Source organism: Myotis daubentonii, chromosome 10 (assembly GCF_963259705.1).
Source record: "Myotis daubentonii chromosome 10, mMyoDau2.1, whole genome shotgun sequence".
Taxonomy (NCBI): domain Eukaryota; kingdom Metazoa; phylum Chordata; class Mammalia; order Chiroptera; family Vespertilionidae; genus Myotis; species Myotis daubentonii.
Genome location: NC_081849.1, coordinates 72,776,878 through 73,353,593, shown reverse-complemented (window position 1 = coordinate 73,353,593; position 576,716 = coordinate 72,776,878). Strand labels below are relative to the sequence as shown.

At 44.6% G+C, this 576,716-nt stretch overlaps 5 protein-coding genes, 3 long non-coding RNA genes, 1 other non-coding gene and 1 pseudogene across 20 annotated transcripts in view; 6 read left to right on the top strand and 4 right to left on the bottom strand.

Annotated features, from left to right (window-relative positions):
* LOC132211130 (ubiquitin-conjugating enzyme E2 R2-like) overlaps window positions 1-13,821 on the top strand; it is a 920,533-nt gene extending 906,712 nt beyond the window's left edge. The window contains exon 3 of the transcript XR_009447419.1: window positions 13,569-13,821. The gene's annotated coding sequence lies outside the window, so the exon portion shown is untranslated. The remainder of the gene's footprint in view (window positions 1-13,568) is intronic.
* Window positions 13,822-37,691: 23,870 nt separating this feature from the next.
* On the bottom strand, window positions 37,692-111,513 carry LOC132211134 (uncharacterized). 2 transcript variants are annotated; one of them, XR_009447423.1, is made up of 4 exons: window positions 110,870-111,513; window positions 78,378-78,478; window positions 38,896-39,023; window positions 37,692-38,108 (listed from the first exon to the last, which is right to left on the bottom strand). It is a non-coding gene; the product is annotated as an uncharacterized LOC132211134 (long non-coding RNA). The 2 variants fall into 2 exon arrangements; XR_009447422.1 differs by lacking the exons at window positions 78,378-78,478; window positions 110,870-111,513 and adding an exon at window positions 42,301-43,439 and having other exon boundaries at window positions 37,693-38,108.
* Window positions 43,502-81,915, top strand: NAMPT (nicotinamide phosphoribosyltransferase). Its single transcript, XM_059655702.1, has 11 exons — window positions 43,502-43,690; window positions 49,218-49,374; window positions 51,560-51,663; window positions 56,531-56,659; window positions 62,695-62,853; window positions 63,381-63,517; window positions 67,627-67,852; window positions 69,771-69,890; window positions 74,603-74,743; window positions 75,994-76,128; window positions 78,780-81,915. Exons 1-11 carry the CDS (start codon window positions 43,634-43,636, stop codon window positions 78,888-78,890), a joined length of 1,476 nt encoding a protein of 491 aa, XP_059511685.1. The 5' UTR covers window positions 43,502-43,633; the 3' UTR covers window positions 78,891-81,915.
* On the top strand, window positions 76,567-76,673 carry LOC132211653 (U6 spliceosomal RNA). The gene has a single exon (XR_009447538.1). It is a non-coding gene; the product is annotated as a U6 spliceosomal RNA (small nuclear RNA).
* Window positions 111,514-112,180: 667 nt separating the features above from the next.
* On the top strand, window positions 112,181-114,159 carry LOC132242548 (myosin regulatory light chain 12B-like; annotated as a pseudogene).
* A 25,402-nt stretch (window positions 114,160-139,561) lies between these two features.
* LOC132211133 (uncharacterized) lies at window positions 139,562-167,886 on the bottom strand. Of its 2 annotated transcripts, none has more exons than XR_009447420.1 (3): window positions 167,303-167,886; window positions 142,144-142,281; window positions 139,562-140,057 (listed from the first exon to the last, which is right to left on the bottom strand). It is a non-coding gene; the product is annotated as an uncharacterized LOC132211133 (long non-coding RNA). The 2 variants fall into 2 exon arrangements; XR_009447421.1 differs by lacking the exon at window positions 139,562-140,057 and adding an exon at window positions 141,366-141,681.
* SYPL1 (synaptophysin like 1) lies at window positions 166,790-195,709 on the top strand. 2 transcript variants are annotated; one of them, XM_059655706.1, is made up of 5 exons: window positions 166,793-166,972; window positions 185,357-185,478; window positions 187,135-187,339; window positions 192,550-192,738; window positions 194,200-195,709. In XM_059655706.1, exons 1-5 carry the CDS (start codon window positions 166,904-166,906, stop codon window positions 194,329-194,331), a joined length of 717 nt encoding a protein of 238 aa, XP_059511689.1. In that variant the 5' UTR covers window positions 166,793-166,903; the 3' UTR covers window positions 194,332-195,709. The 2 variants fall into 2 exon arrangements, with proteins under 2 accessions (XP_059511691.1, XP_059511689.1); XM_059655708.1 differs by lacking the exon at window positions 192,550-192,738 and having other exon boundaries at window positions 166,790-166,972.
* A 48,289-nt stretch (window positions 195,710-243,998) lies between these two features.
* On the bottom strand, window positions 243,999-297,876 carry CDHR3 (cadherin related family member 3). The gene is made up of 19 exons (XM_059711282.1): window positions 297,870-297,876; window positions 294,714-294,916; window positions 292,832-292,997; window positions 289,483-289,580; window positions 278,894-278,988; window positions 278,085-278,189; window positions 272,854-273,002; window positions 270,177-270,366; window positions 264,716-264,887; window positions 262,881-262,983; window positions 261,476-261,574; window positions 259,102-259,328; window positions 256,939-257,110; window positions 255,150-255,400; window positions 252,877-253,058; window positions 250,847-250,860; window positions 249,564-249,595; window positions 247,337-247,385; window positions 243,999-245,723 (listed from the first exon to the last, which is right to left on the bottom strand). The coding sequence occupies exons 1-19, from the start codon at window positions 297,874-297,876 to the stop codon at window positions 245,419-245,421; spliced, it is 2,619 nt and encodes an 872-aa protein (XP_059567265.1). The 3' UTR covers window positions 243,999-245,418.
* An 8,720-nt stretch (window positions 297,877-306,596) lies between these two features.
* Window positions 306,597-346,341, bottom strand: LOC132243144 (uncharacterized). The gene is made up of 3 exons (XR_009454804.1): window positions 345,784-346,341; window positions 344,670-344,785; window positions 306,597-307,769 (listed from the first exon to the last, which is right to left on the bottom strand). It is a non-coding gene; the product is annotated as an uncharacterized LOC132243144 (long non-coding RNA).
* A 118-nt stretch (window positions 346,342-346,459) lies between these two features.
* Window positions 346,460-576,361, top strand: ATXN7L1 (ataxin 7 like 1). Of its 9 annotated transcripts, XM_059712795.1 has the most exons (14): window positions 346,460-346,674; window positions 347,190-347,258; window positions 422,907-423,011; window positions 523,083-523,305; window positions 524,322-524,345; window positions 542,178-542,461; window positions 545,863-545,945; window positions 546,795-547,051; window positions 558,313-558,505; window positions 562,377-562,498; window positions 563,898-564,203; window positions 566,732-567,659; window positions 570,947-571,021; window positions 572,813-576,361. In XM_059712795.1, the coding sequence occupies exons 1-14, from the start codon at window positions 346,494-346,496 to the stop codon at window positions 572,852-572,854; spliced, it is 2,892 nt and encodes a 963-aa protein (XP_059568778.1). In that variant the 5' UTR covers window positions 346,460-346,493; the 3' UTR covers window positions 572,855-576,361. The 9 variants fall into 9 exon arrangements, with proteins under 9 accessions (XP_059568778.1, XP_059568780.1, XP_059568779.1 ...); XM_059712797.1 differs by lacking the exon at window positions 422,907-423,011; XM_059712796.1 differs by lacking the exon at window positions 524,322-524,345.
* The last annotated feature ends 355 nt before the right edge of the window (window positions 576,362-576,716 follow it).

Below are 576,716 nucleotides of genomic sequence, written 5' to 3'. Positions count from 1 at the left end.
TGATTTTATTGATTTTTTTATTGAATTTGTTGTTTCACTTGTTTATGTATTCAGTGGTTGATCCTTCTATGTTCCCTGATGGGGGACCAAAACCACAACCGTGGTTTATCAAGATGATGCTCTGCCCACCTGAGGAATCTGGCCGGGGCATCCTATAAATATTCTTGACCTTCGATGCAATGCAGTTACTTGGCAACAGTTTGATCCTTTCGGGGTTGTTTTTCAGCTTTCTTGGGTGGAGCCAGAGCAGTGTTTAAACTAGGAGTAATTTTTTCCTGACTAGTGAGGCAAACATCTTACCTAATTTCCCATAAATAATGAGATTTTCCATTCTGGCTATTGGGAACAGGAACTTTTGCAAGCCCTGTGTTAGCTTCAGATATTTTCCCCGCTAATTATATGAGTAGTTTCTTCTCCAATGTTATGAGCCTCAGACATACGCACTCACTGATTAGTACATAGCTGCTAATCTCTAGACCTCTCTCTCTTTCTTTATCTCTCTCCCTCCCTCCCTCCGTCTCTCTACCTCTCTCCTTTCTGGTTACCTGCCCTTCCTTGGTTTCTCCACTCTCACAGCTTTGAGTCCCCAACTCAGGGAGCAACTGGGTTCTTCCTAGATTTCCCTCCCTTACACCATTGCCTGAAACTTTTTCCAGGCAGTTATCTGGGATAACTGTAGAGTTTATTTCATTTGTTTCCCATCCCTTAGAGATTACTTTCTATTACTTCTTGATACCCAGAGTCTTGATGTTCATATATTTTTCTAGTTTCTTAGTTTCAGGAAAGAGGGTATGTCCTGTCCCTGTTACTTTATCCTATATAATAAGAGCCTAATATGTAAATTGACCGAACAGCAGAATGGGGGGTGGGGGGGCCGGCAAGCGGGTGGCGCCAGGCCAGCCAAGGCAGGTGCCAGCAGGCAGAGGGAGTGGATAGCGATCGGGGGGGGGGGGGGGGGGTGGCAGCAGAGCAATGGAGCAAGGCCACCAGTGGCGATGGCAGGTCAGCAATGGGGGGCAGGGCCAGCCAGCACCATCCCCCAATCAGCCCGCCAGTCACCTCCTGCAGAGAGAGGCCACCACTGGCAGCAGCAATCAGCCAGACTGTGGCTTAGGCCCACTCCCCACAGGGGCTGGGCCTAAGCCATCAGTTGGACATTCCCCGAGGGCTCCTGGACTGCGAGAGGGTGCAGGCCAAGCTGATGGACCCCCCCCCCCCCGCCCACTGAGTGCATGAATTTTCGTGCACTGGGCCTCTAGTCTTACTATAATTGGCTATACTTCTTTGTATTATTATTTTAGTAATTGCTCTGGAATTGCAATATACATCCTTAATTTCTCATAGTTCACTTACATTTATATTGTAACACTGAAATAAAATATAGAAACCATGACACCATTTGTCCCATATGCCCCCATGATTTTTGTTATAATTATTATATGTAATACATCCACATTTGTTATAAATCATATGGCACCATTATAATTTTTCTTTAAATAGTTTTGTGATTTATATAAAGAAATTAAGAGGAAAGGGGCAAAGAAAATATATTCTTTTACATTTACAATTTTAATGTTATCTGTTCTTTTAAAGAGACACAAATATCTACCCAGTATTATTTACCTTCAGCCTGAGGAACTTCCTTTAGCATTTCTTATAGTTAAGTCCACTGGCAATCATACTTTCAATTTTATTTCATCTGAAATATCTTTATTTTATCTTCATTCCTGAAGGATATTTTTTCTGGATATAGAAACTGCATTGGTTTCATTTTTCTTCCAGCACCTTAAAGATGTTGGTTCACTCTTTTCCACCCTCCATACTTTCTGATGAGAACTCAGGCATTAATTAAATTATGATTCCCTCATATATAATGTGTTGTTTTTGTTCTTGACGCTTTGAGGACTTGTTCTCTATCTTTGGCTTTCAACCCTTTGACCAGGATGTGCCTGATTATGGTTTATGCTTTTTCTACTTGATGTCCTTTGGGCATGCTTTATTTATAAATTTCTGGGTTTTTAAATCAAAATTTGGAAAATATTTTTGCCATTTTTTATTAAACTTATTTTCTCTCATCTTCTGGGATCCCAATTACACATATTTTGGAACATGATATTTATATAAAATGTTCTGTTATGTTTTTTATTTCCAATCTTTTTTTCTCTCTGTGCTTCACATTGGACAATTACTATTGATCTTCGCTTTCACTGACTCTATTATTTCCATTCAACTGTTAAGTCCATTTAGTGAATTTTTTATTTCAGCTATTGTATTTTTAAGTCCTGGAATTTCATTTTGTTTGTTTTTATTTCCCTTTTGAAATTGTCTATTTTCTTAATTCATTAAGCTCATATTTTGTTTTATTTCATTGAGAATAATTACAATAGCTATTTAAAAGTTCTTGTCTGCTACCTCTAATATCTAGGTTTCTCAAGTTCTTACCCAGCTCATTTTCTTTTCCCTTGAGAATATATTCCACTTTCTTGGTGGTTGGTTTTTTTTTTTCTGTTAGGGAAATTTGGATTTATAGTGCATTTTGTGAATGGTAAGTTATATGAAGTCTTGATTTTTCTTTAACAAACAGTATTCTTTTGCTTATGAAACTGTTTCTTGATTGGCAGTGCCAATCTCCGTTCAGGTCATCTGTCTTTAGCTAAGGTGCCTTGAATCTGTTTCATGCAGTGTGATTCAATAATTAGAGAAACTGGTAGACAGAATTTGGAAATGTCCTCTCCCTTTCTCTTCTGGGATTCTCCAACTTTCTCCACTGGCTGTGGATTCTCCTACTAGGGAGACTGTGGATTTTCTGACACCTTCCCCACCATGCACTGGCTATGCACCCAGGCTAATAGGCACGGATACCGGGGACTTACTTACCACATTGAGCACCAGTAGTTTTATTGCTAGCTTTACCAGTGGCCAGATAAGTTTCTATTGAACAAGTACAAAAAACGTTTTTACAAAGTATCATACTTTAAAAAGATCTTAGCTTGTAAGAACATGTAATAAATTACTTCAAAATGCAATGGGTATTTAATTTTAAGGCATGCCTTTAACATTGATGTAAAACACTGTGTAATATGAAATATATGTGACCGCCCGCAATGTGTTAATACAGCTTCCCTCCTCAAAGGATTTATTCCTCACCAGCGTGTGCCTATTTCTATTCTGTCTCCAGTGTCTTTGAGTCTTTGCTTTTTGCTTTGTGTCCAGGTTTTATAGTTATTTACTGCAGGGAAGATTCCAGGAGTGTCTTGTTTATCATCACCTAAATCTGAAATCCCTCTCACTTATCTTTTAAATTCAAGAATCTTGTCAGTTGAAGTCAAACACTTTCCAGAGCCTCGTAGAAACTTGTTCAACTAGCTCATATGGTGAGAAGTATCTACTAGTAGGCCTACTTTCTACAGTCATTGTTCATCTTCAGAGCACTTAGTTGGCCATTATCATTTTGAAAGTACTCCTTAATTTCACTGTTCAACTCAAAAACCCTGTTAAAAACTCTTCCTGTGGTAAGCCACCAATTTCTGTATATTTATATGGTCTTGGTCCAGGTTTTTACAGTTTAAAATATTCTCGCCGAACCGGTTTGGCTCAGTGGATAGAGCGTCGGCCTGTGGACTGAAGGGTCCCAGGTTCGATTCCGGTCAAGGGCATGTGCCTTGGTTGCGGGCACATCCCTACTGGGGGGCGTGCAGGAGGCAGCTGATCGATGTTTCTCTCATCGATGTTTCTAACTCTCTATCCCTCTCTCTTCTTCTCTGTAAAAAATCAATAAAATATATTTTTAAAAAAATATTCTCAAGTTAATTAGTCTTTGTATATCAAAGTTAGCCATATTGTAGCATCATCCAAAACTTTCTATCACTTCATCTTGAGGGGTGTTTAACAACACCACTTCTCTAAGAAGAAAGCAGTGTGTTGTCACAATGTGAGTAGATTTTTCCTTTTACATGATACAAAAACACTCAGAGACCCAGCCATTGACCAAGACCATCCGTATGCAAATCAACACACTTCTCCCAGGACAGATCATTTGTTTCTAGATATGAAGGCTAAACATTAATTCTATTTTGGCCTTTGTTTGTTGTGGGCAACTTTTTGTGTTCTTGAATTTCACAATTACTTGCAAATCTTACCAACACTGCAGCATGGCATTTATTGGTGAAATCTACTAACTCCAACTAGATTAAAAAGCTGTTGTGGTCTTTGAGTTTATTTCACAAAACCTCTTCAAAGTCATGTATTGTGTCATCAATACTTCAACTCTTCACACTGTTTGAGCGTGTGGAACATTCCAATTTCTTACACCACGTCTTGTCCTAACATTTTATTTGCAATGATTGTACATGATCACATTATTAGGCTCTTACCGACTGTGTGACTTTTCCTGTTTGAAGTAATAAGATCTGCTACTAAAGAACACATCTCCTGGTCCTTTTCACTGTTTTTAACTGATTACTTTGAGATTCTAATTACTGTTTAAATCAGCACCTTCTCAAATGGCTGTGACTTGGATATAAGGGGTTTTTTTGTTTGTTTGTTTGTTTGTTTTGTTTTTCAATTTTCTTGGAGCTATTGTTCCATTTGTAAGTTGTTTAACATAGCAGGGGTTGGCAAACCACTATCCATGAGCCAAATCCCACCAGAGGTCTGTGTTTGCACAGCCTTCAGAGCTAATATTGGTTTGTACATATTCAAAGAGTTGTAAACAGGTAAAGGAGAATATGTAAAAGAGACCATAAGTGGCCTGCAGAACCTAAAATATTTTCTATCTCTATCGAGATTTGTTTTAAATCACAAAAAGAATATACACTCTTCTTTCCATTTCCTCTAGTGACCAATGACACACTTTGTAAGACAGCTGGCAGGGTTAGGAGTATTGCCTATATCAGTGTAACAGAAATTTTCTTTCTTAGAACCGATGAAAATCATCACAAAAGAAGGAAGTAGATGAGATGCGAGTGGTCAGGCTTAGCCAAATTCTCCTTAATGTCCCAAACCCCATATGGGTTAAGTGGAGCCTATTATTTGTGGGGCTGCCGTACAGCCAGAATGAAAAACCTCTATGACATCCAGGCACTGTGAAAGTAAAACTTACTCTCCCTTGATATCTGATATCACAGAAAATAGTTCTTGGTCAAAAGCCTTGGTTTGTTTAGAGATCAGGCAAGCCCCTCTGGTGTCCCATTCTAGGTTTCCCTGGCCAAGCTGCCTAATTTTGCAATTTCAACTCAGGCTCAAATACAGCCGTGCCTCAGGATCGCCATCTGGGGGGAAGGAGATTTGCTTTTGGAACCTTGGTAGTGGAGTAGACAAAGCACTAGAACAGATGGGTGAACCCTCAGGGAGAGGACAGAAAGGTAGCTGTTGGAAGACAGATAAGTTCTTTATAAGTAAGTTCTGTCCAGCAGAAGATGAAGACTGGAAGTAGGCATAACTAAAGACTATATAATCATGAAGATTCGAGATAAATAGGGTCTACGCTACGCTTGGCCACCAACTCTCACAGATACAGGAATACAAAAGCCTCCCTAGCCTCAATGGTTTTCAGTTCTGTGGCGGTGTTCTTGCTGCAGAGCTCCCCATGGGATCAGACTGTGGCTAGGCTTCAGCTGAAACCACGTCTTACTGAGCTTATCCTCTGTGCTGTCCTCCTCCCCTCACTCCCTTACGGCGGCGTTCAGGAGAGATCACTCTCTCAGTTAATCACTTGTGCAAGAATCCCTGCTGCAGGCTACGCTATGAGGAAATGTTACCTAAGACCAGGTTTAAAGAAAGTGCATGTGCCAGTAGCATCTATTGTGCTGTATTTCTCAGAAACCATGAGTGCCCCAGGTAGAGTGCAGGGATGAGCTTTATTCCAAAACTGTTTTATACCCTGGCATTAAATATGTAGATCCTCTGAACCTTAAGAGAAAAATTTAAGAAGAATTAAATGGATGGGGGTGCAAATTATGGGTCCATACCAATTATAAAGACAAAAAGGAGATGCATAAGTGATTATCTCCTAATTTTCAAAATTAGTTTCTGAAGATCTGTGGCAGGATAGTGAGAAGGTAGGAAAATTCCTAGGCAAGTAGAAAGGGAAACTGAGACAAGAAAATTAAGCAGGCCGAATAGTTTGGGCAGCTTGCAGCCAGCTTGTGAATCACAGGACCTTATCTTTCCCGACCAAGGACACTTGAAAGCAAAGGATTAATATCGTTCCTCTCTAATAAGAGAATGCATAACTTAAATCATCCTGGCCTAGGAAAATATAGAACAAAGAGCCCAGCTAACGCAAGGACAAATATCATGTAGGGGATGCTATGATAGGAAAAGAGGAAGGAGAAAGAAAGGGGGAGTTTATGTCACCCACCAAACAAAGAAGTCAGCTGTCTTAGAACTTTCCAAACAAGATGCAACAATAGAAAAGGGGACTTTAAAACCTAATGTGCAACCCAAGATATCTAGCAGAGAAATCTTGAAACCTAAAGGAAGAAGGGTATAAAACCCCTTGAACCCACACGGAGCACACGCTCAGACTAGCTGAGGGGCCCACTTGTGCTTTATGCCAAGTGTATTTCTAAAATTTGCTTGCCTTGCTTCCTTAATAAATTCACTTGCTTTGCTACAACACTGCTGTCACTCATTTAAAATCTTTCTTATGAGATTTACAAGGGCTGAGGAGGTGACGGTCCTCTTCCTCCGACCTCGGGCTGTCCAATAACAGAACCACCGCAAATCATTTTCAGATTGTCACTACAGTGGGGCCTTGACTTACGAGTGTCCCGACTAACGAGTTTTTCGAGATACGAGCCATCTCTCTGCCGATTTTTTGCTTTGAGTTGCGAGCTAAAATTCGGGTTATGAGCCAGCTTCAGATACCCCACCGCTAGTTGGTGCAGCGAATGTCACAATGAATGCCACAACATCAGCCCAGCATCATATGTCTCACTCGTTCACTTTTTGATTTGACATATGAGTAATTTGAGTTATGAGCTCCGTCACGGAACGAATTAAACTCGTAAGTCAAGGCCCCTCTGTAGTCTGGTTCAAAGGGTTAAGCATATGGTTTTAGTATGTCTCAGTCCTATCCACAGTTTTTTTGAGAGCATAGGGCACATGGCATAATAAATTAGATACTGGCACCTATATTTGATGCTTTTATCACAGAAGAAAATATGAACAGGATTATATGCTGTTATCTGACATGGGATCACCAAAAAGTTCTAGAAAGCTTTAATGAAAAGATTAAAATGAATCTAAGAAATTCATACATTGATGTCTATCTAGAAAAGAATATAATAAATTTGGAACTATAGCTTTTACATCCCTGCCCAAGAGAATAGCCAAGGAAAAAGAGTCGATATAAGAAGGATTGAGCTTTTGGAGATATTCCTCTATTGATTTTAACTTTGACAGCTTCTTTAAGTGACATTCCATCATTGATTCATAACCCTTTATATCATTTTTCCAACTAGGTAGGAATTCTTACCATCTTCATGCTTAAAGTATGACAAGTGGAGGCAAATGCCTCAAACTCCACGATTAATCCATTCAACCCCTCTTCCCACTATCCCTGCTGGCAACTGGGCTGTCACTGGAGAAATCAGTCTCAAGGAGAAAAGGTAATCTATATACACAACCATCATCAAGACAAAGCCAGCTGCATTGCCACTTCCACCATTTAATTTATCTCTCTCATTATTCAGGTCTAACTTAAGCTACACAGAAAAGCTAGCAAGGTACATAATCAAACACAGTTGTCTACCCCAGATTAAATACCTCCCTAGGAATGGCCCAAATTTTCATCACTTGCTATTAGCTTTTTATATTTTGCATTTGACAATAACATGGGGTCAACAAACTTGGTTCTAGTAATTGTTACCAACTCTCTGAGACTTAAGGCCAATCAGTCACCTCTCTGGGCTTCAATTTCCTCAGCTTCAAAAGAGAGAGAGAGGGAGAGGGAGAGGGAGAGGGAGAGGGAAAGGGAGAGGGAGGGAGAGGGAGAGAGAGAGAGAGAGAGAGAGAGATTTGATCAGTGTATCTGCATCAGGAAACACTGGTATAGAGAGATGACTTTTGCACACACAAAAAATCATATGATAATCTAAACCAAATATCACTGTAAACTACAGACCCTCCTTGGGGCATTCCCACTATACTGAATATAAGAAAAGGTTTTTGTGATAAATGAGTTCACATTGTTTGAGCAAAAAAGACATGTTGTCCATGGAAACTTTAGAGGGCATGCTTACTAAAAATTCCAACTCTGTCTTTGGTGGTACCCTGAACTGGAGGAACTTTCCCAGGTTCATAAGTCAATGATTGTTAATTGGCCTGGTCAAAAACTAGTATAGATGTTGCTGTGAAGGTATTTTTTAGATGTGCTTAACATTTAAACCAGTAGACTTTGAGTACAGTATATTATCCTCCCATAATGTGAGTGGGCCTCATCCAAACAGTTGAAAGCTTTAAGGGGAAATTCTATGGTTACAAGAAGAAGAAGGGATTTGGTCGCAAAACTGTAGCATAAAACCCTACTTGGGTTTTTAGCCTGCATAACCTGCCCTGTGTATTTTGACCTCAACATTACTTCAACTCCTACCCGAATTTCTATACTGTCAACCAGCCCATTGGATTTCAGACTTGCCAACTCCCATAATCACATGAGCCATTTTAAAAATCAATTTTTAATATATGATTAGATAGATATAGATATAGATATAGATATAGATATAGATATAGATATAGATATAGATATAGATATAGATATAGATATAGATAGATGATATAGATATAGATATAGATATAGATGATATAGATATAGATATAGATATAGATATAGATATAGATATAGATATAGATATAGATATAGATATAGATATAGATATAGATATAGATATAGATATAGATATAGATATAGATGATATAGATATAGATATAGATTAGATATAGATATAGATATAGATATAGATATAGATATAGATATAGATATAGATATAGATATAGATATAGATGATATAGATATAGATATAGATATAGATTAGATATAGATATAGATATAGATAGATGATATCGATATAGATATAGATATAGATATAGATATAGATATAGATATAGATATAGATATAGATATAGATATAGATATATAGATAGATATAGATGATATAGATATAGATATAGATATAGATTAGATATAGATATAGATATAGATATAGATATAGCTATAGCTATAGATATAGATATAGATATAGATATAGATATAGATATAGATATAGATATAGATGATATAGATATAGATATAGATATAGATTAGATATAGATATAGATATAGATAGATGATATAGATATAGATATAGATATAGATATAGATATAGATATAGATATAGATATAGATATAGATATAGATGATATAGATATAGATATAGATTAGATATAGATATAGATATAGATAGATGATATAGATATAGATATAGATATAGATTAGATATAGATATAGATATAGATATAGATATATAGATAGATACTCTTATTGGTTCTGTTTCTCTGGAGGACCCTGACTAGCATGCTGGTATTGTGTTGCGACTTAACCAAATATCTATATAGAAAGTACAAATTTCCATTGTCTGCTTTTTGTCTCCTAATATAATATGAACCCCCTTGAGAGTGTTTCATATAATAAATAAGTATCTTCTAGAGGAAATGAGGCACAGTATGGTCGTATGGAAAAAGTACTTAATAAAAGACAAGATAATTAGTTCCCATTGCTCTTCTTTATCACTCATGGACTTGATTGTGCCACCATTTGAAATAGGATAGTGTTGCTATGCTTGTCTGAGGCAATGACTTGCTGAACTGATTTTTTTAATTTAAATTCTTTATTGTTTAAAGTATTCCATGAGTCTCCTTTTCCCCCATTGACCTCTCCCCAGCCACTCTCACCCCCCAATATGCCCTCCCCTCCCTCCCCCATCTGTGTCCATTGGTTATGCTCCTATGCATACATACAAGTCCTTTGGTTGATTTCTTACCCCCTCACTCCCCACCTTCCCTCATTGTTGGACAGTTATTCAATGCTTCTATGACTCTGGTTCTGTTTTTGTTAATCAGTTTATGTTGTTCATTATACTCCACAAATGACTAAGATCCCTCTGCCCAGAGGCACGCGCCTTGGCTGGTCTGGCACTGCCTGCTCACTGGTCCGCCCCCTGCCAACCATTAGGTCAATTTGCATATTACACTTTCATTATATAGGATAATTCACATGTAATACAGTTCACCTATTTGAAGTGTACAATTCTGTGGTTTTAGTATGTAAACAGAACTCTACAACCACCACCACAATGTATCTTTCTCTGACTGGCTTATTTCACTTAGCATAATGCTCTCCAGTTCCATCAATGCTGTTGCAAATGGTAAGAATTCCTTCTTTTTTTACAGCAGCATAGTATTCCATTGTGTAGCTGTACCACAGTTTTCTAATCCACTCATCTGCTGATGGGCACTTAGGCTGTTTCCAAGAAAACAGAAACACCAATCAGAAAGAATATATGCTGAACTGATTTTTGGTGATCCTTTCAATTTCTTAGAAGTGTGGTTTTCTGACTTAATGGCTACTGTGCTTGAGGAAGTAAATCTAGATCATCTTCTGACAAGACTTTGAACAACTTCACCATGGCCAGGTTTGATTGAGGGAGAGAATGATGTTGTTAATCCACATTCTTGGCACAGTTTCTGGTTCAAACTGGCCCTCAATGAATGACTTCCCATGCTAATGAACAATTTTTAAAAGCTTCTTAATGATGATCTTGGCTTCATACACTGTATAGTTACTTTGGAATCCCTAGAGTTCTTTTATTTTGGCATAGATATCCATTCCATCTAAACAGTCCCTTGAAAGAAGCAATCACCACAAATGGAATGGGATCCTTTATAATGCCTAAATGGGCAGGTTTTTTTATACCCTCAATGACTCACTTTTCTTATCTATAAATACTGATAATAAGAATTTCCATCCTTTAAAGTTATAAATATTGATTATACTGTAATAATTAATTTAAAATCATTAGCACAATGCTTGACACAAGAGAAATGTTCAAAAGTTATGAATAATTAATAATTTCTTAGGTTATCCTTACAGATTTTAACTGAATATAGTTGTGTTTGGGAATACACTGTGTGTCCTAAATATAAAGTATAATGTAATAGCAGGTATACATATATGAATCTCAGTTCAGCAATTCAAGTGAGCATAAAATATAGCATTATTTTTCTATCATTCCGCTTAATTTCTCTTCCTGGCTTACATTATGCTAGGGTTGTGGAAACTTACTCTTAAAGTCTCCATTTCCCAAGGAGGCTCTAATGGAGCTAAGGCATTGAGTGGGGTGGTGGAGGGGGTGGCATCTTGCTCCACAAGTGTCCACTGAGACTTCTATAGTTATGGTCTTGGGTCAGAGCTAAAATACCCATTCCTGTCCTCACAGCCTCTTTCAGTCCAGCCCTTTTCCCTTCTGTCTTCCCTGTTTAATTTACCCTTTTTTAAAACTTTCCCCAGCATTCTAGTATAATATCCACTGCTTGGCAGTGAAATGCCAGTATCTTAAGGTTCTATGCAGGAAAATGGTTTTAGAACTAGTTTTTAAGGGATTTATTCTATACCACTAGAGCAGTCATTTTTTATAACAGCTTTATTAAGATACTAGAGGCCTGGTGCATGAAAATATGTGCACTGGGGGGCAGGGGAAATCCCTCAGCCTGGCCTGCACCCTCTCGCAATCTGGGAGCCCTTAGGGGATGTGCAACTGATGGCCTTCCTCTGCAGGAGGCAACTGGGAAGGCCGATAAGGGGACAGCACCGGTCCCCCCCCCCCCCCCGCCATTGCCCCTCTGCTGCAGCTGGTCGCCGCTGCCCCCGATTGCTGTCCCCTCCCTCTGCCCGCTGGCACGCGCCTTGGCTGGTCTGGCACTGCTTGCTCACCGGTCCACCCCCTGCCAACCGTTCGGTCAATTTGCATATTACACTTTTATTATATAGGATAATTCACATGTAATACAGTTCACCTATTTGAAGTGTACAATTCTGTGGTTTTAGTATGTAAACAAAACTCTACAACCACCATCACAATCAATTTTAGAACATTTTCATTACCATAAAAAAAAAACACCTGTTACCAATTAGTAGCTACTTCCAATTTCCTCTCCCCAACCTCACCAGCCCTATGTCTCTACAGCTTTCCTTATTCTGCACATTTAACATAAATGATATCATACAATATGTGGCCCTTTGATTGGCTTTGTTCACTTAGCATGTTTTCATGTTGTAGCATGTATTAGTACTTTTTTATTGCCAAATAATATTGTGTTACTTGGATACATTACATTTTATTTAACCATTTATTAGTTGATGAACATTTAAGTTCTTTTCACTCTTGCAATGCTTCTATGAACATTCATGTATGAGTTTGTGTTTGGACGTATGTTTTCATTTCTCTTAGGTATATACCTAACAGTGGAAAGGCTGGGTCATGTGGCAATCTTTATTTTACCTTTTGAGGAACTGCTAGACAGTTTTCCAAAGTGTTTGCACAATTTTACATTCCCACTTGTTACTATCTGTCATTTTGATCATAGCCTTCCTAGTGAGAAGAGGAGGTATTAGCACAATTGTGGTTTTTATGTACATTTCCCTGGTAGGTAATGATGTCAATTATCTTTTTCTGTGTTATTGGCATTTGTATATCTTCTTTCATATTTTTTGTATATCTATTCATATTCTTTGCCTATTTTTAATTGGTTTATTTGTCCTTTTATTATTGAGTTGTAACAGTTCTTTATGTATTCTAGATACAATACCTAGATATATATATTTGCAAATATTTTCTCTAATTTTGTGGCTTGTCTTTGCATTTTCTTGATAATGTTTTCTGTAACGCAAAATTTTTAATTTTTGATGAACTCTAACATACTATTTTCTCTTTTGTCACTTTTGCTTTTGGAGTCATAAAAGAAACAATTGCCTAATCCAAGTTCACAATGATTTATGTCTATGTTTTCTTTTTTAAGAGTTTTATAGTTTTGAGTTGATAGTTGTATATGGTGTGAGGTAAGGGTTCAATGTCAGTCTTTTGCATGTAACTTTCTAGCTGTTCCAGCATTCTTTTGTTTAAAAGCTTATTCTTTTCCTATTGAGTGGTTTTGACACCTTCAAAAATTAACTGACCACATGGTTTATTTCTGAATTCTCAATTATATTCCATTGTTTTAAATATTTATCCCTATGCCAATACCACACTATAATGATTATTGTTGCTTTGTGTTAAGTTTTTAAATCAGGAAGTCTGAGTCTTTCAACTCTGTACTTCCTTTCCAAGATTATTTTGGCTGTGCTGAATCTCTAGAATTTCCAAATGAATTCCAAATCACCTTGTCAATTTTTTAATGGCTGTGTGTTTTTCTTTCGCATGCACAAATCTTGTTCATAGTAATATTGACCATCAGGGCTGAAATACCCATTCCTGTCCTCACAGCCTAATTCACGATGTTTTCTCAGTTTTTATTATAAGTGTGGATGAAAGGGGCCACATGTGAACACAAGCTCAGGGAAGGCCTGCATGGCAGTCTTGCAAACTCAAAGACCTAAAGTAACCACAAAGGATGGTCTGAAATTAAACTTTAACTAAAAGCAGTTATGGTGGGTAGTTACATCCTAGGCTGGTATCTTCACTGACAAGGTCAACCTTTACCTTAACTGAGCCTATCTATCTTTTTGCACCTATGATAACATACCCTTGAAATGTCTGGGTAACTTGTAACTTCCCTTTTTCCAGACCCCTTGGGGTACAACCTAATGTGTCTGGGCGCCAGGACAGATACCACAAATTCTTTCATTGTTATGTTAATTGTTCCTGCGCCCACCTAAGTATGTGTATATCATTTTACTTTTTATCCAATCCCAAGTTTTCCCTGCTTTGCTTTCTCCTGTCTAGTCTATCACCAGTGGACTTCATGTAACCCACCTACGTCCCTTACTTTGATTGCAATGTATAAATATAGATATAACCCGCCATTCTCTGGAGCATTATCTCAATCCGTTGAGGTTCTGCTTCACAGCAATTGTTGACAGTTTGGCTCAAATAAACTCACAAAAATTCTTTACAGGGTTGAATGTTTTTAATGTTAACATAAGTATTTCGGTTATAATAAAACTCTTGTTTAAATCCTGGTCATCAGTTTCACAATCTGAATCATCGTCTGACCAATGAGTAAATGTGTTTATTCATTCTTCCCTTTGTTGCATCTCTTCATCAAATACAAAAACAAGTTCTTCTTGTTCTTGTTCCTCTGGAGGATGCAGTTGATTTGATGTCTCATCTGATACAGATGATGATTCCTTGAATGTCACTGTAGATGGTCAATATCTATTTGTTTTTACTTCTATCCAAAGCTCTGAGTCCAGGTCAGACAACCTTTAGACATTGCTTGGAGATTACTTGTTTAGTATTTTATTTAGTTAGTTAGTTTTGGACTCAGTAGACTTGCAGTTCTTGGAGAGTTTGGCAGACTCTATATATGAGCTAGAGGCTTGATCTGCTATAAACTCAGAATAGGAATTTTTTTAAAAAGTTCTTGACTCAACACTTAAGTTCCAGTGCAGTGGGTGGAACTACTCTTAATTACAATAAAACGAATCTCGGCTCAACCCTAACCCTTGCATCAAGCAAGTTACTCTACAGCAGATGGGAAAGGAGCTTTTGATTCCTTCCTTGTGCCATTCACATCTTGGCCCCAGAAGCACTTCATTCACCGCTTGCTAAACTGATGGCCCATTCATCAACCACAGGATACTGCCTTACACAAATGTATCTATTTCTGACCCAGGAAGAAGCTTCTAGAGTGGAGGTGCTCAATCAGAACCAGAACTGGAGAAGGTCACAGCAGGCAAATCCCCTGAAGCTTTGTCAAAAAGCTTATGTCTGCTCTCTGTCCCCTATATCACTCCACTCTGGGAATATAAAAAAAAAAAAAAAGGTAGAAGGAATGAGAAGATCAGATATATTCAATTGAGAAAATATCCAGATCACTCTGATAACCACTGTCCTACAATCATACAGAAAACAACAAGGGCCCTGACCGGTTTGTCTCAGTGGATAGAGCGTCGACCTGCAGACTGAAAGGTCCTAGGTTCGATTCTGGCCAAGGGCATGTACCTTGGTTGCGGGCACATCCCCAGTAGGAGGTGTGCAAGAGGCAGCTGATCGATGTTTCTCTCTCATTGATGTTTCTAACTCTCTATCCCTCTCCCTTCCTCTCTGTGAAAAATCAAGAAAATATATAAAAAAAAAAAAAGAAAGAAAGAAAGAAAGAAAGAAAGAAAGAAAACAAAAGGGTTCCATAAGCCAACCAGAGCCAAACTTTTAACTTTGGGGGAAGAAGAAAGAGAGGAGAAGGAGCTTGGCCTTAAAATCAATATTTTCTTTAATTTGGATCATACAGATTATGAGAAGCAGAAATGGGTTAGGCAGCCTTGCCAACAAATGGTCCTTCGTAAAAGGACCAGAAAAAAACGGAGCAAAAAGATTGAAAAAGAAAAATTGACATATAACAGAAACGATGATGTGAAAAATAAGAAGAAAGGTAAAGAGAGAGAAAAGAGAAAGTAAATAAAATGTTTTATGTCAACTGTAATTTAGAATAAATTATTTTGATGTGAAAAAGAAGTTTTAAAAAGTAAAGAGCAAAAAATATTTTAAAATATGAGCAATAAAATGGCAATAAATACATATCTATCAACAATTGAATCTAAAAATCAAAATAATCGAACAAGAAATCTAATGAGCAAAATAAACTGGTGAATAAAATAGAATCAGAGGCATGGAAACATGAAACAGATTGAGGAATCTCAGAGGGAAGGGGGAGGGTGGGAGACCTTACCTATGGGCACAAACAAAAGGGTGGTGAAGGCCTGGGGCAGGAAAGGGTGGGATCCGGGTGGAGGGGGAGCAATGGGGGGGAAGCAAGGGGAGCTCTGTAATAATCTCAACAATAAAGATTTTTTTTAAGAAAAGAAGAAAAAGTAAAGAGCTTGTTCCAGGAAATTAGAGTCAGAATACGGGAATTTGTGCAAGAGAGACTGCTGACTTAAAATGGAGTTACAGACACAGGACCAGGAAAGAACCCTTGGGGAATGGCTGTAATTTTATTTTTGAGGAAGTGAACAAGGATTCAAGAAGAAGTAGAAAGAAGAATTGTGGAGCAAGTTTAAGGAACTTTCTAAGAAGAGAAAAGAAACTTTGGAGAAAGAAACTGAAAGAAAAGACTAGCATAAAATGTACAGAATGGAAGGCCCTTTCAGTTTAAGACATCCTATTGCATATGTAGAGGTTGCACAAAATTAGATTTATGAACATCAGAGTTTTGCCTGGCAGGGAGAATACTAGTAAGCATTAAATAAGGCAAGCAGCCAATTAATTAGCCTCCAGTGCTCTCATGGAGAATTTTAAAAATCTACTGGGTGAACCATTTTTGAAGGAGATGGTGGAGGAGACTTTGTTTCCGTTCCCCTGGGGGGAAGTGACAGACAGGAAGGGAATACAGCACAGACCAAAGGCGCTGCAGTGTGTTTGTGTACTTTCAACTCAGATAAAATCACGAGTGCCATGTTTTCCAGCTTTACTGTGTACTATTTGCAAAACTTGAAATTGTTATTTTCCAGATTCACGTGTGCTCTATTATGCAATTAGCCAACATGGGTTGATTTTCATAGCATGCTTTATAACTTACTTTATTACTTTATTTCTTATTAAAGTTTCAGTGAAGTTGCTCATCATAGTTTTGAGTATCCACATCGAAACTACGGAGGCTCTAGGGTTGAGGAGCTAGAGTCAGATGGTTTCAGCTTTAAACCTCTCTATCACTTGCTAGATGTGTAATTTAGGACAGAGTATCTAATCTCTGTTCTTTAAGGTAATCCCCACCCCAAAGGATTGACATAAAGCATACATTAGATAACTATTGTAGAATGTTTGACACAATGCTTTGTATAGAGTAAGTGCTCAATAAATAACAGTTATTGTTCCTCTTATTATTATCTGGAATAACCCTTGTCCTAAAAGCAAACCCCCCAAAAAGCCCATGTTCAAAAGAGAAGGAAGGAAGTAAACAGTAGCATTAAGAAGAAGGAATAGGCGTATTATCTTATCTGAAAGTGGGGATAATAAAACCACCAAAGTGGCTGTAAACAGCATCTATAAAGTACACAACCAATCCGTATATTTAAGGGCAAGCACTAGGTTAGTGCTGGATTAGGAATGGGCCCTTTAATTGCTCTAAACTGAGAAATATGATAGTGCTACATCCAACCAGCAGTGGAGTCTGGCCACACCCACACTGGGTTAAAAATGGTAATCATACAATAACATCATAACTATATCAAAGTACCACAAAACCAACCCTATTTAATGCAAACACTTATTGTTATTAGATAGAGATTCAGATCAAATATAAATAATTGAAAAAATTCTTCTGGGAGAATAGGTTTGCTTTCAAGCAAAAAGATCTTGGAACTTTAAAACAGGGGAAGGGAGCACCAAGGAAAGAGAAAAGGACCCAGAATGGGGTAATTCTAAGTTCACGTTGCCTATTTCACAGCTGAGTCACAATTCACGGAGGCATTTGGAAGCAGGGTGGGGAGAAACTTTAATGCATGCCATGTGGTTGCCCATGGGCAAGTGAGTGAAGCAGACAGAGAAGGGCCCTGGGAAGTGAGAGAAAGGATGCCAACATGTAAGTGGATCTGAAGCAGCGAGGACGGAGAGGCAGTGCTTTCTGCCATTTGAGCTGACCTAAACACCAGGAGAGATGTTTTCATAAAAAAATCAACAATTGGATCATCAATGTGCCTTATACCTGGATTTGGGCTTCTGTTGAGATGTGTTGGTATGAGATCAAAACACCTGACAAGTCCCTTTTCATAAGCCAACCTCGGAAGACCCGATTGATTTTGACGTTCCTGCTGTGATTTGGGGGACTGTTTTTTTTTTCTCGTCAGCATTTTATTGCATCAGCCTGGAAAGGTCAAGACAGGTTTCTCAGTCAGTCCGACATAACCAGTTTTTCCTCTGGCATAGAGGCAGGCAAGGCCACTGCCTGTGGAGATGGAAGCTAGGCCTTGGTCACACAAGGCCTCCAGAAGAGTGAGTGGGGACAGATCTAGCCTGGTCTGCTTGTCAAGATGCAGGAAAGGATCTTTTTTAGTAACTTGCACAGCAGTTCTACTGAGTTAGCAGTGGCTATGGGAATAGATTTCTGTTTATCCACTGAAGCCCAAGGTCGTATGTTTGCATCTAACAAACAGTAGAATCCTACTTGCCACAAGATGAGCACATGATGAGAGGCATGTGGACATGGGACTGAGGCTGACAAAGGAAAGAAGAGGTTTGTGTCTCTCGACTCCTTTCACACTTACCTCATGGCCTTCCGTCATCACTGGGTGAAACTTAAGTGGAACTTTTTTTTTTTTCCATTACCATTTATCCCCTCTAAGCCCTCTTCCACCTCCACACCTTCCCCCACAATCACCACACTGTTGTCCATGTCCATGAGTTCTCTTTTTTTTTCTTTTTTGCTCATTCCTTTAGCCCCCTTCCCCCAACCCAGACACACACACCAGAGCTGTCTGCCTGCTGTCTATTACTCTGCCTCTATTTTGCTTGGTAGGTCCGTTTGTTCATTAAATTCCACATATGAGTGAAATCATACGGTACTTGTCTTTCTCTGATTGGCTTATTTCACTGAGCATAATATTCTCCAGGTCCATCCATGCTGTCACAAAAGGTAAAATGTTCTTCCTTTGCAACAAGTAGTATTTAATTGTGTAAGTGTACCACAGCTTCTTTACCCATTCATATACTACTGGAAACTTGGGCTGCTTCCAAATTTTGACTGTTGTAAATAATGCTGCAATGAACATATATAGGGGCACATATGTTCTTTTGAATTAATGTTTTGTGTTTCTTTGGATAAATTCCCAGAAGTGGAGTTGCTGGGTCATAAGGCAGTTCCATTTTTAATTTTTTAAGGTAACTCCATACTGCTTTCCACAGCGGCTACACAATCTATATTCCCACCAACAGTGCATTGCCACCAACAGTCCCTTTTCTCCACATCCTTGCCAGCACTTGTTGATTTACTAATGATAGTCATCCTGACAGGCATGAGGTGATATCTCATTGTGGTTTTTAACTTGCATTTATCGGATGACTAGTGACTTTGAACATCTTTTCATATGTCTGTTAGCCATCTGTGTTTCCTCTTTGGAGATGTGTCTATTCAGGTCTTTTGCCCATTTTTTAATTGGATTGTTTGTTTGGTTTTTTTGTTTGTTTGTTTTGAGTTGTATAAGTTCTTTATAATTTTGGACATTAGCCCCTTATCAGATGTGTCATTAGCAAATATGGTCTCCATTCAGTGGGTTGTCTTTTCATTTTGTTGATGATTTCCTTTGCTGTGCAAAAAATCCTTTAGTTGGATGTAGTCCCATTTGTTTATTTCTTCTTTTGTTTCCCTTGCATAATGTGCTCATCTCGTGGCAAGTATGATTCAGAAAAAATATTGCTATGAGAAATGTCCAAGATTTCACTGCCTATGTTTTCTTCTAGAATTTTTATGGTTTCAAGTCTAACATTTAAGTCTTTAATCCACTTTGAATGTATTCTTGTGTGCAGTGTAAGAAGTTGGTCTAGTTTCATTTTTTGTATGTATCTGTTCTATTTTCCCAACAAAATTTATTGAATAGACTCTCTTTAGTCCATTGTATGCTTGTGCTTCCTTGGACAAATATTAACTGACTATAAAGGTGTGGGAAATATTGTTTCATTGATCTATATGTAGTTTTTATTCCAGTACCATGCTGTTTTCATTACTATAGTCTGGTAGTATACTTTGATATCAAGTAGCATGATTTATCCAACTTTGTTCTTCTTTCTCAAGATTGTTGTTGCTATTCATGGTCTTTTGTGGTTCATATAAATTTTGAAACAATTGTTCTAGTTCTGTGAAATACGCCATTGGTATCTTGATAGAAATTCTGTTGAATCTTCAGATTGCTTTGGGTAGTATGGACATTTTAATTATGTTAATTCTTCCTATCCATGAACATGATGTATGCTTCCACTTATTTGCATCTTCTTTGATTTCTTTCTTTAATGTCATATTTTCTGAATACAAGTCTTTTATATCCTTGGTTAAATTTATTTCTAAGGCCCTAGCTCAGTGGTCGGCAAACTCATTAGTCAACAGAGCCAAATATCAACAGTACAACGATTGAAATTTCTTTGGAGAGCCAAATTTTTTAAACTTAAACTATATAGGTATGTACATTGTTATTAACTTAATTAGGGTCCTCCTAAGCTGACCTTTGCTAAAATCGTCCTCAATCTGATTGAGGTATGTTCGCTGAGGTCAACCCCTTCCAACTCTCCCATCCACACTAGTCTTGTATACTTGTTTCCTCTATCTCCTTTCCAAAAACCAACTTCTGCGCATGGGCCACGAAGTTTCAATCGCACTGTATGTGCACACCCGCATGTGGTATTTTGTGGAAGAGCCACACTCAAGGGGCCAAAGAGCCGCATGTGGCTCGCGACTCGCGATTTGCCGACCACTGCCCTAGCTGGTTTGGCTCAGTGGATAGAATGTCGGCCTACGGACTGAAGGGTCCAAGGTTCTATTCCAGTCAAGGGCACATTACCAGGTTGTGGGCTCCATCCCCAATGTGGGGCGTGCAGGAGGCAGCCAATCACTGATTCTCTCTTATCATTGATGTTTCTACCTCTCCCTCACTCTTCCTCTCTGAAATCAATTAAAATATATTTTTTTAAAAGCATAACGCAAATGTATTCCTAGGTATTTTATTCTTTTTTAAGCAATTGGCATTGGGATTGTTTTTTTAGTTTCCCTTTTGATGGTTCATTATTGTTGTATAAAATGACACTGATTTCTGAATATTTATTTTGCATCCTGCTACTTTACTGAACTACTTTAATAGTGTTTTTTTTTCTTTTTGGTGGAATCTTTAGGATTTTTTATATAAAATATCATGTCATCTGCTAATAATAATAGTATTACTTCTTCCTTTCAAATTTGTGTGTCATTTATTCCTTCTTCTTGTCTGATTACTGTGGCTAGGACTTCCAAACCATGTTGAATAAGAGTGGTGAAAGCAGATATCCTTGTCTTGTTCCTGATCTTGAGGTGAATACTGGCAGTTTTTGCCCATTGAGTATGATGTTGGCTGTGGGTTTGCTTTACATAGTCTTTATTACATTGAGGTATATTCCCACTTTGCCAAGAGTTTTCACCATAAATGGGTGATGGATTTTCTCAAATGCTTTTTCTGCATCTATTGATATGATCATGTGGTTTTTACCCTTCAATTTGTTTATGGGGTATATCACATTTATTGTGTTGTGGATATTGTACCAACTTTGCATCCCCAGGATAAATACCTCTTGATCATCGTGTATTATCGTTTTAATGTATTGCTGGGTTTGGTTTGCTAATTTTTTAAAAAATATATTTTATTGATTTTCTACAGAGAGGAAGGGAGAAGGGATAGAGTGTTAGAAACATCGATGAGAGAGAAACATCGATCAGCTGCCTCCTGCACACCCCCTACTGGGGATGTGCCCGCAACCCAGGCACATGCCCCTGACCGGAATCGAACCTGGGACCCCTCAGTCCACAGGCCGACGCTCTATCCACTGAGCCAAACCGATTAGGGCAAGTTTGCTAATATTTTGTTGAGGATTTTAGCGTCTATGTTCATCAGGAATACTGGTCTGTAATTTTCTTTCTTTGTCATGTTTTTATCTGGTTTTGGGATTAGGATAATGCTGGCCTTGTAAAATGAGGTTGGAGTCTTCCCTCCTCTTGAATTTTTTTGAGTAGTTTGAGGATAGGTGCTAGTTCTTTGAATGTTTGGTAAAATTCACCTGTAAAGCTATTTGGTCCAGGGCTTTTGTTTGTTGGGCGTTTTGTGTTGTTGTTTTTTATTATTGCTTCAATTTCACTAGTTGTAATCCGCCTATTCAGATTCTCTGATTCACTTTTGGAAAATTGTATATTTCTAGGAATTTAGCCATTTCTTTTAGATTGCCCAATTTGTTGGCACATAGTTGTTTGTAATATTTTCTTACAATCCTTTTGTATTTCTTTGGTGTTGGTTGTTACTTCTCCTCTTTCATTTCTGATTTTATTTATTTTGGTCCTGTCTCTTTTTTTCTTCATGAGTCCAGTAAAAGGTTTGTCCATCTTGTTAAAAAAACAAGCACTTGGTTTCATTGATCTTTTGTATCATTGTGGGGGTTTTTTCAGACTCTCTTTTGTTTACTTCTAGCCTGATCTTTATTATTTCATTCCTTTTCCTTACTCTGGGTTTTGTCTGTTGTTCTTTTTCAAGTTCCATTAAATGTAAAGTTAAATTATTTATTTGAGCTTTTTCTTATCTCTTGAGATAGGCCTATAATACTATAAATTTCCCTTTAAGGACTGTTTTCCCTGTGTCTCACAGATTGTGAGTTGTTGTGGCCTCATTTTCATTTGTTTCAAGATATCATTTGATTTCTTCCTTGATCTCATTGTTAATCCATTAATTGTTCAGTAAAATGTTATTTTACCTCCATGTTTTTGTGTGTGTGTTTTTCAGTTTTCTTCTTATGATTGATTTCAAGTTTCATAGCATTATGGTCAGAGAAGATCATTTCAATATTCTTAAATTTATTGAGACGTGGTTTGTGTCCAAGTCTAACATGTGGTCTATTCTAGAAAATGTTCCATGTGCACTTGAAAAGAATGTATATTCTGCTGCTTTGGGGTGGAATGCTCTGAAGATATCAATTAAATCCATTTGAAGTACTGTTTCATTTAAGGCTGATGTCGCCTTATTGATTTTCAGTCTGGAAGATCCATTGATCTCAATGGGGTGTAAAAATTCCCTACTATAACTATATTACTGTCAACCTTTCCCTTTCTGCCCATTAAGATTTTCTTTACATATTTTGCTGCTCCTATGTTGAGTGCATATCTCTTTCTTGGATTGATTCCTTTATCATTATGTAGTGTCCCCTTTTGTCTTACTTAGCCTTGTTTTTAAAGTCTATTTTGTTAGATATAAGTATTGATATCCCAGCTCTTTTTTCCTGTTCCATTTGCATCAAATATTTTTCTATCCTTTTACTTTTAGCCCGTGTGTATCTTTCATTCTGAGGTGGATATCATGAAGACAGCTTATACATAGATCTTGTTTTCTTAACCATTCTGCTACTTTATGAATTTTGATTGGAGTATTCAAGCCATTTACATTTAAAGTGATTATTGATAGGTTCATATTAATTGTCATTTTATTTTTTACTATGTTCCTTTGTTTTTATTCTCTTTTGCTTCTTAAAGCAAGCCCTTTAATATTTCTTGTAATGTTGGTTTGGTGGTAACAAAGTCCTTCAGCTTTTTCTTGCCTAGCAAGCTCTTTATTTCTCCTTCAATTTTAAATGATAGCCTTGCTGGATAAAGTAGCTTTGGTTTTAGATCCTTGTTTTTCATCAATTTGAATATTTCATAACAATTCCTTCTGGCCAGCAATGTTTCTGTTGAGATATCAGCTGATGGTCTCATGGAAGCTCCTGTGTAGATAACTGACTTGCATTTGTGGCTTTTAAGATTCTTTGTCTTTAACTTTTGGCATTTTAATTATGATGTGTCTTGGTGTGGGCCTCTTTGTATCCATCTTCTTTGGGATTCTCTATAATTCCTGGACCTTTATGTCTTTTTCCTTCACTACCTTAGGGAAGCTTTCAAACATTATTTCTTCAAATAGGTTCTCAATCCCTTGTTCTCTCTCTTTCCTTCTGGTACCCTATGATGCTGATGTTATGCTTCATGTTGTCCCAAAGGTCCCTTAAATTATCCTCATTTATTTTAAGTCTTTTTATTTTTGCTATTCTGATTGGGTGTTTTTTCTGCCTTGTCTTCCAAGTCACTGATTCAATCCTCTGCTTCAACAAGCCTGCTGTTGTTTTGTTCTGTTGTTTTTCTTCCAGTGTTGTCTTTATTTCAGATATGGTATTCTTCATTTCTGACTGGTCCTTTGTTATGGTTTCAGTATCTTTTTTCATGCTGTTGAGCATTCTTATAATCATTACTCTGAACTCTATATCTGATAAATTGCTTACCTTCATTTATTTAGCTCTTCTCCTGGATAATTCTCTTGTTCCTTCATTTGAAGCCTATTTCTTTGTCTCCTCATTTTGACTGTCTGTTTGTGTTTGTTTCTATGTGTTAGGTAGATCTACTATGGTGACCTATGTAGTACATGACCTGTGGGACCCAGCGGTGCTGTCTCCCTGATCACATGAGCTGGGTGCTCTAAGAATGTCCCTTGTGTGCATTGTGTGGGCCCCCCCTGTTGTAATTGACTCCTAATTGCTATTGGCTCATTCATGCATGGGCTTAACGCTCAGTCTGCTGACAATGAGGCTCAACCCCCAACACAGCATGTAGGCTGCTGAGCAGGTGCAGTCATACAAAGTGGAATTTGCCTCAGCAGTGTTTGGTGCCTGCCAAGATCTACCTGTGAATATGCTGCTTGTGAAGTTTATTGGATCCTGCTCTGTCGCTCTGTTGGCCACTGAGTTTATTGGTTCTCGGCCTCTTTAGAGGGCCTCTGGTACAGGTCAATATCAGACACCGTCTGTGACTGGCCCTGAGCAACCTGTTTGGAGCTATCAATAGCTCCCTTTGCTGGGCCTTGGTGCATGTGGAAAGGACCTAGCTGTGCACCCAGTTCTGCTTTTCCTAATCCAGGCACAGGAGCAGGTCAGGCAAAGACTCAAAGCACCCAGAGATTCACCTCTGTCCATAGACTATCCGTTAGGCTCCTAGGCTCCGTCACTTAATGAGCCTCCAGCTATAGTCCTTCCTCATCAGGGTGTAGACTCCATAGGGTGGGGTGAGAGGGATTCCAACAGGTGGGACTGTTGCTTCTCCCTATGCTAATTCTGTACAGATGAGAAAGATGGCTTCTGCATTATGGGGAATGACAGCACAGGATCCTGGTGCTGTCCTCTCAGCTCTTCCTACAGAGCCACCAACCCCAGACTCTCCTCATACAGCTCTAGTCCATTGTGCCCCAGCCCAAGGTGAGTGACTGCAAATGAAATTTTGTGCATTGGCCCTTTAAGCGGGTGCCTGCATTTCTAGCCCTCTCTCCCTGGTGAACAGAAACCCCATTGCTTTTCACAGTCAGATGTTATGTGAGCACCTTTCCCAGTCCTGGTGCTCTGGGCTGGGGAGCCCAGCTTGGGGTCTGGACACCAGAATTCTCAGGAGAACCTCCTGCACCTGAGATATTCTTCCAAAACTTCAGCTGCTGCCTGTGGAAGCCCAGCCAACCCTCTTTCACTTCCATACTTCCTACCAGTCTTGATGCAGCCTCCTCTTTATGTCCTTGGTTATAAGGGTTCGCTCTAGCTAGTCTTCCGTTGGGTAGTCAGAATGCTTTTTCTATATTTAGTTGTAATTCCAGTTTGGTCCTGGGAGAAGGTCAGTGTGGCTTCCATCTAATCCACCACCCTCTTGGAATCCTATGAGGTTTTAAGTCCTAGCTTCTCAGCTCTTTCTTTGACTGAATATGGGGAGAAGGGATGGAGGAATGTTATTGTTTGAAAGGAGGGTCCCCTTCCATAAAAACGTCAGGTAGCTGTTCTTTGGGGGTTCTTTCACTCTTTTGTTTCTTTGCTCCACTAGAGCTTGCTTCAGGCTCACTGGGTCTCTTACTAAAATCTTCTCCTTAAATAGAATTTAAAGTATTGTCTTGAAAATAAACAATCCAATCAAAAAGTGAGCAAAGGACCTTAATAGACACTTCTCAAAAGCAGACATACAGAAGGCCAAGAGGCATATGAGAACATGCTCTAAGTCACTGATCATCCAAGAGCTGCAAATCAAAATGACAATGAGGTCACACCTCACATCTGTCAGAATGGCTGTCATCAATAAATCAACAAACAAGTGCTGGAGAGCATGTGGGGAAAGGGAACCCTCATACACTGCTGGTGGGAATGCAGACTGGTGCAGCCTCTGTGGAAAACAGTACGAAGTTTCCTCAAAAAATTAAAAATGGAACTCCCGTTTGACCCAGTAATTCCACTTCTAGGAATACACCCAAGAAATAATAAACACCAATCAGAAAAAATATCTGCACCCCTATGTTCAGAGCAGCACAATTTACAATAGCTAAAATTCGGAAACAGCCTAAGTGCCCATCAGCAGATGAGTGAATTAAAAAATGGTGATACATATACACAATGGACTACTATGCTGCTGTAAAAAATAAAGAACTGCCCTAACTGGTTTGGCTCAGTGTATAGAGCATCAGCCTGCGGATTGAAGGGTTCAATTCTGGTCAAGGGCATATGCCTGGGTTGTGGGCTCAATCCCTAGTAGGGGGCGTGCAGGAGGTAGCCAATCAATGATTCTCTCTCATCTTTGATATTTCTATATCTCTCTCCCTCTCCCTTCCTCTCTGAAATCAATTATATATATATAAAATAAAGAACTCTTGCCATTTGCAACAGCATGGGTGGACCTGGAGAGCATTATGCTAAGTGAAATAAGCCAGTCAGAGAAAAGATAGGTATCACATGATCTCACTCATTTGTGGACTATAATGAACAACATAAATTGATGAACAAAAATTGATCCCGAGACATAGAAGTATCGAACAGACCATCAAACCTCAGAGAGAAGGCTGGAGAGGGTGGGCAAGGGGAGATAGGGGTAAGAGATCAACCAAAGAACTTCTATGCATATAAGCATAACTAATGGACAGAGACAATAGGGAGGATGAAGACCTGGGCTGGGGGGCGGGGGCAGGCTGGGAGAGGACAATGGGGGAAAAAGGGGGACATATGTAATACTTTCAAAAAGAATTTTAAAATAAATAAATAAATAAAGTATTGTCTTACTCTCTTTCTTTTGATGGCAGGGTACTAGTAGATGCTTAAAAAGAGTTGTCGAAGAAAGTTTAATGAAAGGATTTTTACAAATATGTATTAAGGGAACCAGCAAAGGATAATGATTCCCCTTGGCTGTCAATCTCAGGGAAGGAGAATTTCCGGGGAAAGCGGTGGCTGAAGGGAAGAGCTGCCCTTCTTTTGTAGAAAAGCAGCAGTGTCACCACGTGTGCCTTTCTTCTGTATAGTACCAACATAGTGGCCCCTGTGCCACTCAAAAGAGTATGTTCTGAAGTCAAGGTTTTAAAGATTCTCCTTTCTTCCTTTCTACAAATTATTAAAAAGTCTTATACATTTTAGATTGTATATTTGAATTCTGGCTTTCTTGTATAGCTTTTTTGTTTTTCTAGCATTTTGGATTGCTTTGAATTTGTCTTATAGAGAATAAATAGCTTTTTTATGCATAATTATAAATGAATTCCAGCTTCTACTTATGCTAGATATTACATATAAGTTACTCTTGAAGAACATTGACTTTTCCTTTTAATTTGGATTACTGCTTTCTAGGCCTGCTGAAAATTCTGAGATTTCCTTTTTAAAAAATGATTTTAAGAAGTGTAAGTAATTGTATTACTAGGTTGGTTATATCTTTTCTTTTATCCCACACTGTCTTTCTCTTAGCTTTTCACCTTTGTTTAGCTGAATAATATCACTAAATAATACACACACATACACACACACACACACACAGGATAGAAGCATTTTTTTTCCTGCTTAATTCTAGAATGGCTTATCTGATTAATGTGGACTGGACCTTTATATTTCTTGCTGCTGAGGAAAGATGGGATACCAACCTTCAGATACAGATTAGCTCATCTTTAGATGTAATGTGTTCTGAAAATCATGTATTTAATCACCTTGAGGTAGGATAAACTCTTGACTGTCACGTGTATTACTGTTCATATGCTGTTGGTTTTTACCATTTGGACCTATGCAGAAAACACTTCATGCAGGATAACAGAGAGATATGAAGTACCGGTGGTGCAGATGAGTCAGCAGCAATGATGAGAAGTAAGAACTGCCTGTACCTTATCTTCCCCATTTATCTGCGACGTGAACCAGACTTTAGGCAAAACATTGAATCCCACACAGAGAGCTAGGGGAGATATAAAACAGCATTGGCAAAGAGTCCTTGGTAGGAAGGACCTCATGCCCTTCAAAGCACATGCCACAATATATTAAAAAAAAAAAAGACTGTGTGTGTAATGTTAGAATAATGATGTCAAGAGCAAATGACCTAAATGACTCTGCTTAATTTTATTATCATTCACTGAGCCAAAAACAATAGACAAAAACAGCCGTTGACATACATCCACCTGAACCGTACTTTGAAGACATACCTGTCCTAAGACATAACTGAGAGGACATGAGACTGTGAGAGCAATGACTCTCCAAGTCTTCCAAGGTTTTGAATTCCACACTCTCCTGTGTTAGCAGCCTTAAGTTTTTTTATTACTTCTTGTCTCCTCAGGATCTTTAACTTATTGGTCTCTTCTGAAACCTTCTATTCCATATAACCATACCTGCTTTTCTTTTCTTTTTAAATAAGGAATGAAAGCAAAAAAAGAAAAAAATGGAGAAAAGAAAATTTAATTTTTAAAAATTGATTTCAGAGAGAAAGGAAAGGGAAAGAGAGACAGGAACATCAATGATGAGAAAGAATCATTGAGCCATCAGCTGCCTCCTGTATACCCCCTGTTGGGGATTGAGCCTGCAACCCAGGCATGTGCCCTGACCGGGAATTGAACCGTGACCTCCTGGTTCATCGGTTGATGCTCAGCCTCTGAGCCACACTGGCCGGGCAAGAAAAATATTTTAAATCCACTTCCTTTTCTGGAGACTCCACTTCACCATAAAGAAATTAGTTACATTTCCAACAGTTTCCTCACCGGCCACCAATTTCCCAACATATTCCTATCTGACTTTTTCTCTTACCAAACTATGAAACTATTTTCATAAAGATTACTACTAATCTTTTGCCAAAAGATTCAATAAATATTTTGATCCTCTTCTTGAATCAGCAGCCAAAATGATGACTGATCCCTTCCTTAAACATGCTTATCCTTTGGCTTACATGATTCTGTGCACTCCTGATATTCCTCTTTTGTTTGTGGCTGCTACTTCATTGTCTTCTTTGTTGGCTCATCCTCTTCTATGCTGCCTTTAAGTTCATCAAGGCTCAGTTGTAGGCTCGCTGGAGTCTAGACTACCTCCTTAGACAATCTCTGCCGGGGTCCAACCCCAGCAGGTCCAGGGGTCCCCAAAGGCGTGGACGGAGTCGGCGAAGAAGGAATGACACGGAGACAGCACTCAGTTGATCAGCAGCCTAGCCAGGATCTCCAGCCAAGTTCTGGTCTTGATCTCCAGAGAGGTTCTGCTTAGGATCTCCAGCGAGGTTCTGTAGCCATGTCCCCTCGCTAGGTTCTCCAGCCAGGTTCTGTCCAGGCTCTCCAGTCAGGTTCAGTGTCCAGGTTCCAGTCAGGTTCTCCTGCCAATCTCTGTAGTCAGGTTCAGTCCAGGATCCCTTGCCATGTTCTCCCGCTAGGCTCTGTCTCTAGGCTCCGAGGCCAGTCCCTCTCCAGGATCCTCCGGCATGCTCTCTCCAGCGAAGTTCTTCTGTCTCTAGGCTCCGTGTAGGTTCTGTCTTCTTGATTCTGTTCTAAGTTCTGAGTGTTTCTGTCTTGTTACAACTGTATTTATACCAGTTGATTCAATCCTATCAATCTCTATTACAAAGGTTAGGGCGTTTCTTATCTCCATTCCAGGGAGAAAAGATTATGTAGTTTAAGCATGATTGTTCGTAGTTAAAGGGATTAATTACCCGCCTGGCACTTAGTTGAGGGGTTTTATTCCCTCCCTAACTTCAGGGGAAAATCCCTACCTGGGGAAAACAACCTTTCTCAGAGACCTTCGTTAAAACACAGCGCCAAGAAGGTGAGAAAACATATTAAGAACAGTATGCCATATATGCCAGGTCCCTTGAAACAGCAAGCATGGACCGGCTCCCGGCAAATCTCAAACACACCCAGAGCTAAAATCCCATATATCTTCAGTGTGCATCTATTCTGGGCCTCTCTCTTTTGAGCTCTGGATGAGGAGAGCTATGTGAGATCTTTGTTTGCATGTATCAGAGGCACTTTCCACTCAAACATCCTAAGATGAAAAATGATCTATTCCCCCGTTAGCTCATCTGTGGTGTTTTTTATTTCAGTAAATATATCAGCACCAAAATCTACTCAACTGAGCAAACCTGAAGCTTGGGAGTTGTCCTTGCCACCCACCACTTGCTCATCCTCCATCTATAAATCATTACAAAGATTTGTTCATGTTACCTTCTGAATATCCCTTGAATCAATTTCTTTTATCTCCTCTCTTATTACCATAGTCCAATCTACCACCAACTCTCACCTGAATCACTATAATAACCTTTTAACTTCATATCCTCCATTCAATTTTCTACTCTGTTGGCAAATTGATTTTTGTTTAATTTAACCTAAATATGATCATGTAATTTCCTAGCTTAAAAGCCTGTCAATAGATTCCAATTGTGTTAAAGATTAAGACCAAAATAAACATCTTGTATACAATGTAAACCCTGCCCCTCTTTCCCACCTCATTTCTCAATACTCTCCCTCATAGGGGAATGTGCCATGTTCAGTACTGCCTCAAGCATTTGCATAAAGTCTTCTTTCTCCTCCAAACAATCTTTTCTTCTCCCCAAGTTTACTTAGTTAACTCCTATTCCTACTGCAAATTTTAACTCAAACATTACTTTCTCAGGGAAAGCATTCTTAGAACCACCATTCCAGGTTAAGCTCACCTTTTAAGCATTATCGAAGCTTCATATCTTTCTTTCACATCACTTTCCATGGTTCATAATCCAATATTTGATCAATTTCTGTCTCCTACCTAGACTGTATACTCTATGAGAGCAGAAAGAACATGAGTTTTCCCATCACCATTGTAACCCCAGAACCTAGAATAGCAATTGGTGCAAAGTAGATACTGAATAAGTAAACATGTCAGTAATAGTGCTTTACTGTGCAAGGCAGGCAATAAGGGGTAAATAAAGGTATTAATTCTATGCCTCAGGTAATAAACATAAAAAGACTCAGAGAAGAAAAACATAATATGAATAAAATTTCCAGTGACATATTTATGAACCTTTTAGGAACTGAACCAAAAGGTGGTTGGGAGAGGATATATAAGTCTACACCAGGGGTCCTCAAACTTTTTAAACAGGGGAGCCAGTTCACTGTCCCTCAGACCATTGGAGGGCCGGACTATAGTTTAAAAAAAAACAATGAACAAATTCCTAGGCACACTGCACATATCTTATTTTGAAGTAAAAAAACAAAACAGGAACAAATACAATATTTGTATTTGCATATGGCCTGCAGGCCATAGTTTGAGGACCCCTGCTCTACACTATGTCTTTTGCAGTGCTGTCAGATTTAATCTGAAAAGAAAAACACTTCCCAATAATCAATTCTATAAGAAAACTTTTTTAAAAGGACCAAGAGAAGAATAGCGGTTTATATTAAAACTAGTAGCCCAGTGCATGAAATTCATGCACATTAAAAGGGAATTAATTGCCCTAACTGGTTTGACTCAGTGGATAGAGCATCAGACTGTGGACTCAAGGGTCCCAGGTTCGATTCTGGTTAAGGGCATGTACCTTGGTTGCGGGCACATCCTCAGTGTGCAGGAGGCAGCTGGTCGATGTTTCTCTCTCATCGATGTTTCTAACTCTCTATCCATCTCCCTTCCTCTCTGTAAAAAATCAATAAAACATATTTTTTTTAAAAAGGGAATTAATTAGCAGAGATATTTTAATATTGCTATTTGCCCTTTCTCTATAATAGAAGTGTGAGAGAAGAAAGGAAATTAGTAAAATATATATGAAAATAATATATAAATTTATTAATAAGTAAACAGTAACAAAAGGATATAACAACAACAGAGGCATGATATAAAAATGACAAAAACATGATATGAAAACAACAGTGATGCAAACAATGACTGATAAAGTGATTAAACTTATTCTAATATCTCCCTGTACACCACATTAAGAGTGAAAACACTTTCAGAGTGCTTGACTAATTTCCCTTGTGAAGTATTTAGAACTTTAACTGTAACATCACATGCTCGAGAGAAAGCAACATATAACTGACCATGTGCAAAAACAGGTTCAGGTAGGAATATGCCTACTCTGTCTAGAGTTTGTCCTTGTGATTTATTAACAGTCATCACGAGAAACCATCGTCAAATCAATTTAACTGGGAGGCCAGTGTCAGATGGGGACAAATTAATTCTTGGAATCAGAACAACCTCTCCCTCTGCAGATTCTGTTAATACTTCAGCTTTGATAATGTTAGGTCATAATCTTTTGATAATAAATCTGGTACCATTACAAAGACCCCATTTACTATAGAGATTTCTCAATAGCACAATGATTGCACCCACTTTCAATTTTAATTTATGACACGGCATTACCAAAGGAGTAATACTATTAAGAAATTTGATGGGAAAATAAACCTTTTCAGCATCATCTGTGGAATCAATGGAATCATCACTCAAATATGTGTGAAAATCTCCACTGAGTATATCCAAATTTTCTTCATTTAATTTTTGAACATGCTCATTTTTTGGACAAAGAATTGCACGTTTAGATATATTTTTAACACACTGTATGCGGGAAACGTATTTATACGTTTTACTTGTATGTTTTACGTTGACTGGTAGTAGAGCGCGGGACACGTATTAATATGTTTTTTATAGACTAGCGGTAGAATGCGTGTAACATATAAATATGTAAACTAAAGTTATCGTAATTTTACTGAACATTGACATTTGCGCAAAAAATTAGCAAAAATGGCCCGTGCCACCTGTTAGCGCGCAATAAAAACTACCCGCAAACAATGTGTTAATATTATCTATAGCAGTGGTTCTCAACCTTGGCTGCACATTAGAATCACCTGGGAATCTTTTTAAAATCCTGATTCCTGGGCCTCGTCCTCTGGAAATTGTTTCTTTGTTATGGGGTGGGACCACAACATTAATAACAAAGAAACAGAATTAACACTTTTATTGTGGGGAGCCACTACAGTGTTTTGGACAGGTTCAAGCCTTGGACTGATGAGAGGGCACAGTCCTCTCATTGCCACATGCCAGTCCCAGATTGGAGGGCAGGGCCCTCCCAGCACAATTATAGCCAACAGCTGTAGTTGTAAGCTTGAACCTATGGTCCGAACATGTGGCCCCACGTGCCTGAGTGATGTAGGCTTGATAGAGTTCAGGTGCATGTAGTTGAGTAGGATTGAAACCCAGGAGAATGTTGTAAACATCTTGGTCACGCCCTTACTTTGCCTCGTAGCTTCTGCTATAAAATAAAGGCATGGCTGTGGGCATGGTCGCTGTCTCTCAGAGAAGCAGCGTCCCACTGAGACCCGGCTTTCATTCTCTTGTCTTTTCTAAGCCTTTCAGCCGCCCCTACTCAGGTTCACCCTTGGCTGTGCTGGCGCGGCACACTTTATAAAGAGATGCCTCCATGCTCCCAGGGCGGGTTCCTGCCTCAAACCCCACCCTTACAGGAAACAGCTCTGGGAAACAGCTCAGGGGAAGGTGCAGCCATTGCCAAGACAACCCCTGCAGTACTGACTTCCTTCTGCTTGGTCACAGTTCTGGTGGTCGTGATGAACATCACCCAGGGTTTTTATATAAATAGATGCTATATTTCAGACTGAATTTTCATTAGATTTCTCTATAAAATAGATCTACCTCTCCTCCTATCCAAAATACCTAGAAAAAAATAATTTAAAAAATAATGAATCACAAAATAGAAAGGTATGATCAGGTTGACAGGGAGAGCCCAAAGTAGGAAACCATGATCCATATCATGTGCAGGAGAAGACTATTCCAGAAACACAAACAATTTCAGAGAAACTCTAAACCAGGAAATCAATTTCTGTTGTGAGCCACATAGTAAATGTTTCAGGCAGAGTGTAAAATAAAGTGAGGCTAGTGAGCTTTACAAAGGAGCACTTCCTTGGTATTACATCCTAGGCGCCTCTCTTTCCTCACCTTAGTCCTAGTCTTGAGTTTAGGTTTTGTGAGTTATGCACTCTGTAGCAATTAATCAACTCTGTCATTGCATACTAAAAGCAGTCATGGATATGTAAATAACAGGGCCTTGCTCCAATAAATCTTTATTTACAAAAACAGGTAGCAGGGTGGGTTTGGCCTGAGGGCAATAGTTTTGCTGACTCCTGCCCAAGTTCAGGATCCACAAACACAATGAAGCACAATTGGGCAGGAATACAAAAAACAACAGTAAAAAGTTACACCAGAGGAGATCCTCCCCTTACCACTGGGTTTTCTCCACTCCATACTGAGCAGTGGGCAGCAGTAGAACTTCCCAAGTCCTATAGAATCATGACATGCTCAAAATTGTCTTTTTAAAATACGATCACGTTTAAATGAAGTCACATTTGACTGACTATAGAATTCTAACCTATATGTAAAAAAGCCTAAGCAACCTTTACGACTGAACAACTGGAACGACCAGAACGACCAGTTGACCAGTTGCTATGACACGCACTGATTACCAGGGGGCAGATGCTCAATGCAGGAGCTTCCCCCTGGTGATCAGTGCACTCCCACAGCCAACCTCCCATGGCCGGCCAACCTCCCCTGGTCCTTCCCCCTGGCTGGTCCCTCCCCCCAGATGGCAGCCAACCTCCTGCCGTCCCTTCCCTCCCCACCCACCATGCACAAATTTGTGTACTGGGTCTCTAGTGTAAAATAATTTCAGAGACTGTTCTGTTGTCTTCTAGTACCCTGTATTGATGATGCAAAAAATCCATTGACATTCTGCTTTTTATTTCTTTGTAAGTAATCTTTCTTTTTACTCTGGGAACTTTTAGAATTTTCTTTTGATCTTAGAGAGAAGAGAAAAAAATCAGCAAGAAAGTATAGTAGATAGGAAACATAAAGGAAAATGTCAGGATATGATCTGACCTGATTGTATGAATGGATTAAATTCCTCTAGCAATTTACAAAAAAAAACCCTCTATTTTTTTTAAAAAATCAAATCATATATATCAAATGAACTACAAAATGTCTGGAGGCTGTGCTAAATATAATCAATAAATATTTACTCAAGGGTCTTAGACTTTACCGACTGGGAACATAGCTAAGCAGAAACCAAGGAGTGTCCCAAAGAAGAAAGCAGAGTAAAAAGTTCAGCAGGAATGTTATTACATAGCAATAAGTAAATAACACATTCCAGAAGGCTAATGATCACTCCCAAGGGGAGGATGACGGAAGTGATGGTGTGTAACTTCTAAGGCTAGGTCATAAAAGACAATGTAGTTTTCCACCTTGCTCACGAAAATATTTGCTCTAGAAACCTTCAGCCACTATGTAGGTATCTGGCTACCTTAAGCTTGACATGTTGTGAGTAGTCCAAACGAGCACATTTTGGGTGAAAAGGCCCTGGGACTGTAAGAAAAAAGAGAAATGCCCAGTTGGTCCTCAATTGTACCAGGACCCTCCTGATTCAGCTCCAGCATCTATCTGACTACAACACAAACACTGAGCCAAAGTGTACATGGCTAAGTCTGTCCTGAATTCCTGACCCACAGAAACTGAGAGAGACAGCATGTTTTTATTTAAGTGCAGGGTGTCTTATAGTCGGCAGGCAGAGTACGTAAATGCCCTGCTTGCCTCCCACAACCACACCAAACTTACTACTAATTATAAAACAATCCCAGGGAACCACCTGAAGACCAGCTAAACAGAACTCCTATAACTAAGGAAGTAAAGAGTAAGCCGCATGGAGACTAATAGGAGGGTCGAAGACATGAAAGAGTTTGGTCCCACACCCATGTTTGGCCATTAAGAATCAGGAGTGATGGACACAGACACCAGGGGGGTAAGGGCATGAGCGGGAGGTAGGGGGGAGCAAGGGACGGGTAAGGACACATATGTAATACCTTAATCAATAAAGAAAAAATAGAATCAGGAGTGAGCTCAACTGGGTGGCTCAGTTGGTTGGAGCGTGGCCCCATGCACCAAAGAGATGTTGCAGATTTGATTCCCCGTCAGGGCCAATCAGTGATTCCCTCTCATCATTGATGTTTCTCTCATCTTCCTCTCTGAAATCAATAAAAAAAATTGTTTAAACAGAAAAAACAAAAAACAAAAGAAAGCAGCATGGAAAGTTCTTTCACAGAAGAATCCTAACAAGGAACTGTTATGGTGTATAAACTTTCCCAGAAGATAAGAAAAGATACAAAGCTTCTCAATTCATTCTTTGAGACTATTATAATATAAAACCAGACAAGGATATAGCTTAAGATAAAGAAAATAAAACTCTAAGCTAATGTCACTCCTGAACCTGTGAAAGTTCTAAGTATAATATTAACAAATTGAATATAACAATATATCCTATATAATAAACGGCTAATATGCAAATTGTCCCCTTGGGAGTTCGACCAACCTGGAGTTCAACCGCTTGCTATGACGTGCACTGACCACCAGGGGACGGTGCGGAATGAAGGAAGGACCCGGCCAGCGCCCGGCAGCTGGGGAAGGAAGGCCCCAATCGGCCCTGATCACCAGCCAGGCCTAGGGATCATACCCGTGCATGAGGAAGCGGGGTTTATTTCAGATAAACATGGTGCATTCGATATTAGGAAATGATTCCATGTAGTATTTTTGCACTGAAAGATTAAAGGATATAAGCCATGCGATTATTTCAATAGATAGCCAAAATAGGATTTTAGAAAAGTCAACACCCATTCATGTTTAAAAAATTTAAATGCCAGGGCTGACCAGCAACCCCTGAATGACGGATGAACAGATTACTCAGACACAGTTTCACTGTCGGGGAGAGGGCTAAGGGGTTTGCCCAGCTGAAGAAGCCAGGCCACCTTGATTGCCTGCCTTGTTAGGCCTTTATTGGAATTTTTATCTTTAGATACAATCAGTAGGGTGCATAATCCTGGGAGGACACATGTTTACATTGTCCTCTAGACAGGGGCATCCAAGGATTAAGCATGAGGATTCCAGTAAACACCCCAGGGTCTGCATGTGCACAGGCTTGTTTGGAAAGGTCAAGGAATAATTAGGGGCTCCGCCTTCGACACTCCCTTAAGTCTCCCCGAAGTCAGAATTCCAATAAACAGGGCAGGTGGCCTTCCACACACTTCCCCTTTATCAGAATGTCCTCCTTACAACTTTCCAACCAAGTCTCTTGTGCTCCCCAACACTTAAATTCAAAGCAAGCTAGAACATGCAAATCAACTTTTATATGCTTCTAAATTCTATAAGTATTTAAGGTAAACTTATGTGTTCATGCTTGTTTAATTTAAAAAATAACAAGCCCTGGCTGGTTTAGTTCAGTGGATGGAGCGTTGGCCTGAAGACTGAAGGGTCCCAGGTTCGATTCCGGTCAAGGGTGTGTACCTTAGTTGCGGGCACATCCCCAGTGGGAGATGTGCAGGAGGCAGCTGATTGATTTTTCTCTCTCATTGATGTTTCTAACTCTCTATCCCTCTCCCTTCCTCTCAGTAAAAAATCAATAAAATATATTAAAAATAAAAAAATAAAAAATAACAAGTCATGCACAAATGATCAAGTTATATGATCAAATTTATTGCATAATTTCCCAGCTCTTCACTTTTACATCACTTTTTCACAGACTTTGTTACAAGATCAAAAATAATACACACTTCCAAATGTGTAAAAATAATTGGAATGAATAAGTATGATCTGTATAAATTTATTTCTTCTTTGATTCTTAAAACATATTTATATACTAATTAGAATTCAGGGCCAACATAACTCATTACATTTCAGTATACTCACACACATGAATAATTAGTTTGAATAATTTCATTGTAAAGAAACTTGTGAATTCTTAGTAAATATGATGGTTCTGGCAACAGCTTTAAAGTCATTCTTAAAACCTGAATATTCTTGGCACATGAAGAACTACACTAGAATATCCAGAACATGGGTATTCTGTAAGGAAAAGATCATCTTCTGAAAGTGAAAACAGAAAGCAATGAAATTATAACACCAAAAGCTGAAGAAACAGCTTACAAATATACTGTTGGAAAACTTGGAAGATGACCAATCCCCACGTCAAGAACATGGCTCAAATGTCACTAATGTAAAATGAAATGGCACTGTAACTTGCCTGGCACATTGAAATGGTGCTTATGGTATTCGTCACTGTTTTCTAATACTATCCAAGAAGAGGGTGCATTGATTCTAGAAGACAAACAACCCTAACCTTGACAGAAATGTCCCCAGAATTTTTAAAAAGTGAATTTTTAAGACTTAGATGGCTTAATGGAAGTATTTTTTAAGAGGCTCTAACAATCAATGTCTTATTCTGTATCCAGCAAACAAATTATTAACATGCAAACTGGTTTTCAGAGAGAACCTGCTGTACAGGTAACAGGATCCCATTGTCAAGTCAGGTTTATTTCACATTGCAATTACTTTAATTTTCCATCGAAGAGACCAATGTATTGCTTGTCAGTTTAGTTAGTGTTTCTCAGTCCTCTATAGTTCGATCACCTTCGAGCCACTTGATGAAATTCTTTCTGAACCAGTATCTATGGGGCATGCAGTGCACATGCCCAACTCAAGAATTCTAATTTCAGAGTAGACCACAAGGATTCCTCTCTGCACGAGGAGCCCCTCAGCCTCATATGAAAAATGGGGGAAAGCCTTTTGGGATTGATGGTATGACTAACACCCTGGATCCAAAATGTTCCCTTGCCTCTCATTACCAGGTATTTTAGGAGAACAGAAAACTCACCACTAGGAAAGAAAGAGATATGTAGTCCAGGCCAAGATAAACAGGTGGTTTCTTCTGGGACCTACTGCCAAGTTCCACGGCAGATGGAGTGTGGTTTGACTTCTTTTGGAGGAAAATGTTCTCTCACCCTGTTGTCAGAGAGAAAAACAAGAGGAATAGTGGTTAAATGAAGAAAAGAAAAGAAACTTTCTTTTATTGGTGTTATTAGCCAATATCTGAGAACTACACCCATTGGGTCTGCCAGCTTATATGGCCACAGACAAAAGCTGGTAAAATGAGGGAAAAAGTAGTAGAGACGGGAGTCAGAGACCTCTTTTTTGGAAAAGGAAAGAGATATTGTGATAACTGGGAAAGGAGGTTTTTGTTTTGTTTTATTTTTTCTTTCAAATAAGAGAGGTTCAAATATGTTTATATGCCAAGGAGAAGTCAAGAGAAAGGGGGTATCTGAAAGTTCAGAAGAGAGAAGGTGTGATGACTAATGAACAGGACCTAAGGAGAGAGGTGGGGAAGGGGAGGGGAGGATGTGGGATGGATCCAGAGTACAGGTGAGAGAGATTTACCAGGCTCTTTCCTTGAGCCTGAAGAAAAAAAGAAAACATGCGTGGGTATTTACATATGTCAGGGTAAACCTGGTCATGCTATGGTAACAGCCTCCAAAATCTTCATGGATTACAAGAAAGGTTTATTTCATATGCTACATGGCCAGGGCAAGTGGGCTCTGATTGGGTCCACATTTCAGGATTTAGGCATGTGGATCAGGCCCTCACTGACACCAGTCAGAAAGGATATATGCACCCCTATGTTCATAGCAGCACAATTCACCATAACTAAGATCTGGAAACAGCCTAAGTGCCCATCAGTAGATGAATGGATTAGAAAACAGTGGTACATCTACACGATGGAATACTATGCTGCTGTAAAAAAGAAGGAACTCTTACCATTTGCAACAGCATGGATGGAACTGGAGAGCATTATGCTAAGTGAAATAAGCCAGTCAATGAAGGAAAAATACCACATGATCTCACTCATTTCTGGATAATAAAGACCATTATAAACTTATGAACAAAAATAGATACAGAGGCAGAGCTGCCTCGAACAGACTGTCAAACTACAGCAGGAAGGCCGGGGAGGGTGGGAGGGCAGGAGGGGGGTGCGTAAGAGAGCAACCAAAGGACTTGTATGCATGCATATAAGCATAACCAATGGACATAAGACACTGGGGGGTAGGGGAAGCCAGGGGATTGTCAAGGGCGGGGGGGGGGGGGGGGCGGGGGCGGGAAGGAGACATATGTAATACTCTTTGTAATACTTTAAGCAATAAAAAAAAAATTCAGTTGATAACAGGAACATTTTGCAACATAATGCCTGTAGAAGACCCATGTAGGTGCAGTAATTCTTCCCCTATGTGGATTACTGTATCCGTTTCCATTAAACCACTTTCTTTCCCAGTTACTCTGACACTTCCATACTTTTAGGGTAAGAGTCATCAGTTTTCTGTGTGTCTCTGTGATTGTAGAGGACCCAGCAGCCTGAGTTATTAAAGAGTGCTCCAGAGATGGTTAGCAGATAATCGGATCTATGAAAACCCTTTCTGTAGATGAGGCCTTTTCTTTAGCAAATTAGAACTCTAAGGGAGGTTTGAATAAGGAAAAGGTCTAACCAATTAAAAAGTTCCTTTGTTATTGTCGGTCTTTGTGGTCATTGTTGCTGCTTGGTAAGGCTAGAGGAAGTTTTGAAGGCTGATGGATAGGAACAGCAGGGTGATGGATAGGAACAGCGTCATGACTTGCAGCGTCATGTGGGTGAGCCCCACATCTATTTCTCCAGTGTTTTTTTACTGAGATGAAATCAGGTCAGGTTGGAATTCTGAGGCAACTTAGAAATACAAAAGTGTACCAAAGGCTGTCTGGAAGGGGATTTAGGAACAGGAATGGTGGAGCAACACCCACTTGGCTTGATCAAATGGACGGTGTCCAGGCACTCTGTGGGATATGAACACGGAGCTGGATGCCCAATCCACCCTGCTTAGATTAATCCAGGGCTTTGAATAAAGGGGCGGGTCCATTCGAGTCTTTGTACTTGTTGGGTTTTGTCATGTTGTAAGGACCTATGAGAAAGTTTCTCAGACTTTCCTACATGCTACTAGGTATGCTAGCTGTTATTCTTTTTAAAATGTTTTAATTGATTTCAGAGAGGAAGAGGGGGAGAGAAACATCCATGAGAGAAAACATCAATCAGCTGCCTCCTGCACCTCCCCCTAGCCCCCAGGATTGAGCCCCCAACCAGGAATCAAACTGTGACCTCCTAGTTCATAGATCAAAGCTTATCCAATGAGCCACACTGGCTGGGTTAAACTGTCTTTCAAGGAAGGCCATTTCAAAATGAAATCGTGACTTTGTATATGGTGATAATTTCATAGTTCTAGTTCTAAACCCCGATTGATTCAAAATTGGTCCTGCTTATGCATGTAGTTTCATATAGAGCAGTGGTTCTCAACCTTCTGGCCCTTTTAAATATAGTTCCTCATGTTGTGACCCAACCATAAAATTATTTTCGTTGCTACTTCATAACTGTAATGTTGCTACTGTTAAGAATGGTAATGTAAATATTTGATATGCAGGATGGTCTTAGGCGACCCCTGTGAAAGGGTCGTTTGACCGCCAAAGGGGTCGCGACCCACAGGTTGAGAACCGCTGATATAGAGTGTGCCTAATTCTATCATAGACCAATGGTGATTTCTATTGGTAACATGACTGCATTTTCCTCTGGAGATTGCTGTGAGGGTTTAAGTCACTAATATGTGAACAGGTCTATGACTGTCCCTACATTTAACATGTCAGTGTAATAACATTTTTACCTGTACTGATATTAAACTTTCTCACCTTAAAACTTCCAATTCAATTCAAATACTGCAAGATCGAAGTTTATTTTGCTTTTTAAAAACAAAAATGGTACCATAAACAAAGCCCACTTTGTAATTAGAATCCTTTCCCCCTTGTATAAGGCAGCATAGAAAAATGGTGTTATACAAATATGAATTCCAAGAAGCTAAGCAAAAATAATTTGTCACTTAAGTAGGCTATGAAAATTTTAAATGAATAAAGAAAAAAAGCACCAAACTGAAAGGGACAAAAAGGATCATCTTCCTTCTCTGAACTGCACTGCTTGAACTAGATTAACAAAATCTCCCAAAGTAAAAATATTTAAGTAATTTATTTGCATGCTTTTAAAAGTACTCTTCCCCAGTAAATACCGGGTCGACAGAAACAACAAAACAACTGCTTCTTTGTTTTATTTTAAACCTTGTTGCTGAAAATAATTCTAAGTGTATCGGTATTATTTACTACTTTAGTGAGTGTCTAGCGACATCCCGCCCCTTCTGTGAATTTTGACTATGGAATCTACCTATAGATGGAGGCAAATGTCAGGAATCTGCAGGGACTCCAGAACACAGCTGGACCACAGTCACTTTTGACTGAAGAGGTCTCCGTTTTCTTGTGATGAATCTCTCTCAAGTCACACTCCTCTCTTCACCCATAAAATAAGACTTCCGCCAACTTGAAGGGCAGTCTATAAAGTCCCTGTGTCCGTTTCCATTAAACCACCTTCTTCCCAGCTACTTGTGTCTTGTAAAACCTAAACCTTAAAATAAAATTAAAAAGCAGGAATTGACTGCGTGGACAAAGGGAACCGTAGTTTTACGCAAAAATGCAACCCCATACGAGCACCGGGCAAATGGACGGTTGCATCTGAGGTCATCCGACTGGTCACTTGCGTCTTCATGTGGAAGTTTCCCAAGAGTTAACGATCGTAACCAGGGTAAGTCAGCTTCGCACCGTCCAAGGCTCGGCCCGTTGCCCTTTACCTCTAGGCAACATTTGTTTCAATCAGGTCTTGTCTCCTCATTATCTGTGAGGACGGAATTCATCCCCTGCCTTTCGGTGCAGGCGATTTTTTCCGGGAAAATTAAAACATCCCTCCGGGGATCAAAGAGCTCCACCGTAGAGCCGGAGGAAGGCGGGGCCCACGTGTCCGATCGGAGGGCCCTCAGCCCCGTTCCTCGCCGCAGGCCTGCAGCTGCCAGGGCGAGGCTTCGGGGCCAGGAGACCAGGGGGATGGCGGCCACAGGCTCGGTCCTCCCGCCACGCCGGGGACCACACAACGGGAGTAACCGCGGGACGGAGCGACAGGCAGTGGCGCGACCGCAGGACTCAGAACACGGGCCAGGACTGGGCACGGCAGGAAGGGGTCCGCGAGGCTGGCGCACCGGGACTGCAGCAGCGGCGAGGCTACCCACGGCGCCCTCCGGTCCCGCCGGGAAACGAAACCCCGGGTCACGGGCCCGGGCGGCCCACGGCCTCCGGCCGCCCGGGGTGGGCGTTCCCCGAAAGGAGCGCGTGCCTCACGTCCTCCCCGCCGGCCTCGCCCCCGCGCACTGCGCACGCGCGCCCCGCCCCGCCCTGGCGCCCGCCTCCACCCCTGGGCGGTGGGCGGGGCGAGGGCCGAGGTGAGGCCGTCCGACTCCCGGCTGCGTGCGCGCGAGCCGCCGCCACCCCCGCCGCGTCAGGGCCGCCGGCCCGCCCTCCTGAGGCCCCGCCCCCGCGCTCCGTTTCCCCTCACCTCCCCCTCCGGCCGAGCGGTGACTTAAGCAACAGAGCGCGGTGAAGCCCATTTTTCCTCCCTCCTCGCTGCGGCGCTGGGCAGCCCCCCCTGGTACGCGGTCGCCACTCCGGCCGAGATGAATGCTGCGGCAGAAGCCGAGTTCAACATCCTCTTGGCCACCGACTCCTACAAGGTAAGGCGGGGGCGGGGGCAGGTGAGGGAGAGGAGAGGCGCCGGGGGGCGAGCGCGGGGCGGTGGGGTCGGGGGCGGCCGGTCTGGGGGCGTGCGCCGGGCCGCCCCGAGGGAAGGTGCGGGCGGCGGCGCGGGCAGGTGAAGCTGGCGGCGCCTGGGGAAGGAGGTGGATGGAGGAGGGATGGAGGGATGGACGGCAGGAGGCGGGGCCTGGCGGTGCGTGGTGGGGGGGCGCGGCGAGGGGCTGAGGCGGGCCCGGCCGGCGCTGCCGGCTCGCGGGCTCTCCCTGCGCCCTGGGCTCGGGGCTCGGGGTTCCGAGCTCCTGGCTCGGGTCGGCGCGGCGGGCGCGGGCCCGGCTGGCTGGGGCGTCTCCGGCCGAGCGGACGCCTGACCCAGGACCTCGGCCTTTTGGCGCCGGGCCGGGCTGGGCGAGGACTCGCCCGAGGAGCGGTCAGTTAAGTAACAGCCCCTGGGACTCGGCGGCGGAGAGGAGCGGGGCTTGAGAAGGGGGGCTCCCGGCTCAGCCATTCCAGGCAGATTCTGGCCCTTTGCGGAGAGGGTGTGGGCGAGGTCCTGCAGGGGTCCCGGGGCGCCGGCCCGTGGCTCGGTCCCGAGGACGCTCGGGTGCCCCCGGCCGCCCGGGTTTCTCCGCTCCGCTGCACGGGCTCCGCTGCCGATCACTCCTGAGCTTTAACCCCTGGGTGCTCGCCAAGGCCGACCTGCCCTTCCTCACCCCGCTCAGGCCACCACGGGATTTCTGTGAAACGGAAAGTGAAACACGACAAGTTCAATGAACTGCTGCAGTGTTAATTCTGGGGAGTTTATAAGCGTCTTGGACTGTTGCATGCATAGCTGCCCCATTACTTTTCTTTGGAACACACACATTAGTGAAGGGAAGAATGATGGGAAGAATCTGCCAGATGTTGACCCCCCTGCTTTCTGGGTGCCGTTAGATATCACGGCGGTAACAGAACTCGCTCTGTGACCTTGGGCATGTCACCCCCTGTGCTCTTTTATGTGCATGGCATTGTTCAAGTGTTGGCTTGTGATTACTTGTTAGAAGTGAAAAAACTACAACTGGAAAAGTGGGTTAGTAGTAGTTGTCTTTGGTCATGTGATCCACTGTGGTAGGAATGTTCTTGGAAAGATAAATCAACCTGGTGGGAAATCTAGAACCCAGGAGCAAGTTAGACTTTGCGCTCACAGAATTATTTTATGCAGCTTAAATATTTCTCATACTTCTCTTTAAATGTCATGCTTGGGGTTACAAATTTTAGAAGCTTATCTTTTCATGAAGTGCATCAGTTACATAACTGAAATTAAGTTTTATTAAAAGAGCTACATTTTCCTGTGTGCCTGTTTTTTATGACATATATTTATGTACTGTAGTGCTCTGTTAGCTACAGGAAGGCCATACCAGTTTAGGAAACATTTTTAGTGGAAAAGGTTTGCTGAAGATATTATGAGAGATTTCTCTTCATCTGTAAATAATTTTAAAGTTAATGTGGAGCCATTTTCTCTAATAATCTGAGTCAAAATAGTGCTTTAAAAAAATATGATTTGGCCCTAGCCAGTTTTGCTCAGTGGATAGATCATGGGCCTGCAGGCTAAAGAGCCCCAGGTTCAATTCTGGTCAAGGGCACATGCCTGGGTTGTGGGCTTGATCCCCAGTGGGGGGTGTCCAGGAGGCAAGCCGATCAGTGATTTCCTCTCATCATTGATGTTTCTATCTCTCTCTCCCTCTCCTTTCCTCTCTGAAATCAATAAAATATATAAAAGGATTTGAGCTCCCTTTTTGTAGTTCACTTTAATTTTGAATACTATGAAACTTTTTGTTAGTATTGCTTAACATTTCTTAAACTGAGCTCTCAATTTCTAGTCTACCCATTCATGCCAAGGCCTTCCACATCTCAGTAAATGGCAGCATTTACCCAGGTGCTCAACCCAAATATTTAGGAGACATCCTTAATTCCTCCCCCTCCTTATCCTCCAGATCTAATCTATCAACCTGATTTCCCTTTACCTCCAAAGATACTGAGCCATTTCACTCACCTAGCCTTGTCTTTAGCAGTAGCCTCTCACCTGATGCCCCTCTTCCACTCTGGTCACCCTGTAGTCCAGTGGTTCTCAACCCTGGCTGCACATTAGAATCACCTGGGAATCTTTTTAAAATCCTGATTTCTGGACCTCATCATTAGTAACAAAAAGAATTTCCGGAGGATGAGGCCCAGAAATCAGGATTTTAAAAAGATTCCCAGGTGATTCTAATGTGCAGCCAAGGTTGAGAACCACTGCTGTAATCCGTTCTCCACCTCACTGCCAAGTGATCCTTGTAAAATGTAAATCACCCAGCTTAAAACATACTAATGGCTTCCCCTTGCACTTGATATAAATTCAAGCTCCTTGTTGTAGCCTGTAAGCCTTACCTGTTCTTGTCTCAGCATCTCTCTCTGACTTCAGGACCATGTACCTCTTCCTCCTCCCCATTCTCTAAGCACCAACCACTCTAATCTTCATTCTTTTCTGTCCCTTGAGTCAAGTTATTTCATATCTCCTTGTCATTTAGGTTTTGCTCACATGTCACCATCTCAGAGAAGCCTTCTGGCCTCCCATTTAAAGTACTCTCCCAGGCTCCCTTTAGCCCACCATTTTCTTTTCATTTTTCATAGCATTCATCCAAACCTGACATTATTTTGCTTATTATTTTCTGACTTTTCAGTCTTCTTTAGCCCTATGAGGATAGAAACTACTTTAGTCTATTTATTTCTCTGTCCTCAACATCTGAAACAGTGCCTGATATATAGTAGATACAGCATATACAGGGTGGGGCAAAAGTAGGTTTATAGTTATGAGTCCAGGAAACAATTTATTCTTGTATTACATATTCATTATTGAATTATTTCCCATATGAACAACTGTAAACCTACTTTGCCCTGCCCTGTCTATTTGTGGGTGAATGAACTATTTATAAAATAATCTGTTGATTTCAGTTTCTGCTATATCATCTCAATTTCTGGTGAAGGTTTGAAGGGGTTCAGAGTGACCAGTTTAGCAGAAAGTAAAATGAAGAGGGCAGAAAACCTAGCAAAACTAGAATTACTATAAATCAGCCATTGGCTGTATTTTTAGAATAATATTTACTAAGAAGCTCTATATAAAATGTTTTCCCTTAAAACAATGTTATATGCCAAGATAAATAGATCTGAACATACTCTTTTGTTCTTCTGTAAAAGTATTGGGTCATAGTAGTAAATTATGGTTCGTGTTTAATTACCTGAGAGTTTACTTAGAGGACTTAAATTTTTTAGCTAAATTCTAAAACTATTCTCCTAAGTTTTTCCAAAGAAGATTTTAGAAGTCACTTCATTTCTAATTTAGCAGCCTAGATAATTTTGTGTTTTTAATGACATTTTTTTTCCCAGAGGAGACATTCTGAATATTTATGCACAGTTTTGAAGTACCATAATTAAAGAACACAGCCAAAGTAAAGAACTAAAATTGTATCTATAAGATCAAAAATTTTTAATATACTTTTAGACCAAGATGGATTTACATAGTTTAGGGACATTTCCATTTAACTTTTGACTGCTTGGTCTACTTAGAAGATGAAAATAATTCATTTGTGTTTTGATACTTTTAAATCTGTATAGAAAAAGTAAATTTATAAAGATGCACCATTAAGTATCTGAACTGTAAAGAAGGTCAAACTATTGAGAGTCACAACTATGAATCTGCCTTTCATACACTTGCCTGATGCAATCTAGATCCTTATTCATATTTTACTTCATCATAATTGAGTTTTCTTCTGTCCCACTGCTTATTCCCATTAAAGTATTTGGAGTTATTTATATTGTAAACTGGACATTTTCATTTTTATATACACCTTAGATACGTTTTTAGTGGTATCTTTTTTCTAATCAGTTTTATAAGTAATTGAAATAGTGATAATTTATTACTAAGGTATTCGTATATATGTATGTATAGTTATAGATATAAATGTTGTTTTTTAATGTTTTTACTGACTTTTTAGAGAGAGGAAGGGAGAGGGAGAGAGATAGAAACATCAATGATAGACACATCGATCAGCTGCCTCTTGCATGCTCCCTACTGGAGATCGAGCCTGCAACCTGGGCATTTGCCCTGACTGGGAATTAAACCCTGACCTCCTGGTTCTTAGGTCAACACTCAACCATTGAACCATACCGGCTGGGCTAGTTGTTTTGCATTTTAGTGAATTGCCTAATAGATTGATTTAAGTGCTCTGGACATAATAGTGGTATCAGTCCCTGGGTTTTAATCTGAAAGAAACTAGCAAATACTTCTAGATATTGATAAGGCCTCCCTATACCTTGTGGTATATAGGTAAGCCATCATATGTGAGCGAAACAGTTCTAATTCTGTTGCCTGACTTAGGCAATCAGGCCACATATTAATATAAAGATTGCCTATAAGGAACATGAGGGTGCTATTTTTATAGATTTGCAAGTTACTTTTATTAAAGAGGAAACTAAAATATTTTTTAAATTTGTGGGGGTTTTTTGCCCTCTCTACAGAGTATATTCATTTTAGATGAATGGTTAATGTTTACAGTGGTCATCATGAACTTTGGTCTGCAAAGATTTATTCCACCATTAACCTGAATCACCACCCAATTAAGGCATTAACTACTCTTTCAACTGGGCAAATAAATACACATTATTCTTCCAGTTATTTTTTATTGGTAAATGTTTTAACCACATTGAAATAGAATAAAATTCAAATTATAATGAGCACTCACTTTATTTTTTCTTGAAACAAAAACAGGTAATTTTTCACCAGTGACTTTTACTCAATTTGATGGAAATTTGTGATAATACCTCTTTATATTTTTAAGCTTATAAGGGTTTGATGTATTGCATAGGCATTTCTTTCACAACTCAGAAGTAATTTGAGCAAAAGGAAAGAATACAAAACAAATTTTTTTTTTTGCTGCTGCTGCTGCTTCTTTTGCTTTCATTCAGGTTTTCAGTGTCACTGTGAAGACCAAAAGAGGTCGTTCTCGTTATCTCATTATACAGATGAAGGAGTAGAGTCCTGGGAAATCATGACTGTTGACTTATCAAACACACTACATTTAGATAGTAATAGGACCAAATTTTGCTTTCAGCTCATTGTTTTATATCGTGTATGTGCGCTCCCCCAGCTCCCCTAAGGCAGCTACATCTCTCTTCCCTTGAATGAAAACTGTTCCCTGAGATCAAATAAGATACCTGTCTTTGTACTGTACCAGGTGTGCAGCGTAGAGACCTTTTACTTAAGTTCATCTGCTTGTTTATCAAATTTAATACTCTCTTATGGTTTTGAATTTAAGATACAGAACTATTAAAAGTATCTTAATAAGTATTTCTTATTTTTGGAGCCAGGAAAAGGAGCTGATCAATTGCAAATAAGCATAATTTCTCTGGTTTTAAATAATTTCAAGCCCTTTCCTTTGTGATTTATAGTCTATTCTTCTCATGTATTCTGACTCAAGTATTTCTCTTTTATAGGTTACTCACTATAAACAATACCCACCCAACACAAGCAAAGTTTATTCCTACTTTGAATGCCGTGAAAAGAAGACAGAAAACTCCAAAATAAGGAAGGTGAAATACGAGGAAACAGTATTTTATGGGTTGCAGTACATTCTTAATAAGTACTTAAAAGGTATTATTTGTCCTATAAATTTAAAACAATGCTTTTACATAAAACTTCATAATTTTTCTCCTATTTTATATTCTAGAGGCCCGGTGCATGAAATTTGTGCACGGGGGATGGGGGGTGGTCCCTCAGCCTGGCCTGCACCCTCTCCAATCTTGGGGGATGTCCGACTGCCAGTTTAGGCCCGTTCCCTATGGGTCAGACATCCCTCTCACAATCTGGGACTGCTGGCTCCTAACCGCTCGCCTGCCTGCCTGCCCCTAGCCGCTTCTGCCTGCCAGCCTGATTGCCCCCTAACCACTCCCCTGCCAGCCTGATTGATGCCTAACTGCTCCCATGCCGGCCTGATCGCGCCTAACTGCCCTCCCCTGCAGGTCTGGTCACCTCCAACTGCCCTCCCCTGCCAGCCATCTTGTGCTGGCCATCTTGTGATGATGTCACGGGAAGGTGTGATGCCACCTAGGCTTTTATTTTATAGGATTATCTGAAGTAGCATTTTGAATAGTTTAATTTTGATACTTATTTAATTGCTTTAACTACTTTAGGAGTCTTAGAATTTAAAAAACCTTAGAATAATATTTACTAATATTATTAGTAATACATTAATTCTTATAATTTTGTGTGTGCTGGTGTTCTCAATATAAGGAAGATTTTCTGAAACTAATAAGTTTGGGAATACGTCTAGAAAAGTCATTAAATAGGGTCTGGTGGGGGCAGGCAAAGGAGGGGGTATGGGGACATCTGTAATGGTGTCAACAATAAAAATAAAGTTAAAAAAATTTTTTTAAGTCACTGATTTTCCAAGGCGAATATGGTTTGTTAATAGACTTGTCATTAATTCAAAATGAAGGATTTATTATTGGCCTAGGAACTCATTTTGAATTGTGGTAGCAATTATAATTAGAATATTTTTATGCTAGTCAGTTTTACCTTAAAGTCTTATTTTTCAAAACTATCTTTATGAACTTAGTCTCAAATGCATATTAAAGCAGAAAGATCTCCCAAATAATTTCTTTGCCTTTTTACTTGAAAGTCCATTTCTAGTCAGTTTTGTAATTTTATTTCTAGGAGGCAAAACAGTTCCCAAGGGTTTTATATATTTTGGAAAATTTTATCTCTAGCCTTTTCAAATAAAAAATAATCTTAAAATTGAATCCAGATTAAGTTGAATTTTTATTTAATATCCTTTTTCCATAATCTTGGCAATTTTAAGATTAGACTGTTCAGATATATTATACTACTGAAAACCTACTTGGTATCCAAAGTACTTATTTTGCAGCAAGACCTCCCAGGATATTTTAAATGAGTTTACTAGTGATCTTACATTGAGAAAGTTATCAAAAGACTGATGTCACACTTCAATTCTACAGGTTAAAAACTTCATATTAGTTATTAATTATAGCAAAAATATATTGATTTCCTATTATAAGCCAGCATTATTCTAAGTGCGTCATATGTTATAACTCATTCAGTCCTCACGACTTATAAGTAGGTACCCTACTATTTTTATCCTCATTTTACAGAAAAAGAAATTTAAAGTATATTTGGGGGGCAAAATGTAGTAATTGTGAAAATTACTGGATTATCTGAAGATATCTTTTAAGAATAAAGTGAGAAGGTTCACCTAGAAAATCATCTGTATCAAAGGCTTACTCTCAAATTTGGAGGGTGTAGAAATTAATAGAGGTAGAAAAGGTATCTTCTTAGAAGTTAATTTTAGTATTGTGATTTAAAAAAATACTATACATCTTATAATTTGTTCTGCACATTTACTTTTCAAATAAGAAATCAACACACTTAAATTGAGTGATTAAAAGTGCAAATTCAGCCTGGCTGATGTGCTCATGGGTTGAGCATAGACCTATCAACCAGGAGGTCATAGTTCCATTCCCGGTGTGCGGGTTTGATCCCCAGTATGTGGTGTGCAGGAGGCAGCCAATTAATGATTCTCATCATTGATGTTTCTATCTTTCTCTCTCTTCCTCTCTGAAATCAATCAATCAACATATATACAAAAGTGCAAATTCATTTTCTGACTTTGCTGTTGAATCTGGATGAGTTATTTGACCTCTTAGTTCTTGTTTTTTTATCCATAGAATGGGTGAAAAGTCTACAGACATTAATCTTGTGACAGCTCAACAGTTCACAGAATGTCTTTTGAAATGTAAACAAGAAATGTTTATCTTTTTAGGTAAAGTAGTGACCAAAGAGAAGATCCAAGAAGCCAAAGAGGTGTACAAAGAGCATTTCCAAGATGATGTATTTAATGAAAAGGGATGGAACTACATTCTTGAGGTAAAAACTGGTTTCATGGTTTGGTCTACTATTTTGGTTTTACATTTACTTCAAAATTTCTTGTAAAGGAGTTTGAATAGAAGATTAGATATAATTACAACTCTTTTCTGTCTGTGACCTAAGTATGATGGCTACTTTAGACATTCTTGTGAAAAGTTAAGGGTAACAGTTAAACTTTTTTTCTGGTTGCCAATCATTAGTGTCTAGACTCTACAGCAAGTTTAATTTGTTATAATATAAATGAACTATAATTTAAATAACTTTTTTTTTTAAGAAAGGTGATTTAACCCTTTCTTTGAAAATACACTAATTTAAAAAGGGTGTGGTTAGTTGGCAATTTCAAAATTTAGGTCTATTTTCTTGATTATAGGTTATCTAAGAAAATAGATGCTGTGAATCTATCACTACACAATAATTCTAGGAAATTTCCCTTATTGAATAGTTAAAATGGTTTGGTGCAGATCCATGAAGTTGAATTTTATTGTTTGTACTGTAATATATCTAGCATGTTTGGAACCATTGCTTAAACTTTGGGTATCCAGAGACATGGGAATTAAGTTGACGTACTTTGGTGTTTGCTTGTTTTTTTATTACAAAGATATATTGGGAATGGCATCTATTGGCATCTTGTTATGTTAAGTATTAGTTAATTTGCATCTTAAAAATGTATATATTTGCCGAAACCGGTTTGGCTCAGTGGATGGAGCGTCGGCCTGCGGACTAAAAGGTCCCAGGTTCGATTCCGGTCAAGGGCATGTACCTGGGTTGCGGGCACATCCCCGGTAGGAGATGTGCAGGAGGCGGCTGATGGATGTTTCTCTCCCATCGATGTTTCTAACTCTCTATCTCTCTCCCTTCCTCTCTGTAAAAAATCAATAAAATATATTTTTAAAAAAAAGGTATATATTTTTCATTATAGACTATTAAACACAAAATAATTAGAAATACTTTAACTTTCATGCCTATCTGGTAATAATCAAATTTTACATTTTGTTACTATGAATCTTTGAAGAAGTCAGGTAAGCACTCTCTACTATAGTTTTTCCATATTTAAGTAAAATCTATTGGGTAACTCCTAAACTTACCCCATTTGGTTTTTTTGTGAGTATAATATTAATAGATAAGTTAGGTACTATGCTTATTAATACAACTCCAACTCCAGTGGCCAGGATGATAAATGTCCTGATTTTATGTTCAGAGAATTTTAGGGATTCATAGGTTCTCTAGAGGTAATCTTATCTAACCCTATTTTATAAGGAAAGTCTGAGACTTGCCCAAGATCTCCTACCTGCTTTTGAAGTCAAGCCAAGAGTTCTAAGGCAGTATTCTTTCTGCTATATCTTGAGGCCCTCAGTGCTTCTCATTAAACAGATTTTTTTAAAAATATATTTTTATTTCAGAGAGGAAGGGAGAGGAGGAGAGAGATAGTAAATAGAAACATAAATGATGAGAGAGAATCATTGATCAGCTGCTACTGCACACACCCCCACTAGAGACCAAGTCTGCAATCCGGGCATGTGCCCTGACCAGGAATAGACCTGTGACCTCTGGTTTATAGGTTGATGTGCAACCACTGAGCAACACCAGCCGGGCTAAACAGTTTTAAAAAATATATTTTAGATAAAATATAAATTACGCTGGTATTGCTTCTTGACCTTTTGAATTTTTTAGAGAGAGGAAGGAAAGGAGAGAGATAGAGAGATAGAAACATCGATGAGAGAGGAACATCATTGATCAGCTGCCTCCTGCATGCCCCCTGACGGGACTGAGCTGCAACCTGGGAATGTGCCCTGACCAGGAATTGAACCGGTGGCCTCTTGGTTCCTGGCTCAATGCTCAACCACTAAGCTATATTGGCCGGGCTAAACAGATTTTTAAAATTCTAGTTACCTTGTCCCAAATCACATAAATAAATTTAGATATCTGAAACAACTTTCCTTCCTAGCCAAAAGTTAGCCACAACTTTTAGCTTTAAAAGTAGGGAGGCATAATTAAATATCTAGTAACATCCTATGTAGCACATATATTCTCAGCCTAATTTTGGAGAGAATTGTTGCACTTTTGATATTGATAGCCAAAGCTCTAGAAAGTATACTATCTACTACCAAGACAGTTTCAGGTCTACACCAGAATAAAGAGAAAACCTATTTAGGTTCTTCTACTGGCAGGGATCTCTCTCTGTTTTCTTTCTTTTTTCTGTGTGTGTGTATGTGTGTTATTTTGCTCTTTAATAACGTTCCCTCATTTCATCTTTCCGTCTTTAGCCTTTTTTTTTTTAATTAAATCTTGTTCAGATTATAACAGTTGTTCCTCTTTTTTCCCCCCATAACTCCCCTCCACCCGGTTCCCCTCCCACCCTCCGCCCTCACCTCCCACCCCACTGTCCTCATCCATAGGTGCACCATTTTTGTCCAGTCTCTTTCCGCATCCCCCACACCCCCTTCCCCCCCAAGAATAGTCCACTCCCTTTCTATGCCCCTGATTCTATTATAATCACCAGTTTATTCTGTTCATCAGATTATTTATTCACTTGATTTTTAGATTCACTTGTTGATAGATGTGTATTTGTTGTTCATAATTTGTATCTTTACCTTTTTCTTCTTCTTCCTCTTCTTAAAGGATACCTTTCAGCATTCCATATAATACTGGTTTAGTGGTGATGAACCCCGTTAGCTTTTCCTTATCTGTGAAGCTCTATATCTGACCTTCAATTCTGAATGATAGCTTTGCTGGATAAAGTAATCTTGGTTGTAGGTTCTTGCTATTCATCACTTTGAATATTTCTTGCCACTCCCTTCTGGCCTGCAATGTTTCTGTTGAGAAATCAGCTGACAGCCGTATGGGCACTCCCTTGTAGGTAATTGACTTTTTTTCTCTTGCTGCTTTTAAGATTCTTTTTGTCTTTTGCTCTTGGCATTTTAATTATGGTGTGTCTTGGTGTGATCCTCTTTGGATTCCTTTTGTTTGGGGTTCTCTGCGCTTCCTGGACTTGTAAGTCTCTTTCACCAGGTAGGGGAAGTTTTCTGTCATTATTTCTTCAAGTAGGTTCTCTCTCTCTTCTTCTGGCACCCCTGTAATTCGGATGTTGGTACGCTTGAAGCTGTCCCAGAGGCTCCTTACACTATCTTCATATCTTTGGATTCTTTTTTCATTTTACTTTTCCGGTTGGGTGTTTTTTGCTTCTTCGTATTTCAAATCTTTGACTTGATTCTTGCGCTCCTCTGGTCTGCTGTTGGGAGTCTGTATAATGTTCTTTATTTCAGTGAGTGTATGCTTAATTTCTAGTTGGTCCTTTATCACAACCTTGAGGGTCTCGCTAGATTTCTTGAGGGTCTCATTAAATTTATCGGCGGTTTCTAGAAAATTCTTGAAAAACCTTAAATGTGTGGTTTTGAACTCTATATTCAGTAGTTTGCTTTCCTCCATTTCTGTCATTTGTGTCCTGTTTCTTTGTCTCGGCATTTTTTTATGCTTCGCTGTGTCGATAGAGTGGCTTTCTGTGTTAAGTGTCTTATAGGGCCCAGTGGCTCAGCCTCCCCAAATACCTAAGGTAGACACTCTTGGTGCACCCCCTTGTGGGCTTAGTGCACAGTCTTGTTGTAGTTAAGCCTTGATTGTTGTAGGTAACACTGGGAGGGATTGACCTCCAAGCCAATTGGGTATGAGAATCAGCTGTTTCTGCAGTGGGAGAACTTCTGTGCTAGAGACACCCCTCTGGGACAAGACTTGCTTCAGTGGGGCTTTGGTGCTCACTGAGTCTGCATCCTGAGTGTGTCCTTTATGGATCCGAAGAGCTGCAATCTGGATGGTCCCACTCTGACCACCGGGCACACTGGCTCCTGGATCTCTAAGGTGGTGCTAATCTAGCCTCTGCCTGAGGCTACCCTGCAGAAGCCAGCTGTGAAGCAATGCAAGTTGCCCTGGGGCCTTGGGCCAGCTGCAGTTTGTTAAGTAATTTTCAGTTTGTCTTTCATATGCAAAAGCCTCCATGCACAGCTTGGGCAGGGCGGGGTCCCAGGGCATCAACAGGGTGGAGAGAAGACTTATGGCTGCTCTCAGTCCTGCCCTCAGAGGCCCCGCTTCTCAGTGTCCCGGCAGTCTCAGCTAGCACCTCCGAGAGAAAGCTGCCCTCAAGTTCCGATCGATGCCAGACAGTCCCGTTTCTCCCGTATGAGTCTGGGTCCCCAGAGACTCACCCAGAACTGGAGCTCAGAGCCTGAGACTCCCTCCCGATTGAAAAAAGACAACTGTGTCCTCAGCCGCCAGCCCTCTCCGCATGCACCTCCGCACCTTTGTATTTTACTTCCACACCGCACCTCCTCTGAGTCTCGGTATGCTTTTCTCTTTCCTTCTAGTTGTAGAATTTCCCCTCAGCCAGCCTTCCTGTGGTTCTGGATGATGTCCGTTCCGTCTTTTAGTTGTATTTTTGATGTGCTTGTGCGAGGCAGCAATCTCTGGTGTTTACCTATGCCGCCATCTTGGTTTTCTCCCTTAAGCCTTTCTTTTATTGAAAATGACCTACTTAGAAGAAAAATCGTGTTTTTGGAATATGTTGGAATTCTTTTTTTGTTTGTTTTGAAAGAATGAAGAAACAACACTTTTTATGAATTTGAAATTATCTGTATCTTTTAGTAATAAATGTTTATAGCAACATGAAATTTAAAAATTAGTATCAGTGCCTAAGCTGTTAGCTAATTTCGTTTCAGGAGAATAGGGATATTCTATCTTACTAACATTATAACACCTATAATTGTAGTTTCTATTACAATAAGTTTAGCTTCTGTAAACTGTAAAGAACCTTATTATAAAAACAGGTAACTGCATATCATCAGTTGAATGAAATGAATTCATTATTGTCTCTTACCAGAAATACGATGGGCATCTTCCAATAGAAGTAAAAGCTGTTCCTGAGGGCTCTGTCATTCCCAGAGGAAATGTTCTCTTCACAGTGGAAAACACAGATCCAGAGTGTTATTGGCTTACAAATTGGGTTGAGGTAAATTGCTTTGTTTTTAATTCCTATTTAGATTAATTGAAGATGTAAAAACCATTCAATTGGGATTCTAGTTTAAAAATTGCTACTAATAAGGTGATTGTCACCTCCTACAATTTAATAAACCTTTACAATTCTCAATTTCCTCACCTATAAAATGACATTTGGACTTAATAACCTTAAGGTTCCTTGCAGTGAAATCTAATGTTCTGAGATTTTATCTAAATCAAATTATTAAGAATTATTTCTGTTAAAGCTCAGCTAGCTTCCATCTTATTTGTTGCAATCCTAAGAAAAATTAGAACAGCACAGGTATATTTTTAATGATTTAAGGCATTTTTTGGAAGTTCTGTTTCAATTAAACTAAAGGCATTTTTTTAAAAATATATTTTATTGATTTTTTACAGAGAGGAAGGGAGAGAGATAGAGAGTTAGAAACATTGATGAAAGAGAAACATCGATCAGCTGCCTCCTGCACATCTCCTACTGGGGAGGTGCCCGCAACCCAGGTACATGCCCTTGACCGGAATCGAACCTGGGACCTTTCAGTCCACAAGCTGACGCTCTATCCACTGAGCCAAACCGGTTTTGGCTAAAGGCATTTTTGTTCAAATTTTCAATAACTGCTTTCTCTATTCTTATCTAATTAGTTAAGGGCCTAGGCTCTACCTCCTGATATTTCTCATCTAACTACATTCAAGATTCACTGATTATTTGATTTGATTTCTGAGCCTAAAAGGAGGCTACATTATGGGCTCTGAGTTTATATTACAAAGTTTTTTGTTTGTTTTCCTTGTATCTATTCCTAAGTAATCATATTTTTTCACATGCTTATAGTTTTGATATTAATAATCTACTTAGCTCCTCACAGCTTAATTTACACTTGATCTTAACTAAAAGGCCAAGAAGCAATACCAGCTTAACTTACATTTTATCTATAAAAGGAAATATTCTGGAAGGTGACTATAGAAATACCATATTTATTTTTGAGAGGTTATTACTTAGTGCTTAGAACTGATTCTTTATTTATTAGTTTATTGGTTAAACTAATTTGTTGTTAGATAGTAAAATACATATGAGGTTCATTTATAAAAACTAGAGAAGTAACACATCTAAGAATGTTTGAAATTCATTTTTTGCTAACATTTTGGTAAACGAATTTTGCTAAATTTAAAACTTTCATATCAGATTCTTAATGAGCTATCAACTAATAATAGACTAATGGGCTCAAAAAATGTTCACTTAACTAAAATGCAAGTTTTAAATAGTTCACTGCTATGTCTTAAAACTTTGAATTAATGAACTCAAAGTAAAAGAACATTTATCTCCTTATTAGTTTTGTATAATTGTTATAGTGTTTGTACTGGCAAATATTTTATTTTAAGGTGATAGTATTGTGAAAACACAACAGTGGAGGAGTTCTTAATCACATAATCTAGTCTGTCATTTTACCTTCAATGATGCCAAAAGATCCTAAATAGATAAATCTTATTGTGAAAATCATCATCTGTGGATAACCTTTTCTCAATTTTTTTCTTTCTGGTTACGTGATTGAGGATTTAGTCAATAAGTACTATCCCCTTATGTTTAATTGAACTTCCATAAAGCAGTTATTTATGAACTTCATGAATGTTTTTATTCTCTTCACAAAGTGAAAAAACATAGCCTTAAAAAATAAACTTGTTTTAATAATCATTATTGTTTTGGTTTATTTCACTAAAAAAACATAAAGTAAAAAATTTATATATAGACATCTTAGAGCACTAGTTTGTTAGCAAATATATAGATATTTTAAATGTAACAATTATTAAATGTAAAATCCAATATGAGACTTAGATTTTAAAGAAAAAGTACATAGTTCCTTGTTTTTATTTTCTTATAACCTGAAATAACTTACATCAAGTTTATCTTCTAATATATATTACTAGAGGCCCAGTGCACGAATTTGTGCACCAGTGGGGTCCCTTGGCCTGACCTGCAGGATCAGGCTGAAACCGGCTCTCCAACATCCCCAGAGGGGTCCCAGATTGCGAGAGGGCACAGGCCAGACCAAGGGACCCCACCAGTGCATGATCGGGGCCAGGGAGGGACTGGGGCTGGGGAGGGATCACAGGAGGGCTCCAGGGCGTGTCCAGCCCATCTCAGTCCCAGTTGGCCAGACTCCAGCAGCAAACTAACCTACCGGTTGGAGCGTCTTCCTCCTGGTGGTCAGTGCATGTCATAGTGACTGGTTGACCAGTCGACGGTCTGCCCCCTGGTGGTCAGTGCACGTCATAGCAAGCGGTTGAGCGGCCTCAGCATATCATTAGCATATTACACTTTGATTGGTGGAATGGACGATTGAACACTTAGCATATTAGGTTTTTATTACATATAGGATTTTAAATAATTTTAGGTATTTTTATCTAGGCACAAAAAACATGGTCTGACAGTCCCTTATTGTAGTTTCTGATTGATCCATGCTTTATAAAACAATGTGTTTACTCTCAATAACAGGTCTCTAGAAGAGACTTTTTCATGGTAACTCTGCATTCTTTTGGCCTTTTATGTAGGGTTAGAGGAGGTTTATCCTATTTTTACTCATCCCTAACCCAAGTTTACCACCTTGTATATGAAACATATTACCAAATTCAATAAACTTTTTATTTATAAATTGAAGATTTTCAGGTAATTCTTGATTTAGAATATTTAAAATAATAGTACTAAATAGGGCTCCTTCAAATTTATGTTCAAAGCTATTAATAACATTCTTACATTGTTATTAACCATACACTGTTATTCCCCATATACTGACCTTTAAAACCCACTAAAATTATTGAATTGCTTTATCAGTTTCAATATTAGTGCTAGAAGAAATTTTAGTCCTCAGATCAAATTTTAAAACATTTAAGAGGGGACTCTCAGACTTCGGAGGGACTAAGGATTGAACATATTAAGCTAAACTTAACTGTCTCTTTCAACCAGAAAAACAAAACAAAACCTTTTGCTGTTAAAAGGATGACTTGAAAAATCATTACATTAATCAAATAGCCCTCATTTTACAGATGGGGAAATTGAGCCCTGAGAGTTGAATGGACTATTACACTAGAGTAGGTTTAGTCCCCTTTCTGTTATAACACACCATTTTTCATTCTTTAAAATTCTTTATCCTGCACAGTAACATTATAATAAACACATCTTAAGTGAAATTTGCAGGTTCATTTACTTTAGCCTTAGTTTTCAGCTGAAAATTTAACCTTGATTTGTGTGGGCAAATTGCTGTTTTGGAAAAGTTCCAACAAGGCCTACTTTATTAGACCTTGGATTAACCCAAACTAACTTGGCTTTTTTTTCCCTTGCTTACACCCACAGTGATCTTTTTTAAAGGGGACTGATTTTATTAAGAGTATAATTTAAGCTGATTTTGTTGGACTATGGAAAGGAAATGGTGATATGAAGGATCACTGTGTCTGATAGTTATTTCCTTCCTTCCCTGGCATTTTTCGAGGGGTAAGGTCAATCTTCTACCTTTATAACTCAACTAGAGTCATTCACATTGTTTTATCTTTCTCATACTCCTAGATAATACCAATCTAAGTTAAATTAAAATGTGAGAGTTAATTGAATTAAATCAACAGATGAACATTGAGTAACCAGCTATGTACAAAAAAAATGGTGGGCACAGAAATTAGAGTAAGTAAAGGGCCTTTTGGGGAGGAGCAATTCATCTTAACTAACCACTAACATAAGAAAGAATACTAAATTGGTAGCAGAAAAATAGGTAATCCCATCTAAGGAATCTGAAATAGAAAAAATAAATAAGCTTTAATAAGGGAGAGGGAGAGCTGAGGAAATGACACAGTATTTTTAGAATGGCAAATAGCTCAAAGGGGAGCACTGCAGTGGGAAATATAGTAGGAGATCAACAAGACAAGATTATAGGAATCCCAATTTCTGTATGAATTGGTGTGTTTCCCCTATGGACAGTAGTTAAAGGATTTTAAGGAATGACACAACCTAAATAAAACTTTTGCTTTAGAATGATAACCAGTGGTATGAAAAGTAAGTCAGAGAAGCAAAAAGAGTGGTTAGAGATTAGAGGTGATTGGTTATAGAGTTTAAATTAGTTTTCTAATGTTACTTAAACTACCACAAAATAAAATAACTATTCACATGATTCTGTGGTTGACTAGATGGTTCTCTGCCGCTCTCTCTTGGACTTTTGTGTCTGTATTGAGTTAAGGGTTCAGCTAGGACGGGGCAGTCTAAATGGCTCACTCCCATGTCTAGGGCCTCATTGAGATAGCAGGGACTGCTGAGCTTCAATAACTTCGGCTCCTTCACAACATTGTAGTCTCAAGGATCTAGGGCAGCTGTGGGCAAAGTACGGCCCACGGGCGGATCCGCCCGTTTGAAATGAATAAAACTATTGAAAAAAAAGACCGTACCCTTTTATGTAATGATGTTTACTTTGAATTTATATTAGTTCACACAAACACTCCATCCATGCTTTTGTTCCGGCCCTCCGGTCCAGTTTAAGAACCTATTGTGGCCCTCGAGTCAAAAAGTTTGCCCACCCCTGATCTAGGGGAATGAGTGCTGTTAAACCTCTGGAACAGTACCTTGAAAGTCATACAGTATGGCTTTTAACCACATTCTGTTGGTTAAAAGCAAATTAAAAGGACAGCCCAGAATCAAAGGATGAAGAAACAGATCCCATCTCTTGAGAGGAGCTGCAAAGATTTGGGGCCACATTAATCAGTCATAGAAGTCTAATGGTACAGTTTTTTGTTTTTTCTATTTAGATGACCGAGGGGAAGTCCAAGGTTAAATGATCTTCTGTTTTACTTATTTATTTATTGATCACTTAACTGGTATCAATAAGAGCTAGTTTTGTAAAATTTTATTCATTCAATAGCCTTTTTTTTTTCATTAACACGTTAAGTGCCATGTCAGTCACTGATGTCGCCAGCATATCAGTGAATCGGATATCACAGGCTAAACGGAAAGGAAGACAGAACAGGCTTGGCGCTTAACATGTTAAATAGCTTTTTGATTGAGCTCAGACATTGTTGTCATCTTAGGTCTTTCTAAAACAGATTTGAGGCTGCTTCTAATAATAGACTCTCTGGTTTATAAAATAAAAATGGAAAATTATGATACTATTATGGAGAAGGAATGAATTCCCAAGCCATAATAATTGATATGGTTGCCATGATTAAGCATCAGACTTAAGAGTTTCCTGGCAGCCAAGGAAAAAAAAGAAACCAAGGTACAGTTCTTATAAGAAATTAGGAACCTTGCAATTCTTCCTTGTCCTCATTTGGGAATTTATATAATAGGTATAAGTTAAAAATAGACAGTGGCCTCACAGTTTTATAACATATGCAGAAATGTTTCATGTGGCCTTCTATACTGACTTTTGATAAAAGCCAAGGGCATAAAGCATAACTTTAGTGAATAAAATTCTCTAGTGCTACGCAAAAGTATTTCAAATATATAACCTACCAATAGTCATATTAGATCCAAGGAAAAATTAAATCCAAGTCGACCTAGAGGAGTAAATGAATAACCTTAGGCCCATACTATTCAAGGTATAGTCCATGGACCAGTGCTGGTCCATGAATTATTTGATGCAGGTTCACATTAAATACAGAAATTAAGGATAAGCATTTAGAAACTTTTATGATAATTGCCCCACCATTCAAGCATGTGTGTATTTCATAAATAATTGCTCCATGACAGACTGAAAATCTTTTTAAAAGTTGGTCCTTCATCACAGTCTATTGCTTGCTTCTTTGGAGCTTTGGAGAGAAATGTGACATTCTCAACTGTTAAGGGCCTGGTGTGCTTTCTCTTCGTGTTGCTGATTTGAGAGCCGAGCTATGCACTGTATCTGGAATGCTCATATTAGCAATCTGTTACACAGTTGAAATGTCTAAATTGCATTTCCGGTAGTATGGAAGTCCAGAACATACCTCTGGAGAAAGCTAGGGTTTTCCTCAGAAAGAACCCAATATTTTATGTATTAATATTTGTGGTTAATTTTATTACTGCAGACTATTCTTGTTCAGTCCTGGTATCCAATCACTGTGGCCACAAATTCTAGAGAGCAGAAGAAAATATTGGCCAAATATTTATTAGAAACATCTGGTAACTTAGTTGGTCTGGAATACAAGTTGCATGATTTTGGCTACAGAGGAGTCTCTTCCCAAGAGGTAAGAAACTGAAATGAACCTCATTGAAAAAATGTAGATTGTCAGTAGATTACCATTATAAGCATTCTAGGAAGTTATGGGATCAGTGTTGGTTCTACATAGGCAACATTTTGAAGTTCCAGAGATTTAGTCAACAGATTAAGTTAGACTCTGTTCAAAGTACATGGAATATAGCCTTCAAATAATGTTTCCATCCTTTATATATTAGATGGATGGGTAGGTGGACTGATAGACAGACAGACAGACACAATAAATATTAGCAGATGTCAGATAATGCTACAGAGAAGCATTAGGCAGAGTCAGGAAAAAGAGTGATGGGAAATGGGGGTAGGTCCTATTAAATACTCTTTGAGAAGGTAACAGTTGAATCCTTAAGTACTAAAAAAAAACTGGATGTTTGTCATATAACTATTATCTCTGATAATAAATACCTTTCTAAGAATAATGGAAGACAATAATTCTTTGGGAGCTATGTCAAGTATGGGTCTTCTTCTTTTTTGGATTTTGGTTCATGGTTTATTTTCCAGACTGCTGGCATAGGAGCGTCTGCTCATTTAGTTAACTTCAAAGGAACAGATACAGTAGCAGGAATTGCTTTAATTAAAAAATACTATGGAACGAAAGATCCTGTTCCAGGCTATTCTATTCCAGCGGCAGAACACAGGTAAAATTGTTTTCATTCTTTTATTATCTAAACATTTATTTTCTATAATTACTAAGTTTTCTCTCTTGTATTTGTAATTTAGTGATGTTCTGCTTAATTACAAAGCCATGTACTCCAGTAAATCTTCATGAACTAAAGCAATACAAATTCATTATTGATACTTTGTATAAAGACTAGTATCAGGGACCTAGAGAACTTTTAACCATTCTAATAGAAACAATATAAGAGCTTTTTAAACTGCTATATTGCCATATAGGTGGGTTGTGTGTTTCTTTTAAGGACTTTTTCAACTGCTCTGTTGCATATGCAGATGGATTTTATGTATTGTATCACATCTACTCACTGTAAAACCTGGTCACTTTTTTCCCTCTCCCTGCTCTACATGACCTCCAGCTATATTTGCCATGGAAATTGTCATTTGGAGCCGGTATCCTCAATTGTAGAAGAGCTAGTAAGCTCTTTTGATGAAAGGAAGAGAGTTCAGATTCTTCTTATGCTTCCTTATGTGATCTTACTAAACCATCTGAAGTTGAACTAGAAGGCAATTATAATCTAGGCAGCAGCTGCTCTGATCCTAGAGTTAACTTGTTTTTAAAACAGGTCGAACCTTATTTCTGGTTCTTATAATGAAATATATTTACTCTTTGAGGTGGTTTCTTAAGTCCTACTTAAACTTGAATAGTTCAGGGTGCCAAAACCAGTAGTAAGTTTAGGATAAACTGAGCTTTTAAAAAAATAGTTGATATTTATTAAGCACTTGTTTTATATGATGCAAAAGGTGAGATTGTTATAAAGGCAGTCTACTGAGTGCTATAAGGAATAGAAAGTTAAAATACTGTCTTTAGGGTAAAATAGTACACTAGCAACATTTAGCTCTGTTGATTAAGTGTTTTTAAAGAGGCATAATTAAAGTGCTCTAGTGGTGCAAGGGAAGGAAAGGTAGGATTGCATTCCACTGGCAGGGTCAAGAAAGGTTTTAAAGAGATGGGATGTGAAATCTTGACTTTTTGAAGGAATGGTAACATTTAATTGCAGTCATGGGGATCACTCATTCTCTAAGTGAATATTTACTGCTTACCCATCATGTGTCAGGCATTGTCCTAAAAGAGCAAGAATGAAAGAGGAGATAATGTGTTTAAGGGAATCAGAGGTAAAATATAGAAACAGTAGGGAACATAGGGTAAACTGGGAAGACAGGTTAGTGAAGGCCCTCAGATTTTCGCGTGGAAGTTGACATTGAAGTTTTTTAGCAAAGAAGTGATGTCAGAGAATTATTATAGAAACATTATTTTGATAACAGGTTTTCTTCTGTTATGGAAAATAGAAACAAAAAGGTAGGAGGCTATCGTAAAGCTATTGCAGCAGTTTTGAGAGATGACAAGGTTCAAAATCAAGTGTCTAAATAAATGGAAAGATGCAGCTAAACATGAGCAATGGCTTGGGAAATGAAATTGCCAGAACTTAATGACTGGAATTGGGACCACGTAGAGAGTAGATTCAATTAACATTTATGAGAATAGCTGTATTAGTAGGGCCTTATTGAATGTCACATTTAAGACTAGTGAAACTGGGAAAATTTATCAACAGATAATGGTTTTAGGGTTAAAGTATTTTTTTTTATTTCAGACTTGGATGTATGTACAGCTTTTAAAACTTAATTTAGTATCCATTTATTAGACTCTTAACTAGTGGTTTTGTGGTACTATAAATATGAGAATAAAGATAGTATCTTCTTTAGGGCTTTCATGATAAAAAGGTAAAAATCCATTTACTTTAAAGTCACATAATACTTACTACATTTGTAAGTGTTCGATTCTTTAATGTAGAAGAGTATTTCAGATGTCCTTAAATAGAAAAGTCTTAAACAACAGCATAGTATAGTGAATAGAACTTTATAGCTGACACCTTGGGTGGCCTTGGGCAAGGCATTTACCTCTCGTTTTTCAGTTCATCCAACCAAATAAAAGGAGGAGCTAAAATTTTGCATATTTTCTTAAAGAATATATGAACCTGGATTTAGAAATACTCAGTTATATAACTTTTCCCTCAAACTTTGGAAAGTTATCTAATTTGATACTGGAAATTGGAATATTGCCATGAGTAGAATTCATTGAATAAATATTTATGATCTCCATATACTAAATATTATACTAAGAAGAATGGTTGTAACAACTGGATTATATAGAAATGCTCTAAGAAAAGTCTGTGGTATGTTGAGATGAACATATTCATCTTCTACCTAATCAAGTGCATCTGGAGTACAGAAGCAAAACTTGGGCTAGGGTACTTTGGAAACCCTCACCAAGAGGGTATTTTTTAAAAGCTTGAGGTGTTTTTTTTCACACATGGAGGTGTATGAGGGAGACAGTGCCCAGATCAGAGCCTTTGGTCAGATTGAAGAAATGAGATAGCATAGCATCTGGGGGATATGGAAAAGAAGCCATAGAAATAGGAAAATCAAAATGTGGGAGGTGTCATTGCAATCATGGGAACGAAAGCTTCAGGCAAGTTCAAATGCCACAGGGAAAGCAAATAAAGGTTTAAAATAAACAGTTACGTTGGCTAGATATGATAAACACAAATAGAGTTAGATGACTGTATTGATACAATGCTGGTAAAATACTACTGCATAAGCAATGACTTCTAACTAGGATTTTTTATTCAGTTACTAAGCTCTCCAGTACTGGTATTCTTTGCTTTTAATTGTCTCTCTTATATAGGGGACAGTAGTAATTCTTGATATGAAGAAGGGGCTTTTTTTCATCATGTCCTAATTTTCCCATAGCCTGCAGTTGCTTGAGTGAGTTAGAGAGTTAGCAGCATAGCTACTGGTAGCCTTTATAGTTTAGAAGAGTGTTCACTACATAAATAGACTATCTTTCCATTTCAGACAAGAGTAGTCTCTCTAACCCTGAATTGTATATACTCTGCTATCCCCAGCATACCATTGACAGCACAGGAAAAGTTGGCTACTCTAATCCTTTAGAAAAAAAGTAAAAATAAAATGACAATTTCCAACCTAAATTTGTATGACCCTTCAAAAAGTTTTGAGATAAACGTTTACCTACATGGGATTTTATAGTGAATGAGTTGTCTTATTTTTCATTATTTTACTTACAAAAAATGGGGTAGAGGCAAAGACTAGAAAATTAGGGAAGAAAAATTGCTTGGCATGAGGAAATGGCAATTTTCAAATTCATTATTCTAAGAATTTTAAAAATTATATACAGGAGTGGACAAAAGTAGGTTTACAGTTGCGAGTACTCAAAACAGTTTATCCTTGTATTATTATTTATTAATTATTGTTATATTTATTATTTAACAATTTATTATTGTTATTATTAACCTACTTTTGCCCACCCCATATTAGGAAACCAACAGGTTCTTAAATTATATAATATTAATCTATTCAATAAGAAGAACCATTATTGAGGACATTGTAAAAGTCACTCATAGAAACTCTCACACTTTATTTTCCACCTAAATTATGTTTTGCTCAAACTAAATATTAACATTCTTATTCCCTGGATATATGTTAATTAGTGGATAACCTATAAATGAAATAAATGACAATTAGGAGCCATTTGAAGATACAACAGGTAAAGAATTAGTTGACTATATGTATCTACAGTATAGTTTAAGTAATTGCCTTTAAGTGTAAGAATTTGAAAGGTGAAAAAGATAAAATATATGCCTACTATTACTGGTACATGGTTTTGAAAATTCACAGGAGAGAGCCAAATGTTTACATTGCCTAACAAATGGTGGGAGCATGTGTTCATTCTTTCTAACATCTTGACATAACAAATAAAGTGCATTTAGTAAGTGCTTTATAGTTCACTAAGTTTAAATGCCCCCAAAAAAGTTCATTAGGACTTGAAAGCTAAAATAATTACTGTAGAGGAGTGATATTACTTTAAGTCTTTAAAAAAATTATAAGAGGGGTGGTTTGGCTGAGCTATTCAGTTAACCCTCTGGTGTGCATTCATTAAACTAAATCACTCACTTTTTTGCAGTGTTGATGATATAGTATAGTAACCATGAGATATGATTCAGGAATAGGTAATGTGTCTGCCTGAGTAAATCTGTATTTTCATTTTGTTTTCTAGTACCATAACAGCTTGGGGGAAAGACCATGAAAAAGATGCTTTTGAACATATAGTAACACAGTTTTCATCAGTGCCTGTATCTGTGGTCAGCGATAGTTATGACATTTATAATGCGTGTGAGAAAATATGGGGTGAAGATCTAAGACATTTAATAGTATCAAGAAGTTCAGAGGCACCACTAATAATCAGACCTGATTCTGGAAATCCTCTTGACACTGTATTAAAGGTAAATTTTAATACATAACTTGATTATTAAAATACTATCGACCAGCTGCATCAACACTACTTTTATTTTATTTTTTAAAAAATATATTTTATTGATTTTTTACAGAGAGGAAGGGAGAGGGATAGAGAGTTAGAAACATCAATGAGAGAGAAATATCGATCAGCTGCCTCCTGCACACGCCCTACTGGGTACGTGCCTGCAACCAAGGTACATGCCCTTGACCGGAATCGAACCATCCACAGGCTGACGCTCTATCCACTGAGCCAAACCAGTTAGGGCAACACTACTTTTAATTACATTTATACACATACCATTTTCAGAGTTATCTTAGCTCTTACTTTAGAGTTGCAGCCCAGAGAGAGTAATAGATTTGCCCAAGGTCACACAATAATAGAAAGGATACCCTTAGTTATGGGTTATTTATATATATTGTCAAATAAATAATTAAGTACTGTTGATATTTTCTGCTTACTTTCAAAATTAATTGATAGCATTACCATTTTAATGAATCCTGTGATTTGTTTACCAAGTTTATGGTTTGTTGCTGTAACTTTGAAATTCTTAGTGCAAAAGAAACGTGCAAGGTGAGGTGGTAAAAAAATATTAGAAATACTTTTCAAGTAGTGTTTTTTAAAAAATACTTCGATCATCAACATAGCAGTATTGTTTATGTTTAGTGTTCAGGACTTGGTTTGCCTTCTTTGAAAAGTACTAAGAGCAGGTTATTTGATCCCTCCTACTAGAAAAATACTTTGTTAGATGCTTTACTTAAGCTGTGTCACTTAATCTCTATGAAAACTCTGATAAATATTACATTCTCTTTTTTTATAGACAGATTTAGATAGAGAGGTTAAAGTAACTTGCTCAGGGTCACACAGCATGTAAAATAAGCCAAGTATCCATTGTCACCTTCTCACTTTACCACAGTTTCCCATCTAATAATTAGATGATAAAATACCCCTTAAGAAAGGGGGATATAGAATCAAGGAAATCTTTTCCTATCCTATTAATAATGGGCCAATCTTAAAGTCTTATCTTAGCCTGAAACATTTGCAGATCTGGTTTTAGCCAACTTAACAGGTTTCATGTTTTAACTGTTACCTAATAAAAAAATGTGTAGACCTAGTTTTAAAAATAACCTAACTCATCAATATGGAATCTATGCATTGTTAGAATCTTAAATCAATTTATTTAGGAAAAGGGAATGATTGTTGTGGAGAAAAATTCTCTGATAGGTCTTTTGAATCTCTGGCCAAGCTTTCAAAGTTAAATCAATGTTTAGGTATTTCAGCTGCTATAAAACTTTTAGTAGTTAATGAATGAGTGGTATGATTCACATATTATGCAATTTGGCCTAAAAAATGGGTGTCATCGTTAAGTGAGGGGAACTTCAGGGAAACTGGGTTATATGAGTTTCATTTCCAGCTTTGCCTGCATACCATATTTCTCTGAACGTTGTAATTCAAATAGATTTATATTTGTTTTGTCAAAATTAAATCAAATAAAACTATTGGGCACAAGCAGAATAAATGAAAATCAAAAGTATAATCATGATAAATGGTGTTTTATATACCTTTTAAAACTATTTTTGTATTTACTGTTTTAAGCTCCTAATGTTAAGATGTTTGGGGTAGGTTCTTTTCCTGAATCTATATAATTTGAGAGAAGGAAAATCTTATGGTTTGAGCCACTTTACTGTATAAAATGACTTGATAGAAAATGTTTTATGTCTATAACATAAAAGGAATTGAGACTAAATTTTAGAAGGTTTATGCATAGTGTTGTAAAATTTTTTAAGTAAGTTGATTATATTCTCAAGATTGTCTAGCAAAGCAAAGTCAGTAACTTTGGAAAGCTTTTACACTTGTTTTTCATTTTCACTTTTAGTTATTTTTTTGTTGGGTATTTTTCTATACAGGTTTTGGATATTTTAGGTAAGAAATTTCCTATTACTGAGAACTCAAAGGGCTACAAGTTGCTGCCACCTTATCTTCGAGTTATTCAAGGGGATGGAGTAGATATTAATACCTTACAAGAGGTACGTGTTTATACTAAGTGTTCCAATAAGGTAATAATAATTAAGTTCCTTTTTATTAGTTTGATAAACACATAATTTCAGCACAATTGTGATTCTTTTCATAAGTGTTTTTAATATATACTGTATGTCTTTTCTGTTAATTGCTTAAATTTTATAAATAATAGTAACCATTTGTACGACATCAGCATCTATAGACACAAGTGGCAGACCTTTTTTAATTAAATTCAAAATGTCATGGCAGTTAACTAGTTAAGGTATAAAAGTACCAATGAAACCTCATTTATATTCCTAGTCCTCAGTGGCCACCCTGGATGATGAACCTAAAGAAATATCACTGCTCTGGCTGGTATGCTCAGTGATTAGAGTGTCAGCACTCAAGCACTAATGGGTCACAGGTTCTATTCCCAGTCAAGGGCAGGTACCTGGGTTGTAGGTTCACACCATGCCTCCGCTTGGGGCACATGTGGGAGGCAACCAATTCATGTGTTTCTCTCACACCAATGTTTCTTTCTCTCTTCCCCCATCTCTCCCTTTCACTCTTTGAAAGCAATGGAAAAAATATCCTCAGGTGAGGATTAACAAAAAAGAAAAATATCATTAAGAAACAAGAAATTGCCAGTCAAGGAGTGTTTCTTGTATTAAAACAAGTCTTAACACTGCTCATATAGGTCCCAGTTTTAATAGAATGGAGCTTCACATACTCTAACAATGTGAAACCCAAATGGTATTAATATGTGCTTTTTCAAAATTATAAAATGGTTAGCTCTTCTAAATTAAGCCTTAAATGTTGTCACTATTTTTGTTAGATTTAGCAACATAACGCATACATCAAAACTTTTGCTTCTTTTATTCTCAAATAAGCTCCTAAAGAGCTATAATTTCATAAAATATACTCCATAAAAGTTAAGGATATCACCAATTTCATAATATGGACTGTCTGCCATTGTAGCCACTGACATTTTAATGTATATCAATCTCCATTGGCATCCACTTGTCTAACACAAGTTATCAAAGATTTTTCTGCTTGAAAGAGTTTGGTGTGTGGTTAGAGTGAGATCAGTACCCAAATTATAGTTTTCCAAAGGTTCACGTAAAGTAAGAACTACTGAATATAACAAAACAGTATTTCTGTGGTAATGTGCATTTAATGTTCCAAAAGGAGGTATCTGAAATAGATTTCTTGGAATAACAAATGAGGTTTCTTCCATCAACTCTCCCAAACTGCTTTGCCTAAGAAAAGTGGAAACTCCCCCAAACTCCTCTAAGACATTTGATGTTGGGACATTAGGAGCTTTCATGTGAAAGAGAAGGAAGAAAAGTTTGCAGTGAGGAGGAGGATTATAGAAATCCCAGCTGTCATATGTAGTTGCTGTTGTCTCCTTAGCTCAGCTGAATTAAAGGTTTCTTATCTGGGTATCAGTTAAGAACTATTACCCAATTCCTGCATTTTAGGCAGTTTAGCAGATATCTTCTTTATTCCCCTTTCAGATGAAGAAACATGGACAGGGTTCTGTACCAGTTTCAGAAACCCCATTGTATTGTGCTCTTCCCACTGCTTATATCTGCCCTTCCTTATTCTGGTGGTGAACTCTTTAAGTTGGTTTGTTCAATCCAACTTGTTATTTTGACTTTCTTTAAAAAACTGAAGCTCTTGGCTTTTCTTTCTTTGCCCTTTTTAACTATGAACAAGGAGTCAGATATTGAGACAAATACTCTTTTGCATTGGTGAAACTTTGAACAGAATGATCAGAGAATGAAGTTTGTGTAATGCGAATGTACTCGTGTTGATTTACCTTAAGGGTGACAGCTGCTTTCTTCATATTGGAGGTGGGTCAAATAAGTTTTTAGAAAGAGAAAGAATAATCCATCTAGTGGTTTTGCTTTGTATATGTACTAAATTAGATGCCTAATTTTGACAAAATGAAAAATCTGTTTAATTTCAAACAACTGGCTTCTTTTATTGACTATCAGCCTCACTTCCTGTACTGTTACCATCAGTCTTCCCCATGAAGTTTACAATGTTAATTTAAGCATGTCCTAGTTTGTGTGTACCAAAATCAATCTGCTTATTTACAAAAAGAGGCAAAATTCTCCTGTGTTGGACAAAACAGATTGTCTTCTCTGTTTGTATCTCAGTTAGCTATTCAGTTATCTTGATTATCATGGAGACCTTTCTATTGGAGTAGTTCATTAATGATGTTAAGATGATACCAAATTCTCAAAATTGGTAAGAAGATTTCTTTGCAAATGAAGTCCCACATAGTTGAAACACTTTTCTTTCACTGTAACTATCCTACTGTTCTTTCCCTAGAACCCTTTTCCTTTCTAGGAAATTTCCCTTGACCTTCATAACTTTGGTCCAGAGACTAAATAGAGGATTTATATAAATCTTAATGATAGGAGCACATTAATTTTTTATCTAAATACCATGGGCATAAAATAGGAAATGAAGAGTAGTGTCTTAACAGTTAAATTTTGTCAGTTTATGTCTAGTCAGATTTCCTTCTGCTTGACTGTATGTGTAAATATTTTTTAGTATTTTTTTCCCTAATTCAGTAATTTCCTGTACTCTTAACAGAATGATTCACTTAACTTTTAACTCCAAATTTTCTAAATTTTATAACTTCTGGTGCAGCTGTATGGGAAGAATATCTTAAAGTAACTGGGCCAGAAATACAGATACTGTGTGATTTCTGTTCTTTGTCATTTCTTCATTCTTACGCTTCTGAGGCATATCTAAAATCATGTGACAGGTCTGAAACAATTTTCTCTATTTTTTCTTGTTAATCCTCACTCGATATTTTTCCCATTGATTTTCTAGAGAGTGGGAGGGAAGGAGGGAGAGGGAGAGAGAGACAGAAACATCAATGTAAGAGAGACACATTGATTGGTTGCCTCCGGTATGCCAGGGATTGAACCTGCAACCCAGGTACATGCCCTTGACCTGGAATGGAACTCAAGACTCTTGGGTGCTCTGGCCAGTGCTCTAACCACTGCTCACTGGCTAGGGTGATGCGTTTTTAACTAAACCACCGTATCCTCCATCTATCTGTTTCTTTTCTACTCTTTGCATTTCTCCCATATTGAAATTCACTCTTTTGGAATATGTCTTAATTTTGTATTATTTTATAAGGATTTTATTATTGTTTTAGTTATACTTTGTTCAGTTATTTCAATGAAAAATCTGAATCCAGAACCTTTGGATACTGTTGGGTTCTGATATAATAGACATGAGACTGAGTTTATGTATAGCCAAGGAATCGCTTTAAAATAAATTGTGTATGTTTTCATAGTGATTCCTGACATATAGCAATAGAATTTGATGGTTGGGATTTAAGGAAAAAGTCTGCCTTTTTAAATGTGAGATTGTTAAAAGTTGAAGGTCCTTGGAGTTTATATACTTTTATCATTCAGAGTTGAAAATAATAGATGTCAGGTCAAGACTCTTAGTATTTGAGGGGAATATGGCGAATTTATATTAATGATTTACATAAAACTATTAAATTTGCTTATGGTTTTCTAATCATTTCTGAAAGTTCTATTTCAGTAAAATGGAACCAGATTTTCCAATACTTCCTTTTGACTCATCTCATGAAATTAAATTGCACTTGCACCCTTCTATCACAAATAGACATGCTAGGTAAATAAATCCTACTTGGGAAAAAGATATAAATGACAATAATAATGTAGCTTAATAAATTAATATAACTTTAAAATTATGTGTCACTTGAAAAAACTACTTTAGCTGCCAGAACTATATGTTCATTCAGGTCTCTCTGGCTTGTAGATCATCATTCTGCCAAAAGTGATCCAAAGATAAATGAATGCCTAGTCTATTCATAATTTTGCTTAGGGCACTGGAGTTCTAGCCAGAGTAAAATGACTCTGCCAATGTCTGAATGATATGTAGGAGAGAGTATTTTATATTGTTTTACCACCAATATCTGTTGCTTTATTTAAATGCCCCATTAGATATGATATGCATTATGACATGTGATAGCATGTATTGACATTTATTAGGAGTGATTAATCATTCCTAGAGTGTAGAAATTCGGGGCAAATGTCTAGGTCCCATTGCTTGTGCTACTGGTATCTGGGCAACAACTACAGGAGACAGGTAAGTTTACTCAAGTAACCTTTTCTTTTTTTTTTTCTTTTTTTAAATATATTTCTTTATTGATTTCAGAGAGGAACGGAGAAGGAGAGAGAGATAGAAACATCAATGATGAGAGAGAACCATTGATCGGCCGCCCCCTGCACACCCCCCACTGGGGATCGAGCCCGCAACCCAGGCATGTGCCCCGGCCGAGATCAAACCTGGGACCCCTCAGTCCCCAGGCCAACGCTCTATCCACTGAGCCAAGCCGGCCAGGGCTACTCAAGTAACCTTTTCAATAGCATGTATAGCCAATTTTTTCTCTCATTTCCCCAACCCTAACCACAGTTACAATGATGACAACAACACAAATTCAGGGACTATGAATGAAATCCATTCCTTTCACACTTATCCCTCAGTTTGTCCTTTTTGGGGTATTTGGGGCTTTTAAAAGAAAATGTGGGATATAGTTTTGTATAGGCCGACTCTTAATTTCATCATTTACTATGTTATAATACAACTTTAGGATGCTTTATTCATCAGTATGACTCAAGGAAAATTACCTCATTTCTTTTCCAATTTACTTAGTTTTTGTTTTTATTTTTTAATATTCTAGGTTGTAGAAGGCATGAAGCAAAAAAAATGGAGTATTGAAAATATTGCCTTTGGTTCTGGTGGAGCTTTGCTACAAAAATTAACAAGAGATCTCTTGAATTGTTCCTTTAAATGTAGTTATGTTGTAACCAATGGCCTTGGGGTATGTCTTTTAACTTTCACTCCTGTGTTAGTACCTTTATGTATCTAGGTAGAATGCAGTTATTGAATGCAATAATAAAGGATAATAATAGTCCTGAAGTATTAATATATTATCAGTTATTACTGACTCTGGCTGAAAAAAAAGGAAAGAGACATTAGATAATAACAAGACCAGAAAAAATAAGATGAGAGATTAAAAGATAATGCAGGTCAGTCATTTTCCACTGCTTCTGTATATAACTTTGAATCAAAAAGTTGACCATATTTGATCTGGAACATCAGCTAACCTAGCCATCGTATATGAATGATAAGCATGTAAACACTATCAAAACAGTATTTTAGGAAAGTAGAGTATGATACTGGAGTTGTGACACCAGAATCATGTTCTAGTAGCCTTAGAATAGGGAAACCCAGGCTGCTCGGCAACTGAACAACAATCCCCCTAGGCCATTGAGTGTGGCTCTTCCACAAAATACCACATACAGTGCGATTGAAACTTCATGGACACACTGTGGCTCGCGAGCCACAGTTTGCCGGCCACTGCCCTAGGCTTCATAGCTCTTGAGAGTCTGTGGGTCAAAGGGTGAGGGTGGAGAATACTCTCCCAAGAACACATGGTTAGGTCCCTGGCTTTATTTACCTCCATCTTTCTTTGGAGAGTTATGGGATTGACCCATCTGCTTCTTAGGTTTTGCCTCCTACCTTTCTGATCCTGAAACAAACATTCTGCTCTTGAGGTTCTCTAGATCATTTTTGCTTCTGACAGTAACAATATAATAGAGTAAAAAGTAACAAAATGCAAAGGTTATGAAATAGGAAAGCCATACTTAGTAAAATGCTAGTTCTGGAGACACAGATTATATAATTGAGTTGACGTAGATTTGTTTTTCAATAGCATGTCTGTGCTATACTTAGATCAGTATAAAGATAAGGTGTGATATAAAAGGAGATACCTTAAGGATCACATGTTAACATCAAATATTTCCTACAAAAGGAGTATTAGGTATTCTGCATTGGTAAGAAAAAATAGTCAAGATTTGGATTTTGCTTTTTTTCTAACAAAGAACTCACTCTGTCCTCCAAAACAGGTTAGAATTATGTTTCTAAAAGCCTGGTGTGGATTGGTTTCATTATACCTAAAAATTGCCTTAAAATTTATTTGCAAATTATGTATATAGGGTTACTTTTTAATAGGAATTGAATGACCATTTCTGACGATTAATCTTTTTTCTTTCTGAATTTGGATTCAAGGTTAATGTCTTCAAAGACCCAGTTGCTGATCCCAACAAAAGGTCCAAGAAAGGTCGATTATCTTTACATAAAACACCAGCAGGAAATTTTGTTACACTTGAGGAAGGAAAAGGAGACCTTGAGGAATACGGTCATGTATGTATCTATGCTGATTGGATTTATTTTGTGCCCCTCCCCCCCCCGCTTTTTTTTCTGTTTTCCGTTTACCAGTAGTAGCTTGGCTCTCCTAATTAAGAAAAGAGGCTTTTATGTTGTATTTTAATTTTAAATTATCAGAACAGTTTTTTCTTGGAGGATAAAGTAGTTTTATTATAAAATAAACAATAGTTGACTGAGCCTGCCGAAATAAGACGAAAAACAAAAAGTGGCTAGATCATAAATATGAGACTTGTACATATTGGGTGAAATATTTTGTAACATTTAAAAAGTAAAAGTGTTTCCAAATAGTGACCAGCAGGGTAGTTACTGCTGAGCTTCAACAAGCTGTGTTTTTTATCTTACTCTTACTGTCAATTAGCAGTCAATTTTTTCTGAAGAGGCGTATTAAGAATACTTTCAGGATATTATTATTATGTGCTTGCTTCGGCAGCACATATACTAAAATTGGAACGATACAGAGAAGATAAGCATGGCCCCTGCGCAAGGATGACACGAAAATTCATGAAGCATTCCATATTTTTGGCCCAAATGGTAAAGTGCCTCCTGTGGGGTCAAATTTGTTTCCCAGCCCAGAGAGGGGTAGAAAGAAAACCCTTCTTTGTTGAAACAGATTCCTGAGACCAAGGGAAGACACATACTTCCTGTTAAGACTTTTTCCTTGCTGTTATTCATATATTTTCTACAAAAAAAAAAAAAAAGGATATTATTATTACACTTCTCATAGCTATTTATATTATAGTAAACTTTGGTCATTTTAACAGAAAAAAGAAGGGCTTTTATTTTATCCAAATTCTAACATGCTAAAGATAATCCCATTTTTAAAAATAATAGAATCCAATTTAGATGGTTTTCTTTAGTCTCATTTGATTCTCAGGGCAACTCCATGGGCTAAAAAGGCAAATTATGTTATCTTAGTAGTGTCAAATGTGAAAACTACATGACTGATTCAGATTACATAATGAATAAATGGTGAAACCTAGCCTTAACCAAGTTTTCTGATTCAGGTCAACCAAATAGGAAAAATGTGTAGTATGGTTATGCTAAAGGAGTCCATATGATCTTTAATATACAAAAGTACATTTAAATTTGTGAACTCAAAAGTTATAAAATTTCTAATTCTTAACCCACTGGATTAAAAACATACTCATTTTTTTAGGGAAACTAATGAATACTTATATTTTCACAGAAAAGTTTATATTAAATATAAGCACACTAATTTAGTACTTGAGATTCATTATACCATATCTGATATTCTGCTTGTTACTTTTATGATTTTTGAGCCAGAATAAAAAAACATTTTGTTACCTTTAATTAAAAAAATGTTTCTAAACGAACTTTTAGAATTAGATTCCTTTATATAGCCTGTTAATACTGTCCTTTGAGTAGCCTTCACTTAACTCTTATAGCTACCAGGACTTTGCTGAATTACTGTAGACAGTCATAACTTATTTATTTTTTTTTTAAATATATTTTTATTGATTTTTTACAGAGAGGAAGGGAGAGAGATAGAAAGTTAGAAACATCGATGAGAGAGAAACATCGATCAGCTGCCTCCTGCACATCTCCCACTGGGGATGTGCCCGCAACCCAGGTACATGCCCTTGACCGGAATCGAACCCGGGACCTCTCAGTCCGCAGGCCGATGCTCTATCCACTGAGCCAAACCGGTTTCGGCATAACTTATTTTTTTAAAGGCATCATCATAACTTATTTTTTAAAAGGCATTGATTTTTAAGAGTATGTGAATTCTAGAATATTTAAGGTAGTAATTAACTTAAAATTAAGCATTTTTGACTTAAGAATAAGAACCACCATTTTTTAATAGATTGTTTAACTTTATGAAAGATACAACTAGAGCAGTGTGATTTGAAATATAATGACAAAAATATTAGATGTTACGTATCACGAAAATATTAGATAATGTTATGTATCACAATCTTAAGAATAGATGGAAAAGTTAAGCATGGTAGATTACATACAGATTTTTAAAAGAGAAATTAGAGATAGATAATTCCTTAGTGAGACAGGAGTGGCTTTCCCAAACTCAAAAGGGAATTTAGTACTGATTTCTTAGTCTATCTTTGCTATCCTTGCCGGGATCAAATAGGTTACTTGTATCAGTGACTTTTGGATATACACAAAATAAAAATCAGTCACTGTACATTAGCTAAGAAATAATAATTGTTTTTGTTTTTATTTAACTCCAGGCTTATGCATTTACTAACCTGGTGTTGAGCTTGTTGGGTAGGAACAAGGGAAGGTTTCCTTTGTTGCACTGTCAATGGTAATTATCAACAGCCATCATTCTAGGCAGTGCATCTTCCACCTGAAAAAAAAAAAAATGGGGCAACTAAGTGTTTTGGTTTATCCTTCAAGGTCAACTTTTTTTAAGAATGTAATATTTAGATCATTCCTGTTCATAAAAGTTAAATATTTCTACATAGCCATTTTAGATAGTGCCTTGCTGTTTGACTGCTCCACCAGCATCCTTTGTGTATAAAATTATTTCATAATTGAACACCATCAACATCTCTATATTTGACTAGTCAGTCTAATTCATGAGCATGGCTTAAGTATTTTGCTTGAGAGTATAATCATTAAACTTTAGTATTGTTAAATTTGTGCAGGATCTTCTCCATACTGTCTTCAAGAATGGGAAGGTGACAAAAAGCTATTCATTTGATGAAGTAAGAAAAAATGCAAAGCTGAATATTGAACTGGAAGTAGCACCTCATTAGGCTTTGTTTAATGACTGGGTGTGTGTCCTTGCCTCTGTGTGTGCGTGTACATGCACGCACCTATACACCGGTGTGGGTGAGTGTGATACATAATGTTCATTGTACAGATGTGTGGGGTTTCTTTGTTTTATGATACATTACAGCCAAATTATTTGTTGGTTTATGGACATACTGCCCTTTCTTTTTTCTCCCCAGTGTGTAGGTGATTTTAATTAGGCAATGCACTTGACCACATCAAAGATTAATGCTAAAGTAAGCTTTTTAGGGCCCTTTGCCAATAGATAGTAATTTAATCTGGTATTGATCTTTTCTCAACAGAACTGAGAAACTTTTATATATAACTAAAGATCACATAAAACAGATTTGCATAAAGTTGTCATGATTGCTTTATGTTTATATTTAACTTGTATTTTTGTACAAACAAGATTGTGTACGATATATTTAATGTTTCAGTGATTTAACAGTCTTTCCAACTTTTCATGATTTTTATGAGCACAGACTTTCAAGAAAATACTTGAAGATAAATTACATTGCCTTTTGTCCATTAATCAGCAAATAAAACATGGCCTTAACAAAGTTGTTTGTGTTATTGTACAATTTTAAAATTATGTCTGGACACACCCTATAGAATTACTAACCTCACTGCCCCTTGTAGAATATATATTAATCATTCTACATTAAAGAAAATAATGGTTCTTACTGGAATGTCTAGGCACTGTACAGTGATTATATATATTGGTCATTGTATTGTACCAGTGAAATGCCAAATTTGAAAGGCCTGTACTGCAGTTTTATATGTCAGATATTGCCTGTGGCTATAATATGCACCTCAAGATTTTAAGGAGATAATGTTTTTAGAAAGAATTTCTGCTTCCACTATAGAATATATACATAAATGTGAAATATTGACAAAAGTGGAAGTAGTGTATTTTAAAGTAATTACACGTCTGAATTTATTTTTCCTATTCTATAGTTGATATGACTTAATACTGGAATGGGTAGTGAGTGTACTTATTTTAAACTTTTTGATTCTGTTATATTTTCATTAAGTTTTTTAAAAATTAAATTGAATATTAAATTGTATGGACATCATTTATTTTAAACTGAATTCCTAAATAAATAATATTCCAGCAAGTTCTTAAATGAAGATGAATTATCCCCAGTCAAAAGCATGATGACATGAGTTTAAATAGAAGAATCTTAACCAAAACAAGAAAATGGGCTAAATTCAAAGTATTCAGCATCAACATGTTCTAGAGCAGTGGTTCTCAACCTGTGGGTCGCGACCCCCTTTGGGGGTCGAATGACCCTTTCACAGGGGTCACCTAAGACCACCAGAAAACACATATATAATTACATATTGTTTTTGTGATTAATCACTATGTTTTAATTATGTTCAATTTGTAACAATGAAATTGGGGGTCACCACAACATGAGGAACTGTATTAAAGGAACTGTGTTGCAGCATTAGGAAGGTTGAGAACCACTGTTCTAGAGTGATTAACTGCCAGACTCTGAGTCAGTCATCACATCTGACTGGAGACCGACCATTTGTTTTGGTGGGGTTTTTTTGTTTTGTAGATGATTTGTTTATATTTAGGTCTGCTCTTTTAAGGCAGCAAGAGGTTGACAACTAAAGCCCACAGGCCACATTTGGACTGCTTTTTTGTTGTTGTTAAATAACATCTTGTCTATGGCTGCCTTCCCAGACAGCAGCAGAAGAGTCGTTGCAATAGTGACCACATGGCCCAGAAACCTGAAATGTTTATCTGGTCCTTTAGGACGGTGCCTTCAATTTTAAGAGAAATGTTGACTTTCAGGGAAGGTAGGAGGTTAAGTTGATAATGGAGTTGTTTCTCGTCCTTTCTTTTCTCATTTAAGAATCTGATTAAATGTGAAATTTTAAAAATTGAAAAGCCATAAATTTTCTTCCTGAACAATTACATGAGAAAGTATTTTATTAGTATTTTCTTAAAATAATCTAATGAGCGGTGAGTTACCTTTATTAAACATCTTTTATAACATTAAAATTATAGGTTTTTGCAGATGATTCTAAACACTTGTTTAATGAGAATAATAAGTTTTATTCACTTTCAGTAAAAGTTTTCATCCTGTAATTTCTGGTAGAAAATAATTTTAAGATGATTTTTAAATGTATCTAAGTAAAGATTAGTATTATTAAAAAGAACGCATCTTTTCACAAAATGTGCTCTAAGGGGCTTATAAAGAATTAAAAGAACTATATTACAAATAACTGATACCACCTGTAAGTTTGATTTAATTTGTTTAAACACTGGAATTGAACTAAAGGCAATATTCTTTTTGTACTGTGAATATCAGCAATTTCAGAGTACCTAGAGGAATTTTAAGACTTTCAGAGAATGCTAAAATCTGTACATTTGGATATGGCCATAGATTGCAGGGTGGGATGATTAATTCTGTTCACTCTTACTCATTTGGAACTAATTAACCCTGAATTTCCATCAATAAGCACCACTCTGAATAACAATGGTTAGCATAGGTACCAGATAGAACTCTGCTGTGTTGCCCTTTAAATCAGCCTAACTGTTCCAGACAAAAGCAAGTGGCATGTATGGCTTTCCTTAAAGTCATTAGATGTGCAGCTGACATTGGTTAATCCCTCTCAATTCATAATATAAAGTATTTGTATTTTAAATAGGAGATAGGTGTTCTGTATTAAGTCTCTTTATTTGTACTATACAGTTAAAGTGGTTTTCGTGATTACCCCTTATTTCCTTTATTGCAATAAACTGTTATAATACTTTATCATTTGGAAAACTAGAAAAAGGAAAAATGGCAAGGTATTTATTGTTCTGTTTGCCATAATTTAGAATTAAACACTTAAACAAGTATTTTGTAGTTTTACATTCCTTTTTAACCCATTCAGTGGAGAATGTCAGTTTTTCTCCAAAGCTGTATTTTAAGTCAATTCTAATATATGTATTCAGCGTCATAGATAAACATTTCATAAACATGGAAATAAAGTTTAGCTCTATTAGTGAAATGTTAAACTTGACTGTGTGCTTCCAATAATGGCGTATTTCCAGACTTGCCTTTTTAAGGTATTCCTTCAGTTCAAATAATTAGAAATGACTCCTGTATTTTACTTTGTGCAACTACTAGTATATGAATGGTAATGCCTCTTACTAAGAGAGAACACTAGGAGACCAGCTTTGCAGGGAGAGAAAGAGCACAATTCCTATACTAAGATTTAAGATACCCTTGAAACATTTAAATTAGGATACTAGGTAGCTCTGTATACACATGGTCTGGGGCTCTCACCTATCGACTAAAGCCTCCACCCATTCAGATCTCTAGCCCAGACCTCTGAATTTCCCTACCTGTCTGTGATACATTGCCATCCAGATACCTACTCAAATGCAACAGATCCAAACATCATATTCCTCCTGTGTGCCTGCCTCATTGGGGGGGTGGGGAGAGAAAGGGTTGACCACCCGCTGAGGTGAGACTTCCCTCTCCATTACCCCACACATGTAATCAACTTCATAGTTCTATTGATTTGCCTACTAAATAATGTTATATCCTATCTTCTCTCCAGCCCCCATTTCAGGCTAATCTCTTTGTGAAGCAATATTTAAAGTAAGTAGATTTCCTATCCTCAGCCCCCTCTCCCTCCCACTCTGCTACCAGAGTATTGTAGCAAAATCTAGTCATTTCAGTGCCCTGCTTAAAGCATTTGGTGCTCCTCCTTTTAGCCAATTGGCTGACGTTCAGGATCCAGCCTAACCTACACAAACTTCCCTGATCTGGCCCATGCAACACAGAGAGTCTCGTGTCTGGTCCTTCATTTTCTGTGCCAGCATCACTGACTTGCTCTGCCTCATCTACACACATGCACACAGACACACTGTACCATTTTCTCCATTTCTCTGCCTTTGCTTATGCTGACCCCTCAGCCAGAATGCCTGCCTTTGGTAGCTCATTGTGATGACACCTCCAAGAAGCATTCTGCAGGCTCACTCTGCTATCCCCACCCCACATGCCCTTCCTCTGGCCTCTATAGGTACTGAGTGTATTTATAAAACAGCACTCACAGCCCATGGGTTTGTGTCCTAAATAAGGCAGCAAAGGATGGTGTTTTATTCATCTGTGTCCCCTGAATTCAGCTCAGAATAGACAGTCAAATGTTTAATAAAATGTCCTTAACATAAACACGTTTTGATACCCTCTATAATATATCCTGAACATTTTAATTATTTCAGAAGGGTAGAACATTTTACTAAGTGTGTTTAGAGATAGGTAACTTTCAAAGTATGTTCACATATTATCTTTTTGAAAAATCCTTACAATAAATTCATGAAGGTTGTTTCTTCAAAATATAGATTAGAAAACTAAGGTAGAAAGACAAATTATTTGCCTAAGATTGCCTTGTATGTAGTTCAGTGGTTCATAACTTTCCTTCAGTCTTAGACCTCTGAGAATTTGCTTAAAGCTATGTACCCTCTTCACAGATCAATTCTCATTTACAAATAAAACGATTTCCACAGACCACAAAGAACTCTAGGTAACTGCAGAGAAGATTCGAATTCATGCTTTCAAATGCTCTTCCCTCTCTATTTGAATGAGCTTCTAATGGTACTCTTGGGAATTTTAAGATTTTAATCACCTTAAACGGTTTTTGAAATAAGGCAACGTAAATAAATATAATTTTAATTCAACTCTTAAGAGGGTCTATGGAATTCATTGATAAGGATTCCAAAATTGATGGCTATTTTAAATGGCATTTTTTACAGATGGAGAAATGGAAACTTAGGAAGTAAAATTAAGAAATCTGACCATGTGCTGTGAGAAGGTTAAAGAAATTCCAGGAATCTTCTGTGCAGTCCAGCAGTATCAAACTTTTGACAAAAAAAATGTCTATGTATTTTTATGAGAAGATTTCTATTTTCAAATACGTAAGCAGGCTAGGTAATTCTGACCATGTTCCTACCTACTGAAAACAAAAATTAAATTTTAAAAGTATTGAACAGGACAGTAAGAAATTACCAGGTCAAAATCCAAGTGAAAATGGGATTCTGAAGTGAGAACCAATCACTGCAGCTGCTTTTGTCCTGGACATTACCAAACTTGGGGACTCTGACCTTTAATTTTTTTAAGGCCTGACAAGACATGGTAAACAAATGAAAAAATCCTCCTGCTATAAAGCACCCCTCTTCCCAAAGGACTACCCTCAGAATGATGATGAACCAGTGATCAGTAATGAACCCAGCCCCACATCCCCAGGGCAATGCAAGGAAAGTTGCTTTAGCTCTGGGCAGACCAAATTAGGAACAATACCAATAAGTCATTGCCACCCTGGCCTGGCTAGTGTGGCTCAGATGGTTGGAGTGTCATCCTATGCACCAGGGCTCTCATTTTTTACTGTTATTACTTTCTACCATGAGCAATATTAAATTTAGCTAGTAAGCTCTTATCTCTCATCCTTACTTCTCCTTCAGCATCTAATTTGAAATAATATTGTTTTATTCCCAGGTAATACCTATAAGGCAATCAGTAAGCTTAATCTGTTTTTCATATACTCATCCTATTTTCCCCCAGTTTTTGATAATTGCACTCTATTACACTATTAAAACACACAGCCATCACATACCACACTTACACATATCCTCCTATATAATAAAAGGCTAATATGCAAATTAATCAAATGGTGGAACAACGTTGCTATGATGCATACTGACCACCAGGAGGCACTCAATGCAGGAGCTGCCCCTTGGTGGTCAGCATGCTCCCACAGGAGGAACGCTGCTCAGCCAGAAGTCCTGAGCTAGGTTCACGGCTGCTGAGTGCAGCAGTGGTGGCAGGAGCCTCTCCCGCCTCCGTGGCAGTGATAAGGATGTCCGACTGCCGGCTTAGGCCCACAGGGAGCAGGCCTAAGCCATCAGTCTGACATTCCCCGAGGGCTCCCAGACTGCAAGAGGGCGCAGGCTGGGCTAAGGGGACACCCCTCCAAGTGCACAAATTTTGTGTACCAGGCCTCTAGTACCTTTATAGTCTTCGATCTAGATCTAGTTCCCCAGATGTTTAATACTTACTACTAGGCTTTATGTCAATCTCTCCAATCATTTTGCTGTCTGAAAATAGTTCTTTAGTAGGTTCCTCAGGAAAGATCTTCAAAGTAATATTTCCTGAATTCATACACCTTCAAAATATTTTGCCTAAAGCCTTTATAACTGTGTGTCAGATTGATTAGAGTCTTTGATTCATGTTTTTTCTCCTAGCATAAACCATTGCTATAAAAAATAAGTGGTAATTTATTTTCCTTTCTCTAAGAACTGTTTTTTTGATCCTTTTATGAAAATATTAAAAAATTTTATTTTTAAATTCCAATAATTTTACAAGAATGTTTTAGTGTAGTCTATTCTGAGTCATTTTCCCTCACATACACTGTATCCTTTCAAGATGTAGTTTTTGAGGTCTATTTTTATGGTAGGTTTTTCTTGAATTACAGTTTTTAGGATTTGCTCTATTCAGTGGATTGGTTCTCTTTTTCAGGAACTCCTATTATACATATGTTTGATCTTCCGTAAATATCCTTTAAATCTATTTTCTCTCAAATCCTGTCTCTTCATTTCTTTTTTTATTTTCAAAAGTTTCCTCCTTTTAATCATTTAAAAAATAAATTAAATGTATTTGCTCTTATATTCAATATGGTGTAACCATTTCTGAAGTGATTTTTAAATTTTCTAATTCTTGTCTGAGGTAGTTTTGTCACCTTTATTTTCAAATATTTCTATTTTCCAAACACCTCATTTGTGAGTTTCTCTATGTTCTTCTTTCATAGGTTTTATTATTTCATTTTAGCTTATTTTAAATAATAGGTTTTACAGTTTTCATTTCTTTGTGAGCATGTGCTTTCACTGTCTAAAAGAATGTTACTGTGCTCCTTATTCTATCTTATCAAAACTTTGTATGAACTTTGACCATGGTCTTTTCCTGTTGCTCATATTTAAGTGAAATGAATTTTACTTTTGCAAAGGATGGTTTTTCTAGCTTCACATCTCTAGAATTCCTTCTGTTTTGTTATTTTGTAATAAAAAATATGTCCTTAAATACTTTCTGAAATAATGTTCCAATTTACCCTCACCCATTTTTCTTTGTCCCTACCATCCTTTTCTGCTCAATTTTAATTCTACTTTTTCTTCAGTGTGGTACTAAGAAGACTTGGTAGGAGAAGACCAAGAATATGAAGCAGTGATTTTAAGTAGCCATAAAGCCTAATATATTTACTATCAGACCCTTTACAGGAAAGTTTGCCAACCCTTGTTCTAGCACAATGCTACATTTTCTCTGGAGGAGTCTCCCCCATTCCATGGGGTCTAGATGGTGCTATTAATCAGGGTGCACCATCGTGTCAGTGAGGTGGGACCCCAGTGGGAGATAATAAATGAAGTATTTCCTGGAATTGACATGCAGATATGAGGAAAGAGGTCTTTTTATTAAGGTGTTTAGCTATGGATTTGTGAATCTCAGGCTACTGGTGGCCACTGTCTGAGCCACATAGAGGAAGCCTATTTCCAATTAGAGAAAAGGAGGCTCAGGTTGTGAAGGAAAGTGATCAATGTAATCTCTGAATCAAGCTGAAGCAGCTGAATCTCTGGACTTTCCAGTTATATGAGTCCATAAATTCCCTTTTCTTCTTGAGCTTGTTTGAGGTGCATTTTGATCTGGCAACCCCAAAACCCAGCCTAACACACTTGTATACTTGAAAACACATGCATGTGGTCATTTAAAGAGTTTTTCTAAATTATTTTCTAAGTCTGGGGTGGGTTTTTTAAGTTAGGATTAAAGACTAATAAAAGAAATAAAAGCTTAATAAGAGATGTAAGAGAAATTGCTTTGTGAACAAAAGAATACCATAGCTAAGAGTTCATAAATAGTCTAAATTTGTTAAAGGTATGGGCTTAAATAAATTGAGCTTATGGTTTATAACTAAAATAAACAGGGTAGCCCTAGCCATTTTGGCTCAGTAGATAGAGCGTCAGCCTTCGCGGACTGAAGGGTCCTAGGTTCAATTCCCATCAAGGGCACATGCCCTGGTTGTGGGCTCAATCTCCAGTAGGGGGCATGCAGGAGGCAGCCAACTAATGATTCTCATCATTGATGTTTCTCTCTCTCCCTCTCCCTTCCTCTCTGAAATAAATAATAATAAATGCTTGTGATCAAGGTTAACGATATTGATAAGTAAAAAACTTAAACGGGGTAATTAGGTTAGTAAAAGCAACTAACATCATATGACCTTGGTGCCGGTAGAGTTTGAATTTTTTTAAAATGACTTTTGTGGAATGGAGCCTATCAGAATCACCAGTGGAGCTTTTTTATTAACCAGATTGTGAAAGGCTGTACCAAGTACCTACTGTGGTAACCCTAATAAACAAAAGTTTGAGAGCCACTGCTTTGTATGGGCACCTTAATCTTTAAACATTATGTGTATATTTTGCTTTTGTATTTTTTTAAAATGATAATGGTTCAAAGTCCTTATTTCTGTCATCTCTAAATATACATTCATATCACTACTAGATGGTCTCACCAACGCTACATAGTTTTTCAGTTGAATACACTTAGTGATAGCAATGATCTGGGTAAATTTTGTGGCTCTCTTATAACAAGGTCAGATCCAAAACAAAAATTAACAATGACTAGGGAATCAAAAAGCCACAGAGCAAACATTTAAGATTCATTAAGATGTTGAATAAGAGTGAACAAAAATCTGACCCAGATAAATAATTTAGGATTGGCTTTAATTAGCTCCTGATGTGATTCTCTGGATACTAAAAACCATTCATGTCTAAGCCTGACAGATGCCAAGCCCTCAGGCTCTTGAAAGCAACCTCTTTTCTCTCACCATTAGAGTGGCTACAAAGACCACCAAGGGCTCTCTTAGACACTACACTGGGACAACAGGCCCAGAATAGCTGCAAACTCATCTCGAGAGCCCCAGTGATTTAACAATGCTCAGTGGTTCTATGGAAAGGACCCAGCTTGCTGCGAAGTGGGAGCCTCTGGGCCACCTGGTGGGGGAGAGTTCATTCCAGTTCCATTGATAGCTGCATTGCAGTTTGTCCACACAGTGTCTGTTACTCTGCTTAATGCCAGCGAGATATGCGTGAGAAAGAAAAGCAGGCCAGGAAGAAACAAACCCTTAACATTTTACTCGTGATTTTTGTTTTATTTTTAAAAAGAACTCTTTTCTGTACATTTTTTTCTTAAAGTCTCTGAAATGTATGGGGGTTAGTTCTTGTTTCGGATGAGAAAGGGGATCAACATGATGCCTATCACCCTGTGTTTTGCTTAATTTGTTCCAAAACAGTAAATGCATTTTTCCCTGATTTGATCTTGTTAGAACTGAATGTGGCCATTTCCTAGGCAGCTCTAGAAGCTGGCTAAAAATCAGAACTTGGGTAACAGATTAGAAAATAATTCCTTGAAAAACCCTCCTGGCTTTCCCATACATCATATCCCCAGCCACTTCCTTCTCCATTTTGCAAGCTTAAAATGACTTGTAGCAAGTTTTTTATACACTTCTATCTTATTATAGTCTGGAATGAGGACCTCCTGCCAACGCCCTTAATTACAGCAGCAGCAATAGCAGTAACAAGCAACAAACCAATTTAACATTATCAGATCTGATTTCTGTGAGGGAAGTACTATCGTCTTAATTCTATGGATTAACAGACTGAAATTCAGAAAAGTTAAACAAGAAAGGGAGAGAGCAGTCCCTTGAAATTCACGTCTTGCAGCTATAGCTCCGTTTAAGGATATGAACCCTTATGTTCAAAAATTCTATCACCTGCCCAAGTTATCACAACTAATTAGTTGCAAACCCTAAGTTGACTGGTTAAATAAGGAGTAGAACCAGAGAAATCTGCCTCTCAGATGTTAACAGGAGTCTGAATATGAGTAGCTGGTGTTGCTTCCAAGGGCTTCCTGTGGAAGATGGAATGGCTTTGCTCTGTCATGTTCTAGATCAGTGGTCACCAACCTTTCGGACCTCACAGACCACCAGTGATCCGCAGACCACCAGTTGGCGACCGCTGCTCCAAAGGTTTTCCTTAAACAAGCAGTCGTCAACCTTTCGGACCTCACAGACACCAGTGGTCCGTGGACCACCGGTTTGCGACAGCTGTTCTAGATAGCTCATTAGTGACAGAATGGGGGAATGGATTTTAATTTGACATAAGAAATTATATCTAATGCTTACAGTCATCAGTCATATGCCTCAGAAGTGAAGAGATGGGGATTCAGAGATGGCCTAAAACTGCAGGCTATCCAATGAGACCCAAGCCACCTGTGAGTTCAGAAAACATCTCAGGTTCCTCCCAGCCCGAAGATTTCTACAAGTCCCTGGAAAAGTGGGGAGGAAGAAAGGAGGCTTTGAAAGTGGAAGAGATGATTCAACAAGGATGATGCCTACTTTTTCACTCCCAACAGAAACCCAGAGGATAAAGAACGGATTTTTTTCCCAATGTCCCAGTAGAGAGAAATGGAGTATGAATTTATACAGTTGGATCTAGAAACACAAAAGAATGGAGGGAAACATATAGGGAGAAGAAAACAAGGAATATGTTATGTTTCCTTAGAGGCAACCATTTGAAGGGATACTACATCTCAAATCTGATAATACTTGATAAACTCAATTCCTTAAGTAATCTACAAAAATAAGAGAAAGGTTTCACCTAACTGAAAAATTCAGAAACCTATTTTTAGTCCATTTCTTCACTTCTTCAATGGAGAAATATTTAACCAAGCATTATGACTGGTTTTATGAGTTGGCTGTATAGTGTCCTTTTAAAAAGATACCTCAGACTGTGACCTTGCTAGAAAATAGGGTCTTTACAGAGGTAATCAAGTTAAAATGAGGTAATTAGGGTGGACCATAATCAAATATGACTTGGGTCTTTATTTAAAAAGGGGAGAGGATTTGGATACACTGATGGAGAGGCACACAGGGAGAATGCCATGTGAAGATGGAGGCAGACATTGGGGTGAAGCATCTACAAGCCAAGGAAGGTCAAGCTTGCTAGCAAACACCAGAAGCCAGGAGAAAAGCATAGAACAGACCCTCCTTCAAAGTCCCCCAGAGGAACCAACCCTGTAGACACCTTGATCTTGGACTTCTAGCCTCCAATACTATGATAAAAAAAATTTCTGTTGTTTAAGGCACCTAGTTCATGGTATTTTGCTACAGTAGCTCTAGCAATCTAATACAACTGGCAATTCTGAGTTTCACCTTTCTTAGACACTTTCTAGTAAAGATTTGGAATACTCTGAAATTGTGAAGCTCATAAGCAAGTTAAAGCAGAAAGTAAGCTTAGAGGTCATTGAGTACAACGGGAAAAACTGAAATTCAGGAAGAGTGAGTGAATTGCCCTTGTTTTCACTGTGGCAGAACCATGACTAAAGTCCATGCATCCTGACTTCCAGGCCACGACTATTTCCACCAAGACTTAACTGTACCAAAACTGCAAAGACAACCTTTGAATAAACTGCCTGCTGGTTGATAAGTATGATTCTAGTTATGTCTTAATAGCATGTCAGTTGGGAGGGAGGGGTCATTTTACTCACTAGGGAATATCACCAAGGGCTCTCCATCAGGGAGGCCACAGTTGGGAGGACTAGATGTACCTGGTATCTATAGACAACATTGCATTGCTGATCCTCCCCACATCCCTCCTCTGTACCCTTGACCAGATGGTGGTCAAACTGCAGAACTGGGGGAGGTGCTCAAATGCCAAGAAAGAACCAGTTACTGCAACGTGTATTTGCACAGGAACACATGTAATTCAGCTCAGAGTGAACTTTATGACCCCCAGACATATGTTCACCAGTGGAGGCACTTCTTTCTTCTCATCTACATCTATATGAAAAGATAGTACTGGCTGGTTATCTTCAGTTATACTGATTCGAAAGCTGGGTCCCAGAGTTTTTAAGGGGCATGTCCTCCCAAATCAGAAAGTCTTTGGGGTTGGTCCCTTCTCCAAAAGTTCTCAAAAAGTGCAAGAGGAAAATAGTTCCTTCATGAAGAGAGCTCAATCAGACTCTTGATTTCTGTCCCACCTGGTAAAAATGCCACACGCCAGACAGTCACACAGGTAAAGGATAGCAATTAAGCGAAACCCTGGTGGGTATGGCATGGTTTTGTCTACAAATCCAAGGAAAGGGGAAGGAGGAGGAGTCTCCCTGGGACTGGGCTGCTCTTTATTTTCTCTCTCAGCAGTAGAGATGAGGAAGAGCCACAGTGAAAGTGGCCCAGAGCCTTGAGGGGCTGATGGGCAAGGAATGGCCTCAGATTGCCTATACAAAAGGGCACCAAAGAAGTCCTTTGTTTAGATGCTCAGACGCAGACCTGTGGAAAGAAACCAGATACAGCTTGGGCACTGAGAGACTGAGGAGGTGAAAGAGTCCATCTCTTTCTTTCTCTCAGGGCTGTTGGCCTATCCTCTTAGGTCTTCTCACACCCTACACCTACCCTGACAATAACCAGACATAACTTTCTCAAATTGGTCAGATTCCTAGCTGGCCTTTTTTAAACCACCATTTTCTGCTCACTGTAGACAGACACACCAGTGAAAGCGAATCTGTGGCTTATTTTCCTTCAAGGTATAGAATCCAGGACATCTCTGCTTGTAGTCTGACCTACCTGACCCAGCCACTTAGTACATCTCTGGGCTTCAAGGAGAACCACATGAATCCAGAAGTGAATAACTATCTCTGCCATGGCTTTTACATCTATAGGATATATAATACATACTATAGACCAGTGATGGCGAACCTTTTGCGCTCGGCGTGTCAGCATTTTGAAAAACTCTAACTTAACTCTGGTGCCGTGTCACATATAGAAATTTTTTGATATTTGCAACCATAGTAAAACAAAGACTTATATTTTTGATATTTTTTATATATTTAAATGCCATTTAACAAAGAAAAATAAACCAAAAAAATGAGTTCGTGTGTCACCTCTGACACGCGTGTCATAGGTTCACCATCACTGCTATAGACTGAATGTTTGTGTGCCCCCAAAATTCATATGTTGAAGCCCTAACCCCCTTTGTGATATGATGGAATTAGGAGATGGTACCTTTGAGAGGTAATTGGGTTAGATGAAGTCATGATGGTGGGGACTTTGTGATGGGATTAGTGCCCTTATAAGGAGAAGAGACAATGAGATATCTCTCTTCCATGTGAGAATGAGGCTGTCGATAAGCCAAGAAGAGAGCTCTCACCAGAAACCAATGCTACCATCCTGATTTTGGACGTCCATCCTCCAGAACTGTGAGAAATAAATGATTGTTTAAGCCAGTGGTCGCCAACCTTTCAGACCTCACGGACCACCAGTGGTCCATAGACCACCGGTTGGCGACTGCTGCTCCAAAAGTTTCCTTAAACCAGCAGTTGCCAACCTTTCGGACATCACGGACCACCAGTGGTCCGAGGACCACCGGCTAGTGATCACTGGTTTAAGCCACCCACCCAGCCTATGGTATTGTTATAGCAGCCTGAACTAAGATAATATATATGCCTATTTTTGTGCAGGGAGTGGGGTCTGCCCAACTCTTTTATTCTCCAATCTTCACACACTTTACTAGGAGTTGCACATCCCCTCCTCATCCACAAAGCTATTAAGGAAGCAGCTATGTTTGGACAAGGAGCCCCTTTCCCTCTACACCACCACACCTCCTTCACCCACTGGACCAGCCAAACACTCCTTGAGGAATTTGAACTCAAAATTCAGCCCCAATCAGGTGTGCTTATAAATGGAGCAGATAAGGCACAGGAGCTTTTGGCAAAGGACATTTTCTGCCAAGTGTACTAGAAACTAGAAAAGTGCTTCTTCGGCCAGATGGATAGATAAAGTAGACTTGGAGAGGCAGGAAAAAAGAGAGTGAGGGAACCCTTAGGTTTCCATGGGGCTTTTATCCTGGTTCCAGAACATCCCTAAGGCCCAGTTGGCTCTTGATCTTGTTCCTTGAGAATCCTTTGGCTTGAGCTAGCTCACGTAGGCTTCTGTGGCTTACAGCCAAGAGTCCTCATTTACCGGAAAACATCTATGAAACTACTGGCTGGGGAATGGCCAAAGCCAGTGCACTGCAGGACTCTCCTGAAAGCACCTTTCAGGTCTTGCAAAGCCACCTAACTGTATCTTTCGAGCCACATTGTACCACGACACCGATGAAGGTGAAATTAGAGTTTTGGGGATGACTTTATCATACCCAGACACTCTTCTCACCCCCTAATAAACTTTGAGCTGATAGAATGACCACAAACTAAGTCTTGCATTCATTCTACCATATTCAGCTACCATATTTTTAAAAGGAGAATAATGGCTCACAGTCCCTTATCTGAAATTCTTAGGGCCCAATGTTTTTGGAATTCAGAATTTTTCAGATTTTAAAAGTATGGCCCGTAAATTATAAATTACATAACTCAAGATAATAGTTCATGTCACTTTCCTGCCAAATAGATTCCAATCAGCAGACCAGATTTTACTCTCAAGTGAGTTACTAAAAACCTTAGATTTGGAGCTTTCTGTACTGTGATCATGGGCCATTACTAACCCCCATTTAATAGATAATCTTTTTGGCCATCTATTTACTTAAATACTTTATTCAGGGCCAAACTGGGATTCAAATCCTAGAAGTCTAATGCCAAAGTGTACAGCTTTAAACTACCACCCCATCCTGGCACTCCACTGTTATAGTGCCTCTCCAAATACACCACTAGAGAGTATCAGGCTGGTTCCAGATCTGGAAAACTACATGGAGAAAAATTAAGAGAACTAGAGCTGTTTAGCGAAGAGTAGAGAAAGCCAACAAGGAGATATAATTTTTTTTTTTCAAATAGGTCTCCTTCCCAAATTTCTTCCCTAATTCCATTTTTAATAAGAGGACATCGGGGAGGTGACGCCAACAGCACAGCAGCGTGAGATCTCCAGGTCTCTCCCCTTCAAGTCACAACGTGTTGGACAGTTATAATTCAACAGAGGATTTCCTGATCAACACGCAAACATGTCTGAGACATAGTGCATTGAGACATCTGAATGTGGGCATATCTGAGTGAACAGCGGAGACAGGACAGGGAGGGCAAAAGGGCAGAAGCTGCATGCAGTCCCACACTCGCTTTAGTGCCAGCAGATGTGATAGCAGCGAAGTTGAGGTGCAGCCCCCAGACAGACAGGAGCAACAGAAACAGCAAGTGGGCCAAGGTGGCTATCACACACTGAGGCTGGGCCCAGGGTCAGAGACAAAGAAATGGCATAAAAAAAATCAGTGTTCCAAAGCCCATCAGCACCTGACAAAATATTTCACAGATGCTAAACCTGGCCATTCTATTCCCATGTGGCCCACCCAGCAGTAAAATCCTCAACTGGCAGTTTGCAAAAGGGCTGAAAGTACTTCCTAGCCAAAGTGGCTAAACCCATTAGGAAAAGCAGAACCACAGTTCTGCAAACCTGCTTGCTCCCTCCCACTCATCCCAGTGCAGATGGTAGAGGCAGCTGAGTCAACTCAGACAGAGCAGCCCTGCCAGCAGCTTCCGGTTACAGGAAGGCAGCACAGGGAATACACAGGTGAAGCACAGCCCACCACTTCCAAAACCACGGGAGTGGTGCCCTGAGACTGAGGTAGCTGGGTCATAAAGGGAATGCCCACTTCCACAGGGAATACAGAGCATTTTCCCACAAGCAAGGCGACAGTCTCACAGAGATCCTGGAAGCCCCAGCAGTGCAAGTAAGAGAAAATAAAAAACTTGTGCTTCAGGTCCACCTACTGGAAAATAAAGGCAAGACCTCTACTCTCAACCTGCTAAACAGTGAAATAAATGTCAAGAACAATAAACCCTCGATTTTGCAGACCTCATCCTATGAGGTCAACATTATCTTGATACCAAAACCGGGCAAGGACAACACAAATAACAAAAATTACAGACCAATCTCTCTGTTGAATATAGATGCAAAAATTTTAAATACTAGCAAATTGAATACTACAATACATTTAGAAGTTAATACATCACAAGGGGTTCATTTCAGATGCACAAGGATAATTCAACATACAAAAATCAAAGTGATACACCTCATTAACAAAATAAAAGATAAAATCATATGATCACATCAATAGATGCAGAAAAAGCATTTGACAAAATATACCATCCATTCATGAATAAAACAATAAAATGGATATAAAAGGAAAGTGCCTCAACATAATAAAGGCCACATATGACAAACCCTCAACTAATACTATATTCAATAGTATAAAACAAAGCTTTTCCTCTAAGATCAGAAACAAGACAAAGATGCCCACTCTTGCAACTTATTCAATAGTACTAGAAGTCCTAGCCAGAGTACTCAGACAAAATGAAGAAATAAAAGGCATATAAATTGGGAATGAAGTAAAACTGCCACTTTTTGCAGATGACATGATTCTTTATATAGAAAACCTGAAGACTCCACCAAAAAAACTATTAGAAACAATAAACAAATACAGTAAAGTTACAGAATACAAAAATTAATGTACAAAAATCCATTGCATTCCTATAAACTAACAATGAAATTTCAGAAAAAGAAATGAAAAAAAACAATTCCCATTTTCAATTGCAACAACAACAAAAATACCTAGGAATTAACAAAGGATGTGAAGGCCCTAGGACAGTGATGGCGAACCTATGACACGCGCGTGTCAGAGGTGACACGCGAACTCATTTTTTTGGTTTATTTTTCGTTGTTAAATAGCATTTAAATATATAAAATAAATATCAAAAATATAAGTCTTTGTTTTACTATGGTTGCAAATATCAAAAAATTTCTATATGTGACACGGCACCAGAGTTAAGTTAGGGTTTTTCAAAATGCTGACACGCTGAGCTCAAAAGGTTCGCCATCACTGCCTAGGAACTATACTTTGAAAACTAAAAGACATTGAACAAAATTAAAGATGATACAAAGAAATGGAACAATATCCCATGTTCATGGTTTGGAAAAATCAACATAGTTAAAATGCCATATTACCTAAAGCAATATACAGATTTAATGTAATTCCCATAAAAATCCCAATGGCATTTTTCAAAGAAATAGAAGAAAAAAAAATCATCAAATTTGTATGGAGTTACAAAAGGCCTCCAAAGAGCCAAAGCAATCCTGAGAAAAAAAAGAACAAAGTCAAAAGTATCCCATTTCCTTGACTTCAAATTATACTATATAGCTATGACAATCAAAACAGTATGGTATTGGCAGAAAAACAGACACAAACCAATGGAACAGAATTCAGAGCCCAGAAATAAACCCACATGTATATGGGTGAATAATTTTCAACAAAGAAGCCTAAAACATACAATGTGAAATGGAAGCCTCTTCAATAAATGGTGATGGGAAAATTGGACAGATACATGCAAAAAAATGAAATTAGACCACCAACTTACTCCATACACAAAAATAAACTCAAAATGGATAAAGGACTTAAATGTAAGACGGGAAACCATAAAAATCTTAGAGGAATCCACAGGCAGCAAAATCTCAGACATATGCTGAAGCAATATCTTCATTGATACAGCTCCTGACCTAGGGCAATGGAAACTAAAGAGAAAATAAACAAATAGGACTAGAGGAAATGGACATATTCCTAGAAAAATATAACCTTCCAAAACTCAATCAGGAAAAATCTTATAAATTATAAATTAGTTCTTATAAATTAGTAATATTTACTCAAATAAAAATATTTGTAAAATCCCATGACAATGGTATTAAATTATCTAACTCTACAACTAGATAATATGGTTCTATATTCAACCAAATATGTCCATTTCCTTTTTATATCAAAATAAAAAGCTTCTGTACAGCAAAGAAACCATCAACAAAACAACAAGAAAGCCCACTGCATGGGAGAACATATTTGCCAATGTTATCTCCGATAAGGGTTTAATCTCCAACATTTATAGGGAACTCATACAACTTAACAAAAGGAAGATAAACAACCCAATTTTAAAAAATGGGCAAATATTAATTGAGCATAGTGGTTTGGGTCAATTTCTGGGTTCTCTATTCTATTCCATTGGTCTATATGTCTGTTCTTGTGCCAGTACCAGACAGTTTTGAGAACAGTGGCTTTGTAATACAGCTTGTTATCTGGTATTGAGATCCCTCCTACTTTGTTCTTCTTTCTCAGGATTGCTGCAGCTATTCAGGGGTCTCTTTTTATGCCAGATGAATTTTTGGAGAGTTCGTTCTAGGTCTGTGAAATATGCCATTGGTATTTTAATGAGGAGTGCATTGAATCTATAGATTGCTTTGGGTAGTATGGACATTTTAATAATGTTTAGTATGTCTTCCTCTATCTCTTTTTTCAGTATCCTGTAGTTTTCTGAGTACAGGTCTTTTACCTCCTTAGTTAAGTTTATTCCTAGGTATCTTAATTTTTTTGGTGCAATAGTAAATGGTATTTTTTAAAAAATCTTTCTGTAAGTTCACTATTGGTGTACTAGTATAGAAATGCCATAGATTTCTGGGCGTTAATTTTGTATCGTGCTACATTGCCGAATTCATTTATTAAGTCTAATAATTTTCTGATGGAGTCTTTAGGGTTTTCTATTGTACAGTATCATGTCATCTGTGAATAATGACAGTTTTACTTCTTCTTTTCCAATTTGGATGCCTTTTATATCTTCTTCTTGTCTAATTGCTATGGCTAGCACTTCCAGTACTATGTCGAACAGGAGTGGTGAAAGTGGGCATCCCTGTCTTGTTCCTGTTCTTAGGTGAAATGGTATTAGTTTTTGCCCATTGAGTATGATGTTGGCTGTAGGTTTGTCAATATAAGGCTTTCATTATGTTGAGGTATGATCCCTCTATTCCCACCTTGCTAAGGGTTTTTATCAAGAAAGGGTGTTGGATTTTGTCAAATGCTTTTTCTGCATCAATTGATACGACTGTGATTTTTATCTTTCAATTTGTTTATGTGATGTAACACGTTTATTGATTTGTGGATATTGTACCATCCTTGCATGCCCGGGATAAATCCTACTTGGTCATGGTGTATGCTCTTTCTGATGTAATGCTGGATCCAATTTGCTAGTATTTTGTTGAGGATTTTAGCATCTATGTTCATGAGGGATATTGGCCTGTAATTCTCTTTCTTTGTGTTGTCTTTATCTGGTTTTGGTATTAGTAATGCTGGCTTCATAGAATGAGCTTGGAGTGTTGCTTCCTCTTGAATTTTTTGGAATAGTCTGAGGAGGATAGGTTTTAGTTCTCTGAATGTTTGGTAAAACTCCCCTGTGAAGCCATCTGGCCCCAGGCTTTTGTTTGCTTGACGCTTTTTGATGACTGCTTCCATTTCCTCCATAGTTATCAGCCTATTGAGATTTTTAGATTTTTCCTGATAGAGTTTTGGAAGATTGTATTTTTCTAGGAATATGTCCATTTCCTCTAGGTTGTATAGTTTGTTGGAACAGAGTTGTTCACAGTATTTTTTTTTTTTTACAGTGCTTTGTATTTCTGTGGGGTCTGTTGTTATTTGCCGCTATCATTTCTGATTTTGTTTATTTGGGTCCTCTCTCTTTACTTTTTGGTGAGCCTGGCTAGAGGTTCATCAATCTTTTTTATCCTTTCAAAGAACCAGCTCTTGGTTTCATTGATCTTTTGTATTGTTTTTTGGTCTCTATGTCATTTATTTCTGCTCTGATCTTTATTATCTCCATCCTTCTGCTCACTCTGGGCTTTTCTTGTTGTTCTCTTTCTAATTCTTTAAATTGTAGAGTTAGATAATTTATTACCATTTTTTCTTCCTTTTTGAAGTAGGTCTGGCGTCTTTTTCAATAAGAGCACCTATCCCATTCAGGAGGGATTCACCCTCACAACCTAATCACCTCCCAAAGGCCCAGTCTCTTAAAACCATCACATTGAGGGGTAAGATTTCAATGTGTTCAACACAAATGATTCTGATGCCCACAGAAAATTGAGTCACTGCTATAATGAAATGAGAAGAACAGCATGATTCTAGCATATACATGGCACTAAAACGTCTTTGAAAAATAACAGGATACACAAAAGACATAAAGGAAAATGGTTACATTGGTCTACATGAAAAATGTAAATGGCAGTATGGCAAAGATCACAAAATAAATGGAAAACAAACATAATGAGAAAAAATATTTTCAACATAGGTAAATATCCTTAATTCATGGAGAGATCGTATAAATTAGTAATATTTACTCAAATAAAAATATTTGTAAAATCCCATGACAAAGGCTAGAAATAGGCATAGACTGTTCAGAGTTAGAGGACAAACAATCTGAAAATAGCCAATAAATCTATGTATAGGTACATCTTTCTTTAGAAGTCAGGAAGATGCAAATTAAAATAAGAAAATCATTTCTACCCATCATTACCCATTATGGCCAAAATTTAAATGATTCCTAATCCTATGTTGGTTAAGTTTGGGGAAGAAGACCACTCCTGTTCACTAATAGTAGGATGATAAATTGCAGCAAACTTTTTTAAAAAATTGATTGAGAGAGAGAGAGAGAGAAAGGAAGGCAGGCACCGGAGAGGGAGGGGGGGTGGACAGGGGCAGACATTGATTTCTTATTCCACTTATTTGTGCATTTATTGGTTGCTTCTTTTATGTGCCATGACTGGAGATTGAACCCACAACCTTGGCATATGGGGACAGTGCTCTAACCAACTGACTATTGCAAACTTCTTTGTTGTTGTTGTTAATCCTCACCTGAGGACATTTTTCCCATTGATTTTTAGAGAGTGGAAGGAAGAAAGGCAGGGGAAGAGAGATTGGGGAGAGAGAGAGAGAAACATTGATGTGAGAGAGACACATTGATTGGTTGCCTCCTGCACACGTCCCAACTGTGGTCTGGGATCACATCTGCAGCCCACATACTTGCCCTTGACTGGAAATCGAACCTGCAACTCTTTAGTGCATGGGCTGATGCTCTAACCACTTAGCAACACAGGCCAGAGCAACCACTGCAAACTTTTTAGATAGTAATCAGGCACCATGTATTAAAATGTATAATGCACACACACTTGGACTCAAAAAATCCTACTTCAGGGTATTCAGCCAGGAGAAATAAAAATATAAGTATATTAAGATATGTTTTATAATAATATCAGTAACATTTATTTTTTATTTTTATTTTTTAATTTTTATTGTTGAACATATTACATATGTCCCCTTTTCCCCCATTGGCCCCTTCAAGCCCCCACTCCTGCCACCCCAGGCCTTCACCTTATTGTCTGTGTCCATGGGTTATGAATATATGCATACAAGTTCTTTGGTTGATCCCTCCCCACCTACCCACCTCTGCCTTCCCTCTGAGATTCCACATTCTGTTCTATGCTTCTATGTCTTTGGATCTATTTTGTTCATCAGTTTATTTTGTTCATTAGATTCCACATGAGTAAGATCATGTGATACTTGTCTTTCTCTGTCAGTAACTAACATTTACTGAGTGCTTTCTACTTGCCAAGAGCTGTACTAAATGTATTACAAAGGAGGTCTGAATTAATCTTCATAACAATTTTATGTAGTTACCATTATCTCATAAATAAGGACTAACATTAAGCACAGTGAAATGTGTTGCCGAAATTTGTCTTCAAATGTGCTAGTATATGAAGCTAGAACTTGAAACCAGTCACTACAACTGCAGAGCTCATATTCTTGCCCACTGCAATGTGCTGCCAAACTAGGGACAGCCAAAAAAAAAAAAAAATGTAACCCAAATGCCTTTCATAGAGGAATAGTCTTAACAATGACCTCAACCACTAGAAACACAAAATGCCCAGTCCCACTTTGGTTTCACAATTAAAATCCACTTTGGTGGTAGGGAGGAAGGAGCAAATATGTTTTCCATAGAAACAGAAAGAAATTATGATAAGGAAAAAAGAGACAAGTATGAAAGTCTTCTAGGTGGGTGGTTTGGAAAGAGATTTTTCTCTAAAGCCACCTCAGCTTCTCCCTGTAACTGCCCAATTACAGGATTTCTAACCAGGCCAATGATGGGGGGAGAGAGTGCAGGCTCCCCAATTTTCCCATTAGAAGCTGCTCTGCTGGCCTCACCCCAACTGGCCCTCCCAAGAAAAAGGGTTGAGAGTGTGAGCAACTTTTTTACCTGGCAGAGGAATGGTGATTATGAGATTCACAGGACACTGGAACATGGGAACATGGCCTTCCTTTTCCTAGAAAAGGATCACTTGTTTGTTTTCTCTCCTTGGAATTTGGGGAGGATGCCATGAATACCATGCTCTCACCAAGCCTGCGGCTGACGCTGCCCCTAACACTTAACCCCTGCTGGGAAGGAGAGGAGCTGCTTACCAATGGCACCGCATTCTGGGGCTCAGGGCTGACTCTCCAGAGCCATTTCCTCCTAGTTTCATGTCCAGAATGTGGGAAAGATTTCACAGATAAACCAAGTGCCAGAGCTATAGCCCCGGGTCCAGAGTACCCAGGAGCACATATTAGAATATGTTCTCACTTAATTGTGGGTTAAAATAAGAATTTTTAAAAACAATAATCAGTATAAACCAGTCACAAGGTCCAGTGTAGACAATGTGCTATAAAGCAAGGATTATGATTAACCTAATTCTGCGTGCCTGAAACCAGTAACAGTAATACAAAATAAACAAGTAGCACATATTAGCCTGATGAGCAGACTATGGCATCCACAGCCTATGGTTGTTTTTCCTTATAGTCAACTGTTATTAATAGCTACTTAACCCAACCTTGTTCTCTCTTCAGACCCATGGCAGTAAACACACTTCTAACTTGTCTAAACCCCTACCTTACAGTGAAAATCTCTGAAGCATATTTACTGTTCTCAAGCCAATAATGTGGTATTTTCCAGACAACTCTCCCAATGCCAAAGTCCTTGTAGAAAGTCCCTATTAAATGGTTTCTTTTCTTGTAGTCAAAGTTTGCTTATTTCCAGCTTGCCCAAAGTGGCGTGATGTGCTCCCTGGACATGCCCAAGAGTCCCGAGCACCTTTAACAATCTAACCTCCCTCACTCTTCCCCCACCCTTGCCTTGGACCAAAACAGATGAGAAAAGACTGGTTAAAGCATTAGACAGACTGGAAGTATCCAGATTCTGAGCAAAGTATTTCTTGGATTCTGATCCCAGCTCTGCCACTTACTATGTGAACCTGAGCAAGATACTGCACTTCTCAGTGCTTCAGCTGTACCATCTGTAAAACTGAAGCAGTGGCTCATCCTCTTCCACAGGTTTGTTGTAAGGAGCAAATGAGAAATTGCATGTAAACCATATAGCACTATGTTTACACAGAGGGAACACGCAGTAAACATTATTTATCATGGTTCTTCTATGTTCTTCTGGCCTTTGATGGCTCCTGCTTGACAGTTGCACGAGTGGTTAAGCCCTTAAGTCTGGCATTCAGCAGACTTGAGTTCAAATATAGCTCTGCTATTCACCATGTGACTTTTGACTTTTTCTTTAACCTTTAGAAGCCCTTTCTTCATCTATAAACATGGGAAATGACTATAGTGACCCACTTCTTAGGATTATGGGAGGATTAAATGAGATAATATATGTATTCAAAGTCTAGCACGTAGTTAGTATTCAATGTTAGTGGCTTTTTAAATTTAAATTTTATATGTATTTCAATTTCTCCTTTGTTCAAGTACTTAGAAATTAGAACACAATTGATTTCCCTACTGAGATTTGTGGGTTTACTGCAGTTTCATAGTCAGTTCATTTGGGGAAGCAAATCCTGGTTCTAAGAGTCAGAAAGCAAGACCCTGGACATGACTCTTGTCAAGTACCAGCCAAGCGATCTCAAGAAATAGCCCAAGCTCAGGTTTCTTAACTGTCAAATCAAATACAAATATCTTCCCTTACAGAGCAATAAGATCTTCATGGATGAAATATGCTTTGTAAACTATAAAACAATACAAAAATATATTTTCCCAGGATAAATGAGGACTTAATACGGTAAATAGAAATAGAGCATAAATATCTATTTATAGAGGTAAACCAAATATCTGGCCATTTGGATCTCTGTGTTAATCCACTTTGCAATGTCCCATTATTAGTCCCCTACACATGTTCTCACCAGGAAGATGCTAGGAGCAGTCAAAAGTTTGATAAAAACCAAGAATGAGGAAAAGAAGGAAATGCTTTCATCTTACAACAAGCAAATCAATGTGCAAAGAAACGGAAGTTATGTCCCTTCTCCACAGCTACGTGCCAGCCTGCAGTCACTGTGAGATCAGAGACTTCCTCCTGGTACCTGAATCTAGTCCTAATTGCCCCACTTTAAAGAAAACCTCCAAGGGAAAAAAAGAGAAATAATAAATCCGTGTGTATAAATGTGAACATATATTTATTCAAAGTGTATTTACTGAGTGTCTGCTCCGAGCAAAGCACTGCAGGCTACACAAAGGCGAGTGAGATGAGAAATGGTCTGCTCTGTGCAGAGGTTTCCTCTAGAAAAGCAACTTCTAAAGTATGAGCCGTGATTCCCACCCACCCCCAAACCCTGCTGCACTTGGTCAAGCCCACCTCAGACTTCACCTTCCAGGGAAATCTCTTCCCTCACATGGGACAAAACCATCCCACCTCCTGCTGCAGCCTCCAGCTCCGCCTGCCCCACAAGTTGTCTCTGTCCCTTTGGCTATGCCATGCTTTCCAACAATCTCCCTGGCTCCACCCAGAGCCCAAGAAGGCAAGAACTGTCTTTATCCTCTGTGCCCTCAGAGCTCAGCACAGAGATATTCGAGAAATCTGTTGACTTGAATTAAATCGAAAATTGTAAGGCAGGCTGCCGTATCTTCAGAGGACCCTAAAGAGTTTTAAAAGTTCAGTGAAAGGAGAAATGAGCCTTTGAGTTTATGGGAGTTGCAAAGCCAACAACATATCAACAGATTCTAAAATCTAGAAACACACAAGGATAAGAGCACATGCTCTTACAAGTGCCAACAGAAGCCCTTGGCTAAAGAAACAATGATGTAATATTAGTATAATAGAGATAAACCTATTGAAAAACACCTAGTATATGAGCCACAGCTTTAAGCTAGTAAACTGATTTTTAAAGGGACACAGGACAAAATTTAAGAATCATTAGGATAGAGCATCGGCCTGCGGACTCAAGGGTCCCAGGTTCAATTCCATCAAGGGCATGTACCTTGGTTGCGGGCACATACTCAGTAGGGAGTGTGCAGGAGGCAGCTGATTGATGTTTCTCTCAACTCTCTATCCCTCTCCCTTCCTCTCTGTAAAAAAATCAGTAAAATAGATTTTTTAAAAAAAGAAGTGATCTTAAAAAAAAGAAAGAAAGAAACAAAGGAAACAGTACCTAGTATACATGTGGACACCAGGTTAGTGTCTGTTACTTCCAAGCAGACTAGAAAATATGTAATTCATGGATATGTGGTAGATCCTCAAAAGTGTCATGCATTGGTAGTAAGGAGTAATTAACCTTAAACTAAAAACAGTCCAGCTCTCCCTAAGAACTTTTAAAAGGAAGCTTTAAAAGGTCCAAACTATTCCAAATAAATTAACTGTATCCCAGAACAAAGCTCTAGAATATTTATAAAAACATAAAAATATCCATTACCCAAAAAGGTAAAATTTTTTAAATCTAGCATCCAATCAAAAAAACACTAGACATGCTCCCAGCCAAGTGGCTCAATTGGTTGGCGCATTGTCCTGTACACCAAAAAGGTTGTGGGTTCAATCCCCAGTTGGGGCACATATGGGAAGCAACTGATCAATGTTTCTCTTTCACATCAATGTTTCTCTCTCTCTCTCTCTCTCTCTCTCTCTCTCTCTCTCTCTCTCTCTCTCTCTCTCATCAATAAAAACATATCCTTGCCCTAGACAGTTTGGCTCAGTGGATAGAGCTTTGGCCTGGGGAGTGAAGGGTCCCGGGTTCAATTCCAGTCAAGGGCATATGCCCAGGTTGTGAGCTCAATTCCCAGTAGAGGGAGTACAGGAGGCAGCTGATCAATGATTCTCTCTCATCATTGATGTTTCTCTCTCTCTCCATCTTCTTTCCTCTCTGAAATCAATAAAATATATATATTTAAAGGTAGTGATTGTTCCTTAAAAACAAACAAACTTTTCCTTGGGTGAGGATTAAAAAAAAAAGTCACAAGACATGCAAAGAAACAAAACTACAGTCCATTATAAGGAGAAAAACCAATCAATTGGAAGGCAACCCAGAATTGATACAAATGCTAGAATTAGCAGACAGGACATTAAAACAGTTATTATAACTATAATAACTTCAGAAGGCTGGAAGAAATATTGGACATGCTAAGTAGAGACATGAGAAATATTTTAACAATTTATTTATCTATTAATTGATTTTTAGAGGGAGAGAGGAAAAGAGAGGGAGAGAGAGAGAGAGACATCAACTTGTTGTCCCATTGATGTACGTATTCATTGGATGATTGTATGTGCCTTGACCCGGGATCAAACCCAAAACCTTGGCATATAGGGATGACACTCAAACCAACTGAGCTAACCCAGCAGGCCAACATGATAAATACTTTTAAAAGACCCAACTTCCAGAGATGAAAATTACAATATTTGTGATAAAAATGCACTAGGTAGAATTAAAAGCAGATTAAACACTATAGGGAAAAAAAGATGATTGAATTTAAAGATAGCAGTAGCAGGGGTCTAAAATATAACACAGAGAGAAAACTCAAATATAAACAAACAGAGCATCACTGGACTTTTGGAAAACATTAGGTAGCCTAATATAAACATAATTAGAATCTCCAAAGGAGAGAAAAGAGAGGGAGAAACAGAAAATATGTGAATAAATCACAGCTGCAATTTAGAAATGTTTGATAAAAGTTATAAACAGATTCAAGAGGTTCCACAAACTCCTTGCATAAGCACAGAAAACATGAAATTATACCAAGGCACATGATATATCAAATTCTGAAAACCAGTGCAAAAGGGAAAATATTATAACCAGACAGTGGAAAAAGACACTCATAAGAGCAAAGATAAGCATGATGGCAAGTTTTTCTTAGAAACAACGTGAGCCAACAATAGAGCAACAATTATACATTACTGTAAGAAAAAAATTGCCTATACACTGTGAAAATCTCTTTCAAAAATGTAAGTGAAATTAAGACCTTCCTTGCGATGTATAAAAGTAGGAAAAACTCATCAGCAGTTCTTTGGGAAGGAAAGAAAGAGAAAAGGAAGGAAAGGAACAAAAATGATACCAAATGGAAATGCGGATCCATATGAAAGATTGAACAGCTGTGGAAATGATAACTACATTGGTAAGGTTTTTTTCTTATTTAACTCTTTTAAAAAAATTTTATCTTTACTGTTGGAAGTATTACAGATGTCTCCTTTCCCCCCCATTGATCTCCTCCACCCCACACCTGCTTCCCCACCCCAGGCCTTCATCACATTATGTTGTGTCCACAGGTTATACATATATGCATATAAGTTATTTGGTTAAAAGACAACTGCCTATTTTAAATGGATAATACATCATGACCAAGGGGTGGTGGTGGGGGGGGGTTAATCCCAATAGAGCAAGGTTAATTTAACATTAAGAGTTAATTAAGCCCTGGCTGGTTTGGCTCAATGGATAGAGCATCGGCCTGTGGACTGAAGGGTCCCAGGTACGATTCTGGTCAAGGGCACATGTCCGGGTTGCAGGTTCAATCCCTAGTAGGGAACATGCAGGATGCAGTCAATTAATGATTCTCTTTCATCATTGATATTTCTATCTCTCTCTCCCTCTCCCTTCCTCTCTGAAATAAAAAAATATATTTTTTTAAAAGAGTCAATGTTTTATAAATATAATTCACCATATTAATAAGCTAAAATGAAAAATCCACATAATTATCCCAATAGATGCATAAAATGCATTTAATCCAATATTATTTCTCTCTTTTTAATATATTTTATTGATTTTTTACAGAGAGGAAGGGAGAGAGATAGAGAGCTAGAAACATCGATGAGAGAGAAACATCGATCAGCTGCCTCCTGCACATCTCCTACTGGGGATATGCCCACAACCCAGGTACATGCCCTTGACCGGAATCGAACCCGGGACCCCTCAGTCCGCAGGCCGACGCTCTATCCACTGAGCCAAACCGGTTTCAGCGAATCCAATATTATTTCTGATAAAAAAAAAAAAACCTCTGAGCAAACTAGTAATAGAAGGAAACTTTCTTAATTAGATAAAGAGCATCTATGAAAAACCTATCGCTAGCATCATACATAACACGGAAAGACTGAATTCATACAGAAATGCAAATGATCCTATCTAATAAAAGAGAAACATGGTAATTGGCGTACGACCGCTACCCTTCCCATTGGCTAATCAGGGCGATATGCAAATTAACTGCCAGCCAAGATGGCGGCCAGCAGCCAGGCAGCTTTAACTGAACATGAGGCTTGCTTGCTTCAGTGACAGAGGACTGCAACATTCCCCGCCTGCCTTGCCAGCATCTGAGCTTGCAGTTTAAAAAACATTATAACAAATATAGAAGCTAAACAAAACCCCAGAAACCAGCTTTCAGAGAGCTGGGATCTCAGAGCTGGAGTTGATACAGAGTTTCGATTATAGAACCGAAACAAACCAGATACCTGTTTTCAGCAGCTGAGGCCTCAGAGCTGGAGCCAAGCCTCAGAGCTAAAGCTGGCCCAGAATAAAAAAGAAAAAAAGGAGCAGTTGGGAGCTTCAGTCCCAGCCTGAAAACAGCCCTCAGCCCCTCACCCAGACTGGCCAGGCACCCCAGTGGGGACCCCCACCCTGAAGGGTGTGTGACCAGCTGCAAGCAGCCATCATCCCCTCATTCAGGCTGGCCAGGCACCCCAGTGGGGACCCCCACCCTGATCCGGGACACCCTTCAGGGCAAACCCGCCGGCCCCCACCCATGCACCAGGCCTCTATCCTATATAGTAAAAGGGTAATATGCCTCCCAGCACCGGGATCAGCGGAACCACGAGGCCTCCTGGCACCGGTATCAGCATGACAGGGGGCAGCACCCAAACCCCCTGATCGCCCTGCGGCTCTGTGTGTGACAGGGGGCGGGGCCACAACCTCCCTATCGGCCCTGCTCTGTTCGTGACAGGGGAAGGCACCCCAACCCCCTGATCAGCCCTGCTCTGTGCCTGATGCGGGGAGCTCCCCAACCCCCTGATCAACCTGCAGCTCTGTTGACAGGGTGCAGCGCCCCAACACCCTGATCGGCCCTGCTCTGTGGGTGATAGAGGGCGGCGCCCCAACCCCGCTCCCCCATGGGCCCTGCTCTGTGTGTGATGGGGTAGAGCCATAACCTCTCCATCGGCCCTGCCCTGAGTGTGACAGTGGCGGCGCCCCAACCCCCTGATCAACCCTGCTCTGTGTGTGACAGGGGAGAGCTCCCCAACCCCCTGATTGACCCTGCTCTGTGCGTGACAGGGGGGAGCTCCCCAACCCCCTGATCGGCCCTGCTCTGTGCGTGACAGGGGGCAGCGCCCCAACCCCCTGATTGGCCCTGCTCTGTGCGTGACAGGGGGTGGCACCACAACCTCCCCATCGACCCTGCCTTGAGTGTGACAGGGGGTGGTGCCCCAACCCCCCAATCGGCCCTACCCTGAGCGTGACTGAGGGTGACATCACAACCTCCCAATCCGCCCTGCTCTGTGCATGACAGGGGGCGGGGCCCCAACTCCCCAATCGGCCCTGCTCTGAGCCCGACCGGGAGCTGCACCTAGGGATTGGGCCTGTCCTCTGCCACCCAGGAGCAAGCCTAAGCCAGCAGGGCGTTATCTCCCGAGGGGTCCCAGACTGCGAGAGGGCCAGGCCGGGCTGAGGTACCCCCCCTGCCCCCCGAGTGCACAAATTTTTGTGCACCGGGCCTCTAGTATAGAATAAACAACTTGGAAAAAGTAAAATTGAAGGATTACCACCACCTGATTTCAATGCTATTATAAAGCCACAGATATCAAGATAGTGTGGTATTGGTGTAAAGACAGACAAATAGATCAACGGAACAGCATAAGAGCCCAGAAATAGACCCGCACATGTATGGACAACTGGTTTTCGACAAAAGTGCAAAAGTAATTCAGAGGATAAAGGATGATCTTCTCAATAAATGATGCTGAAATAACTGTATATCCACATGCATAGAAGGGGGGGGGGGAACTTTGATCCATACATCATACCATATTCAAAAGTTAACTCAAAACTGACCATACATCTAAATGTAAACCTAAAAACTATAAAACTTCTAGAAGGAAACCTAGGAGAAAAATCTTTGTTCTTATGATGGGCAAAGATTTCTTAGCTATAAATCTAAGTGCATGATACATAAATGAAAAAATTAATAAATTAGACTTCATTAAAATAAAAACTTCTGAAAAGACAAGCCATAGATTGGGAAAAGGTAAGAACCATATTGATTTCACTCATATGTGGAATATAAAACAAAGCAGCAAATGAACAAACAAGAAAAACAAACAAAAACTCATAGACAAAGACAACAGTATGTTGATTAAAAGAGGAAGAGGGTGTAAAGGGTAAATAAAGGGGGTCAAATATATGGTTATGGAAGAGGACTGCACTTTGGGTGGTGGGCACACAAAGCAATATACAAATGATGTGTCATAGAAATGTGCGCTTGAAACATATAATCTTATTAACCACTGTCACTCCCAATAAATTTAATTTTAAAAATAAATAAAATTTGTTACCAGAATTTTTTTTAAAAAATCCCTTTCTTCAAGTAGTTCACAATCTGATGTAAGAGATGGACAAGAAACGGGCAGTCCCAGTGGCACCATGAGAGGCAGTATACACCACATTTAAGAGCTCTGTTACTAGGACACCCAGCTCCAAATCCTGTGTGACCTTGGGCAAGTCACTTAACCTCTCTGAGTTCCCAGGTCCCTTTCTGTAAAACAGGGACAATAGCACTGTGTACCTCATAGATAGGTCTGGTATAAGGTCTAAATGAATTAACTCATGTAAAGTGTTTAAAATGTGCCTGGTATAGTGTCTTGATTGCTAGTTCTTGTCAATATTAGCATGAAAAATACGAAGGTCTGAGGACATGATTCAGGGGAGAAGCCAGACATAAAACTAACAACCTTTTTTACTACAGTGTAGTGTTCCATCGTGTAGATGTACCACAGCTTTCTAATCCACTCATCTGCTGATGGGCACTTAGGCTGTTTCCAAATCCTAGCTATGGTAAATTGTGCTGCTATGAACACAGGGGTGCATATATCCTTTCTGACTAATGTTTCTGATTTCTTGGGATATATTCCTAGAAGTGGGATCACTGGGTCAAACGGGAGTTCCATTTTTAGTTTTTTGAGGAAACTCCATACTGTTCTCCACAATGGCTGCACCAATCTGCATTCCCACCAGCAGTGCACGAGGGTTCCTATTTCTCCGCATCCTCACCCGCACTTGTCATTTGTTGATCTGTTGATAGCCATTCTGACAGGTGTGAGATGGTACCTCATTGTCATTTTGACTTGCATCTCTCAGATGATTAGTGACTTTGAGCATGTTTTCATATGTCTCTTGGCCTTCCTTACTAGTATGTCCTCTATGAAAAAGAAGGAATTCTTATCATTTGCAACAGCATGGATGGAACTGGAGAGCATTATGCTAAGCAAATTAAGCCAGTGGAAGAAAGATAAATATCACATGATCTCACTCATTTGTGGAATACAATGAGCAACATAAATTGATGAACAAAAACAGATCCAGAGACAGAGAAGCATCGATCAGACTGTCAAACCACAGAGGGAAGGTAGGGGAGGGCGGGGGTAAGGGGAAGAGATCAACCAAAGGACTTGTATGCATGCATATAAGCCTATCCAATGGACACAGACACCAGAGGATGAGGGCATGAGTGTGGGAGGGTGGGGAGGCAATGGGGGGATCAGGACACATATGTAATACCTTAATCAATAAAGAAAATAAAATGGAAAGAAAAAAAAACAACCTTTCAGAGCTGCAGCTTGCCGTCTGTAACAAGAGCAGTTCCAAACAGAGGATCCCAAGCCCCGTCTAGCGTGAGAGCTGTGGTCTGGAGGTCTCTCCTCTATTTGTAACCGTCACTGGAAACCTGTGATTCTGCACATATACTGCTCTCTTGGCCAGAGGGACTACCAACCCACAGTCCCACCAGCTAGGGACTTTCCGAGGGCTGAGGGCCAAGCTTTTGGGCACAAAGTGCTGTTGACCAATGCTCAGGTTAGGAAAGGACACTGGATGACACATGAAGAATGCTGGCACTCTGAACAAGGCCGGTCACTCCCTGAACAATGAGTCCTAGCAGGCCAGGAGAGAACAGGCCAGCACGCAGCCCAGCATTGTGCAATGCAGACCATACCCTCCTCTCAGCTACCAATCAGGAGGTAGTCCTGGCCACGTGGGTCACCCTCATCGTACTTAGCTGGAGAGTAAGGTCTCCAGCTCAGGACCTTCCAGCACTCATGTGCTGTAAAGGTGACTGGCTAAGAGAAGGAAGAAATAACCAAGCAAATTCAAAGGGTCCCCAGGGTATGCCTTCTCTTGTCTTCCTCTCAGCCACTCCTTGCCTTCTTCAGTCTCCTGAACTCCGATTAAGAAGGAAGGGGGAGGGATCAAGCCCTTGAACAAGCTGGAGGCTAATTTCAATCCAAAACACTGGTTGTGACTTGGCAGCAGCCCTCAGCAACTTCCAGCTAAGCCAGCCCATGCTACTGGTGCTGAAAATACCCAAGCATCTGATGAAGCAGTGCAGTTAAATTTAGCTCTGGCATTCCCAAGGCTGGGCTGGGTGCTAGAAGCAGCAGAGTAGACCCACAGATATACCCATCGCAGGTGTTAAGAGCTGCCAGTAATAAAGAGCAACCAGTGTGATGAAGATGACAACACCTGGAGGCAAGGAGAGAGAGGGAAGGGATTTGAAGGGAGGTGAGGTTCATGGCCCAAAGGCAGGTCTCATCTCCCAATAGCATTACCAGGACCCATCAGCCCGGTGCCTCCATCCCCAGGGAGACCGGGCAGATAACATGGATGAGTAAAGAATAAAGATGGAAAGAAAAGGGAATGGTGGGGACTGGGATGAACTGCAGGGCAAACGTCCCATCTAGAACTACTGAGATTTATATATTTTTTAATAACATCTTGTTAGCCAAATAAAATCCTGCATTATTTCTGCAGACTTTCAGTGTAACTGACACCAGGCATAGCTGTAAGGAGTAGGCAACCCCATGGCTACTATTTCACCATCAGACATTCATTCTTTGTTCCTTTAGTCACTTGCTAAAATGCAAGCAGGGTTGTTTTGTGCAGGGCAGCCCAGGCTGTAGGGTCTGGCGGTGAATTAAACAGCTACCATGTCAAACAAACAGGCAAAACCAAGACCACTCAGAAGCACCCCCAGCATGCAACATCCACTGTGCTCGCCATGTTAGACCAGCCTCAGGTTCAGGAGTTTAAAGAGGTCAGAACAGACATGGTTCACTGACAAGGAAGATTTGCATGATAGCTTGCTTCTCTAGGGAAGAATCCAGCTGGTGCTCAGCTCGATGCCATGATGAATGCAGCTCCAGGGGCCCATGAATCCCACCACGTTCCTCATGATGCTTGGTGAGAAGTTAAGTGGCACAGGCCAGGAAGAGGTCAGCAGAAATGCTTTTGCTTGCTTTGATGAAGAAGCAACTGGCACCATTTGGGAAGACGACCTGAGAGAGCTGCTGACAATAATGGGAGATTGGCTTACAGACGAGGAAGCTGTACAGAGAAGCACCTATTGACAAAGTTACATTGAGTTGATGCGAATCCTTAAACATGGAGCTAAAGAGAAAGATGACTGAAAGAACTTTAGCTAAAACCTTCCAATTCCTTAGTCTTACTCTGTTTTATTTCCCCAACATTTCCGCCATCCTCACAGACCTGCTGCATACAACTTAATTTCACAGCTTTGCCTCTTTATTTAATGTATCTATGCTAGATCTTTCTGCCCTTAGCACTTGTATAATCAGACTGATGAGGTTGTATATTGTGTTGAAATAGAATTTACAAATAAAAATCTACAAATTGAACCCCCCCACCCCAAAAACACACACACCATGGGCTTTAAGACTTCTTAGCTAACTCAGTTATTCTTACTGATGCCTGTGTTTAAGAAGGGAGAAAAAAAGAAATAATTGCCTGCATGAATAAATTAATTGGTAAATTAGCATTTATTAATATGTTCAGGATCAATTAAATGTTATCGAGTAAAGTAGCAGTTGTTGAATATAAAGAACGCTTGCGTTGGAGTCAGGCAGGCTTGAGTAGACTGGCTCTGCTATCCACTAGGAAATTACCTCCATTACTCTCTGGTAGAATGGAAATAATAGGTCTACCTCAGGTTGCTATAAAGATTAAATGAAATAACCCAGGACAATGTTTGATGATAATTCATGTTCAATAAATGACATATGAACTTTAATCATCTGAGAGCCAGGCTGTATAGGACCGGGGCTAAGAGTGAGAAGTAGAGTGGTGAGCCAACACTTCACCAAGGCAGAGCCTTCCTGGAATCTGGGTCAGGAGCGTCGAAGCCACGTGGGGCGACACCGCCCCTCTGTGTCCATTTGCTGCACTGCAGTCACACTTAGGTTGAGTTGAACCTCACCTTTCTCTCCTTTGCCACTTGAGATAGAGTATAAGGTCCTGCAGACCTACTTTACCATTGCTTCTACTCCATGTGAGCCCCTTATGCAGTCTTTGCTGAGACGGGTAGTTGTTGGAAGTAATTATCTGAGACTGTAACAGCCAGCTTGTCCAATCACCCAAGCACCCTGCCAGCACGGTGCTTGGATTTGTCTAGTGGGCCTCTCTGATCCAGCGCTAATGCAGGTGTACTGGAATCCCTTGGAGAGATTTAAAAATACTAGCTATCCATTATCCATTGGTATATTACAGCCTTCTGCCAAACTGGAATCTCTGAGGGTGGGCTGGATAACACATATAAAAAAACTCCTCATCAAGGGATCTCAAATTCAGCCAACTTTGAAAACACATTACTTTAACCCCTTATTGTGCTGCCCTGCTCACCTCTTGGGTTTAGTTGTCTTTGCAAGTAACAAAGTAAAAAAAAATATAGTGCTCTCTGCACTAGAAATTAGTATTTGCATGGAGCTAGAAAGCAGGGAATAAGGAGTCAAGTGAGAGTGGTGAGAGGGGTAAGAGAGAAAAAGAAAGAAAAAGAAGACTCACACCAAGAAGAATATATAGAGAAAGGCATACAGAGAGGAAGAAAAATGCCGGGGTCCAACCCCAGCGGGTCCAGGGGTCCCCAAAGGTGTGGACGGAGTCGGCGAAGAAGGAATGACAGGGAGACAGTATTCAGTTGATCAGCCGCCTAGCCAGGATCTCTAGCCAGGATCTCCAGCCAAGTTCTGGTCTGGATCTCCAGAGAGGTTCTGCTCAGGATCTCAAGAGAGGTTCTGTCCAGGTTCTCCAGTCAGGTTCAGTCACCAGGTTCTAGTCAGGCTCTCCTGCCAATCTCCGCAGTCAGGTTCAGTCCAGGATCCCCTGCCATGCTCTCTGGCCAGGCTTTGCCTCCAAGCTCCGAGGCCAGTCCCTGTCCAGGATCCTCTGGCATGCTCTCGCCAGCGAAGTTCTTCTGTCTCTAGAGAACGTTCTGTGTAGGTTCTGTGCCTAGGCTCTGTCTCTCTTGGTCCTGTCTTCCAAGCCCTGTGTCCTTAGTTCTGTGTTCTGAGTTCTGTGTATTTCTGTCTTGTTACAACTGTATTTATACCAGTTGATTCAATCCTATCAATCTCTATTACAAAGGTTAGGGCGTTTCTTATCTCCATTCCAGGGAGAAAAGATTATGTAGTTTAAGCATGATTGTTCGTAGTTAAAGGGATTAATTACCCGCCTGGCACTTAGTTGAGGGGTTTTATTCCCTCCCTAACTTCAGGGGAAAATCCCTACCTGGGGATTCAACCTTTCTCGGAGAGGTGACTTTGGTTAAAACACAGCGCCAAGAAGGTGAGCAAACATATTAAGAACCGTATGCCATATATGCCAGGTCCCTTGAAACAGCAAGGATGGACCGGCTCCCGGCAGAAAAACAGGCACACATAGAGAGAAAGGTGTGGGGAAAGAGGGTAGGGAAAGAAGAGTGTGATAAAAAGAGTGAGGGTGGAGAAAAGGCATTCTCATAAACATGACAACATTTTGGTGTGGCAAGAGATAAATGGACAAGTCCTAGATTAAGAAAAAAAATTTCCATCTAGGATTTACCTGCCATATGTAAAATCTCTTACATATTGACAAGGATAGGAATACCACAATAGAGTAATGAGCAAAAATATGAAGAGAAAATCCAAATAGCCAACACAGGGAAGCTGGGCGAGTTTACTAGTGAGTGGAAAATGTAGATTATTACTTTATTCCTATGAGATTGGCAGAAATCTAAAAGTCACTTACTTATTGCTGGCTAGGTTGTAGGGAAAATTATTTATTTAAATCTTGATGGTAAAAAATGTAAATTGTCACAGAACTTTGAAAAGAAAAAACAAAGCTATCTAACAAAATGTACCACTCTTTTTTTTTTCTTTTTTCTCTTAGAGAGAGAGAATGGAAGGGAGGGGAAGAGACAGAGAGAGAGAGAAACATCGGTGTGAGAGAGACGCATCAACTGGTTGCCTCTGGCATGGCTCTGACCAAGTCCGGGGTGGAACCTGCCACCGAGGTTCGTGCCCTTGACCAGAATCGAATCTGGGACCTTTCAGTCCAACACTCTATCCACTCAGCCAAACCAGCAAGGGCCAAAATGTTATACTCTTTATTTGATCTACCTGATCCATTTCTGGGACTTGATGCCATATCCTAGAGATAAATATACTAGTACATAACAGTATATGTTCAAGAATGGTAACTGCAGCATTATTTTTGGTGACAAAAAACTAGTAACAAAGGAGAAGTTATTAATAGGGTATCCTTGAATGAATGTTGATACATCTGGCTCACGAAATAGGATTTTATACAGCAATTAAGAAGCATGAATAAAAGCTATGTCACTATTGGAATTTAAGGGATTAGGTATTGTTATATAAAAGCAACGATAACAATTATAATGCAAAAAATTCTCTACAGCAATACCTAGAGTACTGGGACTTCCATGACTAGGGGGAGAGAGAAGTTCAGGAAAGAGGCAGATAAGAATACTAAAGGGATGTGGTTCCTGATGACTGTATTCAGGACTTCATTAGGGAGAATCTCACTCAAGGACCTGCTCATTGGCCCAGAGGCACCCCCAACACCACAAGTGCTAAACCCTCCCACCTACACTCACCTCTGCAGTTGGCTCCTTGTGCATGCTCCCAAATACGGCAGCAAGAATGAGTCCAATGAACACAGTGCTATCAGGAAAATAGACCAGAGTCTATGGGCAAGGGAAAAGCCACAAACTTGAGCTGTAGCACCACCTTATAGAAAACAAAAGATTTCCAGCAGCCAACCTGATTGAGTTGTAAGAACAAGAAAAGATATACAAGTTAAAGAATTCGGTTGCAAGAGGGAGCAAGAAGTGTGGAGCAGGTGTATCCATACAGGGTTGAAAACAAAAAATAAAACAGGACTGAAGCACATATATCTCACCTGAAGCTAATTAGTAAAGATTTGAGGAGGTATTTGCTATTTCAAATGCAAAAGCAGCAACACAAAACTACATGGAGAATCAAGATGACAATAATCTTCCAATAAACTCAAAGGTACAGAATTTTGTGATCTGGCTGAAAAAGAATTGAAAATAGTTGTTTTGAGAAACAAGTTGCCTTATAAGAAAACAGAAAGACAATTCAACAAAATGAGAAAAACAATACATGAACAAAATGAGAAATTTAACAAAGAGATGGGGATAATAAAAAGAACCAAATAGAAACTCTGGAGCTGAAGAATTCAATGAATAAAAAGAAAAAATAATAAAATAAAGTAGAAAAAACAAAATTTATAGCACAGCATATCAAGTGGAAGACAGAATAAGTAAACTACTTGATAGGGACTTTGAAATAACCCAATCAAAAGAGAACAAAGAAAAAAAATTAAAAAGAACCCCAAAGCCTACATGACTTAAAGGACTCCACCAAACATACAAATATTAGAATAACTGGTGTTTCAGGAGAAGAGAGGGAGAAGGGGTTGGGGTTATTTAAAGAAATAAGAGCTGAGAACATCCCAAACCTGAGAAGACACTTGGACATCCAAGTTCACTAAGCTAATAGATCACCCTATTATTTCAATGCAAAAAGACCTTCTATATGATACATTATAATGAAAATGTTAAAAATCAAAGATAAAGAGAGAATCCTAGAAGCAGCTACAATTTTTAAAAAACAGATTGTAACCTACAAAGGAACCCCCATTGTGCTCTCAGAAGCTTCTCAGAAGAAACCATACATCTTAGCTCAGATCCTCAGTTGGGGCACATAATGGAGGCAACCGATCAATGTTTCTCTCTCACATTGATGTCTCTCTCTCTCTCTCTCTCACCAATAAAAACATATCCTTGGGTGAGGATATTTTTTAAAAGCTGTGGTACATTTACACAATGGAATACTATGTGGTCGTTAAAAAGAAAGAACTCTTACCCTTTGCTACAGCATGGAATGGACCTGGAGAGTATTTTGCTAAGCCAAATAAGCCAGTCAGAGAAAGACAAATACCACATGATCTCACTTACCAGTATATGTGGGATCTAATGAGCAAAATAAACTAGCAAACAATAGTACCAGAGGCATGGATACATGGAACAGTCTGATGGATATCAGAGGGGAGGTGGGTGGGAGGGTCTGGATAAAAGGTGACGAGATTAGCCGAAGAACATATATGTCCATGAAACACCGACAACAATGTGGCAAAGGCCAGGGGATGGGGGCTGGGAGCTGGGTGGAGGTGGGCAAAGAGTGGGAGAAATGAGGGACATCTGTAATATGTCAACAATAAAAAAATAAATCTGGATATAACCAGCTGCTCATTTCACAGTATCAAACCAACAGAATGTAAGAAAAAGGAGGTTCCTGTCAAACTGCAATAAGCTTTTTTAAAGAATCTAAATTATTTAATGTATTGAAAGGTGTTTTAAGAAAAAAAATTGTGTCTCGTTCACTCACATTCCATTGTCCAAAGCAAGTCATATGTTCAACCCATATCAGTGGGATAAGAAAATACTGTACACTCTTCCCATGAAGATGTGGGGGAGGGAGGAGAGGGGAGGGAGAAGAGCCTGTATATTCTTCCCATGAAGGCATGTATGGGGGAGAGGGGGTAGGAATGAAGGGAGATTAACGGTTGCTAAATAAAAATACCATCTCCTTGAGTCATGTAAAGAGCTAGAGATAAGAAGATAATCTCACCTTGGAGAGTACTCAGATGATGATAAAGGGAGGGATAGAGTGATGATAATGCTATAGACTTGTACAAAGAGCCATCAGTTTAAGAGCACAGAGCATTTTCCTGGTCTCAACGGAAGAGAGACTTGTTGCGGGAAGAGTCTAGTCAACATTGGAAGGCTGACAACTAGAACAATTAGGAGCATCCACAGCCGGCTGAATAAACAAAGAGTTCAGGTTGATTAATCAGCTAATATCAGCCAAAAGGCATCTAGACCGGACCCTTTTAATGTCTTGAGTGACACGATAAACGGACTGCTCATCCAATGGGCAGATTCTTCATCCCCTAGTGCACATTCAATTGATTTGCTGGACAAAGGAAGAGATTCAAAAAGACTGGACAGATAAAATGGATGTGTCCATAAACAACAAAGCAGAATGCCATAGGCATCCATGTGAAGACAGTGTTTAGCTACAAAATTTCCACAGGACAAGTGCAGAATAGGAGAGATGTGGTTTATCATCAGTTCCTGTAAAAAAGAAGTGGGAGGGGGTTTTGTCCATTTAAGATCAATCTGAGTCAACAGTATGTTGTGGCTATCTCTACCCCCACTCCCACCCCAACCCAAAAAGATATTTTTCAGAGTAAGCTGTAAGTTCTGTATAATTTAATAGTTATACTATGAGGCAGGTACTAAAAGCCCTATTTTACATCATAAAAAACTACAGCTCAGGGAGGCCAAGGCAGCACAGCTTGTAAATGGCCAAGCCAGAACTCAAACCCTAATCTCTCAATCTAAAGCCCTGGCCCTTGCCTATGACATTCTATCACTTCCAACTGGAGGGTGGCCAGAGAAAGGCAAATCTAGAGAGGAATGTTGCAGCAGGGAGGACACCTGGGATCAGAGCTCCTGCAGCAGACAAGCTCAACACTTGTTACACGTCTGTGGGGTATGATTGCAGAAGTCAAAACAATCACCAGACCCAGCAGGCTGATATAAACTAATCAACAGTTGGTCCTAAAGACAGAAAATAATAATGAAAACCATAAACACTTTAATAATCATATAAGGACTATCCTAATATATAAAGAGCCAGGTGCTGTCACGACCGAACAGATAACCAGTCACCATGAAGTGCCTGTGTCAGTGTGAAAGCATGCCAAACTGAGAATTTTACAGCCAAAAATGACAGAGAAAAGAATTAGACCATGAGGACGGCAATTAGTTTGACATGCTATTAACACCCTGCAGATGGAAAAGCTTGGGGCGGGGGAGAAGGGGGGATTTAAAATAAAAATAAATGTAGCTCAGTTAATGGCAAATAATAAAAGAAAATTACTATCCACAATTTGAGTTTTTTGTTTGCAATGCCAATTAAATGAAAATAATATCAATATACAAATGATGTGAAAATTTGACAATCACTTGCATAATTTTAGCAGAAAGGTAACCTATCTTGTTTCTCTGGTTAAAAAACTATACTGTAGAGAATATTGAGACGTAAGAATTTTTCCTTCTACACCCATCCTTAAAATGTATTCTATTTAGCATCCAATCATGGTAGACAATGTCACTTGTCTCCCAAACACTCAACCATGAGAAAAAAAAGTCAGAAAAAATTTATTTGCTTTGGAAAACATAGAATCTGTATAGTATTGCTTAAATTATACTATTTTTAAAGAAAAAATCAGTAATTGTGTTTTTAATATAATATTTTCACATGCACAGCGGTATTCCACTTCCCTGTAAATTAGGTGTTGTCAAACTTGAATGGGCCTCCAAATTATCTGGAGCAGGGCACTTGTTAAAACACAGATGCCCTAGCCGGTTTGGCTCAGTGGATAGAGCCTTGGCCTGTGAAATGAAAGGTCCCAGGTTCGATTCTGGTCAAGGGCACATGCTCAGATTGTGGGCTGGATCCCCAGTGGGGGGCTTGCAGGAGGCAGCCAATCAATGATTCTCTCTCATCATTGATGTTTCTCTCTCTCTCTCTCTCTTCCTTCCTCTCTGAAATCAATTTTAAAAAAAAAATACATGGCTTTAAAAAAAAAGAAAGAAAGAAAGAAAAAACACAGATGGCTGGGCTCCACCCCTAGAGTTTTTGATAGTATTGGTCTGGGTAAGGACTTAGAATCTGCATTTCAACAAGTTCCCAGGTGATGCTACTTGTGGCTGGGGTCCAAACCCTGAGAAGCAGTGCTCCAAAGTCTAAACAAACTCATTCCCCTCACAGCTACTTCAGGCCCTTGCTCATTCCTGTAGTTTCTGCAACTCCCACCCCTTGGGCGTTGCTGGTTCTCCACCCAACAACCTTTTTTGCTTCTAAAATTTCTCCTAGCCTTGACGAAAGGCAACCTGTGCATGCTACCTTCCTCAAAGAATTTCAGATTTCCCAGTTACTGAAGGATTTCTAGTTTCACTTTAAAAAGTGGGAGGTGTAGGTGTCGCCTGACATCTTGTTTAAAGAATAACTGGAACTAGAATACTTACAGAGCTTAAAATATTAGCAATAGAGTAGAATTTAATTGATTTATATAACCCAAGGGAATTTTATTACCTAAATGACATTGCACTAATTTTTTTTATTGTAGTGAACAACTGTTTTGGGGAGAGGGGAGAAAGGTGAAAGAATTCAAACAAATTACATTTCCGTGCCATTTGGGGACAATGATTTCTTAAGTTGAATCTTCTTCCTCTGTGTGCAACCAATTTGTGTTTAGGCAGGACCTACACATCTAGTCAGACTTCAAGAGGAAAATATATTCAAAACAGATTGAATGGGTTATTTAATTAGTTGCATAACAAAGAAGTGCCCTCCAATTTTATATATGTCAATCCAAGAAAATCTGAAGTTGTCATTAACTATAACTGAATGAACAGAAAAAAAATATTCAAAAATATTCTATATTTATTTTCCTTTATTCACCAAACTGCTAATGTAAATTTTCCAGAATCACCCAAAATGGAAGATTGTAGAAGGTGGTTTCAATGGATTTCTAGTGAAAATACTGCAGTATTTATTTTGATCTCCAGTTAAAATGAACTTGATCTGTTGGTTTTTTGTTTTGATTTCTTCTCACGTTTAGGACTTCCCTTCTTTGATGAATAAACAGATGAGTGAAATTCACCCTGGCAGGAACTGCTGTGTTTCCCACTCTGTGTATAGTACTTCATACATAGTTGAACATTCTAACAATAATATGTAACTTGAGTCTCACTAGCAAGCACTCAATAATTCATTCATTCATTCATTCAGACATTACGCACCTGCTAGGTACTGGGGATGCAAACATGAATATGGTCCCTGCCTCAAGAAGTCTACAGCCTAAGTGCCCATTAGCAGGTAAGTGGATTAGAAAACTGTGGTACATCTACACAATGGAATACTACGCCACTATCCTATCTAATAAAAGAGAAAAATGGTAATTGGCGTACGATGATACCCTTTTCATTGGCTAATCAGGGCTATATGCAAATTAACTGCCAACAAGATGGCGGTTAATTTGCATATGTAGGCACAATGCAGGGAGGCGAAAGGGAAAGCAGGAAGAAGCCCCCTGCCACTGACAGTGATCCGAAACCCAGGGGGGAGCTAAGAGCTGGGGGGCAGGGCAAAGGCGGCCCTGGGGCCGCCTTTGCCCTGCCCCCCAGCCATGATCAGAGAATCAGGCGCCTTTTCCACCCTGGCCAGTGATAGCAGGAAGTAGGGGTGGAGCCAGCGATGGGAGCTGGGCACAGTTGAAGCTGGCAGTCCCAGGAGCTAGGGGTCCCTTGCCTGGGCCTAAAGCGGAGCCCACGGTCACGGGGCCGCTGCAGCTGCGGGTCCCCGCTGCCCGAGCCGGACGCCTAGGCCAGAGGCGTTAGGCCTGGGCAGAGGTGGAGCCTGCAAGGTGGGGAGCTGGGGGGTCCCCTACCCAGGCCTGACACCTCTGCCGGAGGCCTCAGGCTTGGTCAAGGGGCCGATCTGGTGATTGGTGATCGGAGGGTGATGAGGGTCAACTCCTCTGGCCGAGGCATCAGGCCTGGGTGGGTGGCAGACCCGGGGATTGGGGGGATATGATGGTCCCCTTGCCCAGGCCTGAAGCCTGGGTCAGAGGTGTCAGGCTTGGGCGGGGAGTGGAGCAAGCGATCAGAGGGAGATGGGGGTCCCCTGCCCAGGCATGATTCCTGGGCCAGAGGCCTCAGGCCTGGGCGGGGGTCAGAGCCAGTGATCGGGGGGAGATGGGGGTCCCCTGTCCAAGCCTGACACCTCTGGCGGAGGCGTCAGGCCTGGGCAAGGGGCCAATCAGGCAATCGGAGGGTGATGGGGGTCTACGCCTCTGTCAGAGGCATCAGGCCTGGGCAAGGGGCCGATCCTGCGATTGGAGGGTGATGGGGATCAACGCCTGAGGGCTCCCAGTATGTGAGAGGGGGCAGGCTGGGCTGAGGGACACTCCCCCCCCCCACCCACACACCCAGTGCACGAATTTCGTGCACCGGGCCCCTAGTAAAAAATAAAGGAACTTTTACCATTTGCAACAGCATGGATGGAACTGGAGAGCATTATGCTAAGCAAAATAAGCCAGTCCGAGAAAGATAAATGTCACATGATCTCACTCATATGTGGGATACAATGATCAACATAAACTGATGAACAAAAATAGATCCAGAGACAAATGGCCGGGGAGGTGGGGGAGTTAGAGATCAACCAAAGGACTTGTATGCATGCATATTAGCATAACCAATGGACATAAACAAGGGGGCTTGCCCTCAAGGGTGGGGATGGCAGGGGTGGGGGGTGGGTAAATCCAGGGGAAAAGAAGACATATGTAAAACTTTAGACAATAAAAAAAGAAAGTCTACAGTCTAGTCAAAGACAGCCAAAGAGGGATGGTTACAGGGGTCCAGGCTGAAGACCTGAGTTTGGTAGCCAGAGCACCTGGGTACAGGCCGCCACAATGGGAGTGGAGGCCGTCACTACGGGGCTGTGAATAAACTGAGAAGTTGGGAAAGAATGGAACCTGGAAGAATGCTGTCATTTAGAAAGAGAAAAACAAACCTCACATGGTGAGGGGCAAGGGTTATATCATGGCAGCCAAAGGAATCTTTTCCAGGAGGGAAAATGCCCAACAGTATAAAATGCAGTGGGGAGCCCCAGTGAAATGGGCCTCAAAGAGTTGCTGGGGTTCCGAGTTTGCTGGTGTTAGTAGAGAGGTGGGGGAAAGCTCAGTGCCAGAGCTGAGGAGCAGATGTGAAATGATTTAAACGAGACAATAAGAGAGGAGTTCTTCCCATACCAAAGAGAATGAAAAGCTTTCCAGGTTAGAGATAGGGAAGGAAAGCAGAATATCCACCATGAATCTTAAGCTTCAGGCCCCTCACCTGCATGGACCCTGCCAGGCCCTGGGAAGGGCCTTAGTAATGGGTTTACGTCATGTTTTTGTAAAGTGTGTAAGATGTCTCAACTGTAATTGATAAGGCCACTATCTCTTTCCACTCGGACTTCCCCTATTTCCTATTTGTCCTCCTGCCAGTTACTTTGGAGTAGACAGAGGATTTGGGGGGATCTGACTAAAGAGAAGTTGGTTTGAGTTCAGTGGGATGCATTTATGTGGTATACAGTTACTTCCACATAAGGCTAAACTATAGTTAGTTGTCCTGGTGCAAGAATGTCTTCCAGAAATATTCCTACCGTCCACTGTGAATACTTATCCAGGGTCATGACCCAGGGGCCCAATCAGAGATAGCTTTTTTGGGGGTTTGGAGGGTTGGTTTGTTTTTGTTTGTTTGGTTGGTTTTTTGTGTTTTTTGTTTTGTTTTGGTTTTACCAGATGAGCATGCCTTATCATACCCAGCTCTGGAAGTAAGTGGGTAGTTAAGAAACTAAGCTTAAAATGTACAGAACCAGAAGCTAGACTATGACAAGTTCTTCCAACTTTCATAGTTCATCATGAAGAAATTTGTTAAAGGATTTACCAACTTTTACAAGTGTATTCAAAACTTCTAAGTGACACTACCAATATTGTATTAGGAAGCTGAAAGTAACTTTTCTAAAATCTTAGACTTTAAAGATAAAAGGAAAGATATATTTCTCTGCCTTAGCCCAGTCAAACTACTATGACACAGACTGAGTGGCTTAAACAAGAAACATTTATTTCTCACAGTTCTGTGGGCTGGGAAGACTAAGATCAAAGCACCTTGATTCAGTGTCTGGTGAGAGCCCTTCCTGGTTCATAGACGCCCATCTTCTCACTTTCTCACATGGCAGAAAGGCAAGACAACTCCCCGGGGCCTCTTTATAAGGGCACTAATCCCATATGACCTTCCACCAGGGCCCCATCTCCAAATACCAAGTACATCACATTGGAGATTAGGCTTCAAAATTTGAATTGGTGGGGAAGGAAGGACGCCAACACCTAATCCATACAACTACCCTTCTGTCATCTCTTACAAAATATAAAATCTTTTACAGAAGATGTGCTCAAAGAGTATGCAGCCACAAATAAAAGTTAAAAAAAAGTATTATAGATGAATATTGGGTAGTTAATGTGTTTTGTTATTTTGCTGGATTTTTGTGACATTTCTGGTACTGGTTAGACTAAAATTTAATTTTAATGACTTCTTTCTAATTCTAGAAATATTCACTTTCACATATAATTTTTATTCCAAATTTTGTGTTCTTTTCTTTAAAGCACACACACACACACACACACACACACACACACTCACACCCCATATATATATATATCTGCTTCAGACCTCACAAAACCTGGATCTTCCCCGTGGTGTCAGCCTTCTTGGGAGGGGCCCTGAGAGGAGGAATAGCAGTGTGGGTGCCCAGCAGGTCCTGGGAGGGCTCCTCCTCCTCCCTCTCCCAAGTGGGCAGAGAGAAACTCACTGAGTTTGTGACCTGCTAGAGAGTGTTCTAAGTGCTGTGTTCCTAGGAGGAGGCGCATGTCCTCAGGCATGGCATGAGGAAGTGATTACCCAGCAGCACTGGTCCCCATATTCCCAACCCTCCCAGGACCCAGGGTCAGGGGAAGCCAGCCAGCGTCAACAGGTACCTGTAAGAAATAACAGCTGTTGCCTGTACTGCATCAGGTGTTAAATCAAGTGGTATTTTCAATATTCTCCTTGGACATGGAAGGAACTAAGGGTGGAGACAGAGAAAATCTATGGGGTTTCACCAGCACTGACTGACTTGGTGGAGGCTGATGACAGACTTTCACCCAGGCACAGCTCCCCTTGGCTTATGTGTTTATATATATGCTCATCTGATCTCTCTCCTACAAGAATATAAGCTCCTAAAAGGATAAAATTTTGTCCATTATAAACTTCAGAAACTTGATTCAATCTTGGCTAAGACGAAATCAGAGGCTACACATTCCAAACATTATTAAGGATCTCTAAGTAAATAAAAATACTGTTATCACATATGCTTTGAAAACACCACACCCTGAGCTAGTCTTGAAGATACCAAAAATATAAAAATCAGCCAAGTTGGAGTGAAAGCCCTTTCAAGCCAAATCAGAAAATTGGGTTCTTAGTTTGCAATAAATGTTCATGTGAAATTCTACTTCAGCTGCAATGACCTATTGCTACATAACCCTTAACCTAAAGACTACTCTGACACTTGTTTTACCTTTCGCTGTAGAAAATTGAACTTGTTCATTTTACGTTTGTTCTGGAAAATTTGGTTCACCATATATCATGTATTGTTTATTCCATTATATGACTTCTCTGATCTTATTAACCATGCCAGCATTATAAAAAGTGGCATAGAGTCCTGGCCAGTGTGGCTCAGTTGGTTAGGCGTTGTCTCATGCACCAAAAGTTTGTCGGTTCAATTCCTGGTCAGGCTCTATCCCCGGTGGGGGGCATCCAAGAGGTAACCAATCAATGATTCTCTCTCATTGATGTTTCTATCCCTCTCTCCCTTTTCCCTTCCTCCCTAAAATAAACTAAAAAAAAAAATTTTTTTAAAGAAAGAGCAATGTGAACTCCTCTTCATGTAAATCATACAAGTTATATTTCTATGTTTTGTTTTGTTTTCAATGTTGATAACAGCAGAACTGTTTTTTAAATACAGTGGAAGACATTTTCTCCCAGCTGGGTCCTAGTACCTAGAATAGTATGGAGAATTTGGTAAGTGTTCAGTAAATGTTTGTTGACTGATTTATTTGTCAACTCCTCATTACTTTAAATAACTGTACATTCTTTAAACACATAATTGAGTATTATAAAGGAGGCTGAATCCAGTCAGAGATGAAATGCAGTCATTAACCATACCCTTTAAAACTGATGATATCAACAACTACTCCAGCAAACAGATGGTTAATCCATCTCATACAATTGAAGCAGTAAATCAGAAGGCCACTAGAGGACACCAAAGGACCAGGAATTTATTGCAGAGCCAAGAAAGTCTAGAGCGGGGATAGGAATGACCTGATTTCTATTTGGGTCCAATTTGTATAAGCCAAAGGGCAGAGGTGGGAACATTATTCCAAAGAACTGATGAAGACAGAACTGGAAAATTTAAATACTTTAATCCAAACCAGCACAGAGAATAGATAAGGTAAGAAACACTTAACAAGCATGGATGTAGGAATCAGAACAATAGTGTTATTAGAAATGTTAAATGTCGGGTTGAAAACATCAAGGACCATGGAGAATATGCACAACCATGGTAATGAATCACTAGAAATTCATTATTATAATTACAGAAAGTAGAGGTTCACTAGGTCCAGTGAACCTGGGCTGCCCCTCTCAACCTGAGCAAAGAACTGACTTGATTCACCTACAGCGACTATACATTCCTGAACTGAATCTTGTAGTGAAGGGAAAAAATGTTGCGTCTCCGGTGCGGTCCAGTGGTTGAGTGTTGACCTATGAAACAGGAGGTCATGGTTCAAGTCCCCATCAGGACATATGCCCTGGGTTGTGGGCTTGATCCCCAGTAGGGGGAGTGCAGGAGGCAGCCAATCAATGCTTCTCATCATTGATGTTTCTATCTCACTCTCCCCCTCTCCTTTCCTCTCTCTGAAATCAGTTTTTGTTTTTAAAGCGCTGCACAAAGTCATGCATGTAACAATAGAACCAATTACCGCAAGAGATGCAGTATGATCATGTGCAAACCATTTACAAAACATTGTTTACGCATGGTGACTCTTGGATTTAAATATGTAGACTATAGTTGTAGATATGTAATATCTATGTCAGCAACATTACTAGTGTTTTTCCCAACACATGGCCTATTTGCTAAAAGCTGTTTAAAATAACAGTGAATTAATAATAAAAAAATAACCTGTTAATTTAATTATAAGCAAATCTTGGTTAAAAGCATTTTAAGATTAACAGGGTGTTAATTTTCACATATGACATACAGAACAGAAATTTTGTCCATTGAATCTGAAGTCCATTAAATCGAGGTCTGCAAAATTGAGGGTTTACTGTATTAGACTTAAATGACACATTAAACCAAATGGACTTAACAGGTATTTACAGAACATTCCATCCAACAGTAGCAGAATACACATCCTTCTCAAGTGTACATGGAACATTCTCCAGAATAGATAATATATTAGGCCGCATCTAAGTCCTAATACATTTAAGATATTGAGACTATATTGAGCATCTTTTCTACTTCAAAGACATAAAACTAGAAATCAATTGTAAAAAGAAAACTGGAAAATTCACAAATATGTGATGATTAAACAACATGCTCCTAAAGAGCCAATGGGTCAAAGAAGAAATCAAAGATAAATCAAAAAAACATTATGAGACAACTGAAAATGAGACTACAACATACCAAAACTTATGGGATGCAGCAAAAGTTGTCTAGAAAGGAAGTTTATAATGATAAATACCTATATTAAGTAACATCTCAAGTAGCCTATCTTGATACCTCAAGAAACTAAAAAAAGAAAAACAAACTAAGCCCAAAGTTAGTAGAAGGAAGGAAATGAAGATCAGAGCAGAAATAAATGAAACAGAAACTAAATGAAAACAAAGACTCAATGAAACTAAAAGCTGGCTTTTTAAAAAAGATAAACTAAATAGACCGACCATCTTTTAGCTAAACTAAAGAAGAAAAATAGAAAGAGGACTCTAATAAAGACAATATACACTAATAAAAGACAAACATGCAAACTGACCGTACCTTCGCTATGCCTTAAGCCACGCCCACCAGCCAATCAGAGCTACTATATGCAAATTAACCCAACCAAGATGGCAGCCGGCAGCCACGGAGCTGGAGCAAGCAGGAGGCTTGATTGCCCCAATGATGAAGGAAGCCAACTTCCCACCTGCCACGGCGGCTCTAAGCTCCACTCAAAGCAACTAAGTTTCAATTATAGAAGGTAAATAAACCCCAGATACCTGCTTTCAGCCAGCGTGGCCACGGATCTGGAGTGAGCACGAGGCTTTCCTTCTGCCCACCCTGGTCGGCTCTAAGCTCCTCTCAAGGTTACAAAGTTTCAATTATAGAAGGTAAATAAACCCCAGAATAAAAAAAAAAAAAGGAGAGGCTGGGAGCTTCCATTGCCTGAAAACGGCCCTCAGCCCCTCACCCAGACTGGCCAGGCACCCCAGTGGGGACCCCCACCCTGAAGGGGGTGTGGTCAGCCTGCAAACAGCCATCAGCCCCTCACCCAGGCTTGCCAGGCACCCCAGCGGGACCCCCACCTTAATCCGGGACGCCCTTCAGGGCAAACCAGCCAGTCCCCACCCATGCACCAGGCCTCTATCCTATATAATAAAAGGGTAATATGCAAACTGACCCTAAGAGCAGAACGACTGGTCACTATGACACACACTGACCACCAGGGGGCAGATGCTCAATGCAGGAGCTGCCCCCTGGTGGTCAGTGTGCTCCCACAGGTGGAGCTCTGCTCAGCCACAAGCCAGGCTGACTGCTCCCAGTACAGCAGTGGTGGTGGGAGCCTCTCCCGCCTCCCCGGCAGCACTAAGGATGTCCGACTGCAGCTTAGGCCTGCTCCCTGCTGGCAAGTGGACATCCCCCGAGGGCTGCCTGGGCCCTATCCGAGGGGTCCCAGACCACAAGAGGGCATAGGCCAGGCTGAGAGACCCCCCCCCCAAAGTGCACAAATTTTTGTGTACCGGGCCTCTAGTTATAAATAAAAGGGAAGACAGTAAACTGATACCATACAAATACAAAGGATCATAAGATACTACTGTGAACAATTATACACCAAAAAAATTGGGCAGCGGGAAAAGAAATGGATAAGTTCCTAGAAACAACCTACCAAGATGGAATCAGGTAGAAAAATCTGAACAGACCAACTATTAGTAAGGAGATTGAATCAGTAATCAAAAACCTCCCAACAAAGAAAAGTCCAAGGTCAGATGGTTTGGTGAATTCTAGCAACACTTAAAGAAAATATCAAGAGCAATCTTTTTCAAGTGCTTTTAAAAAAAGAAAAGAAAGAGGAGGGAACATTTCCAAACTCATATTATGAGGCCAGCATTATCCTGATACCAAAGCCAGAAAAGAACATTACAAAAAAAGAAAATTACAGGCATATATCCCTAATGAACATAAATACAAAAACACTAGCAAACCAGTCATAACAACATTTCAGTCAAGGACAGACTGCATATACAACAGTGATCCTGTAAGATTATAAAGGAGTTGAAAAATTCCTGTCGCTCAGTGACAGCTGTCAGAGCAGAGGAGAGTTGCGGGGCTGGGTAAGAAAATTGAAGGGATAAAGCAGAAAAATCAAAACCAAAAAAACAACAAGTCATAGACACAGACAACAGTATGGTGATTACCACACGAAAGGGGAGTGGGTGGAGGTAGAAAAGGGTATAGGGGGATAAATCATGATGGAAGGGGACTTGACTTGGGGTGATGAACACACAATACTATATGTAGATGATGTATATAGAATGTACACCTGAAAACCCTATGATTTTATTAGCCAATATCACTCCAACAAATTCAATAAAAAAATATATTCCATGCTCATAGGTTAGAAGAATTAATATTGTTAAAATGTCCATACTACCCATAGTTATCAATACATTAGTGCAATCCCTATCAAAATTCCAATGGTATTTTTACATAATAGAAAAATAATTCTCAAATGTATATAGAACCACAAAAGACCCTGAATAGCCAAAGCAATTTTTGAGAAAGAAGACAAAGCTGGAGGCACCACATCTCCTGATTTCAAGGTATATTACAAAGTTACTAGTGGTCCTGCACACAAATCCATGTGCGAGTAGCTCACTGCCACTTGCCTCAGCTGGCTTCCCCACCCTCCTGTAGCTCTCTACCACTCGTACCTCACTGCCCCGCCCTCCTGTAGCTCTCCGCCTCTCATAGCTCGCTGCCCTGCCCTCCTGCTGATCGGTCATTATGCGTCATGACATGACGACCATTTGCATATTACCTCTCTATATTATATAAGGATATTCATCAAAACAGGATGGTCCTGGCATAAAAACAGACACATAGGTCAATGGAGCAAAAGAGAGACAGAAATAAACCCACATATATATGGTCAATTAAAACAGAACTACTGCATGATCCAGGAATTTTACTTCTGGATATATATCTAAAGGAAAACAGGATCTTGAAGAGAAATCTGCACTCCCATGTTCATTACAGCATTATTCACAATAGCAAAGATATAAAAATAACCTAAGTGTCCATTTTTGGATGAATGGGTCAAGAAGACGTGGTATATGTGTACATTGGAATGTTATTGAACCATGAAAAAAAAGGAAATCTTGCCACTTGCAACAATACATGGACCTTGAGGGGATTATGCTAAATGAAATAAATCAAAGAAAGGCAAATACAGCCTAATCTCACTTGTATGTGGAAATCTAAAAAAAGCTGAACAGAAACAGAGAGTTGAATGGCAGCTACCAGAGTCTGGAATCAGTGTAAATGGGGAGATGTTGGTCAAAGAGAACAAACTTCCAGTTGTAAGGTATTCTGAGGATGTAATGTACAGCATGGTGATTATAGTGAATAATACTATATTATATACTTTAAAGTTGCTAAGAGTAAGTCTTTAAATGATCTCACCACACACACACATACACACACAAACGTAATTGTGTGAGGTGATGGAGGTGAGCTAATGCTATCATGAAAATCATTTTGCAACATATAAATGTATCAAATCAACACACACACCTGACACTTCCATAATGTTATATGTCAATTATATCTTAATAAAGCTGAGGGGAGTGTAAAAAAAAAAAAAAAGAAGTAAACATCATTATCCCGACAAACAAAGTCATGGAATGCATGGTTTTCTTTAGCAGCATTCTAGCGTCTCATCACTGTCTTTTTCAGTGCTGAAAGTTAGTTTTGAGGATGGTAGCACTAAACCCAGGGATCTTATGTCTGGTCCCCGGCTTCGTGGGTGTGGAAACAGCAGCAGTGGCTGCCCCAAACCCCTGAATTGCAGCCTGGTGGTCTGCCTTCCATTCAGAAGTCCCAGTGCCACCATGGACTGCCAGGGCCCCAGCTGCCCAGCCTCTGGTTCCCATGCCTATGGCAGAGGGCAAGACAATTATATTCAGGGCATTTGTTCTGGAAATCTTCTCTGAAAGCTCCATCTAAACCACTTCTCTATCCCTTCCTTCCAACAATTTTGTATTCACCTAATTCCCAGTATCAACTTCTCTTTTGCCTAACATTGCTAAAAAAATTTTGAATCACTCATTGCTGAATGATACAGATTTTTTACTGTTCACTTTTGTATTGTTATCAGAGACCAGGTTCTGTATGATACTGAATCTTTGAAATCTGTAAAAGTTAGATTTGTGATCTAGCATATGGCAATTTTATTAAATTCTATGTGTTCTAAAAAAAATAATGTGTATTCTTCAACTGTTCACCTCTGTTCTTTATACAATGCTTGCTAATTGTACTTATCAAATCTCGTATCTCACTAGTTTTTGTCTGCTTGATGCGCATAAATAATTTCTTTGAATGGATTTCCTGATTCCCAAGTTCTTAAGGTTCAACTAAAATCTGATATTTAAACCATCCTTAGAATTTCTAAAAATAAAAAAGTAATAATTGAAAATAAAAATTCCATTTGTTTATTTTTTAAATTTACTTGGGCATTCCCTACAATCTCCTTTTCAATTATATTTTCAAGCTTTATTTTTAAAAATATGTCAGTTTTATCATTTTAAATATGTCTGGTTTATAGTTTGCATCTGATAATTCCAATATCCAAAGTCTAGGATATGTTTCTGATATCTGTTTTTTTCAACTGGCCCTCAGTCATGTGCCTCACTCTCCCCCCACCTCCACCATTTTTAATATTTTGCCTGAATGACTCACTTAGAAGAAAGGCTCCGGAGAAAATCTCTGAAGCTGTTGCTGAGGTTGCACTCCTCCAGAAAAGGGTTATGTTTGCTTCTGCCATTTCCCTGGAGACACTATCAACTGAGAACCATTCTAAATTTAATTATATGTTTGAGGTTTTTTTAACCACACACGTTACATAAATCTGGACCACAACTCTAAGAGAGCCAGCTTGTCATTATGAGTTCTCATGGGAGATTTTTTTATTCCCTTCCATCTGGCATCAAGGTTAAAACAGTCCAGTCTCCATGCTGTGCTCTCCAGCACCTATCAGGTTTATTTCTTGCTCATGCTTACCCCAGCAGAAGGGTCACCTAACATAAACTTCCCTCTGGGCATGCCCTAGGCCTTGCTTGTCTGCTAAGCCCCTGCACCTATCAAAGAGGAAGTTTAGAGTCTTCACACTTGAGCAGAAACCCCCTGTGCAGACGCCAGCTTTGTCATTCAATTGCCTCACAAGATTTCTGCTCTTTTTTCTTCCTTTCCTTTTTCTTTTGACCTCTGAAGATTTATTTTATGGAAGCTCAATGATATAATTTTTAAATGTTTGTGTTTTTCAATTGGAAAATTATTCAGAATATCTAATCTGCTATATGAACAGAAACAGCTATCTCACCCTATGGAGACTGGGTCGTCAGGGGGTGAGTGTCCTTTGATTCTGGGTCCATAAGTGTCCAGTGCCAAAACAAGCAGGCCAGTATTTCTGGGGCCAGCTTGGGCTTTGCAAAGTCCTGTGAGAGCTAACTGCTAAGGGGTCAGGCTTAGGAGGGTTTCAGTCCCAGGGTTGCATAAGATGTTAGCATTACCTTTCTCTAAACAACCACTGCCATGGGAAAGTATCTCCTTATAGACGTGAACTAATTAATAGATGAAATGAAAAAGAAATGATAGTTTCAGAATATCACCATTTCTCAAAGCCTAATGAATTGGTGGATCTAAACCTTCAGATCAATAGCTGCTAACATGGGGTCTGAGATTATGAGATAAAAGAAGCCTCATCACCTAGCATCTCACCAAAGGTTTCGAACCCAAGTGTGATCCAGCCTCTGGATCCAGCTTCCAATCTACAGGGAATATGGAGGAACACAGAGGTGACAGCACAGGCAATCACAAGATCCAGATTACAGGACAAGTGGTCCAAGTTCTGCAACCAATCAATGTTAAGGGAAATTAAGGGATGGCAGGGAAACCAGGAGATTAAAAATGACTTGAGGGACATATCAAAGCATTTTTACAAGGGAGGACACTTAACCAGAAGATCTAAACTTGCACACTTGAATGATCAACTAGAAAGAAATGAAAGAAACACAAGGAAATAATTGTTATAAAAGAATAGTGGTTACTTTTGGGGCGGGAACCAGCTGTGTTTGGATACTCACACAAGGTGGATACTCATCTTGGAATAATTCACTAAGCTATACTTTTGTTTTGCATAATTTTCTTATCTGGTTAAATTTTATGATAAAAGTTAAAAAAAGGTGGGGACAGTTATCCATATCTCAAAATATCATCTCACTGCATCGTCTTTATTGGTCCAATCCCAAATGAAACATTTGACAGATTTCAGGATTTAGTCTCTAAAAAACCCAAGCAAACCTTATAGCCCTCTTTTTCAAGCATAAAGGAAGAGATATACATAGGTATATCCATATATGTATGGGTGTCCATATATATATATGTATATTCACATAGAGTTAGAGTGACAGTAAGTAAATTTGGTTTATTAACCATGAACCTCAAATAATACCAGAATACAGAACAAAGTGTGTGTGGTGGGGGGAGGGGGGGAGAACTAAATTTTCTTGGTTGTTGTGATTAAATAGTACAATATTTCTCTTAGAAGAGTCACATCGAAGTGTTTTAAGAGTGCACCTCATCATGACTGCTGTTTCCATACAATTCATACCCACAAAACATCTACACTAATAAAAGAGGAAAATGGTAATTGGCGTACGACGATACCCTTTTCATTGGCTAATCAGGGCTATATGCAAATTAAGTGCCAACTATGATTGGCAGTTAACTGCCAACTAAGATTGGCAGTTAACTGCCAACTAAGATTGGCAGTTAACTGCCAACAAGATGGCGGTTAATTTGCATATGTAGGCACAATGCAGGGAGGCGAAAGGGAAAGCAGGAAGAAGCCCCCTGCCACTGACAGTGATTGGAAACCCAGGGGGGAGCTAAGAGCTGGGGGGCAGGGCAAAGGCGGCCCTGGGGCCGCCTTTGCCCTGCCCCCCAGCCATGATCGGAGAATCAGGTGCCTTTTCCGCCCTGGCCAGTGATAGCAGGAAGTAGGGGTGGAGCCAGCAATGGGAGCTGGGCACGGTCGAAGCTGGCAGTCCCGGGAGCTAGGGGTCCCTTGCCTGGGCCTAAAGTGGAGCCCACGATCGCGGGGCCACTGCCACTGCAGGTCCCCGCTGCCCGGGCCGGACGCCTAGGCCAGAGGCATCAGGCCTGGGCAAGGGGCCGATCCTGCAATTGGAGGGTGATGGGGGTCAACGCCTAAGGGCTCCCAGTATGTGAGAGGGGGCAGGCTGGGCTGAGGGACACTCCCCCCCCTCACCCAGTGCACGAATTTCGTGCACCAGGCCCCTAGTCTACACTAATAAAAGAGAAAGATGCAAATTGACAGTACCTTCGAGACACCCACCAACCAATCTGGAGTGGGTATGCAAATTAACCCAGCAAAGATGGCGGGTTAATTTGCATACACAGGTGCTGAGCGGCTGGGGGTGGGGTGGGGTGGGGTGGGATGCAGGCATTCCGCACCGCCCCAGCCGCGCCAGGCTTCTGGGCAGTGTGGGAAGGCGGAAAGGTGGCTCTGGCCAGAGCAAAGGCGGTGCCGGCAGCCAGGGGAAGGAAGACCCATTCTTGCACGAATCTTCATGCATCGGGCCTCTAGTATATAGATAAAACAGCAAAGATGCCAAATGTTAGTAATTACTGACTTACTGGTAGATATGTGAGTATTCTCTGTATTATTCTTTTTATGTTTGAAATTTTTAATAAAAATTAAGTTTATCTAATAATACATATTAGGTTAAAACCTCTCTCTGTGTCTCTCACACACACACATAATTATATTTCAATGCACACCAAGAGAAAAGCTAACCTTGCAAAGACTAGCACTACCAAGTGTCAGTGAAGATGCGAAGCACTGAGATCTCTCATACATAGCTGGTGGGAGCACAAATCAACAGAATCACTTCAGCATCATCTAGTAAAGCTGAAGGAACAGATCCCATGACCCAGCAATTCTAATCCAAAGAATCTACCTTACTTAAATGTTTGTACTTGAGTACAGGGAGACATGGATGAGCATGCCCAGAGCAGATGTATTCCACAAATTAAAATCCCCAAATTAATAATAATTAAATTCCACAATTAAGTGCATTTGTAAAAACATGCTGATTACTCATAAATAATACAACAATACAATGAACTAACTACAGCTGTGTGCAACATGAATGCCTCTCAGAAACATTAGTTTGGTAAAAGTAGCCAGAACCATCCCCCTCCCCCGCCAAAAAAAAGAAATACACTGTATGGATCAATTTCCATAAATTTCAAAAACAGATAAAATCAAGTAACAGTGTCCATGGATGTATACTTATGTAGTAAAATTTTAAAGAAAAGTAAAAAGTGTGTGTGGTAGGTAAGAACATGGGTCCCTTCCCAAGCTCCAGCTCCCCCTCCCACCCTATGGGAATATAATGACGGCCATCTGAAGGGCACTGTGCGACCCTGGGTGCCTGGCCAGCTCCTTGGTCAAGGAACAGTAAAAAAAAAAAAAAACACAAAAAAAAACAAAAACAAACAAAAAAAACCTGTTCCCGGATGTGAGCCCAGATTGTAAACAGTGGACATTTTCATCTCACACAGCTTTGTGTGTGAGTACATCCACCCTGCTTGCATGATTTATCACCGTTTGCTTTGTTTTTATACTCTGTATAATCCTGTTTTGCCAGAGCCTGTGTTGTGGAGACTTCACCAGCATGCCTCCCCAAGGCTAAGACCTAATAAATTCATGCCTTTCACAGCCAGTCTTCCAGGTTATTTCTTTGGAATCAGCAAGCAATATGCTGAGGCCTGCTCAGACCTCAGCTCTTTCCATAACAAAGTGACTCGCCATAAAGTGCTCGCAGTAATTACCTTTGAAAAGGGGAACTACAGTTGAGAAGTGATACGCAGGAGGTCTTCAGAGGCTAGCAGTGTTTTATTCCTTAACCTGGTAAGGGGTTTACTTTATATAAAAAAATTAAACTGTACCATTATGTTCAATATACTTTTCTAATTGTTGCCTTGGGGGTAGAGTAACTGGCTCAGGGGCACAAATGAAATAACAGATCTGGACCTCAGTCCAGGCCAGATGCATCATCCCATGCTCCTAGAACAGTGGTTCTCAACCTTCCTAATGCCACGACCGTTTAATACAGTTCCTCATGTTGTGGTGACCTTCAACCATAAAATAATTTTCGTTGCTACTTCATAACTAATTTTGCTACTGTTATGAATCATAATGTAAATATCTGATATGCAGGATGTATTTTCATTGTTACAAATTGAACATAATGAAAGCATAGTGATTAATCACAAAAACAATATGTAATTATATGTGTTTTCCAATGGTCTTAGGTGACCCCTGTGAAAGGGTCGTTCGACCCCCAAAGGGGTTGCGACCCACAGGTTGAGAACCGCTGTCCTAGAAGGAAAGTTTCTCTCCTGTTTCTGCTCACTTGGAGCTTTTCCTTAATTTTTTTCACTCATTAATAAGAAATTTCATTCAGCTGTGAGTAATAAAAACTAATGGAATAAGGTGAGGTTTTCATTTGCTCTCATCCAACAATAAATCTCTCAGTTAAGTCATTGCTGGTGTTGGATTTGTGATTGAAGCGGGAGAGGGAGCGCAGAAAAGGGGCACCAGACCTCTGTGATTGTCTAGCCCTTTTCCTCATGGCCCCAAACTGGGCCAGCATTAGGACATGTGGCACCTTTGTGAAAAATATTAAAAAGGTGCCATTCTTAGCAGTTGAAGTAAACAGGACTCATCCCACCTCTGGGTGAACAATTTACTGAAGGACACGCCCACCAACAAAATCAGGGTCTTACAGCTGTCTCCACCATACTCGCCTGTGAGTCTGGACATCTCAAGTGAACCGCATCACATAGTACTAAAATATAAAGCCGAGGATCTGAGTTCTAACGTAAAAATGACCACCACCCAAACCTACACCTATTGCTAAATATTAGTTAGAGGTCCATCTAGTGGCAAAACCTAGGCAATGCATCCCATGGGCTCAGAGAGTTCACTCCCATTGCAACTATCCTTGCAGAGGCTGGAACCCAGCTGTCCAGACACAGGTTCAGTCATGGCAGTGCCCCTAAGCTCTGCAGCCCCAGGCTACAAAAATGTTAGTTTTACTGTGGTATCCGCTTTCATGCTTTGGTCAGTTTGCTTTCAGAGCCAAGAAAATTCACTTGGACCCACATTCACTTCCCTCATCCACAGGAAAAAAATCAGGAGGAGAGTAGTTTTCATTGCATACAAGTAAAGATGGGGCTGAGTCGGGGAAGAGAGAGCATAAAGCAGGTTAGCGTTTGAATCAGTGTTCATATTTACAACTCACAGCAACCAAAGCCACAACAGTAAGGGAGATGCGTAATAGGCACAGCAACTACATTTCTAAAGTATGAATCAAACCACTACATTTATAACTGCTAGATTATTGTCTGTCTACACAATTGGTAAACTTGGGGAAGTGCAGTTTTTCTCTCCTAGATCCATATCAATCCTTAAAAAGGACTTCAGAGAAGCCCTATGTCCACCCTCTGTGATTAGATTTTACCCTACTTCAGCGGTTCTCAACCTGTGGGTCGAGACCCCTTTGGCGGTTGAACGACCCTTTCACAGGGGTCGCCTAAGACCATCCTGCATATCAGATATTTACATTACAATTCATAACAGTAGCAACAGTTATGAAGTAGCAACAAAAATAATTTTATGGTTGGGTCACAACATGAGGAACTGTATTTAAAGGGCCAGAAGGTTGAGAACCACTGCCCTACTTTCAAGCTAATAAGTTAGCCTATAGCTGTTTTTCACATGCTGCCAGAAGACAAGGGGTGGGTCAGAAACAGGAGACTTCATCAGCGTCTCTGCACTGGTCCTTCTCATCCCAGAGTCTCATGGGAGCAGCCAGGTGGCATAACCCAGAGGGATGCCACACAGGCAATGTGTGTGCATGACAGCCAATGAACCCCAGCTTGGGGAATCCACTGCTTTTATAGCAAGCCTGCTCTTTGTCCAGGGAAGACAGTATCTGTTACCAGTTGCAAAAACAATCCTGAGAAATGGCTGAGATAATAGAACAGTGGGATCTTGCATTCTTGGCACACACCACAGGACACATGAGAGCCCAAGAAGCCCAGGAGGACTCTCTCTTCCAAGTGACCACCTATGTTGTAACAGGATAGTAGAAGCTATGAAAATTCCTGGGCAAACGGAATAGGGAAACTGAGGCAAGAAAACTAAACAAGGCTAAACAGTTTAGGCAGCTTGCAACCAGCTTGCAGCAAGACCTTATTTTCTAACCAAAGACACTTGAGACCAAATGATTAATACCTCTCCTCCGAAACCAGAGGATACACTGCTTAAGTCAGCCTGGAACCGCCAAGGCAGGAGAGGGAAAAGAGGAACTTTTATCTCACTCACTGAACAAAGAAGTCAGCAATCTTGGGACTTGCCAAATGTTCTCATAAATTCTAGGAAAAGCCATGACAAAGTAAAAGGGAGGACCTTGAAATCTAGTCTGTGCCCAACATATCCAGCAGAGGAACCTTGAAACTTATAGGAAGGAGGGTAACAAACCCCTTGAACCCCACTGGGCAACGCTGAGTGCCCCCTGTGCTTTATGCCAGGTGGATTTTGATAGATTTACCTGCCTTACTTCTTTAATAAATTTGCTTGCTTTGCCTCCTTAGTAAATTAGCTTGCTTTACTACAATCCTGTTGTCACTCAATTGAATTATTTCTCAGGAACATGGTAAGAACTGGGGAGGAGACCACCCTCTCCCTTCGATTCAGGGGGCTGTCCATAATATGTTTTCTGGTGTTTCTGGTGTCCCATAACAATGTGACTGGAAAGCCAGAGCCACATGATTAACCGCCCTACTAGAACCTTGTGGAACTAACAAATGCAATTCCCAAAAGAGGAAGTGTAGGGATAAACAAAACATACCAACAAAAGCACTCTTGACCAGCCCGAAATTAACTGGAGTTGGCTATTACCCAACCAATGTACGCACAGGCAAATCCTACCAGGAAATGGAGCACCCACCACTTTCTCTTTTCCTGCTCTGGCTGTCTCCAGGAAGACCCTCTGCCCAGGTCTTGGCTCCTGCTGAGCTGTGGAAATGTGTCTCCTGAGGCCACAGAGGAGCAGCTGCTTCCGATGCCCAACGCACTCCAGTCTGAGAATTTTAAACTCCAGTTTTAAAGCCACAGGTGCCTACCCAGAAAAGAGGGAACACCTGCCTTTTTCTTTGTGTTAGTCCAGTGGTTCTCAACCTTGGCTGCACATGAGAATCACCTGGGAATCTTTTTAAAATCCTGATTTCTGGGCCTCATCCTCGGGAAATTCTGTTTCTTTGTTACTAATGTTGTGGCCCCACCCCATAACAAAGAAACAGAATTTCTGGAGGATAAGGCCCAGAAGTCAGGATTTTAAAAAGATTCCCAGGTGATTCTCATGTGCAGCCAAGCTTGAGAACCACTGTGTTAGTCCATTATACTTGACCCAAACATTATTCTTCGTATCGAGGTTACCACGGCTTTTAAGGAGCAGATTTTGCCAGTTTTACTCCTCTTTCTCAGGCACTCTCTCCTCCCTAAATTGAATGCAGATGCGTATGTGGAGGGGGGTGGGGGGAGCAGGAAGGGCAGGCCTAGAGGCCCAATCCGGACAGACCTCCACGAGGGTCCCACTACCCTGAGGAGTTTCTCTTCTGGGAGATTTCCTAGCCCCTTTATAAGGATCCAGGCTGGTACTACATAGCTTGTAAGAACTGCCCACACCTGAAAGGGGTGGACTTTAATTAGTGTTGAATTCAATCACCTTACTCTATATACATTTTTAGTATATCATCCCTCTTACTCTGCCTTCCTTTGTCTTCCCTTTCTCTATCAGCTCTTATTCCTTTTCTCCTTTCCTACATCTAATAGACAAACCCAAAGAGGAAGGGATAATAAGGGAGTTGTCAGAGTTGGGAATTGTCAGGACTCGTGAAAACAAGCCATTTCAGTTCCCAATTGTCATCTCAAACTCTGAATTAAAAAAAAAAAAAATTTCCTCCTGAGAAATTAAAACTTTCTGGCACAGATTCCCATGACCATTTGCAAATGTACAGTGTCTTTGAGCCCTCTAGTGGTGGAGCCTCTAGGCCATTGGTGTTAACTGTGATGAGGAACAAACACTCCACCTGGAGGCAAATAGCAGCAGGCTGAGGGTGGAGTGGACACTGCTGACTATACTGTATAGGACACGGACTTTATTTTTTTAAAAAATATATTTTATTGATTTTTTACAGAGAGGAAGGGAGAGGGACAGAGAGTTAGAAACATCGATGAGAGAGAAACATTGATCAGCTGCCTCCTGCACACTCCCCACTGGGGATGTGCCCGCAACCAAGGTACATGCCCTTGACCGGAATCGAACCTGGGACCCTTCAGTCCGCAGGCTGAAGCTCTATCCACTGAGCCAAACCGGTTAGGGCGGACACGGACTTTAGGTGACCAGTTTTATCTGTACTCACTTCCCTATGTCTTTGTGACCAATGGATTAGGTTTCTAAGAAAGCTAGCAAAGATTAAGTACCCACAGAAGAAAGCAAGGCCAAGCTTGGCCTGATTAGCACAATGAGCTATTCTCCAAACTTCAGTCTAACTCTAAAGCAGGAATGGCAAACAAGTTTTCCATTTTATTAGCAACACACAGTGACCAATACTGACTGCCTAGAGCAGGGGTCAGCCGTCTTCCATTTCTGTGAAGGGCCAGATAATAAGTATTTTAGGCTTTTGGACCATATGGTTTCTGCCACTGGAATACAAAAGCAGCCATGGACAATATATATACAAGGTTGTGTCCCAATAAAACTTTATAAAAACAGGTGGTGGGCTGGATAAGGCCCTCAAGGCGTAGGTTCCATTCTCCCCCTCCCCCATACCCTCACCTACTCCTAGAGCCCATGGTATTGTAATGGAGTATGAGGATGCCTCCAGGCTCAGGAGGAGTGCTGTAATCAATAAGCCTTGTCTGCACAGGTACTGTAAGTGGAACTATAGGTGCTAGATCAGTGGTCCACAAAGTGGGTTGTGCCTACTTCAGATTGTGTACATGATCCACTGAGACATGTGAAAAAAAATTTAGATTTTCTATGTATTTTTATCTTATCTGTTTTCATTTTAGACTATTGATCATATCTTCCCCATCACGGATCCATGAAATTTGCAGTGAGTTAATTCTTCTGTAATGTGTTAATGAGAAATCAGGCTTACAGACCTCTGAAGAGGATGTCACAACAGACGTGCCCCGGAGTGGCAGTATCTGTCCCGTTTGCATCTCCCTGCGGGTCTGGTGCCTTTTTAATTCCACAAAGGTACTGCGTAGGGTAGCAACAGCCACAGCTACATAACGCCTCTAGTAGGAAAGAATGGAAAAGAAAGAAAATACACGAAGTACAATAGATTCAAACTCTTCTGGGAGCAGAGATATCTTGTAAACACCCCATACAATGTAGGGAGACTTTCCAGAGGGATCCAGAGTTTGAGTGCTGAATCCTTAGCACAAACCTCTAAGACAGTGGTTCTCAACCTTCCTAATGCCGCGACCCTTTAACGCAGTTCCTCATGTTGTGGTGACCCCCAATTTCATTGTTACAAATTAAACATAATTAAAGCATAGTGATTAATCACAAAACAGTATGTAATTATATATGTTTTTCCGATGGTCTTAGGCATACCCTGTGAAAGGGTCGTTCGACCCCCAAAGGGGTCGGGACCCACAGGTTGAGAACCACTGCTCTAAGAGTAAGGGCTGAAGCTGGAGGTAAAGGGGCACAGGAACAGAAATTCTTTCTTTCCCCATCCCGGCTGCTCTCCCTTTCACACAGAGAAGAGGAGCTGGAAGAGGCCATCAAAGCTGTCACATTAACCCACACAGAAGCAAGTGATGAAGTAAGACTCTCCTGAGACCAGAGCCAGTTGTTGTCTTGTGGCTTCCCAGTACCCATTCCCCTTTCTCCTGGTAACAGCTCCCCACTTTCCCTATGGGAAATAAGTTCTGCCCCATAGTGCAAAGTCTCTGGAATTGCCAAACAAAACACCCCGCTGTCTACTGGCTAAACAGATGGTCACACAACTCAAGCTCAGCTGGTTGTGCTCTCCCTCTCCAGAGCTCCTGTGATGGTCAAATTTATGTGTCAACTTGACTGGGACATGGGGTATCCAGATATTTGGTCAAACATTACTCTTTCTGTTGGATGAGATTCATATTTTAATCAATGGAGTAAAGCATGTTGTTCTACAAATGTGGGTGGATTTCCTCCTGAGTAGGACAGAATAGAACAAAGAGACCCTCCCTGAGTAGGAGAATTGCGCAGCTGCCTGCCTTCGGACTTCATCTGCAACATCAGCCCTTCCTGCCTGGCAGCCCTTGAACTGGAACATATGCTCTCCCTGGCTCTCCAGCTCCAACCTGCAGCCCACCCTGCAGATTGGGCTTGTCAGCTCCATATTCATGTGAGCCAATTCCTTAAAACAAATCAATCTCTCTGTCTCTCTGGATAGGTAAGTAGGTAGATAGATAGACATAGATAGATAGATAGATAGATAGATAGATAGATAGATAGATAGATAGATAGATAGAAGATACACATCCTATTGGTTCTGTTTTTCTCTGGAAAGCTCTAATACACTCACCCCCTGGGTTTTGATGGGTTAGTACAGACACTTAAAAATATAAGAATAGTTGAGAGCATTCATTCCAGCAGTGATGTACTGATGAGACTGTCAGGAATCTAGCTCCTGCTACCTAAACCCCTCCAGAGATGTTCTCAGTCTTCCTAATAATATCTTCTTTTGTTTGCCACCAAAGTGGCCTGAGTGACACTAACATCCTCCCTTCAGAGACAGCTAGCTCTGCCCCTTCTCTGGGTCATCTTGGATAAGCCAGATGCCAGTCATCCAGAAGGAGTGAGTGAAATGATCCTACGTAATTCTTGAGAGCTACTTCTTATGACTGCCCTAAGAAAAAACACCTGCGGTCCCACCAGTAGTCTTGTCTAATGTATTCACTTCAGGAGAATGAAGCAGGATCACCTGCATCAGAACAGCTTCTCACCTAGACAGCCTCCAAACCATCTTTTCTCCTCTCCTGCTTAAAACCTGAGAAGATACATTACAATGAGCACTACATTGCTTTCGCCTCATTATGACTTGTATAAAGTTTAATATTCATCACCAGAAGCCTTTTTAATGCCCTTCCCCCAAGGCCACAGGATTTATTCTGGGATTAGATAGGACACAAGATGAAAGAAGCTGATGAGTAGTCAGACAGGGTTTCTCATCAGGTAGCACCAAACAGTTATTTAACACAACTGAAACTCTATCTTGCAGCAAGTAAGCATGCTATTTGCTCACCGTGGGGGTTTCAATGACTACCCACAGTTTACTTTAGCACTCCTGGCAAACTCTGGAGCCGGCTTGCATAATGCAGTGTCTAAAGAACATAATTCCAGTTGAAGAGAGCATATTTGCAGTTAAAAATAGAACTCAGTCACATAACCAATTCATACATAAATCGTGAGGCTGGGGGAGGGTCAACATTAAATAATAGTCACTGGGGTTCCTGAACACCTGTCCCAGTCATTCAGAGCCTGTGTTCTCTGGAAATTGCCAGCACACTGATGCCAGCCCTGCCTTGAAATCAAATGGTAAAAATAAACAACCTAACTGACCCAGTTAATCCAAGAAACATGAGTGTACCTTTAAGCAGACAGCAATTCAGGTGGCTTCTCCAGGCCAGGCCTCCTTGGGGATTTAGCTCTGTGTTCTAAAAGAATTAACTGTTGTAGATCCAGTGGCAGACATGCTGGGTTTATAGCTGGATTGAAAGCTGAGACTGAGTTAGGTCTCAATTCCATCCCCACTGATGCGTTTTCACTGTACATACATGTGTTATGCTCTGTACAGAATGCACCAAGGTCCCTTGCTTCTTCTAAACAGATGTGGGAGTCTCATGACCCACTGCTTGGGCTTGCAAAGGGCTAAGAATTACAAAAGAAAGTCCCTTAGTATGTGGTTTCCATACCAGAAAACACATTAAAACAGTAGTATAGATCTAATTGGAAAGGTTGTCCCAGATAAGAAATAGAAATTTCATGCCTGGGTACATATAGAGCTAAGCTGTCGGAACTATTGATTCTGTGACATGCTACCAGAAGAAGGGATGTGGAAGAAAATAAAGGAGCTGCCTCCTATCTTAACCCTGCCCCCACCAACCTTCCAGCCAGGCAAACTGCTTCTCCTCTCTGTGCTTCTCTTCCCCTCTTAAAAATAGGTCTGCAACGTGTTTCCCTTCCAAGCTCACCACAATGGTAGAAGATTTAATTTGGACACTTGTGTTAGTCTTTCATTTCTGATTCTGAAATTCTATCACACTAAGAGTGTGCTTCACAATCACCTGCAAAGCTTATAAAATTATAGTACCCAGGCCAAACCCCAAGATTCTTGAGTGGTGGGTCCCAGGCAGAGATAGATTAAAAAGTGCCCAGGTGATTCTAATGTGCAACCAGGAATGAGAACCATAAGCCATGATAGGAAAGGCTTCCCCAGGAAAGTGTAGCAGATCAAGGTGTGGATTCTCCCACTACCTCATCCAAATCTTGAAAGGCTTTCCTTTCATGGGGTTGAATAAATTGTTTTGTTCCCAGACCTTCTCTCACCAACTTCCCCACCCCTCTGCCAGCATCAATCAGCATAGGAATGAGCTAATTTTGGAAAGGTGGCCGGGGACTTTTTATTGTTTTTAACTGAAGCAAAACTCTAAGTAGCTCTTAACTGTACTATGGCCTTTATCTCAAAGTTTATCTTTTAGAATTTACACAGTATTGGAGCATTTGTAACCAACCAGAGGTTCTTACAATCCTCAGTTTGTGCTGCCTTCATACCAGCTGGTACATGTCACCCTCTGCTGTGCCATAGGTCATTATTAGGCAGGGATGCCTTCGTGTTAAGCACCCCATCCTATATAATAAAAGGCTAATATGCAAACTGACCGAACAGTGGAACGACCAGTTGCTATGATGTGCACTGACCACCAGGGGGCAGATGATCAATGCTCAATGCAGGACCTTCCCCTTGGTGGTCAGTGAGCTCCCACAGGGGGAGCGCCACTCAGCCAGAGCCCTGAGTTGGGCTCACAGGGAGCGGGCCTAAGCCAACAGTCAGATATCCCCCAAAGGCTCCTGGACTGAAAGAGGGCACAGGCCGAGCTGAGGGACACCCCCCCCCCACCCAAGTGCACGAATTTTGTGCACCGGGCCTCTAGTCCTCCTATAAAATGTGAATGATTCAGTGTAGAGGTTCTGTAGTAAATCCCTTGGTGAGGGACTTAATGCCTCAGTGTGGGCTAATTAGTCCCATGTTTTACTCTACGCCTTGCTCCCCACTAAGCTCCATGCCCTTCTAACAGATGTCTTGTTGCTTTGCTCCGTGGGTTAGTTGTGTTTCTCACTGGAATAAGTTCTGAAGGACCTACTGTTCATCCTGTAACCTCCCACAGCCTATACTTTGGTTTTTGCCCTTGAAAGCACCCTGTGTGCTTCTGCTGTTTTGAATCAGACATTTAGAAAGAGCTAGAAACCTTAAAGAGAAACCAAAGGACACATCAAGATCATGGAGTGGACTGATTAAGAGCTAGGGAGCAAAACAGGCCTGGATTTGAATCCTGTCTCCATCACTTACTAGCTATGCACTCTGGTATTACATACCTAACCTTTCTGAGCCTCAGTTTAGTCATCTGCAAAATCAGTTTAGTTATAAAGTCTATATCATGGGATTGACAGGATGATTAAATGAGATGTGCCTGGCATCATGGGACTAGCCCAAATGTCAGCCACTATTACATCCATTATCCTATCTAACAATAGACAAACATGGTAATTAACCATACCTCCAACACGCTTCCCATTGGCTAATCAGGGCGATATGCAAATTAACTGCCAACCAAGATGGCGGCCGGCAGCCAGGCAGCTGAAGCGAACAGGAGGCTTGCTTGCTCCAGTGATGGAGGAAGCCAAAGTTCCCCGCCTGCCACCGCCCAGCTCTGAGCTACACTCTAAGCAACTATGTTGCAATTATGGAAGCTAAACAAACCCCAGAAACCTGCTTTCAGCCAGCCGGGCCTCAGAGCTGGAGTTGAAACAGTGTTTCAATTATAGAAGCTAAACAAAGCCCAGATACCTGCTTTCAGCAGCGGAGGCCTCAGAGCTGGAGCCGAGCCTCAGAGCTAAAGCGGGCTCTCAGCTCCAGTGACAGCCATAGAAGGTATATAAATCCCAGAATTAAAAAAAGAAAAGAAAAAAAGGAGAGGTTGGGAACTTCAGTCATCCGCCAGCCTGAAAACGGCCCTCAGCCCCTCACCCAGACTGGCCAGGCACCCCAGTGGGGACCCCCACCCTGAAGGGGGTGTGACCAGCTACAAACAGCCATCATCCCCTCATCCAGGCTGGCCAGGCACCCAAGCAGGACCCCCACGCTGATCCAGATCACCCTTCAGGGCAAACCAGCCGGCCCCCACCCATGCACCAGGCCTCTATCCTATTAGTAACAGGGTAATATGCAAACTGACCCTAACAGCAGAAAGACTGGGAATGACTGGTCACTATGACACACACTGACCACCAGGGGGCAGACACTCAATGTAGGAGCTGCCCTCTGGTGGTCAGGGCGCTCTCACATGGGAGGAGCTCTGCTCAGCCACAAGCCAGGCTGATGGCTGCCAGTACAGCGGTGGTGGTGGGAGCCTCTCCTGCCTCCTCAGCAGCGCTAAGGATATCCAACTGCAGTTTAGGCCTGCTCCCCGCTGGCAAGTGGACATCCCCCGAGGGCTGCCGGGCTGCCAGAGGGATGTCTGATTGCCATCTTAGGCCCAATCCCTCGGGGAGCGGGCCTAAGCCAGCAGGTGGTCATCCCCTGAGGGGTCCCAGACTGCAAGAGGGCACAGGCCAGGCTAAGGGACCCCCTTCAGCCCCCCCGAGTGCACAAACTTTTGTGCACTGGGCCTCTAGTTATTAATAAAATCAGAGTGAGGGGAGCATAGTGTACAACTAGCATCTCCTCAGAATAAATGGGAATTGTGGAAGTTGGGACAAGAAAGCCTAAGTTTAGAGCCATTCTCATTCTCTATGATTTTAAAATTGTGATAATAATAATGCCTACTTCACAGGGTGATTAGAAGGAGTAAATGCAATAATACATATAAATGTGCTTTGCAAACTACAAAAAAACATATAATATTAGGAATTATTATTCATATGCAATTTTCAACATTTTCTGATACTGGTCCTGACAACTGATCAAAGGAATAAATAGATTCTCTAAGCTTAGAAATAGAAATTCAATTCTCATGCCTTTAATCCAGCAGCTTAATAAAATTCAGGCCAAAGGGTGAGCCCACAGAGAGTGAGATTCTGATTAAAAGGGAGCACCCATGCTGGGCTAACTGTGTTACTAAATGACCCCTTCCTTTGATTCAGCAACTGCCTACTGTTTACTTACCATATTAGCTCACATGGTCTCAGGAGATATCTTAACATTAAAGTTATTTTCATCAAGATGACCTTCATAAAAGATGGCCTAATGTCACAGAGCGGGGGAAAAAGGTTGAAAATATAATAGTGTATGTTTCTTACTTTGAAGGGCTTTACTTGGATCTCATTTTTTTTTAATGTTTAACTTTTGTTTTAAACATTGTTTTGAGTGACACTCTTCTTTTTTATTTTTTATGGGTTCTCCAAACTACACTATTTTCCATTACTACCATAAATAAACATTCTTAATTTGAAAGTTAAAGGCTGGGAGCAGCTATGACAGCAAGAGGAGGAATTCAAGGCCAAAATGTGACTTGCCACCAGGTGGCTCCTATCAAAGCGCAAGATCTACCTGGGTCCTGAGATACCTAATTACAGCCTCCCCTCCTCCATCTCCCAGTTGTCCTCAGAGCCTCTGCTGAGCCAACCTGCTCACCATTCACATTAAAGACATAGGTGAGTTAGGACATCTTAAATGCCAAAAGCAAGTTCTAGTAGTAGAATTTCAGGCTTTGATCTTGGGGACCCAAGAGGTATTTACAGGGACAGACTGATCATTTCTCCAATAAGACTCAAAGTCAGTGGTGTGAAGTCTTTAAATGACTTCCTACTCCCTTCCCCACTCCCCACTAGAAAGAAATTGGGGCCAACTGGATCCGTGAACATAGGAAATGAACCAGAAGGGATAGGCCAAATGGAATTTGCCAAGAGTGTGCAGGAGTGCCACTCCTTCAGAATTTTTTACATGTTTGTGGGGGCCACAGGGTTAGCTCAAAGGAAGAGAGGCAACCTAGAGACTAGGAATGTACTCTATCCTCAAAAAGGCTCAGAGAAGGAGGTCTGGGAGCATGTGTAAAATATGCATTAATGATAAGGAGAGAGTCTTTGAGTCTTCTAGCCCCACATAACTTCATTTTACCTCCTAATTAGAACCCAAATTAAGAACAAGGAAATTTTAAGTTATCTAAATCTACAAAATTAAAACCTGCACTTATACAATACTACATTTTACCAGCAAAATGGCAGTATCGCCCGGTAGTGTGGCTCAGGGGTCACTGGTTCGATTCCAGGTCAGGGCACATGCCTGGGTTTTGGGCTCGAATCCCAGCAGTGGGCGTGCAGGAGGCAGCTGATTGATGTTGATGTTTCTCTCTCATCAATGTTTCTCTCTCTCTCTCCCTCTCTCTCTAAAATCAATTAAAAAAAAAAAAAAAGAAGGCGCTAGTTTAAAAAAACCGCAGTATGCATTTATTTTAGTCCCTGGCATGTACTGAAACACAAGAACCTATGGAGGTATTATGAAAGGCAGTGGCACTTAATTGTATGAGGCAGGCAAGCCAGAAAATGGATATTCTTTTTTAAAATATATTTTTATTGATTTCAGAGAGAAAGGGAGAGGGAGAAATAGAAACATCAATGATGAGAGAGAATCACTGATTGACTGCCTCCTGCACACCTTCTCCTGGGGATAGAGCCCACAACCCAAGCATGTGACCTTGACCAGAATCGAACCAGGAACCCTTCAGTCCACAGGTCGATGCTCTATCCACTGAGCCAAACTGACTAGGGCAGAAAATGGATATTCTTGAATGACCAAAAAGAAAGGAGATTCTGAATTAAAGTGATGTTTATCAACTACCAAGAGGTCTGGCTGACCTAGTCACCCTTTGAGGGGCTCTAGAAACATAAAGGGATGATCAAGTAGACAGGTGGCCAGGATAGCAAGTCATAGAGGGGTTAACATATCCCTGAAATGAATTGGAAATCTGCCATTGGTGACCTCTGGTCCCCAGCCTCAGCTCCCAACACTGGTGAAATGTGCCTTTGTCCTGCTAGGGCCAGCTCTGCCTTCAACCAAAGTAAATATTAGACAAATATTGAGGAATATCATTTGGAGTGGGTGGCAAATTATTTGCCTGATTGAAACACCCATCTATGTTTGGGATGCCTCTTTAAACCTAATAGCTTTTCAAACAGAGAGCACAGGACTATTTACGTTGGGAAGGGGGTAAAAATTGTCTTTTGTCTTTCGTCCTATAATACAGGTGCCAGTGCCCTTGGGCTGCCCAAGGTCAGAAAGAGGATGGCGTTAAATAAAGAGAAGGGGAATGAAGCCAGGCCTGCTCCCCCATTCCAGTACTGTCTCATCTATGCTTCATGGCATGAGGTAGGACCAAAGAAAACGCCATTTTTTGAGAACTTCTTAGGTGCCAACTATTCTTCAGTTTGCATTATATACATTATCTCTTTTAACAACTTTTGGAGTTTGTTACCACCATTCCCATATTCCATATGAGGCTAAAGGGAAGTAAAGGAATTTATCCAAATTCACACAGGTATTGAAACCTGGGTTGGACTCTGAGCCCCTGCTTATACAGGACACATCTTACAAACTTCTTAAATTGGTTAGTGCCAGTCTGGCCTGCACCCTCAGCCACCAGCTCTGGCTCAGTTCCCTCCACAGTCCAGGAACTTACTCTACCTGGGGCCAGAGTCCTGCATGGGAGGGCCTTCCCCTTGCTGGTGTTGGGCAGCTGAGCTAATAAGCCACATGCCCTGAGATTCTGGCTTCTCCCACCACTCCTGGACTTAGCTGAACACAAGCTATGAGATTTGCTTCTGCCACCAAAAGGGGACAGAGAAGCAACCCAGGAGCGGTGCCTAATGGAAGTTACTTCTCATTGGAGAGACTCAATCCAACAATTTTCCTCTCCCTCATCCTTCCCAAGGCACAGTCTCTCTGAACATCCTCCTTGAAGACTTCCCATGTAGCTGAACAGACACACATGATGACTCGTGTCTTAGGAGCTCTTCATGAAGCAATGTAATGTGTCCCCTGCCATTGCTTCCCACCCTTCCCTGCCTGCCCTCACTTTTTCCTCACCATGATTGCTCTGAGATTGCACTTTCCAAATGAAGCACCAGCCTCAGGCTGTTTCCTAGGGAACCTAGGCTTTGGGGTGTGTGTGTGTGTGTGTGTGTGTGTGTGTGTGTGTGTAACTTATTTCATTATTCTTAATAATGTGATAAGTACCTGTAACCTACCACCCAAAACGAAAGCTAGAACTTTGACATAACCTTCATCTAACCACGTAATCTCCATCCCATTCTCCACCTCTCCCCACACAATATAACAATCATCCAGAATTCCTTTGCTTTTTTAAAATATACAGTTTAATTGCATTTACATATATATTCTATAAAGTATATTCTTATATTAGTTGTTTTCAACTCTATAAAAATTACCATAATGTATACATTATGTACATTTACTTTCTTCACTTATGTTTTGTTGTTTCATTCCTAGGATTTACCTATACTGTTGTGAATTAGTATAGTTCATTTGGTTTTATTGCCACAATATCTAGTTGTGTGAACATATCACAATTCATCCATCCACTCTCCTGCTGATGCACATTTGAGTTGTTTCCAGATTTGTGCTTTGTGATCACTAAAGCTATGAACATTCTTGCACATATATGTGTAAGAATTTCCCCTGGGTCCACCTCTTGGAGAAAATTGTTGGGTCATATGTAATATGAATGTTCAACTTTAGGAGATAATACTAAACTTTTCCAAATTAGTTACACAAATTTGTACCTGTTCTATCACACTAAGAGTGTTCTCTAAAATCCAATTTTTATAGTTACCCTTGTCCTGATAGCTTCCAAAAATAAGAATTGCTGGTTGACAAAAATAACTTAGGTCTCTTCTGGGCATTTGCATTTTTAAAAGGATGCTTGAAGAGGCAGTGCTTTGATCCAAAGCAATGAATTTCTCAGGCTGAATATTCCAGAGCCTCTACCTCTATATGCCATATCAGATTCACTCACTCAATGCTTCATTTAAGTGCTTACTGAGTTCTGGTGCTCTGCTAGGCCTGAAGATCCCCATAGTGGGAGATACAGGACCTGCCTTCGAACATCTTAAAATCTGATACATGAGAAAAACAAGGCCAATTATATTGGACTTGGGTGCTATCTTGGTCTTCCTATTTCTTCTTCACTCTTTTTCCAGGTGAACCTGGTAATTCAGCTTCATCAAGGCAGCAGAGAGCACAAGAAGGCTTCAGGGAGAGTGGGTATACACTAAGCTTGAAGTTACCCAAGGGCAAATAACTTCAAGAAGTTCCAGCCTGGTTATTTACTATCATCAGACCCCTTCTAAGATAAATTTCCTGGAAGAGTTTGGCCCCTCCTAACAAAGACAACTGGTTCTATGGTGAGTCACAGCCCTGATGGCACCATTCTCACAGACTGCTGAAAACCTATCCTTCTACTCAGCTTCATTCACACAAGGATCTCTTAGAATGGATATAATATAAGTTAGGACTGCCCTAACCCGTTTGGCTCAATGGATAGAGTGTCGGCCTGCAGACTCAAGGGTCCCAGGTTTGATTCCGGTCAAGGGCATGTACCTTGGTTGCGGGCACATACCCAGTGGGGAGTGTGCAGGAGGCAGCTGATCGATGTTTCTCTCTCATTGATGTTTGTAACTCTCTATCCCTCTCCCTTCCTCTCTGTAAAAAAAACAATAAAATATATATATATATATATATATATATATATATATATATATATATATATATATAAAAGTTAGTACCTCTCTTCTTCCACTCCCTATCCACTTTCCCCCTCTGCTTGGTTTTATCTTTAAGGTGACTCCATGTGGCAGCGAGATGAACTTTGGCTGCCCCAGAACTCTAGTTCTTAGAGCCTGTGATCCTAGAGAAAGGGTATTTTCTGAATAGCTGGTAAAGTACTCAGAGAGACTTCTGACCAGTTCAACTTATATCACATATTCTTTCATGAGGCAATCACTGTGACCAGGAAGATAAAATATTCTAATTGACTGATCCTGGGTCACATACCCATCCTTGGGCCAAACCACCTGAATAGGAATACTTTGAAATGAGGGTGGCAGATATGTTCCCCCAAAAGAATGCTGGGCAGACAGACACAAAAGGTTCAAGAAGATAGTTTTACTTGATTGTTGTAGTTCATTTTTCTCTTATTACTTCTTTTACTAGTAGATGTGTGAGAACCAGGCATAGATATAATTTACATTATCCCTCAATATTCTATCAATTACATAAAAAAAGCATGTCATCGACCTGACTTCCTACTTCTAATGGCTTTAGTAATCGCATGCATAAAAGAATGCTTATGACTGTTCATGCAGGCTCTCATCCTATATAATAAAAGGCAAATATGCAAATCGACCGAACGGTGGAATAACTGGTCACTATGATGTGCACTCACCACCAGGGGGCAGATGCTCAACGCAGGACCTGCCCCTTGGTGGTCAGTGCACTCCCACAGGGAGAGTGCTGCTCAGCCAGAAGCCCTGAGCCAGGCTCATGGCTGGTGAGCACAGCGCTAAGGATGTCTGACTGACAGCTTGGGATGTCCTAAGCCATCAGTTCGACATCCCCTGAGGGCTCCTGGACTGTGAGAGGGCATAGGCCAGGCTGAGAGAGCCCCTCTCCCCTCCCCGAGTGCACAAATTTCGTGCACCAGGCCTCTAGAAGTATGTATTTATAGTCCCCCTTTAACAAACTGAGCAAATAGGGACCTCAAGTGGCTTCCCACATTCTAACCTTAAGTTTTGGAGAAATTCCGTTCCCTGCTCTGCCTTTTCTCTTACCTGAATCACTAATTTGGAATGTGGAATAGTTTCAGTCAGTTTTCTTGTTAGCTTTTTTCCTGGAGTTCTGAGTTTATTTCTTATTCCTCTCTCTCTCCCTGTCGCCAGAAGGTCCATGCCTAATCACTTTCCTGTTTGCTTCTCCTTAGGCCAGTATATTAGAATTCTTAACCCTGGAATTTCTGGAAATGTAGCCAGAGGATGGGCATTGTATTGGGGTGGGGATAGCAAACAGTCAGTCTTAAAATCAAACCTCACAGTGGTCAACCTCACCTACTGAAAATTAGAATTAGCTCTGAGGAGCCCTTTAGTGTGTAGGAGTCTACAGAATTTCAAAGGATTCTGAGTGTTGGAAGATTATCCTTGGACAAATCCTATATAGGATTCCTTACATAGAACCTAACTTTCATAGGACCTAATAGTAAGTCAACAGTAGTTGATTATGTATACTGTAGTCAGTGTCAACTTATCTCTGTTTACCACAGATTTTGCGGGGTAAAGCAGAAAACAAAAATATAAAAAATGTGTTTTTTGTTCTTCATTGCACATATCACAACTTGAAAATATATTTTCATTTATCTTATTTTTCTTTTGGTCTATCTTCCCTTTTAGAATATAAACTCTTTGAGGACATATCTTGTTCTACTTCATATGATTAGCACTTAGCAGGTACCAGGTACGGTCTCTATGGGTGATCAATTAAAACGGGAAGGAATGGGTCTCTATTCAGGTATCTCTTCTCAAATGATTGGCAACCATTGATTAAATATGCTAAGAAAATTTAGTCTTCCCTAAACTAAATTGTGCAGGAATCCAAGTTTGCTTTATTTCTGCTTCCCATTTTCCTTTCTTCAATGCTGGGCAGCTTCTCCACCTTACTTCCCAGATATTCGTTATCCCTATTGCAACTTCTCGGCAGCCGGGAATTTTTTCCTTTTGTTAAGCCTGTCTTTCTGGGTTGGTAGCCCAGATTCCAATATTACCCCTTCTTTCCTACACTCTCATTAAAACTCCCATTTTTCTTATTGCCCAGAGAAAAATAATCAAGTAATTCCCAGTTAAATGTTATGCTGTAATAGACCAATTAATGCAATAATTCTCCAGGGTTTGTATTTTAAAACACAAAGCTGTAAACCTAAGATAAAGAATGTATTATGGTGGCATTTCAGGATCTACATAACAGCACAGATGTATGTATTCTATTATTTCCATAAGTAGGTGGTGGAGTGTTGGGGCTTTCCTCATTTTCTCAGGATTATATCCTGATATCCAAGTCAAAGTCAATAAACTCCTAGCTTTCTCATCATTTGATCATTCTAGGAAATGAAAAAAAAAAATAGAGAAAAACAAGAAAGCAGGGGAGTTTAAATACTAACAAAAAAAAACACCCCAAACTTTGCATTTCCCTCAAGGAAAATAACAATAGTCAAATAAACTGTTTCAGAAAGCAAAGATCAATTTCAATTTATGTAGCTTGTAAAAAAATTACAAATGATGTTGCATTAAACAAATTGGGATGGGTGGGGAGTATAAAAAATATAAACCTATGAAACATAAAGAATGATCACAAAGAAGTTCTCCAAAAGAATTCTTTCAGTGCTTCTCAACCTTCCTAATGCTGCGACCCTTTAACACAGTTCCTCATGTTGTGGTGACCCCCAACCATAAAATTATTTTTGTTGCTACTTCATAACTGTAATTTTGCTACTGTTATGAATCGTAATGTAAATATCTGATATGCAGGATGTATTTTCATTGTTTGCGACCCACAGGTTTAAATGAATGGCCAACTCCTAAAGTATATTAAAGTTTAAATGAATGGCCAACTCCTAAAGTATATTAAAGTGAAATCCTATTTGCAAAAATTACATTTACAGTTAACTTTCTAGAAACCAAGCTACTGTATAAAATACTTCCTTCTGCTCCCTAGAAAAATTATAAATACATTTCATTGCCATCATTTCATCAGCATCAGAATTTTCCTGGCCAGCTTCTATTCAAGCATTTCTTTATTTCCGCTCTTTGTATCATCTTAGAAGATTTTCTCTCTCTCTCTCTCTCTCTCTCTCTCTCTCTCTCCCCCTCTCTCTCTGAATACACTTCCTGGGCATGTAACTGGTCCACATTAAAAGTGGTTATCTTTGGTGATCTATTTTCTCTTAATAAATGCTACAATGTCACTCAGAAAATCACGGTGCTCCTGATACAAAATTTACAGGGCCGGAATCAAGAGGGAAAGGCTATTGTGCATTTTTTTGGGTTTCCTATGTTAAATACAGGAAGTTCAGATCCTGGGGAGATCCTGTCCAGCATGTTAAAAACAAAGCACTTCATCTGCCATTTGCTGTCCAGATCCACCACACCATTTTCTCCCTGGCAGGAAGTCAATTCTTTGTGCTTGCAAGTAGAATAAACAAACTGCTACAGGAGAGGAGAGGGGCTTGTCTCCCCTCCCCTCCTCCTGTTGCTTGTAAAAGTGGGATTCTTGGGGTACTGCTGGAATAAGAATTTCATAGAAGTGTAACTGGGGTTTCAGCAGAGCTAAAATCAGAGCCAGTGCAGAGTTTTCTTTCCATTTGGAGCCAGGTCCTATACAGCATCAGGCTAGCTTAGCTTGTGTTCCCCACTGCAGTCCATCAGTCCATGGCATGTGGGGGTCCACATGGCCCTGGGCCACACGGGCAAATGCAAGAGAACACGGACGCCCTGAGCAACAAGAGCAAGAGACAAGGGAGAGACTTCCTCTGTTTAGGGATTCTGTATTCCCAAATGTTTACGCCCTTGCAGTGGCCACACCCAATCTGGCCAAACATCTCTGCCCCTTGGTATGATTGACAGGCAAGTATCCTAGAGTAGACCTTCCAACTTTACTGCGCATGTGTCTATCTTCTCTTTGTTGAATCCCTTCCCCCAATGTTTTGCAAGGAATAGGCCATTGTTCTCTGAGGAAGAGTGTGAATTGCAGTTTCCTGGTAAAGCTGCCCAAATGGCATGCCTATAATATCTGGCTTTCCCTCTGCTCCTTTCCTATTATTAATAACTAGCTAATTACAACGGTATCAAAACCAACTAGTGAACATTTTATTTTATTCCCACCTGACTTCAAGAGAGAACCTGGGTATAATATAGTATTAAATTTGAAATCTCTGTTTAAATCTTTGGCAGCACTCTGCTTTCTAGGGAGACAATAAAACATGGAAGTCCTTGGAATAATTACTTATGATAGAAGTGGCTCAAAATTGGATTCTACAATCCCCATATCCACCCTTCTACATAGCTTAGGCAATCTGCTAAACCCTCCACCCCTGGATATGATTCTGGGACTAGCTTGTAAATCTTCACATTTGTCTTCACTCCAAGTCCTGATTTGTTGTCTGAAGTACTCCAGTGATGTCAATTAACATATGTAAAGTTGGTGCCACACAAATACTCTCATTACACAGAGGTAAGCCAAGGGAAATGAAATGGTAATGCTCCAGGACAATTGTAGATCTGACAAAGCCAGGGCTGGAACCACGATTCCTGTATCTAAATCTCGTGCTTTTGTTGCAGGCAGTATTGTGCTGCTAGTACCAAACTGGCTGTCTCCTCTTGCTCAGTGGCACCACATCTGGGACCTGAGATTTCATAGTTAACAGGTTTTGAAAATATCAGCTGTCTTGAACCGACCTGCTAAAGATCATTCAAGTTCATTTTCTATACTACTGCCATACTGATTTTCCTGAAATAAAATCTGATCGTGTTACTCTTTTGCCTCAAAGAAACTCGCTGCCAGAGAATCAAGTCCAAACTCCTAGCCTGGCATATAAAGCCTCGCCTGCCTCTACACTGCTCCCCTCACCCAAAGCATCAGACATATTGAGATATTTGTTCCCACAAAAGAACTCTCCTCTCCTCGATCACCCTACGTTCTGCTGCACCCCTGCTGGGAACCTTCCGTCCATCTGGGGAGCCCCCTTCAAATCACTTAAGGGTCAGTGCTGTGTCACTTCCTCTGTGAGGCCTTTCATTGATGTGCTTCCTTCCCACTGAGCTTCCCACTCAGCAAAATGTGGTTCATATTTCATACACCCTCCCCTAACTCACGTGTCACGTAAGAAAAATGACTATGAAAGGTCTCTGAAAAATGCCAAACACTATACAAGTTACATTATTATTAGTTATTATATAATAAGCCTTATTTCTTTGGAAACCTAATTATAATACTTGTGATGATGATTATAAAATTAACCTCTAAAATTAGAACATTTTTTCCTGTTTACTCTCTGCTCAAATGTGAGCTAAGCTTAAAATAGTGATGAGAACTGTGCTCACTTCAGCCACAGATATATTAAAATTAAACCCATACAGAAAGGATTAGCATGAACTTTGCTCCATATGCCTTTCAGTAATTAAATATTGCATTTTATTTGCTTTCTGGAATTCTACTCCCAAGTTTCATATTTCTTTCCTTTTATCAATGAAATAGTCTTCATTGGCACACTAATTCTCTTTTAATAATAAATAAAAGTTTGATTTCTTTAAATGACTTTTTGCTGTAGCACTGAGTCTTTGTTGCTTGACTATCCAATCTGAAGACAGATCCACCCACTGTTTCTGGAACATTGATAATAACAGGTAACTTTAACTAAGTGTTTAGCTCTGTACCAGACACTTTTCTATATGATCTCTGAAGATAATAAAATTTAAACCTCACCGCAACTCTCATTTCCTCTCTTAAAGATGGGGATGAAAAAATGGAAACTTAGGAAGGTTAAACCCCTTGGTGCAAGTCACCAAGTAGAGGCAGGATTTATCCAGAAGTCTGACAACACATATTTGCTGTTAACCACTGAATTGTATCACAGCTCTAAAGGACTGCAGAGCAACTGCAGCCGTGGACAAACTACGGCCCGACGGCCGGATCCGGCCCGTTTGAAATGAATAAAACTAAAAAAAAAAAAAGACCGTACCCTTTTATGTAATGATGTTTACTTTGAATTTATATTAGTTCACACAAACACTCCATCCATGCTTTTGTTCCGGCCCTCCGGTCCAGTTTAAGAACCCATTGTGGCCCTCGAGTCAAAAAGTTTGCCCACTCCTGAACTAGAGGCTTGCTGGCTTCCACAAACTTATGCTTAGGGCAACAGGTAGTGGGGTCCCAAGGTTGTGGGAACAGACACCAGATCTTCAGAAAAGATCTCATTAGATTAAATGTGGTATCCTGGATTGAATCCTGAAGCAGTAAAAAGACATTAGTGGACAACTGATGAAGTTTAAAAATTTTGTAGTCGCCCTAGCTGGTTTGGCTCAGTGGACAGAGCGTCGGCCTGTGAACTGAAAGGTCCCTGGTTCAATTCCGGTCAAGGGCACATGCCTGGGTTGTAGGCTCGATCCCCAGTGGGGGACTTGCAGGAGGCAGCCGATTCCATGATTCTCTCTCATCATGGATGTTTCTATCTCTCTCTCCCTCTTCCTTCCTCTCTGAAATCAATAAAAAAAAATTTCAAAAAAATTCTGTAGTCTACTTAACAATAATATACAATGTTAATTTCTTTGTTTTGACAAATGTATCTTGGTTATAGAAATGTTAGCATTAGGGGAAACGGGTGAAGTGTACACAGGAATTCTTTGTATTTCACAATTTTTCTGGAAGTCTAAATTTAGAGTGATTTTTAGATTTTTCTAAAAAAATGATTGTTGAATTCATGGGTGAAAATAAAAGAACTGTATTTAAAGGCAAAACTCAGATTTCTTAACTCAATCTTTTTAGGAAAAGAAAAGACAAATATGGGTTGAGAATGCATTACAAAGTCTCGTCTTCCCCCCAAAAATGAACAGAATCTTGTAACACTATTGAGAAATGAAAAAGAATATTATAGCTAGCCAATTATATGATTGGCCTACACACAGCTTCCTTCTGACCTCTTGTACATCCTTAAATGCCAAGTATCATAACCTGGCACATGTTTTATAAACAGAAAAGAGAAACTAAATCAATGACAAATTATGTAGGTAACTTCGTAATAATTATACACCTTAGATAGGGCTCAATAATACTACCTCAAACAGGACAATTTTGCATTATAAGTATTATTTTCTGTAACAGCCCTGGGAGAAAGTGGAACATGTTGTCCCAGAGCTTCTGGCTTTCTGCAGTATTTGAAGAACAAATAAGAAAATGACTAGTATTACAGTCAATGTGATATACTCATCTGAACATTCTTCCCAGATTTTGAACAGTTATGCCTTCAATGAGATGCTATTGTAAACATTCTTATTTAGGTTTAAAAAAATTCACAACCCAGGATCCAAGATGGCAGTGGAGTAGGTTGAAGGTATACTCACCTCCTTCTAGTACCAAACTGGAATTACAACTAAAATATAGATTAACCTGAATAATCAACTGAAGACCAGCTGAAAAGAAGTCTTATAATCAAAGATTTACAGAAAAAGCCACATCGAGACTGGTAAGAAGGGGAGAGATGTGAAAAAAGATGGCCACATAACCATGGACAGTAGATAAAATTCTGGATGGATATTTCAGCTGTGGAGTGTTCCCCCTGAGTCTCAAACCCATGCTGGGCCCAGCAGAAGCAGCCACAAACTGAGGATAAATTTGTTGCCCAGAGCAAGTCACAGGCAGTGTCTGACATTGACCTGCACCAGAGTCCCTGCCAAGAGGCCCTAGAATATACACACCTAGTGGCCAGCTTCAGACATCAGAGCAGGATCCAATTTACTTTTCAAGTGACATATCCAAAGGGTGCCAGACCCTGCTGAGGCAATTTCTGCTTCAGTGGCCAGCACCTGCACAGAAGCTCCTACACTATGGTAAAGGTCAATCCTCACAGTCAACCAGCTTGAGAGTATTTCCCACACACAAATGGGCCGATAGCAACCAAGACTCAATTACAAACAGGAAGGCTCACATAACTTACAAAGGAACATTCCTGGAGCGTCCAGCTCAGGTGATCAAGGAGACTGTGCCACTGAGTCCCACAGGACATCTACTACATAAGGCCACCCTACCAAGAGTGGGGAACAGAGGAGATCTGCCTAATACATAAAAACAAATACAGAGGCAGCCAAAATGGGGAGACAAATAAACCTGGTCCAAATGAAAGAACGGAGAAATCTCCAGAAAAAGAGCTATATGAAATGGAGGCAAGCAATTTACCAGATACAGAGGTCAAAAAAATAGTTCTAGCCCTAGCTGGTTTGGCTCAGTGGATAGAGCACAGGTCTGTGTACTGAAGAGTCCCAGGTTCAATTCTGGTCAAGGGCACATGCCTGGTTGCGGTCTCGATCCCAGTAGGGGGCGTGCAGTTATAAGGAAGACAAGGTAGTAGAAAATACCCAATCAGAACAGCAAAAAGAATTTTTTTAAAATGAGGATAGATTAAGGGGCCTTTGGGACACCATGAAGCCTAGTAAAATCTACATTATAGGGGTACCAGAAGGAGTTGGAGATTTTATCACCCTATTGAGATCAATGGATAGAACTTCCAGACAAAAAATCAATAAGGAAACAACAGCCTTTTATGAAACACTAGATGAAAGAGACTTAGTTGATATTTTCAGAGCATTTTACCCCAAAGCAGCAGAATACATATTCTGTGCAAGTACAAATGAAACATTTTCTAGGACAGACCTCACATTAGGACACGAAACATGTCTCAATGAATTTAAGACTGAATCATATCAAGACAATGGTATAAAACTAGAAATCAATCACACAAAAAAATTTGTAAAATATCCAAAGACATGGAGGCTAAATAACATGCTACTAAACAATGAATGGGTTACTAATGAGATCAAAGAAAAAGAAAAAAAATACCCTGAAACAAATTGAAACGAGAACACAACAACCCAAAATCTATGGGAGACAGCAAAAGCAGTCCTAAGAGGGAAATTCATAGCATTACAAGAAACAAAAAATCTCAAATAAACAATCTAACTTTACACTTAAAGGTACCAGAAAAAGAAAAACAGACAAAGCCAAAAGTGAGTAGAAGAAAGGAAATATTAAAGACCAGAGCAGAAATAAATGAAATAGTGTCTAAAAACAACAACAACATCACAAAAGATCAGTGAAACCAAGAGCTTGTTCTTTGAAAGGGTAAACAAGATTGACAATATTTAACCAGACCCATCAAGAAAAAAAGATAGAGGACCCAAATAAAATCAGATATGAAAGAGGAGAAGTAACAACTGACACCACAGAAATCCAAAGGATTATAAGAAAATATTATGAACAACTATATGCCAACAAATTGGTCAATTTGGATGAAATGCATAAATTCTTAAAAATGTGCAATCTTCCAAAACTGAATCAAGAGGAATCATAAAATCTGAATAGACTGATTATAACTAATGAAATTGAAGCAGTAATAAAAACAACAACTCCCAGCAAACGAAACTTCTGGAGTGAATGGCTCACACATGAATTTTACCAAACATTCAAAGAATTGAAACCTATCCTCAAATATTCCAAAAATTCAAGAGGAGGAAACACTCCCAAGCTCATTTTATGAGGCCAGCAGTATCCTAACTCCAAAACCAGAAAAAGACACTACAAATATGAAGAAAGAAAATTATAGACTAATATCCCTGGTGAACATAGATGCTAAAATCCTCAAAAAATATTAGCAAATCGGATCCAGCAATACATTAAAAAGATCATACATCATGATAAGTGGGATTTATTCCTGGGATGCAAGGTTGGTACAATGTGTGCAAATCAATAAATGTGATATACCACATAAACCAAATGAAAAATAAAAATCACATGCTGATATTAATAGATGCAAAAAAAGCATTTGATAAAGTGCCACATACTGACTTCCTAAAAGACACCTCTGGAATGAATGCTGAAAGTAATTTGTTTAAGGCCAGTAGGGGTTGGTTTGATTAATTTAAGAAGTGTTTGTTTATAAACAGTACATCAGACATGTATTGTATATAAGAAAGATTAAAACGGAATCATTTCGGGGGTTTGAAACAAATTAATTCAATTTACATTATTTCTAATGGGTTTTCTAGCAAATCGCTTCTCCATCAACCTTCTGGAATGAATTAAATTGGAAAACCCAGTTCCACTGTATTGTGCTAAGTGAAACAAGCCAGACTCATAGATACAGAGAACAGATTGACAGCTATCAGAGGGGAGGAGATTGGGGGGCTGAGTGAAAAAGGTGATGAGATTAAGAAAAAAACAAAAACAAAAACTCAAAGACACAGACCATAGTATGTTGATTGCCAGAGGAAAAGGGGGGTTGAGTGAGGTAGAAGACGGTTAAAGGGGGATAAATGGTGATGGAAGGAGACTTAACTTTAGGTACAGGTGTACAAGTGATGTATTATAGAATTGCATACTTGAAGACTATATCTTTTTATTAATAAATGTCACCCCCAAAAATTCAATACAATCCTATATAATAAAAGCCTAATATGCTAAGTGCCTGGTCATCTGGTCATCCATTCAACCAATCAAAGTGTAATATGCTAATGATATGCTAAGGATGCTCAACCACTTGCTATGACATGCACTGGCCACCAGGAGGCAGACAGTCGACTGGTCAACCAGTCTCTATGATGTGCACTGACCACCAGGGGATACTCTGACCAATAGGTTGGCTTGCTGTTGGGGTCTGGCCGACCGGGAATGAGCAAGACGGGCCGGACACACCCTGGAGCCCTCCTGCAGTCCTTCCCTGGCTGGCCAACCTCCCGTGTCCCTCCCTGGCACCAATCATGCACTGATGGGGTACCTCAGCTTAGCCTGTGCCCTCTCACAATCTAGGAGCCCTCAGGGATGTCGGAGAGCCAGTTTTGGCCCGATCCCACAGGCCAGGCCAAGGGACCCCACTGGTACATGAATCGTGCACCAGGCCTTGAGTCTATATATATAAATGGCTGATGTGCTAAGTGTCCCTCCTCCCTTCCGACCAGTTGCTATGACGTGTACTGGCCACCAGGGGGCAGATGCTCAGTGCAGGAGCTGCTGAGCTGCAGTGACTTGGCATTGGTGGTTCTTGGGTGACACACTCCGAAACCAGAGAGGAGGGATCCCGATTCCTCACAGGGCGGCACGATTCCACCCTCGGCCGTGGGTTATGTGTTGCTGGGCACTGTTGGCCCCGAATCTGGTTTACTGCACACTTGCATTTGCATTCCACACCTTGTACGACAGCAACTTTGCAGCATGCCCTCTCGCACTCCGGGACCCGTCAGGAGATCTTGGAGAGCCAGTTTCTGCGGGATCCCCACAGGCCAGCCTGAGGGATCCCCTCTGCTGGGGAGACCCTGCTCACTCCGAAGGTGCTGGGGAGGGGCTGCGGGAGGTTGGCTCCAGGGCGTATCGGGCTCTTCTCTCCCAGTCCTGCCCCCTGGCCACCTTCTAATTAATTTCCTTTCAATGTGCATGAATCCATGCACTGGATCACTAGTTTTAAATAAAAATCCACACCCCTCTGATTGCCTAATCAGATCTCACCTGCTCTGCCAGCCACTACCAGCTACTTTTCAGGAGAGTAGGAGCTCCCCTGAGCTCAGCTGACTGACAGAAGCAGTGCTGGGCTACATGCAACTGCAGGTAACAGCTGTAGCTCCCTCCTGCTTTGTTTTGCCCACCCATATCCTATGATTGAGTTCTGACAAGTGACCTGATACTCTTCCGCTCACTGTAAGTGGTCTCTATCTTTTAAAAAATATTGACACATGGCCAAGGAAGAGAACTTATTAAAGTTCAAGGTGTTTACTCTAGCACTAAAGGATTTCAGAGAACAACCATGCCTTCCACTAATTGGCATGAACAAGAAGCAGGAGAAAAAGCAACTAGAGTCAGAAGAGGAAATAGAAAGTTAATTTCAGAAGTCGAGTAAGAGCCTGGCTAATTCCAATTTCTTAGACTTTCAAAAAATGGGGAAAAAAAAAAGAAATGCCCAAACTGGGTTACTAAATTACAGTATATTTTAGATTTTTAAAGTTATAGATTCACAGTTAGACTTTTAAAGTTCATAAGTAATGTTGCAAAAAGAACATCAACACCGTTCTCATCTGCCATGTATATCTCTTTTGGAAATAACATTGGAGTCTACTTTGAATCTTTGTGAATATGAAGCCCAAGCTAAAAAGGACTACTATCCACAACCTACCCCCTGGTGCCCACCCAAAAAGCCTCAACAGAATGGGAGTAAAAGTTTAGAAAAGTGGACTAACGAGAATACAAAGAATTGCAAGGAAGCCTATAAGGAGATCACTATTTTGGGACTCCTATAACTGAGTGCCAGGAGGAAAGGTACAGAAACAAAGTAGAAAAGAAAGGAAAGTTGTAAGACCTGGAGGAGGGCTTATAGTGGTCTCAGGTGCCCTGGGTGCCATGCATGGTCACTTTCTATTGATTTATCCGAGGGGCATCACTGACTTACCTAGTAAGAGGAATCTGCAACCATCCACTAGCCCACTGAGCATAAGGCACTGTGTGGGGGACTGAGGAATGCAAGCCAGGACAGAAGAGTAAGACTGTCTCTGTTAACCGGGAAATCGAAATGTGTTCTCTGCATTCTCTGGGAAGCAAATGAGGTGGTAAATAGGTCTGAAAAAAGAAAGGGTTAGTCTTAGAAAGACCTTCAGTAAGTTGTCAAACCCTTCTAGAATAACTTCAGTGGTGAGGAAACTGCCAATTCATAGGTGCTTGGAAAATCTGTGTACAGTATATAGGCAAGTACTTGGAAGTTGATATTGGGATCCTATTGTGCTAAATCCTTTCTTCCTTCCTTAGGTGTTACATGGTGTTAACTACCTAACAATCCATACACGCCATTCGGCCACCATTCCAGCCCTCAAAGAAGTCCAAGGTACTGGGGAAGCCGACAAGGAGATCGCTACCTCGGGCCTCCGATAACTGGGTGCCAGGAGGCAAGTGTCACCTAAGCTGAATCTTGAAAGGGGAATAGGATTAGCCTCCTATGGGAGGACATCAAGAGCGCCCCAAGCAGAGGACATGACGACAGGACAGGAGAGGTGAGTGGGTGGCTCCGGAGGAGCCTGTCCGTCCAAGCCTTTTCCTATTAGGTATTACCTTTCTCCTACATTTTCAACCCAGACTCCAATACTAACTCGGACAATAAACTTAATTTCGGTAAGAATGTTTTGGTGAACATGCTTCTGAGATACCTACATCATGGTTCGCCCCCAAGCCGTTGTTCTGCAATAACTCTCCACCATTTTCGTAAAAGGCCTCTGACACCAGCCTTGAATCGCGGCTTCGTCTCTATCAGTATTTCATAAATCCATCAAAAAAGTTGGGCACTCTGAAGAGGAGCGGGTGGAAGACGGTCGTCGTGCTGCAAGCTGGGAGCCCAACGAACCCGAACCGCGCACTTCGCGCAGGGCAGCGACCCTCGCTGCGCAGACGCGGGGGGGGGGGGGCGCATGCGCGGAGGAGACGGAGCGCGGCGAGTCGGGGCCTGGGCTTCGGGGAAGGGGGCGCGGCGCACACAGCATGGCGTCCAACATCTATCTGGTGGGCCAGCGGATCAGCCGGCTCGGCCAGGTGCGGCCCAGGGAGGCTCCTCCCCTTCCCAGCCCCTGTCCACCCCTCACCGACCGCCAGCGCTCCTCTCAGTCTCCGCCCCAGCGCCCAGGGAAGCGGCTCAACCGCCGCCGCCCCGCCCCGCCCCGCCCCGCGGCCTCTCGGGCCCGCCTCCCGGAGCCCGCCCCTTCTGCCCTTCCTCGCCGCCGGACTGCTCGGTCTTGTCGGTCCTCCTCCTCCTCCGCCCAGCGGTCCTGATTGTCTCTCCCTCCTTCCCTCAGAGGATGTCCTCCTTCCAGCTCAACCTCAACCCGCTCAAGGAGCCGCTCGGCTTCATCAAGGTCCTCGAGTGGGTGAGTGCCGCCCGCGCCGGCCAGGCCGGGAATCGCGCCGCCGCGCCCGCGCCCGCGCCCGCACCCGCACCCGCACCCGCACCGGCACCGTCTCAGGCCCGGCCGACGCCCTCGGCGGGGAGGCAGGGAGCCCCGTGAGTGGGGGCGCGGCCCGGCTCGTGCCGGACCCGGAGTCGCGGCCACCTCCCGGGACAGGGCGGGGTGGGCGGGGAGGGCAGGAGGGGCCGCGGCCTGGGCCCGCGCCGGGCGGGGACGCGCGGTCGGCGTGGAATCGCTAGCCCCTCGGCGGCCGGGGTCCGGGGCGGGGCCGCCTCCGGCACCGACGCTCACCTCTGGGTGCCCCCGTGGGAGTGTTTCACGGTTTCCCGCGGGGGAGAGGGAACTTCCTGTTGAGGTCTAACCGAAACCCGGCGGGCGGGAGTCGCCCGGGCCGGCGCCGCCTCCGCCTCCCGCGGAAGGGCCGGCTCGTGCTTCCCGGCCCGGTGCTGACCGGAGGCCGCTCCCTTCGAAAGCGAGTCGCGCCTGGTCGAACCCATTTGACGAGCACTCACTTGTTTCTAAGATTGGCTCCAAGTTAAAAATGGACAAAAATAACCCGGTCCGGGAAGCTGGCGGGGATGGTAGCGGGAGGCGTGCAGGGGGGAGGGGGACGGGGTTGGAAAGGCCTTTTAACCAACACGCGTCTCGTCGGCCCGCTGCACGTAAACACCTGCTGGGAATCGCCGTCAGGTTTCAGTATTCCAGAGCCACCGCCCGCGGCCCGCTCTCCGGCCTCTCCCGGAGTTCTCGCTCGGTCATTAGCGTCGGAGGAGGCGGCTTCCTCCGACCTTGACGGTGATCAGGCCGCCGGAGGAGGCGGCGGGTGCACCCGGCCCCGCGGGGTTTCCTCGGCCGCCGGGCCCAGTGCGCACTCCGGGCCCAGTGCAGGCGGGCGGCGGCCCCGCGTGTGCGGGCGGGCTGTGTGTATGGCGGGCAGAGGGTACATCCCTCCCCCTGACCCTGTGAGAGAAGGCCTTTCCATTTGCTGCTTGAAGTCGCCTACCCAGGGTGGTGTTTTGTTTGTTTTTTTAAGTAACACAGAGACTCGGATTCTCTGGTGCGAACTCAATTTGATTTCCTACTTACACCCTGTTCCCTCCCTTTCCCCCAGGTTCATGGGGTGTTTTCTGGAAACTGAAACCGTGCTGATTGCACACAAATACCTATTTCACAGACATTTAGGGTCCTGTAAACCTCGGTCAGGATTTAAATAGAAAGAAAATTATTAATTGAATATGTAAAAATTTAACTTGCAGGCGAAAAATCACATTTAACTAAAAGCTAATAAAATAGAAAGGTTTTGCCGAAACCGGTTTGGCTCAGTGGATAGAGCGTCGGCCTGCGGACTCAAGGGTCCCAGGTTCGATTCCGGTCAAGGGCATGTACGTGGGTTGGGAGCACATCCCCAGTGGGGGGTGTGCAGGAGGCAGCTGGCCGATGTTTCTCTCTCATCGATGTTTCTAGCTCTCTATCTCTCTCCCTTCCTCTCTGTAAAAAATCAATAAAATATATTTTAAAAAAAAAAGAAAGGTTTTGGAAAAAGTCATATCTAGTAGATTTAATCTCATTAAGGATTACAATTAAATTAAAATTTTTACTTACACAAAGAGGTAGTTGTTTGTATTTTGTGCTTATATTATTGGTCTATCTTTTTAAAAAGAAAGATAGATGTACTTAACTTTTTTTTTTAGTATTTCAAAACAGCAGTAAATTGATAAATGTTGGTAGCCAGTATATTTTTACTATCCTTTTAAAGCTTTTTAAGGAAATACTATTGTTAGTTTGAACAACTTATTACTACATAGGAGAACTTTTTATAAAAAGATTATTTCTTGTTAATGGTGTAGTGCAGTGGTTCTCAACCTTCCTAATGCTGCGACCCTTTAATACAGTTCTTCATGTTGTGGGGATCCCCAACCATAAAATTATTTTCGTTGCTACTTCATAACTGTAATTTTGCTGTTATGAATCGTAATGTAAATATCTGATATGCAGGATGTATTTAAGTGACCCCTGTGAAAGGGTCGTTCAACCCCCAAAGGGGTTGCAACCCACAGGTTGAGAACCGCTGGTGTGGTGAATGTTTATTCAACAAGTATTTGACTTTATATTATATACTAGAGGCCCGGTGCACTGGTGTGGAACAGGGGGTTCCTCAGCCCAGCCTCTGCCCTCTCGCAGCCCGGGAGCCCTCAGGGAGCAGGCCTAAGCCGGCAGTTGGACATCCTTAGGGCTGCTGTGGAGGCAGGAGAGGTTCCCATCACCGCGGCTGCACTTGCCAGCTGTGAACCCGGCTTCTGGCGCACTGAACATCAGGGGGAAGCTCCTGCATTGAGTGTTTGTCCCCTGGTGGTCAGTGCATGTCATAGTGACTGGTCGTTCCGCTGTTTGGTCAATTTGCATATTAGCTTTTTATTATATAGGATAGGATAGGTGCTGTGCTAAGCACTAGTACACAAACATGAATAAAATACCGTCTTTTCCTCATGAACTATTAAGAAAGACATGAAAATCAATAAAAACATACTCTCCGGTGAGAACTTAAAAACAAAACAAACATATACTATAATAAAGGTATAGGTATAGGTAAGATGCAGTAAGTGAGAGGAAAGACAAATCAATTGCTTAGAGGAAACAGGTAGAATTTCATAGATGAAATAACACTTGAAGGATGAGTACTTATTCACAGGGGAGTGACTTTCCTGGCAAAGGGAACCTTACGTTCAGTGGTGTGAAAAGTTGAAGCAGCATAGTCTATTTGAGAACTTAAAGCAGAGTGTCCCCCCAAAGTGTATATATATCTTAACAGCTGATAGCTCAATTTTGAAGAGAAAATGTATTTTAGTAAACACTGCCTTTATAAAATATGTGTATACCTTTGGGGGGGAAACAACCTATATTTGGGGTTGGTTGGAACATAGACTGAGAGGGAGGATATGGTTTGAGATGATTCTGAAAGATTTCAAAGGGCTTACCAGGATAGTTTGTGGAGTTTATTCTATCTGCCAATGGTTCTTAACCCTCTGAGCCCTTTCCTTAGGAAAATGGATATGGGTAGTGTACAGAATTGGGGTATTTTATTGGATAGCTTCTTTAAACCCAGGATTCCTACCATAAGGGACTCACTCCTTCAAGGGTTTTAAACAAGTGAATGATATGATTAGATTTGCCTTTTAGAAACCTTAATTTTGTGTAGGGGATTGAAAGGTCATAAATGAGAGGAAAGCTATTGCTTGAGAAATAATGAGGGCCCAACTTTAATTGCAGTGGGAATAGAGAGGAGACATTTAGCAATTAGAATACATCTGGACGTGAAGAAGAGGAAGGACTAGGACTTTAAGATGACTGCCATATTTCTGACTTGGGCTGATAGTGGCACCATTTTCCAAGTTAAATCACTAAGAAAAAGAAGTAGATTTTTGATGTAAGATAAGGGTTTGGATGTATTCAGTTTGTGGTCTCTTTTTACATCAAATAAAGAGGTATCATATAGGCAGATAGATATATGGATCTAGGTTTTAAATTTAAATATGGGCTAGATATTCAACAGCTTTTTACCATCAAAGGAGAGAAGAAATGGTTTGGAAGATGGATAGAAAAAACATCTTGGCATCAGGGAATGAATGATAAAACAAGGTTCTATAGGAGAAAGGTCCATTCTAGGAATTTTCTTTTTTTTTTTTTTTAATATATTTTATTGATTTTTTACAGAGAGGAAGGGAGAGAGATAGAGAGTCAGAAACATTGATGAGAGAGAAACATCGATCAGCCGCCTCCTGCACATCCCCCACTGGGGATGTGCTCGCAACCCAGGTACATGCCCTTGACCGGAATCGAACCCGGGACCCTTCAGTCCGCAGGCCTACGCTCTATCCACTGAGCCAAACCTGTTTCGGCCATTGTAGGAATTTTCAAATGTGTTTTGAATGAATTGTTAGTTTCACAAGGCATTGATTGAGGTGTGTTAGGGGGTTACCTCTAAAAATAGTTAATAAATAAGTTTACAAATCTAAAATCTAGATAAAGACTGCTTACCATCCATATAACTAAAAGAATAATTCTCCAAATCAGCTTATCACTGGCAAGGTTCTAGAAGATGATGTTAGACTAGATATAACCTGATAATATGTACCTTTCAGAGGATTACAAATCTGAATGCATCATAGACATGAAGGCAAGATGCCCAGTAAATATTTATTGCCAGAATAAAAATACAATTGCTGAAGCAGAAGCCTTTTCATTTTGCTTCTAAACTGCAGCCACCATATTTTATATAAAGAATTTATATATTTTTTACTTTTATATTTTTATGTACTCCTGGCCCCTAGTTATAGTGCCTGGCAGTGGCATTGCCTCTTAGTTCTCTCTGTGTAATTCATTAAAAGTTGATGAATTTTTGTCTCATTTGTATGGGAAAATCAATACTTTACAGGGTTGTTGGAATGACTGAGTTAATATATAAATATGTGAATGATGATAATGTACTTGAACAGTTTTTAGTTGTTTTTTCCAGGACTGAGATGCTGTATTTCTAAAAGACTAGACATGGTGAATACAATTGAGCACTAATTGTCTGACATACATATCTCCTGGTCCTTCAAGATCACTATTTTCTATTAGGTATTTTAAACTTTACAAGTTATAGTATTATATGCTTTTCATTTGTTTTCCAGCATGTTTTCCTGCTTTGAGCCAGTCTATCAAGGTGAAAATATAAAATTTAGATAAGAATAGATACCCCACGTGTAGGAGTTAAACACGAAGTAAAAGCCAAGGATTAATTTTATAAAAACAGCTTTTTAAAAGTATTTTATATTTCTCTGGTAAATTTAATTTGGTTCTTTATAGTCAGATATCTGTACTATTTAGATAAAAGTTTTTCATTAAAATGATATTATCTCCTTTTAATATTTAACACCTGTGTTTTGGCCTTTCTTGCTGCTATCTTGCGTAGGGTAGACACGGAACAAATGTTTAGCCCATAAGGAATCCAGGTAATGTTCATTTCTAATTCCACACACACAGTTATAGAAGAGATACTGTTTGTGGAGTACCTAAGGAATTACAGACTAATTAACCATAATAATTCTAAAATTATTAATAACCATCTCTGAATATTTTTGTCAATGCTGGTCAACTTTATTCTCATTATTAACTAGATATTTATTAAATAAAATATATGTGCTAGGACTCGACACATATTTTCTTATTTAATCCTCTGACAGTCTATGAGGGTTGTTATTCCATGTTACTGAAGTTGAGAGAAATTAAGTAAGTTACCCAATATCCCATGATTATTATTACATCCAGGACTCTTAACAGTCTGTTCTTAGTCATTTTGATACCAGTTTATAACTGGTCTTTTAATAAATTATTGAAAACATTACCAAAAATTTCAAACGTAAAAAACAAAAGGTAAGTTATCTGAAGCAATTATTTTCTTGTTTGTTAGATGTATGTTCATAATAAGATCTTAAGAGTTAAAACAAGTAGGATCTTCTTGATTCATTTATCAAGTTTGAAGTTTTTTCTGATTTTATACTTATGCCTTTAAAAACATTACTTGGGATAAGTTATTATCCAGGAAAATTGAAGCGAAAAACCATAAGAAAACATATAATCCTTGGAGCATTACATATATCAATTTCTTTAAATCACAAACTTTCAGAAATACATAATAGTTTATGTAAAATATTTAAAGTCTAGACATCCCAAGTAGACTGTAAGATTTTTGCTAATAGGGACCATGTTTCATCCTAATTTTGTGGTTTACAATATGCTCAGTGGAGCACCCCAGAAAATATAAACTGTATTGCATTATGGGGAGAGGGGTATATATAGACTGATATTTGCCTTATTCATTTGCTTAACTTTTACATTTTTAGGCCATCAGTCTGTAACACAGACTACTTTTTCGGCAACTTTCTCTTTTTCTTAACCCTGCCATTTGTGTTTATTCCCCCACCCCCATTACAGAGAAGGAAAGGGATTTCAAATATCATTTTGTGCCCACCAGGACACTCTACACTTAAAACTTGTTAATAGACTTTTTTTTTTAATATATTTTATTGATTTTTTACAGAGAGGAAGGGAGAGAGAGAGAGAGTCAGAAACATCGATGAGAGAGAAACATCGATCAGCCGCCTCCTGCACATCCCCCAGCCCCACCGGGGATGTGCCCCCAACCCAGGTACAGGCCCTTGACCGGAATCGAACCTGGGACTTCCAGTCCGCAGGCCGGCGCTCTATCCACTGAGCCAAACCGGTTTCGGCTGTTAATAGACTTATTGACTCACTTCCCTACCCTGCTTCCTTTGCTCTTTTTTCCCCCCCTGCTCTCTGTTTTTCCTACCTAGAATCCTCTTAGTATTTACCATGAGCACTCTCATGGGGTAGGTCGGATGTCATTTTCATAGACAAAATATAAGTATTGTCAGTGCTTTCAGAACACACAAGCACATGCACCCTCACCCCCACACATACAAATAGCAATTTCTGATAAAATATAAAAGGGAAAATTACAATAATAGACCAATGCTCCATACAGTGGTTCTCAAACACTGATCTCAACTCCTTTATGCTCTTAAATATCGTAGACTTGAAGGAGCTTTTTGTTTATGTAAGTTGTGTCTATCAATATTTACCATATTAGAAATTTAACCTGATACATTAAAAACATTTATTTATTTTAAAATAACAGTAATAAGTCACTTGGAAGCTTGCATAACATCAATGGCAACAAATCCTGCCAGTTTTCCTTGAATTGAAAAGCTCACTTCATTCGTTTTTGAGGAAACTATATGCCAAAGTTTCAAGTCTGAATAACTATGTTTTGTCTATTACTTATCCTTTAAGTAAAAATGGTGTTTCAGGAAGAAAGCAACTAGTTCAGCATACAATTCAATTGTTTAAATATTTTCCCTGGAGATAACCGCTGTGTTTTGGTATGCAGTGAAAGTCTTTATTTGTGCATGCTATTTCATCACAGAATATTAAGAAGACTCAAATGTCAGGATTTTATAAAATAATGATTGTTACTGGTTCATCAAAAGCATTTGTAAGTGAAACTGGCTTTTTCTTTTTAACTGCAAGTGCAAAACAGTTTGTTATTGCTAATTCTTACCAAAGCCCAGAGGTTTTTATCCACCAATGCCTTTGCTTAAATCAGGGCAAACGTCAATACAGTGTAAAAGGCAAATAATTTCTTAGTAATAAATTTGAAGATATTTTTGACCTCATGGACTCCCTGAAAGAGTCTTGGGTACTTCCAGAGGTCTTCAGACCACTCATTGAGAGTTGCTGTTGTTATACAAGGTAAACATCATTAGAGACCAGGAATGGAACAGAAACAAGTGGGAGAAGAACTGTTCCCAGCGCTGGGAAATAAATCTGGAAAGAAGTTTCAACCTATTGTCTGGATTTATGACTTCCATAAAGTTGAGCACTTAAAGAAGGAGAGAGAGAGAGAGAGAGAGCGAGAGAGAGAGAGAGAGAGAGATAGCCTCCTAAAACCTGAATCAGCCTGCCTGCCAGCTTAAAGTTTGGATTTGTAATAACTTAAAATATTCTCATATGTTGGTAGTTTGGGGGCCCTATCTTAATGTGCTGTTTGTGGGCTGGCGGACTGAGAAGGCCAGGTAGAAATGACCATAAAACTACCAGACAGGGAGATGACTATGAAAGCACTAGACAGGGGTAGAAAGGGGGGAAATAAACTCTCAAGCTGAGTCTTACATCAAATATCCTAAAGCACATGAAGAAAACTTATTTTCATCTAAAAGCTCAAATTATATCAGTGGCAACAAATGCTATCAGCTTTCTGTGAAGTGACAGACTCACTTCAAAGATAGCCAGCCATGCCCTGGCCGGTTTTTCTCAGTGCGCTGCAGGTTCAATTCCAGTCAAAGGAATGTACCTAGGTTGCAGGCTCCCCGCCCCCCCCCCCCCTCCACACCCCCAGTCAGGGGGCAAGCAATCCATGATGTCTCTCACATCAACGTTTCTCTCTCTCTGTCTCTCCCCCTCCCTTCCACTCTCTAAAAATTAATGGGAAGCCTGGCCGGTGTGGCTTGGTGGTTGAGCATTGACCCATGAACCAAAGGTTGGGGTTCTATTCCTGGTTAGGGCACATGCCTGGGTTGCAGCTCATCCCCAGTAGGGGGTGTGCAGAGGCAGTCAATTCAATGCTTCTCATCATTGATGTCTCTATCCTTCCTGTCTCTAAAATAAATTAAATTAAAAATCAATGGGGGAAAAATGTCCTCGGGTGAGGATTAATAACAACAACAAAGACAGACAGCTCAACAATCAGGATATTGATTCACTCCAAAAGATATAAAAATAATAGGGTAGTCTGAAATGATTTTTAAAAAAGTATATTTAGATTCCCCAGAAATTTCTAGTTCCATACTCAGCTTAATAATTGTTTGAGAATAGAGGTGACATAAAGATGTTTTCAACATATAATAATAGTTAACAAAAAATGTCTAGTGTTTATTTCAGCAGAACTCAAGTTTATTTCTCATAATCCAAATTCTTAAGGGTTATTTGTCCCTAGCCAGTTGCTCAGTGGATGGAGTGTCAGTCTGTGGACTGAAGGGTCCCAGATTCAATTCCAGTCAAAGGCATATGCTCAGGTTGCAGGCTTGACCCCTATTAGGGGGCATGCAGGAGGCAGCTGACCAATGATTCTCTCTCACCATTGATGTTTCTATCTCTCCCTCTCCCTCTCTGAAATCAATAAAAATATATTTTAAAATGAACTATCACAGCATGTTTGCCTTTATAATCAGTAAGATTAGAGTCTAAAGTTAAAGTATATTTTTTTATGAGTCAAAGTCTGAAGCATTTACTAAAGATATTTATTAGAAAAAACATTTTGCTAATATTTCAGTTTATTCCCACTGATAATTTGATTTTGTAAAAGAGCAAAAAGAGATACATTTGGTTTTGCACATAAACACTTAAATACAATATATTTTTAGATCTCTTTCTGGAGATTTCAATTATACATTTCATTTTCCTAAACTGTCCCTTGGACAGAAAGAGATTTAAGTAGATGATATCAGATTAATGATGAAACCAAATAGCAGTGAGGACCCTGCACTAGAAACATAAAAGACACGCATAAATTAGATGAGTACCAGTGTTTCCAGTAGAACCCTTAATGTGTAGAGCAAGGTTTAGGAATAGGTGTAAAGATTGGGACTCTGGCTGTAGGATAAATAACTCACTGAAAATATTAGGAATCATCAAACTTTCCTTTTTGTTTTTATCATGGATCCCTATCTGTAAAATTTTATGTACAGAGCCCCAATGTGCATCCAATATGCATCTATAATAAGATGCATATTTTACCATGTGAGTATCTTAAGGCATATGACATACTCGGTAAATTTCCATTCATATTTTTAAATCTTTACTTCAGGTACTCATCTGATATTTTCCTTTTTCTTTTGGGGCACCTTGTCATCTGTTTAAGTGGAGTCCATTTTTACCTTGTAATGTGGCTGGCGAGTATAGTTCACATAGGGTGTTAATTCTTCCATTTTCTCTTTGGACATGAGTTTTTGTATTATCAGTTTAGTTTCTGAAGCTATTTTAAGCCACTTGTCCATTTTCTGAAGGTTTGGTAAAAACTAGATAACCTTATTCCGTAAAGTCACTTGGCCAGGTACATTCACATCGTAATATGTGAATACTAAAAGGGAAAGAATAGGTGAAGGTATCACTGTCTAACCTTCCATGTTGTGGGATTCTCCATACCTTCAGGACACCCAGCATACTGTACTAACATGACTCTCTGACCTGGAGGCCAGCATTGGGTTTCAGTAGTATATTAATTTTAATAAAGCTTTTATTTCTTGTGTAAGTCTAAAAGTAGGTATAAATAGAAGGTCAGGTGTTTCCTTTTTGAACATCATTGAGTACTGTAGTCTATCTATCTGTGTTCTAGAGAACCAGGCTGTAATATTAACTCTAAATTAGTGATCTTCCATGTTTCTAGTGTGGATATGGTGGGCAGAAAGATAAGTGGAACTATTTCTCTGGTGACATGAGACTGTCATAATGAGTATGGAACCTTTTTGACCTTAAGAGAAACTGGTTGTCATTCTGTCCCTAAATTATTACTATTACTAGAGGCCCGGTGCATGAAAATTCATGCGCTGGAGCGGGGGGTCCCTCAGCCCGGCCTGCCCCCTCTCACAGTCCAGGAGCCCTCAGGGGCGGGAGTCGACCCGGCGATCAAGGGAAGACAACGCCCCATCACACCTCTGCTGCTGCCACTGACGGTAGCGCAAGCCTTGGCCGGCCCTGGTTACCTGAGCCTCAGGCTGGCCCTGGGCGGCTGGGGGGCTGAGGGGACTGGGGGTCTCCGGAGGCAGGCATGTGGAGTGGCTGGACCTGTCTGGAGGTGGGCCTGGCCTTGCTGCGCACCTGCCGCCCCAGTGGAGCTGAGGGGGCTGGGCACCGCCATCTTGTGCTGTGGGTGCTGCCATCTTTGAGGGCGGAGCAGTCAATTAGCATATTCCCTACTTATTGGCTGTGGGCGCCACCATCTTTGTGGCATGAGGGTCAATTAGCATATTTCCTCTTTATTAGATAGGATTGTACAGATAGAATTTCATACCAGCAGTTTCAGTTATTTATGGGATAGAAAGGGATGGGAAATGAATTTCACAAGTGGCAAAGAAATATACTAGATGTACCGGTTAATGCGGATTTTTTTCAATAGATGGAGTTACACATATGTTGATATATATACGATTTGATATGTGTGCTGTTTTGTTGTATTGACAACAAGCTTCAAAACTTCCTATGTCAAATTTTCTGAAGGTGTTAACATCATAGATATTTTTTACACTTAAAAATGTCGAATTTTGTGCCCCCCCAAAAAAAGCATTTGTGGGAAGTTTCAATTCATTATTTTATTTTGAAGAAAAGTGCTGCTGAATACTTCAGGAAGCTTATGGTGAACATGCTCCATCTCAAGATACTTGTGAACACTGGTTTAAATGCTTTAAAAGTGATGATTTTGATGTGAAAGACAAAGAATGTCCAGGTCCACTGAGAAAGTTTGAAGACCAACAGTTACAAGCATTATTGGATGAAGATGCGTGTCAAACTCAAAAACAACTTACAGAAAGATTAAATGTTGCTTAGCAAACAATTTATGATCATTTACAAGCAATGGGAAAGATTTTAAAGGAAGGAAAATGGGTGCCACATCAACTGAACGAAAGACAAATGGAAAACCGAAAAGTCATCAGTAAAATGTTGCTTCAGCAGCACGTAAGAAAGTCTTTTTTGCATCAAATTGTGACTGGTGATGAAAGTGGATTTATTTTGAGAATCCCAAATGTACAAAATCATGGGTTGATCCAGGTCAACCATCAACATCGACTGCAAGGCCAGATTGCTTCGGAAAGAAGACAATTTTCTGCATTTGGTGGGACCAGGAAGGTGTGGTGTATTTTGAGCTTCTAAAACCAGCTGAAACCATTAATACTGATCACTACTGACAACAAACAATCAATTTGAACCATACTTTGATTGTGAAATGACCAGAATGGTTCATAGGTCAACACTCAACCACTGAGCCACACCGGCCAGGCTTTACCAATTATTAACTCTTAACTGAAGACTCCAAACTATGTGCTGGACATTACCTCGGGCTCTTTATATCTGTAACTAGATTCCATTTCTTTATATTTCTTCTTGGGGGTGTGTGTGGGGGAATCCCTTGATAGTTATTATCCTGATTATGGCCCTGGATCCATGGAAGGGAAAGCATTATACTGCTGTTCAACAGTGTATCAGACCCATTTGTTTCTTTTCTCCTTTGTTTCTATTGCCCTAGGAGAGTATTAGTGTGAGATGTCTGAGGTTTTACTGCCTATGTTTTCTTCTAGAATTTTTATTATTTTGGGACTTAAATTTAAGTTTTTTTATCCATTTTGAGTTTATTCTTGTGTATGGTATAAGCTGGTGATCTAGTTACATTTTATTTTGCATATATCTGTCCAATTTTCCTAACACCATTTATTGAAGAGACTATCTTTACTCCATTGTATGCTCTTGCTTCATTTGTCAAATATTAATTGACCATAATGGTGTGGATTAATTTGTGGAGGGGGGGGGGTCTCTGCTCTGTTCCATTGGTCTATATGCCTATTCTTGTGCCAGTACCACGCTGTTTTGTTACAGTAGCTTTGTAGTATAGTTTTATTAGAGTATTATGATCCCTGCAAGTTTGTTATTCATTCTCAAGAGTGCTGAGGCTTTTGGGGTCTTTTCTGGTTCCATTTAAATTTTTTAAATATTTGTTCCAGATCTGTGAAATATGCCATTAGCATTTTAATAGAGATTGTGTTGAATCTGCAGATTGCTTTGTGTAGTATGGACATTTTAATGGTGTTAATTCTTCAATCCATGAACACTGCATATGCTTCCACTTGTTCATGTCTTCCTGTTTCATTTTTTCAGTGTCCTGTAGTTTTCCGAGTACAGGTCTTTTATCTCCTTGATTAAGTATATTCCTAGGTATCTTATTTTTTGTTGTTGCCATGGTAAATGGGATTTTTTTTTAGTTTCTCTTTCTGACAGTTCATTATTGGTGTATAAAAATGACATCAATTCATGGATGTTAATTTGTATCCAGTAGCACTTTGCCAAATTCATTTATTAAATCTAGCAGGTTTTTGGTGTATTCTGTAGAGTTTTCTATGTACAGTATCATGCCATCTGCAAATAATGACAGTTTTATAGCCTCCTTTCCAATTTTGATGCCTTTTATTTTTTTTCTTGTCTAATTGCTGTGGTTAGGATTTCCAGTGCTATATTGAATAAGAATGGTGAAAGCAGACACCTGTCTTGTTCCTGATCTTAAGGAAAGCACTTTTAGTTTTTGCCAGTTGAGTATGTTGGCTGTAGGTTTGTCATATATGGTCATTATTATGTTGAGGTATGATCCCTATATTCCCACTTTGCTGAAAATATTTATCATAAATGGTGCCAGATTTTATCAAATTTGCACCTACTGATATGATCATGTAATTTTTATTCTTCGCTTTGTTTGTGACGTATCACATTCATCGATTTGTGAATATTGTGCCAGCCTTCCATTCCTGGAGTAAACCTTTGTATATGATGTATGATCTTTTTGATATATTGATGGATCCAATTTGCTAATATTTTGTTGAAGATTTTAGCATCTATAATCATCAAGGATATTTGCTGTAATTTTCTTTCTTTGTAGTGTCTATATCTGGTTTTGGAATTAGAATAATGCTGGCTTTTTAAAAAGAGCTTGGAAGTCTTCTCTCCTCTTCAGGTTTTTTTTTACAATAGTTTGAGGAGGTTAGGTATCTGTTCTTAGAATGTTTGGTAAAACTCACCTGTGAAGACATCAGTCTATGACTTTTGTTTATTGGGAGTGTTTTGATTACTTCTTCATTTCTCGTTATCAGCCTATTCAGGTTTTCTGGTTCTTCCTGATTGAGTTTTGTAAGATTATATGTTTCTAGGAGTTTGTCCATTTTGCCCATGTTGTCCAATTTGTTGGCATATAGTTATTTAAAGTGTTTTCTTACAATGCTTTCTAGTTCTGTGATGTCAGTTGTTACTTCGCCTCTTTCATTTCTGATTTTATTCATTTGGTTCCTCTTTGTTTCTTGATGAGTCAGGCTAAAAGTTCATCAATCTTGTTTATCTTTTCTAGTCATGGTTTCATTGATCTTTGTATTGTTTGTGTTTAGTCTGTCAGTTATTTCCACTCTGATCTTTATTTTTCCTTCCTTCTACTTTGGGCTTTTCTTGTTCTCTTTTTAATTCTTTTTGTCATAGGGTTAGATTGTTTATTTGAGCTTTTTCTTGTTTCTTGAGGTAGGCCTGCAATGCTATGAACTTTCCTCTCGGGATTGATTTAGCTGTGTCCCAGAAATTTGGGGTGGTTGTGTGTTTGTTTTCATTTGTTTCCAGGAAGTTTCTTTTTTTCCCTTGATCTCATTGGTAACCAATTCATTGTTTAATAACATGCTACTTAGCCTCCATATATTTGAATGTTTTTTTGTGTTTTTATTATAGTTGATTTTTTTAAAAATACATTTTATTGATTTTTTACAGAGAGGAAGGGAGAGAGAGAGAAACATCGATGGGAGAGAAACATCGATCAGCCGCCTCCTGCACATCTCCAACTGGGGATGTGCCCGCAACCCAGGTACATGCCCTTGACCGGAATCGAACCTGGGACCCCTCAGTCCGCAGGCCGACGCTCTATCCACTGAGCCAAACCGGTTTCGGCAATAATAGTTGATTTTTAGTTTCATGCCATTGTGATCCGAGAAGATGCTTGATAAGATTTCCATCTTCTTCAGTTTGTTAAGAATTATTTTGTGTCCTAACATGTCTATTTTTTAGAATGTTCCAGGTATACTTGAGAAGAATATATATTCTGCAGCTTTGGGATGAAATGATCTGTGAATATCAATTAATCCCCCTGATCTGGTGTGTTGTTTAAGGCCTCTGTTTTCTTCTTGATTTTTCTTCCAAAAGATCTATCCAGTGATTTCAGCAGGGTGCTAAAGTCCCCCTACTATGACTATATTGCTGTCAATTTCTTTCTAAAGTCCACCAAGAATATTCTTTATATTTTTAGATGCTTCTATATTTACCAGTGTTATATTTTCTTGTTGTATCGATCCCTTTAATATTATGTAGTAACCTTCTTTGTCTCTTTTATGGGCCTTTGTTTTGAAGTCTATTATGTCAGATATGAGTATTGCTACTCCTGCTTTTTTCTTTCCATTTTCATCTGTATGGAATATATTTTTTCATCCTTTCACTTTTGGGTTGTGTGAATCTTTTGCTTTGAGGTAAGTCTCTTGTAGATACTGTATACACACACACACACACACACACACGACATATACACATATTTTCTTATTCAGGTACCCTATGTCTTTTGATTGGAGCATTTAACCCATTTACAGTTAAGGTTATTTTTGAAGGTACTTAATTATTTCCATTTTCTTCTTTATACCCATCTTCCTCTCCAAAATCATCTTTTTCTTAAAGCAGTCCCTTTAACATTTCCTGCAACATTGGTTTAGTGGTAATGTACTCTTTTAGTCTTTTTTGTCTAGGAAGCTCTTTATTTCGCCTTCAATTTTAAATGATAGCCTTCCTTGGTAGAGTATTCTTAGATTCAGCTCCTTGCTTTTCATTGCTTTGAATATTTCATGCCAATTCCTTCTGGCCTGAAATGTTTTTGTTGAGAAATCAACTGACAGTCTAATGGGAACTCCTTTGTAGCTAACTTTCTGTCTCTCTCTTGCTACCTTTAAGGTTCTTTATTTGTCTTTAATGTTTGTCACTTCAATTATAATGTGTCTTGGTATGGGTCCCATGAGGTTCATCTTGTTTGGGACCCTCAGTGCTTCCTGCACTTATGTTACTTTTTCCTTCACCCACTGAGGGAAGTATTCTTGTCATTATCTCTTTAAACAAGTTTTCTATTTCTTGCTTCTCCTTCTGTTTCCCCTGTGATGCAAAATGTTGTTACGTTTCATATTGTCCCAAAGATCCCTTAAATTATCCTGGTTTTAAATTCTTTTCATTTTTGCTGCTCTAATAGAGTGGGTTTTTTCTGCTTTGTTCTCCATTCATTGATTTGAGCTTCCACTTCATTTACTCTACTTTTAATTCCTTCCCCTGTATTTTTTTCCTTCCTGTGTATTCTTGATGTCAGACATGGTAGTCTTCATTTCTGACTTGTTCTTGTTCATGGTTTCTATTTCCTTGTTCATGCTATCGTAATTCCCACTAATTGCCTTGTAATTCTCACTAAATTCCTTGAACATCTTTATAACCATTACTTTGAACTCTGTCATCAGATAAATTGCTTTCATCCATTTCATTTTTATGGAGATTCTTCCCTTTCTTTCATTTGGGGTTGTTTGTCTCCCCATTTTAGCTGTCTCTTTGTGTTTGTTTCTATGTGTTAGGTGGAATTGCTTTCCCTCCCAGTCTTTGTGGGGTGGCCTTCTGTAGTAAATGTCCTGTGGGACTCAATGGTGCAGTCTTCTTGATCTCCTGAGCTGAATACTCCAGGAATGTCCGTTTTATCTATTATATGAACTCTCCTGTTGTAATTTGGTCTTGATTGCTGTTGGCCTGTTCATGTGTGTGATCAACCCTCAGCTAGCCGACTGTGAGGCTCGACTCTGACCATGTCATGTAAGTTGTTGTACAGGAGTGCCAGCGGCTGCAATGGTCATGCAAGTGGCAAGTATCTGCAGAAGTGGCAGTGACAGGGTTCCGGGGAATCATAAGTTTTACACTTGGATTATGGTGATTTCAGATTAGAAGTGCCCTCAAGACCTCCTTCTCTGCTCAAGGCCTTCATAGACTGAAATCCAGGTGTTGGCTGGGCTATCTTCTCAACCAGAAGCCTGGCTAGAGTAGGACCGGCTTCTGTGGCTCTAGAATGCATAGCAGCTGTGAAGCCAGCCTTGGAGATAGAGGTCCTAGGAATTATCTTTTATCTTTTGTTCAGAGTGACTACTGTTAAAATTTTAATGAATAACCTGTTTAGTTTTTGTTGTGTGTGAATACATAGATGTAGACACATACACAATGTATTGTTTTTACAAACTTTATATGTAATGACCATTTTTCTATATAATTAGATATTTCCTAACATTTTAATGACTACATAAGGTTGCATTGTTTAAATGGATTCTAATTTATTTGGTACCCTGTCAATGTTTAGGATGCTTCCAATTTTTTTCCTTACGAGAGCATTATTACTTTTTTTTTTTTTTTTTTGGCTTGATCAGGAAAACAAATTTCCAAGTACTTTTTAAGACCTAGAATATCCACAACGAGGTCTTATAAGCTCATGAAATAACATCACTTCTTTGCATAGAATCTCTTGGCTTTATAGTTACCTTTGGGTTCCAAATAAAAACACCTCCAATTCACCCCTTTTGATTTTCATACCAATAAATATGACTTTCTGTGAATTTTATACTCATATTTAATGGGTACCCCTGGAATAAATGAATTTATATGTGGTTTGGTATACAATTTTCTTTGTTATATTCAGGAGAAAATAAAATCTCATTTGTTGAGAGTTGCAAGTAATTTTTTATTTTTATTTGTTAAATCCTCACCCAAGGATATTTTTAAATTGATTTTGAGAGAGAAACATCATTGTGAAAGAAAAGCGCCGATCAGTTGCCTCCCATATATGCCCCAATCAGGAATGGAACCCACAACCTATGTATGTTCCCTAACCAGGAATCAAACCCGCAGTCTTTTGGTGTACAGGATGATGCTCCAATTAACTGAGCCACGTGGCCAAGGCACAGGAAATATTTTAATGTTTTTCACCATCTATGTTTAAATTTATAGTTAAGAACTTTTGTATTTTCTGTAATTCTATATAATAAAGAGCTAATATGCAAATCGTTGTCACACCCTCGTGCCTGGGCCGGGGGACCTGAAGCCACGCCCCTCACCCGGTGGGGCTTGATGGGGGATCTGAGGCTGTGTCCCCCACCTGGCACTGGGCCGAGGGACCTGAGGCTGTACCCCCCAGCCCTGCAGGGCTTGATGGGGGTGGGGCCGGCCGGGTCTTGGGCGATTTCGAGGCACACGCGGGTGGGTGGGGACTTGACTCTGGGTCCTGTGGCGTGCCCCAGACTCTGACAGGAGGGAGATTTTCATACACATTTTACTAATTTTCTTTCATCTCTGACACTTCTATTATAGAGAAAGGGCAAATAGCAATATTAAAATATTCCCTCTAATTCCTTTTTTTAAATTTTTTTAAATTTATTTGTTTTTAATTTTATTGTTTAAAGTATTACAAATAGTAGTACATATGTCTTCCCCCCCCCCCCCCATTGACCTTCCCCTGGCCTCCCCTACCCCGTGGCACATGCCCTCACCCCACCCCACCCAGTGTCTTGTGTCCATTGGTTATGCTTATATGCATGCATACAAGTCCTTCGGTGGATCTCTTACCTCCTCCCCCTCACCCCTCCCCAGCCTTCCCACTGTAATTTGACAATTTGTTCGATGCTTCCCTGCCTCTGTATCTGTCTTCAATTCTTTTTTTAATGTGCACGAATTTTGTGCACCGGGCCACTAGTGTTAATATATTTCTGTGATGTTTGTGAGCAGTTTTTTAATAATAATTTAAGGTTTTAATGAGCCATGTTTTGGGTGTAGTAATGCTTTTTTTCCCTCCCTCCCTCTTTTTTTTTTCTTTTTCTTTCTTTTCTTTTTTTTTTTTTTTTTTTTTTTTTTTTTTTTTTTTTTTTTTTTGTCTTTATGTAGGTTGCTTCTATCTTTGCTTTTGCCACCTGTGGAGGTTTTAAGGGCAAAACAGAAATTCTAGTGAGTTGTCCTAAAGTTCCTGAAAATAAAACCATTACAGCTACTTTTGGTTATCCATTCAGGTGAGTTATTTGTTTGTTTTTATGGTTTAACAACTCTTTTTGCTTTCATATTGACCCATTAAGATTTCCAGCAATTTATTAATCTTGGAGGATAAAAAAATTTTAATTGCATCCTCATTTGTAAATAGTGGTCATTGATACTCAAACTGTGGTACATAGACCAATGTCTGTCTTCCAACTGTTTCCCTAGTCTGTGGTGAAATAAAATGATAGAAAATGGGAGTAAGCATTTAAAAATTATTAAATGACATTGCCTTGACATTTGTATTCTATCATCCTACAGTGGATTAGAAATTTAATAACAAAACAGAGACTGCTCCATCACCATAGTGTGAGAAGTCATGATTTGGAAGCAAACACAACATGAAAAAAATTCAAATTTCTCATATGTTCACCATTACTAAATAATAGTGTTCTTTATATAATTTTAGGACATGGATTTATGTGAAATGAGTTTCTATGGAGTTCCTATCCTATGATAAAACTTCATTTTCTTACCCTCAAATTAAAATGAATTTTTGTTGTTGTTAATCCTCACCCGAGGATATTTTTCCTTTGATTTTTAGAGAGAGTAGAAGGGAGGGGGAGAAAGAGAGAAACATGAATGTGAGAGAGACACATCAATTGGTTGCCTCCTGTACTGGCCTCAACCAGGGCCAGGGTTCAAGCCTGCAACCGAGGTACGTGCCCTTGACTGGAATCGAACCTGCAACCCTTCAGTCCACGGGCTGATGCTCTACTGAACCAAACAGACCAGGGCCAAAATGAATATGTTGTGAATTCTTCTATTTGACTTTAATATTCATTGAACAGTTATTTAATGTATCCTATGTTTAAGCCATAGTGTGAAGCTCTTTTCACTTACTCTAACTACTTTCTTGACCTCTCTAGGATTCAGTTTTTCTGGTCAGTATATTGGAAATATTACCTAGTAAGGTCATTTTGATGATTAAATTAAATCTTACATTAAAGATCTGTCAGTTAGCAAGTGCTTGGTATCATTGCCGCTCCATCTCCCAACTCTTCTCTTATAAATTTGCTGTACAAGGAACTCTTACTGCATCTTTAGCAATAGTACTCTTGTGAATTATGGATAGGGAAAATTAAAGACAAAGTGAAGTTGGCAGGTAATTAAATCCAGGATTAAAATGTGAATTATTATAATTGGCTTTCCTGGTGCTAGTCACACAGTCTCTTTCTTAGAATGGAATATTATGTCTCAAATTGTAAACTGTTTTGTATCAGCCCTCTTACTCTGTTACAGTTTCAATGCAGAAGATAGTATCTGGATTTGTAAATGTTTAAGTCTGTATTAAATCTATCACAAATCAATTACTAGAAATGTATAGTTTGTATATATATTATGAAAATCTTAAATTCATTTTAATATTTGAATTTTTCCTTTTCAAAAGAAAAATGTTTTTAATTTATAAGATAAAGCAAAGTTGGTTTACAGTTATGAGTACATAAAGCACAGGGTTTTGTCTTGTATTATTTATTAATTGTTATTTTTCCATTCAAACAACTGTAAACCTACTTTTACCTTGCCCTGTATTTGGGGAATATTTTTTTTAATGTCATTTTAATATTCTGCCTGTGTATTTTTGTCTCTGTTGGAGGAGTCCAGATAATTTATTGGTGCATTTCTTTTAATAGGTTGAATCAAGCATCATTTCAGGCTTCTCCAGTAAATGTGTGTAATATAAGTTGGAACAATTTAGTCCTTGTTGGAGATTATGCTTCTTCTGCACAATTCTATGTTACGTTTGCAGTCTTTGTCTTCCTGTACTGCATTACTGCTCTTCTGCTCTATCTTGGTTACACAAACCTATATCGGGATAGTCGAAAACTTCCCATGATTGTAAGTAATCACTTCCCTTTTATACAAAAATAATTTGTATATGATAAATATGTATTATATTTGCAATAAAATATAGATTTCCTTACACTGTAAATAAAAATTCTTGTCATGAGTGAGTTCAACATATTTTGACCTATGTTTGCCATGAGGTTGAGTTTTCTCCTGTTGTCATGTTTAAGCCAATTCTTTTAGGGTGTTTGAAGCACTTTTTCTGTACTCTAGGGAGTGTTGAGGTTTGCTTCTTACTCTGTTTTAACCTGGGAAAACCTCAGATACGTAATAGAGCATCTTAGGTTGCAACTAGCAGAGAAATTAAGTAGAACTGCTGACTATACTAGTAGTTTCATAACTGTGGTCCCACTTCTTCCCTTTTTTCTCTCTTCTCAAAGACCCCCTGTACGCCTCTACGATATGATCTTGAGATTAACAGTCAAGAAATTAGCAAACTATAGCCCACAAGCCAAATCTGATTCATTGTTTTTTGTTTTAATAAAGTTTTTTTGGAACATAGCTGCACTCAATCGTTTACAATATTGTCTATGACTGCTTTCATGCTACAGTGGCAGAGTTAAGTACTTATAACAGAGATAAAAAATATTTACTGTCTTGCCTTTTTTTAAGAAAAAAAAATTGCTGACTCCTGGTCTAAATTCCTTAATTTCTTAAGTTAAAACCTGAGGCAGATAATTCTATAAGAATTATAGAATTCAGCATTAGTGGCATTCATGAGTTAATTTTGAAACTTTAGATGACAACAAAATATTTGGATTTGAAGTCCTAGCACCTTTCTTGACTTTAGTCTGCTGAGCTAAAGAATAGAAATAATCTCTAATATTTATTAGTAGAATCTGCCCTGGATCATTGGTGACAGATTCAGAGATAAGCCATGGGTTTAAGCTTGATCTCCACTACAGAAAAATAAGTACAAAGGCAGTATTAGTGTTACTGACTTGAAGGGAGAACCAGAGGTGTTTTTTGTGATACTGATCATTTATATCTTGAGAAAATACTGACATGCTAATTATTTATGAGTTTACTTTAAAGAGAAGGTAATTAAATATGAAGAAATTATGAAATAAGATAACAGGTTTTACTTATTTACTTATTTTTAATTTTTGCTGCCTGGATCATAAGAATGCAAATGGTAAGTAAGGAATAAAACAATTTTTTATCATCCATGTTTATTTCATTTTTTTATATATAGAAGAGATTCTTAAACCTGACATTTTCATAAAACATTTCTTTATTGTTAGGTGCCTTCCAGAAAGACATCAACTATTTGTAATGCTTAATCAACAGAAATTACATGTTAGGCAGCTATAAAACTATGATGATCAGATATTATATTTTGTTAAAATTCTTTATAACTTATATTTAAATGAAGACATTTCTTGCCATGTTGTCATTATCCCAACAAATTAAGTTAAATTTAGCAGTGAGCCTTTCATTTCTCATATTTTGTTTAATAAGCTTTAAAGTGACCACACTTTTAAAAGCAACATTCAAATCTAGTTTTTATCTTTTTTCAATAAATGTTTATTGATTTCAGAGAGGAAGGGAGAGGGTGAGAGAGATAGAAACATCAATGATGAGAGAGAATCTTTGATCATCTGCCTCTTGGATTCCCCACACCGAGGATCAAGCCTGCAATCCAGGCATATGCTTTGACCAGGGAACCAACCATGACCTTGTTCATAGGTCAGCACTCAACCTCTGAACCATGCCGGTTGGGCCAAATCTAGTTTTTTTTTGTGGAAGGTTTTTCTGTCTAATAAAATTGATCTAGTTGCATCAATCAGAAAGTTAAAAGTAATTTTTCACCTCAGTGATCAATTAGTGATCATATAGATAGATAATTCGGAATTAATTCCTTAAATGTTGTTTTGTTTTTTTTTTGATATAGCATATAATAGATGCTTTTTGTAGTAAAAGTCCAGCTTCTAAATTAAATTTTGAATTCTACATTTATTTTATTTTATTTTTAAAATATATATCTTTATTGATTTCAGAGAGGAAGGGAAAGGGAAAGAGAGATAGAAACATCAATGATGTGGGAGAATCATCGATTGGCTGCCTCCTGCACATCCCCTAATGGAGCTCAAGCCCGCAACCCAGGCATGTGCCCTTGACCGGAATCAAACCTGGGACCCTTCAATCTGCAGGCGGACGCTCTTTCCACTGAGCTAAACCAGCTAGGGCTTGAATTCTACTTTTAATTTAAACATATATAAAAAAGTTTCTCAAGATACCCAAATTTTTAAATATAGCCAAATATGGCATTGGTTTTTTATTTTAAAGTACTGTTTGTTAATGATGACATTCTTTTATTTTAGCAATCTTCTGCTAAGGTATTTCTAGGAACATTTCAATTGTGACATTAAATTCACTAGAGGCCCAGTGCACGAAATTGTGCATGGGTAGGGTCCCTAGGCCTAGCCTGCAATCAGGGCCATTTTCCACCTGATTGCCAGTTTCCAGTCCTGCCCAGTCGTCATTCACTCTGGTTCCCTGTGGTTCCCCATTGGCCATCCAGCGATTGGAACCTGTGGGCTGCCAGGAGGGACCGAGAGGTGGTCAATACACCTTATAGCGACTAGCTGATCGGTCATTCTGGTCATTATGCCATTATGGTTGCTGGCCTTTTATTATATAGGATTATAGTTCCCTTTTTAAGTAAATGTACTACTTTTTTGTGTTAAGTAGCAGGAACTTAAGGGTTCTAGGCCATGTGGAGAGTCAGGAATACCATAAAATAAAACCAAACAAATATAGGGTATCCCAGATCCTAAAAATCTCTTATAAATCATATCCTGATGATTGGTAGGACTAGGACTGCCATAGGCAGCTGCAGTGTGAACTGCTGCAGAACTCTAGGTATGCCGAAACCGGTTTGGCTCAGTGGATAGAGTGTCGGCCTGTGGACTGAGAGGTCCCGGGTTCGATTCCGGTCAGGGGCATGTACCTGGGTTGCGGGCACATCCCCGGTGGGGGATGTGCAAGAGGCAGCTGATGGATGTTTCTCTCTCATCGATGTTTCTAACTCTCTCTATCTCTCTTCCTTCCTCTCTGTGAAAAATCAATAAAATATATTTAAAAAAAAAAAAAAAGAACTCTAGGTATGCATGGTGCATTGTCTTAACTAGAATCCTGAGCAGGACAAAATCTATCTTCAGAGACCCACATTTCCTCCTCATCCTAGGGTTACTCAGTGCATTATTTTCAGAAAAGTTTTTGAAGAATGTCATGTCTTAAGCCATCAGCAAAGTAGATTTAAAGAACATAATCATGAAAGGGAAAAACCAGCTTGTTGTTTAATTTGGAGGGAAAAAACCTAAAAATTAAGAGGATTGATGTATATATTGGTCAAAGCTGTGAACTTGAGCCCAGAGATTACTTTTTAAACATGTGGTAACCTCATACATACTACTTCTCAGTTCTCTAAAAGTCATTGTATTTCTAGCAAGGGTTTAGGAAATGTCTACCTGCAGCAAAAAGGAACTCCCTCAGTGCAAAAATTTAAGCTATAAAGTTTCTGTCCTTTTCTCTTTGATCTACATTTGTTAAAAGGATCAGTAACAGTAGAACGCTCAGATACAAAATGTAAATACCTCCATGTTTGTAAAGTTAATTGTATTGTTTTGGGTTCTCTAATCACAAGATATTTATTCAATGTCATTTTGACCAAGTGAACAAGCTACATGTAACGTAATTTCTGTATTTCATAAGTGGTCACTGGTGTTTATCCTAAATAAATAACTAAGAGCTGGCTGGCAAAAGTAATTAAAAACTAATCAGATTCATTTTTAAAACAAAACACTTCTGGGATAAGCTCCAGAATCCATTCCTGAGCTTGGAGTTTCGCTGCAGCTGTGTACAAACTCATACTAGTAGCCTTGAGTATACCCTAATACATAACATTAAAAGATACAAATTTTACATTATTCCCACTTTGGTCTTTAATTTAAAGGAAGACTAAAAAAAATGGGACTTATATTTTATATTACACAAATGCATATTTTTAAAAAGTGTTATTTAGATCTTTATAACAATACTAATTGACAAATTTTAGTTTCCCAGCAGAAAGGATTAAGAGTAGATGTTTCTTTTCCTTTCTTCATCTTATTAGTTCGAGAAGAAACTATCCAAAATATTAAAAACTTCAGTTCTGATTTTAGAAATACAATAACTAGCAAAGGCTTTAGAAAATTACTAGGATAAGATATTTTCAGAGAGATTTCTTTCTTGTTCTTTTATTATAATGAGCATTCTGAAAATTTCATGATCATGAATTTAAAAAGACTAGTCTTCCTGATAAGGCTTTTCACCATTCGATTTTGCATATCATGGAGAATTAGATTTAAAGTTAGTTTTGTCAGAACAATCTGATAAAGCAGACAAAGAGTAAGGGAGTTAAAGAGTATATGCAAGGGATTATATTGAAGGACCTTAGAATATAAATTAAGGAGGGAAATTAGAGCATAAATGAGGTTGAGAGACAATAAACAAGTGCTAAGATCAGATTGTAGGTCTCCATGGGGGATGTTTTTAAGGTGCAGTGCCAGAGAGAGGTAGTTGGAAAGAGAAGTGCTAGTGGGGAGTGGGCTGTTTAAAATAGAGAATTTGAAGGGATACAATTATTGGTAATAATGGTCTAAGATATGATTCTGGGAGTGAGTGGCTTAGGTATGCTTGTGGTAAGGGCTATGTAAAACCTTGATTTCTTTTTTTTTTTTTTTTAATATATTTTACTGATTTTCCACAGAGAGGAAGGGAGAAGGATAGAGAGTGAGAAACATCTATGAGAGAGAAACACCAACCAGCTGCCTCCTGCACACCCCCTACTGGGGATATGCCCGCAACCAAGGTACATGCCCCCGACTGGAATCGAACCTGGGACCCTTCAGTCCACAGGCCGACGCTCCATCCACTGAGCCAAACTGGCTAGGGCAAACCTTTATTTCTAGTGTAAATATCTTTCACTCCTAAAGAGATGATTGAGTCTTATTTAGTGTTGTTGCTCAGGCTTTGGGCTAGTAATAATAAACAGCAATGTTTATTATGTTGACTGTGCCCTTTTTTATAAAGTATACATGAAGGCCATTTCTCAGTACCATGGGATTCGATGTAATCTCAATTCCTTCATTATGGATTTAAATTTAGTATTTTTAAATTTACTGTTCATTATTAATTCATACTTCTTTTTACTTTAGGACTTTGTTGTTACTCTTGTTGTCACATTCTTGTGGCTGGTGAGCACTTCAGCCTGGGCTAAAGCTCTTACAGATATTAAAATAGCTACCAGTCACAGTATTGTCCAGGAACTTGCACCCTGTCGTTCTTCAGAATTGAAGTGTTATTTTGGCTCTGTGACTAGTATGGGATCCCTAAATGTATCTGTGGTATGTATGCAGTATTTATAAGATATTTCATTTCGCTTATTTGAAAAACCTTACCTAATAATTTAAGAAAACAATAGCTTTTAATAATTTCTAGATGTGTTGGGTTTTATTTTTAGTAAACTGTCAGAATCCTGGTTACCATATAATCTTTACCTTTATGACAACAAAGAAAAGTTTGTTAGAAAAGTTAGAAAATGGGTTTGAACAAGATCATAATTGAGTCTTTTTTGTCATTAAAATTGACTAGGCAAGACTTTTACCTGATAGGTATTAATAATAGTCACTAACATTTATTAAGTCAATATGTCAGGTGTTACACTAAGGGCATTACACTCATATCTTACGTGATCCAACAATCTAAGGGAATGTGGGAGGTGGCACTATTATCTTCACTTCACAACTGGGAAAAAATGTAGCTCCTGTTAGTTCACCCAAGTTGGCAAACCAAGGTTTGAACTAGATCTGACTTTAGAACTCGTTCTCTAATCTTATTTGCTCTGAGTATGAAAGTAATACTTTTCTGGCTTAATAAATAACCTAAAAAATTAAGTCTACATAAATGTACATATTCTTCAGTCCTCTATTTTACCAAAATTCAGATCAATATATAATTAAATATAATGTTATATGGAGTATATTATGTTTAGGAACGTCTTCGTGTCTTTTTAAGAAGTGTTGGATGAAGTTAGCACTGTCTTATAAAGCAATTTGGCCAAATTTTTGCTTTATAACTTTGTAATCGAAAAATCACCTTTTTTGCACTTACATCGATTGATAATATCTGAAATGGACAGTTTCAGAAATGTTTTTGTATGCAAATATACAAAAAGGTATAAAGCTTTGCCTTCAGTAATATGATAGTACTCTGAAGCTTCTTATCCCACTCTTACTTCATATTCTTTTTATAAATATAAGACCATATTTATATTTCTTGAATTTAGGGGAAAAAATGTGAAAATAGGACAGCTTCAGTTTATTCATCTTTGAGACTTCTTACCAAATTTATACCAGAGACTAATGTAAGATGTGAAATAAAGTTCTTCTGACTCCTTTTCTCTTCTACCTATTGTTGGAGTAAGAAAGATGGTAGGTAGTAGGGGGTATAAAGTAGGGAAGTAGGAAAAAATACACAAAGCAACTTAAAGGAGGGATTTAGTTATGCTCTCAAATTTAATCCTATTTTTTATAGTAGTGAGCATGCAAAAATAAGATTTATTTTTAGTCATGGTTTTATATGTTACAAACTTAGAGATTTAGCTTTTTTCATTGGGAATAAGTCATTATATATTCGAATTTGGCATTTAAATATAAAGTATTTTTTATTCCACGTCATATGTAGTTTAAACTTCAAATGAAATGATGGTATACTGCCTGGAAATGTTAAGTATTTAAGGAAAACTAAGATGGGTATGAATATTTAAGTAGATATTAGATCTTCATGTTTATTTTTCTCTTTCTTAGATCTTTGGCTTTCTGAATATGATACTTTGGGGAGGAAATGCATGGTTTGTGTACAAGGAGACCAGCTTACACAGTCCATCAAATACTTCTGCTTCTAATACCCAAGGAGGTATTCCACCTACTGGAATATAATTTAAGGGAGAAGTATACTGTATGAAATATACGTCTATACTATGACCTGTTGTCAACATCTTGAGAAGCATTATGTGTTTCTAATAAAAGTAATGGCTTTTTCAATAAATTGGTGGGTTTAAAATTTTGCTGCTTTTTTACACAAAGCCTGTACCTTTCCCAGAAATTTAAGATGTAAATGTATTCGTACGTGTAAATTTGAAAATTCAGGGCCTATTATGAGATGATACACATTTTAAATGAACATTAATTTCTTCACTAACTTGTTTGCCTTCCAGAGTGTTTACACCTTAAGCTTAACATATATCTTCACTCAGAAAAGAGTTATATTGTCATATCATAATAGGAAGGAAAATCTATTTGGAATATACACTACTGTCAGTTTGTACAGATCATATACCTAAGACCTATCTTTAAGAAAGCCTTGATTACATAAATCATATTTAGAAAAAAAACATATTTAGTTGAGAATTTATATCAGGACATTGTTTATATGTATGGAAAATTTTTAATTGCAAAGACTGGGTGTATGTTTTATTTGTTTTTCTAAATGACCTACAGTACTTAATAGGTGTGCTAAAATGTTTTGGGAGTGGGGGTTGAAAATTTTTAATAGGTGTGTGTGAATAATTCTGTCTCATAAGATGTAAGCTTCCATTATGCTGATTGTTTAATAGACTCGCTATATAAGCAGAAAGAACATGGTTCATCTAGATATTTTTATATGTATGGGCATTACTCTTAGTGATATTTGTTGTCCTTTGTTGCTCATGCCACTTAACTGCAGGTTGAGACCTATTCTCCTTGCAAGTAGAATAAAATAATGCACTTTTTTTGGCAGACCCTATTCATATGTTTAAAAAAATTAAGATTGCCTTTTATTTTTGAAACCTTTAATATTTAGATTCAATGAAGTTGTTACTGAATTTAGCATTGATATTGTAAAATAAATGCAATTTGGATTTCATATTTCTTAACATTCATTCTTATTTCACAAATGGTTGATAAAGAAATTATGCATCATAAACAAGGAATCTTTGATGTTTTTAATTTGTATTTCTCTGATTGCTATTGAGGTTGGTGATCTTTCTTTGTATTTAATGGCCCCTTAGGTGTCCCCTATTCTGTATTGCCTATTTATCTTCATGGATTGTGCTTTTTGTGTCTTTAGGTATATTTTGAATCCAAGGCTTATTCACATTTTGCTTCCTAATCTTTTTGTTGTACAGGCCAGATTTTGTATTCTTACCACTTGATTGTTTATTTGTGAAGCATGTCTTGCTACTGCCTTATTTTTGTTGATTTTATTCATGACAAGAATTGTCAGTATGAGAATATATCTTTTATGCAACCAACTTAATAAAGAAGTCAAAAGAAAGAGTGCACTGATTGTTATATTACAAAGAAACCTTCATCTTAAAGGCATGAGCAATGCAAAATAAAATTAATTTTCCAAGCAAGCAATAGAATATCACAGTAGTTTGTTGGGTTTTTTTTTATCTTTGGCAAGGAATAAAAGATAAAAAATGCTTTGGAGACCCTGCGTCTATCCTTTTTTTTCTTTCAATCTCATTTTTTTAAATGTTTGTTTATAACCTTCAAGCAAAACCTTTTCTAATTGACTGTCCATCAATTAGGCACACAGATTCTTGATTAAGTGTGCATGCCCTGGAGCCTAACTGAATTTTAATCTTGGCTTCACCACACACTAGCTAATTAACTAAGCAAATTACTTACCCCCTCTCTGTATGCCTCAATTTGGTTATCTGAAAAATGGGAATAAGAATGCTATGGACCTAAAAGTACTTAAAAGGATAAAGTGAGTTAATAGACATAAACTCCTTTGACCTAAGAGAGTATTTATGAGGATGAAGGGAGATAATAAATGTAAAGTCCTTAGGAACAACGTTGAAAAAAAGTAGGTTGTTTATAAATGTTTACTATGATTACTAACTTGATAGCATCTAAAAGAGACTCTTAACCTGGAGTCCATGGGAAGGGTGGTAGTCTGGAACAGAAAGGCAGGACAAGCTTCAGGATTACATGAGCCTCCCTTTATTTTCCCCAAAGAGTTTCGGATGTCTTGGTGTTTATATGTCTGTTATGGTAGAAGTACTTAAAGTTAAGGACATTAAAAGTTAATAACTATTGAGATTACGGTAGATCTAGAAAGCAGTGCATTTTGTTGCCTTTTCACTCCCTGATTTTGAGTCAACATTACAGGGTTCAGTAATTTATAGGATAATTTCCAGTATGGAAGAAATAACAGCTTTGAATTTTACTCAGTGGTAGGTTACAAAGAATTATTTGTAAACAGCATCAGTACTAATGTTTGTGTGAATTGAGGTCAATTGGATAATGATACTTAAAATAATTACTAACCTGCTGTAAATGTTAAGGACAGTATTGCTTTCTGTGTCACACTTAATTTTTAAATGTATGTAGTATTTAAGATAAATAAGTATAAGCAATAATATATAACTGAGTCCCCACCAGTAGGTTGAACAAATATTAACATTTTGTTTTCTTAATGTCAGATTTGCTCTGGTTTTGTCTTTTTAAGGAAATAAAAGATCACAACTACAGCTTTTTCCTTTCTGAAGTACAGTTAGATTTTTCTCACCTTTCACTAAAATAGCACTGGGAAAAATATTTTTGGGAATGTGTGAAGCCTTCTCTAGGACATCACTAGAAGTAGAACTGTTGGGAAGTGAGATACATTTCAGTTGTAACTTGGGTATTACAAAATTGTTCAGTAAAGTGCTTGTACCAATTGAGTTTCCCACCAACAATATATGAGTCTCTCTCTTGCCCCATATCCTTGCCAGTATTTGATTTTATTGGACCATATAGCCAATCTGATGGGTTTGAAATGGTATTTTGATATTTTTTTAATTTGTGGCTCTCTGATTGTTATTGAGGTTGGTGATCTTTCTCTGTATTTATTGGCCACTTGGGTTTTTCCTATTCTGTGTTGCCTATTCATCTTCATGGTTGGTTTAGTGCTTTTTGTGTCTTGAGAAATCCTCAATGTCATAAAGATAACCATCTCTGTTTTCTTAATTTTAGTTTTGCTTTTTACTTTTAGGTCGTTAAGCCAATTAATATAGGAACAGAGAAACCTGACAGAATGATCTGTGTTTGGACTTGTAGACAAGGAAGTAGACAATATTGGCATGAGAGTAGAGTAGCTAGGTAGGGAAGAAGGTGAAAACAGACATGGGAGGAAAGGAAGGAGACTGACCAGCAATCCTGGTAAATTCAAAGAATAGGTGTGGTGGGAATTATTAGAATGAGAGAACTGAAGAGGTGGCTGATTGTGGTCAGAAAGAATTTGGAGGGGCAATTAGGGTAATAAGGTATTGAATGTGGTTATGAAGGTGAATGAATAAAGTGTAATGGAGACAAGAAAAACCAGAGTACTCCCCAGGTTCTTGGGAATGAAATTGTGATTAAAGTTCTATTTATCTTAGATCTCTACTTGGGTCATATAGCTTCCTTCTCAATTCTGATAATAGATCAATAGATTCTGTAAAAAGACAAACACATAAATCTATTCTTTCTTGAAACAATCTAGCAATGGTCAGAATAGCCGTAATGTTCTTCACATAGGAAAATGGCTTGAAACTCCTTTCTATAATTATGGACAAAGCTAGGGTTTCAGGTCTATCCAGAAGTAAAGGATCTACATGATACTTTTTGTCAATAGGAAACAATGCTACTCAAACTTTAATATGCATATAAACTAATTATCTGAGGAATGTGTTAAAATGCAGATAATGGTTTAGTAGGTCCAGAGTGAGGCCTAAAATTCTGCATTTCTCCTGGTTCTAAAATTATGCTGATAGCTGCTAATCAGTGGATGAATCAAATTAAATATTTTCCTCTCTAAAAACACAATTATTAAAAGCATGGCCCATTTGGAACTGATCTTGCCATCAAGAAAGTATATGCTCAGGAGAACTGATGATAAATTTGTCATTTTGATTTCCTAGGATTATGATGATGAATAATGGGGTATGGTAAATAACCAAAGACCGTCAGGTTGTGACAGAATCAAACTGTACTTTGAAATGGAAAGACAGGAGGTAGTTTACATCTGCCACAATAAGTGAATTTAGCAAAGTTGCATACAAGATAAATATATAAAATAAATTGTTTTTCTATAAAAATACTGTTAAAATGGCATAAAAATAACTATTTAGGGATAAATCTGACAAAATGTACAAACCTGTACAAAGTGTACAAACCTGAAAACTATAAAACACTGCTGAGAGAAGGTAAACCTATATAAATGGAGAGTTGTACAATGTTCATGAGTCAAGAAACTCAGTATTAAGATGTCAATTCTTCTCAAATTGATCAATAGACTCAACACAATTCCCATAAAAAGACCCAAAATGCTTTTTGTAAATTGACAACCTGATTCTAATACTCATATGGAAATGCAAATGATCTCTAACAGCCAAAACAACTTGTAAAAGAGGAATAACACAGACTTTTAAGACATTATATAACAAAGGTTGGGAAAGACCTATGTACTGAAAACTACAAAACATTATTAAAATATATTGAAAAAGAATGAAATGAAAGATACTCTATGTTCATGGATGAGAAAAATTAACATAGTTAAAATGGCCATATTACTTATCCAAAGCAATATACAGATTTAATGTAATCCTCATCAAAATTTCAATGTCATTTTTAAAAAAATATATTTTATTGATTTTTTACAGAGAGGAAGGGAGAGGGATAGAGAGTAGAGAGTCAGAAACATCGATGAAAAAGAAACATCGATCAGCTGCCTCCTGCACACCCCACACTGGGGATGTGTCTGCAACCAAGGTACATGCCCTTGACCGGAATCGAACCTGGGACCTTTCAGTCCACAGGCCAACGCTCTATCCACTGAGCCAAACCGGTTACGGCTCAATGTCATTTTTTAAAAAGAAATAGAACAAAAAATCAGATTTGTATGGAACTACAAAAGACCTTGAACAGCCAAAACGATCCTGAGAAAAAAGAACAGGGCTGGATATATGTCACACTACCTGACTTCAAATTTTACTACACCTTTTGTCCGTGGCTTCATTCTTCAAATCCACCTGGACAAGAATCCAGAAAATCACCTTTGCATCCTGCCCAGAGGAAAACAACATGTTCCAGTTTAATTTCTGCGTTTCATTGTCACAAATGGCAAGCATTCATTCTTTTTTATTGCTGAATAACAAATATTCCATTGTATATATGTACCACACCTCCTTTATTCATCTCTTGATGAACATCTAGATTGCTTCCATATCTTGGCTATCTATATAATAAAAGCCTAAGCGACCGTTATGGCAGAATGACTGGTTGTTATGATGCCCACTAACCACCAAGGGGCAGATGCTCAACGCAGGAGCTGCCCCCTGATGATCAGTGCACTCCCACAGGGGGAGCACCACTCAGCCAGAAGCTGGGCTCACAGCTGATAAGTACAGCAGCACTACCGAGTGGTGGCAGCAGGCACAGCAGGCCGGGATGAGCGCAAGCGGCGTGAGGCCTGGCCCCGATTCGATCTCCTTCCTGGCTGCCTGCTGCTTGGTGCACTGCTACATCCCCCGATGGGTCCTGGACTGTGAGAGGGCACAGGCTGGGCTGCAAGACACACACACACACACACACATACACACACCCGCCCCCAGTGCGTGAATTTCATGCACCGGGCCTCAAGTTGTAAATAATGTTGCAGTGAACACAGGGTTGCATATATCTTTTAATCAGGGGAAGGAAATGGGTGCATGTGCAGTGAAGTTGGAATGATGTAGGGGTGGGTTGCTTGTCTGTCAGTCTAACCTGGGACAAAGATCATATCTATGAGGGGGGACCCTAATGCAAGCCCACAAAAATTTGGGACTACATAATCCCCAAACAAAGGAATTCTCTCTTGGTTCCTGCTTGCTTGCACACTCCCATGCTCCCTCCATAGTCAGGTGGCCCTAGAATCTGTATGGTCCATGGCCACGCAGACTCCACACAATGGACTGCAGCTGGGCACACAAGCTAAGGTAGTTGCACTGGTCTGTGCTTCAATATGGAATGGAGGCTCTGGCTAGGGGCTTTGATCTTAGTCCTGCTGAAGACAAAATGGGACTTTTTCCATAGTGAGATGGAGGGAGATGGGACCTTGGAAACCCAGGGGTTTAATTCCACAGAAAGCTTTCCACGATACTTCATCCTCCCCCAGGGGCCTCAGGAAATTCTTGTTCTCATGGCATCCCAGGAGCTCCACTTCCACCAGCAACAGGTGGGGACACAGAGAACACCCCACTGATAATAGAATGACCAACAGCAAATTTAAGAGAAGTAACCTATGTGAGAGGCAGAGAGCTGGGATAGAGAGTCAAGTGAAAATGGTAGTAGTTCTTGGTTGGGCACTGGTTTAGTAGATGTCCATTAGCATATAAAAATAACATAAAGAAAAGAGGCCATGCATAGACCAATGATGAGAGTGTGCCATGAATCAAGAAATGTAATTAATTTCATTCTGTGAATTTGAAATTTATTTTTATATTGAAAGAGTTCAGAACAAGCCCCTCAAGATATGCTACTTTGGCACATAGATTATTTTAATCTGAAGGCAATAGAGACGCTGGGGGCGCAAGAGAAACTTTTACTTCTTTGTTAAAGAATCTAAATTAGGGGCCTTGCCCATAATAAGAGTTATTATCAGAAATAACTTTTTAGTACCTATCTCTATGGCAGGGCAAACCTCTAACTACTAAACATCTGCTCTTCTTACTGTACTGCAAGTGACCTTTCTCCCCTCCGAAGACCCAGGCACCTGACCTCATTCCATGGCTCAGAATGCCATATATGCCTCATACTACTTTTCTGTATATTGGGGTCTCTGACTCTCTTGTGTGTGGAGGGTTCCTATACATATGTATGTAATTAAATTTCATTACTTTCCCTTGTTAATCTGTCTATTGTTGACTTATTAGGCCAGCCAGAAGAATCTAGAAGGGTAGATAAAATTTTCTTACTCCTTGCCCAGCTAGTGTGGCTTAGTTAGTTGAGTGACTTCCCATGCACCAGGAGGTTGCCGGTTTGATTCCCAGTCAGGGTACATTCCCAGGTTGCAGGCTCAAACCCCAGTAGAGGGTGTGCAAGAGGCAGCCAATTGATTTTTCGATCTCTCTCTCTCTCTCTTTTCTTTATTGCTTAAAGTATTACAAAGAGTATTACATATGTTTCCTTTTTTTTTTTCTCCACCCTTGACAATCCCCTGGCCTCTCCTACCCCCCAGTGTCTTATGTCCATTGGTTATGCTTATATGCATGCATACAAGTCCTTCGGTTGATCTCTTACCCCCCTCCCTCCTGCCCCCCAACCCTCCCTGACCTTCCGCTGCAGTTTGACAATCAGTTTGAGGCAGCTCTGCCTCTGTATCTGTTATTGTTCGTAAGTTTATAATGGTCTTTATTATCCATGAATGAGTGAGATCATGTGGTATTTTTCCTTCATTGACTGGCTTATTTCACTTAGCATAATGCTCTCCAGTTCCATCCATGACGTTGCAAATGGTAAGAGTTCCTTCCTTTTTATAGCAGCATAGTATTCCATCGTGTAGATGTACCACAGTTTTCTAATCCATTCATCTACAGATGGGCACTTAGGCTGTTTCCAGATCTTAGCTATGGTGAATTGTGCTGCTACGAACATAGGGGTGCATATATCCTTTCTGATTGTTGTTTCTGGTTTCTTGGGATATATTCCTAGAAGTGGGATCACAGGGTCAAATGGGAGTTCCATTTTCAGTTTTTTGAGGAAACTCCATACTATCTTCCATAGTGGCTGCACCTGTCTGCATTCCCACCAGCAGTGCAGAAGGGTTCCTTTTTCTCCACATCCTCTCCAGCACTTGTCGTTTGTTGATTTGTTGATGATAGCCATTCTGACAGGTGTGAGATGGTACCTCATTGTTGTTTTGATTTGCATCTCTCAGATGATTAGTGACTTTGAGCATGTTTTCACATGTCTCTTGGCTTTCTGAACGTCCTCTTTTAAAAGGTGTCTATTTAGGTCCTTTGCCCATTTTTTGATTGGATTGTTTATCTTCCTTTTGTTGAGTTGTATGAGTTCCCTATAAATGTTGGAGGTTAAACCCTTATCAGTGATAGCATTAGCAAATATGTTCTCCCATGTAGTGGGCTTTCTTGTTGTTTTGTTGATGGTTTCTTTTGCTGTGCAGAAACTTTTTATTTTGATGTAGTCCCATTTGTTTATTTTCTCTTTAGTTTCCAATGCCCTAGGATCTGTATCGATGAAGAAATTGCTTTGGCATATGACTGAGATTTTGTTGTCTTTGGATTCTTCTAGTATTTTTATGGTTTCCTGTCGTATATTTAAGTCCTTTATCCATTTTGAGTTTATTTTTGTGTATGGTCTAAGTTGGTGGTCTAGTTTCATTTTCTTGCATGTATCTGTCCAATTTTCCCAACACCATTTATTGAAGAGACTATCCTGACTCCATTGTATGTTCTTGCCTCCTTTGTCAAATATTAATTGAGTGTATTGGTTGGGGCTGATTTCTGGGCTCTCTATTCTATTCCATTGATTTATATGTCTGTTCTTGTGCCAGTGCCAGGCAGTTTTGAGAACAGTGGCTTTGTAATACAGCTTGATATCTGGTATTGAGATCCCACCTACTTTGTTCTTTCTCAGGATTGCTGCAGCTATTTGGGTTCGTTTTTTTATTCCAGATGAATTTTTGGAGAGTTCATTTCGATCTCTCTCTTCCTCTTCTTTGCTTTCTTCGAAATCAATAAAAACATATTTTTAAAATTTTTCTTATCCTCACAATTTGTTTAAAGTGTGAAAATTGTAAAAAAAATAAATAAATAAAATAATTCTTAACCCCACTACCCAAATGCAGCAAGCAATTCCTTTTAACAGCCTCACTTAATGACCTGTAACATGCTTTTATAGCTTTCCAATGAAGTGTGAAGTGTTTCCATTCTTGTTAACTAACTGTGGAGTCAGCACCATTCCACTTCCCAAACCTCTGAGGTTCGGAGAATAATTTTGAAAACCTTGGATGGGAACTTTAGGAAAGAAACAAAAAGATGTTACCTAAGGCTCTTTAAGGACAGTTTTTAGTTTGTTTTAAAATCTGGTTCCAGCCCTGGCCGGTTTGGCTCAGTGGATAGAATGTCGGCCTGTGGACGGAAAGGTCCCAGGTTCGATTCTGGTCAAGGACATGTACCTTGGTTTCGGGCACAACCCCAATGTGGGGTGTGCAGGAGGCAGCTGATTGATGTTTCTCTCCCATTGATGTTTCCGACTCTCAGTCCCTCTCCCTTCCTCTCTGTAAAAAATCAATAAAATATATTTTATGTTATTTTATTTTATTTATTTTTTTGATTAATTAAATCTTTATTGTTCAGATTATTACAGTTGTTCCTCTTTTTTCCCCCCATAACTCCCCTCCACCCAGTTCCCACCCCACCTTCCTCCCTCACTCCCCACCCACTGTCCTCATCCATAGGTGCACAATTTTTTTGTCCAGTCTCTTCCCGCATCTCCCACACCCCTTTCCCCCCCAAGAATAGTCAGTCCATTCCCTTTCTATGTCCCTGATTCTATTATGATCACCAGATTATTTATTCACTTGATTCTTAGATTCACTTGTTGATAGATGCATATTTGTTGTTCATAATTTGTATCTTTACCTTTTTCTTCTTCTTCCTCTTCTTAAAGGATACCTTTCAGCATTTCATATAATACTGGTTTAGTGGTGATGAACTCCTTTAGCTTTTCTTTATCTGTGAAGCTCTTTATCTGACCTTCAATTCTGAATGATAGCTTTGCTGGGCAAAGTAATCTTGGTTGTAGGTTCTTGGCATTCATCACTTTGAATATTTCTTGCCACTCCCTTCTGGCCTGCATAGTTTCTGTAGAGAAATCAGCTGACATTCGTATGGGTGCTCCCTTGTAGGTAACTGACTTTTTTCTCTTGCTGCTTTTAAGATTCTCTCTTTGTCTTTCGCTCTTGGCATTTTAATTATGATGTGTCTTGGTGTGGTCCTCTTTGGATTCCTTTTGTTTGGGGTTCTCCCCGCTTCCTGGACTTGTAAGTCTATTTCTTTGACCAGGTAGGGGAAGTTTTCTGTCATTATTTCTTCAAATAGGTTTTCAATATCTTGGTCTCTCTTATCTTCTGGCACCCCTATAATTTGGATGTTTGTACGCTCGAAGCTGTCCCAGAGGCTCCTTACACTATCTTCGTATTTTTGGATTCTTTTTTCATTTTGCTTTTCCGGTTGGGTGTTTTTTGCTTCTTCATATTTCAAATCGTTGACTTGATTCTTGCGATCCTCTCGTCTGCTGTTGGGATTCTGTATAATATTCTTTATTTCAGTCAGTGTATGCTTAATTTCTAGTTGGTCCTTTATCACAACCTTGAGGGTCTCATTAGATTTCTTGTAGGTCTCATTAAGTTTATCGGCAGTTTCTATAAAATTCTTGAAAACCTTAAAAGTGTGGTTTTGAACTCTATATCCAGTAGTTTGCTTTCTTCCATTTCTGTCATTTGTGTCCTTTTTCTTTGTCTCCACATTTTTTATGTTTCCCTGTGTTGATAAAGTGGTTTTCTGTGCTAAGTGTCCTCTAGGGCCCAGTGGTTCAGCCTCCCCAATTACCTGAGGAGGACACTCTTGGTGCACCCTCTTGTGGGCTTTGTGCACAGTCTTGTTGTAGTTAAGCCTTGATTGTTGTAGGTATCACTGGGAGGAATTGACCTCCAGGCCAATTGGCTGTGAGAATCAGCTGTGTCTGCAGTGGGAGAACTTCTGTGCTGGAGACACCCCTCCGGGGCAAGACTTACTTACTTCAATGGGACTTTCGTGCTCAATGAGTCTGCCCCCTGAGTGTGTCCTTTATGGTTCCACAGAGCTGGAAACTGGATTGTCCCACTCTGAACTCTGGGTACATTGGCTCCTGGCTCTCTAGGGTGGTGCTAATCTAGCCTCTGCCTTAGGCTATCCAGCAAAAGCCTCCCTGCAGGGCTTGGGCGGGGCGGGACCCACGGGATCAACAGGGCGGGGCTAGCAGTTATGGCTGCTCTCAGAGGCTCCACTTGTCAGTGTCTTGGCAATTGCTGCTAGCCCCTCCGAGAGAAAGCTGCCCTCGAGTTCTGACCAATGCCAGACAGTCCTGCTTCTCCCGTATGAGTCTGGGTCCCCAGAGACTCACCCGGAACTGGAGCTCAGAGCCTGAGACTCCTCCTGATTGAAAACGACAACCGCACCCTCAGCCACCAGCCTGCTCCGCATGCACCTTCGCACCTTAGTATTTTACTTCCGCACCGCGCCTCCTCTGAGTCTCGGTATGCTTTTCTCTTTCCTTCTAGTTGTAGAATTTCCACTCAGCCAGCCTTCCTGTGGTTCTGGATGATGTCCGTTCCGTCTTTTAGTTGTATTTTTTTTTTTTTTTTTTTTTTTTTTTTATCGATCAGCTGCCTCCTGCACATCCCCTACTGGGGATGTGCCCGCAACCCAGGTACATGCCCTTGACCGGAATCGAACCTGGGACCCTTCAGTCCGCAGGCCGACGCTCTATCCACTGAGCCAAACCGGTTTTGGCTGTTTGTATGATTCTTTTTTTTTTTTTAATTAAATCTTTATTGTTCAGATTATTACATTTGTTCCTCTTTTTTTTCCCCCATAACTCCCCTCCTCCCAGTTCCCGCCCCACCCTCCGCCCTCACTCCCCACCCACTGTCCTCATCCATAGGTGCACGATTTTTGTCCAGTCTCTTCCCACATCTCCCACACCCCTTTCCCCCCCAAGAATAGTCAGTCCATTCCCTTTCTATGTCCCTGATTCTATTATAATCAACAGTTCATTCTGTTCATCAGATTATTAATTCACTTGATTCTTAGATTCACTTGTTGATAGATGCATATTTGTTGTTCATAATGTGTATCTTTACCTTTTTCTTCCTCTTCCTCTTCTTAAAGGATACCTTTCAGCATTTCATATAATCCTGGTTTGGTGGTGATGAACTCCTTTAGCTTTTCCTTATCTGTGAAGCTCTTTATCTGACCTTCAATTCTGAATGATAGCTTTGCTGGATAAAGTAATCTTGGTTGTAGGTTCTTGGTATTCATCACTTTGAATATTTCTTGCCACTCCCTTCTGGCCTGCAAAGTTTCTGTTGAGAAATCAGCTGACAGTCGTATGGGTATTCCCTTGTAGGTAACTGAGTTTCTTTCTCTTGCTGTTTTTAAGATTCTCTCTTTATCTTTTGCTCTTGGCATTTTAATTATGATGTGTCTTGGTGTGGTCCTCTTTGGATTCCTTTTGTTTGGGGTTCTCCGCGCTTCTTGGACCTGTAAGTCCATTTCTTTCACCAGGTGGGGGAAGTTTTCTGTCATTATTTCTTCAAATAGGTTTTCAATATCTTGCTCTCTCTCAACTTCTGGCACCCCTATAATTCTGATGTTGGTACGCTTGAAGCTGTCCCAGAGGCTCCTTACACTATCCTCGCATTTTTGGATTCTTTTTTCATTTTGCTTTTCCGGTTGGATGTTTTTTGCTTCCTCGCATTTCAAATCATTGACTTGATTCTTGCGCTCCTCTGGTCTGCTGTCGGGCGTCTGTATAATATTCGTTATTTCATTCCGTGTATGCTTAATTTCTCGTTGGTTCCCCAATATAAGATCGAGGGTCTTATTAGTTTTCGTGTAGATCTCATTAAGTTTATCGACAGCTTCTAAACAGTTCTTGAGAGACCTTAAAAGTGTGGTTCTGAACTCTATATCTTCCATTGACAATTTTGTCCTGTTTCTTTGTCTCCGCATTTTGTTATGCTTCCTTGGTGTACCCCCTAGTGGTCTTTGTTCGAAGTCTTATAGTTAAATCTTGATTGTTGTAGCTAATTCCAGGGAGGGTTTGACCTCCAGGCCAAGTGGCTATGAGAATCAGCTGTGTCAGCAGTGAGAGAACTTCTGTCCTCTAGGGAGGTGCTAATCTAGCCTTTGCCTGAGGCTATCCGGCAAATGCCTCTGTGCAGGGCTTGGGCGGGGCGGGTCGCACAGGATCAACAGGGTGGGCCGGAGAGAACAGTTATGGCGGCTCTCAGTCCTGTCCCCAGGGGCTCTGCCTCTCTGAGTCCCAGCACCCGCTGCAAAGCTCGGAGAGAAAGCTGCACTCGCTCTGACCGAAGCCAGACAGTCCCGCTTCTCCCGTTTGAGTCTGGGTCCCTAAAGACTCGCCTGGATCTGGTGCTCAGAGTCTGCGACTCCCTCCCGATTGAAAACAACAACCGCGCCCTCCGCCGCCAGCCCGCTCCGCGCACTCCGCACCTCAGAATTTGACTTCAGCACTGCGCCTCCTCTGAGTGTCCGTGTGCGTTTCTCTTTCCTCCTAGTTGTAGGACTTCCACTCAGCCAGCGTTCCTGTGGTTCTGGGTGATGTCCGTTCCGTGTTTTAGTTTCACTTTTGAAGTAGTTGTTCAAAGCAGCAAACTCCGGCGTTAACCTATGCCGCCATCTTGGTTCTGTCTTAGTTGTATTTTTGAAGTGGTTGTTTGAGGCAGCAAACTCCGGTGTTTACCTATGTCGCCATCTTGGTTTCTCCAATAAAATATATTTAAAAAAAATAAAAATAAAAATAAAAAATCTGGTTCCAAGAGTCTTACTTAAATTCTAGAAAAAACAAATAAGGGGATTGCAAAGTAAATGTTTATTTTAAGTGTCAGCACTTTAGGTCACATTTATATTGCACTATTATTCTGTGTGGCTTATTATTAAAATTTTTTATAACTTTATGCAGACCTCAGTTTCCACATGAAAACATAGGAAGATATTTGATTTAGAAACAGGAACCAAAAAAAAAAAAGGCACTTGGAAAGCTAGAATTTATGTATATGTGGACAAAAAGGGGCCACATGCTAACCTGACAAGCTCAGGGAAGGCCTGAATGGCAGTCTTGCAAACTCAGAGACCTAAAGTAACTAGAAAGAATGGTCTGAAATTGAAACTTTGTAATTAAAAAGTAGTTTATGGTGGGTAGTCATACCTAGGCCAGTATCTTCCCTGACAAAGGTCAATCTTTACCTTAACTGAGCCTATTGTCTTTTTGCATCTACAATAACATACTATTGTAATGTCAAAGTAATTTTCCTTTTCCTGGACCTCAAAGCACAGGCAGTGCTCTGTGAAGACCACAAGGCCCCTCATTGTTATTCTGTTAATTGTTGACTATTAACTATCCTGCACCCACTTAAGTAAAAGAAGTATATGTCTATCATTTTACTTTTATCCGATCTCAGAGGTTTCCCCACTTTGCTTTCACCCACCTAATCTATCACCAGTGGATTTCATGTAAACCACTTATGTCTCTTCCTTTTATTGTAATGTATAAAACAAGATGTAAAACTGCCATTCTCTGGAGCATTATCTCAATACGTTGAGATTCTGTTTCCCAGCAGTTGTCCACAGTTTGGCTCAAATAAACTCACAAATATTCTTAACAGGTTTAAATGTTTCTTACATTAACATACATTTAAAGTAGCATCCCCTGAGATGTCAGAGAAGCAAATACACAGTATCGGCCATCTCGCCAGCAGTGCTTCAAAGGGGATGCTATGGTACAGTGGCGAGTGACTGGACTTAGGAGTAGAGAGAAATCCCATACTGGAATTAATGGTTCCAGCTAACTGTGCACTCATGAACCTCTTGCCTCATCTGCTGAATTCAGGGACCAATATTTGCATTCCCTACCTCATGGTTAGTGCGATGACATAATATATGTCAACAGTTAATAGTCAAAGAGTTAGCAGGTGAGGGGGTAGTGACAGGAGACTACTGAGCTGCCTCCAGTACCTTTACACCCACTTGATAGTACTGGAGCATGGTTTTACTATCCTATCCTATATAATAAAAGGTTAATATGCAAATCCACAGAACGGCAAAACGACTGGTCACTATGATGTGCACTGACCACGGGGGCAGATACTCAATGCAGGAGCTGCCCCCTTGTGGTCAGTGTGCTTCCACAGGGGGAGCGCCACTCAGCCAGAAGCCCTGAGCCGGGCTCACGGCTGGCGAGCACAGCAGCAGTGGCAAGAGCCTCTCCCACCTCGGCAGCAGCGCTAAGGATGTCCGAATGCCGGCTCCCCAGGGGGAGCGGGCCTAAGCCATCAGTCAGACATCCCCCTAGGGCTCCTGGACTGTGAGAAGGCACAGGCTGGGCTGAGGGACCCCTGGAGTGCAGAATTTTGTGCACCGGGCCTCTAGTTGATAATGATCACGGATTTTAGGGAAATTTTATTTTTGCATATGTGACAGAAATCATGCAATCAGATCTGATGTGTTTGATATCAAGTCCCTAATCAGAAATGTAACTCCAAGTTTACATGACAAAAAATATATAATCCACTTTGCAGAAACCTGTTTCATGATGATCCAATTTAAGTCGTGGTTTCTGGATGAAAATTTTATAGGGACAGTTGAGGATTGCCAGTCACTGAAATATTAATTATATAATCACTATAGAGCAGCATATCTGGGCTTCACTTTACATTGGAAATGGTGAAATGGGGCCTATGAAACAAATGCTTGTCCCCATTACTTCACGTTATCATTTCAAAAGCGCTTTATCTTTCTGCTTGATCTCCCTTTGAGCATAGCACTCCCAAAATGTCAGCCCAGAATTCCTTTGCCCTTGAGCTTCTCTGACAGTAAATGAAGGATCTGTAAATAAATCCTTAAATGTCCTCAGGAAAATGCCATATTTGAAGGAATCATATTAGAAACTGAAGAATACTTCTCCAGTGCAAATACTTTCCTTGTTATTAAATGTCCTGAAGTGTGACACTGGGCTTTCTCGAGGCCGCAAAGCGCTCAGGGAACTCCAGGCTCTCCCAGTTGCTCTCATCTCTTTCAGGAAAGACAAGGGAGGAAGCATCCTAGAAAAACTTTATCTCGTATTTTTTCAAGAGGAGTAGGAGGAAATAAAAAATAGTTAGTTCTGGCAGCTTAATCTGGGTTGGCTGTTTTTGCCAGCAATCTGTAAAATGTGTTTTTCAAGGATAAGCAGTTTGGGCCCCAGGCCAGAGCTCGCGTCTGTCATCTTCAGGAAGGTACACGATTCTGTGCACCCTCAGCTCCGCTGTGCGCTTGAACCTGAACGCCACGCCTGCCGCAGGCCAGGAGCTGCTCAGAGTTGACCCTTTCCTCTTTCCAAACAGGACCTTCCGCCCGTCGGGTGGGCAAGGCAGGGCCCACCTTTTGGGTGGTGAAACTCTAAACCGACATCTGTTCCTAGGGTTGTTTTTCAGCCTTTCATGTTGCCAAAGAGGCTCTGCAAAGGAACTTGAAGTACTCTTGCGTTTTAATACCTGTAGAGGTAATTTCCTAAGAGGTCGGAAAAACATATACATGCCCACAGGTACCAAAGGTTACAAACCACAGAGTCAGTCTCTGGTGGAGTCGGCTGTGCACACATCATGCAAAGCTTCGCTCCCTTGTGTGGCAGTCGCAGTACAGCCCGGCGACCCCACCGAGTCTTCAGAGGATGTCTGCTAAACCGCATTTCCTGTTTCCTGTAGACTTCAGCACAGCAGTGCTGAAGGGTAGGTGTCAGAGCCCAAGCAGAGGGTTAAGGCATAAACAAGGAAGAGTAGTGGCAGCTTGGCAGGGGTCTTGACCCCTTCCTCCTTCCGTTGTTGACAAATGGATGCCCAGCCTAACAAAAAGTCTTATAAGGGTTTATTTGACCCAAACTGACAATTGCCAGGAAGCAACATCTCAATGGATTGAGAAAATGCCCTGGAGAATAATGGTTTTGCAGTTTATAGTCTACATTGGAATCAAAGGAGGAGAATGTGAGGATGATTACATGAAATTCATTAGGGAGGCAGGAGAAAGCTAACTGGGGAAATCGCTAAGACTAGATAAAAAATAAAAGTGAGAGACAAATACTTTTGCATTTGTGGGTGCAGGATAGTTAACAGTTACAGCACATAAAGATAGCCTGTGGGCAACAGCATAATGTTAATGGTGAATGGCACCAGATGTTACTGGTGAAGTTAGACTCCGTCCTTGAGTTTGGCTAAGAGAGAATTCAGAGCCAAGAACTCTAATTATAAGAGAGAATTTATTAGAACGTCACAGAGGTAGAAGTGAGTCCGATAGACTGTACGGACTCAGGAAACAAGTTGCAGAGGCAAAAGAGGGACCCTTGAACTTAGGAGAAAGAAGACAAGCATACATGCCTTGAGGGAAGGAGGAAAGAGGGAAGAAGAACAATTCTGAGAGAGAGAGAGAGAGAGAGAGAGAGAGAGAGAGAGAGAGAGAGAGAGCGCTGAGAGATAAGAAGGGTGTGGGAAAAGGCACATATGTACTCAAGAGAGAGAGAGAGACAGCCGGTAGCTGGGTCCTGCACCTTAAGGGGTTTTGTCTGCTTTCCAAAGGCTGGGATTTTAAGGGAGGTCTCACAGGAGGATCTCAGTGGAATAGTCATCAGCTTTCCAGGTGCGCCTTTTAGGGTCATGGTCTCTACTGAGTGGTCAGTGCCAGGATTGGGACTCATTCACCATTACAGCTGGTCCTGATGTCAGCCATGGCATCACTTGGTCTGGTTTTGCTGCTTTTCTGTGCCTGGAACTGAAACACAACTGAAGCCTAAACATCATCTTTAGTTTGACCCAAACTCTAGCTCTGTGGTGAACACACCTGCAGCTATGTTCTTATTTGAATTTTTGTTGTTATTGTTCTTATTTGATTATTTGATGGGACCCAAAACCTCATTGTCCTGAGGGCTTAATGCTTAAGGGAGTGGTTGTGCAAGGGCTTTTACGGGAGTGCTATGAGGCTGTTTTCCAGCCCCCTTGTTCCTCCTCTGAGGGGTCTACCACAGGATTAGCAACATCCAGGGGAGGATCCGTGAGAGGAGGGTCCAAACCGCATGATCAGAGATATGAAAGGTCAGGGGATCTAAAGTGCATGGCCAGTGAGTGATATGCTAGGGAAGGAAAGGTCACTCCAGGGGCGAGATCCTCACCCTACAATACTTGTTTCCCCAGTTTTCCGGATACTAGATACCCTGGGCTTTCCATCCTGGTGACCCATATCTGGGCAATTGTTCCTACTCTGCTCACGTCTAACTGCTTACTGCATCAATAACAACGTGGTGCTGGAGGTTGTGCCTTCAAGGGTTCTGGAAAAGGAAATTACTCTGACATTTCAAAGATATGTTATCTTAGATGCACAAAGGCAATAGACAATTTCAATTGGCCTTTGTCAAGGAAGCTACAGGCCTAGCAAATGACCCACTTTTAGTTCGGAATTTTTATGTGCAGACCATTCATTCCATGTGGTTACTTTGGTCCCTGGGTTTGTAAGGCCCACCATGCTGGCCTCCCCTGAGTTGATCAGGGTTAGTATGTAGCTCCTTTTTTTGTCCACACTTCCCTCCCTCCCTAGGAAAGCTGTTTCCTCAGGGGTGAATAAACAGGGAGTTCTAGCTCCTTCGGGAACTTTACAAAACAATGCTTCACGGAAACATGGACACAGGGGGGATTTTCCTCCTGTTCCCCACTCTGCCTCCCAGCTTCTTGCTTCCTTCTCCGCATTCACAGCCAGTGGACAGGCCCAACCTAGGCACTGAAAGAGTCAGAGAGGGACAGTCAGGGAGTAAGTCCCTTATTCAGCCAGCTCCCCCAACCCCACTCCTCAGTCTGGGATGTGAGTATCTAGGACAGGGGTCCTCAAACTTTTTAAACAGGGGGCCAGTTCACTGTCCCTCAGACCGTTGGAGGGCCGGACTCTAGTTTTTTAAAAAAAAACGAGTCGGCTGCTAAGCAACAGGCAGCGGCGGCAAAAACACCGGGCGGGCCGGATAAATGTTTTCTGCGGGCCGCATGTGGCCCCGCGGGCCATAGTTTGAGGACCCCTGATCTAGGAGAACAGGACTGTGTTGCTGGGGGTGAGGTGTGATGGAAAGGATAAGAGGAACCACAGAATCTAAAGGGCATAATCTCAATTCTCCTCAAAGATTTAGAAAGAAAATATTAAGGGGTTTTTTTGCCATTGAATAATTTTTTATTTTTCAATTATAGTTGACGTCCAACATTATGAAAGGAGTTTTTAGGGGTAAAATAGGCAGGTTTAGGGAATTTTAGAAATAAAGAGGGTCCATGGGGGAGGACTGCAAAGCTGGGAGGGGGCGGGGGGGGGGGGGGGAGGCTGGGAGCTGCCAAAAGGCCTACATTCACAGAGAGAGAAAAAAGATGCCACAGGATAAGGGGAGAGGAAGATACCCATTCACAGAAGACAGGGGAAAGCCACAGGGAGTAGAAAAACAAAAGGGAGAAAGAGGAAAGCAGATTGTCACAGGGAATAGAGAATTCTACCACAGGATGGGGAGAAAAAGAGGGTTTGAGCTCTGAAGCTGCTATAGTGACCAATCAGAGGAGGATATCAGGACACAAAGAACTGCAGCCTTTATAAACCTTAGGGAAAAGGGGCTTAGTGGGCTACCCCTTTGGGACCCCCCCCCACCCCCAGCCACGTGGGAGTCTGTACTTGTTTCCAATAAATTTCCACCTTTTCCTATACCACCTTTTGTCCGTGGCTTCATTCTTGTAATCCACCTGGACAAGAACCTGGGAAAGAAGCCACCTTTGCATCCTGCCCAGAGGAAAGCCACGCATTTCAGTTTGATTTCCGCATTTCAATTATATTAGCTTCAGGTGTCCACCCCAGTTATTAGATATTATGTAATTTACTAAGTGATCATCCCAATAAATCTCATACCCGTCTGACACCATACATAGTTATTAGAATATTATTGACTATTTCCCTCTGCTGTACACTACGTCTCCATGACTATTCTGTAATGACCAATTTGTACTTCTTAACCCCTTCACCTTTTTCACCCATCCTCCCCCATCCCCTCCCACCTGGCAACCATCAAAATGTTCTCTGTATTTATATGAGTCTGTTTCTGTTCTTCTTGTTTGTTTATTTTTAGGTTGATTGTTGATACATATGTATTTATTGCCATGTTTTTGAACTTTGTTTTTCCTTCTTCTTAAAAAAAGACCCTTTAACATTTCATATAACATTGTTTTGGTGATGATGAACTCTTGTAGCTTTTTCTTGTCTGGGAAGCGCTTTATCCGTCCTTTGATTCTAAATGATAGCTTTGCTGAGTAATTTTTGGTTCAAGGTCCTTGCTTTTCACCACTTCAAATATTTCTTGCCACTCCCTTTGGCCTGCAAAGTTTCTGTTGAGCAATCAGCTGACAGTCTTATTGGAATTGTAGGTAACTAATTGCTTTTCTCTTGCTGCTTTTAAGATTTTCTCTTTATCTTTAACCTTTTGCATTTTAATTATGATGTGTCTTGGTGTGGGCCTCTTTGGGTTTACCTTGTTTGGGACTCTCTGTGCTTCCTGGCCTTTTATGTCTATTTCCTTCACCAGTTTAGGGAAGTTTTCTGTCATTTTTTTTCAAATAGATTTTCAATTTTTTGCTCTCTCTCTTCTCCCAGCACCTCCATGATCCAAATGTTGATACACTTGAACTAGTCCTGGAGAATCCATACACTACCTTAATTTTTTTGGATTATCTTTTCTTTTTGCTCTTTTATTTGGATGTTTTTTGCTTCCTTATATTCCAAATCGCTAATTTGATTCTTGCCTTCATCTATTCTATTATTAACTACCTGTAAATTATTCTTCATTTCAGTTAGTGTATCCTTCATTTCTGACTGGTTCTTTTTCTTGCTGTTGAAGTTCAAAGTTCCTTGATTATTCTTATAACCATTGTTTTTAACTCTGTATGTGCTAGTTTGCTTTCATTTGGGACCTGTTTCTTTGTCCCTCTGCGTTTGGCTGCTTCCCTAAGTTTGTTTCTTTGTATTAGGTAGAGCTGCTACATCTCCCGAACTTGGTATAGTGGCCTTGTGTAGTAGGTGTCCTGTAGGTAAAGTTGTCACTAGTCACCATGTCACCATTGCAGGTGGGACCCTTTCTGGGGACATTTCACCAGGAGGAATTCCATCCACCATAGGTGTTGAACTGATACCAAGCTGCTATCTTTAAGGGACAAAGGGCTTGAGAGTTGAGACTAGGAAGAGGGAGCCCCATGAGGCAAGGGGGCTATAGGAGAGTGGGTTCCAGCAGCTGCAGGAGCGAAAGGCCTCAAATGGCCAGACCCAGAGAAAGGGGCTCCCAAGAGACCTCACCCTCTAGAACAGCCAAAGTGTGGGCAGTGCACCCATGTGCAAGCTATTGGCTCTGGTAGCTCTGACCAGTCTCCCCTTTTACAAAAAAAGAAAAGGAGGTGAAAGGCTATGAATGCTGGCCTGGTTCCCAGGACTGAGGCTGCTGAGAAAGTGGAAATAGCTGCTCACCCAGCCCAGTAGGCTCCTCAAGCTCCAATCAGTGCCCACCAGATTTTGTCCCTCAGGCTGGGCCCTTGGCTGCCACAGCCATGCCCACCTCACCCCTTCAAGCACTGGGCTGGGAGTCTAAGTCGTGGCTGAACTCCTAACTGGCTTCACCACCATTGACCATGATCCTCAGGACCTAGGAGGACCCTCTCATCTGCTGAGGGCTTAGTGAGGGGAACTCAGCAGTCCTAGCTCTGACAGCTTGTTATTGCAAAGGGGACTTGGCCCTAATGGGTCTGCCTAGGGCCAGCTGGTAGTGGTTGGGTTCTTGACTTTGTGCAGGAAAAATTTCACAACACAAGTCCAGGTGAATTTTAGAGGACGTTTATTAAAGCTGGGGGCACTGAAACAAGGACAGGCTGGGGAAGTGAGCCTCGGTTGGTCTTCTTTGGCTCACTAAGAAGTCAGAGAAAAGGGGACCTTGAGGACAGGTTTAAGGGGGTCGCCTGGACGAACTGCCACTGCCCATTGCTGCCCTGGTTGCCAGCCTTGTGGGGTCCCTAGAGTTTAGGAGATGCATGCTTGTGGGGAAAGAAGTGGGGAGAAGGCTCCTGGGATGGAGAGCACATGCTGGACCTTCATTTTGAGGGATTTTAGAGGCTGGATGTTTAGGGGAGGTCTTAGGGGGGATGGCAATACAATAATCAGTTTTATGCCAATGTACCAAAATAAGGTTTATTCTCTTAACTTCATCTGTCCTTGGGTGCGGTTGGCAAATGGCACTAATTGGATTTCTGCTGTCTCCCTGAGTAGGGTGATTTAATCTATTTATCCTCTGGTTGGGGAAAAGTGCAAACCATTTACTCTTAAGTGTTCTTGGTTTGGGGAAGATAGGATTTACTAGGTGGCTGCAAACTGCTTGGCATCTAGGTTTTCTAGATGGCTGTAAATTGCTGTTTAACTGTCTCTCTCAGTTTTCCTATTCCTAGCTTACTAACCTGCCTCAAGCTGTGTCTTTCCCCTCCACCCCCACTCCGCCCCTCCCAGGCCAAGGGTCATCACAAGCCTCAGAGCTGTCCCCTCAGACCCTCTTTGAGGCCAGAGTATAAGCAGAGGGTGAATGCCCCTTGGGGTCCCTGCACTGTAGTCCTTAGGTTTGTCCCAACTCCCTCGAGGGGACCTTGCTTCCTTCAAGGTTCCTACCCCCACCAGTCCCACCACCAGCAGGTGCTTAGGAAGGACCCACTGCCTGGGTAGTAATGAGCCGTCAGAGCCCACGCTTTGGGAGCCAACCAATCCAGGTTCCAGTGGGAGCTGCAGAGTTGAGATGAATGCCTCTGCCTCTGTCAGGCTTAGCTTTCTGGGATATAAAATGTGGCTAATACCTCACAGACCTGATGGGTGGGGGAAACCACGTAACATATGGCAAGCAGAAGGGGGCCCGATAAATGAGTTCTTTTTTTTCCAAGCAGCTGCCCTCTAGAGAGAGGGTGAGAAACCGGTCAAGCCTGTAGGGCCAGGGCCCTTATTGGTTCTATCCGTCACTATGGAGAGCGGATGGCACATCTGCTGGGCTAGCACTTAACTTGGGCAAAGGCGATAGCTGCGGTGTTGCTCGGGTGGGGGTGTGGCATGCCGCAAGGCCCTGTTGAAACACAGTGTGCATGCGCCCCGCCCTGTGGGAGGGCCCCCAAATGCAATTCTTATCAATTCTTATGCCATCTGCTCTTCGTAGCCCTCTCCCTCTATGGCCTCTGCTTCTCACCTGTCGGCCACAGCGGAGGAAGGGGAAGGACAAGTCTTAAAATAATGTTTCTGGAACAGAGTGGAGGGTTTTCAATACTTGTGGCCTGTGCCTGTGAGCAGGATAAGCAGGAATTTTAACCCCTGATTGCCCTAAATCTTAACAAGCCTCATGGTGATTCATTCTGGTGGGATCCCCTCATTTCAGTTGCTATAAAAATGATGGATACGCATATACAGTTTACCAAGCACTCTTGGTAACATATTTCCTGTGACCCTCACCACAAATCCGGGAGGCAGGCAGGAAAGGGGTGCTTGGCCCCATTTGGCAGGCAAAGGTTGAGCAACTTGCCCAAGGTCATACAGGTTATTATGAAAAGTGTTACCAGACAATCAAGGGGTCTGGGCTGCCTGTCATTACTTGAGCCAATTAGGCAGAGATAGGGTTGAAGTATGTATGAGCGGTTATTCCAATCCTGCCGGCAGCGTGGGAGAGCAGCCGGTCTTCCCCCGAAACCTGCTCTGTCCCTCCCCATAAGCCAGCTGCTTATATTGGGTAGAAGGACAAAGAATATGTGGGAAATTAAGAATTCCAGGCTTGGAAAGTAGGCAAGGTATAATGGTTACAGGTTACAGGCAATGTGGGCTGGGGGTTGCAAAGGGCGGACACCTCCATGACTAAATTGTTTTTCTTTCCATAAGGGTAGGCAGTTCTCGGGGAAAGGAGGATGGACTGCATTCCGATGTTAGCTCCCATGTCCCGGGGCATACAACTCTCAGCCAGGTTAGAATGTGCTTTCTCTAATCAGAACAGAATAATCACAGTTAGCAGAGCATGATTAATGTTTCTTATCATTGTAGCTAGTCCCCACATTCTATTTCTGCCCCTAACAAAAGGACTGTAATTCATTTCCCCAGCATAGACTTGCTGCTCTCCCCACTATAGGCCAGGAAGGAGGGAGTGTCATTGTTCAGCCTCATGGATTGAGCTTTGCTAAAGCTCATGCACATACACACATGTAGGCACACATGTACACACACACAGGCACACCCTCTGTTTCTTTTCTGGGTTCAGCTTCCTGCCACTATGGGAAGGAAAGGGACATGGAGAGTACCCCTCATACTACAGACCCTACTTTGGGGAAACAGTATGCAAGGGCTGTGAGGGTGGTGGCCTCTCTGGAGTCTGAGTCCGCCTTTAGTCTTGCCCCAGGCAATTCAGGCTGTCCCCACAGAGCCGGGGTCTCTCTTAGTCCCTGCTGTGTTAGGGTCCTGAGCAATGAAGCAACAGGAAGCACCTCTGATGTGTACTCTGTTTCAGGCTGGTGTATCCTTGGGCCTGAGCCACACATCCAACATAGACTAAAAGGCACCACCAGGCAGCCATTGCCAGAACCAGGTGAGATGGTGGCATCCAGGACAGGTGAGGGGGGTCCTTCTGCAGGACCACAGTGGTCATTTCAGACCCACCTGCAAACTCCTTTTATCACCCACATGCTCAGAGGCGACACCCTCCTCCTCAGTGTGGTGAGATCCAGAGGTGACCGCCTCACTGCGGTGCAGTCTGGAGGCTGCTGAGTGGGTGCTGAGGAGGTCAGGGCAGAGCTGGGAGGCCTAAGAACAAAGTCATCCGAGTCCCACAGTTCAGACTCAAATCCAAATTCCCTTTCTTAGCAGCTGGGTGATCTTGGAAAGGCCCTGTGTGCCGCTGTCCTCATCTGGAAGCTGACGATAATGATAGTCTTGCCCCATGGACTGTGATGCAATTTAAATGAGATAGCGCACGCAAATCGCCGCATGCAGGTTCATTACCACTCAACGGTCAGGGACGCGAACTGCTTTCTCTGCTGTGAATAGCCGTGTTTCACAGCATGCAAATAGTTCTCAGGGCTGCCTGTCGCTCTTCACGTGTTACAGGTTTCACTTTCTATTTTATGTCCTGTTTCCCACTTCGAATATCATTTCCGCGAGGGCAGAGTGCTGTGGCTATTTTGGTCTTTGATGTATCCTCAGTGCCAGGAGGACTATCTGGTGCATAATGAAGGCTTGGCTTGTTGAGTAAAAGAAAGACAGAAAAAAGGAGAGAGGGCCTGAGAAAGAAAGAAAAGGAAATCTCCTCAGGAATAACGCAGTGACCAGCACTGTGCAGGGGGTCGTTGCCTGTCAAAAAGCTACCCTGCCTGCTGTTTTTGTATAAAGACCACAATAAAGGGTGGCAAGGAGGGGGCCTGGGCGGGACACATGGAGTGGGCCCTGAGCGGGAAGAGGAGCTGTGATGCAGATTTCTCAGAGCGGAGCAGCCAGGGAAGCAGGCCACAGCTGACTCATGGTCTCACCAACTCTGAAGGGCGCGGGTTTGGAAGTGGCACCCTGACCCCACTGCTCAGTGCTTTATCATTTGTTGGCATGTAATTAGGCAAAAGTTCGCCACAGGCTGAGCTGTATGTGTTTCTCCTTCCAAGCCTGGCTTTAGCCACTTCAGGGTCTCCTTTTAGCTGCTTGTTCAGGTTCTTAAAGGCTGATCAGAAAGGGTCTCCAAAGGAGAAGAGCAAGCGGGGGGAGCCTCTCTTTTCTCCGGACTTGGTCTCGGAGGTGCTAGCTGTCAGCATATTCCCTTGTCACAAATAGTCTGCCCCGAGACCCCCAGGGGCTTGTGGGGTGAATGGACTGATTTTTAAAAAATATATATTTTATTGATTTTTTACAGAGAGGAAGGGAGAGGGATAGAGAGCTAGAAACATTGGTGAGAGAGAAACATCAACCAGCTGCCTCCTGCACACTCCCCACTGGGGATGCGCCCGCAACCAAGGTACATGCTCTTGACCAGAATCGAACCTGGGACCTTTTAGTCCGCAGGCTGACGCGCTATCCACTGAGCCAAACCGGTTAGGGCTGATTTTATGTTTGAAGATGCCTTTGCAGCCCTGCTGGCCAGACTGAGACCTGGGAGAAGAGCCGAGGGAGGATGCTGACAATAGGGAGTGGGATCTGCCTGAGGATCCCAGTGGTGGGGAAAGGAAGGGAATGGTAGGGGTCCCGCTCAGACTCTGGGTGGGAAGATACTTCGGGGAAGAACGAGCCAGAGGCTTTGCAGAGCCCAGTGGGCCAGGCCTCCCAGGGAAACCTTCTGAGGAGGGATCTCCAAGCTGGAGAGCCCAGGATGCCTGCACGAGAGGACCCACGTCTCGTCGTGGTCTTGATTTGCATTGTCTTGGATGCTGTCAGGGTTGGCATCTCCCTGTGTTCACTTAGCCCTATGCATTTCCTCTTCTGTAAAAGCCGCCCCCCCTCGTTTTTCTATTGAACTGTCTATCTGTTTCCTACCCCCTCCACCCCGCCAGGAGAGCCAGACTCTTGATATAGTCTTGATTCTAACCCTTCGCTTCTTGTGTGTTACATAGATCTCTTCTCAGTTTGTGGCTAATCGATTGAGTTTCTTTAAAGTACCTGTGATGAACTCAGGTACTCAGGTTCTCAAATTTAATGTAGTTGAAATTATTACTCTTTTATGTTATGGTTTGTGATTGTATGTCTTTGTGAAGACAGTCTTCCGTACCCCAAGATATTCCTTTCTGTTTTCTTCGGGTAAGCTGTTGCGCCCACAGGATACTGCCACTGTTCAGGGACCTGCGCCCCATGGTAGGGAAGGCAGACTCCGAGCACATCATGCCACCAGGAAGACCACCATGTAAGGCCCCTGCACAACCTCAGTGGTGTCATTGCACCACAGAGGGCACCAGGCTCCAACCATGGCTCCTGTGCCACCCTGCCCCTGCTCTGGGCCAGCACAAAAGGTGCCCGTGGAAGTGGAGGCCACACTCCCAGACAGATTGGGCACTGCATCCATCTGGGGACTCGAAACACTGGGACCAGCACAGAGCTGTCTGCTCACCACATGTCAGGATCTGCCAGGGACCATCTCACAGCTAATGACAACTCCTCCTGTCAGGACCACAAAGCAGTGCTTTGTGATGCTTGGTAGCCGGCACCCTCCAGAGCAGGGCTGCAGGCCAGCTGGTCAGCTCAGGTCACTGCAGACAATGGAGCCACAGTTGGCTCTGGGCAGGCAGTGGAAGCCGGTGCAGAGAATAGCAACAAGGAGCAAACTCCCCGGCAGCGGCCAGGTCCACACCTGCCTCCGGAGGAAGGCGGCGGGGCAGGGCAGGGCAGGGCAGGGCGCGTTTCAGCAGAGCAAGCTGGGCCACGTGACTCTTGGGAAGTCTGGCCAGCGCCCAGGCCGGTTTCACAGACACCCACCTGAGCCTGATTTTCCAGTTCTCAGTCTCCCCGGGGCCCTTGATAAATATTCAGTAGCTCTGGCCCCTGAGACAGGTCTGGAGACATGCTTGGGCAGTGAAGTGAAGGAAAACTGAGAGGAGGACTTGAAAGGGGCCCTAGCCCTCAGCCTTTTCTTTCTGCTTGAAAGGGTCCCCAGGGAACCGCCCACCTGCAGGGCTAACCACTTGAGGCCAATGCTGGGGTTCTGGGAGCCCCTCTCAGGGAAGGAGGAGGGGAAGCTGGGCTTCCAGCAGTGACACTGCTAAATATGGTATTTGATGGGTTCTTAAAACACCAGTAACAGCTAGAGCAGCAGCAGGGGCATTTGTAAGACACAAGATGCCGAATTAAAATTTGCATCTTCCCTGTCGGAGGAGCCAGCCTCGGTCTCTGTCTGTGATCCCCTTGAGCAGGCCACGGGCGTGAGTCTCACTTCTGCAGTCACGCTCCACCAGCGGCTCACACCACCTCCGCCGTGTGCCCAGCTCCTGTCCGCTCTCAGCTATCCGACCTCTGCACCCCGTGCGCTCCCCTCTCACCACACACCACGGTTCCAACCATTCTTATTATAAAGATTCCCATTTAGCTTAAGATATCGGGCAGACACCCCCCCATTACAATAAACGTATGTGGAGTCCAATACATATTAGGCTTAAATTTGACTAATTATATGTTAGACCGGTGATTTTCAACTGGTGTGCCACAAGAATTTCTAAAACATGCAACACCTGACTATGTAGTCAGGGGCACAGACCTCTTTTCTCTAAGATTATCAAATTTAAAAAATGATGACAGCCAACACAAAAATAGCCATCCGGTGTGAATTAATCAAAATTTATACCTTTTTTTGTCAGAGCAGCAAAAAATATATTTTTTGGCATGCGGCAGAATTTTAGCAATTAGTTTATGTGTGGCGTGGAATGAAAAGGGTTGCAAATCACTGTGTTAGACTTACATCGAACACCCAGGAGGTCAGACTATATAACGATCAAAGCGACTGTGAATTTAGTAACCACATTAAGCACCATGATATGTTACTTATCAAAGGAGCCTCTAGGCACCTTTGAAAAAACAATGTGCAAGTTTGCTGTTCGTTCAGTCGAGAAAAAGTGAAGCGTGTGTGTGGGAGTTTGTAGGCCCATCACAAAAGCTCTAGTTTCTGGAAGGGCGCCCCAGTGGCCTCAGGCCTGATGAGTCAGGGCATTCCCCGGGCTCCTCCACGGAGAGACTAGGGCTCACGGACCCAGGTCTCCAAGGCACCTGGCCACCTGGATGTGGCCCAGGCTGCCTGCTGCTGAGCAATTCTCATGAAGCCTGTCCTTGGATGGAGGAGTGGTTGGAGTTAGAACTTCTTTACCGTTTTGGGGTCGTGGACCCCTGTGGTGAAAGCTCTGCAAGTTCCCCTGAAAAATTCATTTTGCCATGCAGGGGATTCCCAGAATCCTGGAGTCCTTCCATAGGCATAGACCCCACATGGCAATCAACTGGATTGGGAGAGCTCAGTGTTCTTCTAGTTCTAAGAGTCTATGGCTTATGATGTGCTTAGAGCAGTGGTTCTCAACCTTCCTAATTCTGCGACCCGTTAATACAGTTCCTCATGTTGTGGTGACCCCCCCCATGTCATTGTTACAAATTGAACATAATTAAAGCATAGTGATTCATCACAAAAACAGTATGTAATTATATATGTGTTTTCCGATGGTCTTAGGCGAGCCCTGTGAAAGGGTCGTTCGACCCCCAAAGGGGTCGCGACCCACAGGTTGAGAACCGCTGGCTTAGAGCCTGCTGGACTGGGATTCCCTGATAGAGCCCTTTATTTGGGAGCTTGGGGGATCTATGTCCCCTCCTTTACCACCAGCACGTGTGGCCAGGGGTGACTGTGAAGAATGTCATGTGCTTCTATTCTGAAATTGCACATTTTCTGGGGCCACACACAAGCCTACCACTTTCCAGCAACACAAGGCTCTTTACATTGCTGCCTCAGGGCCTTTGCATTGACTGTTTCCACTGCCTAAAGGTCTGGTTTTGAAGAAGCCATTTATGCGAGTGCAGTTTGTACTGTCATATAATGAATCAAGAAAAAAACAAACACCACAAGTTTTTATAAAGATGCTTTTATTCTCATTTGGCATATCATATGAGAAAATATCCCCACTGAGAAAATATCATATGAGTATGTTAAAGAATTTTCTGAAATTTGAGGAAAGGCTCATGAGGATTATAGAAGGTATATTAGTCATCTCTCATTATGTTTTGCTGCAATAACAAACAACCTCAACATTCAGTGGCTGACAGCAACAGGAGTATTTATGCTGAAGTTACCTCTTTGCTGTGAGTCAGCTGTGGCTCTGTTCCCGGAGGCCTCTTCATTGCAGGATGAAAGAACTAAGGAACTGCTGGGCAGACTCCTTACTTCTCCCCCTTTCAAGGAGAAAGTGACTGAGCGAAGGAACCCCCCACCGCTTCCCTTACATGAACAACCTTTAGGAGGAAAGGGAGGTTAAGGGTTGTGGAGTAGAAACTTTCTCCAGCTACAGGGATGCTAGGCTGCACCTTCCCAGAGCAGGACAGGAGCTGTCGTTGCCCCAAAGCAGGAATGGGCTGCATTGCAGCCCTGGGGGAGGGGCGGGAGGCCTTGATGTAGGCAGGGCAGGGGCCCAAGGGGACCTGAAGGTCTGAGACCTACTGTGGGTTCTTGGTTTTGCACAGGAAACAATTCAAATGAGAACCAGCATAGAGTTTAAAGTGAAAGGAGTTTACTAGTGAAGCAGTAGGACAGAGAGGGGCTACTCCACAGACAGAGAAGCACCCCCGGTGGGATTTCCTTCTTTTACTGAGGCTCACTGAATCCAGGGGGAGGGCACTCAGTAAGGGGCAGGATCTTCTGGGGAAGGGGTGGAGAGTTCTCAGAAGAGCACCGTGGACTATTTTGTGTCCTTTCCATTTCCTTTCTGTGTGCGCTCATGGCCGCCCAGGATGTGTGGTTTAGTATGCTAATGTATTACCACGAGCCTATGAAGAGGCTAGGGGCTGCTGTAAGGTGAACTTAGTCACCATGTTGGATCGAGCTAGTCTTGCCGATTCTAAGCCATAGATCTGTTGGGGATTGGTCTTACTATGTCTTTGATAGTCCTTGTAGCCCTTACCGGTTTCAGCCGTTTCCTCACGTACTCTACCTTAGCCTGGGCACTGGAGTCCCCCAACAAACATATACCTGGACCCAAGATTGCACCTCCCCAAACCTTTCTACTCCAACTGCCAAATAGGGAGTGGGAGAGTTTCTGGGTGCACGAGAGGGCTCAGGCAAAGGCAAAGAGGAGGAAGGGAGGAATCAGACAGAGGGAGGGGGGTGGCAGCTGTGTGGTGTGACAGCTCACTCAGAGACCCCCAGCTTCTTCAGCTCAGAGCATGCCAGGCCAGCACAGCCAGCCCCAGCTGCTTGCTCAGAGAGCCAGGAGCCTGCAGTTAACCCTACACCTCTTCCCAGCCCCTCACCTGAGCCTCTTCCCACAACGGAATGGACATTAGAGCAACCCACCTGCAAATTGATGGGTGATTTGTTTCCCCTGAAATACCTCTTTTCACGGCCACAGAAAAACAAGTTTCAAAGTGGATTGGGAAAGGGGGCTGGGGTTCGCATATGAAAAGAATGAGGAGGGAACAGATGGTGCCTGCTAAGGCGACCAGATTTTTCCCCCCCCCAGTTAATCTGGGAATGACCTAATTTACATAGTATTTGCATAAATTTCCATTTCAAATTATAGCTGTCCTAACTTCAAGTATACAGGAGAAAATAAATGAGATCAGGCAACCTACTGTAAATGAACTCAAGCTGACTTTTGTGAAATGCAGGTCAAGCTTTAAAACCTGGCAGACGAGAGGAAATAAGTTTGTCCACTGTCCACTGGGGGGAGGGGGAAGGTGCTAGAGAAAGCTTGTCTCCACCTCTCAAGTTAGAAAAAGTTACCAACGGTTCAGGCCAGAGGTGTGAGGAGATGAAGAATTCCACCTCTCCGCTGGTATTCTCCTCCTCCCACTGTGTGCCTTGGGAAGAACCAAAATTAGGAATGGCACAGAAAAAGCAGGACTCTGTCCAGAAGTCAGGGTGGCCCAGCCCCTTCCAGCCCCAGCAGACTGGACATTGTGTGGAGATTGGGTGTGTTTCTTCCCACCACCACATCTGTCTGACTACTTAGCTCCCCATCCATTCATTCTCACCCTCCACCAAACCCCAATCCCATCACAGACTCTCAGAGACAAATTTGTATCAGTGCACAGGAACACACACAGAGTGCGCAAGTGCGTGCGTGTGCGTGTACATGCGCGCGCACACACACACACACACACACCTTGGTGGGGTTACCACCAGCCTGGCCTGCCCAGTCCCAAATCTGGCAGTAGAAACAGTAGAAACGTAGGTGTAGCAGTCATCAAGATTGTCTGAAGTCAGGGAAATCTCAGGTTGGCTCTGGTTTGCTAAATGTCAAGGTCCCTCTCTATGTGGGACTAAATCAGACCTGGGGAAGTTGTAGAGAGGGAGGTGGACTCTTAGGGTAGGGTAGGCGGGGACAAGGCCACAGCTGGAAGCTAGGATGATGTCATGCCCTGTAGGGACATGTGGGCTGCTAGAGAAGACAATTCCCACCCAGATGAAGGAAGGCCAGCTGGTAGCCCTAAGTGGACTTGCTATAGTGAAAGCTGATCATCAAGGTAGCCTTCTGCTGACAAGTCCCGAGTGCGGGGCTCTCTGCCATCAGGGAGTGTGTGTCCCTCCCTCGCCCACTGATTTCTCTGCACATAGCATCCCCCTTTACTTCCTCACGCCTTCAGCCCAAAGAACAGAGATCGGGGGCCTTGCTCTCTAATGTTCCTCTGAAACAGTTTTTGCTGAGAATTCTCAAGCCCTCCCTGTCCCTGAAGTTAAAGCCAAGAGGTTTTGGATCCCTCCACCCCAACCCCTACCCCCTTGAGAGAAGGGCATAGAACTGCCTGGCTGTTGGGAGTGGCAGGGAATTTGAGAAGAGGGGTTTAAAAAAAAGGTGTTTAGCCCTAGCTGGCTTGGCTCAGTGGATAGAGTGTTGGTCTGCCAACTGAAGGGTCCCTGGTTCGATTCCTCAGGGCGTATGCCTGGGTTGCGGGCTCCATCCCCAGTGGGGGGACATGCAGGAGGCAGCCAATCAATGATTCTTACTCATCATTGATGTTTCCATCTCTCCCTCTCCCTTTTCCTCTGAAATCAATGAAAATATATATATATTTTTAAAAAGATGTTTATTAATATTTCAAAAAGTTAACTTCTCTTTTTGGGAAGTTGTGACGCAGAGCCCATATAAGACAATGAAAAATAGAAAAAGACCAGATGAAAGTGTTGCTGGTAAGACAGAAGGGAAGAGAAAGGTCAAGTGGAGACGTCAGGGTCTAGTGCTGGCTAATTTTTCAAAAACTGCCCTCTCTGAGGCCCGGCCCCAGGCCCTGCCCGGCCCGGCCCTTGGGTCAGGCCACACAGTGCGTGAGAGCTGTCAGTGGTCTCCGGGCAGCTGCTGGACAGCTGCGCACTCAGCCAGTCAGGTGGTTCAGATGAGTCACCACATCAGTGGGCTCCCGCTGGCCAAAGAGAAGGCTCTGAGACAGCAGCCGCAGCAAAGTCAGGTGTTCTCATTCAGCGGGTCCTTTGAAGGCCCCGCACCAGCAGAACCGTGTTTTGGGGGGGGTCATCCCATCCCTAACATAAAAAATACCACGCTTTCAGCCAGAGGTTGACAAAAGCTTTCTGTAAAAGGCCACAGAGAAAATATTTTAGGCTTCACGGGCCATGCTCAAGTCTGCCATTTTAGTTCCAAAGCAGCCACAGACAATATGCAAATGAATGAGTACGGCTGTGAGCCAATAAATAGAGACACGGAAATTTCAATTTCATATAATTTTCATGTGTTGTCAAATGATTCTTCTTTTGATTTCCCCCCTTCACATAAAATCATTCTTAGCTCACGTGCCTACAAAAACAGACAGGAGACTGGATTGGCTGGTAGGCCCTACTTTGCTTTAAGCAAACCCAAAAGCAGAAGGTTGGGTCTTCATGAATGCAGATGAAGAATAGACTGATTTGATTTACAGAAGGATCTAGTAGAGGGTCCATGGAATGCACTTTACATAAGATGTGATTGTAACTTTTTCCTACTCCACTTCAGTGTCACTTTTCTTTCTTTCCCAACTTTGGTGTTTTTCAAAGTGGCATTTGCCATCTGTTAGTGGGCTGCAAAATTCATAACAGCATTTTGGATTAAATAGAATGGGATAGAATAGGATAGGGTAAGAAATATATCAGAGTTCATCACACATAGTTAACGTTGGTAATGTCTTATAAAACTTTGTCAGCTGTGTATATATTCATACGTACATACTTATATGTCTGTGTATATAATGTCAGATGTATTTCTTATAGTGGATCATGGTCGAAACACTGAAAGCCACTACTCTGATGAGCATTGGGGAAAAGAGGGTTGAATTCCAACCCCCCTGGATTGTCGGCCGAGTCTGACACTTCTCTCTCCATCCCTGCGTCCCTGTGGTTTCCTTGATGATCATTCCTGAGAACCGCTTGTCAGATATCCTCACCTGTCTGATAACCCTCCCTGCTCTCTTCCCGCTCCCCCAAAGGCTCCTGGCCCCCAAATAACCCTTTCTTTTCTTCTGTTAATAGCTCCCTTGCCCCACCTTCTTCCTATGAAAACCTTCCACTTTGTACACCCCTCCCAGCGCCCTTCTAGTAGCTAGATGGGATGCTCTCAATTCATGAATCACTTAGTAAAGCCAATTAGATCTTCCAATATACTCCACTGAACTTTGTTTTTTAATATATCTTTATTAATTTCAGAGAGGAAGGGAGGAGGAGAGAGAGATAGAAACACCAATGATAAGAGAGAATCATTGATTGGCTGCCTCCTGCACACCCCCCACTGGGGATCAAACCCACAACCAGGCATGTGCCCTTGACCGGAATCGAACCTGGGACCCTTCAGTCCTCAGGCTGACGCTCTATCCATTGAGCAAAACCAGCTGATTTTCCCTTCTTGCTCTTAGAGTCAGAGTGTTTGGTTACAGTGTTTTGTTCTGTGTTGTTTATTCTTTTCTCTTCTTTTAAAAAAAATATGTTTTTATTGACTTTTTGAGAGAGAGAGAGAGAGAGAAATGGCCTCATATACACACCCCATATGCAGACCCAACCTGCAACCTGGGCATGTGCCCTGACCGGGAATCGACAGGCAACCTTTTGAATGATGCTCAAAACCAACTGAGCCACACCGGCCACACAGGACTGTTATTTTCATTTCTTCATGCTCTTCCCACCTTCTGTGGGTGTTGTTGCAACCCCTCTCCTATCCTGCATGTCATTTGAATATGAACTTAATGGATGCTAAATAAGTCAGCAAAGATGCTGTTTTTAGCACAGTTCAGCAGATGTGTTTCGGAGGAAATGTGCTTGTACAGGCAATGTCACCCAAAAGGCACCACGAATCAGTGCCTTTGCACCCAGACAAACCACACGCACACCATCCTCTCATGGGGCCGCCTCTCTGGGGGAAGTGAAAGTGTCAATGCCACCCCACCTCCCCCCATACACTTTCTCCCCTGCCCCACTGCACTAAGGACTCTGGGGTCCTTCACCAAGGAAGGGACAGTCTCCGACCTCGAGTGGTACAGGCCAGCCAGTGCTGGGAAAATAGTCCGTGCTCAACAATTTTGATGGATTAAAACCAGGGCTATACCATTCAAGTTCTATCCCAAGTTCCAGCACTTTAGGGGATTCTGGGAAAAGCAGTTCAGGCCAAGGAATGCTCACCGAGCCTGGCTGACTCATTCTCAGGGTTGAAGAATTCTTGCCCTGAGAAGAGGTCTGCTATTCCGGGTTTGGGCCTCGCAAACACTCCCAGCACTCCTTAGGGCAGCTTCACCCACAAGCACTGTGGCTGGAGCTGCTCTCCTCTGGGGCTTTCAGGCGCTTTCTTCCCAAGGAGGCTCAGGGCTCCGCTGCCTCAGCACCGCGTGGTGTGGAAGCACAGGGACCCCAGCGCTGCTCCTAGTTAGCTCGGTCACCTGGCCTCTCTGGGCTTTCCTCTTCTTACCTGCATAACCAAGGGTTGAGGCAGATGGCCTCAAAGCTATTTGCAGATTTAAAACTCCCTAGAGTTTTCTCATCTCCAAGCTCAGTCCAAACCACAAGAGTGTACGGAGATTGGCATGAAGGTGTGAGGTCCCCTGCAAACTGAGAAGCACTGGGCACATTAGCTCTTCTAATGACAATGAACCTGTGAGCCTGGAGCTGCGGGACCATCACCTCCCAGACACTGTGCCAGCTCCTTGGATCAGAAACTTAACAAAAGCCTGGCTGAGCCCAGATTAAAGTTCTCGGAGCCTGGCCTTGGGGCCTGTCCTGGTGAGCCTCCGCTGTCCCAAAGGCAGGGGACTTTCAGAGACTGGGGGTGGGGGTGTGGGCGGGGGGGAACTGGGGGATGGCAGGTGGGGCTCCGCCCCAGGAGCATGCCCTGCTTGGAAAGTCCTGTGCCCAGTGACATCAGACAGCAATAGGCCCTAAAAGGAAACCCCAAACTATGAGTGTGGATCACTCACATCTACCAGCACTCAACACACTTTCCACCTGGTGAGCAGCCCCCGTCCAGACTCACACAGTCCGCATCAGCTATTGCCTTGACTGTCCTCCCTGGGTCCAGTGATGTTTGGCCTGAGGCCTCTGAGGGGAGGCAGGAGGAACAGAGCAGAGAGGAGAATCCACAGTGCCTGGCCATGGTGTCTGCCACCTCGTCTGGGAGGCTCCACCGTGCAGGCGAGCCCAGCAGGGCTCTAGGGAAAAACCCAGTGGCTCCCGGGAAAAATCCTACCTGGCCAGAACACAACAGTGAATGTTTACTGCTTACTCTGCACATGATCTGCTTTAATACACACACTCTGCTCCAGGGCACACGGTGCCGTCTCCCTTTTACACGGTAGGAAACAGAGCACAAAAATGTTAAATAACTTCAGGTCCCAGAGAGCTCATATTTGACCCCATGTGAATCTCCTATCAAAGGTCACACTCTTAGCCACTAAACCACATCTTCTCCAGAGCGGGAACAGCTTACCTTGGAGTTGTTCACCTAAACTAGAGACCATTTTATGTCCCAAGACACTGTTTTGCAGTGAAGGTCAAGTGTCATCAGAATTTGGTGGATTAAATAGATAAACCTCAGACAAAGACCCTACCACTTTGGTGTGAGAAGTTGCATCTTTAGGGTTCCAGGAGTCTTCAAATACAGAAGGGATTGGACTTCAGTGATGGTGTTCTAGATCTCAGCAGAATGGTCCAGGTGAAGAGATCTCTTCCCCAGTGTCACACTCAGCCCACCTGGGCAGCGCCAGGCCAAGGAAACACCCAGTTGAAATGGAGACTTCTGGTCCAGCCCACCCGACTCACTAGATTCCCTCCCACTGCCCACCATGACGGGTATGGTTATTTTATTCAGAAAGGAGGCATTCTGGTGTCTCAGTTCACTAACAAAAATCACACTGTGATTTAGTGGTGAGCTCCCAGCACTCTGGCTGGTCTGAGACGGGTATGAAGCCCCAGGTATGAAGCCCAGGTATGAAGCCTCGTTATTCTGAAAGCGCTTTGGCTTGAAGCGGGAGGGTCTGGAGTTGGCCTTGGGGGGGGGGGGGGGCGGCGAGGGGTTGATGCAACATTACAGAATAAACTAGGAGCAAGCTAGATGCCAGCATGTCAATATCCACAGCCCTCTCCCAGTGTCAGGGGACAGTTGGGAAACCGGCCCTTGCCTGGCTTAGGGAAAGGAGTTGAGAATGGCCACTGGATCAGTGAGGGTTGCAGATGGGTGCTCTGTGTCGGGGAAGAGGCGTATTCAAATCGATGCTCAGCAGTTCTCTCCTCACAGTCCCTCAAAGAACATGAAGTTTATAGGAAAATAAAATTTGAGAACTTTCACAGAGACAGCCAGTAAGTGAGATACAAGAAGAGTAGAGGTGTTGGAGGTGAGGCCAGTCCTTCACAGTTATTATTAATATCCCACCCCTATCATCATCATGAATTTATTCTGTTACTTACAGGACAGGAGAAGGCACCAGACGTATCCATCATGGAAGCTATTACACCCACCATTCCTGGCGAAGAAAAACTGCCCTAGTCATGACCCTTCAGGAGGGAAGTGTCCCCTACACGTTCCTCATCCAGATTTTGCCCTGTTTTTACCACATGACCCTCCCTTGGACACACGTGCTTGGGCAGGGCTGGATGGCTTGCCCAGGGCCGGCCACTCACGGACTGACTAGTATTAGCTAATATGGCCCAGCTCAATAACCCTGTCCAAATGAGAATTAGAACTAGCAATTAATCAATCAAATTATATCTTTCTCAGGGAGTTGATTTTGGAAATAAAGAGAAAACGAGCCAGTGGGTAGCAGAACAAGAATCATGAAGCCACACTTCGAAGATTAAGTGAAGATTACAGCCACTGAGTCACACGGATGCCAGAGCCCTAGCCCCAGTGGCTCCGCACAGGGGCTGGCAGCATACCTCACAGGTGGGCACCGCCTTGTGCTCAAGGTGGAGGATGTACCTTTGTTGCATCCGAATATGTGTATTGTTACAACAACGCTCCTCAGACAGAATGTTGGGGGGAATGCTTCACGTACAATGGGAGAATCCCAAACTGGCCCATTGGAGGGGAGAGAGTGGGAGCGTGTAATGACAGGCCTGTGCAAGGGAACCATGCGTTTGCCAGGAGGTGTGAATACTTGGACTCGTGAGTGTAGAAGAGAGCACAGTTGGGGCCATAACAGTTATCTGCGAATGAAGACACAGCTTGAAGCGTAGCCAAGTGAATGGTATGATAAGTAGGGATGTAACTGAATCCCTTTAAACACTTGCCAAACATCCTAGTATTTGAACATGCACCATTATGTTAGTCAGGACCCTCTTGGTTTCAAGTGACAGAAACTTAACTCGAATTAACTTACGAAGGAATTGGATGGCTCACAAAATTGAAAAATCTAAGGATAGATTCAGGCATGACTGGGTCCAAATGCATAATACCAGGAACCAGTACTTCTCTATCTCTTACTGCTTTCCTCCAGTTGGCTTCTTTTTTTGCTTGGCAGGCTCTTCCCATACTCGCTCTGGTGGCCAAACATTGGCTTCATGTTTCATGCTTACCTCCTTCCAGCTTAGCAGCCTCAACAACAAAAAAAGAGTGATTCACTAGGTGTACAGCACAAGTCCCAGAAACAGCTCTCGTTGGTCCCCTGGGGACATGTATTCATCCCTGAACCAATATGTGGGACCAGGAGAAGCAGTGATCTGATTGGCCTGGCCTGGGTCACGTGCTCAGATCTGGATGGGCTGACATCAGAACACAGGGCCTAACAGTAGAAAAATGGCTATTATTGGAGGGATGTTGACAAGACAGATATCCACCTCAGCCCCAAACAAAAGAGTTGAGTACAACCGCTCTGAAATAATGATCCTTGAACTCCTGACATATAGCTGCCTTGAATGCCAAATGAATGACCTTCACATATATATTGATTTCAGAGAGGAAGGGAGAGGGAGAGAGAGATAGAAATATCAATGATGAGAGAGAACTATTGATCGGCTGTCTCCTGCACGCCCCCTACTGGGGATCCAGCCTGCAATCGGGGCATGTGCCCTTGACCGGAATCCAACCCGGGACCCTTCAGTCCGCAGGCTGACGCTCTATCCACTGAGCCAAACCAGCTAGGGCCCAAATGACTTTCTGATCCCAATCTCCATGCGGCCTAACCATACTGTAATGATGGGTTTATCAATCAGAGTTCTTCTTTACAAACAACAGAACCCATTCTAGTTTGGTTAGACGGAAAAAAGAATGTATTAAAGGATATTCACGCCTCACTGGATGTCTGACAGAGTTAGAGTGTGGGACGGGCGAGAGGCTCTGCAGCCTTGAACAATACCCAAATCCCTGCCGGTCCGTCACAGGCTTGATTCCACTGCCTTTGGTGCATGCTCCTGGGAGCATCTCTGGCTCTGCTGCCTGCAGGGGCCCCATATCCCCTGCCATGCTCTGTCCCCATCACCAGGATGCAGTCCCACACAGCCGTCGCTTCCTTGCTTTTCTCTCTTCCATATTGAAGCTTCATGTTGCCACATCTAATCAGCAGAGCCTAGCTCTGGCTGCAGTTAGTCAGGGAAACGGAATTCTGACCTCCAACCTGGTGAGGTAATGCCCCTAACATGACCACTTTTCCTTACTTAGCAAGGCTATTCAGATGATGCTGGGCAGGCACCAACATGTCCCACACCCACCATGGCGTTAGTCGGGTCTTCTGGGTTTTGGAGAGACCAAGCAATGGGGCCAAGGCTCCTTATTTCCACATGCGGCCTCCCAACACATCTGTGAGCCTCTGACTTTTGCCACCAATGAAACCCAGTTAATCCAAGTAATTGGGCCAATGTGATTTGGGTGAAAGTTAGCGTGGAAGTAGTGTTTCCTTCCCAGCAAATCTGGATCCCAGAAGCTCAGGGTTTCTTCGTCAAAAGGAAAACCCTCAATGGATCTTTTGAGGGAACCTGTAGAGCAGGGCCCCCTGGAGCCCTCCCAGGAGGGCCAACCCACAGCCACTCCACAGGCCTTTTTACAGAGCTCCACAAATGTCACGCTGCTCTGCTGCTTAACCACAGACCATCCCCAGCCATTGACAAGGGGCTGAGTTGCCAGGCGGGGCTCCATGGCAAGGGTCTTCCCACTCTGATACATTTCCTTCAGAGTCTAGAATCCTATAGCTGCCTTTGCCAGGAGTTTGGATTCTCTGACCTCCCTCTCGTGGCTCCCACTGTCTCTAGTCAGGAGCTTAAGTCATTCAATTGAGAAATCGTTTTTGAGTATCAGCTATGTCGCAGGCATTGTACTAACACTGGAATACTCTGCCCCCAGGAAGCCTTCAGACAGGTAAGTTAGCCAGCGCTTAAATGGAGGGGGGGGTGGAAGGAGGGCAGGAACAACAATGTTCAAGCGTCATTATCTGAAAGAGATGCCTACTTTGCATTTTCCAGCAGACTTATTGATCTGGGTCACTATGGAAGCCAAGATCTGTGACCGAATATAGAAGTATGGTCATTTTATTTTCCGAACACAGTCTAGCAAAGAAATGTCTCAGTTGGAGAATTCATTTGTGTAGAAGTCTTCAAAAGATATCGCTGTTAAATACATTGTGTTATACTTAATAAGTGAAAAGAATAAAATCAGAGGAAATGATGACCACGTCAGAAAATATTACCAGTGCAGTCAGTTGAATATATATAACTGGTTATACTAGGAAGTCCAGTCTTTGACCCTGGGAACCCACCCGTGGGGACGTGCAGAACTCCCCTCAGAATATTGACATGTTCCACCGAGCAAAATATGGACTCTGACAGCAAGGGAAATGAGGACATGTCGGATGGAGACCTCAAATATTCTCTTGCACAGACCACAGACCTCTTTTCCACCGGGGTGGCAGGTGCCCAGAGCGACCACTAGGTGTCGCTGTGAACCTGCGAGAGCGAGGCCTCACGCTGCAGACACACACCGGCTTGGTCTGTTTTCAATCAACACGTTGTCAGTTTGTCTCCCTGAGGCCCCAGAAGTGTGCTTGGAATTTTTATTTCTTGAGAAATCCTGTGATTCCGCTGCCCTTTGTTGGCCCCGCTCTAGCTGCGCTAGCTCTACCAGCCCCCCAGGCAGGGGGGTCTCCCGCAAGCGTCTTCAGGCCACCAGCCACAGTGCCACCTCTCTCTCTGCTCTTCCTACGAACACCCTTTGCCGCTACCTTACTATCCCTCCCTTTTTGCCTCTTCACAGCCCTTATTCCGGTGCTCAGTGACACCAATGGGTTCCCAGCTGCTCCGTGCCAAGGGCCCCACCCTAGCCAGGCTTGTCCAGACCCTGGTGAATTTCAAGGCACCTAAATCAGCTCCCACATAAAGCAAACTCCCCCTCGCTTCCCTGTTCTGATTCTGCCCCCAACCTTGCCCCCTTCTTCCAAAGCATCTGGGCAAGATTTAGTGTTGAAATGGGAGCCACAAGAGGCTAAGCTTCTTACCAGCAATCCCAGACCCTAGTCCTGGCATAAAAGAGCATAGAGGCCACACCTGCCTTCGGACCCCTCCTCCCTCTGCCACTTACTGGGTGTGGGACCTCACCCTTTCTGAGCCTCCATTCTTCGTAAGCTAAGTTAGACAGCACCTCCAGATGCATGTGTTAAATACAATTATAAATACAAAGGACCCACAGGATCTTGCACAGTACAAGCATTCAATACAAGCTTTTTATTAGCATTACCCGGACACTTTCACGGACACATCAGCACACACTCAACCAAACGAAGGCATGGAGTTTGGGAGCCTCATTCTCATGAATCTGGGGGGAGATGGTATGTCAAGGAAACAAAAGCTGTATGCTGTATTCAGAGATACCAAGTACCACGGCAGATTCTAACCCTCTCACTTATGTCAACAGCAATGAAGTTGTTCTGAGCCCAGCTGGGAGGTGTCCTGGTCAACAGCCATAGCCTGCTGGGCAAAATGCCCCCTCGCTGCCCCGGGGCCTTCCGGGAAGAGGCCACTTGTGGGTGGAGCCAGCACTCACTCCCTTCCCCAGATTTGGCGCTCCCTGGTGTCCGGCTATGACATTGCTGCAGCGGGTTTTGTGGCTGCCCACACGGAGGAATTCTGACCGGGGATGCCCTGCGGCTGCTCTCTGCAGCCCTGAGAATACAGATGCTGGGAAGCTTGGGGAAAGGTGGGAAGAAAGAGCCTGTCTTTTAAGAGACTTTTCTGGACCACTCGGTGGAAGCTAAATGGCAAAAGACCCCCTGCCGGCCAACTTTGGTTAGTGCAGCTCCTTCCCCTTTGGGAAGAGGGGGCTGTTTCTGAGTGACGTATCTTGATTTGACGTCTTTGAAAGGTGCTTGGTAACGCATGCTGGGAGGGACTGCCTCTGTTGAGCAGTAGACAGGTAGGGAATGTGTATAGGACACAGAGAAGAAAGAACTTTGCCTTTCATCCAGCCCAAAGCCTTATGTGCTGGGCTCGTCAGGGCTGTGGGAGGACAGGGATTATTTCAGATCCCAAACCCAAGCCATGAAGAAGAGGACACTCTCAGAGCTTGTATGGATGCTGCACTGAGAAGGTTTGATTTCTGTGGCCACGAGAAGCCTTGGGCTTTCAGGGAAGAGAGTTACTCCATCAGAGGACTCATCTGAGGGTTCGTCTGACACCTTTCCCCACCAGAACACAAATCAAAGGCCACAGCTGAGCCCTTCCCCCTGGAGAGGACACACCAGGTTTCTGTCCCAAGCTCCCTTATCTCTCCACCCTCAGCTTTCTCCTCGGTCAAATGCAGATAACCAGACCATCCTCAGAAGAGTATTGTGGGGATTAGAGACAGGTAGCCAGCCGCTCAGCAATGTGAGACACACCTCGCAATCCTGAGGTTTGTGGGGACCTATACGCAGAGGACTCAGGCGCAAGGGAAGATGCTACTGTGAAGCTCAGTGAGATGGACCAGCATCCAGACCACACCCAGACTGCTCATGCCAGAGCTGACAACACTGGGGAAGGCTGAATGTCCCACTGTGACCTGGGCTGAGGCATCTCGCCTGCCGATTCTGAAAGCTTTTCAAACCCTTATGCATCGTTGGTGAGAACATATGTTTGCACAAGAACTTGTACATGAACATTTACTGCAGCATTATCGTAAGAGCCAAAGGGTAGAAACAACCCGAATGTCTACCAACTGATGAATGGATAAACAAATGAGGTATGCCCATTCAATAGAACAGTATTCAGTCACAAAAAGGAATGAAGTACTGATATCTGCTACAACATAGATAAATTTTGAAAACATGGTGCTAAGTGAAAGAAGCCAATCGCAAAAGGACAAATATCATATGATTCTATTTATATGAAATATACAGAAGAGGCAAATTCATAGAGACGGTAGCTCACTGGGTGCCAGGGCTTGAGAATGGGGAATATCTATTAATGGGCACAGAGCTTATTTTGGGAGTGATAAAATGCTTTAGAATTCAACAGTGGTGATGGCTGCACAACTCTGCAAAACCACTCAGTTTTATGGTATGCAAATTAAATCACAGAACAAACAATAAAGTCGTTACCAAAAATAAAATCAAAGACCGCTTAGCCTGCCAGCTGGAGTGTGCTCTGGCTGTGGGCGAACCGATGAGATGGGCAGCGCGGGGAGTGAAGCTCTTATGAGCCTCACCTGTACCAGCTTCCTCCCCTCCGTCCCGCCTGGTCCTGAAGGGGCCACAGCAGCCACAGGCTGGTTCCGAATACCCCTGACATTAAAGTGCTGCTGAGGACCTGGGGCACCGTGCCAGGGCAGCGGGGTGCTTCCCTCCGAACAGGCACCACACAGGAAGAAAGCAAAGCTCATAAGCGCGCTTTGCCTTGGTGTTTTTTTAAAATTTAAATTCTTTATTGTTTAAAGTATTACACTAGCGGTTCTCAACCTGTGGGTCGCGACCCCTTTGGGGGTCGAACGACCCTTTCACAGGGGTCGCCTAAGACCATCGGAAAACACATATATAATTACATATTTTGTGTGTGATTAATCACTATGCTTTAATTATGTTCAATTTGTAACAATGAAAATGCATCCTGCATATCAGATATTTACATGATGATTCATAACAGTCGCAAAATTACAGTTATGAAGTAGCAACGAAAATAATTTTATGGTTGGGGGTCACCACAACATGAGGAACTGTATTAAAGGGTCGCGGCATTAGGAAGGTTGAGAACCACTGTATTATATAGTTCTCCTTTTCCCCCATTGACCTCTCCCCTGCCTTGGTCTTAAGACTTACAAGAATCATGTTTTCAAAGCAAAAATTAGGACTGGTAATTACGGTTTGTACTCAGAGGAATGGTAGGACACACCATTGTAAGTAGGGACTGTCTCCAAATATCTGATCATATGGCTCCAGGTTTCCAGGATGCACTCATCTCCTTTTTTCCCCTCTAAAGCAATGGTTCTCAACCTTCTGGCCCTTTAAATACAGTTCCTCATGTTGTGACCCAACCATAAAATTATTGTCGTTGCTACTTCATAACTGTAATGTTGCTACTGTAATGAATCGTAATGTAAATATCTGATATGCAGGATGGTCTTAGGCGATGCCTGTGAAAGGGTCGTTCGACCGTCAAAGCGGTCACGACCCACAGGTTGAGGACCACTGCGGAGTTTCCTAAGAACTTAGCTTCTCTTGGGAGTCACAAGCAACCATTTTTCATACAACACAGATCTCCTGGTGCAAGGCGTTTAATCAGAGCTGTACTTCTTCAGATTGAGAGCTTATCTAAAGCACCGTTCAGGTTGAATGGGGTGCCTGCCCCCTTTCCCACTGCAGGGCACTGCATGCAGACGTAGAAAACACAGGTCAGGCCTGTTTCTTTGAAGCCGGTTTGGAGTTTTGGCAGGAAGTTCGGTGTGGCAAAAATGTTTCTCTTTACTCCTCCAACACACACCTGACCACCGTCCCCCAGAGCAGTGGATTTCACAGAGGAGGCACAGGGCATTCAGGAAGAGCTGCCTATGTGATCTGAAATAGCTGTATCTGGTAGCTTCCAATGAGAGGGGCTACCCTGCAGGGCCCCTTTATCTAATTCGGGGATGGGGCCCAAGAGAAGTCAGGACTCCTCTTATAGCTGGGGCACTTCTTCTGGAAGGTCCTGCAAGGTTTTCTCGCACTGGCGTCCACCATCCTCCACCTCTGCCACCCGGGACCAAGCCACTGCCATCTCGTGTCCAGATTAATCCAATAACTGCCTAATTGGTCTCTCTATTTCCACCCCTGTTCCCTGCCTCCCTGAAGTCTACTCTCAAGTCAGCAATCAGAGAGATGCTTTTACTTTTATTTCTTTAAATTGATTAATTGAATTTTTAGAGAGAAACATCGATTAGCTGTCCCATGTATCGTATGCACTCATTGGTTGATTCTTGTTTGTGCCCTGATTGGGGATTGAACCTTCAACCTTGGTATGTCGGAATGATGTCCTAACCAACTGAGTGAGCTACTTGGCCAGGGCCCAGAGAGATGCTTTTGAAACATAAATCAAATTATGCCACTCCTCTTCTCAAAACCCTGCAATAACTCCCCACCACACTCAGAGTAAAAGTTAAAGTCCTTACAACAGCTCCCAAGGCCTTACATGATGACCACACATCCCCACCCCCAGGTACTCACCCACTTCCCCTGCCTGGAGTCATCTTCTCCGGTCCATAGGCTCATCCCTCTTTCCTCCTACTGATTCTCAGCTCCTCCTTGCCTTGGACTCTCTGCTGGAAGGTTCGTCCAGTTACCTGCATGGCTCTCTCCCCACTTCCACTGCTTCCCTCTCAAGTTAAAGGGGGTCTTCCCTGACCACCCTAGTTACCACGGCCATCCCCACCCTCCATCACCCCGACCCTGTTCACTTTTCTCAATAGCATTTACCACCATTAACACACCACACACACACACACACACACACACACACACACACACACACACATCTGTCTATCATCCCTGTAGAAATAAATAAGGAACAACCATATGAAAAAAAGCAAAGACTTACTTATTCATAGCTTACGATAGCCAGGGAGTCAGCCACTGTCACTTGCATTTTAGCAGAGGCTCAGAGGCTCAGAGGTGAGCAGAGGAATGGAAAAGGAAGGCTTTTTGTGGAAAAAGGAAGGCTTCCGGTGTGCCTGGATTGGAGGCTGTTGGCACGGGGAAGCCTTAGGTGGGGTAGGTAGGAAGGGGGCACCCTGTGTGATTGGTTATGGGTGCATATTTAGCTTTCACTGGTCAATCCTAAGTTGGAAGCAGAGACAAAAATTAGGGAAGCTCTTAATTATATTAATTAAGTTCTGGCCACTTGGGGCTGGTTGTTACAGAAGTGATGCTCAGCTTCCTGGAATGGGGGTTGGTCTCCTGGACAGGTTGCTGCGGGTTGTAGATCAGAGTTCTATTTCTAGATATGGTCTGGCCCTTGTCTATTTGTATCTTCAATGTCTCGTCTCTCATTAGGATGCAAACACTAAGAACGCTGTTTTATTTACTGCTGGATCCCCAGAGCCTAGAACCATGCCTGGTCCTGGTAGGCACTTGGTAACTGCTGTTGATTATCGTGATGTTTGTCTGGATCTGGTTAGAAAAGCTGTGACTGCTACATGACCTGAGTAGAAAACCAACTACGCCCAGGCTTATTTCAATCCGATTCTACAAATGTCTGCTGAGTACTTGCTACATACCCAGGAGGCTCTGTACTGGGTTGTGGTTATTCACTCCAGTGTACACAGGACAAGTATTGGTGGAAAATGGGTTAAAGATCAGAATTTTGAATGCTTTAGTCTTTGCTCCAAGTTTCTCTTCTCTCCCACTTTGAACTCATCTCTACCTTTAAGATCTTTCTCTAAGGCCCCAGGTCTCCCATCATATGTTCAGAGTCTGGCCCAGCACTCACTACCTGTGAAACTCATTTAGCTCTTTTGTCAATCAGCCTGTTCTCTTCTCAGTTGGATTATTCCCTCAGAAGAGGAGCCGCATCTTGCCCCAATACGGGTGACACATAGGAGGGTCTCAGTGATCTGAGTCTCCCCCCAAATTCTCCCACCTCTGTGTGACCTTTTCCCTGAGCTCCAGCTCAAATGTTTCACTGACCTCAGGACCCATCTTCCCTGCCTCCAAGCTGCCATCTGGAGGTGTCTAAACAGGATGCTAGCCTGATAACCCAAGGCCGGGCCCCCAGTGGGCATCTCAACTATTTTCTGACAATGGCTACCCATTATATTTGTAGAAATATTTAAATGGTTATGAATTATCTGTTCTTTCAGAAAGGAGATTCCAGGTTTTGGTTAATTTACCTTTCAGATAGAACACTCAAAGAACCAAGAAATAAATAAGCCAGAATGGACCTGGAAATAGAACCTTTGAGTGAGCAGGCTGCATTCAGCCATCGCAGACAGAATGTAAGCTCTTCAAGGGCAGGGGCCTGGGCTGCAGCGTTTACTTATGAGTCTACACCTGGTGCACAGTAGATGCTCCATAAATAGTTATTGAACGAATGGGAGGAATAAACATGCACATGAACTCTGAAATGAGAAACACCAACTTTTAATAGCAGTCATTTTCTATTATATCCACTCATTTTGTTGCTTTAATTTTCTCAGCCATCACAAAACACATTTCATAAAAAGGCAAACGATAGAACTACAGATGTGAACGAGGGCTCTGAGGAGTGAGGGTGTCACAGCCCAGTTTCTGTTCCTGAGCCACACGTGCTTTTAACACAGGCAGAGATGTGGTCCCTGGTCTCCGCCTCCTATTGAGCACACGAAAAGCTCAAACTCGAGAATTCACCGCATGGTTTTAAATCCCTCAACAATTAGGGATCCCTCTAATTGTGGTCTAATCCCTGAACGTCTTTGCCCTAATTTCATAATGACTCCAAATCAGACAGGTCAAAATTAGCTATAATAAATTCATTTGTGAATTTATTATTCACAAAGGCCTTGGGAAAGAAATGGAGGAAATATTTCACAAGATCTGCAATGATCCCTGGCTTCATTTCATTCAGATCACTTTATATATATATATTTTATTGATTTCAGAGAGAAAGGGAGAGGGAGAGAAAGACAGTAACATCAACGATGAGAGACAACCATTGATCGGTTGCCTCCCGCACGCCCCCCACTGGGGATTGAGTCCACAACCCAGGCATGTGCCTCTGACTGGAATCAAACCAGGGACCCTTCAGTCCACAGGCCCGTTGCTCTATTCACTGAGCCCAACCAGCCAGGGCCAGATCACTTTTATTTTCCCCAAACCTGGTCAATGTTAGAAACCAATGGCCTCAACCCTGGACCTCAGACTTCTGATTTCCACTAATTAAGTAGCCAAATGGGCAAAAGAAAAGGCAGGGTTCCTCTTGGCCAGGGGTCCTCAAACTACGGCCCGCGGGCCACATGCAAATACAAATATTGTATTTGTTCCCGTTTTGTTTTTTTACTTCAAAATAAGATATGTGCAGTGTGCATAGGAATTTGTTCATAGCTTTTTTTTTAAACTATAGTCCGGCCCTCCAACGGTCTGAGGGACAGTGAACTGGCCCCCTGTTTAAAAAGTTTGAGGACCCCTGCTCTTGGCCAAAGCTCCGGGTGCTCCCCTGACCCCACGTCTGGAGTTCCTCAGGGTTCACATCTTGGGGCAGGGAAGACAGGAAGCTCTTCCTGCCTGTCACCAGGGAAGAAAGTGAGGTGTTCAAGCAGCCCCCAGCCTCCGGGAAGTCCCTCCCTCTCGGAGCTTAAATCTCTTCTCCTGGCCGAGAAGCACAATTCCCTCCAGCCTTGTCATCGCTGAAGAAAGGAGAACAGCTGCTCACCACCCTCCTTCTAATCATCCTTAATGGGCTCATAAACAGTTATTAGGTCCCCCTTCAGCCTTCTCCGAGCCTCATTCTATTTGCATTGAGGCTGAGAGCTTCTGAGGAAGGCGTTTTACTCAGGGCTCCACAGACTTTCAGAGTCTTAAATGGGTAATCGGCCACTTCACCCACTTTAACCTCCACAAATGAACAGCTCTGCCTTCTTTTGCAAAATTTAAACCTATTCAAGGGAGTTTCCTGGCAACCAGCCCTTATTAATTAATCATTGCCTGCGCTAGGCCAGGTCAGGGCATTTTTTGAAATGTTTCTTTTTCTTGAGAAGTCACCCTGGCATGCAGGCACACAATAAACCAGCGGCAGCACCCTCTGAGGTTCTGCATTTGCAGGATGAATCTCGAGTGCCCCCTACCGGCCACTGTGGGGAGTCCTCAAAACTGGGCAGGGGCTGGTGCTCTGACAGACTCTCGCCTGGTCCTATCTTGTGGGTATTGGACTGATGCCTCTGCCACTGGGGAACAGGACATGGAGGTAAAACAGATTGCTCAGTCTCCACGAGGCACATGCTGAAAAGATCCATTTCCTACCCCACCGTGGTCTGGTTTATTTTCAGGTTACCGCTCACCCCAGCTGCAGGGTTAGAGCGTCCCACTGTGCCCCCAATCGACTCCTGGCTCCCTCAATCTCAGGAGGCAGGAGAGGAGCAGGGTAGGGAGGTTGCAAGGTTCATGTGGGTTTTTGTTTTTGTTTTTTGGGTTTTGTTTTTTTTTGGGGGGGCGGGGTTGGCTTTAAGAAAAAAAGTGACTTCATTTCACGAAAAATTTTAACCTGGATGGCTAAAATTAAAAGGACTGACAACACCAAGTGTTGACAAGGAAGGAGGGCAACCAGAACTCTCAGTCATTGCTGGTGGAAGTATAGAGTGGAGCCACCAACTTTGGAATTCTCAGCAGATTCCAGCAATGGCTCAAGCATGTCCACGCCTAGGAACATATTCCCAAGAAACATGTTTGTGCTCACATGAGCAAGTTCACAGGACGAGTTTACAACAGTGAAAAACTTACAGCAGCCTTCACAACAGTGAGTAGAACTGGACTGCTGACCTACAGTACGACATGGATAAATCTCACAGACATCCTAGACTCAGCATACGAAGCCAGGCAGGAAAGGGCACATCTGTGTAATTCCATTCATATGAAACTCAAATAAGCAAAACTAATCTATCATGATAAAGGCCTTCCTGACTCTAGGAGGAGTCTGTTATCAAGCTGAATACCTCAGGTCTGGGCATTTTATTTAATATAAGTTGTACCTCAATAAAAAATGAAAGTAGGTGTTTACTGTTTTCTTCTTCCCAGAAGAATAACCCACGACTTATTCACCCATTTCTTTTTCACTGCATGGCTTCTTTTGAAAAAGATTTAAGGCAGTGGTTCTCAACCTTCCTAATGCCGTGACCCTTTCATACAGTTCCTCATGTTGTGGTGACCCCCAACCATAAAATTATTTTCGTGGCTACTTCCTAACTGTAATTTTGCTACTGTTATGAAACGTAATGTAAAAATCTGATATGCAGGATGTATTTTCATTGTTACAAATTGAACATAATGAAAGCATAGTGATTAATCACAAAAACAATATGTAATTATATATGTGTTTTCCGATGGTCTTAGGCGACCCCTGTGAAGGGGTCGCGACTCACAGGTTGAGAACCGCTGATTTAAGGTGACTTACAAAGGTGGATGGTGTTGAACTGCATTTATAAATGAAGAATTCTGGGTAATGCTAGAAGGAAGGCAGGAAAATAAGATGAAGTCAGAAGTGTGGGTAGCCCTCAGCTTTACCATCAGAAAGTTCTGTGCTCTTCCTAGGGACGGACTGAATGGAGCTGCCTAGCAATCAATGGGAAGAAGAAACACAGTAAGTCCATGTCCAAAAGTCAGCAGTCCAGCTGGTTAGAGGCACAGAGACCGGGGACCACTTTCTCCTGTGTCGTCTCAGAAAAAGGCAACGAGGCCACCAAACCCTGTTGTGCCGTTTTAAACATCCCCTTTGGGGCCCTGGGTCTCCGCGTCCCCTCAGGCCATATTTTTCCTCCCGTGGCACCTCACAGGCTCCCGGAGAATTTAGGGGGAGGCAGCGTCCCTCAGAGCGTCCAGGTCCCTCTCTCGCTCTTCTGTGGGACCAGCAACCACACGCTACTTACTTCCCTGGCGGAGGCTTGGGGGAAGCTCTGCTCTTGGGGGAGGGGTCTCTGTTCTTCGGGGTGCCCGGCTTGCCATCGTGGTTTCTGGAACCTGGGCCTGCATCCGCAGCCTGTGCTTGGCCACTCAGCCCATCTCCTTCCTCGTCCGCGCCCCTTGGTGGCCCCGTCCCTCCCGCGGAGACAGCGCTGCTTGCAGCAGCTCCCTGGCGGCTGGACTCTTTCCAATTTGACATTTGCATTAAGGAACCTTTCCACTTTCTGGCTCCAGTTTTTGAGTTGAATTCGTATTTTGCACCAGTCACTGGGGGTGGAAATACAATGACCATGTAAACAAATGACTCTCTCCTCCCCATCTCCACCCTGTCTAGCCCCAGCCCCGGAGCGGAGGAAGAATGCCGGAAGGTGAGAATCTGAGCATGGCCGGTGGAAAGCAGGCTTGTGAACGGTGCAATCAGTCCTCACCAGCTGCCCTTCCCGCGGCTGCTGTGCGGCTCCGACCACACCGGTAGCAAATACTGTGCCCCCGGGGACAGGAAGGTTCCGGGGAGTCTCAGGCCGTCTCAGTTGCAAGATGAGAAGGAGGCCATACAAACCTGGATTCCTTGGGAGCTTCGGACAAACTAGCTTCACTTTCTAATGGGGTTGCCCATCTCATTCTGACACATCTCCTACTGGGGATGTGCCCGCAACCCAGGTACATGCCCTTGACCGGAATCGAACCTGGGACCTTTCAGTCCGCAGACCGACGCTCTATCCACTGAGCCAAACCGGTTTCGGCATCATTCTGGTTTGTTTTTAAAAGACCCCTGAATGCCTGCTATTAAAAGGCATTCCCCAGGGGAGGAGGAGAAGACTTTGGTATTTATGTTAGGGGAGCAGAGGTTTGTGGACACAGACACACCAATATGGCCCCCGTGGTGATGAAGCAGGGGAGCCATTTTTATCGTGTCGGGAGCCAGCAGACGCTAATTGACGTGTCTGCTCACATGTGTCCGGTTGGCTCACTTCTTCCTGCTTCCTGCTTCACACACGCAAATGCAGAGCGAAGGCCCTGGTTCCCCCGGCCTTTCCCTCGGAGCTGCAGGCGAGCCCCTGCTCCTGCCATCTCCATGCAGCGCGAGTGGCCTCTCCGCTGAGGATCCACCAGCACTTATGCTAATGTGGGCACATTATGGTAACAAGTACCTAATAATAGAGGGAAATTTAATTCCAGCAGCAGCGGCAGCAGCCTGTCCTGGAGAGGAGCCATCCTCCTTCCGAGGACGACCGGGCCCTTTGCATGTGAGCGTGGCAGGGAGCCAACACACTTGCCTCCTGGATTTGGTTTCCTTCCCTGTATTCATGTCTATAATTGAGCCTTTGTAAGTGGAAGGATGTGTGTAAAGGAGCTAAATTTGGAGCTGATTTCATGGGGGTGAGGAGAGCTCTGGAGGCCAGCTTTACCTCTGTTTATCTTGCCAACCAAGAAGAAATTCTTGGCCCTGATCTAGGAAAAAAAAGAAGCCATCCTTCCCATTTCTCCGTATCTCTCACTACCAAATAGGATGGTGTTGGAAGCCTCAGAAAGGATCAGGGATGGAGGCTCAATCCCAATGAGCAGGGGGGAAGAATTGTGGGTTCTTGGATTCACCAGTTCCTTGACTTGGTTTGTGATTTAGAAAGGGAGGCTAGACTGTGGCAAGGTCCTTGAGTCGGAGCCTGGAGGTGGAAACCCTCTGAGGCCTCACACAGGATCACGTGTCTGCAAGCAGCTCAGCTCCGAGCTGGTCTCACTTGGGACTGCAGCCTAGAAGGGCCAGCGCTGTAGAGCTGACCAAACGGATCGAAGCGGAGTTAAGGGCGTGAAATTGGACAAGGCTCTACCAGCCTGGAATATGCAAAACACTCTAGTGGGTGGGACGGCCACTTAGTTACCTGGGTCTGTGGCTTCACCATCAAAGACCGTGCTCAGCTGGATTGTGTCCTAAGGAGAGAAGAGAGACAGCTTCCAGCACAACCTCACACAGTTTCGAGCACAATCCTCCTCCCAGGAAGGCCACGTATCCTCACAGCCTCCGGTTCTTACCCAGGGCCTTCTGGGCGCTGATTTACTGGATGCTGGGGACACAGCAGTGAACAGGCAGGAGAGGTTGCTGCCCGCACAGAGCTTGCGATCCAGGGGAAGCCACTGACATGCAGGCACTACCGTACCGAGTGATAAGGGCCCTATGAGGCGGGGATAGAGGAAGCTATGGGGGTGCAGGTGGGTGTGGGAGGAGGACATTTAACCCAGACTCGGGGGTAGGAAAGCATCCTGAGTAAAAGGTATCTAAGCTGCATAGAAGAAAGAGCAGAAATGCCACAAACACCGGCTAGGATCTGCCTTGCCTCAGCCCACTGACGGGCAGACGTGGAAGGCAGGCACAGATGAGCACCCATGTGCTGCCACCCTGGGCTCTGGCTGTGTCCCTTAGGTCAGTGCAGCGTTGCATCAGAGCTTGGCCTGCCTTACCTCCGCCCTGTGCTTCATATCCTTTTCTCCCCCTGATCCGTACTCTGTGCCACCCTCTCGGACAGTGGTTCTCAACCTGTGGGCCGCGACCCCTTTGGCGGTCGAACAACCCTTTCACAGGGGTCGCCTAAGACCATCCTGCATATCAGATATTTACATGACGATTCATAACAGTAGCAACATTACAGTGATGAAGTAGCAACGACAATAATTTTATGGTTGGGTCACAACATGAGGAACTGTATTTAAAGGGCCAGAAGGTTGAGAACCACTGCTGTAGGACCTGACCTCCGACCCCCTTGAAACACCCTCTTCCCTCACATGATGTCCTCCAAGGTGCCATTCTTTGGCATGCTGATGAGGACTGCGTTCGGAGTTTAGTGGGCCCTCCAACCCCAGTATTTATCACTGAAGCCACCACCTACTCACTTGTCCACAGCTCCCCAGCACTGAACAGAGAGGAAATGGAGACTGGATGGGTTTCATCGATTTGGTCAGCTCAGCAGCCCCACTTTTTATGGTCATGGAGATTTATTTATTTAATTGATTAATTTAATATTACATAAGTCTGAGGCAGTCTCCGGATGAAGGGTACTTGCCTTAGACAATAAGACCTGGAAGCAAGAGATCACCTCTTCTTCTTGTTTGTATAAAGACCGACCCAGATAAATACTTCACTGATGAGCCTGAAGCAAAATTCCACCTGGCTGTGCTCATCATTCCCCAAAGTTATGGGTCTGGGATCATAACAAAGTCTTATTATTAGAGGTTGGGGGAGGTGTGTGTTGGGGGGGGGGGTGTCTTCTTCAAGTGTCATCACTCAGTAAAAGAAAAACAAGGCTTACGATAGGGGGGAGTAACGCTCCAGCTATCACACCTGGCATTTGTGTGACTCTTAACATTTTCCAAAATATCTCCCCACCTGTTCTCTCAGGGCAGGCATCCGCACTCCCATCTCACAAATGAGGAATCTAAAGCCTAAAGAGGCTGAGGGAGCCCTGGCCAGTGTGGCTCAGTTGGTTGGGCGTCGTCTCACGCACCAAAAGTTTCGATTCCTGATTAGGGCACATGCCAGGGTTGTGGCTCAATCCCCGTGGGGATGTACGGGAGGCAGCTGATCAATGTTCCACTCTCACATAGATGTTTCTCTCCCTCTCCCTTCTTTTCTCTCCAAAACAAAATCAATAAAAATATATTTTTTTTAAAAGGAGGCTGAGGGAGTCTGCAAGATCATATGCTTAAGTGGGCAGAGCCAATCCTAGACCCAAGAACTGCACTTTATCCTTTTTTCCTCAAGGTTATGGAAGGGCACAGGAAAGAAATCCTATTGAAGGCGAAAGCTTAAATTCTGGTCTTTAAGCTCCTCTCCCCCAACTCACTCTCCTGGAGAGCTGGTGTAGATAATAAACACCACTATTCAATATTTATGAAATCCAGTTCTTCTGCGAATATATCAGCAGACATGTTCAGTGGAGGGAACAAATTCTACCAGGAGCACGGCGCACGGCAATCTGTTCCAGTGGCCAAATACAAGCATCTCCCTGAATGGTAAACACCCCCTGAGGCTGTGGCAGGGCCTGCCTGGGCGGGGGACGGGAGCCCCCACAACCCTCCACCCAAGCCAGGTGCCCCTGGGCCAGCCAAGCTTACCACCACAACTTCACTTTTTGTTTTCTTCATTTCTGCAGGGAATAGAACAGACAGAAGTTAAGCTTTTTGGACACTAAATTGACCTTGAAATTCTACCTCCACATGGGATTTCTCTTAAACAGGCTTTGGAATCAGAATGGCAGACACGGCAAAAAATGTTCTCTGTAGACATGTTTGCTGATGGCTTTCCATCTCCTCAGAAACACACACACACACACACACACACACACACACACACACAATACATAGAATTAAAAAACAGAACAAAAAAACTTTTTTTGCTCTTTTTCCAGCTTATTATGATTATTGGACCTAGGAAATTAGTTTTTAAATGGAATTTAGTTTTAAATAAGTTATAGGTAAGGAAGAAAAAGAGAGTTGATATATTTGTTCATAACGTGGGGATTCCTTGTATCCATTCCCTGTGCCCTTTTAAAAAAGGAACTAGGGTGGGAAACCATTTGTGAAAATCTCATTTATGTAAATCATCCCATGTGATATGATTAATAACCATTATAATTAAATTTCTAATCCTGCTTAGATGTGCCGTGTGCATGTCAAACACACATACCTATGATTGGAGTGATTAAAACAATAATTTTTAAAAACACATTTTCCAATTTTTTTGTCCTGTCTCTCCCCATGGCCTGGGTTCTCCTTGAGGCAACTTTTGGGACCAGGTGGCGACATCTCCTTAGCTTAGAGTTGCTCAACTCACCAACGTCCCTGAAATCATTCCGGTCTCCCAGCCCATATGACTGCACCAGCCCCCCTTTTAACTAGCCTGACCTAAATAACTTGGGAAATAATAAAATCCATGACAATCTCAGAATAAAGTATCATTTGTGCTTTAAAAAGAGGCATTTGTCCAATACAGAGCATTAGCTGTCCTCAGGAGGGGTCAGCAGAGGGTAGATACCGTCTGTATTTAACCCACAGAGAATTCTTCGGTCCTGTCCCACCCAGTGGGGAACAGACCTCTAGGTGCTTCGGTTGAGCTGATTAGAAGTGACTCTGGGTAGGGAATAGGCGGGGCCAAAATGAGTGACTCGAGTGGGCCAACGGCACCTTACTTTTCTCTAGCTACCCTGACCTCAGTGTCATTCCACCCATGGATGATGAGGCTAAAAACCCACCAAGACAGATTACATCCTGATTCTATGCCAAGTCAGAACCCTTTCATGTACTACGACAGAACCGGCAAAAATGATGATGATGATGATGATGGTGATGATGATGATAATAATAATAACAGCAACAAAGGGAATAGGCACCGTACATACCTCCTTTCTTCATCCTATGGGGGAGAAAAGGGATGGATAAGAATTAACCTGAGAGCATTCTGTACTCGTACACTCACAAGTTGCCTTTGGGCAACTGTGTTCCCTGGGATCCAGGAGTGGATTGAAAGGGGCCAGGGATGGGGACTAAATTGAAGGCTGGGCTCCACCCCCGCTCCAAATAGAGCAGCTCCATCACTATTGGTTTGGGTCTCAGGAGGTTCTGAGAGTTTGATAAGTTTGAAAATTATTGCTTTATAGAACTTCAGGGAAAATATCTTCTCTGACAACAGGATGAGGCTTAACAACCCCAATCAGACTGACCGGCAATTCTTCCTGCCCCATTTTCCTCCCCAGTAGCTGACTGAGCAGACGGTGTAGCTCACAGCGGGACAGTTCAAGGGCTGGCAGCTAAACTTTGGTTTCTGGTAACATAAAAAGCTGGCCTTGGGCTCTAAGACCCTTTCCCTGATAACCTTGGATTCTCTGATTTTATTCTATTTTGCTATTGAACAAATGTTGGCTGCCACGTGGTATAACTAATTTCCAGAGAGAGCAGGTCTGAGTCTGAATTACTAACAAGTTTGTTTTTTTTAAGTCAACCATGTTGAAAATGACTAATATTTAGAATGTAAGTTAAAGCAAACAGGTACAAGGTGCATACTGAACTTTTAAACATAAATTGCTTGTGAGCTGCAGCAATTTGGATAACTGACTTGCTTTAAGAACTTCTGCTCAAATCCCACTACCATCCTTACAAGTTTAAGCATCACTTTTTGGAGCCAATTTATTTTTTTCCTCAAATCAATTTGTGAGTAGAGTCCAAACAAAAATGCCTTTTTAATTTCAGCAGAGGCTAAAGGATTTCTTACCTTGAAGTCAAGGTTGCCAATAGCAACTTCCCCAATAAATATGGCAAAAATACAAAGCACATCTTTATGCTGATGCCTTCTAGTTTTATTCTGTCTCTCATCCATAGATTTTAGATTATTTGACAGCACTAGTTAGTCTTCAAAATACCTTTAAATGGCACATGAGTCTTATCACCCCTTCCTTTTGCCAGTGAGAAATTCTAAAACTCAAGTTCCAACACCATAAGATTCTTGGGCTTATTGCTAAACTGGGAATTTAGAATCCTGAGCTCAATGAGCCATGAAAATTAATACAACAAGCTTTTAAAAAACAGTGTATCGAAGCATTTATAGCAGGAGCAGTACTAAGTGCTTTCTTTGCATTTGCTCATTTAATTGTTTAGTTTTCAAAAAAGGACACAGCTGCCACTTGCCCAAAGCCATATACCTAGAAAATGGTAGAGCTAAGATTTGAACCCAGGCCTTATCTAACACCAAAGTCCATTCTAATTGTAAGAGCTTCTGAAACTCAAGAAACTGTATCTGGGGGAAGCTTATAACAATCTAGTCATCTCTTCTCTTCACTCTCATACCTCACTTGGCCAGTAAAAGAGACCCTGCAGGATGTTGCAGTTAGAGGCGCGTTAGTGGAGAGTAGGAGGGAGAGGAAACAGGTCTGTATTTGCAGCCCTAGAGCATGAGAGATCAGGGCCATGTGTAAAAGAACAATGATTATTTTCCTTATCAGTTTTTGGTTTGATAAGGAAATCAGCTTAATTTCCTTATCAGTTTTTCTAATTCGATTCCATCCTTTAAATATTCTACAAAGGTGAGCACAGCCTATCTAACACTGCTCACAGTTGGGCTTTTTTTCTGAAGCATGTATCCAGGGCAAGTCACCCAGGGGTTGAAACCCAATTTCTTTGAGAACACATCAAGGACAGGGCAGGTGCCCAGGAAAACCAAAGGAACGGTCTCCTGACCCAGCAGGTGAGGAAGAGGGTACACCGTGATAAGAGCAGCTAGGATTCTCTCCCCAAGTGTCCTTTTCCTCCCTTCACACCAGGCACCCTCTCTACCCTGTAAAGAAATTCTAATTCTCTATCTTTCCTTCGCCTGAAGTCACTGGAACCAGTGTCCCAGAGGAAGTTGTGGGAAGGGCCCAGCCCACTGGCTACTTACAGAGGTTTCTTGTGCTTCCCAGTCTGGCAGGGACAGTGCCTGTGGATGGCTTTGGCCAACTGGACGGTCAGAGCCACCAGGAGAACCAGAAGCAGTATGGAGCCCAGCGTGATGACAAAAGGCACATACCATGCCGATGGAGAATACACGTTTTCCCTCCGGATCTGGTAGGTGATCCTGGGCTTGAAGGACAGAGAAGGGGGAGGGGGAGCGGAGGGTGGTGGCATTCTGACATCAGCACTCCCCCATGTCGAGTGTTTATTGCACTCTTTGTTCTTGTTGTATAAATGGGACATCTTTGTGTGCATAGTTCTTGTTGCTTCAAACCATCGCCCTATTTATAGTCTTTCCAGAAATCCATTAGATCAAAACACAGAAAATTTAGGGAACTGGAAAGCAGCTCTAAGCCTAATTTTATTCTCTGTCTTTCTTCCCCTTCCCCAAAGCTAAAAATGCCATTGGCTTTTTTCCCTGCCCCAACATGGCATAGCTCAGGGACTCATAGCGCCGTTGTCTCTCACTGGGAAAGCATGAGCCGCGAAAGTTGTTTTTTGAAACACTTTGGTAGGTTTGTTGGTGTTCACTCACTACAAGCTGCCAGGTGAGTGGGCTGATATCACAGTGAAACCTCAAGCTCAGCGCTTGCTTCTTAGAGTGGGAGACAGACAAACAAGCTATGGGGGTTTCAGGAGTGCGGATGCCACAACTGGGTCATGCTGTAAGCCCCAGGAATGTGGCAACTCCTCACTGGGAGCTTACTGGCTCCGACTACAATGGAAAACCCTTACGGTTACCTTATGCCTCCGTTCACTGGGGTGATCCTGACTCAAGCATCTGGCAAATGAACATTAACCCACTCTTGGTAAGACTCTGAGAGGCAAAATTTGACCATGTGTCATAGGTGATTTTCTAAGGTTTTGATTACCATTCCGTTGGCATACTACACATATGGGGCTGCCGACCAAGGGCGTGGCTTTTACTGGGAACAGAAGGAAAGGGGACAAAAGAGTCAGCACAAATATAAGTCAGTTCCTCCATAGCGCAGGGGGAGAGGGTCCTGTTGTCAGAGTCCAGATTCTCCCTCCCTTCGTCACACTGGTTCTCTTTCGGCACCTGCTTATTTTTCTTCCTAGCATTTGTCACAATCTGTAGTTATTTTACTACATCGCATACCTTTATTACATTGCATGTATTTGTAATGTCTCCCCCTTTACAATGGTGGCTCTCAAACTTTGGTGACCGTGAGAATCCCAGAGTTTAAAAACACAGATTGCTGGGCCCCAGCCCCAGAGTCTCTGATCTACTAGGTCTGGGAATTTGAGGTTCCAACGTGCTTTCCATGAGGTTGTGGTGATGACCATGGTTGGGTGAGGTACAACTTTAATATTCTGGAATGGGCCCGGGAATGTGCATTTCTAGCACATGTCCAGGCGATGCGAAGGCTGCTGGTCAGGGACCACACTTGAGAGCAACTGACCCAGATTATAAGTTCCATGACAGCAGAGATCATGTTGGGCTTGTGCAGCAAAATGAATGGCATATCGTAGGTCAGTGATGGCGAACCTCAGACACACAAACTCATTTTTTTTGGTTGATTTTTCTTTGTTAAATGGCATTTAAATATATAAAATAAATATCAAAAATATAAGTCTTTGTTTTACTATGGTTGCAAATATCAAAAAATTTCTATACGTGACACGGCACCAGAGTTAAGTTAGGGTTTTTCAAAATGCTGACACGCTGAGCTCAAAAGGTTCGCCATCACTGTTGTAGGTGTTAAATCAATACTTGTAGATTGAATGAATGAATTTTGATGGAGTGGAGATGGGGAGTAGGGTACAGATTGGTGCATGATAATGCTTCAAAAGAAGTGGAGAAGAGCACCTGGCGGCTACCTGCTCTCATACACAGACTTCATGGCCCTTAAGAGCAAGCAGAGAAGGGCTTGTGAGGTAGCAACTAGCCACATGCCCATGAAAATTGTCTCCTGTGCCACAGCCGGCCGGCACCTGATCTAGCACAAGTTCCTACTCAAGTGTACACCCTTATTTCGTAGGAGAGGAAAAGTTAGTGGCTCTACAAGTCTCAGGCCTCACCCAGATCTCTATTTACCTACAGTGACTACTCCAATTTAGCCCATGGGTTCCATTTCTGGCAACATCCAAACACCTCAACTCTGTTCAGCCAACCCACATATTTCTCCTGGGTTCAAGGGCTCCATTGACATTAATCACAAGGATTTAACTGAGGAGGGCAGGTCCCCAAATCCTTACCCTGGGGGTTGTGGTGACAATCGTGGTTGGGGGAGGAATGACGCTAATACTCAGTGTCACTGTCCCTGTTTCAACCAGGGCCTCAGCTTTCTTCCTGCCAGACAGCAAGTTGTCATCAGTTATATAGACAAGTAGCTTGTAGTCCCAGATCTTGTCAAGCCCACCAGGATAGTCAAAGCGAGTTGCAAGGAGCAGGTGTGTGATGTTGGACCCGGCGTTGGGAGAAAAGGTGAAATGTCTGTTGACATTGCCTAAATGAGACATGAGACAAGGATTTGGGGCAAAGGAAGAAAAGAGAGTGAGAAACAAATGTTTACAGGAAAACTACATCCAGTCTCTTCCACAAACGTCCATACCTCTGTGTAGGCTACTTCCGATGCACCAGGGTTACAATATCGGCCTTGTCTGTACCAGAAAGTTCATTAGTATAAAGAAACTCCTGCTCACAACCAGTGTGGCTGCAACGGGGATGAGCGCAGAAAAGGACAACAGCACACCTGTCCCCGGAGAATGGCCGCTATCTTGCGGAGCATCAGGCAGAGATTTCCTAATCCTGGTGCAGCCTCTCTAGCCAGTCCTTATCATGCAGCATTTATTTGGTAACCACGTGGAACTTGCACTCAGACTAATATGTGGGCACAAGAGCGTAGAGGGGGCCACATCCCTCACCATAGGCCAAGTTCACTTCATGCCTTTCGTGGAAGTTGGAGGACCACACAGAACTGGTGACCTATGTCCCTGGAGTTCCTCTGAAGGAAGGTGTCTCCTGGCTTTGCAGGGATTGCAGTCCCAGGCCCTCTTGAATCTACCCCATTCCCACCTCCCCCCTGCAGTCTGTTAGGGCTCAGGGATCACAGCTTAGGGAACAGGGCAGGAAGGCTGCCCGCCCAAGCAGCCTTGGCTAATTCCTCCGGTGGCTCCAGACTCATTACCGACTGAAAACCAGTAAATAGAGCAGGAGATGATGCAATTTTTACTCCCTTAGCAGCGAAGTGCTCCATAAAGGCCTGAGGGTTCTCAGTATGTGTTATTTCCATCTTCGGCAACTGCGGTCTCCAGGCTGCCTCTGCCCCTGGGTTTTGTGACACAGCCTGCTCAAGAGGCTCCCTACTGTTCAGAGTTCATGCTCACCAGGGCTCAGCAGGCGGCCAAGATGGGTTTTTAGTCTTTCACTTGGAATTGTTCTGCTTGTTTGGGTTTAAATCTCTGACCCCAGCACTTCATTAGATGAGCTATTTTGGTCTCATTTCCATTGAGGGGTGCTCTTCCCCACCCCTCATAACTCCCCCTCCCCCCTGGTATATTTTTAAAGAGAGCAAATGAATGGAGCAGAAGAGAATTCCTAAGGATACATTTAAAATGCATATAATCTATTATTATCCAGAGAGAGGACTGGGATTCCCTGCCCCCACTATAAGCTTGCAGGTTGAGCAGTTGGACTAAAAAAAAAAAAATTTAAACTACACTAATAATATTCATGAATCATATGATAGTCTGGGAAGTTGGGGTCACCATCAGTGGCATACACCCTCCATTGGGCCTCTGGGCAGCCTTGTGTGGGAATCTGGGAGGAGTTAGGTGAAGAGAAGGGGAAGGCAAGGTGAGGACTGGGAGGCACTGGGACCAGTACGCTCCTTATCCCTGCTTTCCTCATTTACCACCCCACACCCATACACACTGTGCCCAGATCAGCGTGAGAGCACAGGCCCCCCACCCATTCTCCATGACCAGCAGCTAAGGCCTCCAACCCCAGGAGCCAGGCCAGGACCGTCGATGTCAGGTACCGTACCTGGGCCAATGGAGTAACGAAAGGACCTGGGGCTGGAATCACGATCAGTACACATCAGCTTGAAATTTTGAATGTTTGTGCCAACTTTCAGATCCACTGGGATGGCCAGGAAATAAGAGTTTGGGATACAAATCGGCTTTTCATCATTTTCTTCCAGGACGTTAACAGTAACCTGGAACAGCAAGAAGGTGGCCATTGTTAGCAGCTAAAACTTACTGAATGCTTCCTGTGTGCCACGCACAGGGCTCTGCGTTTTTGTGGTCTAGCTCATTTAACCTTTCTGGAGATAGATGATATGACCATTCCCATTTTACAGATGATGAAACTGAGGCTTAGAGAGGTTAGGTAATTGACCCAAGGCCATTCAGTTGGTGAGTTCCAGAACTGGGGTTTGAATGCAGGCCTGTCCTACTCCAAGTCTTATGCTATTAACTTCTATACTCTGGGTGTGTGCACATGTGCATAATATATGTATACATTCATAGAGCCCCATGTAAATGCACCTAGACACGTGGGGCTCATCCCCAGGTATTGCTGGGTTGTTTTACCAGTAACAAGGATGGGTTTACGGTGAGCCTCTGTACTTCCTTGCTCACGGCCCTTGTGCATTGGAAGTGGCATCTTTAACTTTGGAATGTTGAGCAATGGTTCTCAACCCTGGCTCTACTTTCTTAGGCCCAGTCCAGACCAAATAAATTGGACTCTCTGCAAGGTGAGGCCTGGGCACCTTTTTTTTTTTTTTTTTTTATGTTCCCAGCTGATTCTAATATGCAGCCAGGGTAGAGAACCACTGGGATGAAACGAGAGAACCTGGCTTAGCTGGGATCTCCTCTGTAACCTGGGCTATTAGGACGCACTAAGCGGGTGTTGATCACCTGCCACAAGCAGGGCCAGGCCATTCTCTTTCACGGCTGTCTTTTATGCCTGGCAGATTGGAATATGGACTGGGACGCCTGCCAGCACGGAATCATAGACTGTCAGCCCCGAAAGGGACTTATGTGATCATCGCCCTTTTGAAAAGCTTATGAATTTTGAGTCAAATATATTCTACCTTTGAAATTTGGGGATTTCAACCATTTCCAAGACCTGGAATAAATTGAAATGTTCACTCCAGTCAGCTCCCAGAGTGGAGTCCATTCATGTTTTTTTCAAAAAGCCGGCCTAACAAACACTACAATTATCTCCAGCTTAGCACGTCTCTCCCCCAGCAGGCAATGCCGAGCCTCACGCATCATTAAAAACATCGTCCAGTTAATTCAAAGCAAGTCATGAGAGGAGCAGGACTAGTCAGGCTTTCGGTGATCGGGTGACTTTCCATTTAAAAGATTGAGAAATTGGGACACGAAGATAAGCATGGCTCAGACCCCCTTGGAAAATTGGGATCAAAGTTGAGAAATGAACTCTGTCTCCAGTCATTTTCTCCATCACACAGGGCTGCCTGCCGCGAGCGGAGAGTTCATTTTGCCTTATGCGTTTTCACTGTACTAATGGGAAGAGCCAGATGTCCTCGTGGCCATCGTATTATTCGCAGATAATCCTAACCACTGGCCGCAGACCCGTTAAACCTTCTTCCTCCAAACGCGGGCCTGGGCCCGGTGCATGGGCACCACTTGGAAGCCCGTTAGGAATGCAGACTCTCAGGCCCTCCCCAGACCGGAGGGCTCAGAATCTGCATTTAACCCGGTTCTCAATATCAATGGTTGGGAAGAAGTGTAGCCCCGGTCAAGCCAGATCATTTTAAGATCTACCCCATCTGGTGTGATGGGGGTAGGGTCGGAACACAGCAAAGCTACTGGGAGTGTTGCGGGGGCTTGGGGGGGACATGCATAGCAAAACCACACCCCACTTCTGGCAGCGTGCATCTCACCGCCAGCCCCCTGTGAAAGCACGGGGGTGTTTAAAGGGCAACAAGAGGACACTTGTCCCACAGAGCGACCATCAATCTCAGCGCTCCTCCCAGTCACCCACACACATGGGCGTCGATCTTTATTTCCCGGGCACTGCTCTGTGAGTCCGTTTGTGCTGTCCTGGACACCACTGGTCATTTCCTGTCACATCTGGAGGATGTGCCCCATTAAGACATCGTCACATCTGGAGGGTGCCAGAGATGCCCTACGTCAGCCACTCAGGCCGGCGTGAACACACCAGAACAGACCCACTCACAGTGACTGAGCTTGTGTCCTCGTGGTTGGCGGCCTGGACTCTGAGAATGTAGATGGGGGTCGTTTCATAGTCCACTTTAGTCACCAGCTGGAGTTCTCCTGTTTTGGGGTTAATCCAAAACATGTCTGGGTACGGGAGGCTGGCCCCCCCGGTGGAGATGGAGTACACAGTGCTGCTCTGGGGGAAGTCTTTGTCAGCGGCCTGCACCCGTCCAATCCGGGCTCTGGCTGGAAGAACAAAGTACCTGAGATTAGTCCTGCTTTGGGGGTGCAGGGAGGGCCCGGGAGCAGACACTCTCTCTGGTAGGGCAGAAAGGCTTTTGGAGGTCCCTTTACTGTTCAAACTCTGTGTTTTATGTCTTCAGTTCTATTAAATTCAGATTATGCTAATGAACACCCACTAGGTCACTGGTCCTGTGATCCAAGCCATACTGTGAGGCGTAAAAGACAATTCACGCCTTTATGTAGATTCCAACAGCGCCAGTCATTATGCCAGCGGTTCTCAACCTGTGGGTCGCGACCCCTTTGGCGGGCAAACGACCCTTTCACAGGGTCATTCCTGCATATCAGATATTTACATTACGATTCATAACAGTAGCAACATTACAGTTATGAAGTAGCAACGAAAATAATTTTATGGTTGGGTCACAACATGAGGAACTGTATTTAAAGGGCCAGAAGGTTGAGAACCACTGCATTATGCTATCATACACAACACTGCAAAGAACATTCTAAAAGTCTTGTATTTTTCACATTTTCTGTAATACATGAGATGAAAAATAAACAATTTTTTGTTTGTTTTGTTTTTTTGTTAATCCTCACCCAAAGATAATTTTCCATTGATTTTTTTTAGGGAGAGTGGAAGAGAGAGGGAAAGACAGAGAGAAACATCGATGTGAGAGAGGCACACGGACTGGTTGCCTCCTGCACAAGCCCTGACCAGGGCCTGGGCCAGGGAGGAGCCTGAAACCCAGATGTGTATCCTTGACCAGAGTCGAACCCGGGATCCTTTGGTCCCCAGGTCTATACTCTATCCACTGAGCCAAACCGACTATGGCGAAAAATAAACAATTTGTAAGAGTTTGGCAATGGAGGATTACAGAATATAGATTTTTTAAAAATTTTTAATCATTTTTTATTTTTCAATTAGTTGACATGCAATATATTATATTAGTTTCCGGTGTACGCCCCAGTGAATAGATATCATATTACAGGGTATCGATTTTTAAATACTGTTCCATTTTGTTTACCTTACAAACCTGTTGGTGGGAATGCTGCAGTTCTGGCTTGCTTGTTTTGTGGAAAAATAATATGTAATTATAGATGTGTTTTCCGATGGTCTTAGGCGACCCCTGTGCAAGGGTCGTTCGACCCCCAAAGGGGCCGCGACCCACAGGTTGAGAACCGCCGCTTTAGACCCTCTTTGTGTGTTTTGTTTAAAACGTAATGTCAGGAAATAGAGAGCATCACAAAGAGAGAATACAACGGAGGGGGCTCATTTTAGGAGTGTTTTGGTTTAGCTTTTTGTTTTAAATATAGAAGTATCCATGATAAAAGGATCAAAAACTGAATACTGGAGTTAACCGGACCACTTTCAAACGGAAAGAAAGCAGGGGGGTGGGGGGGGGAGTGGGGAGTCTCCTCTTTAAAGGGGAAGCGCCTGCAGAAATCCAGGCATTGTAAAGGGCAAAAAAGAGGCCTCCAGTGAACCCTAATAAGGGAGAGAAGACGTCTTTTTTTTTTTTTTAATATATTTTATTGAGTTTTTACAGAGAGGAAAGGAGAGAGATAGAGAGTCAGAAACATCGATGAGAGAGAAACATCGACCAGCCGCCCCCTGCACACCCCCCACTGGGGATGTACCCGCAACCAAGGTAGACGCCCCTGACCGGAATCGAACCCGGGACCCTTCAGTCCGCAGGCCGACGCTCTATCCACTGAGCCAAACTGGTTTCGGCGAGAAGACGTCTTTATTTTGTTTGTAAATGAGGGGACTCTAGGAATGGGAAACCTTTTCTCTATTTTAAAATTTCAATTCTCCGAATGAGCTAGATAAACATCACAGTGGAGACCGAGGGAAAACTTCAGCTACAACAAAGGAGGATTAGGGGAATCAAGCACTCAGGCAAGCAATCAGGGGGTTCAGAGAAATGCAGTTTAATCAACAGTTTTCAAAATCTAGAGTTCACCTGAAGGGCTCCTCAGCAGTGAGGACGATTTAAAAAGAATAAGAGATGCAATAAACTTGGTTCCGCTGTGAATCTCTGTGCACAACACCACGCGGGGCCGCTGGCAGGGAGCTTCCCCTCCGCCGAGTGTGCATCTGGTTGGAGTCTGTCAAGAGCACCGTGGCCTGTTTCTCATCTATTACTCACCTGGGCTTATTTCTGACACGTCAAAGACATAGGATGGCTGATCAAAGACAAGAGGAAACTCATTTTCTGGCCTTGTTAGGACATAAATGTAGATGTTATCTAAAAAGAGAAATAGAAAAAATTTAAATCATAATATTCTATTCTCATTGACTTGTTTATTAAACATTAGAGACCAGGTGCACGAAATTTGTGCACTTGTGGCGGGGCAGGTCCCTCAGCCCGTATTGCGAGAGGACACAGGCCAGGCCAAGGGACCTCACCGGGGCACGATCAGGCCATGGAGGGACTCAGGAGGTTGGTCAGCTGGGGAAGGACTGCAGGAGGGCTCCAGGGTGTGTCTGGCCTGTCTTGCTCAGTCCCGATTGGCCAGACCCCAGCAGCAAGCTAACCTACCAGTCGGAGCGTCTGAACCCTGGTAGTCAGGGAACATCACAGTGACTGGTCAACTGTCTGCCCCCTGGTGGTCAGTGCATGTCATAGTCTTAGCATATCATTAGTATATTACACTTTGATTGGTTGAATGGCTGACTGGACAACCAGATACTTAGCATATTAGGCTTTTAAAACATTTCCTATGTAACAGGTGCTGTGCAAAATACTGAGGCTGCAAGGAGAATAAGACCTGGAAGTTCCTGCCTTCGAGATGCTTCAGGCAGTTCCTTCTGATAAACACCTGTACAGGTCACTACGGAAGCCAGAGGAAGTGCAAGCTGAGCTTCACAAAGATCATTAGAGCTAGACAAATGGGGGGAGGGGGGTCATGGGGGCGTGATTCTAGACATGTAAATGGATATCAAGGCATAAAACTGCATGATTCACTCAGAAAAACGGCAAGCTGTTTGGCCTAGTTAGAAAAAAAGGAGTTTTAGAAGCAAGCGGCTGGAGCTGAAGCTAAAGAGTTAGGCCAGGGCTGAATGGTGGAAGTCCTTGTGTGCCAAAGGATTAGAACTTGAACTTGACAGCTATGGGGACACTCAGGGCTTTAAGCAAGAAAGTAATATGATGACGCTCTCATTTCCTAAATTCACTGTCAGAAATGTGGAGGATGCTTTAGAAAGGGGCAAGGCAAAGTCAGAGAGATCCTTAAAGAGTCTCAAATGTTGTAATTCAGCCCAGAAAGAGGAGGTTCTGCATTAGAGTGGGACTAGTGGGATGGGGCTGGGGTGGTGGGTGAGGGGCAGCAGAAGCTTGAGATTTTAGAAGGTGACACAGAAGAAAGGCTTGGAGACCACTTCCGTGTGCTTGGTGACGGACAGGAGGAAGCAGGGCTGATTCCCAAGTGTTTGGGGTTTTTGAAGTCTCCTCTTTAACACAAATACCTAGCCCAATACTGGGTACTGCCTGGCAGCCTAGTCACTGCTGCTCAAGGAAGATGCTTCATGAAATAAGTCAAAACGATACTTGCTTTTGTAGTAAGGAGGGGCAACGTCCTGCACCTGGGTTGTCACAGTGTATTTATTGCCGGCTGCTAGATTACTTGGATTTTCATAATCTAGATCACCAATCAACTAGATTAAAACAGAGATATCAGATCACACAGAAAAGCAATCCTTTTAATTCAACTGATGAAGACATTTTTCTATCTATAAGTAGAAATGCAAATTGAAAAGCCTTTCTGGAAAGCATTTGCCTACATAAGGAACTTTAAAGCGTTATGCCCATAACTGTCCATTGTGTCCATTCTCTGCTCACTGCTAATGAATTTATTGGAAAGAATCTATGTTTAAAGATGTCCATCAAGTACTATTGCCCAACAGGCTCAAGACTGCAGGTTAGCCGAAACCAGTTTGGCTCAGTGGATAGAGCGTCAGCCTGCTGACTGAAAGGTCCCAGGTTCAATTCCGATCAAGGGCGTGTACCTGGGTTGCGGGCATACCGCCAGTAGGAGATGTGCAGGAGGCAGCTGATCGATGTTTCTCTCTCATCGATGTTTCAAATTCTCGATCTCTCTCACTTCCTCTCTGTAAAAAATCAATAAAATATATTTAAAAAAAAGACTGCAGGTTAGTTGAAGAGAAGCACAATATAGAATCCTATATGCAGGAATAATTCCATCATTTAAAATATGTATGCATATATGTATAGGATATACATAAATCTATGTATAGTGAAGAAGAAGGAAATATACCAAAATGCTATTAGTGGTTATCACTGATTGGCAATGCTTTTCTATGTTTCCTACATCAAGCATATATTAATTTCTTCAACAGAAAAAAAAATATTTTTTAGCTGACACTATGAATAAAATTGGTAAAGACGTTCTTGGGGACAGAAGAAGGGCTTTGGATGGGAGGTGGAGAAGGGGGTGGGTGAGAGAATGCCTCCTAGTGGGCTGCTTGCTCTCCTCACTGAGGAATTATCTCTGATGCAAAGCCCCCTTTCCCCCCACCAGGACCACTGCCCCCCAAGTCCCCCCTACTGCCTCCCTCGGCCCTTCCTTTGCCCTCCAGTGGAAACCCTGTAGGTTAAGGTCTCATGCAGCTTTTCTTCTTCTTTTTTTAAAATATATTTTTATTGATTTCAGAGAGGAAAGGAGAGGGAGAGAGAGAGACAGAAACATCGATGAGGAGAGAGAATCATTGATTGGCTGCTTTCTGCACGCCCCACACGGGATCGAACCAGCAATCGGGGCATGTGCCCTGACCAGGAATCGAACTGTCACCTCATGGTTCATAGGTCAATGCTCAACCACCGAGCCATGTCAGCCGGGCGAGATCTGCTTTTCATGCCCACCCTGCTTCCAAGTCTGCTTTTGCCCCTGTGGGGATGCTGTTGAGTGAGGCTACCTAAACAGCCTGGCTTTCTCATTCCCCTCTGGGTCTGCAGTGGTCGTATAAGGCTGAATTTAGCAGGATACACTCATCAAGGCCCTGGACCTGCTTTCTCTCATCTCACACCTCCACTGTCCAGAAGGAACACTCAAATATACGAGAGTACTTGAGCCCAGGGGGCACTAACGTGACTATAGAGGCAGCTAAGCAGGCACAGCAAACTGCAGCTATGCAAGAGAGAATCCAGTCTTTAGCACCCCAGGCATAACTATGCATAACAGACGATTCCGGAACTTGGGTAAAATAAAGAGCAAATGGGGAAAACAGAGTCACTATTATGTGTGTCAGTTACAGCCCTGCAGTGAGGGAGTTACCTTGGAAATTTCTCTCTCAGGGGCAGCAAAAGCACCATGCATGTTAGACCAGCTTCCCCCATGCCCTGTCAACGATGCAATGACCATTAACTGACCACAATTTTCCCAGAGCCAGCTGGATCCTGTAGGAATCTGCGGCGGCTCCCCACTCCAGATGGCTCAGTAAAGTTGAATTGGCTGTTTGGTGCTTCGCTGTCATCATCAAAGCAGACCGTGTTCAGGTCCAGAAGCAACGTCCCCTTGGCTGCGCGTTCAGGCACCATAATGCTGGGGAAGAGACGTGATTCAATAGTTTCCCCAACAAATGGCGACTTGAGTGTTCCTTCTGACATAGACCCAAGACCAGACACCTCCGCTTTAGTTTCAGTTCAAAGCAAGTCCCTGGTAACTGCAGTAACGGCCTAACTAGAGTCCCTGCTCTGCCCTGGCCTCCTTTCTGGGGGTCCTTAACACACCCGCCAGAGGGACCCTGATACATGCTGTCAGGTCGGGTCACTCCTCTGCTCCTCAATCCCACGTGGCTCCTCATTGCACTCAAAGTCCTGACTTTAACCTGTGCACCACCCCCCTCACCCTTACCTGTCTGAACTCATCGCTTCCCTGTTCCCTCTACTCCAGCCTGCCGGTGCTCCTTGAACACTCCCCAGGCTCTGCCCTCAGGGCCATTCCACCTACTGTGCAATGCCCTTCCCACCAAGGTCCATGTGGCTGCCTGTTCACTTTCTTTAACCTCTAACCCAATGTTACCTTCTCAGGAGGCTATCCCGGCGATCCTTCCTAAACTGTGAATGAGCCCTGCCCACAGCTTCCTCTCCCATTCCCCCTTTTTATTTTTAATTCTTGGCACTTGTTGTTTTCCAATATACTAGATAGCTTACTTATTTATCCGGTTCATCATCGTTTGCCCCACTCGACTGTAAGCTCCACAAGGGCAGGGATCTTTGTCTGCTTTGTTCTGGGCATGCTCAATAGACATTTGTTGAATGAATGGATGGTAGCTGATGAGACCAGCACAGTAGTAAAGAAGAATACATATAAAGAAGAATGTAAGAAAAATATAAATTCTTCCACCTCCTGTCAGAGTTTATAATCTGCTTAGGGGAAACCCGGCACCCCTCACCTTCCATGCTTGGAAGGTTGGGAATTCCTCTACTTGTTTCTAATAGCATCAATATCATAGCAGGGTGTCCTAACACCTTAGTATTATTTATTCAATAGAGGTTTATTAAGAGTCAAATTCAGGGCTCCTAATCTCCGATGGTCCCAGGGTCTAAGCAAACAGCACAAGTAAAGCTGCCCGCAACCAAGAGCTATCTGGTCAAGCCCAGCTTGGTATGGGAGACTGAGGAACATGATTAACACTGACAGGCTTCAGTTCATTGAGGAACTTTATCATGCTTCCAGGTTTCAGTTTTCCCATCTGTAAAATGGACGTAAATGATGCCAGTTAGCTTTTGTTACATAACAAACCAGCCCCAACGTAGTGCCTTAAAGCAACAGGCACATATTATTTCTTTCAATATTAAGGATTAGCCGTTCATTCTTTTGGTTCTAGTTCAGCTGGCTGTGGTCACTGGCAGCTTGGCTGGGGCTAGATATCTAGGATGACCTTGTTCACATGTCTGGTGGTAGGAAGGTGGTGGTTCTATTTCATGGCGTCTCCTATCCTCCAGGAGACTAGTTCGGGCTCTTCACATGAAGATCTCAGGTTTCCAAAAGTAGCAAAAGAGGGCAAGCCCCAGTGCACGTATCCTTCCGGGCCTCTGCTGGGCCACATTTGTGAATGTTCCAACGGCTAAAACAACTGATGTGGTCAAGGGCAGATTCAAGTAGTAGAAAGAGAAACCCTATCTTGACGGGAGGAATGGTGAAATCACATTGCACGGGCCCGCAGACAGGCAGGGAGGGATTTGTGGCTGGTGTTTTGGTTTTGGGTTTGTTTGGGTTTTTAGTTTTGTTTGTTTATTTGTTTTTGCTACCTACCTTCAATCATAGTTTGCCTCGGGCAGAATTTCTTACAAAAAGTGTATTTGGCTGCCATGAGAATGTGCCTGGAAGACCTTCAATCACAGGAACATAATTGACCCCAGATGCCAGCTGCTGGGCTCTGAAATCCATTGCTATGTTTGCAATGAGGCCATGTGCCCATGACTGGGCGTGGCAGAGATTAAGACAGGCTCGTTCCTGTGCTAGGACAGCTGACTTTGGCTTCAGGACTTCCCAGTGCCCTAGACGAACCTTCCATGGACAGCATGGCCTGCTAGAACGTTTCTGCCCTCCTCGCCCCCTCTTTCCTTCATTCAGGTCTTGCGTCGTGGTCAGGATTCTCCCAGCCTCCTCATTGTCTTCTGCAGGCATTTCCCCTAATAAATGCCTTTAACATTTGCTCCTATCTCCTCAGAGCACCCAGACTAATGTGTTCAATTCTTTAATCCTCTGAACTATCACCTCTCTACAAACAAATTGTGCTCCCTTCTACTATTGGCAGCTAAAATGGGCTCTGGGCTCAGCAAACGTGGAGCAAATTCTGACAGCCAGGATGGTCTTAGGCTGCTGAGGATAACTGGGTTCGCTCCCTGGAAAGCACTTTTTCTGACAGGTGTAACTGAATCTCCATGATGCCTCCGTGTTTCAGCAGGACTGGAGTCCAAGCATTTCCATTCCTGCCTTGCATACACAGTGTCATGGTTTTTATTACCAAGTACTTGGAATAGATGCCATTTATTAAATACCAACTATATGCTGTATCACTTTTAAAAATACCATCTCTAATCCCCTCATTTCCAAAAGGTTTATATTCTTATTCCCTTTTAGAGGTGAAGAAAGAGTCGTTTGGAGTGGTTTCAAGACCTGTCCAGGAAAGTTGATGCATACGGGCACAATTCCCTATTGTCTGTGTTAGAGGCACAGTAAATACTACTTCAAGTTCCATGATTCTGTGAGTCTCCAGGCCCACAGATGGTTTGGGAATCTGAGCCTTGATTCTAACTCTGCAGAGACCAGGAGATTGCGTCATGCAAAGAATCCAGGGTCCTGAAGCCAGATGACTCACTATTCACACACTCAGCCCCTCAGGGCTGCCTGGCATGTGCTTTTCATTCATCTCTGACACTTGGTATTTTCCCCCTAAACACTTGACTTGGAAAACCACTCCTCCTCATTCATCAATCCCTGCCTCAAAAGCAGGCTGCCCCCACTCCCAGCCATCTGACCACGGTCCCCTCCCCAGGCAAAGGTGACTGGCCCAGTGACATTCGAAATCAGCTGACCTTCTCTGGCTCTGGCCCTCAGTAAGCACTTTCAGCCTCATAGTTTACAACCAGAGTGGGGCTGTCACAGGCTTTCGATGCCTCCATCAGGGCCCTGGGCTCATTCATCACCAGCCTGGGAAAAGTAGGGGCCTGGGTCTCAGGGCTATTTTCCTCTTCGCCCAGCTCAAGAGCCGGAGACTCACAAGACAGCTGGGGACCAGGCACGCAGCCCTGCCTCCTCCCACCCTCTCCTACCTGCTCTCCCAAACTCCAATGCAGGGATGGCACCGAGAGCCTTGAGCCCTGAAGGAGTAAATATTCAGGGACAAATTGTTAGAGTCAGGTGGCAGCACTAGTTCTGCTGTTGGGTGTGCTTGGACTCTGGCACGGTGGGAAGGGGAAGGAGGTAAGGATGGGAGGATGGGAGGTGATGCAGGGTCAGGGTTCCCAGCCCCTGCAGTATGCAAATGAGGCTTGGTTTTGGAGTAAAGACCTCCAAGGAGCTTTCTGTTGTCCCGCCTCACATCTTGTCTGGAGGGACTTGAGCATTATTTAGAGTTACCTTTAGTAATAAATACAATTAGTTCACTTACTTCTGGCTTTGACTTTCAGAGCTAATTTGGAGAGAAGATTATCAAGAGTAGGATTCTGCATGGGTTTGCCTGGACTGTCTAGGATATTTAAAATGTGATTTTACCAGCCAATATGGAATGGAATGCTGTCTGCAAATGCCATCCATGCATCAGGGTTCTCCAGAGTGCAGGAGGCCACAGCGTGCATTTAACACACTGCACCAAGGGGAGAAAGCTGACAAGGAAGCGTGGAGAGAGCACAGCCCTCTCCAGTAAGTACTGTACTCAGACTTCTTACTCCTCAACCCCTTTCCCCACCTTCAGGCCAGGGACAGAAGAAGAGCAGCAGGGCCTAGAAGGGCAGCATAGGAGGCGAGGAATTCCCCGGGATGCACTGGAGCCACCCAAGAATGCTAGCATAGATTTAGATTTTCAAAGAAAGTAGAGGTGTGACTCTGCATGTCATCTCTACTCCAGCCCCAGGGCCCAGACTTCTGGTAACAGTGGTGGATTCGATTTATACACATAATGGGGTAGAAGTCACAATCCTAACTACCCATGGCACCATCTGCACCCATCAAACAGGCTCTGAGGTTATGGTTGGAATAGGAGCCTATCACATGATCAAGGTTATTATTGACTTGAGGGTCTCATGCGGCTCTTTGGCCCCATGACATGGGCCACGAAGTTTCAATCACACTGTACATGCACGCCTGCACTGGTATTTTGTGGAAGAGCCACACTCAAAGGGCCAGTTTGCTGACCACTGGTCTAGGGGCCTTTGCTCTTTCCGCAGTCACACTACGGATTGTGCCTGTGCCCAATGTCCCCTGGAGTTTAAAAAGTCAACTTGCAAAACCAGTCAAAGATGAACGGACAAACTCCGAAGGAGACTCTTCCATGTGGACATCTGAACATGGAACTACTCTGGTCGTCAGCTTGCTCCAGGGGGAGCCACCTTCAGATTCCTAAGAAACTGAGCTAGCTATTCCAAAAGCACTGCGGAGATGAAGCTACCCCAGGCAGTCGCTAATCTTGTGGCCTTTAGACAAACTACTTAGTAGAAAGACAATACTGTTTTCAAAAAGGCATATGAACCCAGAGTCACAAGGGACTTTATTTTAAAGTAATGATGAATAGATTGTGAGACAAACAACAGATCAAAACACACAAAATAACTTGCATCCCAGTTTTATCTGCATTTCCCCCCTTCCTATTGCCTTTCTTTACATGCAATTAAGTTGCGTAAAGTGAATTAGATGCTTTGTTTTGTTTTAAGTAAATACTTGGTTTGATTTATTCATATTACTGGCGGTGTGTTTCTCTCTCAACTATATATCATAACCACTAACAGCACCATCTTCCCATGAATGGCAATAAATAAAGGAAAGGCACAGCCCAGGGAGGGTCTAACAAGTCCCCGTAGTACTTTTCACCGATGGAGATGAACACGTTGTAGAAGAGAGCAAAATAAAAATATTTTTTAACCCAGTTAGAAAGTGGAGAAGGGAGACAATGAACGAAGAGGAAAGAAAATGAAAGAGAGGCAAGAAAGAAGGATGATGGAAGGAAAACCTATCAACTAAATCCGACATTTCAAATCTACTTATTTCATGAGCCACATCCTAGTGCGCATAATTCTTCAGCTTCACCTGAGAATAACCAGAGTGGCCGAAGGGCTGAGGACCACTGAGGAGGTGAAATCCCCAGCACGTGTCTCAGGGTGTGAATACCTGAAGGTGAACTTGGTGCAAGTAGCAGGGTTGTCATTAATGTCCTTCACCAGGAAGGTTATCTGCATGCGATTCTCCTGACCCCCGAAGGGTCTGTCCTTCACCAGAACTTCCAGAGAAATGGCGGGATTTTGTCTTAATTCGCCTGCGTCTCGGTCTAGCCTGTGGGCCACTTGGATGGTACCAGTCACTAAGAAGGCAAAGATTAGAACATGACTCTCTGGAGAGAAATGAAGAGTAAAGGCAGATGGAGACCAGTAGTACATTGAAAAGAACATTCTGATATGGGGACAGGCTTACACAGAGACTATCCTCACACAAACTCATTTTTAAAAATTCATGTGTAAGTTTGTGTATTGGACATTGATTGGGGTATCTGGCCTGACCCTTCTAGAATTGTTTACCCCATACTTCAGGGTTGGGCCCATAGATGAGTGGACTGGTAGGCAGCTGACTCCCGCCTGACCCCCTGGGCTCCCTTACTGGAGATTTTGTAGCTGAGAGACATAAGTTGGGTAACCATTCAGATTAATAGTAGAGCGACAGGTAAGAGGCCAGAACTCTCGCTGCTGAGGTTACAGGCGCAGTGCTGATCCCCAACCTTCCTAGGTCCAGACTGCCCCACTTTTTCTCATGAGACACCTAGCATCCTACTGATGTGTCCCTATCTTTATTTCCCCCCCCCCTCTTGCTTGGTTTGATGTGCCTTAATTTCTGTTACTTGCAACCAAAGAGTCTTAAATATGCTCCCCCTGCAAAACACTGTATTGGTTAAAAGTTCCATTTTGCAATACTAGCATGAACAACATTTTAAATCGTGGTTGTCTATCCCTATACTATCAGCTGAGCGAGGTCCTTGGTGACAGAGAATTAGGAAGTTTTTAGAGGTAGAGCACCGTTATGGCCTTTGCCTATCTCTCCTGGGAGCAAGGATCCTTTGCCCTAAAGCCTGTGGGGAAAATAACACATTGAGTCTCTGGGATTGTTCCATGCTGGCCTCCACAAAACCATTATGTAAAGGGAGGCCTCTTTTGGTGATGCATAGGGATTCTTGAGGGGATACAGTCTAGGAGTGGTGAAGAGGGTAAGATCTGAGGTTGGGCAGCTTCAACGTGTATATCAGACTCACAACTTACAACCTGTGAGAGCTTGGACAAGAGAATCTATCCGAGCCTCTTTCTAAGCCTCTGTTTCCTCATCTGTCAAATGCAGATTATGACAGTTTGTTGAGTTGCTGTGCTGAGTACTTTATTTTTTAATTATTTTTATTGATTTTTTTTAGAGAGGGGAAGGGCGAGAGAGAACCATCGATGTGAGAGAAACAGCGATTGGTTGCCTCCCATATGCACCCAACCAGGTATAAACCCGCATCTGGGTATGTGCCCCGATGGGGAATCGAACCCACTACCCTTTGGTGTACCATATGCAATGACGCTCCAACCAACTGAGCCACACTGGCCAGGGGTGCTGAGTAATTTAGATGAAAAGTATGGGGGTCACTCAACAGAGAGCCTGGTCTATATTAAAAGAAACTCCCCTTCTCTGCACCGAGACACCTAGATGGGAAGTAACGCCCAGCAATCCAGCACATTGACCTAGATCAGTGTGGTCCAGGACAGCAACCACGAGCCACATGTGGTGAGCACTTGAAATGCTGCTAGTCCGAACTGAGACTTGCAGTAAATATGAAATACACAACAAACTTCAAAGCCTTGGTACAAAAAAAATAATATAAAATATCTCATTCATAACCTTTAAATATTAACTACATGTTAAAAGATTTTGGATCTGTTGGTGTTAGCTAAAATGCCTTATTAAAATTAATTTCACGTGCTTCTTTTTAGTTCTTAAAAATGTGGCCACTAGAAACTTCAAAATGGCTTATGTGACTTCTGTTTCTATTGGACAACACTGGTCTAGACCCCCTTTTCAGGCCAATGAATTCACCCATCCTTACATAAAGAACCTGCCTCAAGGCTGAAATAGTGGTACATCTGTTGACTGTTTAGTTTCTGCAATCCCCATGCCAGTTGGGTTTTTTGTTTTTATTTTTCTGTTAAACCTCACCAGAGGATATTTTTTCCATTGATTTTTTTTTTAAGAGATAGCCGAAAGGAGGGAAAGAGAGAGAGAAAAAGAAAAAGAGAAACATTGATTGGTTGCCTCTTGCATGTGCCCAGACCAGGCTAGGGATCCAACCTACCAGCCAGGTAGGCGCCCTTGACTGGAAATCGAACCCACGACCCTTCAGTTTACAGGGCGACACTAACCACTGAGCTACCGGCCAGGTTGATGTCAGCTGTTTTTAAGACGCTTATTACCCTGTTAACTTATGATATTCTAGACCAGGGGTGGGCAAACTTTTTGACTCGAGGGCCACAATGGGTTCTTAAACTGGACCGGAGGGCCGGAACAAAAGCATAGATGGAGTGTTTGTGTGAACTAATATAAATTCAAAGTAAACATCATTACATAAGAGGGTACGGTCTTTTTTTTTTTTTTAGTTTTATTCATTTCAAATGGGCCGGATCCGGCCCGCGGGCCGTAGTTTGCCCACGGCTGTCCTAGACCGAAAGGCATGCCCAGATCAGAAGGCACACAAACTATTTGAAAAACAACCCAAACGGCTGGCTGAATTAAAAGATGCACATAAATGATGTGCGCGTGAGTGACTTACACTGATTTATCATGAAATAGTTGTTAACCGTAGTGATGCTGTAGAGGAGGAAACTGGTCCAACCTTCATTATCAGGGTCCTCAGCTGTGATATTGGCCACGACGGTTCCTGGGCCCAGCTCTTCCGGAATCACATACATTCGCGTTGGGCTGGAACAGAAATACAGCAGACACAGCTAATTTTCAGGGACACGGGAGGGTAGAGACTGGAGGTGGGTATTTTGGTTCATGCTAAATATAGCTCTGAGCTGTGGAAGTTGCATCAGCATGCTCAGAGGGAGGACGCAGCAGCTGAAAGGATGGGAGGCTGGCTGTTGTATTTCCAAGGATCACATCCCTGTGGGTGCAATGAAAGCGTCGCGCCGTTATTGCAATGGTTTACATGGGCCGCGGTCTCTGACTTCACCCATCCCTGATGCCATTTCAGATCAGCGTTAACGTTGTTTTAAAATAGGCATAGTTGATTTGTCCAGCCATCTTCTCTTTTTCTTCCAATTCTTGTGCAGAAGGTCCCTGAATGATTTTTAAAAGCCATCTGGAAATAACGTCCAGAACGACAGATTTCTGATTCCCATCACATGGCAGCCACCAAAGCCAGACACATTGTAAACCTTCTCTATTCTAGTTTTTTTTTTATTTCTTCTCTGCTCAGTTTTGTTTTTTTTTTTAATTTCTCCCTTCTCCTTTTTTGTTTCTTTGCTTGAGGAGGCAGAATGTATGCACAGAACTTGTGTACCTTCCCAGGTAGCATTAATCATGAGGTCAGCTCTCTGAATGGAGAAATGAGCGCACCCCCACCCCCACCTCTCTGCAGCAGCCAAGGTGAGAACACTGCCCTCCAAGGATGACTTCTACAAAACAGCCTCAAATCGCCAATTTACCCATCTTCCTCAGACCTCCGCTGCCTTCAGAAAAGGCTGGTAATAAGACAGGGAGCTCTGAAGTTTTAAGTACGCAACTTGGGTAAATTGAGTGATTCTGAATGCAACAAGGGAGCTTATTGTTTAAAATAACTGCAGGAAGTCCTACTGCTGAGGAAAAATCACTTCGGTGGGGCAAGTAGTCACCGCCAATTTGCCAGTTTCCTAAACGTGGACTTTCCCACATGAGATCTTCGTTAAGAGGGAAGGCTGTACCTCAGATCTAAATGATGGCATTCATTTCCTGAGCTCAGAATATTTCTGCAGCCTGGCCAGTGTGGCTCTGTGGTTGAACATCGACCCATGAACTAGGAGGTCATGGTTCGATTCCCGGTGAGGGCTCATGCCTGGCTGTGGGCTCGATGCCCAGTAGGGGGCATGCTGGAGACAGCTGATCCATGTTTCTCTGTCATTGATGTTTCTGTCTCGCTTTCCCTCTCCCTTCCTCTCTCTAAAATCAATAAACATACACATATTTTTAAAAAGAATATTTCTGCAGCTCCGTCTCATCATCCCTGGAGGGCAGGTGGGGCCAGAGCGAGGAAAAAGGACAGGGAACCTCTGGCAGAGCCAGAGGCAGGAAGAGAAACCTGGGCCCAGGCCCTCCCCAACCTCCTCCTGTGTGCACCCTGGGCCTGCCCTACCCATGAAGCGACCTCCCAGAGGTGAGTCCGCTGATGGGGGACAGTAATCACCTGGTGCTCTGGACTCCTCCTCCTCCAGTGTCCCACTGAAGCAGCCTGTCAATCCATTGACTTACCTCACACACCCCCTCTCAGGGGATCTGTGCTGTGCCCACTGATGGGTCCAGGATTAGACAAGTGAGTAGGGCCAAGGAGGCAGGAATGGCAGGAACTGAACCAGAGCCAGAGGAGAGAGGGGCCAGCCCCAGCTCCTACATCAGGACCAAGCCCTTATGTCCACCATCTGAGAGCCCGTTTCTAACCTGTTAGAGTTTTCCTTTGGTTACTTGGAGTGCGTTCTGTTAACCTCCACCACAGAGATTCCTGTGGCACCTGTGCCACATCCCAGCCAGGTCCCTGCTACCTCAGTCATGGTCCCTGATTTCTTAACAGGCTGCCTGGGGGTGCAGACCTCAGAATCTGCATTTTCAAAAGATGCCCGGGGACTGACATGCACTTTAAAGTTTGAGCAGGACTGTTACAACGAATCACCAGAGGTGACAAGCACAGGCTCCCAGCTTCACATAGGACAGGCCCAGGACACCTTGGGAGGGGAATCTCCCCCTCCCCCCCCTCCTTCCCTAAGGCTGTGGTCTCACTGGGGGTGATTATGTTGGTTGCCACAATAAGGGAAGGAGGCTGCTATTGGCATCTAAGGGGTAGAGGCCAGGGATGCTGCTAAACATCCCACAATGCACAGGATGCTCCCATCACAAGGAAGTATCCAGCTCAAAATGTCAGCCGTTTAGGATCGCGCTGCTTCTGAAGGCTCATCTGGTCCATGCCGGGCGCCCCAGGAAAGCAGGTCCCGGGAAGGGGACTGGTCGGGCTGCTGGTGGTGGCACAGCTCCTTGGGTAAAACATCCTCCCCTTGGCTGGCCGGACACTGAGCCTGGCAGAAGATGAAATCTTTGGTTTATTTGGTTTGGGAACCCAAGACCCAAGTATGAATAAAATATCATTTAATGTAAAGATGTTACCCTCAGGCCACAGTTAAGATCCATTCCAAGCACAGTGAAACCAGGGACCTTGCAGCCATCCCATAGGGCAGAACTCTGACTTGCTGCCTGTACCTTTTTCCTCATAACAGGATCTCCAGAGCCTGGGTGATGGGTAGACAAGAGCCAGTGGCCATGCTCAAGGGGAAGGGGGTGAACTCTGGGTGACCGTGACGTGATGACTTCATCACTATGAATAAATATTCAGTAGGTGCATAAGGTTGTGTATATACTGCCAGGCACCAGGTTGAAAAGGACTGTGAGTTAATACAAAAAAAAAAAAAAAAAAGGTGGAAGGGGAGAAAGACCTACTCTAAAAACAGTGCTCTGCAAAAATAGCAAGCATTGTGCTTGGCATGTGGAGAGTAAATGTAAGTCCAGTACTTTTATAATCTAGTGCTCCACTTGAATAATAGCAGAATCCCAGAGTGTACTCGTGAGTCCATAAAGTTCAGATGTTTGTCACCACCCAGGGAGACTCTTTCAACAGCAGAAATAGTTCTTGCTTTGGTCTTAGTAGGACCTTAACAAACAGTGAAGATAGAAGAGTTGTTTCCACAGTTTATATTTTTACTTCACACTCAAATTCACTGTCCTTGAGTCAGTTTGAGGATTTAATTTTGTTAACGCTGAATTAAGCAATTTATGGTTAGTCCTAGCTCTGATTCAGCGGGGGGGGGGTGGGGGGGGGGCGCACGGCGGGGCTAGAAGAATCATGGCTGAACCATGAAAACCCTCAAAGTCAGCACCGAGTTCGAAACTAAGCAACCTCTTTTGGATTGTGGATGGCTGAGGGACTAGCTGACTCACTCTGAGGAGCTGTGCCACCACCAGCAATCGGGCAATGTCAGGGCAACTCCTGCCCCAAATCCTCCTTCAAGAGCGCAGACTTTCACAGACCCATCCCAACCAACAGCCATGGAACACTGTTTGAAATAAAGTTGACTGGTTTAATGGTTAGATGGCCACAAAGGTCATGCTCTCTGTCTGGGATGGAACCTAACAGGTTCATCTTTCAAACCAAACGTGAGAACCAGAGTTCCAGACTGATCCCTGGGGCCCCAACAACCCGCCAAGGTCATGTTCTCTCTCTGCTGAGGTCAATTGCTTTATTTTGGAAGATGTAGTCCAAACCAGATGGTCTGCAAGTTCTGCCCTTGGAGGAAATTATTTTCTCCTTTGCAACCCTGTTAGCCTGTTTCCCCACCTCACAGACCGGGGTGTGGAGAGGGCTGCAGAACTCGTCAGCTCCTGCCCATCGCCATCACCCTCCTCTGGGGGTTACTGATGAATCCACGGTGCTGAGTGGCCAGTGCTGGAGTCTGAATCGGGCTGGGATGTCATAACTATTTATAAACTGCCTGGATTGTGCCCCTGGAGGAACCCGTCAGCAGAAGTGTACTGCCTCGTGCTTTTGAGCTTAACCTGGCAACAGACATCGACGGGAAACATTACGTGGGAATGTATCTGCTGCTGTTCCCTCCACATCAACACCCAGCACCTGGGCTGCAGGCTGCTAAAATCCAGAAGTTTCACAACTGTGCTGTGTTTTGCCAAATGGCACCAGGTTAGCCTGGGAGTGGGGTGGTCTTAATACCTCCCAACTTCAGAGAGATAAGGGGCCCAAGGTTATCGGTTGCAAGCATTCTGCGTAGTGAAGCCTCCTGATTGAATTTATTCACAGCCATTAATGCAGTTAACCCCAGGCAGGTGATTTTGCCAGTTTCCTTGTGGCTGCCTCTGAGCCCACCAGTGACTGGGGCAGGCAACGTCTTCTACAGTAAGCCAAGCTGTTTGCAGGGTCATATGCTATCTCAGAACCCTACGTTCCCCTCCTCAATCCCCATCTATGACAGGCTCGGGTCTCCCCTTTGTGCCTGAGCTGGTGCTGGCCACATTCCCACAGGCTGCCTCCATCAGATTCACTTACCTTCTCACCTCTGCTGGATGTAGGAGCTGCCAGATCCCTATCCTGGACCCGCCACGGCAGGAAGGAACTCAGGGCACCCAGCATGTTTTACAAATTCTCGCGGCACACCGTTTGAAAAAAGTCACTGGTCTAGCTGATAACCCAGACGGCTACTAAGTGACTAAGGGGGTGGAGAGGACCAAAGACAGTGTGGCCACGCTGGACAGAGCGCTGATTCATGCCCCAAGTGGGATGGAGCAGACGTTGTGAGATTTCATCACACCACTCAAGACTGTGTGCAATTGAAAACTTATAATTGTTTATTTCTGGAATCTTCCATTTAATGTTTTTAGTCTGTGGTTGACCACAGGTAACTGAAACCACGAATAGCCAAACTGTAGAAACATTATACTGTATTTACCTTCTCCATAAGCCCAGTGGCAAGCCTCCATCAGGGGGAATCATGTCCAGCCCCACCCCTGCCCCACCATACCCACAATCCTTTGGTGCATGTGAATGTGGGGGTGCAGAGTCAGGGGAGCAAAGGTAGAAGACAGAAGTCCAGAGGCCCAGGGAAAGGGCACTGATGATCTCAGGCCTCTTATCTCTCTTCCAGGCCAGAGCAGGACGCCTCTGTCTTGTATTAAATGTGTCTGAGGAGGCTCTGTCACCTAAGAGAGACGTGCCCGTGGCCCACGGAGCCCTGATTGCCCCAGGCCTACCTGGTAAAGCGTGGGATTTCGTCGTTGATGTTCACGATGTTCGCCCGCAGCGATGTGGAGGCTCCGAGGCCTTGGCTATCCCTCACCTCCACAGTGAGCTGGTAACTGTCAGGAGAACATTCCACGTGTGGGAGTTAAGCTTTGAAATGTGGGGTGGGAGGTGGGGGGAAAGTCTGTTCTCTTTCTGCCGCCCCCTCCAGGTGCTCCTGCAGAGTCCGGCCTGCTATGCCCACCCTTCTTCCCCACCTCTAAAACCCCACTCCTGCATTTCTCGTCCTGCAGCTATCATTCATGGCCACCACCTCACATGTGCTCATGCCCGCCATCTTGCACACTCCATCTCCATCATTCCTCACAGCATCTCTGCAAAGTGTGCGCCCACGTGAGGAAACCGAGGCTCCTGTGGATTGTCACTAGCCCTGGTTCTCACAGCCCGTGCAGAGCCAAGAGCCTGTGTGTTTTCATCTTCAGACCCTGGCCTCTCCTCACGGCTTTTCTCAGAGGCCTGCTCACTTCCACCCTGCTGCTTTCATGTTAGCAAAGAGCTCTGGCAGCTGCCTCTCCCCGTGCTTTGGGTGCCCTGTCCCACACCGTCATTCTTATTACCTGCAGATGGAGATTGTGGATGGGGAAGGAGGCCTTCCATATAGCTGCCTTATTCCCTTTCCGGGGCTCCCTTCCCTCTTCACTTGGCAGGAAGGCAGCAAACTGCTCAGGGCCTCCCTAGCTGCGCTCACTCAGCCTGCACTACGCCTGCTCCTTGACCCTCAGATGAAGGGACTTCAAGCAAGGCCATCGGCAAAGGCTACCTGTTATGCCCTGCTTCAAAGTCAAATCCTGTTGTGGAGAAGAGGGTCCCATTAGCAGACATGCTGAAGCTCTTCGAGGGAGAAATCAGGAAATACTAAAAAACAAGGACAAAAAGAATGTGACTAAGCACACTTATCTTTCCCCAGAAGACATGTCTGTTCAGTTCCCACTTTATATTCTTGGCTCATGGAACATTCTTGATGCATCAGGATGAAGCCCAAATTGTGAGCTCTCAGGCTTAATGGCGCTTGAATCAAGAAACGTCTGGATCCGTTGGTCTGAGCCTCTGACCCCGACTTGCCACACCCCGAGGAGCTGGTCGCTGGTCCTGCTGTAGTTACAGAATGCATATGAAAGGTCCTGCCTGGGCCTCCTGCTTCTGAGCCCCGCCTCCTTTTCCCTGTCACGGCATTCTCACTGCCGCCGCCCAGGCCCACTTCTTTAACCAACACTGTTTAAACACAGCCACCATGCCTACGGTAACAGGACAATACTAAAGTTAATGAGATCTGGTCTTTACACTTAACCGAACTTATGATAGAGCGGGGGTGCAAAACATGTTCATAAGCATCATCCATTGAAATAATGGAAGGGCCAAGGGAAGGGCAAGTGTGAGAGGAAATGAAACTTAATGGAGCCCAAGCCTGAAGCTGGTTTGGAGATATAGAAGGGCTGTTTCAAAATCTGATGTGAGGGTTGTGGCCGCTGGTCAAGTCTTCCAGTGTCTTGGGGACTTGAGATCTTCATCCTTCTTGGCTTCCAGTGCCCAGTCCAGCTCTCTTGATGACCCTCTGCCCAGCACCTCTTGCTCCGACAGGAATATGGGCTTATTTGTCCAGTCCACGAAGGGCCTGCTCATAGGAGGACCACCCTGTGCTCTCCACAGTGCTCACCAAGATGGAGCCCTTGCTCCCATGATGGAGTCAACAATGCAGGGGAAGGACCTGGGTCAGAAGAGTTGAGTCCAAATTCTGGTGAGGATGAGTCCCTTCCTTGCCTGTAATTTAGGGATGATACCACCAACTGCTTGTTCAAGTCACTGTGAGGATTAAATTCCAATGCACGCTGTAAAATGTGGAGGGCCACAGGCCACTGAGGCTCACACGTGTATGTCCCTTTGTTCCAAAGGGCTTTAAGGTTAGAAGGTTTTATTGTTTCCTACATGGATGAGGGATGACCTCTCCTCCATGGCCCCTGAGGTCTAGAATCAAAGGCAACACCAGCCAAGGATTCCAACCCAGAGACTTGGTATTGTCATCACAGCTGAGCTCCCCATCAGAGAAGAGAAGATGCACAGAAAAGACATTAAAGGTCTCCTTTGGGCATTTCTAAGGTTTTTAAGCCATTTAAAAAAGTGCTTACTTTCCATTTACTATTTAATAACATTTTCCTAGTTGTAATGAATATATCTTTTATACAAAAATTGGGAAAGACAGAAAAGTATAAAAAAGAAACTCAATTGTAGTCATCATTATTTTCATGGATAGCCTTATGCTCTTTTCTATGCAAACATACACCCTCCAAAAAACTGATGTTATAATATCTGCGCTTTTCATTTATAGCTTGAGCATTTCTCCATAGTCTTAAATCTTATTTTACAGCTTGGCTGGTTAATGGTGGCACAGCATTCTACTGTATGGGGTATTTTACTAAGTCTCTCTGGCTGGTCACTTAGAGAGGAAATATTTTTGAGGGGAACTATTTGGGCGATACCAAGGAGTGCCCTTCTCCCAGCCCCCAAATTGCATATGCAGTCAGCGGCCTGACGTTTAAATCCCAAGCTCCCTCCCCCTCAACTCTCCTGCTCATAGCCTGGGAGCCAGGGCCTAGGCTCGCAGCTGCCTGCACACGGAGCAGTTCCATGTCTTTAAGCAGAGCCTTCCTGGCAGAGAATCCTCACGTATCCATAGATCAGAGGTTCGCACTAGATGTGATACAATGGTTTATAGACCCAAGCGGGGCATTTCCCACATGCACCTAACTGGGGATGTCTTTTCACATGTTTTGAAATGCTCTAGGCCAGCAGTTCTCAACCTGTGGGTCGTGACCCCTTTGGCAGTCGAACGACCCTTTCACAGGGGTCACCTAAGACCATCCTGCATAGCAGATATTTACATGACAATTCGTAACAGTAGCAACATTACAGTTATGAAGTAGCAACGAAAATAATTTTATGGTTGGGTCACAACATGAGGAACTGTATTTAAAGGGCCAGAAGGTTGAGAACCACTGCTCTAGGAGATAGGTCTCCAGTTCTAGTTGGTCCCCCAACCGTGCAAGGTCTTAGGATATGGAGATGACAGTCGGGTCCTGCTGTGCAAAAAGCTATGGTCAACTGAGGAAACACACGAAGAAGATATGGGAGAGGCAGTCCAAAAGGGTGTGATGGGAAGAGGGAAGGAGGACGCTTAGGCCCGTCTGGAATGGAAGAGTCACAGATTGGGGCGGTAGAGTTAAGTTCCGTGGCTTTGGAGCCAGACAGCTGAATCGGAATCCTGTTTCTACCACTTTTCAGCTTGTGCAACAAAGAGTAATAAAATAGGGCATGCCCCATCGTGCAGAGTTCTAGAGCAGGGCCTGGCACATGGTGAGCCCTCCGTATATGTTAATTATCCCTGTCCAGTTAGAATGTAAGATCCAGGAGGAAAAGGGCTTCATTTTACTCACTGCTATGTCCCTAGTGCCTAACACGTAATCGATGCTCAATAAGTATGTGTTAAACGTTAAATATTGGGGCTTTCTTCTTGCCTGTTTTCCCATCTGAGAGCAGCATTCCAAACTTAAAGGATCTTAAAATCTTTTTTGAAAATACAGCAACAAAAAACTTGTTAAACTTAAAAAAAAAATCTGTTTGAATTTGGTAATGCCAGTCTTGATTATGAAATCTTCTCCAGTTCTGTCTACAGCCTCAGCAAAAATGAACGAGAAAAAAGAAAAAGAAAAAACAGAGCCAGATAGAAAGAGTAAAACTAGGAGCATGGGGAATCTTTATTAAAAGTCTGATTTCCTGGAATCCTGATTTTTTTTTTCCTTTTAGCATCATGCTAATTTCCTTTATCCTTGAACTTATGAGCTTGCGTTAATGGGAATAGCAGTTTTGTACTTAGAAAGGAGATAATATCCATAGACTAAAAATATTGTGTCATGTGGCCATTTGCCAGCAATTCCGAAAGCTTTCTGTAAAACCTGGCATTCTCTCCCCTTTTTAAAGGCTTGTTTAATCAAGGCTGCTCCCTGGATATTCATTCTTGGAAAACAGAAATTAAATAGAATGAAAAGCAACTGCAGCCCCTCTCTGCTCCAGGACTGGCTAAGAAAAGTCCTGAGTAATCAGATCAATTCGGTTAACAAATGCTTGTCAGACAAGCTCCACAGTTTCCCGGCTGGGAATATTCCTTTACCACCACCCCAGGTTTCTCTCTCCGCAGCCCCTTGGCAGCTGCGGTTTGCTCACGGACACAAAAGCTTCAGTGTGGAAGGCGAGGAGCCGTGCTTCCTGCCCCATTCACCCTTTACGGTGCCATTGGTGCCGGGAGAAAGGAGGGCGAGAGGGAGCTGGCCCAGTTTCCTGAAATGTCAGGCTCCCTGGGGAGGGCACAGCACCTCCGGCGGCTCCCCCACTGCAGTTGGAGTCACAGGCAAAGAATGAGTCAACCTGTGCGGGTTTGCAGCCATCAGTTGCTTTCAGGCCTGCAATGGAATTGAGCTACAAGAATTCCGCCTCCTGTTTCCGAAGAACAGAGCAGTCAAGGTCCAGAGGGAAGGAAGGACCCTAATGCCTCCCAAGTCCTGGGAGTGCCAATGGCTGTAAGCCGTTGAGAACATGCCCCAGACCAGGGGTTCTCAACCTGTGGGTCGCGACCCCTTTGGGGGTCAAACGACCCTTTCACAGGGGTCGCCTAAGACCATCGGAAACCACATAATTACATATTGTTTTTGTGATTAATCACTATGCTTTAATTATGTTCAATTTGTAACAATGAAAATGGGGGTCACCACAACATGAGGAACTGTATTGAAGGGTCATGGCATTAGGAAGGTTGAGAACCACTGCCCCAGACCCACCCAGAGAACCCACCACAGGGCACACCTTCCAACCGGGCTGTCTCAAGTTACGTATATGATGCCACAATCCTATTATGTTTTTCATTGTACGCTGAATATTTTATAAAAGCCTCAATTCCTCCTTTTTCCCCTTTTCCCATCCCTATCCCAACTCAGAAGTGGGAGGTGGAGACAGGGGTGGGGGGAGGGTATGCTTAGGAGAAAAAAATTACCATTAAAAAACCCTACTTGAAGCCCTTAACTTAGTCCGTTCATGTTGTATTATTATACAGGTGAGCTAAATGGGTTATAGGCAAGTATTTGAATGTTCTTAAAAGAGCCACATTTGTAAATGCAGAATGCTATCCATAGCAATCCTTTACTGATAAAGCTGTAGAATCTATCTCATATTTTGTCATTCTTTTCTTTTTTTTAATAATCAGCCTGGGACCCGTTCTTTGATTTAGGCTTTGCTAATCGTAAGGACAATGATCCCCATCTATTCGAGAGAGCGTCTCTCCCAGCGTACCAACAGTGGTCAGTGGTGATGTATCGGGAGTGGGAGTTGTCCAACACCCCTGCTTTCTCCTTTCTTCAGCATTTTAATAAGAACCCGGAGCAGAGTGTGTCTTGCAAAGACTTCAGTGGTGGCTTCCCAACGGACAGGTAGCTGCGTGACTGGTGTGTGTCTGTGGGGAGGAGGAGGGCAGTGGAAGTGCATGGGGAACAGGGAGAGTGCTGTCACTCAGGAAAGAAAGGGTCAGGGCACCAAAGTCAACATTTGTCAGAACACAGGCGAAGGGGATGAGCAGGAGTCGGGTCAGAGACCTCAGCTCTCACTAGAGTGACCTGGCCCAGGCAAGGGCCTCACTCCCCTCCCTCACCCAGAAATAAGTGGATCTGAGAAGTCCCGTCTCCTGACAGTCACTATAAACTCAGGAAGATCAAAAGACACAACCGGCTGCCACTTCTCGGTGCCATGCTCCAGACAGAGGCGGGGAGAGAACTCCTTTCCCTGTGGCCCTCCCAGTAGCCCAGCTACTAGCAAGGTTATTGCTCTTTTAATTTAATCCTTTGTCTGCCCTGGTGAAGACAAAGCACATTTCACTTTATGCAAAAGTCCTTCCCTAATGGAAAGGCCAAGGGAAAGCCCCTTAATGGAGGAATTGCTGCACTAGATCACTTTGCTTCCAGCTGCGAACCTGATTAACGTCCTGAGAGTCTCTGAGGAGGCTGTGCGGCAGTTACAGGGCCATTTCCACGCAGGGGGAGAGGAGGGAGGTGGGAGTGGGCGGGAGGGGTTGGGTTGCATGGAGCCTCCTTCAGGAGGTGGAGAAAGGGCAGGAGGAGGCGGTCCAGAGAAGAAATGCTGATATGATTATTCACGCACAGACCATCCTGTGTGTCTTTATATTCTGAGCCCACCACCGAAGCCTGCCTCTGAACATGCATCCCCTGCACCCCATCACAACACAGAAGGTGCACAGGGCAGGGGGGTTGATGCTGGCTCAGAGTCTGCACTGTCCAGCCACAGGCACCTGTGGCTACTGAGCATTTGCAGTGTGGCTGGTCTGAAAGGAGAGGAGCTGCACAAAGACTTGCATTAAAAAAAAAAAGGATGAGAGCCCTAACCGGTTTGGCTCAGTGGATAGAGCGTCGGCCTGCGGACTGGAAGGTTCCAGGTTCAATTCCGGGCAAGGGCATGTACCTTGGTTGCAGGCACATCCCCAGTAGGAGGTGTGCAGGAGGCAGCTGATGGATATTTCTCTCTCATCGATGTTTCTAACTCTCTCTCCCGCTCCCTTCCTCTCTGTAAAAAGTCAATAAAATATATTTTTTTAAAAAGAGGTGTGAAATATTGCATAAATCGTTTTTATGTTGATTATATGTTGAGATGATAATAGTTCAGACATATTGACTTAACTATATTAAAATTAATTCCACCTGTCTCATTTTACTTTTTGAATGGAGCTATGAGAACATTTAAAATTATATATACGCAGCATTCCTTTCCGGTCAAATTCCAGCTCGATTGAGCAGTGCTGGTCCCAACAATTTACAACCACATGCTCTTTGAATTTCTCTAAAAACGAGGAAGCAAATACCAGTGGTTTCTGCATTAGCCCCAATTTCACTTCCTCTGTGACACAGTTTCACTTCATTAAGCTGGATAAGGATTTGTCATTTTAAAGCAGTTGGGGTTTCTGGACATGTCCTAGAGCAAGTTTTAATTCATCCTTTCTCTGCTAGTTGCTGTCACCAGCAAAGTGACTCCTGGGACACACCGGGTAAGATGACAGGCACAGACCAAGCGTAGTGGCTTCATGCACATGCTTTGGTGTGTATTAAAGTCTGTACTTGTTTGTTCAGTTCAGTGGTTCTCAAAGGGTAGATGCATCAGAATCACCCGGGAAGTGTTCCAATTCAGCATTCTGATGTGGAGTCCAAGACTCTGCATTTAAAAAAGCAGCCTATGTATTTTCTCACACAGGGCCTGACCCCTCTGAGAAACACTCATAAACTAGTGTTCCCGGCCTTTCTGACCAGAAGAATTGCCCAGGGTATTTGGCAAATTTGCAGATTCCCAGGCCCATCCCAGACCCACAGAATCCAAAACAGAGAATTGGGAAGTTTGGGAAACTGTTTCAAAGCATCTGTTCTCAGCCCTTGTTTGTACCTGAGATCACCAGGGGGCTTTTATTATTTTTTTTAAAGTATTTTATTTTTAATTTTTTAAAAATATGTTTTTATTGATTTCATTGATCAGCTGCCTCCTGCATACCCCCCACTGGAGATCAAGCTTGCAACCTGGGCTTGTGCCCTGACCAGGAATTGAACCATGAACTCCTGGTTCATGGGTCGACGCTCAACCACTGAGCCACACTTTTAAAGCCTGACACCTGGGCCACTCTCCGGGTCAATTACATCAGACTTTTAGGGGGCGGGACCCAGACATCTGGGTGTTTTTGCTTTTTTTAAGTTCCTCTGGTGGCTTCAGTTTACAGCCAAGGTTGAAAAGCACGGGTTTGATCAATAGCACATTAACCCATCTCCTTTCTCCTTGTACAGAGCAAAAATACGTCATTTAGTACCCCCAAGAGCCCAAAATAAAATGTCGAAGCACAAAGGCCATCGTATGTTACTTCCTAAACTGTTACTACCTTTTTCTAGCCTGAGAAAGTTTCCTTCTAGATTATGTTCACTGCTCCTGCGGGCGGGCTGTCAAGTTCTGCGCAGCTGTTCATTCCAGCACAGGTGTTAAATACTCATTAACACTTTGCTGCCGCTGGGAGTGCTCCCTCCTCCAACAACTCTGCAGAAGCCACTCAGTTCCAGGCGCCATCCCTGCAGCTGCTCTTCGCCCTTTTCGACTGCAGTACGTTTTCTTTTAAGGGAGCAACACCTGCTGCATTGCTCCCTACCAGGTAGGGAGCTTCCCTTCAGCAGAAAGGGACAACTTGATCTGGGAGGTATGTCTAAAGCAGTGGTTCTCAACCTTGGCTGCACATGAGAATCACCTGGGGATCTTTTTAAAATCCTGATTTCTGGGCCCCATCCTCCGGAAATTCTGTTTCTTTGTGATGGGGTGGGGCCACAACATTAGTCACAAAGAAACAGATTTTCCGGAGGAGGAGGCCCAGAAATCAGGATTTTAAAAAGTTTCCCAGGTGATTCTCATGTGCAGCCAAGGTTGAGAACCACTGGTTTAAAGGGACCATGACCTTGTTCCTGCTGCATAATTTGGAACAATATAGTACAAATGGATATCTAAAAATAAATATTTTTCTTTACAGCTGAGATTCCTCCCACTCTGCTCCTACTACATTTTGTACAAACTTTACAGTAATTATCTTACTGAAGTATAATTATTTGGGGTATGCATGAATGCCTTCCATCTACCTAGACCAGTGGTTCTCAACCTGTGGGTCGCGACCCCTTTGGCGGTCGAACGACCCTTTCACAGGGGTCGCCTAAAGCCATCCTGCATATCAGATATTTACATGACCATTCATAACAGTAGCAACATTACAGTTATGAAGTAGCAACGAAAATAATTTTATGGTTGGGTCACAGCATGAGGAACTGTATTTAAAGGGCCAGAAGGTTGAGAACCACTGCTCTAGACGGTGAACTTCTTGAGGTACAAAAATGTGTCTTAGTCAGCTTTGTATCCAAAGTAGCTAATAGGAAACCTGGCACATAGTGGATTTTTGGTAAATGCTGAAATGAACTAAAGGTTTAAGTGTATAACTTGGGGTTGCTGACCTAATCTCCATCCAAAATCCCTTTTTCCCTAGTCACCATCAAGCAACAGCGGTCCTATGACAGAGTTCTGGACAGTGAGAAGTGAGCAGAAGTCTTCTGGTTAGGGCTTCCAGGAAGGTCTTTGTTTTCCTACCAAAAAAGGGGACAGACTGGCCTGGACTGCCCCCTTCACCCTCTACCCTTTCTTATTTTCTTTCTCCTCCTTTTATTCTTCCTCAGTCTCTTCCTCCTCCTCCTCCTCCTCCTCCTCCTCCTCCTCCTCCTCCTCCTGCTCTTCCTCCTCCTCCTCCTCCTTCTCCTCCTCCTCCTCCTCCTCCTCATCCTCCTCCTCCTCCTCCCCTCCTCCTGCTCCTCCTCCTCCTCCCCTCCTCCACTTTTTCTTTCTCCTTCTCCTTCTTCCTACCTGGAACTTAGAAGTAAAGGCTGGAGATGTAGCAGCCATCTTGTAAACAAATCCAGTATGTTCTGGATGGGAAAGCAGAAAGATAGGAAGAGCCCAGGTTTTTGATGGCAGCAGCTATGCTAGCTCTGAACTAGGCAGGAAATACCTGTCTCTGAACTTCTTATAGGAGAAGAAAATCCTGTATCTGCCACTGTGGTTAAGTTTTCTGTTCTTTTCAGACAAACACATTTATAACTGGTATAACAAGTATGTTATTAATAAGTATGCATTTAAAGGACCTAGTATTATTGCTCTTAGCACATAGTAGAAACCCATTAAGTGTTTGCATATTCGTTTACTTATTCCTGCAAATAGAATCTTAAATAAATGAACGGGTTGTATGGATCCTGAGAAGATTCATTTGATGTGATCCCAGAAAAGACATTTATCTGCTGCGATGGACTCCCCACAGTCAACTGAGGGCCCAGCTTTTATAAATAATGACAGTCTAGTGGCCATCTGCTGACAGAAGTTCTCACATATTCTGTACACCAGGAAGAATCTCAGACAGAGCTTTCAACCTCCTGCACTGGTCTCCTGCTGTTTGAATTCTCTTTACAAGGCAGTTCCTAGTTTTTGTTTTCAAACAATGAACTGAAACCTACTCCATCCAATCAGAATCTCATAGCTATATCTTTATTTGCATCTTTACTAACCAATCAGAATTGCTCCATAATGACCAATCAGAGTGCATGATGTCGACCAATTAGAACTGTGCAATTTAGAATTCTCATTTACATAAAATTGGACCAATTGGTGGGTCAGGAACTATTACCTGAATAAAGTCTCCCCCTTTCCTCTCCATTGTCTTTTGGATTTGTTAACAGTTGCTTTTATTTTTTGACAGAGGGATATCTTCTAATAATAACATCCACTATTCTCTAACTTAAGATGTATCCAATAACCTTAAACAGCTTTATTTCAGACCCTGTGGGCCACATTATATTGGTCCTGGAGTTTATTCCCAAGGCTCACGTCCTCCTCTTAGAAAAAGCAGTCCTGTTGAAGCTGCAAATCACGCAGCCAACAGCAAAAACAGCCTCCTGGTGTTACCCATTCCCTGAGTGTCATCTTTCAAGTGTTCTCTTTGCTGTAAGGCAGGGTTTGCAGGAGGTGGCCTGCTCCAAGGTTAGTCCACGGGCACTAGTCTCTCCCGCCCGGGCTGCCCGGCTTCAAGGGGCAGAGCGAGGCACCGAGGCACCCTTGCCAAGCTAAGAGGGTTCTTTGCCTGAGGTTTGGTGGCCACAAGAGCTCTATAGGGAGAGAAGAGAGATCAGCTGTCTCAGACTGAGCCATGAAGCAACTCTCCAGGACCTAATCTGCTTTTCTCTATGGAATTCCTCCTTTTCTTTGGAATTCCCGGGACTCGTTTTTATTTATTAACTGGGCTCCAAGCAGCGTGGCTTCATCTCTGAAAAGGAAATGTTAATGCCTTTGGAGTATGCATTTTATGCTTATTTTTTAAATAATATAGCTGGATTTTTATCACCTTCGAATTAAAGAAACAAAACACTGAGCGATTTTAATATGCTAGGCAGGCACTGTGCTCAGTGGCCTTACGTGCATTCTCTAATACTTATGGTACGCCTACCGGGGTAGGTGCTCTTATTGGACGAAGAAATTGAAGCTCAGAGAGATTAAGAACTTGTCCAAGATCACACAGAGCCATGAGCCCAATCTGAGGCATCTGTCTCCAGAGTGCCCTTTCCGATGCCCACCTCCCCTGCCCTCTATGCTTTGGCAGCATATTTCTCCCATTACCACTGCCCAAGCCCACCCTGCTGAGACGCCAGGCTCCTGGGTCAGCCCCCTCTTCAGGTTAACAGGGAGACTTACACTGAGGGGTATATTTTGACTCGTATCTTCTGGATCGAAGGCCTCAACCTGGTAACTGAATCCAGGGTTTGCTCCTTCCACTATGTAGAGGTCTAGACCTACACCCACGTACACAGTGGAATAAGAAACATTTTATTAGATAAAGCAAATGAGAAATCCCCAAACCAGGTGAGCCAAAGGAAACCAAACACAGCCAAGGAAATGAAGTGTCTTGGCACTGTAGGAAAGAGGGCAGCAAGAATAAAGGCCATGAGTGAGACCACGGCCAACTTGCCGGAGTGGATCCTTTTATGGGAATTAGCAACTTGCCGGAGTGGATCCTTTTATGGGAATTAGCAACGTATTAGGGTTGGCCTCGCTGGGAATCAAGTCTTCCCGTGTTTCCTCTAGAGAGAGGTGACCTGGGGTCCTGTTGTTTGATGGGAGAGAGGCGGGGGGTGATAAAGGCAGAGAGTTGAAAAGTGACCTCCAGGGTGAGGCTGCTCCAAGTTTCAGAGCCCCTTTAATGTGTAAATTCCTCCCAACCTGAGCTGAGGCTACCCCTCTGACCTGCACTCAGCCTCTCTGCTCCACCATAAGGCCTCTCATTTCAGGGACTCACTTCTGCTGAGAGAGGGTTGCAGAGAGAGGCCCAGGAAAGGGACGAAAAAAATGATCTCATCTACTTCAGAGTTCTTGGTGCTCATGCGGAGGGAGGGGCAGGCAGTGCCACTGGGCACCCCCAGGCCTGCCTGAGGGCCACCATGCTCTCTGCCCTGGCCTGTCTCTTTCTGAGAATGTCTCTGATCAAGAGATGAGCGAGAAGGCGAAGGTTAACTCATTCTTTTGTAAGGCACTGTGCTGAGGACTTAGTGTATAGTGTGGGGGCATAAGTAGGTTTGCAGTTGCAAGTACACAAAACAGTTTATTCTCGTATTATTATTTATTAACTATTGAATTATTTTCCATACACACAACTGTCAACCAACTTTTGCCCCCCCCCCCCCCCCCCCGTATGTTTTCCCCTTTCATCTGCACAACAGCCCTAGAAAGTAGGCATGGTCATTTTCTCCGCTTTATAAACAAGAAAACAAGTTCATAGGCGTTATTGGGTTGTCTCAGCTAGTAAGTGATAGAATCAAAACTCAAACTCAAGCCATCTGACTTCAGCTTTCATCTATCTTATCACTGCTCATGCTTTCATTTTTTAAAAAAGCATTTACCGAGGTTTCACTAAAAAGCAAGCACTGATCTACACCTTGGGAATACAGCAGTTCACAAAATCCTGCTCCCATGAACTTGAAATCTGTGGGAAGATATGGATAATAAATGAGCAAAATGTGTGAATGTTACCGAACAATGTTACGGAGAAAAATCAGGGAAGCAGTGTTGTGAGCTGGGTTACAACATTCAATGGAGTGGTTATGGAGGTTCATTGTCAGCTGAATGAAGATTCCTAAGAGAAATGAGGAGGAGCCTCAGCGATATGGAGCAGGAGCGGGCAGAGGAAACAGCAAAGGCCGAGAGAGATGCCGTGGTAGGTTGTGCCTGGGGTGCTCACCGACTGGCGAGAAGACTAGGACCGCTGGGCAGCGGATTGAGGGGGAGACATGGGAGACAGCATGGTAGGTGGGGAGGGTGGGATGGGCCAGATTTGATGGGGCCTTAAGGAGATGCAGGCTCCCCTTTTGGGTGAGATGAGAGGTCCTTGAAGGGTTTTCAGCAGAGGAATGCCTTGATTTAGCTGATGTTTGACAGGCTCTCCCTGGCTGCTGTATGGAGAATCAACTGTCGGACCAAGGGCAGAGCAGAGCCCAGTAAGCGGGCCATTGTAGTAACTCAGGAGGGACATGGCTCGTGGCTGGCACCATGGAGGTAGCGGTGAAGAGGCTAGGGACTGTTGGATTCTGCATAGATTTACAAGGTGACAACATTTCCTAACGGATTCGATGTTGGATGTGAAAGACAGAAAAAAGTCAAGATTGACTTTGAAGTTTTGGTCCAAGCAACTGGAAGGACAGAGTTGCCATTAATTAAAATGGGAAAGACAAGAAAAGCAGCTTTGGGTGGGGATGGTGGGGGTGAGGGGGTTGAAGTGGGAGTCAAGAGCTTAGATTGGGAGCACATTAAGTTTGAGATATCATAATCTGCAACCAACTCCAGTGTGTGTGGGTTTTTTCCTACACCACCAAGAAATTCTCTGACATCAGCTGAAAATCCATCTGAATTCAAGTCCAGGTTGTCACCTATGCTTCTGACCCACCAGCTATAAATCTAAGCTTCCCGAAATGCCCTCACTGAATTTGAGTCATATGCTAGAGTGGCTCCCAGAACTCAGGGGAACATTTTAGTTACTAGATGACTGGTTTATTATAAAAGGTTGCAGCTCAGGCACAGCCAGATGGAAGAGTGCACAGGGTGCGGAGCTCCCATGCTCTCTGGGCACCACACTCTCCCTGAATCTCCACCAACCTGGCAGCGCTCTGAACCCCTTTTACATTGTCTGGAGTCCTCACTACCTGGGCATGATTAATGAAATCATTGGCCATTGGTGATTGAACTCCATTTCCACCATCTCTCTGCTCTGCTGTGGTGGGGGTGGGGCCTGGGGAGGAGAGTGTGTGAGGGGGTGTGGAGGGGACTGAAAGTTCCAACCCTCTAATCACAGGATTGGCTCTGCTGGCCACCATTCAAACATCACGTCATCAACATAACAAAACATATCTTTATCACTCTCATCACAGAAAAGCCACGGGTTTTAGAAGCTTTGTGTCAGGAACCGGAGGAAAACCAAATATATATTTCTTATTATAAATCACAATATTACAGATGCCTATTAAATATTCAAGTGGATATTTGAGTGGAGTTCAGGGGAGAACCTGGACTAAAATGATAGACTTGGTGGCATCCGCAGCCATGAGCCGGGGGGGAGATTATTCAGGAATTTACGGTACCCTATGCTCCCATCCCTTTAAGTGTCATCTCTGCTCTGTAGCCGATTCCAGGCACACATTGCGCTCAAGGGGTCAGCGTCCTTGGGGAGAATGAACAAGTCAGTCAGTGACCAGTAGTACATAGTGATGAGCCTGGTGGGCTTGGCCAGAGTCCTTCAGAATGATCCACTTGAGGTCCCGAGCCTCCTTTCCCTCCCCAGGACTGGGAAAGGCCCAAGAGAAGGGCTTTGTAAGTTGTTGGGCATTATTACTGGGAGCCCTGGGCTGGGGGACATTTTATCTATTTCCTGCACATTAAGCACCTGCCTTTCCCAGGGAAACAGCTGCTTTTTCATTTACTTTTCTGGTTTGCTCCGTCTCCAGGGTCCTCCCTGATGCCACCATCTGGGCTGCATGGCACACCCTGTGTATCTTACCTTTTGCCAAGTTGCCTGGAAACTGAGGCGGCTCATTCACATCTGTTACCTGGACAGTTAGGATCTGTAGGTCAGTGACACCCACGTCATCCTTAACATAAATCTGCAAATCAAACATGTTTGGTCCCGTTTCAAAATCCAGTTGTTCTTTCCCAGTAGTGACAACCTAAAAGTAAATGCAGAATTCTTAGAGATCCTGTGAAAGAAGGTCAGCTTTGTGCGCATGCATTTTGCAAATGGCTATTACTAGGAAGAAAGCAAACAGCATCCTGGAAACCACCTTTCATTCGCTGTCAGAGGAACTGGCTGTTTGCCTTAGTCCTTCCAACACAAGCCCCAGGACACTTCTCCACTAAAGGGACTGCTGTATATGATGCTGTTTTTCATAAAAAAGAAAAATATTCAGGAGATACTCTAGTTCTACTGACAGAAAATGGAAAACCAGAGAATTAAAAAACCCATCACTACTTAAGTTAGGCTCCTAGGTGAGTCCCTTAGCAACCCTGAATGTAGTGGCTTTTCTAGTCTTTAAAAATGAGATGCCGCACTTTCCTGGGATTGCCGTTAAATTACATCTTGACTCATCACTCCATTCTAATTTTCCCAAGGCCACTTCCAAGAATAAACAAGGGAAGAAAGATACATCTGCAGAGTTAAGGAATGACATGTACTAACATGATCTGTGTGTGTGTGTGTGTGTGTGTGTGTGTGTGTGTGTGTGTGTGTGTGTGAATGGTGGTAAATGCTATTGAGAAAAGTGAACAGGGTCAGGGTGATGGAGGGTGGGGATGGCATCTACTTTATATGATTGTTGTGAGGATTAAATGAGTTCATCCATGGAATACTTAGATACTTGTTCTTATACTATAGTTTGATATCAGGTAGAGTGATACCTCCAAGTTAGTTCTTTCTCAAGATTGGTATGGCTATGGGGTCTTTTGTGGTTCCATATAAATCTTAGTAATATTTGTTTTAGTTCTGTGAAAAATACCATTGGTATTTTGGAAAGACTCAATCAACAAATTAGAAAACAGAGCAGTGGTACCATGGCTCTTTAACATGGGGAAACATTCACACAGTAGCATTGGACATTTAGGCTCATATTTTTTACTCAGGGCATGTTCTTCCATATTAAGTCTCCTCATACTTTTCCGTCTGAAAAGTCACAGAATCATAGAAAAGCAGAATCACCGACACAATTTCATCAGAGCCCAACTTTTAAGGAGATCAATACTCAAACTAAAACACCCAAAGAGTTTAGTTACAGTCAGCACACCTTACACCTGATATCATGTCAGGATGGTTGGCAATAAGAAACAAGCCTTTTATTTGTAACACTAGAGGCCCAGTGCATGAAATTCGTGCATGGGAGGGGTCCCTCAGCCTGGCCTGCACCTTCTCGAAATCCAGGACCCCTTGGGGGATGTCCGACTGTCGGTTTAGGCCTGATCCCGTAGGTCCCTTCCATAAACTGGCAGTTGGACATCCCTCTTACAATCTGGGACCACTGACTCCTAACTGCTGGCCTGCCTGCCTGCCTGCCTGATTGCCCCAACCATCTCTGCCTCAGCCCCCACAGCCACAGCTTTATCTGGAATGACGACCGGAAGGTCGTTTGGCTGTCCAGTCTAATTAGCATATTTCACTTTTATGATTATAGATGATTTGTAATGTTCAGTTGGACTAGATTAAATAGAGAAAAAGGATTCCAAGGCTAGAGGGGCACCTAGCATGCCTGAAAAAGGACGTCTGGATCTTAGAATAATGGAGAGTAAACTAGGGAAAGAGGAAGAAATGATCACTGTTCTAGAATCCCATAGGCCTCTCATCTTCAGGACTCCTCTTTGCAGGTAACTCCCATTGCGAGTAAGATGGTACCTACCTCAAACTCGGTGCCTGACAGAGCGTTCACGCTGAAGGCTTCAGTGAGGGGACTGGTGTTGATTATCAGGGGCAGCCCTGGCATCACAGGTGACAGGGATGCTGATAATTTCACAGAAAACTTGTGCACTGAAGTCCCAGGTGAAGAATTCTCTGCCACGTTACTAGTAGCAGGTAAGTGAATTAGGTGCAGTGCCTCTCCCGCTGTGGATTTAAAAAGGATAAAAATGACATGAACACAGAGCTTTGTGCTGGGAACAGGGACTTAACAGCTTGTTCTGTGGCTTCAACTCGTAGCCCAGAGCAGTGATGGAACCTGGTCACTCCCCAAGAACAAACACTCCTGCCAAGACTTGGAGAGGGGAATGTGAAATCTTAGAGCTAAGAAGACAACCACCACCAAACAACCATGAAGTCTGCTCTTGACATCCTGTTAATAAAGCTGCTGCTTTTCTCTTGTCTCCCTGCTTCCCTTCTCTTTTCTCCCAATCTTTGTGAAGAGCCAGGAGAAGAGAAACGTCACCTTAGCAGATAGACACCCACTTGAAGTATCTGGTCTACCCATGACATTCTCTCTTTTACCAGGGCCCGCTATTTTACAAGAGTTGTTTTCCTCCTCTGGGTCAGTGTTTCATTCATGCTGTCATCTGAGAGTTGAGTGTGCATGACTGAAGAGCTCCATGGTAGACCTCCCCACAGTCATAAGTAATTTTAAGGACAGTTATTTGTTTTTATTGGATGCTATGGGCATCCTGCAGAGAGTCAGTCAGTACTTCCTAGTTGATAGCTTAACTCCTGTTTCACAGAGAAGGAAATGAGATACTTAGAGAAGGCATGTGAACTACTCTGGACTCCATTACAGACAGGGAACTTTACAATTTAAGAGAAAGTATGTTTCTTCCAAGAATGCCTCAGGACATTCTCAAGTCTCCTTGACACTCTGCAAGACTTTGCCAATACGGAGGAGAGCAACAGGTCATGTTTTTTCATGCTTCCATAATAATGGTTACTATAGGGGGTTGAATAGTGTCTTCCCCAAAATTCATGTCCACCCAGAACCTCAGAATGCACCTTACTTGGGAAAAGAGTCTTTTCAGATGTAATTAGTTAAGAGGAGGTCACACTGAATTCAGACGGGCTCTAAATCCAACAGCTGGTGTCCCTGTGAGCACAGGACACAAAGACACACACAGAAGAAAGAAGGCCATGTTATGACAGAGGGGGAAATTGAAGGAATGCAGCTACAAGCCAGGGCTGGTAAACAACCGAAACAACCGCCACAAGCGGGGAGGTAGGCCCGGAACACATTCTCCCTCAAAGCCCTAGACGGAGCCAACCCTGCCAACACCTTTAGTTCAGACTTCTGACCTCCCAGACTGCGGGATAATAAATTTCTGTTATTTTAAGCCATCCAATTTGTGGTAATTTGTTATAGCGGTACTAGAAAAATCATGAAATTATCATTTATCCAATGTTCCAAAGAGGCGCATGATGTAAAATCCTTTTTCTCATTTACTCCTCAAAACCATCCTCTCAGATAGGTATTAATGTCATTATTTTACAGATGAGGCAACTGAGCTAAAGGACATACAGTGAATACAGTATCCCCCCTATTCACAGGGAAAATGTCCACAACCATAGATAGTCTAAACCATATATATATATATATATATATATATATATATATATATATATATATATAATGTTTTTTCCTATACATACATACTTATGATAAAGTTTAATTTATAAATTAGGCACAGCATGAGATTACCAACAATAACTAAGAATAAAATAGAACAATTATAATAATATCTATAATAATAAAAGCATAATATTCTGATTAGACCAGACATCCTTCTAAATGACCTTCCGGACGAAGCCGGGGCTGCAAGGGTAGCCTGGGTCCCAGGTGCCTGCCGGTGCTGGCAGCCGGGGGAAGGAAGGTCTACTCTTGCAAGAATTTTGTGCATCGGGCCTCTAGTACTGTAATAAAAGTTATGCAAATGTAATTTATCTCCTAAATTATCTTATTATACTGTACTCACATTTTCACTTAAAGAAAGCACTTTATGACTTCTCTTTGGCAGATTCAAATTGCCAGCATCACTACTCTTGTGCCCATTATGAAGTAAGGGTTAATTGAACACAAGCACTGCAGTACTCCAAGAGTTAGCTAGTGAGTGACTAATGGGATGGGGATGGGAGGGAGGTGTCTACAGCTTGAAGATGATGGACAAAGGAATAATTCAAGTCCTGGGTGGGGCCAAGCAGGATGATGTCGGATAAGAGAGTTCATCATGCTACTCAGAACAGCAAGCAATTTAAAACTTATGAATTGTTTATTTCTGGAATTTTAGAAATTGTAGGTGTAAAATTTCTAGAAACAAACAGGACATGGAAAAAATGTTGGTTTTATTAAAAAAAAGAACGCATTTATTTCAAATTTGGGGTAGGGGATGCAAAGAAATAAATGGAAATGTAGGAAAAATTGAAATATAAATACATTCGTTGATACAAGCTGTTATAAATCTAAAATCATCTTATTTAGATTAGAGACTAAAATGCATTATGCTAAGTTATTTTTACTCACAAGGACTGTGAGTAAAAGGACTGTGCAAGGACTCAGATAAATCAAAACAGCTGAGGCTTAAGGTGATGTGAATACGAATAGATTTTTTTTAATCTATTAAAATTGACTTTCGTATTATACCATTCTTGTGATTAAAAACCCGAAGCAAAATAGTATACAGGAGTATTGAGAGGCAAAATGTTCCCAAAAATAGTTTTTCAAGATGAGCAAAATAATCAGTTGCTTTGGTGCTTGGGTTTTTTTTAGGCATAATTTCCTCATGCCCTCTTTTCCCACAATAAAAACGTCAGCAGAGCCCCCCCCTGAGCTGTTCATGAACGTGTTTCCCCACTGTTCAGCAGGACAAGGACAGTCATAAGCAAAATGAAGGGTTGGCAATTTGTCTCAACGATTTCCCACCTTCTCTTGGCCCCTCCCACCCACACCAGGGACGTGTGCCCCTCCAGCCAAGAAGAAAGGACCCCTCTGCTCAGATTTAACTCACTAAGGTTTTTCTCAATAATGGCGTGGTGAGTGATAGCTTTGCTGAAACAAGTAGCCACTTGCATTTATGAAGAACCTACTCACCAGGCATTATGCTGGCTACTTTACTGCCTGATCCCGTCCACTCTACACACAACATAGGTGTTGCGGCCTCAGGAGGTGTTACACTCAGTGAGCGGCCGCGGTGGGCCCTCGCTGCATCTGGGGCTTGTAGATAACAGACTGCACATACTTACTACCATGTCGTCACTCCACACTTGTCAGGTGACTGTGCACATGTGATGCATCATAGTGTTTCTATGACCAGGCAACAAAGCAGCAAGATGGTGCTGGGGCCTGGTGTGAAATTGGCCCCTCAACTCTGTTGTTAGATTTGGGTGATGTTCTCTGTAAGAGGTTGTCTTTGGAGCAACCTAAGCAATTGTGCAGGAATATTAGTTTGATGTGGGGCCCCTGGGCCTGGCCTGCGCCCTCTCATAATCCGGGACCCCTCGGGGGATGTCAGAGAGCCAGTTTTGGCCCGATCCTGCAGGCATAATAGGCTAATATGCAAATTGACTTAACAGGCGAACAACTGGTCGCTATGATGTGCACTGACCTCCAGGGGGCAGACGCTCAATGCAGGAGCTGCTTCCTGGTGAGCACAGCAGCAGTGGCAGGAGCCTCTCCCACCTCTGCAGCAGCGCTAAGGATGTCCGACTGACTGCTGCAGGCCTAAGCAGTCAGTCGGACATCTCCCAATGGCTCCCAGACTGCAAGAGGGCCCAGGCCGGGCTGAGGGATCCCCCTGAGTGCACGAATTTCATGCACCAGGCCTCTAATACAGAATAATGACTAGCATTTACTAAGCATTTACTATGTACCAGTCACTCCTCTAAGTGTTTTACTAAAGTAACTCATCAAAGATGGAAATTATCTCTAAATTAACCTGCAAATTTAATGATTGAATTCTATACATTATGGGTATGCTACCTATCAAAAAATAAGATTTAATTTAAAAAGCTCAATTTCTGCCCTGACAGGTGTGACTCAGTTGGGTGGAGCATCATCCTGTACATCAAAAGGTGGCAGGTTTGATTCCTGATCAGGGCACATGCCCAGGTTGTGCTTTCCATCCCTGATCGGGTCATGTACAGGAGGCAACCAAGCTATGTTTCTCTCACACATCAATGCATCAGTGTTTCTCTCTCTCTCTCTCTCTCTCTCTCTCTCTCTCTCTCTCTCTCTCAAAAACTCAATAAAAAAGATTGATTTCTTTCAATAAAAAATAAAAGAAAAATAAATCAATAAAAAGCTCAATTTCAATAATCTGAGCTGACAACATTAAGAAGATCATCTAAGATTCTTGAAGCTCTTCATTAAGGAAGAAGATGCTCAAGAATCTTTGGCTCTTCAACCAGAAGGCATTTTCTCTACCCAAGAGTAAGACAATACCTCCTTAGTACCTCAATTTTTCGACAGGATTTGCTGAGCTCAAGTTGCCCCCAAAAGTCTCCAGAGAAAGGCCAGAATCTCCACAAAGACTAACTTGACATATATACTGAAGGGGCTCAGCACACATTTTCCTAGATTATGCCACTTTAACATGGGGATTATTTTGAGCCAAAGGCATTGGAGACCCAAAAGATTCAGGAATAGCTTTTTAAAACAAACAAACAAACAAACAAACAAATAAATAAATATAATTAAAACCTCCCCCTTAACTTTCTAGAAGAGTTTAGATAGAGGGCCTGGCCTAGGAAGAGAGCTATCACCAAAGATAACTACAAAGCATATGGGCTAGGTGTGGTGGGCAGGAGAGGGGGAGCTCAGCAGGGCCCGGAGCTTAATGTCCTCTCTGTGAGGCTCAATTGCCTGACTGCCTTAGGTCTCATATTCTTATAGGGCCTCCATATGTACATAATTAAACTTGTTTTTCTATTGTTAATCTGTCTTATGTCAATTCAATTCATAGACCAGCTAAAACGACCTAGAAGAGTAGAAAAAACAATTTCCTCTTCTACAACACTAAGCTCTGCTATGAAAATTATTTTCCCAACTTTGGATCTTGGAAGGACTTCCAGCTCAGGCCAGTTAACACCAGAGGGCAAGTGAATTCTGTACAGACATGGACTAGATTGTGGCCTATAATCCCGTTCTCTGGGTTACCCCTACCTCCTGCAGCTCCTGTTGCTACATCATTTCATTCATCAGTGCAGATAAGCCCTCAGTTAATCTAGGCCTCCCAGAGGCAATTTCCTTTTTCAGGACTTTATCATACAATGATATCCTGTAAACTGAGTAGAGCAAACAGGTGGCAAAATGAGTTCCTACCTGACATGGCCCCCAGGAGAACCAGAAGGACTGCTTCCAGCATACTTGATAGTTCACCTCTGTGCACACTTCCAGCAAATCACCCAGGAGCGGAATCCCACCTTATATCAAAGTGCATTCCAGATGTCGCTCATCTTCCCCTCCCCGTTTTGTTGCTATGCAAGAAATCAAACAGAGGCCTGAAGGTAGCTAAGGGAGACTCTAAACACTGCAGGAATGTTTGTTCTTCGATTACCTGCTTCTGTGACTGCATGGTAACCAAGGGGCCAACCAACCCATCCTGGTGAGCTCAGAGTCCATCTCAAAATTCCACACCTACTGTGCGGACAGCGAACTCCAAATAGGGAAGTCAAAGAGCAAAGAAAACGAAGAGACACTGAGATGACAGTAAAAGCCGGACATGAGCGCAGTCATCCACGATGGTCTCAATAGCCAGGCACTCTGTCCTTCTCAGAAGTAGGGTGGGGAAGTGGGAATTTTTCTGCTGACTGAATTGATCAATTGGACTCAGAATTGGGACCAGACCCCTCTTCAAGGCGGCGATAGACGCGGCTCTTTGACTCCCATCACCACCACTGCCACTCTAGCCCTCAAAGAAGTCTGTGGAGGAAGATTATTGGAGTTGTGCGCGAGGCTTCTGCCCAGCAGGGAGTGATGTGCCCGCCCCTCCGAGGCAGGTCTGCCCTATATGGTGCTTTCATGTCCCATGCAGCCCATGCCAGCTACAGGTCTGGTGTGTGGAACACAGCTGGGCTGGAGTCCAGCCTCCACTCAGAGAAGGAGCAGTGGCAGCAAAGAGGGCGATGGCCATGGAGCAGCCTGCGCCCTTGACATGGTGCAGTAACAATAGCCGTGGGTACAGTGGAAGGAAGTCAGACTTGGACCATCTCTCCTCTTCCTTTCACTCAAGAACTGCCCGCTGGGGGAGGGAAGCCCAGAAGCTCAAAGCTAGTGGCAGGAGGAGGGTAGGGAGCATTGAGCCAGATCCTCCCACCAGGAACATGAGCAGCAGGAGTCCCTACAGGAGCTCTGAAGACCACGTGTGCCCCACAAGCAAACCGCATTTGGTCCCTGCTGGCCAGTTAGTCAGTATGAGCCAGTAGCTGCCACAGTCATGGTGAGAGCCAGCCATGTAGGCCAGCAAAAGGGGACACTCACCTTTCCTCTCCCTCCTCCTCAACCTTCCCCAGGGAGGGAGCCTCTTGGAGCCAGACCTCACCACTCGCCCAGGCTCCAAACTGTCAGCCCCAGCTCCCCCTGCTGCAGCAGCCAGTAGCAGGGAGATGGCAGGAAATGAGATTTAGGACAAGTTTGAAATAGAAGCCTTAAAAATGGTGGTGGACCATGAATAACTGAAAATGACCAGGAAGCAAGATATTAAGGGAGAGTCAACAGAAGCGGTTTGAAAACACAAAACCATTTCAGTTTATGTGCCCCTGAATTGAGACTGTGAAGTTAGCTGGTTACAGCGCCTTCCGGGCACGCAGAAAGCAAGGCTCAGAGCGGCTGAGTGACTGGCCCCAGGTTAAGCCACTAGTCAGTGGCCAAGCTGGAACTTTGTGTCCCCTGCTTCCCCAACTCAGGGCAGCAAGGCTGTCTTCCTTCCCTGCCCACCACATCCAAAGCCTTAGGCCCCTTCTAGCCTCCGGGGTGCCTCCTACAGCCCCTTTCCCAGTCTTGCTGCCACCGTTTTGGCTAAGGTCCATCTCAGTAGCATCTGATGCATTTCACAGATAACTGTCAGGCTAATTTCCCAAAAGTACATTTTAATAACTGTCTTGCCTGCTTCAAATACAAAGCAACCTTCACCCTAGGAAGAGCTGACTTTACCTGCATGAAGCAGGAAGTAAGATTCAGAGTGTCAGTCTGTAGGTTTTGGTGTGAGACAGGTTAGGTGGCAAAAGCATAGGTTTTGCCGTGTGACCTTAGGCAAATGACCTAACCTTTCAGAATCTCAGCTGTGCTTCTATAAATCAGAGCAGTAATACCTGCATGGAGTATTATTTAGCGCAGGACATGAGACAATGAAGTGAGAGAAATTGGCCCAGAGTCTGGGGTATATGATACTATTTTCCCCCGAAGAGCACATCTATAGGACCGTGGCAAAGGCTGAAACGCAGTAGGTACTCAATAAACATGGACTGAGAAGAAGATGAATACACAGTTGCCAAGTTACCAATTTCTCACCTCTCCGTTTTCCCTGTCATATTAGTTACTGCAAATAATCCATTTCATGACTCATAATTAAAGCTGAAGCGATGGCTCAGATTAAGTTATGGAAACCGTCAGAACAATTAAACCTTTGAATTAAAGAAACACTCACATCTATTTAATTTTCAGCCTGACTACACAGTGTTCTTCACGTTGCCCTGTTTTCACCAAGTTAAGGTGAGTCTCTGCTTCCTTCCCCGCCCTGGTCCAGGGATAAGGGCCATCGTATGGAATTTGTTGTGGGGTTTTTCTCCTGTAGTTACAGCTTCTGGGTCCAGTCCTGAGGCTGTTTCTGCCATTATGATGTTCTGTTGTCCATTGGCCCAACTGCCATCTCCTTCTGAAAACACGTGGTCCCAGCACCAAGGACCCAGCTGGGCCAGAATCACACAGAGGCTGAATGGGCCCTAAAGCCCCCGCCCTCTTGTTCCTGACTTCTGACACCCTGAGTCCTCCTGGTTCTACCGGGGTCTCGGCCCAGTGGGGTGAATGGGGCAGCTCAAAGGCAGGGCTGGAATCTTTGGGGCAGCCCCCCCCCCCCGCCCCCCAGCTCCACACGAAAGACCTGGGAAGCCTTCTCCCATGGCATGTCTGGCCCAGCAGCAAGTGGCTCAAGCTGGTGCTTAAAGTGTTTAAAGGGACTTGCCTGAAATCTAGCTAACGCTCCTGCAAGTGTCTAATTTGCTAACAAAGGAGTTGTGTTCCACACATCCATTGACTTAGAACCTGGAACACATTTCCTACAGATGGCTTGCTCACAGCCTACAGACAGTTACATAATCTATAAAGGCTCAGGATGAGAACTAGAAGTGCTGCTGTGCACGTTCAGTTAAGTTCCCTTAGCCGTTCCGTGGGCATTGGGGGCTGGCCAGTGAACCTGACCCCCTTTATATCTGGGGGGTCGCCTTTATATCTGTCCATGTTTATGCAGTTACTGGAACTATGGGCTTCAGGGACCCAAACCCTAGGACATGGCACCCGGATTCCACCATTCAAGCACCCCTACACCACAGGTCCCCTGGAGAAAGAGAGCACGCAGGGCCAGGCCCACACTCACAGCAAAGGCAGCCATGCTGATGGCACGGAACTTCAGGAGCAGCAGCGAGCTCTCTCCGGGTCTCCTTTGTGGGCCACTGTGCTAGCAGGCACAGGGCTCCCACCCCGCACCCTGCAGTTCTCTCACACTGTCTCCAGGCAGCCTCAGGCAGCTTCCCAGGCCAGAGGAGCGCCTATGCTTCTTTGTATCCCAGTTACTTCACAGGCAACACGGTGCCAGGTGCATAGCTGGTGCTCAAAAATGGTGGAATTAATCAATTTAATTTATACTCCCTCGCCCTGTGCCATTTTCTTCCTTGCTCCAACACCCATCCAGTGAGGGCACATGTGTCCTTTTAAACAGAATGGCTCCCCCTCTCCTACCGCCTCTTCTCTTTTTTTTTTTTTTAATTTTTTTTTAAAAATATATTTTATCGATTTTTTACAGAGAGGAAGGGAGAGAGAGAGTTAGAAACATCGATGAGAGAGAAACATCGATCAGCTGCCTCCTGCACATCTCCTACTGGGGATATGCCCGCAACCAAGGTACATGCCCTTGACCGGAATCGAACCCGGGACCCTTCAGTCTGCAAGCCGACGCTCTATCCACTGAGCCAAACCGGTTTCGGCACGCCTCTTCTCTTTTATCCCTGCTCCTGTATTCACTGGAAAGGAAGTAACTGGAAAGGTATTTGTGTGTGGGAGGGGTGCAGGGGAAGAACCTACAGCACCGAGAATTAGATCTGGTTTGGTTTTGATTTGTTCTCTCTTTTGTTTGTGTGTTGTTTGCTGCTGTAACAAGAAGTCACACTGCCAGTCGCTGAGCAGGCGGGGTGGCGAGGAGCTGTTCCTTAGGAAAGAATGGAAGGAGCGTCTGGGGTCGGGACGCTCCTGCCTCTCAGGGAGAGGGGACAGGCTCTTTGGTGTTTTACACTTGGGGATTTTCCTAATGGCCATCCAGCTTGGCTATAGGGAAAGGTGAATGAACACTTTGTGGGCTTTGTTCGGAGAGATCAGAAGAGCCCCAACTGCTATGGACCCCTAGGCAAAAGCCTGGGAAGGAGGCCTGTGAAGACAGATGACTGAGCCAGCCAGACCAGCGACTCTGCAGCGAGGGGACCCCTAAGGGCAATGGCTGATGTGAGAACCATGGGGCCCCTTTTCAAATGGGGCAAAGTTGGCATGCGGAGTCACCCACACACCTAGACAGACACGGGGGGGGGGGGGTGTGCAGCAGCTGAGAACACTGTGACCCGCCCTGTCACAGGTGAGGGTCTCCTGGGCCATGTGGCAAGGGGCAGTACCACTGGCCTAGCCTCACTGGCCTGGACCCCTTGGCATTTGAGAAGACTTGCCAGGGCAGCCAGGTTGAGGTAAACCTGAAAAGATTGGACACCTCTCCAACAGGCTTTTCAGGAGAGAATATTCTAGCAAACACTTATCTAATTGTTCATGGAAGTCCCTAAGCATATGAACTTGAGTGGATGGGAGAAACAGAGAAATATAGGTGTTTACTCAGGTATCCCCTATTCCTACCCCTAACAAAGGGATCTGGGAAGGAACCATATGTCTTTTTCTTTAGGTATTTCTGAGGTCATCAGTTTGTCAGGTTTCTTTCTGCCTGAGATGTCTCCGCTTTTTCTGCATTTCCTCTGACTGGGGAAAAAGGCTCTGCCCTGTTAAAGGGATGTGAGGCTCAGGGGGAAAGGGTATGGGGAGTGAGGGAGCCTATTGAGCCTGGTCAGGGGCTGCCCTGTCCAGCAAAGGTGAGTGGTTCTAGGAAGCTGGACACAGGGCTCTCGATTCACTGCTATGCCTGCTTTAACATGCCTCACGGCTAAGATTAGTTGATATACCAGGTTCCCTGGGCAATTCCAAATGATGCAACAAGCATGAAAGAAAACACTGAGGGCAATCTGAGGTTCCTATGTACGCAGGATAACAAAGAGCTCTGCTTTCATGAGTCAAATCACCAGGTTGATAGCTTATGCTGAGGTCTAGTTGTTAGAGCTGACAGAGGCCAGCGTGTTCTTGCAAAGTCGACTCCAGATTAGGCTTGGTTGTGGGCTACTTGACTCACAGCCTTTGAGAATGTGTAGTCTGTGAGGGAGACTGTACCGTCCTAGCCACGGTGGCAGCCAGAGTTGGTAGAAGTAACCATCGCCGAGGGAGAGTTGATTCAGACCTCCTTGGGTTACAATGGAGAGGTATCTGTAGCAGATGAGGTTTCAGAGGAAGATAAGACATCTCTATAGGAACCAAATCAAGGAAGACACATCATGTGTGTATTTGACTATTACAATTTGAATTCATGGCAGTAACTCTTGGATTGGTTTAATCTACTACATGTGGTATGTGTGTGTGTGTGTGTGTGAGCATGCACGTGCACACACACACACACATATACAGGAGTGTGCATGTGAGAGCCTCCTGGCATTGGGGTAGGCATGCCAGAGATGCTGGTGAGAGCCTCCCCTATCCACGTTCTTCTTGGGGAATTTGACCTCCCAACGCCCCTGGAAGGAGGAGCCTCATTTACCCTGCTCTCCACAACCCTGGCCACAGATGACGGACCGCAATGCTCAGCTAATGCAAGGGACCCAGGCCATAGGCAGGGCTGTGCCAGGTATAGTTCCTCCTCCTTTTTTACCCTCTCAAGACATTAACCTGAGAGACACGGAGATGGTCAAACAATGGTGGTTATGTAGAACCAAGTCTGGGGAAGTGTGCTGATGAGTAAGTGGAAAGGCAGAGAAGCGGGAGACAGGAGCAGACAGAGAAAAACAGAGAAAGGGGGACCCTGAGGCCCACGAGAAGCAGGAAAAACTTGGGATCCCAGCACCCCAGGTCCATCCTGAGTGGCCCATAGAGCCTTCATTGCCAATTTCAGTGTCTGGGAGTTGCCTGTCAAATCCTTGTATCCTGACTGTAAACCCCAATAAATTCCAACTAATTCCAATAGGTTCTCTTCTTTGCAACCAAATAATCCCTAAGACAGTTTGATTGAGCAAGATGAGAGAGTAGGTGTCACAGACACAGCGCCAAGTGGAAGTTGTTGGGATGTCTGTGACTTACTTTAAAACACTTTGGTAAGGCAATTAGTCATGCTCTTCCTTACTCTAAGGGCCGCCAGTTGCTCCAATGGAAAATTCCCCTGCAGGGTAGTCACCGAGTGTTTTATCAGAAAAGCCACTTCAAGAGTTTCTGTGGTGGATGGCTCACTGAACACCTGAGGCTTTGTGCATTAGCATCTGAATGTCAGAAATTAATTTTTATTGTTGAAATTAGTTCTTTGTCAATAAGTATGGTATTAGAAATGGACTCTTGTTGATGAAGTTAAAGGTATTCAAGATATGTAGACTGACTAAAATATTTTAACGGTGTACTGTTCTTCACTATCCCACGAGTGGAGTGGGAGATGTGAGATGTGTAGACAGGTTCCCTTCAAGGAAACCTCCACTGCCCACTCCTTCAGGGTCGGCTTCAGTAGAGCCTCCTTGCCTGCGGCCACCTTTCCTGTGGCAGCCTGTATCCAGTGACTGAGCCTGATGGGGAGAAAGTCCCAGGCATTTTGACCCAATGCAAGACAACCCTGGTGGATAACATTAAGTCCAGAGCTCGACACTGGTTTGCTTGATGCCTCCTTGCATGTACATTATCATTCAACTTTTCCCTCTGCCCAATCTTAATCCTTTCCCCACCCTTTTTTGAAAAAAAATTTACCTTAAATTATATTGACTTAAATTCTAACTAAATATTAGTATTGTCTTAACATTAGTAAAATATTGTTATTAGCATTAAAAATTCCATCCAAGTTATACTAGTAGATTATAAAGCTCCCTCCATATGAAAATAGATAAACCCTTAATTATGTTATACTCTTTATAAACTAATAAAGAGTGTAATAGGTATAAATCAAGTTTGAAGATCATCTATACTTTTTCTGATATTCAATTATTTTGAGCTTTTTCTATTTTTAAAGCAGGACTAGCTGGCCATATATGTTAACTGGTGTCATGTCATTTGCATTTGTTTCTTATGATGGCTCCTTCCCCTTCCTCTTACAGGGTTTGATCCCTAATAAACATTTTGCACCCCAAATATTGTCTCAGCACCTGCTCCTGGCACACTTGACTGGTGACAAATGGGCTGTAAGAAACCACTGAGGCTCATAGCACACGAATAATGTGCTGTGGCTGCCAGAACAAAACTCCACACACTGGGTGGCTTCAACAACACATCTGTGTGGTCACACAGTTCTGGAGGCTAGACGTCCAAAATCCAGGTGTAGGCAGAGCTGGTTCCTTCTGAGCGCTGAGGACAGGGTCTGTGCTGGGCCTCTCCTTGCTTTGTGAGTGGCTCTTTTCTCCCGGTGTCTCTTCACATCATCTTGCCTCATGCCTGTCTGTGTCTGTGTCCCAATATCTGAAAGAGCACAAGAAGCACCATTAACACTCATATTCCTAGCAACATTCTGTTCATGTTGATGTATGTATTCTCTAACAAAATAGAAACTTGCTCTACAGCTCTGTTCTTTCTGAGCTCTCATCAGAATCTGCTTTAACATTTATGTCTTCCCACACATGGTAAGGTAGCCAGTTTAATTCCCAGTCAAGCACATGCCCCATTTGCTGGCTCGATCCTCGATGGGGGGCCTGCAGGAGGCAGCCATCGATGTTTCACTCTTTCCCAACAATCTCTTTAAGGCAATCCAAGCTTTTGCTATTGTGCACTTTAAATTTGTCCAGCCCCTACTCTTACCCAATTCCAAAGCCATTCCTACATTTTTAGGTATTTGTTACACCTGCACCCCACTTCCCAGAACTAAAATCTGTATGAGTTCAGGGTTCTTCAGAGAAATAAACTAATGGTGGGGGAGGAGGGGAGAGATTTCAAGGAATTGGCTCATGTGATTGTGGTGGACAGCAACTCCAAAAATCTGAAGGGCAGGGCAGTCTGGTAATTCAAGTAAGACTTATTGTTGCCACTCTTGAATCAATTCATGAGTTGAAAGGCTGGAAATGCAGGCAGAATCTCTATGTTGCAGTCTGGGGTCTGAATTCCTTCTTCTTTAAGATTATCTTGGCCTTTGCTCTTAAAGCCTTCAACTGATTGGATGAGGCGCACCAACACCACGGAGAGTAATTTGCTTTACACAAAGTTTACTAATTAAAGTGTTAATCACATCTTAAAATACTTTCACAGTAACAGAAACACTTTGGTGTTTGACCAAGCATCTGGGCACCATACCCTAGCCAAGTTGAAACATAAAATTAACCATCACAAGTGCGTAGCCTTAAGAATGGGTCCTGAGGCTTAATCCTATACTGTCTGTGCATTGCTTAGGAGGAGCTCTGTTCACCTGTTGCTGGGTTTCAGTGAAACAGATCATGTCTCTGAAGTGCTGTTGCCTCTATTCCAAGTGACCGTCTTACTCAGGGCTCCTAAAAGGACAGAGTACTGGGTCTCCATTGAGTGCATCAGTTTGTGTATACTCTTTGAATCTGGTAGTAAAACATTTCTTAATACATTTCTGTATGAATGACCGGGTTTGGTAGATTTGCTCTCTTTACAAACTCCGAGGACAGTTGTAGGGGAGTAGTTTACCTTTATTTACCTCAATTTTCTCTCAGTAGCTATCCTCAGCTATCAAGAACCTAATAGTTGTGCATCGTGACCAAACTGACTTAGGTCAGTTCGTAATAATGGTGATGTGTGGTTTCCATGTAGCTCAGGGACACTCACTTAACTCACTTCTCATTTCACTCAGGTCTGTCTGTCCAAATGTCACTCCTTCTGAGCAGCCTTCCTTGATGGAGCTAACTGAATTAGCCAATGGAAACACACATACTGTACACACTCTCACACACACATGCCATCATGCCGGGAGCCGGTCCATGCTTGCTGTTTCAAGGGACCTGGCATATATGGCATACTGTTCTTGGCACTATGTGTTTTAACCAAGGTCTCTGAGAAAGGTGGTTTCCCCAGGTAGGGATTTTCCCCTGAAGTTAGGGAGGGAATAAAACCCCTCAACTAAGTGCCAGGCGGGTAATTAATCCCTTTAACTACGAACAGTCATGCTTAAACTACATAATCTTTTCTCCCTGGAATGGAGATAAGAAACGCCCTAACCTTTGTAATAGAGATTGATAGGATTGAATCAACTGGTATAAATACAGTTGTAACAAGACAGAAACACTCAGAACTCAGAACACAGAACTCATAAGACAGAAAGACACAGAACTTAGAACAGAATCAAGAAGACAGAATCTACTCGGAGCCTAGAGACAGAGCCTAGCGGGAGAACATGGCAAGGGATCCTGGACTGAACCTGACTACAGAGATTGGCAGGAGAACCTGACTGGAACCTGGACACTGAGCCTGGCTGGAAAGCCTGGACCAAACCTGGCTGGAGAAGTCCCTGTGTCATTCCTTCTTCGCCGACTCCGTCCACACCTTAGGGGACCCCTGGACCTGCTGGGGTTGGACCCCGGCATATGGCGCCCGAACAGGGACCCCTAGGTAAGCGCCCTGCACTCGGGACGGATCGGACTCCACCGTAGGAAGAAGGTGGATAGTCTTCGCCGACTCCGTCCACACCTTTGGGAATCCCTGGAACAGGATTCCCCTAGGTAAGCCCCCCCCCCCCTTGAGAACCCCCACACTCGGGACGGATAGGACTCCACCAGGGTGCTACAGACCCCCCTATAGAGGATAAATAGGGTAAGAAGGTGGATAGTACAGAACTTAGATTGAGAAGATGTGCCATACTGAGTCCAAAGAAAGAAGACTCTGTATTGATCTTTAGATTAAGAAGATGTGCCATACTGAGTCTAAAGAAAAAAGACTCTGTATTGATCTTTTAACATATATGCTTGCTAGCAGAGGAATTAAGGTTACTCCCAGTCAGACAGAACGTTTTATACAAGAAGTATGTCCATGCTTTTCTGAGGAAGGAAAGGTAAATGTAATGGCATGGGAGGAGGTAGGCCCAAGGAGCCTTATCCTTAACCCCACTGCAGCCTTTCTACCCTGGGAAAGTGCAGGATTGGCAAGCTCTCCCTGGGATGATAGATCAGGACTCAGGTAATAGCAGAAAGCGCCAATCCTACTCTTAAAATGGATACAAGAGAGCATTTCAGGTTTTTCTTTTTAATGCCTGCTTTTAAAAAATAAAAAAGGGGGAATTTGCCGGGAGCCGGTCCATGCTTGCTGTTTCAAGGGACCTGGCATATATGGCATACTGTTCTTGGCACTATGTGTTTTAACCAAGGTCTCTGAGAAAGGTGGTTTCCCCAGGTAGGGATTTTCCCCTGAAGTTAGGGAGGGAATAAAACCCCTCAACTAAGTGCCAGGCGGGTAATTAATCCCTTTAACTACGAACAGTCATGCTTAAACTACATAATCTTTTCTCCCTGGAATGGAGATAAGAAACGCCCTAACCTTTGTAATAGAGATTGATAGGATTGAATCAACTGGTATAAATACAGTTGTAACAAGACAGAAACACTCAGAACTCAGAACACAGAACTCATAAGACAGAAAGACACAGAACTTAGAACAGAATCAAGAAGACAGAATCTACTCGGAGCCTAGAGACAGAGCCTAGCGGGAGAACATGGCAAGGGATCCTGGACTGAACCTGACTACAGAGATTGGCAGGAGAACCTGACTGGAACCTGGACACTGAACCTGACTGGAGAGCCTGGACAGAACCTGGCTGGAGAACCTAGCGAGGGAACATGGCTACAAAACCTCGCTGGAGATCTGAAGCAGAACCTCTCTGGAGATCCGGGCTAGAGATCCTGGCTAGGTTGCTGATCAACTGAACGCTGTCTCCGTGTCCTTCCTTCTTCGCCGACTCCGTCTACGCCTTTGGGAACCCCTGGACCCGCTGGGGCTGGACCCCGGCACCATCACCTACTATTATGTCCGAACGCCGCTTCACTCCTTATTGACACGTATCAAACCTGAATTATAGTTAACAGTTTCTGTATTTGTTTTTGATTTTTCTCCTCTGCCAGTATGTAAGCAGCATTGAGGCAGATGCCGTGCTCACTGCTGCAACCCTAGAGCATGCTGGGCATATGTTAGAAGTTAATCGTTATGTGCTGATGGAACACATGAATGAACTTATGCAAAATTCACATCTGTCAGGTGTCAGCTATGCGGCACTGGGGCTTTAAGGCACAAAAGAGGTGGTTTAAAGTAAGTGTCCAGCCCTGGCTGCTGTGACTCAGTTGTTTGGGCATCATCGCGTGCATGGAAAGGTTTCCAGTTCAATTCCCGGATGGGCACATGTCCGGTTTGCAGGCTCAATCCTCTGGATCCTCAGTAGGGGGTTTGCAAGAGGCAGCTGATCGATGTTTCACTCTCTCTGTCCCTCTCCTTTCCTCTCTCTCTCTCTCTCTCTCTCTCTCTCTCTCTATATATATATATATATATATATATATATATATATATACACACACACAACTTTTGGTCCTACTCTCACCCCTTGCCAATCTCACTCTCTGCGCACCTTGGTTCAGTCTTTCACATAAGCTCACCTAGGTTCGATTTCTGGTCCCCAAGAAGCAGTTCATCTGACCAGCCCAATTGTATGAGAAGTTCAGCAAATGTTGTTTTTATGTGAAGTGATATGTTTTGACTTTTCATGGCTCACTTGGTGTGCCTCAACAGAAACACTGAAATACAGTGACAGGTTGTTAATTAAAAGGACAGGGCCTGGGGAGTGGGGGTGGTTGCTAAGCAGAAAGAGTGTGCTAAATAAGTTGATAATGCAAACAAAACTCCAGAGGATATTTTCAGTCCACACAGAAGGGCACTCTGTTTTCAAATATTGCTTAAGTAGATAAGAAACGACTACTTATCTACCAAAAAATGATACCAAATACAAATCATTCTTTATTACAGCAATTCTCTTAAGTTTCTATACCAGGTAGTAGTTTGCTAATCTAGTTGTAGCATATATTTGCAAAAAAGAAAAAAGAAAGGAAAGATATGTATCTCTAACTGGATATAGTGGTGGTGGTGATGATGGTAATAATAGTGATGGTGCTGGTGGTGCTGGTGGTGCTGGTGGTGGTGGTAGTGATAGTGGTAGTGCTGGTGGTAGTGGTGAGGGTGATGGTGGTGGTGGTGGTGATAGTAATGGTATTGGTGATGGTATTGATGGTGCTAGTGGTGATGGTGATGGTGGTGGTAGAACAGTAAAAGCTAATACCACTAAGTCCTTCCTATGGACCACAGAGGCCCTGAGAGATGAGCTATTGAGGCTCACCCTTCCACCTGCAAAAGGCTCCAGCAGCACAGCTGGAAAACAGCTGATCCAATTCCCTCATCTTACAGAGAAAAAAAAAACCATGGAAAGCAGAGAAATGTGGAAAGGTGACAAAGGTGAGAGACAGAAGACCAAAAAATTGTGTCCGGGAAGGAAATTGTTTTGTCATATTTTCCCACCACAGCTCTTCACTGTAATTCAAGAACGCCCGTGAAGATTTGTTCTCCCTCATCCAGGAATTCACTGTGAGAAACAGCCAGCCTGGCCTGGAAACAAAAGAGGCCTGGAGAGCATGGTGGGGGCCTGCTGTGGAAGGGGAACCGAGTGGCCAGGAGGTGGCTTTGCAGACCCTGATGATGAAGAGGGGGTGAACACTGTGAAGGGTCCATCTGGGAGCGAGCAGCCCGTTGAGACGGTGAGGACAAAGGCTTTTCTGTCCTTTGCCACCCGAGAGGCAGTGCTTTTCTGAGCAGCTCTAATTATAAATCCCTGTCCTGCTAAGATGGGTAAACTTGGCAGCATTCGAGATCTGCCTTGTGTCTTAACTATTTCTCAGTTGGTTTAGGTTTGGCAAAACCCCAAATGCATTTTGCCAAGCACTCTTTCCCTTAATTTCTAATCCCCTGAGTGGCTTAAGGGAAATTTCATCCATATGTCTCTGAGTCATTTACTGTGAACTCATCTTTTGGTAAAAGAAATACGTTCTCAAGCCAGCACCGTCCAGAGAATAGCAAAATTTTAGGCTAGAATGGGTCATGCTTTCTTCGGGAAGAATTTCCTGATTACAAGGAGGGAAAGAGAGCTATGTTTCCTGTTCTCAGCTCCTTTCCCTTTCTGCATAGTCTTTCGAAGGATGTGCATGAAAACCTCCTTTCTCTATTATTTATAAAGTTGGTGAATGCTACATTTGCATTTGGGTTTAAACAAACTCTATGGATTTGTTGTTTTAGATGCAAATTCTTATTTTTAACTTATGCAGGGAAGGAAACAAACAAACACATGCTACACGGCAGGTGCATCTCAGCAGCCGGGTAAGATAAATGTTATCCTCTTATATAAAAAATCTGAGATGAAAAAATATTAACTAGGGCCCTGGCCAGTTTGGCTCAGTGGATAGAGCGTCGGCCTGCGGACTGAAGGGTCCCAGGTTCGATTCCAGCCAAGGGCATGTACCTTGGTTGTGGGCACATCCCCAGTAGGAGGTGTGCAGGAGGCAGCTGATTGATGTTTCTCTCTCATCAATGTTTCTAACTCTCTATTCCTCTCCCTTCCTCTCTGTAAAAAATCAATAAAATATATTTTAAAAAAATATTAACTAGGAAAGGCATGATCTTAATAAAAGGCAAAGTCAAAGTTCCAATCCAGAGCTCTCTGACTCCCAAGTTCACATTCTTCCCACCTGTCCATGCTCATTCTCAGGCACAAAGGGAAGGCCCAACACATTCTGGTAGACAGCTGTCATGCACATAATGATGGATTCTAGCCTGGTGTTTATTGTTTGTAAAGTCAACAGGGACTAGACTTGGCATTACTGCAAAATAGTTATCCTCTTTTTTGTTGCCTCCGGAGAGTTTGGGACCCGCCTCACTCACTGTGGCAAGATGTCATACATGGAAAGTGTTGGTCTTGGAAGTGAAGTCTTTAATATTACTAATAATGATGATGAGCCTCCAGGTACATAGGAATTACAGGTAATAAAGGAACAGGTAAAACACTACCGTGAAGATGCAATCTGCAAAACCAAGAATGTTGAAAATGCCACATGACAAATAGCCCACTTTATTCAATAAATATATGGCAAGGGGGGGGGGGGGAAGAGGTCTATAGATTAAAAAAGACAAGAGGCATTTCAACTGAATGCAGTCTGAGTCTTATTTGGATCCTGATTCGAGCAAGCCAAGAATAAAAAGAAATCATGAGATAATTGGGGACATTTGAACACTGCCTAAATATGTTATAACTAGAGGCCCAGTGCACGAAATGCATGCATGGGGAGGAGTGGGGGGCGTCCTTCAGCCCGGCCTGCACCTCTCCAATCCAGGACCCCTCAGGGGACATCCCTCTGACAGTCTGGGACTGCTGGCTCCTAACCACCTGGCTTGCCTGCCTGCCTGCCTGGTCGCCCCTAACCACCTCTGCCTTGGACCCTGCCACCGTGGCTTTGTCCAGAAGGACGTCCGGAAGATGTCCAGTCTAATTAGCATATTACCCTTTTATTAGTATAGATATTAACAAGTTACTGTTAATTTTTAGATGTGTTGATGGCATTGTGAATACATTAAAAACAAGAAAGATATACCTTTTCCTTTATGAAGTGTCTATTCAAGCTTTTTGGTCAAATTTTCAATTGCACCATTTGTCTTTTTATTATTGAGTTGCAGGAAATGCTAACATTTGCTGGATATAAGTCCTCAGATATATACATGGCCAATATTTTCTCCTAATCTGTATTTTTTTCTTCTTTTTCTTAATAGTATCTTTTGATGAGCAGACATTTTTTTAATTTTGATGAAGTCCACTTTAACACCTTTTTTCTTTTATGGTTATCAGGGACACCTAAAATAAAGTTCCCCCTCCTGGGCCAGCCCCAGGTATCTGGTTCCATTGGTCTGTGTTGGGGCCAAGCATTGCTGCTTTCTAAAGATTGTTCGAGTCCTTCCAATGTACAACCGGGGTTAATAACCCCAGCGCTAAAAAGAAGTGTGACCTGAAATGTAGAAACCTCTAAAGAAATGAAGTTCTGAAAATATAATAAGGCAGAATCCAAGTGAACATCGAGGAGGTGCCTGAAACCTCTGCAATGTCAGCACAGGGAACATTTCAATGAGAAGGTAGAGTGAGGAGCATGCCCGAAAGACAGGGCGTCACAGCAGAGGCTGTGGTGCTGTGACAGCTCCGACCTCAGGCCTGTAATACTCAGAGGGCAAAAAGAGACCTGCAGCCTTGGCGGTGGCTCAGTGGTTAGAGCAGGGGGTTCCTCAAACTTTTTAAACAGGGGGCCAGTTCACTGTCCCTCAGACCGTTGGAGGGCCAGACTATAGTTTAAAAAAAAAAAAACAACTATGAACAAATTCCTATGCACACTGCACATATCTTATTTTGAAGTAAAAAAAACAAAATGGGAACAAATACAATATTTGTATTTGCATGTGGCCCGCGGGCCGTAGTTTGAGGACCCCTCCTGGGTTAGACTGTCGGCTCACAAACTGAAGGGCACATGCTTGGGGTGTGGGTTTGTTCCCTGACCCCGGTCAGGGCACGTGCAGGAAGCGATCAGCAGGTGTGTCTCTCTCACATCGATGTTTCTTTCTCTCTCTTCCCCACTCCCTTCCTCCCTCCTTTTCACACTCTCTAAAAGGCAACAGGAAAAAATATCCTCCGGTGAGGATTAACAACGCCAAAACAGACCTGGTAAAATTGTGTTTGGAGCGAATCGATGAACGAAAAGGGCGATGGCGTGGAGTGGAGTGGGGCAGGTGGTGGCACTGCCCAACTGTGGTTTTACTTCTGTCCTTGACACCAGGAAAGCGGAACACAGATGACTGAGAGGGAACAGAAGCTGAAGATGGATGGAGAGATAGTGAGGGAGCCCGAGTCGCTCTAAATGAGCCCAGGACTCCAGGCCCAGGAATTACTAGTACAGCCTGGGAACAGGAAGACCTTGCAGAGGTAATTGAGGAATCACGCTGTAATCTCTGAAAATCACAGAGGGAGGGAAGAGTGCCAGAAAACCCAAGATGAGAAAACACTCCAACTATGAGGCTGTCAGAAATGTCAGGTCCCCCACAGTGCCCAGCATTGGCCTTGAGGACGTGCCCCTCGGAGGCTAGGCGGCCCCTGGCACCCATCCAGGAAGCTCACACCCACCCTGCCCACAGAAAAGCAGCTGTAACGGCAAACCCAGGTGACAATTCTCCTCTCTGGGATAAATCCTCAGTTGAGAACATGTTCTGTCCTCAGAAGCTGTGATCCTGATTTCTTTGCCCATGACATGGTGTACCCTAGGAGTACAGATCTTCAAGATCAAGTGTTTCACAATTATTTATTTTCCACCCATCTTCTTCGGTCCTCTTTGTGAACAAATAAAACCAGGTTGCTAAGGCTTAGAAGGCCTTCAATGCCAGTCATGCATGGCTGCTGCCCAATTCACAAGGCCAGTTTTTGGCAGACAAGTTCTCTACCGGATTACACTTTCAGAGGCCTAACACCTACCCAGATAAGTAAGGGGTAGACACAGACACAATAGCCTCCTGAACTCAGCCTAATCACTAAGGAAGCTTTCTATGCTCACCAAGCAACAGTTTTATTATAATTTGGTTTCATACAGAATCGTCTACAAGCTCAAAATGTACTCATTAGTGAACATGAATATTCCATCCTCTTAACAGTTATATATTTTTTCAAAATAAGTTATTTGGTAATCCTCCACTCTTTAAGAAGTAAATCTGTTTCCTATTTCTGCTGTTAACAATGATCACGGACACAGCAGGTTCAACAACACAAAGTTATTATCTTAGAGTTCTGTAGGTCAGAAGTATAAAATGAAGTGTGCGCAAGGCTGAATTTTCCCCTACTTCCATATTTTTTCCAGCCTCTGGAGGCTGCTTGCTTTCCTTGGCTCATGGCCCCTTCCTCCAAATCCAGACATGTTACATCTCTCAGGCTCTCCTTGTATTGATCACATTTCTTTATGTGACCACAACTGGGAAAGGTTCTCTATTTTGGGTAGCTCACGTGACTAAACTGGGCCCACCCGGATAACCCGGGATTATCTCCCCATCTCAAGTTCCTTAGCATAATCACATCTACAAAGTCGCTTCCCCACATGAAGTAACATTCACACATTCTGGGAAGCAGGACATACAGACATCTTTGGGAGGGCATTATTCTGCCTACCACAGAGATAAAGGGTAATCTTAATGCCATTTTTTTAAGTGCCTCTCATCATCCCTGGGTTTGTGAATTAGAGTTTATGAGATTGGTATCATATATTTCAAATTTTATTAAGGTAAGAACCATCTTTCATTGTTATACAAAACAAATTACTTGTCAAAGAGTATTTGCTGAAGCCTACAATATGGGATAGAACTATCATCTAGGGCAGAGTAGTGCATGATCTTTCAGGGGAAAAGTTTCAAGTATATGTTAATTTTTCACTCTTTGTCCAGAAGGCTCTGCCTTACAGGTTAAAGTCAAAATTGTAGAAGTCCTTTAAAAACAAACAAACAAACTGGTGGAAGTCAAATTTCTGAGTCCTACCAACTTCAAGCATGACATCTAGATGGAGCAACATCATCCCCAACACACCTTCCCCCTTCAACTCCAGGTCATTAGTGTTTATATTTTGAGGATCTCTCACAAAAAATCAGCTATCAGAAATTTACACCTTTCAGGAGTCATCCACTGGATCTTTGAAGACCTGAAAACACGAGTTACCTCTGTTATGTTGCATAGCAACCTTTCCTGGGATGGGGGAGGTGGGGGAGGGTTCATCATCACAACTGAACTTCTTCCATCCTCACCTGGTCTAAAAACCACCAGCATAGTGAGACTGCAGGAGCCCGCCATCCCAGATTATTCTCCTCCAAAGAAATCTGGCCAGTGCTGTTCAACAGAACTTTCTTCAGTGATGGAAACGCTCTGCAATGAGTACTGTTCAATACTCTTTACACTGGCTACTTGTGGTTACTGAACAATTGAAATGTGGCTAGTGTAACTAAGCAACTGAATTTCTTATTTTGATTAATTAATTTACTATAAACACTCGCATGTAGCTACTGACTACCACAGTGGACAGGTCAGATATAGACCATCTGGGGGGAAAGGAGGACTTGGCCATCAGGTCATATTATGCTCCTGTGGATCCCCTCTGGGGGGATGGGATCAGGCACTCCATTATGCCATGCATGGATCAGGGCAAGCTCAAGCATTTCCAGAGCCTGAGAGACTAAAACGAAGCACCAAACCTACTGATTCAACATCAATACACAACAGCATCTGGGGCGTCCAGAACCACAGGTTTTCTGTTCTGGCTCACGGAACTACCCGGTCCCATTCAAGGCAACAGGCACAATGGGCAAGAATGTCCGGAACTTTGCCACAGCTCAGCCTTGTTGTCTTTGCATCTCTCAGTAGAAAGCAGCAGCAAAAGGCACAGACCATGGCCATTATGGCAACCACAGAGCAAACTTTCTATCTAACCCCCAACACCCAGATGTGATAGCCATGCCTTGCTTCTTACCACTCAGTTTGCACCTACCACTCCATTTTGTATGTTGGAATTTCTAGCAGTTCTAGAAGGAGATGTCAAATAAAATAGACATATTCAAGGAGGGTTCCTGGGTCAACTCTTCATTCAGTCTCTGCCACTTGTTCAGTAACTGAACCCAGTAACGAGGTTATGGGTGTAACCGGTGTTATCCTGAGCTCCCAAGGCAGAGCCTTTCGCCATTCTTCGTCACATTGATTCATTAACTAATATAGCTCATTTCTATCAGACCCACAAGAAACCCACAGTGGCTACAACTGCCCGTATGTGCATCCAAAAGGCATTTATTTTTATAAATGTTCCCACCTGGGTTGCTTCATTAATGTACACCAGTTCATACACCAATTTTTGTAAAGCAGAAGTTTAAAGATCACTTTTCCTCTGTGCTCTGCTGCCACCATCACCAAGTGATCACTGCTCCTTACAGTTAAATTTTCCCTCTAACACCCATTTGTTCTGCTACATTTACCCCAGTTCCTGCCAGCCCCCAAAAGCGTTAAAAGCCATCAGGATAAGAATAACTACCAGTATAAACATGCTGCTGACAGGACGATTATATCTTACACCAGATCAGGTCTGTCTATAAAATTAAGTTAAACAAACTGTCTCCCATGAGCCTACTCTAGATATTCACCCATTCACCCAATTCTTCCATATAGAAAACTCTAAGAAGACAAATAAGACTTCCTAGTCCTGTTTCCCATTGCCTAGGTCATCCATTCCGATGGACTGGAGTTGCAGGTCCTCCCCACTCCAACATTTACCCCCTTTATCATCATCCCTTGCTCTTGGCCACCAACCTTGAAGCCACATGGCAGGGCTTGGTAAACTGTGGGAGGCTGAGGGAGCAGAAGGATTGGTTTGGACAATGGGTGGTGTCATTTGCTGAGACAGGGAATGAAGTTGTCCCATTACAGGGCCCAATGAGGCAGCTCACTTCTCCAAGACCAGTCCTCACTCTTGTCTGACATCAGCTTCACCTCCCTGACCCTCTGCGTTCTTGGTTTCTGGTTTCAAACACCAGCCTCCAGCCTTTCCCGGCCCAGTGGTTTACTCCCTGAGGGAGCACCTGCCTTTGTTCCATTCTTGATCTTTCCCTGCCCCTGATGCAGCCTGAGAGCAGATGCTTCTAGTCAACTCTCTCTTCTAATGAACCAGCCCTGACACCTCTGCACCTAACTCACCACTGAAGCAGCCCACTCACCGCCCCCCGGCCTTGGCCTTGCCTGCCACTCCAGGCTCCACTGCAGCACAGCCCAGCCTGGACCCAGCCCTTTCTGAGTCGCTCAGAGCCCCACAAAAATGTGAGCGGATATCAATCCACCGAAAAAATCTAGAATATATTATAAAAGAGATGCCTATGACCCGTAAAGGGGAAAGGTGACGATAACTAGGAGCTCACAGAAGGTTTGCTAAAGAGTAAAATTAAACACTCCCTTTTTTGGATAAGCTTACTCGATTAATTAATCAGGAAAATGTTGTAGACAGAAAGGCATTTGACCAAATTTCTCATGTCCTTATAGATAAGACCGCGTGGTAATACAGTTAGGTGTGTGAACATTCGGTTGAGTAACTATATCCAAGAGTACTCATTAATTAATTCCCCCACAGGTATTCAAAAACTCTGTCTTTGGTCCCACCTTCAACAAAAATTTTACCAATGATTTGGACAAAGAGAGACATCATATATATTAACATATGAGAATGACATTGAGCTAAATAATTTAATGGGTGATCAAATTGGGAGGCTAAAAGATCTATAAAAGGTGAAATGATAGGTTACAACCAACAGGAAAAATAATGGGTTTCTTTTAAGACCCAAAAACCCATTTGCAAGGGTACAAAGTGAGTAGAACCTGAATCAATACTAGTTTATTAAAACAATTAATGAAAGTAATTAACTAAAAATAATTAAGTAAAAAATGAAGGGTTTACTTGCCTACAAATCAGAGTGAACCAAGAGACCTAGGCCTTGCCAGCAGCTCCCATGAGTCTGAGGGCCACTCATTGCAGATGGGGCCCCAGCAAAGGAGGCAAAAGTTCTCTGCTGCTCCAAACAGAACCTCCAGCTCTCAGTGGGGTGCTTTGCAAATCTGACAGTGGCTGCCTCTGGGCGGAGAAATCGGAGGGGCTATACTTTCATACACTTCATTTTAATACTCCTTATTTAGCATCTACTTATTTGTATTTAACAAACCAAGAAAATAAAAAATCCAGTGCATAATGTGTGAGTTAAGAGTGCAGAATTTGGAGTTAGACAGATTGTTCAAATTGCAATTTAGCGACTTATTAGCTGTGGGAACCAGGGCATGTCACTTAAACCTACCGGCCCTCCGTCATCTCCAACACTGGGATGACAGCCACTCCATAAAGTTCTCAAAGAGATCATCTAAAAGATATAACTAAACTCACTATAAAACTTCAATCATATTCAGAGGAGGACCAGGACTGAGAGCCCAGAAACGGGACTCTGAGAGGTCCTGAGAAGGAAGCAGTAGTTGTCTTCAAGTGTTTGAGGGAAAAGTAGGAATAGCTTTTCACCGTGCTGCTCTAAAAGGCATAATTAAGACCGATAGGTAGAAACTTTTGTGGTGGAAAAGGACTGTTTTAACTCAGGCCATTTGTAAAAGTAGTGAGTGCCCCATGGCTGGAGGTATTCAATGCCAGTGACATGGCCACCTGCCAGAGATGATATTCAAGGGAGTCTTGCCCTGAGAGTCCAGTTAGGTTAGTGGTCCTGAAACTTTAAAAGCACAAGGAGAGTTTTTTAAAATGCAGGCTTTGGAGCTTCTGGGTTAGTGAACAGGTGCAGGGGCTGGGAGGGTAGCAGACCTGGAGGGGTGTGGGAGCCCCACACCCGTACCCACACACCTTGCCCTGTGCATCTCTCTCCCATCTGGCTCCTGAGTTACAACCTTTTATAATAAACCAGTGATCTAGTGAGTTAAAAACATGCAAAACAAAACAAAAATGCAGGTTCCATGTCCACACACAGTCGTAATGAATCAGAACACGCGTTGGGGGCAAGAACATTTTGCAAAATTTCCCCAAGAGACTCTGATGAAAAGCCAGGCTTGGAGACCAGTGCTCTGACCTCTCTGTTCCCTTGAGTTTAAGAATCTCTGACATGATGTGTGCTAAGTTGAATGCTGAAGATTGAAGCTGGAGTAAACGACAGTCAGAGTGTCTTTGTAGGAAACTGGGAAGGGGAAAGGGTGCAACGAAGGGGGCTACACATCCCTGCCACCACCCAGGCACCCCAGGGAACAAGCGCTCCTAGGAGATGGTGCAAATCCCTGGGGCCCTGACGCCCTCTGCCAAAGGGACCCTTAGGTATAGGTCAACTCTCTGCAAACCACCAGCATACATTTCCTTTGAAAGCCATAGTCACAAGCAATCCCTTCCCAACAGAAACACACGACATACTGTTTTGAGAGGTCAGCTAAGTCTCAGACAAAACTGGAGCCAGAAGAAGATGTCAAGATGTTACAGCCAACAAAGGGAACCGAAAAGAGGTGCAACCTTTGTTCCTTTTTAATTGGAAGAAGATGTTATTTCAGGCAGCAAGACATTTAAGCAATGCCATTGTTTGTTGCTGTCACTGATGAGAAGAAAGTCGACGGGCAGGAAGTGAACTTCTAAATGAGCTAACTTCAAAAATTAGGGTGTGCCTAGGCCTAACAGGTTACAGGTTACAGTATTAAATACTAGTTAAGTCCCAGTGACAATGACAAGCACTTCCCTAGTCATCTTAACTAGCTAAGCACCTCTTAGTTATAATATTAAGATATTGGCCTAACCTCAGGCAGCATTTCCCAACTTTTTGCTGAGGACACAAAGAACTCAAGAATGCAAATGCGCATTGACATTGCACGTAGCTGGATAAACTGGTCTCCTGCGTGTTCTTTACTATTATTTTTAAATGTATGGAGACACTCTTGAAATTAATAACATACATAGCTAGTTAAAAGCATTGCTGAATCCACAGCCGCTTTCCATCACCATGAACTGAACTGTCCCGATGAATGGGTACCAATACACAAACACTACCATCGGAGTGTGCATAACCCTTCTGCTTGAATGAGTGAAAACTAAGCTCCAGAACTTAGGAAGGGCATATCTGTGCTCATTTTCCTCCCATGCACTCTACAGATTGCTTTTCTTTGATTCAGGTTGAGCTGGCTCTTCCAGAGAAAACAGGAAAAAAGATGGGAGTGCAAAGAGAGGCTGGGGGAAAGGGCAACGGTTTAGCTGCTATACCTTCGTGCTGTGGGGAGATCTACTTCCCACCAAGTGAAAATTTTTGAGCTTTTTCCAGCAAACAAAGCTCTGAGGCTACCAACTCAAGTGAAATAAAGTGTAATATAGTGTTATTGTTGTGTGTGTGTATGTTTTAAAAAGCCCTGCTACTAGAAACCTGAAGAAATATTAGGAAGAGGGGTTACCTACTATATTCATTGCTTCAAAAAATAATCATTGATTTTCTACAATGTTTGTAAACTGCCTCTCTCCCCAGCAACTTACAAAACATTGGGATGCCACCAGGAAAGGAACTGGAGAAGGAATGTTATGCATGCCAAAATGTTGGACAGAGTAACTTATTAGCTTATATTAAATTTAGATTATAGTTGTACAATTTGTAAACCTTTTCAAATGATGAAATTCAATGCTGGGATGTTATTGAAAACAATAATACCCACACCCTGCCAGTAGCAATGCAAGATAGTACATTCAAGACCCTTAAAATGTTTAGACCCCTGATCCAGTAAGATATGGGAATTTTATTTTGAGAAAATAAGCCAAAGGAAGTTAAAAGTTATATGAAGAAATATTTTCACTGAGCACAATTTCTAATATTGAAAACTTGGAAGCAACCAAAAAGCTTAACAACGGAGGAATATTAAATTATAGGGCAACTCATTGAAATATTATGAAGCCATTAAAATGTCAATAATGAAGAACTATAAAAACATGACCAAGTACTAAGTGAAAACAAACAGAATATAAAATTGTATCTATGTCATAATTGTGGTTGAATAAAAATATATTATCTATTTTACCTACAAATAAGAAACATGAAAATATCCAAATAATTTTATTTACTGTCAGGAATTTGTGCGTAAATTTTACCTGTTTTTATCTTTAAGTATATTGACATCGTTATAAAGCTTGATACACAAAAGGAAGTCTGAGCATGAGGGCAAAATGATTTCTATCAGGCTCACAATCTCCTCCGCTTCCAGATTACAGATTCAGGGGGCATGATCACTCATTCCCAACCTACACATGCCCCTCCATCCGGTGTGGGGATAAAACTGAATTCATGATACAAGATACTACAGGGTTAGGGTTTTCACATAAACTAAAGGCCTGGTGCACGAATTTGTGCACAGGTGGGGTCTGGCTGGGCCCGCCAGGGGGAGGGGCCATGGGCGGTTGGCCGGGTGGCCCGCCCCCTGGTCGAACGCTAAGGTAGAGGGGACAATTTGCATATTGGCTTTTTATTGTATAGGATATGGCACTGTGTCTCCCTCTCAGTCTAGAAGGACAGGCAGAGATGCATGATGACAAAACAGCGTCTGACACTGTTAGAACTAGGAAACTGACCTGTTTCCTACAAAACTGCTATGAAATAGTATTCTTTCCAGAGAACACAGACTCCTACTCTCCATTGACAAAAACAATGCTCAGAGAGGTTATGGTTTGCTCACGGTCACACAGCTAGATGGTAGTGGAGATGATATTCAAACTGATTCCAAAGTCTCTTCATTCTACTCTCTACATCCAAGCAAATTTGGGAGAAGATGGGAGGTTCATTGTCTATGATGAAGTCCAAGTCAGTTTGCACATAGGTCTGAGTCCATTTGAACCTCAAGATTTTAGGCCAGTGTCCTCAATCCTAGTGGTACATTAGAATCATCTGGGGCTGAATTTTAAAATGTCTGATGCCTAGGCCTCACCTCCAGAGATTTCAATTTAATTGTTCTCACGTGTGGCTAAGACAAGGGTATCATACAAAAAGTCCCCAGGTGATTTTTTTTTCATTCAATAAGGCTAAGAACCACTGGTATTAGGCCCTTTGCATTTCCAATCTTAATCCTGTAAACTTTTCAACTGGCTCCCACAATTTGAGTTAGAACAGCACTCCAGTAACTCTTTTAATTTATTATTATGGTAGATATACATAATATTGACCATTTTAATAATTTCAAAGTGTATAATTCAGTGGTACCCAGTAAGTAGGTTCACAATGTTGTGCAGCTATCACTGCTGTCTAGGTTTAGAAGTTCATCATTCCAAACAGAAACCCAATAAGCAGTCACTCCTCGTTCCTTCCTACCCCGGCTTCCGGCGACCACCAATCTGCTTTCTGTCACTATGAACTGGCCTATTCCAGACATTTCATAAATGAAATCATGCAACACGTGGCTTTATGTAACTGACTTCTTTCATTTAACATAATGTTTTCAAGATTCATCCATGTTGTAACAGGTATCAGCATTTCATCCCTTTTTATGGCTGAATAATATTCCATCATATATATATTCCACCATATATATATATGACAGATGAATATATGTATTTATATCACATTTTACTTAGCCATTCATCTGTTCATGGACACTTGGGTTGATTCCATCTTTTGGCTTCCATTGTGAAACTGAAGTGCCTTAGGCCACACCTTTACAGAAGCAGAAGAGGGGAGGGTAAGTTTTGTATTAATCAGGAGTAGACTTGTGTTGTCAAAGTGTGATCTCCCAGCCAGTAGCATCAGCATCACCCAGGGACTTGCTAGAAATGCAGATTTCCCGGCCATGCCCCAGACCTGCTGAATTCAAAACTCTGGGAGTCGGGCATGGCCTTCTGTGTTTAACACCCCTCCCTCCACTCCCCAGTGACTCAGACAGTGACTCTGAAGTTTGAGAACCACTGGAGTAACAGACACAGGCATGGGGTTCCAACGCGAGGTGTTTTTGCTGCCTTCACTCGGGTCAAGTGGGTCCTCACTGCACACGAGGCACAGTCAGCCCCGGGCACCCTCCCCGGTGGTTCAGTAATAACATCCCATCTGTCAGGATGCTCGTGTCACTGAGTTCAGCTGGTACATGAGACAAGGTTGACATGACACCCTCAAGTCATCACAGCTCTCTGTAATAAACAAACACATGTTGTAAGAAAACAGACTGAATTACAGAGCTGCTCCCTAGCAGTTTACAACGTTGAGTGTCTCTTATCAGGAAACCACAATCAAGGCGTGCGCTTCAGAACTGCTACCAGAAAACCACCGTCAGCGGCTCCACGCAGCTCTCTGCTTTCCCTTCTCCCCTGCTGAGGAAACCTGCTCTTCCTGCCGGCCGGACCCGGCTCACCCCTCAGCCCTGTGGGTCCCACGCCAGGATACCTCTGTGCCTTTGCTCAGGCTACTCCTTCTCCCTGTGACATCACCTCCTCACTCCCCACACATCAAATCCCATCATCCCTCAACCTCAATCCAACTTCTACTTTCTCCCCCGAAAGCCTAGTGGGGCCACCCAGCCAAAAGCCATCCTCTCGTCTTCTCCCTTACCTGGGGGACCACCATTACTTACTTACTCTCCTATTTGGAGTCTTTTTTAAAAAAAATAGACTTTAATAATAGTTTTAGGTTTACAGCAAAATTGAGCAGACAGTATAGAGATTTCCCATAGTCCTCTGCTGCCCTCACACACACAGCCCCTCCCCCTTTCTCAACATTGCCCACCAGAGTGGCACACTCATTACAACAGATGAATCCACATGGAGACATGAGTATTACTCAAAGCCCACCGTTGACATTTCCTTACATTCACTCTTGTTAGTGTTCATTCTATGAGTTTGGACAAATGTATAATGACGTGTATCCACCATTATAGTATCACACAGACGCGTTTCACTGACTGGAAAATCCTCTGTGCTCTACCTATTCCTCCCTTCCCCTCAACCCCTGATCTCCATAGTTTGGTCTTTTCCAAGATGTCAGAGTAGGAATCATCGAGTATGTAGCCTTTTCAGATTGGCTTCTTTCATTGGGTAATACACATTTAAGTTTTCTCCAGGTCTTTTCATGGCTTCACAGCTCATTTCTGGTCACTTTTATTATATCATTATTTTGTCCTTACGTTATAAAGAGTTAATTCCCAACTATATTGTAAGCTCTGACACATCTGATGTAGCAGGGAGGAAATGCTATTTAAAACGATGACTGTAGCCACTTTCACACATTAGGACATAAAGTCCCTTACAGTGAAGAAACATACCATGTGAGCCTGGTTGAGACTTCATGGGTGAGATAAGCAAGCTCTGGCCGTGGCCTGGGAAGTAAAGGGGGAAAGGAAGCATGAGCTAAATTCTGCTCTGCAAGGAAGTAACTGGAATTTGGGGATTGGAGGAGGCAGTTAGCTGGGCAAACAGCAGCTTCTGGGGAAGAGCAAATCCAAGAAGAGAACGGCACGAGAGAGCCTTCAGGGAACATGGCCCACGATCCTAATAAGGGAAGGACATTTGCCTGTGCTATGTTGTATTCTAATTCCTCCAACGGGCCCACACTTTGAGGACAAGTGGGCCGTGTACGGCAGGGGGTGATGCAGGTAGGGTAGGAGCAATCACCACTAGGACCTGACAAGCCTGGATGGTGGGCTGAACAGGAAACCACCAACCCTCAGACAGTCTCGGGAAATCCTAGGGGGCCAGCTCTCACAGAAGGGGACACGGCACTCTGTCAATTACGATGGATATGCAAGAGGAGGAGGAGCCCAAAGCCTGCATCACTTAGAGCCCTGCTTCCATTACAATTATGACCACATGTCTACCACGCAGAAACAGCACAACACTCTATCTGGCCTTCCTAGAACATTGCACTGCGATGGTGGTGACAGGTGGGGGAGCTTTGGGAAGGCTTCCTGCCAGACTGTTTAGGGGTCCAATACGTTAGCAAAAGTCACAATAGAAGGAGTGTTGCACTGAGTATCCTGTGGTGTCATATATTCATTTGCCAAAATAGCCGAAACAGGAACTTAACTGCCTTGACACGTTTTCATACTAAAATTATTGCAGCCATAATACACAGAAAACGTTGAGTCCTCAATCATCCATTTGTCTGTGCATTAGAGTAGATTGCGGATTCCTTCCTTAAGGTGGGCTTGGCGCTGCTCCCCGGTTTGACCTCCCTTTTTCTGAGCGGAGGTCATTTGGTTCAAGCTCATGAGCAAGGATGTGTCAGTCCTGTGTCCTCTCGGCTGACAGGGAAAGCGCACCGCTCCGCACTAGCCGGCCCCAAACAGCAGCTGCCCGTCAGCATTTACATACGCATCTTCTTGAACTCACTGATGCTGAAGATGTGTCAAAGGCTCAGCTGCCAGCGACGACCAGAAGGATGCTGAGTCCAACGAGTCTCCCCGAAGGATGGTAGGGGGAGATGAGTGGTCCCAGCTCTGGAGGCTGCCTGCCTGGGTGGGAAGCCTGACCAGGGATCATGAGCTCGGTGGCGCTGGGCCTATTTTCTGGGCCTTGGTTTACTTATCTGCAAAATGGGGATGGTCATATCACCAATCTCAAGTCGTCCTTATACGATTTAAATGAGGTAATACATGCAGAGGGCCCAGAGGTCCTGAGGGTCCCTATTATGCTCATAACCATCAGCTCTCACGCCCCCAGTTAAGTTAAAACAGTGGAGAGCCATGTCTGGACCCCTCACATGCCCCTCAGCGCAATGCTTTCTAATGGATTATGCTGAGGCCTCACCTCCATTAAGGGACGGACAGTGGCCCTTGTCACTGGGTTTACACTAAAGTAGTTGCTGAGCACACTGTGTAGAGCCCTGCAATGTCCTCCTCAGAAGGATTCTAGAAAGATCCTTCTTCCCACCTTGGCCTGGAAGGCTGCCTCCCCTGAGCGCTGCGTGCCTGGTGAGCAGCGTGGACGATTCACTGACCAGGTTCCTGTCTTCACACCGGCCCCGAGAGCCAGGACGACTCCGTGGTGGGCGTTTTTGTACGGGCCTCCATCTGGCTCCGTGGTAGGACCCTGCCCTTGTTTTTCTCAGGCTGCATTATTGTCTGCCTGGTAACATTCACCATCATCATCAGCACCCACTGAGCATTTACTGGTGCCAGGCTTGTGCTGGGAACTTCACAGGAACTGTCATTAGTGCCCTCCCAGTTCTACCAGGAAGACATCATTTCCAATGTAAAGGTAAAGAAATGGCCCCAGCTGGTTTGGCTCAGTGAATAGAACATCCGCCTACAGACTGAAGGGTCCCGGGTTCAATTCCAGTCAAGGGCATGTACCTTGGCTGCAGGATCCTCCCCGGCCCAGGTCCTGGTCAGAGCGTGTGCAGGAGGCAACCAATCAATGTGTTTCTCTCACATTAATATTTCTCTCTGTCTTTCCCTTTCTCTTCTACTCTCTCTAAGAAATCAATGGAAAAATATCCTCGGGTGAGGATTTAAAAAAATTAAGGTAAAGAAATGCAGGTGCAGGAAGATGATGGGATCCGTCTAGGTCCCTAGGATTTCTAGGAGCCTAAGAGAGCCTAACTGATGCTGTCTCCCAGAGTGGGAGGCATTTCTTTACACTGTCATAAATCCTTTATGAAACAAGTCATGGTATAAATCAATCATCACATCTTAAATGATGTCTTCCCTTGCTAGTTCCCTTATGTAACTGGTGGAACTATGGTGCAATATCTGATGTTTCAGAGGCCACTGCGGGTCCCAGGACACCCTGACCAACAGCCCCAGGGGTGAAAAGAAGAGATCAGAAAGCAGTAAAAGCACAAGTGAATTCTGTTCCTGGTGCCAGAGATGTGATTTGACGATCACAGGGCCTACCTTCCTCACTCCCCTCCAGGCCCCAGAAGCACTACCAGGACTGCTGGGTTTGCATCCTGTGCCACGCCACTAATTGCCCCCAGAGGAGTTCCACAGTCACATGCGGTCCTCAGGCTCCTCCTGCGTGAAGTGTTGGGTCGGAAGATGCTCTCACATGTCCCCGGAGGAGGTAGCATGACATACCAGGTAAGACCCAGGCTTTGGAGTCTCATGTCCACATCTGAATCCAGGACTACTTCCTCTCTCTGTGCCTCAGTTTCCTTATCTGTAAAATGGGTATGATACTAATATTAAAACCTCCTCGTGGGGAGGTACTAGCTATGAACACATAGCCAAACAATCTTGGTTTTAATTCAGGCTTTGACACTAGCAGAATGACCCTGAGCAAGTTGTCGAACCTTTCTGAGCCCAGGTGCCCATCTGTAAAATGAGGATGGCGGTAGTTACTACTTCAGAGGAGTACTAGGGAATGGCATGAATTAATATAGAGAAAACAATTTAAACTTCACTTTGCACATAGTAAACGCCCTATTAACTGTTAGCGATTACTATCACTGTGCCTGCAAAGTGCTTACAGTGACTGGCCATTGATGTGAGCTATTACCCCTCCCTGATAATTAAGACTCAACTACAAGCAGCACTCCGGGAACGCTGGTGTCCTCCACTACGTGCAAGGGTGGGATTTCACTAGCACCTCTTGGCATGGGAAAATGGGTGCAAATCCTCCCGGCTCCATTGGCCTTGCAGAAGCCAGAAGAGAAGGCTGGAAGGTGGTAAGAGGGTGAGGACAAATCATCTGAGATGGAGGAGGCTTTCTCAGTTCAAGAGGGAGAGCCCATCCTTGGAATTTCTAAACTGAATAAACTCATATGCTCCACTCTAAGCAGTAGGGAGACCAATTCAGGATCTAATGACTGAGGATGTGTTTCTTATCTAAACTCACATGAACAAATCGAGCATAATCTTCTTCCTTTTCTAAGTAACTCAGCCACCTAGCAAGAAGTCGACCTCTGGTTGGGCTGGTTAGGAAGGGGTGAGGCTGAAGCAGTGGGGGATAGAGGGCGGGACCATGACATGGGACCATACCAGCCTTCCCTCCACCCGCTCCTCACAGCTTCTTTTCTCCTCTCCGCCCACCTGAATCACTTTTCCTTGTTTTCATTCCTTCGGGTACAGAAAGTTACCTTGGCAAATTAGAGAAGTCAGAAATAGACACAGGGACATTTCTTGAAAAGAATTTCAAAGGAGAAACAAGCAAACTACAGAAACAGAAGCTGGAGCACAACAGAACGGTTCCTAAGGCTTCAGGTAAAGAAAGGAGCACGAGAGAGAAAAACGCAAATAGGAGAATTGGGCCTGAGAATCAGGAAGCATGGCTATTATTTCACCTTTATTAAGTGCTCACTGTGTGCCAAGCATACGTGTATCATCTCAATTGATCTTTGGAGCAAGGTAGATACCATGATTCTCATCATTTATAGATGGGTACATTGAAGCTTAGAGAGATTTAGCGGTTTGCCTGTTTATTATTGTGCCCAGCATGAATCAGGAAAGACTGGAGAGGATTCACAAAAGATCCATAAAGATAAATAAGGGTCCTGAAATCCAAGAGGTTAAAAGTCCTAGAATTGTTTAGCATCATGAACGGAAGGCTGCAGGGAGTGGCAGAGTGGAGGAAAACTTTGTCCTAAGGTCCCTTCCCTTTCCCTAATGGGTCCTGAGTGTCCCAGGGATGTGGCTGGGGAACTAGCCCTAGCCTTAATCCATGGAGAGAGCTCTCATGTGCTCCAGCCAATCAGCACTGACCATCACTCACACACACACACACACACACACACACACACGCGCGCGCACACACACACACGCACACGCACACACGCACGCACACACACGCACACACACACACACACACCCCAGTGAACTATGAAAGGATGGGCAGAAGACCCAGTTTGAGCCAAAGGGACATGAGGTGTGTTTTCTGGGGTTTTCCCCGAAGAAAACATTTGTTCCCTTCCATGGAGGCTCCCAAAAAAGACATTCTGTGTCCACTGGGCCTGAATAAAGAAGCATGTGGCCCCGAGTGGCAACAACTGCTGCTTGCCTTCAAATACTCTTGTCCCTTTCTTCTTGGGAATAGGCGTGATTCAATTCCCTATGGGGAGGATTTGAGTCCAACAAGAGATTCTATTCCCCAGTCTCTCTTTCCCACCCTACATGACTAAGTTCGAGCCAATGCGATGGAAGCAACAGCGTTGTGTGGTATTTGCAAAGAGTCACCTCGTCTTCCTTCCTCTGGCCTAGAAAGCGGATGTAATGGCTGGAGATCCAGCGGTCATTTTGTTGGACCTGGAGGTGACCTTGAGAAAGGGAGCAGTGCCCTAATATGCGCAGCGTCAAGTTAGAATCCGGGCCCAGGACATGATGGAGCCACCATACCAGCCCTAGGCTGCCTATCGCTGCATTTCTCCTACCGAGAGGAGAAGAATACTTCTATTATCTTATAGCCACTGCTATAATGGGTTTTCCATCACACTGAGTAACTTCAGTTCTAACAGATGGACCCAGACTCTGCTGACAACCATCTTGCAGCTACAAAGAAGGCAGACTTGGAATAAAGCTGATAACAAGGGTAGCAGAGAAGAAACCAGGCCTTTCCATCCATCTTGGAGCTGCTGGGCCAAGCGAACTTTATCATGAGACTTCTCAGTTACATGAACCAATAAATTCATTTTATTTTTATGCTACTTTGAGTTGGGGGTTTTGCAAAAGCATCCTAGTGGAAATATACACACTAATACTCTTAAGGAGGTAACACATTAGTGCACAGTATTTCATTCCCAAGGAAAGCAGTATAAGCAGAGTGTGTTATAAGTGCCTCTGGGCTTTCCTTACAATGGAATCATGAAACACATGAATATGGCCTGAAAGATTTCTTAAAGTCACTTAACATGTAAGGAATCCCGACTATGGGCCAGGTATTTGATGTAAATTATCATTCATCCCTGTAATGGTACTGAATGGCAGAAATTATTCCATTTTACAAATGAAGAAATTAAGGCCCAGAGGTTTAAATAAGTTGCCCAAGGTCATATAACTATTAAAACCACAGCTAGACTATAACCCAGGCTAACGGGGGTCCCACACCCAAGTTGCACATGTGACAATCCTCAGCTTCTACACATTTAGTTAAAACAGTTATCACTCTAAGACCTTAAAAGCAACATATGCAACTCAGCTCTTACATTTGCCCATGGAGAAAATCGGGGTCTATTTTACACCCTCAGGCCAAACACTCAACCACAACCAAGTCAGTTTTGTCAGGGAATAGCAAAGGCTCAACCAAACGCCACCTTATGCCTCTGTCAACAAAAATTAGCTGCTGCCAAACCAATATCAACAGGAGTCCCCAATCTGGAGTGTGGAAAAGGAGACTTCATTCAGGTGAACAGTTTGCAAAGTGGGGAAAGACAGCCTCAGGAGGAAACTGAAAGTAGGCTGGCTTCCTTCAAACAATGGGGAGGTTCCACTTACGAAGAGCAAGTGCTCATCCTGGTCCCTGATTGGTCCGTTTTTATGCAAATGAAGAACCCAAATTTGCACATTTTGATAGGCCCCAAAACACTGTCCTGACAGGTCAGAATTGCATGTTCTAATTGTTCATTATGGAGCCACTCTGACTGGTCAGTAAAAATGCAAATAAGGATATAGCTGAGTAGCTCCGATTGGATGGAGCAGGTCTCAGCCCATTGGTCAAAATATACATTCCAGGAACTCCTTTACACGTATAAGGTGGGTTCAGAGAGCAGGAACATAGTGCAAGAGGCTTGGCTGCTTAGTCTGTGGCTTTTCCCTGAAATACAGTGTGTGTGTGTGTGTGTGTGAGAGAGAGAGAGAGAGAGAGAGAGAGAGAGAGAGAGAGACCCTGTAAACAATAGCTGCTAAACTCTGATTATGAATTTGGGCCCAGTTAACCACAAGGAGTCCTTTTTTGACAGGAATATTCCTTCTCGGGATCAACACCTCCATTATCCTGCAGGGTGGTAGCATTTCCACTGGGCTCAGGCCTGGAAATAGACCAAAGAAGTTTCTGTAACCCTGGAAACAAAGCCAGACATATCATTTCAGTCTAAAGGGGAGATTCTAAACAGCCCAAATGCTATCAAACACCATTGTTCATGCTGCACATGTAGTCTTCACACTACACATGCCATTCGTGGGAGGTGTGGCAGGAAAGTCCATATGAAAAGCTCAGCACCTCTGGTCTGAAATTATAGAAATGAATGTGGAAGAATGTTTTATGTTAGTTATTTTTCTTCTAAAACGTAGAAAGATACTTCATGCCATTCAGAAAGGCTCTTTGCAACTACTGTCAGCTGAAAGACTAAAAGGAAACCACCCCATAGGGAAAATCATTTTACTGTGCCTCAAGAGTTCTGAGGGAGTTCGTGGCCATCAACATGAAAGTGGACTCAAATAGTTTATACATCAGGGTATGCACTAAAGTTTGGAGGCTCGTATTTAAAAAGAAAATAAGCATAGAGTCCAGCGTCCTATTGGAAACCCTACTAAAATGCAAACTTCCCTTTGGGATTCTTTGAAAGGACCTTGAAAGGAAGTTAGTCCAACCTGCAACTCAATGCGGGACTCTCTTCTAAAAGCACATTTTATAAACTGTCCGGCTGCCCCTGCTTACAGAGAGAATCTGATGTTCTTAAAACTCCCATTCCACCATTGGGATGTGTCTGCTCATCCTTAGCAAAACCTGCCTCCATCTAACTCCCTGACACTGGACTACACTCTCCCTCAGGAACCAGAAAATAAGAATAATCCCTATTCCTGCCTCTAGTCCTTACCAGCTGTGTGACATTCAGCAAGTTGCCGACTCCCTCCATGCCTCATCGGTATCCACTGAAACGGAGATGATAATAGCACCTACCTCGTGGGGTGGAAATGAGGACAAGTATTAGTACCCTGCCTGGCTGTGATCAGCACCCCATAATTATTAGCTATTATTATAATTAGCTATTGTACACAACCACCTTCATAATAACGACGGCTGGCAGGAAAGAGAGACATTCTCAGATTACTTTGGTCAGTGACTGTCATCCTTTCTGTGGAATGCTGGATTTGGGGGCTACCTAATTGAAGGCTTTTAATGGCATCCCCATATATCCTGGGCTTCACCTGGTCCCCTTCTACATCACTATTGTTTGGGTCTGACTTTACCTCCCCAACAGACTCTCACAAGGCCAAGTTTTCACGTGTTCTCATTTCTTTGGCACCAGCTTGCCATCAGGTTCCACCTTTGAGCGCTAACCTGGTCCTGCCAGCAGGCTGGACTGACTGTGCACTACTTCCAGTTACTGAATTGATGGAGACTGGCATTTTTTCCAGCATGAGACCATGAACAATGAAGTTATAGATACGCTTGTATGTATATTCCAGTTTGAGGCAGAGCAGTAACCCACCACACATCAGTGAAGAAGCACTGTCTTAAATAATGGGGGTATAGTAGGGGGCCACTCCGGCAAACAGAGGAGTCCAAAGCCAGACCTCATGGAGACTAAAGCTCAGTCCAGAAGCTGGAAGGTTGCTTAGGATACAATGTGGCTCTAACAACTGGGTTATAACAGTAAATAAAATTGCCATCTGTTGAGCTCTTAATATGGGCCAGGCACTATGCCAAGCATTTTACAAGTGTTAGCTTTCCTTTTTTTTAAACCTGTTTAAATTGTGGAATAAAATACTCTTAGATTAAACTGTTCAAAACAAATGTACAACATAATGAACAATCACAAAGCAAACACTTGTATAACTACCTCCTTGATCAAGAAATAGAATACCTCCAAGTACTGCCAAATCCTCCTTCCGCAGGTATCCCCTTCTAGTCCCGGAACCCTCCCCTCCCCCAGAAGCCACCACTATTCTGGCTTGTGTGATAATCACTTCTTTACTTTTATCATTTGCTCAACAATATATGCTATGCAATAAAAACTCCACTATATGGCTTACAGTTTAGTTTTGCCTAGTTTTGAATTTTAAAATAGAATCATATGCTCTGTTATTTATGTTTAACATTGTGTTTCTGAGATTCATTCATGTTGTTTATGGTAGCAGAGTTCATTCATTTTTCAGTGCCACATAGTACTCCACAGTGTGACTATATTACTATCTACTTATCCATTCTACAGCTGGCATCTTTTCTAGCATGAGGCCATGAACGATAGAAGTATAGCTATACTTGTATATTTTGGTGAACATGAGATGTTCTTCTTAGATACAGAATCACTGGATTGTAGGATGTGCATGTTCTCAATTTTACTAGATAATACCAAAGCAGGAAAACACAGCCTCTGGGAGAAACTGAACGTGGGCTCCCTTGAGGCAAAGGGGAGGCTGTATTAATCTACATTCCCACCAGCATGTACATGTCCTATTGTAGCACATCCCCATGAACACCTAGTATTATCAGATTTTTCAAACTTTGCCAATCTGATGTATGTGTATAGTATTTAAACTGTAGTTTTAATGTCTATTTTTAATTTAAAAATTTTTAATACACTGACTCACACTTCACACATCCATCCCTATCTTGCTACTTTTGTTCAGCATTACGTTTATAAAATTCATCTATGTTGTTGCATGTGGAATCTCACTGTATTTCCCTGATTATTTATTAATGAGGTTGATCCTATTTTCATGTTTTTGCCATGTTAATATCCTCTTTTGATAAATGTTTGTGCAAGTCTTTTGCTTGGGGGGGGGGGGCTGTCTTTTTCTTGTTGATTTGTATAAGCTTTCCATGCCCCCTCCAACTTTTTATTCTGGATACCAGTTCTCCAGAGGTTTTATGTGTTGCAAATATCTTCTCACATTCTCATGTGTATCTCTTTAATCCTCATAACAAACCCAAGAAATACATATATGGCGTCTATGTTATACTTTAGGGAACAGAACAGAGCCTTAGAGAAGTTTAGTGACTTGTTTGAGGTCATGCAGCTATCAGCATCAGAGCTGGGAAACCAAAACTACATCTGCTCAACTTGCGAGCCTAGCTCTTCACCAGCTGGCCACACTCAGGGTCAGGGGCCCATCGGTCCCTCTGGAGTGCCCTATGGGCCTGCAGCCACTTCTGCCCCAGCTTCTCTCTTCTCTCCTACCTTCCTTCTTATGAGTTTGGCTTACTCATGACTTCCACTTTCTGCCTTTTTGTATGACCTTTCTTATGTCCACAGTTCTAAACGTTGTCACTCACTTGGGTTCTTTTTCAAATTATCCAAAGGAGGTCTCATCAACTCTTTATGGCACAGCCCCCTTCACAGACAGGCTTTCATATAGACCATATCACGGCCACAGCTCAGGCGTTCTCCCAGTCTAACTGCTGTGGCCCTGGTGGCAGGACCAGTCAGCTTGCTTCAGACGGAGCTGTGGGCATAGGGGCAGCTTCTCCTCTGGATCTTCACTTTGCAGGCTAATCATCACCTGCTCCTCCAGCAGCTCATCCTCCTGGTGACAGCTCCCATCCATCTGGCCCACAAATCTGGGAGTCTTCCAGGATACCAACCTCTTCCACAACCCCCACCCACGCCCATCCAAGCATCGGTGGCCTAAATAATCTCATATCTGCCCACTTTCACCATGTCTGGCCTTCACCTTAGCCCAGATTCCACCCTAATCCAGGCTACCACCATCTCCCACCTGGACTTCCCAAATAGCTCCCTCATGTTCTCTTCGCTTCCACTCTCCCCTCTTCCTAACCCCTTCCCCACACAGCAGCCAGGAGGATCTGCTCAAGTCAGATTGTTCAAAACTCTCATTGGCTTTCCTTTAAAAAAAATATTTTTATTGAATTCAGAGAGGAAGGGAGAGGGAGAGAGAGAGATAGAAACACCAATGATCAGAGAGAATCTTTGATTGGCTGCCTCTTGCACGCCCCATACTGGGGATCGAGCCTGTCAGAGAGCTGGTTTCAGCCGATCCCTGCAGGCCAGACGGAGGGACCCCACCGGTGCATAAATCCATGCACCGGGCCCCTAATATGCATAGAAGATCTTTGGTTACTCTCTACCTGCTCTCCTCCCTCCTCCCTTCCCTCTGAGATTCATCAGTCTGTTCCATGTTTCCATGCCTGTGCATTGAGCGTCTGCCCCCTGGTGGTCATTGCATGTCATAGCGACCGGCCAGTCGGTATGTATAGGTATGTAGACATATAGATCGAAATATTAATGATTATTTCTAGGTTTATGGTAACTCATCTTATTTATGTTGTTTGTTTTTCTTCTGAATTTTTTTGCCATCATTTGTATGCAAGGGAGAAAATACAACCATTTCAAAAAGATAGAATGCACATGGCGGGCAAATGCCCTTAAGCTGGAAAGCATCCCTTTGGCCACTGAGGATCCACAGCAGGGGTCCTCAAACTACGGCCCACATACGGCCCGCCGAAAACATTTATCTGGCCCGCCGGGTGTTTTTGCCACCGCTGTGTGCATAGGAATTTGTTCATAGTTTTTTTTTAAACTATAATCCGGCCCTCCAACGGTCTGAGGGACAGTGAACTGGCCCCCTGTTTAAAAAGTTTGAGGACCCCTGATCCACAGAGTAAGCAAAAAAAAAAAAAGTCCAAAGTAGATCACTTAGAATTAGGGTAGCATATAATTTATCATGCAAACCAGGACACTTTTGAGACTGGAAGGGGGAGCTATTAATAATTTTGCATAATCCAGGACTCCCTAGGCAAACTCAGCCATTTGGGTCAGCCTACTTAGAGCGAAATGTCTGTTTAACTTGTCTTTGAAATGACCCAGTTTTGGAGGGTTAGAGGGTAAACCACAAAGGAAGAAACGACCCTTTTATTAGTACAACTGGGTGCAATTTCTAAACATGTCAGGTGGATGGTTGAAAGGTTCAAATTTCTCACCTAATTAGCTCATTAGGGTCAATAGGGCCTTCATTTCAGAGATTTGTTCTTGATAAAAAGTATTTCTCAAGGAAATGAACCACTTGACTAAGAACAAACAGTATTATTACCCATGTTATCTCATGCTGTAGATTTTAATCTTAGAAACATCCTGTAACTCTTTTAAACCTTTCCTGATTCCAAATCCCTCCAGGACTTACCCGTTTTCAACTAAGAGCTTTGTTTTAGGGAACCAGTTTCTCTGTGACCCGAGGCTCTTCGTTAGGATGGTCACTGTCCCAGGGGTTGCTATGCCCACAGGCCAATCTTTCCCCCACCCAGACCAAATTTCTCCTCTCCCAGGCTTCGCTGCCCACCACAGCAACCTGTCCTGCTCCCTCCAACAGCCTTTATCACCGGTACCTCAGATCAGCCCCTTCTCACAGGCTATCCTGTTCTCCTTTTTGATCGCATGTACATCTCCTTTAGACACAAAAAGCTAAAGGTTTCAAGGAAAAGCCCGATACATCCAAATTGGGAGGGGGGGGGGCGGGGGGGGCGGGGTTGGGAATGTATGGAAAACATGCCATAAACAGGTTAAAAGAACAAAAGCAACAAGCTGGAAAATTACACCGTTTTTAAACAGACAAAATATTTAAATCTAGAATGTATACAGAATTTCTACAAATCAATAAAAAGATCTAAAAATACCAATAACAAATCATTAGATGTTAACAGCAATTTACAGAGTAAAAATACAATGAACATAAGAAAAAATGCTCAAAAATATATAGAAATGAGGAAGATACAAAATAAATAGGAAAAATTTTACCATCATACTGGCAAAAATTAAAACATCTGAGAATGTTGAGTATTAATTAGGATGTGAGGAAATGGACACATTCCTATGCTGCTAGTGGGAGTATAAATTATTCAGCTATTTTAGAAGATAATTTGGCAGAACTATTAAAATTTAAAATGCACATACCCGGCAATTCTACTTTTGAGTAGAAATACTCCCTCAGGTGCCCAGGAAACATATATAAAAGTAAAGATGTTGCCCTGGCCAGTGTGTTTCTCAATGGTTAGAGTGTTGGCCTGCCCATTGAAGGAACCCGTACTTGGTTGGGCTGTAAGGGAGGCAATTGATTGATGTATCTCTCTCACATCGATGTCTCTCTCTCTCTCTCTCTCTCGCTCTCTCTCTCTCTCTCTCTCTCTCTTCTCTCCTCATCCCTTCCTTTTTCCCTCCTCTCCACTCTCTAAAAAAATCAATGGAAAAAATATCCCCAGGTAAGGATTAAAGACAACAAAAAAGAAAAAAAAGATGTTGACCAGCTTATTTTTTGTTAAAAAAACCCAAAAAAACTAGACACCTATATGTCCATCAATAAGATATAGAGAAATATACTCTGGAACATCTTATGAAGTACTATGTAGCAGTTTAACAGAATGAGGTGTTTCCATATGTAATGACATGTAATAGCACGTGAAAACAGAAAGCTGCAGGAAAATATCCACAAAATGGTCTGCCGCACCTGTCAATCTTATTTATGCTCACACAAAGCTTCTTTCTCAACCACCGATAAAAAGAAAAAAATGTATATACACATATATATGTGTATATGTATATATGTGCATGTGTACATATATCACATATTTGTATATCTCCATATGATACTATGCATTAAAAAAAGACACAGCAATATCATCTACACCTGTAATGATAAACACATACTATAAGACAATGTATAGGAAATAGTATTTTAAAAAATGCTGTCAGACCTGGGGTATGGGAGTGATCTGGGGGCGGGGAGTGACACATTCATACAAGATTTTTAGAATTCAATATTAAGTTTCTTTTACAAAAGAAAAAATAATTTGCAGGGATTCCCTCTGCTTACTATGAGGACAACTGTTTACTAGTATAGTGTCATGCACAAGCAATTTTGTGTCCACACAGACTTTGGGTTTTGCAGTTCCTTTACATAACAAAAAGGTCTTCCTTGAACAAAGGGGGATTCGCCTTGCCCTGAGTCCTGGTCCAGAGGAAGTTTCAGGCAGAAGTGTCAGAGGTCTCCACCAATGGATGCAGGGCAGCAGCCAGTACAAAGGACAGAGAAGAGCTTTTGTTTCCTTTCTCCAATGAGAAGGACGGTGGTCAGCAGCAACCACAGGAGCCCTCCTAAGTGTCTGAGGATCGGCCTGCTTCGGACTGGCTGCTGTTGTCTACACAAGGCATCGCAACCAACGTAATAATCACAGCGGACACTTCCAACTGTCCCCTGTGTGCCAGGCCCTATGCTGGGGGGCTCAATACCCAGAATCTCACTTAATCTGCACAACCATCTAAGAGAAGAGCCTTAGTACCCATTTAACAGAAGTGAAAACTGAGGTTCAGATGGACTAAGAAAGGTTCTCAAACGAACGCCTGAAGAGCAATTCTAACTTACGCCTGTCAATCTCAAGCCTGTGCTCTGACCCCCACCCTATGCTGTGTCCTCAACCATATTAGTATGGTTCGTTTAGAGGGGTATGTGGACCTCACTCCAATTAATACGTGTATATTAATGTTATGTTTTATTTATATTTAGGTTAAGGGCCCAAAGTGATTTCTAAAGAACACTGACGAGCAACTACCTTTCCTCCTGCCTAACCCCTGAGAAAGAGCACTGGTTAAATGGGGCTACTCTGCCACTCTGGGGAACAGAGGCCTCAAGTGATCAAAGTTAGGGGTTTCAAGGCAACTTTACCTCAACATAATAATACATTTGCGTTTTTTTGGCTGCAGTCGGAATGCAAGTTTCATGTTTTTATAGTTATATTTATTGAATCCATGTTTATTCAGCCCTGGCACATGGCTAGGGCCCCATATAGAAAAACCTGGAATTCCTGTGTTCTTTTCTACTCCGGTTGCTACTGGGGGTCTTTTATCCCAGCCCTGTTTGATCCAGCAACATGTGCGGGGGCAGGGAAGAGGCAGGCAACCTTGTCTAACAAGGCCAGAGAGACAGCACACCTGCCCTCCAGATGCAAGGAGCTTATATAAAAGGAACAACGTATGTAACAAATTTCCCCCCAATTACAATTCTCAGAGAGAGTGGGTTAGGGAAATAAATTTAGAGAGAAGAGTGGCAGATGGGATAGATGGATTCAATTAAGGCAAAGAACATCAAACAATTCCAAGGATGCCTCATTTTAATGGAACATGTCATTTTCTCCTCGTCGCCTCCAGGTAACTCCCAACAACAGTCTAGGTAGGAAGTGGGTTGTGCACACAGCACCTCGACCCCAGCAGGAGTTGAATATCCTAAAATGAGAGAGCTAATATTCCCTCTTCTTTTCAATAATGTGGTGAAACAGTACATGCATCAGATTAAGCAGGCTACGTATTTGATGCACATTTCTACAGAACCGGGTGTTATTCAAATTAAATAGGCATTTCCCATTGTCACCTTCACTGAACTGATTTCTCAGTTTGGTCTATGGGAGAGTCTCCTTTTTAATTAAATCAACCACTGTCATTTTCCTAAGAGGATAAAACAATAAAAATATTTACATCCCTTTTATCTTGCTAAACATTAATCATGAGGGGTAGAAGGTGTTGCTAGATAGTTTTATCACAGAGACATTATGTTAACATGCTTTAAATTGCTGCTTTGCAGGTCAATTTATTCCTATTAAGAATGTATAAGATTCTTGTTGTCACTAACAGTATTTATAACTACTTACTATCAAAAGGAATTCAAGTCTGTGATAAATTTGCAATACACAGTTGACATATGCGCATAGATGTGTAAATAATAACATGTGTGCACCATGTTGACCTGAACACTACACCCAACTGACCTCAATTTTCATCGAAAGTCAAGTGTGAAAGTCTAGTAGTTTGATGAGCAATGCTTTCTTTCTTCTCTGGTTCCTAGCAGCGTAATGTAATTGACAGCCATTCTATCGGATTTACAAAGTGATAGGTAGGTTGCAGTTTCACAAAGTTGGTATTATTATCTCTGTAGTCAGTGGAACCTGTGGAAGGCTTAGAACAGAAACTCTACAATTATACTCCATCACTCTAACTGCAATAATGTACACTTGTTCTGATTATCAGGTAAACGGGCAATGTATCCGGTCTTCTTTTGTAGAGATGCTACATCACGTTTAGAGTCCAGCACTATGTTGGAAGTAAAATCCTCTCAGCTAGAAGAGAATAATATTTAGGATGTCATACCATCTTCAGGGTGCTGTGCAGAAATAAGCTCAGCTAGGAGAGTAAACTAATGTTAAAATATTGAACCATTGCTTCGTTTCTCTGCAACTGAGCTGCCCTGACTTTACCTAAGGAAAAGCCACTTTGATTTTTTGAGTGGTTTCGAGCGGCTCCCAGGAGAGGAGACAGAATTTTCTGGAAGATCAAGTCACTGACTCCCAGCCACTGGGCTTGAGTCCCTTCATCATTATGCACTCCACACACCTCGAGGAGGGCGGGGTTGTTAACAACCACCGGTGTGATGGCATCGCTGTCAGCAGACTTGTTTCCAAAGTTACATTATGACCTTGTCATTGGAGAAGTCTTCCTACAAAGTAGTAATTGAATTTAAAGAGCAAAACCATGAGCATCCAACGGATAAAGATAAATTGCAAAACTCAGGGTATAGGAGATACTAGTGTAAACCAGTTCCACAAAGCTGGCCAAAAAAAATTGGGGGGAAAGATGATACACAATTCACAGGAGGCTGAAAAGAGGAGCAAGGGAACACTGCTCAGACTTTTCCTTTGTTAAACTTATTTTTTGTTATCCACTCACTTTATACTCAAGTCATTCTGGAGTAGTTATATATTACTGCGTAACAAGTTACTCCAAAACTTAACCATTTAGAATGACAAACACTAATTATCTCCATTTATGTGGGTCAGGAATACAGGCAAGACATAGCTGGGTGCTTCCAACTCAAGGTCTCTCACAGATGTGGGCCAGCACTCAGTCTAATCTCAAGGCTCAACTGGAGGAAGACAAACTTCACACTCACGTGGCTCTAAAGGGTTCAACACCTCACAGCCTAAAGGCCTCTCTCAGTTTCTTGCCACAATATGACAGTGGGCTTTCTTAGAGCAAGTGAATGAAAGCAAGAAGCCATTGTCTTTTTGTAACCTAACCTCAGAAATGACATCCCATCACTTCTACCCTGTTCTAGTTGCTAGAGGCAAGTCATTCGGTTCAGCCCACAATGAAGGGAAGGGGATCCCACAAGGGTATGAATACCGGGGTCACTGGGGTCATCTTAGAGGCCGCCAACCACATCTTCCTTCGCATTCACAACAGAGGAATAAACACCAAAAATGGAAGGAAAATCGGAAAGAAGTAGGAGAAGGGGAAAATGTCCCAGGATCTCATTACTTGTGCCTCGCACCTCTATATCCCTCTCTGATTCTCCCCAAATCCAAACATACAGCATACCCTCTGACGAGATGCTCTCTCCCTAGGCTTCTACTGTCCTCTCTTCTTTACTTCACGGGCCTTCATTTCTTCACACTATCCATAGTGTGGCACTACTTTCCTAACCAGCTTCCACAGTGCAATACAGCCTGGACATCAAGGCCAGAGTAAGTCATACTTTCTACTTACCCTTATGCTGCAGAAAGCCCCTGTAGTGGTTCCCAGTTGGCAAGCAAAACTCTTTAGGCTTCCATTCCGTGCCTTCCATAATTTGTCTCCAGCCGGACTATACAGCCTCCTCCACCCCAACCCCCAACAGTAACCCACCATCCCAGGTAAGCCACACTCAACACCTACACTCACCACATTTATCCACAGCTTGAAGCCTCTGCAAACACCATCCTGCTCCCTCCCTTGGCAAAAACCAGTCTTCACCTTACCCTTCTACATCCTTCCCCTGCCCAAGAGGCAGAGCCAATCCCGTTCCTCAGGGACACATTGCCTGACCTCTCCCGGCTGGCCCCGGATCTCAGTTCCTCTTAGGAACAGGCAGAGCTGAGAGACCCGCCATCTACCACCCCAGGCACTCACTGTGTGCGGGTCTTGTTTTCCCAAGAAGTTTCACGCCTTCCTTCTTCCGCGGAGACCGGGCTGGATCTCATTTGCTTTCCTTCGCTGCAGGGCGCCTGGCCCATTGCAGGCAGTAGCTGTTGAAAAGATGGATGGATGATGAATAGAGAGAGAGAGGAGGGAGGAAATGTTAAGCTCAGGGCCTGGCATACATAAGAGGCCAATAAGTAATAAATATTGGTTAACACCACCAATCCTTAAAATGAGAATTCTTCACCCAGTGGCACCGTGGCCATTTAGTGGTCCCTATGTGCAAAGGCAAATGAAATTTATCTGGGTCTGACAAACACGCGCACACACGCGCGCGCACACACACACACACACAGCAACAACAACAACAAAAAACACAAGAACAAAAAAAACAAACCCATTCACGCAAACATCACAACTGAAGACTAATGTGTGGCTGCTCCTCCATCGCCCACCCTAACCCTGGCTCTCAGACACAGGGAAATTAGATGGCACCGCCAGGGCAGACCTCAAGCACAGAGCAACTTCAAATCAGTGCGCTTCAGCCAGGGGAAAACAGAAGTGGTAAGAACGAACAGGGTGCTGGGGAACCAGAGGGAAAATATACCTACGGTGGTGGTGGTTGGGGGGTTGTCCACGTTTTCGGTAAGTCCGAGTAAACAAAGGGATTTTTAAAAAGAAATACCAGGAGACCTTTAAGGCCTTTATTGCCCACCTCTAGGGAGAGAAGGGAAATCTCAATCCAAGCATCAAACGTCCGACATTCAGAGGAAATCCAGCGCTTCCTATCTGCTGGCGAGAGCAGTCCAACCTACAATGAATTCTCCCAGGAGTCAGATTCCTGGCGGGAGGCTCCAGGCGCTGGTCCCGGCCACTCTCCTCGCACCGCAGGGAGCGCAGAAAACTGCTCCCGAGGCGCGGTGGGCGGGCGCCGGTGCCGTCGCTCCCCGGCTACCGAGACCCCAGAGCCAAGTCTACGCGGCGGTTCTCCGCGGGCCGGCGGCGCGCACCGCGCAGAGGATCTGGGGGTGCCGGGCGCTGAGTTTGGAGCTCGGCGTGTCCCGCAGTCCGAGATGGGAGGCAGCTCCTCTCGCCCCCAACTCACCTGCTATTTATTTAGAACCACTCCCATCCACTCTCCGGTCTCAGGTCCCAGAGGCGTTCGCGGAGCCCTCCAGGTCCAAGGTCCCCCGTGAAAGGGAAGGACGGGTCAAGGGGGTGGTGCATGGGATGCGAAGTCACCGGGGTCCCTTCCCCGGCCTGGCGTGGTCGTGGGGGTGGGGGTGGGGGCCGGAGGTGGCCAACCTGCTCGTCTCCACCCCACTCAGCCGCGGGGATCCGTGCGGAGGCCCCTCGAGGGCAGGACACCCTGCAAGGGCTGCAGGCGAAAACTTTCAGTCCTCTCGCTGCAACTCTGCGGGAAAGGCCACCCTTCCTCCGGCCCAGGCCGCGCTCTCCGGGTCTGTCCCCGGCGCCCGGGCCCGGCCCGGCCCCTCGCGGCCCCCGGGTGCAGGCGGCGGCGGCGGCGGCGCAGCATCTCCTCCCCCGGGCGCGCGGCAGCCTCTGGTCCCCGGCGCTCGGCTGGCCCGGCGCGCGGCCCCTCCCGGCGGGGCGGGCGGGCGGCCGGGCGGGCGCGGAGCAGCCGGCGCCTCTCTGCTGCCTCTGGCGGCCGTGCGCGCCGCGTGCGGAGCCCATCCGGCGGCGGGCGCTGGGGCGCCGGCTCCTCCTCCTCGCTCTCCTCTCCCCGCCCCCTCCTCCCATCCCTCCCTCCCTCCCGCCCGCGTTCAGAGCACTCAATGTCGGAACGTTCCGAAGATGACGTCGGAGCGTTCTCGAATCCCGTGTCTCTCGGCTGCTGCTGCCGAAGGAACAGGGAAAAAGCAACAAGAAGGAAGAGCAATGGCGACACTGGATCGCAAAGTGCCCAGTCCGGAGGCGTTTCTGGGCAAACCCTGGTCCTCCTGGATCGACGCCGCCAAATTACACTGCTCCGACAGTAAGAACCCCACCGCCTCCTCCTCCTTTTATTATCCTGTAACCTTTCCATTCACCTAGAGCCACTGGGAAAAAGTGTGTGTGTGAGAGAGAGAGTGGCCCCCGGTGTCCTCCATGCTTCTCCCTCTCTCTCTAAATAAATACACACAGAGACAGATCATCAGTGCACAGAGAGAGGCCCTGCTGCCAGGGCTGTCTGTCTGTCTGTCTGTGCCCGGCTCCCCGTGGCAGCCCGCGGGGTGGGCTTTCACAGCCCCATGGTGTATCTGTTTAAAAGGCTACTCTGTTGCTGCCTGCATAGTTTTTTTGGTACCTATCTGGGCCAGGTAGATGGAAATCCGGACTTGGGAGAAAACGTCGCATTGTCAATTTTGGACAGATTTTCATATACAGTATTTATATCCATCTGTTTGCAAATAAACACTCTCCCTGCCCCCCTTGACTTTGGCTTTCCCCCCCCCTTTTTTTCGCCCTTTTCCCTTATTTTCTTTTTTTCTTTTTCTTTTTCATCTGCAGATGTAGATTTAGAAGAGGCTGGAAAAGAGGGTGGAAAAAGCAGGGAGGTTATGAGGCTTAATAAAGAAGGTAAGTGGAGCTACTGGCATTTTAGTGTTAGCATGTGTGGCAGAAATCTTCACAGGATTTTCGACTATATTGTGAATTGTTCTGCTGGTTACAGAGTGACTAAGGCTTGTCAAAAATTGAGCACGCCCAGGTGTCTGCTGCTTCGCGTTAACTTCTTCCAAAGTATAAATACAACTGGGGGGTACGGAGGGGGAGACTGTTGAGGCAGAAGTTTACTGCACTTCAGTTGGAGTCCACGTTTGGACCTGCTGATGCCTATCTGCCATTCGCATGTGCAGCATCATGGCCAAAGGTGGTGGTGGGGTGGGGGGGTGTATGTGTCAAAATCTGTGAAATGAGGAGCGGGGCTTCCCTCACAAGCATCCCAGCCTTTCTTGTGGGTAAATACACAATAGTTTCATGAACCTCACATGGTCAGGTATTCCAGCAGCTACGTCTCCACTCTCCACGGAAAACCATTGGACATGCGAACCTTTGTAGCAAGGTACATTTGCCCACCTTGTGTTTGGTCACAGATCGTTAATGTGGCCAGCAGGGTTAGGGGCATCGGTGTGTGCCGCCCCCTGGCCAGTTGCCCCTCTCTGTTTCCCCAGCCTGGAAAGGCAGTACCTGAAATGGGACACAGTGAGTAGAGAGGTCATCCTCGACTGAGGCAGGCAAGTGAAGCCACAACCTGCTGGAACTGGGCATCAAGCACACATGGTCGTCATAAATAAATCATGTCCTGTTCATGTTTGCAAGCCTGCCATATGTAACTCTGGCCTATGGGTCCACGTGGAGCAAATCCAGAGGCCACTTTCTGCTGAACAAATGGGTGGGGTCATTTGAATTGTGATTTACTAACTGATGTCTTATAAACATGGTTGGCTGAAACTGGGGGTGAGAGGATGGCTCGAGGGAAAAGAAGGGGTTGGTGGGAAGTGTTGAAAGAGTTTAGCCGTAACTAGGCCACAGGAGCGTTGCTCATCCCAAATGAATGGAGATAAGGCCATTAGATTCCAAAGAATGGTCTCCCTCGTACACCGGGATATCATCCTCGAAGGCAGCCAAAACCTGCTTGGAAAGATGGCACTTATTTTGTGGGTCGACACCTATGACAGTTGGTTTTCTGCGCCTAATCATTTCCTGGCCATCCAGTGAGAGGAAAATGTGTGCTTCAGAAAAAATAACATGGAGGTTAAAATGCATGCGTATTCAAGGACAGTTCTCTAGCATAGTGGTTCTGCTAATTAAGCACTTTGATTGGGAATGAAACCTTATTCTAAAGATGTTGCCTCTAAATACCTTACTGTGATCTTGACATATCCTTAGGATGCGCAAGGGAATGAAGTCAAGTGGACAGCTCACAAGTGGCAGTTTATTTGTGCTAAATGTTCATGAGTGTTGGCAATGGGAAGTATCACTAGAGATTGTTTTTCTTTGGAAACTCTTGAAATCTTTAAAAGCTAATGGACTCAGTTGTTAGACCACTGGCAATGGAAAGGTAACCATGAAGGAAGATGAGGTGGTGAAAACCTTTAAATTAAAGTTGAGTAAACGTTATGGTATGGCACAGAATGGGCACCTCTTGGGCCTGGTGATCGATTATAACTGTAACACAAAACTCACATTCTGCACCCTCCTCCTTGCTTCTATTTCAAAAGACTTGTTCTCAGATTCTCTTTGCCTCGTGAGAAATGGATTCTTTTAAGGAAAAATGAAAGGCTCTCCTTTCCTCAGAATTCACGAGTGGTACATTCTGCTCATTATATCCTTTGTCCTGTAAAGGTACAAAGACTTAGCTCCCAATTATATGCATTTACATTAAGGACACCGCTGTTCGGTGTAACATGCAATTGCTGAGTGCACCCAACAGCCATGTATGGACTGAAATCTCTTTGTTCATGGGCCTGGTGGAGCAGATTTGGGTTAGCTATTCCTGAAGGATTTCCTGGTATATGCACACAGTTTTCTTTACAGATAGAGTACTCATAAACTGAATATATACCCCCCCCCCCCACCACCACCACCACCATGGTGAGGAATTTAAGGGTTGAGCTGGGACTCAGTCGGGTTGTTTGGTTGCCAGGGTCTCCAGAAACACTGGTTGCATTAGTCTTGCCATGGGCTTTATTGTTGGAGTCATCACGTAGGTGGTCTCAGGATGGATACCTGTTTGTGGATGGGTCTCTGCAGGACACAAAGTGACCGGGTGTGATTCTGTTTGTCTACGTGTGCAAGCATGCATAGATGACCATAGTACGCAGGTCTTGAGAAGAAATTTGGGTTTTAATAGCAATGAATAAATAACAATTGAGAATGAAAAGGATATATAACCCAGATTTTGATATGATTTTTATTGCGATAAAATATAAAATTTACAGTTTTAACCATTTTAAAGTATACAATTCAATAGTACTAAGTACATGCACAATGTTGTACAATAATTACCGCTATTCATTTCCCAAACTTTTTTATTATCCCAACCAGAAATCCTATACTCATTATACTGTAACTCCCCATTCCCCTGTCCCCCTCAGCCCTGGTAATCTCTATTCTATTTTCTGTCTCCATGAAGTCGCCTATTCTAAATACCATGTGTAATTACATATATACATGTATATATCATGCAATATTTGTCCCTTTGTGACATGCTTATTTCACTTAGCATAATGTTTTCATGGTTCATTCCTGTTGCAGCATGTGTCAGAATTTCATTCCTTTTTATGGCTGAATAATGTTCCATTTTGTGTATATACCATATTTTGTTTAGTTATCTATCTTTTGATGAAGATTTGGCTTGTTTCCATCTTTTAATGGTGAATAATGTTGCTGTGAGCATTGTTGTGATACGATATTTTTATAGATTAAGTTCATAGAAGGAAGGACTTGCAGACTTCTAAAATAACCCAATTATTGTAACATAGTTCCTTCTCCATTCCTCATTCCTTTTGTGCTTCAATTCTCCACCTACCTCAGTAGAAAGTGTTAACTGAAGGCTTTGAAATCTCAGTAATAAAGTCTTACATCAATGTTATTGTTTCATCCAAAGTTGACTAAAATGACAGTCAAGATGAATTTGGAAAATACTTTTGAACCTTTCCAAATCATCACCTGGGTTCGAAAGGTGTTGCTGATTCCAGGCTTGGATGTGGTCTGATGGGGTTATATTGAGGGCAGCCTGGCGTGGTGAAAGGAGCAGGAGAGAGGGATTGAGTCAGCTTCCTAGGTTCTCCCATATGACCTTGGGAACATCACTTCCCTTCTCTGGCCTCTTCTCTCACATGTAAAGTAAGGAAGTGGGGTTAAACATCCTCTAAGGTCCCTTTGAGACCTCTGGACCCGAGTTTCTCTGCTGAATGTGCCTACACCTCAGATATAGTCATAGCAGACAGGCTGTCTTCAGAAGAAGAGAAAAACTTTAAAAAAAAATCAAGGCCTCACATTAAAAACACCTTAAACTACTACATACTGGGTTTATTTTCTCATTTCATAATCTCTTGGTGGCAAAAATCACTGCATCTCAGACACAAGCATATTCTGCTGCAAATAGTTTGTGAATGGTATGTGACCTTTAGGCCTTTGGAATGACTGAGGGTTTGAGTCCAGAACCCGGGGTGATGTGTTCCCCTCAGTGGCAAGTGAGCTGACCTAGGTCAGCTTGGCTCAGTGAGGCACTTAAATTTCCTGAGAAGAGAGGGTCCCAGAAACCTTGTTAGCCTAATCTAAGATAAGAAATGCACTTATGACAGAGAATTCAAAGAAGGCCGTTCATCTAACTAACCTTTTATAATAATTTTCTCTCTAGCTTTGTAGGTTTATCTGAAGACTTTTTTTTTCAAGCTACTTGGGAAAAAGCTCTATGATTTAGAAAGATGTTCCCCTATTCTAATTGCCTCCCCTGAACTCTTTTTTGAATCCTCACTTGAGGATATGTTTACTGATTTGACAGTGAGAGGAAGAGAGATGGAGAGAGAGAGAGAAACATCAATGTGAGAGAAACATTGATCGGTTGCCTCCCACATGTGTCCCAACCAGGGGCTGAACCTGCAACTTAGGTATGTGCCCTAACCTGGAATCAATCCCGCACCCTTTTAGTGTACAAGATGTTGCTCCAACCAACGAGCCACCCAGCCAGAGATTTTTTTTTTTTCAAGAATGTCAATTTATGAGTAAGGAGCAGGGTGCATATGACTCATAAGTGTGCTGGACTATATAAAACAGATAATAGCAGTGTTGTTGTGAGGATTAGCTGAGATAATACAGAAGGGCTTAGCACATGGTAACACTTAATGGATGTTTGCCTTTATTCTTTTTTTTATGTTATTATGATTATCATCTTCATTTATTAAGGAAGCTAGTTCTAGGAACCTTTATTATTATAATTAATTGGGATTTTTAATCAGTGATGAATGGAAAAGGTAAAGTTTATCAGAAATTTCACTTTTAGAGTTAATCAAATTATAATTTTATAAAGGTAATGATTTTTTAAAAACCAATTTTAATGGCGTGCAGTTCCTATGTAGTCATTGGTAAGTTTTATTAAGAGCTAGAGAAAATACTTAGGCAGTTGTGGGCCTGTGGCTATGAGCGGTTTACAAAATCTTTCTAGGTCTGGGAGGTGTAAAATAATTTTTTAAATGATCAATAAATTTGTTTTGTCTGATCACTGAGAAAAGAAAATCCTTCATAGATTTTTGTTTGGGTCTTTTTGAAATCTATACTAGTTACTACGGGCATTTGTCTGTGTTTTAATGTTCCCAGATGTTTTGATTTGATGTAGGTAAACTTGTGGAATGCTTCCAATTTGAAAACTGTTCTGGAGCCAGTAAGATCTTGCTGTGACTCTAAGAGTTTGCTTTCCTCCTGAGATGCTGGTGGAATTGGGCTGGAACACTGGATGAAGCAGGGAATGTGGGAACACATTCAGCTCAGGGTTAGGAGTCTTGCGGTTATGGCTGGATGGGAGCAAATTGGAGGAAAAGATGGCAACTGACTAGCAAGAATGAAGTGCTCTTAGAATCCCAGCCAGGAGAGCCAGCGACAAGTGGTGGAGATTTATGGGAAACTTCGAGGGCTTCCCCTTATCGTTATACAGGCAACTCCGTTATCTATGCTAATAGAAGATGGGAAGACACCAAGTCCACAGATTACACAGATAAACCTCATTTCACCATTAATTTCAACTTCTTTTCCCATTAAGCCTACCTTCCTCCCCTTTTGCTAACAAGCCGCACATTTGTTCACTTTGACGTCTCATTATCATCTCTCTTCTCTCGCCCCAGCATTTGGGATGGAAGGATGGAGAGATGGGGTGGCCTAAGGGTGGGGGGAGGAACGGTAAAAAGGAGACGTAAGGGCTTGGAGAATGAGTAAGCTTTAGGGTTGCTTCCAGCTGTGGAGAAGGGGGAGTGCCATGGCCAAGACAGAAAAGCTGAGAAAGGGTTTTTTCAAAACCGTGTAGTTTTGAAAGTATAGCACTTTAAACGAGTCTCTCTTCACATACAGGCATTTCCATGTGCCTGGGTTCTTGTGTGGAGAAAATGTGGCTCTGGCCCCTTCCAAAACAGGAAGTCAGGCAGGTTGGCCACACCCTGGGACGCTGTATGTGATGCGTTGGGTTCTCATCAGGCCTCATTCTACAAGAATAATTGTTTCATCTCTAGAAGATGGAGGCTGTTACACACACCACTCATTTAAGTACTTCTTATTTTATAAATAATGTGCAGGTGTTACAACATTCTGAAGGGCAGTGATCCATATCAGTTCATAAGGCGCTGCCACATTCTCTCTTTGGTGCCTGTGCAGTGGAACCATCATTGAGGCCTCTGGGTGTCTTGCTTGGGTTTTAAGACCTGCTCCTGCTTTCTTGGCCTCCATCATACATTGAGACAGTCTCACCGTGTGCTAGCACTGGGCTAGGCCCGGGCACAGCAACAAACAGCGCAGCCTCTGCCTCACGGCGCTTCCACCCTAGCTGCAAAGGCAGGCATTGGGAAGTCCTGGTGTCGCCTGGCCTGTTTTTCTCAATGGTTAGAGCTTCAGCCCTCAGACAGAAGGGTCATGGGTTCAATTCCCGGTCAAGGGCATGTACCTTGGTTGCAGGTTCAATCCCCAGTCCCGGTCAGGGCACGAGCAGGAGGCAACCAATCAATGTGTCTCTCCCATAGATTCTCTCTCTCTCTCTCTCTCCCTCTCACCCTCACCCTTTCCTTCCACTCTTTCTAAAAACAATGGGGCAGGGGAGGGGGTGGGGGATATCCTCACTCTTCAGGTGAAGATTAAAAAAAAAAAGTCCTGGAGTCGGGAAAGTACTCTGAAAGGGGCAACGGGGTGCTATTAGAAGGCGTGGCAGGAGGACCTAATTTAGGTTAGGGGCTCAGTGAAGGCCTTCCCGAGGAAATTTTATTTACACTGAAACCTGCAGGATGAATGGAAGTTATCTGTGTGCAGGGCTGGGCAGGTGGGAATTAAAGGAAACAACATGTGTGAAGGCCCAAAGTGTGAGAGAATATAGAATGTTCTAGAAATGAGAGTCTGTGTTGCTTAGAGTGAAGATAGCAAAGCAGAGAGTAGTATGAACGTGCCCAGCATGGCACTACTGCTTGTGGCGGGGGACTGTCCTGTGCATGGCAAGATGTTTAGCAGCATCTCTAGTCTCTACCAGTGGATTCCAGAGGCCCCTCCCCAGCCCCCTCCCCCAATATGAAACAACCAAAAATGTGTCCATACATTGCTTAGACCCCCTCAGGGAGCAAAGGGACCCTGATAGAGAATCACTGGTATAGGCGAAGCTGGAAAGGCAAGAACACAAGAAAAATACACTAAGATATTCACGGAAATATTCTGCAACTCTCTGTCTATGTCTTAGGCCTTCATTCCAGGTGGGTCGGCCCTCCTGAATGCTCAGCAGACATATACACAGCTGTCCCCTGGCGCTGGGCTGCATTTGGGAGGATCTAAAGAGAGAGAGAGAGACTCTGTCCCTCAAAGAACTGTCCAAAGGTTTGCCAGGTGACTCCTCCAAACCTTCAGCTCTATTCTGCAGAAATTGGGGACAGGTTACCCTATTCTGCAGAAAATGAGCTTCCGGTTCTAATTCTGGGTGGCCCATCCTCCCTCGCTGTGTGTGGAGGAGACCCCAAAACATTGATTCTGATAATGATGCCATTTATTGTACAGTGGCCCCTGATGTCATGAGTACCACACGGTGAATCATTAAGGATTTCAGTTTAAAGTCAGGCTGGAAATACTACTATTGGCGTTCTGTGCGTGTGATTACCCATGGGCCTTGTCTGAAGTGGGGGTGCACGTGACAGAGCAAAGGGGCTGGTTTCAGGGTTCCCGTGTTATGGATTAGAAAATAGGAAGGGCAGAGGAGGGTCTGACTCCTGGGGCTCCTGACCTGTGCCACGTGGTCCGTGGCATTAGGACTGCACGGCCGGCGTCCACAGAGCCTTGCTGTCTCTGCTTCCGAATTAATTTAGGAAAGTTAGGCAGACTTGGCTACTGTGTGGTAACCTGTGTACGTCGTGTTTATATCTTTTGGGCTAACCTTTTGTTCATGGTGCTTTGATTAATTCGTGACATCCTTCAGGTGTAGACATAAATGTATTAGCAGACACACTGAGAGACCCTGTCTGGTCAAATCCCTTTCGTCCTAGGACCCCAAGTTCCGAGGTGGCCTCGTGTCACACCTGGAAACTACGGTCCTTTAGTGGCTGCAGTGAGAGTGATGTCACCAAGATGGTGATGTAGGTCATTCCTGGCTTTGCTCTTCCTCACAAGAAGAACAGCTCACAACTATTTACAGACGGGAAACCACTGAGAAAATCCTAGAATAAGCGGGGGAGGCTGAAGCACCCCACCCCAGACCACAGAGACAGAGGCAGATGGCATTTGAAGGGTAAGAGGAGCAGCCACACACTGACCGCTGCCCCTACCTGAGGCCGTGCAGCACCACACTGGCAGACCTCCCCTGGGCCTACGGTTCCCCCAGCGGCAAAAGAGATCCCGAGGGGGAGCCTCCAGGGTGTGGGGTGCTTCTTGCAAGTCCACACTTGGTCTTGCCTCAAGGGGCGGTGGGGGGGGGCAGTGGGGGAGGGAGTCGGCGGGACTGGACCACAGCAGTCTGCTTGTGACTGAAGTGATCAAATGGAGCTATGATGGAGAGGGGAGAGGGTTGGCCAAGGGTTGGCCTTTTTTTGAGTTGCAGAAACTGAATATCAAAAAGCTGGCTTTCCCCACCACCAACACATGTAAATAAATAAATAGATAAAGGAAACGGACTTCCACATCTTTCTCTCCTAAAACGCTTGGTACAATGCCCTGCCCCTGGTGGGCTCCCAGTGAAGGTTCTTTGGCTAACTCTCTCCGGCTCCTCCGTGGGGGAGCTCAGATTGGCCGCTTCAGCCACAGGGACCTGGATTTGGACCCTGAGGCTCTTCAACTAATGATGGGAGCCCAGGAAATCCCTTCCTGCAAGTGGGCTGAGGCGGAGGATGCTTGCCAATCAGGGGCTAGACATGATTCGCCCAGTTCCCCCAGTAAAGCTGGAATTCTGCTGTGGAGAAAGCTTTTGTTTTTATGTCGATGCTTTATCCTTATACCTGTGGTTTCATAACACAATTCTGCTTGCCAATTTTAGGGATCAGGTGCCGAAAGAAAAAATAAAAGGAAACCAAATAAATACTCTCCAGGGCAGGACAAAGCGACACTAGGTCACCATTGTGGGGAAGAGAAAAGGGACTTGGTGATGGGCTCTTGGAATCTAGGTACCTGCTCTGTGAAGCTAATTGTGGTTCTCGGAACATTAATAGAGCAAGGACACCTTCAGCTGGGGGTTGACAGGGGCCGGGGTTGCTGTGTGACCCTAACGCAGTAACCACAATTTACCAGTAGGTCATGGAGTCTTGGGGTGGGGCCAAGTTGGGGAGACAGGACACCCAACTGATGACACTAACCAGGGTATGGAATATGGTTGAGACACATTCCTAGTTTGGCCCCATCAGACCAAGGTGGTGCCTGACTCTTTTTAAGAGTGTATTGGACTACAAGAGGGCAAATACTGTATGATTCCACTTATATGAGGTGCCTAGAATGGTAAAATTCGTAGCGACAGAGAGTCAAATGGTAATTGTCAAGGTCTGGGGCCGGGGGAAGTGGAGAATTGGTGTTCAATCGGTACGGAGTTCTAGTTGGGAGAGATGAAAAAGTGCTGCAGGTGGATGAACTATAAAAATGGTGGAAAAGGTCAATTTTATGTATATTTTACCACAAAGTGCATTGACATCGCAGACTTGGAAGCTTCATGGAGCATTATTTAAATCTTGACTCAGCCATTTACTGCCTGTGTCGTGAGAAGTAAGAAGAGACAACTTTTCTGAGCCTCAGTTTCCTCGTTTTTAGAATAGTGGTAATAGTAGCTCTCAGGGTTGTTGTGAAAATAAATGGGGTACTATTTGGCATAGAGTAGGCGCTCAGAAACGTGAGCTTTTGTTACGACGCTTGTTACTTTTACCAGGCACTGGGTACCCCTTCCCTTAGGAGAGCTGCCACTTTCAGGGGACAGAGGACACCGTTCCTGCTCCAGGAGTATGCCTGCGTGTGACTAAGCATCTTTGCTCAACATTCTGTCCCTGGTTCTTTCCGGATGCCAGGAGTAAAATCACAAGGAGTGGCACCCAGGTCCCTGTGCTGTTAGCAAGAGTGAATCAGTTTCAGTTTTCCAAAGTGTGGCCATGTGGGTGGCCCTGCGTTGCAATCGCCTGAGTACTTAGCACCTGAGGCTGCAGTCACGCTGAGTCAGGACTGGGGTTGGGCACAGGAACAGGCGTTTTGAACAGGCTGCCCAGGTGGCTCTGCTGGTTCCTGGACTTTGAGAACCACTGTCCCCTGGATACAGTAGTGACTCTCAGCCCGGCCCACCTTGAGAGTCCTTTGTGAAGCTTTTCTTAAAAGCGGAGACACAGGGCCCACTCCTAGAGGTTTGGATTCCATAGGCCCAGTTTAAGGGGTTCCGGGGAACTGCTTGTATGTTTTTAAAAATAAAAATCCTAGCTGCCGTTTACTGGGCAGTGCCTAGTTTCTAAGCACAGAGCTAAATGTGCATTTTCTCACTTAATCCTAGGAGCCAATTCCTATTATCAACCAGGTTTTAGAGACTAGGAAACTGAGGCTCAGAGAGGTACCTAAGGTGATACAGCTGGGATGCAGTAGACCCGAGATGTGAACCCAGAGGCAGGCTGATTCCAGAGGCTGTACTCTCAATGACTGTCTCATAATGTCATCTGAGGAGCAGGGTGGGGACTGAGGTGAGGCAGGTGGGGCACCCAGGACACACATTTAAGGACGTGCATGCACAGGCTCCTATGGGTGCTGCGTGAGGGCCTCCTTAAATGTTGCACCCAGGGCGCCTCGCTTGCCTCAGCCAAGTACCAGCCCTGCCTAAGACAGCATGTTCTTTAAGCAAAATGGTTCCAGTTTCTCCCCCTCCTGTGCTTAAGCCAGTGGCCTGCTGATAGGGCCCCTGGTCTCCCCCTCAGTGAAATGCTTTCTCATCCCAGGGCTCCAGCGTGGGGTCAGAGTCCTGGCCTCAGGGAAATCTGAGGAGCCGACTCAAACTGTTCCTTTTTGGGAGAAGGTGTTAGCAAGGACGGTTGCCAAGCAACTCCAGGGGCATCTATCTACAGTGATGATTTCTCTCTTTTTCCCTTTTGAACACCTTCTAGGCCGCTTTTCAGTTTCCCTCCTGGCATTGGGATCGTTAGTGTTTTCGTAAAGGGTGTGCTCCTTTGGGTGATGGAGTGGAGAGAGCTTGCCAATACCCGCAGCAGCTCAGACGGGTCCTTTTGAAGGGCCCCGTGCACCTGCTAAGTGGGTGTGAAAGACCTTTCCCTTCTTCAGCCACAGCGATGCCCTGCTTGTCACTGGCTCTGAGGGGCAGTGACAAAGAGGAGTCTTTGATTCAGATGCTGAGAAAGACACAGAATGCATCTCCCACATGCCAATGGGGGGTGTGGTCATGTTGGGTTCATGACTTTGGATTTAATCTTCTCTCCATTAACCAGTGCTCTTAGAATTTCCTATTCCATGATCTGGCTGGTCTGGAGGAGCTGGTGTTTCTCTCTCTCTCTCTCTCTCTCTCTCTCTCTCTCTCTCTCTCTCTCTCTCTCTCTCTCTCTCTTCTGTAGCTTCAGAGACCAGGGCAGCCCTTGACATGTGTTTCCTCTTCAGCACTATCCCCTTGTCAGTATGGGGTTTCTTTGACAGGCCCAGACCCCTTGGTCTGCTGGCTGGTATTGTGATCCTTCTAGTGAGGGCCAAGGGCTGTGGGCTGGAGCACCCTTCATAGGTGACAATCTGCCCAGACTGGCAGGAAGAAAGGAAAATACCAGGAACGTGAAACTGCTCACATTTGGGTGAGGTTGGCTCCATGTGGCCTACCCCCCAATGTCAGCCCTGCTGGCCAGTCCCCAGACTCCAGGCTGCTGGTCCCTTCCTCACCATCTTTCTCAGCGACAGGGCAAGACCCAAAGAGAATGTGGAACTCCCCTGAGCCCTGCCACTTTCAGAGGCTCAGACCAAACACTTACTAGCCGGAGACTATTGAAAATAGAGATCTGCCCTGTTTTATGCAAACCCAATATATAACAATCCAGCCTTAGACAGATGAAGAGGCTATTTGCTTTCCAAATGCACTTTTTGAGGTTTTCATGAAGTAGTAGACTGCCTTAGAGCTTTTGGAAAACCATATTTTCTTTACCAAAGGTTGGGTGACACACAGTTTTAGGCCTCTTCTGCCAGCTCCTCCCAGCTCCCTCCCCCTCCTCCCTTCAGTTTGCCCTGTCAGCTCACCCCTACTCCTTGCTTTCACCTGAGACGGTTCATTCCTGTGTGGTGATTCCACATGTCTGGCTCCAGACCCGACCGCTTCTACACAGAGTGCTCGGCTCAGCCTCTGGTGTATTGCATCTTGATAGCCCCTCGTGGGTGTCCTTACTGCACCCCCAGACACTGCTAGACCAAGTGCAAGTGCAAAGCCTTTTTTGATTCTTCCTTTACCCACTCTCTTTAGGAAGGTTTCCCCTCCCCCTCTGTCTTAAGAGCAGTTCTCAGCACCTCTCCATTTCTTTCCATCCCTCAGCCCCCGTCCCAGGCTAGCCTGCCTCATAGCCTACCTAGATTTTTTTAAAAAATATATTTTTATTGATTTCAGAGAGAAAGGGAGAGGGAGAGAGAGAGAGAGAAATATCAATGATGGGAGAGAATCATTGATTGGCTGCCTCCTGCACGTCCCCCCACTGGGGATCGAGCCCACAACCCGGGCATGTGCCCTGACCTGGTTCATAGTTTGATGTTCAACCCCTGAGCCATACCAGCCAGGCCTAGATTTTACAATAACTGCTTAATTGGTGTGAAAGACCTATCCTTTCTTCAGCCACAGCGATGCCCTACTTGTCACTGGCTCTGAGGGGCAGCGACAAGATTCTTTGATTCGAATGGCTGAGAAAGACACAGAAAGCGTCTCCCACCTACCGACAGGTGATGTGGTCATGCTGGTTCCATCTTCCCCTCACACCACGTCAGAATTAATCTCCCGAAAAGTCACATTTTATCAGATTGTTCCTTAAGTGCAAACCTTTCATCACTTCCCCATCCAGCGCATTTCATGCAGTAGCCCAGGTCCTCTGTGGCTCCGTCCTTCCAAGCCCACACAGGCATTGCCCTGTTCCTCCCGGTCCCAGTCTCTGCCTCTCTAGGGACCTCTGCCTCTAGTGTCGTCCTCTCAAGCGAATGCCGCTCATTCTGCAGGGCTCAGGCCGCATTCACTCCCTGAGGAAACCCTCCCCACCCTCTCAGGCTGCACACCCTGGGCCGCCTCTGGACCTCCTACTGCTGGCTGTTCCTACCATGCACCCTGGCCCCCGAATCTTACCCTTCATGGCCAATCCATGTGTTTCCCTGCTGTCTTACTTTCCCAACTGTATTATGAATCTTGTAGAGGTGGGTGTGAGGGAATCATACCTTCCCGTTTTCTTTCCTGAGTTATTTTTCAGTCAGTAGAGTGTTACACTTTGGCTAGGCATCCACTTTTTCTGGTGTATGTCCTGATATACCTGTATTTTCATTTCTTTTTACATCGTGGTAAAATACAAATAACATTTTTTATTGTCAGTATTACAGATGTCCCCTGTTTTCACCTCTTTTGCCCCCCCTCCACCCAACCCCCACACCACCCCAGGCCTTCCCCACACCATTGTCTGTGTCCATGGGTTATGCCTATATGCGTAGAGGTTCTTTAGTTAATCCCCTCTCGGCCGCCCCCACCCTCTCCACCCGCCTCCTTCTGAGATCTGTCATTCTGTTCTACGTATCCAGGCCTCTGGACCTATTTTGTTCATTAGTTTGTTTTCTTCATTAGATTCCACACGTAGGTGAGATCATGTGATATTTGTCTTTCTTTAACTGGATTACTTCGCTGAGCGTAATAATTTCCAGATCCATACACGCTATCCCAAAGGGTAAGAGTTCCTTCTTTTTAAACATAGTATTCCATTGTGTAAATGTACCACATCTTTTTTATCTACTAATCTACTGATGGGCACTTGCGCTATATCCAGAACTTAGTTATTGTAAATAGCACTGCTATGAACATACCAGTTGGGGTGCCTATATACTTTCTGATTGGTGTTTTGGGACTCTTAGGATATATTCCCAGAAGTGGGATTGCTACGTCAATCAGCAGTTCCATTTTTAATTTTTTGAGAAGCTCCATTCTGTTTTCCTTAGGCTGCCCCAGTCTGCATTCCCACCAGCAGTGCACTAGGGTTCCCTTTTCTCCACATCCTCGCCAGCACTTGTTGTTTGTTGATTTTATTGATAGTAGCCATTCTGGCAGGTGTGAGGTGATACCTCATTATTGTTTTAATTGCTTATTTCTGATGATTAGTGACATTGAACTTTTTTTTTCATATATGTATTGGCCATCTGTATTTTTTTTTTTTATTGTCTGTATGTCCTCTTTGGAGAAGTGTCTATTTAGATCCTTTGCCCAATTTTAAATTGGATTATTTGTCTTCCTGGTGTTGAGTTGTATGTGTTCTTTGTATATTTTGGAAATTAACCCCTTCTCAGTTGTACTCATTGGCAAATGTGTTCTCCCATACAGTGGGGTCCCTTTGCATTTTGTTGATGGTTTCTTTTGCTGTGCAGAAGCTTTTTAATCTGATGTAGCCCCATTTGTTCATTTTTTCCTTTGTTTCCCTTGTCCTGGGAGACATCCTATCCATTTTTAAGGGATGAGTTTAATAGTGTTAAGTACATTCACATTGTTGTGCAATCCATTTCCAGAACTGTTTTCCTCTTGTAAAACTGAAACTGTATCCTTTAAACAACTCTACATTTGTAAGTATTTTCATTTTAAAAGCAGTCTGGAAATGACCTATGTATGAGTTTCTTTGATTTATCACCTAATGTTTTAAAGTTGTTGAGATTCTAAGAACTGGCAGGACTCCTGAAGTTTCTGTTCAGGTGGATATTTGAAGCCACAATGCAAAAAGGCCCAGCTCAGTTTAGGATGTTGCAGCTCTGGGATCCCTTAGGGCTTCCTACCTGGGCAGTGAAGTCAGTGGAAAAGTGCTAAATTTGGGGCCCAAAGTCACAGACACCTTTGAGCAGCCTAAAGTTTCTCAGTTCAGATTTGGTGGTAACCCCACATTGCACCCTTGTTTCTTTTTGGCCCCTCATCTTAATGTTAACTTAAAAGGTTCTCACACATATAAAAACGTTGAAATAATAGTACCATGGTCATTCATATATGCACCACTTAGAGTTACAAATTAGTTCACAGTTCATCTGATTTGCCTTCTTACAAAGATACATATTTTGTACCGTTTGAAACTAGGTTGTAGACATCATGACATTTCACTTCTAAATATTTAGCATTTTGACACATACTGATTGTGTATCCTTGAGCTATTCAAGTTCTCAGAGCCTCATCTTATATAAATATGTATGTATGTTTTCGCTGAGCCATTTGGAAGTGAGCCACAGATAGTGTGACACTTCACCCCTAAGTTCTTCACTCAGCATGCATCTCCTAAAATAAGAGCGTTTTCCTGCGTAATTATAATACCAGTCCCCTAATAACATCTACTATCTAGTTCCTATTCAAATTTCTCCTGTTGTCACTCCCAAAAAAGTGTATAGCTGCTTTTCCCATAGCTGCTTTTTCATACACACACACATATAACCAGGATCCTACCAAGATTTATGCATTACATTTGGTTGTTATGCCTCTTGTGCCAATTTTAATCTAGAACAGTGCCCCCTGTATGTGTGTATACAGTATACATATGTGCATACATATATTTTTGCATGTACATATATAAAACATTACGGTTTAAAATGCTTCACATTCTGACCTGTCTGATCACTTGCTCATGGTGTCATTCACCTTCTTTTTCTATGCCCTGTTTTTCCTCCATACTGGAAGTTAGAGCTGAAGTCTCAGATTCAGGCTCAGCATCTTGGCAAGAATACCTCCCGGGTCATTCTGAGCGCTTCATCAAGCAGCTCATCAGGGGGCACATGATGTCAGGGAGGCCCATTATTAGGTATCGATCACTCAGTGAGGTGGTGACCACCTCTCTCCATCGTAGATATGTTTTCTTCAATTAGCACATCATTCTGTGGGTGATGCTTTAAAACCAAGTGAATACCAACAAGACATTTTATGGAATTGTCTTGGTATTTATTGGTGATCTTTGCCTGGGTCAGTTATTTCTTTGGGGGGTTGTAGAATGGTCATATTCACATTATGCTAATCTGATCTACATTTATTAGCTGACATTCATCTATAAAGGAGACCTCTTTCTCATCAATAGGGAATGAACTATTAAATGCCTCCTACAAAAGCAGAGCAACCCAGCTGGGGTGGCTAAGTGGTTGAGCGTCAACCTGTGAACCAGGAGGTCACTGCCTGGGCTGCGGGCTCGATCCCCAGTGAGGGGCATCCAGAAGGCAGCTGATCAATGATTCTCCCTCATCGTGGGTGTTTCCCTGAAATCAGTAAAAAGATGTGTGTTTTTCAAAGCAGAGCAAAGTTTTTCCTCCAATTAGCAATTTTCAGAGCAAGGAATTGAACATCCATGATTTAAGCTAAGGAGGAACACGGGCAAGGAGTGGGCACTTTTCGATAAGATGCAAGTACAGTGTGACAGCCCGTCATTCATGAAAATTCTAGATAGAGTGAGCTCTGCAATGCAAACATCAGAAGTAAAGTGTGACCACATCTTGGTTGATAGAACATGAGTTTAAAAATATTAAGAAACACTGTCCCACACACTCAAGTGACCCTCTTCTTTAATTTGGGGAAGAAAGAAGATAATTACACTTAAAATAATCCTTCTTCCACCTGCCAACCAGAGGTCAGCATTTAGCTGGGCCCAGTAAACTGCTAGAGTTAAATTGCAAACCAGGATGAGCGATGCCCCACCACAGGTTATAAAGCTAGAGCCATGCTCCCTGTATCACAGGCTCACCGTGCTCCCTGTGTCACAGGCTCACCGAGCTTCCTGTATCACAGGCTCACCGAGCTTCCTGTATCACAGGCTCACCGTGCTCCCTGTATCACAGGCTCACCGAGCTTCCTGTATCACAGGCTCACCGAGCTCCCTGTATCACAGGCTCACCGAGCTCCCTGTATCACAGGCTCACCGAGCTCCCTGTATCACAGGCTCACCGTGCTCCCTGTATCACAGGCTCACTGTGCTCCCTGTCTCACAGGCTCACCGAGCTTCCTGTCTCACAGGCTCACCGAGCTTCCTGTCTCACAGGCTCACCGTGCTCCCTGTATCACAGGCTCACCGTGCTCCCTGTATCACAGGCTCACCGAGCTCCCTGTATCACAGGCTCACCGAGCTCCCTGTATCACAGGCTCACCGTGCTCCCTGTGTCACAGGCTCACCGTGCTCCCTGTGTCACAGGCTCACCGTGCTCCCTGTGTCACAGGCTCACCGAGCTCCCTGTGTCACAGGGTCACCGTGCTCCCTGTATCACAGGCTCACCGAGCTCCCTGTATCACAGGCTCACCGTGCTCCCTGTATCACAGGCTCACCGTGCTCCCTGTATCACAGGCTCACCGTGCTCCCTGTATCACAGGCTCACCGTGCTCCCTGTATCACAGGCTCACCGAGCTCCCTGTGTCACAGGCTCACCGAGCTCCCTGTGTCACAGGGTCACCGAGCTCCCTGTGTCACAGGGTCACCGAGCTCCCTGTGTCACAGGCTCACCGTGCTCCCTGTGTCACAGGCTCACCGAGCTCCCTGTGTCACAGGCTCACCGAGCTCCCTGTGTCACAGGCTCACCGAGCTCCCTGCGTCACAGGCTCACCGAGCTCCCTGCGTCACAGGCTCACCGTGCTCCCTGCGTCACAGGCTCACCGTGCTCCCTGCGTCACAGGGTCACCGAGCTCCCTGCGTCACAGGCTCACCGAGCTCCCTGTGTCACAGGCTCACCGTGCTCCCTGTATCACAGGCTCACCGTGCTTCCTGTATCACAGGCTCACCGAGCTTCCTGTATCACAGGTTCATGGTGTTTCCTGTATCACAGGCTCACCGAGCTTCCTGTATCACAGGCTCACCGAGCTTCCTGTATCACAGGCTCACCGAGCTTCCTGTATCACAGGTTCATGGTGTTTCCTGTATCACAGGCTCACCGAGCTTCCTGTATCACAGGCTCACCGAGCTTCCTGTATCACAGGCTCACCGTGCTCCCTGTATCACAGGCTCACCGAGCTTCCTGTATCACAGGCTCACCGTGCTCCCTGTATCACAGGCTCACCGAGCTTCCTGTATCACAGGCTCACCGTGCTCCCTGTATCACAGGCTCACCGTGCTCCCTGTATCACAGGCTCACCGTGCTCCCTGTATCACAGGCTCACCGTGCTCCCTGTATCACAGGCTCACCGAGCTTCCTGTATCACAGGTTCATGGTGTTTCCTGTATCACAGGCTCACCGAGCTTCCTGTATCACAGGCTCACCGAGCTTCCTGTATCACAGGCTCACCGTGCTCCCTGTATCACAGGCTCACCGTGCTCCCTGTATCACAGGCTCACCGTGCTTCCTGTATCACAGGCTCGCCGAGCTTCCTGTATCACAGGCTCGCTGAGCTTCCTGTATCACAGATTCATTAGAAAGTGGCCAACTACCAAGGCACTGGGCTGGGCTCTGTGCAGGATGTTAAGGTGGAATAGCATCCCGGGCCCTGCCCTCCAACTGGAAACTCAGGAACTCCCCCAGGCAGCAGGCTAGAAGCTCTGATGCCACCTAGAGACTTCAGTATGGCTTGAATGCCCCGGGACTCAGGGAAGGAAGAGATTTCGGTTGCCCGTCTACAAGACCTTTGACCTGAGGACAGGGGCTCTTAAGTTTGTGGTTCTACCTGGAGCACAGTGAAGGGTATATAATTGGAGCCAAGATAATGTATGATGGATGAATGAATGAATGAATGCACCACCACGGATGGTTAGGATTTGACATTGAGCGCTCTACAGAGAGAGAATAGCATAAAGTAAAGGCTATGAGTTCCCCAAAAAGTCGCTTTTGGAAAAAGGAGTTAGAATGAGTCCCAGATCTGCCCTTAATACCAAAGAGAACCAGTTCATAATTTATTTCAGTTGTACACCTACTTGATACCAACACAACTGAGGTGTTTTGTTTTGTTTTTTATAAAGTAGAGTTTTCAGACAACAGGCTCCTTTTTTGTATGATAATGTGTGTGTGTGTGTGTGTGTGTGTGTGTGTGTGTGTGTGTGTTTTGCTGTTTCATTGTGCTGGGGGAGAGTTATTCTCTTTTCTCTCTTTCTCTCTCTGAAGTGTATCTGCACACACACAGTTTTAGGTCTTGCTGCCCAATTAATTTGTAACTTCTTTTTTTATCACAATCGTTGTGCTAGTAAATGTTTAACAACTCCCTCTCTAAATAAATTTACACAGAGATACTTTTATTATACATTTTACTCTTAAAGGGCTGTTTAGCATGTAATTTACAAATAATAAAATATTTAATACTCCTTATTGCAAAATTTTACATAGTCCGTTAATTCTCAAGAATGCTTTTGTTAAATTTTGCCAAATCTTCTATCCCTGATCAACCTGAGACTGAAATTGACAAACAGGTGTCAATCCAATATAAGTGTTAGTTGATATTTTCATTTAAGTTGGCGAGTAAGACGAAAATGGAAGAACAAAGAGATATGTTAGAACCATCACTCAATTGTTGGTGATGAGAGCAAAGGCCTTGCTAAATTGGATAATAGTTTTCAAATACCAAGAAAATATGTCCTCATTTTTTGCATTATTCACAATACAGCTATGGACGTGATATAGTTTTAATTCTGCATTACTAAAATTTTCTCCATCCCTTTCTTAAATCTAGACTTGTATGCATGCATATAAGCATAACCAATGGACATAAGACACTGGGGAATAGGGGAGGCTAGGGGACTGTCTAGGGCGGGGGGATAAAATGGACACATATGTAATACCCTTTGTAATACTTTAAGCAATAAAAATAAATAAATAAATAAATAAATAAATAAATAAATAAATAAATAATAAATCAATCCCTGGCTTATCACATTTGGTGATTTCTGTAGTATAAGGTCTCCCTCCACCACATTTCAAGTGCTCCTTATTCTGTCACTGAAGAGATGCGCATAAGAACACTGTTGTTTTTGTTGTTAGTGGTGTTTTTAAAAAAAATATTTTTATTGAATTCAGAGCGGAAGGGAGAGGGAGAAGGAGATAGAAGCATCAATAATGAGAGACAATCATTGATTGCCTGCCTCCTGCACGCTTCCTACCGGGCATCCATCCCACAATCCAGGCATGTGCCCTTCACCGCGAACCGAATAGCCACCTCCTGGTTCATAGGTCGACACTCAACCACTGAGCCACACCAGCTGGGCAAGAACACTGTTACATAAGATTTCCACCATACAAGTACAGTAGATATAAATAACTCCAAGAGCAGTAGTCAGCAAACTGTGGCCCACGGATAAAAGCTGCATGCCACCCCTATTTGTAAATAACGTTTTCTTGGGACACGGCCACATTCATTCATTTATGTATTGTCTCTGGTTACTTGTGCACTACAAGGCCAGAGCGTAGGGTCTGAGACAAAGACACTCAAAACCTGAAATATTTACTCCCTGGTCCTTTCTGGAAAAAGTTGCCAACCCTGGCTCAAAGCATCGATGATAATAAAATATAGGAAGATAAGTAGGAAGTGATAAGTCTTGAGTATTCTTTTTTAATAGAATACATTTAATTGTAGGTATAGCAAATAACGTTTAATAATTTATTGATCGGCTCACCAAATTCCTGAAAATTTAACAGTTGGCTCTCGCGAGCCTGTACAGGGCAGCTCCAGGTGCCCCCTGCTGTGCTTCAGGGCTTCAGCTTTTAGTGCCAAAAAATAAAGCTGCCATGGCTAGGAGGAAGCAGCTGACGATACCAGATTGGAAGGGGAGCCGTAATAAGAAGGATTTGAACTACTTGAAATTGTGGTCTAATCGTCCATAGAAATCAGAAGAAAGCATTTTTGAGGTTAGTTTTCATATAATGTTGTGTTTTTCCCCCCCCTCTTAGGGCCTGTGGTTTGTTTTGGTTTTTCAAATGAGATTTCTGCAGACCTCATTTAAAAACTCAGTACAGCATGGGTTTCTTACCGAATTTTGCAAGCATCTGTCTCCAGCCCACTGAGCCCCTGACAGCTGCCCAGCAGCGTTCAGTGCTTTCCCAGAGATTGTGTGTCCCCAGAAAGGCCCACTTCCTGTCTCTGGCCGTGAGCGAGAGGAGAGGTGGTCCCACCGGTTGCGTTGTGCAGGGGTTTTCCTAGTTGCCATTTCCTGCCAGTTGCCTTTGAATGGATTACAGATGGTCAGAAAAAGACTTCTTGGCGCAGCGAGAGGGCCGGTCTCCAGGGGAAGGATTTATAACAGGATGTCAGTTTATGCCTCCCCAGATTGGGCCTGGCTGCCTGTGGGGACAGAAGGAGAGGGTGAGGAGTGGGGGAAGTGGGGACGGGGTCTGTGGGTGGAGGAAACGGGCAGCAGGGAAAGGATGTTTCCATTTATGTGACACCTTTCCTCCCGTGGGGCCTCAAACTGCCACCGTCCAAAGGCGCGCGGCCCTCTGGGGATGCTGTGGCGGGAGATTAGGTGTTGAGGTAATGTTGTGGGTGCCTCCAGCCCCTATGGGAAGTATAAAACATCCTCATCTTTTCAAAGTGAGGAAAAGACAGGTGCGGCTCTTTCCTTCTTCTTCTTCTTCTTTTTAAGAAAATAACATAATATAGAGCACATTTAATTTGTAAACTTTTAAAGATATAACATAACATTTATTATTTTTTAACCATTTTTAAGTATTCAGCTCAGTGGCACTAAATGCACAATGTTGTGCCACCATAACCGCTGTCCGTTTCCAGAAGGTTCCTACCATCCCAAACAGGAACTCTGTACCCATTAAACGATAACTCCCCACTTCCCCGCCCCTCGCCCTCTGCCTTCTGTCTCTAGGAATTTGCCTAGTCTAGGGACCTCAGATCAGTGGAATCATACAGGATTTGCCATTTTGTTCCTGGCTTATTTTATGTAGCATACTGTCCTCAAGGTTCATCCATACTGTAGCGTGTATCAGAATTTCTTCTCTTTTTTTTGTTTGTCTATTTTTCCACTGGTGGGCTGCCTGCTCCCTTTGGCCATTGTACCTAGTGCTGCTATGGACCCAGGTGTCAGATGGAGGCCTGAGGAGAATCGGACGATTCCCTAGCTCTTCCGAGGTAACTCAGCCCCGGTGCCTCTCCAGTCGGAGCTGCCCAGAGTATGTGTAGAGGGGGCCCTAGTATGTGTAGAGAGGGCCCTAGTATGTGTAGAGGGGGCCCTAGTACGTGTAGAGGGGGCCCTAGTATGTGAAGTGGGGGCCCTGTTCAGGTGTGCCAGCCCAGGGCCAGGCTGCATCTGTCCGGAGGGGCACCTTTCCTGACTTGCACAGGGTGCTTTCCTCTCCAGAGGAGCCTGCCGGGGCTGGACATCTGAGAGGCCAGGCTGCACGTGGCCACCGGTGCTCCTGCTTCCCGGGCGGGAGGGAGCACTTGCTGGGTAGAGGCCAGTGGGAAGGGCTGAACTAACAGGGTCAGGATTTCTGGGACTGGGTCTCCCTCTGCCAGCCATCAGGGCAGCCTGGGGCGGTTATAGGGGCAAGGCCTGGTGAGCTTCATCTCTGAGAAGGGTAGGGCTGCACGGTCCCTGGGACACAGAGCCAGCAAGATCCGTCAGGGAGGGGGAGGAACGGGCAGTGTCTGAGTGCATTCGGACCGGGTGGCTTTTAAACAACAGACCTTTGTTTCCCACGGTTTCGGAGGCCAGAAGTGTGAGATCAGGGCACCAGCACGGTCAGGTTCTAGTGAGAGCCCTCATCCGGGCCGTAGACTTGTCACTGTCTTCACGTGGCAGAAGGGACCAGGGAGCCCTTTGGGGTCTCTTTCATGAGAGCCTTCATCCTGTTCTTGAGGGCTCCTCGCTCATGACCGCATCACCCCCAAGGGCCCCACCTCCTATGGCCGTCGCATTGGGTGCTAGGATTCCATCCTGTGAATTTGGAGGAGCACAAACATTCAGACCACAGGGGGCAGGCCTCTGGGGGTGGGCTGTGGATGGCACAGGGCGGGACACAGGCTCGAAGACTCCGGGCCTGGAACCCGACAGGATGCTGGTGGAATTTCACAGAGAACAAGGGAGATGGTACAGAGGCCTAGGGAGGGAGCAACGGGAATGTGCCTCATAGAAAGTGTGAAAAAAGCGATCGGCTACTTTCCTTCTGACCAAAGGCGGTGGTGGAAAGAGGAGGAGAAAAAAGTAGTAGCATTTTTCCTTAATAGAGTTATTCAGCACTAACTGTGCACAGATTCCCCTGCTGGAGTGTGGGAGGGACACAGAACAGTGACTCTTGACTTGTGTGATGTATGAGCCCTCCAGTTGCATGAAGACTCGTGGAGGTGTGAGGGTGTATTTTGTGTGTGCAGTTTTTCGGGGCGTGGGTTCTGTGGCTTTCCTGAGATCCCCCTCAAAGATGTGGGCCTCCCTCCCCCTCTCAAAAAAAAAAAGGATTAAAAGAAATTTACAGCTCATGCATGAGGCATGCATGTACCCAGATATACCATGGAGTGCACGACATGGGACAGGATCCAAGCTAACAGGAATGCGTGTGCTGCTTTAAGAGCTGAATCTTGGTGTTAGGGTCCATAACACTTTTAAATCTCCTTTGAGGAAGGCTTCTTCTCTCTGGGTTGGAGAGAAGAGACCTGGGGAGAAGCTTGGGTAGTGGAACCACTTGGAAAACTAGCCCTGTTGACATGATTTGTATTCAGGCTTTTTGCCTGCAAGACAGACAGGGGTAGAGATTGAGAGACAGACAGCGCATGGTATGCTAGATGAGGAAGCCACCTTTGAATCTCATTCCTGTGTAGCATTGGTAGGAGAGGAGTTTGTTGGCAGAGCAGGAAGAACACAGGCTTTGCACTCAGCTCTTAGCTGGCATCTTGGCCCCTCTGCCTGCTCGCTGTGTGACTTTGGGCAAGTTACCTCGCCTCTCTGTGGGTCAGCTTACTCAGTTCAACAATGGTGTTGGTCCGAGGGGAGGGTCAGGCTGACTCATGAGCTGGCACACTGTCAATGGTCAGGAAATGGCAGCTGTTATCATTGCCAGACAGAGGGGCAGGTCTAAGAAATCACGTGGTTTCCGCAGGTTAACTGCGAGGTTGTGAATAAATTGTAGGAGGCGCAAAAAATGGCCCAGAATTTGAGAGTGAAGGGAGGGAGGTGTTGTGGGAAGGTGAGCTGGAAGATCATCTTTCAAAATGAAGAGATGGATTAGAAAGGAAGGGGGCAACAAGAAGGAGAGAGAACTGGGGTGTCTTGGGGACAGAGACCTGCTTTCTGTCTCTTTTCTTACTGACTTTCATGCTCTCTGGGCTCTGGCTTAATCTGGTCCTCCAGGTCACCCTGTGCACCAGGGTTCCCAGTGAGGGGGTGTAGAGACTGGGGAGGTGGGGAGCTCCTGAGAGAGGCCTTCCTGCAGGTAAACGAGGCCTACTTTTCTTTTTCTTTTTTTAAAATATATTTTATTGATTTTTTACAGAGAGGAAGGGAGAGAGATAGAGAGTTAGAAACATCGATGAGAGAGAAACATCGATCAGCTGCCTCCTGCACATCTCCTACTGGGGATGTGCCCGCAACCCAGGTACATGCCCTTGACCGGAATCGAACCTGGGACCTTTCAGTCCGCAGGCCAACGCTCTATCCACTGAGCCAAACCGGTTTCGGCACGAGGCCTGCTTTTCATTCAGGCCACGTGGTCCAAGATCCCCCTTCTGTGACCAGAGGGCATGTGTGACAGCAGACACCCCATGCTTGTTCTGTGCCTGCTCATTAGGAGGCGTAGGAGGCAGCGATAGTCCTCCTGAGTCAGAGAGACCTGTGTTCGGTGCTGTACTGGGAAAGACACATCAGCCCTCAGAGCCTCATTTTTCCCATCTGTTAAATGGTATAATCACAGATAACCCATAGGGATGTTGGGAAGAGTAAATTAAGGGGACAGACAACACTTAACAGCTCATAGTGAATGCTCAGTCAACATCCTTCCTTTGCCATGAAGTACCCCCAGAGGGGGAGACGGGATATGTTTGGAAGGAGACGCAGTGCCTTGGCAGGCTGTGTTTTGGATGCCATTGGACTTAATATCTCCTAAGGAAACAGCATCTAGCAATGGCCCTTACACCGGGCCCTAAGCAGGGAGCTGGCAGTGTGCAAACTGGCACAACTTTCAGAACAGCAGTTCTGTTCCAAGGGTGCTTTTTAGCAGAAAGTGTTATTTTTTTTATCATCATATTTCATAGGGGAAACAAAAACCACCGCCAATTAAACTATAGCCATTATTGATCCTAAGAATTCATTCTGATTTTAAGGATGTTATAATGTGCAGGGTGGGGGAGTGGAGTACAGTTTAGCATTAATGAAATATAGGAGGGCAAAAATAGAGTATAAAGCAAAATTTACATAATTTTAAAAATAAAACAAGAAAGTTTAAGAAACATTGAAAACTCTTGGTAGAGCCTCAGAATGTGAAAAAGTGTGAGAATTTGCCTCCACCATCAGGGTGACTCCATTTAAAGGGGTGAGAGTGGGGCAGGAGGAGCTGCTGAGTTTGATCTCCCTGGAAGTTTAGATGTTGGGGTGGGGGGATGTGACCCCAGATCCAGAGCACCCATCGTCATCCGGGGGCCTGCACATCCTCATGTGAACATCATTTGTGTTCATTCACTTAGGAGGAAACTCCACAGACAGCACTTTGAGGAGGAGGGGCGGGGTCATGAAACCAAGTGAAAAACTCGCACTCCGAAAGGGCGGGAACCCCCGCCCCCCCCCCCCCCCCCCGGGAGAGGCTGCTTCCTGTGACCCACACACCGGCACATCTGCCAGTGGGCTTAATATCTCATAAGGAAACAGCATCTGGCAATGGTTTTGCTGCAGATTCTGGAGGACAACCAGCCTCACTCTCTTGCCCTTAAAAAATCTGTGAGACGGGTGGGTCAGAGGGGCCTGATGGAGCTCCCTTCTCCCTGCCAGAACCCCTCTGCTCCAACCTGCACGTCACCACGTGGGGCCAGGCCTCTGGGCAGCCCGTGGTGGTGTCAGGGAGCCCTCTGCCACTTCCTTGGCCGGGAAGGGGAATCACAGACCAGCTTCTGTGGAGAGTTTCTGTTTGAGTGTTGGTTGGCGGGGAGGCAGGCATGACCTCGAGGGGCTTGCAGGTGGGGGAATGGAGGGGCCGAGTGGCGTTGGGATTCCTGGGGTAATAATGATTGCTGGGAGGATCCAGAGAGGAACAGAAAGCAGGGGCCTGGCCCTGGGGATACTGTTCCAGAGGAGGAAGGGACTTGAAGATGGAAGGTAGATATTCAGTGAGTTGAGAAGCAGTGGGCTGGGCACACTGAGCAGGCATTTGTGGAGGTTTTGGCCTCCATGAGTAAATATATTTATATTTTTGTGTGTGTGTTTTAATACAAAAGTGATACATGATCACTGTAGAAAATGCACATCAAGGAAAGAAGAAGAAGAATGCGCTAGCCTATGATACTGTCATCTAGAATTAACCAGTGCTGGCCTTTAAAAAAATAATAATTTATAAATATGAGATGATTTTATATAGTTTTGAATATGGTAAGCATCTTTTCAAGTTATTAACTATTGTATACATGTTCCACAATTTAATTAATCAGTTCCCTGTCCTTGGATATATTGGTTGTTTTCAGTTTTTCATTATGAAAAATAATATTGCAATAAATAAATGAATATACTTGTAGCTACATTTTTGCACATACTCACAATTATTTTTATGGTATACATGTTTAGAAGAGGAATGCTATTTTTGAGTCTTTGGATACTCATTGCTAAATTGCCCTCTAGAAATGCTGTACCAATGAACACTCTGAACTTCGGCCAATACCTCATTAAAAATTTTTAAATGTTTGATGATTTAATAAGTTTAAATCTTCTTTTAATTTACAAACTCATGATTTCTAGTAAGTGTAAATATTTTTCATGTATTTGTTAGCCATTGTGTATGTTCTTGTGTGAGTTGTTTTGCTTAGTTTTCTGTTGGTCTGTCAATCTTTTTTTCATTGATTTGTAAGTGTTCTGTACATATTTAGGCTAATTTACCATATCTGTAATTTATTTTTGGATCACATGGTTTTTAGGAAATCTCATAGCTCAAACATTCTGGGACTCTCTGATCTAGCCTAGAGGACCACAGTAGCTAGGAAAATAGACATGCCCAGATAATTCCCAAGCCACGTGGTAGGTGTTACTGAATGCTGGCCGGGACCACTAGCATTAATAATTATGCTGACAAGACAGACTAAAAACAGGAGCTGCCATTTACTGAATAACTATTATTTATTTACCTGGCACTTTGTATATATTAGGCTTTTAATTCTGTCATCCTGCAAAGAGCTGGCAAATTGGGACGTGATACGGTGCCCGCTGTGTGACAGTTGGCTGACCTTGTGATTCACACATGTGTGACTATTTTAATAATAGCTTTTTTGAGATATAATTAATCTACCATAAAATTTGCCCTTTAACTCCATATTTTTGACAAATTCACAGAATTGTACAAACACCACCACTACTTAATTCCAGAACATTACCCACCAAAGAAACCTCATACCCATTAGCAGTCACTCGTCATTCTCTCCTCACCCTCTACACTCCCCCAGTACACTATTCTAATTTCTGTCTCTATGGATTTACCAATTCTAGACATTTCATATAAATGGCTTCTTGTATCTGGCTTCTTTCATTAGCATAATGTTTTCAAGGGTCATCCACATTATAGCATGGATCAGTACTTAATTCCTTTTCATGACTTAATAGTATTCCATTATATAAATACTAGAGGCCCAGTGCATGAAATTCGTGCACTCAGCGGGGGTGTCCCTCAGCCCAGCCTGTGCCCTCTCACAGTCCAGGAGCCCTCATGGGATGTCTGACTGACAGCTTAGGCCCACTTCCCACGGGGAACGGGCCTAAGCTGGCAGTCGGACATCCTTAGTGCTGCTGCAGAGGTGGGAGAGGCTCCCGCCGCCACCACCACTGCACTCAACAGCCAAGAGCCCAGCTTATGGCTGAGCAGCACTCCCCCTGTGGGAGCACACTGACCACCAGGAGGCAGCTCCTGGTGGTCGGTGTGTGTCATAGTGACCTGTCGTTCCGCAATTCGGTTGATTTGCATATTAGCCTTTTATTATATAGGATACCACATTCTGTTTATCCATTCATCCGTTGATTTCTGGGTTATTTCCACCTCTTGAGTATTGTGACTTTTGCTGCTATAAAAATTTGTGTACAAGTTTTTGTGTGGACATATATATTTAGTTCTCTTGGGTATATATCTAGAACTGGAATTGCTGAATTACATGGTATTTCAATGCTTAACTTTTGAGGATCTGCCAAACTATTTTCCAAAGCAGCTGCATCATTTTATCTTCTCACAAGCAAAGTTTGAGGGTTCCAATTCTTCACGTCCTTGCCAACATTTGTTATTACCCGTCTTTTTTTATTATAGCCATGTTAGTGGGTATGAAACAGTATCACATTGTGGTTTTGATTTTCATTTCCCTGATGACTAATAATGTTGAGCATCTTTTAGTGTCTGTTTTGGCACATATTGGCAATCTTTTTTGGAGAAAAGTTTTTTAAATTGTCACTCAAGTTTTAATACTGTTATTTCAACATTTTTATTAAGTTGTAAGCATTTTTATATTTACATTCTGGATATAAGTTTCTTTTCAGATATATGATTTGAAAATATTTTTTCACAGTCTATGAGTTGTCTTTTTGCTTTGTTTAATCTAAGATCACATGGATTTACTCCTATGTTTTCTTATAAAAGTTGTATAGTTTTAGCTCCTGTATTTAGATCTTTGATCCATTTTGAGGTACTTTTTGTAATGCTGTGAAGTAGAGGACCAAATTTATTTATTTTTTCATGTGGCTATCCAGTTGCCCTAGTGCCATTTGTTGAAAAGACTATTCTTTCACCCATTGAATTGTCTTGGAATTCTTGTTGAAAACCAATTGATCATAAATATAAGCACTTATTTCTGGACTCTCAACTCTATCTCATTGATCTATATCTTCATCCTTAGGCCAGTACTACACTGTCTTGATTATTGTAGCTTCATAGTAAGTTTGAAACCAGGAAATGTGAGTCTCCCAAGTTTTCTCTTTTTCAAGGTTGTTTCAGTGGAAACACTATGGACCCCTTGAATTTCCATATGAATTTTAGGATAAGCTTGTCAATTTCTGCAAAAAAATCAACCACAAAAGACAGCTGGAATTCTTATAGGGATTATGTTAAATCTGTAAATCAGTTTAGAAAGTATGGCCATTTGTATAATATTAAGTTTTCCAGTACGTGAACATGCGGTGTCTTTAAGATCTTTGCACTAGATCTTAATTTCTATCAACTATGTTTGTAGTTTTGAGTGTACAAGTTTTTCACACTGGCTGAATTCTTTATAAGAATCTTTTCAGTGCTATTGCAAAGAGAAATGTTTTTTAATTTCATTGTTAGTATATAGAAATAACTGATTCTTGTATGCTGTTCTTTTTTCCTACAACTTGCTCAACTTGTTATTTCTAATAGTTTGTGTGTGTGTGTGTATTCTTTAGGATTTTCTATATATAAAATCATGTTATCTGCAAATAAAGATAGCTTTACTTTTTCCTTTCTTAGTATGGATGCCTTTTATTTGTTTATTTTGCCTAATTTCCCTGGCTAGAACCTCCAGTATTATACTGAATATCAGAGGTGAGATGAACATCCTTGTCTTGTTCCTGATCTTGGCGAGAGACCTTTCAGCCTTTCACCATTAAGTAAGATATTAGTTGTGGACTTTTTATAAAGAGTACCCTTTAACAAGTTGAGGAAGCTCCCTTTTATTCCTAGTTTGCTGAGTGTTTTTAATCATAAACAGGTGTTGGATTTCGCCAAATGATTTTTTTTGCACCTACTGAGATGATCATGTGGTTTTGTCCTTTATTCTATTAATATGTTATATTATATGGATTGACGTTCATATGTTGAACCACCCTTGCAGTCCTACAACAAATTCCACTTGTTTGTGGTATATAATTATTTTTATATGTTGCTGAATTTGATTTGCTACTATTTTGTTGAGGATTTTTACAACTATATTCATAAAGGATTTGATCTGTAGTTTTGTTTTCTTGCGATATTTTTGTCTGGTAGGGCAATACTAGCCTCATAAAGTTGGGAAGGGTTCTCTGGGACTCACAGTAGAATATAGCAGAAGTGACGTGGTGTGACTTTTGAGGCTAGGTCATAGGAGCCTTGCAACTTCTTCCTGAGTTTCTTGGAACATTCACTATTGGCATACTCCCTTTTTCATCCCAGCTGCCATGCTCTAAGAAGCCCACACTCCTTGAGGTGTAGGCATGTCAGTGGACATCCCTAGTTCAACAACCAGATGGCAATCCGGCTAAAACCAACATTAAATACCAGCCGTGTGCATTGGCTATCTTGGACATTAGCTCAGTAGATCCTTCACGTCACTAATGCCTCAGCTGACATCTGATCCTAAGAAAAAACCGCCCAGTGAGTCTAGTCAATCCACAGAACTGTGACAGATAATAACAAATCATACTTTTAAGCCACCGATTTTGTGGGTAGCTTATTACTCAGTAAAAGATAGAACAGGAATCCATTGGCTCAGCCTGACTCATTCAGCCATACCTTTCTACAAGAATCCTGGGCGTGTGCCCTGGCATCTTCTCTCCTGTTACTGGGGAAGGCCCTGAAAAAAAAAAAATGAAATGACCAGAAGGCAGCAATGAGAAGAAGAGGCAGCGTTGGGCCAGGAACACTCATACTTGGGGTAACCACCCTTAGCCAGGGTGGCCAGTGACCTGTCTTCAGAAAGGGAGTTGCCCAGCTGTACTCTGCCTTTGCTTTTGGTGGAGTAGCTCCAAATCTCAGTGTTCGTGCACCAGGGGGCCACTTCGGCATCAAAATTGTGCCCGGTTTGCACACTGCCACGTCAACCGGGCGCGACTTCGCTGCCCCTGTACCACAGGAGGCGTTTGTTTCAGTGTGTGCCCAGACATGGGCTGGTATTTCAGGCCACTGCAATCTCAGCTTCCGAGAAGGATCTGTCATGTGGCATTTATGCTTGGCTCCCCAGCTTGCAGTCGGTGTACCAACTGAGGATTGCAGAGCGTTGTTAATACCACCTTCACGCCTGTAGACCAAATTGGGCTCCCATTCTAAAGGTGGGAGCAGCCAAGAAGGCCCATAAAAACAGATGTGACCAATAGCCAGCAAGAGGAACAGAGCAGGTTGGGCCCCAGGTGGACCTGAAGGCTTTTTGTGGGCCTGAGCAGCCTTCCCAAATCTCACCCTGCCCCGAAGGCCACCATTTGCTTCCTGCGTGGAGGAACTGACCGAAGGAGCCTGACTGTTGGGTATTAGGCTTTCCTGCTGTGATCTGTATGTGGGTCAGCTCTGTGTACATACACCAGGCCCCCTCCTTCATCTAAGAAAGGGGCCAAAGACTTCATTGCTTTTATCTCAATTTGCATGGTACTGTATCAAGAGCATAAAGGTGTACTGCACATGAAAAAATGCTCAACATCATTAGTCATTAGGGAAATGCAAGTCAAAACTGCAATAAGATACCATTTTATCTCCACTAGGATGGCTAGAATATATATTTGGGGGGGGGGGGAGGAAATTACATGTATTGGCAAGATTGTGGAGAAATTAAACCCCTTACACATTGCTGGTGAGAATGTAAAAAGGAACAGCCACTGTGGAAAACAGTTTGGCAGTTCCTCGAAAGGTTAAACATAGTTATGATCCAGCAATTCCACTCTTTATCTTATACCAAAGTTCATACAAAAACTTGTACAGCGGTGTTCATAGAAATACTATTCACAATAGCCAAAAGGTAGAAATAACTTAAAGGTCCCTCATCTGATGAATATATAAATAAAATATGGTACATCCATACAAGGGAATACTATTCGGCCATGGAAGGGAATGAAGTACTGATACCTGCTGCAACATAGATGAACCTTGAAAACATGACACTAAGTGAAAGAAGCCAGAAGCAAAGGACCACAGATTGTATGACTGTATTTGTATGAAACATCCAGAGTAGAGATAGAGACAGAAAGTCACTTGCCGTGGGCTGGGGAAAGAAGGAAATTGGGAAGTACAGGGTTTCTTTCTGGGGTGGTGAATATTCCAGAATTAGATAGTGGTGATGGTTGTACAACATTGTGGATATACTGAAAACCACTGAAGTGTATATTTTAAAATGATTAAAACGATAAATTTTATGTTACGTGAATTTTATCTCAATAAAAATTTTCAAGAAAAAGATATACTCTAAGGGTTTTTGCTGTAGGATGATAATGTACATTGTTTTCCCTGTAAAGGCCCTTTCTAAGGCAGGACCAGGGACTTGCCAGAAAATAGGTGTTTCCCAGAGTAGCTTGACGTGGCATGAAGAGTATGGCCTCGGAGCCAAGGAATTCTAGTTCTCTATCTCACATTCCAGCCAGTCAGCCTCAGGCAAATTCCTCAGCCTGTCAGCACTGTGTTTATGTCATCTCTGAGTCGGAGATCTTTCTATAATAAATGCTTATAGAGTGCTATGTGCGTTTATTAGTATTAGTCCCATTTCCCAGCTGGATAAACTGAGAAACAGGAAGTAGGGTACTTATCCAAGGTCAGACAGCCAGTGAGTGGCAGAGCAGGGTTCTAACCCAGGCATATGGCCACAGATCTCTCATGCTCTCCTCCTAGGAGTTTGTAACCCCACCTCCCATATCATGATAGAGATCCAATACGATTATACACCGTGAAATCCTCTTATAAACATAAATGCTATACAGTACACTTACACCCAAGACCCAGTGTGACTATTGCCTTAAATATGAGCAATTAGATTTACAGGAAAAACATCTGGAGCTCATCTGCCCCAGTGATCTCTCTGGGTCCCACCCTAGATGCATTTCTTCTGGACTTCACTAAAGAAATTAGAATTGTCATCTCATGTCCAGATTTGTCCAGAAAAATCTTCCAAAAAGGTTTCTGGGAAGACTCCAAGATTGCCTTACTCCAGGAGCCAGGACTTGGAGGCAATGGTAGACCAGATGGATGGATCCCAGAATTCCTGATACCAGCGAGGGCTGGTAAACCCAGAAGGGTGAACTCACCTCCAAGCAAGTTATTTGCTGTTTGTATTTGGAAATGGGCCCATACATAGGGTCCAGGGTGAGTGCACCCCAATTTCTTCTTGGGGCTTCTAGTCCTGGAGCCTGAGGAGAAGCAGGGGAGGACAGGAAGGCTCCATGGCCCAGCATTTGCCCATTGGTGGGTGAGAGGTTTGGAAGCTGTGGGGGCGGGATGCATGACCTGGAGAGGATATGAAAGGTAGAGCTGGAAGCCAGAAGGTTGCTCAGGTTCTGGCAAGGGAATCGGGGATCAGGAAAGCTCAGAAAATGTGGCAGAGAGAGATGTGCTGGCAGGCTGTGTAACCCAGTAGTGTGCAGTCTGGTCCCAGGCCAGCTCTATCCCTTCCTGCCTGCAGCCGGTGGACCTCACTCCTGAAGCACGTATGCTCTAGCCCAGGGGTGGGCAAACTTTTTGACTCGAGGGCCACAATGGGTTCTTAAACTGGACCGGAGGGCCGGAACAAAAGCATGGACGGAGTGTTTGTGTGAACTAATACATGTTAACACTGCTGCTGGTGAAGGAGCGGAGGGGAGAGAAAGAGAACCCTCTGCTCTTTCGGCTTCGCGGGCCGGATAGAACAGCCGAACGGGCCGGATCCGGCCCGCGGGCCGTAGTTTGCCCACGGCTGCTCTAGCCCATCCTCCTCTTCCCCACAGAGGTGGCCCCTGTCCACACCCCCATTCTCTAGAACCTTCACAGCGGCCTCCTAGTGGATCTCCCTCCTCTAGTGACTGCCTCTCTGATCCAGTCTTATTATCTGAAAAGGGATTTTTCCAAAACTCAGATCTCATTGTCACTCTCCTCCTTAAATCATGTCAGTCGTTCCCTGGGGTCTCCTAAGTGAAATAGACATATGGCCCTTCATACAACTGAAGTCCCAGCCTTATTCACCTTCTTCTCTTGTTCTTCTGTTTCTGACTGTGTCTTGGTCCACCTGGTAACTTCCTGTGCATCCACGAAGACCCAGTTTAAACGAGGTTTCCCTAACCCCAGTCCCATGCATAATTAACCAAGTCCTCATCCATTTCCTTGCACATTTCAGGTGGCATCTGTTATATCGTATTATTGTTTCTTATTTCACCTATCTTTCTACCTAGTGGGCTCTGGTTCCTTTAAGACAGGGCCCATGTCTCATCTGTATCCCTCTTGCCTGTGCCCAGCACACAGTAGGTGCTTAATAGATGTCTTTTCCCATGGGTGTTCATGGACTGCCTGAGTGCGAGGAGATGTAGACTGCCAGTCCTCCCTGTCCTGAACACAGCCCTCATGGGGTGTTGCAGTTCCTCCCTCTCTTCTAGGTACAGTGAGCAGATATGCAGGGAGGTAGGGAAGAAGATTCACCGCCCTGTGCTTGAACTGCCTCACAGCTGCCATTCAGACACCCCAGATGGACCATTCAATATAGGCCACATGGCCAAAACAGACACCTACGTGCTAATCAGGTACCGTCTGGAACCCAGTCCGAATGAGAAAGCTGCCAGCATATTACACCCATGTGCCCAACTAATTGGGAGCAAGATCCAGTAAGAGTATGTGGGGCTGAGGCGTGGAAATCCCCGTGTTGGAGCTGGCGTGCTTAGGCCAGGGAGAGATGCCAAACCATCAGGCAGCCATCTCGCAGGTTCAAGTTTTGATTTTCGTTGCAAGTGCACAAAATCCACCAGCTCTTATTCCCCCCGTGCAGCAGCAACAGCTTCCTAAAAACCTCTCAGCTGAGCCGCTGCCCATAACAGCATGCCATTTGGCCTTTGTAAAAGACAAAACCTCTGCATTGGTATCTAGAACACCCACCGCTGAATGTGTCAGATGCTGGCTCCTTTGGTGGGTGGTGTTGCATGGGGCCTCCCGCTGGGGCTAGCTAGCTCCCTAAAGTTGAGTGGGCAATTCAGATGGTTCTGCGATTTTGTCTGAGCTGAGGAATGCGGATTTGAGCAGGGATGGTCCTTCATGAAGGAATGGATTCCTTTGCTTTTCTGCTGGGAGCCAGTTAGGTCCCCAAGTCTCCCTTGAGAGTGGATAGGAAGCAGAGGCGTGCTGCAGCCAACCTTCTGGTGGGCGAGTGGGTTGATAATGGCTCGCTCCTGGATTCCCAGAGCACTAGCTGGCTTGGTTCCCAGGGACTCAGGAGTTCAGATAGTCTCTACATTGCCCACGGCTCTTGCTTCGGTGCCAGACTGGGAGTCATTAGAAGGGAGTGGGACATTCGGGGAAAATGAAGTTCGCCAGCCACGGGCCCTTTTTATTGTCTTTGCTGGCGGAGCAGGGGCCTGATCCGGGGAGGGATGGAGATCGATTTTATTACCTGGTCTCCCAGCCTCTGCTTCTGGCTAGGATTTCACAGAATCTAACAAATCTCTGCACTGCGACTCCCCCTGTATCAAAAGGCTGAAATCTCTGGGGGTGTGGCCTGCGTGGCAGCTGTTTCTTTCCAGGTTTCCAAGGATAATGTCAAGTGCCTCCGAGTGTGTGAGATTCTGGCTGAAAGGGAATGATCCAAATGCATTTTCCGTTAAATCATCGCCCTTCTGGTACAGGTATTTTTCTAACAACTCTTATGCAAATAACTGTGAAAAGTAGGAAGTGGTAAAATGTCGAGTGTCATCGATTCTCGGCAGCATTCGCAGCCGAAGCTTCTGATTTTCCACCAAAAAATAAAATAAAAGGAAGAAAGAAATAAGAAGCAGGCAGACCACCAACCCTCGGCCTGGCACTGGGCAGCCCAGCCAGGAGGCCTGTGTCGCTCTCCGGTCTGCTGCTTGGAGGACAGGATTATGTTAGCACACCGGGCCATGAAGGGTCTCTAGGATCACATGTTGTGCGTTATTGTCTACACAGCCAGTGTACGCTATTGATTTGCAAATGGACAGCGTTCCTTTCCAACTCCGACTTGGTTCATTCTTTGCCCAAGTACTTCCTGTGCAGCCGACTCCTGCTTTTAGGACGCGCACCGCAGCAAGAGATCGCTGGGTACGGGTTCACTGGCGAGGCTGGCCAGCGCTTGGCAAATGTCCCCAAAGGCCCATTGTGCCCGCCGCTCGGCCCACAGAGGCTGCAAGCTGGCCATCAGCTCACCCTGTGAGTGGAGAAGGGTGGTCAGAGACCTGCGCCTCATGGTGGAGTCCATTGTCCACACACACCATGAATCAGATCCACAGGGAGACCGTCTGTCCTGGGCCTGCTCTTTCTGTGAATCCCGCCTTGTGCGTCTGCCTACTTCTCGGCTTTCCCCCTATCATTCTGTACCCCCTTTCCTTGTGCTGGGGAGAGGGCTTTGGGGAGAGGGAGGCTGGGAGGGAGAGGTTTTTCCAGGCATCCCTTTCAGTGTACCACATTTCATGCTTCTAAGATGCGCACTGTTTTCACAATTTTAACGTCTGTAAAGTTGAGCTGCATCTGAAAGTCGGTGCGTGTGGTAGTGGAACCAATCAGTAGGTTTTTTCTTTCTTGCCGTACATAAAATAAGGCACATCGTATGGCGTGGTAGACTTGAAGAAATGGGGAGTAATATGACTGCCTTCAAGATAACCTCAAATGGCCCTAGCAGCTGGTTTGGCTCAGTGAACAGAGCGTTGGGCTGCAGACTGAAAGGTCCCGGGTTTGATTCCAGTCAAGGGCACATGCTGGGGTTTCAGGCTCGATCCCCAGTAGGGGTGTGCAAGAGACATCCGATCAATGATTCTCTCTCACCTTTGATGTTTCTCTCTCTCCCTCTCCCTTCCTCTCTGAAATCAATATATATATATATATATATATATATATATATATATATATATATATATATATATATATATATATATATAAAGATAACCTCAGATGCACAGGTATCTTTGAGTACCGGCTCAGGGCCGGGTGCTGTGGAGGAGGCAGCGGCATGGAGGCACCAATGATCCTTGGTGTCTCCAGGCCCAGCTCTTTTCCACCCCCTGATCATGTTCACCATCTGTCCCTGGTCATTCCCTTTTCCTTCACCTTGCCTGTGGAAGCATCACTCTCCACCGAACACGGGGACCTCGTTGCCCTACTGTGTGTGTACATGCTAGCAGCCGGTGTTCTCCCTAATTGCTCTTTCCTGGGCTTTGAACACATTCGTCTCATTTCTTAGGTTGTTTTTCTGCTCCTTGGATTATTTCAGTTGTCTGGGTGACCTTGTAGCTCTTGTGTGACTCCAGGACTTACATTTTCCTGGTATAATAGGACTTCCAGCTCAGCAGACATTCTCTTCCTCGTGCCAGAAACATGCGTTGTTGACTGCATTTGCGTCTGTTGTCTATAAACTAGTGGCCCGAGGGCAGCGCTCGGTGGTTAGGACCTGCTGAAAGCTGACCGTTGGAAGCTCCTCATTTCTGTGCTGTTCACAGGGTTCCAGAATATTTGTTTCTGGGCCACAGACACATTCCCTTCGCTGGGAGGGTCCAAGTTCCCCAGCCCACACTCCTCCTCAGAACCCCCGGGTCTGGGGCACTGCCCCTCTTGATGGCACTGCCCTTTTCTAACTTACCCCAGGGGTGCACCCATGCCAGCTACGTGTTCCCTCCCCCCCTCACTTTCCAGAGCGGGTGGGTTCCGCAGAAGGAGCTGGTTCTCACACATTTACTGAGGAACTCTTTCCCCTCCCACCTTCATCCCTTAACCAGTTACCTCAGCAAAGTTCCGAGGGGTTTCCCCCACCGCACTTCCCTCTTAAACAAACAAAAACAGATGAGAAATAAGAGTGCCACTAGCCAGACTCTCTTAGAAAGATTTCTTAAAAATAAACATTTTTATTGATTTCAGAGAGGAAGGGAGAGGGAGAGAGAGAGAGAAACATCAGTGATGAGAGAGAATCATTGATCAACTGCTTCCTGTACACCCCCGGCTGGGGATCGAGCCATAAACCTCGGGCATGTGCCCTGACCGGGAATTGAACCATGACCTCCTGGTTCATAGGTCGATGCCTAGCCACTGAGCCACGCTGGCCAGGCAGCAAGATTTCTTTTTAAAGAAGAATGACAGCCTCTGTCACCAATCCGGTGACGGTCCCCTTCAGCATCTCTGTCAACGGGTTGCCATCCTTTGTGAAAACCAGCTCTATTTTGGTTTTATGAAGGTCAGAAAAGCGCCTGCCAGCCTGAATAGAAATTGCCTCCCTTTTGTGGGGAAATATACTCCAAGTTCCAAACAAGAATGTACAATTGAACTTTTGGAACAAAACCAGGTCCAGATTTGAAAACCGAAATGCTAGTTTACTGACGTCTAAGCCAAAATACCGACATGCTAAATCCAACCAGTGGTCCCCAGGAGTTGTCCCACCAACCTTGCCCCCTTTACCTCTAGGAACAAACTTTAAAAAAAATTATAAAATTGTAAAACAACAGCAACAAAAGAAAAACCCCACAGTCCAGAGGGGCATGGAGTAAGAGCAGGTGCACCCCCCGCCCCCCTCCTGCACAGACCGCCCTGAGGACACTGCACTTCTCTCCTGCGAAGTGCTCGCTGCTTCCCTGGGCGGCCATCGCAGTCCTCCTCCCACCAGAGCTCCTATGGCTTGGCCTCCCTCTGTTTAAGGCCACAAGAATGTTCCGCTGTTTGGGGGAACCATATTTCTTCAGTGAGTCCCAGGGACTACCTTTGACCCTGGGAAACCTGGGGGCGGGTCCCCGGGGGCATGGTGGGCCTCAGGGAGATCTCGCCCCTGCCTCCTGCCTGCAGCCCTCCCCTCGCCCCGGTCAGGAAGGGGCAGCCTCAAACGTCCCATAAAGCAAAGTCCCCCTCGTCATTTTTCTCCAGTATATGGCAGGGTTAGTTCTGGTCATATGTTCTTTTATTTAATTCAAGATACTTTTCTCCGCGCCTACAGAGTGCATGGCAGTTCCTAGGCCCAGGGGTGGAGACAGAGGAAAACAGTGTCTCTACTCTCCCGTAAGAAATCTACAGATGCCCCGGATACTAAGAATAAACGCCTCCTGTGCCCACCTTTCAAGAAGGCACTTGGCAGTGGGAACATATCAGGATTCTAAAATGTTACAACATTTGAACCTAGTGATCGCACTTCTGGGAGTGTAAACGGAATAAATAAACATACTTATACACATAGATTTATATACAAGAATTTTCATTACTGTAGTGGTGGTAAAAGTGAAAAATTGAAGATGGTCTCCATGTCCAAAGATAGGAGACCAGTTAAATAAGTTGTGGTACATCCTGTGCAACCATTTGAAACCATGCTTTCAAAGACAGTAATGATATAGGAAAATAACAATAAAATATTCAATGAACCACATAGGACACAAAACAGTACTCAGTATATTCCCAAATTATTTTTTCCCAACATTTTATTATGAAAATTTTCAAACGTACAGCATAGTTGAAAGAATTTTATAGTGAACTATTCCTTATCACTATCACTAATTCTTCCATTAACATTCTACTATATTTGCTTTACTATAGGTAGATAGATAACTAGCTATTCACCTACCTACCTTGTATCCACCCAATAAGCCATCTTATTTTTATATGCACTTCACAGTAAGTTGTAGACATCAGTACACTTTCCTGTAAGTACTTCAGCATGCATATTATTAACTGGTGTTCAATATTTGTTTTCATTTGAGAAGAAAGTTACATGCATTGAAATAAACAAACCTAAATGTACAATTACTGAATTTGACAAATGCATACTAAAACTCTTGTGAAACTCAAGTCCCTATCAAGATATAGAACATTACCCATTAGGCTTCTTTTTCTTATTAAGCACCCATGCTTATTTGTGTATATGTGTATATCTGTTAAATAGGATTCTAGAGATTATTTTATTTTCTTCATTATGTTATTACTTATTTTCTAAGTGTTACACAATGAATATATCCATTCATTCTTTTATTGAACAGGTATTTATTGATCATTTAGTATGTGCCAGGCTGTGCCCTACATATAAGGGATCCCGTGGTTAGCAAAACTGCAAAATGTACTTCCCTTATGGAACTTACTAGAGGCCCAATGCATGAAATTGGTGCAAGGGGCTCGGCCTCTGCAAGCCCGGGCTGCCTTGGCTGGCCCTCGCAGTCCTGGCTTCATCTGGAAGATCATCCAGACTGTTGTCTGGACAGTAGTTCTGCTGTTTGGTCTAATTAGCATATTAGCTCTTTATTATATAGGATAATCAACTAGAGGAATAGTCAGTAAACCAAAGATAATGCAACAAGGAGATAGAGAGTGAGTGATGGGGCTGTGAGTGGCAGGCAGGCCTCTCTAAGGAGATGGTATTTAATCAGAGAACTGGATGATGCAAGAGAACCAGGTAAGAGTCTAGATCAGTGGTTCTCAACCTTCCTAATGCCACGACCCTGTAATATAGTTCCTCATGTTGTGGTGACCCCCCAATCATAAAATTATTTTCGTTGCTACTTCCTAACTGTAATTTTGCTACTGTTATGAATCGTAATGTAAATATCTGTAATGCAGAATGTATTTTGTTACAAATTGGACATAATTAAAGCATAGTGATTAATCACAAAAACAATATGTAATTATATATGTGTTTTCCGATGGTCTTAGGCGACCCCTGTGAAAGGGTCGTTTGACCCCCAAAGGGGTCGCGACCCACAGGTTGAGAACCTCTGGTCTAGAGGGATCAGAAGGTGCCAAGGTCCTGAGGCAGGGAGGGAGGACAGCTGCCATGGCTAGAAGAAACTGCGTAAGGGGGAGTGTAATAGGAGGTGAAGTCAGCGTGGGAGGCAGACACCAAGCCAGATGGGGCCTTTCAGGTTATGTTAGGAGTTAGGATTTTATTCTAGTGTTGAGAGGAGCCACTGGAGGGTTTTAATCAGGGGAGTGACTTGATCCGACTTTCATGAATTAACTCGTGGATTTGACCAGTCAGAGGTCATGGGTGACATGGGCAGAAGAGTGACACAGTGGGAGCAGATTTCTGTGTAGAATGGGCTAAGAGCACTTTTTACTGTTCATTTCCGAACAGGGCCAGAGGATGCATTTTTAAAAAATCCTTTCATTCACTCATCACCAGATATGTATTGAGTGCCTACTATGTCCCAGGCACAGCTCTAAGAATACAACTGTGAATAAGACAGGTGTAGGAGGGAGACCGACAATAAATAAGAAAACAAGATCATCCCAAGTGATGATGCAAAGTACGCTGAAAAAAATCAGACAGGCTGATGTGAAGGGCAGGTAGGCAAGACTAGAGCTGACCTTCATGCCGAGACCTGCTTGGTGAGAAAAGAGAAATGTGTATGCAGGCAGTGTGCTGGAGGTGGGAGAGCAGTCCCATGCAGGCGGCCTTTGTCCAGGACCGAGAGAGGGTCTGGGCAAGGAGATGAGATCTGCTTGCAGAGGGCACCCAGGCTCTCAGCAGGACAGGGGGCAGGAGCGGCCTGTTCCTGAGGTGAACACCTGCCTGGGAGGGGCAGAGGGCCAGACTGGAACATCAGAGAGAAAGCTGTGACGGCTGGTGGGCCCAAGCGCATGGGCTTCTAACAGAGTGTGACAGAGGTCTGCCTGCAGATGACCCTGGCAAAGCATGTGCTAAATATGCCAGGCAGTTGGTCCTGGAGGCAGGGGAACCAGTTAAGAGGTTATTGTGGGGGGACAGGGGGAGGGTGGAGGCAGAGGTGGTGGCAGGGGTGGGTATGGGGGGGAGCCAGGGAGTGAGACACACAATTTGTGTTGTCAGTATAAATTCTTTATTCAGTTAACAAGTCTTCGCCCTAGCATAATAAACTTTTAGTTTTATCAAAATCATACTTGCACACAGTTTTTAAAAATCAAACTGTACCCTAAGGCTTATAAGAGAATCAGCAACCCCCTCCATTTCATCAGTTTCTATTCCCAGGTGCAAATGCTTCCCACATACTTTTCACCTTCCCCCCCCCCCCCCCCCGATGTTTACTTCTATAATTTAAAATATCTGGCCTTTTCTGCTACTTCTAGATTTTTATTTTTATTTTTTTACATTTTATGTTATCTAATAACTTCCTCTCATGAAAGTTGAAGGTGTATTTCTTTAATAGGTCCCCTACACACAATTCTCCTCCACCCACCCTTCCATTATAGTTACAAGGCAGTTTTTCACTAAATAGCTACTGGGGGCTTGTACCATTCTGACTATGCAAGTATTACTCACAGCTGAGTCACCACCTGTATTCCATGTCCTTTCTTAAGCAACTCTTTGGTTTCTAAAGTCTTGTGCTGGGGTGAGGCAAAGGGTCTGAGGGTATAAGATTACATACAGGGTATCCCCCCAAAAATGTGTATACACTTTGAATAATTATTCATTCCAATGGGTTAAATCTGTAAAGAACGAAACATCAATTGAGCTATCAACCTTTGAAGTGTGTACACCTGAGGATACTCTAGCAAGCTGCCTGTGTTTAGTCCGCCCTCACACCTGTTTTTGAGAGTAGCCTGTGCCTGAAATCCTGGGCCTTTGGATTCAGCTTGAGTCCACCTCCCACCCACTCCACCCAGTGGCTGAGGTTTACTAAGTCCTTTACCATTTGTCCAGCTGCTCCCCAGTAGCATCCAAAGTTCTGTGTCCATCTTGGGCCTACTCTCATCTCCTTTCTTAGTCACATTGTTCTTGTAATTCATGCCTTTTTAAAAAAATATATTTTTATTGATTTCAGAGAGAGGAAGGGAGAGGGAGAGAAGGATAGAAACATCAACAATGAAAGATAATCATTGATTAGCTGCCTCCTGCATGCCCCCTACTGGGGATCGAGCTTGCAACCTGACCGGGAATCAAACCGTGACCTCTTTGGTTCATAGGTTGACGCTCAACCATTGAGCCACATCAGTGGGGCATGCCTTTTCAAAACTAAATGTACTGTCATTTTAGTGGGGCTTCAGGAGAGAGTCGAGATAAACGTGGTCAATCTGCCATATTTAACCAGAAGTCCCCCGGAGCACTTTTCACACTTCCTGGCCCACAGTCTTTTCATCATGGATGTCAACACATGTTCTTTATGTAATAACTTGTCCACCTGTTGCCCAACTCAGCCCACAGAGTTGGAAGCTAGGAGTTTGGAAGAACCATACCACATCCAGTTGCTTTCTAGGCATTTTAAACCCCCCATGACTTTCCCAGAGCAGTTCAGAAGGCCTCCTGAATAGGCCTGATGTGCCTTCAGTTCTCACCACAGAGATGAGATTACACGGCATTCGACATTCAGTCATTTGAGGCAGAATCCTTCCTGCAACCAGGGTGGCCAAAGGGGCAGGCATTGAGCAGGTGGCTGGAGCTTGTTTACTAACCAGCTGCATCACAGTGCACAATTTACTTTCCCTTCTCGGGGCCTCCTCTGCGATGTGATAAAGGTGGACTTCATCTCATTCCTTAGCCAAACTTTACTGAGATTTCTCTGAATAAAACACAGAGGCGCTGATACGGTTGTAGGTGATGGCCCCGGGGTGAGCCCTGAGGTGCTTCTGAGGCACCCAGGGCTCCTGGGGACCTGGATTGAGAAGCACTGGACTTGCCGATGTCTCTAACGTCTCAATAGGACACCTCTGTGAACCCTCCCCTTTAAAATGCCCACTGCTCTGCAGGAGTCTGTGATAAAATGCTGTTTGCCAGTGGGGTCACAGGACACACAACCCCCTCCTGTCTCCAGGGCACTGGACGTGTCAGGCATGGCACACCCCATCCTAATCTCCCTTTCCCGGTGCGAAGGCAGGACTGTGGGTTCTTGCTGCCTCTTAGAGAAGGGATGGATTTGTTGATTTACGGGTTAAGATCCTTGGAATGGGAGCCCTCCTCCCAATGCAGATTCTGTAAGAATACAGGAACTTGCCTTCCCACATTGTTTGCTTTTGATTTACTGTTTTGATGTAGGACTGGCTGTATGACTCAGATGTTATCTTCCGTTGCCAAATCACGCGTTAGGTATGTCTAACATTTCCCACACAGTAGCATTCGTCCTCTTCCACTGTCACCTCTGGCCACACCCTACACTTCCGCAGGGGGAGGGAAAAGAATGTAGAAAACTCTTCCAGTCACAAATAGAGGCGTGCCCCCTGCCTGGGACTGTGGTTTTCAAAATTGCTGTCTTTGTGGTTGATGATGATGTTTGCAGAATAGTACCGTTTTCCCCAAAGATTTTAAGCAAACGTGTGATCAATAGAACAGGCAAAGTGGAACCCCAGCTCGGTTGAGGGGTGGGCTGAGGAGGGCTGAAGACCCTCTGCTAGAGTCCTGGGCGATGGGGACAGAACCCCGTGGCATCTCTGGTCCCACCTCCATGGCCTGGAACAAGTGACTCAACCTCCCTGAGCCGCCTTTTCCTCATCAGTGAAGCGGGGTTGCAGCGGCCAGCTTTGAGTGAGGCACTCAGCGTGTCCTCGGAGACAAGGACTCTTCTCGTGACCTCCTGCTCAGAACCCCTGGCACTGAAGGGGGAGCCTCAGGCATCCTCCCGGCCTTCACGTAGGAGATGTTTGAGAAAACCCAACTCTACCCCAACCTTAGGCAGTCGTGTGTCATAGTCGGTATTTTCTTTTCAGAGAAGGTCCTTGTAAGGTCAGCACAGCATCAGAGCTTAAGTGCTTGTGATTTTGCTTGGAATGTAAACAGCGGTCCGCCTCTGGCCCGTTTGTTCAGAAAGGAAGTTTTCGTGTTTTTCCCTCTAGTGGAAATCGCCTTCCTTCAGTGAGTGCATTCCGGTGATTCCCACCGAAGTCTACGATTTTGGTCAGCTTTGGGGCTGGGAAGCTGGCAGTAGTGTGGCTCGCCTCACTGAGTGTATTTGTGGGTGTTTTGTTGCTATTAATTAAATTAACTAGATTATCATAAAATTGTGCGCTTATTTCTCTTCCCTCCGCCACGCTGGCCCAGGAGCTGTGTCTGCATGGAAAATGGCTGTATTTTGACTTTGTTGTTTGAGGACTGAACCCGTCAGAGATAGTGGTTGTCTTCTCCATGTTGGAGATTGGAAGCCTCCTCTGTGAAATGGGAGTAATAATGGTTCCTCCCCCAAAAGATTGTTGAATGGATAAAATGTGATGTGGCATATCCATGCGACATCTGCCGTTTAGTATACTCTGGGTAAACAGCTCTTGTTGTTACTTCTCTTGTCTTCTCAGCTCTCATATCTGTATTCATCAGTCTCACTGGTTACTGAGACTGGTTTACCTGGTTACAGCTGGAACTTTTCTGTATTTTTCTCACCCCAACCTTTCCATGGAATTCAGAGCAAGCACAGCCCTTTCCAAGGTGCTCTCTGTGTCCAGGCCTGCCTGGTTCGTGGTCAGCCTGTGTAACCCCAAGCCTTGGTCTCCTAACAAGTCATCCTTCCCTGTTCTCCAGGGATGGGAAGCATGGATGTCACTTGGCTGCCTTGTATATCAGCAGGACTCTGCTTGGATCTGGGTACCAGATTCCTTGACTACTTGGATGATGAAAATTTAATTTATGCCCTCCACCAACCCCGAGCCTAACTGTAAGCCGTACAAGGAAGCAATATGGCACTGCCGTTAGGTTTAAGGCTAGTCTGCCTGGGGACAACTCTGACCCCATCCATCACTTACGAGCTGTGTGATCTTGGACAAGTTTAAATGAATTTTGTGCTCCTGTTTCCTCATCTATCAAATAGGGATAATAATACTGCTTGATTGTTAGGGGTCTGCATTTCTGAAACTCAAATACTCTGAAAACGAGAAGTTTTTACCTAAGTTTGAAGCAAAATCTGATCAAAATCTATTTATTATGCTCTTTATTTATCCAAATTAGTATGATTAGTCCTATGTTTCACTGCAGAAATACTATTGTTTTTGATTATAGGACGCAGTCCCAGACTCTGCTTGGGTGCTTTGTACAGTATGTATTATATTACCTTACTAACATCTGATATATTCTATTTTGGGAAACCCAATTAGCCTAAGAGTTTTGGATAAGGTATTGTGGATCTATAGTAGCTACCCCATAAGTTTGTTGGTAAGATTAAACAAGGGATTTTGCGCAAAATTCTTAGAATAATGGTCACTGGACTGGAAGTGTTCAAACATTAGCTACTATTATCCCAAAGAATGAAAAAAATACTATGTCCTTAAGTATGAATGATTTATTTTACCTCGATAAAATGTTTATTTTTCTCAATAAAATGTTTATTTTTTTATTGAAGAGTTAAATGTTTAATGAATGATATAAAAATGAACTTTACTGCCTGAACAAGAAGAAAGTGTGCTATTTATTTTGAGATTCAGACTCCAACAAGAAAGTCAGTTTAAACAAATATGGATGCCACTATGACTGTTGGGATTTTTTTTTCTGTACTCTTGATCCCAAGGGCTTATTTATACCAGGAAAGGCAGCGTCCCCAACCTTCCATTCTGCACACATCAGACATGGGTCGGAGTGGAGTCTTATACTGCCTCCCACAGATGCTGTTTGACTCCCTTAACTCAGTTGGTCCCTGATGTCGCTCATCTTTTTCAAACGGTGTCCTCTATGTCAAACCCTATCAGTCTTACTTTGGGAACTCATCTTCTCTATCCCCAAAGGAAGAGTATTTTTGAATCCCTTGGTAAAATATTACAGCTTCTATTTTTTCTCATCTCCTTTTATCTTCAATCTCATGCTTACGCCAAAGTCATTTACCCCTTAGATTTCTCTGCTCATGTAAATCCCTAAGGCAGGCCCTCTTCCGTCACTCCCCTACATCTAACTTAGACTTGCGTGGGTCTTACACTGCTGGGCTGTTTGATTACTGTTGCTTTGTTTTTTCTTAGTGGTCAGGTTGAGTTCTCTTCTTTGACTGTCCTGTTTTTGTCCAGGTTGCACTCCTCTGCAGAATAGCTGCAGGCTGCCATTCCTGTTTTTCTGGCAAGCCACACGCCTCTATTGCAAGTTCTTCCCAAATGCCTCTATTTTTAGTATGTATATGTTTTAATGTCATCAAATGTTATCGCTTAACACCAGTGCTAACTGATATTAATTACAATCCAGGAATTTAAGCTTGGATGACACCCCAACATTGGAAGAAAACCTAAATTTGCACATCAGACTCAACTCCTCATTTCATAGGTGAAGCCGCCTATGGAGATCAAAGCATCATGTTCAGTTGGCTGGTGACAGACCTTGAGCCAGAACTCAGGTCTCCAGGCTGGTGTCCTTACTAATTTTAAAAACATATATATTTTTATTGATTTTTAGAGAGAGAGGAAAGGAGAGGGAGGGAGAGAGAATTTTCAGTTACCAGCATCTGGAGACCTTTCCTTTTTTCTTTTTTCTTTTTCTTTTTTATGGACTTAAGGGAGAGGGGAAGAGAGATAGAAACATCAATGATGAGAGAGAATTTTGATTGGCCACCTCCTGCGCACCCTCTACTAGGGATCAAAGCCCACAAAACGGGCATGTGTCTAACTGGGAATGGAACCATGACCTCCGGGGTCATGGGTCAACACTCAAATCACTGAGCCATACCTGCTGGGCTGAAGGCCTTTTCTTGAAGGCCATTCTGTGAATGGAGAGGATGCTATTGATTCATTAGCTGATGGATTTGGGCTTGGGGTTGCTTTTTTGGTTTTGTTTATCTCTTTAAGTAAAGATGGGAGACTTTTACTACTTTACTTGCCCACCTTCAACTCCTTACTTCTATGACCAGCAGAAGGATTTCTGGATGATAAAACACACACACACACACACACACACACACATGCACACGCAAACAATTGGCCAGGGACATGAGGGAACTAACTGGTCACACAATTGGGTTTGCATGTTGTATGCTCTACAGCTTAAAAAATACCCTCAGATACGTCAGCCTATTTTACTTTTCACAACCACCATATCAGGAAAGGCAGAGAAATTACAGTGTTTTTATTACCACTTCACAGATGAGGAAACTAAGGCCCAAAATCAATTTGCTCCTTTCTCTTTCTTTTACTATTATTAGTGACTTTTGGTAAGGAAATTTTAGTGATATATATATATATATATATATATATATATATATATATATATATATATATATATTGATTTTAGAAAGGAAGGGAGAGGAAGAGAGAGAGAGAAACATCAATGATGACAGAGAATCATTGATTGGCCGCCTCCTCCTGCATGCCCCACATTGGGGATTGAGCCCACAACCCGGGCATGTGCCTTGACCAGGAATCGAACCCAGGACCCTTCAGTCTGCAGGCCGATGCTCTACCCACTGAGTCAAACCAGCTAGGGCAGACTATTCTCTTACATAACTTCAGAATAGTTATCAGCTTCAGTACAGATAACCTCCAAGCATCTAATGTTGTCAGAAGAAACCACCAGCCCACAGTGGTGTCTTCCCTTCTGCACACGGAGCACCAGGCTCCCATCTCCATGCGGTTTGCATGCAGCGATCTTCCCGTCTGATGGTTTCAGTCTTACTGAAATCGCCTTCTCCTGTATCAACAATAGGTAAAGGGTGCGTATCGTCATTTCTGTTTTCAATCAAATATTTGTGTACTCTCTGCTCTCATTAGGGCCTCTAAATATATAAGAGAATAAAAATAAATACTCTACCCGGCTCCCAGACCTTAGAAATAAAAGAGTCAACACCAGTATCATTGGATACTTTCCTAGTCCGGTGGGAAAATGTTGCCTTTTGACGTCTATAACCCGTAAGGAGGACAAGCTCTCGGTGCACTAACACGCACTCACACCCTCTTTACGGGCTTCCCCTTTTTGATTGACTTCCACCACGACCTCCATCAGCTGACCCTGCTCTTCCGATTGTTTTCTGAACTCTGAGGTCACTGTGATACCTATCATCGGCTGCATCTCACCCTGCTCCCATGCCCTGCGGGTGTCCGTGAGTTCTTGGCTTATCCCGCCTCAGAAGTAGACATTCCAGAACATTCCTGAGCATTCCGGCTCACAGCTGGAGGCAAGTCTCCACAGAACATAGCTCCCCTTTGGAAGCCTCCACTTGCCCGGAGCAGGTGTGGTAGGGTGACGGGAATTTGGGGAAACTTCTCAGTGGCTGACCTCCTCCCTGAGGGATGGGGACCTCCCTGTGCTCCAGGCGGAGGGGAAGGAGCAGGGTGTTCCAGGAGGGCCCTGCTCGGGCGTTTCCGGCAGCAGGAAAATCACTTCGATGGCTTCTGAGTCTGAACCATTTCACGCTGACAGGTTTGTGCTATTTCCTCTTTGTCCTCCTCCACCTTAATCTCCCTCATTTTGAGTTGCTTTGTCACTCCATTTCCCGTATTAAAAACTTCTTTATACAAAAAAATTTCAAGGGGATGCATTATTTTTTAAATTAAGTTTTATTTCATCGGAGTTTTGTAAAATCATAGTTTAAAAGTCCAACAGCAGTGCCTTCTCAGCCCCTCTCCAGCCCCTCACGCCCACTCCCCAGAGCAGCCTCTCTCAAAACTTTCAGCTGCTGCTTCCGGTATTGATCTCCGTGAATCAGATGCTTATGCTGCATTTCCTGGTTGGTAGGTTTTGAACGTTGCCTGCTGGCTTCCTGTTGGAGGAATCTGGCCCCTGCACCCAGCCTCACTTCCCCTCCCCGGCAATTATACATCAAGGGGGATGAAATCTGTGGTCAGTGTTTACAGTACGATGATTTAACTGTTAATCGCTAGAGTACCAACTAGTGTCCTGGAATTACATTTCCTTTCTTATACAACTTTTTGTTTCCCTCAGACTTAATTGCCTTTAAAAGATTGCTTCGTTTACTACACACCTGTTGCACATTCTTTCCAAATGCCCCCTGCAAACCTGTCAAATGCCTACCTGTGCCGTTTGCCAAATGCTCACAAGCATCATATAATCTGTCGGTTCAGCCCTGCCCTAAACCTCCTGGGTCCTCCATCTTCCTGCTCCAATCTGGACTTATCACTCTTTAGGCATCATCTGAAGACTTCCCTGCCCTGCCCTCTGTGTCTTACGTCCCTGCTTTCCTTGGACCCTAGGTCCTCCTCTTTTATACGTCACCCCCCTATTTGGGGGGAGCACATCCCCCAGAAGCTCCTGTGAGAGGGTACGGGGAAGCACGTTTTTTCAGGCCACATAGGTCGGAACATTCCTCTGTCCTCCCTCAACCTGAACGATGGTTGTTAGTTAGATATAGAATTTTCGTTTGCAGATAATTTCCCCTCCAAATTTTGAAGGTAGCACCCCACTGCCTTCCTGATGTTGCTAATGAAATGTCTAATGCAATGATCTGTTTTCTCTCTGGAAGTCTGAGCTTTCCTCTTTATCATTCAGAATAACATGCCTTGGATACTTCCTTCCTTCCTTCTTTCCTTCCTCCCTCCCTCCTTCCCTCCTTCCCTTCCTCCTTTTTTCTTGGTCCATTCATTGAGTTGGCCATTCACTGGGAGTTTTCAACCCGAAGATGCCTTTCTTTGATTCTGGAATATGTTCATATTTCAAATTATTCCTTTGATTGTTTCTCCTGGTCCTTTTTTTCTGGAATTACATGTTAGTTAAATGTTGGCCAGCCTAGACTGGCCTCTGAATCCCTTCCCTTTTCTCCTTATTCCCTGTCCTTTTATGAGTCTATTCTGCTTTCTGCACTATTTTCTTGACTCTGTTCTCCAATACCTTCCAGCGAATTTTTATTTCAGTTGACATATTTTTAATTTCTAGGAGTTCTTCCTATTCTGATTCTTTTTCAGAGCACCTTGTTTTCTGAATATAGTGTCTTAAATCACTAGTGATATTAATTATAGGGTGTGTGGTGTGTGTTTTTTCTCTGTCTCTCTCATTAGGTTTTCTTAATCTTCCTGAATTGGCGGTTTCCCTTCCTCCTCATTCTGGTCTCACGTCTTCATTTTTGGAGGCTCTCCTCAAATGTCTGGGATTTTTACCAATAGGGTGCTCATCTGCTGCTGAAGGACATGGGGCCATTCTGTGTCTCCTCCTGGGTGGTGGAAACCATGGAGCCTGGGCTGGGGCTTGGTCCTCTGTTCAGGCCGCAGCCTTTCACTGCAATCCCTGTTTTCATCCAGCACCACAGTCAACCCTGACAGGAGCTGGCCTGGAGCAGTTTCTCCTGGGAATAAGGCTCTCACTGCCTTGATGGTGCTGGGATGGGGAAGGAGGACGGTTAGATGGAACCTCTAGGGGAGGGTCTGGCTCCAGCCTCTCCTGCAGCCAGCCCTGCTGACTTACCCCTTCCCTTCCCTCTGATGTGGGTGCCTCCAGCCCTGTGCGGGAAGGCCTGTGGGAACACCCCCCCTCCCCGCCCCGCCATTTCTGGCTTCATCACCTTCTATTCTGGCCCTTGTTTGCTCCTCTCCAACTACACTGCCCTTCCTGTTCTTCCTCATACATTCTTTTTTTTTTTTTAAATATGTTTTTATTTATTTCAGAGAGAGGGAAGGAAAGGGAGAGAAGGAGAGAAATATCAATGATGAGAGAGAATCACCGATCAACTGCCTCCTGCACGCCCCCTACTGGGGTTTGGGCCTGCAATCCGAGGCATGTGCCTGACCAGGAATCCTGGTTCATGGATTGACGCTCAACCCCTGAGCCACACCGGCCGGACCCTCATACATTCTAGCTCGCCCTTTGCACTAACTCTTCCCTCTGCTCCTGGGTTCCTTCTGCTTCATGATAGTGGCTTTTCCCTCACCTTTCTCTATTCTTTGCTCAAATATCATCTACTCAGTGATAAAATTTTTTGAATTTCAACTAGCTTCCCATTTAGCATTCCCAATCCCCTATCTGCTCAAGTATTTTTTCATAATACTTTCCCCCTTCTACATACTAAACTTTATTAGAAATATTTATTGTTTACTAGAGGGCCGGTGCATAAAATCTATGCACTCGGGGGGCGGGGGGTGGAGGGGGTGGAGAGGGTGTTCCCTCAGCCCAGCATGTGTCCTCTCGCAGTCCGGGATCCCTCAGTCAGACATTCTTAGTGCTGCTGCGGAGCCGGAAGAGGCTCCCACCACTGCTGCTGCACTCGCCAGCCTGTGGGAGCGTACTAACCACCAGGAGGCAGCTCCTGCATTGAGTGTCTGTCCCCTGGTGGTCAGTGTGCATCATAGCAACCGGTCATTCCGCCATTTGGTCGATTTGCATATTTGCCTTTTATTATATAGGATTCTTTGTCTCCCCTGCTATAATGGAATCTCCATGAGACAGGGATCATGTTGGTTGTGTTCATTTTTGTTTCTTGGGTGCCTGGAGCAGGGGTGGAGCCTGAATGGGACCTAGGTCCCCCGGCTCCAAGGCCTCCCCCCTTTCTGCTATAAAGAACCACTTCCAACTACGCAAAGGTAACTCCCTCAGACACCACCTCTGGTTTACTCTCCCTGCTTCCCACCTTCCACCATTGTCCTAAGTGATGTCAGTATCTCTGTAAACCTATTTACCTAAAATAAAAATTTTAAACTGGTCCTAACTGGTTTGGCTCAGTGGATAGAGTGTCAGCTTGTGGACTGAAGGGTCCCGGGTTCGATTCCAGTCAAGAGTACATGCCTGGGTTGCAGGCTCCATTCCCAGTGCAGGGCGTGCAGGAGGCAGCCAATCGATGATCCTCTCATCATTGATGTTTCTCTCTCTCCCTTCCTCTCTGAAATTAATAAAAATATATTTTTTAAAATTTAAACTGTACAGAAACAGTGGTGTGTTTGTTACGTTCACACCAGGTGAGCTTGGGCACGTCACTTCACCTCCCTCTGCCGCACGAAGAGATTGTGATATTCTAGTTCACAGGATTTCTGTGAGGATTAAATCAGCTAATATGCCGAAACCGGTTTGGCTCAGTGGATAGAGCGTCGGCCTGCAGACTAAAAGGTCCCAGGTTTGATTCTGGTCAAGGGCATGTACCTGGGTTGCGGACACATCCCCAGTGGGAGATGTGCAGGAGGCAGCTGATCGATGTTTCTCTCTCATCGATGTTTCTGGCTCTTTATCTCTCTCCTTTCCTCTCTGTAAAAAATCAATAAAATATATTTTCAAAAATCAGCTAATATATATAACTACCATTCCAACAGTGAATACCTTGTGTTATTATGAGAATATAATACGTTTGAACTTTGAGGACATTATGCTAAGTGAATTAAATCACAGAAAGACCACTAGTGTATGATTCCACATACATGAGGTATCTAAAGTAGTCAAACTCATAGAAACAGAGAATAGCAGCATGGTGGCTGCCAGGGCCTGGGGGTGGGGAAATGGGGAGTTGCTATTCAGTGGGCATAGAGTTTCAGTTATGCAGGATGAAAATGTTCTAGAGATCGGCTGTACAGCACTGTGCTATGGTTAACAATACTGTACTGTATACTTAAATGTTTAAGAGGGTAGATCTGATGTTATGTAGTTTCTATTTTGCCACAATTTTTTTTTTAAAGAATATGTTAGTCACTAACTCCTTCATTGTCTTGAATTTGCTCAAGGGTAAGGGAACTTGCCCAAAACCTCTCAGCTAGCAAATGGTGGTGGGTGGGAAACGACAAGAATCATCAAGCCCCTGACTCTCAAGGCTCTACTTCCTGCCCAAAGTTGGGCATCAGCCCTGTCTGTCAAAATCCAGATTGTTAAAGAGCCATGCTCTACAGTACTGGAGAGGCATGTCCACACTCCCTTGGAAGAAAATGCCTCACAATTTGGCTCCATCATATTGTATGCCCCATAGGTTGGCCAATGAGAAATAAATAATCCAGACGCTGGTGTTATTGATGCGTGGCTTGGACAGGGAGGAGTAAACAAAAGAACCATCTTCATTTCAAGCTTCATTAGAGCTAGCAAAGACTAAAAGTCATTTTTCACAATAGTGGGCGGCATCAAGCATCCGTCCCCACCTGGAAAGGGGCACTTGGTCTAAAAAAAATAATTGTGTCTGCTGTGTCACTGGGGTGGAAGCTCCTGTCCTAATTAATTTCATCTCCTCCTCCCTTTATAAAAATGTTTGGGGAAAGTGATGTCCCAGCATTTCGCTGCTGTTGTCTCCTCTCTTAACAAGGAATTCTCTCTGCTCCAGCAGCTTAGGTGCTGATTTTTCTCATGCCCTAGAGATGCTTCTAATTAGTCAGTGCTTCTTTCCTATCATAGTTCACCTCAGAGAGTGGGTTTGGACTGGAGGAGGGAGCGATTTTGTCACCTTATCGAAGTGCCACTGGTCGGGTTCGCTTTCTTGGGCGCTCATTCATTTTTATGCCTCTCCGGAAGCAGAGACAGCAGGCCTTTTGCCGGGTGTTGCAGTCTCCCGATAAAGCTCCTCCAGCACCTTTGATGAAATGCTGCCTCGAAGCCTTTGCAGTTGTGCTCACTAAAGAGATGTGCTTCTTTCTCATCGGTGGAAAAACACTAGGCCGGGGACAGTATGGCGGAAGCACACTCCTGTGTCACTTTGTCCCCAGATCACCTGGAACCTATCAGGGGCTGCCTGCTGGCTGGGGCCGGTGCACTGTGTGTTCCGGAGAAAAGGTACACAGAGGACTGTTCCTTTGCCCGCTCCCTCCAGGAGCACAGACACCACCCTCCAGGCCGAAGACGGTACTGTATTCTTGTGGAGGTTCTTTCGCTGCTAACGGAGTCTGTAGACACCAGAGATCCAAAAATTGGCCTCCACTGCTTCAGAGCTGGAAGGAGAGGCTGGTTTGGTCCTTCTTTCAGAACTTGCATCAGCCAGCTTTTGCTTCAAAACAAAACACCCCAGAACTTGATAGGTTAAGACAACAAACGTCATTTATCATGATTCTGTGGTCCTTGGGTGGCTCTCTTGGGGAAAGCTCAGCTGGGGCTGGATGGTCTAGGATGGCCTCACACACTGTCTGATGGTTGGGAGGCTGGCTGATCTGGAGTGGTCTGGACAGGAGCGGCTCATCCCAGTCCTCAGCAGGCCAGTCCAGGCTTCTGCATGTGAGGGGTCAGGGTTCCAAAGATCAGCAAGAAAGGGCAAATAAACACAATGTACAAGCGCTTTCTAGGTCTCTGTGTCACATTTGCTGTTGTCCCATTGGCCATAGCAAGTCACATGACCAAGCCCAGAATTGGGCGGGGGGTGTGGTGTTACACCCACTGGTGTGGATATGAGGAACAGTAAACAATCGGGGGGTCATTCCTGCAACATCTGTCCCAGGAGTGGCATGTCAAAGGCGTGTCCTACTCTGTGCCTATATGGGAATATGTGGGTTCAGAACGGGAGAGGTTCTTTGAGGCAGATTATAGTGGAGTTTGATACGAGAGGGTTCTAATCCCCTATCCCAGTGGTCGGCAAACCGCGGCTCACGAGCCACATGCGGCTCTTTGGCCCCTTGAGTGTGGCTCTTCCACAAAATACCATGTGTGGGCACGCACGTACAGGGAATGTTGTGGAGTGAAAAAAGATGTAGTGTCGAGGATTGAGAAAGGTATGTTGAGATGGTTTGGACATATAGAGAGGATGAACGAAAGGAGATAGACGAAACAAGTGTACAAGACGAGTGTGGATGGGAGAGTTGGAAGGGGTCGACCTCAGCGAACGTACCTCAATCAGATTGAGGACGTTTTTAGCAAAGGCCAGCTTAGGGGTACCCTAATTAAGTTAATAACAATGTACCTACCTATCAGTTTAACTTTAAAAAATTTGGCTCTCAAAAGTAATTTCAATCGTTGTACTGTTGATATTTGGCTCGGTTGACTATTGAGTTTGCCGACCACTGCCCTGTCCCGTTTACCAGCAGTGTGACTCTAGGCAGGTAACTTGTCTTCTCCGAGACCCAGCTTACTCACCTGTAAACTTCACGAGGCTCTTCAGATGACTGAGTGAGGCCGTGTTTGGGAAACAGAGTGGTATCTGGTGTCAGGTCTGCTTTCATCGTGGGCAGCAAGAGGGTACTTGTGGTGGCAGGTTGGGCAGAGAAGGTGAGCCCTGGACTGCAGCACTCCCAGGCCCCAGAGGCCAGGAGAAGACACCAGAAGAGCAAAGACGGCTCTCCTGGTATCTTGCAAACTAAAACCTTACTCAAATATTTGTTTACAATCCAAACAATCAGGTCACTCTTCCTTAATTGCTCATGACCCAGCAGAGGCTTCTCGGCTTCCCTACCTGCTTGTCCCCAAAATAGCTTTTGTCCCTAGTTGTCAGAGGCACCGGACACCTTGCAGTCCGACCTGACATCTCCGTGCACTGAACTCCGTTGCCTGTGCCCTCCTTGGCGCCTTCTGAGTGTTCCTTCTGGCTTCCTGCGCTGGCCCCTTTCCCTCTTCTTGTCCTTTCCTTTCCTTTCTTGGCTGATGTTCCCCAGATTCCATCCTGAACCCTGTCATGGGCAGTGTCATTTCACAGGCTGACCCCTGCCCTGTGCCCGACTCATGATTATCTCAATCTTTCTCTGATCCCAACATGCCTCGTGTTCAGACTCAATAGGTTGCAAGATAAATGTATGTGTCCCACCTGCCTAAGTCCATTCTGGCTGCCATATAAAATACCATAGAGCGGGGACTTAAATAACAGAAATTTATTTCTCCCAGTTCTCCAGGCCGGAGGTTCGAGATCAGAGTCAGAGTGTCAGCATGAGGTTGGTTTCCAGTGAGGACATCTCCAAATACCATCACATTGGGGGCCAGGGCTTCAACATAGGAATGCAGACGGGACACACTTCAGTCCATAGCACCCCCTGCCCTCCTGCTGTATTCCCGTCCATTCCCACCGCCCGTCAGTAACCCCCCCAGAAAGCTATACGTCATTTCCCACCGTGGGTCAGCGCCGACGGTCTTGGGTCCTTCACCCCCTCTCCTCCTGTCCCCAGGTCAGACATCGCCATGCTCCCCACAGATCCCTGCAGCAGCCCACTCACCTCCAGGCGTGTCCCAGCAAGTTCAACGTTGCCTCCCAGACAGACACCCATCACTGTCCTCCACACTCTCCTCACACACACGTGCACACAGTGAAATCCCACCTCTCTGCCCTGTCTCTTGCCCTTCTTTTTGGCATCCTTGTTCCCTGCTGCATTCAGTTACCCTACAGTACCCTGAACAGGTCATCTGGTGCCCTTACCTGCGCTGCTCCTCCACCCTAGAAACGCCTGCTCATGTCATTACCCAGCTCCGGGGCCTCCCCTGCCCCCCACTGCAGCATGAGCTCTCCCTCCTTGGTACTCGGTTCCCTGCCCTTTAACATGTGCTGTGGTGTATTGTTTCCCTTAATGGTCTGTGAGCTCCGTGCGGGCAGGAGTTATCTCATTCATTTCTCTGTACCCCAGTGCCTAGCATATGATCGATGACAATAAGTAAGTGTTGAATGAACGAATGGGTAAGTGAATGGATAAGGCAGTGGGTGAGCCCATAACCTCCTCTTTCCTGCACTGAATCAACTCAGATGCCCTGTAGGCACAGGTGCCATCAGCTGCCAGCCTACACACAGGACGTACCAAGCCTGGGAGGCATGGGTGTTCCCCTTCCTGCCCCACAGCAGCAGGGGCCCTGCCAAACCTGCTCTCCTGCCCACATAAACTACCCTCAGAAAGCCAGCCCCTTGCCACCCTAGCGAGTTCACCACCCCCTCCTCCAGTTCCTGCTTCCCTGCCTGCCTGTCTGCTCAGTTCTCACATCACTTTGTGCGTCCTATCCTCTAACTGTCTGGCAAGTTCCGCCCTTTATTGTATCAGTACATTCTACAGTCTGGCTTGTTCATTGTTGGAGTGTGTATGTTGTCCTCGCTGTGCCCTCGTTGTAAACTGGGACTTTGGTTTTTGCCTCTTTTGTTCTTTTTCGGTCCTTGGACATTTGGCAAACGCTACTCCACAGGTCTTTATTCCTAACTCACCTTGTTCCTGGCACTTCCGACCCGTCTCCCTTTCTCCGAGCTGCCATGTCTTTCTTAGGAGTTAGCTCAGCAGACCTGGCCTCGCTTTTTTGACTCCACCGTTTTCAAGCTGTGAGACTGCGAGCAAATAGCTTACCCTCTTTGAGCTTCTATTTCCTTACCTAGAAAATAGAGATACTATCACCCAACAGGGCTATTGTGAGGATTAAACTAAAACATTCAATATAAAGCGCTTATCACAGCGCCTCGAAGGGAGGAAATACTCCATAAGTGTTGGCTACTGTGATTGATGTTGTTTTCAATAATATTATTTTATCAACAAACCTTCCCCTTAAGGATCTAGCATAGGTCAGTCCCTGGGCACCTACCACATGGAATGAGTGTTTGTAGAAATGTCAGACTGGCCTGCAAGTGGCTCCACAGGCTGCCTCTGAATTCTACCCCTTCTTTGTTAGTGGGAATGAGAGGCTAATTTCTCCTGGGATGGGAAGGGAGCACGGGGCCACCTCCATTCATCTCCAACAAGAGCTCTTCTCTTCTCTGTGACCCTAACCACCCTTCTGATTCTTACCCTGGTCCAGGGTGGGTTGTGGCTGCTCTTTACCTATTGACCCAGCACCCGGGACAGCCAGGCACAGGAGTCCCCTTAATCAGGCTTTTAAAGAGATAAGACAGCCAGGCCCTTCCCATCCATTCACATCAGGTGCTTAGGGTTCACATTTCCTCGTTTGATGGTCTCAGCATAGCAGTCCCTTATCTTGAAGTGCTTTTCGTGGCACATCATCGAGGGAAGCAGGGCCAGGGGGACCTGGCAGGACATCCGGGCAGACTGGGCTCCAAGGCGAGGACTGGAGGCCTGGGCCACACCTGTCCAGCCTCAGGGCTATGGCTGGGTTGAGGCTCTTCCTCTTTCTCTTCTCGAAAGGGGTTTGGGGGGCACTGTAACCTTAACATCCTTCACCTTACAAGCTGCCTTAGGGGGTAAACTGGTGGCTACTTGGCTGAGTCAGAGAGGAGACAGAATCCTAGTCCATCTCTGTTTGCCAGAGAGGCAACTTGTGCATCTGAGTCTCACCCCTGCGCTTTCCCTTTCCCATCCTGGTTCATGACGGGGTGAAGATATATAAGATAATAGACTTTTGTATGGGAAGTAATCTTTGGGGGAGTCTAGCCCAGCTCTGGGTTGAACACTGCATCAAAATCACCTGGGAAGCTTTGTTCCAAATTATAGATTCTTGGGGACTCACTCCCAGAATGTCTAATTCAGTCAGTCTGTATCTTAAAAGCCCCTGGGAACTCTGGCTGGTGTGGCTCATGCATCGTCTCATGCACTAAAAGGTTGCTGGTTCCATCCCCGGTTAGGGTGCATACAGGAAGCAAGTGATCGATGTTCCTCTCTCCCTTCCTTTCTCTCTAAAATCAATAAAAACAGCCCAGCCGGTGTGGCTCAGTGGTTGAGCATCGACCTATGAACTAGGAGGTTACAGTTCAATTCCCAGTCAGGGTACACGTCCTGGTTGTGAGCTTGATCCCTGGTGTGGAGCATGCAAGAGCCAGCCGGTCAATGATTCTCTCTCATCATTGATGTTTCTCTCTCTCCCCCCCCCCTTCCTCTCTGAAATCAATAAGAATATTTTTTTAAAATAAATAAATAAAAACATTTAAAAATTTTAAAAAGCTCCTGGGAGATTCAGACCCTCGCTGAGTTATAGCACCACAAACCTGTCCCATTACCTTACTTTGCCAGCAGGGTCAGGGGTGCTCTGGGGACCCAGAGAAATCTCCTGTCTTGACAAGTTACTGGTAGAGAGAGGCCTGAAGTTTCACAGGTACTACTTGAGTCCTGACTGCTCATGACCACCAGGGCCAGAGCTGTCTCCCTCCTCCCAGCTCCCGCTGGATGGAATCTGGGTCTCTGGTGTGAGGGCCAGCCATGAGGCCCTGACTCAAGGAGCCCAGCAGCCCATGGTTTCAGGGAAGCTGAGGAATGAGCCAGAACAGAGAAGAGGGGCTCTCAGGCCATTCCTTTAAAAGCCCTGCAGTGTAAACACTTATGTACCCTGTACCTCCACCCACACCCTCTCCCGCTGCCCATGGCACCTCTGTGACCCACACTGGGGTCCTGTAAAGGGTCCATGTTGAAGTTGACTGGACGGTGACCCCAGTGGGTAGATTTGACATCGAGGTAGAATATAGCATTGGGACTAGGTCTGAGTTTACCAAGACTGACAGCCACGGGCCCTGAGGACACTGAGTACATTTGTCTCCTGATCCGAGCTTGTGGCTCTTCTAGCACGTTGACGCTGTCCAAAGACACCCAGCCCTGCCCCCAGCACTTCACACTTGGAAGCCTCTGGAATAGCAGATGCAAGCTCCACGGAGATGGGCTGTGCGTCTGGATCAAAAACAGCATTTAAGCCAGAAAAACAAAAATACATGAACCCTGGGCAGCCCTGGATGGGGAAAAATAGCTATGCAGGGTGCTGGCAGGAGCCGCCCGCTGCGGGAATCGGGGCCCAGAGCTGCACTCCCTTTGGGAAGGCATCTTCCTAAAACTGCTCACCCCAGGGCTGTAGATGGCAGTTTGCTGGGGGGGCATGGAGGGGGGCGCAGTCTGCAGGGACTGGAAGCAAAGGCGTGAGGCTGGGCTGCTGCTGGTGGTATTCCAGGAGGGAGGAACTATTTTTTTCTGGTGAGAGGCACATTTTGATGGCACCATGAGAAAGCTTCTCCAGGCATGCAGCCCTTAAGTAAATAAAAGCACAGAAATAGATTTTTCAAACCGTGTCCTTCCAGAGCATAGTAGGATTTACTGAGAAATTGGATTGAGTTCTCCTTGATTCACCTGATTGCTGAGTGGAGGCATTCAAGGGAAAAGTGTGTTTCCCCAGCGTGTCTGCTGAGCAGGGCTGACACCTCCTGAAAGGCAGCCGTGGTGTCTGAACAGCGGGCTGAGGACTGGGGCCGGAGCTTAGTTGCACCTGAACCCTGCTCCCGGGAGGAAGAGAGATTTCTCTGTAGAACCTCGGCCCTGCCTGCACGTTGTGGGCGGGTTTCCTGCAGCTGGGAAGGCCACCGGGCAGCCCTCGGAGAGCAGGGCTGTTTTTCCCGTAGTGATGAGGCGCTGGCCCTGACACATCCACCTCCTGACTCCACTCCGCGTGGAGTGCGACTTGCCAGATGGCGAGCCCCGTGCTGGGGTTGAGGGTATTACCACAGAGCACAAAGGAGGTTTTCTCCTGAGCCAGGCCATGAGGACTAAAATACCAGAACGCCACTAACGTATTTTAGAAAACCAGGATATAAATGGCTCCAAACCATCCAAAGACCTAAATATAGTGCCCTGGTCCATGTTCCACAGAGCTGGGTTCCAGAGCTTTATGACAGATGAGAACTAGTGGTGTGCGAGTAGATGGGCTCACTGAACAAATTTAAAAGCCATGATTTGTAGCATTTGCCGGTTTCTGCCGTGTCAATCCTCCCACCGTGGTGAATTTCAAACGACCAACGCACAGTCGCTAAATGCGGAGTTGGGAGGAGAGGCACACAGTTCTCTCCAGCTCACCCCTGAATGTGTGGTCCAACCCATAGATCCAAAGAGTGAGAGGTAGAGGTGCCTAAGAGGGGCCCACCAGGCCACAGGTGGGGGTACCGCAGTGGCACCCCTACTTGTGCAGAACACTCCCCCTTGGCTGACAGGATCTTTTAACCAGCGAGAGGTTCCATGTCGCCAGGCTAATACAGGGATCTACCAGTGGGTGTTGAGTGACGAGATGTCTCCACATTAGTAGTTTCCTAGACTGGACAATTTTAGGGGTGAACACATCCTTGGGGGAGCTTGTTAAACATGCATCCTCCTGGACTCCACCCTCAGGGAGTCCCATTTCATAAATCTGGCATAAGGTCCAAGCATCTACATTTGGCCACCAAATTACAGGTAGAATTCACGGTTTGAGAAACCCTCCCTCCTGTTTACTCACCCTGCGGTAAACAGAAGGTTCATAATTGGGTGGCTATTAGCAATGGTTTCTTTCTCAACACTCACTGTTTTGCTCCAGTGCAACAGGGTTGTTGTTTTTATTTTTTTTAAAATATATTTTTATTGATTTCAGAGAAGAAGAGAGAGGGAGGGAGAGAGATGGAAACATCAATGATAACAGAGGATCATTGATGGGCTGCCTCCTGTACGCCCCCTACTGAGTATCGAGCCTGCAACCCGAGCATGTGTCCTGATCAGAAATCGAACCGTGACCTTCTGGTTCATAGGTCTACACTCAACCACTGGCTGGGCAGGGTTGTTGTTTTCAAAGTCCCTCCATGCAAAATCTGGTTCTAAATCATAATAGCTCACATTTACTCAGAGCCCCCCAAGCACCAGGCATCAGACATATTACCCCGTCTCATCTTGACAGCTCCCCCATTATTACCATCCCCATTTGGCCGATGAGGAAATTCAAGGCCAGAGAAAGTTCCCAAGGAGGTGATGCCAGGATTTAAATCCAGGCAGTCTGGCTCCAGAACCTTCATTAAAAGCATGACACTAGCCCGGCCGGTGTCGCTCAGTGGTTGAGCATTGACCTGTGAACCAGGAGGTCATGGTTCGATTCCCCGTCAAGGCACATGCCTGGGTTGTGGGCTCAATCCCCCGTGTGGGGCGTGCAGGAGGCCGCCAATCAACGATTCTCTCTCATCACTGATGTTTCTCTCTCTCTCTCTCTCTCTCCCTTTCTCTCCCTCTCTGAAATCAATAAAAAATATATTTAAAATTTAAAAAAAGCATGACACAGAGCCACCTCTGTAAAGCAGTGTTCTGCGGAGGCTTTGCCTTTTGCCTTAGCTAATTCAGGCTAAAGTCCAGTTCAACTTCATGGGCATTTAGTGAAGTGCCTAGAAGATGCCACTTAATCCTTGCAGCAACCTTTTGGGGAAGGTCTGACGGCTGTGTTCCAGCAGAGGAGAGGTAGATGCAGAAGGGTTCTGGGGCTTGCCCATCGTTGCACAGCCAGCTGAAGGCAGCGTGGAAATGTGTTGCTAATCCCGATACCCCACAGTTCAGTCTCCTGAGTGGTTCTTAGTCTCAAGTAAGGCAGCTTTGATGCATCGGCACTCTTTTAAGCATTGAGCATGTTTCTGGCAGTCTTCATTTTTAACTATTAAATGTTGGAGGCCCTATACTAGAATAAAACAGTAGTGTATAAAGGAGGAGGACAGGCATATCCACCACTCTCTGTAAACACCAGGCAGAGTGGGCCAGGTCTAGCAGGAAATACAGAGGACTGTGCACATACCGAGAAAGGGTTCACTGTCTCTGCGGGAATCCAAGAGGGCTCCCTGGAGGAGGTGGCCCTAGAGCTGGCCTGGAAGGATGTATAGGCCTTTGGGGGGTGCGGAGGGGGGGTAAGGAAAGGGCGGGGGTCGGGGAGGACATGGTGGGAGGTGAACTGGCGCCCAGGGGCATGACCAGACCCAGAGCCTCAGGAACTTTGCTGAGTCGCCCTTTTCTCCTCGGGCACAGAACTGGCTTCATGCTTGATTTGTGATTGAAGACACTGTGATTTTCTCCTCCAGCTGATCGATCCTATTTTCCATTACCTTAAAACAGCTTTCTGTAATCCTCTCATGGTGGATTTTTTTCTTCTGGGATCAGAAAGCTGCTGGCTTGGAGCACCAGCCAGTCAGAGTCGTTACCAGCTGTGTGTGACTGGAGTGAGGAGCCCAGATGCGAGGCGATGCTCAAGCACTTTTGTTTCTGAGAGCAGAGGCGCATTGCTGACCTCCGGGAGCAGTGGTGCAGGGGCGGGCCCAGCTGGAGTCGCTCTGGCTTCCCCGTCAGCAACCTGTTCCTGGGGGAGTGCCTGGAATGTCTGTCAACCACTTCCTGCAGCCTGACGGTCCCAGTGGCTTGAGTGCTTTGGACACTGGTTCCCAGGGACGTGAAGCAGCTCTTGCCACTGCCCTCCGGCTGTGCCAAGTGGACGCATCTTGTAACGGAGCCAAATGGCACATTACCTCTGAGCTGTGGCAGCTGCATTTGGGCGATCATTGTCATCTCTGCGGACACATGCAGGGCTCCGTAGCCCTCACAAACACCCTCTGGGGGGAAATTGCCGCAATCTCTGTCAGTTACAGATAAACCACAGCCAGCGCCAACTCTGCTTTGCACTCAGAGCCATTGGCAAGTGCCATGGGATCTGGGCTCTCTCGCCTTAGACCAGGGGTGGGCCAACTTTTTGACTCGAGGGCCACAATGGGTTCTTAAACTGGACCGGAGGGCCGGAACAAAAGCATGAATGGAGTGTTTGTGTGAACTAATATAAACTCAAAGTAAACATCATTACATAAAAGGGTACGGTCTTTTTTTTTTTTAGTTTTATTCATTTCAAACGGGCCACGGGCCGTAGTTTGCCCACGGCTGCCTTAGACCCTCTGGACAGGAGTCACTCCCACTGCTGTGGGATTCGCCAAGACCACGGGCACTGGGGCCGCCTGTTTGCCTGGCCACAGTCTGCCCGGCTCTGAGTGTACCTCTTCTTCATCCTGAATCTGCAAGCAGAGCGTTCACGGAGCCCCCACAACGGAGCAGGGGGTAGGGGGTAGGAAATGACAGGGCACTTTCAGGGGTGGGCATGTCTCTGCTGCATGTTCTGGATGGCAGTAGGAGCAGTAGCTTGCTGGCTGAGGCCTGCCTGCCGTGACCATCTCACGCAGACCTCTGCAGTGCCTTTTGGAATGCACATTCCCTGCATTCGTGAGGGACCCTGGGGAGCTTCTACGCGGGTCGGATGTCAGCTTGGCCTGGCAACCTGTCATCTAAGAAAGCTCCCAGATTGGTGATTTGGAGCAGGTGGAACATCTCAGCGGTAGATGCGGCCTGGCCTCAGTGCCTTTCTAAATTAAAATATTCAAACAGTGCCGAAGGCTAAGAGAAGTGCTTCTTTCATCGTTGTCCTGTTCTTAGGAGGCCTGTGAACGCCCTCAGTACATGCGGTTTGACTCCCACAGACAGCTGGGTACTCTATCCCCACCCCATTCCTTTGCTCAGGGCTCTCCGTCTCGTTTTCATCAGGACAGAGTGAGAACCTCCTGGCATATGAATCTCAAGAAGCAAGATGGTAGACATCAGGTTCTCTGGTATGCCTCAGAGCAGCCCTTGTTTTTTAAGCCCAAAGTCTGTTTCAGAGAGAAGGCTGAATTCAGTTGCCTACAAGAACTTCAATTCAGATTTCTGCTTGGCTCCCACTGCATGAACGGAAGGGAATTTGAAGCTATCCAGGAGGCGTAGTCCACACTCTCATGTAGTTTATAATATAGCCTTGAACACTAATTAATATTTTGCTGTTGTCTAGGTTTCTTTTTTTCTTTTTAATTTTAATTTTATTTTTGTGAAGCCATATATCACCCCAAAAATGTAGCAGTTGGTATAGCAATAAAACAGGTTCGGACTGAGTGAAGTCCACCTCAGAACCACAGTACTCAACCAATGTAACGCTTCCTCCAATAGGCAGAGGTAGGTAAAAAGATAGAGATAGAGATGATAGGTAGATAAATGATACATAGATGAGATGGAGACAGATAAATACAATAGATATATATGATTGATAGATGATAGATAGGTGAAAAGAGATAGATAAAATAAATAGGATAGATATATCAAGAGAGATGTTTGATGGACAGAGATGAGAGAGAGATCAGATGGATATAATAGATAGATGATAGATGAGATAAAGATAGATATAGATAGACTATATCAAGATAGATGATTATATAGATGATAAATGACATATAATTGATAGATATATATAGGAAGATGATAGAGATGGATAATAGATGAGATAGAGATAGATATGATAGATTAGATAGACAATTAGAGATATATGGTAGGAGAGATGATATAGATATAATCGATAGGGTATATAGGATAAGTAGATCAAGATAAATGATTGATAGAGATGATAGAAATAGGTGATAGATATGATAGGTAAATAGATATAGGTGATAGATCAGATATGATAGATGAGACATGATAGATGATAGATAGATAGATAGATAGATAGATAGATAATGATGGATGAACTATAGATAGATGGCCTTCACTAACTCCTTTTAAGAATAAACCACTCAAATTTTGTGCTCTTTTGTAACATGAATGTAGTATTCTCCCCTCCTCTCCTCTTCCTTGCTCATCCTTCTCCTGACACACTCTGTGTTGGAACAGTCATCATAACTGAAGAACCAGAAAGGAACTAAGGGATCAGTTAGCATGCAGATGCCCATCCTCCAGACTCCGTTAGATTGCCACAACAGGACACTGGACTATATGAAAAGATACCAGAAGAGCCTTGGCCGGTGTGACTTGGTTGGTTGAGCATTGCCCCTGTGCACCAAAAGGTCACCAATTCGATTCTCAGTCAGGGCACCTACCCAGGTTGCAGGTTCAATCCCGGTTGGGGTGCATGCGGGAGGCAACCAGTCAGTGTCCCTCCCTCCCTCCCTCTTTCCCTCCAGCTTCCTCTGTCTAAAATCAATATTTTTTAAGCCTTAATAAAAAGACACCAGAGGAGATGTCCTATTGATTCCCCTCGACCCATTTCAGCTGTTCTTAACATCACTGTTCTGTTCAGTCTGAAAATTCTCTTTGATCATACCTTTCTTGTAAGGAAAAGCATCATATTGAGTTATCACTTCTTTCTCCCCAAACCTACTGCCCTATTCATTAAATATGGTACCCACCTCCACCCCACAGAGATCTCTCTGAGTGGGGTTGGAAAGGGAGGGCATCACAGACTACGCTAGGAGACTCACCTGGACCCAAGAAATGCCTAAGATGGAGGTGCCGAGTCACCCCACAGTCACTTGGAAGCTGCCCTCACACAGACTAGGGAGGCTCGCGGTAGGAAATGCCTGTTCCAGAGAAGCAGAGCGAGGCCTCCTGAAGAAGCGTTGAGAAAAAATGCCCAGGGAGGCCTAGTGATATTGCAAAAACAAATATTATCCAAACTATAGTCCTCAAGTTGGAGGTAATGTGAGCATCAGGATTTAAGTGAACATTTAAACATTTCAGTGACCCAGCTGGGAGAACCTGAGAGGGAAGGCGCCTGGTGATGACTCTAGTGAGTCACAGTCCTCTCTACTAATCAGCCTTTTAAGTGCCACTAGGCATGAAGCCTGGGGAACGGACTGGAATTTCCCCCAATAGTTTGGTGTTTTTCTTCTCTCTCTAAGTCAGCGGTTCTCAACCTGTGGGTCACGCGACCCCTTTGGGGGTTGAACAACCCTTTCACAGGGGTCGCCTAAGACCCTCGGAAAACACATATATAATTACATACTGTTTTTGTGATTAATCACTATGCTTTAATTATGTTCAATTTGTAACAATGAAAATACATCCTGCATATCAGATATTTACATTACGATTCATAACAGTAGCAAAATTACAGTTAGGAAGTAGCAACGAAAATAATTTTATGGTTGGGGGTCACCACAACATGAGGAACTGTATTAAAGGGTCGGTGCATGAGGAAGGTTGAGAACCACTGCTCTAAGTCATAGTGAACTATACAATTTTTACCTCCAGGCCCTTAGTTGAATATGCTGTACCCATCCTGGTCCTCTACACCGAACTTCTCCCAGGCTGGGCCTAGGGCATTGGGGCTGACTTGGTGGGGGCGTAATGGGGCTCTCTTGTCCATGCAGCTGATCTCTAAGCCCGAGCAACCCTTGCTCTAAAAATGTAGCCAGGATAACTTATCAGGACCCAGAAACCAGCCAAAGTGATTACATGTTTCTCATCTGTCCTGAGGGCCAGAGGTGGGGATGTCAGGCCAGAAGCCACCTGCTGACCTGGCTGGAATGATGGGCAAAGGTATGTATGACTGGACAGGGGGACCCTGGCTGTCCTGAATCTGCTTAAGGGAGAGAATTGGGGCTAAGTTTACATCCCCAGAAATATTTTTAGGGACAAATTGTTGCATGGTTGCCTAAGCCAGGCATAGCAAAGGGGAGCCCTTTGCAAAATGCTTCCCTTGGCTACCAGGGATATCACTGCCCAGCCAGTTCATCAGATCCTCTGCCAGGTTGGACTCAGATCACTGAGTGTGCCCTGGGCTGCGCCTGGCTGCTGTGCTGGTCCAGTGTGGTACAGGACGGAGTTGACTCAGGAAGAGTGGGCCATCTAGGTCTCCAGGCCCTGAGCACTCACTGTCCAAAATATCATGCAGCCCCCAGGTGAGAACATAGAAAATGGGACCAGAGGGGACACCCAGAAAACACCCCTTAAGGCCACCCCAAACACTGGCTCTGAGAGGCCATCACTGGGGATGGGGGGTGGAGGGCGTGTTTCCCGGAGGAGGCAGAGCCCACCTTCATGCACGGAGCATGGTGAGGGCAGGAGCTCACCCCTTCGTCCCTGAGGGGGCCCATCTGGAGTGTGTTCTCAGATTCACACAGCCCTTTCCTCAGAGAACGAACAAATAAACATTACTATTGACCTTGTAATCTTAGATAACAACATGGATATTAGGGCAATTTGTTATCATTTACAACATGCCCCTTTGAGAGAAGAGAAAATTAAGGGGCATCAAAAGTAAATCGATTTCCTGAGAACTTCATTTATTAGGCAGCTACCATGTGCCAGACTGGTTGGCTAGGAAGGTATAAAGCCGTGATTCCTGTCCTCCAGACGCCAGCCTGGTGAGAGGTGTCAGCCGGTGGCTCTGCTGCTGCCTTAGGAAAGCCATGGTCTGAGGGCCTGGGGCGGGGGAGATTCGGCCTCTCCTCTGGGTGCATCAAAGAAGGCTTCCCGAGGAGCGGACAGGGGAGCTGGAGAAACAGGAAGGAATCCATAGATAAAAATACTTGTATTTTTTTCCATCCTGACTGTGTACCAGCCTCTTCACACAGGTCATCGAATTCCAGATGAGAAACAAATGGGAGCATTAGGACTTGAACCCGAGACTGCCAGACTCCAGGGCCCAGCTCTCGGGCATTGCAACTTACAAGGCCCGTGACCTGTAGTTTTTGCTCTGAACTCTGGGCTGCAGTCACCTCCTGGGACCCTCTGCCTTCCCTCCTTGGCTGCAGGATGAGAGTCCTGTTAGGTGTGGTGGAAGCCAGAGGAGAGGCTGGTGAGAGGGGCTGCCCTGTGGCCCGAGGCCTAAAGGGACCCCCCGCAGCCCCCTCGCCTCAGTACACCGTGAACGCATGTGTGTAAAGGCCCTTCTCAGGGAGGAGGGGCTCTGCTGTCTCGCGTGGCCGTGCGGGTTGGTTGGGGTTTGTGGGCTGGTTGGGCTGGGGATCGGGACAGAATAGTTCATGCACCATAATGGGGAGCTTCTACCTGCCACCAGGCCTGGCTCCTGGCCCCGGCCTTGCCAGGGGGTGACTTCCTGCCCAGCCACAGCAGGAGGAGGCTGGGCCCCTTTTAGTCCTTGGCGGGTTTGAGAAGAAAGGCTCAGCACCTGCCACCCGCACACACTCGCTCGCCGCCCTCATCGATGCTGCAGAGCTCGCCGAGGCCTGCTTTTCCAGGCCCCGGTTTCAGTTTCCCTGCCCAGATTTCGCTGTTTTGAAGCCCTCCCATCAGGCCCTGGGTTTTCGGAGGTCTGAACAACAGAAAGTGGCCGCCCTATTTGCATTTTCCTGGAGGGGAGCTGAAAGTTCTGCCGGGGAAGTAGGAGGTGTCAGGTCTGGCGTCCGGCTTTGAAGACCTCCTGTTGTTTTGTTCTGTGAATTGAAGGAGATTTTGGGGTTGGGGAACCAATAGAATCACCCTGTCAGCAAAGGAGAAGCGTTTTTCCTATCCCCTCAAGCTTTCCGTCTGACATAAGTGATTAAAATGCAGCTGAAAACTCCACTAGCAGAGAGAAAAGATGAATTAATAAAAACTGTATAATGAGCACATTAAGACTCGGGGCGGGGGGGGGGGGTGCGCTCAGAGGACCAGCCTCTCCCGGCGCGAGGGGCGCTCCTTCTGATCTGACACGCGTCATTTTTGTAGGTGCCTTTCCGTGTCCGGATCCCCATCCGCCTGGAGGCAGCCAGGTGCGTCCTTGACACACTGTGACTGTTCTTCCCAATAATTTCCCACGTCTGAGTTTATGTAGGCGGAAGCCCACTAGTCAACACCGCTGCCAGCAACCAGCTCATCTTCTTGATAGCTTTCCAAAGAAGTGCAGCAACCCCCGGCTCGCTGGCTGTCGTCGCTGGGTGTCACGTCCTGGGGTTCGACCAAGGCCTGTGCCCGTCGCCCACCGCGGGCAGAGGTTTGCACTGCAAGCAGGACTCGCACTGGAAAGGGCCTGGAGTGTTGAAACTACATACATCCATTTCAGTGTCTTCATTTCAATATTTTTTAGAGTCTGTTAAAAGTGGGGGGGGGGGCATAATTTTAAAATGCAATGCAATGGTCTTTATACTAGAGTAGCACTACCTTGCCATTTTTATCATTCCTATAGCAACTGAGGTGGTTTCACAACTCTGGCAAAGACTTTTAGGGAAGCCAAGCCTTTCTCCAGGGCTTTACCTTTTTTTAAGAAACTGAAATTCAAAGTCGTGTGTCTTGCTTTCTTTTCCCACTGCGGGGTTTCTGCGGCGAGCACAGGTGTCAGCAGTGGCTGATGACTGGCCCCTTGCCTTCAAGGCAGGCCTGCTCCCTGCAGCTTCTCGGGCACCCTGTGCTTTACGTAGTGTTCCCACTCGCAAGAGGAAGGATTCAACCCTTATTCACTCTTTCTCACGTTTTTGCATCTTTTAAACTCTCACCCGTTGTGGCTTCATAATGCCAGTCTCGAGCTTTGGAAGGTGTCTAGGGGCAAATTCAAAAGTGCACAGCATCTCGTTTGATCCTAAATCTACAAAACCAGCTGCCTTCCCATCTTAGAAACAAGTCCTGTGCAAACAGTGAGGCGGGGGTGCCACCCTGTCTTTTCCTTCGCTGCAGCCATTTTCAAAAAGCGAGTGCTGATCCCAACTAATGTTTATGCACACGCATGTGACTTTGTCAAAAGAGTTCCCCTCAGAAAACTGTGTATCTCGAATACAATGCTACTCCCGTCCTGTCCATTTCTTTTTCAATATTAACTTAAGAAACAGTTAACCAACTACACAGGAAATCAGTTATTTTACTTTTGTAGAAACTGCTCCGTTTCCTAAACAGTGTTTCTCCTTCCATCACAGCTGAGCTTGGTCCCCCCCGCCCCTCCACTACCTTCCGGGTGGGTTTTGGGTGGGTGTCGGGGAAGTGAAGGCTCCCGTTGCCTCCGGTGCTGTCAGGGAACAGGCCCATTTTGCTAGACGAAGTTGATAACATGAGGGGGCGCCGGCTTCAGAGTCCGTGTCCTGGAATCTCATTCCGCTTTACAAATCGCAGGTGCGAATCTCAAGCAAATTACGTTACTTGTGTTTCCTTGCCTGCAAAGTGGTGATGATGGTAACTTCACAGATTAATTATGAGGATTAACTAAGATGATGTTATCACATAACGAAGTCTAGAAGGATGAATGCTACTTTGTCAGCAGTGGTTCCCCTAGGTCAGTGGTTCTCAACCTTGGCTGCACATTAGAATCACCTGCGAATCTTTTTAAAATCCTGATTCCTGGCCCCACCCCATAACAAAGAAACAGAATTTCCGGAGGATGCGGCCCAGGAATCAGGATTTTAAAAAGATTCGCAGGTGATTCTAATGTGCAGCCAAGGTTGAGAACCACTGCCCTACCTGGTGTTGTCACAGGTGGTTTCACTCTCCCTCTTTTTCCCATCTTTATTCAGTGGTGCACTGGTAAATGTTTAACAACCAGCGCTCTAAAAGAAAAGACCTGATCTGTAGTGTTTGCCCATTTCCATGGTGTAAATCAGCGGTTCTCAACCTGTGGGTCACGACCCCTTTGGGGGTCGAACGATCCTTTCACAGGGGTCGCCTAAGACCATCGGAAAACACATATGTAATTACATATTGTTTGTGTGGTGAATCACTATGCTTTAATTATGTTCAATTTGTAACAGTGAAATTGGGGGTCACCACAACATGAGGAACTGTATTAAAGGGTCGCGGCATTAGGAAGGTTGAGAACCACTGGTGTAAATGCTCCCAGATGGCTGATTCAGGCTGCCACCGTGATATCACTGAACGAGTTGGGAAGAGACATACACAGCTGGCTCTTCCAAGCTGCACAAGCCCACCTCAACAAACCACTGGTTTTGTCTTTAACTGTGCACGGAACGTTTTAGGGTGGTAAAGAGAGAGAGGGGAGGGGAGGGGAGGGGAGGGGAATACCTAGCTTTGTGCTGGGTATACTAATTTTCAATTCTTCCTGTCCTTCCTCCCTGAGCAAACAGCACATGACTGTGATCACCTAGCCACCCGAAGTGGTGGTCTTGCAAGCGGCCAAGTGCCCTTATCTTGTTCCCCATCTGCCAGGTTCTCAGAACTGGGCCATCTGTAGAGGAAATTCTAAGGTCGGCCCACTGAGGAATGGATCACGTAGGCAAGCAGGTTTTCTCGATTTCTACAGAAGACATGCTCTGAACAGACATGTGCAAAGTTGAAGCTGCCTTAGACAAAATCAAGAAAAGTCCCAGTGGAGTGAAGGGCCTGGAGTGCAACACACCCCCAGGTGGCCAGTCTCTGACCAGCCTAACCTTTACCCTCAACCCCTGACATAAGAGGTGTGTGGGGCACAGGGTGGAGGCCCCGCAGATTTCCAAAGGAATACACAAACAGTTGTACATCCAGTGGAATCCCACCAGGCCTCCCAGGTCATCTGGCGTGTATAGCGAAGGTGCAGACACAGTGCCCGCACCCTGCAGTGTCTGGTCTCAGCTTCCAGCCCTTGGTACAGCTTCTGGCACAGAGTAGGTGCTCAAGAAATTTTTGTTAATGCTTGTTTTTAAAAAAGTTAATGAATTTCTTTTATTCCTTTAGATCTATTGCAGAAATGGTGTAAGGCAACTCAGTAAGGTTTGTTGAATTAATAAGTGTCTTAGTCCTCCAGCTCCTGGTCTCACATGTTCCTGGATATAAAATGTAACTAAATCTAAATGAGATGCAAGGTGTTCATAAAGGTTGCCAGCGACTTTTTTTTTGCTTTTTTTTTTTTTGCTTTTCTGTAGTTTTCAAATGTATCTTCAAAGAACATGGATCACTTTTGTTAGTTGTTAAAAATGTTCATTATAAAAATAACCTGTAAGTAAAAAGTAAAACAGCAGGGTGTCAGCCGTTCAGAAGCGAGAGGCATCCCCTCCATGCTGCGAGGCTCCGAACCAAGGGCCGGGGGCACGGTGGGTGGGCCCAGCGTGGGCCTCCTCACCCTACCGGACTCTTGTCGCAGTTGGGTTCTCTCTCAACCTCTGCTTCCACGGGCCTCCCGCCCACCAGGCACTGACTAATAATGCTCCCCTTCGGTAACAAGTCCTAGTCAGAAGTGGAAAGAGAGTCAAGTCCTAGAGTGGGGAAATCACAGGCCTCACCCAGGACCACCGGCAAGTTGGAAATTCAGTGCACCCTGGTCCCCAGCCCTGACCCGTCAGGTGCTGTGGGCGAGCTGGGTCCACGTGCACCTGGGACCCGAGCAGGACCCTGCAGGGGGAGCCAGCCTCCCGCTTCTAGAAACACGCCTCTTCCTGGGGAACAGGGGCCTCAGCTCCTTGCATACGACAAAGGTGTCGCTTCTACTTCCCACTAAGAAGCAGGCTGCTTTGAGTAAAGAACGCAGAGCCGTGATGTGTACCTTAGTTAATTAAACATTTGCTTGGTTATAAACGAGCCGTCCCCGTATCATGAGGAACTCAGCTCTTCCCTGTGGCCTAGCCCTGCAGCTGGGGGAAACCATTGTGTGTTTGGTGTTTTCTGTTAAAAACACTGGTTGGGTCTAGAAGTGAGGGTTCAGGGAGTTGGGGAGAAGTTGTTCAAGGGGTTTGTGTCAGAAGGCATTGTCGTGCATACACTGTCTCAATTCCTCCGTCAACTCTCTGGTGATTTATAAGAACCTTGCTCTCAGGGCTGAAGTGTCTCTAGAGCTAGTGGGCTGAGAAGAAGTAGGCCAGGTGCCTCCAGGGCTCTGCCTCCACCCAGCGGTGCACAAGGAGATGTGACCACCTGTTTCCTCAGAACTGATCTCTCTCTCTCTCTCTCTCTCTCTCTCTCTCTCTCTCTCTCTCTCTCTCTTTTTGACAACTTTTGTTCATATGCTAAACAAGTCACCCATTGAAAGTATACAATTCAGTGGTTTATAGTATACTAGAGGCCCAGTGGATGAATTCTTGCACAGGTGGGGTCCGGCTGGCCAGCCCTGATTGGGCTGATTAGGGCCAGCCAGGGGAAGGGAAGCGGGGGGTTGGCCAGCTGGCCCCACACCCGATTGGGGTGGGTTGGGGGCAATCGGGGGTGAGGCTGGCCGTGGGGAGGGGGGTTGTGGGGGGGCTGTGGGCATTTGGCTGGCCAGCCCCGCCACCTGGTCGAACTCCCAGTCGTGGGGACAATTTGCATGTTAGTCTTTTATTATATAGGATTCACAGTGTTGTGCAGCCATCACCTTTATCAATTTTAGAACATTTTATCACCCCAGGCCCTGGCCAGGTGCCTCAGTTGGTCAGAGCATCATCCCAATACACTAAAGTGGCAGGTTCACTCTCTGGTAAGGCACATACAAGAAGCAGTGAATGCATAAATAAATGGAACAACAACAAATCAATGTTTCTCTCTCCCTCTCTCTCTCCCTCCTTTTCTCTCTAAAATCAATAAATTTTAAAAAAAGAAAAGAAAAGAAACCATGCACCCTTTAGCAGTCACTCCCCAATTCCCTCCAAGCCCCCCTGCCCAAGACAAACACTAATCTAATTTTTGTCTCTGTAGCTTTGCCTATTCTGGACGTTTCCTATAAATGGAATCATTCAATATGTGGCCCTTGGTGTCTGGCTCCTTTCACTTAGCGTAATGTTTTCAAGGCTCACCCATGTTGTAGCAGGTCTCAGTACTTTATTCCTTTTCGTGGCTGAATAGTATTCCATTGTCTGGTTATGCCAGATTTTGTTTATCCATTCACCCACTGGTGAATATCTGGGTTGTTTCCACTTTTGGCTGTTATGAATAATGCTGCTGTGACCATGCCTGTACAAGTTTTTGTATGGACACATGCGTTTATGTCTCTTGGGTCATGTAACTATATGTCTGATCCAGTCATTTTTTGTTTGTTTAAAAACCTTCTGTAAGTTCCCATTGTTCCTAAAATCAGGTTCAAAATCCTTACCTCGGTCTACAAGGCTTACCTCTGCTGGGCTCTCCCCTTGTTCTTCTGTCCCAGCTGAGAGGTTCCTCCAGCACAGAAGCCTCCTTCCCTGGCAGGCCTGTCACTTTCCACTCCCTCCTCTGGCTCTGTGTTTATCTAATCCCTTCACCCACCCCTAACGCCAGCGGATATAGCTCCACCCAGGGAAGTCTCCCAGAGCATCCCATGCTGTGATGGGACCCTGCACATCTCCTCAGCACGTGCCACAGTGATGACCACACGATGACCAGTGTGTGCGGTTCTCTACTTAATGCTTCTCTCTGCTCACTGTGAGCGCCAGGGGAGCAGGGCCCTCGCCCTTGTTCACCAGTCATCCCCGGCACCGAGCATGGTGCCTGGTGCCTGCGGACACTTGCTAAACGTTAGTCAGATGAATAATGCAAGCCTCTCGTTTTGAGGCTCCTTTCATTGGGGTCCCCCTCTTTCCCCCTCACTCACCTGAGAGACCTCTGCTTAAGTCAGAATGGGTTTGGGGGACCCCCTCCTAAAATAACTTGTGCCTCCTTGGGTCCCAGCTCACATGGCTCTCTCGGGACAGGCTAATGCCCCATCACATGGGACTCAGGGAGCCGGGCCACCACCGGCTACACCAGCAGTGGCAGCCAGCCATTTCCAAGGGTGAAAGAGGAGGTATTCTCTGAGGCAAGTGCTTCTCTGAGAGTTGGGGAGCTGCATTATGACTAGCCACGTTCCCTCTAGTGACGATTATTGCCTTTCCGGGTGTCTCATTTGAAAAACTGTCCTTGAGGAAGCTCTACACCTCTGAGACTTAATTGCTTTTTCAAAAACACCTGTTTTCGTTTCCCCCACAGATATGCACTTATTTGGCCATTACCCAGCACATGACGACTTCTATCTCGTAGTGTGCAGTGCCTGTAATCAGGTCGTCAAGCCACAGGTTTTCCAGTCGCACTGCGGTAAGTGGACTCCTGCCGCCTCGCGGAGCAGCGCCGCCCATGGGCCCCCAGACGGGGTCCGGCCCTCTGTCTGTCTCAGCCCAGGCCTGTGGGCACATCCTTCCTGGGGCTCAGCCTCTGCTCGCAGGGTCACTATTTTAGGATCTGTAGTCCTGCTGCTGAAACGCGCAGTCCTGTCAGAGCCAATGAGAGAAAACCTGAAACTTGTTTAGGTGGATGGGACTAGACAAACCACCCACCCGCCCAGCCTTTCCACAGCCTCTGCAGGTGACAAAGGGAGGGGAGCTCGGTGGCTGGAGGAGCCACTCCCCTGAAAGAGAGGGCCAGGAGGGGTCTCCCGATCTACACCAAGGAGGCCTGGGAGTCAGGAGCAAGTCCCTCCGGGCCATTGGGTACTGCCCTGAGGCTGGCTTCGCCTTTTAGAGGAATCCTCCTTGTTAAAAAAAAATGCAAGTGTTTGGGAATCCGCTTTCCCTCTGAATTTTTATATCCTTGGTGTAATAAATTGCCTTCATCTCGTCACCAGCAAACCCGGGACTCCCTGTCAGTGCAGGCGCCATGAACATACAGCAGATAAAGTCCACCCTGCCGCTCCGCTCAGGAACAAATAAATAGCTAGTGACCTGAGATGGGACGTTACTTAACCTCTCCGGGTGGAAGTTTCCATATCTTTTTAAAGGGGGGCGTTGGACCAGATGATTTCCAACGCTGTAATACGCTGTCAGTTCCAGAACAGTATGTCCCAATCTTTTTATTTAAGCCATACTCCCTTTTGATGAACATAAAATCTAAGTGCCTTCCTTCACTGTTAAATGTCAAAGCACATTAAATATTGTGCCTTAAATAAATCAAGGCATTTTTAATATTACTCGAGGCCCAGTGCATGGATTTGTGCACCAGTGAGGTCCCTCAGCCTGGCCAGCGGGGATCGGGCTGAAACTGGCTCTCCAGCATCCCCCAAGGGGTCCTGGATTGTGAGAGGGCGCAGGCCAGGTCGAGGGACCCCACCAGTGCATGCACCGGGCCTCTAGTATGCATATAAGATCTTTGGTTAATCTGTTCTTGCCCTCCCCCTTCCCCCTTCCCTCTGAGATTCATCAGTCTTTTCCATGTTTCCATGCCTATGGTTTCCGCTCCTGCATTGAGTGTCTGCCCCCTGGTGGTCAGTGCGTGTCATAGCTACCGGTCAGACAGTCAAACGGTCAGCTGGTCACTTAGGCTTTAATATAGATAGATTTTAATTTTACAAACTACATGTTATCCCTCTCTCACACTCAGAATTTCTCATTTCCCCCTGCCCCTTCAGTTATCACTATTCTGTAATAATAGGTATAAAATAAGAGGAGTTGAGCTTATCTAAGCTCTTCTGTAAATGTATTTGGAACTATGGAATACAGTTGACCCGTGAACAACACAGGTTTGAACTGTGCAGGTCCACGTACAAGCAGGTGTTTCCATAACTATGCAGTCGGTGCTCCATACACATTTCAGATCTGTGGGTTCAGCCCACTGCCAGTTGAAAACAGTACATATGTTCAGTCCATGGTTTGGAATCCACGGATGTGGAGGGCCGACTATATCCATTGTTATGCGCCATTTTATATGAGGGACGTGAGGACCTGCGGAGTTTGGTATTGGCAGGGGGTGCTGGAACTAACCCGTGGATGCTGAGGGGTGGTCGTCGTTTTTATGTATCCTAATATCATTTATGAATATGTAGATGTGTGATATGTGCATATCTAGATACATCAGATTTTACCTATGTATATACTGTAGGTATAGTTTGTGTTCATAACATACAGAGAGAAAATCCAAGCTTTAGGGGCACTTTCCAGCACTTGCTGACCTGCACAGGCAGAGAAGGCCCTAAAAGTGTTTACAGAGAGCTCTGTTTAGAGGCCGTCTCCTGCCCCTCCCTGCAGCCAGCTCTGTGACCTTGGGCTACTTGCTTACTGTCTCAAGGCTTTGGTTTTTCTAGTCTCTTCCATAAGGAGTGGCTTTGTGAGTGCTTCTGGCTCTAACCTTGTCTACCTGGCAGAATGAGCATGAGAGGAACCAGTCATGTGCCCAGCACGAGCTGACCTTCTTGTTCAGTGTTGTGTAGCAAATGACCCCGCCCTTATGCCGGGAAGAGAGAAAAGATCCAACTTCTCCAAAGGGACTTGGCAGAGACCCAGTGCTGGTGCTACCAGCTGAGGTGGCCGGTGGGGTCGAGAGCAAAGCAGGGGAGAGAAGAACCCAGACTAGTTGGGTGGTGAATGACCATGGAAGCTCTGTGGCCAATTGCTTCTGTGTGTCCAGCAGATGCAGAGGCCAGATCACCCTGAATGGGGTCGTCATGCATTCATTCACAGGGATGTGCTGCTGTTCTGGGCACTGGGATACAGCAGCAAGCAAGGCAGACAGAAATCCCGTAAAGCCCTTAAAACCTTCACTGGGATCTTCATTCACTGACAGAGACTTTAATGAAAGAAACCTGAAAGGGACCCAGGACTCCACTGTGCCCTGCAGAATTCTGCCCAAGGCAAGGCCCCATGCAGCCGTGAAGGAGGCCTCTAGGGCTTGGCTCTGCTGATTCACGTGCCTTCCTCTATCCTAGGCCTTTTGGGACAAGAGCCAAGTCCTGTTGAGGGGGATAACCAAGTGTTTTGTGGCATCTGCTTTGAGCAGTGGCTGTAAATTAGTTTGGGGGTTTGAGTTACTGATCTCATCACCCAAAGCCCAGTCTCTGTTGAGCTTCCTGCTGAACCAGCTGACAAGTAGCAATGAGGACACCTCATCTTCCAGGTGTGTGTCCTGTCGATTCACAGCCCATGTTTATCGAGGCCAGGAGAAGGCAAGGCAGAGCTCAGAACCATGGCAGCTCTCCGGAGACAGTGAAGGTTTCTTTGTTTCCCTAAGAATTCCTCCTGTAGTTTCATGACATTTCTTTTTTTGGTGTTTTACCCCTAGTCTTACTATTTTCAACAAGTTAAAAAGAATGTCACTGTACTAAGTGTTAGGCTCCATATCTTTGAGCACATAATCCTCTCAACAGCCCCAAGAAGTAAGACCAATATGATACCATGTTGAACTTGAGGAAGATAAAGCTTAGGAATGCCTTGCCCCAGGTCTCAAAGCGAGGCAGGTGTAGAGCCTGATTTTGAACACGAAATCAGGGAAGTGCATGCTTTGCCTGTTGGCTGGTCATTGTCCCTCACTGCCTTGCTGCCTAGATCGCCTGTGGCCCTGCCCTGCCCAAGCTCCAAGGCCTGACCCATTCACCTGCCAGCTAGCAACTCGTATGTAGTACAGGGCTTCAGACTTGATTTGGTTAGTTGCAGAGCTTTGTTCAAATAGAATCTCATGTGGAACCTCAGTCTATAACTATATATGCAAAGGAAGCCACCGGGGTGGAAGTTGGGGTGGGTGCTGGAGTCACTCCTGACCTCCCAACCACCCAGGCCTTCATAAACAGCATTTGAAGTTTGTTATAGTGGAGAGAACATGGACTTTAGAGGCTAACAAAGCAATTCACATGACTCCCCATTAACTGTGGAGGCAGGTCGCCTCGTGTCTCTCCATCTTGTCTGCATAATAAGGACTTTGTCTGCCTCATGGTGCACAATGACTGGTGTGAGGCACCTTCCTGCAGATATACCCAGAGCATGGCTTCATTTCCTCCCACTTCTCCCCTTGGCATCCCTCTCCCCTGTGTCCCCCTGGATTGGATTTACACCTTTCAGTACCCATGGAACTCCTTTCTCCTGTGCCACTTCCCACCTCCTGCCACACACTGCAGTTATCTGTGGACTCTCAGAACATTCACCAATTTCTAGGATCCTTTCAGGATCAGGGGTGGTCCTTTTCAACTCTGTATTCCCAGCACACAGAATCATCCCTGCCCTGGCCCTGGGAAGCAGAGCTGCCATGCAGCGGGAGGGACACTGCCCAGGGACCAACACATCTGGGGCCAAATCCCAACTCAGCCTCTGCGCAGCCCTGAGACCCTAGACTTGTGACTTGTAAAAGGACAGGGGACTGGACTGTGTGCTCTTTTAGAAACTTGCTCATTGTCAGCACCTGTGATTTGGCCCCGGGATTTTGAGGATCATGGCATATACAGAGAGATGGGCACCTGGCAGCATTCTAATCTTGGTCTCCTGTTTGTTTGTTTATTTCTTTATTTTTATTTTGAGAGAGAGAGAAACATAGATTTGTTGTTCCACTTATTTATGCATTCTTTGGTTGATTCTTGTATGTGCCCTGACCAGAGATTGGGCCTGAAATCTTAGCATATGGGGACAACGCTCTAACCAACTGAGCTACCTGGCCAGGACCTACTTGTTTAAGGGTGTGTGTGTGTGTGTGTGTGTGTGTGTGTGTGTATTTAGGCCATTGGTTATGGGGACTTTGGAGGTCAGTGGTAATGTGAAAAAGCCCATAGTAGAAAAACCATGAAATTCGGAGTCAAACAGACCCAAGTTAGACTCTTGACTTACATTTACTAGCTGTGTGAGCGTGGGTTAACTTCCATGACCTTTCTGAGCCTCATTTTCCTCCGAAATGAAAGCGATCATTCTTGCCTTGTGGAGTTACAGAAGGAACGGAGGTAGAGTAGTTTCCTGGCACATGGTAAGGAAATAAAGAAAGGGTAGCTATTATTGTCAATAAAGTGTGGCTATTTTTTATTAAGTTGAATGTTCTTTATGAAAAATGGGAAAACCAATTCAGTCAAGTGCTTCCTGTCTTCGTTTCTTGCCCCATCTCAGGGGATGTGCACGCTGAGGTCAGCCTACAAACTGTGGCCTATGATTCATCTTCTGCTTCCCACACTCTTGGAGGCAAGAATTGTCGGCCTGAAGATGATCACGTTGCCAAGAGCCCCAAGGATCTGGCTTTCTAAATATGGTTTACATTCACGTTAGGCCCCAATATCAGCTCCTTAGGAAATGCTTTGAAACTCCCAGGATCTCTCCTGGGTCCCTATCATGGTCCATCTGACCTTGGCCACCTCTGCCATCGGACTCACATGAAGCCCCCTCCCAGGACTGGCCACATTCCTTCTGCTCCTGACTTGTGCCCCAAGCTGGAGTCCCAGACACAAAAAGTTCGGGAGACCCTCTGCTTGGCATGGTGTGGAAAGCCTCTGGGAGCCACCTGTCCACCCCCCGCCTGTGTTGGCCTCTTGCGTCTGCACAAGGGCCCTTTAGGTGCTTTGTAAATATCTTCCCAGGACTTGAAGGGATTGCTTTGTTTCTAAAGCCCCTGAGGTAGGCTGATGAGGCTACTTAGGGACGGCTAAAGAAAGGGGGCAACAGGACCAAAAAGCCTAGCCTTGGGGGCCTGACCCCACTCCGATGGCATCCCTGTCCCAGCCGTGGCTGAAGCACTGACGTGATGGGAGAGCATCGGGGTTGGGAATAGCCTCTCTGGGGTCCATCTGCTTCGAGTCCAGCTCTCCCATTTAGTAGCAGGTTGCTTTGCCTCTCTACGCGTCAGTTGTCCGATTCTTAAAATGGGGAGAGTAGTTTACCCCATAAGGTTGTTGTGATGACTAAAGGAACTCACAAATGGAAAATAGCACAGCAGTGAAACAAAGTTTGCTTTAAAAAAAAAAAAAAGTTAAGCTATCGTTAACCAGTTGACTGTTAACTGTTGCAGAGATTTTTAATGAATCCGAAGGATTTTCCCTTGTGATTGCTGCAGTGGGAGAGAGCCTGGTGTGACACTCCCTTGTGTGTTAGTGTGTGGTGGGTCCCAACCTCAGCCCAGAAGTAGTGTTGTCATTTCTTCCAAAAAGAATCCTATGTGTGTGGTGTGTGTACATGCAAGTGTATGCGCGCCCGTGTGTGTGTGTGTGTGTGTGTAGCGAGTTCTGTCTGTATGCACAGGCACATAGATAAGCTCAAAACAAGGTGCCTGCAATGGGAAAAAAATACTTTATTCTTTTTAATAGTAACATTTTTAATCAACTTGTGATATTATAATTAAAGAGAAAAATAATAGGTGAACCCCAGTTATAATTTTGTAATTGGGTTGAACATCGGTGAAGCGGTATGATTTGCCCAAATGAGAGGAGTGTGATTTTTTCTGTTTTTATCACATAACATAATTACATAATGAACTCCTCTAAAGCAGGGTTTCTCAACAGTGGCACTGCTAACACTGGGGGCTGGGTATTCCTCGGCTATGGGGCCGCCCTGTGCACTGTGGGATATTGAACAACTTCTCTGGCCTCCATCCCCGGCCATGACAAACAAAGCTGTCTCCAGGCTTTGCCAGTGTCCCCTAGGGGCCAAAATCTCTCACACACACACACACCCATTAACCACCACTGCTATAAAATAAAACATCCCCATTTGTCAGATCATATGCTGTGCTTTTCTATATTTACATTTTCCTCCAAGTTGAAATGTGTGCATGTGCACTTGTACACTAAGCTCAGAAATAACTTCTCTGGAATCACATAGGCAACATGTAGAAAGTTTACTGTTTCAGCTTCCACAGGGCTGGTGATCATCAAGACCATTTCCTCATCACAGTCACATACAAAGCATACAGTCACATACAAAGGATATCTCACAGAAGCCCATAAGCTGCCGTCTCTCCTACCTCTAAGTCAAAAAAGAAAAGAAAAAGAAATAACACATCTATCTATACACACAGCTCCCTTCAGAATTTTCAGCCACACCTGGTGCTTGCCCTCTGAGCAGAGAAACATACAGCCTCGCATCCCATCCATCAGACAAAGATAATCCTTGCATGTCATGCTAGTGGGGGGAAAAAATGTCTTGGAACCAAAGAATCTAGATGTCATTTAATAGACAAGAGGATTAATTTTTTCCCTCTTTCTCAGAGAGGGCTTTTATTCCCTTTTCTGATTATATTTTTGAATGCCCTTCAAGTAGCTGTTTTGCATGTTGATGGTGATGCAGTAGAATTTAATGAACTGTGAGCTAAAGCAGAGAGGCTGAGCTGCAAAATAAATGAGTGACAGCGACTTGCTGGTGAAGGCTGGCACCTTCATTCCTTCCGTGCACATCCAGATGCTGGTATCGGTTGGGTACCGAGAGCAGCCCAGCCCAGCCCAGCCGTGCTGCACATGGGAGGCTCGTTAATGAGGTTCCAGGGTTTCCTGCAATTGTTCTTGTTATTTTGTCTGCCTCCAGGTGACCTCTAGTTGAGGAGGAAGCAAACCATTTGTGCTTCTGAGCCCTAGAGAAAGTCAGTCCCTCCCCATGTCAGCGCCCCTTGGCTTCCCGGGACCATCGCTGGCTAATTAGCCTGCAGAACTTTGTGCCTGAGGATGCCAATTGACACAGTGCAGGTTTGGGTTTTTTGGTCAATTCAGATGAATTTTTTTGTTGGGATTAAATTTCTGTTCTTGTTGTTATTAGTTGTCTTTTATGAGACTCGATTACACCAGAGAAGTATAAAATGATTAAAGGAAATTGGTCTCATCGAACATATTCCTTGTAAAGTCTGACAGTATTAATAAGACTTGGCAAGAGCATGTAAATCCATGCAAACTTTATTGTGTTAGTAGTTTTTTTTTTTCTTTTTCACTTTAATTTGATGACTATATCTCCAATCCAGAATTAACTCCTGGATTGATATGTCTTTGGGGCTTCTTATGATCAGAAACAATACCTGTTGTTGTTGTTATTGTTTTAATATGTTTTTATTGACTTCAGAGAGAGGAAGGGAGACAGAAAGATATAGAAACATCAATGATGAGAGGGAATCATTGATCAGCTGCCTCCTGCATGCCCCCTACTGGGGATTGTGCCCTGACCGACCAGGAACACAACCACTGAGTCACACCAGCTGGGCTGTTGTTTTTTATTTCATCTTTCCATCGTCCCTCTTAAAGTGCAGGTTGAATAATAGGTCCTAAAGAAATCCTTGTAACAGATCCGAAGGAAAGAAATGACAGACTGACTGATTAGCACAAGGTTAAACCTTATATCAAGCATTACAACAAAGAGCATCTACAACGAAATAGGACCACATTTTTTTGCACATTACATTTTTATATTTTGACCTTGCTACTGCTCAAATTAGAGTTAATGCTGGGTCTAGAACATAGCAGGTCAACATGTTCTCAAATCCTGGCTTTTCTTTTTACTCTGAGAATGGAAGACAAAAACAACAATAAAGCTAATAAGCTTATTGAGCCCTTCTCTGTGCTAAGCTCTTTATGTGTTATTTAATCCCATGGCCACCCTAAGGTGCTGTGGTCTTGTTATCCTGGTCTCCCACCCAAGGGAAGGGAGACTCAAGGGATTTAAGAAATTCGCTTAAGGTCAGGCAGAACCAGGATCCCCATCTCTGTCTGACTCCAGATCATTTTAACCACTATCCCAGTTGAATGTTTTTGGATCTGCAACCCCTTAACTAAACTTTAATACAGGAAAGTCGTTTTTGTTTCCTGGGGGATGCCGGAGACTAAGTGACAGGTGCCTGGGGGCAGCCGAGCGCCCGTCTCCTCCTCACTTTTGTAAGCTCTGCCACTGATCCTGTCTGCTTATTGGCATTGGTGACAGATTTGGGCACAGTTTTGAGGGAAGGAGGAAGGGAAAAAATAAATCGGTTATGTGAATGTGTTTAGAACCTTAGCCACAGCATTTTAATACACCTTTAAATATCAGAAAGTAAAAGGAAGAAAACTTGTAGTGGAAGAGGTGGAGTGGGCACCACCAGCAGGTCTGCCTCTCATTTCTTGTTTATCTCCAACAAATGAACAGACCATGAGACCCACAAATTTAGAGGTGATTTCCTCTAAATTCTGCGAAATTCCCTCTTTTTGCATGTTTCTGTGAGTTAAGTAGAAATGTTATAAATAAACAAATAACCAATGTAGTGGTGCTGCTCAGAGTTGGAGATAGATTAATAGGATCTTTGTAACCTTAGGATTATTGAATTCATTTTTAATTGAAAATGAACTTCTGCCTATAATCTTACCAAAGCTTATCTTGAAGGCTGAATGTCTTAGATTTACCCTTCTTCAGGTCACATGGTTTTGATTTATTCATTTATTCAAAATACATTTATTGAGCACCTACTCTATACCAGGCATTGTTCTAGAACTGCAAATACAGTGGTAAACAAGACAGGTAAGAGGTGACTTTCTTGAAACCTACTTTCTGATGGGTTAAATAATGTAAACAAAAATTCAGTTAAGCCCTATGAAGAGCTGGCACAATAGTGTCCCAGCAGAGAGCCCAGCAGTGAAGTGTGTGTGAGCTCAGGGAGGTGAGTGGAGAGCAGAACTGCAGAGCCCTCTAGGCCAGAGTCCGGAGTTTGGGTTTTTTTCTGGGTACGTTGAGAAGACACTGGAGGGTTCTGAGTGAGGGAAAGACATCACCTGGTTTATATTTTTAAAAGATCACTCTACCTGCTTGGAGCCTGAGAGACTTTGTAAGGACCAATGCATAACCAGGCAGATGAGAAAAGGATAAACTTGAGATCCATTTTGGAAATGTAGCTGACAGACTTTGCTGACGGACTGAACTGGAAAAAGGAGGAGTCGACGTTTAGCGCTAGTTAGAAGGAACAGCACCTAGTGATCTGGCAGGTAAAGCAGCAGAAGACAACAACCTAGAAGCTAAGAGAGAAAGTGTTTCAGAATCACAGTCAAACGCCAGGAGCTGAGTGAGAGGAGAAAAGAGAAGAGGTTACTAGATTTGCCACCAAAGGTTGTTGTTGACCTTGGCGATAACCCTTTCAAGTTGTATCTTGGGATTTTTTTCCAAGTGCAGGTGACTGCCGTTTCACATCACCGATAGACCTGTTTCTAGGCTGGCAACACCTTAAGCGTTTTTCTGCGTGTCTGCTGAGCTCAGCTGCCACCCGACCCACTTGCAGCTGGTCCCGCTGCCCCCGCATCTCTGGGTCCTATGGCTCCCATCCCTGTGCAGCCGTCACCTGTGAACACTAGACGCTGAGCTCCTGAGAACTGGAACTGGGCCTTTGTGTCCCAGCATGGAGTACATTTCCTGACATGGAGGACAGAGAGGAGGAAGGACTGCTGAACTCCCAACTCAGGTGCTCGTGGCTTCCTCCACTTCACCGACTGAGCATATTCAAGGGCTATTGCAATGCTTGTTTGCTTATCCATCACACACGCACGCACACGCACACACACACGTGCGCACGCACACGCATGCATACATGCACACACGCATGCGCACACATGCATACACGCACACGCACGCATACACGCACACCTGACTAGGCATTTCCAGGAGCCCTGTCATTATGCTCTCCGTGATGTTCTCTGAGTGAAAACAGTGCAGGATCTGTAGTTGGTGCTCAATAAAAAAGGGAGGAGGCAAGCAAGGAGGGAAACTTGGCTTGCTGGTTGTGAAAAAGCCCAGTGTCACATGCAGGCAAGTACGCTCACTGAGAAGACAGCGCTCGTTGAGAAGGCCGCCTCTGTCAAACACAGTTGGAGAGGCTGACAGGGGGAGCCGTCCACCCCCAGGGCTCTGGGAGGCTGCTGCTGTGATCCCGGACCACCACTGGGTTCTGGGGGCTGGCACTGTCACATGACCCTGGCCTCTGACTCATCCCTGGCTTGTCCTCGCTGTGCTGTACGAACTCCTCCAGTCCATTCCTCAGAGCTGCCTCCACCGAGGAAGACTGGAGGAACAGTCATCGCTCTATTTAAATCCGAGGGAAGAATGTTGCCAGCTCTGATGCAAAGGTCATGTTGGATCCTCCCCATCCTGCGCAGTGAGCCGAGCAGCATTTCCCAAACAGCGCGCCTTTCCCGGAGAAGTAAATCCGGGCTCTGGCAGCTCGCGTTTGGGTGGACACACGCTTGGGAAGCGCTGCAGCCAGATCCGTTCCGGAGGGAGACTCACAGCAACCGTGAACCCGTCACGGCTCTCGGAGATCTTGGAGGACAAAACAAAAACACATCTCTCGCGCTCTGGAGTCTCATCACTCGTAATTTATCTGAATTCACCACATGCCCTGGCAATGATAATATGCACTTTTGTTTCTAATAATGTGGCCCCAGACACAATCCCACTCCTTCATCTGGTGCCTGAGCAGAGAATCAAAGATCTTTTCCAACCCCTGGAGGAGACACTGGTCGTGGGAAGAGCCCACTGTCCCCAGACCATGTGGGGTGTATTTTATGAGCAGAAGGGTTTTGAAGGGTGCTTCTGATTATACATGACTCGCACCTCACACCCCGATGCTGGCACCCAGCTCCAATCTGAGCTGCAACTCTGCTGTCGCACTTTTCCTTCTGGAAGGGCCTCTGGCCCAGAGGCATGGCTTATGGTTGACTGTCAACCTTTGAACCAGGAGGTCACGGTTCCATTTCTAGTCAGGGCACATGCCCGGGTTGCGGGCTTGATCCTCAGTATGGAGTGTGCAGGAGGCAGCTCATCAATGATTCTTTCTCATCATTGATGTCTCTCTTTCGCGCTCTCTCTCTCTCTTCCTTCCTCTCTGAAATCAATTAAAAATATACTTAAAGAAAAAAAAAAGAGCCTCTGGAGCATTTGCTCAAGGAGCTCGTTCTAGCGCTTTGCCCCGGTCACTGGCTGTCCCCTCCGAGAGTGCCACATGTGAGGATCCGTGTGGGCTGGCCTCGGGACGCCGCAGGTCTCGGAGGAAGGTCCCAAGCCCTGCTGTTTCTAAAGTCAAAGGGCTTGTCCCCTCATTGTATACTTACTACGGCAGGTCTGCCTCCCTCCCCCACCCCTGGAAAAGGAGCTATTAAAGTGATGTGGCCTCACCCTGGCCGGTTTTGCTCAGTGGATGGAGTGTCGACCTCAGACTGAAGGGTCCCGGGTTCAATTCCGGTCAAGGGCATGTACCTTGGTTGCGGGCACATCCCCAGTGGACGGGGGGGGGGGGGGGGCGGGGTGTAGGATGCAGCTGATCGATGTTTCTCTCTCATTGAGGCTCTCTATCCCTCTCCCTTCCTCTCTGTGGGAAATCAATAAAATATATTTTAAAAATAAATAAATAAAATAAAGTGATGTGGCCTCTTACAATGAGTGGATTCCGGAAGTTGAGGAAGCATGGTAGTTAACATTTTGTGCAGGACTCTCCTGCTCTCTCATGGGGCCAGGCACTTCTGAAAAAGGAGTGCAAATTGGGGGTGGCTGCATAGGATACACAAATGTCAATGGGGGGAATAAAGGATGAAAGAATAAGTAAATCATTTCCCTTTGATGAATCCTGCTTCACATGGAGCGAATCATAATTTTTTTCCTGAGAAAGCAGCCGTAGTCGTTAGTTTACAAAACTGGAACGACAGATTTCTAAGGTTTGGTTTCTGACTGACGCTGTTCTTTGCTTGTGTATTAGCATCATAGATGCTTTGCTTTTCTCCCCCAGGAATTATTGCTTCGAATTCCTGAGCCTTCTCCAGAGGTGCGTTTTTCTAAGACAAGTGTGGCTTCATTTGTGTCGAGGCTGTGGTTTTCTGCTCGCCTCTCTGTGGCCGCCCTCCCCCGTGCGTCACCCTCTCCAGCAAGTGCCCGTCTCCATGGGAGCGCGGCTGCGTCTGTCCCCAGGAGTGAGGTCACGTTGACACTGGCCCAGACTGACCCCCTAACTCCATGACCTGCATTACTGTCACGTCTGGGGTGTCGTCCGGTGCATTTAAGGGGCAGGGGCCGGAAGCAACTCTCTGAAAACTCTGTGCCACTTTCTTACCGCCACTATCATATTCTTACCACTACGGATGCTCACCCTAGGGTGCGGCGGCGAGGAAGCTCTGCCCTCACAATAAGCCTTTGCCTCCGCTATTCTTGGAAGGGGGGGTGATGCTGATGTATGTTTGCTGAGAGGGGCTGGGGCACCAGCGAGGAGGCCTGGAGGGGGTGGGTGCCTGTGAGAGCTGCCCCACTCTGTGGTATGTAATGCTTGTGAGCCAGGAAACCACCAGCTGTTTTGACCACCACGGATGCATGCCCATGGCACAGGCAGAAGAGCTGTCGTCCTCTCCTTTCTCTTTCTGTTGCTCCATCTCCCCATCCCCACTCACCTGCAGAACTTGCAGACCTGTCGTCAGTGGTTTGATCAATATTAATTACCCCGACCCTGCATTCTATTCTTTTTAGGTTGTTTGGTGTTTTCCTTCTTAATATTTGTTTTATTATTCGCCAGCGCTGGAGTGGTGTTGGGCTGGCAGCACAGTCCAGGGGAAGGACCATCCGTCTGGTTTTAATTTTGTTGGGAGGACTCTTCCCTCTCTGCCTTCCCTGTCCCCACCCCCCACCCCCCACCCCCACCCCCAAAGCACTTGGGCCTGTATTTTTGTGTGTCTCCTATGCAGCGTGCCCTGATCACTTTTCAGAAGTGCTTGGCCCTGTGAAAGGGCAGACAGAAGGTCCCATACACACTGTTAAGGACAGTCTTCGCTTGATTCCAGGGAGCCATTAATTGTATGATGCCATGTCCGTTGAATAGCACCTTTTCCCAGGTGCCAGGAGCACTTCCAGGACAGTCTCTTTCGTCCAGCCAGCCAGTCGATGAGTCAAAAGAGATAGCAGAACAGGCCACTGTCTGGGAAATAAACCAATAGCAGCCTCTAGTGCTGCCTGGCTGGGTCATAATTAACCCATACACGTCCCTTTTTCTCTTCCTGGAATCAGGTACTCCATTGTCCCTTTGGTTTAGAATTTAGTTCAAAGTACAAAATAATGAAGTTATAATAGCTTGGGAGTTTACTGCTTCTGGTGTTACCCCTGATAAATGTTAACCTGGTCCCATAGCAACTAGGCCACACATAGAAAAAAATCACACCGATGCCAAGTGGTAATTTATGTGTGTGGCTTTGGTTTTCACACGTAAACCGTGGTCAGGGGGGGCATTACTATTGTTTTATTTTTGAGTTTTAGTTTAACTTCTGATGGCCACCAGAGAATATTAGTGATGTTAACCATTTTATAACTTAACTAGAGGCCCGATGCACGAAAATCGTGCAAGAGTAAGCCTTCCTTCCTCTGGCTGCTGGCACCGGCTTCCCTATGGCTGCCTGCATGCACCCGGGACCCGGGCTTTCCTCACAACCCCGGCTTCGTCAGGAAGGTCGTTTGGAAGGACGTCCAGTCTAAGTAGCATATTACCCTTTTATTATTATAGATGATACTTCCTTTGTGACTGATTACCAGGTGATCAGGTTTTTGTTTGTTTTTGTAAGTGTTTTTATTGATTTCAGAGAGGAAAGGATCAATGATGAGAGAGAATCATTGATCAGCTGCCTCCTGCATGCTCCCTAATGGGGACCAAGCCCACAACCTGGGCATGTGCCCTTACCAGGAATCGAACCGTGACCTCCTGATTCATAGGTCGACACTCAACCACTGAACCATGCTGGCCAGGCAGGTGATCAGTTTTTTTAATGTATCACATGATTAGAAAATTCATAGAATCTCTCGTTTTGTGATTATTCATATAACCTAAGCCATTTTGTCTGCTTGGTCTGTAATCTCTGAGAAGGGGGTTTTAAGTCTCCTGTGACGGGTGTTAAGTCTCTCTGGAGCCCTAACAGCTTTCGCTTTACAGTTTTGAGGCTGCGCTATTGGGTGCATATAAGTTTATGACTCATGTCTTTTTACTGGTGGAGTTTTCATCCCTATTAATGCTTTTTGCCTTAGGTACTATTTTATCTGATTAACATTGCTACCCAGTTTCCTTTTGGTCAATATGTATTTGCTTTATCTCTTTCCAATCTTTTCAACTTTTCTGTGTTATTTTGTTTTAGGTGTCTCTCTTGTAAGCAGTATATAGCTGGCTTTTTAAAAAGTCCAATCTGATAGTGTCTTATAATAGGTGAGTTTTATCCATTTACATTTATTGTGATAACTTTATATATTTGAGCTTATTTTTATCTTTTAACTTGTGTTTCTGTTTATCTTGCATTTCATTTGCTTCTTTGTACTCCTGTCCTGCCTTTCATTTGATTAGCAAAGTTTTCTTAACCCTCTTTCTGTTTTTTTCCTCTGCTAGCTTGGCCATAATAGACTTTATTTTATTTCCAAATTGATCTATATAAATATCTATTTATGTAGTGATTGCCATTAAGTTTCTAACATGCATACTGAAAGACATTTTTTTTCTAGTAGACTACGGCTTTCCTGAATCTTTTGTCTCAAACAACACAAAGACCTTTGCATACTTTTCTTACTTAATGTCAACTGGTAATTACAACAAAGAATGAAATCCTGGCTCAAAACATTGCCATGCATTCTCCGCCTCCCACTCACAGGGGGATTAGAGGCGTCCTGATTGATTTATAAAGCATGAGCTTTGTACTGATTTACTCAGTTTCATACCCTGCCGTGCTTTGGGTCGTCTCTCAAGTTCAGAGTGAGACATTCATTCCCAGCTCATAAAAATCTATCCCTCAAATTCCTGAAAGTGTTCCAAAGCAGGATTGGACAAAAGAGAAGTCGGTATCCTGGGGTCCACTGCTAGGGCCTGTTCCTGCCAATCCTGTTTCTCACGCGTAGGATTTCTACTGAGCTCTTCCCTGTTCACACTTACTTATACCTTGACGCCCAGAGTTTAATGTGCGTGTGAATCACCCAGGAGTCCCTTGCTAAAATGCAGATTCTGACTCAGTGGGTCTGTGTTTCTTAACACGCTTCCAGGTGATGTTGGTGCTTCTGATACATGGACCACACTTGGAGGAGCAAGTGCTTGGAGAATAATATCCAGCTAGGAAAATTGGGGCTTCAGCTCTCGGTCAGGGTTTCTTGGTACTTCATAGAACAGCAGATACCAGAAGAAACATTCTCTCTGAAGTGGTTTGGGGTTCGGGATCATTTTCATTCCAAAGCCCCCTCCCGCCCCCAGAAGTGAGTGCTCATTCAGCTCTCTGCGAAGTCCCTCTCCCCTCCATCCCTCTGCAGGTCAGCACAACACTGTTCACATCTCAGGCGTATCACTATGTCACACAGGTGTGCCTCTGTGTGTCGGTGCCCAGAGGAAGAGCCTGCCTAGGCCCAGGGGCAGGCTTCCTGGTAATTTATGTTTAAGACAAGCTTTTAATAGAGGCGCACTTTTAAATAGTAACCAGGAAAAAGAGTCTCTCCTCTTAACGGGTATCCATTTATAGGACTCAGCTGTTGAAGCTCAGGGGTAGCATTAGGCTTAAGTTTAATCTTCTGTATACCGTAATTTACAGCGCTGAGTAAAGCATTGTACGTACAACTATTTCAGTCATTTGCCGTGATAAATAGCTATTGCTCTTGGCGGAACAGGAACGCCATCTCTGCTTTCCATTTATGAATATTGAATGGTCTCAGGCAGGCTTTTGCTGCACGTTTTTAAAGGGGAAATCCCCACGGATCGCATCTCCTCCCTGGCCCGAGATGTAATTTCCCTGCCATGTGCACCAGTCAGCCCCGGTCCAGATGGCAGTGCTGCGGCACACGTGTGTGGCTGGTGACGCTGGGCACCCTCCTGACGATTCCGAGCGCAAGTCCTGCTGGAGGCTGCAGGTTTGCATTGAATGCCTCGAGCTGTTAAGTACGAGACTTAGCTGGTGGCAGGAAGCCACCAACAGGGACCAGGGAAATATCTTAGAGGCGATAATCTGATGCAGGAGAAGTAGACGGGGTGTGATTCTGTTGGACCCCTGACAGTGAGAAGATGGTGTCAGCTAGGGAAATGGAAACGAATGGGGGCAAAAAGGGGGGCAGGGAAGTGCCCGGGCTATACATCTCTAGGGATCCACGCTTGAGGAACACAGACACACACCTGCCTTCCCCCAATCTTTCCTGAGTTCAGATGCTGTCATCCCTGCCAGCTGGGAGGAGGCTCAGGTAGAGTGACCAGCTTGTCCTAGGAAATCCCTAAGATTCAAGTCAATGGGTCACCCGCATCCCAGGCTTCCAGAAATGCCTCCTCTCAGTCCCTCCCACCCCCACGGATGATCTTTTTGAAATCCTTAGCCTGGCATTCTTTCATTTGTCTCATGTTTCTGAGGACCCACTAGGTGCCACATATCGCATTGATGGTAAGATAAGGACTGAAGGGCGAGCGTGAGTCAGAATGGTGAACGAATGAAGCAGTGCACTTTTGCCTGCTTTTGCGGGCTGTGACGGAGACCGCCTTCCATGGTCACACTCCCAAATGCCACTTCTCAGCCATATCGCTAGGAGATGATGCTTTTGAAAACCGAGATGAGAGGCTTCTGTTCTCACTACCGCCTTTTGAGGGTGATCATATATCTTTAGAAATGTCTACAGCATTTGCCATGCATGAAGCATTCTCACGTAGCTTGTTCATTTTGATGTTCATAACAACTCAGTAAAGTAGATGGCTGGGGCCTGGCTTCCCTGATTCAGAAGCTCAGAGAAGGTCAGCAACTTTCCTAAGGTCACACAGCTGAAAGGGGCAGAGCGGGGACTAGTACGCCAGACTCGACTCACCCCAGTGTGTTTTCCATGAACAGAGACCCCGGCGGGGAAATGCACAGCACCAACAAAACGGTGTGTCCACTCTTGGAGGCCCGTTTGCCTTTACGAAACTTCCAGCATTTTCAGTTTCTAAGTCCAGACTTTCATGCGGCAAACACATCCTCTGGCTTTCTCGTATCGCTTTCACATGGGATCAGGGCTTTCTGTAATAACTATTTAAAAAGCAGTTTCACAATTTTGACTAGGAAGGAATATTATTCAATCTGCTTATAGGTTATGATCTACCCTTTCATTTCCTGACCGGAAGATTCCATCAGAACAGAAGTTAGAGTCACCCCAGCAGACACTGAAGGCAGTTGGTTGTGTTCTGCATGAGAATAGACCACTCAGCATTCTGATTAGTTGCAGCTTAGGGTGATGAGAGGATTGTGCAGACCGAAAACTCCACGTATGTGTTTCACGCATGTAAACCTACTAATGAGAATGGGTTTTGGCAGAGAGCTAAACGTTGACGTTCCTGCCACTAGAGCTTCGAGTTGCTTATTAGTATTCCGAGAGCTGGAGATAGACACAGATGCAGCACAACTCGATCTTGATAATATCACTCATTTCCAGGCCTCAGATAAGTTTGTGGGACAGGAAGATGAGAGGAAGCAATCCAGAGACAGACTTGTACACAAGTGGCTCAAGAGACCGGGCAGTTTAGGACGCCTTTGCAACCTGTTGTGACCTCCCGCCTCCCTTTGCCCGTCTGTGGAATTGGCATCGTGGATATGCTCCCAGGTTATTATTAGACAGTAGAGGCCTGTGCACAAAATTCATGCACTCGGCGGGTGGGGGGTCCCTCAGCCTGGCCTGTGTCCTCTCGCAGTCTGGGAGCCCTCAGGGGATGTCCAACTGACAGCTTAGGCCCACCCCCTAAGCCGTCGGTCAGACAGCCTTAGCACTGCCACAGAGGTGGGAGAGGCTCCCACCACCACCACTGGGCTGTCAGCCATGAGCCCGGCTTCTTGGCTGAGCGGTGCTCCCCCTATGGGAGCGCACTGACCAATAGGGGGCAGCCCCTGCGTTGAACATCTGCACCCTGGTGGTCAGTGCATGTCATAGCAACCTGGTCGTTCCGCAGTTCTGTCGACTTGCATATTACCAGGTAGCCTTTTATTATATAGGATGATAAACTTGCAAATGCCTTGGCATGTGACTTGTGCTATAAATATGCCTCACTGCTATGTGGAAAATCAGAATTTTGAGCTGAAATGTATAATGGGGCCATATCATTGCCAGAGACAGGAGGTAGGGGTGGGGGCCAGGTGCTTGTCTAAGGAAGGAAGACAGAGAGATCGTCTATGAAGCAGTCTGGGGTAACATGGTGAAACAAACAAGCCCCACATTAACATTTGGACATCTGACCTGAATTTAGAAAAAATAGGGGGCGTTGAAGATGAGCCTCTGTCTTTCCACAGTGCAGGCTCTGCGGTTCTGATCCGAGCACCCACTGAATTCCAGAGGGTTGGGCCTGGGAAACCCGTGCCCACGTGGGGTTCGGCTGCTGAGTATGAAGGAGGGTTATGTTAGAGAGGCCACAGAGGGGTTAGGCACCAGGCAGACCCTGGAGCCAAGCTATTTGGGCGTGGCTGTGGCTCCGCTCCTCACCAGCTCAGTGACCTCCAGCCAATCCTTCCATCTCTCTGTGCCTCAGTTTCCTCATCCACCACATGGCGAGAGTGTTAGGACCTGTCTCGGAGAGTGTCAGGATAAGATGAGTAGCTATGAGTTACCGCTGAGCAGAGCGCCTGGCATCTCTGTGCATGAGCATAGTGAGGCACTTCTCTGGCCATACGAGTTCCAGCACACGGCAGAGAAGAAACACAAACGGGCTTGGCCCAGGAGCGTTCACCTCCAGAGAGAGAGGACTGGAGATGTTGACCATGTAATACATGGTCGTTTCCAGAGAGGGGGCATGGGCGGGAAAGCAGGCAGTAGGGCCACAGCTGGAGTGATGCCCAGCCTTGGCTGGACCCCTGCTGGTAAGCAGAGGGTAGCAGAGGCCAGACCTATGCTCAGGTGGACCATCTTGAAACTTGCCATGTGCCCCCTCCCTGACCAAAGGGAGGTTGGAAGCTTGGGGGATCCTTTATCCACAAAAACAGATTCCAGTGACCAGTATCCTAGGAATTTGGGGTGAAGATTTTTGTCTCCCATCTCCCAGGAGCCAGTCTTTCCCAGTCATTTACTGATACCGTATCTCTACTCTGGACTCCTGCAAAATCCTTCCGTGTTATCTGTCTGCCTTGACATGGACAGATCCCTCTCATCTGTAGCCCATGTGCAATGCCTGCCATCTCGCCTCCCAGCCGCGTGTGGGCAGGTCTGCTCCCTCCGCACCATCTTCAGAAGGACTGGATTTCAGGCCTACAGAGCAGGTGTCTTAAACCCACTGGTGAAAGCAGACAGCAGTCATGTGCTGGTTGGTGTTTGCCAAAATGTGGCCTTAAAACAGGATGAAGTGATGGCTCCTGGCATGAAACCTGGTTCCCCCTGGGCGTACACCCATCCTGAACAGCTCCTTTAAAACCAGAAGCAATTTGTCATCTTTTGATTCTCTTCCAGCACTGTCCCTGTCACAGGTAGATAAATGAGGCGGCATACGGGTGTCCAAATGCCAGATCATCTAATCCCAGCGGTTTCCCGAGGAGCCGTCACTCTGCGAGGCCGGGGAGCACAGTGGGGTGGTCCCTGGCGTCGGGACGGTGACTATAAGCAGATACTTTCATCACATGTCCCATTTATATGCATGAAGTGCTTTCAAAGAATCTCCCAGCCCCCAGTGTGCCATTAATAGGTGTGTTTCTCATTTCAGAATCTTGAAATAAATCATGCATTTGCAAGCTCAACAGATCGTGTCTGTAATTCCACAGAATGCTGCTAATCAAATCAATGTCTCGGCAGAAGCCAACGAGCACCCTGAATTAGAAATGGATAGGGGTTGGACTTGATGGTCTAAAAATCCTTGATTACAGAGAGCCAAGGGAAAAGGCGATGCGTTTCAGTTTACCCCACGTTGCATGCTAGTATGCAGCTTGAAAGATACCCACCTGGTTTCTACACAGCCCACGTGGACTTTACATTTTGTTGGTGCCTGTAACTAAAGTCACCAGGTTCTTCCCAGGGTGCCATAAGGAGACAGGCCTCCTGATCCCTTTTGGTGGCCAAAAGGTGGGTGACTCATGACGCCCTGCAAATGAAGGATCGGCCTGGCCGGCGGATGAACTTGGCCAGCCAAGGCAGGCCTCACGCCCACGCCACGGGGCTGAGTGTGTTGCTGGCCCTGCCAGACAGCTTTGATTTCTTCTCTGGCTATTGGTCACACCCTTCACGCCCTCAGCTGCTGGATGATGGGTGTTCATAGTCACAAAGGCTCAGGGTTGGCTGGATCAACTCAGATTCATCCCCAACCACAGGAAAGTCATCGGCCCTGATAGTGTTACTGTGGGTCGTTGAGCATCGCTGAGGCGACCTGAGACGGGAGCACACGTGGGGCCCCTTCTCCAAGCTGGATCTGCTGAGCTTGGAGGAGATGTGTACGCAGGCCACTCATGCTGTGACCGTAACAAGTTTATCGTCCGCTCCTAATTATCTTTGGTGCTGAAGGAGAAATCTAGCATGAACTTTAACTTTTGAAAATAAATCCCCCAATTGAGCTTTAGCCAGTGGTGTCATCCTAGAAATCTTTCAGGGGAGTGGTGATATTTTCTTTTATGTTTTCCCCATTAATTAGTGGTGGGGGTTTTTATTTACTTTAAAGGGACAAAGGCGGAAAGAGGGAGAGGAAGGGGGGAACCAATGTGAGAGAGAAACATGGATCGGTTGCCTCCTTCCTGCACACGCCCCAACCAGGGATCAAGCCCTCAACCTGGGCCTGAGCCTGGGCCCGGACCGGGAATTGAACCGGCCACCTTTTGGTTCACAGGAGGATGCTCAGCCAACAGAGCCACGCCAGCCAGGGCTTAATCAGTAGTTTAATGAGCAGTGGAATGACCCAGTGGGCCTGAAAGTACAGCACAGGAGGATAATGCACAGGAGGTGAAGAGATGGGTCTGGGTTCCTTTCCTGCCTCTTCCAGTCGCTGTTCTTCATCTGTGAGATTCTGTGTGTTTGCTGCATCTGCTTTCTAAAAGCCGGGGCGGGGGGGGGGGGGGGGAATCAAATGAGTTAATGAACGTAGCGCTAGCCCCAAGCCCAGCTGTAGGAAGCACATGATAGGTCTTAGCTGTTAGGATGTTTTTAGGCTTACAGAAAAAGAGGGGAGGAACTCTTACTTCATCAAAGATGATAAAACGCCAAAATAATTTGTCCGTTGAAAAATAGGCACAAACTTAAGTGAAACTTCAAGGTAATCCTGCATTTCATTCATGATGAAATTACATAATCTTTTTTTCCTTTAAGTTTAAAAGGCTGAGCCAGTTGTACACGATACCTTAAACCCACACATTTACTTACTTTAGAAGAGCTACTATTCTGAGACTATGATCATTCCTGGGGGGGAAAACAATTTCAACGCACCTCCTGTCCATTGAAAAGAGTTACATGTAAAGATTTCCATTCCCTGGATTAGCGTCTTCAAATTCCTGCTCTCTTTTCAAGCTTTGTCATAAAGCAAGGGCAGGAGGACTGTGGACTCCTTGAGGAAGGAGTTCCTTATAATTCCTCCTCATTGCCCCAGTGTGTCTGGCAAATAGTAGGCACTCAATCAATGTCTTGTGAATGGATGAATGAATAATTTAGATGTGTAATCCTTTAAGTCAGTGATAGTCAACCTGTAGCCATGCATCCGAATTATCCGAGGGGCTTGTTAAAACACAGATTGCTGGGCTCTGGCCCCAGAGTTTCTGATTCGGTAGGTCAGGGTGGGGCCCGAGAATCTGCACTTCCACCAAGTTTCCAGATGGTGCTGATGCTGTTGGCATGGGGGCTCTGCTTAGAGAACCACTGCTTTGAGGTTCACTCCGCTGCTTAAGTCCCCTGCTTGGTTGCCTTTTCCAAGCCTTCCAAGAGATTGATATCTGTAACTATCCTATCTTGCCCCATAGAACTGAGATAGATTTTGATCAGACAGAAGAGCAACCTGGATTTTTTTTTTAAATCAAAAACTACATTCCATCCCTGTATAATTGAGAGAAGTGAGAATCTATCAACACCCTCCTTCACGACTGTGTCTGTGCTGGCAGGACACAGCCAGTGGGCGGAGTCGAGTGGCGCACCTTGCAACATTTAAGCCAGATCACATCTCCATCCCGTTTTGGAATCCCCACTTAATGTCAGATGTGCTTAACTGCAAAGTTGAAAGGAGACACGGCCTTTTGCAGAAACTGCAGAAAAGCAAGAGGGGACCAGAGGTGAACAGAGGATACAAAAGGGAACCCGTTATTTGGAAAGTCTTTTCCTACTAGCTTGTCGGCCTGCCTGAAGTCACTAGGCACCCCCCAGGTTCAGAAACAAGAGCGGTCCACGGCCTCAGGAAGGCTGCTCTCTGCAGAAGGTCATTCTCCCAATCCCAGGTGTCGCTGTGGGTGGCGGGCAAGGAGGTGATTTCCAGACCCAGGTCTCAGGGAGCTCTTCCCCTCTCCGTCCCTCTCTTGTCAGGACACAGTCCTCAAGACTGTGGGGACACACGGTATAAGTCATGGACCGGCCGGGTAGAGGGTACCAAAGGGACACCAGGCTCCCTGAACAGAGAAGAGATCGCAGGGAGCTAAAGGGAAGACAGGGACCAAGGTTTTCCTCTGAGGTAGTGGGAGTGTGTTATTACCTGTTATAACCAATGACCCAACATTTAACAGCTTAAAACAACAAATACCTATTGCCTTGCACAGTTTCCCTGGGTCAGACACATGGGAGCAGCTCAGCTGGGTGGTTCTGGCTCAGGGTCTCTGAAGAAGTTGCAGTCCAGCTGTCATCCAGAGCTGCTGTGTGTCATCTGAAGGCTCGGCTGTGGCTGGAGGCCTTCGTTCCTCCCTCTCAGTCCCATAGACCTCTCCACGGGGATGTTCCCTCAGAACCAACAACCAGAGGGAGAGAGGGAGGCAGTCAAAATGCCTTTTATAGCCCTACCTGGTTTGGCTCAATGGATAGAGCATCGGCCTGCAAACTGAAGGGTCCTGGGGTTAATTCCAGTCAAGGGCACGTACCTCGGTTACAGGCATGAGCCCTGGCCCTGGTTGGGGTGTGTGGGAGGCAACCAATTGATGTGTCTCTCTCACAGATGTATCTGTCTCTCCCCCTCCCTTCCACTCTCTCTAAAAGACCAGTGAAAAAATTCCCTCCTGTGAGGATTAACAAAACAAAACAAAAATGCCTTTTATGACCTGGTCTCAGAAGTGACACACCGTGACTTCGCATTACTCTGTTTATTAGAAACACTAAGTCCAGCCTAGGTTGGGGGGGAAGGGGCGGAGGCTCCATTCCTGACGGAGCAGTGCCACCACAGAGTGAGCCCCTGCCGTACTCCCTGTTCCGCTCGGTAAAGCACAAGAAGAATTGTTATCGGGCCTTTGGTTAAATGATGATTTTTTTTAAGGACTCCAGAGGGGACTGTGGCTGTTTTGCCGATCGGGCTGATGAGAGGTGGGTCGGTGGGTAGAGGAGGGGGCATTGGAAACTCTCTGCGGGCTTTGAGCCCACCGTCCTATAGGGGACACGCAGGCCCCTTCTCTCTCTAGGCTAGGGGCGACCTTGCTTAGAAAGGACTGAAGCCACCAATCAGTTCCAAGCCTCAGGTTTGGTTCCAGAAAAGAGGAAGACGGGGCTGGCTGCCTAGAGCCAGTGGTGCTGGAGAAAGAGCCACCGGTAGCACTGTGCGTCTCCTTGGGTCGTCTGGCCTGCCAGGCCCTGGTAGGGAGAGAATGGGGATTTAGGCAGAAGTGGTGTCCTGGGCTGTGCCTCTCAGGAAGAACATTCGGAATGTGGAGGAATATGCAGCCATGGCTCCGGGGGCCAACCCAGGGACCCTGCCCGGGGCAGGTGTTGATTTTGTCCACCCCAGCTCCATAAGTGGATTCCGCTTAGCAGTCTTCTTTTGAGGATGCAGAACCATGGTGGTCGTATTGTACTGTGTCGGTTCTTATCTCCGCTATCATCCCCCGGGGAATAAGCTAATCAAACTTGCTGCAGATTTTACAGTGAGAGGAGATAGCTAATAACTTGGATGACAAGTATTAGAATACAATGTGATGTGGATAAATTGGGTCCATGTATTAAGGGCTATAAAATGAGATTCCATCAAGGCATGAATAATGGTGCCTGTAGAAAGGATTAATCAAATACCCCATTAAAAGGTATAGGAATTCTGGTCAGATAGCCCCTCTTTAATTATACTCCTTGCCCCTACCCCACCCCCACTCCCTTCCCCTGAAGCTGCTTTCTACTAGGAGAAATAAGGAAAAGAGTTTAGAGGAAGTAATAGAAAAATTGGGACATACGTTTTGATAGAACAAGATCATGAAGACAGATATAAGCAACCGGTGTTTAATTTAGGGGAAGCAAAGGCAATTGGCATGAGTAATCATTTACAAGTGTAATTTCCAAGGGAGCTCTGTTGATACCATTCAGCAAATGCCAACAAAGCATTTACTTTCCAAAGGGAGAAAGCAAGACAACAAGAGAAGTGAAGGCATCTCCAGAAATGGACCGGAGAACAGCCAAGCCATAGCGAAGAATCAGGTGTGAGACGGACAGTGCAGAAGACAGACACGACTTCTGAAAGATCTGGGAGGACTCGCATTGTCCAGAGAAGGCTTCCTGGGAGAGGAGACCCAGCAGAGCCCTGAAGTGTGGACAAGCTTCCACCTACTGCAAATTCGTGAGCACACTCTGGTGACAGGGTCTAGGCAGAAAATGGGCTTGAGCAGAGCAGGGGGCACCTGTGGGATTCTTCTCTCCATTTCCACCACCACCACCACCCGGGTCCAAGCTACCATCACTTCTCGCCTGGACAACTACAAACGCCTTCCAGCTGTTTTCCCTGCTTCCACTCTTGCTCCTGCACAATCCATCTCCACACAGAAGTCAGAATCAAGAGCAAAGTTAATCATGGCATTCTCTTGACTTGTGGCTTCCCATTGTTCTTAAGCTAAAAGCAAAAAATCACTGTCATGGAACCACATCCTGTGCCAGGCTCCCTTTCACCCTCTATATGCCAGTCGAGCCGGCCTCTCAGGATGTCGGCACGTAGGGTCTTCCCGCCACCAGGCCCTGGCACGTGCTTTCCCTTCTCCGTATGTGATTTTCTTTCACACCCCACACCCTCACCGAAGCTAACTCTGACTCACTCTTCCGAACGCATCTTAATGATTATTGCTCCTGGAAGACTTCCCTGGTTTTCATAACTATGTCGGCTCTCCCTCATACCTTGAAAACAAATGCGTATCGTGTTGTTATATGATTAATGTCTGTCCCCCACACTAGGCCACAAGCTCTATGAGGGCAGGGACCCAGTCTTTGCATCACCCAGAGCCTTGCACAGTCTCAGTAAATATGTATTGACTGGATTGTGACCTTTAATTAGGAACAGTGAGGCTAGTTGAGAAATTATACTTGACCCATATGTATGAATTCATACCGGGAGGTAAACCTGAATTCATGTCCAGACTGCCACCTGCTGGCTGTGCCGTTGTAAATAAATCACAGCCTCGCAGAGCCTGTTTCCTCATGTAGAACAGCCAACTCACATGGTGGTAGCAAGAAAATCATCAATCATATACTTAAAAGCATTTTTTTAACCATAGACATAAGTATGCTGTCATTTTTCTCTGTGCCTGGCGCATTGGGTCATTAAACATCTATTGGATGAATGGATGGATGGATGGATGGATGGATGGTTGGATGAACAATTAGGGAACCAGTACAAGAGTCAGGAAAGGAACCTGGCATATGGATAGCATGATGGAAGCCAAAAAGAGGAGAGGATTTTAAGAAGTCATAGGAAGTTTGTTGATCACCCACAATATCACAGCAGAGCAGACAAGGAGAATGGGGGGGGGGCGGCGCGGGGGGTCATTTAACTTGTGTAGAAGGAAGTTAGTCATGACCTCAGGGCAAGTCCTTCTCAGCCTTTTCATGTTGTCTGTGCTTTCAGTGACATGCCTTAATTGTACCTTAATCACTTTACTGATTTTTATCTTTGGGGGGGAATCAAATTGATTTGCACATACAGCAAAATTGGGGAGATTACTCCAGCTGCTGCCAGCAGGTGCTGACAAGTGAGGAAGTGCACGTCAGAGGATAAGAGAATACACTAAACATTTATTTTAATAAGGCCTAGAAATCCTTAGTTATTTAATAGATTGCCATGGAGAATTGGGTTTCAGTTTCAAGAGCTGTTTTATTTTTAACTCCTTGTGTTCTGGAAGCAATAGGGCTGTCTGTGTAGGCAAGGATCTCGGGTACGAGATTCGTCTGAGGGCAACTGCACATTTCTGTGAGGTTTTTTTCTGTCACGCACGGGGACACACACACACACACACACACACACTCAACTCCTAACCCTTCAGCATGGCGGCCAGGCCTCACCTCCCTGCCAAGCCCTGACCAAGCCAGTCTGTTTGTATGTGAGCCTTGAGAGTGAACCTGAGTCCCATACTCATCCTCTCAGGGCTGGCTCCTGATGAATAAGAAAGACACGATGAATAAATGAAACTCCATGGCTACTTCAACAATCATCTCACCTCCAGTGCTCCAAACTGGGCTGACAAAATTAGGCACTCAGGAGGAAGAAGTTAAGAACAGACTAGCAGAAAAGGCCACCACGTATTTTGTTTCTGGGTGGTAGCTGGTGGTCTGGAACATGGGTCTGTGGGGAAAGGAGGTGGTATTCCAGAGACGTTCACAGAGAAAAAGGAAAAATGTTCTAAGCTTACTTTTCTTGCTCCAAACCATAGTAAATGGCCAGCTCTAATCTTCCTTTCATCTGCCTTTTATCGTTGTTACATTTGGTGAATCTGGTCAGTGGTTTAGATTCCTTAGGTTTTCACTACACACAGACCCCTCTTATGCAGTCGTCTTTGATAAAAAAAAAAAAAAAAAAAAAAAAAAAACCTGCTGGTGTCCAATCCTGGACACCAGGGCATAACCTGATGCCAAGTCCTGTTTCAAACGTGCTTCCCACTAAAGCAAACTGCACTGGAAGACCTTAAAGAGCATTTCCTGGCCAATTTCAATCGCAAAAAGTTTTTTTCATAAATCACTAGTTCCACAGAGAGCCGCGCCCCCCCCCAGATCATGTCTCCCTCGCTACCTCATCACCTCTGTTATGGGAGCTCCCTTTTCCAATATACTCACAAGAATGTGATTATGGTGGGTTGTACCCCTATAAGAACATGGTTAACATACAGCTTATTTTTTTTTTAGACATGATTATTAGCATTAAGAATGAATGCGTTTGGCCCAGCTTTTGGCCCTAGCTGGTTTGGCTCCGTGGATAGAGCATTGGCCTGTGACTGAAAGGTCTGGGGTTCAATTCCAGTCAAGGGTACATGGCTGAGTTGCTGGCTCGATCCCCAGTGGGGGGGGGGGTGCAGGAGGCAGCTGGTCAGTGATTCTCTCTCATCATTGGTGTTTCTGTCTCTCTCTCCCTCTCCCTTCCTCTCTGAAATCAATTGAAATACATTATTTTTTAATTAACCCATTTAAAAAGAAAAGAATGAATGCATTTGAATATGTTGACGTGCACCAAGAACAAAATCCAGACAGTAGAAAACTTCAGGTTAGACAGCCTGAGTCTTCAACAGCTGGATTGTAAGGACAAGAAACAGACAGAGGAAGAACTGGTCGCTTAAAAAAAGAGACATCTAAAAAATGGGCAAGATTAAGCACGGTGTCCAAAGATACACACTTGGGTGATAAAACCACAAATGGACACAAGGACAAAGTCGGGAGTGTTGGTGCTTTTGGAAGGGGAAGGGGAGGGGGCTGCGCTGGGGGCAGACACACAGCTGGGCTCCTGGGGTGGCCGTCCAGTGCTCCGCCTTCACCTGTGGGTGGTTACCAGGGCGTCTGCTTTCTAATCCCTCCCAGGGCAATACTATGTTGGGATTGTGTAGGTTTTGTGTGTCAGAGCTTTATTTTACCGTAAAAAAAATGTTTATTTTAATGAGTCTACTTGGGGTTCACATTACCTACAGCCTTTCAGGAATTTGGCTTTGGGAGAGTATCTTGTCGTAAATGATAATTTACCTTTTTTACTAAGAGAAAAGTTGGAAATTCATCTGGAAATTCACCTGTGGGGTTGTCGGGCAGCTTGGTCAGAATTGAGAAGGGGAAAAAGAGGCCCTACTGATGGCGCTTTTCTAGGTTCTGGCTGCTCAAGACTCCTTCCTAAATAAAAGCTCCCCCTGGCATTAGCCACACTGTTCTCTACCAATATCCCCTTTGGACTTTCCCTACCAATATCCCCACTTTCTCCACTTCTTTTGTCCCTGAAAATGCCAGTCGGAAGTGACTGCCCTCGTGGTGTGATTTTAGGGCGACCTCTGACATCTCTCCCCCTGAGACATCATTCCTTTACCTCAAGGCTTACTTACATCCCTGGTAAGTGCACTTCTGCCAGGGCATTTACACTTAGGATGAATACGTGAAGTCAGTCAGTTTTACTGGAGGGTAAAGTCGGCAAGAACAGGACTCCGGGAACCTGGGGTGGGAACACAGTAAGGGACAACCCTAAGGAGTGTGGCATGGGTTTACCTCATCTTCGTTTTCTTCTTATCAGACCTGGCCTCCACGTGTTGATGTTTTTCAGCCTCGAACTAGAATCCCACTGAAACAATGTTTACACCAGTCCCTGGGGCTGCATGAAGCTAGTTGTCCAACTCTCTCAGTGCACGAGCTGAGTCCACTGTTTGGGTGTAAACAGGGGAGATTCAGTCCATGAGGGCAGGGACTTCATCTGCTGTTCACCATTCAGTTCTCAGCCCCTGCCATAGAACTGGGCACATAGTAGGAACTCAGTAAACACTGAATGAAAAAAAAAACAAAAACATGAATGAATGAACAAGAGACCAGCTTGCAGCAGGAGAGAGAGCTGAGACCTCCCATGATGGGCAGTGAGAAAGCCACGCTGTCATTCCTCAGCTCCCGGGGCCATCACCTTCCCCTCTCCTCCACCCCTGAGTGTTTCCTCATCTGTAGCCTAGGGTGGACCACTCTGCTCTGGGCCTCCCTGTCCTCAACAAGAAAATCAGCCAGCACCTAGTTCTTGAGAAGTAACAATTCTTGTCACATTTTCCCCGTTTGCACACTTTTGGAATCATACACGTATTTTCCCACACATTGTCTAATTTTCACTGCACAGTAATCCCATGACGTAGGTAAGTCCCAGTTTATGGAGGAGGAACCCGAGGCTGAGAAGGACTAAAATGACTGTTGAGGGGCAGAGCTGTAATTAGAACCTGGAATTTTGGATCCCTACAGCCAATAGCCTTTCTACTGCACTGTCTTAGGCACTGTTTGGAGATCCAAATAAAGGGGGTTCAAGAGCCAGCATTGCCCTCAAGAAGCTTCAAATGTGATTCAGGCACAGAAAACTACTTTAAACAACAAACATAGGCCAATAGGCATATTGTAGCACTGCCTGACCCTTCCCTGGTTTTGCTTCCCAGAGATGCAATGAATGATTCCTTTGCTGCTGTTATTTCTTAGAAAAGTTCTCTCTATGTAAACTTATTTAAAGTGCATGGAAGGGGGGGACTCACCAGTCTTCAATGGCCTGCTGTCATGGAGAGGAGAGGATAAATAATAGGAAGTCAAAGGAAACCCCAAAGACTAATTTTAATCAATTGTGCCAGTCCCACACTTCAGAGCTCATGAGAAATAACCACATAGATAGGAACAGGAAAGCAAGGGGCCTAAATAATCTGAAATCTACATCATCATTCCCTTGCACCAGTGTTGTCTCTAACAGGACTAATGCTGCTTCCTTGCACACAGAAATGTCCATGCTGCTAGACTTTCTTCCCCCAAAACCTTTCACATTTCCTCTCTCTTCTGATGCTCTCAATGACCTGTGCAGGAGGAAGGGCTAACACTGGAGCTTAGAAATGTTAGGCGAGTTGCAAGCCCCGTGGCTAGTTAGTGGCAGCGGTGGAACTTGAACCCGAGCTCTTGCCCTGAACTCTTTCCCCACTTCCCCTCCTGCAGTGGCCCCTCTCGGCCTTCTTTTTAGCATCCTGGAGAAAGACCCAGCAGTGAGTTCCGCCACCTGCGAGTCCACAGCACTGACTCTTGCCAACTCTTGCTTGTATTATGGTGGTTAAGTGTTCACTGACTGCTTTGTGTATGTTGTAATCATTTCATTAGTCCATGCCTAGGAGGAAGAGGTGCTTTATTTATAAGCCTAATAGTGAAAATGTCCGAGTCTTCAGTTCACTATGAGCTTGATGGCATTAGGATGTTCTCAGTCTGCCCACTGCCCTCCTAATCCACTTAACACCAGGAGGATAACCCGCACTGGCTTCATTGAAGGCACAGCTAGTGTGCAGAGGACTGACTGCAGGAGAGCTGTGGCGAGGTGTGCAAAGAGAGGACAGCCAGGTGCAGGAAAGCAGGATAATGAGAAAAACGTGTTAGGGACTTTGAAAAAATAACCAGAGCTCTTTATGCTCCTCTTGGGACAAAAAGAGAGTAGAATTTATCTTCTTGGGCCCCAGGTTGGGGAAAATAGTACTAAGATTGACAGCCAGTGTTTCTCCGCCGCGATTGCACAGTGGGCTGGCTTAGGGAGCTTTCACGTATCCTGATGCTAGGCCTCATGTCAGTTTGTTTTAAAATTCCACACGTGATTCCAATGTGTAGCCAAGCTTGAGAACCAGTGATCAGATGGGTGAGGGTGGCTTTGTCACGTGTAGACCCATCTGCTGGCTCACCTCCCTGGCATGAGGCAGTGGCTCAGGCTGCAGTTGCTACACCTTCGCCTGGATCCCTCTTCAGGTTCTCGGACTCCTGGGCCCGGTGTGTGTGCTTAGCTCCATGGTGAGGGGACCTGGCTTCTGGAGGACTTCCGTGCCATCAGGGTCAAAGACAACAAGAGCAGACACAAGTTTCAGTCCATCTTCATACGGTTCCAGTGAAGGCTTGTAGGTTCCAGATTGTTCTTGGTCCCCCACGCTTTCCATTCTTCCCTTCCCAACTGCCTGCCCCATGGACTTGACATCCCAGCATCAAATGCAAAAACAGCAGCCTTAAAGAAGTCTTTTAACCAGCAGCTACTAAACTACTGTTGTGAAGATTCAAATACCTGTTACAGATGATAGATAGATAGATAGATAGATAGATAGATAGATAGATAGATAGATAGATAGATTCTGTCTACAGTACATAGACAAATGCATATATAGCCATATCTGTCCTTGTAGTTCTGCCTCTTCAGTTGAACCCCGACTGGTTTTCAGAATTGTGGAGCAAGATATTGTTTTCATCCATAGATGGCAGCCAGTATACGGAGAAAATGCAAAAAGCTCTGAATGAAGGGGAAGGCAGGTCTGACAGGTCCCCATCTCCACTCCTGCCCCCACCCCCATCCCAAATTGACACCTGTGGGCAATTTGAAAGCCTTTGGTAGATTCCTGGTCTCCAGGTCTGATGGTGTGTAAGAAATCCCCAGGATGGATCTTAAAAATGCAAATTCCTGGGCTTCACCTCAGATCTAGAACATTGAAAGGATTGAGAAAGTAAGAATCTTTTATTTTTTTTAAGTGATTTTTTTTAATTTATTGCTTAAAGTATTACAAAGGGTATTACATATGTGTCCATTTTATCCCCCCGCCCTAGACAGTCCCCTAGCCTCCCCTATCCCCCAGTGTCTTATGTCCATTGGTTATGCTTATATGCATGCATACAAGTCCTTTAGTTGATCTCTTACCCCCCTACCTCCTGCCCCCCAACCCTCCCCGGCTTTCCCGCTGCAGTTTGACAATCTGTTTAAGGCAGCTCTGCCTCTGTATCTATTATTGTTCAAAAGTTTATAATGGTCTCTATTATCCATGAATGAGTGAGATCATGTGGTATTTTTCCTTCATTGACTGGCTTATTTCACTTAGCATAATGCTCTCCAGTTCCATCCATGACGTTGCAAATGGTAAGAGTTCCTTCCTTTTTAGAGCAGCATAGTATTCCATCGTGTAGATGTACCACAGTTTTCTAATCCATTCATCTACTGATGGGCACTTAGGCTGTTTCCAGATCTTAGCTATGGTGAATTGTGCTGCTATGAACATCGGGGTGCATATATCCTTTCTGATTGGTGTTTCTGGTTTCTTGGGATATATTCCTAGAAGTGGGATCACAGGGTCAAATGGCAGTTCCATTTTCAGTTTTTTAAGGAAACTCCATACTGTCTTCCATAGTGGCTGCACCAGTCTGCATTCCCACCAGCAGTGCACAAGTGTTCCTTTTTCTCCACATCCTCTCCAGCACTTGTCTTTTGTTGATTTGTTGATGATAGCCAGTCTGACAGGTGTGAGATGGTACCTCATTGTTGTTTTGATTTGCATCTCTCGGATGATTAGTGACTTTGAGCATGTTTTCATATGTCTCTTGGCTTTCTGAATGTCCTCTTTTGAAAGGTGTCTATTTAGGTCCTTTGCCCATTTTTTGATTGGATTGTTTATCTTCCTTTTGTTAAGTTGTATGAGTTCCCTATAAATTTTGGAGATTAGGCCCTTATCAGATATGACATTGGCAAATATGTTTTCCCACACAGTGGGTTTTCTCGTTGTTTTGTTGATGGTTTCTTTTGCTGTGCAGAAGCTTTTTATTTTGATGTAGTCCCATTTGTTCATTTTTTCTTTAGTTTCAAGTGCCCTAGGAGCTGTATCAGTGAAGAAATTGCTTCGGCATATGTCTGAGATTTTGTTGCCTTTGGATTCTTCTAGAATTTTTATGGTTTCCTGTCGTACATTTAAGTCCTTTATCCATTTTGAGTTTATTTTTGTTTATGGTGTAAGTTGGTGGTCTAGTTTCATTTTCTTGCATATATCTGTTCAATTTTCCCAACACCATTTATTGAAGAGACTATCTTGGCTCCATTGTATGTTCTTGCCTCCTTTGTCAAATATTAATTGAGCATATTGGTTCGGGCCGATTTCTGGGCTCTCTATTCTATTCCATTGACCTATATGCCTATTCTTGTGCCAGTACCAGGCAGTTTTGAGAACAGTGGCTTTGTAATACAACTTGATATCTGGTATTGAGATCCCACCTACTTTGTTCTTTTTCAGGATTGCTGCAGCTATTCGGGGTCTTTTTTTATTCCAGATGAATTTTTGGAGAGTTCGTTCTAGATCTCTGAAGTATGCCGTTGGTATTTTAATGGGAAGTGCGTTGAATTTATAGATTGCTTTGGGTAGTATGGACATTTTGATGATGTTGATTCTACCAATCCATGAACACAGTATGTTCTTCCATCTGTTTATGTCTTCCTCTATATCTTTTTTCAACGTCCTGTAGTTTTCTGAGTAGAGGTCTTTTACCTCTTTAGGTAAGTTTATTCCTAGGTAGCTTAATTTTTTTGGTGCGATGGTAAACGGGGTTGTTTTTATAATCTCTCTTTCTGAAAGTTCACTATTGGTGTATAGAAATGCCTCAGATTTCTTGGGGTTAATTTTGTATCCTGCTACATTGCCAAATTCATGTATTAAGTCTAGTAGCTTTTTGATGGAGTCTCTAGGGTTTTGTATGTATAATATCATGTCGTCTGCAAATAAGGACAGTTTTACTTCCTCTTTTCCAATTTGGATGCCTTTTATTTCTTCTTCTTGCCTAATTGCAATGGCTAACACTTCCAGTACTATGTTGAACAGGAGTGGTGAGAGGGGGCATCCCTGTCTTGTTCCTGTTCTTAGGGGAAATGGTGTTAGTTTTTGTCCGTTGAGTATGATGCTGGCTGTGGGCCTGTCATATATGGCTTTTATTATGTTGAGGTATGATCCTTCTACTCCCACCCTACTGAGAGTTTTTATCAAAAATGGGTGTTGAATTTTGTCAAATGCTTTCTCTGCATCAATTGATATGACCATGTGGTTTTTTTCTTTCAATTTGTTTATGTGATGTATCACGTTTATTGATTTGCGGATATTGTACCATCCTTGCATCCCTGGGATAAATCCAACTTGGTCATGGTGTATGATCTTTCTGATGTACTGCCGGATCCGATTTGCTAAGATTTTGTTGAGGATTTTGGCATCTATGTTCATGAGGGATATTGGCCTGTAATTCTCTTTCATTGTGTTGTCTTTACCTGGTTTTGGTATTAGGGTGATGCTGGCTTCATAGAATGAGCTTGGAAGTGTTCCTTCCTCTTGGATTTTTTGTAGTAGTCTGAGGAGGATAGGTTTTAGTTCTTCCTTGAATGTTTGGTAAAACTCCCCTGTGAAGCCGTCTGGTCCGGGGCTTTTGTTTGATGGAAGCTTTTTGATGACTGCTTCAATTTCTTCCATAGTTATTGGCCTGTTGAGATTTTTAGATTCTTCCTGATTGAGTTTTGGAATGTTGTATTTTTCTAGGAATTTGTCCATTTCCTCCAGGTTGTCTAGTTTGTTGGAGTAGAGCTGTCCATAGTATTTTTTAACAATCATTTGTATTTCTGTGGGGTCTGTTGTTATTTCGCCTCTATCGTTTCTGATTTTGTTTATTTGGGTCCTCTCTCTTTGCTTCTTGGTGAGTCTGGCTAGAGGTTTGTCAATCTTGTTTATCCTTTCAAAGAACCAGCTCTTGGTTTCATTGATTGAGAAAGTAAGAATCTTTTAAAAGCTTCCCCTCCCCCCAGCCTTTCTGGGTTGCTGATAATGTCCTGTGTCTCGATCTGGGTGCTGGCGACATGAGGGTATTTTGTGTGCCCAGTGTCATCAGGTGGCACACTGTGATTTGTGCCCTTTCCTGTATGCATGATATACGTCAATTAAAAAAATAAATTGCCCACCTCCCACCCGCTCCGTCCCCACAATCCATATCCCAGTGACTGGCTGAAGTGGAGAACCACTGGGCTAGATGCTTCCTTGCACCTTTCCCAGCAAAACTCAGAGAAGAGGAACAGAAAAAATGTTCAGCAACTGGGGAGCAGTTAAGATAATCCACAATCCTGAGGACATAATCCTACGCAATTATTCCAACTTAAAGAATTTGAAGCTCTGAGGCAGCCAACCAACTTGAAGGGATAGGAGTGGGTTGTAAGAGGGATGCAAGGGGCCAGTGTGGAAAGTCACACTGGAGCCAGACCATGGAAAGCTTTGAATGGCAAACGGAGAAAAAGCAAAGCCACTTTCAAAGACTTAGGGCTTTATTTTGAGGAGGGGCTTACAGATCTTTAGAAGAGTGATTGACAAAAGCAACCGTTTTTAAAGTGCATGTGTAAATATAAAATTATATTATTCATCATATTTAACTGGTGTGTGACAGGACAGGCCCTGGCACTGGAAATGGGGACTTTACCTTGGTTTCAAGACAGACTTTTCCACCCAACTTCTATCTAAAGTACCTGCAGTCTATACACACTGTTCTGGGGTCCATTTAAGCAGAAAAAAGAAACCACAAGAAGGCAGTTAAAGCCCCTGTTGTGCCATTCGAAGGCCTAGTGGGTTCCTACGGGGCACAGCTGTTACAAGTGCATTAAGGTTTTTTTAATTATAGTGCAGGGGCAAGCTTCACAGGCTGATTTGTTTTTCAAGCAAGATGTGTCCAGAACAGGTCCAGCAGTTGCTGGGGGGCGGGGGGGGGGGGGAGCGGCGGGCGGGGGGCGGTGCTCGGGCCTTCAGGAGTGACAACAGAGAATTGGTTTGAATTACAATCTTCTCTGGGACTTTTGAAATAAAGAAGTGCAGACCCTACCCCCAAGTGATTCTGAAGCGCCCCCCCGATTTAAACCCACCAGCCTAAATGCTGTCTCATATCTTCTTTCATATCCAGGGATGGAGCTTTTGCAACTCCTTTAGTGGCCCTTTCCTGAGCGTGTCAGGGATGTGCTCCTCCTCCCTCTCACCTCCCCCTCCACTACAACAACTCCAAAGACTAAAACTCTTGAGCTTTCAAAGAAAGGACAGAATTAGTCTGAAAAGCATCAGTTAAGAAAACCAAACCATCGGCATCATCAGACTTCTTTTAAAAGACACAGTTTCTTTCTCATTCTTGTTTGACTTGAAGTATTTTCATTTTACCCTCGCTTATTCTCCCATTCCGTAACAGTACCCTGAACTTCATTTTGAGGACTATCCAGATAGAATTCTTTGTGGAATTTCCACAGGGAATTCCCTCTGGAACTCAATACACTCCCTCACATCTCTCCACCAGTTCACTGGCATGTGCAGGAATGCACAGCGATCTTTTCACATCTTCGCAGCTTAAAACAATTAACAAGACAAATCTAATAAGGAAAACAATATCGTGGGCATTCCAAAGTGACAGGCCAATTCTGTGCCATTTCCTTCCTTCCCCTCATGCAGAGGATTAGAGAATCCAGGTCCCCGAGTGGCCGCTCCCACTCCCCCACTCCCGTCCCTGACTCAGGGCCTTCCCCAAAACAGGATGTGAGCGCTTCTTCGTCACAGTTTTCTCTTCCAGCATTTTGTTGTTGTTTTTTCAGGAAAAGGGAGTTCATGTTCATGAGTCCTCCCTGCTAGCTCATGAACCCACCTGCCTTCTCCTTGATTTCCCAAGGTGGGCCCAGCTCTGGGGACAGAGGCAGCCCTGTCCACACCTGGCTCCGAGCTGTTTGCTCAGCTCTCATGTAGCACTTCCCAGAGTGCTTCGCTTGGCTAATAAAAGTTGGCAGAGGCGCAAGGTGCAAAAGCCCCACCCCCCAGACTTGAGGAGGAAGCCTCTGGAAGCGGGAGGGTGAGCCTCAGCTTTCTGGCTCAGTCATACTCAGGTTCCGGTCACCTGGAAGACACGCAACTGGGTCACTGTCTGGCAGGAGGATTCCTGCGATGTAGGTGTTATGTCTACATGCATCCTCCGAGGCACATAGCACCTGTCCATTGGTGTGGGCCAACAGGTGGCATCTACTCACAACAGAATTACAGGATGCTGGAGCTGGAAGGGGAACTCTAAGAAGACAGATTCAACCCCGAGCCCCCTTGTGTCAGTAGAGGAACCCGAGACCCACCAAGGCCAGGCAAGGGGTTGGCCCAAAGTCCCTCTGGTAGAGATAGAACAGGCCACTCTCCCAGGTGCTCCACGACCAAGTCCAGCACTCCACCACTGTCCCTTGCCCCTTCTCATTAACGCAAACTGAGTCATTATTTCATCATGGATTATGGATGGCCAGTGTTTATATGTTTTAATAGTTGTAAAAATCACTAAGATAGTCCCCCTCATACATATGAGTATGTGTATATAGACACTGTAATATTTTATAGACTTTTTGAACTGTTTTCAAGTACATTCCAAATACTGTGTCCCTATGCCCCTCAATATTTCAATGTGTATTTCCTAAAGCAAAGGATATTCTTTTACATAGTTTACATAGCTATAGTACAATTATAAAAATCAAGAAATTACACTATACAAACCTTATTCAGATTTTGCCAGTTACCCTGGAGAGGAAAAAAAAAAAATTAACAATCCAGGATTGCATGTTGCATATTGTCATGTCTCTTTAGTCACCTTTAATCGAAAACCATTCTTCAGTCTGCTGTTCACAGTCTGGACACTTGTGAAAATTACAAGTAAAATGTCCCTCAATTTCATTTACCTGTTGTTTCCTCATGGTGAGATTCTGGTTTTGCATTTTGATGTGGAAGGCTCTTTAGGGGGGGTAAGATCTGAGGGGCAGAGGGACATGGTATCTGGTAGGTAGTTGGGACAAGGACAAGGGGGATCAGGGCAGTGCTACTGAATGAGGAGAACAGCCCTTTGCATGGGAACCAAAAGCTCAGAAACTTGAATGGGAACCAAAGGGGAATATTCATTCACCTGCTGTGGACACAGCACATGCTAAATACATTCAGACCCAATATTTGGCAAGAAAATGACCCTCTCCCAGTAGATTTATTCTCCCTGGGATTCCGAGTGTGTCTAATATAAGTCATTGCTTGTGTGTAGGGCCTGCATGGGCTACCTACTTTACACACCTTCTCTCACTTAGTCCCTCTGTGATCTGAGGGGTGGCAGTGTTTTGCAAGTGGGAAAACTGAGGCCCAGGGAACACATTCATTTAGAGGCAGAGCCAGGGATTAAACAGGCCTCTGCCCCGAGCTCACACTCCTTCCACTCGACTGAGCGGTTTCCAGCCTGTTAGCTGGTTTCCTCCACAATCAGCCTTGCTTTGCTTTGCTCAAAACAAGACTTGAATAAAGACTCCAGCTCTATTTTCCACTCATGTCGGTGACTGATACTTGATTAACACTCAGGATTGCTGCCATCCAGAGCATAATTTTCACAGATGCAAAGACCAATTTTGTTGCTACTGAGGCGGAAAGATCTATTTCCTCATAAGTTATCAAACAGATTTGGAAGAAACCAGTACCACCGGGGGGTGGGGGGAGAGGAGGGAGTTATGCTGGCTCGTTCTGAAAGGAAGCCTTGCCACATTAGCTTTTATGGAGGGAGAGTCAAAAGGCCCAAGTCCACACACGTAGGCACCGCCCAGGCTACTACACCACAGCTATGTGGCAGGGGACAGCCATCAACCTCTAAAGCAGCGGTTCTCAACCTGTGGGTCACGACCCCTTTGGCGGTCGAATGACCCTTTCACGGGGGTCGCCTAAGACCATCCTGCATATCAGATATTTACATGACGATTCATCACAGTAGCAACATGACAGTGATGAAGTAGCAACGAAAATAATTTTATGGTTGGGTCACAACATGAGGAACTGAATTTAAAGGGCCAGAAGGTTGAGAACCACTGCCCTAAAGGAAAAAGCTCTCAACGCTCTTAGCTGCCTTTGCAGTGCCTGGCGGGGCACATGGAATCCTGGAGAGAGCACCTTGTAGACTTAGGTGTTATGTCTACGTGCATCCTCCGAGGCACATAGCACCTGTCCATTTGTGTGGGCCAACAGGTGGCATCTACTCACAACAGAATTACAGGATGCTAGAGCTGGAAGGGGAACTCTAAGAAGACAGATTCAACCTCGAGCCCCCTTGTGTCAGTAGGAACCCGAGACCCACCGAGGCCAGGCAGGGAATTTGCCAGAGTCCCTCTGGTAGAGATAGGGCCGGGCCACGCTCCCGGGTGCTCCACGAGCTAGCCCAGCACTCCCCCACTGTCATGTAGAGGCACAGCCAGGGATTAAACAGGCCTCTCCCCCAAGCAGAGGGAGCTTTGGGTTAGAGGTCTGACAACTCTGGGAGTAGGACCTGGGTACTGGTGTTCACAGGAGTTCTCCAGGTAATTCTGATGTGTTTTTCAGTATTGAGAGCCACTACTCTAAGTGTTCTGTGGATCTACCCTGGTCCAGGGCCATAGTGCACACTGCGTCTGTATTAACTGGTAAATACCTCAGCCTGAATCTGGGGACTTCCACAACCCATTTTTCTCACTTCCAACTTCCCCAACCAGTGCCCCATCCTTGTAGTGTCACATCTTGTGATCAGATGCTCGTTGGGTTGTTCATGAGCTAGACTGGTCATCATGGAGCTGTATCCAACCTACCAGACAAATTTACAGATCCTGGCTTTCTGGGCCTGACAAAGTCATCATGAGGATCCCCTAAGGAACTGATTTAAAATGCTGAATCCAGCCCAGCTAGCATGGCTCACTGGTTGAGTGTCGACCTATGGTTTAGGAGATCACCGTTCGATTCTGGTCAGGGCACATGCCCGGGTTGCAGGCTCGATCCCCAGTGCAGGATGTGCAGGAAGCAGCTGATCAATGATTCTCATTCGTCATTGATGTTTCTATCTCTCTCCCTTCCTCTCTGAAATCAATAAAAAATATGTATATATTTGTCTTAAATGCTGAATCCTTAAGCCCAGACCTGGGAATTAAAATTCACTTGATCCAGGAATGTTGTCAACGAAAGAACGTCCAGCCTAAGAAAAACTCGTATAAGAGTTTATTTGATCCAAACTGACCACAAGTACCAGAAAGCAAAATCTCAATGGATTGGGAAAATGTGTTGGATAATGGCAGTTTTGCAGCTTATTTTATACATTAGAATCAAAGGAAGAGATGTGAGGAAGGTTACATTGGAATCCATTGGTGGTAGACCAGGGAGGTAGGAGAAAGCAAAGCAGGGAAACCTCTGGGATTGGATAAAAAGTGAAACAGAGAGACTTCTTTTAGATTGGTGAGTATAGTACAGCTAACATTTCCATCACGTAGAGGTGGCATGTGGGCAACAAGATAATCACATGGTCTTAGTTCTGGTGCTAGAGGTTGTGCTTTTGGGGGATCTGGAAAGAAAATTACTCTGACATATTAAAGGTATGTTATCTTAAATGCAGAAACACAATAGCCAATTTCAAGGTTAAAGACTTACCTTTGTCAAGGAAGCTACAGGCCTAGGAAATGACTCTCCAACATGATCGGCTTTTAGTTAGGAATTTTTTCATTCAGACCATCCTATATGGTTACTTTGGTCTCTGGGTTTGGTGGCCTCCCCTGAGCTGGTCAGGTTCAGTATGTGGCCCCTTTTCCATCCACAATGTGTATTTTCTGATTCTGAATTTGGTGAAACATTGGTCTAATCTACTTTCTTCTTTGACATTCAGTGATGTTCCCAAGGTCACATAGCTCATCATTGGCAGAGCTGGGATTCTCCATGCCTTGCCCTCCTCCATCTTTCATTCCACAGGTCTCCAGGGAAGGCCGAAACAGCAGCTCTGACCCCAATGCATGGTAAATTACCTGAAAAGGCTTTTAAAAATATAGATGCCCTGGCCCCACTCCAAACAATTAAATTACAATCTCTGGGGGTGCTTCTCAAACTTTAATATGCACTTGACTCCCCTGAGGGTCTTGTTAAAATTCAAGTTCTGCTTCAATGGTCTGGAGTGGGGCCTGAGATGCTGAATTCCAAACAGGCTCTCTGTTGCTGGTCCAGAGACTACACTTTGTGTAGCAAGGCCTTAAGTATAGTCCCGGTCCCCAAGAGCCTACAGACTTCCACAGCTCCACCAGCATCTCTCTTGCCTACCTCCGTTTGTACTCTCTGAACTTGCATCTGCTTTCTCTTCTGCGTCATTTATCAAACATCGGCCTCCCTACCCACATTTTAAAATATCATGACAGCATTGACCTTGGTTCCAAATTTTTCACCCTTGTTCTCCCCAACCCACCCACCTAGTATTGTGTTTCTCTCTGCAATGTTTCTGATAAAGTTAACAATGCCATAGCCAGCTCTGGCTTAGTTTCACCCATCAGCAAATAGCCATGGCATATGTACTGAGTGGTACAAAGGTCACCAGACCCACACCGGCAGCCTTTCTTGGAGGAGCTTGCTGTCCTATAGGGGAGGTAAGACAAGTGGGAAAGTCACTGTACCTCATGCCTGCTAAGATGCACAGGTACTGTGCAGAGGGGTTAAGAGCCTGGAGCCATATTTGCCTGGGTTCAAATTCCCAGTTCTGCTACTCATAGCGGGGGAGACTTGAAAACAATATTGTGACATGCTGGAACTTGATGTATTCGTTGCCTTTGGATCCTCCAGAGTTAGAGAAAGTGCATTCATGGTGGTGGGAACAGCATGGGCAAAGGCACATACCAGGACCTATAGAGCCAAGGTCTTAGTTAGACATTCAGTGGTGCCCGAAGGGAGCAGTAGCTGATGGACTTGGAATGTCAGTTGATGCCAGGTGGTGGAAATCCCTGAAGGCCAAACTAAAGAGTTCAGATTTTATGCTGGAAGCAATAGAGAGTCAGTCCTAGAAGACCTTTTACATATATCTTTTCATACAAAATTGCACGTTGTGGGGTTGCTCTGAGTAGAACCTCCCCTTTTAGGTAATTGCCATTCTTTTCTTCATCCCTCTTTGTGTCTACTGTGTGCTGTTGACCAAACTTCTCTCACAGTCTGAACAACATTCAAGGCAATTCGCTGACCTTGGGCCAAGTCACCAAAAGGGTCACATAACATGGAATCCATCTAATCATTGGAGCTCACAGCCCCAAGCCTCTGGGCCACTCTTTGCCAGTGGAATCTTGTCACCTCCCAGCCACAGAACTTTTTAAAGACCATACACCTAGTTAAGAGCTTTGAGCAGGAACCCACGGCTCCAACACAGTTGTTATTTATTTCACCTTCCCCTTCATTCTTAACCCTAGAATAATGTATTCAAATGATGGGCTTTGTCTAAACATACACACACACAGACACACACACACACACACACCAGTAGACAGCATATAGAACTGCATGCTGCTGTGTGATCTCGTGGCAAATTGCTTAACTTCTCTGTGCACCCAAAAGTGAAAAATTCATCTATAACATAGATCATAAAAGTACCTACTTCAGAGAACAGACTGACAGTTGACAGAGGTGATGGGTGAAAAAGGTGAAGGGGTTAAGAAATACAAATTGGTAGTTAGAAAATAGTCACAGAGATGTAAATTACAGCACAGGGGATATAGTCAATAATATTATTATAACAACTAGAGGCCCGGTGCACGAAATTCATGCACTGGGTGTGGGGGCGGGGAGAGTGTCCCTCAGCCCAGCCTGCCCCCTCTCACATACTGGGAGCCCTCAGGCGTTGACCCCCATCACCCTCCAATCGCAGGATCGGCCCCTTGCCCAGGCCTAACGCCTCTGACAGAGGTGTCAGGCCTGGGCAGGGGACCCTCATTTCCCCCCATCACTGGTTCTGCCCCCAGCCCAGGCCTGGGCAGAGGACCCCCAGACCCCTCCGATTGCTGGCTCTGCCCCTTGCCCAGGCCTGATGCCTCAGCCAGAGGCGTAGACCCCCATCACCCTCTGATCACCTGATCGGCCCCTTGCCCAGGCCTGACGCCTCCGCCAGAGGTGTCAGGCTTGGACAGGGGACCCCCATCTCCCCCCGATCACTGGCTCTGGCCCCCGCCCAGGCCTGAGGCCTCTGGCCCAGGAATCATGCCTGGGCAGGGGACCCCCATCTCCCTCTGATCGCTTGCTCCACCCCCCGCCCAAGCCTGACGCCTCTGACCCAGGCTTCAGGCCTGGGCAAGGGGACCATCATATACCCCCAATCCCCGGCTCAGCCCCCCGCCCAGGCCTGATGCCTCGGCCAGAGGAGTTGACCCTCATCACCCTCTGATCACCAATCACCTGATGGGCCCCTTGACCAGGCCTGAGGCCTCCGGCAGAGGTGTCAGGCCTGGGCAGGGGACCCCCAGCTCCCCGCGGTTGCAGGCTCCGCCCCTGCCCAGGCCTAACGCCTCTGGCCTAGGCGTCCGGCCCGGGCAGCGGGGACCTGCAGCTGCAGCGGCCCCGTGATCGTGGGCTTCGCTTTAGGCCCAGGCAAGGGACCCCTAGCTCCTGGGACTGCCAGCTTCGACAGTGCCCAGCTCCCATCGCTGGCTCCACCCCTACTTCCTGCTATCACTGGCCAGGGTGGCAAAGGCGCCTGATTCTCCGATCATGGCTGGGGGGCAGGGCAAAGGCGGCCCCAGGGCCGCCTTTGCCCTGCCCCCCAGCTCTTAGCTCCCCCCTGGGTTTCCGATCACTGTCAGTGGCAGGGGGCTTCTTCCTGCTTTCCCTTTCGCCTCCCTGCATTGTGCCTACATATGCAAATTAACCGCCATCTTGTTGGCAGTTAACTGCCAATCTTAGTTGGCAGTTAATTTGCATATAGCCCTGATTAGCCCTGAAAAGGGTATCGTCGTACACCAATTACCATTTTTCTCTTTTATTAGTGTAGATGCAGGCCAGGTGGGTACCTGAAATAACGGGGGACCACTCTGTAAAGTATATGACTTTCTAACCATTATGCTATACATCTGAAACTAAAACAGGTTAATATTGAATGTAAACTGTAATTAGAAAAAAATACTTTTTTTAAGAGTACCTACTTCATCGACTTGTCATGAGGGTTCAATGAGTTAGTACCAGGAAAGCAGTTGAACCAAGTGTCTAGCACATGATCAGTGACCAATAAGCATTAGTTATTGTTATGACAGTGCAGGAAATTTGAAAAGCAACGTTAGAATGAGAAATATAATAATTACTAATTGGGAAATGAATAAAAAATTATAAAAGCATCATACATGAAAATCTTTGGTAATAAATTTAAAAGTCTAGAGAAAATGGAAAATTTCCTAGCAAAATATCAATTATCAAAATTACCTCTGAAGAAGTACAACACCTGAATAGACCAATAACCACAGAATACTTTAGAAAAATGTTATACCTTTTTTTACACTTTTTTTTTTAAGGCCCTTATGGTCTTATAACTGCATGCAATCTCGTCTTCAAAAACCAGGTATACCCTTTGTTATTAAAACTATTTCAGCCTGTGGCATAAGATGAAAATTTTCCTCAATTCCTTTCATGAAGCCAGCATGACCTGAATATTCAAACCTAAAAGGTGCATGTCTCTTCTATGTCAAAAGCTTTGAGGAAAAAGATGAACCGACAAAGAAAGATGGAGAAGAAAGCCAGCCTTGGTGTTCACGACATGCTTTTGCTTTGTGGCAGAAGGTCTCCACCTGGAGGCATGTACACTCCTGGAGATCCTAATTTCACGAGTTAGAAGAAGGGCCAGGCCCAGATAGGTTTGTAAGCTCCCAGAACCACTGCTTTAAGGAAACTAGGAATCGCGTAAATCCACAGGCCTGGTTTATGGTTCCAAACACTCCCAGCACAGCAGAGCAGTTCGAGGAGAGATTTTTGCTAAACCTTGGACTTGATAAACCTTGGACTTGATCAGAGCTAGAAGAGGCAGCCATTGGCTCTTGACATGCCAAGCCTCCCATCGGAGGGGAGCCTACGGGATTCCATAAAGCTGCAAGAGCATCTATTCAGAGACCGAAGTGCCAGGAGAGCTCATGGAGAGAGTCACTGATCGGCTGCCTCCTACACACCCCCTACTTGGGATCCAGCCTGCAACCTGGGCGTGTGCCCTGACCGGGAATCGAACTGTGACCTCCTGGTTCATAGGCTGACACTCAACCATGGAGCCACGCGGCTGGGCTCTAGCTTCTATATTTATGCTGTCTTCCTGATGTTTCTATCTCTCTCTCCTCTCTGAAATCAATAAAAATATATATTTTAAAAATAGAGAGAGATGGGCTGGAAAGTTTAGGAGCTTGTGGAGAAATGCAATCATGGCTCTGGGAAGGACATTCACACCTGTATTCTCTCTCTTTGTTGCTCCATCTCCCTCTTGTTTTGCCTCATATTCTATCCTCTCCCCCCTCCTCCTGCTTCCTCACTTTGATTAGACTTTGGAGGATTTACAGTATCTTCCCTTTAAAGAGGACTGGCCTGGTCAAGGATGTTTATAATGTCACCATTCAGGAATCACTTTCATTCACTAGCAAACTCCGTCTCAGAAGAAACTCCAGAATCAGCCAAGCCAAGTTTTTAAAAAAATGTAAAAGGAGAATGAGGGCTGCTAAAGCTTCAGAACAGCACACAAGAGCCAACAGATCCTCAGCTGGAGGGGCGCGAGGGCGGGAAGAGCTGGGGCGCGCTTGAATCAAACGCTAACCGGAGATTATTGATGGCCTACTTAATCTGCAGAGGCTCACCTTGACAGGAATTGGGCCCCCTAGCCTGACTTTTGTCCAACTGTAGAATGTTTGAGTGATGGCAGAGTGGGCCCGCCAGCAGCAGCAGCTGCCTCAAGCTGTGAGGCCCACTGAGAAGCAGTCTGAGGAAAGGGTTGAGCTGGGGTTGTGTTTGTCTGGGTTTTATTTTTGTTTTTAGCACTTACTGACTGAGAATCCCTTATATGTGTTTAGGACTCCACGGGGTAGAAAACACATTTATTTTGGGATCATCTCATTTGAGGCTCCCAGCAGCCCTGTGAGGCAGGGTGTCCGGCGTCTCAAACCCTGTTTACAGATGAGGAAAGTAATACTCAGAGTTTGATGATTTTTAAGGTCAGAGAACTAGGCACTGGGTTAGCTAAAACTAAATTCTTCAGTGCTCTGCCATTCGGAGGGTTAACAATCCAGAGAGAAAGGCACATGACGCACCAAATGCTACTTAAACATGCATGTCTGCCTCTTAGCAGAGCCTCAGAAGGATTGGATGGATGGATGGATGGATGGGACTCCTGGAAATTGGAAAGTGGGTCTTTACTCACTTTTGAATCTCCGGTGGCCACTATAGTGATGAGACATATAGGACCCACTTAAATAATTTTGATGAATAATTCACTATGTATGCATATACTTTTATACTGAGATAAAGAAGAGGTGTGAAGAAGGTAATTTTCTGAGCTTTAAAGAATAGAAGGGGCTGAGAAATACAGTGTGAGTGTAATTATTGTTTATCAGCACATATTATTCACCATACTGGGATGTAAAAAATCTTTTATTTATTCATGTATTCATTCAACCGATAGTATTGAGTGCTTGCTAAGTATTAGGTTCTATTCTAGGTATTGGTGATACAGCAGTGAACCAAGAAAAGGTAAAGTCTCTGCTCTCGTGGAAATCACCTTCTATTTGGGGAGGATAGATAATAAGCGACTAAACAGGCAACATACAATACAGGGAGTGAAATATTAAGCAATGATATTGGAGTTGCTGGTTTAGCCACAAAGCTTCTCTGATCCGTGACATTTGAACAGAGACCAAAAAGGAGTGGTGGGGGCAAGCCATGAGGTTTGCAGGGGAAGAGCATTCCAGGAAGATAAAACAGCAGTGCAGAGGTACTGAGGCAGGAACCGTGCTTGGCAGGTTTGAGGAAGAGCTAGGAGCCCGGTGTCATTGGAAGGTAGTAAACAAGGCCGAGAGTTACAGGAGATTAAAAGATATTGAGTGGAGGAAAGATGGGATCTCAGCAGGCCTTGTCTGCTCTGGCTCTAACCAGCTCTTGCCCACATTGAATCCGCTGCTGTTGGGATAAGCCAGGGGGCAGACAGAGTAGACTGAGAGTGACACACAAGGCTGACAACGCCCCTACCCTCACCCATCACAGGCTCCATTTGGCTCAACAGTGGCCCACAAATGCTCGTTTCAAGGCAGCTACACACTTGGCTTGAGCAGCCGTCCCTGGGTGCCGCGGGGCCTTCGTGGTCAACTGCCCAAGCTGCCAAATCAAAGTTTCAGCTGTAGTCTCAAGTAGTTGGCCTCCTAGTTCTAAAATCTCTCCTCAGAAAAACAATTCCATGACCTCTCCTTGTAAATTTGAAATCTGTACTTAGGTTGTGGCTTTTTTAAGAAGAAATAGAAAATTGTGTATGAATTAAGGAGACACTTTTTAAAAAAATATATTTTATTGATTTTTTACAGAGAGGAAGGGAGAGGAATAGAGAGTTAGAAACATCGATCCGCTGCCTCCTGCACACCCCCTACTGGGGATGTGCCCACAACCAAGGTACATGCCCTTGACCGGGATCGAACCTGGGACCTTTCAGTCCGCAGGCCGACGCTCTATCCACTGAGCCAAACCGGTTACGGCAGGGGTGGGCAAACTTTTTGACTCGAGGGCCACAATGGGTTCTTAAACTGGACCGGAGGGCCAGAACAAAAGCATGGATGGAGTGTTTGTGTGAACTAATATATATTCAAAGTAAACATCATTACATTAAAGGGTACGGTTTAGTTTTATTCATTTCAAACGGGCCGTAGTTTGCCCACGGCTGGGTTAGGGCAAGGAGACACTTTTTAATAGACATTATTTTTTAGGACAGCTTTAGATTGACAGAAATACTGAGATTAGAGAGAGCTCCCACATGCCCCCCCCCCCCCAGGAAGTGTCCCCCATTGCTCGCCTCTGGTATTAGTGTGGTACATTTGTCACAGCTGTTGAACCACTTGGCTGTGCCAGGTTTTCAGACTTCCTTTGTTTTTTGTGACCTTGACAGTTTTGAGCAGTATTGGTCAGGTAACTTGTAGGAAGATCATCTGTTGAAATCTGTCTGTTTTTTTATTTTTTGCACGATTAGCCCTCGGTTATGGGTTTTGGGGGTGAATACCACAGAGGTGCCTTCTCCCATGCCGCATGAAGGCTCATATACCATCAGCATGGTTTATCCCTGTCGATGTTGACCTGGATCACCTGGCTGAGGCTGCATTTGTCACGTTTCTCCACTGTGGAGTTACTGCCTACACCAACCTTTTTCCAGGCAGACGTCTTTGAAGGAAGTCAGTATGCACAGCCCGCATCTGAGGAGTGTCCCTTGAGAATGGAGTGTCTACATTTGTTATTTTGAATTCTTCCCAAAGGGAAATATGTCCTCTCCCCATTTATTTGCTCTTCAGTCATTTATTTATATCAATATGGACTCACGGAACTTTAATTCATACTTTGGGATCTAATCCAATATACTTTATTATTTTTTGCTCAAATTGTTCCAGTTTTGACCATTGGCTGCTGGGTCCTTTTGACATACACCCATCAAGAAACAAAAGAACCGGCCCTAACCGCTTTGGCTCAGTGGATAGAGCGTCAGCCTGTGGACTCATGGGTCCCAGGTTCGATTCCGGTCAAGGGCATGTACCTTGGTTGCGGGCACATCCCCAGTAGGGAGTGTGCAGGAGGCAGCTGATCGATGTTTCTTTCTCAATGTTTCTAACTCTCTATCCCTCTCCCTTCCTCTCTGTAAAAAATCAATAAAATATATATTTAAAAGAAACAAAAGAACCGATGTAGGGTTCTTTAGCTTTTTTTTTTTTTTTTTTTTTTTTTTTTTTTTTTTTTTTGAGCAATTCCTTACTTTCTGGTACTACAAGATACTCCAGGCTCATCTTATATATCTTGTTCCTGTCCCAGAATCAGCCATTTCTCCAGTGAGTCCTGATTCCTTTTATTGAAGAATGAAACTAATAACTGGGCACCAGGTATGCTCATTGCTACAGGAGTGTTGTGCTTCCAGGCCCTCTCTGCTGACAGAGCAAGAAAATGTGTGTGTATACTAACCCAAGTGCCTATATACCTATCTATAAATATTCCTATATGTAACCCTCTATACCTAGATTGCCTAAACATGAGTTCACACTGGTGTCTCCAACTCTAATCTATTGCTGTAGTGGATCATTCTAGCCTCCTCCCTTACTTATCTATAAATTTCCACTCCAACAGTAGGAAACCTGACTTCCACCATACATTGTCCATTTAATTGTTCAATTCCAGCCTGCACCCAGAGCAGTATCAAAATTTTCAACCAATGTCCCTGCAGGAACCACTTTATCAACTAGAGCACAGTGCTTACATGCAGTTTCTTTCCCTTTAGTTGTACCGACTCCGCTCATTTCCAAAGTCACTTAGGTCAGCACTTTTCCCCCAACCTTCTTCAGCGAGGTGGTTTTGTACTTTTGTAATACCGGTGGATTCTCTTGTCAAAGTCTGTGTTCCTTCCTGAGATCCTAGGGGACACTTTTTAATTTAGCATTTTATCTCCAGCTAAATAAGAAAAATTCACAGAGAAAAAAATACCATAAGAAACAAAGTAGTACATACTTTTTTTTATCATTTTCTTGTTGTTTTTTAAAAGTAATTCTTATAGTATGTAAGTAATACGTTAATACATGTTAAAGGCCCCTTTAATACTTTAATACGGCTTCAAGCTTAGTTCTTCCCCTACAGGTAAACATTGTTGTTCATCTGGGATATGTAGGTGAACATTTTTTTCTTGCATTTATATCTAGATACTAGAGGCCCGGTGCATGAATTTGTGCACGGGTGGGGTCCCTAGGCCTGGCCAGCGATCAGGGCCGATCAGGGTCAGGCCGATTGGGGCCTGCCGGCTGGGGGGAGGGACAGAAGGAGGGAGGTTGGCCACCAGCCCTGAGGAGGGAGCTGGCCCTCAGCCCCCCGGGAAAGGGGCCATGTCCGCCGCCACCCACCCCCCGCCGCCCGTTCCCTGTCCCAGCCTGGGGCCCAAAGGCCCCAGCAGGGTCGGAAGAGGAGGCGATGGTCACCGGGCAGGGAGTGGAAGGAATGGATGCTGGATGCCGCTGCCACCAGCCAGTCACAGGAGGTTGGCTGTGGGAGCGCACTGACCACTGGGGGAGCATCTGCACCCTGGTGATCAGTGTGTGTCATAGCGACTGGTCGACCGGTTGTTCCAGTCATTCGGTCGTAACGGTCACTTAGGCATTTATATATACAGATAAGTAACCATAGAAAATGTCTAGTATTACTATGTATGCTTTAACACAAATGGTATCATATATAACTTGTGCAACTCGACCTTCTCCAAACCATTCAAATTGCATGTCTTTCAAGGCTGTGTATGGCTGTGTGCCTCATGAATAGCATTCCATAGAATGGACATGTTGGTTACAATTGGGGGACTTTTTGCCATTATTGTTGCCAGCAGTGCTGCAATGAGCATTCTTGTACATGTGCAAGTGTTTCTCCAGGAATTTCTGGGTCATAAAGATGGACGTTTTAATTATAATAGCTACTGTCAAATGGTCCATCCATATACTTGAGCTAGAAAAAAATCATGTTCTCTATTATGAGGCAAAATGGGACACAGAAGAGAATCAGATTGCTAGTATTTAATTTGTTTCCATGTTTCTCTCTAGTGAATACTAACTAGGGGGTAAGACTCATTGGGTGTTATTTTTAAAAAACCTCATGCTGTGATGATTTCAAGTGCTTTTAAAATGTTAACAATTAAATTATTAGAGGAGGGGCAGTGTGGCACAGTGGTCTGCCGTCCTCTAGAATCTGCTGATTCTCCGCAGATGCTGCAGCAGTGTATGGACCTGCAGGCTCTCCGTATTTGCTTGACAGGGGCCTGGGCTGCCACAGCACCAAAGAACCACGATGGGAGATTCTTCACGGCCTCTCCCATGCTCCCGTGTGTTCATTCATTCAGCAGTTGTGGTTGATCATCCCCCAAGAGCTGGGCGCTGGAATGTCCCTTTGCCAACCAGTTTTTCAGACAGGCCGGAAACGCCCAGAAATGCAGGGGGCCACTGCATTTCTGAACCTTCGTTTCCGGTTTGGTGGAGTGCATGCTGGAGGCCAGGCAGGAAGCCCAGCCCTGAGGAGACAGAGGGAAGAGTGACATGCTGCTCCAGCATTTGCTCACGCCTGGCTCTGACAGCCATCGCCTCGGACGCTCGGCTCCATCCTGGTTTGGCCGCGTGAGCATTTCTGTGCTACCTGAGGGATGGGGGAGGAGAGGTGTGTTAACCATCCTGAGATAATGGGAATGGTAGATTCAATCCTGCCAGATGTGCCAGATGTGCACCATTTCCAGCTTCACTCTCACAGCCTTCTTTGTGTTCCTGGGATTGTTTCCTAGATGATTAGGTGTTCAGATGGATGTGTGAAAGCTAATAACTTGCTGCGCTGCTATTTAATCAGAAGTGGAGAAATTAAAGTGGCTCACAGTGTCCCTATTCTGGTTCATCAGAACCAGCTATGTGCTTCACATTCGAAGAGCAGATTCCTTACGGAGCGGGCTCTCCTCTCACAGCCCCTCCACTGTGCGAAGTCTTAGATGGAGCATCTGAGGAGGAGGAGGGAAAGGATTCAGATTTTGTTGTCAGCTTTATGGAGTCAGTTTCATTGGAACACTGACTATTGGGGTTTTATTCTCCCAATAGTCCTATAATTTTCCACAACGCATTTCATAGTGGGGAGTGCAGAGATGGAAGAGGTCTGCCAGCTTCCACTTACTGTTTTATATCTTTTCTCAAAGCAGAGGTGATTTATCTTGTTTTATCAGTGGCCAAACAGTTAACTCTCCCTTCTCACATCTCATGATGGACCTTGTTTGCCTGTGTAGTAGGTCAAACTGTGCCCCCTAAAAAAAAACTTTTTTAAATGTGCTCACCCTGGCCAGCGTGGCTCAGTGGTTGGAGCATCAGCCTGCACATCAAAGAGTCACGGATTCTATTCCAGGTCAGGGACACATACCTGGGTTGTAGGTTCACTCCCAGCCCTCAGATGGGGTACGTGTGGGAGGCAGCCAATTGATGTGTCTCTCTCACGTCGGTGTTTCTCGAGCGGACACACGCTCCCTCCCTTCTCTCCACATCCTGGAAAACCAATGGGAAGAATATCCTCAGGTGAGGATTAACAACCACAAAAAAAATGCACTCGACTCCTACCCACCCCTTCCCTGTAAATGTGACTGTATTTGGAAATAGGGCCCCAGATACAGTCAAGTTATGCTGAGGTCGTATTGGATTAGGCTAGGCCCTCAATCCAATGACTGGTGTCTTGATAAAGAGAAAGGAGAGACGGTTTGGGTGTAGAGACACTCACAGGGATGAAGGCCATGTGAACACAGAGGCAGAGATTGGAGCGATGCAGCCACAGGCCACGGAACTGCCGGACTGCCAGTGACACCAGCAGCTGGGAGAGCAGTCTGGAACAAACACTCCCCAAAGCCTGCAGGGAGAACCAACTCCGCCAGTGTGCGTCCAGACCCCCGGCCTCCTAACCTGGGGAGAATACCTTCCGTGGTGCTAACCCACCCAATTCGTGGTACTTTGTTACAGCAGTCCTCGGACACGCATACACCCTTCTTTGGGTTCCCTTTAAAAAGGAGGCTTTCAACCCACATATCCTGTTTCCATCAGACAAAGATTCAGTCCCACATCTAGCAATGTCTTTCAGTTCCAAAATCTAGCCTTTTTTGGCAAACATCCCTTCTCCTCCCAGCTTTGCCGCGAAGTCAGGTGCCAGCAGAGGGTCTCAGCCACATGGACACTTGAAGCCTGTTAGCTCTGACCCCGGGGGTCCAGCTAAACAGCCCAGCATAATGGAGCTGCAGCTCGGGGTGGAGCTAGCGTTCACAAATGGGCAAAAACAAAAAGGATTTTGACCTCCTTGCTCTATGCACTCACAGGGAAGAGGCTGCAGTGCCACGGGCTATCCTATTTGTGCCAACGTGAAACGTGTGGGCTTTGCCGCAGAATGCGCACACAGGGCCCGGGGGCAGGGTGGGCACCTAGTCCTCGGTTCTCTGTGGCCTTTCTCCCTCCTGCTTCAAAGGATCGATTCAGGATCCATTGAGTCTTCCATGTATCATAAAAGTGTGGGATCTTAGAGCTACAGAAGGCCTGAGGTATGATTCAGTCCAACTTCCCACCCCATTTTATTTACAATAATACAGATCATGTCAAATATTTATTGCATATATGCCATGTGCTGGGAAATTTTCTAAGTGCTTTGTGTGTATTAACGTATTTAGTTACCACAGCAGTGCTCTGCAATAGGGACCCTCATTGTTCCCAATCTGTAGATGAGGAAACTGAGGCACAGAGAGAAAAGGAACTTGCCCAAAGGAAAACAGATAGCAGGTGGCAGAATTAGGATTCAAACCCAGGTTTGTCTCATCTTGAGCCATCTTAGCCCCCTGCTCCACAGAGACCCCAACATAAAATGCTATAACCCTCTTCACACAGCCACAGAGGGAGACTATCAACAAGATCTGGAGCGATGATGCCTAAAAATTGGAAGTAGTACTGTATCTTCTTCTTTTTTAAAATTTATCTTTATTGTTTAAAGTACTACAGATGGCAGACACACACATACACACACACACACACACACACACACCCCTCTTACAAAGGAAACACCAGTCCCTTCCAAGAGAACACAACTTAGAGGTAGGGATTGAGGAGAAAGACCCCAGTGTGTGATCAATTAGGCTACCCTGTTCTCGTTAATGTAAAAAGTTTCTCCAAAGCAAGAGATTCGCTCCCCAAAAATGCACTAGCTAGAGTTGGATCTCAGAGAGGCAGTCCCAGGGCGGCCACAGCCAGCCATGTTGTCCTCAGGTGAGGAGCCAGCAGAGGGGAAGACAGAACTCGGGGTTCTGTCCGGCTGGGTAGAGCAGTAGCCTGAGGCCCCTGGGAATTCTTCCAGATTTTCCTCTGGGATGATCCTCTCCTCTAGTGTCCGGTGTTCACAGTTTTTGCAAAATGAGCTCACAAAGGAATGGCACCCAAGTCAGGGCCAGCATGTGTCCTGTCCCCATTGTCCTTCACCCCCAGCCCCCGGACGAGACCTTCTCCCTACATGCGAGGCCCCCAGGAGTGGCTATGGTAGATGAGTTCTATGAGAGAGAACAGGATGTGGAGGGACAGGAGAGCTGCCCGCCAGCCGGCCTGCAGCAGGCCCACTTGGTGGCTTTGGAGTCCATTTATTCATGCTGAGCTGCTGCAGGCCCACTGTGCCAGCCGCTCAGGGCAGCACCTGGTTGTCCCCGGCCCATCCCCCACCCGGCTGTTTGAGTCGGGCCTTCAGTTCCTCCCCTTCAGCCTCACCCCTGGGAATCTGGAGGCCGTGGGAGGCATCAACAGAGTCAGAGATTGGAGGTGACTTCCCCTCACAGTCACACTGTGACTCTCTAGGTGCGTCCTCTCTCCCCAAGCCAGCTGACTGCGCAGCGGGAACGCCTATCGGCTGAAGCCGCCGTCCCGACCCTGCCAGTCAGCACCCCGGCGGCCGGCGGCCGTGTCTGCGGTCAGGTTGCTGTGGTCGTTGCTGCTGGGACTGCTGGGTGGGTGAAGTGTCTCCGGGCTAGAATTTCTATGGGGTCAGAGCAGGGGCAGAGAAGCCGTGTGTGTGGAGCGAGGAGAAGTTCCCACAGCCCGAGGTCTGAGAGAAAGGAAAGACCCAGGAGATGAAACAAGTGGCTTTGCCCAGCTGGAGGGCGGCAGGGCTGCCCGGGGAGCCTGTCCAGGCCTCACCAAGGTTTGCCTGGCATTGCCAGTGGATGCCCAAAAGATACCACTCCTTTGAGGTCAAGTGAAGGTAGCTGGATTGCTAAACCACGAAAGAGCTGGTGTGAGCTCTGCCCGTTCGAGTCTACACTCTGCAGGGATTAGTGAATTAGCCGCCTGCACTGAGCATAGCTGCCCGAAGGAGTGGCTGTGCTCCAGGCGCTGTACCAAGGTCAAGACTTCAGGCTTTGTAAGCAGGATTCAGACTAAAGAAGCAAGAAGCAGGGTCCAGGGTCCAGATTCCAGCCCATCCACCCAGCTTCTTATGGCTTAAGATATAACTCGATGCATCTCTGGTAGAGGGTCAGAAGACATTTAAGGGATTACACAGTCACCCTCGATTTTGGAAGAATCCGAAGTTGGGGCCACGGCTGAAGAGTGGCTCCCCCCCCCCCTCGGCTCCCCGGCAGTGCAGTCTGCAAACGCGTGCTGGGCCAGGCCTCGCACAGCGGCTCTTTCTGTTCCTACCGCTTGCTGAAAAGCAGAAATCTACTTCAAAAGCAGTGCTCACTCCCTGTGCCGTCGCCTTTTCTATCTGGGTAGGTTTTAGGCTGTCTTCTGCTATGGAGCTGCCAAATCCTAACTCTTCCTGTCTCCACCAGGGGCTCCAGGTACCCCCCGATTGAAGTAGGTATCAGATTTGCACAGAGCATATTCTAATCATCCCCTAAACTTGGTCCTTTCTGAAAAGACCTGGATCCACCATCAATATCCTCTGTATTTGTCCTGCTCCCGCTTAAGAGGAAGCCCCAGGGTACCTCTCTGGGGGACAGTTAGTGCCGTGAGGGCCTTTGGAACCCCAACCTGATGAACCACGAGACAGGTTTACGCCTGAGTTTAGGAAACCAGCCAGCCCCGAAGCCCCGGGCTTTTTGCACACGGAAGCTCTTTAACCTATACGGCCTTACACAGCTGTCTGGGATGATGACTATCAGCTACCGAGGTCCCCTTGAGAGGGCCTTCCAAGCCCTTCGAGAGGTGGGGCAGGGCCCACGCCAGGGGAACCCCGTGGACTGTGTGGGAGAAGGGTGTTCCCCGGAGGAAAATCAAGATCTATGTTTGGAAGAAGAGATCCAGGGGGAAATGAATGCCGAGCTGGCCATATACTAAACATTCTCCTTGCCCGTCCACTCCTTTTTCTCTTTCCTTAGCTTCCCTTCATTTATCTATTACTGATTACAAAAGAAAAGAAAACCCTGTTTTAGTGGGGATTGGCCAGGGGCCTGGTACCCACGGTAGACTGGTGTGTGTCCGTCCTGCTCACCCTGGGATCTGGGTATGACATGGAAACGCAGCCGGCAACTTGACACCCGCTTCCGTCCATCACCCGTTTGTGATGTCTGTCTGTGCCTGGAGCAGGTGCTTCTCGTCTCATCTCAGAGCCCTCCCCACAAGTTAAATCCTCTCTCCCAATCGGCACTCCTGTGCTGCTGCCTTCTCTCCAGCTTTTGGAGAACAGGACTTCCTGTTCTATTTTTGAACAGTCATAGCCTGGACACATGCCTTAGCAGACACAGAGCCCATGTGAATGGCAAGCATCCGACCTGAATACCTGCCCTGTAATTAGGGACCTGGGTTGGCCCCCAAGTGCAGATGGTTGTACAGCTCGCAACCCGGCTGGCCGCGTTTTCTCCTCCTGCCCCACCTCTCGAAGGGCTGGGAAGGCCCTCTCAAGGGCCCTATCAAGTGTGTATAGAGGTGTTTCCTTGCCTGGGAGAGTCCAGAGTTAGTCTGTGCCCCGCCTCTTGGGGGAGCCCTCAGGCATCCACGTCTTAAGGTGGATGTGGCCCTGCCTCTTAGGAACAGTGAGGCCAGCACTGTTGTAGCTTCCTTAAATCTTCTTCGGTCCTGTCCACCCCGAGGGCGGAGCTGGATCCATTTTTATGGGATCTTCTGATCACTGAGTTCACTCCAGCTGGCACACAGGAACTCAGAATTTGGACCACTGACTGGTTGGCTCTAAAACAAACAAGAACCTCTGCAAAATGCCTGCCCTTCCTGTGGCTGCTGGGGCTGGGCCCACGTGAGTAGGTGCCTATTGAGTGCTCTTTCCTACCCGCTGTCCTGCAGCAGATTAACAGGAAGGTACTACCTACCGCAGGCACAGGACTCAGCCCAAGAGGCCATCCTGTCATGCTTATGTCTGGCGTTCTGTTGTTATTGCTGTTGCTTTAAAAAGGAAGCTGTTCTTGCCCTGGCCAGTGTGGCTCAGTTGGTTGGAGCATCGTAAACGTGTACCAAAAGGCGGCAGGTTTGATTTCCAGTCAGGACACACGCCTAGGTTGTGTCTTTGATCCCCAGTTGGGGCATGTAAGGGAGACAACTGATCAATGATGTTTCTTATTTCGATGTTTCTCTCTCTTTCTCTCTTCCTCTCTCTCTAAAAAATCAAAAGCTATATCCTCAGATGAGGATTTAAAAAAAAGAGAGACCATTCCAGGGTCAGGTTTGGTGACAAAAGATTTTTTAATCTGATTTAACTTCACGTCCCCCTATGTCCTCTCCCCACCCCGCCCCACAGAAAACGTTTTAATGCTTGATGGTATTAACCATTTCACAGTTGTTGTATTAATAAACAATTATAATTTTCAACTCTGACTTTCAAATATTAATATCCTTACTAATAAAAATCCTTGCATATTGACAAAAAACATGCTAATTATAGAATGGATATGAGTAGGCAATTTGTCAGAAAAGAAATTCAAGTAGCCAATGAACATGAAAAATGTTCAACCTCACTGGTAATCAAAAACAAAAATTAAAACGGTATTTTCCACTTATCAAAATGGAAAATATTTAGAAATTAGTAATACCCAGCGTTAGTGAGGAAGAAGGAGAACAGACTGCTGGATGTGGATAGGTAAATGGGACACTCCCTTCCTGCTGGACATTTAACTCCATGTATCAAGGGCCTAGAACCAAAAATTCTGCTTTTAGGAATTTATTTAAGAAAGTAAATAGAAATGTGTGCAAGAACTTACCTAAAGGATATTCACTACAGAATTATCTAGAAGAGCAAAAAATTGCAATCAGTGTAAATCCCAAACAGTCAGGGCTGTTAAGAGTAATAAGTACACTTTTAAAAAGAATCTTTTTAAAAAATATTTCATAACATGGAGAAATGTTCATGATGGGAATAAGTGGGGATGGGGGGGGGGGACAGCATTTAATACAGCCTATATAATAAAAGCCTAATATACAAATCGACCAAATAGCAGAACGACTGGTCACTATGACGCTTACTGACCACCAGGGGGCAGGGCTCAACACAGGAGCTGCCCCCAGCCCACAGGCCCCAGGCCAGGCAAGGCGGGTGCCAGTAGGAGCCCTCCTGATCACCCTGCTAGTCACTCCACAGATTGGCCCTGATCGCCAGCCAGGCCTAGGGACCCTACCCATGCACGAATTTCATGCACCAGGCCTCTAGTTTAATGCAGAATGCTCAGTACAATCACATTTTTAAAAATATGTATGTATGTATATTTTTTAATGGTGTGGTGATTGGGTAATTTTTATTTTCTTCCTTATTCATATCTGAATTTCTACATTTTTTCCTATATACTATTGTTTATATAATTACTTTTTTAAATTTTTTTATATTTTATTGATTTTTTACAGAAAGGAAGGGGGAGGGATAGAAAGCTAGAAACATCGATGAGAGAGAAGCATCGATCAGCTGCCTCCTGCACATCTCCTACTGGGGATGTGCCCGCAACCCAGGTACATGCCCTTGATCGGAATCGAACCTGGGACCCGTCAGTCTGCAGGCTGATGCTCTATCCACTGAGCCAAACTGGCTAGGGCCTTTTTTTTTTTAATTTTGAAGAACAAATAACTTGGTAACAGGGCCAGAGTAAAGGTACATGAGAACCCATTTTGGTTTGGGGGTTTTTGTTCTGTTCTGTTTTCTCCCTGGGCCAGAATCTGAAAGAACAATAAAACAACTGGGCCCGCATACAAAATAGTCTAATATCTTTGTGGAGATCTCCCAATCCTGAAGGGAATAATGATAAGATGAGGTCTGCTCAGGTTTTCATTTTGCCACCCACACCCTTTCATTGAATTTTTTCCTTACAGATATGAAGAGTAACTACTGACATGTCCCAGTGGGGTTTTAATTACATAATGGAGCTAGTATTCCTTTTTTTCCTTATCTTTTAAAAACTTCTTTAAATCCTACTTGTGCCCCTTTCTCCTGATTGGAAGGCAGGCTTGATGGCAGCTTAGCTTCGACATCAAGGCTCCCTGAGGCTCCCTCCTTCCTCTCCCACATCCTCTCTCTTTTCTCTCCCTCCTCTTTTTTGAGGGAAAGGGTCCCTTTTCTTTGCCTAAGCCTGAAGCCTGCTGGTGTCTGAGTAAGACGCCTCAGCGACAAGGGCTGTGGAGAACTGCTTCTTCCGAGTGTGTACAGGACTGGAGATGGCGGGGCTCGGGCCTGGGATCATCACTGCAGTATTTGCTCTGTGTTAAGAGCGGATTTTTCACCATCAGCATCCCTGCTCCACTGGTAACCACATTACCAGGTGTAGTCCTATCACAGAGATGGGAACAAAGCTGCTGCTTAAATATGAATTTCTACCACTCACGAGTGAGCACTTTCTCCTCTCCCTGGGGTTGAGCCTTTGTCAGTCCTGGGCGCACGTGCCCCACGTGGGCGTTCATGGTAATGCCTTTAGCACTGTGCAGCTAGCTCAATTCTCCAGTTTTCCAAAATTACAGCTTCATTCCTTTTGAAAGCTGTAATTGGCAGGGTCGGAATTTAAATCCGAGTCCTGCAGCAGAGCCTTTGCCTGCGGATCGCTGCCTCCACGCCCAGGGCAGTGCTGCTCCAGGTGCAGGCCTGGGGCTGCAGTATCTGCATCCTCACCACCCAGGCAGCAAGCAGCTGCCCCGCCCGGACCTGCTAAATGGAATCTTCCTTGTTTTGGCCACAACGGAAGTCAGAATTCCTACTGCTGTAAAGCATGAACAAAGGGGCATGAATGTTAGAAAATTGGGATGCTCTGAGGAGGTACTGGGGCTGCCCTTTACGGAGCATTTCCTGGATGCTAGGCATGGGCAGAGCACTGTATATAGTTACCTCACACGCTGAACTCTAGGAGGAAGATATTACATGCCCATTCTCCAGGTGAGGAAAAGGGAGGCTCAGAGAAGCGAAGGTCTTTGCCCAAGTTCCTAGCTGGTAACTACTGCGGAACCTGGGTTTTGAACCCATGCCTGTTCTTTCTGCTATGTATACCAAGCCACCTCCCAGAGCATTAAGCTAAGCAATGATATCAAAATATTTTATATATATTTTATTGATTTTTTTACAGAGAGGAAGGGAGAGGGATAGAGAGCTAGAAACATCGATGAGAGAGAAACATCGATCAGCTGCCTCCTGCACACCCCCTACTAGGGATGTGCCCGCGACCAAGGTACATGCCCTTGACCTGAATCAAACCCGGGACCCGTCAGTCTGCAGGCTGATGCTCTATCCACTGAGCCAAACCAGCTAGGGCTCGAAATTTTTTTAAAAATTTTTTTATTGATTTCAGAGAGGAAGGGAGAGGAAGAAGGATATAGAACTATCAATGGTGAGAGAATCATTGATCAGCTGCCCCCATCCCCCCCCACCCACTGGAGATCAAGCCCGAAACCCAGGCATATGCCCTGACTGGGAATCGAACCGTGAAACACCTGGTTCATAGGCTGACGGTCAACCACTGAGTCACACCTGCCGGGCAGTGAAATCTAAATTTGACGTAACACTTGTGCTATTACTATCGGCCTGGCCTGGGAAATGAGTTTCCATCAGGTTTGCTTCTGACACAGGGCTTCTCAAGATTCTGTGTGCAGCACATGGGCCTGGAGAGCTTGTAGCGCAGATTCCATTCAGTTGGTCCGGGCTGGGCGGGGCGTTTGCTGCCCGGCGGTGCTGATGCTGACACTGCAGCTCCAGGCCTGCACCTGCAGGAGCACTGCCCTGGGCGTGGAGGCAGCGATTGGCAGCAAAGGCTCTGCTGCAGGATTCCGAGTTAAATTCTGACCCTGCCCATTAGTGGGTGGCTTGGGCAAGCGACTTAACCTCTCTGGGCTTGCTTGCTCATCTTGAAAATCAGGATTTAAATTGCAGCTACTTCTTAGAGTGGTGAGGATTAGATGAGATAAGCCACATGAAGTACTTACAATTGATAGTTCTTAATCAGGATTTGCTTTTATTAGTCACACATGGAGCCACCATGTCCTGGGGTGGAGGAAAGTGCTCTGGCCTCAGTCAGAAGGTTTGAGATCCTCTCGAGACCCTGGGAGGGGAGATCCACAGAGCCCTCCGACACCTCCAGACCGGAGGGCTGATGGGTAGGTGCCTGGATAGCTTGCTGCGGGGACCAGGAAGTTGCTTGGATTCCCCAGGCTTACTCTAGAACAGCGGTTCTCAACCTGTGGGTGGCGACCCCTTTGGGGGTCGAACGACCCTTTCACAGGGGTCTCCTAAGACCATTGGAAAACACATGTATAATTACATATTGTTTTTGTGATGAATCACTATGCTTTAATTATGTTCAATTTGTAACAATGAAAATACATCCTGCATATCAGATTCATAACAGAAGCAAAATTACAGTTATGAAGTGGCAACAAACATAATTTTATGGTTGGGGGTCACCACAACATGAGGACCTGTATTAAAGGGTCGCGGCGTTAGGAAGGTGGAGAACCACTGCTCTAGAAGTCCTCTGGGGGCTCCTGACGGGTTTCTCAGGATGCCTGCCTAGCGTCCATAGCCCACGGCAGACATGGCTCAGATGAAGAGCACACAGAGTCCTAACCTTTCTCCCCTGGGCCTTGGGCCACCCGTATGCCACTGTGCCGCCTTAGTTTAAGGACCTCAGGCCATGCTTCTTTTTCATTGCAGCTTTTCCTCTAACTTTTATCTCGGAAGGCTCCTTGGGCCCACATCACAGGGAAAGGAAGACAGAAGCACTGGCAGCTGTCCTCAGGGCTGTCTGTGTGACAGCCTCGGTCACTTCCCCATCTCAGTCCTGCAGCACACCGGGCTCCAGCACAGGCCCATGCCCCGGTTCCCCTCGAACCCCGCCGAAGCACCCTGTCCCAGGACAGGAACCTAGGAATTTAGAGCCTTATGCACACATGTGGTTCTCAGAGCAGCAGCGGCGGCCCCAGGCCCCATCTCTGGCTGTTGGAAGATGTGGGTTTTATTCTTATTCACATCTGGTGAGGCCAACAGATCAGGAAACAGTTGCCATTAAAAAGGTAGTCTGTGCCCTGGCTAGTGTACTCAGTGGTTAGAGCGTCGGCCCACACACCGAAGGCTGGGGGTTCATTTCCAATTAAGGGCACAAACCTGGATTGCAGGTTTGATCCCCGGCCCCAGATGGGGGGTGTGCAGGAGGCAACCAATCAATGTGTCTCACATCAATGTCTGTCTCTCTTCCCCTCCCTCCCTCCTTTCCACTCTCTCTGGAAAGCAGTGAAAAAATACCCTTGAGTGAGAATTAACAACAACCACAAGACAAGAGTACCTGTCATGTCCCACAGGGCCACATGGGTCAGTCAGGAGGCAGAGGGAGAGGGAAACCATGGGCAAGAGGCTTTCTAGTGGTCTCCACGAAGGACTGGCTGCAGAGCTAGCAGGCTTAAGATTGGCTAGTTTGGGGTATAAGGATGTCTCTCGTTGTCTTGTTCCTGCCCCTGGGGTGACTGGGCAGGGGGATAGTGGCCTGGAGTTTAAGAGCTCCATAAAGAAGGTGGTTTGGGGTCCAGGCTTTAGATGGGTTGATTTGCATATGAAATGTACACTTGCGGGTAGAGTTTACTATATCTAGGAATTGGCTAGCCCAGAGTCAGCAAGGCCCTAAAATGTCAAAGTGTCAGAAATACAGAAAAATAAAAAGGCAGGATTAATACATGCCTTACAGAATCATGATCTGCATTTTGACAAGATCCCAGGTGATGAATGAGCAGGATAAAGTTTGAGAAGCACTATTCTAGGGCACGCTTCTCCGACATTGTGAATTGGGTCCACGAAGAGCAACAGATGTGCTACGCCATCCGTATACAAACAGGGACAGTGACGTGGGTTTCTGAGACTATGGACACCAACACAAGGCTGAAATGTTAAATGGGCAACTAAGAGAAAAACGTCACAGAACATCAGCAACGTCTCCCGATATGCTAATAATAGTGTTTTGATTGTTATAATGACTGCTACAGCATCATAGATACTGTGTAAATAGATGTAGTATTACTTTTTATAACAAAACTTATGTAAAAGGAGGAAACTTAATGGAGACAAAAAGCCAGTATTTTTATCCCATTTTACGATGAGAATTGGCCAGTAGCTATCCAAATAAACCCTGGTTTCCTGAAGTCCAAAATGAATGGTGCTTTGATTTCTTTTTTTAAATTTTTATATTTTTTAATTTGATTTTTCAGTTACACTTTACGTCTAGTATTATTTTATATTAGAGGCCCAGTGCACGAAATTCATGCATGGGTAGGGTCCCTAGGCCTGGCTGGCAGTCAGGGCCGATCGGGGCCTTCCGGCTGCTGGCCGGGGCCTTCCTTCATTCTGCGCCACCCCCTGGTGGTCAGTGCACATCATAGCGAGCAGTCAAACTCCCAGTTGGTGGAACTCCCGAGGGGACAATTTGCATATTAGCCTTTTATTATATAGGATTAGTTTCAGGTGTACAGCTTAGTGATTAGATAATCACATACTTTACAAACTGATTACCCCCTCGATATTTCCAGTAGCCACCTGACACTATACAATGTTATTACAATATTATTGACTGTATTCCCTATGCTGTATTTGATGTCTCCATGACTCTTTTGTAACTACTGATTTGTACTACTTAATCCCTTCACCTTTTTCACCCAGCACCACCCCCCCAGCACCCACCCCTTCTGGGAACCATCAATCTGTTCTGTGTCTATGAGTCTGTTTCAATTTTGTTTGTTCCTTTATTTTGTTCTTTAGATTCCACATATAAGTGAAATCATATGGTATTTTTATTTCTCTGACTGACTTATTTCACTTAACATAATGCCCGCTAAGTCCATGGTCACAAATGGCAAGATTTTATTCTTTTTTATGGCCGAGTAATATTCCATTGTAGATGTGTACCACATCTTTTTCCGCCCTTTTATTGAATGGGTTGGAGTGACACTGGTTCACCAAATTATTCAGGTTTCAGGTGCACAATTCCACAACACATTATCTGTACTCTGAATGTGTGCTCATGACCCTAAATCTAGTCTCCTTCCACCACCACTTATCTACCCTATAATACTCCTCTACGTCCTCTGCCCCATCCTGTCAGTCACCACACTGTTGTCCATGTCTATTGGTTTTTTTCTTACTTTTTTTTCCCCGTTTTGCTCAATCCGTCCACTCCCCCAACCAGCTTCCAGCCCCTCTGCTTCCGACAGCTGTCGGTCTGTTCTCTGTCTATCAGTCTGTCTCTATTTTGCCTGTTGGTTCAGTTCACATATGAGTGAAATTATATGATACCTGTCTTTCTCTGGTTTATTCCCGTTAGTATAATGTTCTCCAGGTCCATCCATGCTGTTGCAAAGAGTAAGATTTCCTTTTTTTATGGCCAAGTAGTATTACATTGTGCAAATGGACCACACCTTTGTTAGCCACTTACCTATTGATGGACACTCGGGCTGCTTCCAAATCTTGGCTATTGTGAATAACGATGCAATGAACATAGGGGTACATATATTCTTTCGAATTGGTGTATCAGTTTCTTCAGATAAATTCCCAGAGTGGAATCGCTAGGTCATAAGGCAGTTTCATTTTTAATTTTTTGAGGTAACGCCATACTGCTTTCCGCTGTGGATGCACTAATCTGTATTCCCACCAACAGAGCACAAGGCTTTGTTTTCTCCACATCATCGCCAATACTTGTTTGTTGATTTATTGGTGATATCCATTCTGATAGATGTGAGGCGATAGCTTGTTGTGGTTTTAATTTGCATTCTCTGGGGATTAGTGACATTGAGCATTCTTTCATATGTCTTTTGGCCATCTGTATGTCCTCTTTGGAGAAGTGTCTATTCAAGTCCTTTGCCCATTTTTTAATTGGATTTTTGGGGTTTTTGCTGTTGAGTTTTATAAGTTCTTTATACATTTTGAATATTAACCCCTTATCAGATGTATCATTGGCAAATATGTTCTCCCATTCAGTGGGTTGTCTTTTTTTATTTTGTTCATAGTTTCCTTTGTTGTGCAAAAATTTTTTAGTTTGATGTAATCCAATTTGTTTATCTTTTCTTTCGTCTCCCTTGCCCAAGAAGAAAAATATTGCTATGAGAAATGTCCAAGATTTTACTGTCTATGTTCTCTTCTAGAATTTTTATGGTTTGGGGTCTAACTTTTAAATCTTTAACCGTTATTTCTTCAAATAGGTTCTCAATCCCTGTTGTCTCTCTTCTCCTTCTGGTACTTATAAGATATGTACGCTGTTATGCTTGATGTTGTCCCAAAGTTCCTTTAAACTATCCTCATTTTTTTTTATTCTTTTTTCTTTTTGCTGCTTTGATTGGGTATTTTCTGCTACCTTGTCTTCCAAATTGCTGATTCGATCCTTTGCTTCATGTAGTCTACATTGATTTCTTCATCTCTGACTGGTACATTTTTATGGTTTCTATATGTTTTTTTAAACGAATGTTTACTATCTTTAAGTTCTCACTGAGTATATTTATTCTTTTCCTAAGTTCACTGAGCATTCTTATAGCCATTGGTTTGAACTTAGTATTTGGTAGATTGCTTGCCTCCATTTGATTAAGTTGTTTCACTTGGGGCAAGTTTCTTTGTCTCCCCATTTTGGCTGCCTCTCTGTATTTGTTTATGTGTATTAGGGAGAGCTGTGATGTCTGCCAGTCTTGGTATGGTGGCCTTATGTGGTAAGTGTCTTGTGGAACTGAACAGTCTCCCTGATAACCTGAGCTACATTCTCCAAAAATGCCCCCTGTGTGGGTTATGTGAACTCTCTGTTTGTAGTTGAGTCTTGATTGCTGTTGACCCATCTCTGGGTGCAGTGGACCCTTGGACTGGCTGACCATGAAGATTGACCCAACCACAATGTATGAACTGCTGTGTGGGGGCTGACCTCATGAAGTATAATTTGCTCCAGCAGGGTCGGGTGCCTGCTAAGACCTCCCTTTCGGGTGTGCCACTTGTGGAGACAATTGGGTCATGCTCTGATGAGGTTGAATTCTGCCTCTGGGTGTGTTGGTTTTGGAGCTTCTTGGGAAGGAACTATGGTGCAGGTCAATGTCAGACACTTCCTGTGACTGGCCCTGGGCTACCTGTTTGGAGCTACAAAGCAATCCACAGTTTGTGGCTGCCTCTTGTGGACCTGAGTGTACGAGGGAGGGACCAAGCTGCACCCCAGACCAGCTTCCACCAGCACTGAGCCAGTGGAGCAGGTCAGCAAAAGGCCCATGGCACCCCAAGATTCACCTTTGTTTGCCGGCTGCCTGTTAGGCTCAGTCACTGAAAGAGCCTCTGGAGGTACTTGAGTGGCGTGGGGTAGGTTCTCAGTGAGTAGGGATGAGTGTTGTTCACCAGATTGGTAAAGATTCAAACTCAGTGTCAGTGCTGGGTCTGAGGCCACTCAACAAAAGGCTCCGGGTACACCAAAGTCAGCCACCACCTGTCCCGTGCCCTCGGACCTTTGTAGTGGGACAGGTCTCAGGGAGTCATCAGGGAGAAGCAAACAGAGTTCATCAGGCCCAAACAGACCGGGATTTGGTCTGTGAAGGGGATCTCTGCACAGAAATGGGGGTGCTGGTCGAGTGTGCAAGGGGAAAATGGCCCCTGCCCTAGAGCCACACAGCTCAGTCTCTGCCTCTTCAGAGCCCTCCAAGAGAGTCTGCACTAGGCCCAAGTGGGATAGCCAGCTGACTCCTCTGCAGGATCTATGCTTAGCAGGGCAGGGCCATTGGGAATCAGGAGGGTGGGGCTACTGGACCTCATGTGGGTTGGTCAGGCAAAGGGATGGTAATGGTCCCTGCTCCAGAGTCACACAATTCAGTCTCTGACACCCCTTGATTTCACCCTCAAGAGCCGTACCAGAAAGTCCACACCACAAGTCCAGGCAGCTGGGTGAGAGCTCTGCAGGGCGGGGCAACAGGGAGTTGGAATATAGGGCTAGTGCATTCCTCCAGGCTGATGCAGTATGGAGGAGGTGATCGATCCAGGAGAGATGGCATCTGTGGGCTGTGTGGAAAGGGATTCCCAATGGCCCTGCCCTGCCAAGCTTGCACCCTGCACAGGGACCCTCGTGGCTGTCTCTTCCGCTCTCTCCCAGTGCCACACAACGGAGTCTTCGCATGACTCCAGTGTGCTCCGTTCGCTCTGCCGAAGCCTGGGTGCGTGGCTGTGAATGAGGTTTCGTGCAGTGGGCCTTTAAGAGGGCACCTGGGTTTCTAGCAGACTTCTGCCTCCCTAGTGGACAGAACACTCTGATTTTCGCAGCCAGAAGTTATGTGGGCTCCTCTCATTGGCTTTGGTGCCCTGGGCTGGGGTTGAGACCCCACATTCCTCAGGAGGGACCTCTGTAGCTGAGTAATCCCTCCAGCTTCTCAACTGCACACAAGGTTGAAAATCTCTGCCCTTTCTCATCTCTGCCCTTCCTACCAGTCTCGATGTGGCTTATTCTGCAAATCTTGGATTATAAGATTTCTGTCCAGCTAGTCTTGAGTTGGCTATTCAGATGGCTTGTTCCATCATTTACTTGTGATCCCAGTTTGGTCCTGGGAGGAGGTGAGTGTAACTTACACCTACTCTGCTGCCATCCTGGATCTCCTCCAGTTTCTTTTAATGGAACAGTAATCTCTTTGGAGTGACCAGTTATCTCCTTGGGTGACGAGTACAACTGACACTTGTCATCCCACACACAAACTCCTCTGGAAGGAGCCCTGGTTGGTCCACTCCACGTGGAGAAGAGGCAGTGTATCAAGGAAGAATAGAGAGAGAAAGAAACAAGTGCCAAGTGTGGGTGCCGCTTGGAATCTCCATGCTTGGACATAAAGAGACCTTTGAAATCATCTAGTCAGATCCCTCATCTTAATGACAGGGACACTGAGGCCCGAGATGTTAGTAAATTGCATGAGGCCCTGTGACTCCTTAATGCAGAGACAGGGCACGACCCAGGCTCCAGGGCCCGGGCCAGCCTTCTCCACTTTCTCCCCCTCCCCCTCCTCCATTCCCACTTTGACAGAGCACCTCCTTCCTCTCAGATTGGAGCCGAAACATTTCATGCTCAGTCTAGCAGTGCTGACAATGCAGCCATGTTTTTTGTTCCTTCGCTTTCTTTATTTATACTCGGGCTCGTTGCAGGATTTAAGGCTGTTTATAAGGTGGCAAACAACAGAGCAAAATAAAATAAATTTAAAATAAGTGAGAAAGATGAGACAGAGCAGTAAGTGGCTTCACAGCGACTTTGCCGCTGCCATTCTGCTAGGGCCATGGAGCGGTTAGCCGTTCAGTCTGCGATTGGCAGTGCACCCAGGCTCAGGGCCCCACTGCTCAGCGCTTCAGCAGGATTGTTCTCCTTGCTGGTTTTAGAGCCTTCCCCCTCTTTGTATTCGAGATGCCCTTGACGGTCACTTTAGGGACTTGTGGGTCATATTTGTGGGGTGTGGCCATGGTGGTCATGGTGGCGATGAAAGGGTGGTTGTGTTGTCGCTGCCCTGTAAGGCCAGGAAAGAGAGGAGAGCTAGTTAATATGTGGAATCTCCGAGCTGTCCAGAATCAGTGACCTTCCTGGCCCCTTTGTATGCCCTTGCAGCCTGAGAGGAGGAGGCTGAATGTAGCCAGGGTTCAGAGCTGCTGCCTGGGCTTTTCCCTACCCCCGGCTCGTTCGGTCTCCCTTTTGCGTCATTTTGACTTCTGCTCAAGTTCCAGTCCTTGGTTCTGTGAGGCCACTGCCCTCGCTGCTTTTACATCTTCATTCAAGGGGCCCAGGCGTTCTCCCTGCTCTCAGGGCCTCTGCTTCCCCCACACAGAAAGCCCTTGGTCTGAATCCCCCTGGACTCCGATGTGCTCTCTCTCTGACTCCTTGGGCCTTGTTCCAACCCACCACTGCTTTGGGTGACCTCTCCAGTCCCTGCCAAGATTCTCCTTCTGCAAAATGAGTCAAAGCTAACCCTCTGAGAGTTCCAGTCCTGGCAACTCTCACCCGTAGAAATGTTTGTTTGGAGAAATGCAGGTTGAGGCTGGCCTAGTACCTGTCGTTGATTGGATCTGAGGTGCTGAACCCTCTACAATCCATGGGATGGTTCCACACAAAGCAAAAGTACCCCCCCTAAATGCCAGGAACATTCCTGCTGACACATGGGGAAGAGCTCAGAAAAGCCTAAATATTTACACTTGTGCAGTAGCATCAAAAGAGCCACACTGCAGATTTCTTGGTCTGTGCCCAAGAGTTTAGTGGGAGAAAATCACTAAATTATTTTTATCTACACAATGTGGTTGGATAGAATTTCATTTGGAAGGGTCAGGCTATGCTGGAAATCGTTTATTTCATGAGGCCGGAGCCCCACGGTCGGATGAGGCTGTGGCTCACTCGGTCAGCGCAGGCCTGCTCCTGGAACCTGATAACGTCTGGGCGTAGGTAGGCACTCGGGAACTGGAGTGCAGCCTGTCAGAGCACCCCACCCCTGAGGGGATGCGGGTGGCTGGCACCGCATCAGCCAGGGGGAACTGGCTGCACTGGGAACATCTCTCCAGAGGTTTTTTCCTATAACAGGCAAAGGAGCAGAGCACTCAGAATTAAGTAGTCTGTTGCCTCTGCTAAAATCCACTATCGTGCTCTGAGGCTTAAAAAACCCTTTTTGAGTGCACTGGCTAAGACAAGTAATTAAGGTTCGCTAGCCCTCAGACCATGGGAACTGTTGGCCCCGCCGATCCTTGCATCTTCTCTCACTTTACTGTGGATTGGCTAATTATTTCCTCATTTGCCCATTCATTATCTACCGCACTTTGAGTGCCTGCTATGCGGCAGTACTAAGACAAGGTCCCTGACGTGGGCTCTTGGTGGTGTAGTGGAAGAGGGAGGCAAGGCAGTCGGTCGGTCCTTAAGGGCCCTGTGCCAAGTGCTAAGGTGGAGGCGTGCTCAGTGCTAAGGGGACCTGAGAGGTGCCGGGTGACGGGAGCCTCCCAAGTGTCCTCCTGGATGTGGGAATGTTTGAACTGGGTCTTGAAAGAAGACAAAGCATTAACCAAGGTGAAGAACGAAAGGGTGGCCGAACGTTCCGGGGAAAGAACACTGTGCACCAAGTCACAGAGGCTTGAAACAAAAGGCTCTCAGTAGTCGGACGGCGGGAGGGCAGGATGCCTGGGGGAGGGTATCGGAATGAGCCGCAGCGCCTGGTGCCCTGGCGACGAGGAGAGCTGCGACAGATTCCTAGGGGCTGATTCTTCTGCAGCTCAAAGACACGCGAGGCCATTAGACATCCCTCAAAGCCACATGTCAATCAAAATAATTAAAAGCAAAAGAGCCGGAAAGCTGGCTCATATATTCCAACATCCATCTGGCTTCCCTCCCCCCCCTAAAAAAAAAAAATCTTTTGATAAAATAAGATGAAGTGCCAAAAGCATGTGTGTGCTCATTCAGTCGTATGACATAGAGTGAGTAGGGTGTAGTTTTTGTTTTTGTTTAAGAAAAAGCTCACTCCCTGCAAAGCAAAACTGGGTGATTGCTAATTCTAGGTAGCAGCACATACTTGGGCTCAGAGTCAGACAGACTTGAGTTCAGGTTCTGGCTCTACTAATTTAAGTTTTCGCCTCTCTGGGCTTGGATTTCCTCCTCTGAACCTAGGAGTGATCATTCCAATCTCACCATGTTATTGTGAGAATTAAACCATATAATCCCAGTGGTTTTTATTTACCAGCTTCTTTCTTGATTTTTAAAGTACAATCTTAATCCAAGGCAAGATGTAGAGTGTGGTATATGAGGCTCAGATATAATTAGTGGAGTAAAACCAATGACGTTACACTTAATAAAACAGATTCTAGAGATAACAGAATTCCTACTTCACTTATTTTATTCATTGGACAAATATCTAGCACACACATTCTATGGACTGGCACGGCATGAGGCTTAGGGACCAGAATAGTGAACAAGACAGACCCAGTCTCTGCTCTCATGAGGCTCATGAGCTGGTGAAGAGGAAAATGTATTGCGGACTCCCTCCCTTCCTGAAATCTACCCATCTCAGGCTCACCCCGAGGCATGTTCGCCGTGGACTGTGGACTGACTGCCCTAAGCTGGTTTGGCCGGGCAGAGCTTGTAGGTATATTGTGGGAGAAAACAGTTGCCGCTGTGGAAGGTTGCAGAAGGTGGAGGTGGTGAGGGTTAGCCTCTCCCCCATTTCCTCACTACCCGGTTGTAATGAACACAAGTGTGAGGCTGAAATCTGCCACAGATACAGGCATGTATCAAACACACATTGATCAATAAGCAGGGAGAAATCCGTTCACCCCACCTATCTGGTAAACTTGATGAAGTTCAGCCCTTTCTGCTTTGGCGTGTTTCATCGTACCGTGTACGAAAGGTTCGCTCAAGGCAGCTGCAAGAGTATCCCGGAGACAGGACTGCTTCCCGCCTCAGCAGCGCGCTGTGTCAGCCCTCCCAATGCACTGGCTGCACACAAGCCTCGCTGGGTCCCGGTGCCCTCTTTATACAAGGATGGCGGCGATGTCTCCAGCGGTTTGGGGCCGGGCCTCGTATCTTGAATACCTTTCATTTTACCGGTAAGCATCCATATGTAGCATTCATTATACTAAGCCACAGGTTTACCAACAAAAGCCCACGTTTTCTATTCAGAACGCTGATCGAAATACCGATAGCAGAAAGACTTAAAGTAGCCCCTTTGGGAGTGTGACCCAATCCCAGACTCTGTGTTCTGGATAGCATGTGAGCCGATCGCCCCCAGAGGTAAAGTCCCCTAGAGGTAAAGCCTAGAGCGTTCAGACACACTGAAACACCAGGTATACTCAAGTCTTTTCTCTCTCTCTCTCATTTCTTTATATACACACACAAAAAAATCGTAGGCGCTGTAAACCACGTTTCATTTCTCCTATTCAAAAGGTATGATTACATGTATGTGTGGGAGGGGAGGGGGAGGGGCTGGCTCATATCTAAAGTAGCCCTAAATCCAGATTGTTCAAGAGAATCACAGCCTCTACCTATTGCACTGGGGCCCATCCACTGAGCACCCTTTTGCTTTCAGAGGTGTCCAGTTAGGGTGATGAAGGATATGGTTACTCTACTTAGAGAAAGAATGCAGTGGCACAGAGCAAAGGTAACAAGCCCAGAAGAAGTGAGTGTCCATCCTTCTCTTCCAGTTCCCAATAGGGTGGCCGAGGGCACACCGCCTCCCCTCAATAAGTCCTATTGTCCTCCTTTGTAAACTGAGAATAACACACCTGCCTGCCCCTCTCCCTAGGCATTTTTTAAGGAGATACCAGTTACCCCATGGATGGGAATAAACTTTGTAGAGAGAGCAGCACTAACAAGAGTTAAGGATTATTCCTATCCTTTACCCCGGCCTCGGTTTGTGCTGCGGCCTGAGCGGTAACTAGCTTCAGGGCAGCTCTTTCACTTGGCTTCCTGGAGGGTGGAGAGACCTGTAGCCCGCTTCTGCCAGAGGAGTAACTAGCAGAGCCATCTGCTTGAGGATTTGCATTTCCCCTTAACTCCATCAGAGAAGAGAACATGACCCTTAAAAGTAAAACCAGCTCAGCTGGCGTGGTTCAGTCGTTGAGTGTCAACCTACGAACCAGGAGGTCGCAGTACGATTCCTGGTCAGGGCACATGCCCAGGTTGTGGCTCAATCCTCAGTGTGGGGTGTGCAGGAGGCAGCCGATCAATGATTCTCTCTCGAATCATCGATGTTTCTCTCTCCCTCCCTCTCCATTCCTCTCTGAAATCAATAAAAATATTTTTTAAAGTAAAACCAGATCCCTTCCTCTGCCTTAAGATGCATTCATATAAAAATTTTTCAAAGAGATTCAACTTACCCTTCTTTATGAGTGGAACTCTTAAAAGTCTGAGAAGACACCCTAACGAGTGAGAGGTGAGTGTGAAAGCTCAGCATGAGTGCACTGCCTTGTTGATGCATAGGTGTGGCAAATGTGCCCATGGGAACAGTCACAAATGAGGTGAATAGGGGGTAGCGGGCCCCAAACAGGAGTACTGTTTTGCATAATAATGTAGAATTTTACTGTTTCAAAGTGAAAAAATTGCTTTCTTTCTTATTACAAAAGTAATACATTGTAAAAACTACCAAAATTCCAGGGAATATAAGAAAGTAAATATTTCAGTGTCCGTGTAAAACTTTCTAATCCTTTCTATGTGACTGTCTCTATGTTTACATATGTACTTATATGCATATATTATTAAGTAACAGTGAAATCCTATGGTAGACATTGCTTTGAAATCTGGTTTTTTCCCCCCACATGAAATGATTGTGGACACATTTCAGTAAATATAGACCTACACCATCATTTTTATAGCTTGCCAGCATTCCATTGAATGTATGTGCCAGTCGTTTACTTAACCAGGGCCTGCTTGCTTGGTATTTAGGTTTGTGTGGCAGAGATGGGGAACCTCTTTTCGGCCAAGGCCATTTGGATAAGTATAACATCATCTGTGGGCCATACAAAACTACCAACTTAAAAACCAGCCTGCTGTATTGGTCAAACATTTACTTAACTCACCCCTCATGCCTTGGCACGGCCAAACCAAATAATTTGGCGGGCCTTAAACAGCCCATTCCCCACCCCTGCAACACACAACTTTAGGGGCACAGTATTACCTTTTGCCGGACTTTAAAAAAAAAAAAATCAATATAAAATACCTATCTCCAACACACACACACACACACTTGACACACTTTTCAGAATTCCCCCGTAAGTCTCAAATATCTTGGTTTCTTTTCCCTGCACTTAGGTGGGAGGACTCCTGACGGTTGAAGTGCAGGCCAGGAGGCGCTGTGAATAGCCGGGCAAAGGGCAGTCTGGAGTAGAGCCCAGATACCGCATTGTTGCAAACTGCCCGAAGTGGGGTCCCTTTCTTTAGGAATAACTTCCTCCTACGCTGAAGCCCTGGTCATTCCCCAAGCAAGATCGCTGCCAGGAGCCTCTGTCACTTAATCACCCCTGCAGCCTGAGGCCCAGTCCTCAGAGTACTCCTTTCAGAAAGGGAAACGTACGCGTGCGGGTATTTACACACGGCGCGTCCACTAACAAACACCTCAGTATCATGAACTCTGCCACCGAGTCAAGCTCCTCGGGAACCCAGCCAGCAGCTCCGAGCACTTGAAGGGCACCGAGCCCCACTCAGCCCCACTCTCATTGAAAAAAGCTTACACTTAGTTTATATATAATACTAGCAAGCTTGCCAGTCTGATTTCCAAGTTCAGCAAATTAGCACTCTGAGGACTGTGGAGGCAGCCCTGAGAGTAAAACCAAGGGACATCAGACTGCAGAAAACAAAAGAAAAAGACAGGACGTGGGGAAGCTGAGACCCGTCTTGTGCAGGGACAGGCAGCTCTGCCTGCTTTCTCAGTGTGCGCAAAGGGTGGCATCACCCACGATGGTGGGGCAATCGATTTTAGTGGATCCTCGCCAACATTTTAAACAATGGAATAGAAGAGAAAACATCAGAGTGCTTTTTAATTAAAGATAAATATTATCATTTGGAATTTTGGTCCATCTGTCCATGCTGGGTTGCAGTGTGAAATTCATTTCTTAAAGGTGGATCAAAGTAAAAAAGTTTGAAAGTTAGAGTTGTAAGCTCTGAAGTCATCACCATTTTATAGCAAAGTATAGAAATGAATGCCCTTAACAGTGACCCTGAGTTATCCAAAAAAAGGATCAAGTAATGTTCAAAGTATGTAATTTAAGAGGACAAAGGACAGTGGGATGAAGATCTTTTAGAAAGATTCCTATTACAAAGTGCCTGCAATTTTTTGAAGATTTCGTATTTTAAATTTTAAATGGAAAGCCTTTCTACCTTCTTCCTAACTTGAATCACAAACATAACTTTTAAAAATACCAAATTTGGCCTGGGATTGGGGGGATGGAGGACACCTGAAAAATATAAAATATTTAAATTTTAGCCGAGCTGGTGTGGCTCAATGGTTGACCTATGAACCAGGAAGTCATGATTCGATTCTAGTCAAGGGCACATGCCCAGGTTGTAGGCTCGATCCCTAGTGTGTGTGTGTGTGTGTGTGTGTGTGTGTGTGTGTGTGTAGTGGGGGGAGAGGGGGGCGTGCATGAGGCAACCAATCAATGATTTTCCCTCATTATTGATGTTTCTATTTCTCTCTTCCTTTCCCTTCCTCTCTGAAATCAATTTTAAAAATATTTTTTAAAAAATAAAATAAACTGATAAAGTTCATTAAAATACTAAATCTGATACCCATCTAACATAAAGATAGTCACCTAATAAGGCACGCGTATATCTTTGCGATGCACAGTAACTGGAATGTCGCTTGCTCGTTCGAAGCCTGCATTAGTAATGCACAGCACGGCTTCTCTGCTCTGGCTAGGCATTGGCCCACAGATAAAGGAGACTCAGAACTGGCCCTCAAGGAACTTACTTACAGTCCAGTGATCCAGATTTCAGTCAACCCAATTTATTGACCTTCACCATAAAGTCATTTTGCAGATTTGGGTACAGTACTGACTAAGGCTGATTGAGATTTGCACTCCCCTGAAAAATTTAGCGTGTGTGGCCCCCATATGTGCAAAACTGGTCATGAGCCCCCATCACAGAGGCTTAAGCCAAAGCCAGTCTCAGGTAAGATCAGTCAGATTGACTCAGTACCTGAACCCGGGTAACAGGGCAAAAGTGAAAGCATGGAGCTGCGCCTTAGGTTCTGACCTGGAGGTGTGCAGGGCAACATCAGGGGGAAAGCCAAGTCCTCAGCCAACGGCTGCCACAACTGCTGACATGCTACCCTGCCTTTCTGTCTCCTGGCAGCGCAGGCCTCCATCCTTTTCTGATTCCATCCTTTTCTGGATCCATCCTTTTTTTCACCAGCTTTCCACATAACCAGGCCATGCATGTTTTACAGACCTCACTGGTCCCTGACCAGCTTCCTTCTCTGTCTATGTATGCAGCTCCCTTCATTGAGGCCCAGAGGGTATCTAAATGCCCAGAGAGGGGGCACAGGGCCCCAACTTTGTCTCCATCGATACTGTTGTCCTCAAGAGCTGGGTGTACTGTGCTCACCAGCCTTCCCCAAACCACCGCATTCATTGGCAAAGTGGGATTTGTCTGGTCTATGGCTTCGTAAGCACACCAGTACTAACTACAACAAGTTTCTGCTAAGTTCCATGTTCCATCAGCCCACTTTTACTAACAACTTGATATTACAAGTTTGGTGGCCGTGCCTCACTGCTTTTCAGATGTTCTGATTTTAAATGGCCTACCTTCCTGTCTTCTTTGAATATGCCAGCACTTGTCAAACCATATGTCCTACTTTTTGGTTTAAGAAAAAGGGGGGGGGTCTCTATGCTCAGAGGAGTCACAAGGTACATGGAAATACTGTAGTCTACTCATGTTGTATCTTGTGAGCAAATGAGTTTTCCTGTCGAGACCAATCTGGTGTACCCAGTCCCCATATTCTTTTCAGGTAGCGTGGATGCAAATGTCATGTGGTTACCAAAACAACCTCAAACAAACCAGTGAGAGGCACCACCTGTGCAACTCATCTACCCACAGAGCTTCTCCAGTGAACAGGAGACATAAATTTCATTAGTCCTTACGACTTAGGCTGCTTTAGTGACGTTCAACATGAAGGCCACTTTGACATCCAACTTCTCTGGCCTTTGGTTCTGTGTTTTGTTGTGTTTTCAGGGAGAAAGAAGAGGAGAGATAGATTCATGAGGCAGTGGCAGAACATTCTAGAACTTTCTAATCATCTCCTCCTGACCGTCTTCCATCTTTCATTCCCCACTCAGCATCTCTTTCATGGCCCTGAGCGCTTGGACATCCTGACATGTCTCCATTCACCCCTCCAAGCACCTCAGCGCCTGCAGTGACTCACTGTCATGCTCTCTCGGCAGAAATGCCCCCAACCTGCAATGAGCCTGCCCATGTGCATCACGTAACAGCAGTGGCACCCCCCACCAAGCTGTGAGGGTGCCCACTTGGCACAGACAAGGCACATGACAGCGGGACCCTCCATTTTGGTGCCGTGTTTTCAGTAGCCTCTGTTGCCAAAGAACTCAGCAAAAGCAGAACTTTGAAACACCACATTGAAGAAGAGACCCATCAAACCATGTGCCGAGGCAGCACACCTGGAGGTGCAGGCTACATCGTGTACCGCTTGGCAGGCCTGCAGGGCCATTCTGTCCCGGCTTCTTAGACCAGGATTAGGTGAGGAGCCAGGGACCAGCACGTGGGTGAACTAATCAAGTGACAGGCCCGGGTGCAGGCTGGGTGCAGGCTGGGCGGAGATGGTTACTTTCCATTGAATCAGAACTCTGGTGTGCAGATGTCCGAAGCTGCCGGTGTGGAGAGGAACCCTTGGGCACGGGGAGTTTGCAGTCTGTGAACTGCTGCAGAAAAACGTCAAAACGGGGAGTTTTGAGGAAACCAAGGGAGAAGATGTGTTTTTATAATAAAACAACTTTACTGGCCTTTCTAGTTCTATCACTGTGTGTTCTGGAAACACAGTAGAAGCCAGCGAGAAGGCCTGGGTGAGGAGATGGGAGGCCGCGGGCTGTCTGTGATTGGCACTGTGGCCTTGGACATGGTTTGTGTCCTCTCCAAAATCTCAATTTACCCGTCCATAGAAATGGGACCAATGACGCTCTCACAGTACTTTGTGAAGAATAAAACACCACACCAGCGCAAGTCGCCATTCATGGGGCTAAGACCGAGGCTTCTCCAAGCCGCTGTTTTCCTCTTTTTAAATGGGGATAATAATACCAGCCCTCCCCATCTCTCGGGATGCTTCGGAGGATCGAAGGATAGAATGTGTGTGAGGGAGACGGGGAAACCATGGAGTTCTAAGTGAGCAGCGGGGCTCGCAAATACTCCGGGCTTTAAGGAGTCAGTTGCCAGCCCTGAGGCCAGGGTTGGTTTAAGACTCACTTTGCCAGACCAGAGCCTTCTCTCCAGGGCCTCCCTCCCCGCTTCCCCTCTCCCCCACCTCACCTTCCTCTTCGCCTGCCCCTTCCTTTGTCTTGGATGCTCTGAGTTGCCTTTGCTCTTCTCTCTGCATCTGTCAGGCAACTGCTCCGTCTCACTCCAGGGAGCATCATTTAAGATCCCAGTGAAACCGTTTCTAGATATAGTCATAAAATGTGAGTTCCTTTGGGAGGAAAGGGGCAGCCACTGTGTGGGTTCATATCCACCACCATCGCACTGGTGGCCCCCCAGAACCAGAGGGCCTACAGCATAAATGGGAGTCTGGCCCAAGGTTACAGTGGCTTTTACAAACAACCTGTTTCTACTTACTACTTTCCCCTAGGCCTCTGGAGTGGGGAAGGAACAACATTTTATTCTTCAAATCAGAGCTAGTGGATGGATGGGTGGATGGATGGATGGATGGGTGGATGGGTGGATGGATGGATGGATGGATGGATTGGGGTAGCGGGGGAGGCTTGAGTCCACTCAGCAGTTTAAAATTTCTCATTCTTACATCGACACCCCAGTTCTCCTCTGGCAACTCTGAAATTTTATCTGGTTAGTTGATGCATTCTGAGGAAGCAGTGGAAAACCTTGTTAAATATGGGGTTTAAACATGCCTTTTCATTTTATTTTGCCAGATGAAAATACTTTTTTCACTGTCACCTGAAGCGAGCACAGACTCCTGTCCTGGGAGGGACAAAGGTTGATCCTAACAACCTTAAACTCAAAGGGGAAAGGGAACCCTTTCTCGGGACCAGGTCAGAAACAGCTGTCCCTCCCTTAGCTTCCTACATGGCCAGTGGCACACCGAGCAGGGAACTTGGAAGTCCCTTTCCCATGTGTTGTTGTTGTTCATTTATTTTAGAGAGAGGAAGAGGGGGTGGGAGGGAGACAGAAACACATCACTTTATTGTTCCACTTATTTATGCATCCACTGGTTGATTCTTGTCTGTGCCCTGGCCCCGGGGTAAGCCTGCAACCTTGGCGTTTGGAGAGGACGCTCTAGCCACCTGAACTACCCGGCCAGGGACCCCTGGCTACATCTTGAAAACTCCATTCCGCCCGCCCCTTTTCCCTCCCGTGGGGTTTACCAACTAACAAATTCCAATGCAGTCACTCCAGATGTGCACCGAGGCCTTGGCGTTGCCAACATCTCGTAAGTCAATCTCGACGTTAAAAAGATGCTTCAAGGGAGCACCCAGTCAGATCCTTCTCATAACCGCAGCTTGTCATGTGACACCTGCCCCTCCCCCTCCCCCCTTCTCTCGGAAAACCACCCACCCCACCAATAAACTGGGTTGACCCGTGTCCTTTCTCTGCCAAACATCGCCATTTCTTCCGAGGTGCTAATCTTTGGCTTTTGTTATTTAAGGGCCGTTGGGTCCTGGATGGTTACCCAATTGCTTTGGGGCTTGCCTCAACAGTTAACAAAAACACGGCGCACGCGGCGGCCGTTTCGCTTTCTGTGCTTGTTGTTCTTGGCACGGGGTCAGTTCTATGAACTTCTGGTGTCCAACTGGTAGGACCTGAAACTCTGTGTTTAACAAGTGCCTGTAGTCAAAACAGTTGGCGTGTGCGAGCGGGGATAGCCGGTGCCGACTGCAGCCGGTCCCCGCGGTCCTGGGCGTGCAGAGCCCCGAATCGCGGCGCTCCGACTCGGGGTTGGGCTTCTGTGGTTGTTACGTTGTGAGGTTTTTTTTTTCTTTCTTCTTTTTTTTTTTTTTTCTTTTTCGTGACGGCACCCGTGCTCATGTGGATCGCTTCAGGTTCCAAAAGTACAACATGTTTACAGTCGTCGTAGAATCAGATTAAGTTGGCAGCCTGAGTCTCCGTAAGTGGTTTTAGTTTACATTTCTTCTTCTAACAGGATGTTTTGCATAATTGTGCTGATCCTGGGTTATTTATAGACTTTTTCGGAAGGGGGGAAAAAAAAAACAAAAAAACACGGGGATGCGTGCGTTTTCTGCTCTGTGGAAAGTGAAATCCGTGTCTGCGGCCGGCCAAACGGCCGTGCCTGGGCAGCGGTTCTTTGAACTCCTGGGAGTGCATTTCTCCGCGAGGTCATTGGATGACACGCCCGGGTGCGGCTCCGGCCGCCGCAGCGGACGCCCTGAGAGGTAGTTGTCGTCGGACGTGTTGTTTTGTGCTGTTTTCCTTCGGTCCGTCACAAACGGAGTAAAATGAAAGCGAGGATGCCATTTCCCCTGGGGTGGACGCCGTGATTGGCTGTCGTTTCAAACGTCCCGGTGGGGTTGCGATGGTTGTTTTGGCCAAACCCGCGGGGGGGGGGGGGGGCGGGGGGGTCCCCCGCCCGCCCCGCAGCCGGTTGGCGGGACTCAGCCTGGGGAGAGGGGCACGGGAAGGCTTGAGAGCCGCAGGAAGTTAGGGGGTGTTCCAGTGTGTCCTCACCTAAATGGCAGTGATACTCAGGTGTTGGTAGCGTTATTTATTTATTTATATTTTAATAATCAACTGCAAAATGGTATCCCGGCTAATGCATCCTGTTTGGCGTTCTGGCCTGGCCTAGGGTCTCCGGGTGCCCGGTGAGCGTTTGAATGAGAACTAAAGCCGGGCACGTTTGAAATCACTAAGCCAGAATTAGCGCTCTGTGAAAGGGTTTCCCATAATATTTACTAGAACAGTTGGCTAAAAATTGCTCCGCTTTGCCCACTGAATGACTGTGTAATTAAATCAGCCCTTGACAGCTACCTTGCGCACCTCCCATCTCTGTGTCGGCAGCTCTTGGAATTTGCATGGGTAAGTGGCACGTTCATCAGCGTAATGAGTGTGGAGTCCCCGTCTAATGGTCCAGGAGAACGCCGTAAATGAGACACTTCATTGTGCCTGGGGCTAAATGTTTTAAACCAAACACATCGAAATGGGGGTAGAAAGCGCTAAGCATACATACTCTGGGCGGCTTGAAAGGCCTCCTAAGTGGGCAGTTTGCCCTGATCCAGGTCTTGGGTCCCCAGCAGACAGGTTCAAACCTCCCCTCACCCCCAGCATCACCGGCTGGCACACACAAATGAGAATGGAGAGTTGAAACGGAAATTTCCAAGGTAGTAAATGTGACCATTAGGCCGAGGCTTGGCGGAGTTATAACTGCTGAGTGCTGCCAAGAGCAGATTTCTTTTTCTCCGTGTTTCTCTCATCTATGAAAGCAGTGGGGCTTGGGGGATTTTACTGGGGGCTGGGGGGAGGGTGGGGGCGGGGGGTGTTTGTTTTTCCGGTCTCCTCTAACCTTGCTTACACAGAATAATGATCAGACTGCCTTGCTTTCGAGAGCATGCACGCTGCTTTCTCATGCTGGCCTCACTGAGCTGGGGAAGGACAAGGCTAGCCCTTTGGTCCCGGGAGGAAAGGCTTGGCTTGGCTTGCATAGTGGAGCTGGGGAGCTTGAACTCAGGACCACATTATCCATCAGATCTTCGCTGCTCATGGCCCCATCCAAACTGGGTGAACTGGCTGCACTGCAGATATTTCCTATTCTTTGTTCTAATTTGATTCAAATCTGCCCCGTGGCTGGGACCCCTATTACACTTCCCCTTTCCTCCTCCAGTGGATCAGGTTGGGATAGAATTTGAGACACCCCTTCCCCCCTTTTGAAGGCCTCAGGTTTGAGGTGTGTGTTGGTTTGTGTGTATCTTGGCCAGCAGTGATTATGGGGGCTCTCATCCCACTGTGTAAATAACCTCAAAGTGAATGAAGAGATGTGAAGGGACCCTTTAGGCCTTTATGTGGGGTTGGAGAGGGATGGCTGTGAATACTGAAAGGTTTCCCAGTCATCCAGCCCTGGGGCTTTTGCATTTGAATTGGCCAAACCCGCCCACCCTGCTATCCTTGGGAAAGTAAAGGCGATGCCATTTGCCAGCCTGTCAGTTCTGTCTAGTAGAGCATGTCACTCCTCTCAGCCCCTCCACACATCAGCCTGACAATACCTTTCAAACACCCTCCTTTCTTGCTTTGATTTCCCTCCTACCCCAGGTCCCCCCACAAGCACCACCACCCCCAGCCAGGAGAGAGCTTAATGACATATCTATTGTTAGATTGAGCCCTGAGTCCCGCCTACTCGTGTGTCTGGACCCCTTAGCAGCAGTGAGCATTTGTGGGTCCCTCTCCTCTCGTGGCCCCCAGGGAAGTGGTTCTGTCTGCCCCATACTCCCTGGGAAACCCAGTGTCTATCAGGTCTGAGAGTCTGAGGGAGGACCAATGAATGCATCCAGGTAGAACCTGGAATTTGGGTGGATTCGTGGTGAAAAGCAGCATTGGGCCAGTTGGCCAGTTTGTCAAACCTGTAAATGTGCTGGTGGCTACCTCCCTGCCAATTAGCCCACTCACCCCATGATCTTATCTTTTTCTGGAAGGATAACAATGACAAACAGATTCATCACAACCCACAAAGGTAAGAGGCCAAAAAAGAAAGTAGGCTGTTAAAAGTTGGTTTCTCCTAGGCTGTAGCTTACGTCCAGCTGTTTCAGACCAACTGCTAGATACCTGAGATGACCTCAGCTTCAGGCCTCCAGGGTGGACAGGATTTGCCAGATGTCAAGAATCAGGAGACTGCCCCGCCCCCCCCCCCCCCCCCACCTTGACCTTGCTACAATTGCCATTGACATGGCACACCTCAAACCAAGGAGGAAGATGCATTCAATCTCTGGTATGTCGGAGGTTAGGAGTCCCTTGTCCTCTGCCCTCCAAACTACACTTTTCTCCCTTATCCAGTGAACCGGAACAGTTTTTAGGTGAACCAATTATAATAATTTTCCCGGGCTTTCAAATAACACAGACTAAGAGTCTTAAACAACTGAAATTAATTTTCTTACAGTTCTGGAGGCTGGATGTCCAAGATCAAGATACCAGCAGGGTTGGTTTCTCCTGAGGCCTCTCTCCTTGGCTTGCAGGCAGCTGTCTTCTTGCTGTCTCTTCATATGGTTATTGCTCTATGTGCACATACCCCTAGTGTCTCATACTCTTCTTATAAGATCACTAGACCTATTGGGTTAGGGCCCCACCCTAACCGGCCTCATTTTGACTTAATCACCTCTTTAAAAACCTTATTTCAAATACAGTTACATTCTGAGGTCCTGAGGATTGGGACTTCAACATATGGATTTGGGGTGGGGGTTCAGAATGCAGCCCATGACACCAATCAGCTAAGCCTGGTCCTGCTTCAGCTCTGCAGGACCAGCATCAGAACACTGCAATAACCGCCATGATATAGAGATTTATCTGTGACTCGTTCCTGCAGATGTGAGTGTTAGAACCAGGCACTGTCTCTCTGTGTGGGTGCATCGTCAGGGAAATGCAGTAGGAGAAAGACAAGACTATGTTCAAATGTCACAAGAAGTCACCAGTGGCTATGAAAGTCTGAGTTAGCTTTCATGTGTCCTGTGATGATTTTCAGGTGACTTAAGCAGCCGCCTTTCTTGAGGGAGACCAGTGTAGGGGTCCAGTGAGTGAGAGAGTAGCTTGCAGACCAGTGAGCTCCAGAAGTCACCTGACAGAAATTGGTACCTTCCCTCTGGCCCTCTTCCTCCCAGTGGCTTTCTGAGCAAATTCCCTGATTGGTTAATAGATTCATTGGCATGATCCTCTCAGTGTCTTGCCAACAGTTATATGTAGATTATATATTTAAAATCTGCCCTCAGCATTCATTGCTCCTGGAAGTTGGGAAACCAACCTTACATGGACTAGGAGAGGAGAATTTAGCCAGTTATTGCCTCATATTTTAACTGCTGCTCTTTTCCCAGGAGGATATGATAGGCCATGCCAGTTCTCTCCCCCTCGTCCCTCCTATGGGACATCTTGACCCTGGCTAGGGACCTGCAGGCTGGCCTCTTTGCAAAACCCCCCACCCCCAATCTTGTCTCAGTGAAGACCATTTCTTTCCTGAAGCAAACATCCTCAGCTGAGATAAGAACCGGGTTTCTGGACCTGCCCTGAGAATGTCCAAACCAAAAGCTCGGTGTTCTTAGAAACTGCCATTCAGGATAGTTCGGGTCACGCCATGTGGGAGCTGAAAGCAACCCTCCCAGCCCATCATTACCTGCCAGATCTCTGCTGCAGATTACTCAGGTCCTGGTCTCAGCAACGTGATGATGGAGCAACAAAGGTGTTCCTATAGGCTAGCGGAGACTCCATTACCCTTTATAAGCCGGCCTGCGTTTTGATCTGAGATGAGAGAGAAGGTGATTGCTGCTGGGACAGGAGATCCGAGATCTGTTCCATTGCAGCAGTCAGGCTGTTCTGTGCTGAAAGACTGCCTTCTGGCAGCCTGCATGCATCTATAGGTTCTTCCTTGGCTTAACAGGCAGGCTTCTACCAATGGAAAGGGTATCTTTGAGAGATTTATAGCAGTAATAATCCTAACACTCTTCCTTTATGTTTGCTTAGCCCGACTCAACTTTTAAACCTCTTTTACACGCCGGATCTCATTGGCTTCTCCCTGTAGCCCTGGAAGGGCAGGGTATTGCCAACCTCAGAGCACGGAAATTCTGGAAGGATTTTCAGGATTCAGACTCCAGCTCTTGGATGCCAGTGCTCCTTCTATTGATTTCAGCTGCCTAATGGCTATATTTAGATGCCAATAAGAAGGGTGGTTTGTCTGGGAATTGGAAAAAGAGGTCTTTTTCCTATTACTGTATTTGTTGTCAGTTATAAAGGCAACATCTGGTTGCTCGCTGTGTGCAGGGCCCTGCTCTAAGAGCTTTACTCTTAGTCTTTTCATCCACTGGTCAGCGGGCGGCTATTGTTAGTCTCATTTGTCCGTTGTCCATGAGATCCTTACCAGGGAAGGTGAAGAAATGGAGATCAAGTGCTACACCTGAATGGCAGGTGGCTTGGTAGAGTCACACCTCAAGAGTGCAGTTCACAAGTCACTGTCACGCTGGGGGATGTATCGGGTTGCACACTTGACCCTGTCCTCTTCCACATTATAAACGAGGATTTGGAAGGAGAATGGTATTAATGGCAGGCTTGTCAGCTTTTCAGGTGGTAGATTTGGGAGGGAGAATGGTTACGTTAATGGGTCGGGGGTCCAAAGGCTGGAACTGTGGACTCACTCCAACAAGATGACATTTTCAAAGGATACCTGGGGATCAGCGGCTTGGCAGCCGAGTGTACGAAATAAGACAGGAGCGATGCAGCTACCAGAAATGAAATGTTTAGCCTGGCTCTTCAGCTGCATTTCTAGGGTAATAATAATATCCAAAACCACTAGGAGCTGCACAGCCCCCATCTGTAATGTCCCCCCTTCTGAGTTCCACGGCGTAGGAAGGACAGTGGGAGCTAAAGAGGACCCAGAGATCAGGAGGAATAGTGAAAATGACATTTTGTGAGGAATGGTTTTAAAAAACATCTGGGGATATTTAGTCTGGAGAACGATTTCAAGGAACGAATACTTGGCAAGGTGCCCTATGGAAGGGGCATGGACCGGTTCAAGGTGGCGCCCATAGGGCAGAAATGGGACTACTGTGCAGGCATTATAGAGCAGCTCCAGGTAGGGACGAGCTGTCACCTGGTGTGCACTGGGACAGCTCCACCCAGTCAGGGACCTGCCATGGAGAAGCCAGGCTGGGCGGCCGCTTGTCCCCAGTGCTGAGGCGGTGACACAGCCCCCAGAAAGCGGGACAGCCAGCAGGGGTTAGCAGAGCATGATTACCTGTGGGGTGTCTTGCCTGTTGGGAATCTGTTACTCTGGACCATTTTAGGGTCTAAGACCTGGGTCCCTTTGATGGAAGTCATTCCATCATTGGAATGGCAATTCCTTTGGTGAAAATGACCGCTGTATCAGGCTGCCCTGGCCAGTGTGGCTCAGTTGTAGAGCATTGCCCTGTGCACCAAAAGGTGGCGGGTTCAATGCCCGGTCAGAGCACATAACCAGGTTGAGCATTCCAATCAATGTTTCTGTCTTCTGTTCTCTCTCTCTCTCTCTCTCTTCTCTCTCTCTCTCTCTCTCTCTCTCTCTCTCTCTCTCTCTCTCTCTCTCGTCAATTAAAAAAAAAAAAAGAACTGTTGTGTTGGAGTCCCTGCCTGCCCTGTCCTGCTGGCCACCTTCATTACCTTAACTTAAAAATTTCCTCCTTTAAGTGATTCCAAGAAGGGCCTTGAAGGTAATTTTCAGTCACCCTGAAACTGACTGTTCTGTTTGTGGATTGTCCTGGCCCTTGTGTTCTGCAGGGCTTTTTTTTATTATTATTATTGAGGTGAAATCCACTGAACATAAAATTAACAGTTTTAAAGCAAACAATTCAGTGGCATTGAGTACATTCACAATGTTGTGCGACCACTAATTCTATCTAGTTCCAAATGTTTCATCTCTTTAAATAAAACTTCGTATCCATTAAGCAGTTATTTCCCCTTCCGCCTTCCCCCAAGTCCCTGGCAACCACCAATCTGCTTTCAATCTCAATGGATTTACCTATTCTGGACAATCACATGAATAATTAATACAATACGTGACCCTTTTTCTGGCTTCTTTCATTTGCCTGGTGTTTTCTAGATTCTTCCAGTTATAGCATGTGTTAGCACTACATTCCTTTTTATGGCTGAATAATATTCCAATGTGTGTATATACCACAATTTGTTTATCCATTCATCCATTGGATATTTGGATTGTTTCCATCTTTTAACTATTGCAAATGGTGCTTTTATGAACCTTCATATACAAGGATTGTTTGAGTACCTGCTTTCTGTTCTTTGGGGTCTATATCTCATAGTAGAATTGTTGGATCATTTGGTAATCCTATGTTTAGTATTTTGAGGAACCCCGACGGTGCCCAAGGGTTCCAATTTCCGTTTCATTTTGTTTCATTTTGTTTTGTTTTGCTATGTAGCCATCCTAGTAGGTATAAAGTGGTAGGTATCTGATTGTGATTTTGATTTGCATCTCCCTAATGGCTAAAAATGTTTATCATCTTGTCATATGCTTGTTGGCTGTATGCATATCTTCTCTGGAGAAATACCTGTTGAAGCCCTTTGCCCATTTTTTTGATTGGGGTGAGCCTGCCCGTTTCTGTATTTAGGATTAAGGTTCTGAACTTCCTACTCTTCAGATGCTAGAGCAGTGTAAATATTGCGTCTTTTTAGCTTAAGCCACCTGTCTGCTGAGAACTTAGGCCACCTACTCATTGCCTCGGCACCTGCGATGAGGAGAGAGAGCGGGTGAAAGAGGCAGGGCAGCGTGCTCCAGAAGGACCCACGGCCTCTGGGAGGGCTGGCACGGCTGTGCAACTCTGTCCTCCAGGTCATCTTGGAGCTCAGAAGACAGATTCTAGGAAAACTATTTACATTTCTCTGGAAAGACTCAGGCTCCTGGGCCACGGGGCCTGCCCTTTCACCTGTATTTTTTCTAAGTATTGCAACATCCGGCAGGCCTCCTCTTGACTCTGAGGTGGGGAAGTGTGCCCATGAGCTCTTGACCTGCTGGCCTAGGGTCTGGAGGGAGGACAAGGCTCACAGCCTGACCCTCAGGTAAAGCTGCAAAGGACCGAGAAAGGAGGGCTACATGCTCCTTCCAGTGGGGCTAGGTCAGGTGGGTGCTCAGGTCACCGTCCCCTCCTTCTCACTGACTCCATTCCAAAGAAATTGAATTGTACCAACCAGTTCTGCTGTGCCAACCAGCACAGCCCCCTCAAAATCAGTCAAAAACAAATGAATTCTTCATTCTAGGGGAAAAACCCTCTACAAGAGGGAAAGAGGAAGAAGCCAAGAACCTAGAGACTCAATGTCGTGGCCTCCTGAATAATTCTCCCATGAGAAACTCCCTCCCTCTGGCTTTGGTTACCATGTCCAGCTGCTGACAGGATGGTTCCAACCTGAGCCAGCCTCACAACGAGACGTTGGCACTGCCTAGCTTGTGTGGCATGGCTCCAAATGATGCTACCTCCCCAGAGTAAGAAATGCTCCTTAAGAGCCAGACTTGTGGGCCTTGGAAACTCTTCTCTCTTAACGGTTTGTTTTTATTTTTCCTTATTAAAAGGCATATACTCAGCCCTGGCCGGTGTGCTCAGTGGTTAGAGAGACGGCCCACACACCGAAGGGTCGCAGGTTCGATTCCTGGTCAAGGGCACGTATCTGGGTTGTAGGTTCTGACCCTGGTACCAGTCAAGGTGCATGCGGGAAGCAGCCAATCCATTTGTCTCTCTGACATCGATGCTCTCCCCCCAGATACACACTCCTTTCCACTCGCTCTAAAAAGAAATCAATGCAAAAAATATTCTTGGGTGAGGCTTAACAAAACGAAACAAAAAAAAAAAAAAAAAAAAGGCATATACTCCTTAGAGTCAACTAAAGATTTATCAGGTAATAGCCAGATTTTACAAAGAAATATTGGATGAAACGCAGGAGAGATCCTAGTAGAAGATAAAATTGCCCAAAACATACTCTACCACAAGGGTGTGTTTTTTTTAATGAGTTGAAATTTACATAACAAAATTAATCATTTTAAAGCGTGCAATTCAGTGGCACCGCGTCCATTCATAACGTTGTGCAACCGTCACCTCTACATAGTTCAGCCCCTGGCAGTCACTAATCTGCTTGCTGTCTCTATGGATTTACCTATTCTGGATATTTCATGTGGACGGAATTGTACAACACGTGACCTTTTGTGAACTATTGTTGTTGTTTTGAAACACCCACCCCCACCCCGACTCCCCCGCAATATACTGTCCTTTGCCAGGATCGGGGCATAAACTTTTGAAATATCCAGAATGAATGAAAATTCCCTGCATGAATTAATAGCTTAAATGCCCCCACAAAAATGAACACTCCCTGCATGAATTAAAAGCTTAAATGCCCCACAAAAGTATTTTTCCATCTTTATAATGATGTCTCTACTCTCTCGGAAGCAGAGTGCTAGGCATTGCTGGGGACTCCCCTCATCCGCAGGCCCTGAGGGAAGGGGAGAGGAAAGCCCTGAGGCTCTGCAGGCTGCGGGGCACCCGGTGGGGCGGGACTGCAGCTCCAGGAGCTGGCCCAGCAGCACGCACGTGGCCCGTCACACTGTGGGGCTGTAGGAAGGCCCGGCCCTTCCCCAACGGGGACTGTTCAGATCAGCCATCGGCCTCAGAGGAGCCCGCTGCCTCTGGCCACACCTTGTGTGTGCAGTTCAGGAAACCCCAAGTTCATCTGCCAAATTTCAGGATACAACCCTGACTGTTCCGGGCTTTTCTTTCTGCCTTTCCCTAATCGCATCTGGGCGTGCTCTCTTAAAGGGGAAGTGGTGCGTTCTGACTGGCCAGGGCCCTCCGCCAGAAGCCAGGAAACGTCTCCCACAAGTCGCATTGCCCAGCGTGTCACAAGCTCAGCCTCCTTATCCTAACGGCAAGGCTGCCTCCCCGAGATGTGTAAGTGCGAGCACAGGGCACGTTGGCCACAGAGGACGCGTGGGGCTGGGCCCAGGTCGCAGGAGAGAGAGCCTGGCAGGCGGAGCGTGCTGTCAGCGCAGGACCCAGTTAGCGAGCCTGAGCTTTAGCAGAGCCGGTGCCCCGGGCTGTGGGCTGGTGAGGCGTGGAGTGGGGAGATCTGCTGCCTCAGAAAGAGGTCAGGAGTAGGAGGCTGGGTTGGGGACCAGTCTATTTTGGACAGCCCTTCTGGAGGCGCACGCCTCAGGGCCTGGGCAGGAACGGAGTGGAAAATTTCATAGCTCACCTGTCCTAGCCCCGGGAAGCCAGCGGTAGTGAACCTCACCAACGTGTCCCCCACCCCCCACTTCCCTGCCTTTACGTGCAGCTCCAGCGATAGGCATTTATCTCTTTGGCAGTTATTTTTCTTTGTCATTTGTATCTGTGGTTTGTGTTAGGAAATGTTATGGGTCTCCTTTACTCAAACTTTAAAATTGCTTGAAACGAGTGACCTGTGTTTTTTCTTCTGTCCTATTCCTGGATGGTGCTGGGTCCCACGTGTGCACACAGTGGGCCCTGCGTCAACCGTGGCGGCCGGCCCGCAGACGGACCGGTTGGCTCAGCAGGGTGATTGGCAGTGTACCTGGCCTGGCTTCTAGCTCGGGTTGAGTTTCCTGCGTGCCCACGGAGAAGTTAAGGGGAAGGCTCACACAGGCTCACGCACGCACGCAGCCAGTTACTAACCCAATGCCACAGTGAGTGACTGGTAGGAAAACAGACCCTTGCTATATTTCAGACTCCTTTCTGCCCTAGATTTTTTGTTTGCATGGTGGTGATAGTTGCTCTTAAGTCATGTAAAAAGCTTTGTTTTCACCCAAATAATTCAGACCTTCTGCTCCTAAAGAAGAGGGCAGAAGGAGACAGGAGGAGGCTGGAGAGGGGCGGGGGGAGGGGGGAAGTGTGTCTCTGTTGGCATATATTGACAGGGCACAGCCACACCCTATTGCAAGACAACTTCCTGTTTGCCACTGCCAACTGCCTCTCCAAGGAGAACAGAAATGGTTCCGTTATTAGTGGCTGCTGTGGGACCACGGCAGCCTGCGGGTGAGCGGTTCTGGGGGACGCTGTGAGCTTAGCAGTGAGTTGAGATTTTGCTCCTTCCATTGTGGGAGATGATGGTCCTGCACGCTGGCACCTGGAGGCCAATACACAGTGGCCTCTCCTTGCTCAGACTGTGTTTCTTAGACAGCGTGCTCCAGGAGGATTCTTGTAAATGGCCTAGTTTTAATGCAGGGGAGGGGGAAGGCCGAGAACCACCCACTTAGGAGAGCTACTTCTTGTGTTTTGTTTTAATGCACATTTTCATGGATCAGGGGAACCTATGTGGGTTGGCACCATGGTAGCCACTGTCCATGTGTCACCAAGTCTCACAACACTCATTTCTTCAACAGTGAACATAGTGAGCATCTATACGCGCGAGACCCTGGGCTAAATGCCAGGATAAAAGGCTGAGCAAGACACCTGCCCTCGAGGAGGGTTCAGTGGCAGGGTGCTAGCCCACTGACCCGCCGGTCAGAGGTGAGATACGCTGAGATGGGGCCCTCGGTGTGCTGTCAAGGCACCTTCCCGCTCGTAACCCTGTGATCTAGGCATTATTGTTGCCATTTGGGTAGATAGGAAACTGGGGCTCATGGGGTTAAGTTATTTGCCCAAGTCACAGAGCTAATGAGTGACAAAGCTGGGAGTTGAGCCCAGATCTTTCTGATTCCAGAGACAGAAGTGTTTGGTCCATATCGCCAGTGACTCACAAAGCTGGTGCAGAGCATGAGAATCCCCTCAGGACCTTTGTAAAAAATACAGATTTGGGGGCCCTGGCCCTGCTGTCCCAGGGGTGAGGAGCGCTCTGCTGAACCAGGCGGCCCTGAGGTGTAAGTGAGGCCTGGGTGCTTCCTCGGCCTCGTGCCTCAGGATCCGCCCTCCCTTCCTTGAGGTGTGGCAGGGCCTGCCTGTGCCAGGGACAGGGCTTTTTGATGCGCTTAACCCAGGCTCCTGGGTGAAGGCCACTGATGTTGCTTGCCTCACGACAGTATTGGGAAGAGTCCGTCTAGCTGTTCAGGTATTTTCGACATTGGGAATCCCCGTTCACGTATCTTCTCCCCAAAGATCCCTCGGACTGTGCCTCCAGCTTCGTGAAACTGCAGTTGCTGCTATACCTGTCCCTTTGGTGCCCCTGGGGCCGGGATGATGTCAGCTGTGCCATCTTCAGGTAGAATTCAGCAGCACGTCCTAAAACTGGAAGTCACGACTTTTCGCCCAAGTTGTGATGGTTCCTATGTTTAAATGCGTGTGACTTGGGTGTGTTGGGCAGTTGTGATGGGCGGTCACTCTGATGGAGAAGTTCCATCCAGTGGAACTCCTTGTCAACCCCTGCACTCCATGTGGCTCCAGACACATGGGAACAGCTGGGGCCATAAAAGGCCTAATGGGAACAGAGTTGCAGAGTCCCACAGATCAGGAGGGCTGTTCCCTGGCCTCAGATCCTTCAGGCAGCAACTTGCCTCCTGCAGGGAGCCTGTTCTCCACCACTCAGGATGAGGAAGTGGTGGCCAGCCCAGAATCTGGGGAGTGTCTCCCTGCCCTGGGGGAACCCTCTGCAATGACCGTGTCTATCTTGTCACCACGTTATAGCTCGGCGCCTGGCACGTGGCACGTGCCAAGGAAATGAGTGAATGAATGAGATTTGACTTGGACACACGTTTTCTCTCTCTCCTACCTTTGTACTTGCCCTTGCTTTCTCCCCTTTGACCTCTGGTTAAGCATATGTTAGTGTTTTTGTTGTTGTTTGTTTGTTTGAAATCTTTTTATCGTATGGACTTAAAAAGCTTTAACAAAAACAAAGCCCGTTAAGCAGTTCATCCTATAGCCTTCCCTTTTTTTCATCTAAATACATTATATATTAATATATGTAATACATGTCTTAAATGTTTGATGTTTTTATAAAGTAATGATTTTGGTGATGTTTTTAGTTTTCTTGTGGATTTGGGTTTTCATGTATCAGGGGAGCTTATATGAAGTGTCTACTGTGAGTTGGCACCATGGTAGCCACCTTCCATGTGTTATCAATCCTCACAACACTCATTTCTTCAGCAGTGAACACAGTGAGGCCCTGGGCTAAATGCCAGGGATGAAAAACTGAGCAAGACACCTGCCCTTGACATTTCCTTAAATTTGAGATAACCCTCATACCTGTCATTTTCAGTCATTTTATTTAAAGTCATGTAGGTTGATTTGGGTGTGTTTTACCATTGTAAACAGTGCTGCTGAAAATATCTTTAAACATTTGGGGGCGGGGGTGGGGGGGTGGTGAGGGCGGTGATATTTCCTTGAGGTCTATTTTCCAGACTAAAATAACCAAATCACCCAATCAGAGGCTGGAAGTGTGTTTTAGTTCCTGTTTATAATCACCGGGTTGCTCTCCAGAGGCCTGTCATTCCTTGAAAGTGCCCCCAGCAGTGTGGACATGGGCTTGTTTCCCCATAGGTCTGTGTTTGCTGTGTGGTTTGTTTGTTTTCCTTTTAGCTCGGGTAGGTGTCTAGTGAGGTCATCCTTTGGGGCTGATGGCAATATTTCGGGGCCCTGGAAATCCTACCTGGGACTCCCCAAACCCTACCCAGTGATCATTGGTGTCCCAAATTGGTGTCCTGGTATAAATAACAAATAGAAGAGTAGGTGTGAGGTAGAAGCTGCTACCAAGCGGGAGAGATAAGGAGGATACCACGTTCTTGAACTTCAAAGTTGTGTTCTGGGCCAGCTCTGAAAATGGGGAATGCTTTGTCAGGCATCATCTTAGAGGTTGTGCTGCTGAAGTGCAGGGAAGAGAGCATCGAGCAGTGTGGCACGGTGGAGAGGGTACCGGCTCCAGGGCCAGGCAGGCCAGGGCTCTCCTCCCAGCTGCTGAGGTCTGCGTGACCTTGCCTTTTTTCATAACCTTTCTGAGCTTTAATTTCCTGTCTATAACAAGGACCTAACAGTACCCACTTGTGGGGTTTGTTGGATAGATGACATGAGCTGGCACGTAGTAGGCACTCAAGAAATGCTGCTTCTGACACTGGCTGTTATGGCTCAGTTGGTTGGAGTATCATCCCATTCACCAAAATCTCTCGGGTTCAATTCCCGGTCAGGGCACGTACCTAGGTTGTGGGTTTGATCCTCATCAGGGCGCTTATAGGAAGCAACTGATCTCTCTCTCTCTCTCTTTCTCTCTCTCTCTTTCTCTCTCTCTCTCTCCTTCCTCTCCCTCCCCCCCCCCCCGTCCCCACCCTGGGGTGAGGATTTAAAAAAAAAAAAGAAATGCTGCTTCTCTTCCTGACCACACAGAGTGACCACATCACCCAGAAACCAGCCCAGAGCCTGGGGGACGTAAGGTCTGAGCGTGTGCGCCACGGGCCCACACTGGCATTTGTCACTGTGCCCCAGGCCTGGCCTGCTGCCTGGCAGTGGGTGGGCGTGAGAGAGGAAAGGAGGACCCAGCAGAAGCTAATTGGCGACAGGCACCATGCTGTAAGGAAAGTCCCTCCCCCCACACACACCCGCAGCCACACAGGCCCTGGTGTCTTTTAAAGAGGCACTCACTCCAGCCTGAGGAGGGAGGGGGTGCTCCAGACAAGCTCACAAGCGCTCCTGGCACACAAACTGCTTGGCATGCTCCGCCTGCCACTCAGGGCCCGCACAGCCACGTGACTTCCCTGTGTCTTCATTTCCTCCCCTGCTGCGGAAGGCTGATTCCATATCCCTCTGCTGACCACCGTGGCACTATCTTTAGTGCCTCACTATAGTTGTGGCAAGTGAGACCACAAGGGCTCTGGCCCCTGCTCCTCCACTTAACAGCCTTGTGGCTTCGGGCAAGTCTCTCGAAGGCAGTTGGCCTCGGTTTCCGTAGCTGTAAATTGGGGAAATACCTGCCTTACCAAGTGCTTCCTGCCCGGTCCCCCTTGCTGAGGCCTGTGCTCTGCCCCTCACGCTCCAGCTGCAGTTACTGTGGGAAGGAGGTCCTTGAAATTCCAAGTTGTCCTTTATGGAAAGCATCCTGACTACAGCTACTAACGCAGATGGAATTCATTGATAACATAGAACCTGGTTAATGATTTGCCAGGTACCTGCCCTCGGAGGTGGAGGCTGAGCCCGGGTGAGCTCGCACCCCGTGGCGGGCCACCAGGGACTCTGGTGCTCAAAGTGTTTGCAGGGGGTTGGCCCCTTAAAAACCATGTGGGGAAATTCCCAACAAGTTCTTTCTAAAACTGGTACAGGGCGCCACAGAGGTGCTGGGGGCCAGCTCATTCACCAGGCGTCTGTGCTGAGGTTTTCAATGCAGGACGCTGGTACTCTATGAAAATATCTCAGTGAATTAGCACGGGGAGAGGAGAGGGCTCTGAATTTTTACTAAAATGGTCTGAGAACCTGGTGGATTTTACCTGCAGAGAATTGTGGAGACACCAGGGTTCCCTGCGCTTAACAGAGATGTTTAGAATTCTGAGAATCAAGGTCTCCAAGCGCCCGCTCAACTAGTCTGGGGATTGTGCCCTGGAGTCACACAGGGATTGTAAGGTGCCTGTGGGGAAGCATGGCCTTAGGACAGCCAGCTGCTGCGGCCCTGGTCTGGACCTCCTGGGTCTGGACCTCTTGCGGTGGAAGTGTGAAAAAGTAAAAGGATTTGGTTTTGTGTTTCTTTGGTCCTCGTCCCCAACTCCTTGGGTTTGAGGTCTCAGGCTGTGGCATGGGGTTGCTGACTGGTACCAGAAGCTGCCCAAACACCTGTTTCTTTCCTCTCCCTAGGGGAGAAGGTGTCCTGCTGGAATGCCTGATCACAGGAGGGGGCAGCAGGCTCTTCCAGGTGGCTCCCATCCGCAGCAGCACCTTCTGGCGTTTCACGGTGGTAGAGCTTAGCAGGGGTCCTCAAACTTTTTAAACAGGGGGCCAGTTCACTGTCCCTCAGACCGTTGGAGGGCCGGACTACAGTTTAAAAAAAAACTATGAACAAATTCCTGTGCACACTGCACATATTTTATTTTGAAGTAAAAAACCAAAACAGGAACAAATACAATATTTGTTGTGGCCCGCGGGCCGTAGTTTGAGGACCCCTGGCTTAGAGTTAAGACCACGGGCTCTAAAGACATGCCCAGATCTGATGTTTCCTAGTTCCAGGACCATGGGCAACTCAGACCTCTGAGCCTCAGTTTCCTCCTCTGTAGAACAGAGTTATTGCAGGAACTAAATGCTATCAGGTAAATCAAGTGTTCAGTAGTCTTAATAAATTTTTATTACTATTGGCCAAAGGACAGGAGGAGGGAGACCAGAGGTGGCTGATCCCAGAGCACGCATCTAGGCTGTGTTTGATGTAGTAGACACTTAATTCTGCATGGGTGTTCCCACAGTGGTTTTATGCTTCCCCTCAGTAGGCGAATGGCACTCATATTCAACATTCGCACAATAAAGTGGTTTGATCTTTCTGTCACACAGTCTGGAAAGAAACGTGTTGCAATAAACTAGCAAACGTTCCCTGTACCTCAAAGAAAATATCCTAAATCACTTCTGAAATAAATTGGGGGTTTTTTATAGCTAGACAGTAAGTAGATGGTAAGAGAGTGACTAAGTAATTAAGAGCATGTCAATGATTGAAGATTACCTAACCATTTCAAATGACCTGTGTATGGGAGTTAGAAATGTATAAATAGAATAATGGCAATTGAAAAAGAATAATCCAAAATATCCATTGATTACAGTCTTGTTAACACATCTCATCTGTGTACACTAACAAAGATTGAGAAAATGTGAAGGGACGGGCTCTTTTTCTCTAAAACTGCTTCCGTCTAGAAAAGATTTTAACAGTGAATAAAAAGCACCATGTTCTATAAAATCTTTCTGGGAAGGGCAAATGGAATTTAAATAATTATAAAGGCCTACCTGAGGCATTCCTGTGGCCCAAAGAAGATGAAGGCTTGTATCAGAATGATTGTAAAATAAAACTGGACCCTTTACTCAGAGACATTCTACCTGCACCGCAATATCTTTTTACAAAAAACTAACTGTCTCCTGCTATCACCGGCCCACCCCGCCTCTCTGCCAAATACAAAACCTTGTGAGTAATCTATGGACGGGTCCTTTCCGACCAGGGAAACACAGATTGAGTAGGAATGGATCTTTCTGAAAAGCGCTCCCCACTCTGCTTGAGCCAGACCCGTGTTGCCCATGGTCAAAGCTTAACTGAGTGAAGTGCGGGAGCCAGCTCCCGAGGGAAGCTGCTCGCTCGGACCATGGTCCCCACTCCAGATGCTCGCACGGCCTCCCTCGCAGGCCCCAGTGAGAGAGCTTGAAACAGTGGTAGATTGAATTCAGTCCAAACACCATGGAACAGTTTATATGTAGAAAATAACTTTTTTAAATTTGTTCATTATAATACAAACACACAAATTGAGGATAAAGGACTAGCTTCAAGTTTTGATGACTATTCTCTCATCTGTAACTTGTTCTTTCAGCTGGTCATTTGCGGAACTAAAATACAAAACCAAGAAGATAGCTCGTCCGCTGATTTAATGTTTTGTGAGTTTAGTGGCAGAACAGGTCGGCAGAACTGCTAACCAGAATTCTCTGTGAACGTGATTTTGGAATTACTGGTCTGGCCCATTCATTTTGTCCTTAGTGACCCCCCCTTCCTTGTGACTTAACTTGGTTTATTTGTATTATTATTTTTAATTAAAAACTATGTTGGTGCTGACATCACTTAACTGTTAGTTTAGCTAAATAAAATTTCTCTTTGTTATCAAGACTTGTCTCCCCACACCCCCTCTAACCAGCTTCAGCAAGTTGATAGCAAATGAGCGAAGGAAGACTGCAGAAAAAGCCAAAGCAGTAGTGGTTAAAAAGCAACGTCTTATTTTAGTTTTGGAAACCTCTGCCAAAAAAGAAATTGCTAAGCAAAACATTTCTGAAGGGGAGAAAGAACTGTGGGTTTAAGTGAGACGAGGACTTGGTTCTAGGCTCAGCATTCCCTCCGACTGGTTTTGCCCTAAGCAGGTAATAGAGAACCTCTCTAATGATCACCTCATCAGTCAGCAAGGAGGTGGGATGAACAGACTTTTAAGACCCGGCTTTAACCTCCCGTAACTCTCATTCCTGGAGTTCCCAATCTCCTGGCTCCAAATCTTGGTCCCAGCCCACCCCATTCCCCGCCTCCTTGTGTAGCCATTGGCCCTGACCTTGGCGAGTCACCTCTCCTCTCTGGGTCTTCTCTGGCCGGTCAGGCGCGAGGAGGGTGAGATGGCTGGCTGCCTCCTGCCTGTCTCACAGGGGTTGTAAAGGCCGGTGCAATTTCACGAAGGATGAATTCCTCCGAGGAAGAGCTTGCCTGAGTGAAATATCTCAGTACTTCAGCTGTGATTATTGCTGTAACATTCAGGGATTGTGAGGGATGAGAAGAGAAGGAGCAGGTGTAAGTATGCCTTGTGTTTACAATAATGACGTGGAAAGAGGCCTTAGAAGGCATCTAGGGTCCCACTTCACTTACAGATACAGACAGGGAAACTGAGGGAGTTGAAGTGGTGAACTCCAGGCCATAAGCTTACTCATGTGGCATGTCTGGAGCTGGAGCCTCGATCTCCTGGCTCCCAACCGAGGGTTCTTTCTAATACATCAAAACAGAGGCCCTGGAACTGGCTCTTGGTTTCCAAAACCTTCCACAGGCTGGCTCTGGAAACCGAGCGTGTCTGCACAGTCTGCTCTGATTTGGTGAAATTATTCAGTGTAGGCAACGTCTGAGCACTGGTCAGGCAAAAACACCCAGCAGTCAGAGGATCCTCATTCGTCCACTTTCCCCCACAATTCCCACTGTCGCAGAGGACTAGAGGCGGTCCGCTCTGAGAGGGCCTGGTAGGCGCTGGTACACGGGAGCACAGAGGAACTCCAGAGTCCCATTTCAGAGAGCCAAGGTTGTCTGGCTTTCTTCTCCTGGGCCAGGTGCCTGGAATCGCAGCCAGCAGTGTCTCCTTGGGGAGAAAAGCCTGAGACTCAGAGCTGGAGGGAGAAGGCGGTCTGCATCCTCGCCTCCCACCTCGTTCGCGTCACGTTCAACCCAGATTTCCAGGTTGTGGATCTCTAGTTCTTCCCACCGGACATTTGTCATCATTTCATTTATTTATTGAACACGTATTAATTAGGCACTCACTGGATGTGAGGCCCTGGAGAGGCACAAGAGAGCCAGAGGGGACTTAGGATTTCAGAGCCTTTGTGTTTTGGACGGTCCCGGATTCCTTCCTGTAATCGTGTACAAAGTTTCAGGGCATCTATAAATGTGCATTTTTCTTGGGAGAGGGTCCTTAACTTTGATCAAATCCGTCGTTACCCTGTAACAGCTAAGTACACAGTGGGTGGACACTAGAGCCTTGCTTCATGCACCTGCTGTCCCAGTCAAGTGTCCTCATCCTACCTATTGCATCGAGACCACGGGGCTGACTAGGTGTGAACAAGTGAGGCACGTCTGCCCAGAGCTCTGGTATTTTCTGTTGAACCCCAGGAAGCTGTGCTTGCCCTCCCACGTACAGGCCCCACATCTGTAGATTCTGCCTCACGGGTCGATGTCCTCCTGCATATCTTGGCTTAACAGCTGCAACCCCAGACCTCAGTGCGCCCTGGAGAGGCCACAGCTGGCATGTGGGCAGAAGCTGTGCCACGCCTGGTTCTCGAAGACTCTTTCACTCAGCCCTCGCTGGGCCTTCTGACCGTAGTGATCTGCTGCTAGTCGGGTTGAAGAACTCCCTATTTATTCTCTTGAGAGTCCTACCCTGCCCACTGCTCTGAGGGACCTTGTCGCTTCTGGGTAGCTTCCTGGGGGTCATGTTGGCTATAGGGCTATCCCACTATGTTCAGGAGACACCTGGTGTCCCCTCTGCTAGTCCTGTCGAAGTTGTTTTGCAGAAGGAAGGCCTGGTAAATGCCTCCCATGAAAATCCTCGTTTAGCTTATCAGCGTGACGTTTAATACGGCAATTCAGAAAGCCATCACGGCTAGTTGGTGGGAGAGGAGCAGATGTCATGAGAAACCGTAGTCAGTAGGCAAAGGAAATATGTTTCAATATGTGGATTTTCATTTTAAGTTACTGATCAGAGTCTCCATTGGTATTTGTGGAAATATCATTTTAAAAGTTATAATAGAGGAATTGAGTAAGGCAACTGCTCATTCAGGGGAAAAAACAAACAAACAAAAAACAGACCGTGGTCAGAACTGAGGCTTCAGGGATGCGGACGTTGTGGGATAAGCACTTCCTGTCTGCCTGCTGTATGAGCGAGGCATGAGTGTGTGAGACTCACCTGCTGCCGAGGGTGTGCTGAGCTCCATTCTGTCTCCCTCTGTAGAGAGAAGACACGGTTCAATGTGCAGACCTTCTCCCTCTCCAGCATCTCCACCCTCCAACTCCAGGACATCACTGGTACAGGTGAAGACAAAAGCCTGTCTCAGCGGCCATAACTCTGCCAGCAGCACCTCAAAGCCATTCAAAACGCCCAAAGACAATCTACTTACCTCCAGCAGCAAACAGCACACAGTCTTTTCTGCGAAAGGATCAAGGGACAAACCATGGTGAGTGTCCCCGTCACCACGGGAAACAGGGTTTACCCTCTGGCTTTGTTCCTGGGCGTCTTGTCTAAGGAGGGAAGGGACAGAAAACCCAAATGATGGGGTGAGAAACCGAAACATGGGCGGGACCACGGGACCTTACAGTGCCGTATGCCTCAGAGCTGAGCCAAGTTGTGTCTAAGGAAAGGGTAACAGGGACATACTCCTCCGTGATGCGGTCACCTCTCAATTTTCCGCCCCAGTGAAGAGACTCATTGGTGTCCACAATCAAAGGCACGGCCAGTCTGCCCAGCCGGGAGCCAGGCCTGGTCCCGTGCCCCTCCCTCCTCCGGGAGGCAGACCCCTGAGAGAGCCTCCCCGCTGTGAGCAGCTGGGTTCTGCTCCTCGGAATAGCTGCCAGCAGAGGCAGGCGCTGGGGACTGACCACGGGAGGAAGAGAGCAAATCCAAAGAGAATGTCACCCCTGTGATGGGGTGGGACAGAGCTGCTTGCAGGTGACTGGAAAATCAGAGACTTTTAATTCATTGTTTTATCTCAGCCTTTATCAGAAAGTCATAAAAGTTACCTGTGGAAAGGACAGATAGGAAACCAAAGTGAAAACGAGGACAGGAAGCAGATGAGTACAGGCATACCTCTGAGATTATGCTGGTTGCAGGCCGCCGCAATAAAGCGAGTATCGCAGCAAAGTGGGTTATAATATTTTTGCTGGTAGAGGATCTTGTCTTCAATTTGTAAAAAAAAATTACTGGCCCTGGCCAGTGTGACTCAGTTGGTTGAGCGTCATCCCGTGCACGCAAAAGTTGCCAGTTCAATTCCCGGTCAGGGCATAAGCCCAGGTTGCGGGTTTGATCCCTGGTCAGGGTACTTGCAGGAGGCAACTGATTGTTGTTTCTCACATCGATATTTCTCTCTCTCTCTCTCTCTCTCTCTCTCTCTCTCTCTCTCTCTCTCTCCCTCCCCCTTCTCTCTCTCTAAAATCAATAAAACTATTTTTTTAATGCAACATCTGTGAAGTACAGGAAAGTGAAGCACAATAAAACAAGGTATGCCAGTATCTTCAAATGCTGAGGGACCCTAATTGGAACTCTTAAGGACTGGCTTGTTACAGAGCCTCATGAAGACAGACAAGGGATAATTGTGGAGCCTGTCTGATTTATATATTTAAAGAGAAAAAGTGTTCTGTTAATTAGTGATAGTTAATTACACTTAAGTTCATACCTAGGAAAGCTGTGGACTAAAATCATCCGCCAATTGGTTTGTCGTTGCATGCTGGGGATTATGATGACTTTGTAAAGAGCTAATTACGCTAGATCAAGTAGAGCCTTGTGGTAGAGTGTTTAGCCACAGCTGTCAAGGAGGGGAGTTACCCGTCCTGCCGGTGGGCCTCGTGGACAAGCTTTGCTCTCTTCTGATCGCTAGGATCTGAGGTCAATCCTATAGGACAGTGGTTCTCAACCTTCTGGCCCTTTAAATACCGTTCCTCATGTTGTGACCCAACCATAAAATTATGTTTGTTGCTACTTCATCACTGTCATGTTGCTACTGTTAGGAATCGTCATGTAAATATCTGATATGCAGGATGGTCTTAGGCGACCCCTCTGAAAGGGTCGTTCGACCGCCAAAGGGGTCGCGACCCACAGGTTAAGAACCGCTGCTAGAGGAGGATGTAGCTGGTTAGGGAAGACCCAGCCTGAAAGTGACAGTGGTGGTGTCTCTGGGCCTCTGGGAGTGAGTCTCCCTCTTAGCAGTGACCTCAGAAAGCAGCTGAAGGTTGTTTGTTGCGGCAACATCAGGTGTCCTGATGTAAGCACAAGCTCCAGAATTGCTGCCTGTGTACAAATCTCAGCTGGGTGACTTTGGGCAAGTTGCTTGATCTTGGTGGGCCTCAGTTTTACTCGTCTGTAAAATGGGCTAGGAATAGCTCTATCCCATAGGATTGTTGTGAGGGTTAAGTGAACTGCCTCTTATAAAAGCAGCAAGTGCATTGTCTGGAGCAGAGTACACATTTGCTAAATATTTGATGATAACGTTATCATCATCATTGGTATCACGTGTGATAAAGGACAGCGCTCCTATAAGCGGAATAAAGGTCCAGAACTCAAATATCTCTGAAAAAGTAGAGAATGGCTCTGACTCAGACTGAATTTGAAAATGGAAGAGGATAACATCATTTAATTCGGAGCCCAGAAGTGAGCTACAGAGAACCCAAAAGAGGGAAGCGAGGCAAGGGGCTCAGGGGAAATAAGCCCGGAGGAGACTCTGGGGTCACAGAAGATCATAAAATGAACACAAAAAATGATAAATGGTAAACGTGGTCCCAGGGAGGTGAGACTGGGCACCAGAAATCCTTCCAGGAGACAAAGCTTTGGGAAGACCCCTGGGATTAGATCCGTCTCCACATTTGATTCCACCGACTTAGCACGTACTTAGTAAGACCTGCTGTGGGCAAGGCCCTTCCACTAGAGGCAGAAGGTGCTTTTGAAAGAATTGGTAAAAACTAGCCAGAGCCCAAAGAAAAGCAACCAAAAGAAGTACAAGGAGGGAAGTGGCTCTTATAAGAAAAAGGCTCCAAAACCTAGAGCCTGTGTAAAGGACAGAAAGCTAATGGTCAGTTTACCTAAGTTGAAGTAGGTAGATATTCTGCAGACAGACCCAGGGTTGCACCATGAAAAAGGCTGAGTGTTGATTACAGGGGTCTCACCTTCCTTCCATCAGTCAGGCTACCATCCCCCTACCCACCTTCGCCAGGGACATATGTTGGGCAGGCCGGAAGATCTGCCTTAGAGACTTCCCAGGCTCCGCATCAGTTCAGAGAGGCCTCCCCAGAGACAGTGTGGAAGAACGGGCGCTGAGCTAGGAGCAAGAAAAGCCAGTTCAAAGGAGCACCCTTCTAGTTGCTAGATGGGATGCTGCCTGATGAATGAATCACTTCATAAAGCCGATGTCGATCTTAGAAAACAAAAGGCACCACTTCAAGTCCCAGTTCAGTCACTATCCTCCTGTGTGACCTTGAACAAATTACTTAACTTCTCGGAGACTCATTTATTTTCGAGCCTAAAAATTTTGTGATTCTGCATCACAATATTACCTCAAAAATTTTCAAAGATTCCTACTGAATTAAGAGTTTAGCCCCTCGTCCCAACATAAGGGACCCTCTACAAACTGCCTCTAACCCCCCTAATCCAATCCTGATCATGCAATAGCATCCTGTTACTCCAGCTTCTCTACCATGTCTTTGCCTGGTACCTCTGCCTAGAATACCCATCTGTCTTTACTCAACCATTTAATGAGCATCTACTATAATACTACGTGTCAACTCTATAACGAGCACTGGGGATGTATTGGTCCCACTGATGTCACCTATGGAACCTTTGTGCCCATTAGAAAAAGGCCTGTATACAGTCCAGGACCAGGGTACACGATTGGCCGGCGGTCTTCATCCCCTACTTCACTTCCTCAACCAGGCCGCCTCGTGCAGTGCAGGACCTGCACAACTGCACACTGCAGCTCTGGGGATGCAGAGTTAAATAAGACAGACACCGTCTTAGGGAGCCTGTAAAAAGAGACATTAGCTAACACAGAGAACTATGTGATAAGAGCTAAGATACTGGGAGCACAGAAGAAGGGCAGCTAACCCAGGCTGAGGACTCAGAAAAGGTTTAGAAGAGGTTGCACAGAGCTGAATTTAAGGATAAGTAGAAATGAGCTAGACAAAGAAAACCAGGTTACAATGGTAACTGTTAGGATTCATTGGTTGGTTGGTTTGTTTGTTTTTTATTGATTTCAGAGAGGAAGGGGGAGGGAGAGAGAGATAGAAACATCAATGATGAGAGGGAATCATTGATTGGCTGCTTCCCGCACACCCCCTACTGGGGATCGAGCCCACTACCCAGACATGTGCCCTGACCCGGAATCGAACTATGACTTCCTGGTTCAACCACTGAGCTACACCGGCCAGGAAGGTTATATAATTTTTTACCATCATTTAAAAAAAAATTTTTTTAAAGAAAGTGGGAAGGGTGTCCCAGGCAAAGGTAACAGAATGGGCAGAAGTATTTGCATGTGGCGGGGGAGACAGATGAACTGGGTAGGTGGCTGGGTAGATTATCAAGTTCTATATGTACTAAGTTCAGGAATTTGGACGTCCCCTGAAACTGCATAGAGCTCTTAAAGGAGCAGTTTTCAATTGTACTGAGATCACCCTGACCGCAAGATAAGGGATGGCTGGAGGGGCCACTCAGGAAGCAGCAAGTGAGGACGCTTTTGTGTAATCCAGGTGAGACGTAACGACAGCATGGACCCAGGCGGTGGTAGTGGGCATCTGCAGAAGGGGCAAGATGGGAGAAATATTAAGGCAGAAAACAGCACAGGGCTTTGAGCTGGCTGTATATAGGGCTTGCAATACAAGGGAGGAGTTGAGGATGATGTCTAGGGTCTTGACTTGGGCAAAGAGGTGACTGGTCCTGTCACTTGCTCAAGAAAAGGACAGAAAGGTCCAGAGTTTAGGGTGGGGAGGAGAGAATGAGTTCAGCTGAGGAGTCCATGGAGTTTGAAGTATCTGAGAAACACGTATCTAGAGATGTTGGTGGGCATTGAATGTATGGACCCAGAGGCCAAGAGAGAGATGTGTGTTGGGAATGGAGATTTGGAAGTTGTCAGTGTAGACAACCAGGGGCATCGAAGCCATGGTTACAGCTGGGGCCTCCCAGGAAGGTGCGGGGCTTGAGAAGAGCAGGAACCAAGGTCGGTTCCCTGGGGAAGCAAGGTTCCTTCCACAGCATCCTGCCCCTTCTCTCCTGGCCCAAGTCCTCACTGTTCCGCACTGCCTATCCCACCGGCCGCCTTTCCTCGAAGCCCTTCTCTCATTCCTTCCTCCTGGGCAGCCTCCTGATGTGCTGGTGTGGACTTCATTTTCACCTCACCTGCGACCCTGTGTGTGATGCCACGGTTAGGCTCCCTGTATCCCTTCTGCTCAGCAGTCACTGCAGGGCCCCTGCACAGCAGGTCACACTCCGCAAACACAGTCAGTCCCCTTGTCAGGAAATACTGGTTGAATTGAATGAAATGGGTTGTAAGATTTCCATTCCTGGAGGCTGTTAACTTTTTATCTGCAATTGTTTGGACTGGCACTAGCCAACGGCCATATAATGTGTGCCACACGTGTAATTTTAAATTTTCTAGTGGCCACATTAAAAAAGTAGGGGAAAAGGCAAAATTCGTTTTTAATAATGTATTTTCTTTAACCTCACATACCTACAATGTTATCATGTCAACATACAATCATTGATATCATTTACGTTCTTTCTTTTATGTCTTCAAAATCCTGTGTTTGACACTTACAGCACATCTCCATTTGGAGATCTAAATTTTCATCAGAAGTATTTGACCCATATTTACTAGTAGATTTTATTAAAAATTCACAATTATAAAACAGATTTGCATACCCACGTTGTCCCAAACATACTTAAACATTCTCTAACAACTGAATCAACCGTACCTATCTTTACATGTTAATGAATTAAAATGAAATAAATTTTAAGACTGAGTTCCCTGTCCAGCACAGATCTGGACACCTAGGCCAGGGGACCCTGGGTGGGTCTCTGTTCCCTGCCTCCCAGGTCCATGAAGGTGGCTCCTCCATCTCTTTCATGTGCCTCCAGACAGGAGCTCCTAAGTTCCAACGTGGAAGGAACTCTCGCTTCTTTCTCACATTAGCCTGCAGCTGGGTGTGCGGTGGCACTGACCCCGGGGACCCGATCGGGCTGTGCAGTCTCCCCGGCTGACGTTCGTTCCCCTGCTCCAAAGGAGCTCCGTCTGCATTGGCCCTGGAGGCCAGGAGCACGCAGCCACACTTGGCCTTCAGACTGGAGTTAACAGCAGGTCAGGGGCGCCCTTTCCCGAGTAGCTCAGATGCACGTGGGCAGTGATAAACACCAGTGCTGAATCCAGGCAGACCCCCTGGCCCCTCACACAGATTCAGATGGTCTGTGGATTTGTTGTTTCTCCCTTCAAGTCTGAGGAGATTAAAAATAGCTCTGCATTAGCAGAAGGGGGGAAACAGAGAGGCGTGCCCCTGGATATGTCCCCTGCAGGTCTGCCGGCAGCACTCCCTGCTGGCCCTACACCCCGGATCCCAGAGCCCCTCCTCTGTCCTTCTGGGAAAGGTAGACGTCAAGAGGGAATTATGACTCTTCAGCTCTTTTGAGCTACGATGAGCGTTTCAGACTTCACTTGTGAGTCCCTCCTTGGCCAGGGGGCTGGCCCCTTGTATTGGGGACCGAATTGGCCAGCCTGACTTTCGCACCTGCTGTCGCTGCAGCTCCCCTGGTCCAGCGAGCCTGCTGAGCTGCCGCGGGAACACAAATCCGCTGATGTGGGCGGGAGTGGGGAGGAGGTTTTCCCCCCCTGCATGGCTTGTTGCCTTCTCCTTGGGCCTTATCAACCCACACACGTGTGCTGCATGCTAACTAGGCTCAGCTATTAAAAATGCAGGAGATGGGCCTGCTGCTCCAGAAGGAAAATGAGCCAAAGCAAGAGAAAAACCAGCAGGCGCCGGGCCTCCCGTGTGCCGACAGCGTGGTGGGAGGAGACCGTCTCCTCCTCTGGACGCTTCCACTGGGCGGCGTGTCCGCCCCGAGTGGGGGGGCTCGGGCAGGAGAAGGGCTCTGGACGCCTTCCCAGCGCTTTATGGGGAGAAAATGATAGCTGAGCAGCCCTGGCCGAGCGCCGTGGGAGAAATGGGGCTGGCTTATCGCTTCTGGCCTGGTGTTGGCATGAACTGGGGACAAGAGCCAGTATGGATGGCCCAGAGGAGTCCCCCCAGGGCTTCTGTCAGGCTGGGAAATGCTACAGACCCAAGGGCTGTGGGCCCTTCCGGCGGCCCCACCCCTCTGACCACCCCGATTCCTCAGCAGGATTCTTGCAGTGGCCTCTCTCTGGTCCCCTTGGCCCGCCCTTACTCCAGTCTGCCCTTTGTACTCAGCCTGAGTGCTGGTTGCCCCCACCCCGCTCATAACATTCAGTGGCCCTCACTTGTTTGCCTACAGAGTAGAAGTTTAACCTCTTTGGAGGTGGATATATGATCTGGCATTTCCCACTTGTCCACCTGCTGCTGCCAGTGTTTTAACCCCTTCGTTTTATATTCCAGACGTCCTCATCTATTTGTAGCTCCTCGAACATGTCTTCCACGTGTTGGCACATGCTGCTTCCCTCCCCAGAAGCAGCCTCCCTGCCTGTCCTTACGCATGTTTTAAAGTCTCTGTAGGAGCACCACTTCCTCCAGGAAGCCTTCCGGGACTTCTTGCACAGACTGAGATGCTCCTTCCTCTAAGACACCAGTATAAGAACTACCATCGTATATTGTATTATTTGCACCTTTATCCTCCCCTGCTCCCAGCTGGACCTTGAGCTCCTTGGCATCCCCATGTTTCAGCCCAGAATCTGGCACCCAGCAAATATTTCATAAGTGAATGTATGATGAGTGAATGAATGAACAAGGCTGTGAAATGAAACTGCTCCTTCCCCTCCTCACAGACATTTTTTCTGGTGCTAAAGGAGCCACAGCTAGAAATAAATTTCTTTTGATTGAGGGGAAACCAGAGTGCCAGTTCCCACTGTGGAATTACTTTTTTTCCTACGACAGTGACTGGAGTTAGGAAGGGAGAACTATGGTCCCGGATGATAAGAAGGAAAAGCTCACTGTACTTTGGCAAGAAGGGAAAGGTATTTTCTTTTAAATGAAAGAGGAGGCAAGTACAGTGCACCCCCGTACCATGGCCCCTGCATGGGGTTCGTGCCCACGTCCCAGGATGCACTTGGCCACATGAGGAAAACCCTCATGAGAAGGGGATTGAGGAGTTGGTGTGGCATCCACAGAGGTCCCTCCTGGATCCCCACTTACAACTCCAGCCCCTCACATCGAGATGGGGGGGGGGGGGGACAAGCTGAGGCCAGTTCTTGCCTCTAGTGGTGCAGGTGTGGGGGTCAGGGAGAAGGAGTGGGGCAGTGGATGAGGGCGGGAAGGTGGGGGGACAGAGGGCAGCAGGTGCAGGTTACTGTGATGAGCCCCAGAGGGGAGGCGGAGAAAGGGCAGGTGGGGAGGAGGACGGGGCGTAGACAGGCCAGCGTATTCAGGCATCTCGGGGAATGCTATCCCTCCCAGGACAGGAAAGCATTAGGAACTTAAACGTTTAAGCGCTACACGCTGACTGGGTTTTCAAACGGTCAAGGTAAGGACAATGGACAGCTCCTTGGGTATAAACTCAGCTGGCCTTGCCAAGTCACAGAAGTGCTCAGAAACAGGGACTACCAGGGGTGGGCAAACTTTTTGACTCGAGGGCCACAATGGGTTCTTAAACTGGACGAGAGAGCCGGAACAAAAGCATGGATGGAGTGTTTGTGTGAACTAACATAAATTCAAAGTAAACATCATTACATAAAAGGGTACGGTCTTTTTTTTTTTTTTTTTTAGTTTTATTCATTTCAAACAGGCCGGATCCGGCCCGCGGGCCGTAGTTTGCCCACGGCTGGCACTAGCCTCTAAATGCAGGCCAGGAGAGCTGGGGAGGGGGAATGGCGTGACGGCGAGAGAGTGTGAGCCAGAGGTTAGTGACCATGGCCCTTCACATCTGCATGGCACATGGCAGCTTTCGATGCCTTCAGAGCCCCAGCCCCTCTAGAGGAATGGAGGCCCAGGATGATGAAGAGACTGGCCAGTGGCGGAGCTGGGAAGCCGCCCTGGTCTTCTCACGTCCATGCTGTGCTCAGGAGACACCTGGAGAGCTGCCTGAAGTCAGACCCCATCTCTGCCCTTCACTCTGCTGAGTGAATGCCCTGGGGCAACCTTTCTAAGCCTCAGGTTCCTCCCCTGTATGTGGGGGCAAGGATGAAACACCATCTTGCATGTGAGCCGCATAGAGGGGTGCAGGGCGTCAGTGTCGAGGGAGAATGAGAGGAGTAAAGGTGGGTGTCAGCCCTCCACCCTCACTTTTGTCATCACTCTGGCTCCCCTACCAGGAAGAGAGACAGCTGCAGACTGCACCTTGCCAAAAGCATTTGTTCTGGTGGAGAGCTGGTTTGTTTTTTATTGTATGTGTTTTATTTTATTAATCCTCACTGAGAAGATTAATTTATTCATCAAATATTTAAAGCCCTTCCTAAGTGCCAAATACTGTATACATCATCGGGAGAACTTCGGAGCGATGCATGCACGTGGTCCTGGTTCCTGTTCTCAGGTAGCTAGCTCAAGGCCAGGCCACACCAACATCGAGCTGAAACCTGGCCCTTTGGCATGGCAAGTGCGGCAGATTCACCAGGAAGGGACAGCCGGCACTGTGAGGGAAGATGATGTCTCATCGGACCTGGGCAGGGGGGGGAGTGAGGTTCATCCAGAGAGGGGAGGAGGCACAGGAGCAGAAGGAAGTGTCAGCCTGTGTAAAGGCCCAGAGCCAGGCGGAGCTGTGGGAGGAGATGCCCTGGCAGGAGCTGTGGGAGGACCAGGCTGTGAGGTTGAAGTCCGTACTCTGGAGCCCACAGAGCCCTTTAAACAGCCGGTAGGGGGTCGGGTTTGCATGGGTGGCTCGGTGGAGGCGGATTCGAGCACAGGGAGGCGACACAGAAAGACTGGTGGTGAGGATCCTCATCAGGGCTCAGGCAGGCGATGACATGACCACAGGCCTGGCCTGGTAGTGCAGACAGGGGCCTCTTAGCAGGTAGGCTTGAGTGACGGAATGCCAGAGGGGCCAAGGTCTCTAACTGGAGTTTTTAAAAAACACAAAGTGCATCTAATTTGGAATAAAAAATGTCCTGAGTTTGCTGTGGGTCAGTGTGAAGACTACACTTTTGAAGGTTTGAACAGGATGCTTAGGGCTCGGGGTGAAGGTGATTTGGGGGCAGGGCTGCCGGCCCAGTCCGATTCCAATACAGAGAAGGAAAGAGCAGAGTGGCCCCCGGCCTCCCAGGCCACCTGAGAGGGAAGATGCTCCCGGGGGCTGTTCCTCTGTGAAGACAGGTAGCAGGGATGCTGTGCCATTGGCTCATTCCCAGCGGGAACAAAGACCGAGGGCCTGAGCCCAGGTCCCGCTCCGGGGAATGGAGGATGCTCTGTGAGGAGTCCTCTTCTCTCCCCTTGTGTCAGTGTTGGCTCCAGGGTTTGAAGGAGACAATGAATGTCTTGGCTGCGCTGGCTCTAGAAGGTGAGGGACAGGCCCAAAGGCAGGGGCAGCTTGCAGCTCCAGCAGCGGGAGCCAGTGCCCTCTGGTGGCTGCAGAGGGGAGTGCTCCCGTTTGCCTCTCCCAAGCCCAGCCTGCCCTGTCCTTCCTTGGCCAGCGCTGGTGGCCAGGGAGCCTGGGGCTCTGTCCCTCTCTGCACCAGCGTTCTCTCCGGAGTCCACTTGCTTCCTGATCTCCGCCGTCTCAAATCCTCCGTTCAGAGGTCCTGATCCCGTTCCCTGCTATGAATTTCACTGGGTATTCTTTTTAATATGAGGCTTTAGTTCTCATATGTGGACGAAAAGGCACTGAGCAGGTACAGTTGGTTTGGTCTAGGGTGGTCTTACCTCTTGCTGGACGACCTGCCTGAGGCGCATCACTGGAGGCTGGCTGGTCCCAGGTGCACTCCAGCGACAGCCTGTGCCAGGACTCTCCCTCCCTCTTCTCTTCCTCTCTTCTCTGGTGGCTGATTTTACCCTCAGTCTGGGGGCATCACAGCTCCCAGCAATGTCAGGACACAGTGCCCATAGAGCTCCCCACAGATTTGGGTTTTTTGGTTTGGGGTTGTTGTTGTTTTTTGTTAATCCTCACCCGAGGTTATTTTCTCATTGATTTTTAGAGAGAGTGGAAGGGAAGGGAAGTGACAGAGAGAAAGAGAAACATCCATGTGAGAGACATATTGATTGGTTGCCTCCTACACATGCCCCCAACAGGCCAAGGATTGAGCCTGCAACCAAGGTACATGCCCTTGACTGGAATCAAACCCAGGACCCTTCAGTCTACTGAGCCAAACCGTCTAGGGCTCCCCACAGACGTGGAGACCATCTTCTGAGCTCCATGCCATAGGAGGCCCCAATTAACATTTAAGTACCAGATATCCTACAGAGGCTGGTGCTGGGACCTCCTGCTCCCAGGACATCGGAAGCTGCCTAGATAGGAGCACATACAGTTATTCCCCTAGAAGACAGCTTAGAGCCAGCAAGGCCCCTCATGGCCTAGCATACTTCATGGTTACAAGAGACAACCTGTTTGTATGCAAGAGGCTGAAGTCCCTACTCACTCTTCCCCCAGGATGTGTTACACACGTAGGAGCATGGACCCCTGGGTGGTGCCTGAAGGCCAGGGGTTGAGCAGCAGGTGGGATTGAGAAACTGGGGTGAATGCTCCTAGAGAGACCTCAAGCCTGGAAAGGCTTGCTACCTACTTCTGTGTTTTCTCTTCTTTGCACCCCCAGAATGGCCTCCACTCCAGGTGAAATGCGAGGCCCCTGCTCACACCCATCTGCTGCCTGACCCACTCCTCCCCCAATAGTGGGACCAGCAGGGCTGGCAGGACAGAAATTTCTGATGGTGACAATGACTTGCTCCCCAGATATGTAAAGGGTGTCCCAATAAAATGTGTACACACACTTTAACAGCTGAGAGCTCAATTTTGAAGATGAAATACATTTTAATAAACACTGCCTTTATAATTATTCAAAGAATGTGCATACATTTTTTGGGACACTATGTGTGTGTATGTATATAGATATCTATATACATACACACACACACGCACACGCACACATGCACACACATGCACACACATACATACCCCAGAAACATCACGGTCCATGGGGAGAGGGGATGGTGTGATCCACTCTCCCCCCTTTTACATGTACTACTAGAGGCCTGACACACAAAAATTCGTGCAAGAGTAGGCCTTCCTTCCCCTGGCTGCTGCTGGCACCGGCTTCCCTCCGGCACCTGGGACCCGGGCTTCCCTCCAGCCCCAGCTTCGTCAGGAAGGTCATCCAGAATGACGTCTTGAAGACGTCTGGTCGAATTAGCATATTACCCTTTTATTATTATAGATAGTATTTGATCAGTTCAAATATGTATTATGCTCTTCATTTTACTGATAAGGAGACTGAGGCCCAGAGTAGTGAAGTCCCAGGATAATCTAGGCAGGGCAGCCACCCATGTCTGCGTGGGTTTTGCACTGTACAAAGCTGCTCATCCACTTGGCCAGCCACCCCTTTTCTAATCCCCACAAAAGCCCCTGATGCTGGGAAGTCAGGTGCTTCCCCACGCTGGTGCACCTCACGATGGAGAAGGCAGGATTGGGTCTAGGTGTGTCTGATTTCAAAGCCCGTCTTCCTAGCCATTGTCCTAAGCTATCCTGCAGCGCCCTCCACATCCTATGAATCTGAACAGAGACAAGGCGCAGACGCCTGATGCAGTCCGGCCTGTCCTCCCTGATTTTAGTCGCTCGCTTCTGGCCACTTCTACAATTCATCACAGTCAGCTTGCTCATCTCTCCCCCACCCCGAACTGGCCTCAGGGAAAGTCGCACATCTTTCTTCTCCGGCTAATCGCCTCTTCCCCCAGGTGAGAAACAGGGTCCCAGCCCATTAGCCAAGTCACTGCTGAAGATGCTTTCAGCTTCTTGGTGGGCGGTGGGAGCTCTGCCGGGAGCCCCTCTGGCACCCCTCTGGCTGGCACGACCCAGTCTTCTTGTTGTCGCCTCTGCTGCCAGGACCGCTGACCCCCAATACCCAGGTCTGCCCAAGTTTTCCGACGGAGGGTGTGTTGTGTGAGGGGCATCCAAAGCTATGCAGAGGCCAGGGGAGCGGATGCCCGGTGCTTCCTCCCCGACCACCAGGCCTGACCCCCCACCCCAGCATATTATTAGATTAATCTGGCAGATTTTCTTGTTTACCAGGCTCAGCGGTTGATGACCCCGTTTTCCGTTTGCTTCAGATGTTTACAAATTGGCTTTCTGAAAGTTTTCCCAATAGTTTTCCCCATTTAAAAAATATATGTATATATTTATTCACTTGTCAGGATCCATGTCATTAGTACCTCCTGTCGGGTGCATCACGACGGGACTTTGTGGCTTCTGCTTTGGGGCTGATTCTTCGTGATTGCCCGACTCGGCCTTCAAGGACGTCCCAAGTATTTCTTCAACTTAAAGAATTTAAATTTGACATAAATGATGTCATGATCGCAGCCCCCAAAATGCATCCATGAGACCCAAATAGAATTCCTTCTTTGAGAGTCTTTTAAAATAGGGTAAGTTTTAGAAGGCAAGAAACTGGGTGAGGTAGCCCTTTCAAGGCCCTGCCAGTGAGTCAGAGGTCCTCAGAGTTCTGCACATGGGCCTTTGCCAGAGGAACTGGTGGGAAGAAATCAAACAGCTGAGAACTCTCATCAGACACATCACCCACAGCACAAATGCCATATGCCTTCAGGCTCCTGCCTGTCCAATCCATCTTTCCCCTCGCTGGTAAGTGGAGCAGGGTTGGCAATGATTTCTGCAGGACTCAAGATCTCCTGAAGCTTTCTCTTCAGGCTTATCTGTTGATGATAAGAGAATAAAGCCTGGTCGCCAGGGGAGCGCAGCTGGCAGCGAGCCGCTGGCTGCAGGACAGCTGGTGGCACCGTAAGATGCTTCACCTCTGCCTTTTGCTGGCACCTCTGGACAGGGAGGGGCATGTTCTTGGTGCCAGGAGAACCCTTTTCTTAAAGCCTTGGTCCAGAAAGATTAAAAGAAGAAGAAGAAGAAGAAAGAAATACAGGCAGGCCATGCACACAGGAAGAAGACAGGGGCAGCCAGAGCAGCACAGAAGAAACCAGGTGGATGTGCCCCCACATAGCAAGGAGGAGGGAGGGCCGATCTCTCGGGCAGTAGGATCCTTTCCCAGGACGGAGGTGCAGCGATAACAAGGAGATAACTACTCCCAGTGTATCAGACACCGCAGGGGAGCAGGCTGCAGCCCGGCTCCCTGAAGGAGTTCATCCCCAGCGAACAGAACAGGCATTATGAAAGCAGCAGGGGACGAGTGGGGACTCACCTTTCCCTTTCAAATACTGCTCCCCAGAGAAAGGACAACAGTGAGCTGATGAATGCAGCTAATTGTGAGGCTTCTCGAAGTGTGTAGTTCACCGCTTAAGACTGGGAGGAAAGGAGCTTTTGGGCTTTGGCGGACCCCAGTGGTAACCACCCTCCTGTTTGTCACCTAAGCAAACAGAATAATAAATTGCTTAGTTAGTCATCTAAGTGTTGCCGACTACCCACCCCTCCCAGCGCCTAACCACACACGCGGTGTGTGAGCGACTGTGATTAGTCACAGAAAAGGGGGAGATGCCTGAACGGGGAAAGCAGGGGTCAGAGTCTTTTGGCTTCTTTCCAAACGGAAAGAAATTAAACCCGTTATTCAGGGCCACTGTCATGTGGAAGGGGCTTACCTGCCCAGGCTGGGGCGCTGCTCTGGCCGGGAAAGGTGATGGCCAGGAAGTGAGGGAGGTGGGGAAGGGACCGTGGGAGAAAGCAGACGCCCATTCTGCGCTGATGACTTCCAGGCAGCCACACTCCCAGGTGTAGACACAGGCAGGGATCTGTGTGTGAGCCAAGCAGGGGCCGGGGCTATCAGCAGCTTCTTTTGTCAGCCAAGCTCTCTGCTGAAAAAGATGGGATCTCTGGGATTGGTTTTCCACACTGTTCGGCCCCATCTTGCCATCATTTCCTCCTTTGTTCATCCGTTGGGGCTGTTGCCAGTGGCCGTGAAGGAACGAGGCTGAATACTCTATAAGACGGTTGGCGAACATCTGTGCTGGGAATGATTTTCTCTTCTCTCTCTCATTTCTTCTGGGATGTGTTTGACCCTTCCCACTGTCACTGAGCTGCCTGCTTCCCTTTCTAATATCCCACACAGGCCAGAGGCAGGTTACCTTAGAGGGGAAGCCCAGAACCTTTGGGGGAGAGAAGGGTCACCAAGGAGAAATGATCAGGCCTTCACTCTGTCGGTAGCCCTTCTCCATTAGCTCGTGGGCAGCCTAGATTCCCACCCACAGCTCAGTCTCCCTTCTTGCACTTCCAAGATGTGGCCCACGTACCTGGTATCAGGGTGTTTACTCAGTGGCTCAGCTCCTTACTGACCCACCTGGTCTATGGAATCCTTCAAAACATTCTTTTTTTAATCATCACCCAAGGATATGCTTTTGCTTTTAGAGAGAGGGGAAGAGAGAGAGAGAGAGAAAGAGAGAGAAAGAGAGAGAGAAACATCGATCAGTTGCCTTCTGTACATGCCCCGACTGGGGATTGAACCCACAACCTAGTCATGTGTCCTGACCGGGAATCGGTCCCGCAACCTTTCAGTATACAGGACAATGCTCCAACCAACTGAGCCACACTGGCCAGGGCCTTCAAAACATTCTTAATCATATTTTTTCCTAACACCTCCCGTTCCAACCCAATAAAACTCAATCCCAGAGGGCTGTGCGTCTCGGCCTCTCCTTGTGTCTCATGGGCTTCGATCCCACACCCAGCCTACAGGCACTAGGATCGAAGTCCAACAGGAGTCCCGGAAGCATTAGCAGCCGAGCGTATGAGCGGGCCACACTGGTTATGCAGTGGAGAAAATTCCAAATCAGAAGATCAGCCACAGATATTAGCCGGCTTGGCTCAAGCTCAGTTCCTAAGTACAGCTGGGAAGAAGCGTCACCAAAGAGATGAGTCAGCAGTGGCTGGTCCATGGCCGGACCCTGTGCCCGGTGCTCTCCCGGCTGCCGTGAGGAGCACGTGGGGGCAGAACATTGACTTCAGGGCAGAAACGCACTGCCCTGTGAGCATTTGAGGACCGCTTCGCTCGGCATTTAAATGTATTTCCGTTTGTACAGTGGTTCTGGATTGTTCTATCCCAACGTCGCCTGCTGAGCTCATGCGTGAGTACTCAACTCGTACCCAGGGCATTTCTCACAGAGACCAGAGGCCTTCCCTTTACGCACACGGGCTCGTGCAACAAGAGCTAGATCTGGAACTGAAAGTCCCTAACTTCCTTCCCTGAACTTCCTTGGCTCCTCCAAGAAGTCAGTCAGAGAAGGCCACCCAGGTGCTGGAGAATCGTGCCACCTGGCTAATCGTCCATGTGTTCGCGTCAACATTGGAAGTTTACCTTATTTCCCAAAGAAATTAAAGTCAGCAGATCAAAACAAGGGTGACAAATAAATCAACAAAAAGCTTTTAAGCCGGCTCTAATATTTTTTTAAGTCGGGATATTGAAGTATAATTTAAGTTGTATAAGTTTTGTAATTTGGGAGGGGGGGGCGTGTTTTAGTTTGTACATTTTTTAAAATTTTTAGTTGTGGTAAAATACACATAAAATGTATCATCATAACCATTTTTTATGTACAGTTCAATAGTGTTACATGCATTCACACTGTTGTGCAGCCAATCTCCAGAACTCTTTTCATCTTGCAAAACTGAAAAACTCGCCCGGCCAGTGTGGTTCAGTGGTTGATTGTTGACCCATTAACCAAGAGGTCACAGTTGGGTTCTTGGTCAATGCACATGCCCAGGTTGCGGGCTCCCTCCCCAATAGGGGGCATGCAGGAGGCAGCTGATCAATGGTTCTCTCTCATCATTGACGTTTGTGTCTCTCCCTTCCTCTCTCTGAAATCAATAAAAACGTATTTTTTAAAAAACTGAAACTCTGTACCCATTCAATAACAACTCCCTATTCTCCCCTGCCCCCAGCCCCTGACAACCACCATTCAACTTTCTGTGTTTATGAACTTGACCATCCTAGGTGCCTCATATAAGTGGCATCATGCCATATTTGTCTTTTTGTGACTGGCTTATTTGACTTAGCATAATGTCTTCAACATTCATTTGTGTACCAGAACTTCCTTTCTTAGGCTGAGTAATCCTTTGTTGTATGTATACACCTCATTTTGTTTGTCCATTCTCTAGCAATGGCCACGTGGATTGCTTCCACCTTTTGGATATTGTGAATAATGCCGCTACGAACGTGGGTTTGATATCTTTTCAAAACCCTGACTTCTCTCATTTGTGTCCTTTAAAATTGAGTGAAGGGCCCCTAACCAGTTTGGCTCAGTGGATAGAGCATCGGCCTGCAGACTGAGGGGTCCCAGGTTCGATTCCGGTCAAGGGCATGTACCTTGGTTGCGGGCACATCCCCAGCAGGGGATGTGCAGGAGGCAGCTGATCGATGTTTCTCTCTCATCGATGTTTCTAACTCTCTATCCTTCTCCCTTCCTCTCTGTAAAAAATCAATAAAATATATATTTTTAAAAAAATTGAGTGAAGGAATGATCCTAGAAGAATTCCATATTCCATGGCTCTGCATTTTTTACCATCAGGAATGCAGCACTAATTTCACCAGGTAATAGCTTTATAGCCGCTCAGTGTGCTGACTTTTCAAGGGCTTCTTGTGCTGTTCTTCAGCAAGAGGTGAGTGCTTCGAGAATTGCCATTGAATAGAAAGCAGCGTGAGTTCAGCTCAGTGATTGGGATGCTGTGATCGAGGGTGATTGTCAGCGACTTGGTGGATTGCTAAAAACCACTGCGCCACTTTCCCCTCCCATGGGGCCTGAAACCCCAGAGCGCCCTTCCCGGGGCCAGGAAAGCATGTGGTCCCAGGGGGAGGTTGGCGAAGCCCAGCCACAGTCTGCCCCGCCACGGAGAAAGGCCTAAAAATAACCTCTGTGACCCTGTTTCAGAGTCGGGAAAGCGGCAGGGGTCGCTGAAATAATTTCATGAACAAAAAGATCAAAGAAATGATCTGTGAATAAATCTTAGAGACGGGAGAGCCAACCAGCCACGTGGACAAACAAGATCCCTCCCCTGACAAGTCTCTCTTTCTGCCCTGCATTGTCTGCAGGCTAAGCCATAGTCTAGATCGCTTGGCATTCAAGTAGCTAAGTCGGCTCGCAGATGATCGGGGGGCTGGAGGCTCAGTGTTCCGCCTTCCTGCAAGGAGGGAAGGAAATCTAGCTCAGGAACCAAAGCAACGCTTATTCATCTTATCTCATCTTTTCTAACCCGAGACAGGGTCCTTCCCAGCCCCCCAGACAGAGGGTCCTCTGGCATTAAATGCACAGAATCAGATGCAGATCCGTGACAGGAGAAATGGCAGGGGAGTGAGGCAAAGGTGACAGATACCGAAGAGCAAACGTACACCTTTGTGCTCCGTCTTCTTAAAATTCATCCTCTCACCTGCCAGCCTTGAGACTTGCCTATTTACATAACTAGCTGCCTAAAATGGAATATTAGATAATGCTACATGGCGGCTCACTCCATTGGAGCGCGTCCCCAGGATGTGAGCCTGATCCAGGAGTCCTCCGACAGCCTGCAGCGTGGCACGCTGGCCTGCAGCCATGCCTCGTGTGGCGTGAGCCTGTCAGTACTCCTGAGCTAAGCAGATGTCAGGCCCGATCGCCGATCGCCGGCGGGAGACCAGCGGAGCAGCGTGGGGGGGTGATTCAGCAAGTGGCACGTGTGGCACACTGTCTCCAGGAGACAAGCAGCATCTCCTCCTGAGCTGCACAGCAGGCACCTGGTTCTCCCCAAGGTGCCGTCTCAGAAACAGCCGACATGTAGGGACTGGGAAGGGGGAGCTGCAGGATCTATGGGGACAGCGGGTCTGAGAGGTAATCGGTCAGCTCTGATGCCATCGCCGGCACCGTGCCAGCCTCGCACCCCCTGTGGGTCCTTTTCGAGGCACGAACCTCCTTCCCATCCAAACGGGAGTCCTGCTGCTCGCTTATAGGAGGAGTATAAATAAGTGATAAGGAAGTGTTCTATCATGATACGCGAGTGTAGGTTCTCAGCAGACCAGATGTACCAAAGAAGGCAATTGTGTGTGTGTGTTCGTTTATTTTCCAGCGTTCCGGTTCCTGTAGTCAGTTTAGAGAAAATTCCTAACCTAGTGAAGGCAGATGGTGCCAATGTCAAAATGAACTCTGCAACCACCGCTGCGGTCACCGCCTGCTCCACCTCGACCTCGGCTGTCTCCGCCCCACCCTTAATTAAGCCGGTCTTGATGTCCAAGTCAGTGCCACCTTCCCCAGAGAAGATCTTAAATGGCAAAGCAATTTTGTCCACCACAATAGACAAGAAACACCAAAATGGCACCAAAAACAACAACAAGCCTTACAGGAGACTTTCAGGTACGTGTCTGTGTCCTTCGAGTCTGACTCATGATTAGATTGAAATTGAGTCATATCTGTGACCAAGGAGTGATATGTTCTTATAATTAAGCAGGTCTGTTTCATTTTGGGGGGGCGGGGATGGCAGGGGGATACAGAGCCAACCTACAGGCAGGACCCCCACCTAAAAATGCAAGCAAGAGCTGGTTCTCTTATTCCCGGCCGGATGAGGCTCTCGCTCAGCTCAGTGCTTAGCGAGTTACCCTAGTGACCCGAGAGGCAGGATGCTCTGCACCTACCACAACAGTCTGTGGGTTCTGAGGGTCTTACTATCGTGCTGACCGGCCGAACTGCCCCTGGGTTTTGTAGAGGCCTCACTGCCATGAAGTCTGACAACCTCCGTGACATCTCACAGTAGCTCAGGGCAGGCTTGGGACCGTCCCATCAGTGACTGCTCCATGGAAGGACACAGCCTCTGTCCTTTGGCCTCGTTGGTTTCCGGGTTGATTCTGCGGCCGGGGCGGCAACTGCCTTTCCCAAGTAACCAGTTGGAGTTTCTATTGGGGAACACTCGGGTTCACACCGCAGATGGGCTGGCGGGGACATCTCTTGGGTGTACTCCTTGGTTGTCTGAGCAGGCCCATGGGTGCCTAGAAGGTACACACGGCCAGTCTTTGGGGCAGTGGTTGTCTCTTAGGGTCCCCCATGTGGATGACGTTTGCTTAACTAAATCTAGCCGTTCTGCTTTTTCCAAAAGACCAAAATAAGCTTTCATAACCATGGGAATTTATCTAATCTTGACGGGGGGGGGGGGGAATATATATATATATTTTCACCCTGTGAAAAAAAAACTATATCTTCTAGTATGAGCATACTTCTTTTTTCTTTTTTTTAATAATATTTTTATTGATTCCAGGGAGTGGAGGGATAGATAGAAATATCAATGGTGAGAATCATCGATCGGCTGCCTCCTGCACGCCCCACAATAGGGATCACTGGGGATCCCACACTGGCGACCGAGCCCACAACCTGGGCATGTGCCCTGACCCAGAATTGAACTGTGACCTCCTGGTTCATAGGTGGACACTGAACCACGGAGCCATGCTGACCAGGCTGAGCATACTTCTTAAGCACCCCCAAAAATTTGGGGTCATTTTTATTTTTTACTTCATGTTTATCTGTATTTTAGTTTTTCTACCTTACATCTGTAACTTTTTTTAAAAAATTATTCTTAAAAGTACCTCAGCCCCAAACACTCAAATGACAAAAGCATGATACCCCCAAACACCTCCTCTTGTGCTGCTCACCCACGATCAGGAAAGGAAGGTAGAGCCTGGTGTCCCCTGCGCGTGGTGAGCCTCCCTGTGTGGACGGGAGCCCCCGGCGCCTGGCTCTCCTCCGGGAGGGGAAGTGGGTGGCAGCCTCCCAGGGAAAACACAGGCCTGGCGGGCACAGTGTCCCCAGGCTGTGGCTCCTTGTAGCAGAAGCATGTCCGGGGCTTCCAGCCTTTACCCCATTCGGCCGTGGTTTGGGGATTTTTGTCGGCTGTTTGGTTTTGCATTTTGTTGGTTGTTTTGTCTCAGTGGGTCTTTTGCTTCTATCTCGCTTTCACATTTGGCAGCCAGCTCCTGCCCCCAGCCAAACAACCTGCTTAGTTCCAGGCCAACAGGAGGGCTGGTGTGGGCCTGGGCACCGGTCTGACTCCGACAGCCCCAGGGACAGAACTCCCAGCCAGGCTGTCCTGGGTGGGCAGAGAGGACTCCTAGGAAATGGGCATCTCCAGGTCTAGCCATTTCCATTCTTAAAAGTGAAGCTTTAAAAAAAAGACGAAGACGACGACGACAAAAGAGAAGGGGGGAGGGCATTTTGATAGCCAACCAGGTCATCTGTTTTGGATATAAGAATGTTTTTGTTGCACACATTATTATTACCACCATCACAACCACCCCATGGTCCCCCAAACCTTTTTTTTTTTTAAAGAATAGTTTCTTGATTTTAAAAGAGAGAGGAAGGGAGAGGGAGAGAGAGAGAGAGAGAGAAACACCGTTGTGAGAGCAGAACATCCATCGGCTGCCTCCTGCACACCCCTTACCGGAGATCGAGCCCATAACCCGGCGCTTGTGCCCGTGACTGGGAATCGAACTGGCAACCTTTTGGTGCACAAAGTGATGCCCAACCAACTGAGCCACACTGGCCAGGGCACCCCCAAACCTTTTTTAAAAAAAAATAGAACACATTCATTGAGTATGCTCAGCGTTTACTCCACCAGTTTCAGACAGTGTTTCAGGCGAGGTAACTTCTTCTTAGTGCGCAGCTATTCAGGGTTCTTAAGGACACCACCAAATTCATAGCACTTCCCTCACCCACCCCAGCATGCTCCCTGCACGCCCAGGAGGGCTGTGTCATTCCTGCTCTGCAGGAGGCAGGTGATTGCTGGGCGCCTGCCAGAAGCAGGAGGCACCTGGGGGGTGGAACTTTAAAGCCTACAGGGAGGGTCCTCAAGCGGTTGCCTGCCCTCATTTTCCTGGGGAGGAGAGCATTTTTGTGATCCAGAGGGGAGAAAGGATCCAAAATGGGCCGAGAAAAGTTGCTTAGAAGCAAACTCCCAACATGACCCCTCCACAGTCCAGTGGGAAGGCAGGCGGTGGGGAAAGCCTGGCCTCCCTGCAGCCACCCCATTTGCAGCAACGGGCCTGTGCCCGGACACGGCAGGCTGAGGCTGCGAGACTGGCAGGCTCTGCCCTCGCTGCACCTTTCCGTTTAGATCTACGAAAGGCACACACCCAGACTTCTCCCCTGCCCCTGCCTAGGGCCCGGCCAAAGTGTTCCTGAATCAGGTCAGCTGTTTTTCTGGCCCACAAGGCTGTCTGGGAAGCCTTGTGCTGCGCACCCTGCAAAGCAGGAGAGGGCAGGGTCACCCCTGACAGGTCAGGGAACGCTCTCCGCCTAAATGGCCAAAGCCAGCAGGAAGGCAGGTGGGGCTGGGGAGTTGTGAGGCGCTCTTGGAACCGCCCAGCAAAAAGTGTCCCTCGGGCCTCAGGTGGCTCTCCCTGGTCTGCTGTCAGCCATGCCCAAAGGGCCAAGAACCTGGAGAAGCTTTTCCAGTGAAATACAGTGTAAGAGCCGTAGGGCTCCTCCTCCCCAGTGCCCGCCCCACCCCCTGCCCTGTGCCTTGTGCTGGGGTCCCCCATCCCTACGAAGCTGGCTGGCCTAGGGGACTCTGGGTTCAGAGGGGTGCACCATGTTCCCCTGAGCGGTTTCTTGAAGCATTTTAGCAGTCGGTGGAAAAAAAAAAAAAAAACCAGATTGCCTGACAACGTCTCACTTGTTGGTGCAAATGTGCATTTTTTAAATGTAGTCTTAATGCCAAATCCTATTTAGTCTCCTTTTTTCTTATATTTTTTGTTTGTTTCTTAAACCAGAGAGAGAATTTGACCCAAATAAACACTGTGGAGTATTGGATCCCGAGACAAAGAAACCTTGCACAAGATCCCTCACCTGCAAGGTATTTCTCTTTCCATAAAAAATACTTCCTGCTCTCGCTGGGGCCTTTGTCGAAATGTTTGCATGCCACTCTCTGCACACCGCAGGGTGTGGAACCTAGACATGACCCCCAGCTGTTCTTTGTAAGGGAAATGCTTTCTTCTCTTCCATGGTAGCGGAGTGCCTGCCTCAAGCTGGCTGGCTTTTTAAGAAGGGAAAGAAAAAAAAAAAAAGGCTTCCCCTGTTACTTGTGAGGCCAGACAGTAAATTGTATTTATAGGCACTCACAGGCGGTTCTGAGCCCTGCTACGTTTTAATGTATGCAGGAGCGGCGGCGGCAGCGGCGGCGGCGCCCTGAAAGCCAGTCCTGCCGCGCCCCCGAGCCGGCCACACCGGGGTGGCCAGGGGCACAGCTGACCGAAGGCGAAGGCGGCTACCGCTAGGCAGCCCCAGCCGCGTGTCTCGTACTGAACTGCTAGTGCTTCTTGGGATCGAGGCTGTGGCCCTCTCTGCTTGGTGGCTCTGTGTGCCTGGGCCACCGCAAGCCTCCCACCTGCACCTGGATTAACTCTAGACTCTCTCACGCTGGCCTTTCATCCGAGGGGCTCTCCTGGGCTCTGCGCTGAAGCCTGTCATCCTATGCCATTTTTTGGAGGAAGCTCTGGCTTTTTGACACCAGGAGAGTAGAGCATGGTTGCATCTGTGTGGTCTCTGCCTCTTCCCAGCCACAGAACGGGAGCTGTTGCCTTGAAGTTGACTTTTCAAGCACCTCCAAATTCCCATGAATTGCTGTGTCTGAGATGGAGGGCCCCGGGAAGCAGGTGTATGTGCTGATCAAAGAGGCTGTGCTTTTCATCTCTCTTCTCCTCAGACACATTCGCTAAGCCATCGGAGGGCAGTCCCGGGCAGGAAAAAGCAATTTGACCTCCTTCTGGCGGAACACAAAGCCAGGTCCCGAGAAAAAGAAGTTAAAGATAAAGAGCATCTTCTGACTGCAGCGAGGGAAGTTCTTCCAAACCAATCTGGGCCGGCACAGGACCCTCTGCCAGGATCTTCAGGGAGCTCTGGGCCAGAACCTAAAGTCACATCCCCTGCAAAATCCAGGCCACCTAACTCTGTGCTTCCTAGGTAAGTTCCCTCCCCCACCCCCACCCCTCACCCCCGGTGGTGATAGAGGCCCAGAGTCCTTGGTCAAGTGGCTGCCTTGCTGGGTTGTGTGTGCCCTGATCACGTGTTAAATGGAAGCCGTCATACCTACCTCGTAAGGCGATCCTGCACTTTAAATGAGATAATGGGCATAAGGGGCTCGGCCATGATGTTCAGCGGATTTTACTGCTGTCATCATTGCCATCATTTTCTTCATCATCACCCTTCATAGCAGATCTCTATCAGACAAGAGTGAGCTGAAAAGAAATACCTGATGGCACATCAGCCACCAGGCTGCTCTCCGGGCTGCCTGGGTGGTTAGCTTAGCTGGAGATTCCTGGAGCAGAGAGTGCAGAAAACCTGGGTGGACATGGGTATCGGCACATGTAGGAGCCCGTCTGACACACGTTACTTTGTGAATTTTTACCTCCAACCCTCCGATGACCCAGGCGAAGGGGAAAATGGCATAACAGAGGCTTTTTGCTCTGCATTTTCCTGCACGCTCAGAAAGCTGAGCCACCTGTCTGTGGCTTCATTTCGTTGTCCTGGAAAGAAAGGAAAGAACAGGAAAGAGAATTAGAACCCATTTGGATTAAAGGTGCTTTAAAATCCACACGTGTGTTTTGAATGCCACCCTGAGCAGCAGACCACCTTCCAGGTAATAGGACAGGGAACCCTCGTTCAGAAATATTAAGCACAGGGGTACAGAGATGATGAATGAAACTAGGTTCTGCTTTTCAAGAATTTAGTTTAGAAGATGAGATAAGACTCAAATGTTCATAAAGTCATGAAAAGGAAGCATTAATGATACCAGGTGAGGGGTGCAGGCCCTGGTGTTGCTTGATAATTTTTAGTGCATTCTGTGTGCGTCCGACAGGGTCCAGTCAGCGAGTGGGCTGTGAGAGTGGGTTGTAACAGAAGGGGAAGGAATTGGTTCTTAAAGCAGCAGCAGATACTCGGTGGCAGTTGCTGCTGATCTGCCAGCTTCTCGCCCTCAAGCCTTCCACGTTGGGACCAGCCTGACCCAGTTTGACCGTCAGAGTCCCTCTGTAGGAACGGCCGGCCTCAGCCTCCGGATTGAGGGGGAGTCACAGCCCTCACGCATTTCCATCACCACCGTTGTCGTGTGTTGTCATCCATTTCCATGCCCTTTCCTTGCCGCCTCGCGTTTTACGTGATCCTTTTGTGATTGCTTCTGAGTGTGGTGCGGGGTGTTGGTGAAGGGGGTTACCCTTGCTTGAGAGTTGAGGAGGCAGTCCTGTTCCAAACTTCTGGGGAGGGAGGGCTTTGGTTCTGCCTACAGTACTTTCAAACTTCTTTGGGACTGTAGAACTTTTTCATCACCACCAAACTACATGGTCCCCATGGAGAAGCAGACCTGCCTCCGCCGAAAGCCAGCACAGCCCTGCTCTCATCACTCATGTTCCCAGAGCCTGCTGACCCCCTGACCTTCTGAGGGATCACCTCGTGTTCCCCAGGGACCCCAGGGAACCCAGTTTGAGCACCCTCTCTAATATACGATTTTGACTGCTGAAGGCACTTCTCACCCAAGCAGTGGTACCTGATGAACCGAGAAGCCAGGGGGCAGCTGTTAAAAATATAAAGCAAGCAATGGAGCCTTAGTAGTTTTGTTTCCTGTTCCTTCCTGGCTAGAGAAATGCAGGTTCACGTGTTCTCTTCCGGAAGCAGAAAGAAGAGTGGGGTTAATCAGCAAAAGGGATGTCTCTGAAAGGAAGAGGGAGGCACAGGAGAGCATTACAAATGTTGCTAACAATAATTTTTGAGGATGCTTTTCAAATTTGGCATAGAAACAAAAAAACTCAGGGTGGCCTCTGGTCCAATGTCAATGAGGAATGACACCCTCTTCCACTTGTTCTACAATAGGATGAGACACCCCCCGTGCAATCAGAGATGTAAAAAGCATGATCAGAATTTAATGTTATAATCACATAAAACTTAAAACATTTATTTTACTCATGTTACTATATATATTTCAATTACACTAATTATCTACAATGGTCCAAAAAAATATTATACATACATGGAATTATCGTAATCCCTTCCCAATCATGAATTCATTTTCTTGGAAATATTAGCGTGTGTGAATGTATTTCTTACATATCGTTTTGATAACCTTGAAAATATTTCAGCTTTCACATTCTTGAAATGCAACCCATTCTTGTCAGGGGTTTCTAAAAAGGAACTTGGGTCTAGAATGGGAGAAGTGAACGTTAGAGAACACGGGTCGGAACAGGATTGGAAGCGCATACCTCAGCTCCATGTTTACTGACGAGGTGAGCGTGGCCATGTTTCTTAGTCTCTCTAGCCTCAGCTTGCTCATCTGTGGAATGGAGCTGGGAAGGATTTCGTGAGATGAAGGACCACGCTCTATCATGAGTGCTGCACTGATGGCCGCTCTTAGTAAGTGGTGGGAAAGCAGTGTGAGTAAACACAGTCCTTGGTGGGACCTGATTTCCATTTGCCCGTCCTCCTGCCCTCTGTCCCCCAACCTGGGGGCCCTGAAGTGGCATACCCATCTGCTCTGTTTCTTTGTCCCCAACTCTAAGGAAACAGATTACTTGCCCCAAAGAGCCCAAGGGCTATGGATGACCAGCCCAGCCCTACTGTCAGGACTCTGTTGGAAAAGGGGAGGAGGGCAGAGAGTCAAACTGGGCTCTGACCCCGGGGAGGGAGGGGGGAAAGCTCAGCTATGGAAGCCGTACTGACAAAATCTGGGCACATTCCCCTCTGTCTTGAGAAAGCTCACACATCTAATCTTAAAGCATAAAATGGCAAAATCCATTGAATTTTAGACTGACAAGGGGCAGTGGGCAAAGAGGCAGAAGGTCCTAGATGCCTGACAAAGGACAGAGTGAAAGCAACTTCAGTTATGACTAATCAGGATAGTGTTATTGCCAAATGATAAGCCATTTCTCTCCTTGACTTATATTTGTCCCTGCGCTTTTTCTACATTCATTTCTCAAGATGGGGAGGCTTTGAAGTCTCATTTCCACCTCTTATTAGCTCTGCAAGCAATTTCCTCATCTGAGAAATGTAGATAATAGTTAAATGCGCAAAGGCAGTGGGTAACCTGGATGAGAAAGTGTATGTGACATGCCTCGCACATAATAGGGACCTGATTAAAGTCATTACCTTGTGCTCTCGTCCCCGAAGCACTCAGACGGGCCGGTGCCCACGCTTCCTCGCAGTGGTGGGGCGAAGACTTCCTTTCAGTTTCCCTGAGTGGAACTGAACAGGGACCATCACCACATACATTGTCTTTAAACCACATTGGAAAGTGGAGAGGGGAGGGATGAGGTGGAAGGAGGAAAGGAGGATGGCAGCCTAGCAAACTTGAGTGACTTTTTTTTTAATGTATTTTTTTAATGTATTGTTTTTTCAGAGAGAGAGGAAGGGAGAGAGAGAGAGAGAGAGAAACATCAGTCAGCATGCCTCCTGCATGCCCCCGACTGGGGACCGAGGCCAAAACCTAGGCATGAGCCCTGACGGGGAATCGAACCAGCAATCTCTTGGTGCATGGGATGATGCTCAGTCCACTGAGCCACACCGGCTGCGCTTGAGTGGGTTTTTCAACACCTTCTCATGACTCGTTGCCCCATTCCTCATCACTTCTCACCAAGCCGTGGTTTTTCTGAGACACGGGCTGGTTCCAGTGAACTCCTTCCCTCCAAGTTCCACCCTGGAGTGCAGTGATCAGAAATGGGAGGTCTTGATAGCATCTACCAGTCCATCATCGCCAAGAGGGTGCATGCATCCTGAATGAAACAAGCCTGAAAAGGAACAGATTCAGCTCTCCTCTCGGTGTGCCTGTATACATGTGTGCCTGTATACATGTGTGCCTGTGTACACATGTGCACACCATTATTCACATGTTTCTGTCGTTGTCCTCTGAGCTGATTTTGCTCTAACACAGAGTTTTCATGCTTATCTTTATTCTCCAGTATTCTCCCCTTATCGCCTCTCTTTTACCTGACAACTGGAACTTATTATTGAGTGTTTCAACCTTTTTTTTTTCTCTTCTTTGGAGTAAGGAAAGGTTTATTGATCAAGAAGGTGCCAACCAAGAAGATGGGAGCCCTAGTGGTACCTCAAATTCATCTTAAGAAAGCACCGAGTTCGGGCTTTTATGTCAAGGGGAGGGAAACGGGAGTGGCAAGAGGTGATTGACCACCACAGGCATCTGGGCGCTGCCAGTAGGGTCTGAGGAAGATTGTGCTGGTTGCTGCGAGTCCAGTCTCCGCCTCAGTGTTTCTGCAAATCATCGACAAACAGCACACACCTTACCTCCTCAAGCCGCATACACAGTTCCTGCAGTGATGAGCAGGTCTATATGCCAGACTAAGCAGAAGCTGTGAGCCAGAAGGCCATGGGACAACGCAGGCTTGGACAGGTGGAGTCAGGAGGCTGAGCATTGCACTCTCTACAGCTACCCCTTTTGTGTAGTCGATTCCTCAATATTGAGGGAAATAGGGGGACCAAGTCAAGGTTCAATTAAGAGGGAAGATTAGCTTTTTAAGATGGAGTCAGATCTGTCTGCCAGTGTGCCCCATTTATCTGGTTCTTACAATCTCACATGCTCACCTCTCCCATAATGGTCCCTAAGCCTTAGTGGGGGGCATTCGGAGTGTTCAGTTTAAGCAAAGAACAAGGGTTAACTTTTATTACTATGTCCCCCGGGACCCAAACTATGATGCGTTGGCCACTGCACAAACACTTCCCTGTTCAGCTAACAAGTAATCGAAAGCCATCCTGTTGTGTAAGGACCCACATGCCAAGGACTCTGCAGTGGTCTGTTCGAGTCATAGAGTTTAAGCAATAGAACAGGCCAAACAACTGACTATATAGGTTAAATTCCCTAAGAATTACTAGGCAGCAGGTGCTCAGGTAAACTGTCTGCGTGACTTACACCGCATCAGTCACTACGATTGTTGAAGGATGAGTTGTGGTGCTTTCTCTGAAGTGTACATTGTGTAAAACAAAACAAAACTCGAAAGACAAAGGTGTATTATAGTTCCTATTGAAACAATTTTCTTTCTATAATCACCCCCATTCTTACCAAAGATAGCCAAATTGAGACTAATTTATCTGCCAAATAAGTCTCGTTTCAATAAACATGGCCTGATGATTTGTGTAAGTTCAGCAAGAATAGTAATTAGCCATATAGGCCTCCTTAAATCTGCTTAGCTGGATTTTTCCTAAGGAATCTTCAGATTGAACTTTAGCCTCACAAGGCTAGAAGCCAAGCTGAGTACTTGCCATCAGATTTTGTCCGCAGGACCTACAGGTTTTGGTGAATCCTCTCTTTTCAAAGTCCCCAACATACCCTGAGGTTCTTTCCTTGCATGTCCCAGGAAGCAGTCTTTGTTCCTCACCTGGAAAGCCTGCTGTGAACCATGTAAACTGAGTACCAGGCTGTTTTCCCAAAGGGGCTTTTCTTGGCTTCCCAAGTCAATCTTAACTCCTCAAAGCTTTCTGGTCCAAGTCTATGCTGCCTCTCTCATACATGATGTTCTCGTCAAAGCCTTGGTAATAAAACCAATCTAATAGATTCTTATTGAACTTATGCAAATAATCACATTGCCATGAAAATAAAAATACTCCTCACTGTATTCCGGAGGGATCAAGCAGTGAGAAACAATAAATGCTTCAATTCTGCTTACAGAGGTATAATTTACCAAACTGCTAAGTCATAGGTAAACAAGTTTCCCTTTATCTAGAAAACAAACCAAAAAAAAGATTAAAAAATCAGCAATGTCAAACAAAAAGTCATAACAGTTATTACCATTCTCACTAGCAATGGGCTATTTGTTGGGGGTTTTTTTATAGCCATTCTGACAGGTATAAGGTGATAGCTCATTGTGGCCTTAATTTGCATTTTTCTGATGATTAGTGACATTGAGCATCTTTTTATGTCTATTCCTCATCTGTATGTCCTCTTTGGAGAAGTGTCTATTCATGTCTTCTACCCAGTTTTCAATCGGATTGTTTATTTTTTGGTGTTGAAATGTATGAATTCTTTATAAATTTTGGATATTAACCCTTTATTTAATGTATCACGGGTGAACATGCTCTCCCATTCAGTGGGTTGTCTTTTCATTTTGTTAATGGTTTCCTTTGCTTTGCAAAAAATTTGTAGCTTGACATCGTCCCATTTATTTATTTGCAGAAAAGCTAGTCTTAATAAATGCTTACAGTATTAGGACATTTCTAATCTCATGAGATAAGAAGTCCAGAGGTGAAAGGGCACCAAGTCCCCAGAGATCAGGAGTTGGCTCAGTTTCTCTGCTCTTTTTTCAACCCCCACTCTTCGCTCTCCAAAGTCCAAAGCAAGATGGTTGCAGCAGTTTCAGGCACAGCCAGGTGAAACAAGATCCAGTGAAGGTAGAAACCACCTTTTCCTTGTGTCTTTTTTTTTTTTTTTTCCAGAGAGGAAGGGAGAGGGAGAGAGAGATAGAAACATCAATGATGAGAGAGAATCATTGAGTGGCTGCCTCCTGCATGCTCCACACTGGGGATCAAGCCCAAAACTCAGAATGTGCCCTGAGCGGGAATTGAACCATGACCTCCTGGTTCATAGGTCGATGCTCAACCACTGAGCCATGCCAGCCCGGGGCCAGGATTCTTATGATAGAGTCCCAGAAGTGAGATCACTGGATCAAATGGCAGTTCCATTTTTAATTTTTTGAGGAAACACCATACTGTTTTCCATAGTAGCTATACTAGTGTGCATCTCCACCAGCAGTGTACTAGGGTTCCCTTTTCTCCACATCCTCGCCAGCACTTATCATTTGTTGATTTGTTGATGGTAGCCATTCTGACAGGTACGAGGTGATACCTCATTGTCATTTAAATTTGCATCTCTGATGATTAATGACCTTGAGCTTTTTTCATATGTCTCTTGGCCATCTGTATGTCTCTTTGGAGAAGTTTCTATTTAGATCCTTTGCCCATTACAAAGCTAAGATCTGGAAATAGCCCAAATGCCCATCAATTTGAGTGGATAAAAAAGATGTGGTGCCCTGGCCAGTGTTCTCAGTGGTTAGAGCGTTGGCCTGTGCACCAAAGGGTCTAGGGTTCGATTCCCAGTTAAAGTTACATACCTGGGTTGCAGGTTCGATCCCTGCTCCCAATGGGGGTGCACCAGGGCCTCATGAGGGAGGCAACCAATCGATGTGATAGACAAATCGATGTTTCTCTCTCTCCCTTCCATTCTCTCTAAAAAAATTTCCTTGGGTGAGGATTAACAACAACAACAAAAAAATGTGGTACATTTACACAATGGGATACTATGCAGTTGTAAAAAAGAAGGATCTCCTATCCTTTGAGACAGCATGGAGGGAGCTGGAGAATATTATGCTAAGCCAGTCCGAGAAAGACAAATATCATGTGATCTCACTTATATGTGGAATCTAATGAACAAAATAAAGTGACAAACAAAATAGATCCTGAGACATAGAAGCATGCAACAGTGTGAGGAATCTCAGGGGCAGGGGCATAGTACGGGAAGAGATTAACCAAACAACTTATATGCATAACCCATGTACACAGACAGTAGTTCAGTGAAGGCCTGGGGCAGGGATGGGAGCGGGATGTAGGGGCTTATTGGGAGGGTGGGGGTGGAGGAAGAGGGATATCTGTAATACTTTCAACAAAAGTAAAGGTAATTTCCTATGTAATGATGCTGTTATTACACTTAACAAAATCCAGCTGACATATATCTCCTTCAGGGCGGGGAGGTCCAATCATGTTGGGGAAAGCTTCAAGAAGAGCCTACTAGGGGACTCTTTCCCCTCCCCACACGGGAGTCTGTGCTGTGAGATTCTTTCCCCTTCCCCGCTTGGGAGTCTGTGCTTGTTCTTCAGTAAATTTCCACCTTTGCTATACCATCTTCCATCCGTGGATTCATTCTTCTACTCCGTTGGACAAAGAATCCAGGGAACCATCCTGCCCAGGGGAACACCGCGTGTTCCAGTCCCAAAATCCCGTAGCGGAAGCATATCTGTCTTTTGTTTCTCTGAACTTGTAAAAGGTTCACCACTAGACTGCATATGCTGAATTGGAACTTTTTGTTGTTTCTGAATAAACCCATTTTTGCTGGAGAAATATCTGGCTATCTATTTGGTAAAGGCCAACAAGTTAAATAAAACTCTACAGCTTTTAGAATGTTAAAAAAAAAAAAGAAGAAGAAGAAGAAGAAGAGCCTACAAGAAAGTTTGGAAACAACTTAAATATCCATCAATAGACTAGTTAAGTAAATTGAGATATAGCCATACTGGAGAATACTGGGGAATATTAAAAAATATGACATAGTTCTATACATGGAAATATTTCTACATTATCACTAGTTGTTGTTTTTTTAAAGTGTAGCCCTGGCCTGTGTGCTCAGTGGTTAGGGTGTCAACCCCCAAACCAAAGTGTTGTGGGTTCAATTCCAAGTCAAGGGTATGTACCTGGGTTGCAGGTTTGATCCCCAGCCCCTGTTGGGGACTTGCAAGAGGTAACCAATCAATGTGTCTCTTTCACATCTCTCTCTCTCTCTCTCTCTCTCTCTCTCTCTCTCTCTCTCTTTCTCTCTCTCTCTCTCTCTCTTCTCTCTCTCTCTTCTCTCTCTCAATGAAAAAATATCCTCCCTCCCTCCCTTCCACTCTATCTAAAAATCAATGGAAAAAATATCCTTGGGTGAAGATTAACAGAACAAAAACCATGTCTCAAAATAGTATGTACAGTGTGGCCCAATTCTTGCTTAAAAATGCATGTACCTGTGTATGCACAGTAAAGAAGTCTGGAAGGATATAAATCTGAATGATAATAGCACTTGATCTTGAGTGGCAGGATTATGGATGCTGTTTTCTTTCTTTATACATTTCACCAAAAACGTTTTACTATTTGGGCCTTTGGCTATAAACGGGCAATAGAGTAGGTGCCCCTTCTGATACAAGAAAGTAGGTATTGGGGAATGCAGCCGGGGAGATGTGGTCTTTGGACTGTAGACTTGTAACATGCAAAGTGCCTAGCATCTTTGTTTTATAAGTATGGGAAGGTAATAGTCAATAATAAACTGTCATACTAATGGAGTTCTTGTAATAACACTGAAAAACTATCTGTGGTTTTCTTTGGGGGATCTTTAGGTTTGTTTGTTTTTTATTGTGGTAAAATATACATAACAAAATTTACCATTTTATTTCTAAGTGTACAGTTTAGTAGCATTAAGTACATTCACATTGTGGTACAACCATCACCACCATCTCCAGAACTTTTCATCATTCCATACTGAATCTCTGTACTCATTAAACACAAACTCCCCAATCCCCTCAACCCCCAGTGCCTGGTAACCACTATTCTCCTTTCTGTCTCTATGGATTGGACTATTCTAGGTACCTCATAGAAGTGGAATCATACGTTTGTCCTTTGTGATTGGATTATTTCCCTTAGCATAATGTCTTCATGGTTCATCCATGTTGTAGCAGGTATCAGTATTTCATTGTTTTTTTTAAGTCTTAACTAATATTTTGTATGGGTATACCATATTTTGTTTATCCATTTGCCTATTGATGGCCATTTGGCTTGTTTCCACCTTTGTGGCTTTGTTTTTAAATGACTATGCTTTCGGGATCTGGTTTGAACTCAGGTATTTCACACCTAGAAAGATTCTGTAGCACAGAGAATCCAGAGTGAGAATGAAGGAGAGGGAGACAGAGCAACAGTGCTGCTTCATGTGACTTGAAGGGGCAGCTTTCAAAGAAGAATGCAGAAAACCAGTAATTTTAAGGATCTTGATTTTTTTCTCCAAAAATTCTTTTTCTCCCTATCTTCCTCCTGGGTCAATCACCTAATAAAAGAGAAGCAGTAAAAAAAACTGACAATTAACTTGGACTCTTTCTCTTCTAATTCTTCTCCTGATGTGATGTGTTTGTTTTGTTTTGTTTTGTTTTGTTTTGTACTGCTCAGTAAGCATGTAGCTCTATCTCTTAATGTGACATTGCTTTTCTATGAGCTTAGCTATAATTTAGATGAGTTCTGTTCGATTATTTATACACATGGAATTCATGTATTCCTTCATTGAGAAACATATTTCTTCAACATCAACTATGAGCCAACTGTGCCAACAGGAGGATCTAATGCCTTGTCGAAAATTAAACATTCAGCCCAGCTGACATGGCTCAGTGGTTGAGTGTTAACCTATGAACCAGGAGATCATGGTTCAATTCCCGGTCAGGGCATGTGCCCGGGTTGTGGGCTCAATCCTCAGTGTGGGGCATGCAGGAAGCAGCTGATCAATGATTCTCTCTCATCACTGATGCTTCTCTCTCTCTCCCTCTCCCTTCCTCTCTGTAATCAATAAAAATATTTTTTAATGTAAATGTTCATTCTCAGAAGATACAATTAAAGTCTGTGGCATATTAAGACATTATTAGTATCTTGCCGAAACCGGTTTGGCTCAGTGGATAGAGCGTCGGCCTGCGGACTGAAAGGTCCCAGGTTCGATTCCGGTCTAGGGCATGTACCTGGGTTGCGGGCACATCCCCAGTGGGGGATGTGCAGGAGGCGGCTGATCGATGTTTCTCTCTCATCGATGTTTCTGACCCTCTATCTCTCTCCCTTCCTCTCTGTAAAAAATCAATAAAATATATTTTAAAAAAAAAGACATTATTAGTATCTTAATAATATTAATATAAATACTAAGAAACTGACCTGGCTGTGGGGTAAGGGACTTGTGGCCCCTCATTGGGACAATCGTTTTTCCTGCCAGTGTTAACAATCTCATAAAGCCAGAGTTTAGTAGCCAAAAAAAAACAAAGTGTTTGTAGGGCTGTCTTTTGTCATGATTGATATTTTGTCCATTGGTTTGAACTTGTTTACCGGGTTGACCTTCCTGTCAAGTTCCACCTTCAAAGAGAAGCAACTACCTGGCAAGTACAGATAACTTCCATGCAAGTGGTGGAACGGATATGACTGACCTCGCAGAAGACTGTGCCGCGTTACTGTATCTCACGTTCCGCCGGCACTGTGGCCTTTCCCCTGGTGCCCCGACTCAAGCAGGCCACAGCCTCGGCCCCACCAGATCTGTGGAGAGCTGGTCGCTGCTGACCTCAGCCTGAATGTTCCCCTGGTGCCAGTCTGCCCCTGCCCTGGAAAGGCCGCTTGGGCTGCCTCCTGCGCTCTGCTCGGGGCGCTCTGCTACCTCAGAAGGGCTTATTCTGTGTGTTCTCTCTTGCCCTTAGACCATCATCTGCAAATAGCATAAGCAGCACCACATCTTCAAACCACAGCGGCTGCGCTCCGGAAGCCCCTGTGCCCCCCGCTGCAGGTGACCTCGCCAGCCGACTGTCAAGTGATGAAGGGGAGATGGATGGTGCCGACGAATCCGAGAAGTTAGACTGTCAGTTCTCCACCCACCACCCTAGACCTCTTGCGGTAGGCCACCGGGCATCTCCCTCCATGCATTTCCCTTGTGCTTCGTGGGCATGCAGGTGATGGTGTCAGGGGGCACACATTCCTCAGGGGAGGGATTCGGGACAGTGTTTTATGGGAAGGCTTAGCCTGAGATTGAATGATTGCCTTAGAAATACCCTTGAAAAGCACAGAAAGAAGGGGTCCCCGGCAGATTATAACCCTTTAAACACCTGAGTGTGTGTGGCCCACCTTGAAGCATTCGTGCTTGAGGAGCGGTGTTTATGTGAGCGCACCGGGAGGCGGACCTTCTGGCTTTGCCCATCTAAGAACGGAGCCTCTGATTTCAGGAGTCAGTCTAGCTCACCTGCGTCGAGAACCGTCTGTCGTAGCAGCGCCAGGTGCCAGCCCTAGCTGGTTGTCTCCCCTGTTGGTTCTGAGTTTTATTGTTATTAGTAAGTGTGTCCATATGGCACTGGTACTGAGTGTGTGTGTGTGTGTGTGTGTGTGTGTGTGTGTGTGTGTAAGGAAAGGGGGAGGCATTTCATGTCGGTGTGATTGCTGATGAACAGAAAGGTCCGTTTCTTCCCAATCCTTGAAGGAGTCCACTTTAACAACTCAGATCATCGAAACCGAGGTGGGGAACATAAGGAGGCAGGAGCTGGAGGCTTGCCTGTGTTTGCCGTGCGAGCACCTGGGAAGGAGATGCCTGGTGCTGCCTTCCCTGAGCTGAATGCAGGCGGCCTGGAACACGGGGCCCATGGCCGGTCTCCTCTGGGGCCAGCTGGATTCCTGTAGCAACGGTGTTGACTCTTCCTAGAGCTCGGGCTGTGTAGGTGAAATCAGCCTGCCTCGAGCTAGAGCGACTCCTTCTTGCCTCCTGTCGGTGAGAGGAGTGAAGGCCAGGTTCACTTCCTGCTGCTGGGAATGATGGTGGCCTGGACCCGCAGCCTGAGACCTTTGCCTCTTAGCTATTTCAGAAATAGTGAGGGACAATCAGGATTGCCTTTGACTGCCAGTAACAGAAAACTCAACTCATACAGTGCATGCACTACGGTCGCCTGATTATCTCGTATAACAAGAAGTGTAGAGGTGGGAGGTTCCAAGCGGAGGGGAGCTCTGTGCAGCCTCTTCCCCTTCCACACCTGGTCTCCGTATGTCTGCTCCAACCCTCACCCGGTAGCATTTGCACGGATGGAAAGGGACAAATAGAAAGGGAGTCTTCTCCTAAGGTGCTATTTTATATCATTTCATTGGGAAGAAAATCTTCCTGAACCCTCCCCCCCACCACCAGATTTCCCCTGCCATCTGCCAGAAGTGGGTCACATGCCCACCCCTGTGCCACTCGACAGCAGAGAAGGCTGGGATTGCAGTGGCACAGGATGGAGCCAGCACGATTCACCCCAAGGTTCCGGGAAGAGACCCACCTTCCCTGCTCACTGCTCCATGTCACATATCAGAGCAAACGTGTGGTTCTGTTAGCAAGAAAAAGGCAGGGAGAGGTGGGAGTTGGTGGCAGTTGATGAGATTGGCAACCTGTGGAGTCTGACATGGTGGCCAATGCAGTGAGGATCTGCGGCTCTGCCAAGACGTAATATGCAAACAGGAATATTGTTCCTGTGGCACCTGGCCTTGCATTTCTATGGAATGAGAGATACAGACAGCAAAGACAAAAAGGTGCTTCCCCCCCTCCCCCCGCCCCCGCCAGGGCAGAGAGAGACTGGACTCTACCAGAAGACCAGAGCCTGGAGCACATCAAGATCTTTGTCCAGCCCCGGGTGACTCATGTGGTCCCGTGCACCAAAAGGTCACTGGTTCAATTCCCAGTCAGAGCACATGCCCAGGTTGCCGGCTTGATCCCCAGTAGGGGGTGTGTAGGAGGTAGCTGACTGATGTTTCACGCTCACGTCCATGTTTCTCTCTCTCTCTCTCCCTTCATCTCTCTCTAAAAATCAATTTTAAAAACCTTCAATAAAAAAGAAACAACGTGAACAGTTCTGGTGATCATCAAAAAGAGCAATTTTTTTTTAAAGGTGTTTGTCCAAATGACACGCTGCCAGGCTACGGAGGATTCGAATCCCTGGACCCTCACACAGCGAATTTGTGTGCCCTTAATGTTTTGCTGATTTAATGGAAAGGCCCCGGATTTGTTTCTTTGCTTTGTCCTTTCTCTCATGGTCAATTGCTCTATTAAATCATTTTTGTAATGAGCCCTGGTTCAGTGTGTCTTTAGCAACTGGGATGAAGGAAGAAAAGATGTCTCGACCTGGAAGAGCTCCCACTGGATGCTGGGGACCAGCTTCCACGCTGGGGAGTCCCCTGTGTTTTCTTGCTTGGTCAATAAGCACTTCATATGAAAGTGCAGGAGAGAGTTTTCCGTCAGAAGTGCCAGATTTGATGGGTAGCAATATTTGAATACAAAAGCCCCCCAAACATAAGCAGGAACCAAACAAAGGGAAGGTCTTGCATTTGCTCCTGAGAGCTGTTCCAAAGGCAGGTTCCAGGAAGGGTTTGTGGAATGCGTGCCAATCCAACACTGTGTCTGGGACGGAGGCCAGGAGCTGCTGGGAGGCCTGGGGAAAGAGAGAGAAGCCGCATTTGAGTTATAGAGTCATTTGCAGACTCGTCTGAGCTCTAGACCAGCCAAATGTCACCTTCTCAGAGGCCACTTCTTGCATTTCTGGTTGTCCTAACACCATAATAAAATGATGTTTATTAGACATCTAACTGCCTATATGTCAGCCATATGTTTTCAGTGTGATGGTTTGATTTAAAGATTCTGTGGGACCTTCTCTCTCTAATCTGTCGTTTAGCCCAAATCCTTCCTATCCTCATATTGAAGAAGATAATTGGGCCTCTGGCCTTTATACATTTATAATCAAGTCAGGCACATAGGCATTACATGTAACATAAAACTATGTGGTGATTCCAAGGTGAAAGGCAATAAAGTATGCAATATGTGTGGGGTGGGAGTTCATAGAGGCAGAGTTACTCAGATGAAGACCACTGGAAATGGGAGTCTCGATTAGGGCGCTGAGGGAGGGGAGAATTGGCATTGATAGAGAAGAGGGAAGAAGACAGGCAGTCGGAACAGCATGAGTATAAGCTTGGAGGCAGTGATGTGTCCCCACCCCCAGGCAGCCCCACAAGTGCTGACAGGGGAGGAGATGAGGTCAGGACTGGGAAAGAAGGAGGAGTGTCGTCGAGTCAGAAGTGAAATGACTCTGTTGACAACAGATAGGAAAGGTATGATCAGTTGGCAGAAGAACATCAGAATGAGGTGTTTCCATTACTATAATGAGAAGTAAAGACCCACCAAGTTCCTTAAGAGGATGGATGGCAGGTGGGGTTCAGTTGGTTGGGTGTTGTCCCTCACACCAAGAGGTTACTGGTTCGATTCCCTGTCCAGGCACGTGCCCGGGTTCTGGGCCCAATCCCTGGTAGGGGGCATGCAGGAGGCAGCCGATCAATGTTTTGCTCTCCCATCAATAGTTCTCTCTCTTCCTCTTCTTTCCCTCTCTAAAAATCAATTTTAAAACCTTAAGAGAAAAAAAGGAAGGAAGGAAGGAAGGAAGGAAGGAAGGAAGGAAGGAAGGAAGGAAGGAAGGAAGGAAGGAAGGAAGGAGGCTCAGTCCCAGATATAGAGAAGGTAGCCCTCTGTGCTATAGGAAATTAAATGTTACTATTGTTGAGTCATAATGTGATGTTCTGCAGAAAATCTAGAGCTCAAACTAAAGCACTATAGAAATATTTTTGGCTCCAGTACTATTTGCTTCCTTATTTTGAGTAAAATTGTACCCCTGTGTGTTTTTATGCAAATGTTATTTTTCTCTGTATGGTTTATATTAGCTTAGTAACCTGTAATCAAAATTAAAATGTGTTTTTTCCCCCACAGTTTTGCTCATTCGGGAGTCGCCTCATGGGACGAGGGTACTATGTGTTTGATAGAAGATGGGATCGTTTTCGATTCGCACTAAACTCCATGGTAGAAAAGCACTTGAATTCACAGATGTGGAAGTAAGTGAGCAGTTTTTGTGCAATGTGAGATCAGAGCTGCCCCACGCCTATCTGAACCCCAGCTTTCTAAATGAGTGTCAGTAATTGGCTCTTCACAGAACAGAATGATTCTGAAGTCAGGATTCATGATAAATCCTTAACTGTCAGCTCTTGGGGGCCTGCCTACAGTGTTCCAGAGACACGTATGATGTGTGTTACGCTTTGTCGTCTTTGCGTTGGTAATCTTCTAAATGAAAAGGGTATTAGGTACGAGCTTATTTAACAGTCGCAAAAGGCCTCTTTTGCTGTGAGTGAGAACATGTAAGGATGTTAAGAATATGTTTCTGTTTGTAATATTAAGGCTATAATGCCAATACTAAAAATGTCAGAATGGTTATGGACCAATTTCTAATTGCTTAATGTCCTATGGAAAAAACATGCCCCTCGGCCAGCAGGGCAGATCCTGGGTGATGTTGTGAAGGTGGTTAAGCTTGTCTTTGGCCCTTCCCACCCCCCTAGACCCCGCTCCTCTCCTCTGCTCACACTGCTCTCTAACCTAAACCCAAACTGGCGTTCCGTGCCTCTCCTGTCCCTTTATCTCCAACACCCCCGGATGTATTTACATTTTCATAGGCGTTTCATAAAAAAGGAAGAAATCTTCTTGACTTAGGAAAATGCTATTGTGAAGCAATGACAGGCTAGAGACCCTCTCAAACCACAGCACATACGAAACTGCCCTTCTGGCCACTTGATAACACAAGACCAGCCTGCTGCCTATCCCCACCCCCACTCCTGCCCAGGTGAGCTCTTAAGATATCACAATCCGTTAGAAGCGTAGCTCCCTCAGATCTAAGCCCAGATGGTTCAGGAACGCCAACTCTGAACCCCTCCCCCTGCCCAGGGGAAGCCAGTAAAGGCAAGGAAGGCATCCCTGAGAACTAAGAGGGCACTGGCAGCGGGGATGGGAACCGAATTCAAAACCTGCCCCTCTCCCAGGCAGCTCTGATGCCCAAAGAGCTTCCAGACCTGAACTTCTAGGAGGAGTGAGCTCTCACAGTGGACTTAGGACTAAATGTTAACACTTCCTGTACAGTAGGAAAGGGCCATAGAGAAGCTTATCATTTCTTCCCATTTGAGTGACTGCCCAGTGTGCCTTAAAGGCACCCTGGACACCTGGTGTGTTCCTCCTAAACACCAGTCGGTGCTGCATGCGGGGTTGCCGAGCCCGGGGGTGCTGGTTCATCTGTCCTTCTGCGACTGTTCCCCCACGGTGGCGGCAGCCGGCCTTGGGATTCTCGCAGCTCTTTGCTCGGCTGTGTGGTGGAAGTGTAAAACCCAGGCACGTGGAAGGAATGTGTTGATCTGTATTGCGCTACCTGGTGTCCTGTCAGCTCAAGCTCCATATTCCTTTCCTCCTCAGGCACAGAAACCCGAGCCACAGGGCGTCAGGTCCCTCCCCCCTTTTCAGGACTTGCCTAACCAACCTACTGTCACTGAGCAACATTGGGGCTGCCTGGGTGTCAACTCTGGAGAGCGTAGCACCCCGCTGCCCTCTCAACCTCGCTGCCCAAACCCCAGGCCCGGACGGGCCCGAACCTGGAGGGAAGGCAGCCGATGAGGGCGTGGAAGACATTAGGAAGAAAAGGAACGGCCAAGACTCTTTTTTCTTTAACAAGCATTTAACTCTGCATCAGGAGACGCCAACACAGTATTCTCTTTCAGCCAGGTCAGCATCTGGAGCTCCACGCCAGCTGGCAGGGGAGGACGGGCTCTGTAACTTATTCGCATCCGTGGGCTTTTGACGGGACTTCCCTAGGCCAGCGTGCAGGACCTAAACCAGGCACAGCCTGCAGAGCTGAAACCCACTGCCCTTCGGCCCCTAGACAGACACAGAAACTGCTTAGCGTGGGGATCGGGGGTCCCGGGGACAGCGAGCTGCCTCATGGCCCTTGCCCTGCACCCCCTGCCCTCCTCCCCTCCTGCCTCTGCTATCCACTTAAGATTCATGGGACAGGAAGGAAAGGGGGAGAAGTAGGCCAAAAAAACAGCCCCCATCCCAGTCCTGAGTGTCAGCGAGGCAAGGTGAAGGACTTGAGCTCAGCTTGTCGGCACAAGCAGAAGCATGAGTTTAGGCTATTGATGGGAACATGACAAATGGGGACCTTCAGAGTGGACGCTAGTGAAGGTCATCGAATGGGGTCCTCTCTCAATGAGCCAGCTGGTTCTTGTAAACAACGTTTTATTACAAGTAACTGCCGAGCCTCTACCTGTACGTCTATCCAGACTTTAACTGGTAAGAGACTTGAGGTGAGGGAAGATGGAGCGGGAGGCCTGCAGTCCACAGAGAGGCAGCCGAGCCGCAGGGCAAGTGTGCTGACGCCGCACACGTGAGAGAGGCTCTGGCCCTGTGGGGAGGGCGTTGTGCAGTGCCAGGCAGTCTGAGGGCGCGTGTAGACCTTCCCAGTCTGATTATATGGGAGTCCTTGCCCAGCATGCATAGTGCTGTTGCTACTGAGAATCACCTGCTCACCCATCCACCCGCCCATCCATCCATCCATCCATTCGTTCACTCATTCATTCATTGCAATAAGTCTTAACGGAGCACTTATTTAGTGCTGACAGGATCTTCTACCCTCTTTAGGCTTGAGAGAAAGTAGATTTTCAGACACCAGTATGGCCACACACAAAAATGGCAACTTTTTTCTCTTTATCTCTGATCTCCTCAGTCTGATGTTTTCAAGGACTCTGTTCGTCTATATTCAAGAATTCCTCCTCTGGATTCCAATTCTAAAAACCAAAGCCATGGCTTCACCTAACTGCAGGCAGAAACAGAATCCGGAGAGGGTAGCGCTAGGAGAGGCATATCCTAGTCAGCGCCCGGGGCCTCTTTCCAGAGCCCCCTGATGCCAGAGCTGGGAGGGTGGCCACCTGGGGAGAAGGGACTGGAGAAGCCCCATCTCACACCTGCTCCAAGCTCCTGGGGTGCAGGGCCCAGGCCTGCCCGCCTTTAAGTGCTGCTTTTGAAGAAGGAGAGTGAATTCCTAACTGCTGGGGATTGATCCCCAGGGGACACAGGGCGGGGGCAAGGTGGGAAATAGAAAAGAGCCAGTATTCTTTCCTGCAAATTGGGAACAAATGGTGCCCGCAAGGCCCCTGTGCTCCTCCAGGTCCCCAGGCCACGATTTGGAAGTGGGAGCTGTTTCCAGCACAAGTTCCAAAGACGGGGTTTGCAGGGAGGCCCCAGGAGTAGCCACCTCCAGGCCGGCCTTCGCTCCCCAAGTGCGAGAGGCCTGGGGGTTGCTCCCAGGCACTCCCAACCTCCAGGAAGACCTTCCCCACCCACATGTTCTCCTGGGCCCCGGCCCTGCATTTGTTCAGAGCAAACTAGAAATTCCTGACCTCCTTCTCTGGATACATGAGGGTCCCTGTACTCTCAACCTTTCCTAACACAGGGACAAGAAGACCTGTCGAAGGGCAGCCACCCCAATTACAGCTCCTCTGAGTGAGAGCTGAGACTAGGGGGTAGAGGGGGTGGACAGGGAAAAAATCAGTCCTGAAGCTGGGCCAGTTGACATCTGCCTCATTTCCCAAGCCCCGACCCTCCACTGCCCTGCGGCCTCCATGGCCCGGCCAGCAGGAGCCAGGTGCCACACGCTAACGTGGAAGGGCCTCTCTATGGAATAAACCAGAGCAAATGCAGGAGGAGGCGGGCCTGTGGAAGAGAGGGGTGTTTCCCACTCTGCCTGTGGAACCAGGAGCAGGGTGGGGAGGCAGGGGACAGGCAATGGGCAAAGGGCTGCTCTGGCTCATGTGTGCAGGTGACAAAGCCTTGTCCTCACTATTCTTACTACACGCCAGGACCTAAGTGTGAAGTGGCCACTTCTCATTAAAAACCACCTTCCATCGTTACCGAAATAAAAAGAGAGGGAGAGAAGAGTACCGCGGGGGGAAATGTATATTCTAAATCACATTCGCCTTTTATCCGTGCACCCAAAGCAGCCGGTATCCAGTAGCCAAGCACGGGGAAAAGGACCGAAAACCCAAAAGTGATTGTAAATAGGGTGCGGGATATTGCAGTCGGGGAGCCGTAGGGAGGGGCCATCCTTCAGATGTTGCCATCCTTCAAGGCCTCATTTTCCATAGTCTGGTTCTCCCGGGGTTTCTCCGGAGCCCCGACACTCACACGTGGTCGAGCCTCCAGGAATGCCAGGCCTGTTGCTCACTGTGTCTCTCTCACTCTTCTCTCACGTTTAGGAAAATCCCTCCTGCGGCAGATAGCCCCATGCCCTCGCCAGCAGCCCACATCACCACCCCGGTTCCAGCATCCGTGTTACAGCCCTTCAGCCACCCCAGTGCTGTGTATCTGCCTTCAGCTCCCATCAGCTCGAGACTCACCTCTTCTTACATCATGACATCAGCCATGCTCCCCAACGCAGCTTTCGTGACATCGCCGGACCCAAGCGCCCTCATGCCACACCCCACAGCTTTCCCTCATGTGGCCGCAACCCTCAGCATCATGGACTCAACCTTCAAGGCCCCATCCGCCGTGTCCCCGATACCAGCCGTCATCCCTTCCCCATCCCACAAGCCATCCAAAACCAAAACCAGCAGATCCTCAAAAGTCAAAGACCTGTCTGCGCGGAGCGACGAGCCTCCAAGTAACAAAAAGAGGAAGCCGCAGTCGTCGACTTCCGCCTCGTTCTCCTTGCAGACACCCCTCCCGTCCCCCTTGTCAGGGCCCCACAAAAAGAACTGTGTTCTGAACGCCAGTTCCGCTTTGAACTCCTACCAGGCGGCTCCACCCTATAACAGTCTGTCCGTGCACACCTCCAACAACGGGGTGAGCCCACTCAGTGCCAAACTGGAGCCCCCAGGACGGACCTCGCTGCCCGGCGGGCCCCCGGACATAGGGAGACACCTGGGCTCCGTGGGCGGCAGTGACTCCTGTCCCCTGGCGGTGCCCTCCCTCGCAGGCGACCTCTCTCTGGCCTCACACAATGCCGTGTCTTCTCTGCCCCTCTCTTTTGACAAATCAGAAGGAAAAAAGCGTAAGAACTCGAGTTCTAGTAGCAAAGCCTGTAAAATCACTAAAATGCCTGGTATGAATAGCGTTCACAAAAAGAACCCGCCCAGCCTTCTCACACCGATGCCCGATCCCGTTAACAGCACCTCCTCTCGGCAGGTAAGGGACCCGTCCTGCCAGGGCCCTCCTGGCACTGCCTCCTCAGCCCCAGGGGCAGCGGGAGCCGGGCAGCGCCCCTGCTTAGCCAGGTGACTGTCTCGTTGTCCCCATAGGCCACTGCCCCTCTCTGCTGGGAGAGCGGTTACTTAACCGATACTTTCTACCCTAAGCACCGTGCAAATATTTCCTCATTTAATCCTCACGGCTACCCAATGCGGTTGGTACTGTTGTCATCACCACCTTACAGAGGAGGAGACTGAGGCACAGCGAGACCCTGAGTTCCCCCACTCTGCTTCCATTTTCTATCTGGAGCTTCTGAGCATGATTTTGTTAAAGGGTTCTGTTGCCACGGAGTTTTATCTGATCTGTTGGAGTCCCCTTAGGAGGAGCTGAGGCCAGGCAGGTTAAATGGTGACCAGGGTCTCACCTGGGGGTGATGGCTCGTGCTTCCAGCCCCCAGGTGGCTGTTCCCACTTTACCTGGCTGCCTCGATGCCCCTGCCCCCCCACCCCCTTACTGATACAACTCTTTTTTCCCCAAAAATAAAACTAACTCACAGCAACCGGCACAGAACTGTGCGATGCCACAGTACAAATAGGGGGGCGTGTTGTGAGGGGAGCTGTGGGAACGTGGCGTGGTCCAGGGAGAGTCCGTGTGTCATTCCCTTGTGTTCTGTTCACACCCTTGAGTCGAGTCTGTCTCCCAGGCTGGGGAAGCGACTTCAGAGAGCCCCCACCCACGCCAGATGGTGCCATTGAGCTCAGCGGAGAGAGAGAGTGCCAGGGGGCTGCTCCGCAGGCCTGCCCTGGGCCTTGCACCTGCCAGGGCAGCAAACAGACGGCCGCAGCCCCAGGTTCACGGCCGCAGAATGAAGTGGGCCGGACCCTGAGCCCAGCCCCATCTGGGGACGAGGACTCAGGAGAGACGAGAAGCAGTTGTTAAAAAGATGTTTTATTGCTTTGTGTCGTCTTTATGTGAGACTTGTTAAAACCTCACGAAGAGAGCATCCTGAGCGGGATTCACAAATCACAAGTAAACACTGGAGAAGCAGCAAGTTTGGGTCCCAAGCGCCAGACAAGCTGCCACCGAGGCCAAGGAGAGAGAGGGGAGGACATAGGTCGCCTCACTGGAGCCCGGCCCCTCGAACACTTGTGCAGCTGCCGCAGATGTGCTTGCTGCCTTCTGGCTCCTCAGTGCCAGGGCTGCAGGGGGAGGGCCCAGCAGCCGCAGGGCCCTACGCTGAGGCTCACCCGTGGGTCAGTGCCACCTCCAGGTGCGGATGGAGGGCACAGCCAGGACTTCCGAAGATTAAATGTGCACGGGAATTCCCTGGGGGTTGCAGGTTCTGAGTCAGCAGGTGGGTTGGGGGGCGGGGCGCTGAGAGTGCATTTCTAACAGGCCACTGGTTTGCAGGCCACACCCTGAGTGGCCAGGCTATACTATCACCCATTTTAGATAAAATCCTAGCAGCTAACACTTAGGACGGTGGTTCTCAACCTTCTGGCCCTTTAAATACAGTTCCTCATGCTGTGACCCACCCATAAAATTATTTTCGTTGCTACTTCATAACTGTAATGTTGCTACTGTGATGAATCGTCATGTAAATATCTGATAGGCAGGATGGTCTTAGGTGACCCCTGTGAAAGAGTCGTTCAACCGCCAAAGGGGTCACGACCCACAGGTTGAGAACCGCTGACTTGGGAGCTAGGCTCTGCTCCAAGTATGTCAGATATATTTAACACATAGCCATTACCTTTATTACTGCCCTTTTATAGATGAGTAAACCAAGGCACAGGAAGGTTCAGCAATGTGCCCAAAGTCACACAGCAAGTAAATAGTAGGGCTGGGATTTAAACCAGGCAGTTTAGCTCTGGAGTCTGGGCTCTTAACCCCCAGGCCCCTAGTGTGTTAGTGGAGTGCCACTGTGTTGAGTAAATATCGCTTTGTTGACTGTTTGGTCTGCCAGACCGTAGGACATGTTCAGTAAACACTATGAACCAGTCACCACCAGGGTGAGAGGAGCAGACAAGCCTCCCCCAGCGAGGGTCCATCAGGAAGGAAATCCAAAAAGCTGATGAAATCCGAAACGGCTGCCTTGGGTCTAGGTGGTACCTAGGTGCTTGTCACCAGGCCATTAAGAAAAGGCTTTGTCCAGGGTGACCACCGGTGATTTCCGAATGTTAGGGAAAAGCCTTTGGAATCTGTGTTGATTCTCTTAGGAGATTGGAAGGGGCGTGGTGTGAGATTGAGAAATTCAAGGTAAACGTGTGCTTTGGGGACAAATTGAAGTTCTGTTTCATTGTTTCTGATAGATGTAAGGCCAGAATTTACCACAGAAGTATTAAATTAAACAAAAAGACCGCAAGTGTAAGGCAGATGTCTTTATGCAAAGCTGAACTAATGTAGAAGGTCAGCTCTTTTCTTACATATATATTTTTTTAACTTATTTCAGAAAGGAAGGGAGAGGGAGAAAGAGATAGAAACGTCAATGATGAGAATCAGCTGCCTCCTGCATGCCCCTCACTGGGGATTGAGCCCCAACCCAGGCATGTGCCCTGACTGGGAATTGAACCACGACCTCCAGTTCATAGGTTGATGCTCACCCCCTGAGCCACGCCGGCCATGTGAAGGCCAGCTCTTTACAGGCCAAAGGCGGGAGCTGCCTCTGGAACGGCACTCGCCTGAGGACCAGTCCGTATGTGCCAAGGGCAGTCACATGCTCCCAGGGCACTGTCCAAGGACCAGCTCAGCCTCCCATGGATGAGGAAGCCCGGTGCCATCTTACCATTTTTCTCAGGAACAGTAAGGTGTGCACTGCGTCTCCTGCCTGAGAAAACTGACTGAGAAAAAGGCCCAAGCTTATATCCCCCGCTGGTCCTCGGGAGGCTGAGCTAGAAGTAAGTGGGTCTAGAACTGAGCTCAGAGGTGGAGGAGTTTGTGTAACCCTTTGGCCACAGAAAAGCTGGCCTCTGGGGAGTTCAATGCTCCCGGTGGCGGGGTGGGGCGGGGGCAGGCCTCTAGCCAGTTGCCTTTGTCCTCATCCCTAAAACATCCACATCTGGGACGCAGAATTGAGTTCCCCTCCATTATGCTTTCCCTCTGGGGTGAGAGTGGCATCCTCAAGGCACCCCCTGAAACATTTTCGTTTTCGCTGCCGTTTAAAGTGGACGCGAGGAGAATGAGCAGGCTATTACGCAGCCCTCTCCTTTCCCTGTTGACACGGGGTCTCGGCGGGCCTTCCCCACGCTGGCTCATGATCTGAGTAGGGCTTCGCTGGTGTCTTTCAGGTTGGGAAAAATAGCAGCCTCGCTCTGTCACAGTCCAGCCCTTCCAGCATATCCAGCCCAGGACACAGCCGACAGGTAAGTTACTGGGGGAGGCTAAAGTGCATGAGGCCATCAGCGGGGTGGGAAGAATGTGGGTATTTGGGTCAGATCCTGGTTCACATTCATCTCCAGTTAACAGCATGGCTGTCTGGCTTCCAGAGTTAGTACTTATTAGCTGTGTGCCCTTGGGCAAGTTACTTAACTCCTCTGTGCTTCCGTTTGCTCGCCATAAGATGGGGATTATAATGGTCCCTACCTCATAGGGCTTTTGTGAGGATTAAATTAATTTATTCACATAAAGCCTCTAGAAAATGCCCAATATAACACACAGGTATTAGCTATTGTTATTATTAGCAGCTGTGTAATATTAGGCAGATTACTTTGATTCTAATTTTTTTTTTCATCTGTTAAATGGCAAAATCAATGCCTACCCCCTAAGATTACTGTGAAAATTAAATAAGATGATGTTGACTAAAGGGCCTTGCTAGTAGCAGGTATCAGTCAGCTTTCTCAAGGCCTCTGGGGAGCTAGAGCTACCATTCAGAGCGTGGTTCCAAGCTGGGAATATTCAGGGTAGATATAGGAGTTTTATAAACTTGTGGTGTGAGAGTTAGTCAGTGTGTAAATAATTTCTCCATTGGAGAGTACGTGCATCCGGGGGAGGCCAGGGAGCACAGGGGGTGGGTTTCTGCATGCCATGCGTGATTGGGAAAAATACAGCTATGGCTGCGTTGTGTTGTCTTGGATATGCCGTAAGCTTTGCAGACGACAAATTGCAATGTATTTATCTGCATTTTGGCCTTTGCGGTTTCCTCACAAATCTGAGGTAGAATTTGGGTAAAGGTTATAGGGAAACAGTCTTTGTGTCCCCAGATCAAGGAGGGCGCCTCCATTATTTTGAGTCGCTATGGCCCTGTTGGGGCCTGAGCACCTGCCACCCATCCTCTGTGCTTGGAGGGGGTGGGGGTCTCACCTGTGCGCAGGCGGACCTCCTGCCCAGGTGGCTAGTGAGCCTGCCCGGTGCTCCGGGCCCACCTGTGGGAACCCGAAACGCTGCCAGTCAGCCTTAAGGAATGTGATAGCAGTGATAATAGCTCTCGTTTGTTGAGCCCTTTCTCTGCAGGTGCTGGGCCAAACAGCCTTTACATGCATTTAGACCTTTAACAAACCCTGTGAGAGACAAAACGATTATCCTCATTTTATATAGATGAAGATGACTGGACTAAGAGGCTAAGTAACTTGAACCCAAAACCTCTATCTCAGCCGTGGGCAAACTACGGCCCGCGGGCCGGATCCGGCCCGTTTGAAATGAATAAAACTAAAAAAAAAAAAAAAAAAAGACCGTACCCTTTTATGTAATGATGTTTACTTTGAATTTATATTAGTTCACACAAACACTCCATCCATGCTTTTGTTCCGGCCCTCCGGTCCAGTTTAAGAACCCATTGTGGCCCTCGAGTCAAAAAGTTTGCCCACCCCTGCTCTATCTGCATAGTCTCTATGCTTCACCCATCACTCTGCCTCTTCCTTAGATAATTCCCTGTGCTGTCTGTAGGTTAGATAGGAAACATCCCAGGTGAACTAATAGAGAAAAAAAGAGAACACAGGCTTATTCTGGTCGTCTCTCCTGGAGAGAACCCCGTGAGTGTCCACAGGATTCATCCCTGCATTTATGGAGTCCTTTACAGCATCCCCTCGTGTGCTCATTACAGCTGCCTTTGGCTGCTGTAGGAGTTGGGATGGTATCCTTTCTGTTACAGATGAGAAATCGCACTCTGTTCCGGAATCCTCATGGTAATCCCAAACTTTCCTTCTTTTCTTTTCTAGAAGACCACAAACAGAACGGGCAGGATAAGGACTCTTCCATAACAAGACTATGAAGCCACTTCCAATCCAATGCCTGGCCTCCGGTCCCACCCAAGGGGCCAAGGGGGCAGGGAGTGGGCAGTGGGGGATCCACTTCCTGGGCCCGCCTGTGGCTCTGGCCTTTCTTTTTCTTTTTTTAATGACCAATTTTTAGTTTTGGAGAAAAAGAAAAAGGCAAAAGAACGTGAATTTGAGATTTACAGAAAACAGTACCAGTGTTTTGTTTTCGTTGTCTTTCGTTTGCCACATGTACACATTCTTCCAAGCTTGGGGCCACTCCTCCAGCTTCTGATTCAACTACTGCACCGTCGTCTTGCTCCAGCCACGAGAGCAGACGGTCGGGATGTCAGTTCCCGGTTGGCATCATCGGAAACTCGAACTTTAGCACGTGCAGTGCTCCTTTCCTTGCCCTCGCCCGCCCGCCCATCCCTTCCCACCCATCCCCTCCTACCTGCCACTCACTGGGTCCCCAAGGCCATCACAGGAAGTTGCCTCTCATAAGCTCACCTCTAGACGCTGTGCTGGGGAGGGGCTTTGCTGGGGAGCAGCCGATGGTTGGGGAGCGGAGAACAGAGGCAGGAGGGTGGCCGAGCACACTCATCAGGTTTCTAGGGCGCACCAGGTCCACTGTCCAGCTGTGCAGCTCAGAGAGGATCTACTGGGTCAGGTCTGGACCGGGCCTGGGAGGTGGCAGGAAGCAGAGAATGAGGGTAGGAGAAGCTATCCCTCAAGAGATAGTGGGGACGGGGTGGCTGTGGTCATCTGAGCTTGTTAGGAATCCAGGCTGCAAAACCCCTTCCTGGGTGCCATGTGCAAGAGCCCAAAGCTGGGCAAGCCAGAGAGGGAAGCACCCCCGGGAAAGGGCAGGGGACCCCAGGAAGCCACTCTGAAGAAGGCACGGTGCCCACAGCTGTGGACATTCTCCAGCCGCCCTCCAGGGCTGAGCAAGAGAAAGAAGGAGGGAAGGAAGGATCTGGGGGAAAGCTTCCATGGAGGGCTGTGTGTCAAACGCCTGGTGAGAATGAAGACTAGCCCCGCCCACCCGCCTCTGGGCCCTGGGCCCCAAGGCCCTGTGACTCAGCGCCCCCCATATCAGGGTCCGCTGGGTTATCAGAGGCCCAGCTCAGAGACAGCCACCCCGGGAAAGAGTGGTAAGGCCATGCTGGAGCCCCACAGCTATGAAATTGTTCACACTGGAGTTTGAAAGAAACGCCAATACTGTAAGCTTTAACCAGGAATCAGTCCGGAAAGTAACTCACAGTATAAAGTAAGTGTTCTGTGCTGTTCATCATGTAACTTGGCGAGCGATGCAACGGCGCAGGTAGTAGGAGTGCTTGCTTCATCCCTACATGAGAAAGGAAAGCCGGTGTTGCAGCTGGACACACACCCTCATCCCCACCCTGAAGTTTCCCTTCCCATCCCCACCCCCATCCCAAAGATCAGACTACTGTTAAGTTTCAGCACGGAATTGAATTTCACTAAGACGGGAGGCTAGCGGAGTGATTTGCATCAATGAAATTGCACTGACAGTGTTTCTTCTAGGATTACTACAATTTTTTTAATATAAAATGAAGATTTTTTAAAATCATGAGTTGATATTAGGTACCAGGACATTAGTTCAGATGATTTCATTTTTATTTCTACAGTGTTAAAAGTGCACTTATATGCTGGTTTATTTACATCTTGGGAAAAAGAGACTGCAAATTGAAGGGAAGATTGTTACTTTTTCTTTTTTTTAAAAAAAAAAAAGGTTAAGGCAGATTTAAGACTTATAAATGTTTAAGAAATTATAAACAAGATTAGAACCTTTGAAAAAAAAGTTTAGAAGATATTCTTAAAGTAAATTTTTATAGTGTTAATTTTGTAATAATTTATGTTTTACTATATTACAGAGCTAACTGACCAGAATAGTTTCAGAAACAATATGAAACTTAGGAAAGTTTAAGCAATGTTTATATTTTTAAAATGTTCTTTGGATTATGTTTTTATTGTACATTTCTTCAGACTGAAAAGTATGTACATATCTGTTATTTTTGCACAATTTTTGTCTTGTTCAGTTTTAGACGTCTGTGTGTTGTTGTTTTTTTTTATAATTTATTTTGAGTTGTAAAACTTGCAGGAGTAAAAACAAAACGAAAAAAATCTCAGCAACAAAATAACCCTCTGATCTATAAACTCTTAACATCCAAAGAGGGAAAACGAAGGTCGAGAGATGAAGTGGCTGCTTCTGCGAAATAATGTCTGGACAGGGACTAAAGGAGCAATTCAATCATCGGCGTAAACGTTTTCGCTCTCTACATCTTGAATTGCAAGCTGGGATAGAGAGGCTCCCCACCGAATGCTGCTGACTTGGTGAAAGACTGGATCTGACCAAGGCGAGGACATTTCTGGAAAACTGAGCAAAAAGGGAAAACCCACGGTGTTTCTTCCTTCACAGTCAACCACAGGTTTACTTTATAACAATGTATTCGAAACTCACAGCTTGAAAAAATGGAATGCAAATAAAAGGTTTTCTATGGTTTTGTTTTAATGGAGTTCAACTGGACCAGCCTCTAAAGCACTATTCGGGTGATCAATCCCCTTTGGGTACTTCTTGTTCTGCCCACCCCACTCAACCCTCTCTCCCAGCCCCGTGACTGCACACCCCACACCCCCTCCATTTGCCCGAAGATCTCGCGACTTGTCGCCAGCCACAGAGGCTCGAAAGCTCTGGTTGTTAAGCATAGCGCAATGCATAGACCCGTCAGCCATAAAAACAAAGCGACTTGGATAACTTGTATGCCTTCTTTTGTATCAAAGTACCAATTGTAAATAACGCTGATCAACCTTTGTAGAGAATAGTTTATACAGCATATTCTATTATTGCTGATTCTCAGTGAACTCTTGTTTTGAAAAAAGGAAAAAAAGAAATTTTCTATTTACACCTTCTATTTTGTTATGCTGTTGGCCCATGGCACTTTAACAAAACTGTGGGTTTTACGTAGCTGGTCAGTCATGGGGTATATTAAATAACTGTTGTTGCACAGACAAGAATTTGCACCTGCTCATTTGTCCTTTCCTACTACCGACTTCAGAACCTTTTCCAGAAGAATTTTGAAGAAAGCATGTCCAAGCATTCTAAGCAAATGCCACACTTGTGGAGTGGGTTTCTCCTTTTCTACGATCCGCATTTTGTAACACTAGGTCTTTTCCTTCTTTGTCCCGCACCTTTATGTGTTAGCACTATCAGAATTCATTCCATGCCTGTGATATTGTAAGAATAAATGTCTAAAGTAGGTGTAAATAGTAAACTCTATGGCTTACAGTTTTAAAAAGGAAAGAACAAACATGTATCTATTGATACCGCCATGGTTCCGCACCAGGCCTGGAGACATTCTCCAGTGAGCGATTTGTTTTTTTGGCTTTTTTTTTTTTTTTTTTTTTTTTTTGTAACATGGCTTTGTAAATAAAATAATTTATATGTTTGTAAAACAAAGTCTTCGGGTTTTCATAAAATTTAGATTTTTGTTATTTCTCTTTTGTCTTTTGGGTGAATGTGTTTTCGCCAGGCGAGCCTTACTGCTAGGACATACATTTGAGGCATTGAAGACAAGAGAGTGGATTCATTCAACAAATACTTATGGAACATCCTGGCTGCGGCTGCCCCTGAGCTAGGCGCTCTGTGCTTAGTGATGAGAAACAGACAAGAGTCCCAGCTGCTTTCTGCAAGCAGCTCAGTGGGAGAGACAGTAAATAAACACACGATCAAATGTGTAATTACAGATATCTGCAAATGCTATGACTCTCTGAGAAAGTAGGAGAAACTGACAAAGTGTGTGAGGGGAGTGCTGTCAGGGAGTTTTCTCGGAGGAAGTCAGCTGCCGGC

Coding starts and splice junctions, on each gene's coding strand:
- ATXN7L1 (XM_059712795.1), top strand. CDS start 346,494: ATGACGTCGGAGCGTTCTCGAATCCCGTGTCTCTCGGCTGCTGCTGCC. Junction 564,204..566,731: donor CAGTATTCTCTTTCAGCCAG/GTCAGCATCTGG, acceptor TCTCACGTTTAG/GAAAATCCCTCCTGCGGCAG. Junction 571,022..572,812: donor GCCCAGGACACAGCCGACAG/GTAAGTTACTGG, acceptor TTTCTTTTCTAG/AAGACCACAAACAGAACGGG.
- CDHR3 (XM_059711282.1), bottom strand. Junction 264,888..270,176: donor TGCACCAAGTTCACCTTCAG/GTATTCACACCC, acceptor TCTCTTCCCCAG/CATTATGGTGCCTGAACGCG. Junction 245,724..247,336: donor TGGTGAAGCCACAGACCCAG/GTAACTAAGTGG, acceptor TTCCACCCCCAG/TGACTGGTGCAAAATACGAA.
- SYPL1 (XM_059655706.1), top strand. CDS start 166,904: ATGTCCTCCTTCCAGCTCAACCTCAACCCGCTCAAGGAGCCGCTCGGC. Junction 166,973..185,356: donor TCATCAAGGTCCTCGAGTGG/GTGAGTGCCGCC, acceptor GTCTTTATGTAG/GTTGCTTCTATCTTTGCTTT. Junction 192,739..194,199: donor GATCCCTAAATGTATCTGTG/GTATGTATGCAG, acceptor TCTCTTTCTTAG/ATCTTTGGCTTTCTGAATAT.
- NAMPT (XM_059655702.1), top strand. CDS start 43,634: ATGAATGCTGCGGCAGAAGCCGAGTTCAACATCCTCTTGGCCACCGAC. Junction 56,660..62,694: donor GGCTTACAAATTGGGTTGAG/GTAAATTGCTTT, acceptor TTATTACTGCAG/ACTATTCTTGTTCAGTCCTG. Junction 74,744..75,993: donor TTGTAACCAATGGCCTTGGG/GTATGTCTTTTA, acceptor TTTGGATTCAAG/GTTAATGTCTTCAAAGACCC.